Source organism: Pygocentrus nattereri, chromosome 7 (assembly GCF_015220715.1).
Source record: "Pygocentrus nattereri isolate fPygNat1 chromosome 7, fPygNat1.pri, whole genome shotgun sequence".
Classification (NCBI taxonomy): Eukaryota; Metazoa; Chordata; class Actinopteri; order Characiformes; family Serrasalmidae; genus Pygocentrus; species Pygocentrus nattereri.
The window spans coordinates 6,696,192-7,261,617 of NC_051217.1; the positions used below are offsets into that span (position 1 = coordinate 6,696,192).

At 39.8% G+C, this 565,426-nt stretch overlaps 7 protein-coding genes across 18 annotated transcripts; 4 read left to right on the plus strand and 3 right to left on the minus strand.

The window, feature by feature from the left end:
* The first annotated feature begins 532 nt into the window (after positions 1 to 532).
* si:dkey-246g23.4 (uncharacterized protein LOC559426 homolog) lies at positions 533 to 27,244 on the plus strand. Of its 4 annotated transcripts, XM_037539806.1 has the most exons (8): positions 715 to 732; positions 8,853 to 8,899; positions 17,815 to 17,879; positions 19,871 to 19,966; positions 21,346 to 21,601; positions 22,959 to 23,102; positions 23,837 to 24,658; positions 26,948 to 27,244. In XM_037539806.1, exons 5-8 carry the CDS (start codon positions 21,391 to 21,393, stop codon positions 27,112 to 27,114), a joined length of 1,344 nt encoding a protein of 447 aa, XP_037395703.1. In that variant the 5' UTR covers positions 715 to 732; positions 8,853 to 8,899; positions 17,815 to 17,879; positions 19,871 to 19,966; positions 21,346 to 21,390; the 3' UTR covers positions 27,115 to 27,244. The 4 variants fall into 4 exon arrangements, with proteins under 4 accessions (XP_017543637.1, XP_017543418.1, XP_017543776.1 ...); XM_017688148.2 differs by lacking the exons at positions 715 to 732; positions 8,853 to 8,899 and adding an exon at positions 533 to 615; XM_017687929.2 differs by lacking the exon at positions 8,853 to 8,899 and having other exon boundaries at positions 693 to 732.
* A 14,775-nt stretch (positions 27,245 to 42,019) lies between these two features.
* wfdc1 (WAP four-disulfide core domain 1) lies at positions 42,020 to 63,181 on the plus strand. 2 transcript variants are annotated; one of them, XM_017693110.2, is made up of 7 exons: positions 42,020 to 42,563; positions 55,410 to 55,605; positions 55,825 to 55,908; positions 57,005 to 57,145; positions 57,397 to 57,447; positions 57,572 to 57,634; positions 61,090 to 63,181. In XM_017693110.2, the coding sequence occupies exons 1-6, from the start codon at positions 42,459 to 42,461 to the stop codon at positions 57,625 to 57,627; spliced, it is 633 nt and encodes a 210-aa protein (XP_017548599.1). In that variant the 5' UTR covers positions 42,020 to 42,458; the 3' UTR covers positions 57,628 to 57,634; positions 61,090 to 63,181. The 2 variants fall into 2 exon arrangements, with proteins under 2 accessions (XP_017548599.1, XP_017548686.1); XM_017693197.2 differs by lacking the exon at positions 57,397 to 57,447.
* Positions 63,182 to 63,758: 577 nt separating this feature from the next.
* On the minus strand, positions 63,759 to 73,225 carry utp4 (UTP4 small subunit processome component). 2 transcript variants are annotated; one of them, XM_017687690.2, is made up of 16 exons: positions 73,153 to 73,225; positions 72,475 to 72,650; positions 71,468 to 71,656; positions 71,042 to 71,216; positions 70,552 to 70,763; positions 67,059 to 67,230; positions 66,834 to 66,925; positions 66,640 to 66,736; positions 66,439 to 66,503; positions 66,001 to 66,123; positions 65,678 to 65,834; positions 65,446 to 65,552; positions 64,812 to 64,907; positions 64,486 to 64,671; positions 64,195 to 64,305; positions 63,759 to 64,010 (listed from the first exon to the last, which is right to left on the minus strand). In XM_017687690.2, exons 2-16 carry the CDS (start codon positions 72,631 to 72,633, stop codon positions 63,894 to 63,896), a joined length of 2,058 nt encoding a protein of 685 aa, XP_017543179.1. In that variant the 5' UTR covers positions 72,634 to 72,650; positions 73,153 to 73,225; the 3' UTR covers positions 63,759 to 63,893. The 2 variants fall into 2 exon arrangements, with proteins under 2 accessions (XP_017543179.1, XP_017543237.1); XM_017687748.2 differs by lacking the exon at positions 73,153 to 73,225 and adding an exon at positions 72,785 to 72,904.
* Positions 73,226 to 77,087: 3,862 nt separating this feature from the next.
* On the plus strand, positions 77,088 to 202,177 carry mical3a (microtubule associated monooxygenase, calponin and LIM domain containing 3a). Of its 4 annotated transcripts, XM_037540055.1 has the most exons (48): positions 77,088 to 77,307; positions 106,574 to 106,856; positions 140,434 to 140,809; positions 141,069 to 141,276; positions 141,389 to 141,505; positions 142,039 to 142,140; positions 142,558 to 142,713; positions 145,024 to 145,124; positions 146,804 to 147,061; positions 148,549 to 148,664; positions 149,041 to 149,167; positions 151,121 to 151,214; positions 151,747 to 151,894; positions 154,079 to 154,275; positions 154,691 to 154,809; positions 155,079 to 155,150; positions 155,412 to 155,588; positions 157,801 to 157,902; positions 158,949 to 159,032; positions 160,567 to 160,680; positions 162,462 to 162,581; positions 162,785 to 162,883; positions 163,001 to 163,111; positions 163,943 to 164,041; positions 165,512 to 165,619; positions 166,173 to 166,359; positions 167,350 to 167,444; positions 168,459 to 168,549; positions 171,309 to 171,504; positions 174,286 to 174,524; positions 175,232 to 175,321; positions 176,688 to 176,840; positions 177,935 to 177,997; positions 179,701 to 179,778; positions 179,908 to 180,018; positions 180,173 to 180,252; positions 180,397 to 182,272; positions 182,371 to 182,465; positions 182,554 to 182,775; positions 184,596 to 184,646; positions 185,333 to 185,440; positions 185,562 to 185,655; positions 187,373 to 187,423; positions 188,586 to 188,636; positions 192,780 to 192,845; positions 195,736 to 195,835; positions 196,044 to 196,117; positions 200,103 to 202,177. In XM_037540055.1, the coding sequence occupies exons 3-48, from the start codon at positions 140,534 to 140,536 to the stop codon at positions 200,285 to 200,287; spliced, it is 7,461 nt and encodes a 2,486-aa protein (XP_037395952.1). In that variant the 5' UTR covers positions 77,088 to 77,307; positions 106,574 to 106,856; positions 140,434 to 140,533; the 3' UTR covers positions 200,288 to 202,177. The 4 variants fall into 4 exon arrangements, 3 of the variants coding, with proteins under 3 accessions (XP_037395952.1, XP_037395951.1, XP_017543086.2); XM_037540054.1 differs by lacking the exons at positions 157,801 to 157,902; positions 158,949 to 159,032; positions 160,567 to 160,680; ... (9 more) ...; positions 187,373 to 187,423; positions 188,586 to 188,636 and adding an exon at positions 194,786 to 194,878 and having other exon boundaries at positions 77,092 to 77,307; XM_017687597.2 differs by lacking the exons at positions 157,801 to 157,902; positions 158,949 to 159,032; positions 160,567 to 160,680; ... (9 more) ...; positions 187,373 to 187,423; positions 192,780 to 192,845 and having other exon boundaries at positions 77,093 to 77,307.
* Positions 202,178 to 205,043: 2,866 nt separating this feature from the next.
* On the plus strand, positions 205,044 to 218,004 carry ttc38 (tetratricopeptide repeat domain 38). The gene is made up of 14 exons (XM_037539698.1): positions 205,044 to 205,195; positions 205,579 to 205,656; positions 205,785 to 205,866; positions 206,163 to 206,334; positions 207,938 to 208,111; positions 209,120 to 209,195; positions 209,895 to 210,014; positions 210,108 to 210,167; positions 210,417 to 210,455; positions 210,707 to 210,788; positions 212,268 to 212,433; positions 213,358 to 213,517; positions 213,754 to 213,827; positions 217,692 to 218,004. The coding sequence occupies exons 1-14, from the start codon at positions 205,166 to 205,168 to the stop codon at positions 217,777 to 217,779; spliced, it is 1,401 nt and encodes a 466-aa protein (XP_037395595.1). The 5' UTR covers positions 205,044 to 205,165; the 3' UTR covers positions 217,780 to 218,004.
* Positions 218,005 to 230,015, minus strand: tspan33b (tetraspanin 33b). Of its 2 annotated transcripts, XM_017687363.1 has the most exons (8): positions 229,824 to 230,015; positions 226,484 to 226,541; positions 226,203 to 226,330; positions 226,045 to 226,119; positions 222,319 to 222,414; positions 220,405 to 220,533; positions 219,913 to 220,074; positions 218,005 to 218,220 (listed from the first exon to the last, which is right to left on the minus strand). In XM_017687363.1, the coding sequence occupies exons 1-8, from the start codon at positions 229,917 to 229,919 to the stop codon at positions 218,152 to 218,154; spliced, it is 813 nt and encodes a 270-aa protein (XP_017542852.1). In that variant the 5' UTR covers positions 229,920 to 230,015; the 3' UTR covers positions 218,005 to 218,151. The 2 variants fall into 2 exon arrangements, with proteins under 2 accessions (XP_017542852.1, XP_017542925.1); XM_017687436.1 differs by lacking the exon at positions 229,824 to 230,015 and having other exon boundaries at positions 226,203 to 226,380; positions 226,484 to 226,537.
* A 7,608-nt stretch (positions 230,016 to 237,623) lies between these two features.
* tspan9a (tetraspanin 9a) lies at positions 237,624 to 476,487 on the minus strand. 3 transcript variants are annotated; one of them, XM_017687202.2, is made up of 11 exons: positions 476,246 to 476,487; positions 444,120 to 444,164; positions 402,402 to 402,473; positions 373,767 to 373,849; positions 333,208 to 333,287; positions 262,240 to 262,431; positions 259,536 to 259,610; positions 251,440 to 251,541; positions 250,431 to 250,562; positions 247,452 to 247,535; positions 237,624 to 245,215 (listed from the first exon to the last, which is right to left on the minus strand). In XM_017687202.2, exons 5-11 carry the CDS (start codon positions 333,268 to 333,270, stop codon positions 245,144 to 245,146), a joined length of 720 nt encoding a protein of 239 aa, XP_017542691.1. In that variant the 5' UTR covers positions 333,271 to 333,287; positions 373,767 to 373,849; positions 402,402 to 402,473; positions 444,120 to 444,164; positions 476,246 to 476,487; the 3' UTR covers positions 237,624 to 245,143. The 3 variants fall into 3 exon arrangements, with proteins under 3 accessions (XP_017542691.1, XP_017542747.1, XP_017542621.1); XM_017687258.2 differs by lacking the exon at positions 373,767 to 373,849; XM_017687132.2 differs by lacking the exons at positions 373,767 to 373,849; positions 402,402 to 402,473; positions 444,120 to 444,164; positions 476,246 to 476,487 and having other exon boundaries at positions 333,208 to 334,219.
* Positions 476,488 to 565,426: the final 88,939 nt, after the last annotated feature.

Genomic DNA, 565,426 nt, shown 5'->3' on the forward strand with positions numbered 1-565,426 from the left:
AGCTTATTCAAATAGTCTTAGGGCACTGCTTTGCTGTTTTCTTTGAATTCTCATCAATATCTTAATATTAAATGAGTTAACTGTAAAGAAATGCAGACTGATCCTTTACAATAAAAGCAAAGACTTAGACTACAGATTAACAGAGCTAGTCAGTATCCAACCTGTTAGACAGAGTGTGAGCAGGCTGCTTTAGCCTTAGCTCTATTTAATATTACTTCATATCAGTTAATGTTTTGCAAAAGATTATGATGTATAATAATACACAAATAAAAGTGTCCTGGATAATTCTTAATTAATTCTAGCTATCGCTTAATATAGTATGCATGGGCAGCTAGTAAAATGTCAGCTATTAGCAATAAGGGCATTAAAAGTGCACATCCTCCTGTGCTGGATTGCTAAAATGTGTGTATAGCTCATAGAATTTTCCATGAGAAGTGATGAAGTGACAGCTTGTGGTTTGGTAAACATTCATTAAAAGCTGGTGGAAGATTAAGAGATGAACCACAGAACGTGGTCGTTCACTGGGCTGGTGGTGACTGTGTAATCCCAACTGAGCAGAGGACAGCTCGAGCAGACAGGCACGCGCTCGCCCCACATGCTAATCACCCCTTACTGGTAGGCTTAACTCAGGGGTCGCAACCAAAATGTTAAGAAGAGCCATTTGGTCCTTTCAGCAAAAATCAAACCACCTTGGGAGCCACAACATTTTATGTCTGTTTTACCCTCTTGGCCGTAAGTATATCTCAGTATGTGCTGATATACAGGCTGAATATATAAACGCAGACTCAGACTTACTGCTCTGCTTTAACCTTTAGCTCAGATGTAGCCGCATCTCGGGAAACTTCTCCCCGAGTTTCTTGTAAAATGTCTGTCAATGTTTGAATTTTTATGAGGTTGAAGTCGCTTCTCATCCTCCAGCTTCCCGTTCGAATTCTCCCGTTCCACCTTAAATGGTGCCCGAGGCACCAGATTGTCCTGCTGCGACATTTAAGGTGGAACGGGACAATTCAAACAAGAAGCAGGAGGAAGAGAAGCTGACTTAAGTTTTGTGAGTTGCTGCAGATTAAACGTATGAGGAAACAAGAGTGATTTATAAATTTAAATAAGTCTATTCATCTCCCAATGATCGATGTTCGTCTTCGTCTTCTCTCTCTTTGCTGTTTCGTTCTCTGCGTTGCTATGTTGACCAGCAGTCTGCGCGTCAGTCTTCAGTCACTGAATTGTGTTAGAATTGTATGTTATAACGATTTTACAGCAAAGGAGGATTATTATGTTATTCTATCTAGAAATCTAGTTCTGCTGTGGAGCCACAGCAGCTCTGCAGCAGTGGAGAGATTATTCAGGCCTGATTCTTACCCCAAACAGAGTCACAGTCACTGATGACGATTTTAAGGCTGAAGTGTTGCTGAAGTGTTGCTGAAGACTCTGAATGTGAATGTCTGTACACACACTGATCAGACATAACATTATGAGCACCTCTTGTTTCTACTCTCATTTTATCAGCTCCACTTACTATATAGGCGCACTTTGTAGTTCTACAGACTGTAGTCCATCTGTTTCTCTGCATACATTGCTAGCCCCCTTTGACCCTGTTCTTCAGTGTTCAGGACCACCATGGAGAGCAAGTACTATTTGGGTGGTGGATCATTCTCAGCGCTGCAGTAACACTGATGTGGTGGTGGAGTGTTAGTGTGTGTTGTGCTGGTACAAGTGGATCAATGGATAATGAGCATCAAAACAAGGAGGTAGTCATAATATTATGCCTGATTAGTGTATTTAGCTGAAATGTTTAAATTAGAGCAGTTTTATTTCAACAGTTGAACAACAGTTGCACAAATTCTCTGGTGTGTATTCTGTTATTTTTATTGATTTTTGTTAGGAAAAACCTGGAATGATTGACTTTGCATTTAGTCTTAATTTTTGTTGGCTATCATGCCTTTGGGTGTGTAAGTTTGATTGTGCCAGAAAGAAACACTTTTTGGTGATCTTTTTGTACATTTGCAGCTTTTCATTTGTATGTTTCTTTCTGGCACATAATTAAATGCAGATTCTTGTTTACACTGTCAGTTGGGCTTGTTTGGTGTGTCAGGTGGAGATTCACAAACATTCTGACAATCATGCTTTGAAAATAGATAAAAAGTAGCGCACTATTCTTCAAAAAGTAGCTAAAAAGTAACTCAGTACTCTTCAAAAACTAGCTAAAAAGTAGCGCACTACTCTTCAAAAAGTAGCTAAAAGTAGCAGAGTACTCTTCAAAAAGTAGCTAAAAGTAGCACAGTACTCTTCAAAAAGTAGCTAAAAAGTAGCACAGTACTCTTCAAAAAGTAGCTAAAAAGTAGCACAGTATTCTTCAAAAAGTTGCTAAAAAGTACCGCAGTACTCTTCAAAAAGTAGCTAAAAAGCAGCACAGTACTCTTCAAAAAGTAGCTAAAAAGTAGCGCACTACTCTTCAGAAAGTAGCTAAAAAGCAGCACAGTACTCTTCAAAAAGTAGCTAAAAGTAGCGCACTACTCTTCAAAAAGTAGCCCAGTACTCTTTCTGGAAAAGTAGCCAAATTGTAGCTAGCTACAAATTTTGGGAAAGTAGCTACAAAGTAGCTAACTACTAATTTTTCAGTAGCTATCCCAACCCTGCATAGTTCAGATGACAAGATGAATCTGATTGTTCAGCAGGCAAGACAAGAGGGTACATTAACCTGGCGGCTATTGGCGTATGCGTTTAGGATGATAGTGACAGTTGTCTCTGACCAATCAGTTGTCTGCTATTTATTTTCACATCACATTTTTAGTATTGGCTCAGTTTACTTGGAACCTGGATGGAGGTACAGCAAAAAGTGTACCAACTACTGGGTTTGCCTAATGTTCTTTTTAGCCATCCTCTAGTTTCTGACTATATACAGTCTTATGCAAAACCCCAGATTAAATGACACATTTGTTGACATGTTTTTGGATTTTAGAAGCCTATATCATGCATAAGCATAGCAATCACTTGAAAGGTAGTCCATTTTTGATCTTGTACAGGTAATAAACTCCTATGTTGGCGAAGAGAACTGATAGTGAACAATATCTATATAGGTCTTATTTAATCCTTTGTCTTAGATATGACATTATAGCACCAGGAATTGTGGGCATTTTGTACTTCGTGTGATCTTTCATTTTCTGGTGGTTGGTCCTCTGTACTTCATTCACCTGGTAGTATCTTGAGGTCTTTTATTCAAAAACCTTTGAATTCATTCAACATAGTAGATATTAGTAGACCTAATACAATGGACAATGAGTGCAAGCACAGGGGAAAGTATATGTAACAAACTGGCACTTTGATATGTAGGGTGACTGTGCAGCATAACCATGTACATACTTAATGAAAAACCAACAAAGTTTTATCAGCATAATTATATAATAGAAGTGTGACCCACGTCTACCCTGCCACTCCTCTGATATCCGGGCTTTATAGTCAGCAGCAGGGCCATCTGGGTAAGTACAGAGACACCTGTGCTTTTTGGGTGGGAGCCACCAGGAGCGAAGGACTGCCAGAGGAGGATGCCCTTCTCACCAACCCCAAAGTAATACATCCAAAATTACGAAAACAATGAAGCAGGGAAGTTAGGGATTAGGGAGGTCCATAAGAACATGCTTGACCACATCATGAATTAGACTCAGAGTGAGCATGGACAGATTTTCAGCTCAAGCCTTTAACCATCATGTTATGCTGGGGGTTTGGGGAACCCAGACCCTCTTTAACAATGTTTTTTCTGCTTGACACTTAATGATTTTTGCTAACTTGTGAGAACTGCTTATGAACATAATTTATATGTATATAATAATATATAAACATGTATAATAATAATAATACACATAATAATTTAGATACAAATTTAGATACACTTTCATGCAAAAGTTTGTTCATGCTTAGCTGAATAGCATTTTTTTTGTGAAAAGAAATTCAAACAACACATGCAGCAAACCATTTGGTAAAATAATATTTATTGGCAAATTTTAAGGCCTGAAACATACTTCATGCAAGGCAGAGTTGTAGTTGCATTCAAAAATGTGTCATGTCGCATTTCATAACGCAACAAGCTGCATTCTGAGTGATACAGCAAGGGGCTCTATAACGACAACCAAACCTGTCCAAGTGATCTTGTATTACCAGTGTGCTTTATCAACTGCAGTTAAGTCTGATGCAAAGATGCTTACATAAACCTAAAAAATGTGATACATTATCGCATTTCCATTCCAGCAGAAGAGGTAAAGCAGCTCATTCTCATCTACTTGTTCACATTTAGCTGTTGAGTCTGTTGCAATAACTAGAGATCTTTCTCTGATTTGTCCTTTGTCGCCACCTTCACTACTGAGTGTTTTAAACACCACAGTAACATAAGAACACAGAGTGGCTTTGAACAGAAGGACCATGTGTTTGCAATGCATTGGCTGAGTGCTTGCATACTTGTTTTTGAGTGTTTCTGGCCTAATGCACAGTTCCTTTCATTTCAACTGAAAAAAAAATATTGTAATTGTGGAAAACACCCATCTAGCTGTAAATCTCACACTGACAATTCCAGAGCATTATCAATTCTCTGACTCTTCAAACATTGTGCTAACAACCGTGGGACCCTCTACACAGCTGAGGATCTAAAATTAAGATCATTGAAGGGGCATTTCCACTGTCTGAAATGTCATTAAGAAATGTCAGTTCAGGGAGAAAACTCTGAGAAAAAAAACTAAACAACTGCTGTTAATATTACCGCTTAAAATATCATAGTCTTTGCAAGTTGTGATATCCGACATCCGAGATCTGGTACAAATTTTTTTAGTAATTGGTCATTAACATTTGCAGGAAAAAAATAATAGTTTGCAGCAGAGTTTGAGTTTAATTCTATTCACTTAAAAACAAACAGCCATTAGGCCAGGGGTGCCCACATGTTTGCATACAATATATTTTATTCATGTGCAAAATAAGTACACACTTGAATAAAATAAATTCAGTGCATTGCTTTTTCAATGTTCTCTACCGAAAATTACAAGTGTTTTATGACAAACAGAATAAATGTATAATTGTTGGTGCACAGTCTGTGTAATACATAAACAATTAAGTATTTAATTATTTGGTGTTTTCTAGATTTATATTTCGCCATCTTTCTTTCACCTGAGAAACATTGTTCATGTTAGACCATACAGTATATTAGTTTGCATGAGGCTAAGAAACTGACTCATACTTCTGTTTTCTCACGACTTCTGCTGTAACTCACTGTTTATTGGTTTGCCAAAAAAGGTGATTGATAAGCTGTGACTTGTTCAGAACGCTGCAGTCAGGGTTGTTAACAGCAACACGCAAGAAAGAACATATCACACCAATCCTGGCAACTTTACACTGGTTTCCGGTCTATTTGAGGATAGATTCTAAGGCTTTTTGTTCTCATACACTCCAGAAAGACAGTGTCTACTAATTAAGATTAGATGTTTATATATATGTTTACTGTTTGTTTTTGTCTTTTAATCTGTGAAGGTTATAATTATTTCTAAAGAAAAGGTGCCTAGATTTAGGCCAAAAAGAGCAAAATTAATTAAATTGACAGGTCCATTTTGAAGTTGTTATTGTTATTTTTTACACACATATAGCACTCAAATAGTAGGCAGCATATCAGAAATTAAAGAGAAAGTAATCGCATCAAAGCATGAAGATCTGTGTCAGTGGGGTACTGAGTCGAGAGGCTTCATTTTCCTGAAGATCCCACACTCTTTACTGTAAGAAGATAGCAATCTGGCCGATGCTACTGCTGTGATTTCGGGACTCAGGCCTAATTTGGCCTCCACCACGCAGCCTAATGCTGATTGATTTGGTCCTTTTGGCTCTTTTTTAAGAGAAGCTGTGATCTGTCTGCGCCAAAGCTGGAAACTTTGTAGTGCCCTTCAATCACAGGCCAACAAGGACAATCTCATCGCAAACAGATTAACAGCCTATCGTACACAATGGGGCGAGGGCATTGCCAAATTTTCTGGGCTTTGGAGCTACACAAATAACCATCATCTCAGCCATGCTGTGTTGTCTTAGCCTGACTGCTCTCACGTGAGGCCATTTGGCTGAGGCCTTTCTGGTGCGTGTACAGAATTCAGTTCAAGGCAAGAACTAATCAAGCACCTGTGCAGGACCTAACAAGCAGTTATCTCTGACAGATCTGAGGAAAGTAGCAGTACAGATTGGAGAGGCAGAGTAAATGAAGATGTACATGAAAAAAAAAAAAAAAAACGTGGCCAGCAGAATTTCTCTAAATTAAGAGATCACAGATCAAACACGTCAAAAACATTGTTTAATACAGCCATTCATTTAAATGCACAGTTTGCTTGATCTCCATATAAAAGCACTGCCAACAGAATGGGGTGCTCTGGAGAGGTACAAAGGCTTCTCCCAGCATTGGGTTGTGGAGCAGTGGAACTATTTCTTTAGAGTAATGGAGCATGATCCAACATCTATGGGATGAGTTGGGGTGGTGTTTTCGATCCAGAGCTAATTAACCCACATCAGCATCTGACCTCATCAATGCTCCTTTGATTGGAAGCAGTCAAATCCTCACCACAATGTTCCAACATCTAGTGTGAAGCCTTCTCAGAACAATAGCGTCACTCAGTACAGGGAATGGGGGCAAATTATCTATCAATACCCCTGATTTCAGAAGAAACGTTGGACAAGCAGGTGTCTACAAGCGTTTGGGTATTACAGTGTAGTGTAGAAACTCAGAAGCAGCTTAAATCTACAATACAGGCACGTCAAGAACTGACCATCAACAATGTATTATTCAACAGAGGTATCACCACAATGGATCTATTATTCAGCAAGGCTCAGCAGACTAAATCTTTAATTCAAGGATGGAGCCACCATTTGAAATATATTATTTCATCTTTTAGCAGTACCACTGTTTTCATCACCCCTTTCTTTTATTTCACCTGGATTTCTTTCATTTTATTGAATGTATAAAATCTCTGTCTACAGAGTATCCACATGGCAGGGGGATTTGGACATTATGTAATAAAATTAAGACCAGTTGCACTAATACACCATGCACAATCCTTTTCCTTGGCCTAAAAATAATAGTAGATTTAGATAAAGTATCTGGATTTGTATGCTAAGCTGTAAACCCCTAAGAGAAGGATTCCCAAACTGCGTCTAGTGGAGAAGGATATTAAGATCTTTTTAGACAGATATTGCAAAAGCAATATGAAACGTGTTGTAGGTTGATGCATTGCAAAATAATCTGATCATATCTATACATCTCTAGGTTTTCCGATGAACCTAAAGATAGAAAGAGGAGAGAGAAAAATAGTCATAAATCAGCATTGATATGTATATAATTCAATAAATAACTTAATTTCAGCTCATGAATGTGAAATTGTAACAGGGAGCGAGGAGGTGGGCACATATGCGGAGATAAGCAAGATTTATTATCCAAAATCAGGGTCAAGACAGTCCAGGGTCATAGAGCCAACACGGATTGAACATGACAGACAAATAATAAGCAGGTTCAAATGACACACAGTAACTAGAACAACCAACACAGTAGATAACACCAACAAAGACCAGCAAACACAAGGGGCAAACACAGGGCTTAAATACACAGGGAAAACGAGGGACAGGCGGAAAAAAGGTGGAGACAATCAGAGGCGGAGTCACGAAACGAGGGGGCTAAACCAAAACAAATGCACATGGGCTAAACCAAAACACGAACACAGTAATGCATTCAGAAAAAGCCATTATATCTCTGTTTCTATATTATAAAGGGCCACATATTTATGTTCTATGATGTAGCGTTCATGTGAAAATCATCAGATTATCAGTTTGTCAGCTCTCTTTCTTCATGACAAAAAGACTCTACAATAGATTCCTAAGACTCATTTTCTAACATGAACGCTGTCTGTACTGAAAGCAGCAGTTCACTGCAAATTTAGTTCAACTTAATGACCTTATGGCAGTGATCACACATGACCTCTCCTCAAAACCTTGGAGCTGTAGTGGAGCACAGTATCGGTACAAGTAGACCTGAGCAACCGTGAACTCTGTAGCCTCCAGCACTGTCCATACACTCTGTGGCTCCACAGTCCTCTAATGCACCTGATATGATTTGTGATGTTCGTGTCATATGGTCAATCCCTGGGAAGATAAGGTTCTATATCTATATGTTCCCTTTTTCCATTTAATCCAGTATATAGCAGCGATGGAAGATAATGGATTGGATAATGGATCATTTTTAGTTCCTATGTACTTATATTTTTCTTTCAAAATTGCAAAATTGTAAAGAAGGAAGGAAGTGTTCTTCTTGTATTTCACCGCTTAAGTTCAAGCTCAGTTTCGCCAAGCACTCACACATCGCTGGTCTCGCTATATTAACTTATCTTGTAGCTTCATTATTTGCTTTTTTCAGATGGAAGCATAACATTGCTGTTATAACAAAACCTTTTTTCTCCATAAAACTTTTTTAGGGGGGGTGGGGGGGTTGTTGGAGGGTGCCATGAATGGCTGTGCCATCACTGGGGACTGAACTCTTTTGACAATAAGGCCAACACTTAAGACAAGAGCGATTAGGAGCTCCATGAAAAACATTCTTAAGTATATTTTGTGAGTTCAGATTGTTCCTTTAACACAACCTTTAAAACAAATGCACTGTAGCAGACAGGTTCACCTGGTTGGTCCTTCATAATCTAGCAACTGTAATTAACTAAAGAAAAAAACAGGAGAATGGAGTAATTGTTAACAGCCCACCAAGTTAACAGCCAGCCAAAGCTAGAGTAGCCAGCCAACTTGGGACCCCTCAAATACCAGTGGGTGTTTGTCACACTGACTATATGCACTGTTTTCCACAGGATTTTGTGAGACTATGGTGAGTGGACCTCACTCAGATCCTCTAGGGGTAAGAACATTCAATATAAGGACGTTTTGTATATTTTTTAGTTAAATGCATTGATCTGATGTACACTGAGACCAAAATTAAGAGGTTAGAGTTTTCAGTAACTGCAGTGCAAATGGGTTGAGCTATTCTTAGGTTACAGAAAACTGTGGCCCCATCAGTGGGCCCTGATCAAATAAGGGGTTAAAATGTTGTGCTTTAGTAATTTAATCATACACACTGGTATGGGTTTGAATGGTGATGTCACAGCAAAAAGGTTATACAGGCAAAGCATGGTAAAGGAGAAGAGAAGGCATATGATAGGGTGCCAAGACAGGAACTATGGTACTGTATGAGGAAATCAGGTGTAGCTGAAAAGTATGTTAGGGTGGTGCAGGACATGTATGAGGATAGTGAGACAGTGGTGAGGTGTGCAGTTGGAGTGACAAATGGTTTCAAGGTGAATGTAGGGTTACATCAGGGATCAGCTTTGAGCCCCTTCTTGTTTGCAATGGTGATGGAAAGGTTGACAGATGAGGTCAGGCAGGAGGCTCCATGGACCATGATGTTTGCAGATGACATTGTAATTTGTGGTGAGAGTAGAGAGCAGGTGGAAGAGAATCTGGAGAGGTGGAGGTTTGCACTGGAGAGGAGAGGAATGAAGGTCAGTAGAGACAAGACGGAATACATGTGTGTGAATGAGAGGGAGGCAGGTGGAAAGGTGAAGATGCAAGGAGTAGAGGTCGTAAAGGTGGATGACTTCAAATATCTTGGGTCAACTATCCAGAGCAATGGACAGTGTAGCAAAGAGGTGAGGAAGAGGGTGCAGGCAGGATGGAGTGTGTGGAGATGGATGTCAGGGCTGATGTGTGACAGAAGGATAGCAGCAAGAGTGAAAGGGAAGGTTTACAAGACAGTAGTGCGTTCTGCTATGATGAATGGTTTGGAGACTGTGGCTCTGTCTAAAAGACAGGAGGCTGAGCTGGAGGTGGCAGAGATGAAGATGCTGAGATTTTCATTGGGAGTGACAAGGATGGACAAGATTAGAAATGAGCAGATCAGAGGGACAGTGAAGGTGGAGCAGTTTGGAGATAAAGCCAGAGAGGCCAGGTTGAGATGGTTTGGTCATGTGTTGAGGAGGAATAGTGGACATGGAGATGGTTGGTGTAAAAGTAGAGGAGGCAGTAGATAGAGCAAGATGGAGGCAGATGATCCGCTGTGGCGACCCCTAAAGGGAGCAGCCGAAAGAAGAAGAAGAAGAAGATTATCTGTTTGCTGTCTTACATTGATAATGAGATTGTGTTGTGGCCACTGAAGAACTGCATTAGATGCTATAAATTTAATGTTACTTACCTAAATTAAACCGTGTTGTCACATGTCACAGATGCAGCTAGGTAACAAAAAACATTCCAGTGTGTGTGTGTGTGTGTGTGTGTGTGTGTGTGTGTGTGTGTGTGAGTGTGTGTGTGTGAGCATCTGCGTGTACACCAGGGGAGGGGAGGAGGCTGACTGGTAGTGAGCAAAACTGGGCAAAACACAACATTGTTTGTTATTATGAGAAGTGTAAAGATATTTATGGTTCATTGTGAAGCTGTGTGTCACAAATGGAGCAATGGACTCAATCTCCCAGAATCCGCTAAGAGATCACATGATCTTATCGCTTCCCGAAACACACATACTTCATCTCCCAGAATGCACTGGTAGATCAGCTGACTTCTGGTTCCCACACATGCTCCAATCAGCGTTCGAGATCACCTGAATTCTAATGTGTTACACCTGTTGTAATAATCACATGACTCTATCAGTTTAGCTTATATGCCCAGGCTTTAGCAGTAGTTAGTTGCAAGGTGTTGTTTCTACTGAAAACTATTGAGCGTTCTATCGATTGCGTTCACGTGTATGACTTGTATTTCCCTGTTTTCTCTGACTCTGGTTTTTGATTTGCCCTTTGGATTGTTTGCTCTGGATCTCTGGATTTGTGTGCTTTGACCTTCTGCCTGTTTTTCGACTACGATTTTGGATTCTGAATTCAATATTAAAGCCTGCTTGTCTCCCTTTACCTGCAAGCGTCTATATTCTGTGCAAGCATTACAGAATGCCTTGCATTCCTGCAGACAGCACATCAGGAAGCTTTCCAGAAAGCCATGACAGAACAAGGGCAGCTGCTTGGGTGTCATCTGTAGGATTTGATGGGGATAGCCCATTCTCTTGAGACGCTAGCTCATCAACAAACTGAACAACAGACTCAGCTAGCTCAACTATTGAGGAATGTAAAGGATTTAACCAGCCAGCTACAAAACATGAACCTAGTGCTGCAGAATGGTACATCTTGGGCTCCTTCTTCTGTTTTTCCTGTTAGTAAACCTGATAAATTTGAGGAAGATCCAGATAAGTGCAGTGGATTCGTACTGCAAAGTTCAGTGTTTTTTTTGAGAATTCACCCTTTAGTTCATACCAAGACAAGATCTCATTCATAGTCTCCCAATTAGCTAACAAAGCTTTGGAATGGGCCACGGCTAGTTGGACTCATCTTCATCGATTAACCCATGCCCAATTCATAACTGAATTTAAAACTGTTTTTGATCATCCATACAAGGGCAAGGTTAGTGGTGAACTGTTATCTAAACTATGCCAAGGACATCACTCAGTAGTAGACTACTCTTTGTGGTTCTGTACCCTAGTCGTCAGCAGCGGGTGGAACGAGGCTGCTTTATTAGTCGTGTCAAGGGTTGAATGTGGATATTGTAAATTAACTCACATGTAAGGATGACGATTTGAATCTTGATCATCTAATCAGTCTCGCAATCCATCTGGATCAATTATTATACCATCACACGCCATACAAGAATGAAACAACTACCAATAGAACTTTTGCCCAAGTTAAAGTAGTTCACAAATCGACTAACAGCACCAAACCCATGCAGTGTGAATATTTTTGGGTCTCCCAAGAAGAGAGTAGTTTCTGAGAATAATTGTGTCTATATTGTGGAAAAGCAGGACACTGGCTCTATGAGTGCCAAATCAGGCCACAAATGATGAAGGCGACGACCCATGGACAGCACGTGGAGTATACTAATGTGCCGAGCGTGCCCACAAAGGGGTTGGTCTCAAAGTCTGTTATGGTACTTGTGACTACATACTGTCAGTATCAATCTCTTGTCGTTTTAGCTCTGATTGACTCTGGAGCTGAAGGCAATTTCATTCTTGTCAGAGTGGTTGAGCAGCTTTATATTCCTGTAGAGATGTTAAAGACAGCCTTGTGATATCACTGGACGGAGGTCCAGCTGGTCTCGGACAGAGCCAGTTCTTGTGCAGATTAGTGAACTTCACACAGAGACTCTACTCCTGTTAGTATTAGAACAATCAGAATTTGAGATGATTCTAGGTCTCCCTTGGCTCAAGAAACACAACCCCTCCATTTTCTGTACTGATCATGATATAGAAAGATGGTCAGACGTTTGTTTACGGAACTGTATTACTCCTCCTCACATCACAATATTGTCCACTTTTGTAGAGAGTCCTAATGTTAATAAAGAATTCCAAGTCCCTTCTGAATACCAAGATCTGAAAGAGGTCTCAAGTAAGACCAATGCCACTAAGCCGCCCCCACATAGATCACATGATTGCACCACTGAACTTGTGGAGAAGCCAGTTTTTCTCAAATCCCGCATCTATCCGCTGACACAAGAGGAGGAGAAGGCCCTAGACACATATATGAACAAAGCCCTTGAACAACGTTTTATTTGACCATCCACCTCCCCAAGAGCTTCTACTTTCTTTTTTAGTAAAAAGAAAGATGGTGGATTATGCCCTTGCATCAATTATCAAGCACTCAATCAAGCCACCAAAAATTACCCTTATCCTCTGCCTCTAGTGCCCATCGCTTTAGAATAGTTAAAAGGAGCCAAATACTTTACCAAACTTGATCTCAGAAGTGCATACAACTTCATCAGAATAACAGAAGGGGATGAGTGGAAGACTTCCTTTGTGCCCTCTAGGGGGCACTAGGTGATGCCTTTCAGACTCTCTATCACCCCCTCTGTTTTTCAACCCTTTATAAATGAAGGTGTAGGAGCAGTCTTATGCATCCAGCCACCCAGGGGAGACTAGAACACAGCAACTCATAGTCAATAGATACTGGTGGGAATCGATGCATAAGGACATTAATTGATTTGTGAGCTCTTGTTCAACTTGTGCCCAATGTAAGACCCCTAAGACGCTGCCTGCAGGGAAACTCCTTGTCCATCCCTAGCAGACCCTGGTCCCACCTAGTAGTGGATTTTATCACAGACTTACCTGAACCCCAAGGCCATACCACCATTTTAACAGTCATAGATCGCTTCTCAAGGGGTGTTAGATTTTTTCTTTTTCCCCTCATTGCCCTCTGCATTTCAGACAGTGGAAGCTCTTTTTCATCATGTTTTTAGGTTGTATGGGATACCAGAAAATACAGTGTCAGATAGGGTACCACAATTTACTTCACAACTTTGGTCTGCATTCTTTGAAAGTCTGGGCGTTACCATGAGTCTCATGTCTGGATATCACTCCCAATCGAATGAACAATGGGAAAGAGCCAATCAGGAGCTGGACAAATTTCTGAGACTCTTCTGCCATGATAATCCTTCAGACTGGTCGTGTTTTCTACCATGGGCGGAAATGGCACAAAATTCTAAGACGAAACAAGGAACAAGCTGACAGATGCAGGAGTGAGAACCCGGTATTTCAGCCTGGGGACCATGTGTGGCTCTCAACCAAGGACCTTCATCAATTTCATCAAAAAATGAATTTGAGCCTCTGAGTCTATATCAAAGTGAGTAACAGGTTTATTAAAAAGCGAACATGACAAAAAATGGATTCTCTCTCCCTTTCCTATATCTTTCCTAGCTGTGTGTTGTGCTTCTTATACCCTTCTGTCATTCCCCCGCCCTTACGTTCCTTTCATGGCAGTAAGCATTAGTCAGCATTATTCTCAATTGTACACCATTCTCTTACATGTTTATCTTATACGACCTGTTTACAGCGAGCAGCCAAGCCAAAACATCCAGATTCGACCCGTAGCCTTGTGGCTAGGTGCCACTGCCTTGCCGCCTCTATCTTCACACTCTGCTTCTGTTCTCACAGCGAGGTCACTTCCACTTATCTCCTGAGACACAAAACAATCCCGCTACCTCTCGGCCACTGTGACATTTAGAATCATCCTTAAGCATAATAGCTCAAAAGGCGTATTTCAACATAATTAAATACATTTCCACGACAGAGGGAAGTAGGAAGCTTCAGCCCAAATACATAGGGCCCTTTGAAAAGAATCAGTGATGTTACTTATAGACTACACTTGTCCCCCCCCCCCCCCCCCCCCCCCGATATTGTGTGTCTCGTTCTTTTCATGTGTCTCTTCTCAAACCCATTTTTGCAGGGACATTGGATGAGGCTACGTTGGGCGGTGCACCACCTCCGCCTGAGTAGATAGATGGGGCACTAGTTTAAACTGTCCAAAGGCAGCTGGACTGCAGAAGGCATGGCAGCCAACTCTAGTATCTCATGGATTGGGGGATAGACACCATAGGAACAGAGTTTGGTATCAGCAAAAGACGTCCTGGACTCCGGTCTGGTAGCTGCTTTTTATAGTCAGCACCCAAACAGACCTGCTCCTCGTCCCTGCTCCTCGGCCCTCTAGCTCTCTCCCTGCTTGTATGAGATGACATGAAAGTCCACATGAAAGGTCCTTGTCTAGGAGGTGGGGGGGGGCTGCCCCTGTTTAGAGTTCAGGTGGAGTTAGTGGTGGTCATCCTGACCGTAACCTTTTTTGGGGGGGGTTATGTCACTAATGGACTCGATGATGCAATGGATCACATGACCTTATCGCTTCCCGAAACACACATGGACTCCTATCAGCGTTTAAGATCACCCGAATTCTAATGTGTTACACCTGTTGTTATAATCACATGACTCTATCAGTTTAGTTTATAACCCCGGGCTTTAGCAATAGTTAGTCGCGAGATATTGTTTCAACTGAAAACTACTGAGCATTCTATCGATTGCATTTGCCCATCAGATTGTTTGGTCTGGATCTCTGGATTTGTGTGCTTGACCTTCTGCCTGTTTTTTTCTGACTACGATTTTGGATTCTGAATTCAGCAAGCCTGGTATTTATTTTTGATTTACCATTTTACTCAAGCATTTTTTGAGTATTGAGACATTGTGCTTTCTCTTAGGAGTACTTTTACTCCAGCTCAGCTCAAGACCGAGCCAGTGAGGTGCTTAACAATTCAAACCTGAAGGAGTCATGCATGGCCAGACCTGCCTGGAATCAAATCCATTACAAAAATGTTAATTTACAATTTTATTCCCCTGTGGTTATAATTTTAGATGTAGTCATATTGAAGTACTCCACTGACCTACTTTAAAATGGAACCCTAAGTGTAGTTCTTTCCTCTGAGAGGAATAAGACGCAGACGTATGGCCTCCATGGGAGAAATGATAGACCTGACTAGTAGTATATGTGCTGCATGTGACTTGGGGGCATTTCAAAAGCAGTGGACCATTACACCATAGCTCACCCTGTAGACCTTCGGCCTCACGAGTGGAGACAGTATTGACTGGCACTGACCAAGCAAGCCATTCATCAAACTTGCTGAAGCGTTAAATATACTGTACAGCAGCTTAGCTTCCAAATATTGAGAAAAGTTTGGAATTGCACATATCATTCCGTAAGCTAAAGCAAATTATTGTATCAGGCTCTGGACAGATTCTTTGTCAAATATATAAAACATTGTGTGGTTTTTTTACAAGAAGTCACCATCCATTTATCATCTGGCTCCTACTATTCTCTTCATTATAATTTTGAGAATCAGTACTTGAGCACCAATGTCGTGGCCTGAAACAGCACCTGAATGAGTCAGTATACAAAATGAGCCATTTCTGTTTTTATGCATGACAATTTAATCTTCAGCAGAAATTCATTGCCCTTTTAACAGCAGCAAGCAGTGAGAAAAGGGAGTGTATTAACCATAAAAAAAAGATTTTATGGGACCCAAAGGTTGTTTAATTGCTTTTAGCTCTAAATTTATTTTGCAAGATGTTTTTCCCCCTACAGGAAATTAAACATCAAAAGTTGCAGCTTGATTTGCTTTTTTATCGCAGAGTTGAGTGCAGTGGCTAATAAACAGTGATAAAAAGCAATTATTTAGCTGCTTTCATTCTGTCTCGCTTGGCTTCTCCCACTCCCCATGTGCTTTTTGTTTACCTTTTGATAGTCCACGTGCTTCTTTGTTTTGGTATCCCTAGTCCTGCCCCCTTGTTTTGTGACTCCGCCCCTGATTGGTTTCACCTGTCCCTTGTCTTCCTGGTGTCATATTTAAGCCCTGTGTTTGCCCTTTGTTTTCTCTGGTCTTTGTTTGATGTATGTTTGTTGGTTGTTTTGTTATTCCGGTCTCTGTCTTGTACTTCAGTCTGTGTTTATTTTGTCATGTCTGTCCCGCAATCTCTCCGTGTTGGTTATATGAACCTGGACTGTCATGACCACAGCCCTGGATTTGCCTAAAATAAAAGTCGCTTATCTCAGTGTATGCGTCTGCCTCCTCGCTCCGCATTACACATTCCGCAAGTGAACAAGTCTTCCAACTATAATTTGCTTCTGTTTAGAACTAATATTTGCAGGAGGAGTGTTTTTGGAATTTGCAAAGGGGGCTAGATTGTATCCCAGGATATATATCTGCAAATAGACCAGTCTATTTTGTTTTCTTTGAAAGCCTTATTTATACATTTAGCTACATTTAATAATTTAAACTGGTGTTAGTTTCAATGACCAGGATTAAAATGGTGCTGTATGCTTATCTGCAGTATTTGTGCTGGCAGCTAAAGCACTCTGTAAGCAGCTACTGCAGGTGAGATTTAGACTGGTGCATTAGGGAGGTCTCTCTACTACACTGACCAAACCTTATCCAAGCCTTCCAATGACCTCTGTTATTCAGCTATTAAGATGTTAACAAAGTTATTCGGAGTGATTTGATATGAAATGTTGCATCATAGAGAACTTTCTGACTCAAATTTCTTTACAATGGTGTTGATGTCTTCAACACAAATATAGCCATTTTACATTATTCAAATGTGTCCTGAATTTTTAGATGTGATGTTGATGATAAAAGAGTGGTAAGTCTGAAAAACCTGGGACTGTATTGCCTTACAATGGCCTGTTCATGCTAGTTAAAAAAAAAGAAAAAGTTTTAAGCCAAAAGCTCATTGCAAAGCTATAATAGGCATCAGGCAACATATTTATAACCATTTTGCATAATAACCTTCTGCAAGACAGCTTTTAGAGGCATTAAATGCTTTGGATGTCTGGTTCCTATCACCACCACTTTTAACCATTGTGACTTACTGTGAAGATGTTAAACCCCGAGGAGAGGATTTGGGGTTTTACATGTGGCTTACTGGTAAGGTCTGTGAGGGTGAGAAAAGCAATAGGATGGGCAAGACCAAAAGTAGAGTGCACAAGCAGGCAGTTTATTTACACGATGTGAAACACGAAAACAAATCTGTACAAAGGAAAATAAACGGAAGATAAAGTATTTACATTGTGTATTAAGCATCAGGCTTAGTCATGGTATGGGAAGCAGCCGCGAGGCTGGGTCCCATCTCCCTTTACAACTTCCCCATACCATTACTTTAGACACTACTGGCAGCTAGTGTTTTCTGGTGGCAGTCATGGGGAGAAGTAGCCTCTCTCTCTCTATCTCTCTCTCTGAGGAACCCTCAGATTTTAAGTCTAAAGCCCTGCCCTCAGAGATCCCATTCCCCACCATGTGGTCAGAACAATGTGGTTTACATATGAAACAAATAGTGTTATACACAGTCAACCTAGGTTAAACAATCCATTACTGGTAAATACATTGCCTTGGCCATTAACTTATAACAACTTAATTTTTTTTTTCCCTCCACAGGGTAGTAGATGTGGAATAGACCACCCCCTTTCTCCCCATCGGTGGATCCTCCTGATAAGGATAAGGTAAGTAGGTCTCCCTGCTGTCCCCCTTTTGCTATTTCACTTTCACAGGCAGACACAAATACCTTCATATACACATACACATGTATTTTGTAATCTTACAGATGGTTTTTGTTGATGATGGGGTAGGGCTTGCCTTATCACATCACACTTACATTTAAAACCATTCTGAATGAATTTATTTCTATCTTAACCATTGAAGTATGCAAATTACGCCCCTGATTGTTTCCACCTGTCCATCATCCCTGTTGTATTTAAGCCCTGTGTTTGCCCCTTGTCTTTGCTGGTCTTTGTTTGCATTGTTATTCTGGTTTGTCTGTATTGGTCTTTGTATTGTTGTTTGTACTGTTCTGCTTGTTTGATTATGGTTATTGTCATGTCTGTCCCCCGATCAATCCATGTTGGCTCTATGACCCTGGACCGCTTGGACTATGACCCTGGATTTGCCCAAAATAAACGTCACTTATCTCCGCATATGCGTCCACCTCCTCGCTCCCCGTTATCTGCACCACAACCCCTGATAACTACTTGTTATTTGATGTTGTTAATGTTGTTGTTCTTCATTTTAAGGTATCTGTTTGTGCTTATTGTGTAATTTTGTGCTGGCATTGGGGTTAGTTACAGTGGGGTTGTGTTTAGTATCCATAAAGAGAAAGAGTTGGGCTACGAGTGACCTGCCTCTGTTTTCAGTTGTTTTTAAGTGGAATTTCTGCCTTGTTCTTATAAATGTGAATAAGACAGCATTTTTAGAGCAGAAAATATGGCTTCTCCTGATTTTTCTTCTGCATGACGCCACAATATATCTTTCAAAATGTATAAAACATTTCCATAAACATATTTCTCCAAATAAAAACATATTTTAGACTTAAGCTATTGTAAAACAATGACTGGGGATTCAGGCAGCAATCAGAACCATTTTATGTACTTTTTTTGAGGTAGCTTTTAGAGGCATCAAATGCTTCAGATTACTGGATCTTATCAACACTCCTGTTAACAGAGATGAGTTGTTAAGTTTCTCTAGAATAGAGCATTTCATATTGACCACATCAAACTAAGCATTTCATTATGCAGAAATGAAATTCTCCTGTAAGATGGAAGTAAACCACTGAAACACTCTCTCCGAACATTTAGATGATCTTTGTTAATAAAAATAGAGTATGCCCAATTTTAATAGGGTGTTGGACATTGATAGATTTCATAAAGATCATTTGCTTTTATGTGAAGCTGTGCTTTCCTAACAGAGTGCTGAGGTCAGTGTAATGTGGTTTATCCTGTTGTGACTGTACTAACATGAAGGTGTGTCAGCATGTCAGCATGAATGTTTTACAGTATATTGTGTGTGTATATATATATATATATATATATATAAATATATATTGTATACATATATATTATAACTTCCAACTGCATGTGGAGTGCAGGCTGTTTATTAATTAATTATTAACCAAATTATTAACAAAAGAGGGACAACCTGCTGACATTTAACAGCATTCTACCTGGGGCTATGTCAGATCATTCCCCAGCTTATGCCTTTAGCAATGATAATGGAAAATTGTGTTATATTTTTTTTGGCAACCGCTTCATACAAGATTTGTTTAACGGAGCTGTCAGTGGACAGACATCTGTCAGCCTAAACAACTTTTTATTGCTGCATTCCACAGTTGGAAATGGTTCAGTGCAATATAGTATAAAAGTGTATAGTATAAAAGGGTTTTTGATATATCTCAGATTCTTTCTAAACAAAAAAATTCTGTGCAGCTAATTAAAAAAAAACTGATTTCTACACATCCTCTATAGCTGCCTTTCTCTTTCCTTTTCTCCTTTCTCCTGTTCTTGAACAAAGTGCACTGCTGGGTTCAGCACACAGCCTGCCTGCTTGCTGTCTTGTAATGACCTTTGCTTCCACATTGAACGTATGTATGCTCTGTCTGGGAGACTGGGGTTTGTGCTGTGTTATGGCAGGTGAGTGAGCCTGGACTGTGCTTGTGTTGCAGACTGAAGCATGGCCCCTCCTGCACAGCAGCATCATCATAAACCACCAGCACTGGCTTTAACTTCTCACAGACCTGCTCATCAGGACGATGTAGAAGGTAAGAGCATGTAAATCATGTCAATCCTCTGCAAAAAGGATTCAGCTTTTTTAACAAAAAGAATGAAGTCAGTTTTTAAAATGGTCAGAAATACTAATTGATTGCACAATGTTAGGACGATATTTGTAGTTCTTATCCCTTTATTACTCATCGGGCTGGTTTTCCAGCAGTTTAACCCCTTAAAATCCCAGACTTATTGCATACTAAGGCTTTTTTATTCAGAAACTACAGGGACTTTCGATGCAAACTGGCTGAGCTATTCTTAGGTTGTAGAAGTGTATAATAAAACTTTGGGCCTGTTTGTGGTCCCTACTATCTTATTATTTGGTGACTGCTATGAATTATTCAACTAATATGCAGCTGATTTGTTGCAAGTTATATAATCATGAGAGTGAACAATTGAGAGTGTGAACCCACATTTTAAACAGTTTTATGGCTGCCAAAAAACTGCAGGTTTTAAAATATTGCTATCTGACTGTGTGCTTGGTCACATATACACAGATACATAAATATTACCAGTACAAAGTTCATGTAAATGCTGCTTTATTAGTAAATGAATGATTAATACTTAACTCAGTGGAGAGTTTATAATTAGCCAGCTGCTGTGGCATTTTGAGATAATGACTGGAGAAGTAATTCATTTCCCCTGTGCTACTCCCACAAACTTCTCTGAATGGTTGTAGAGAGTTTTATTACTCATTACATTTCCAGAATGTTATCTGTACATTTCAGCTTCTCTCTCAGGTTCAGTGTAACAATTCCAAGAAGGTCTATAACACTGTGAACTGTGAAATATTTTTGAATTATTTTCTATTAAATATGAATCTTCATGATTAATTTATGAGTTATTAAACAACTCATTAGCTTTAGTAAATGAGTAGCCTTCATTTTGCTGGCTTGTCATAGCACAAGCTCCCACATGCTCTTTAGTCAGCCATATTTATATGCTTGGTAACACAGAGAACATTAGAGAAGAATAAAGCTCCTTAATGTTTTGGAAACAGATATTTAATATTGCAAGGGTCTGCTGTGGCTACCAATAAGGTAATTTAAAAATATCCAAGCTCCCCAGCTAAAATTCACCCACAATACACAAAACATTTTATGTAAAGAGAATTCACAGATATGAAAATTATTTTGAACTAATCATCACACTTTTCTTACTTGTTCTTGAATATCATGGAATTATATTATTCATGGATTTTTGATTGTATTTTTATAGCAGTTATTAAAAAAGATTTTGCGTTGCGCAGTTTTCATGATTTACATTATTGAGTTGCTGATGTTTGTACAGCCATTGCATTTTCACTGGGTGTTTGCAGTGTAATCTCATGCCCATGTGCTGTAATGGATATTCCCTGGTGAATGTATTCTTTTAGAAGCCAGATGACCCTGTGAAGGCTAGTTCTTCTTCTGTTACTAAGATGGAGTCTGCAGTTACAAGGGGTATAGGGCCTCCTGATGGAGGCTACGGCTGGTTCATCGTTCTCGCCAGTTTCCTTGTCTTTGGACTGACGTTTGGTGTGATCAAGTCCTTCGGGGTTTTTTATGTGGAAATCCATCGCTACTTCGCCACTACAGCCACAGGCACCTCATGGATTACATCCATCTCTATAGCAACTGTACACATTGGAGGTATGCTTTCTAAAAAGCTTGGAATAGCTTGAGTCAGGGTCATTTCTTACATTATGTAGTAGGCTAAGTCCTCCAGGCCTCTAGGCTGCTCCATAAGTATGTAAGAAAACATGTCATTTTAATTGGTGGCCTTACAAGAGAAAGCAAAATGTTCTAAGGTTTCAATGCAGGCTAATGTAATAAAATTTCATTTCAAGTAATTTTGGACCACTTCTATTGGTTGACTCATTGAATGTTCACACATTGTTATGGGCAACTGCTGTGCTTAAATGATGCAAGTAAACATGGAAGATTGAGAGTTGACTTTGAAGCAACACCAACAATTTTTAATTTACCCAATCAAAAATGAATTAACCAGCTCCCAGGGAAGATATTAATAATAGGTTCCCAAATGTTCAGAAATGTCCTAAACATGCTAACATGCTCATGATGTATGGAAGCCAGTAGCCATCAATTAGCATCTCCTCTGCAAATGCATTTTCACAGTGCCGATTTTAACTGTGGTAACCTTTTTTGACTGAACTATTCCTTTAATACTCCATTAGAGAGAGAGTAAGAGAATAAGAGAAAGTGGAGTGTGCAAGAGAGCGAGTCTGTGAGTTGGTCAAGATGGTGGTGGACTGTGGGTCAAATTACAATGCAAAGACAATATTAAAGACATTATTGCAGTTTTACATAATACATATGGTCTTAATTTAGTCCCTCACTCTCATCTACTCTTGAACTGCTCTTTAGTGCATTGCTTAATAATGTCATCTTGAATTTAAACCATGTTTGTAGCCCTCTCAGATCTGCCGAGCCAGGCAAAACCATCTTCACAGCATGCTTGTATTTGCATGATTGGATGCCATGCCAGTCACCACCAGAGGGCAGCTGCTCCTTAGCACTCTCAGCCAACCTTCTCAGCGACATGCACAGACTGATTAGAATTTCATAAGTTCAGACTTTACAAATGTCAAGAAGCACTGCTGTGTAGACCTTTCATAACCTCTCTATCTCTACAAACAGTCTGGGTACTAGAGTGTGTTTTCTGTAGCAAAAGCACTGCTAGATAGCAATCTCTTAGCATTTGCGAAAGTCATGTTCCTGAGCTGTAGAGAATGAAAGATCATGTTAGCCATTGCTTTGGTCAAATGCCACAGTCAAATACGATGACTTACAACCACAGACAAAATCAGATTGTCAAACAATGCAGAGCTGAGTGAAGTGTAGCAGAGCAGGACTGTGTAAATATTAAATGGTGTTCTGTTCTCCTTTCCTGTGCTTGGCGTAGTAGAGTTTTATGTGCTGTCAGTGCACTTGGCTCTCTGCGGTACAGTATTTCATAGCTGGTGTCTCCTGTGTGCGTTTGGTGCAGCCCCAGTTGGTGCAGCAATGAGTGCGTGTGTTGGCCACAGAGCGGTGGTGATGCTGGGGGGACTGCTGAGTAGCGTGGGCATGGTGGCTGGAGCGTACGCCCAAAACCTGCTCCAGCTGTACATCACGGTGGGATTCCTAACAGGTATGAGGATTTGCATTGAACAAATGTGGTTGAAGCTGAAGAAAACAAAGCATTTTCATATCCTGTTAAGGTAGTAATGAGTTTAGTATAGTTAAAAATACAAGTAGAGTAGTAATAGAATATCAATGTTTAGGAATCTGTATTGTTACTTTATTTTTAAATATTTTATATTTACTTTATACTTTTAAACCCAAAATACTGCAATCAATTGTGTTTCCCACCTCTATTATATATTATTTGCTCATTTTTGAATCCGCATCTATCATATAAGCCTGTTAAGACTGTTCTTCTTTTTCGCAAGTGATATCAACCTTCAGGTCTACAGAACCACAGACTCTATAAGAAGGGAAACAGTATATAAACAGTATACAGGGGTCTGAATAAGAGTGTGGGACTCACAAAGACTGTTCTGTTTATTCATAAATGAAATGAGACATGAAAATTAATGACCACTGCTCCATTTTTACAGATTTCACTACCAGCTGTCCAGCGTCCTTGCTGGTTTCACCGTAGTCTTTGTTGGTAATGGTCTGTCATTGTGTTGTCCAGTAGGCCTATTCTTGACCAATGTTATAGCAGATGTCCTTATAAGCTGCTGCTGGTACTTTGCTATATAACAATCCAGTAATTGTAAAAAACATATTTATATATGTCCTTGCCAGTGGCCCATACCTACTCTGTCATTGTTGCCATTGTTGTGTGATACACTGCCCTCTCTGTTCTATTCCCTGCAGGTTTTGGCTATGCCCTTACATGGACCCCCACTGTTGCAATGTTGGGCTGCTATTTTGAGAAGCGACGGCCCATGGCCAACGCACTAGCCAGTGCAGGAGAGTGCATCATCACCTTCCTCTTCACACCTTTCTTTCAGCTCCTGGTGGACGAGTATTCCTGGAGGGGCGCCATGCTGGTGCTGGGAGCTGCACAGCTCAATCTGTGTGTGTGTGGTGCACTGCTGAGACCACTCAGCAACCTTGCAGAAAAGCGTCCAACAGAGGGGGACAGGTTGGAGGAAATGTCCCAAACACACATGGACCCACAGAGGGCCAACATTAGGTCACAAAGTCTTAGGAGCAAAGTCCTGCACTATGTAGACTACACACTCATTGCTAATCCACACTTCATGCTGTACTCCATGTTTGGTGTCTTTGCAGCACTGGGTTTCTTTGCTCCAGCTTTGTTTCTGGTACCATATGCCCGTAGTCAGGGCATAGAGGAGTACCAGGCGGCTGCCCTCATGTCAATTTCAGCAGCTCTGGATCTGTTTGGCCGACTCCTCTTTGGCTGGGTGGCCAATCTTAGGCTGGTGCAGACCATTCATCAGCTGACCGTGACAGTCATCTTACTAGCCGTGGTCCTGCTGCTCTGTCCTTTAGCAAGCACCTTTACTCAACTGGCAGCATTCAGTGCCAGCTATGGCCTTGTGTTTGGAGCCACAGTGGCCATCCACATCACTGTGTTGGCCGAGGTGGTGGGGGTCAGCAGACTGGGTAGTGCGCTAGGCTTTTTCATGCTCATCCGCAGCAGTGGAGGACTGCTGGGGCCTCCCATTGCAGGTGAGGCTAGTCTTATTTTATAAATAGACACTCTACTGATTGTTCAAGATTTCTGCATGACTAAATGGAATCAAAAGTATTTAATACCTTTAACAACTACCATACAGAAAGTTATTACATGAAATGGTTATGAATATGCTTTTTGATGCATGAGACACTGTTGTATGGTGAGTTTTGAGAAGGTTCTGGTCCTAAAATGTGATTGGCTAAACCACATTCAAAGCTGTTGTAAAATACACAATATTATGGCCACCTTTAATCACTTTACAACAAATGTTAATTGAATAATCTTTGAATCTCCTGCCGCTGGCATGGACCACAAAGTGTAGTGATAAAGTAAAAATACGCTTTTTTGTTTAAACCGAGGGGCTGGCAGTTTATATTCATAACTAGAATTAGGCTGGTCAGCTAGCTACCAAGCTAAAAGATGGCCTAAGAAGAGCCTAAACAACTCCATGATTTATATCGCAGGCTTGAATTAATATACTTACGGTATGATTCACTGTAAAACTGCAAAAAACCTAAAGAATGTCACTTAAATGGCTGACATGCTCCAAAAGTGTTTCAGTCAGAAGTTTCTAGATCTTCTACAGCCAAATAGTGCACTATTTGTTGAGTATGGGTGTGGCTACGTAGTGCACAATGTAAGCTGGGTGCCATTTGAGATTTAGTCCCAGCACAAGAAGAGGGGCACCACTAGATTGGCACTATATAAGACTCATGGTGGTAATTTGGTGATCAAAAAGCCACCCTTAAGGCTTATTGCTTTATTTTGAAATCCAGTCACAGTCACTGAGAGGTACATGCAGGGCATTGTAAGGCAAAATAGTCCTCAAAAACATGTGACAAAAATATATTGTGATTTCATATGTTTTACCCAAACCCTACACCTACTCCTAAACTAATCCTTACCTTAATGATGCTGATAATCAACTATCATCAGAAAGCTTGTTAATAATTTAAGTATCTGTAGATCATCTGTAGGGGACCATCAAAATAAAATATGACCCAAATAATAAGCTAGTATACATTTGCATAATTATCTTACAGTGCACTCTGGCAAGATCTTCCCTTTATACTCCTGCTACTATGTGGAACAAAGTTCTTTTATGCAAGCACAGTCCTCATGTCCATAATAGATGTAATTAATTATCAGTAGCAGTAATGGCTTCAAGGCTTCTCCCTGAACAAAAAATGCCTCTCAGGTTATCAGTTTCCAGCATATTCCGTATGAGTCTGAATGCAGAAATGAGATTGCCTTATACAATTGTCAGTCAAAGAAATATATCATTGCTATCTCTCTCTGTCATTGCTGGGTTAATTTCATGGATTATTGGTCAGTGGATAAATGGTCTTTCTTGTCTTTTGGCATAGCTGTTCCTAATACAAGTCACGCTTTGCTGCCTCAGCCCTAATTTATACTATGTTTCATAGGTATAATAGGCACAAGTCTGCAGTGATGCAACAATGCGGCACGTAGCCCACATCACAAACAGCACTGTTACAATATATCAAAGAAAACATGACAATGGCACCAAATGAATTAAAGCAGCGATGAGAAAGGGCAGGTGTAGAATAGCAATGCAAACATCGGCTGCAGCCGTTTACCTCTTACAAAGTCTTTTTAGGCCTACAGATGAAAGTAGCAATGTTTTGGCCCTTAAACAGCCTGCTATGGTTGTGTACACTGCCCAGATTTCTAGTCCATAGCATTAAATTTCACTACTATTCTTCAAATTGGTTCCAATTCTACTTATATTTTACTGTGAGGCTACAGGGCTTAGAAAAGCAGCTGCTTATATTGATAATTTCTTTTCAAAAAAGAGGGTGAGAGCCCTTCATTAAGATATTCCAGGCTAAAAGAGTTTGCACTCTTCTGGATTGATCGGTGTAATTATGCAGTAAATTAGTTGTAGCGTCTTGATTCTGGTGCAGTTTGTTCCATTAAACATTTCATTCTCTCAACTCTGCTACTGCAGATCAATGTCAGATCGATGCAGTCTGACTAGGATCAAACACAAATCAAACAGCTGTGCTGCCAGTGACTATATGAGTGCTGTGCTGCGTTAATGCTTTCGAATTATCATTCAGCACAAAGCTGAACATACTGAAGTGTAGAAAAAGTGTAGTGAGATGGGTGCTGCAAGCTAATCTCTGCATGGTGCAAATACTCTTAAACTGAGTTATTGCAGTGCAAGCACATACATCAAAAGTGCTTGACAGCACACTGTATTTACTGAACGGCAGTTGATTTGTGTGTAAATAAACATGTCTTCTCTGTTCTGTTAGGATTCTTCATAGACAAAATGGGCAACTACAGTACAGGCTTTCTAATGGCGGGAGTTGCTCTTATATTGTCCGCTCTCTTCCTGCTCTTACTGCACCACATGACCAGGAGGGGCCGAGACACACAGCTTCAAGCAAAAGACTCCTCTTCAGCCACAGAGAAAAAATAATGAGGATCTGGAGTGAAAGAGGATATAATGATGGAACGGAGCAGCAGAAAGTGTTTCGCACTGATCTCATCCATTCCAATTTATGCAGACATTGTGGAGCATAAGTGTATATATATATATATATATATATATATATATATTCTGTTATTAATCTTAAGTATTATTATTCAGTAACTGTTATAAACTATTTTGTTATAAATATGAAACTAACATATGCTAATATAAGATGAAAACATACAGTATGTAATAGGAAATTACACAGAAGCCTCAGCAACTAAATAAAATCAGGTTTTTCAGTATTTAGTGTGTCCATCCTTTGCCTTTATTATAGCTTCCATTCTTTTTGGAAATCTTGCTTTCAGATTTTCAAAGAAATGGGAAGGAATATTTTTCCATGAATCAAAAGTTTAGTCTTAGATGTTGATTGCATCTCATGCTTCTCATGATCCAAATAATCCCAAACACATTCAAGGTCTGGATTCTGGGCTGGTCAGTGCATTGTTTCTTAGAACACCAACAGCTTCTCTGTTTGATTTTCAAGTTGTTTTCTTTTTTATCCATTTAGTTTTGTTAGTAACAGCTTCTTGACGGTAACAGTTTGACAGTCCTTTCAGACTCATAGTGTTGAAATGTCTTCACACAGTGGAAGGATGGACAGAAACATATGTAGATTTTTTTCAGATCCAAAGCAAGAGTGAAGCTTGATTTTCTCCTTCTCTCTGAAAGATGAAAGCTTTAAGTCTCCAACCCTGGTCCTGGAGAGCTACCTTCCTGCAGAGCCCAGTTCCAACCACAATTTGCTACATCTGCTCTGGGTAAACACCCTTTTCCCAAGTTTCTGATTGGCTGGGTCAGATGTATTAGAGTTAAGTATGGGATCGGGCAGCTTATTGGATACAGATTGTCCAATTTTCTCTGTCTTTCAATATTTTTGGAACCATATTTTTGGAACCGGTTTTGAAAACTCCTGTTTTAAACTTATTATTATTTGCTTTTGACTTTTCCCTTCATTATCCAAATGGATTATTTTCAAATCATATAATTATATAAACAACTAAAAAAAATCTGAAAAATAATACTTTCATATTTAATGGCCAATGACTGTAAATTAAATTAAAGGTGGCCTCTGGTTTTTGCCCAGTTCTGTACAGGACACACTAAATATATCAGATTAAAAAAAACAACCTAAAACCTCTTAAAATGATGGTCAAGCCAAGCTGTATTATAGGAATTGAAGAGTATGTCCTCCATAGTCCATAAAACCTTTGGAGCAGTTCTGATGAGAGAGGCAAGACTGATTAAAATGTTTACATAGAACCAGGCAACATGCTGCTGATTGTACAGATTAAGCTCTTTATGATTAGGCCTTTTCATTACTTTTAAATGAAGGCAAAATTGGGGCGTATTATTTAGAAACTGAGGAAGGGAATCACATTATGACTTTAACAGCTCATGGACCAGTGACACTCTGGGCAAACAGGGTAAACATCTGGTGCCTGTTGACAGCACAGGTAAAATTCAGTGTCTTGCTCAGTGTGGAAAAGTTCTTAGTGATCTCCATCTAGTGGTGAGATGAGGTGAACACCCAGTTAGTCAGAGACTTTTCTCAATTGCATATATAACTAAATAATCTGCAGATTTGCTAATTAAGGCTATAATAATGTTTTTACAAGCAAAATTTCATAGATGCCACTTCATAATGAGTGTGGGGTAATTGATATTATCGCTTACTTAATACATACAGAAGAATGGTGTAATGATTCATTTACATAATAATGTGGTGTAGAGGCCTGGAGGCTATAACGCTAGTACGGAGCCTTGGCAGATCTCACTCTGGGATCTCTGTGACATATCAACTACACACATCCTGCACTTTCCTGTTTATTCTGGGTTATGAAACAGGATACTGCAGCTTCCCAAAGCCAAGTCATTTATATAGAATATCCAAGCCATGCCTTGCATGATGTTACACCATGAGATACAATATCTTTTTCCAGCATCTGTGGCTTGAAATGTGTTGTGTCTACTGGCCTGTCTGAAGCCTTCATAGATAAGTGACTTTCCAAATTGGAAAATATCTGAGGGGTGGTGATAGGAATCTTACCCCTGGAATAACACAAGCAGGGTGAATGACCTAGTCACCCTCTATAAATCTTGGAAAGTAAATGATGCGCTGTGGTTTGGCTACTGTAAGCAGTTTCTCAGACACAAGCCATGCAGTTTTCAAATGCTCATATTTTTAACATATTTATCTTTCATTCTGTCTCTTGTTGTCACTGTTCTGTATGTTACACGGTCTACGACTTATTTACCTGAGGATGACTGCACTCAAGAAAATCAACCAACTGGGTTGTTGGACATACAAACTGAAAATATGCTGATATTAAATAAATGAATTGTGCTGTCCTTAAAGGAGAAATATATAAGATGACACAAAATGTCAAAATACATACTCCATGCTCCAAACCAATAGTTGGCAAACATATTACCAGAAAGTTGTGGCATCCCTCCCCGTAAGAAACAAGGAAACGCACAATTCCTACTCCTCCCTCGTCACTACTCTCCCTTCTTACCGGTCTAGAAGAAATGTTACGAGTTCAGCGTCAAACTTCCTTTACTCGCCAAGAGCTCTTCAGTTGTGCAAAGTAACACCAATATTAATGATGATGGTCAATTGCCAGGCAATTGCAGGATGCCACTGTTGGCTTTACTGTTCTTCATAGGCTACCTGTTCTTAAATGGTCTAACCGGGGACGGGACTTTCATCACGATTGACAAGAGGAAAGAATATGCCCCTGTCACAGTGCTACTTCTTCATCCTCTCATGTTGGACAGATGGCAGTGATGCACTGTTCCCTTTTGAGGTACAAAATATTATTATGAGACAGGACAGGCCTTGGCCACCTGGCTAGCATGCTAACTTCAGTAGATATCTTTGCAACAGGGTACAGAAATTAATAATTAATTAAGAAATTAATTCATATTAAAACTTTTATTTCTTCACATTCTGTTAATACATTTTACTTAATTTTGGAATATTTTAAGCTACAAATCTTACAAATTGCATCTTTAAGTGACCAGTTTACATAATATGGTCAAAAGTTTATGAAAGTGCATTTCAGTGAATGAAAACTGTTGCATTTTGTTCCATCAACAGTGAACTTTATGTTAACAAAGTCTGTGTACACTGACATGAATATAAATGTATGGCATAACTGAATTAAGTTTATATACCAATTTTTTGTTTTGATTGTAGTAAACCTTCTGCATGAACATACAGTTCTTCAGACATCTATTACGCATGTTAGAACTCTGTTTAACCCACACAGTCAAAACACGTGCACTCACACAGCAAAATATGCCGCTTGCCTTTACACACATTACCACAAACACATATATACACTCAAGCACACACACAGCAGTCCATAATCCAGCCACTCATGAGAGGAGGAGCCCCCATCTATTATCAGATAAAACACGGAATGTGAGATCAAACAAATTGCCCCCACATTTCCGTCCTACGAAGATCCTGTACTGGTTTTAAAAGAAGAAAAAGGCCCCTTGAACCACTTAGTCTTCAATTAACCCTTTAGATCTTTGCCTCCAGTTCATTATGGAGTTATATACATTTTATTGCAACAAACTGTATGTGCCTCTACAACATGACATAGTACAGTCATATGCAAAAGTGTGAGCACCCTGGTTATATTACATGTATTGTTGATTTTGTAAGTGTAATATGTTATGTTTATTTTTTTTCCAAAATGTTTAACTCCTTGTAGAGGATGTGTTAAATTAAAATGAAGATACACTTTATTTTGAGTTAAAAATGAAGAAAAGTTACTGTTGTGTGGACAGTCTTATTTACCAGAAAAGAACATTGAGGCTGAAACAAACAAAAAAGCCATTGAAGCTGCTAATAAAGAATGTAAATCTAGATGTAATTTATTGCATGAATTCAGTGGTGGAGCCAGGCAATTACACAAGGGGTGGCGGGCAAAGCTTGGTAGTGGACCCAACCAGCACAATACTTGAGAGGGGGTGTATAAGAGCTTATACACATGCATAAAACAATACAAATGTCTTCTAGTTTCTAGTGTGTACTTTGACAGAATTACAAATACATGCCATACGCTATGTGGTAACAGATAATTAACTGCAATGTTTTAATCTTCCTTGTTGTTGCCTACCATCTGACTGTCTCTCATTTTGTTTTCAGAGTCTGTTTCCTCTGAGCTGTCATCATCCTCCTTCTCACATAGTTGACTTTATTTGTGGTTATCTTCTTGTCTGAACTCTCTCTATTCCCCCGTCTTGATAGTGACTTTCCTTTTGGTCATTGGTGTCTGAAGCTGAAATTATCAGTTGAGTCAAAGAGAAAAAAAGTGAGTGAAAGTTAAGTTAAAGGGCAATCTTTCTTGTTTATTTTTTCTCCGCAGGACCACTGATGTGAGATTAACCATATCTTGTAGTCCACATGAGTATTTTGACAGCCTGGTTTCCTTGTTACACAAGCATATGTTCTGCACTGGATTTCAAATCTGTTCAGTAATCTGTTCAGCTTATGTTGTTATACTTAGCACTGTAGACACATATACACACACACACACACACACATTCTAAGTCACTTATCCTTTTAGCTCACGGGAGGAGGTAGAGCCTATCCTAGCAGTCATTGGGTGAAAGGCAGGAAACATCCTGGAAAGGTCACCAGTCTTTCGCAGGGCAGAGACACAGACATATACATTCACACACCCACACTCACACCTAGCAGGCAATTTAGCATGTCCAGTTGTTCTGACTGCATGTCTTTGGGCTGTGGGAGGAAACCAGAGGCCCCAGAGGAAATCCATGCAGACATGGGAGACATGGGAGAACATGCAAACTCCACACAGAGAGGACCCTGGTCACCCAACTGGGCCCATCTTGCTGCGACAGCGCTACCCTCTGAGCCATGTGCTGCTTAGTAATATTACCAATAACCAGGATTGTTTTCTATTATAATTCATTATTTTTGTACTTTTGGGCATTTCTTCTGGCCCCCTCAAGAATGGGGCCCAGGCAAACACCTCATGTTAGCCCTGCCTCTGCATTACTTGCTATGTGATTAAACAGGTTATTGCATAATTACATTTGAACATTATAGCAATTTGAGAATAATAACTCTGGACTTTTGAAAGCTAACTTCAGTCTTACAGCCTATGAGTTATAAATGCTTTCCTGTTGCCGTAGACAGTTTAACAGTGGATAAGCCGTTACTGTAAAAGTCCAAACTTGACCATGAAAATTCCTTTCACATGTCAAGCAGAAGTTTGCATTTTTGTCTGTGCTTATTGCCATCCGAAGAGGCTGAAATGAAAGGAAAGTGGGGCACGACCATCCTTTCCTTTAAACTCATATGGACAGCATCTCCTTTGAAGCCCTTAATTGGAAACAGTTGATTGACCACAGCTAAATAGCTCCATAGGATCTCTGATCCATCTGCCATTCTATAACTCCCTCCCTTCCTCTGGCCCCCCTAACATTGACCTCAAGGGCAGACTCCCAGCCGGGCAGTCCCCATGGAAACAGCCGGCTGAAATGTTTTCTGTTTGACCTTGCTCACACGGGTCAGCGTGTGGAATTTGGCCTAGCTACCTGAGTTGAAAGAGTCTGACAGAGGGGATGGGTGCAGTGGGGAATATATAGGGGGAAAATACAGAATATAGTACTGTAAGTACTGTAGAGGGATTAACTGTATCATACCTAATATCTTATCAGAGACTTTTGGGATGTCTCGTTAATATCTAACATCATATTTTGCTTTGTTAGGTCATGCTTTGTGCATTTAAAAATAACTGCAATAGCAGCACTGAGACATTACGTTGTTATAAAGAGCAAGAGTATGTTAAATAATAGAAATAGCTGCTTTTAGCCTCAGCATTAAAGGGTCAAGGAGTTCTGTATTGCGGAAATAGCCACTTTTTCAACATCAGGCCACCAGGCAGTTTGGAGAAAAGACTTGAGGAGAGAATGAGCCTGAGGGCTCCACTGAAACTAGAGACAAACCAAAGTCTGGGTAATTTCTCAGTGAAGTAGATTCTCTACTTTCCATTCATTCTCTCTGCATTTGGAGGTGGCTAGGTGGCCCTGATTGGGGCAGATGGGGGCAAAGTGCCCTAATGAGGAGTGATAGGGACAGCTGTGGGGGGTTTGTATAATGAGCTGTTCAGGGGACACATACTCACTGGCCTAGCCAGAGGGACAAACAGGCTTTGATTTGAACACAACAGAACTATTCCCAGGCTAGCTGGACATATCAGAGAACTGAAGCTGTGAGAAGTTACTAGAAGAAAGTATATATATCCTAAGATAGACTTAACTTAAAACACTTCAGTACATTAGATAAAGTATAACCTTAATATATGACCATAAACATTTCTAGAACAGAAGGAAAACAAGAGTAGGTCCAGATTTCTGTTCCTCACACTCAAAACGACATACATAACATATTAGTTTTATAGTGGTCACATTGTAAATTGCACTTTGTTGAGTTTATTAAAAAGAAGTTTGGTGACCTGATCACCCCACTTTCAGGTAAATTAAGTTAGCAAATTTATAAAAGATTTAGTAGACTAATAGTTTTTTTAAATCAGCAAATAGTTAATTCTAAAAGAAAGGTAGTACATACATTCTGTGGGATAGTTACATTTTTTTGAGAATTCTTTGGGTAAAATATCAGTTTCTTAAAAATAAGTCAACTTTTTGCATTTATAGTGTACAGAACAGTTAAAGTGCTGAATGAAGTATTAACAGTGTTGAGAAAATTACTTAAAGCTCCACTGTGTAAGTTTTGGGGATTTGGAAATCTAGTGGAATTGTATAATTGCACACAACGCAACAAAGAAAATTAACGTTGGGGGTGCTTCAGACCCCTCCAAGCACATTTAAAGAGAGCTCAGTTAAAACTTGGTGAAGGACGTCTCCCAAGGATTTAAGTGAATCATCTACTATTGTCAACATATCTTCATCAGTATAGTGCTGATTTTGCATTTAAGGCCTAAACATTGAGCCACGTCTTCTTTCTGAGGCTGGACAAAAACTTTTTCTGACCCAACACCTCTGACTTCTAAATGATTACTTCAAGTTTATCAGGACTCACAGCAGCACACACACCATATTTATTTCCTCGTAATTCAGTAATACTACTTCTTTGAATTTTATCACCAAATTAGTAACACTTTATTTGGAGTGGTCCCTTGTAAATGATTAATAAACTCTTAACAGATGATCAGTAACACGTCAGTAGTGAAGTAGCAGTAGTGGAGCACACAAATACACTCAAGTAAATATCTTGTAGATGTACTGTTGCTACATTACTTATGTTAAGTAGATGTATTGCTAATATGTTAACCTAACCTTTCCCAACCTTACGCAAAACCTAAGCCTAACCCTAACCCTAATCCTAACCCTAACCTAAACCTCAACCTAAAACCTAAGCCTAACACTGACCCTAATCCTAACCCTAACCTAAACCTCAACCCAAAACCTAAGCCTAACCCTCATGTTTTTGACATGCTACTGAAAGTCAGTGTCACCAACCAATCTTACATAGTACAGATTTAAGGTGCTGATTATAAATCACCAGACTAAAAATGTCATGTTGTACGCTACTTAAAAAGGGTAAACTGACCACTTTTGGGTAACTTATACCATTTCTGATCCAACTGTTTTATTTTGTTTCCTGTTGGTAAAGTGGCAAAGTTTCTGCTAAAGAAAGTTTTAATAGCCTCTCTCCCCTTCATTTTTAATCTCTTCCTTCTTTCTACCAAACTCACACATAATTATCATCAGTCACTGTGACACGGCTAATGCTGTTTATGGGAACACTCAATAAATGAAGCATAAGCAGACTAATTCATGGATATGATCCTAAAACAACAGTACTCTGTGACAGAGTAACTGTAATCTGATCACGCCTGTTTTCAAAAGTATCATCCTCTGATTACAAGTATTGTCTAATAAGATTATGTCATCCAGATTAAATGTAGTCAGTTACTGTGTATTAAGTTTAATAAATGAAAAATGAAAAATGAGCCTAGAGTTCAAAGGGTTAATAAAAGATCAGGAGGAGAGTGCGCCATAAATGAAATTCTTCATATATCATACACACAAACACACCCACATTCCATACAGCCCACATCCTTATTCTGAACATGCAGAAATCAAAGCATTTATGTTTTCAAGTTCAGAGAGAGAGAGAATGAATGAACAGATGAATGAGTGAAAGATTGTGGGCCCACATCATTTTTCCATTACCATAAGAACATCCCCTCTTACAGATTTATCTCTCCTCTCTCCCCAGAGCAAATTGGATGGCGCCAAGCCTTCTGTTTCCTTTATCAAAACATAGATCATATAAGACTATTCCTGAACTATAATAGACCCATCAGCCAGATAATAAACTCACACACCCATCCAAACACACTCACAACGTGTGCAATCATTTATTCCCCTGAACAGCATTCAGAAACACACAGCACTAATAACAGCTAATAACGGCTAAGTGTTTACTAAGAGCTTAGACACCTGTAAAAATCAGTTAGCTATGAAGAATGGCACGCATGCCATCATTTAAAATTTTACTGCATGTGTTATGTAATCACAATATGTTGGACATGTGGTTAAATGCTAAAACTGTAAGGCCCATATGTGCACCTATACTTCAGTTTGTTACTGTCTTCGCTGCATAACTTGCATATTAGTTTAACAGTAGTTACTGAATAGTAAGCTTTTAGTGTAACCATTTAATCCCAAGACAAAAAAGTGTATTTCTGCTTTTAATCTAGTCTTCTTGGTTATTTTCATATATAAAGAACATTTAAGTCAAGATTTAAGTCAAGAAATGCACATGCACATACACCATATGCACCATCAGTCACCTTTCATTATTATTCTGATTAAACTAATCAATAAAAAGTCTTTACTGTAGTTACAAGCCCTGTGTGATCTGAATTCCATGTGCAAATGTGTGAATGAAACTATTACAGACCATCCAACAATAAAGGCAGCATCTTGTTTCTTTAATACAGTAATGGAAACATGGTAGCACACACAAAGCCAATTTCACATGTTGATAAATTTTACTATGCGGTGGGCAGATTTGAATGATTTAAAGGTGAAAAAGCCAAAGTCTCTGAATGTATAGCAGACAAGCTGTTAGGGTTAAGGACTTGATTAAATTAAGAATAGTTTATATCTATCTGTCTGTCTGTCTATCTAGCTATCTATCTATCTGATACTGGCTCAAAAATATAAATATTATGAGATGAACAGTATCAACAGTTGTAGGCTGGAGGTTAGGGAACTGGCCCTGTGACCGGAAAGTTGCCGGTTCGATCCCCAGTGCCGACAGTCCATGACCTCAGTCATGGACTGTCGGCTAATGAAAGAAGATTCCCTGTCATGCATTCGGATCCTTCCATGCAGGAAATGGACTACGTCTCACATGACTCCATACTCTCCACCGCGAACCTATCAGAGATCTCAGTCCCCTGGTTATTGATGTTCCATCACCTGCATTCTAGTCAGGTGAAAATTAGGTTAGACAATTTAAGCCCAGGCTTTAGGTAGTTACATTGTGAAATATTGTTTCATTGAGACTTACCAAGCGTTCTTCCTATGTACTGTTTTCATGTTTTGATCTCTTGATCTGTTCTTTGACTCCTAGATTTTTGCCTTTTCCCTTTTGGTACCTCTGCTTGTGTTTTTTGATCTGTGTGTTTGACTCTGGCCTGGATATTGACTACGTTGCTGCTTTACCCTTTGGACACTGGTGATTTGTTTCCTAATAAATCACATTTGTATTTTATCTGCGTTCGTCTGCGATTCTGTCACACTACCTTTATCACCATGACCCAAATTTATAATCATAAAATTCAACGTATCTAAAATATGAAGATAAACACCTTAAAATAACAGCACTGATCTCAGATCAGGCCTTAAGATGCTATGTAATCCTCTTCAATTCTACGTAAAAGGCATGAACTGGTCCTAGATCACCATTCTTGTTCTGAGAATTTCTAATCCAATTAATATTAAAATGTATCTGCATAGCACCTTGTACATCTATCATGGAAACTTTACAGAAACCCATGTCCAGTCCCCAAGTGAGCAAGCTGAGGTCTGGAGCCCAGGAGGGCCAAATAATGCAAGGCCTCTGACCAGCCATTTCATTTTTTTTAATGTGATTTATTTATTTATCCTGTGCCCAACAACACACATTCACCAATAATTATCTTTATGCGCATGCCACTGTTGACGTGACTATTGATTGGCTGTATTTATTCAAAACATCAGCTCTGATGCTGATTGGCAGCTGTATGTGAGAGCACAGAGCTCAAATAAAATGCTTAAAAAGAAAAGGAAGTATTTTACAAAAGCGGACACTTATTTATTTTAAAAATTCCCCAAAATAATGACATTTTTGTGGTGTCAACAACAGCTAGATCACTCACTAGCTCCCATGACCACAATGCAATGTAAACATTAGACTGCCTGCTGAATTCTTCAAGGATGATGTCGATTGAGAATGACATTTTAAGAAATGGGACATTTCAGCCCAGAAAAGGATAGGAAAGAAAGAACAGTAAGTTAGGTTTATTTATTGGTCCATTTGAACAGGTCTGCAGTGTTTTTAGGGGCTAATGAGATCATTTACTCCTACGTAGGGGGTTCTGGGGATGGCAATGGTTTTACTCAGTAAACACTACTACACAGTAATGGAGAACCATCACAGCAGAGTGGACAGAGTGCACACATTGCACAAGGTCAAGTTCATCTCAAGTTGAGGCTAAGTTCATATTTTATATCTTACTGTATTGATTTATCACATTTGGTATCAGTTAATTAACTCTTCACTAACCAGCTGTTTTCAAGCTGAAATTCATGAGGTGAGATGCGATAGGCTAGTAACAGTAGCTTATGTGACAATAGTTGCCTTCTCAGTGTCATGTTCCAGCCTTGACTGTCTTTGGCTTTTAGAGGTCTGGTTCTGGGTTTAAGATTTAAGTAATAGGGATATGATGACATTTAAAACAAAGGACTCGAGTCTTTGGATGCTGTGTAGTTCGGTGTATGTCTGCGTTTTGGTTCTGTTGATTGTTAGCAACGTGATTATCTCTTTCCATGCTAACTAAATCTGGTGTAAAGTCGGGGGTGGGGGTTGGGGGGTTGGAGTGTGTGTTGTATTATACTGATTTTATATATTTTAACTAGACCCACTGGGCCCATGACCACCTGTAGCCCCGAGACCCACAAGCTCTTTAAAAGCGCCCCTGGTGAGTCTTCTAAGGAGGGTGAAAGGAACATTTTACTGAGGCCTGTGGCAAAGCAGGGGGGTAAAGGGAGCATGCAGATGGCTTCATGGTGGTCTTACAGGCTGGATGGCAGGTGAGGAGATGCCATGTTTGATTTATGTGCTGGCATCAAACAGGAGTGACAATTGGAGATTCTGGAGTCAGTTCTGGCTCCTAGTGAGTAGCATAGTGAAATATGGGCCTAGGTATATGTACACACCAAGCACAGACAGACAGAGATCATGGGACAAGCCTAGGTATTCTTTAACTACAAAAGCTACTAATTACAACCACATGTATTCCTCACACCTTAGGCCAGCGCTCAAGGGCATGTGGACCACTTTTGCTCAGCAGATGCTGCATGCTGTACTGAGCAGCAGAACCGGGTTACTGGCATTTAGGGAAAGCCATGGAGCACATCTTCATGTCTAGATCTTCCTTAACTTACATATACACTACAAAACACATCAGATTCACCATTACCATCATAGGTTTTGAAGGCCAGTCCCACCATGCAGTGCACTCCCACTCCCATCTGTGTGAGATTAGAGATCAGCCCCAGCTCCAGCAGGTCTGAAGCATGTGACTGTAGCAGAACGCCTCCAAAAGCAGAGTCGCGCAAGAACGCTGCCTCACATCAAAGGAATTTCTGCCTCGCTCCACACACTGTGCAGCCGCATTTTTTAACACAACTGCTGTGGACCACAGGATAAGAGTACAGTGGTCTATATGCTTTGCTCCGTTTACTGACGGTACCAGCTGTAATATATTAAATCACAAAATGATGGTGTGACAACAGCCACATTTATTCTGGTTGCATGTTTTTGAGTCTTTGCTATGAAACCATTCCACAATGCAAAAGAAGACCCAAAGTAAGGCCAAAAGTGGCTGAAAGGCCTTTCTGAAACTACTTGCAGCTGTCAGCTCTCCAAAGGGAGTGTGTGTGTGATCTGCAGCTGTCTCCGTTATAGTGAGAAGGAACTGGGCATCACATTGGCTGTGAGCACAAAACAAATTTATTCATTCCTCATACTCACCATTGCATTACATTAGATAGACAGGAGAAAAAGGCAGCAACATTTGATGAAAGGAACACCTTGCAAACTGTTAAGCATGGGAGTGAATCGGTTATGCTATGTTGTGCTAATTTGTTATGCTAAAAACTGAATCTGAAAACAGGACAATGTTCCAAAAAACCTCAGCATCCACCATTAACTACTTCAAGAAACACAAGTAAACCATTTCAGAATGGCCCTCACATCTTTGAAAATCTGTGAGTAGAACTTGAGACAGGCAAAGAAAACTGTGAGTTAAATTTTATAACGCAAAATATAGAAAGACTCCTAGCCGGCAGCAAAAAGTTTTTGCAAGCTGGGATATTGGTCAAAATAGAGAGTCATGTAATAGATTGTTAAAACTTTTGCACATGTGACAATTATTGTATTAAGTTAATCCAATTTGATCAAAATGATATTTTTAAAAAGTTTGCTGCAGAGGTATTGGGTAGGTCGATGATTTCTTTCTGTTCCTTTCTATAAAACACATAAAAAGTCTAGAATAGGAGAATAGGAAAGTAACTGTAAGAGTAATAGATGGAATGCTCTAAACGAATGTCATTACCGCTTATTCCTCCTCTCTCTGTGTAACCAGATGCTCATTCCTCTTCTGCCCATGTCTTCCCTCAGTAAAATGGATAACGACCACGATTTGAGCTGGCTGGGTGTTTGATCTTCACTTTTCAGGGCAGTTATATGAGGGGGCATACGGAACGGGGGGGGGGTGTCCTACTTTAGGAGGGAACACGTACGTTCAAAGACAAGTGGCCCCTTCCCCACAGTTTGACACATGATTTCCCTCTTTGTGCTTGCTGCATCCTTTGGAATCACACACTCACATAAAGATACACTACCATGTCAGTAACTCAGTGTTGTTGCAGATAGATGCATATCTAGATTAATGAAAAAAAAAAGATGATGATGATGATGATGCTGTAGAGTGATCCCAAAATAGCTGACAATGCAGTAGAACATCAGGAATAAAGTTCTCATAAAAATGTGTAGAACGTCTTGTATTTCAAAAGTGGTGTTATGGTAGTATAATCAGGTAAGTAAGGTATGCTATTTGTCTTCTCACAACCTCTTGTTTTTCGTAACAGAAGAAATGTTGAATAAAATGGCTCCAGATTTCTAGTTAGTAATATTTATATTGTTTAATTATTGCATCAAATAACAATTATTAAAATGACAAATGATTAAAAACATTTGAATTGTAGTGTATGCAGCAGTACATGCTCACACAGATGTGTAAAGGCAGTCCTGGGTTTTTCTTCTGGCATTCGCCACTTCCAAAACAAACATTCACACAACTCCTAACACACATCATGGTCACTCAAAAGAACCATAAACAGAAATGCTGTAGATTTTGTTTGGGCTGCTACTGCTTGACTGTGTATGATTATCAAAAACAGACTGTAAATAACAGGTGCACTTGTGTATTAATATCTGCAAAAGTCAGAGATCATTTTTCATTTATTATTTTATTTACTTATTTATTTTTTAATTCCAGTCAAGAGAACCATTAGGTATAAGCTACTCATATTTTAGGAGATATCTCTGAGAAAAAATAGGAGATTCCAAACCTGGAGTTCATAAAATTATGAAAAGATATAGAGAAGATAGTACTCCAAAAATCCATGTAAGACCTGATAGACCACCAACACTGTAACCATCAGATAAACAGCACTTAAAGCTTTCATCTTTGAGAGAGAAGAGAAAATCAAGCTCTATTGTTAACTCAGATCTGGAATAAATCCACAGGTGTTTCTGTCCATCCTTCCACTGTGAGAAGACAACTCAGCACTATGAGAATGAAACAATGTGTAGCTGCCAAGAAGCCGTTACTGAGAAAAAAGAAAAATACAAAGAAGCTGCTGGTGTTCTCAAAAAAAAGACATTTACGACTGTCCAGACCTCAACATCATGGAATGATTGCTTGGATTGTGAGAAGCATAAGGTGCAACCAACTTCTAAGACTTTGGAGGTGTGAAAAAATATCCCTGAGTTCTTTGAAAAACAAGGCTAGTGTCTCGACAAGGATGGAGGCTATGATAAAAACATAAACACTGAACATTTTCATATTATATGTACTTGTTAAGGCTTCTATGTTATTTTTTGTTGAGTTGACTTAATGGTCACTTTGACTGGATATGAAAGAAATAAACGGTTATCTGATTTTGCATAGTATGTAACGGCCTGTGGGTAATTTTTTTCTAACCCTGGTTAGAAGGTTCTGATATTGAAGGTAGCCACTGTTCTCTGGTTCTCCTGCAAGGTCAGGACATTTTTTTCCTTATGATATATAAAACAAACACAGTTATGAAAGCTCTAAATCTCAAATTCTGGATTTTGCCATATGTGAAGACACAGAGGGTCAAAGAAAGGGTCCAAAAATAACCTGTTCTTTTTCAGCTCATCTTCTGCTCTGTCCCCTCCCTCCATAACTCTTCCTCTTTTCCTTTACCCCTCTTGCTCTCTCCCCTCCCTTTCTCCCTCAGAGCGAGCCATGTGCATTTCGTTCCAACAGCCACATTTAACCCCCTCCTCAGAATAACCAATGGGCGGACAGCTGCCTCATTCTTCTCTCTCTTTTCTTTACTCATCTCACTTTCTTTCTCTCTTACTTCTACCACGCTGCTTCTTTTCTCCAGTTTTTTTCCCCCCAAACGGACACAATGCCCAGTAGGAACTGGGTTGTGTGAGCGCACAGGGACACGTCTAAGGCACCGGCTTAAAGGCAGAGAGGGAACTGCAGGGAACTGCCTACACACACACACACAGACAGACTTTGAGAGGAAGCCACAGCATAAACACACCAAAACACAAACTGGCAAGCAGGCTCCACACAGTGGGATAAATCTTCAAAGAGTGGGATTCACTGAGAAGAGGAGAACCAGAGGAGAAGAAAAGGCAGAAAGAGAGAAGAGGCAAGAGGAGTAAAGGAGAAAGGGCAATGGCAGGCGCTCAGGTCCGGCTGCTGCTGGCCTGCCTGCTGCTGCTGCTGGACGATGGCTCAGGGAACGCCCGCAGGCTCAGGAGGAGAGGACTGAGCCAGAAGGTGAGCAGCACTGCTAGAGCTTTTTGAATGATACTTTATGACTGTCACATTGTAAAACAATCCAACTTCAAATTTGTTGGTCTGTAATTTTATGTTGGGTCAAAGGAAGTATGAGTCTCATGCCCTCAAGTTGAAATAACTTGTCAAGGTTAATTCATTTTTTAAAATGTTAACATATCATTTGAGATCTCAGTATTAATGTGCTGTCACTATAATCATTCCAGTGGAGAAGGTGAGAAATGTGCTGTGTGCTTAAGATACAGTGTTGTGCAAAAGTCCAAGACCACTCTTCATTCGTTTAATTTTAGTGCGAAGCGACTATTAGGTTATTCATTTTTCAGTGTCATATAAAAAGTAGAAAACATATCTAACATAAATTTGTATAGTAGCTTAAACGACTAATTATATCAGCTTTTTCAGTATTCAGTGTGTCCACTCTTTGCCTTTATTACAGCTTCCATTCTTTTCAGAAGACTTCATTTTAACAAGGAAATCTACATTTATATATATTTTAACACAACTTCAAAGTTCAGTCTCAGAAGTTGGTTTCTTTCTGACACTTTCTGGTTCACAGTCAAAATAATCCCAAACACATTGAGTGATGTTGAGGTCTGGACTTTGGGGTGGTCATTCCATTGTTCTGAGAATATCAACAGCTTCTTTGATGTATTTACAAATTTTTTATTTTTTTTTATCTATTTCCATTTCGTAGTAACAGTTTGCTGACAGCTATTCTTAATTTTTTTTATTATTATTATTATTTTTCTTAGCTATTTTCTTTTTTAAGTGAAAAAAAAAATCAAGGTTTCCCAAAACTTTTGATGGTCAGCGAAGACTGAAGGACTATTTCTATCAAGTGCACTTGTAATTACAGATCTCATGTCTTCATCTCAACCTGATACATTCCACTTACCTTTTAGTCATTCAACTGGCCAGAGCTTGTCAGATTCCATGTGAATGCCCTTCCATGCAACAGGTTTTGTAAGTCTGTTGGAGAAACAAAAAGTTATTCGCTCTGCGTGCCGTGACTGTCTGTCCAAAACTACCCTTGTGTAACCTAAGGTCATTTCTGTTCCATGAATAAGATGACTTGAATAATAAAATGAAAGGCGTCTTCAAGGGGTTTGGCTGAATGTCTCTGCTTCCAGACGACTGCACAAGCAGTTTGGAATGTATATGTGTTAGCTCACAGAAGCACAAGTTTGGTTGTTTAAAGCCAAATAAGGACAGCGAAGGATGTTGCTGGAGTTTTAATGCTATATACGAATCCTTAACACTTGTTAACATATTTATTCATCCTCACCCCCTGTATTAATTATGCTTTCACCCCTTTTTTCTGCTCACTGCACTCCATAACCTCTTAAGTTCACTAAGCCTGCTCTTCATAAATCTCTTTTCATCTATTCCGTCCATGCTACTGATTTTCAGTTTGCTTTGCTTGATGGAAAACATTAGCTACCCTCTTCTCATATTCCTTTGATCTTCTGTTGGTCTCACTTCAGAATCACTTCTGTGAACTGCTGAGGTATTAATGGACTAAATAATACAATATGATACAGTGTTATCATCATTTAGCTAGAGCTAATAATAGTTGACCTATCTAACCTATCTTATATATACAGTCTGAAGTAATAGCTGTTGCAATGCTGGTAAAATGTTGGTTAGTTTCGATTACACACACACACATCTTCTAAGCCACTTATCCTTCTGAGTTGGGGTGGGTGGGGGGGCCTATCCCAGCAGTCACTGGGTGGAAGGCAGGATACACCCTGGACAGGTCACTAGTCTAGCCTAATAGCCTAATATCAATTAGCTGCAACAAAAAAATTAAGAGCAGTACTAGGGCAGGTCCATGAGCACCTGGAGCACTTTTCCTTCCAGGGCCAGGCACAGCTGAATCGTGGTGATGGCTGACATATAATGGTAGGCAGCCATTTGTAGCTGCATAGAGTAGGACTTCAAAGCTCCTTTACCAATGTAGTGCGGTAGGTGGATATGCACTGTCTTTCTCTTGCCAGCCCCAGCCGTGCCACCCCTGCACCATTTCTTCTACCATCTTCTCTTTTGCTAACTTCTCTTTTATCATGTTCTCTTTCGCTGTCTTCTCTATCACCATCTTCTGCTCTTCTTTGTCATCTGCCTTTAAGTTATTTGATACAATGTTCTTGATACTTGGCAGCAGTATCCCCCTTCTGACACCACTGTGTCTTCAGTGTAGAAGATGTGGGAATCTAGACAAGAAGAAGGTCACTAGCCTACTAGCCATATCTCTTCATTCTATGGTAGACCACAATCTACTCTAACGTACATACACATACTAAACATACAGCCTGACATGATAAAACACATGTAACACATACATACAACTTAAACTAATGAACAACATTAACAATAACAAAAAAAAAAACAACAAATGTCATTATCAGTAGGAGGTGGCACACAGTGCAGATTTGTATACCACACTTCTAAAGTTCCTTCTGAAATGTGGAGCATGTGGTGGACACCACAAAATATATTTGTCCAATTAAGTTCATCAGAGTCCCTTTGACACAAAAAGTTAACTAAGTAGACCTTTTTGCATGAAACGTTTGGAGACAATTATTGTATTCCTGTTGCCATCAGGCATTTTGGATTGAGAGTGTCAGCACTCAAGGAGCATAAAAAATCATGATAATGGTTATGTAACATTATGGTAATAGGTCTCATGATTCAGCTGGAAAGTCTGAGCTTAACTTGCTTAAATGAGTTGTCCATGTATGTGTAACGTGGAGCGAGGAGGCGGATGCATACGCTGAGATATGCAAGTTTTATTTTGGGCAAATCCAGGGTCATGGTCAAGACAGTCCAGGTTCAGGTATCCATTACGGAGAGCAGGAGGGACAGACATAATGAGAAAGAAACACAGGATAAATAGAGCATGAAGGCCGGAGGAACGAACACCAAAAAAAAAAAAAAACAATTCAGACCATATATCAAACCTACAAACAATCAAACATCAAACATGAATCATATCAAACAAAGACCAGCAACCAGACAGGGGAAAACACAGGACTTAAATACATGAGGGTAAACGAGGGACAGGTGGAAACACAGGTGGAGATAATCAGGGGTGGAGCCACGAAACAAGAGGGCAGGACTGAAAACCAAAACAAAGCACACGGACAAGACTGGGAAGTATCCACAACACAAGCACATGGACAGGACTGGGAGGGGCCAATTGTGACAGTATGTGGATACCATATATATAAATTAAACTGGAAACTCAATATGATGTAACAATTATAAAATTCAACCTAAATTCATTAGATTGAATGAGATTTTCATCACTGTCCTGTGAAACTCGTCCAACAGTTGCTAATACTGCTCCTTTCTGTCTGGTATGAATAACGATAAAGTAAGAAGTAAAGAAAGAGAGCTTTCCCATAGTTGAAATACTTTCTAACAGAACTGTTACCAAAGAGAGGGGTGCATGTGTGAGCCAGTGGAGGCAACTGCCAAATCAGCAGTATTCTCTGTGTGGGCTTAACCCAGTCCAAGAGGTAATGCGGTCCAACTGGCACTCACCTCGCTCATAACTGTAAGCAGCCATGGACAATTGATCCTGTTAGGGTGTATTGTGTTGGGCAAGAAATGCTGGAGCCTTTGGGTTGAGATTTGAGCTTCAGTGGACCACACTCGAAGAAAGCAGCAGTGCAGCAGTAACCCTACTAAAGTTTCTCGGTGCCACAGAAAGCACAGACAGATTCATGCTACACACACTTTACTTCTGTCCTGACACTTTCTGTAGACATGCACTTTCTGCATGCCATCATCAGTGAAGCTTGAACACTACGCAAACAGCCCCCTGGGAAGCAACGATAGCAATATGGCTAGGCTAAAGGTTAATCCGGGGTTCCTGACCTCAGTCCATAGCGAGAGAATGGTATCAGCATGTAGATTCAGTGCAAAAGATCCATGGCTTCAACTCTGAAAGTTTTTACATCAATCTTGCTCAAGTAGAGAGAATATTATGGGGTCTGGTAGCAGAAGCAGAGCTAGCAGTCATGCAGTAAGACTGTTCTTACAGCTTGTGTTATAAATCAGTCTGCATCTGAGAAAAAACATGCTGACATAGGCAGTATGTATGAAGAAAGAGAGAAAGTGAAGGTCTAGACAAAGGATGGTAAGGATAAACTACAATACTGCACAAGGATCTATTGTATAATTGCAAATACACTCTTAAAAATGATGGTGATCTTTGGAGTGATGTAGGATAGATTGATGAGCTATTTCTTTTCAAATAAATTGCTGAAAAGAACTGGTTCTGGTGCATTGTATTTCCAGTTGTTACAAATATCTATGAGTTTTAGCGTATAAGTAATGAATTTTGAGATTACTTTTTAAAGAAGTAATAAATAATCTCCTATACCAGAGATGCAATCCATTCATTTTTTTAAGTAACTTCCTCAACATTGATTGTATATTGGTAAACAAAAGAATTACAGGAAAATCAATGTAATTTCATGGCTTGGAACATGCAGTGGTAAATCTCTGAGTCGCAGAGCATTATAACAAGATGCACGGCGTGCTTGTACTGCTTGTCAGGGCATGTATGGGGATATTTGACCTTAACTGGATCCATACACTGCCATTCATCTCTCCAATCCAGACTGACTTTTGACAGTTTGTACAGGAAATAAAGGAACTGACAGGTGTTTTGAGGCTGCCTATTTGCAGCCTTCTGCACATATTTTAAATGTTGGTCTGTCAGAGCTTCAGCAGAAAATTTCCCACATCATGCTCCCCGAGTCGACAAACACAAAAAGACAGGCCACCACATCTGGCACCGCATAGGCATGCCGGTTTTTTGTACATTGGAAAAAGGCACTGAGACCGGTGAAATAGCCAGCAGTCTTTTTCAGTGCTGTGAATGAGTTGACTATGCAGTAGTCATGTGCTGACTGTTCAGAGACTTGGTCCATAATCTCAGTCATCTGAGGAGGCTGTGTTAAAGGACACTGCTGTAATTTTTACTAGATTAGCTCATGACCGTCTTATTAGAACACAGTGGTGGTTTGGATGGTAAAACTAGAGCAAGCGTAGCATTGCCATTTCATTCAAAGTGCCAGTCAATCCAACTGTCTCTGCATGAGCAAGCAGGCTTCCTTGCACTAGTCTTTGAACTGTCTATCACCTGTAAGCCCCTCCTCCCAGCTCAGGCCTGGGCCAGAAAATGAATTTGTTCTGTGCAGGAGTTGTCCAGATGTATAGACATGGATCACTCCATGCATGAGCTGAAGACACATCAACCGAATATAAAGTAAACCTGGAAAAAGGCCAAATGTGAAAGTAGAGGGCACATACGATAATATAAAGCATATAATGAGAGTTTAAGACTGAGGATATGAAGCAGAGCAGGATTGGAGCAGCATAAATTATGGGAAAGGCTTGCAGAAAAGATGAGTTTCTCAGAGCACAGCATGGGTGATCCTGGAATATAATATAGTCTGCTCTCAGTTATAGAGTTGCACATTTTTGAGTTTCACTGAAGCATTGCTGTGGTCTTTGGCCATACTAGACAAAGGCCCTCAGAAAGCAAGCAAAGAATCAGTTCTGAGTACACTATAAACTGAGATGACAAATCCTAACCCACTGCAGCTGTCCCTTTAGATGCAGCACACAAAATGAAAGCTTGCAGACTTCACTGGAGTGATGAAAGTCAGCTCACATATTATTTTTTTCCTGTTGCCTTTGGAAACCCATTGACACGTCCAGACACTGTGTGTTATGACCAGTGGTTGAATGCTGTGTTTATGCTGGCAATCTGAACATGCCTAGACAAGCCAATAAACACACCTTCACAGCCCTCATTAATGAAGTGCCTCTAATCTCTAAAGTGCACTACGACGGGAGGAATTTGGGAACTGTTTAACCAATATCAACAAAAGAAATACTACACCAAAGTAGAACCTGGCACAGTATTTAAGCTAGATGTATACAGTAGATAAATTATGTCAGCGATAGTGCCTAGTGTTTTCATGGTCTTCATTATTTCAGACTGAATCTATGCTCTTTATAGAGAAACTGTGGGCCCATATTGGCCCAAAAGAACTAAGGCACCCAAATGACGGCAGCAGATTAATCAGAGTTTACGCAAGATGGCAAATGCGGTCTCTTGTGACCTCTCTGGCTGCCTTGAAAGACAATGCAGCCAGTAAACACTAGCGTCATGGAGCCGCTGGCATCACCACATTAGAGCAGAAGAGACAAACAGGAAAGAATAAACAAAAAAGAGCCCAGCAGGCTCACACATACACACACACATAGACACACATACACACATACACACACACACACATAGACACACATACACACAGACACACACACACACACATCAATGGTCACTCCCGACAGGAAGAGGATGATACTACTTCATCCTGATACTGAGTCTCTTGAGAAGTCACTCGTGCAGTTAGAAAAGCAATGAATGGCCTAACTGTAATGTACACTGGAAAAGGCTTCAGAGTATGTGAGGGCAATATAAAAATTTAAAATATAGTTATTATAATAAGTTACATCGCATTATGTCACTTTATGCTCAATATGCATAATATGCAGTATCGGAAGGATATTGTCAATACCTAAGTCTCAGGGAACACACTGCAAATTATTTAAAAATATATATGACAGTAAAATTTAACATCCAGCAATGTTTGAATAAAAACCAACATAGAAACATAATAAAACACAGCTTATCGCAGACCTATCTGAGAACTGCCTGGGCGTGATCGTAATATTCTGATGAGCTTGTATGATTGACAGCTCTCAATCCATCACTTCCAGCCTGCTACATAACAGATTCAGGACTAAACACAGTGCAAGCAAAGCAGGAAGAAATGAATGAATCAAGCTATACATGTCAACTGAAAACCTTGTCTAGTTTTTATGTGAAAGGTTATTCACTTTACTGAATCCAGGGAATGCTAGAGTGGCCAGTTGACTGAACAAACAGACAAACAGATGTTCTTGCAAGCTTAACAATGCTTGTCAGGGAAGTTTTTATTTGTTGTTAGCTTTCGTTTGGTGAGTTTCTTTGACTTGAAGTCAGAGAGATCATAGCGGAAAATAGTTTCGTTAAAGCTGTGTAGGTGGGAAAACCCAAATCAGTCTAGTGACTGGTGAGGACACTGCTTATGTAAGTGCTACCCAAGATTATGGCTGCCCATTTCTGAGAAAGCCCTGCCTCCTTTACTTACTGTTGCTATTTTCACCAAACCTTAAGTTCAGGCTAACTGGCGACAACTGTAACACTTGTACTAACAGTGCTTTCACACCTGGCCTGAATTATTGAGCCCGCATCCAGGACCAATTCTACGCTTGTTTGGGAGAGGGGATTATTGTCACTTGTTTGCTTTCACACACAAGAATTTCATCCCAACTGTTGGTCAATTGTGCAATTTCATGTGGCACTTCTCTGCACACAGGTTTGAATAATGACAGGAACTAGTTTCATCTGTTGCTCCTTTTTATTATTGTTCTTGGAAACAATTCCAAAGCTTTCTTTGTGCCATACATCTATGAGGCATTTCCATCCAATTTGCTGTCCACAGCAATCATGAACCTTGAAAAGGGAGGTGGTATGATAAGTCAAAGCAGTCATGTTACAAAATGAACCAATCATGCAACCCCACATGCAGCACAGGGAGCGGATAGCTTCCACATGCACAGTGAACCTCATCAGAGCTTGGTGAAGCGAACCCCAGACCACCGACTTCAGGAGGACTGTAAATCAGTGTTCTGGACTGCTCCTGGGGTAAAAAACAGCTTCACACTTGACCAAACGTATCGAGCTCACAAAGCAAGCAGTCTTGGATCTGGAAAAAAACTCCAGTGTGAAATCACGCTTAAAGAAAGTTCAGGAGTACAAAGGAGACATAAGAAGCACACAGAGAAGCTTTTCATTGAAACATAAACTGGCTTTATAAGTGCAAATTGCAAATATATATGGTCATGAACTGAAAAAACTTAAATGTAGGCCAGTATAAATGAACAAAAAATGGATTCTGGAAACCATATATACATCAATCAAAGCAACAAAACTCAATCACTCAGTGTTAAAGTGGCAGGTTTTCATATTTGATAAGGAGGAAGCTTCCCCTTCTGATGCGCAAATGCTAAAACTAACACTGGAGCTAGTCAGAGCTTTTATATGAAGACTTTATACAAACTTTAATGAAATAATATACAGAATGCAAAGAAAGAAATGTGAGCACTGCACAGTCTTGTTGAATATGACTGATATAGGTATCTAAATGTCAGTTCTTTCTGATCTTAACATAATTTGTGATTGCTGTGGACAGGAAATTCTGTAATGTTATTTATTGCTAGACATCATATGACAATGATTTTTAGCAAATACAGTAACCCAGGAAAAGGATTTAGCTCACGTTTGAGGCTGTAGTTTTTCAATGCTGTGAGTGTGGTCTTCATAATTTTGTCCAAAACTTTTTCAGCTTCAGGAAAGAAAGAAACAAAAAATAATCAAGATAGTTTGCATAAGGCATTATATGTTCCTCAACAACCACTTCTTAGTCTAATATCCTGACAAATTTACTGCCACCACTGTTCTCACTGCAGGTGTGCCATGAGTACTTCTGTGCTCTGGCCCAGTTTAACCAGGGAATTTCTCATGAGAACTCAGTAATATCTTCTGGGTTTGTCAGACACTAGAGGGTCCAAAGTGAATGGATTAATATGGAGTATTTGAGCAGTGTGCAAATGCTCAAATGTTTCTAATATAGAAGAATCAATTCACTTCTTAAACAGAGAACAGTGTTAAACAACTTAACACAATTGTTATATTTTAAGCGCTTTTAAACTTCAGCTACTGAACTTTATAACAGTATGATATAGTCAATGCTCATGAAGTCAGTAAGCACTAACTCAGGTGCTAGCATCATGCTAGCATGGTCATGCTGGTTGAGCAGCATCAAATCATAACATATCACTGTTGTACTTAACATATCACTGTTGAAAACCTTGTATCTCCAAATAATATGTAAGTATATATATAATATAAAAGTATATGATAACTACAGGAGAATAAAAATAATCTACTTTATTTTTAATGTAAGTCAATGGAACCAGAATTTTGAGCCATTTTTTTGGTCCATTCCAAAATGCCAACAAGCATTTTCAAACTATGTCAAAAACAAAAAAAACTATAAACATGGAGATACAAGGTCAGCAGCAGTGATATGCTGTTTTCTGTGGTGGTCAGCAAACCAATTTCCGTTGCTTTTGACCACCATATGAGCATCCAAACGCAATAAGTGTTGGTTTTGCTGGTGACCAGCCCTACTAGACTATGTTGTTTTTTTTCAGTAAGATGGACACTTTTTTAGTAAGATGGACACTTTTTCTGGACAAATAGTGCATCTCTAATGTCTTGCAGAAGAGGAAACAGGCTGTGCATAATATAATAATATAGCAGAGTGTGAAATGAACTGAACCACACCCAAGTCAGTTATTGTAAAATGACAGTAGATACGTAGTTCTGAAGGCACAGAAAACATACAAGTATTTCATGGCAGTACTAAAATAAGAGTACCACTCAAGTTTAAGTGCATTTACTTTTACTGATGCTGTATATCAGCCATGGAAAGAAATTCAACCCACTGCACTGGCACATACTCTAGCTATCCAAATACTCTAGCTATCCAAAGTGTGGGCTGAAGTTATAAACACTTAAATACTGTCATAATGACCCGTGCCAAACATTTGCTTTCATTTTAACAGTTGCTTTAGAGGCAAAACCACTTGCCGAATAAACAGGCCTTTCTTAACACTAAGTGCAGACTCAAAAGCCATTATCTAAGAAATCACAGACAGGCAGCCTTGCCTCACCCTGTTATAAAGCTTTGCAAGAGAGCAACACAAAGTACCTCAGCCTCACTTGCTCTCAGAGAGACAGGGAGAGACATGTATTTGCTTTTTGAGAAGCTCTGACTTGGAGTTTCAGCAACAGAATGTAGGTTAGTTTACACTTGGCTAGACTCAGCACAGAACTGGCAGGGTTATTAAGCAGTGCTGGACTGCAGACAGTAAGAGAGGAAAGGTGGGAGACAGAGAGAGAGAGCGAGACAAAGATGTGTAGTGACTTTGAGAAAAGAATTTTCCCTAAACAGTACCTCTTGTGCAACTGGAAACCTTTCTGCAAGCCTGGAGCAGGGCCTTTGTAGAATCAGCCCACATCCCTCAGCTTATGCACAAAGAAAAAAGGAACGCTGGTGAAAAGCCCCATGGCTTTCTTAGGAAGAAAAGCCTCTTGCATTTGTATGAATTCCTGAACACACTGCATCCTTTATGTTAGTACTGTTTTCTCAGGCATATAGTGATAGCACTTAATCTTTTGTGCTGAACTTTGACCTCAGTCAGGGGTCCCCACTTCATCTCTATAGAGCAAAAAAAGCCAAAAGTCCTTGCTAAATGATCTGAGAGCGGGACATTCATGTTTCCTTTACAGATCTGGTAGAATATGTGCTTTACACAGTGAAAAGCTACAGTGTTGCCTCCACCCAAGCTGAACCCGGGGAAGGGGCCTCTCACATGACTCAACTATACAGAATTCTATTTTACACAAGTATCTATGCATTGTACATTCGGGTTCAGAACAGATTATGTGAACATAAAAATGATTGATAAGCTGAGTCAATGATGGATAGTATTCTGGGAAATAAAGTTTCTTTACATTCCTTGAAGAAAAAGAGTTCCATTGAAAGGCAGCTGTTGCTAGGATACAGGTGAATAAGATGGAGTGATACTTAAAGACCTTTAAAATATGCATTAGGAGATATTAGCCCTCATATTGAATGCCACTCAGTCAAGCACACTGCAAGGTCAAAAGTGACTGTGATATAAAGGTGGATAATACTCTGAGCTCATGAACCGTGATCTGCAAAGCTCCAGCCAAAGTTCTACAAACTTCAGATGCCATAATTTACAGCAGTGTTTCCCAAACCCCAGTCCTGCACTGCATAGTTTGAGGTTTACCACGCTCTAACGCAGTTGGGAAAAACTAATCTAGAGGCCACACAGGCATGTTTTGATGACTCTTTTACAAACATAGCCATGCTTTTGTTATATGTACCGAATGTGGTTTGACATTGGCTTGTTGAATTAAGCAAGGCATTCCCTGATAAATTCCCTGAATGGCAACATATGCTCCATATCACATGACATTAATAGTGAACCAGTCACCTATGTCATGTGCACTCTTGTACCATCACATATGCTGGCTTTAAAACTGCACTGATAACAAGACAAATTATCCCTCTCCTCTTTAGCCTGGATGATTAAAAAAAATATTTTGACTGGATTGCTTGGGCCAAAAGAAGACAGTGGGATTTCTGAATCATGTTTATATATGGTTTCTTCTTTGCATGATAGAGTTTAACTTTTAAACTTTTAACATTTTAACATTTGTGGATGCAGCAATGAGCTGTGTTCACTAACAACTGTTGTCTGAAGTGCTTCTGAACTCACATAGTGATTTCCACAACAGAATTGTGTTTGTTTTTATTGCAGTGCCAACTGAGGGCCCAAAAATCATGGCCAACCAATATTGGTGTTTGGCCTTGTCCCTAGCATACAGAGATTTCTCTAAATTCTCTGAATCTTGTAATGATGTTGTGTACCATACATGATGAGAAGTTCTTTGCTGTTTTACACTGAGAAACGTTATTCTTGAATTGTCGCACTATATAGATATTGGCTATATATGTGGAGTCTTCTACATGGAAATTTTTGCAAAGTTTTGTTTTATTTAATCAAGACCCTTTGCAATTACAAGCAGACGTTATAAGGACTTCTCCGTAGTGCTAGTAACATTGATAATCCACATAAAAACACATGCAACAGTGATAATTAACATTAATATGACATTTACACAAGACACATTCAACATAACCACTTCTTATTGCGGGATATAAATATGTAAGCCTGCAGAACAAAACCCTGCTGCTAAATAACTTATATATATATATAACTGGATAAGATTTTGGGGTGAGAAGGGTTGAAAATGTGCATGGCAGGGGTTCTATAAGGGCGGAGTTAGTTTCAAATTGTGTGCATTATTAATTTGTTAAGATGTAAATAATGTCATTCAGAGTGGTCTGGTGTGAAATGCTCTGTTCTTGAGAAACTTGACAAGTCATAACTCTTCACAATGGTGGAGATAAAACAAGCAAAACACATATTTGGAGAATTTAATGCCTTATAAAGCTACCTCACAGAAAGTTATGAAATATTATGAATACATTGCCTGATGTCTGAGACATTATTTCATAATTATTTGAAGATTCATTCTAACCTATATTTTTTAAAACCCATTCATTGCAGAGAGTTACATGCAGGGAAGGCAAAACAGTCATAAAGAAACTATTTAACCACTATCAACATTACCTATAATAACTTATAAAACAAGGGTAGGTTTACCGGTTTTGGATAGTGAATAAAATGGCCATACATGTGTTATAGACATTGTGACACCTGGTTTCTCTCACCATCGCTGTAAAGAAATCAGAGTCGGTAAGTTCACTTCACCCACTCTTAATGACTGTTGCCATAATTCCATTCTATCATACAGAAATCTTGAAAATTTGGTGGAATTTATCCTTTAAGGTCAGCGTTGCATTCACAAAAATGGCTCAAATTTGTGTTTGAGAGTGAATTGGCGATGTATTGGAGATGTAGTTTTAGTGACATTAACTCAGGCCTTAAGTTAAGTAGGCATTAATATAGTTCTTTAACAACTGTTGCAGATTAAGTAAACACTCCTTTCTCTTTGTATCCTCTATCTGCTGCCAGGACTACGAGTATCCCAGCCAGTCCCAGTCCACTCAGTATCAGAAGAATGACCGGTGTCCACCCCCGCCACAGATGCTGCCCGAGCGGGCATGTGAGGTACCAGGCTGCCGCTCAGACTCCGAGTGTGAGAGACACAAACGCTGTTGCTACAATGGCTGCATCTATGCCTGCCTGGAGTCAGTTCAGCCTCCACCTGGTAGGAGCACATACTCTGTCACATACTTCACACACGTGCACACATACAGCAAACTCAGAACACGCACAGGATTTACATTATATAGAAACTTAAACCTCTGACAAAACTTTTATATCATTTCCGTTAAGATAAGGGAGTACATACACAAGACGAAAATAATAAATAATATGGTTTGAATAATGTACAAATTTCTCTGTGTATTGGTGTGTTATTAATCAGTGCTGGATTGGTTGGTGCAGCCAAAGCCACGGTGGCTGGGTGGAAATGGTTGGCTCTTAGATGGACCAGAGGAGGTTCTACAGGGTGAGTAATAATGCCCAGTACATTTTATACTTCTGGTGATCTGCCAGTCTTACAGTTGGAGACTTTATCTATCTGTCCTTAAACACTCTATGGCTAGAATTCAGAATTCACATACTGCCATCTAGTTGTTTTATTTTAATGGTGTAGGTCACAGCAGTTCAGTTTCAGTCCTAGAGGCCCAGTGTCCACAGTTTTGGTGATTTCCCAGCGCAGTCTCACCAATTAAGTATGACAAACTGAAATGTGTTTGAGCAGGCAAATCCCCAAACTATGTTGGATATCAGCCCACCTGGACCAGAAGTCAAGATCCCTGATGTAGTGGCTTATCCTTATCCTTTCATCAAGTTTTGGCCAAGTTTTCTGTCACCAAGGGAACAAGTTTTAGGTCATTTCTGAATAGTTCAATTTCCAGTTCAATTCATTCCTATCAAGAACTACTTTCAGTTTGGTTGCTGTCCCCCTCTTTGTCTTGCCTGTCCATGTGAATAATGTATGTGCATATACCAGGCTGTGTTATTAGACACCATGTGCTGCAACAATCCTCAAAGAAAGAAAGTCTGGCTTCAACCAATTTCAAAGTTCCTTCAACCGAGGCAAATGAAACAACCCAAGACAATGACATGAACATAGACAGTTAAAGAAGTTTCAGCTTTTAGCATCCACTCACATACACTCTCAGTAAAAATGGCTCTACACAGGACCAAAAAATGTTCTGTGTCTTAGAACCTAGCAGGAAATAACAACAGCAGAACTGTTTTTACAAAGATTCTTTAAAGAACCATATGGAACAGGTTTTCCATCCTTCAAAAGAACTATTTAACCATACAAAGAACTAATTTGTTGAGTGTTCATGGTTCTATATATAAAACTACTGACTACTTCACTAAAAACTCTTGAAGAACCCCTTTTTAAGGATGATACTGTAGCACAAATCTGTCTACATCTGGCTTAGCTATGACATCATCAAAACAGTGTCAGTATATTTCATGGATTATGCCTTTCATGGCTATTGCAGGCAATATACAGACTAACATATATAAATACAAAACAAATGCATAAATAAACATCTTTGTACTTTGATTCCTAAATTTTGTAGCTGAGGCATGCAGCACTACAGAGGATGGGGATGAGCCTTTGCACTGTCCTACTGGGTATGAATGCCACATCATCAACCCTGGAAACCCCTCAGCTGGAATCCCCAACCGCGGCCAGTGTATCAAACAGCGTGGGAACTCAGGTCAGGCTGCGATCCATGGATACGTTCATGCTCCTTCATGTTCATGTTCCTCAGAACTAGGCCAGTAGTTAATAAGTAGAGCGGCTGTATCTATACTTTGAGATGACTAAATTGATAAATAAGCCTCAAACACATAATCTGATACAGTGTACAACTTGTATCACCTCTTCAGACCATATTTCCCTTGCGTCCTTGCACTGGTGTCATCCATCTGATACTAAATGCACTTGTTGGAACTGTTCTCCCTCTAGATGGTCGTAGCCTGAGGCACAAGTACTTCAAAGATTACAAGGATTACTTAGGTCAGTATGACCACCAATTTATATTTACAGCCTCTGTAATTTTAGTCACAGGGAGGAAATGTCCGAGCGTATCCCCGGAAAATCCTTGAATCTCTTTTTAAAATGTGCTTTTTATTTCTAACAGGCAGTAACTCCAACAATGCAGTGAGCTACGAAAAACATCACAAGCACTTAGGATGAAAAGCAGGTGAGAATTTCACAGACACAACAGACTGAAAATGTGTAGGTCTGAAATTTTATCCCTGTGGAGCCTTTAATCCCCACAGACATTGTGAGCAATGATGCAGCATGGTCTCTGAAATTCAAACCCATATGAAACTGCATTTTGAGATAATATTTATACAAACCATTATACTGAATTAGCTCAAACTGCTGCAATAAATAAATAAATAAAAACAATCGAGACCTTATATATCCACAAGGATTTTTTTTTTTCTGTATTGTTTAACAAATACATTTTGAATTTAAGTTAAATTTAGCTTTAATATGAATTTAATTTTTAAATAAAAAACCTTATTCAAATAAATACAGTCTCGCTTTTTAATGTCGCATCTGAACCACTAAAGAGTCTTCTTATAACCACACCCCTGTAATTCAGAACAGGAAGGGAGACTGCATCCCTGTCCTTCATGGCCACATGGTGAGCAGTAAACTACATATGTCCCAAAGAACTGTCGCCACCAAAACACCAATTTTGAGCAGTTATTTAAACTTTGTTGTGTTTTAATAAAAATGTTATGATTTTATGTGTGTAAAACTGTTCAAAGGTGTGCTTACTAGACATGCACTTGCTAGTGTTACACTAAAGTTATACTCAAAAATGAGTTAAGATGAAACATTTGGTTTCAGTAGTGTTATGATTGCTTTGGTAGTGAGAAAATGGTTCATTCAGTCGTTTGTTTTAATAAAATAAACATAATTAAGATATTAACACACTCAAAGCAAAAGGATTTTAGTCTAAAGTCCAAGTCAGTTAAAAGTCAGAAATATGGTTTGATCTCTTACTTTGTTGTTTTGCTTCTTCTCGTTGACTAAACTGACAAAATTGACAAAACTTTATATTTTACATTTTAACCAAACAACTTAGCTCTCATCAGTACACTTTGTACTGTAACCCCTGGAACAAAGTCTATCAATTTGACAATTCTAATCTCTATAGCTTTACAGATATACAGCCATAAATGTCACAAATTTGTTTTGTAAAAAAAAGTGTTGTCTGAACGGTACATCCAGCAAGACACTAACACCCAAATCACTGTGATGTTCTTGAACAGGGCTTTGTTCATTCTTTCCTCTAGGGGTTGGTAGTGGTTGGTATAGTGTAGTGGGTAACACCTCTGCCTTCAATGCTGTAGACTGAGATACCTGGGTAAGCACCCTACACTATACCAATGAGTGTCCTTGGGCAACACTCCTAACACTACCTTTGCCTACCTGTGTAAAATAATAACATTGTAAGTCGCTTTGGACAAGAGCATGTGCCTACGATACGCATCACAAGATTTAGCTAAAATCTATTAGTACAATGATTATTCAACATTCTACATACTGTGTTACAGTAAATAAGAATGAAACATGCACTTGGTCTGTGTTTCTATGTATTTCTGCATAATTCAATCATTAAGATGTAAACAAAGTAATTGACAGTGGTTTGATGTGAAATTGTAAGAAACCTATTGAGATTTTTTTTATTGTGGTGGTGATAAGAACCAGGGATTCTGATGTTTGCCATATAAATGTAGCCATTTTGTACATTATTAGAAATGACCAGTAAACTTACACATCTCTTCTTAGCTCTTAAATGTAATGCTGATAATGTTAAAATAATGTCAAATTAAAAACTAACAGGTTTCTTTCAGTACTCTTTTGCCTTACAATGGCTTTTATATAGACTATATTGTCAAAAGTATTCACTCACCCATCCAAATCATTGAATTCAGGTGTTCCAATCCAATGTTCCATGGCCACAGGCATATAAAACCAAGCCCCTAGGCATGGAGACTGCTTCTACAAACATTTGTGAAAGAATTGGTCGCTCTCAGGAGCTCAGTGAATTCCAGCATGGTACCGTGATAGGATGCCATCCAGTCATGAAATTTCCTCGCTACTAAATATTCTACAGTCAACTGTCAGTGGAATTATAATAAAGTGGAAGCAATTGGGAATGACAGCAACTCAGCCACAAAGTGATGACAGCACGGGATCAGCGGATGCTGAGGTGCATTGTGCGCAGAGGTGGCCTTTAGATTAGCTCAAGAACAGCTTAGAGAGCTTCATGGAATGAGTTTCCAAGGCCAAGCAGCTGCATCCAAGCTCAGTGCAAAGTGTCGAATAAAGTGGTGTAAAGCGCCACCACTGGACTCTAGAGCAGTGAAGACTCTCTGGAGTGACGAATCACGCTTCTCCATCTGGCAATCTGATGGACAACTCTGGATTGGCGGTTGCCAGGAGAACGGTACTTGTCTCACTGCATTGTGCCAAGTGTTCTAATTTGGTGGAGGGGGGATTACGGTGTAGTGTTGTTGGGCTCAGCCCCTTAGTTCCAGTGAAAGGAACTCTTAATGCTCCAGCAGACCAAGAGATTTCAGACAATTTCATGCTCCCAACTTTGTGGGAACAGTTTGGGGACGGCCCCTTCCTGTTCCAACATGACTGCACACCAGTGCACAAATCAAGGTCCATAAAGACATGGATGAGCGAGTTTGGTGTAGAAGAACTTGACTGGCCTGCGCAGAGTCCTGACCTTAACCCGACAGAACACCTTTGGGATGAATTAGAGCGGAGATTGCGAGCCAGGCCTTCTCATCCAACATAAGTGTCTGACCTCACAAATGTACTTCTGGAAGAATGATCAAAAATTCCCAAAAACACTTCTAACCCTTGTGGAAAGTCTTCCCAGAAGAGTTGAAGCTGTTATAGCTGCAAAGGGTGGGCTGACATCATATTAAACCCTATGTATGGGATCTCACTCAAGTTCATATGCATGTGAAGGCAGATGAGCGAATACTTTTGGCACTGTAGTGTATCTCACTGCCATTACTGTATTTAAATAAAAGTTTTAGGCCAAAACTTTGTTAAAACTATCAAAAAACAGGGAGTGTGTTTACATGCACTTAATAATCTGATAACTGCAGAAAATCAGGTTGTCAGTAATTGATTCGTCTCATTTACATGTGTTCAGGTAAGCAGATCATGGGAAAACTCCAGGTCTACATTAGTCAGGCAGTAATTGGATTTCTGCTTTGCAACCAGCCAACAAATTCACAGAATAAGATGTGATGTAAACATAAAGCTGTTTTTTTTTAATGCTGCAAAGTTTTAAAGAATATTACATCACTTCTGCAGAAAACAGGAATATACATCATCTAGAAGATGAAGACTATTTAAGTTCTTTATAGTGTCAAGCATGTAGTTGGCTGCAGCATTAATCCAAAAGCATTATGTTGGCATCTCACAGGTTCTGTGCTACGTTTCTTTTTTGTTCCTGGGGCAGCGCTCTAATTTCACACATGTGCAGACTGAGAAAAAAGACCACCATCCATGATATGCTCAGAATAAGCTTATTGTGGTGTACATCTCTATCACTATATGGTTAAATACCATCATACTACCCATCCCTACTTTCATCTCGTTTTCCCTTAGGTGACCTCCACAGCTCTACAGACTCCTTCCAACAGAACTTGGACTTTGATGGCCAGCTTTACCATCAACAATCCAGCAAATCCAGCCTTCCTCTTCTGTTCAAACTGGTTAAATTTGGTGCTGTACATTTTAGGTGCTACAATGAAAAGCAAGGTCAACATTTCCTACCTCTTCCACAAACCAAAACACAGAAGAGACCAGAGACAAAGTAGGCTACTTTGAGATGCTAGTTAATGCTATGTCCTCACACACACTCTTTCATATATACACATAACTGAGAACAGAAACCATATGCTCTGAAAGCCAAAGGCATGTATGTTAAAGTTCTGAGATATTTGATATAAGCTGGACCTGAAGAATAAGGAGCATACCAAAGATACCTTTCTAGGTCCCTTGCTCCAGAAAAGACAGGGAACAAATGTCTGCACACAGTAGTATTCCAGTTATACAGAATACTGGGCTCCATATTCAAAATGATTACACACATACACACCCTCAGCTCACACCTTCGGGCTGAGTGAAGACCGGCCAGCAGGAAATCAAGACCATGTGCTGCTCTGTTCTTTGCAATCCCAGCAGGCCAACAGGATGAGAGGTAGACTGGAGAAGGGATTTGTGGGAAACTACAGTCAGCAGATCATAGTGTACAGTATATTCTACCTTCACTGGATGCCTCTCAACTTCTGCTCGCACAGGAGGTATTTATTCTTCATCCTTTAACACCTCTTACAACTCTTAATGCTATCAGGCTGGAGGAGGCAGTGCAGTGTCTGGAGTTGCCTTAAATCCCTTTCATTACCATTTTTTTCTTTCTAAGTCTTGAGAGAATGTGGCTAATCAGTCATACCTGTCATTAAACTACCAGCTCTAATTTCAATTTCTTAAATGTTCAGATCAGATCTAAAACCTAATCCCCTTAAAGGAGCACTTTTCAATCTAATCTCCAAATGCATGTAATAAGACATCGATTACCACAGATGGTAATTTGGATGGATTTCCTTGTACAGAATTGAACTGCACTGAACAGAAAACCAGGCGACTCAAAAACAATAAAAGACAATGCACTGGCTTGTTATGAGTTTGTAAATTAAAGGACAGTTTTATCTTGTTTAAAACAGCCAGAAAAAAAAGACAATAGAAACATCTTGAAGCAACTACCCATTGGCGTTCATTGTAAGAATTTGGAGTGAATTGGGTTTGTTTTGTTGTTTATTTTTTAAACTTGGTGCAGGAAAATGATTGTCTCTGCTAATCAACCACACAATACAGATGGACACATGGACAGTAGGTTGAAAAACACTGGAATACACCTTTGAGCCGCACAAGTGATCAATTATTGCAAATGTACAGCGGAGAACAAAAACGTCTGACAACACTAAAAACCTAGGATGTTTTTATGTAAACCTGGAAGTAACAACAGCTTTTAAAATTTTCAAACAAGTTAGGACAACTTCTAGGTCATTACTCAAACTTAAGCACTTGTGACACTGACCATCGCACAAAAAGGTCAGATTTGAGTCGTATACTTTCCATAGAAGCACATCAGGTGACTCTCAGGTGGATTGGACCTACTAATCAGAGGCTTTTGCACAAACTTGTGGAGTTCATGCCAGCTCAAGCGCTAAATATAGGGAGACTGATATTAAAGAATTTCTAAATTCATGAAAATTCATGATTCACTCCAGTTATGCTGATAACGTTTTCAATGTTATACTACAAAAAAAAGTTTGCATTAAACCATAAAAGAGTGCAAACAGAAGCACTTTCATTAGCGTTATCAGACACATCATGCATTGCATGTGCCATAAATTAAGTTTTTTGGGGGGAGTGTTGTGTGAAGGACACCCAACCAGAAGCAATGCAGTAACACTCAAACCAACCACTACAATGTACATGAATGGTGCCTTGTCAATTTCACATGGTGCTCTAATATACTTGCCAATATTACATGTTGTTCAGTAAGCTCATGGTTCAGCCCTCACATTTCAGGCTCGCCACACTCAGATTTAAGCTATGGGAGTCTGAAAGGGAAACGGATAAATACTGCAATTGTACCATTATTAATCCCAAATAAAATGTCTGACAAACCTTTCCTCTGTTATTGTCATTACTTTTTTTTAAATGCCAAATCCATCACCTAGAACATGACTGACAAACTAGTACTGGTGCTATAAAAGATCTTGGCACAAATTACAAAGTTAAGTAATACTTTTATTAATCCCACCAACGGGGAAATTCCACCTCTGCATTTAACCCATGAAGTGAAACACCACATACACACTAGTGAATAGACACACACACACACTAGGGGGCGGTGAGCACACTTGCCCGGAGCGGTGGCAGCCCTATCCACGGCGCCCGGGGAACAATTGGGGGTTAGGTGTCTTGCTCAAGGGCACCTCAGTCATGTGCTGTCAGCCCTGGGGATCGAACTGGCAACCTTCCAGTCACAGGGCCAGTTCCGTAACCTCCAGCCCACGACTGCCCCTTACCATACTATGTCATGAGACAAGGTAAAATATAAAAGTAATCTAGCTTTCATATATTTTTCTCATGAATTTACAAAAACACCAAGGCTAAAATTAGATTAGATAATCTGTTTGAGAGAAATTTACATCCCACCATACTGACAAATCACCACTTCAAAATATAATGCCAATGCAACAATCTGAATTTTACAGTAAATATTTTGTTTATTACTGTATCATTACAAAGCATAGGAAGGAGTAGGTTCAAAATGGGTCTCTCTCACTCAAACACTCACATACATACATACACACACACAAACAAACACACACACACATTTATGTGGCAAACTTCTTCTGTCTGACTGGTGCTGGCAGTTGAGCAGTAATGTCCATCAGAGGGCGCTCCACCACCACCAGTGACTGATCCTCCATCAGCTCCACAAACAGCAGCTCCTGCAGGAGTGACAAGGGATTTACACTTAGCAACTACAACAAGTCCATAAGGAACACTGGCCACCCAAAAAAGAAAAATTACATTAAAACATGCCATTAAGACTGGAGAGTACCCTCCCTCTGAGAATAGTTTTGATGATTACATTTTATCAGAACATCTCTAATTAGGATACAGAGCACCCACCTTAAAGATCTTGCACATTTTGAAAGCATGGCTGTGTTTTTTCCTTTCCTTCTCTGGCATGCTTCTCAGGGTCAGCTGATTGTAGAACTGACTTCTCTGATCAGGGAGAGGCTAGAAGAAAAAAAAAAAATTTATTTGAAAACACCTAGTGTTAGGAAGACGGGTTATAACCTAGAGAGGAATCCAATCAAATACACCCACTAACAACTGCTTGATGCGACTAAAACAACAATTTCTTTCAGTTCCTCTTATTTTAAGATATAAACAAGAGCAGCTATAGAGTTTTCTTACCAGGGTTTGGTCAATGATGCAGAACATGTACATGTCATGAAGAACAATGTGGGCAGGGTTTTTAGGATTGAAGGTCACATTAGTGACCGGCGTGTCCCTCTCTAACCAGAGAGAATGAAGGCCATGCCTCTGCACCTGCCGGCTCCAGTCAGTGTACTGCTTCTTCTCTACAGAGTATTCAGTGAGCTTAAAGAAAAACAAACACACATGACTCTGCATAACTGATAAACTGTCTGATCTAAAATGATCATTTAGTGAGTAGATATGGCGTATTAGACTTTATTGAGGCATCCTGCATTTAGAGAGAAACTGCAATTGGCAAGTACCTGCTGATCTGCATGCACCATGAACAGGTTGTTTGTGGTTGGGTGAATGGCCATGGCACTGACTCCAGAGCTGTGAACAGGCACTGTGCAATGGGGCTGAAACATACGAAAACAGTAAATCACTCGCTGCATATCATTTCCTACTAAGCTGTTTTAAGTAAGCTTGACCCCATTCAATGTTTAACACCTCTTATTTAGAGATGTTTATTTATTCTAGTCTAATGGGGGCAAGAGGGTAAACAAAATTAACATTATGAAGTTTCTTTTATATACTGTACACATTTTGTACCATCCGTGTTCTTTTGGGCCAGTTAGATCCCAGATGTTTCTTTTGGTTGATATAACTTCCCTTTGCTTTAGGGCCCTATCCTAACATAACCATACACTACTAGATGTATAATTATGTTCTGTTAGGCCCCTAAAGCAGGCAGGACGTTTTCAGAAGATGATAAAATAACCTGTTATATTGACAATCAAATCAAACATCTGCAAAATAGTATATTTATTTTATATTTCTTATCAACATTTGTGATAAGCACTAACAGTTCTCACTGCAGGGGTCAAATTAAAACCAAGGATAAATTATGCTGATAAATCTGAAGGAGGGCTAAGCACTCGGGTGTTAAAAGATTACCTTCATTTTGTTCAGGTTGTAGATTTGAACCTCATGGTCACTGTTTGCCGAGGCCAGCCATTTCCCATCCTCACTAGCTGCTAACAGATTAATGGCCTGACCAGATCCTTGAGAAGATGACGGCAAGTAAAAGATCAACACTGCTGTTGCAGAGATAAACTTCAAAAACAGACATTCCCCTTACATTACTATAAAACATGCCTACAGTTTCACTGTGGCTAAAATCTCTCACCTGATTTAGGCTTGAGCGTGCAAACAAACTTGCACCCAGACTGGTTCAGAATCGCCACATGTACTGATGAACACGTGGATGCCACAAACAAGTGGGAGGAGTCTGAAGAAAAGCAAATCTGATTGGCTGAACTCAGAACCTTTGGAAGCTTGGACACCTACAAAAAAAAAAGTTTATTGAAGTTTCTCAACTTGTAATGCCCTGATTTAACATTAAATACAGCATAGTCAGCAAGCAAAAGCAGTTTGTCCTGTCCATACTGCAAAGATATGAGAATATGATGACTATATGCACATGTACTTGTTATTAAGAGAGAACGTTACCTTGATGATGCTGACATTGTTGTTTTCACAGTGTAGTCTATACAGTCGAAAACTGGCCACTGTGGAGTATGCAATCCACCCTCCACAAGGTGACACCGCACTGCAGCAAATGTGCTCCTCACCCTAGCGTCCAAATCAAAGGCCCATAACATTACAGCACATACATTTATATCATCACGAGTCATTCATAATTTATATATATATATATATATATATATATACACACACACACACACACACACACACACACACACATATATACACATACATATACACACACATACATATATGTATATACACACACACACACATATATATATATATATATATATATATATACACACACACACACACACACACACACACACACACATATATATATGTGTGTTGAGTATTTCTGTGTTCAAGGTATGTTAAACATTAAGGCAAACAGGTTACCTTTATCTTCAAATGAAGCAATTTCTCTGGTTTCCTTTTGACAGTTAAAACACTTCCAAACATGCCTGCCAAAAAAAAATAAATACATTACAACCCCAAAAAAATAAAATAAAAATACATACATTAGGCCAACATTGCTGTAATATCTATGTTAGCTTTTTCTCTTGATGCTCAGGGTAGTGTTTTCTCTTTTCCTCTCACCATTTCCTTCACTCTCCCCAAGCCTCCACAGCTCCAGGTGGCCAGGATACTGGAACAGCAGCAGGCCAGCCTTCCTTGCACAGGACACTAATCTCCGCTGTGTGGTAGAAAAGCAATTCTGTGTTTAGCACAAAAGTCACATCACAATTTTAGGTGTAGATCAAATAAGCTTTAGGGCTGGAGCAAGAACTCACATGAGGGAACTGTATGTTGCGGAGGGCAGAAGCCTGGCCCCTCTCATCAATTTTGTCTAATAGGGGTCTCACCACAAACTGTGTGTCCATACCTGAGAAGTGAGAGCAACTAAATCAATCTAGAAACATAATATAATCAAAAGAAGTTTAAAACAAAAAAGTAAAAAAAACATCAGTTATTAATTATATAATTATTTTATACCTTATGAAATTCACTGAACTCACCCCCTGATACAATAGCCGTGTTAACCTCCAGCACAGCTCGGACATCATGTGTGTGGTTCTTGAAGGTTCTGGTTCGGACCCACTCTTTGTCCTCCTGACCTAGAACCATAGAGAGGAACTGGAACTGTACTACATGCCCCTCTGAGGTCCCCACAGCAAGACTGGTCTCATCCTGAGGATCAAAAAATTTCAAATGTGTAATAGTTCATTTCAATAAATGCACAAAATGAGAATCTGAGCAACACATTTTAGTTCACCAACAAACAGGGATGAAGTCATATTACTATTTATTTATTTTCTTGGCTAATCAAATGACATCTTCTGCAATAAAATAAATCCTGTGAAATGCAGAATTGCAAAGGATGTCAGAATATAAATTGGTAACATTAGCATTTGGTGCTTGGAAAAACGGAGGAAAGAGCAGCTACATATGTACGTTTGTCAAATGAGCAGAACAAATTTGTACAGCGTTAGTCGGGGTGTCCAATCTTATCCATACGAAGGGCCGATGCGGCTGCAGGTTTTAGCTGTGACAGAAGAGACTTCTTTAATATGACATCTTTGGCGTCAATTGTCTGAAGAATACCACTTTTTATAGAAGCAAAAAAAAAAAAAAAAAAAAAAAAAAAAAAAAAAAAAAAAAAAAAATCACACTACATAAATAATGTAAATATAAAGCAATAAGCTCAAGACAATTAATGATAGCATCCATCAAGATTGCCAATTAAGTTGGCAATGCAATCATAGTCATGCTTGTCAAACAGATAAAGCTGTGCTACACCCACCTACACAAAGATTGCCTTTCCTTGTGAAACATGAACAGGTCTTAACACTAATCTTCTGCGAGCTACGAAAATTTTCGTAAGGGAAACCAGCGACCATGTAGCCCACTCCCCTGCTGTGAAGCGATTAACGCCCATTGTCTTGGTAATGATATGGAGTGCGGTGGAAGTGGAAACCCCCCATGCCCACAGAAAGCTCCTACAGCTCCCAAAGCGCCTAACATGACACAACTTGAAGGTGAACTTCAAGTTACAACCCGAGTGTATATGTTACCGATCCGACAGCGCGACGGAGAATCTGTAGAATCGTGTTTCAAAAGTTATAATTCAAGGGCGCGTAGTAGCGATGGACGGAGCAGTGGCGATTTCTCTAAGACTGCAAGGGAAGCTCAGCTTGCCCTAAAATGTCAAATATGTTCAGTTGTGTTAACATTTCATTCACTACAAATGCGTTAAAAGCTGAGTGTCTTTTCACTTCAACAGGACCGCTCATTCAAACGGGACGTTTTTTTCATTGCTTCGAAACTCGCCGGTCATTGGATAAATGCCACGATTTTGTCCCGCCCCCGAACGCAGAGCGTCTCTGTGGTGAATGGAGCTGTGGGCGGGTCTGGACGCGGAGCTTCTGCAAAATGATTGAAGGATCAGACGAAAGGCTGAATCCTGTTTTGATTGACAGCTATTTTTACCCATTTACGTCAAAAGACAAACTGCAACCCATTTCTTGGCGTTTACTTGGTGAAATTACTTGTGCATTTCCGTTGTTCATTGTGTAAATAAAACACACTCCTAGTATTTCCTTGTTTCAGTTTAACATAATTTCAACATTTCCTTGTACGAGTTTAATTTCGTTTCGTTAGTTTGTTCAGTCAGTCGTTCATACTGTTGGCAAGGTCGAAGTGAACTAGCCAGCAAACAAGGTTCACACACAGAGCTGCTGTCTCAGTCCTCCTCTGTGAATTAACATAATAAAGGGTGATGTATGGTCCTGCTAATTGCTGGCCAGAAGGAGGGGTGATGTCCTGAGGATCTTGAAATCTCAGGAGGGCTAGTGTTAAATGGTTTTACCACTGCTGTTACATTCAGAGTATGTAAGTGGAGCTGGAGCTCCTCACACAGTGTTTCTGCAATCACGGCCAGCTCCACTCCAGCTTTTCTATTTTTCACTCCTCCCCCCACATCAGAGAAACAGCTACATTCTGCATCCACTCCACATAATCCATTCTTAAGGAATTTCCTTTAGATATTTTATGTCTTGAATATACAAACAAGACACTACACACTTTTTCACTAATTATATATTTTGTGACCATTATTAAACAAACAAACAAACAAACAAAAAAAAAAAAAAAAAAAAAAAAAAAAAAAACACACAGTTAAACATTCAGCTACACAGGCTTTTCTGGTACGTAAAGGCTAGAGGAAACGGCCCAATCTCAAGACAGAAAACTGCTGAAGGTAGGCTAAACAAGTGCACGTGCTTTTACCATAATCTTATTTATCATCCTCACAGCAACATGACACTGACTCTGTGTACTATAAGTAATACTTTTTTAATCCCAGAAACGGGAAAATTCCACCTCCGCATTTAACGCATCCATGAAGGGAAACGCCACATACACACTAGTGAACACACACACACACTAGGGGGCAGTGAGCACACTTGCCCAGAGCGGTGGGCAGCCCTATCCACGGCGCCTGGGGAGCAATTGGGGGTTAGATGTCTTGCTCAAGGACACCTCAGTCATGGACTGTCGGCACTGGGGATCGAACCAGCAACCTTCCGGTCACAGGGCCAGTTCCCTAACCTCCAGCATGACTGTAGGTTTTGCTGCGATGTGTGACAATTTCCAGTATGCAGGTCTGATGAACAGGTCCGCAGCACAGACACTGTAAGAATGGTTGCTGTGGCAGTGACTCTACAGCTTGCACACATCACTCATGTCATACAGAGGCAGTCAGTGGAGCAACACTGGAGTGGCTTGTGCGTAAGAGAGACGCTCCGATGATCTGAAAATCCGCTCTGCACCGTCCCTAAAATCACATCGCTCAACTCCACTTACATGCTCCGGTTACATCAAAGTTAATAAACTGGCCTAAGCTTAGTTTTCTGAGCAAACCCTTTGTATTCAAACATAGGGCAGCCCAGGTTTAATTTGAGTCATTGTTTGGTAGGTCAACTGCTACTCTGTTGCATCACTTCTGCCTTAAAGGTACATCATTAAGTCAACTAAATAAGGCACAATCAGCTCCAATGAAAGTGTTTATATTAATAAAATAATATAGCAGTTTACATGTTGTATATGTTGAACTAGCTAAAATGATTAAATGAACACCAGCAGCATAATGGGACAGCAGTGAAATGTCAGCACCGAGTGGGTGTACCCTATTTAAATCCATTAAAAATCTGCAAAGCATACTAATTCTAGCAAATAAACAGTTCCTCATTTCAAAGCATTACTTTTCCAACACTTTATTTTTATCTAATGTACTACCTTAATCTAATCATTGAAATTAGAGCCAAATGAATTATGTGGTGTGCAGAATACAGCTCAGACAACTGATCAAGCCAAATCAATATACTGATCACAAGCTCTGATGCAGTGGTTTGAGTCTGTGAACCAGAAGTCTTTAGCAAGCAAAAATAAAATACTATGGCTAATCCAAAACCAAAACACCAAAGCATACACATTCAGTGGTTAGCCTCTCACCTGTGAAACTGATAACGTCAGCACATCCCACTTGGTGACCTGATGACTTTTAATCAGTGTTCCAGTGCGGCTGTCCCACATTTTAACCTTCCCAGCTGAATCTCCGCTAATGATAGTGCCATCTGAGAGGTACACCACACTCCAGACCACACATTCCTGACTTCGGGATGTTCCTACTCCACGATCCACCAGCAGCCTTTGCACTGACTGACCTAAGCAGCAAGAATCAGAAATTCATATCAAGGACAAGAACAAAGGACAAGACTTGCTGCTGAAGCAGAAGTACTGAACACTACATTAACTTGTGGCAGATAACAGATCCTGGATCAGTACTCCTACTCGGAGAATGGGCCCAGATCTCATAAAGCACCTGGAACACTCTTTACTCTTTATCTCAGACTATCTTTGCAGCCACTACCAATTTAATTCATACAGTCAGTCATAAACTTACACAGATCATAACTAGGAAATGCTAATGCTCTCAACTTACCTGTTTCAGTGTCAAAGATATGAATCACATCCATCATTCCTGCAACAATCTTTGAACCAGAGGGATGCCACGAGAGAGAGATGATGCGTCCTTTCTGCTTGGCCAGGTTTCTTTCAAACTGTATTCTATCCTCATGCACTTCAAACAGTTTCACAGTCCCATCTTCACACCCAACCTGAACAAAAATATACATATAAAAGATTGATGCATTAGAATGCAAAAAAACAAACAAACAAACAAAAAAAACAATCCACACCGGGACACATAATTAAACTGTACTGTAATCTTAAATATAATCATGGTGTCAAGATCACCCCCATTACCAGAGACAACATTCCCCATATCTCGATGCATATTATACTGTGATGCTTAAAAAAAAAAAAAACAGAAAATAAAGCAAATAAAGGGATTATTAACAATACTTACAGCTAAATGAGTTCCTTGCTTGTTGCTAGTTATGGACCATATTGGACCTCCGTATGCATCTATTGTGTATTTTGTTTTGTTGTTGTCGAGATCATACTCAATAATCTCTCCATTTAAGCCTGCGCTAAAGAGACGGTCCCCAACCCAGGCCAAGGCTTCAGTAGCTGCCTGCTGTCGCCCAGGGATCACCTGTAAACGGAAGCAGATCTCATTTAGCTCATGACACACGGTGCAATCTCAAATTTAACACCATAGCACATTTAGTTTATTTAGACACAGACCATTTAGAGATTTAGTCACTTAAATGAGAAATATGTATTTGTATAACTACTGAATATGATCCAGGGCTTCTACAAATCAAGCATATGTATTGCTCTTAAGTCCATTTATATCAAAATGACCACTTAAAAATGTGTCCCTTATAGGAGCCCCTGACCTACTTGGGCTTCATTTATTGGAGGGAATGGGTTTCGGTATTCCTCCAGTGGAAGACAGAAAATTTAGCTATAGGGGATACATATTACCTACATGTCAGTAAATGTATCATTCCGTTCACAATACTAATCACCAAGTAATAAGAATGAGCTGAATAAAAATAAGGAACGATGGGGTATTACTTTCTCATCAAAACTAATCATGGACTTAGAAATCTTTCTTAAACTACAGAAATGAAAACACACTGCTCCCCTGTCATACCCCGTGCCTCCAGCCTGTACTGTACTCGTTGGAATCGGCTTTAATTAAGTTTGATTAAGTGATACTTTTTGGATCCCACAACCAGGGAAATGCCACCCCCACCTTCCAAATTTAACCCATCCATGAAGTGAAACACCACATACACACTAGTGAGCACACACACACTAGGGGGCAGTGAGCAAACTTGCCCGGAGCGGTGGGCAGCCCTATCCACGGCGCCCGGAGCAGTTGGGGGTTAGGTGTCTTGCTCAAGGGCCAGCTCCCTAACCTCCAGCCCACGACTGCCCGTGTTAATAGCACGTGTTACGGACCTTTTCTTGAAAGAAGCAGTCAGCGCGGTTAAAGATCTCCACAGTGCCGTCCGTCCGGGCTACGGCGATCCTCTCCCGCTGCGGCTGGAAGGCCAGAGCTCGGATAGCCGAGGGCATGTAGTCAAAGAACCGGACACGGTGCACATTAAACTCCCCCATTGCAGAGCAGCAAAGACCTAAAAAGGAGCAGAAACAGGCATCACTGAATGTCACACAACGTCAGAACCACAGTGTTAGTCTGTTAACGTCTGATTCGGTGGTTGCCGTCCAGGCGGACATGAGCTTTTCGCTCGAATTCTTCAGCACTTACTTTCTGGTGTCTTTTAGAAAGTGGCGGAAAAGAAACTTCAGCTTGTAGTTTGTCGTCTGACTAGCTAATCATCTCCGTTAAAGAATATCAATAAGATTCAAAAATATTAGACTGACCAGCGCGAACGACTCGTTTATTATATGTTTATAAACAGTTAACTAACTAAGTTGACCCTAGCTAAGCTAGCTGGCTAACGCCGGGCTGGAGTTTAGCTCCTTCAGGTAAACACTGCAGAGCTAAAAGCACCTACAAATAGGAAAAACAAGAAACTGGACATAAGCGAATGACGACGAGAGCAGAGCTGCTATAAGAGGAGATAATGTACCAGGTCCGCACAGAATGTGTCTTTAATAAGATCTTCGCCTCACCTCGCGCTGCTCCACACGCTGGACTGCCGCGGGCACCACGTTGAGAGCCTTACATCAGGAAGTGAAACTGTAGCGTTACATCGTTAAAAGTCTCATTTTTTATTGGCGATAATAAAACCGACAATAAACTCAGACCAGAAATGTTATATGGATTAATTCACCAAAGTATATATGCGTATAGCGCAGTTTTGCTGTTTTTTTATTTGTTTAATAAAAAAAACAGTTCTTTATCTCAACAAGAAAAGACTTTGAATTTGTCATTTATGCCCCGAATGTTGAGAATTTTCACCGAGAACGTGTATGCGAGCATTTCAAAATAAAAGTAATAAAAGAAAAAAAAATTAAATACGAAAAAAATCTAAAAAAGCACTTAACCATAATAAATGAATAACCAATAAAATAGCTAGTAAGTACAAGTGAACAACTTAAGGTTTATACTGGGTGGATTGAAAATAAGTCTGTACTGGAAAATAAGTCTGTATTTGTAGCCTCCAATAGTTTGGTGAGCCATGGGACCATATAAGCGCCACACAGGCGGTAATGAGCAACACGGCACCAGCGCTTTTACTAGGTACTTTTATTTAAATGTTTGTTCAGCTAGCCTTGTTGTGTAGCCACTAGAGGGCAGGAAGATATCGGCTGCATCGTGGATGAGCTACTGAGCTAATAGTAAATCAGAACACGTTCACTTTTTTCTTCGTTTTAAACTTTCTTCGTCATTAAAGTTTCAATCGAAAACGCCCTGTTATTTCAAACTGTTGGGTTTAGCCACCTAACCTACCTCTGGTGAGAAGTGTACAGTGATCTTATCTTAGGTTTGGAGGCAGAAGACCCGCAGGCAGAGAAGGTGCTGTAACTGCTCCTTACTGCGGCTGCTCATTTCAGCAGGATAACTATAAAAGCAAACTGATAACTGCAGCAAAACGGAAACTGTAAGACTTTCTGGGCCGCCATAAAAAAAGCCATAATTCACATCATCTCAGGTCATCTCAGTTTGAGTTTTGCTGATCTAGGCCTGGCAGAGTTAGTCTTACTGTATGAAGCACAACTTATGAAGAACAACCGATGACTGCTGGGATAGGCTCCAGCTCCCCCCCCCCCGTTACCTTGAGGCTTAGAAAATGGATGGACAGTAGTATAAGGGGCATAATAGCTGTGTTATTCTTTCTAATATCCGTTTCACAACAACAAGACAACTGGAACTCGACCGATTTAAACAGAAACATCTGTATAATTAAATGGTGAAGAGTGGTTTGGTGTGAAATGCTCTGTTCTAGAGAAAATGCCGGGTCAGAAATGTTCACAGTGGTGGTAGGAACCAGACATCCACCTCTAAAAGGTCCCTTACAGACACTTATTTCATGAAGTGGTTAGATAAAATCTTTTTAAAATAAGATTTATGACTATTTTACCATCATCAACATTACATATAAAAACTCAAAGCGCACAAGTAGGTTCACTGCTGGTCTTGGATAGTAAATAAAAAGGCTATATTCGTGTTGTAGACGTGGCAACCCCTGATTGCTATCACCACTGCTGTAAAGAAATCCCTGTAAATTTATATAAAATAAACAACATCACGTCAAACTCACTCTGAGTGACTCTGCTTACATATCAAGAGCTGAATTATTCAGAAATGTTGCAAAATTGGTGTGAATCCCTTTTAATGAATCTCTCTATGTGGCTCTGGGAGTAATAAGCAGTAGCTGACTTAATGTGAATTATGATGCTTTTATAGTAATTTACCTTTTTTAATCTCTTTGCTGTATCAGGTCTCCAGTATTTATTGCGACCTTTTGACCTACCGGCCATGCAATCTCTGAGTCAGTAAGGCTAAACTAAATACAATGCATATCTGTTTGGCCTTTAAGCATCAAGAATAAAGTAGGGGTATAGCCTGATAGCTGCTAAAGCTTGGTCTTCATCTAAACTTTATTTTTCTTCTTCTCCATCTGCATACTGATACTTAATGTGATTTTACATTAATGTACCAAAACTTCAGTGTCTAATTCATGGCCAGTCAGTTGTCTAGAATCAGAAGCCTTAACGTTGTGTAGATACCGGGGCTGGACAGTGTATTGTTTGTTATTGTTATCACAGTATTGACTTTTGCAATATTGGTATCTCAGAAAGTTCCAATATACAAGTAAACCCTTCAATAAATGTATTATTGTATTGGAGTTGCTGTTGGTGTTTCCATAAGTCGGGACATCCACACAATCAGACGAACTTAAAGATTTTGGTCAAAATCTTGCCACAGCAACAATTTACCAGTGTCCTTTGCTTTTTTTTTTTTTTTTTGCAAGGCATGTCACAATTGCTCTTAATCAAATGTACACTCTTAAAGACGGTTCTTCAAGGGTTCTTTGGTGAATAGAATGGGCGTGTGTGTGTACCCTGGGAGCAATATGCTGTTGATGATGTAGCTGTTTTTGTGTGTTAGACAGATTGCAGTGGATTGACTTGGTGTATTAAATATATTTAGAATTCTTAATGTACCTGAGTACTGTATCTTGATGTAATGTGATTTTTAGTATTGTATTCCTTTTTTCAGTTGCTTTCAATTTTATACATTACTTTATATTCAGTTAATACAATTTCTTTCTATTTTTTATCATTTACATCAGCAGAAATTTTAACAATATACACCTCAACCACAACAATAATAGTGATCTTATTAAGACAGTAACAGACAACCCAATGTGTACCGCAGGATGTCAGCAGTCTAGCCTTGAACCAGCCAAACTATCATTTCAATGAAAATGTTACATTACATTATCATAACAAAACATAAAAACAAAACAAAAAGGCACTAAGTGGTATATTTCATACATAGATGCAAAATCCAGCTGTGCTCGCTGATCTTCACCTCTCTCATAAACACTAATGTAGGACTACATTATGTCCCACTATTGTGTCTGTACAATTCAGCTTTTTTTCTTTCACAATAAGAGAGATACAGATGATGGAGAAGAGACAGATGGATGAGAGAGAGGGATGGAGAATAGAGACATACACAGATGGAGGAGAGAGACAGATGAAGGAGAGAGAGATGGACAAGAGAGATACAGATGATGGAGAAGAGACAGATGGATGAGAGAGGAAGACACAGATGGAGAAGAGACACAGAAGAAGGAGAGAGAGAGGGATGGAGAACAGACATACATAGATAGAGGAGGGCACAGATGAAGAAGAGAGAGATGGACAAGAAAGATACAGATGATGGAGAAGAGACAGATAGATGAGAGAGAGGGATGGAGAAGAGAGACATACACAGATGGAGGAGAGAGACAGATGAAGGAGAGATGGACAAGAGAGATACAGATGATGGAGAAGAGACGGATGAGATGGAAGAGTGAGAGGGATGGAGAATAGAGACATAGATGAAGGAGAGAGAGATGGACAAGAGAGATACAGATGATGGAGAAGAGACGGATGAGAGAGAGGGATGGAGAACAGAGACATACACAGATGGAAGAGGGCACAGATGAAGGAGAGAGAGATGGACAACAGAGATACAGATGATGGAGAAGAGAGAGATGGACAAGAGAGAGAGGGATGGAGAATAGACACATACACAGATGGAGGAGAGAGACAGAGATAGTGAAAAGAAACATGCAGGAGAGAGAGACAGAGATGGAAAAGAGACACAGATGGAAGAAAGAAAAATAAATTGAGAAGAGAGAGACTGAAAAGAGAAACAGATGATGGAGAAGAGGGGGAGGAGAGAGACACACCTAAAAAGAGATTAAAGAGACATGGAAAAGAGAGATGCAGAAAAGAGAGAGAAAGAGACATCTCATCCCCCCTTAGGTTAAGTGTGCTGTATAATTGGGTCAAGTTTCTCCTGTTTGCAGTGACGTGGTGCTGAGAGAGAGAGAGAGAGAGATAGGGAAAGAGAGATGTGGGTGGAGGAGTTATGAAAGGCAGATTTTTGTGTGTGTGTGTGTTCCAGGCTGAATGAGAGGCTGCAGCCACGAGACTGCTCAGCGCATTGCAGAGCCAAACACAACACAGCAAAACAGGAGAAAGCAGCTCTGCACTATCACCTCCAATACCCACTGACATAGACACACGTATACCATGAGAAACAACACCCGCCTGCTGTTCAGCCTCTGGAGAAGATGAGACCAAGTGAAGAATCCAGCAGAAAAGGTGAGGCTTGCTGTGTGCAGCTGCTTGCTGGCTGAAGCTCATATGCGCATGTGAACCTGCATGACTGAATGCTGTAGCCTTTCAGCTGATGGAGATTTGATGTGGCAGTGGATCAGAGTAACGACTGTAGGGCTATCACTGCTGATTATGTTTGTAATCAAGTAATCTACCAATCATTCGGATGATTATTCAAGTAATCACAGTTTATAAAAAAAGTGTCTTAAGTATTGACTTCATTGAATAACACACCACACTCAGACTTTAAGAGATTTTAACACTAAAACATATTTAAACATACTTGAGGGAATTTAAAATGGGACTTATCATCATGTAAATTGCTGACTAACCATTGCTGATTCATTGAGAAGTAAGGAGTAATCGCATTGAGGAGTAATCGCAACAGCCCTTAATGACTGTTTATTGTACTCAGGGTTGTCATTCTGATGGCTGTCACTTTGAGAATAATAGCATTGGTGCAGGTCACTGTAAGCTCTTGTTACTGTAACACATAACAATAGTAGACACTGTATCACCATCCCAGTCGCTGCAGCAGCTATAGAAACATTCCCCCTGTGGTCTGTCTCTCGGAGCACAGTGGGATATTGTGCAGGCCCACGCTGATTGTGCGTAGAGTGGGCATGCTGTAGTTGTGGTTGCTCATGTGATGAAGGAGTGATGAATACAAATGAATCACACTCAAAAATTATTTAGGCAGGAAGAAATAGGGCTGTTATAGTGCTTACTTCTCCTTCAGGGCTTTACTTATCAGTAACATTCTCATTCAAAAGGTTCATAGTCATAATTTTGTTACTTTATATACAATAACTCATACAGTGTCAATTTAATATTATAAAGTAAAAGCCAAAAGGTGTAAATGAGTCATTCAAAATGTAAAATGTATTGAATGAAAGTATTTTGTTGTTTAATGAATTATACATTTATCTGCCTCAAAATATGATGATCTGTTTTAAAATTTGAGGCTTTTCTGGATATTCATTTTCTGAAATCTTCGTTTTTGATGCTATACAGCTTCTCAGCTATTTCAGGATCATCTAATCCTCAGACGCATCAAAAATGTTGTCTATTATTAATATTATTATTATTGCTTTTACAGCTTCCTGGTTCCTACTCATTTTTTGAGATCTGTTGTATTGAAATTTTAGAACATTCCATCAATTTTTCAAAATGACTGCATAATTGAAAAGATAAGATGTAAACGGTCATTCATAGTCGTTTAATGCGCTTGGTTAGTGTAGTGGTTAACACCTCTGCCTTCCATGCTATAGACTGGGGTTCAATCCCCACCTGGGCAAACACCATACACTATATCAATAAGAGTCCTTGGGCAAGACCCCTAACAACACCTGGATAAGAGCGTCTGCCAAATACCGTAAATGTAATGCAAATTGTGCTGGATTGTCACTCAAAATACTTATTTTTTTCAGATGTATAACTATTTTACCATCAGCAATATTACTTATAAAATTAAGAAGGCACAAGTAGGTCCACTGGTGCTTTTGGATAGTGCAGTGGCTTTATTTGTGTTGGCGACTCTTCGTTTCTATCACCACCATTGTAAAGAAAATCATGTATATTTCTCTACAATGAACCTTTTCACATCAACCCTCTCTGAATGACCTTGTCATCTTAATGAATGAATTATGCATAAAATCTGAAGACAGTATGAAATTCCCCTTTAAACACTGGTTTGTAAAGGGTGGATCTATGCAGCTACTGTTTATGGACTTCAGTGTTTGCTTGTGCTGGTTGATTGAATCTGACCTTCTGTTCAGGTCTCTGCTATGGGTATGCCAGAGCTGTAACCCGGACCATCATCTGTCTGGGGCCTGCCTAGCACTAACATTAGCACAGAGACAGTGCTTTGGCTTTATTCATGTGACAGCTGCCTCATAAGACCCTGGGAATGAAGCCACTGTGGTCTAGTATAATCATGACCACAATATTGCATAACATGCATATAAAGTCATTTGTGACGCATGGCATACATTTGGCTGAAGTGAAGCGTTTGTCAAGCAAGTGTTTTGAGTTCTTTGTTTGTTTGGAAGGGAGAATGAAGTTGAATTTATGGCACTGAGTGAGTAGCAGTAAATCATGTGGTGAGGTAAGGACTGGAATTGTACCACTCAACAGAACAGCACAAGCATGCATACACAAGTAGAAATGCATTGTAGTATTTAATACTCTGTGGTTTTAGACTGTATGAAGGTTTCAACTGTATGTTTGGCAAGAAATATTTCTAAAATATGAACATGAGTGTATTTGGTACTGTGCAAAAGTCAGAGACCAACCTTCATTTAATTTGCAATTAAAATGGTTGCTAATGCATGTGTATAAATGTGTATGTGTGTGTGTGTGTATATATATATTTATGAGATGCCCAATTACATATACTGTTTTGTTGTCCTGTCTAGTATCAGATGTATTTATTGTTTATTTACGCACATTTAGTGTGCCCACCTTTGCTTTATTACAGCTTTGATTCTTTTCATGACACTTCCTTTCAGTTTTTCAAAGAAATCTGTAGTGATATTTTTCAACACTTCTTAGATGTTGGCTGGTTCAGCTTCTCACAATCCAAGAAATCCCAAATAAATTCAGTGATGTTGAAGCCTGGACTCTAGGGTGGTCAGTCCATTGTTCTGACAGCCCCAGTGGCTACTTTGTTTGATCCGAAAATGTTCTTTTTCTTATGTACTTCCTTTGGTTAGTAACAGCTTTTTGACCACTACACATCCTTTCAGACCCATAGTGCTGAGTTGCCTTCTCATAGTGGAAGGATGGATTTTGGGTGTGAAGCAAGAGTGGGGCTTGAATTTTCTCTCAAAGATCACAGTTTTGGTGGTCTACCCAGTCTTGCACATTTTTTTTGATGCTGTACATCTAAAATCTGTTGTATAACATGAATGAATTATTGGCTGGAAATTACATTACAGGATGGTCTTTGACTTTTGCACAATACAGTGTGTATGTGTGTCGGGGGATTTTTCTGATTTAAAAACTAGTAAGAGTGACTATATAGTAAATATACTAATAATATCATTATGTATAATCTTTATAATCTTTGCATATAGTTGCAGTAATTATATTTGAAAGCCTGATAACAGCCAATGGCAATGTAAAAATATTGCCGTATAGTAATGTGATAAGCATTTTAACAAATAGGCCTAGATAGGATGTCCCCCAAAAGCTTCTCAGACATGTATATCCTGATAATCTCCTGTTCCCATGATGACTTTATCATTGTTCCTAATTGTCTGGGTGTTTCCTAGGACAGCACGCCATATGGCCTCAATAGGGGTGCAGGGGAGGGATTTTTACATAGCATTGTCATTGGGTATGTGACGTGGAGCAGCATATGCTTTCATGCTCCATGACCTTAACAACTGACCTTGATTTACTGTTGTGTTGGTGCGTTAAAAAGAGAAGTGTGCTGAAACAGAACCTGAACCTGAGTCATTATCCTTTTAGTCCTGATATTTTGCAAATATGTGTGCTTTAATGAGAAATGTGGTATGATGGCTTAAGGGTGTCCTTTCAGACTTACTAAATTGGAGTAAATATTTAAAAATGCTTCAGTTAGTTGAGCCCTTCAGGCCACCCTGAGTCATTGCTCAATGCATTATGCTGAGTTATGTTCTACAGTAGCTCAGACAAGGCCTGATGCTTTCCGCCTGCTTCCCCACAGCCTGCTGACGTGGATGATTCACATTTCAGCCTCATATTCTTATCCACCAGAGAGATTTACTGTCTTGCCCCTGTCCTTTTTCTGCTTCTTCTCAAACCCCCCAATTACCCTGCATCTTCCAACTCTGTGGCTGCCTTCCCCACAGCCCCGAGGCCACTGAGTATTGCGCTAGACCGCTCTTTTGTCTGAGGAGCCGTGTATGGTGCCACTGGACGTTGCATGGCCCACACACACTATTCTGAGGCAGCTTTTGTCTGCAGTGAGTGAGTTTAGCCACGGCTGTGCCAGGAAAATATAGCAGTCGTGTCTTGTTTGTCCAAAGCTAAAGCAGCACGCTTGAAGAAAACACAATGTTTATGCAACCACAAGGGCTCTTTTATTAATAGTGAATCTTCCATGTTGGCATGAACTCTGTACAGACGAGCCACTTCAGAAAAGCTTAGCCTAAAAATAGCCAACGCCAACAGGGATGTGTCGCCATATGGCATTAATCCTTAGTGAAGAGTCATATACATATGGCGCACAGGATTATGTAATACTTGACTTGAATTGCAGTGGCTGTACTGGCTTAGGGATACAAATGTAGGTTAAAGTCAGACTTAGAGCTCAGGATTTTAGTGTAATATGGAATGGAGGTCCCTTTAGCTGACCAAAGTTGGATTGCATTCCTGCCCTATGGAAGAACATTGTTTAAAATTGTAAGTGACAGGCTCAAGAATAGGAGGTTCAAAACATTGCGCAACCCTTTTCACAACCACGCGGGGTCAGGAGAGGTTTTGTTTCGGTGTGTTGTCATGCTGCAGCGGGACTGCCTTTCCTAAAACAACACAGAACAAATCAGAGAGGAGGGACAACATCTGTGAGAATCATTTGAATCAGCTCAAACGTTAACACTTTGCCTCTAGCCAAGATACACCCATCTGTTTCAATGAAAGCAATATGTTCACAAAAATAATTTACAGAGTTTTATCCTTACACCCAAATATAGACGACTAACCCATAACAATTTTGTGTCTAAAATTTTCTTCTTTAGCTTTGCATTGGGGCTGCAATGCTAATGAAGCTAACAAGTAATGAAGCATTGTGCAAAATGCATGCTTAATTCACACATTTCCCTCAAACCGTGTCCAGCTGTTTAGTAACACAAACTCACATAATGCTCACAATGTCGTTACTGATAAAAACCTTTTTTTTTGTACTACACTTATTGTGCTAATTTAGCTAGCAAGTAAGAAAAGCTACACCTCACTAATTAGCATTGCACATAGCATGCACATCAACTTCCATTACTTGGTATCTACATTAGCCTCGTAGCTCCAGTGCAAAACCACAGAAGCAAACTTCAGACACCAATTATTTTTCGGCTAGTTGGCTACATTTAGATAACCTCAAACAATGAGAAACAATGTATTGCTCAGATATTTCTTTTTGGTGGCTCGAGGGATAATGATGATGAGATTCATGAGATAAATTCATGACACCTGAGACTTTAGTCGCAGATAAACAAAGATTTGGTGAAGAAGTTGGCTTCTTTTGGTTTCGCACTAGAGTGACAAGGCTAATGTAGCTACCAAATAATGGAAGTTTAGACACCGAGTGTGTGCAGTACTAATAAGTGAGGTGTAGCTTACTTGCCAGCTAAATTAGCATGATGTTTCTAGTATAAAACTAAAGAACAAACTTTTTATTGATAATAGTACATCATAAGCAAGACTAGGCTACTAAACAGCTTGTCACAGATTGAGGACATTTTGTGATGAATTAGGTATGCCATTTGCACAATGCTAACATTGGGCATGAATTGTATAGCTTGTTAGCTTTGTCAGCCTTGTCTTGCCCTGTGCAAAACTAAAGCAAATTTCAGACACCATATATTTTTTGGCTGATTGGCTACATTTGGGTGAATTTGGAGAAAGGTTTTATGGCATACATCTTTGGTGGCTCAAGAGATACAAGAGAGATAAACGAGAGGTGAGAGTTTAGCAGCAGATAAACACGAGCGCTATTATCTTGACAAAACTGAGCAAAATGTGTGACTTTATTGAGATCTCTGCTAATTCTTAGAAAAGATGTGAGATCACTGATGTCTTTTGCTCAGGAGAAATGTCTGAGCAGCAGGAGGCCGAAGTAAAAGTCTCTTTTGTCTTTCCATCTGATCTCATCATTGACTATGTGTAACTACGGAGATATTAATGAGATCACTTTTTTATCCTGCCCTCCTGTGAGAAGGGAAGACTGTACATTTCATTGTTTATTTATTTATTAATCTATTTATTTTTGGCTAAACTATTGCTTCAGCGTAGCTTGTATGGTGACATCTGAAATGTCTAGAGAACCTAGGCCAGGGTTTTGAAAGCATGTGTTGTGCATCTGGCTTTGTGTGAAAGTGATGAGCTTGAGATGAAATCTGTCCTTCTCTCAGCTCTCTGTGTCTACCTGACTCTGCTTTTTTCTCCCTTAATCCGCAGTCTCGGCTCAGGCCCAACACAGAGGGAGAGAGAGATTACAGGGGTTATGCAGTGTTACACTGTCTGTCAAACTGCAGAGCACAAAGCAAGAGCTGCTCAAGTGTGCAAAGCGTGGTGTCTCTCCGTCTATTTCTCCCTCTTCCAGTCCCTCTCTTTCTCTCACACTGTCTCTGCCCTGACTACACCTACAGCATTCTCTTTCTTTTGTTCCCTCACCACACAGCATGGTGAACTTCTGTTTCTTTCAGTGTGGAGGAATCGGTGGAGTATTGGATAGCCACAGCGAGTCTGGGCCAGATGCATGCTTTCCCTCTACCATTAACATGCTTAAACAGGGTGCAGTTTCTCAGCCAAGGGCACGTCCGGAACAGGGCAAGCAAACCTCCGGCTTGGGCCGCACAAAGCTGACAGAGCCCACCCTGAGTGAATTGGCACGACTGGAAGTGTGTGGGTCATTAGATACTAAATGCCTGTGCTTTTAAGCCTGTGTAAAATGACTCCCCAGTGCTATAGTGTCGGCTGTTTAAACTTGAGCTAGTTCTAAGTGCTCCAGGTTCTCTGTCTCTCCTCCTTTCACCGTCTCTCCCTCCCTCTCTTTCTCCCACCCTCCCTTCCTCTCACTCTCTTTCACTGTGCCAAGTGAAAAGAAGAATTCCATCTCGACAGGGTTAGCCTCAGTGACCAGCCATTCAAAGGAGGACTCAATTAAAGTGAAAGTTTTTTGGCAAAAAAAAAAAAAAAAACCTATGCAATTTTCCTGAACTTTGCTGATCTACTGCATATTTCGTGCCTGAAGCACGCTTCTTTAGTTTCACTCTGGATCTAAGAGGCTAATACAGCAAACAAGTAATGGAAGACAACAATTAGCACTGTGGAAACTGCAGGCTGAAATCATCATGCACTTGCTTTAAACTGTGTTTAGTAGCAGTATCTGATACTGTTTAATATCCTGTCCTGTATAAAAACAGACAATATTCAGGCTTGACAAACCATGCCTTGTTGTTAAGTAATCTCAAACAGACATGACTGTGTTTTTACTATATGACATATTGCTATTAAATAAAATGGGAAAAGTACATTGCATAGCTAAAAACAGTAGTGTCAGCCTAAATTGTGGTTGTCCTTTCGTTCATTTATAAAGAAACCATGTAAGCAAGTGTTTTTGAGATTATGACTCCATTTGACAAGAGTTTGAGGCAAGTGTGGGGTGATTTAAACATGTAGTTTGCACAGTACTAATTTGTAGGATATATGCTTTCTTAACTCTTAGCTGCTTTTAGGGACGAAGGAAGGTGTGTTTAATTGTGGTACTGACATTTTAGTACATGATAAACACCGTACGTTAGTATTATTCTAGATTCTAATAGTTTCTCACAACATCTGCATTAGCTAAAAACAAAAAAGGAAAAATAACAAAAGATCTGGGCCTTTTTTACAAAGCCTTTTAAATATTGGGAGTGCTGATTTAGGATCTGTTCCAGACAGTATGATCTTTGTAAATAAGGCATGAATCTGATCCTAAATCAGTGACATTTCTGTGTGGAGTTTGCATTGGACATGCTAAATCCCCTATGTGTGAACCTGTATACACACACACACACACACACACACACACACACATATAATATATATATATATATATATAATATATATATAAAATATATATTGTCACTGCTGTCGTATCTCATATCAAAATTATATCAAAATATAATTTACAGAAAAGGGAAAATCCTACTTTACTTTTAATGTAAGTCAGTGGAACCAGTCATGACTTTTTTTTGTGTGTGTGTATATGAATTTTGAACTTTGCGCTGATAACAATCCAGACAGTCCTATTTGAACATTAAATATCTTGTCTTTGTAGTGTATTCAATTGAATATAGGTTGAAAAAAATTATATATATAAGGGTTTATATATATTATATATATATATTATATATTATATTATATTATATATTATATATACGGCCAGGGTCCTCTCTGTGTGGAGTTTGCATGTTCTCCCCGTGTCTGCGTGGGTTTCCTCCGGGTTCTCCAATTTCCTCCCACAGTCCAAAGACATGCAGTCAGGCCAATTGGACATGCTAAATTGCCCCTCGGTGTGAGTGTGTGAGTGACTGTCTGTGTCTGTCTGTCTGCCCTGCGATGGACTGGCGACCCATCCGGGATGTATCCTGCCTTCCGCCCCGAAGACTGCTGGGATAGGCTCCAGCATCCCCCCGCGACCCTGACGGAGAAGCGGCTTAGAAAATGGATGGATGGATGGATATATATATCACAGTTATCGAATCAAAACCTCATATCTCCAAAATAGTAACTTTACAGGAGAAGGAAAAAACATGCTTTACTTTTAATGGAACCAGACATACCTCAAATCAATTTTGTGCCATTTCTTTTGGCCCATTCGTCATGAAAGTTTGACACAATATAAAGGACAAAAGGTACTTTCAAATTATGCAAAAAACTGGAAAATGTCAAAAATGGAGATACATGGTTTTGTTCTGACAACAGCGATATGTATGTATGCATATATATACATATATATATATATATATATATATATATATATATACATATATATAAATATATGTGTGTGTGTGTGTGTGTGTGTGTGTGTGTGTGTGTGTGTGGGTAGTGCTGTTGCCTCACAGCAAGTAGGGCCGGGTGACCAGTTTCCTTTCTGTGTGGAGTTTGCATGTTCTCCCCATGTCTGCATGGGTTTCCTCCGGGTTCTCCGATTTCCTCCCACAGTCCAAAGACATGCAGTCAGGCCAATTGGACATGGTAAATTGCTCCTAGGTGTAAGTGTGTGAGTGAATGTGTCTGTCTGTCTGTCTGTCTGCCCTACAATGGACTGCCGACCTGTCCATGGTGTATCCTGCCTTCCGCCCGATGATCACTGGGATAGGCTCCAGCACCCCCTCCTGCAATCTGGAAGGAGAAGCGGCTTAGAAGTTGTGACGTTGCTGTTTTCTCATTCTCATAAGCCCTTGGTAGCATATCATTTTTATTATACTAGTCTTCGACTTCCTAATCATTTTCTTAGCAGATGCTCTTTAGAGTAATGCAGTGTTTTTATGTAAGGGAGGAGGGGGATTCTGGGCAAGGAGTACTAGGCTTGTCCTCCAGCTGTCATTGCTCCTGCCCATCATTTAACATGAAATTATATTCCATGTGTGCACACTCTGTGCTTGTTTCTACATGTGTGTACATTTGTACTTGTGTGCAAGGGTGCGGCTGCTGAGAAATGTGGGGATGGGTGGAGAACAACCCCAAGAGATAAACAGAACATACACACAACTCCTCTTGGTCCTCTGTCTCTCAGACACCGGGGCTGCTGCAGCATAGCAGTCTCTGTCCTTGTATCCAAAGCAGGTGAGACTGTTGTAGTGGCAGAGGGAGTTAGGAGAAGTACACTATTTTGCCAAAAGTATTCGCTCCTCTGCTTTCACACACATATGAACGTGAGTGACATATAGGGTTTAATTTGATGTCGGCCCACTCTTTGTAGCTATAACAGCTTCAACTCTTCTGGGAAGGCTTTCCACAAGGTTTAGGAGTGTGTTTATGGGAATTTTTGACCATTCTTCCAGAAGCGCATTTGTGAGGTCAGACAGTGATGTTGGACAAGAAGGCCTGCGGTCTTCACACTAATGCATTCCAAAGGTGTTCTATCGGGTTGAGGTCAGGACTCTGTGCAGGCCAGTCCTTCCACACGTTCTTCCACACCAAACTTGCTCATCCATGTCTTTATGGACCTTGCTTTATGCATCTGGTGCACAGTCATGTTGGAACAGGAAGGGGCTGTCTCCAAACTGTTCACACAAAGTTGGGAGCATGAAACTGTCCAAAATCTCTTGGTCTGCTGAAGCATTAAGAGTTCCTTTCACTGGAGCTAAGGGGCCAAGCCCAACTCCTGAGAAACAACACCACACCATAATCCCCCCTCCACCAAACTTTACACTTGGCACAATGCAATCAGACAAGTACCGTTCTCCTGGCAACCGCTAAACCCAGGCTCATCCATCAGATTGCCAGATGGAGAAATGTGATTCGTCACTCCAGAGAACACATCTCCACTGCTTTAGAGTCCAGTGGCAGCGCTTTACACCACAGCGTTCAATGCTTTGCATTATGCTTGGTGATGTAAGGCTTTGATGCAGCTGCTCGGCTTTGGACACCCTTTCCACGAAGCTCTCTACGCTGTTCTTAAGCTAATCTGAAGACCACCTGAAGTTTGGAGGTCTGTAGCGATTGACTCTGCAGAAAGTTGGCGACCTTTGCACACTATGCATTTCAGCATCCCCTGACACTGCTCTGTCATTTTAAGTGGCCTACCACTACGTGGCTGAGTTGCTGTCATTGCCAATTGCTTCCACTTTGTTATAATACCACTGACAGTTGTCTGTGGAATATTTAGTAGTGAGGAAATTTCATGACCGGACTTGTTGCACTGGTGGCAACCTATCATGGTACCACACTGGAATTCACTGAGCTCCTGAGAGCAACCCAATCTTTGGCCATGGAAGAGTTTGGAACAATTGAATTCAATGATTTGGAAGGGTGAGTGAATACTTTTGACAATATAGGGTATCAGATGAGAGGCGAATGGAGAATTCCAGCTGTGCACCCAAGCAACTAACAGGATGAAGTGCTGATAGTCAGTGACTCAGAGTGTGTGGGTGCTGTCTGTCACCTGCCTTCCTCATTTAGAATTAAGCTCTCTACTCTGTTCCTCTATCCTATATAATTTTAGCAATACTTGCACTGATTTTATTCATGTGAAAATGATGGGTATATTTAGTTATGTACAGAAAACAATGCACCACTTTTTTGCCATTTTAATACAGCAACACTATTTTATTCTATTTATTTTATTCTTGAAGTGTGCCACCCGTATAAAAACTCTGGGTCTCACCTGGCCACTATCTACACCCTTGACTGTGTACTACATCCAGTATACGACAAAAGCCATGCACTATATTGCAGGGAAGGGGTGAGACTAGACGTTCAACATCAGGTTGAGCCAAAGGGACCCATGTTGCTAGCTTTTCAACTTTTTAGCAAAAGCTGTGGAAATATTTTGATAAACATGCTTGCCTGCTGAGTTTGGAAAAGTACCCTGACACAGTATTGTTTTCTATACATCTCCAAAACCACAAATACACTTAAAAAATGTCAGCTTTGGGTTGATCTGTGTGGTAAACCTGAGTCTATATGGTTACCAGACATACCTATGTTTATCTATGTTTGCTCAAATGTGAGTCTTTTCATTTTCGTACTTGGCTGAGACCAATTGTAGTACGTTACTGTTACATTTTATGTATGCAATAAGTTAACTTTATTAACTAGACAAAGGAAGCAAAGCCACCTCAAGACCAGCAAGGCTGATGGGGCTTCAAAGTTGCAGTAAATGTAGTAGCAGGACAAATTACATTCTTTCATTTCACTCATGCATCCATAATAGGCTAAATCTCATATTGAATTGTTCAGAGCAAACCAGGTCGTTACGTCAGTGGTTATGTCCTCCTAAATTGACTGTGTTGCATGCTGAAATATTTGACCAGACAACTATGTCGTCCGAGAAATTCATGTTGGTCACATACGACATACAACTTACTACCTTTGGACACAATCGGTATGCAGTATGTAGCAGACTATTGCAAACACAACCTTAGTTTTGAGCAGGAGATACAGGGCTAGCTAACAAGTAATGCAAGCTTATAGTTGTTAGCATTCAGTAAACTACATGCCTCAGTGTGAGAACCAAATGATAATGTCTGTTTGAAATTACTCAACAATTTGGCATGGTCTGAGGCAGGAGTGTGATAATTTAGGCCTGTGTATGTAGTTTGCATGATGCTAATAGATAAGTTTAAGCTTCCGTTGATCATTTGTTAAGCTTGATTTTTTTTTCTATATTACAGCATGTTATATACTGTAAGAATCTGCTACTCGACACAATTTGAAGAAAGTGTATGATGATTTAGGTATGTAGTGTGGTACAATGCTTTGTGTGGTACAAGCTTCTTTTACTTGTTAGCTTAGCCATTTATTGTTATAAATAAAAATGTACATAAATACGTTGCATAGCCAGAAGAGTAATAGAAGCTATCATATGCATCAAACTCATGCGTCAAACACAAGGCCCGCAGCCCAAGTCCGGCCCGTGGCACAATCCTATTCAGCCAGCAGAATTATTTTATTTTCTGTTAATATTAGCCTGTTTCTTCATGTTTCCAGCATGCACTGCACCTTAATTAGTGCTCCCACCCCTTCCCCAGTAATGATCTATGGGACTGCACTACAAAAGCAGGAAAGTTCAAGCAAATTGGCAGTTTTAAAAACCTCCTGTATATTGGGGACATTTAAAGACATTTATCATTTATCTGCAGCTGATTTATATACATTTATTTAAAATGATTTTTGAATCATTCAAATATTCAGTGCCTATTTTTGCCATTGTGGTTTTGGCATATTTTGAACAAATAATTGCCAGTTCAGATCATGGCAAAAAGTTTTAAAAATAAAATAAAAACACAGCTGGCCTGTGGATTTGAGAATTTTTATAAAATATGTCCCTTTTACTGGTTTAGTGGTAGAGTTTGACACCCCTGATATAGAACCTTAGAACTATAAAATGTCATGGTGTAATAAACCATATGAGCAAATCTTAAGTGTGGGATGATTTAAGCTTGTAGTTGATATGATGCTAATGGTGGGGTACTTCAAGTCGTCTCTCCAGTTAGAGACTTTGCTCAAATGCAACACTGTGTACATGTTTGGTATCTGCTTGTTTAACAGTATGAAGAAGCAGACACCAAACATGTTCTGGCTGACCAACTACATTTTGTCTTAGGGAGAAAATAGAGTAAAATAGTGTTTTTGGCCAAACCTTCCCTTAAAATCAAAGTTACTATGGCCAGGCTGGATGTGGCAGAGAGATTTGACTGTATTATGGCAGTAAAGGTGTTCTAAGACCTCTATTTTTAATTCTGTGGTTACATTTGAATAGAACTAACTCGTGTGTGTGTTGAATAGATCACTGTGCTCTCCTCAGGGAGAAGCAGAGCTGTGTGTGGCTAGCCTGGCTTCTCTCTCAGGCCAGAAGGCAGGATTTAGACAAGGTCTTTGTCTACTGGTTTACAGAGAGAACAGCTTAGAGATATAGGTTGGTGATACAATAAAATGCAATATCATGATACAAATTTTTCTTAGCCACCATTCTTCTGACATCTGATCAGTTAGATAAGACAAAGTCGTTCCATGTCTGAATTACTGAATTCCTTTATTAAATTCAACATTTTACACAATTTGCACTAAATCCCATTAAACTAGACTTACTATGCTTGCTTTCCAACCGAACATGGTATTAGAATGTGATTTTTAAGTACTGATGATATTCATGATATGCTCAGAAAAGCATATTTTGACATTTTGTGATGTAATTTATCATAATAAAAATCATTATTGTCATATTGCTCAGCTGTACTTAATGAAATTTAGAGCCAGGATGTGCAAAGCTATGGCCCCTTTTATGGTCATATTCACAAACTGTTCTCTGGCTATACCGCGGTTTACTTTCTTGAGAGCATTAGTTTCCTTTTAATCACTTACCATGATCCTGGAATTACACACTACTCAGCTTTCAGATTCCATAAGACACCAGCAAGTGCTCCTACTCACAGCTGTTGAAGTAGCTGTTGTGCTGGGAACAACACATACGTGATGGCAGAATGTCTAGTCCACTCCTTTTGGCAGAAACTGAGGGGCTGGACTCAGTAACTTGCATAGATGCATGCCATACCCGTGACCTAGCTCTGAGACTGTTCGTGCAATCGTCATAAATTATTTCATGTCATGACTTGTATTCGTTAATATATGTATGTGTAAATGCATATGTATATGCATATGTACCTTTTTAAAGCCTTTTAGATGTATTTTCCTGAAAACTAACATCAGTTCAGTCTAAAGCAATGGCAAATTTACAGTTTGTCATTCATTCATACTGAACAAGTACAAGGGGAACACCCAATCAGCTCTCTCCTCTCTCTGTTGTATAGGGAACCCATCCAGAGTGAAACACTGAGCTGAGAGTTTATGTTTGATATCATACTGAGTACTGAGTAAGAACCAAGTATGATTCATTCCAAAACATCTATTCAGCCCATAAAAGCAAACTTCTGAAATCATCTACAGGGCCTCAGGCCCAGGCAAGGTTATAGGTTATAAGCATGAGGCTATAGGTCAATGTGCAGTGTGACTTTTTGGTTATCCAAGCATTCCAAGCATTTTATCATGAAACAGGAGACAGATACTGTAAGAACTGAGTAGTTTATCAATAAGGTTTTAGTTTTTTTTTGATAGATAATACCAGAGTTCACAGTTTAGGCTGTGAAAGTTGAAAGTGGTTATGTAAATGTTGGGCTTATCGTTAAGACATGGCAAGAAAAAACAGTTGGAGTATATGAGGGTGACAGTATATGAGGGTGACCCTTTTCATTTTAATCCAAAAAAAAAAATTCTTTCAACAAGTTGATTCTAGTGAAGCTGAATGTCAAACACGATGGTACATTTCCCAAAAAGAAAAGTAGCAGTTCTCAACATCATGAAATTTCCCAGAATTCTATTTCAGTAGAAAACTGTGGCTCCTTTTTGTGCCAATTCTGACCAGTCCTTGACCTTAAAGCAAGCCTGTGGTCTTCCTGACTACACTTCTTTTGCTACCTCTCAGCCATGGAGTGCTATTAGCGCTGTTACCAAGTTCTCCAGAAGCTTTTGCTGTGGACATTTAGACATTACCATGAGTGTTTTATAGACTAAATTTGAGGCTGTTGGAAGTTTAGCTACAGTTTATACAGTTCACTCAATCCTTTTTCCCTTTTCTGAAATTAGACTATATCCATAATTTCTCCAGGTTCACACATAAAGGAAACATCTACTCTGAGAAACACACAGTCTGAGTGTTCTGAGTCTACAACTTCAGAAGAGCATCTGGTCACCTAACCACCAAAGTATCTGTTCATCTGGTTTGGAGTTTTCTGTATAAATGTGATGCCATTAGACTGGGCACCATCTTGGGTTCTTTACCAAAACCAGCAGCAGTGTAGTGCCATGGTGATGGCTGCTTTCTCAGCAAAGTATGCCAAGTGAATGTTTGCCAGCAGTCAATAGCATCATTAATATCTGCCATACATTTTATTAACTTTAAATAAATTTCAGGACATTTTTTTCCCAGCATGCCTTTTGTGGATTCCTAGCCTTCCCGGTTGCATGATGTTTACTGGCTGTGTTTCGTTCAGGCAGTTGAACATCTAGCCCCCAGCCCAACTAGTCCAGAACATTTTTCTTTTTCTAAGAACAGTAATGAAATTAAATGACTTTATCAGCTGATATAAACTGTTAAGTTCTGCCCCAGATAATAAACAATCCTTTAGATTCTGGGTGCTCCTATGTCTGTTTTGGTTAAAGGTTTTACTTAGCCGTAACATCGTTTTCATGTCCTTGTCTTCAAGACTAAGTTGGTTATTATAGTGTGTCATATGGTCATTAGGCAAGATGTAAGCTCTGTGGAATCCTTGCATGCAGTAATGAAAACCAGGGATGACAGTTTAAGGCCTTTGCTTGGCTTGCAGCCACAGATTAATTTATGTTTATCTGAAAATTTGGGCCATGATCTCACTTTGCGTTCCTGTAGTGAAATGTGCATACACTATGCATCTGAGATCTGCATTTAATTTTACAATTGGATACATTTGGGAGCAATGCTACTCATTGGGAAATTTGTTAGAGTTGAGTCATAGGACAGGTCATGCCTACGCTGAGTGGTATTGCAGAGTCTTTATGTTTTCCAGCTTTAGGAAGTTACATAACGACAGAGAGTGGTTTACCTGTAGTTCTGCAGATCAGTGAGTGAACTGGTGTGTGAGTTCAGCTGTGTGTGGGTGTCAAAAATGTATGTTGTAATTAGGAGACATTGTCAGGATGGTACTAAATGCTCGTGAACATCTTTCATAACTCAAGTGTTCTCAATAGCAATTTCACACTCCCTGCTCGCTTGAGAGTAATCACTGTAGAACACTTCTGTACCTGCCCTGATTGGTGATGATCATAGAAATTGTCAAACTGAGCCAGTCATGTGAGGGGAGGTACACTCCATTAAAGAACAACTTCCCTAAAGAACCTTTCAGTGGTTGCTTTTTGAAGAACCATTTCTGTAATTGCAAATGTCATTTACATTAACACTTGTGTGGGTTTATGTACCAAAAACAGTCATAATTCACTTTTACACAGCCCTCTTCATCCCTTACAATTGAACAGGTTGTTTCTGTTGCTGTGTCTTTAAGACTGATATATTTAAACGATGTTTGTTTTGATTGGCTGCCCAGTATTGCATCTTCAAGTACAACCCCAATTCCAATGAAGTTGGGACGTTGTGTAAAACATAAATAAAAACAGAATATGATAATTTGCAAATCCTTTTCAACCTATATTCAGTTGAATGCACTACAAAGACAAGATATTTAATGTTCAAACTGATAAACTTTACTGTTTTTTGCAAATATTCACTCATTTTGAATTTGATGCCGCATTGTAAGGTTTATAGGTATGACTGTGTGTGTGTGTGTGTGTGCGTGTGTGTGTGTGTGTGAGTGAATGATGGTAGGAATGCTTGTTTTATTTTTATTTTATTTTATGTCATTTTATTTTATCTTATTATATTTTATATTTATTTTATCTTATTCTCTACGTGTGAATGTCTGTCTGATACTGTGCACTGGAAGCTCCTGTAACCAAAACCAAATTCCTTGTATGCGTAGCATACCTGGCCAATAAAGCTTGATTCTGATTCTGCTTTGTCAAATCTCCTGGCATAAGATGTGAGTAATACAAAATCCCCAAAATTTCTTAACCTTATTATGAGGTCTCGCGCTGTCCATGGTTCAGCAGATGTGTGGCAATACTGATTGTACAGTGAGCTTAGCTGTAATCCTTTGCTGTTGAAGTTACATGTTTGTGTTGTCTCTGTTGTCCTGGTTTGGAGTTGTTAGAACTCCAGTGCACTGCTATGTAATGTGTTATACAAAGCTTTCTTTTGGCTGGGTAGACAGAGCGGTCAGTCAGATGAGGGACTTCAACCTCTTCTTTCTGCCTTTTGTCTCTCAGCTCTAACTGAAAAAGAAAACCCTTTTGTATCCGACTGTGATCACATGTCACAATATTTGAACAGCTGCAGTGTGTGTGTGTGTGTGTGTGTGTGCGTGTGTGTGTGTGTGTGTGTGTGTGTGTGTTGGATAGATTTTACAGTGAAGCTGTGGGTGTGTTTATTGGTGTAGTTCAGAAGGAGTATATTTGGGTTTTTTGACTCTTGGGTTTGATTACAGTGGCCCATTTCCTACATTTTCTTTCACTGTTTTATTTTTACTTTTATTTTTATTTTTACCACTTATAATGTATGTACTTTTACATACGAAAAACAGTCATCATTGATTTTTACATGATTGTTTCCAACCTTGCTTTATCCCTTAGAATTAAACTGGCTGCTTCAGTACCTTAAAGACTTTATTTTAAAAGCCTGAGCAAAACATAGTTTTCCAAGGATTGTGCCCTTTTTTGGTTTTATTTTATTTTAATGGATGAAAGGATTTAAATGGATTAAAGCATTCTAGCAATACTATATGATTAGGTTTTACTGAAAATGTCGTAAACCTTTTAGATTAGCATACTTTCATACTGTACATTCAGTAAACTGGAGCCACTGAATCATTAAATATCTGCCTGCCTTGCTCTTATGAAGCTGCAGTATAATGATTAACTTACACATTTGTAATTAACTTCACAATTTTATAATTATCTGCTTCATTAACAAATTCGTAGCAAATGCCCTGTACCGTGGGTGTCATGTTTAGCCTGTAGGTGACCGCACAACCACTCATGCCTGCTTTCCTTACATTGAAATGAGATCTGTCCAACTGCAGTGTGTACAGTGAGGTGCAACAATCAGATAATAAAAATTAAAATTAAGATTTTTTTTTCATTTAAACCTGGAACTACGTAACAGAAAGTTCTACATTTTTGAGAAACTTAGAACAAAGAAAGTTATGACATGAGTGTTGAAGATGAAATATTCAAGACTCTGCACTATTTCGAAGTCACTATTCTAATTTAAGAAAGTTTGATGTATTTTGTAAACCTTACTAAAGTTTCAAAAAACACTCATCAGTACATACAGTCCATGGGTAGAGGCTAAGCCACAAAAATGGCCCCTTTTTAATTATTTTTGTGATGTCATGAAAAACCAACATATTTACATATATCCAGCCTTTTAAATGAGGCATGATATCAGGGAGCCAATCAAAACAGAGCTTACATATTTACATATATCACTCTTAAAGATAAAAATGAAATTATGACTGTTTGGTACATAAATCCACAGAAATGCCATAAGGAACAAAATAAAATACAAGTCAATGTAGAATTCAGGTGCTTTTAAGGCCTTTGTACAAAAAAGTCTTCGATTTTTCAGTCTTAGCCCTTTCACTGAGGCACATGTTCAGATTCCCAGGTGGATTTGACTTACTCATCAAAGAATTTTGTGAAGTCCATGCCAGTGCATGCTGTCATTAAAACAAAATGGGACATACCAAATACTAAGAAATTCTGAAATGTAAATATTTCATGTTGTGCTAAATTAGAAAATGATCCAAAAACAAGCATTACAAGCATTTTCACCAGTGTACTCCACTGTATGTCTGCACATGCGTGCATTTGTTTATGTGTGTGGAATACGGTATCACGTTCTTATTACTGTAGCTCAAGACTGGACTGATATCCCTCTCTACTCACTGTTTCTGTCATGGATGCCATGGATCATGTTAAAGCTCTGCATATTTAAAGCATGACATTAATCTGTTGAGAACAAGAGCAGGAGGTTCAGCCAACTGTTAAATTAAAACATCTTTTCTCATGCTGCTTTTTCCAAAGACATCTTTGGAAAAACGTTTTTAAGGAAGAGGCAGATATAAAAGCTGGGAGTTACCAGCACAGGTCCAGAGTGTCAAGTCAGAATTGTATAACTTGGTGGAAGTCATGGTTTGGTGGAATTTAAGGGTCATTGTGTAAGTGTGGGGTGGTGAATGCCAATTAGGGGCTCCTTAAAATACTGCTTATATTGAAACAGAGTGACAGCAAATGACTGGACTTCTCTTATGTAAGAGGAACTCCAGAGAGCAGACAGGGAGGGGGCTCATTTGGCAGTGAATAGTAATATAATTAAAATTCAGGAAACAGACAAAGGCAGAGACATGCACACTGCTTGGCAGCATTATGTCAGGATGCCTGTGTCAGTCATTTGTTTTTTATGTAGGCCAGATCTTTGGACCCATAAACACAATCCAAGGCTGAAATATTGCAATGAAGAATTCTTATACACCATTACATTTAGTTAACAAGCAGCTTTAATCCGCCCATATAAAGAGATGTGGCCTACAATTTGTAATATCGTACATTCAGAGTTCATACGGTTTGTAAGTTTTAACCAGAAAACAGTCCTGAGGCTGCCTGATGCCTAAAAAAATTGTGTTGAGCTCTTATGAATCATAATGTTTTGCCAGAGGGAATATGTGCATTAGCAATGGAGTGAGATCAGACAGTTATGCAATCAGTTGCTCACAGGACTAAATTGGCCTTGAACCTTGTGTGTCGTGTTTAGCCTGTAGGTGACTGCACATCCACTGATGCATGTTCTTGATAGATTTAGAATCTTCACATGAAAAAGGACCCACCCAGCCTAACTTCCCTGATGACTGGAGTAACTGCCGGTTAAAAACGTAAGGTAAGAATTGGAGTGGAAATGCTGCTGATTGTCAGCTTGTGATTTAGTAGCTGCAAGGCAAAAAAGAGATTAGCCTCCAAAACACATAACAACAAAAACAAACATATGCTGCACACAAACATCAGAGAAAACCATTCATTTGTTTAATTTCCAGTCAAATGGGCTTGGAAAGTGGAAGCTATTAATTTTTCAGGAAAATTCTACAGAAAATTACATGGAAACCTCAACAACTATTTGTAGTATTTGGTTTCCAGCATCTTTGCCTTTATTACAGTTTCCATTCTTTTCATGACTTTCTTTCATGTACAGAGACATGATTCCACTCTTTTAAAGTTAAGTCTTAGAAGTTGGCTGCATCTTCTGTTTCTCACAATACAGCTGGTCTTCTTCTTGACAGCTACACATCCTTTCAGATATGTTGCTTTGTCATGTCACAGCGGATGGACTGAAACACCTATGGATTTTTTCAGATCTGAAGCAAGAAAGGAGCTTGATTTTCTCTTATCCCTCAAAGATGAAAACTTTAAGTACTGTTTGTCTGATGGGGCAGTGTTGGTGGTCTACCAGGTCTTGCACAGTTGTTTGCCCCGTTTTTACTTATTTTCACTTACTTTTCCCTTTATTATGCAAGTGGATTATTTTATATTTAATCACCTTGTAAATATTCTCTGGGAAATGGATGACTTGTACTTACAGGCCACTTTTAAATTAATAAAGTGCGGTTAACTCTAACTCAGTTTAGGGTATATAATGGAAATCTGGTTAAAATTATAGTGCTGATCTGTGAAATAAAACAGATATTTAGTGTGTGCCAGTGGCAATTAGACACCCCAGTTTTAGTCTGTTAAGTACTTTGCTGATAGCTTCATACACAATAAATCCCTACAAGCCATGTTGCAGCCTGCTGCTCCCTGACCATGACATGAACCAGAGGCCCATAAAGCAGAGGTCTATAAATCAATCCCTGACCCACCTACCTCCAGTTCAAAACATACTGATCAATACTACTACGTTTGTGTGTATTTTTACTTTTTTAACAGAATCAAGATGTCAGGAGTAGAATAATAGGACTGTGCAATTGTCTCTATCTCTGTGCTACTTTCTGTGAATGTCCTTGATTAGAGTGTTGCTGGGAAAAGCAATGACAACAGAAGGACTCTAAGCCTCCTTCACCACACCCCAGGCACTGTACACTAGCGTCCCGCTATTAATACCCCTTGTCACCAATGTAGGACGGTCACTTATAGCCAGTGACCCTTTGGCCACTGAACAGCTTGGGAAGGGATTGTGTTTTGAAGTTGTTTCAAGTCAATCTCTTGAGAATGGTCTACTTAAAATCTCTCTCATGATAGTTTTCTATGAAGAGCAATTCATAGTAATAAGGTATCACTCAGAACGCCATCTGTGCAAGAACAAAGCACATTCTCATCTCAAGAGACTGCTGTCCAAACTAGGGCATAACCAATACATCAGTTGGCAGATAATAATGGCTGATATTAAGGTTTGGAATGTGTTGGCAAAAAATCAGATTTGCAGTTTTCCTTTTACTCCAGGGGTAGTCGATCAGGAAACATTCAACAGGCACCCCATTTAGTGTGATCAATACTGGTGATCTTCAGACGCTCCCAGTAAATCTCGCATTAAATCACAGTGCAAACTGGCTGGACAGAGAAGAGCCCTGAGCAGCCCAGGTCATTGAAGAGCCTGTCTGAGCCTCCTGGGAGATGTTTGCACAGGTTCTTTGGTGGATTTCTTTAGAGGAAATGAAAATGTTCATGTTGTAGGACCACTCAGATTTGAGTTGCTAATAATACTCTGGTTTGACCTCCATAATGCCGATTTATGACTACAGCTGTGTGTTGAGGATTATTAAAGAAATGTTCTCATAAATCCAAACTTACTTCTTGAAGGCTTGTTTCACAATCGCTTGACAGTGTTTTGGAATATGGTATATATATATATAAGTTTGATATATATGGATGTTTTACTTTTATTTTACTAATCTAGTTATTTAGATGACTGTGTGATTAAATTCTAAAAGGTGACCTGTTCAGGTAATACGGCTCTACAGTGTAAAACCACAAGCCACAATCATGATGGTGAGAATGACAAAGCGGTCATCTTCCTCTTTCTCTCTGTATACTTATCTCTCTCTTTCTCTCTCTCTCTCTCTCTCTCTCTCTCTCTCTCTCTCTCTCTGTGTGTTTGTGGCTCCTCTTTAAGAGGTAACAGGCCTGATGACCCTCCCCTTTGTCCCTAATTCAAAGAAAATTCAGACAGCACCACTCTGCTTAGGATAAGAATAACACAGCCTATGCTAATGTTTATTTCAGCTTTTGTGAAATTGATCTGTCGGCTAGTTTATCCATATTTCCATAAGCGTACCTACACAGAATGGCCCTGCTCTGTGTGTGCAGTGACGACAATGTGGTATGCTCAGTGGCCTGTGACAGACTCATAATAGCTGTGCTTGTTAAAATGCTTGCACGCATCATTACTGAGGGCTTTTATGATCTTCTGTATTGACCTGGAGGCAGAGCTAGCTGCTTAAATCAGCTCTGGCAGAAAGAAAGCTCTGCTAGTCATGGGATCCTCTGAGAGTTTATGATAAACAGTGGCAATGTGGTGCTCCACTACCATATTAAAGGTGGTTGGGAATGAGTACACTATGACCAAAAGTTTATAGATACTAGCTCATCCAGCATTTCTTCTAAACCTAAGGGTATTAATGAGGAGTCTGTCTATCCTTTGCCCCTGTAGGAGTCTCTGCTCCTCTGAGAAGGCTTTAGACTAGATGTTGGAACATTGCTGTGAGGATTTGATTGCATTCGAACATTAGTTGAATGATTAGTTCTGGATCACACACGCCACTCCAGCTCATCCCAAAAGTATTAGATGGAGAACCACTGATTTTCACTGCTCCACAGTCCAGTATTGGGATGCTGAAGCTTGGCATTGGGAACGATGGCCTGCTCCAGAGCATCGCACTCTTTTGGCATTTCTTATTCTCTGTATATACAAGCTGTGTCAGCAATGAATACACCTTAAAGCAGCTAAATTGACTAATTGAAGGTGTGTCTACAAACCTTTGAACATATAGTGTACCTTCATAGGGAACAGAGTCAATGGACATTGGGCCACAATTACCAACCTTTCATAAAAAATTCTTCCTAAAACCAAATTAAGCAGTTTTCACAAAGATTCTGACATTCGCTAATGTTTTCTTATTTGGGATTTGTTTTTACATAAGATCAGAATCTACACACACTCAAGAGCACAAAGGTGTGAAAAGTTATGTGGTTTAAGAACATACCATGAATCTGATATAGACTTTTTGCTTAGGAACTTTCTCAAAAGCAAATTTAAGAAAAGACTTAGGAAGATATTTGGTGAATGAGGCCAATTGTTCCATCCTTCTCCAGCTTTCCTTCATGCTGACTTATTCAGGCTATCCTCTCTCTCTTTGTCTGTCTCAGCTCACGCAACTAGCAAACTCCACTGAATATCCTTCCTAAATTTGCAAACACCCCCACAGTACATGCTGAGAGACAGATGAGGAATACAGGGGGAGTGATATGAGATGAGCCGATATGCTAATAAACTGATAATGTGCAGGAAGATATGATGCGCTGTGGGTATTGTATATTAAAAGTTTCATTTATATTGGCATATGCTTTTTATGCTATGTATGCCTTGTCCAAGGGGAAAGCTTGTTGCTTCTCCATTTAAAATCGTGTAGATTATTACATATTAATCACCCCCAAAATCCCAGCAAAGGGCCTTTGTGGGTTTACAATAGTTCTTATCCCAAACTTTGCCAACAGAATCAGGTCATAGATCAGAAACAATGAGCGATGCCAGGACTGAACATGTTAAGCATTAGGGGTGCGGGAAAAACTCGATTCTTAGATGCATCGCGATACGGACGTGAACGATTCTGATTCGATTCATAAATGTCAAAAATTGATTTTCAAATTTTTTATTTATGATGCAATGTGGGTAAGTGCAGTGCCTGGACAGTCTGTGGCAGCACATAACAGAAACACCACTGGATGAGCGAGAAATCCGACCGGCTCCCTCTGCGTTAAAGCTGGGTTCGGTCAGGGGTCACAACCCAAATGTTCGGCAGAGACATTTTGTCCTTTCAACAAAAATCAGACCACATTGGGAGCCACAACATTAAATACCCAGTATGTTTCTGTGTGAGTGCGAATGTCCAAGTACAGGCTAAAAAATTATGAATGAAAACACAGACTAGCTTTGCTCTGCTTTAAGCTTTAGCTCAGCTACAGCTGCTTTCCTCCCATCTCCACAGAAAACTCTTCCTCAGAAGTAGAGCAGCTTATAGTAAAATGTCTCTCATCGTTCGGCTGGTTTACGAGGCTGAAGTTGCTTTTTATTCTCCAGCTTCTTGTTCTAATTTTTTTCCGTTCCACCTTAAATTCTGAGCGATGTGCCGAATGTAAATGCGGCACCATTTAAGATGGAATGGAAAAATTTGAAAAAGAAGCGACTTCTGCTTCACAACTTTTTAGTGTTTGACAGTCTCTCGTTGCAAATTTAACGTTCCAGGAAACCAACTATGCTGCTTATAAATGCGAATAAGTCTCTCTGCCTTTTCGTAGCTACTAGCCAGGAGAGAATGTGTTGCTTAGTGACCTGCAGTCTCATTGAGAACCGGGGGTTTTGCGTTGTGTTCTCGCAGATATTTTACTGACACAGTGACTCCTGACTCTGTACAACACGACCAAATCCGAAGTTATAAAATCACTAAAGAAAACGGGCAGGACAGATGTAACGTTCTGCATGGACATCCATTATCACTGGATCTTACTTCACCGTAACGGCGCATTTTATCACAGATGAAATGGCAGCAGCATCTAATGAGTTCCAAACAAAAGCAGTGAATGAGAGTTTTCCAGTTCACTAAACACATCACTTCCATTTGATTTATTAATAACAGATATTGGAAGTAAATTCATTCGAGATCATTACAAATACTTTGCTTTAAAAGTACCAAGTCATCACACAATGAGAAAAAAAGAGATCCTGTATAGAAAAAAAGATGCGTCAAGATGCATCGATAATCATTTTATAATCACATCGCGGCCCTCTGAATCGTAATCGAATCGAATCGTGAGGTGCCAAGAGATTCCCACCCCTATTAAGCATGATGTTATTTTAACCTATTGGTTGAAATGGATTCATGCAGCAGTGTTGACAGGTTCCATATTTTTTATTCATGGGTCCCACACACCCAGCCAGTGACTTCAGAAGACAGGAGGGAGGCTGATTCATAATGCATGGAGATGTAGAGACTGCTTTGGATGGCCTCTTTGTGTCTGCCAGAGATGGAGAGATATATCACTAATAACAATGACGTTTAAGCAGGTTTAAACGGCCATATCTTCTATTTTTCTTGCAATTTATGCTTTGTTTTATGTGCCAAAAACACTCAGAATTCTTCTTTTCATGACTAGTTTTCAAACTCTTTTTATACCTTAAAATTAAACAGGCTGATTAATGTCTGTAAATGATTTTTATTCTGGTCTGCTATGCTGTATTGTTATTCAAAAAGCAATCTGCACTGAAACGCTCCTTACTTCATGGCACAGTAACTTAGACTAATAGAATAGGTGGATATATGTTAATGAATTTGTAAATTTTTTATGACCTCACAAAAATGACCTGCTTTCTGCAGGCCTTATCAAATTAATTAAGACACTGTTGGTCTTGGCCAGATAAATCAGATAGTATAACTGCAGCTTTATTTATGTCAACAATTGTGTACAACTGCCACAATAGAAAGTAACACTTAAACACTATAAAACATTTTTATAGATGTTGACTTACGTGCACTTCTATGAAGATGAAACTCCAGTTCACTTTAGTTTTTTTAAATCATACATATTTCCATCAAAATCTATTTCATCAAAAGTACTTAAGAAAAATCCTGCATAGTTCAGCTGAAGGACCTACACGGGCGGAAATAGCATTTTATGTGAAAGGGTTCATTGAAAGTGAGATGCTTTTGCAGTTTACTTATCATATATGAACTGAGGAGAGAATAGTATGTTTTAAAACTGGTTTAAAACTCTCATTTCATATGTATATTTAATATTTTCCATGATATGGACCCTTTAATCATTGCGTACTGGAAGACCTGGTTACTGCATTAGTCACTTGTGTGGTCATCCATAGAAAGGTGTAACGCCGGGGAGCAAGGAGGCGGACGCATACGCTGAGATATGCAACTTTTATTAAGGGCAAATCCAGGGTCGTGGTCATAACAGTCCAGGTTCAGAAAGCCAACACGGATCAAATTAGGGATAGACATGTCGAAATACACTCGCAAAACACAAACCCAAATACTTCCAACAGAACATACAAACATACAATTAAACATGTCAAACAAAGACCAACAAACACAAGGGGCAAACACAGGGCTTAAATACAAAACAAGGATAACGAGGGACAGGCAGAAAACAGGTGGCAACAATCAGGGGCGGAGTCAGACAACAAGGGGGCTGGACTGAAAACCAAAACAAAAGTAAACAAAAAGCACATGGAGGAGTGGGAGGAGCCAATCGTGACAAAAGGCCTGACGTTTTTATTTCCGATGTGACTGTTGTGTTAATGTTAATATATGTTGTACATTGTACGCTCTTTGTCAGGGTAATGATCATTTTGATTGGTTAAGGTGTTTTACATGTTCTGGAAGAGAGTGATGTATGGATGACATCAGCAATCTGAGCACACACAAGCGCTGATATGTTGAATAATCCACCCACACTCTTGCAGAAGGCCCACATCTGGTTTTCCCTGATAATTTCCTGCTCAACGAAATTCAATATCTCTCATTATTGTAGCAGGCCAGGGTATTGCCCTCATGCGACCATTACGTCACAGTCTAGCTGTGACTTTGTCTCTGGCTCTGAAAACACAATGAACTCAATTAGCCTGAGCGTCCTTGACACAAAAGCAACCCTTCATTCGCCCACTGCTTCTGCACACTGGACCAATTACAGACCGCTATGATCACATCAGTGTCCGAGCACACCAGGCCTTGCTTCAAACTCCTCAGTGAGTCAAGTCAGAAAGTCACGTACTGTGGACTCAATCCAGCTTTTACAAAGGGATTTGTAAAAGATTTGTCCAAGTTCCCCTCTTAAAGCATGTGTTTTTCCCAACTAGAGCTCAGCTAAATCATTTCAATTGACCATAATGACTCTGAAATAGCCCCAAATGTCATCATCATTACGTAATTAAAGGAGTTGGCCGACATGCTTGTGACAGAGTGATTTCCTGTATCTTCACTCACACAGTGGCATGTTGATTTGAATCCATTTTAAAGGCATACAATTGGCACAAAGCACTCATTCAAAACTCCTGGCTCTAGTGCCATTCAGTGTTGTGCATAGTTACCATGCACCATACTATGCACCATCTGATAATGCGTCAATCACTGGTTTACTTAAGAAGCTCATTAAAGCTACTTTAAGCAAATGGCTTTGGCAGAGGTGGATGACTGAGGGAGAGTTCTGTGAAACAAGGTCTTTTAATAGGCTGCCGTCACATTAAGTTGCTATTTTGCCAGTCAATTACACGTCAACAACTGTGAAACAAGATCCCAGTATCAAAAGACAGACATGTCTATAGTCTGTATAGACCTGTGAACTGACATTAACTTTTGAACTTGAGTTAAGTTCTTCTTGTCTGTGGGAACAACATACGAGCTACTAAACAAAAAGCTTTCAGGCAATGCTTTGTGTAATATTAGTACTCAACTGAAAATAAAGGAACAAAAAGAAGCTACAGATTTCTAATTTAAAGACTAAAGAACTGGCCGTGCTGTCTCAGTTATCAGAAAAACCTCAAATAAGCTGTATTTAAATGTTCAAATGTTTGGCATAATTAAATTTTTGAGGCGTAATCAAAGTCATTCAGAGTTTTGAAATGTCATTCTAAAGAAACATACTGACTCTTTGCAATGTTACTGATAGAAACCAGATGTCACGATGTCTGCAGAAGAAATATAAGCGCTGTATTTACTATGTTTTTATATACTCTGCCCCAGAATTATTGGCACTCCTGGGCAACCAGACATATAAAATAAAGTGATAAAGTAAAGTAAAATAATGATTCAAATCTTCCTAAAAAATGTAGAAATTGTTTGAAATTCTTTCAAAACCATATAAGGCAAAATTATTGGCACACCGAAAGATATTTGCATCGATTGGGGAAAATAATTCATTCTTTTTATTGGTCCTACTCTCCAGGACCTCCATTGTTGTGTAAGAGTCCAGGGGGTCTTGTGAAAGTCAATGGTACAATGAATTCCACTGCATATTGGAAGATTTTAGCCCAAATCTGTCTGACTCTACCATAAGACTGAAACTTGGCCATGGGTGGACCTTTTGGAATGATAATGACCCTAAACACACAGAAATGGCTGTGGAAACACAAAATCAATGCCTTGCAATGGCCCTCTCAGTCTCCAGATTTGAACCTAATTCAAAACCTGTGGTATGGATTGGAAGAAAGCATTAAAAGAATTGTTACTAAAGAGAACTGTTTTGCTTCTAAAACATAAAAAAATAAATATGCAGCTTGTACAGTTATTTAAGCCTGAAATATCATGGTGTGGTTTATTTCATACATTGATTTTAGCTTAATTCCATGAATGAAAAAAAATAAGGTGTCTTGGGTACCCCATAATCCCCTGTGTGTACCTGTCTGTCTTGAAGGGCTTTACAAAATAGATTTAGACCAGAAAACTATTGTAAAACAATTCAAGGCTGCACATTTGTTCATATTCATTTTATTTAATACGTCTTTAAGGCAGTCCAATTAGAATGACCTAAATGAAGGGAATGTGGGTTACACAGGATTGCTTGTATTTGCATGTACAGTGGAGAGTCTCACATACTCTGCATAAGCCCATAACACAGTGACTAACAGCAGCGCAACTGTCCAGGCCGCGTCTGTGCTGATATAAATAACTGCTGCCCGGCTAAGAGTGCACAGAGCCACATATGGGAGGATGCTGGAATGCCCGGCCGTCTTGCTGGTGTGTTATTCCTGTATTCTGGCAGCCTTGCTGTGCACAAGTACATTTTGTACAGAGCCTCAGCAGGGCACACTTAAACACTCAAAGCTTGGGCAGTCAGTCAAGCTCCCCCCAACACACACAAACACACACACCTCCCCATGCTTGCCACACCCTTCATCTTAAGACATCCATTGTGTGTTTTGCAGGCAGACTGGGAGGCTTCTCTTTGTGAACAGACGGAACGGCCCCGGCGTCATCTGAAGGAGGAGGGGCTGCTAGCTGCTGTTGTCTTTTCCCCACCAAATCACGTGAGACCTTCCTCGTCCGGTAACCATGGCAACCAACACCGGTCCAGCCTGCATCTCACAGTGGTGAGGAGGAGGATCCGAGAGAGAAAGGTATAGAGGAAGAGAGGGAGCGAGGGAACAAGAAGAGAAAGCTCTACAAACACAAACCCCGTGCCCTGCAGCTGTCACGGATATTCCCACAGTGAGTAATGCGCTGTTGACTTTACTCTTTTGCTTTAATGCTTGGAGCCCCCCCATGGGTGCCTTCTTCTGGTTGCTCATGTACTTGAGTATTCAGCCCATTGCCAGGCTTATATTAGGGGTTTCCTCTCTGCTTTTGTTGTGAAGTGATGACATCATGGGTCACTCCTGTCCTAGGTATGAGTCCCCCCATCTTAACATAGAGGATGAGTGGGATTCCTTTGTTACAGATGAATGCCTTTTTTGCCACACTGCATCTGTCACTGGTATTCAAAGTAATAAAAGATGAGGGAAGACAGGTTTTAGAGCCCCACCTGCATCAATAAAGGTGGATCCTCCCGCCTGTTGTTGTATCATAGTGAGCACTGAGCTCTCAGTGGACTGTGAGCTTCACTGCTCCCATTAACTTCTTTTAATAGCTCTCCACCAGCAAGGCTTCAGCCTCTATTGAAGTCACTTGCCGTTCCCATTATAGTCTGTTTAATTAGCAAACCCCTGCCTAGTGTATACTCTAGCCGACATACTGGGTCAACCTGTTCTTCCTTACAGCCTCCATATGTGAACTGTCCTTGTGATGAAGATGGAGGACTGTAGAGATGACTGTTTTACTCATAGCTAATGCCACTGGTGATTTCATGCCGTGTTTCTGGTGGCTTGGGTGTAATCGATTTGAAAGACCAGCTGATCATTGCATAATGGCAAGAGATCATTGCAAAGCTACATTTGCATTTGCATACAGAGTAAAGCTATATCCCCCTCAGGACCACTTATGACATTTGTATGGGTTTACACACCAAGAACAGTGTTAAGTCATTTTATGTCTCTCTTTGTGTTCTTTGCAATTAAACTGTTTTTGTTACTGTGGAATATTGTTGCTGTCCAAAGAAAAACGAGTATCTCTAAAATGACAAAAAAGACAAAGATATAAAGAATTTTTATTCCAAGCAATTTTGGAGCATTATTATTGTTCCAAACATCACTGATTCAGCATGAGGGGCAGCTGCTATGCACAAAGGATGAAGAAATAATGGAAATGCTTGTTTTTGTTTTTGGACAGCAACAATATGTATATTACCTCTGTTCTTAAATTGCCTTAAATTTTGCCTCATTTGAAAATGAGTCTGTGTTGAAGCACCCCTTATAACTTCAACATGAATGGAAGGAGCTAAACTACTAGGTTTTCATAATATTAAAAAAGATACATTCAAAACCATTTGTTTTATAGGTTTGTCGCCCGCTATGTATGGATTGTATGTTGGCAGCAAATGGTAGTATCTGAAACTCTGTTTACATTCTGCATCCAACTCTTATTTATGAAAAAAGGAAAATTTGGTTTTCCATGCTGTTTGCTGTTCTTTTTAAAGAAGACATAGCTTCAGTGAAGTTATGCTGAACTTCTGTTGATCTTCTTTGCATTCTTTCCAGGATCACAGACTTTTCTCACACATCTCTCATTATGCACTGCAGACTGAACCCCTCAGTTGAGGAATACTGTTCCTAAACATTTAGACTCCTGTTTTATGTGAATTATGTCCATTGTGGGGTAATACTTAACAGATGTAGGCTATCAGCGTGTCATCCCATAAAAAATCTCTCACCCTCCCCAGACTGTACAGCAAATTACTTTTATAGGCTTTACTTACTGCTTAAAGTAGGTTTAATATAGAAACCTTCAGCAGTGTCCTTGCAGGCACGCCACAGTAATAATAATGGCAACAGTAATGACAATATAATAACATCTATTGGTTTTGCGAAAGCAAAAGCGGAGCCACGTAGAAGCATCGTTGAGGTTTTGCTACTATCTTTCCAGAGAACTTCACTTCCTAAAAATGTTCCTTTTGTCATATGCCAGACTAGGACATTCACTGATTCACAGCTTCCCTCTTGCCAAGGTCACTGTGTGTAGAAGACTGAGAGCTGTGGTTTTATTCTGACAATGTAAGTGGGCGGTAAAACTGTCACTCGATACTGTTTAACGTTGGAATGTGTAAATATAAATGCATGGGACTAGTACACTTCTATAGAGCATGTAGTTCTCTAGGTGTACTTTACTGGTACAGTACTGTGCAAATGTCAGGGACCACCTTTCTTCAATTTCCAGTCAAAATAGCCATTAAATACAATTTATTCATTTTTGAGGAGAGATTTCTGAGAAGATTAAACAGAAGATAATCCACTTACATAAGAAAGGGTAAAGTCGAAGGAGCTTTCATCTTTCGGAGACACAAGAAAATCAAGCTCATGTTTTGCTTCAGTTCTGAAAAGAATCCACAGGTGTTTCTGTCTGTCCTTCCACTGTGAGAAGACAACTCAACACTATGGGCCTGAAAGGATGTGTATCTGTCAAGAAGCTGCTACTGAGAAAAAAGAAATAGAATACAAAAAAATTTCACTAGAACACCAGAACCGGTCATCTGAAATGTAGATCAAGATTTTATGGGCCAATGAGTCTGAATTATAATAATTTGGATCACTTGGATTGTGAGAAACAGAGAATGCAGCCAACTTTAATACTGAACTTTGGTGTAAATGTCCCTGCAGATTTCTTTAAAGCACTGAAAGCAAAACTCCCAAAAAGAATGGAAGCTATAAACAGGGCAGAGAGTGGACACACTAAATACTCAAAATATGACATTTTCTGTGTAATTTTCAGTTAAAAATGTTTTTTTTGCTTTTTTTCAATGCTGAAAAATGAACAGCTTGCACTTTATAGCTGTCTTGACTGGAAATGAAATAAATGAAAAGTGGCCTCTGACTTTTCCCCAGTATTTTAGTATAAATGATAGCTTTACATGCTGTTGAAATCCTTTAATATATTATTGTCTGTGATATATTTCTTGAGTTTTTGTAGTTCATTCAAAATAAGCAGTGACCAAACGCTGAATTTTGTCTTTGTGTACAAGGCCTCATTTGTCCATCAAAATGTCATGGTGAAGTTCAGCGTATTGAGTGATAATCTGAGTACACTCCACAGTCTCCAGGGGGTGGGTGCTGAGTGACTGGAACAGTGGAACATGGCTGATAGTGTTGAGAAACACCTCCAGTTTGGTTTGTGGTGTACAGATAAACAGATAATGGAGTAAAAATATCTTTTTATCACTTTGAGTCACGTTCATGACTATGTTTGATAGCAGATATGTGTGCCACAAAAATGCTGTGGCCTCTAAATTGCCTTCCATTCACACTCAACTTGTTGACCTCGACTTCTGACTGACTTAGAGGCCACCACTGCTTTCCGCCATACTGTTGATTTATATCATATTTTAAATGTTGTTGTCCACGGAGGACTTACTGAATTTCAGGGGCCGTGACCTCCCTCACAGTCTTTCTGTCGTCTCTCTAAAATTCACGCCACTTTCCTTCTGGACGATAAACAAATGTGTGGCAGTTAGTATTTTGGTTTGGAGCTCTTGGGTGAAAAATTCTAATAAAAACATTTGATTAAAGCCACTGACTTTTCCGGGTTTATCTTCTTAACGCGTACTTCAGTCCATGAAGAATGAAGGGTCATTGCATGTCCTCGGTCACCTCTCGTTTTTCTCAGTATAACTCTGGATGCAATTATTGAGGTCTTTCTGGTTCAGTGCATCCTGAGCTAATCTATTCTAATTGCTGGGCTGGACAAAGCCTGGTCCCTGTCTGTGTCACTCTATAAATCATTTGGCCGACGTTAACCCCAGAAGTAGCAACAAGTAGAAGGGTCTTGAACAATGTGAAAATGAAAATGCATATACAGTACATACACAGCTTTGCCAAAAGCCTTTACAGGCATGTTTTTTAAAACGCAGATCTTTTCAGTTGTTTTTCCTTTTTAGCCAGACAATGAGTACATTTATTATAGCAAGTGTTAAAGTATGTGTCCTGCAGCCTGATAGACCAGAGATCTGGGACCACTTGCATAAAATTTGAATGTTTATCTTAAATTAAATGCTTCAAATCAACATGATGATGAGCAAAAACATATTTGATATCTGTTTCTCTAGATTACAGTGGGACATGCTAAACTAAAATTGCCAACAGATAAAGGGGATGGATTGTCACCAGATTCATCTCCCTAAATACGTGCCCAACGTCCTCTCAACCCACTCAAAAAGCATTTCGGTCATCATTTGTTTCGGGCAGAGACATTGTGACAAAGGACAACTACAAAGGAGGGTGTTGTGCAGATGATAAGGTTCCGATTCTATCTTAAATGGTTAAATAGGTTCTGTGTGTGTCATTTTATGAAATAGTTTCTTTTTATATATTCACATTTTCAGAGCATTAAAGTATGATTTTGGCATGTGTTCACAGAGATGAGTTTGGTGACATTTCAGTGTCTGTTATCAATGTTAGCCTAGCTTCTCCTGCTGTAAACTAGAGAGACAGACGTCAAATATCCACTGTGTCTTGACTGATGGACTGCTTCTTGGGTAGCTGATACCTCATGTTAATTAGATTTTTCGGGGAACTATTCCTTTGAAGGGGAACAAAATTTTTCTAAATTTCTGTGTAATTAAATGGTCAACACATCAACAACGTGGTGGGTTTGGTGTAAAATGCTTCATTCAAGAGAAACTTACTGAGTCAGAATTGTTGTGAGACGTCCACCTCTAAAAGCTGTCCTACAGAAATACTCAGCCTAATGTCCGAGACATTTGCGCTTACATGCACTTAACGGCTGGATTTCTGCAGTTGTTCAAATGGTCATATAAAGAGCACACGCTGATGTCTTAGATCAGAGTAGGGTCTAGAAATCAGATTAAGAAATTCGATAAAGAGAGATGAATTTTAGCTCACTAACCGGATTTCTCAGCCCGTTAAGCCTTACTCTGAATTTCTTTTAGATTTCTTTGATTTTCTGCAGTTATCAGATTAATGCATGTAAATGCACTGTGTGTTTTTATTTTAATCAATATATATTAATGTATTCATGGTGCTCCAAGACTGACGATCATCAACATTACATATAAAAACTCAGAAGGCATGTGTAGGTGTTGGATACGGAATAAAATGGCTACATTTGTGTTGTATACATTCCTGTCATCACCACTGAAAAGAAATCCCCATTTCCCTGAAGATATTTTAACACAGCTCATTTAAGGTAAAGGGAAGACCTAAGGCCCAAATTCGTTCAAGGTGTTTTATGCAAGTGACCACTTGCATAAACCCCACATCAAACAACAAATTTCATTATGCAGCAGTTTTTAAAAATGTGTAGAATCAGAATCCTTTATTGATCCCAGAGGGAAACTGCAGCTGTTACAGTTGCAACCATTTACGTAAAAGGATAAACACTTTAATAATTTAAAACAAAGATAAAGAGAAATTTGTAATATGTACACAAGATTTAAGTTCTTATAAATACAGTAAAGTGGCGGTGACTGTGATAATAAATATTAAACATCTAGTATAAGGCAGTTCAAATTATTGTTCCTCTCAGTTTTTGCACACAATTATTATTATTACACATATGAACTGTTTGGTATTGAGTTTTGCACAGATTGACCACACTTTGTGAATCACACACTGAATGAGCTCCTGTGTCTCATCACCGTGTCGTAGAGTGGATGGGAGCCATTGTCCATAATGGCCTGCAGCTTAGACAGCGTCCTCCTGTCCGACACGGCCGTCAGCGAGTCCAGCTCCACACCCGCAACATCACCGGCCTTGCGGATCAGTTTGTTGAGTCTGTTGGCATCTGCCACCTAGGAATTCTACTAAAATCAAATTTTCCACATAATTAAATTGTTGGATCACTTTACGCTCTGCTCAAGAGAAACAGACTGAATCAGAATTGTTCATGGTGGTGGTGATAGGAACCAGACATCTGAAGAGCTTCATGCATCTAAAAGGTACCTCATGGAAAGCTACTACATGAATTGCTTTGATGATAAAGGCCCGAGACATTATTTTATAATAGTTTTGGCTTAAACCATATCTTTTAAAAAATCTATTTAGAAAAACCATAAACGTGAAATCCCCCTTTAAACACCAAGATCATTATGCCACCATCAACTGGCTGCTGTGCACACCCCTCACTGAGCTGTTCCTCATTCGACAAGGTTATCTGTCTGAAGTGCCTTTAGCTGCGTGCTGTGTATCGTTTGAACTCACCTGCTGCTGTCTAGGTTGGAGTTTTATCTCGCTGTGGTGGAGTTTATTGTTAAAGTTTAGGCTGGAGTCTTATCGAGACCTTATAAATGATTTAAATAGCTGGTACCGTCACATCACGCTTGTGGATTTAGAAACGGGTTATTTCAGTTGCTGACACTCACATGAAAACTATTCTGTTGTGATACACGATTCAGATACTAACTGACTAACAGTCACTAACTTAATTTAAATCATTTAAATAATTGTAATTGCTTTATACCTGATGTTTCACATTACTATCACAATCACCGCCACCTTACTATATTCTTAAGTACTTAAATCTGGTGTACATACTGTAAATTCTCTATATTGTCTTAAATTATTAGTAAAGTGTTTATTTTTACATAAATGGCTGCAGCTGTAACAACTGCAATTCCCCCCTGGGATCAATAAAGGAATCTGAATCTGAGATCAAACATTGAGCTTGTCTAATGTCTCTCTACAGCACACTCGTGAAATACGCAACAGCTTTCTCCAGAATTCAAACGGGCTTTTGGTTGAAGACTGTGGAAAGAAAATTTCACACAGAACCTCGGAGGTGATTATTTTTAATACGTCCAGCCACAAGTGAACACACTGAAGCCACAAGTTATGAAAAAAAACTTAACTCGTGGTCCCACATAGTAATCTGTGACCACGCCTTATTAAAAAAAAAAAATCACCCTGCCACCTTCGGGTCTCCTAGTTTTCCATGTGAACAGGAGTGCTGTGAGTCAGTGGGAGGGGAAACTTGGATTCGTCAGGAAGGTCCACAGATTCATACACCATGTGGTCGGCAAGACTTGAGATTTAGCCGCCACGGTAAACACGTCCTCCACTTTCGACAACTGTGAATTAAGCACGGAGAGGCTCTGCGGGACTACAGAGAAAGACTCAGTGTGGCTATGAAATAAAGAGACGACACGCCGAGCAGACCGTTTTAAAGGCTCTGTTATCGGACCTGCAGTCTTGTGAAATGTGAATAGACGGGTTTCGTGTAACCGCCCACGTACACGTCACTGTGGCAGACCAATCGGATTAAAATTATGAAGAAGTACCGCTTCACTTGGTGGGAGGCGGGGGGCGCGAACCCGCTTTGCGTCTTGAAATTGATATTTTTCCTTAGGAATACGGAAAATTAAATTATCAGAACACACAAGAATGTGCGTACTTACGTAGCATTAGAGGCAAGAAAAAACACAAGACTTTTTAAAGACGCACTGAACGTCGTTTTTTTTTCTGACCACCCCTTCCTTTTTTTCTTGGAGTCTCGTCCTGCGGCTCCTCGGCGAGTCACTCATTAGCGCCTTTCTGCTGCAGTATGAATGTGGGTAAACAGGAACGGAGGAGGCGACCGTTTTAATATCAGATAAACGCTCCACGGTGATTCCAAATTTGGACGTATCAATGTGTTTCACGCGTGGAGTCCGTATGCCGTCGCCCGGGAGCGTGTTAAGGATATGGGCGAAGTAGCCTGCGGTTGTGCGCGTCTTGCCCGTGTTTTCGCAGGATCCATGAAGGTAAGCGCATGGAAACATCAGCCCTCTGACCGCTGATCCACGATCAGCTGGGTTTCTCTTACATTTTGACCATGTCGTTCGCCTGTATTTTTGCATAAGTGCAGTCAGTCAAACGATACTGCCCACTAGTCCGTAACTAGTTCACAGTGAGTGAGAAATATCGATTGGAGAACTAGTGTGGAGGTGGACAGAATTGGCGTTACTGGTTCTGCCTGCACATGACGGTTGCTGAGCTGCGTGCTGAATTACTAGCGAGCCTCTGTTTTCAGTGTGTAGCCCTTCGAGAGGCCATTATGTGGTGATTCATATTCACGTTGGTTGGGATAAGAGTGTCCATTGACTCCGAAGCTGAAGTCATCTTGTTCGCCGGTTCGAATTTTCCCGTTCCACCTTAAATGGTTCAGCAGAGATGTTCCCATTTAAGGTGGAACGGGAAAATTCGAATTAGAAGCTGACTTCAGCCTCGTCCATTGGCTGCAGTACACAGCAGGCTTGAATGTGTTCTGTGCTGTTGATCAGGATGTGGCTCATACATTTGTACACCCAAGTCTTCTTGACTCTGTGGAGACAACATAGGATCTTGTTGACAGTGTCGTGATCGTTGGTTTATGATCATGATCAACATGTTTCATGTTGCAGTATTGATTGGCCATGCCTGAGTATGTTTTGGATCAGATAACAGAGCACTGTTAGGTATCAGAGGTGTTGTTATTTGACCTCTGGCCATGATGACATGCATGGATCTATGTCTGACCGTGCATCAATGCTTCCAGGGCCTGGAGTGAAGGGTAACTTAGTGGTGTAATGAGGCAATGAGATCACCACATGACACATCCTCTGTGTCTCACAAAGCGTTTCACCCTTTGGAGACTGCTCATGCACTCGTGCCGTTAATGGTTATTGATTCCATTTGTTGTTTTTTGTCTAAAGGCGCTCTGTTTACATACAGGAATGTTTTAGAGCTTTTCTGCATAGGTTTTCATTGCAAGTGTCAACCGTAAGTTTCATGCTATACTGTTATTTTTTTATGAAGTTCTCCTAAAACATGATTTGTACCATTGTTCAAATAAACGGGACAGAGAAGCACACCGTCAGTGAGAGAGAGAACTATGATTTAACTTTGTAAGAACACTCTTGGCTGCCAAACATCTCTCAGACAAAAGACTCTCCCCAGCTCTCCTCATAGCCAGGTCAGTGAGTTGGAAATGTGGAGAGAGCAGGAGAGAGGGACAGAAAGGGAAGAGAGTTTCCTGCTGACTCAGCTTGAACGCCGTTGATTATACCGCCCTAAAGGCCAGGCCGAGATTAAATGTTTGACTTTTCTTGAAAGGCTCTCATCTGTGAGAAAGAGAGCCTGTTTGTTTTTATGACCTGGTTACTAGATGTGGCAGAGCCTTGGGACAGTACTATGCAGTAATACCTCTATTGAAAAAGAGCAGCTGCTTTGTGATTTTTCCAACAGCCCGTCACGGCAGGGGTAAGGGTAGCACTTTCATATTTTCAACAAATATCTGCAAACTGGCACTGTGGAATCTGTCAGTGAGCGATTGCCCTAGATCTGGCCACTGAGTTGGCCTTAAAAGGAAACATGCTCAACCTGTGGCTGTTATTGTTTGGTTACTCCGGCTTCAGGAATTTATTGCAGCCAACGGCTTTCAGATTTTCGAACGCTGCGCGGTCTTTTCCCAAGAGGCCGTAGCAGAAGCTTCACGGAAACAGAGCTGTAAGAGGCTGTGTCCTGACTTCCAAGTGTTGCACACGTTTAGTGATTGCAAATGGGAGTTAATAACAGTAATAAAAGACTCAGAGTTGCCAGATACTGTTTTTTTTTTTTTTTTTTGTTAATTCATGGGAGCCTAGTATAAAGAACAAGGCCTCATTATGTATTTTCTTTGTGAGATTCTGATGAAATGCACAACTTCACCAAAAAATGTAGACCCTCAAGCGATTCAGAGTTTCTTCCCAAAGCACTTAAACATTACCCACTGTATTTTCTGCTTTTCACAATCCAGCTCATCCAAAACACATTCAGCTGTATTGCAGTCTGGACTCTGGGGTGGCCACTTCATTGTTCCATGAAGACCAGCAGCTTCTTTGATTTGCAAATTCGTCTGTTTCCTTTGCTCAGTAGCAGCTTCTTGACAGCTACATATTCTTTCAGGCTCATAGTGTGGAGTTGTCTTCTCACAGTGGCAGGATGGACAGAAACATCTGTGGATTTTTTTTTCCGATCTGCAACATGACTTTCTTTCATCTGTCAAAGATGAAAGCTTTAAGTACTGTTTATCTAGCGACAGTTTTGGTGGTCTTCCAGATCTTACACAGTTGTTACGAGCCCTGTTTTCTCTATATATTTAAATCATTTTGTCTTTGACTTCCCCTTTGCTAATGCAAGTGGAGTATGTTGTATCTAATCTCCTCAGAAATATCTCCTGAAAAACGACATAACTTTAACTTAAAGGCTATTCTGACTTCAAATTAAATAAATAAATCATAAAAAAAGGCTGTGACTTTTGCACAATACTGTATCTGCCTATCTGGGCACAGTTGCCCAAAGTTTCAGTGTGTTTGCTGTGTGATATCTGCCTATCCCTTTAGATATAAGAATTTGTCATAAATTCACATGTAGGTGAGATTTCCAGGCTAGCTTTTGACATTCCCATAGATGCAAACAATGTAGTCAGTGTGTTTTTCACAGTAACTCCTGAGTGCTAGGTTTTTTGTGTATGGACTAGCATTTGCATTGAGATAGTGAGGTGACCCTTGGACCGCTCTAATGGGAAGAGCAGCCAGTGCAGCTGTTCTCTGGGGCTAACAGGGCTTGTTAGAACAATACTGTTTACATCTATTACTTGCACAGAACAATATTGTTTACTGTTTACATCTGTTACTTGATGCACTTTATGAACAGCTGCTCTACATATTTGCACATACACACATGTAACTTTAATTTTATTTCAACTTTGCACATACTGTACACTTTTACTTGTACTTTTACTTTTTTACTACTGTTTTTAGAGTTGCTACTGCTAAAGTTGTTAGGCCAAGCCTCACACGTATTCTTAAGGGTGATCTCAGGCTCTCCTTGGTCTATGGTTATTCTCGATTCTTCTCTTTCTCAGAACCTTGTGCACCATCATGAATTGCCTTTTCTCTTTTAGACTTTCCTCATTATCTTATTTGAGTCTTATTAACTACAGTGATCTTCAGTGCTTCTAGAACACCGAGCAACTCCATGAATCATCAGCAAAAGGTGCATCTAGCCTAATTAAAGAGTTACAGTTGGATGTCTGTCTGTTGTGCCAGTATCATTGTATTATGATCTTTCACTGCTGGAGCCCAGCCTTATACAGTTGTGCCATCTGGGAACCTAATAAGATCATCCTTGTTTGGCTTTATTGTAGCAGGTTAGGCTCACCTGACAAATTTCAGCAAAATAATAAAAACATACAAATGCCTTTTTCATGTGTATAAGCTAGAAAACATTTTCTATACACGGAAGTAAAACATGAATAAGAAGTAATTGACAGAAAATAAAACTGAAGAATTGTAGATAGCTTCACTGCCAGAGCAGAAATATTTGTCATTTTTAAGACAGTTTGTTAATTGGAGTACTGTATCAATTTAGAACCAACAATGATAACGGTCTGCAAAGCACAGTTGAACTAAAACACAGAGTATGAATTAAAATCTAACATATGTAGATTGATTTTATTATCAACCTATTCTATTATTTTAATTAGAATTTTTAGCTTCTTAGAATTGGGATCATATTGATCAGGCACTGGTTTATAATACTGCATAGCATTAGTTTGGTAGGTTGCAGCGTCATTATTGCGTTCTTCCTGACGTGGAGGGTGAGGTTTATGTAAAAGAGTGTTATGGAGTTTAGCAGAGGTGACCTGCACACACAGGTAAGAATAACTCCTGAACTGATAATAATCAGCCAGTGTCATGCTAGAATGTCCTGTGTCATCACTGCATCATCCTGGCTAAGCTGCACAAATGCCATGAGAGTTATGACTAAGCTTAGAGGGCATCTTTATTAGCAACTGACTTACAATTGGCAGGGCACATTTGGAGCCATTGCTGCAGAAGTATGTACGTGCCTTTGCAGTCCCAGGTTAGATGTACGATAGGAATGTCTGTTTTTTTGTTCTTGTTGGATATCTTGTTTGTATTTTTGAATTTTTATTCACCCTGTTCCTCAATTTGACACACTATGTCAAGGACTGCTGAGAAGACCGTCTACTAGAGCCATTTCTTGATACCATTACTGTTTGATCTAGCCTGCATGACACCTAGCTGAACCTCCATAGCCAAGCAGATAGTGAGAAAATTGATACCAAGAACCCATTCACACCTTGCATTAGCATATGTCCTGAGTGATCCTGTTATAAGTGGACAGTGCTAAATATAGGAGTGAACATGGTCCAGTGCATCTTGGAGATCAGCATTATGATCAGGTCACTCAGACCACCTTGAGAGGTGGTCAGGGACATATGACCAAATAACATTTGCAGTGTGAGCACTAAAAAGTCTGTTTATGCTTTTGTATTAACATGTGTTTCATGTCTGGTTCACATCTGGACGTGCTAGTCGGATTCCATTTACGCTTTTCTCTAAACTGTGTCCCCAGTTTGACCAGATGAGATCTGATATTTAATTTTCTCCACGTAAAAAGTCATTTCTGTTTTACTTTTATTTTTATCCCTGTTATGTTGCCAGTTGGCATACTTGGCTTGGACACTTTCATGAGCCCAGAGTGCAAAAAGACACTCTTGAAGTTTGTACCAGGCCTGCATGTAAACAAAGAAGGACTCGCAGGACATTTTTGTCTGAGAGTAAATGCAGTCAGATACTGGTCATGAAATCTGATCACTGGAGAGACACATCGGAGACCCATGGAAATGCTAGGTGTTCTCGTTTTCCTTATATGAACAAGTCACTTGAGGCAGATGTTAATACCACGCCTGAACATTCATTCATTCCTAGCATATTTGCCTGCAAAATCCAGTGACATTTCTGTCAGACTCTCACCTCTCCATGTGAAAGACTCAGCTCCCCAGACTCCCACACAAGCCATACTTGTCCCGGAGTTGTATCATATGTCTTTTATACTGCCTGTTTATGAAGTTCCCATGGGTTGAGTTTTTCCTCTTATCTTGAAAACAGAAGAGAATGGAAAAGCGCTTTCGCCTGCCTGCGTCGGCACTTGCCACCCTGGCTGTTTCCCAGAATGTTGCAGTGAGTGTCTCGCTCAGATAAGCGAGTGCAGTGCCAGCTCGCTGCCACCCTGCTACTCTTTTCGAAAGAGCCTGGAACAAATCATTCTCACTCTTGCACTTTCTTCTTACCCACACTTCCTTAGCAACCATCTCCAAGCATGCTCCTTAGAGGAATGGATATGCGCAGCATGCACATATTTGATGCCGTTCAGTATATGGACACAGAGGTTCACATCTGGGCACGACTATTGAAATATAATGACTGCAGGTTTTTTAATATTTGTATCAAAGCAGTTAACATAATGTGCTGGTGTTTCATGTTATGACACTATTGCCTTGACGTGTAAACGGGGCGAGAAAGGCAACATCCTTTCCACTGGTGTGCACTGCTTAGCTGGCTGAGACAGCTGCTTAGCCACTGTTCAGATGTCAGGCGTATACATTTGCTTTCAGCGTAATTCTGTCAGGAGTAGTCAGGGAAGATGAATGAACCTGACAGAAAATAGATAATGTCTCTGTGGATGTAAAGTGTGTCTTGAGCAGTGGAGATTTTAGAACACAGACAGGCCAGAGTTTTGGCTCCCATGGTTGTTTTTACTGGTCTCAGGTGCTGTGCTGGCCAACTTCTCCATAGCAATTTTTCCTCATGCTTTTCCACAGTCCATTGAGAAACATTACCATCTAGGAGTTTGTGGGTGAATGAAGCCCATACCAAGAAACTCCTGGACCTGCATGCAGTGCAGTTTTTTTGTCATTACTTCCTTAAGCTGTGCAAACAGGACTCTGGTGGTGCATTCGCTTAAGAATTGCTTATGTTTATTTTTCTTATAGAATAGTGATGAAGCAGTCTGATAAACTGGTTTCGTATCAGCAAGACCTTGACCTTACTGAACAAGATATTGGTCAGACGTGGTTGATCCACATTTATTGTGCTTTTCTTCCACTTTGTATGCATGAGCTCTGCGCACTATGCTCTCCTAAACTCTGCCTCTGGTTTTACTTTATTTACAGACACAACAGTGTTGGCACAGTGGGAAATCGCCATCAGAATCTATATATTTTTGTGCTTAATTAAAGATTACAGTTTAGTTGGTATGAGTAGATTTTTTTGGATTTAACACTCTCTCTTTTAAAACCTTTACATTAAGTGTAATTCAGGAGTATGATGAAGAGAATATGGGGAAATAGGCGAATGATCCATTGAGTAATAATGGTTACAAAGTTATCATTTTTATTTTGGCTAGTGAGACTCAGACACAGACACCGGCCGTGAGGACTTCAGCAATGGGCGGAAGCTCTGCAGCATTAAATGAGCAATTAAAACTGCAAGAGCGAAAATGAGGTCTGTTGAGAAAGATGACATTAGTAGTAATGTCAACATTTGCAATGCCTTTCGGATTTGTCACCATCTCTCTGATGCAGATGGAAGCTGCTCTAAACTGCTTCGGTGCCTGAATGAGAGCGTGTTGTTGAGGATGTGATTGAGGAGGCTGAGCGAGTCTGGCTCGGACACGTTGTCCACTGAGGAGAAAATACCTTATGTAGGATGTATCAACATCCATCACCGCAATGGTTAGCTCTTTCAGGTCACCAATTTATCTGAAGAGGCAACCTTCCGTATCTCCTCTGTGTGCTGCTTTTTGTGTGTGTGTATGTACACATTGGTTACGAAACATTTAGCACTGTGCTGGTATTGGATTAGTACTCCACCTCGGTCAATGTTCTGTTTGTGGAATGATTCTCATTTGAAAGCTGAATTGCAATTACTATTTTTACAATGTATTATTTTTTTCCTTTAAGTTGTCGTCTCTAGCATCCCCCTTTCTCTTCTCTTCACACATGTACTGATGTTATTTTAACCTTGTTGGTCAGCCTGACCGGACCCTTCAGATATGGAAGTTTCAGATGCTTGATGATTAGATTAGTTTAATCGAAGGGAGGCCATGGCTCAGGTCATCTAACTCAGGGGCCTATTTTCTGGTCAGCAGACTCCCATAGCACTGTCACTGGAGCTCCTTGGCTTATTTGCCCTGTAAGCTAATGCTGACTCCACCCTAGCGTGGGATTAGAGAGGCGTGCTTTGGGCTGTTCTCTCAGGATTACAGCCGTACTACCTGCTGTATAGACTGTCATACTGACAGGTCAGTGTTTTTTCTAATGATGTGGTGGAAGTAGTGATCTGTATTATCTTCAGGGTAGAAGGTGTGTCTTTTATGCTTCAGTTTCTTTGTGCTTGATAAGGGCTGAGTCAACAGTGGCTTAGAGTTTCATGTGAAAGATGATGTAATTATGGATGTGCAAACAGCTCAGTGTCTTAGGAGACCTTTATTTTATGCATGGTAAAGGCCTATTGACTGCAGATGTTAATTGATGGCGCACACAACAGTGATAATGTCATGAGTGAAAGCATCTTAAATGTGGGCAGTATATGTAATATTTCTGTATGTGAATTATTTTATTGTGCTGGCAGAATTTCACAAAGTGATGCTTGAAAAAGTTTTCTTTGAGAAAATCACTTAAAATCCCAAATTTCTAGAAATGGGTTGAATAGTTTCATAAAAACTTCATTTAGGATTCCTGCCAAGATATGAAAAGTTATTTTTTGCCGACACTACAAACAGATTTTGTATGTGCTTGGGCAGAAATCACCAAAACCAACTAGGGGTGTCGTGATCATCCCAATCTGGTTAATTTAACACCAAGTATTGCCAATGACCCTGACGGAGAAGTGGCTTAGAAAATGGATGGATGGATGGATGGATAGATAAGAGCATCTAACAAATTCCATAAATGTCAATGTGCATAGTGGTATTCAATCAGACTTTTTTTTTTTGCTGTTACTGCTAATGCTGGTTTTAAGCCAGATATGCTACATTTTAATAATGACATTTCCCAGCATCAGAAATAACCATGAGTGATAATTCTGCTGATGAAAACATTGTATAGGGCAGAAAGTATTATTTTGCCTATTTTGTGAAGTGCCCCCATTATACGCCTATGAATTTCAGTCAGTGAGAGTGAGAATGTCCCCTAGAGTAAATAAATAAATCAGTAAATAGTTATTATATAATGCATAATGAATGTGTACACACTTTTCCACTAATGTGCAGTTTTCTGCCCTGACGTTTTCATACACGTGTGTCAGGACTTTCAGCATCCAGGACCTCATAGTTGATCCTGAAAGCATGAAGCTGCACAGAGCAAGGGGGCTATAGAGTTCGCTCTCTTCCCTTTGGCTTGAGATTTACTGCACAGTTTGTGGTTATCTTTAGCACCCGTCCAAGCAGGCTGGAATTCCAGCTGTCTGCAGAAGTTCTCTCAAGCTAAATGACTGGCTCATGTGTAGAAAGAATTGTGGAGGAGTAGGTGTGTAGATTATCCTTTTTGCCAAACTAATTGATTTGCGTCCGTGAATGCTCCTCGCTCTGTATTGCACAGTTCACTGTCCAGCCGAATATCACTTATTGTATTATCGTTTTAAAATCAGGGTGCCATTGAGTTTATTTTAATTGTGAACATTTTGCTTGTGTCAAAGCTGTTTGAGTGTTTGTGGCAGCTGCAGATGTTTACTTGAGCGCTGACTCAGTGTGATATAGGCTAGTGTATCGTCAGTGGATCTCCCAAACGGTAATTTTACGAACAAAACAAATATTCTTAGTATTCAATGTAAGTGGCTAAAACTACTGATTTAATTTCAGTAACTTTGGAGAATTGTTATTGGTCTTTTCATCATGAAGCTTTGACAGGATATAAAGAGAAACATGAAAAAATGACACAAGTAGGGCTGTCATTATCATGAAAGTGTAGCTGATTATGAAGTGGGCAGAATGGCTTATAAAGCATCTTGCGTCCTAGCTAGGTGTACTTAGTAGCTAAAGTTATAACTTTTTTGCTTACATAAGTCCCAGTTACTTAACCTGACACATTCTATTTACATTTTGTAAAATCTGAAGACTGTGGAAAATGACTGCAGTCAGATGAAATAATTGGCATTTTCAGTGGCACTGTAATAATTGTGACTGGCATAGATCCAAGTTTTGTTTCGACGGCAACATTATAGCAAATATGCATGCATGTTGTAAAATTCAGCATGCCTTTGGTGAATACTGGTAGTACTCAGTTTTCCCTTTCAGCTATTAGCCTAGTTAAACCACACGAACCTGTGTGTGGAGAGGTATGCAAATATGTGCAGCTGATAGTCAAATAACAAAATCCAAGAAGCCAGACATGAGATTGTCAAATACTTTGAGCTTAGCTCACCGTGATTACTGTTAAACATTGAGACCTGACTTGGGCATTTTTATTGCACTGTTTGTCTGTTTGTGTTAAAGACTCTCCTCCTTTGTTTGTAAACCATCCCGACTCCTGCTGTTTTCTATCTGCTTACATGCTCAATGTCTCATGATCACTATGTCCAGTGAGTACCTGGGCACAGTCCTGCAGTCTGAGCTGGGATTTTAAAGGTAATCCAGGTGAATGACGCTGACCTGTCTGACTCTGATAGACACCATGGGTAACATAAAGGAACAGCAGACCAGACAGTGGCTGGTATATTAGATTATTCTGCTAACTTCCTTGCTAAGTGCATGCTTTAGATTGATGGGTCTCTCAAGTGCATTAGACAAAATAGTTTACCTCCATTCCTAATTGTTTTTATTGAACAGTCTGAACTTCTTCTGTATATGTAGGTTTTTTAGACACTATCTGCCTTTTAATTGTGAGTAGTAGGGCTGGGACCATTTATCAGTTGTTGGTAATTATCAGTAAAGACCATGAACGTTCTGCAGTCCAATCGTTATCCGAAACTCCAATTCTGGTTTTACCCCATTTACAGACAGCCAAGAGTTTCTGGTGTGAGTGACTGGAGTCAGGAGTTAGGGAAAGCCATCAGAAACTGTATTTTTGTGCTTTATTATAGTTTAATATTAGTCATTGGAAGGATCAGTTTTGACAGAATCCTTCACATCAAGTGAAATTCTGGTATGCCTTTTTTTTAGTTTATGCTTGTTGTCCCAGCCCAGTTTCAATGCTTGTGTATACTTGGTCAGTAAGGAGTGCTGCAAGTGTCGGGCAGCAGTGATGAGGCCTAGCTGACGATGTTAATAAGCAGCAAAAGGATTAATGGTTTGATTAATTAGTAGAATAATGGTTGAGGCGTTTTTCAATTAAAGTAATGTAGTAGTTGTGTAGTAGTGACTCTTGCAGTTCTCAGGATGTTTTGTGGCCCATGGCGAGAGGGTTTTTCACACATTCTCAGGGCTAAACTTGCTTAAAGAGAAATTCCACCATATTTTTCAGGCTGTCTGCACAATTCAGTCGTTCCAATGTAAACAAAGTCATTCAGAGTGCTATGATGTAATGTGCTAGATTCTAGAGATTCTTACAGAGTATAAATTGTTCATGGTGGTGGTGGGAACCAGATGCTTGAAGCATTTTAATGCGGCTAAAAGCTGCGTCGCAGCATTCTTTTACATGAAGTAGTTATTTTGCCCTCCAACATATTTTCCAAGTGTATGCAGGGTGGAGAGTTATGTGCAGATGATTATAAGGGCAGCTAGTACTGAAGGAAAAAATATAGAATTTTTTATTTGACTAACATTTACATATTAAAAACAAATGTAGGGTGCATTGGTTGTTTTTGGATGGTAAGTCAAATGGTGTATTTATGTTGTAGATGTTGTGACTCCTGGTTCCCATCACCACCACTGGAAAGAAACCTGGCTCTTTAATTTTCTCTACAATGCACCATTTCGTCAAACCACCCTGAATGACTATTTCCTTCTGAGCAACTGAATTAAACAGGAATTTTAAAGAATCCCCTTTAAAATATTCTGCTTAGTTCTGAAAGCAGGCCTTTCAGTGATGTTGTAATGACTTATGGTTTTTGCTTGGTAATCTGCTTCTTGGTTGGAAACTGAAGATGGTTTTGTGTTTGAGGATGTTAAACCAGTGGCCATGTGACGAGGTAATGTTAGCTGCAGGAGGCTGTTCTGGTGATGATGGAAGAACAGTGGAACTAACTGTTAGAAGTTCAGAATGTTCCAGCCTCTCCGACCCTCCTGAGGAGGTTTGAACTGGGCTGCCAAAATCACAGTCGGACATTTTTGCAACTGTTGATGTGGAGAACGTCTACCTCAGAGTCTTGGTTAAGAGGGTTGGCGATTTAGATTTCTTTCTCATGCTTGTTTTCCATCCACAGTGTACAGTTTTTCCTAACACAGTACTTAATGTTGGCTCTGAATATCCAGAAGCTGTTATTGGTTTCATGGACAGTAGATTATGATCAGTGCTCTGCGCTGGGAAAATAGCCTATGTACATTACTTTTACCTCATTGTTCCGTTTGCTTGCCAGTGTTTGCTCTTGCCAGTCACAGTGACTTGTGATTTGGAAGATTCATGGGGCCAAGGTCATAGTTTTCTTCCACATACCATCTCTGGTTATTGTACCTTGTTTCAGATCTAGGAGAAAACATATATACATGGGTGGATAACCAGATGATGACTAATGAACTCCTATCAGAATGCATTATGTAATGAACAGCTCAAGGGTTTTTATTGTAAGGTTTGAGATTTCAACATTTCTAATCCTCACTGTCTTCGCGTTGAGCTTCTCATTCACATTCTTTCATATTAAGAGGGCTCAGGTGATGCTACAGTGTCGTTTTATCTTCATCCCAGTGGGAATCCCTCATTTATCATAAATGGCGAATAAGCTTATCAGGTAACATAGTCATGTCTGTAACTGAGTGTAGACTGGGGTCAGCGTTCTCTGATGGGCCTGGCTTTTCCAGTAGCGGCCAGGATATTTTTCTGTCAGGAAATCCCTGTTCTCATCTGTCTGTAAGAAGTTAAGAAGGCCTTCTTGGTCTTTTTTGCCTAGTTACAAGGATAGACCCTGACGTCTGCTCCTCCATCGCTATAGTGATAGTCAGCTTATGTCTCGTGATTCTCCTTTGGTCCTGTTGCTATAGCAACAGCAGGCAGTCTCACCACGTGACCCTACTGAGAGGAGAAGCCACCATGGAGGTTAATGACATCACTGTTGTCTCACAGAAAAGTGTGTGGTAAGCCTAGTAATTGGTGGGACAGTAAGGGGTGTCTGTGTGGAGTTGGGCTGAGGAGCTCCCTCCTGAAAGGGAAAATCATTTGGAACAAAAGAACTTGAGCAAGGACAAAAGAGCTGGAGCTTGAACATCAAAGACACAAACAAGGACACTGTTTTCTTCTCTCTTCTCTCAAGAGGATGCTGTTATTACTTGAAGTGTCATTGAGGATTTTTGAAGCATTTGGCTTTGTCATGTGAGTGTTGCAAAGATAAACAAATATTTCTTTCTTTTGGTTCCTGGAGATTTGACCTTGGTGCTGACAGCCTGCTTACATCCAAAGATGTTTAATTTGTAACCGTTCCTAACAGCAAGCATAAGGTATCCTTTTTGAGCTTGAAGTGCCTTCGCACAGATATTTGGGTGATGCATGCTTGCTTAAAAAATTTTTAATTTATTATAATTTTTTAAAATTAATTTTTAACTTAAAAACAAATGTCATTGATTGTATTAAAGGATCTACTAATATTGGAATTGTGGGCTGATGTTTTTAATGTACGTGTATGCTGATGCAGATACATAAGCATTTATTTTTTTCTGTTAGCATTGGAGAAATTACACTGGGAGAGAGGTACGAATGTAGTAAATTGAATGAAATACAGACAGTAACACATTTCAAAACCTGTCATGTTATTCAAAAAAGCCAAGGATAATACAGATGCAAGATACAGCTAACTAGTTCATCTCTAGATGCTGATGAAGACTGTTTTACGTGGCGTGTTTTCTGCTCAGTGTTCACTCGTTAGTTAGAGAAATAAATGATCCCGATGTTTCTGAACCTAGCTAACTTTAGCTAGAGTAGTTAGCCAGGTTAGTAATAAAACTGCGCAAATTCTGCTTTCTCAGTCACATCCTTAGCAACATGTTCATGCCATTGTGCTCATGTTCAGGCACATGTTTTGGACATGCAAAAAAATAAGTCATAGCATTTTTCAGTCTTCATATAAAACATAAAGGCGGTATTTCATTGAATTGTTACTCCTGCTGAAACTGAATGCCTGAATAGTGATTCTATTTTTCAATGATTGACCAAGTGAAAATGCACATCCTTAGATTATACCTTACTAAATTTTGGCATGTCAATGCCCCTTTGCCTAAGGTGTCCTTGAGAGCCACAAGGTTAAAGCTTTTTGCATCGTTTGCTAGCCTAGCTTTAAGTGATAATATGCTAATAGTTAATAACACAGGGAATGTGGACTATAAAACAGTATCCAGTGATTGTATCTAAACACACAGTACTTGAGATGAAAGTCAACATGTGATGTTATACAAAACTAATTGAGTAGGTTGTTAAGGACCATAACAGCTAATGATAGAAAGGAATTTGACCACCAGATAAGCATGAAGATGAGGTTGTGCCCATTATAGATATCATGCGGACCTCTAAGCTACACGAACCTTAGACTGGGTGTCGTATTGATTTGTTGCTCATACACACTGTTGTCAGGGATTCCGTGACCGTATTGGATCATGTCTGACGTGCCCTGCCAAAGATCTCTGTTTGTTTTTCTCTTTCCTTTACTTCCTTTTGGATTAACACAAACTGAGCGAGTCAAGTCTCTTTTTCTCCCACCCAAACCCACACTCTCTCTACTACATACAGTGGTGTGAAAAAGTGTTTGCCCCCTTCCTCATTTCCTGTTTTTTTTGCATGTTTGTCACACTTAAGTGTTTCGGAACATCAAACCAATTTAAACAATAGTCAAGGACAACACAAGTAAACACACAATGCAATTTGTAAATGAAGGTGTTTATTATTAAAGGAGAAAAAAAATCCAAACCATCATGGCCCTGTGTGAAAAAGTGATTGCCCCCCTCGTTAAAACATACTATAACTGTGGTTTTTAACACCTGAGTTCAATTTCTCTAGCCACACCCAGGCCTGATTATTGCCACACCTGTTCTCAATCAAGACATCACTTAAATAGGAGCTGCCTGACACAGTAAAGTCCACCAAAAGATCCTTAAAAGCTACACATCATGCCGAGATCCAAAGAAATTCAGGAACAATTGAGAAAGAAAGTAATTGAGATCTATCAGTCTGGAAAGGGTTATAAAGCCATTTCCAAAGCTTTGGGATTCCAGCGAACCACAGTGAGAGCCATTATCCACAAATGGCGAAGACATGGAACAGTGGTGAACCTTCCCAGGAGTGGCCGGCCGCCCAAAATTACCCCAAGAGCGCAGCGACGACTCATCCAAGAGGTCACAAAAGACCCCACAACAACGTCCAAAGAACTGCAGGCCTCACTTGCCTCAGTTAAGGTCGTAAAAGGAACACTGCATTTCAGAAAAAGAACATTATACCAACAGTGAAATATGGTGATGGTAGTGTGATGGTCTGGGGCTGTTTTGCTGCGTCAGGACCTGGAAGACTTGCTGTGATAAATGGAACTATGAATTCTGCTGTCTACCAAAAGATCCTGAAGGAGAATGTCCGACCATCTGTTCGTGAACTCAAGCTGAAACGAACTTGGGTTCTGCAGCAGGACAATGATCCTAAACACACCAGCAAGTCCACCACTGAATGGCTGAAGAAAAACAAAATGAAGACTTTGGAGTGGCCTAGCCAAAGTCCTGACCTGAATCCTATTGAGATGTTGTGGTATGACCTTAAAAAGGCCGTTCATGCTCGAAAACCCTCTAATGTAACTGAATTAGAACAATTCTGCAAAGATGAGTGGGCCAAAATTCCTCCAGAACACTGTAAAAGACTCATTGCAAGTTATCGCAAACGCTTGGTTGCAGTTGTTGCTGCTAAGGGTGGCCCAAACAGTTATTAGGTTTAGGGGGCAATCACTTTTTCACACAGGGCCATGATGGTTTGGATTTTTTTTCTCCTTTAATAATAAACACCTTCATTTACAAATTGCATTTTGTGTTTACTTGTGTTGTCCTTGACTATTGTTTAAATTGGTTTGATGTTCCGAAACACTTAAGTGTGACAAACGTGCAAAAAAACAGGAAATGAGGAAGGGGGCAAACACTTTTTCACACCACTGTATGTATATATATATATATATATATATATATATATATATATATATATATATATATATATATATATATATATATATATATAAAAAATATTGAAGTATTGTATCTACATTTCTCTACTTTGTGTTTGCCCAGCAGAGGTCTAAACATACATTGCAGTGTCCCTACTGAATAGCTTCCATTAAATGCATGCACGATGTATGAACTCTCTACATGGGAAAGCAGTAAACAGCATGCTGGCCTATTTTTAAGCTAGAGTATGACATACTCTCTGAGCAAAGCTGGTAAATGCACGAGGTCCAGAAAGAGAGAGGTGTGGTCAGTAAGCATGAGTAAGTGATAATTTTATGAACCCTTTGGAATTACCTGGATTTCTGCCAGAGTGTTCCTTAAATGTGGTTTGATATTCCTTTAGCTCATAATGACACGTAAAGCAATGTATCTGTATTGAAAGAGTGGTTTTAAACAATCAAGGTCATTGAAGGAAAACATATAACCTCTATAATGAACTTAATAAAAGAAGATAATTGAGGTGTTCCTGTGTATTTAGTTGTGGGATTTACCTGCCTTGCTGTTTAAAAAGCCACAATTTTGGTTACTTGCTCTTCACTACCGACTTCTTTTCAAGTTCAACATGGCCTGAAGAAATATGATTTTAGAGGAAATTTAATTGATGCTGGTGAGAAAAGGTTCCAAAAGGAGTGTGGCACAGCCAGACAAATTTTGATTTGAGGTATTTCTACACTATTGCTTTACTCTTAGACACAACATAGAATCCACAAACATGTGACAACCCTTTATCTATTGGTGTTTCTTGGACTTGAACGCCTAAGTTTATTGGTATACTTTAAAAAAGATAAAAATAAACAGGGAACAAACATGGGAGCTTACCGACGTGAATTCAGACTATAGAGAGAAACTCAGCAGAAACTACTGTCCACAGCATATTCTGTTAAAATGAGACAAAAGTTGTACTTCTTGGTAAATGTACACACCATTTAGCATTTAGAGAAAATATGGTACTGCATACCAAAACCTCATCCAAGCTGTGAAGCATGGTGGAGGGAGTATATCAAGGTCATAGAAGAACCAATAAGGTTATGCTCATATTCAGGTACACCATATTGCCAAACGTATTCACTCACCCATCCAAATCATTGAATTCAGGTGTTCCAATAACTTCCATGGCCACAGGTGTAGGAAACCAAGCACCTAGGCCTGCAGACTGCTTCTACAAACACTTGTGAAATAATGGGTCGCTCTTAGGAGCTCAGAGAATTACAGCGTGGTACCGTGATAGGATGCCACCTGTGCAACAAGTTCAGTCGTGAAATTTCCTCACTACTAAATATTCCACAGACAACTGTCAGTGGTATTATAACAAAGAGGAAGCGATTGGGAAAGACAGCAACTCAGCCATGAAGTGGTAGGCTAGCGCAGGACAGAGCACGGTCAGCGGATGCTGAGGCGCATAGTGCGCAGAGGTAGTCAACTTTCTGCAGAGACGATCGCTACAGACCTCCAAACTTCATGTGACCTTCAGATTAGCTCAAGAACAATGCGTAGAGAACTTCATGAAATGAGTTTCCATGGGCAGGCAGCTGCATCCAAGCCTTATATCACCAAGCAAAGTGTTCAATGCGGTGCTGTAAAGCACTGCCACTGGACTCTAGTGGAAACTAAAGCAGTTCTCTGGAGTGATGAATTGTGCTTCTCCGTCTGGGAATCCGATGGATGAGTCCGAGTTTGGCGGTTGCCAGGAGAACAGTTCTTGTCTGGACTGCATTGTACCAAGTGTAAAGTTTGGTGTAGGGGGGGAGTTTGGTGTAGGGTTGTTTTTCAGTAGTTTGGCTCCGCCCCTTAGTTTCAGTGAAAGGAAATCTTAATGTTTTAGCAGAACAAGATATTTTGGACAATTTCATGCACCCAACTTTGTGGGAACAGTTTGGGGACGACCCCTTCCTGTTCCAACATGACTGCGCACTAGTGCACAAAACAAAGCCTGTAAAGACATGGATGAGTGAGTTTGGTGTGGAAGAACTTGACAGCCCTCAACCCGATAGAACACCTTTGGGATGAGTTAGAGCAGAGCCTGTGGGCATTCTTGTCCAACATCAGTGTCTGACCTCACAAATGCCCTTCTGGAAGAATGGTCAGAAATTCCATAAACACACTCCTAAACCTTGTGCAAAGCCTTCCCAGAAGAGTTGAGGCTGTTATAGCTGCAAAGGGTGGGCCGACATCATATTAAATCCTATGGATTAAGAATAGGATGTCACTCAAGTTCATATGCGTATGAAATCAGACAAGCGAATACTTTTGGCAACTTGGTGTATAACCAGATGGATTAGAGTTTTTTTGTGATGTTCTGCTACATCCAGTTTATCGCATTAACAATAATTACATCCCAATCAGACCACAGGTTAAGAGTAGTTCACCTTTTAGAAGATGGACATGAATAGACGTGGAGGTAGGATTGATGGAAATTGACTTTTTCTTCAGTTCTGCACTTATCACATATATCAGGGTATGATTAATGCAAACACATTTATTTTTCCTTTACCACTGTTGGTACAAGGTTAGGCAAGATGTAGATAAAGTAAGCATTAAAAACAGTGTTCCTCCTTATAATACTGTTTTCATTACATTTGCTCTGATGCAAGGAGAGAGAGGGCATTTTCACACTTGGACTGTTTCAAGTGGAACTCAGACCCCTCTAAATGGTCCCACAAATGAATCGGACTCTGTTCTTTTGTAATTTGTTTTATATTCTGATTGATTTGTGTCTTCGAAGCAGAACTTCCCCAGTCCACTTGATGTTTTGCTTTATGATTCAAGAAACATGATGCTTTCTTTTACACAGCTACAGTCTTTCATCTCTCTAGCAGGTAAAAACAAATCTTGAGGGTAAAGGCTGCCCCTGATCTTGCGAAGGGAGAGCAGCGCTGGCATATTTTAAAGTAATGAGCTACAGGAGCTCCTGTGATTTATACCGTGGTTACAGAGTGATGTTAGGCATCCGTGTGATGCAGAGTTAAACCCCTACCTAATTTGAAATTACAGTAATGCAGAGTGTCTTATTGCTTTTATTTTAATTGCAAAAAATAAAATATTCAGGCTAATAAATACAATATTCAATAAAAACATTGGTTCAAAAATAATGTAATGACCAATGTAACCATTAAATGTTTTTAATAGCTTGGCACTTTTGGACTTGTTTGCCTAACATGGGCTTTAACATGGGCCAATCAGGTCTGTTACATGATTCAGCATTACCTAGCTTCTAAAGGAGTTGTGGTGTGAACAACTGTACTAAAGAAAGAGAACCGAGTCCTCTGTTAAATCTGCTTACTTACTTTATGAACACACAGCACTGAGGACGTTTGCAACTTTTCAGTTTCAGTTTTCAGTCTCTTTGCAGTTTTGCTTTAATGGAACTGAATTAGCTTCATTTAAAAAGAGCTGTATGTAAAAAGGTGGAGAACAGGAAGGCTGTGTAAAGGCAGGAGCAGTCGCGTGGTGGTGAGAAAGGAAGAAATGCTGAAAGCTGAGACAGAAGGCACTTACATAATAGCCACAGACTCTTTTTGGCCGTCTTATGTACATCAGTAGTTTACAGACTCAGTGTCTCATGGTATTTAACAAACCAGAGTTACACAAACTTTACAAAAATGTGTACAATTGTTATTTCAAAAATAAATAAAACTATCTGTGTTGGGTGTTTCGTCTGGTCAGAGGAAAGAAGACAAGGAAAGTTGGTGGTGGAATGAGGAAGTCCAGGAGAGTATTCAGAAGAAGAAGGCAGCTAAGAGAAAGTGGCATAACCAGAGAGGTGAAGGAAGTAGGCAGGAGTACTGTGAGGCTAGTCGCATAACGAATGCAAAGGCAAAGGCTCAGGCCTGATGAACTGTATGAGAGATTGGACAGTAAAGAAGGCGTAAAGGACTTGTATCGTTTGGCTAAACAGAGAGATAGAGCTGGAAAGGATGTACAGCAGGTTAGGCTGATAAAGGATAGAGAGGGAAATGCACTAGTGAGTGAACAGAGAGTGTTGAGTGGATGGAAGGAGTACTTTGAAGAACTAATGAATGAGGAAAACGAGAGAGAGAGGAGGACAACGGGGGGGAGAGATAGTGGATCAGGAAGTGCAGAGAATTGGTAAGGTGGAAGTGAGGGCAGCTTTAAAAAGGAATGAAGAATGGAAAGGCAGTTGGTCCAGGTGACACACCTGTGGAGGTATGGAGATGTTTAGGAGAGAAGGCAGTGGACTTTTTAACCAGGTTGTTTAACAAAATCCTGGAGAGTGAGAGGATGCGGGATGAGTGGAGAAGTAGTGTACTGGTCCCCATTTTTAAGAACAAGGGTGATGTGCAGAGCTGCAGTAACTACAGAGGTATAAAGTTGATGAGCCACACCATGAAGGTATGGGAAAGAGTTGTTGAAGCAAGGCTAAGGCGAGAGGTTCAGATTAGTGAGCAGCAGAAGGAGTCAGAAGGAGCTACATTGTGTCTTTGTGGATCTAGAGAAGGCATATGATAGGGTGCCAAGAGAGGAACTGTGGTACTGTATGAGGAAGTCAGGTGTAGCTGAAAAGTATGTTAGGGTGGTGCAGGACATGTATGAGGATAGTGAGACAGTGGTGAGGTGTGCAGTTGGAGTGACAAATGGTTTCAAGGTGAATGTAGGTTTACATCAGGGATCAGCTTTGAGCCCCTTCTTGTTTGCAATGGTGATGGAAAGGTTGACAGATAAGGTCAGGCAGGAGGCTCCATGGACCATGATGTTTGCAGATGACATTGTAATCTGTGGTGAGAGTAGAGAGGAGGTGGAAGAGAATCTGGAGAGGTAGAGGTTTGCACTGGAGAGGAGAGGAATGAAGGTCAGTAGAGACAAGACGGAATACATGTGTGCGAATGAGAGGGAGGCAGGTGGAAAGGTGAAGATGCAAGGAGTAGAAGTCATCCACCTTTACGACCTCAAATATCTTGGGTCAACCATCCAGAGCAATGGACAGTGTAGAAAAGAGGTGTGAGGAAGAGGGTGCAGGCAGGATGGAGTGGGTGGAGACGGATGACAGGGCTGATGTGTGACAGAAGGATAGCAGTGAGAGTGAAAGGGAAAGTTTACAAGACAGTAGTGCGTCCTGCTATGATGTTTGGTTTGGAGACTGTGGCTCTGTCTAAAAGACAGGAGGCTGAGCTGGAGGTGGCAGAGATGAAGATGCTGAGATTTTCGTTGGGAGTGACAAGGATGGACAAGATTAGAAATGAGCAGATCAGAGGGACAGTGAAGGTGGAGCAGTTTGGAGATAAAGCCAGAGAGGCCAGGTTGAGATACTTTGGGCGTGTGTTAAGGAGGAATAGTGGATATATTGGTCAAAGAATGTTGGAGATGGAGCTGCCGGGTAGAAGGAGAAGAGTTAGACCTCAGAGAAGGTTTATGGATGTAGTGAAGGTGGACCTGGAGATGGTTGGTGTAAAAGTAGAGGAGGCAGTGGATAGGGCAAGATGGAGGCAGATGATCTGCTGTGGCGACCCCTAAAGGGAGCAGCCGAAAGAAGATGATCTCGGATGTGATATGAGCCTTACAAACCTTTTTTTGCATTGTAAATAAATTCAAATTCGGCCCATTGTGGATGTGGTTTGTTAGAACAAACTCTAATAGTTTCTTTTTTATGACTGATTGAAGATGCATACATGCAGCTATGTATTCCTACAGGGAGTTCATAAACTTTCTCTCCCATCTGCAGTTGATGTAGTTTTTGTGGGTCCAGAATGGGCATCAGATGAATGATCTGTCTCTCACAGAGTTGTTCTTCTAATGCAGTTATTCCTGTTATTCCATGTGTCAAGTTGGAACATTGTTTTTCTCACGTACTGATATGATGCATCCAGGTGTCAGTCAGCAGTGTGATGTCACGACACGCGTCTTTTATTACATGATGTCTGGTGTTACTCCAGCACTGCAGTGCATGTGAGGCCAGCTACACAGGTCTGTTTACCATCTCTGAAATGTCATATCACCGTAATGTCATATCTCACTATGGCAGAAATGCTGTGCACAGCACTTCCTGTGTGAAGGGAGAGAGCTGAATATAGACCTGCTTCCAATTATAGTGGCCCCTGTTCTGGAAGTGCTCAGGCAATGCGGGGGGCTGTGGAGGAGGCAGATACTGTAACCCGGCTGGAGAGACTTTGTGGTGACACGGCACTTCCTGTGTTCTCATGAATCAGCGCTGTGAGAGGTCACTCCAAACAGAGCACACTTTAATAATTATGACCTCCTGAGTGGGTCTGTGTCTGATGATCAAAGCCTATAATCTGAAGTCCTTAGTACTTTATGAGCACTGAGGTCATTTCAAAGGCAAAGCAGTGAAAAGAGGGTGAGGGTATGTTGCCTACAGAACACATGGTATAATAACAGTGTAATGAATAAACACACTTGATATGATGCTCAAGATGTTGAATCTGTGGATTAGTATGTACTCTTAAACTGATCAATCTATTTGTTTTGTTTTGTTTCCCAAGTTGCAACATAAAATGCCAAATATAGAATAAAAGTTTGTTCTGTAGTTTTTGATACTACTGGTTATTTTTTTTCTCTGTTCCAATAGGCCAGATGTCTATAAAGATAAATATCATGACAGTGTATCATAAAGATTTCATGAAGTATCACAATGATATATTCTTGCTGTATTGGCTATATCTAGATGCACTGATAAGATAATTATGGACACAAGATCATATCCAGCATTTTTCTTGTGCATTTTGCTCACCCTTTTAGAGATCACATCAGCTAGATATAAACAGTTTGGGTGATTTTTACTGACCACTGTTGTAACTGCAATTTAAACTGTGATTATTTTCTGTAAATAATAATCCAGGGCTGTTTTTTGGCCAAGCAGCCCAATTTTATGGCTTCAGGCTTGCACAATAAACAGTGTGGCAGACTGCCAGTTAGTTGTGGTTGTGTTGTCATGTTCACTGTGTGTGTGTTTGGTTGCTTCTGATTGATCTATCTGCAAACAGTTCACAGGTTTCCCATGAATGCACAGCTGAAGGATGTTGCCTGGCTTTTGCTTTTTGCCCCTGAGAATGCTAACTCACCATATTCTTCCCACTCTAACATAGGATCTCTGTTTAGATGGGTTTCAGTAGAGATTTGACGAATCAGATTTTTCCCTCAGCTTCACAGTGAAGTCTGAATCAGTGTCCAAAGTATGCTTCTTTAGTTTGCACTGGGGCACTAGACTAATGGAGCTAACAAGTAATGGAAGCTGTTAGCATTGTGCAAAATACATGGAAACACTGCCCAAATTATCTTGCCTCAAACCATGACTAGTTGTTTAGTAATCTAAGATACTTGTTCGATTTATTTTCTGACAGTGTTACGTACTGTTATCTGTACACATGGAAAAAAGTATTAAATTAAATTGGCTTTTACTACTGATGAATTTTTAGTAATGCAACATAGCATTATATTATTTATCAGTTTTTACAGATAGCAGTATGTTATACAGTGTCAATCTATAGAAGCAAGTGTGTTTAATAATGTATAACAATCTCATGTGATTTGTGGCAAGGGTATGATGATTTTTAGGTGTGCTGTTTCTATGATGGTTGGCTGTAAGTGTTTATCCCTTGTCTGCTGTTTCCCAGACAGAAATTATTTATTTATTTATTTTTTGATAGTAACTGAAACTGCTGTATGTCTGAATGATTATTTTCACACCATACACCTGCACTCTACAAAACCATATTCAGCTGCGGTTACTCATGCTTGCAGAACCACAACTGTCAGACTAATTTATAAAAGCTTGTTTTGAAGAACTAAAACCCAGACCTTGGGCAGAAACAACAGTATTGGTCCTCCTCTGTCATTTTTCCACCCACATGGTAGAATGAAAGTATTGAGGGCTGCTCAGGTTGCGGGTGGAGGCCCTGCTGGCTGTGCAGTTTCAGAGCACAGGGGTCAGGTACAGGAATGAGTGTGTTTGTACAGCCGAAGAGAGTTGGCACTCGGTCAGGCAGAGTCACTAACCCTCTACCTGCTTACCCTTTCATCATGCTCTCTACCACTCTTTCCATGGGGTGGAGATTTCCTTGGAACCTGCCACACCCTAAGAGTGTGTGTGTGTGTGTGTGTGTGTGTGTGTGTGTGTGTGTGTGTGTGTGTGTGTGTGTGTGTGTGTGTGTGAGGTGGAGTTATTATTGTAGGACAAGGCACTGTCACTGTCTTTGTTCTTTACCGTTTTTAATTTTTAAAATTGTATTTCAAAACGTCACAGTATCCAGTTTCCTCATGTACTTGGCTGTTTTGGAAGGAAGTTTTAAAGTGACCAAAGAGTGCTGGGTTTCTTCCACAGATGAAAAGGAAAATGTTCAGGGAATTAAACTTGAAAGATTTGGCCCTGTGGATATAAAGCTTGCCTAAAAGAGTAACTGAAGCTGCTCTCTAAACGAAGGTATTTGCACCCTGTATTTAGTAGTAGAGTTGGACAATATGACTTTGTTTTATCATCGTCATGTTACGTTTTGTTATTGTGTTTTAAAAATCTGCTTTTCTGAGTAGTGGTTAGTGATGTGGCAAAAATCTAATATGATACTTCAAGAAATTTTCATGATTGTTTGACATGACAATATTTTTTGGGCTAGTTTTGACAAGTTGAAACTATAAAGAGAGCTATTAGTGCCACATTTGGAAAGTGCCATCATAAACTGATTCACATACAACACTGCACTAAATTCAGTTAAACAGGACTAATTATGCTTTCTTTGTAGTGATGCATGCAGTTGAGTGTTGTAGAAGTATGGACAACATCCTCTATATGCTCAGACAATTATTTGCAGTGTAATTGATCTAGACAATGATAAACATTGTCCTATTGCCTGTATATATGATAGATATTGTCCATACTTAAAGAACACAGTTTTATTAGAAAGTATCAGTACTCCTGTTTATTTTTTTTGTGCAGCCCATTATGTGAAGTGTTGAATAAAAATAATAGGTTTTTAATAAGTTCTTGACACTATAAGTGCATTGTGTTTGTGTATCAGAATATGATGTTTATTGTACATAATGAAAATATCTTTGCATATCATTATATGATATTTTTGCTGTATCACCCGCTTCTATGTAGTAGTTAGAATTGAGCATTTCACACACATACTGCACTGTTTGGACAGGTCTGTTCATTGTTCACTGGAGAATGCCGCAGCAGGAGATGTTAAACCTTAAAAAGTAATATCTCTCTAAAATCCTGTCTGGCACTGCACTGAGGCTTTTTAGAATCAGCCATTTATGGACCACAAAAAAGCAATGAGCAATGATTTGTATTACGGTTATTCCCAAACAGTGGAATGCTTGTGTTCAGTAACTGGTTTTAAAAAGTTTTATGTGATATCTCCATTATATTTAGCAATTTATATCATGTTTGTCAAGTATTTGTAGCAAGTAGTAAGTGTGGAATGTTATGGTAAAAGTTGAAGGCTCATGGTCGCTCTGGAGCTGGGGAAATACCTTTGTGCAGTGGTCACTGCTGGCTGTTTCCTTTTCTTCTCTTGTGATAAGCCAGCTGATTCAGTAGGTTTTGACCTTTAATTGGTGATTTATGTTACTTAGATGTAAACATGCCTTCCACATAGACTGACTCCTGGTAGAAGTTAAAGCTAGATAAAATAAATAAAGCAGATTTAACTTTTTAAACTCTACTGATCTACTTGTGTAGTCTTTATCTGGTGCATCTGTGGTCTCTGACAGAATACCTTCCTGTTCAGATTGTTGCTTGGTCAGTGGATTTCCTTTGGTCACTAACTGGTAGATAAGAGTAAATGTTCATGTGGCACCCTAAACCCTTCTTTGGGCTTGGAATAGCAGTAGACTGACATGGGCTTAACTGATTTTATGTGCTCTTTTAAACATCTTGCCAATAATCCTGTGGTCTGGCCTTTTGGTCTCGTGATAGCTGCAACATAATCAACATACCGAAAGCAGCTTTGTTGATTCAGAATCTAATTGCTGGGTTAGTTCATGGCAGTGTAAACGTTCTTCAAGATTACGCAAATGCTCTCCTTTGTTACCTCTTATAAAGACAGTCACATGAGGTAATGGCATTTATGAGGATTTAAGTAATGTAACAAAAAGCCAGATGGCTGAAATAGCATCTTGCACAATCTGCAAGAAAATTACTCATTTGATGTTCCAGACTCAAGATAGTACAATGGTCATTTATCACTGAACCATCTTGGATTCTACTTGTCTTAAGTCGTCCGGTGTGTAGTTTAGTGGACTTAAACTGGTTTCTGATTTAGTCTAGCTGCTCTTTCTGATGTAGCCCCTGTCAGGGTGAAGGATCTTCATGCATTTCTAAATGAAGGGAGTAATTTCTGAAGCACATCACATTATTAATCTTTGGTTCCTATGTTGTTGATTAAAATCAAGTGTCCAGGGAGGTATCACTAAATTCGTATATGGGACTGATTTGTTTTTTTTACAGTGGGGTAGGCAGGTTCTCTAAACCCTGTTTCTGGCTTATAAAAGTCTTAAGAATAGCATTGGTTATCAGTAAAATGTGAAACTCATCAATAATGCTGTTTTTCCTCACACTTTCTCTTCAGGATGAAGATGTCTGAAGCAGGGAGTTGAACTTGTAAAACACAGACTCTGACTAAGTGGGCCAAGGGCAGTCCCATTATCCCCTGCGTGGGGTGAGGGACCATGGGAGATGGAGGCGTTAGTGCAGCGGGAGAGGGGATCAATCAGTCCCATGTGCTGTTTGACCGCTTCGTTCAGGCCACCACCTGTAAAGGCACCCTTAAGGCCTTTCAAGAGCTGTGTGATTTCCTTGAGCTCAAACCCAGCGAGTACAGAGTCTTCTACCACAAACTCAAGTCCAAGCTCAACTACTGGAAGGCCAAAGCACTTTGGGCCAAACTGGACAAACGTGCAAGCCATAAGGAATACAAGAAAGGCAGAGCCTGCGCCAACTCTAAGGTATGACAGACCCAGGAGGTAGTGGAGACGTCATCAGTGATGTGGCTGAATTATTGTAGTAAAGCTGTCACGATTAGTCCGTTCAAATTTGAGTACCTTCTTAATGTATTGGCAGTAATTTAGTTGGCATGTTTTAATGATCACAGTGCATATTTTAAATGCTGTAACTGGTCTCTTACAGTAAGTAACTAACCCTGATGGACACTTATGTATTTGTACAACATAAGATATTGGACACATTATGTGCATTATTCTGCAGTGTCTGATCATTGGAGCAGGGCCATGTGGGTTGCGCACAGCTATTGAGCTTGGTTTTCTGGGAGCCAAGGTGGTGCTGTTGGAGAAGAGAGATGCTTTCTCCCGCAACAATGTCCTCCACCTTTGGCCCTTCACCATTCAAGATCTGCGGGGGCTTGGTGCCAAGAAGTTCTATGGAAAATTCTGTGCAGGATCCATAGACCATATCAGTGAGTAGACGGAAACATACACAGTAGCACCTAAATCAATCTTCTTGAAGCAGACTGGAGAAAAGTACAAGGATATTGAGTTGGTTCTGCATTCTGGCTTGGCTTTCTGCAGGTATTCGTCAGTTGCAGCTCATGCTGCTGAAAATGGCTCTGCTTCTGGGCATCGAGATCCATGTCAACGTGGAATTCAAAGGCCTCATCGAGCCGCCCGAAGATCAGGAGAACGAGAGTGATTGCCACTTTGCATATTAAAATGGACACTAGTTTTTATTTATCTCTTAGAAGTCACATTAATCACTGGCAGTAACAAAAGCATGGTGTTTTTCTCACTTGTAGTTTATTGAAACAAGCAGAGAACTGAAAGTTCAGTTGATGCTACATTTAGGTTTGTAATTAATTAAAAAAGATTATTTTTATTCTGAAATAAATTTGCTAAAGTTATTGTTCCCATTCTTATCTATTGTCCTACATTTTCCAACAACCATACATTTTTATTTTTTCGTGATTAATAAAACAAGCTAAGGTCCTAACCAGTGAAACAATAGGCTGACTCTGAATCTGATGATACAGAATGTAAATTAAATGACATTTAATGCATAACTGTGTTATTAAGTAATAGTTACTCTTAAATATGTAAGAATTAATATTTCGCCTTAAACAGTGGTTTCTATTAGTTTTTGTTGATAGAAAATAGTTTTTTTGGTTAAATGCTGTGCCATTTTTTTTCCCTGATCTTTGTGATATGATCTGTGTTCTTTGCAGGGATAGGCTGGAGAGCTGAAGTCCATCCCAGAACACATCCTGTCAGTGAGTTGGAGTTTGACGTCATAATTGGGGCAGATGGGAGGAGAAACACATTATCAGGTAAAGAAAACAGTGAAGAGACCTTTTGACATAATCTTCTGTGAAATCTTCTCTTATTGAGGGTTTCTTATCTGGAGCTTGGCCTTAGTACAGATCAAGGTTCTATTAGCTTGGTTTTTGTGCATAATCACACAGTTTAGCTGCTGATCAGCTGTATGTGTTGGTCAGTACTTTAGTGATTATTTATGTTGGCCTCTTAACAAAAAAGGCTTTTAACAGATTCAGGACTTCAAGACTTGTTTAGCTGGTTTTGTCATTTGAGAATTAATGTTCTTACAATTAAATGGCACAGTGGTGCTTGGCTCCTGTTCTTAAGTTCTGAAGTACAATGGGGGGCACTTTTACTATCACAGAAAGCTTTGTGGAACTGCCTCTGTGTCTAAATCTGTGCCTAAATCTGACTTATTTTCAATCTAGGTTTCAGAAGGAAAGAATTCAGGGGCAAACTGGCCATCGCCATCACGGCCAACTTCATCAACCGCAACACTACGGCAGAGGCTAAGGTAGAAGAGATCAGCGGAGTGGCCTTCATCTTCAACCAAAAGTTCTTTCAGGACCTTAGGGAAGCCACAGGTATAGCAGTGTTTGTAATGTGATGTTATAGCAGTGGTAGCACCACTAACCCCTGGCTCCTTTATTCAGTTATTAAAGGAATTGTTAAAGGAATACTCCAGTGTTTTTCTCAGACAATCTCTGTCTGCTGCACGTGTCGCAGTGTTTATCTTAAGTCTGTCTCATATGGTCAGTTGAACAAAGAAGGCATTTTCTGTACTTAAATACGAACAGGGAACCCAATGGCTGTTTTGTTTTGTTTATTATCGAATATACTTACAATGCGCTTATCCACTTCAAATGTGCCTGCATAATGTTTTTTTTCCTTTGTACCTTTAAATATGAGCAATGAAGTTTGTATTCATAACAGAAACAAATCATTCGCTGTCCAACGAAAAACAAGTAGCTCCAAAATATGAACTTTACAGGAGAAGGCCTTTTAGTGTTACCTTTCAGTGTAAGTCAGTGTAAAGAGATTTTGGTCCAAGTGATTTTAGAGCATTTCTATTGGTCCATTCTTCATGAAAGTAAACTAAATCATGTAGAAAACTAAAAATCAACAAAAATGGAGATACCTGGTTTTCATTGGGCAATGACGTAATAAGTATAACTGCAGTGTTCAGACATATTGTTAACTTCTTGATTTTAATGCTGATTTAAGTTCTTGTGCAGATTGCACCTCATGTAATTGTTAAGGACATTGGCACATTAGCATTGTTTGGGAAGATTTCACACAACAAGTAATCGTGAAGGTGAAGGAGCTTCCTAAAGTTCTTGTAGACAACATTGTTAAATAGCTCTCTAATGTCTCAGAGCCATTGCAAAGACCTTAATCATCCATCAGTAGAATTATGAGTGAAAAGTTCATGGAACCACAGCTAATCATCTTTTGACAGTTTGCCATGCAAGATTTCATAATGTATTCTCAGTGATTTAGGAAGGTGAAACAGAAGCCAGCAGTCACTCGAAAAGAGCTGCAGGGTGACCTGAAATGAGCAACCACGACAGTTACACAGGGAACCAAAAACAGTGAACTGTACTGCCGTCATTTTTGTTCCTGTAGTCTGTACAGAACAAAGAAAAGAGTCCCAGTGATGTATGTCTAAAATTTTCACACAATCTTATACAAATCTGAGCAGTGTACTCTGGTCAGATAAACCAGAAATAGAAGTAAAATTGGGTAGTATTTCAAATCGGCAAATTTGGAAATTGAGTAGTTGTGCGTATGATCCCAGGAGCACTATACCCATAGTGAAGTATGGAGATGGGAGCATTATGATATGGCTTTAAACTTCATCAGAGAAAGATGAACAGAGCAGTGTACCAGCACATAGCAGAAAAAAAATTTAATCACAGCCGTCAGTAAACTGAATCTGGGAAGGTGATGGACATTTCAACAAGACAACAACCCCAAAAATACAGCCACAATAACTTATGACCGGTTCCCAAAAAGGACGGGGGAGGTGCCAGTCTTCTGATGTCAAAATTAGAATGGGCCCAGATTACACTGCAATGCTGTAAAAATGCTGTACAGCTGTAAAAGCTGATTGTTTCTTACCTTAGTTGACTGTTACTACAATCAGTTAATATTTTATGCTGTCAGAATTAATATTATTTTTTGTAAACAAACCTTTGTTTATACTTACACATACATGCTTTTGTGTACACACACACACACACACACACACACATACATACATACATATATATATATATATATATATATATATATATATATATATATATATATATATATATATATATATATATATATATTCAGTAAGTATTAGTAAATTCCTACAAAACTATTATGGTATGGAGTTATTAGAGTGCATAATGTTTAACTGAAGTTAGTGGCATTAGGCTCTTGCTATTTAAGGAGTTAAAAACAACTGTCTAAAACAGCTGCTTTTGGTTGTTTTTTTTCTTTAAACAAATAAAACCCAATGTGTAATCTTGGACAGAGTTTGTGCATCGCTACAGTTAGCAGCAGTTGCATGCCAGTCTGCCCCTGTCCTGGCTCTGAAGGCTTTGTGCTGAGTTGGCAGTGGCTAAAGTGCCTTTGCTTTTGTTTTGCCACTCGTGTAATTTCTGCTGTTGGCCTCACTGTCTAATGAAGAGTAGCAGAGACAGAGAGGGAGAGAGAACCGGTTGCTTTGGCTGCATTAATAGGGAATCGTTATCTCTGCGAGAAGAAAGTAATGAAGTTCTCTGTTTTTCTTAAATTTTACTTCTCTTTATCAATGTTTCTTTTTTTTTTCTGTGAATTACTCAGCAGTCTCACTCTCCCACTCAGTCTTTCTCACCCTCTGTTGGTTTTTGCCTCACCAGGGATTGATCTGGAAAACATTGTCTACTATAAGGATGACACACACTACTTCGTAATGACTGCCAAAAAGCAAAGTCTGCTGGACAAGGGCGTCATTCTGCACGTGAGTGATCAAAGAGCTCCACGAAGTCTGTCTGCTCTGAATGTCAGTCTGTCTCTGGGTCTTGGACTCAGATCGCTCTATCAGCTAGGTGTCTCTCTCAGAGAGTGTTGAATAGTTGAGATAGAATGAAAGGTATTTGTTTTTTGTGTGTGTGTGTGCGCGTGTGAGCTTGTTAGCTTAAGGAGAGGACATATGAATCATTCAGCCAAAAGTCAGTGTTTCTCGCTCTCTCTCGCTCTCTCTCGCTCTCTCTCGCTCTCTCTCGCTCTCTCTCGCTCTCTCTCGCTCTCTCTCGCTCTCTCTCGCTCTCTCTCGCTCTCTCTCGCTCGCTCTCTCTCGCTCTCTCTCGCTCTCTCTCGCTCTCTCTCGCTCTCTCTCGCTCGCTCTCGCTCGCTCTCTCTCGCTCTCTCTCGCTCTCTCTCGCTCTCATCATGTATGTCCTTTCTCCCTTGTGCCTCTTGCCCTCAGTTCACATTAGCAGGCAACAGAGTGATTGGTGACCAGTCATTTCCAATGGGAGCAGGTTATTTGTGACTTTGATTTAGCGACAAATTACAAGTGACAAATGGAGCTGAGATTTTTTCAGAGCTGTGATGAATTATAATGCAGTAAAGAGGCAGTGTAAATGTTTGGCTTCAACTAATTCCTTAGACCAGTCGCAGACATGGCAGTCTAATGTCCTAGCCTGTGCTCTATGAACTTGTTTCAAACAACTTTTCAAAATCTTCAGTCTTTGTACCACAGTTCATATTTTAAACAAAATGGTGGTGCATATTTGGTAAATATTTCTACATTTCTTCTCAGAATCTGAGCAGTGTATATGTCCATATGCCATAGCGATCGTGGCCTCAAAGTTTCTTAGATATTTGTATTTCACGATTTTTCATACTCTGTTAGATTTAGTTAAACAGTGCTTTACTAACAGATGTCTTTGTCCATTTTCAGTTTTTGCTCTTTAACTTAAACAGCTGAAAGTCATAAATAATATAAACATAATATAAACTCTGGAGCTAGTGTGGAGCTACCCAGAATTCCTTGCTTGATTTCTGTTGATCATCTCTTGCTTTCTTATTTCTCATTAGTTGAAGTTTTTTTTGTGTTGTATTGTTGTTATTACTATGCTAAATGTTAGGTTTGGATACATTTTGAAAAGTTTGTAATACTCATATTGAAGGTTTTATGTTCAAATTCAGCAGTTCAACTTGTATTGCTGGTATAAGGTTTTGCCGCATCGTTTAGAGATCGAGTCAGTATTTTTCAGTGTGTAATCAGCACATTTACCAGCAATAATTTTTTGAAGATACCGATAAAACTGCAGGAGACGGTTAGCTGATGTTTAGAGTGCTAGACAGGGCCTTTCTCCTACAATGGTGCAGCTGACTCTGTTGGCAGCAGAGCAGAGCCAGTTATAGCAGCATGAATCAGAAAGAAACAGCTCACATCCTCCATTACTCCTCCTTTAGCCTCTCGCTGCTGAATTATAAGCTTCTCATGGCCTTCGTCTAAACACAGCAGACTTTGGTTTTAGAACAGAATGGACCCACTGCTTATTTCTGCAATTACATTGGCCTCAAAAGAGATGTTGGTTTATGGTTGACTGTCTTTCACTGTAACATGACTGGAGTAGTATTGTCTTTTCAGAATGCATATGAAATCGTTTTCCTTTATGTGTCGTTCAGGACTATGTGGACACAGAGATGCTTCTCTCCAGGGCTAATGTGGACCAAGCAGCTCTGCTGTCCTATGCCAGAGAGGCAGCCGATTTCTCCACCAATCATCAGCTGCCCACGCTGGACTTTGCCATCAACCATTACGGGCAGCCTGATGTAGCCATGTTTGACTTCACCTGCATGTACGCCTCTGAGAATGCAGCACTCGTCCGCCAGCGCAATGGCCACCAGTTACTGGTAGCGCTGGTGGGAGACAGCCTTCTGGAGGTGAGAGGAGGCATATGAGACGTCCATGTGCTGTGCAGCATTCACAAATGTTGCTAACGCATAATAGGAGCTTATCACTAATTAGCTTTGACCACTGTATGCATAATAGAAGAGCAGGGATGATGAGACATTTAACAAAAATTACAAATGTTTTGATACATGTCTTTGGATATCCAGGTTTTTGTCAATAACTAAAAACATCACGTCATGCACAATGTTCCTTTTAACCAATTAAAAATACAAGGATTACCTCCATTGACAAGAGCAGTCAGAAAGACCAACAGTGGCACAAGATGCCTTCTGCATTGCCATCAGAAATGCTAGTTTATTCAGTGTTAAATGACCAAAATCTTAAATGGCAATCTAATTAATGCTGTGGAGTTAGTTTTACTCTACTTGGCTCTTTGGAGGGAGGCCAAAACACAGAGAATGTATGGTCTGAAAACAATATCTGTATCTCTGTGGAGGAGCAGCTGTTTGTGCATTAACACTCTAGCAGTGAAATAAGTATGATTTTAGATGTGCAGTTTAGATGAAAATGCAGCTTAAATCTTCAGCCAACAATGTATTTTTTGCTAAACTGGAACAGAGCTTGCTGAAAAGTAGACAGCATGCTGTTTTTAACCTGTGACTATAGTCATTGTATGGTTTACTCACCACGTTGAGCATTTGCCATTTTCTGCTGCGAATCTCTAGATCTTCTGTCTGGTAGGCTTAGTTTTCCTGGAATCTCACGGGAAACCTTCTTTTCAGATGATGTTAAAGTGAATTGTACTACATTGTTTGACTTTGAGTTGTGCATAACCTTGTGTGATGGTCTGTAACTGATGTAAATGGGTTGCGCAGATGTCATCATGACAACTAATCCATAACAAAAATTCGCCGTCTGTTTGCTGTTCCTTTAATGCCAGAGGGGGTGACAACTTTCTTTGGAAATGTAAATTCGAACACTAATGCTGTCTTCCGCATCAGAGCTCGCGGTTACTTTTATAGTATTTTAATATGCTGATAGCGAGCCGTGATACGTATACACACGCATACACACACGCGGTAGAGCTTCATAATTGTGACATGCAACATTAACATACAATTAAGCATGAGAAATACCATTTCTGATTCTGTGCTAGAGCTCCAGAGTGGCTACATGTGTAAATTAAGTTGTGGGTAATGAATCTGGCCAGAGAACAGTCATGCATATAACATGGAAAGAAAAAAAAAATAATTCTACTTAGTGATTTCATGGTTATCTGTAATTATTGATAAATTGATAAGTCCCAGCCATGAATGACAATGTCATTCAGCAAATCATCATTTGATCATAACTCTCTAAATCACATAAGCAATTTCATCTTCAATTTCAAATTCACATCTTATTTCACAGCTATTTTAACAACTCTGCAAGTTGTTGCATTTTGTGAATATTGCAGTATAAATTGTGTAGTAGGCAGCCTTCTCTATCACAGTGTTCTAACTAAGAATGTTCACAGCCATTCTGGCCGATGGGGACTGGCATTGCTCGAGGCTTCTTGGCTGCCTTGGACTCTGCGTGGATGGTGAAAAGCTGGGCTCAGGGTGCCTCTGCTCTGGAAGTTCTAGCAGAAAGGTGAGACACTCTCTCCGCTGCATTAAGAAATTTATGTTTTGAATGCTGGATCATGACAGTCCCTACCACAAAGTGCTGCAGATTGATCTTCATGCAGTCTGTCTGAAATTTACAGTGTTTCCATGCATGTGTTTGCCTCATGGGCTTGTAAAACGCATACAAGAATTAAAGCTAAGCCCTCTGTGGTTTTGCCTTACCATGCCCTCACTGCATATCTGCACTAAGTGCTTTATGAGTAAATTGCCAGCGTTAAGTCTCTTGCGGCAGATCCTGAGACAGTACTAATGGGATGAAAGCAGTGCTGAATGGAATTGAGCTGTGCTCCTGTGCTTGGTTGTAATAGTGCAGCCGTAACCCCTGCTCCCTTGTGTCTCAGGGAGAGTATCTACAGACTGCTCCCACAAACCACCCCTGAGAACGTTAGTAAGAACTACAGTCACTACACTGTGGATCCCACCACACGCTATCCCAACATCAGCCTCCATCTACTCAGACCCAACCAGGTGAGTCACCTAAAGAAAACTGGTAAAAAGTGCTTGTGTGTGTGTAGCGAAGCTTTTGATGAACTGAGCTTAAGGCATGAGCACAATCAAGTCTATATACATTTAAAACTCTTAAAATGAAATTACATTTTAAATCCACTACCCTCACTTAAATATGTTTACCTGCTGCTTCTTTGCTGTGTCAGCGAAACAGCAGCAGCAGCTCTACGTTTATATTTTTTATCAACAAGAGAATATGTGAGCTCACGCGAGTTTGGTTCAGTTCGGCAGCAACTTAAAGGTTGAGTAGTGTGTGTGATCCCAAGTTGTTTAGTGTGCATCTCCAATATTTCGGTCGCCCTAAAAATCTGCAGAAAGCAGTTGGAGAGTGTGAGATACCCAGTTTTTTTATAATCTGTTGGGACTGTAAAAGTAGAGTAGTGCACCCATGGCTTCAGTCAGACTGAGAATCCGGGCTAATGTCAGAGTAAAAATCATGTAATGTAACCCTGGCTTTAGACCCACAGACCAGCTCTGCTTTTTACAAACTCCTACTATGCTCTCACACTGAGCACAGCATGTGAACCAGCATAACAGTAACAGCAACAGTCATCTCCATCAGAAAGGAGAAGACTCACGTCCAACCCATCTTAGAGAAGGAAAAATGCCCAGTCTCACAAATGCTGACACAAACTTTGCGTGCATTTGATGCTGAAATATTTACTTAATGAGTCGCTGTACATCTACAGCACACAAAGCAGAGAATTTTACCTGAATATCTGTCCGCAAGACAAAAGTGTAGAGCCCACAGTCCGTGTTGGTACTGAGCCCAATATGGAGAAAATTGGAATGGAAAATGGAAAATTTAGTTTTCCAGCTTGGAGAAACTAGCACTCTTGTCACAGTTTTTATTGATAAACAGAGGCTACTAATGAAGGTTTCCACATTAAGTGCTATTATTTAGTGTCTAGCATGGCATATACATGATTATTAAATTATATAGCCCTGTATATGACAATTTTTATGTTGGTAAAGTACTAATTCACAGCCCTGGGTGTTTGTTTTTTTAATGACTATTTTATACAAACGTATAAAATATACAAATATGCAATATACAAAATATTGCACACATATCCCTGTTTAAAAAAAATGACATTCAGAATGTATTTTTGTACCAATAAAATGTTTTTAAAATATTTTCTTCTCCCCACTTAATCCAGTATGTGATATCGTTAAATGTGACAAAAGGTTCATAATGGATGCGGAAATTCAATATTTTTTCATTTAAAACTAAAAGCATGAAAAAAAAAGGACTAACTTCACTTAAGATGAGCATCTAAAAGTGTGACATGATACAGTGTCAGTGTGGGCTATTTCAGCCTAGATTTGTTATGAAATTGGATCGGACTCCGAACCGCTGTCAAATCCAGCATTTTCTACTGGTATCGGCTCATTACTGATACCTACCAGTGCAGATATGCCATCTGTAGTTCCCAGACGTCCTGGGAGTGGTAGGGGTGGGCAAAAAGACAATATAATCTTAGTATTGTGATGAATTTTGCTACAGTAAACTTTTTAGGGCATATCATGAGTAGTGCTAAAATAATTGGTAATAGTTTGTTCTGATTTACTGGATTTGGTGATTCCCAAGAAGTATTGAATAGTAAAATTGCTGTTGTCTTAGTTTTGATAGCATTTTTAACTAGTGTTTTTTTGTGCATTGCGTCTGTTCCAATATACCAAATGAATGAAATATCTTAATTTACCTATGAAGTACCTGTGTCCTGCAAATATGAGTGTTTTTCCTGATCCAACAAGCCCACTTCTATTCAGAGATGGCTTGTTAATCAGCTCATTAATTTCATCAGATGTTTTAGAGCAGGGAAAACAAGAAGTCCAGAGTTAGCAACTACTTATTAATCCAAAATTGGGGTGAACTCTGGCTATTCTTTTTCTTTCCCCTCCACCTTTTAGGTACGGCATCTCATAGACACGGGAGAGAACAGGGAAATTCGTATTGACATGGAGAATGTGGTCAACTCCTCGACTCCCAAAATCACAAGGAATGGTGTGTTGTTTTGGTTTTTTTTCCCCCCTTCTTATGTGCAGACTAATTAATTGCCTTTATATTGTATTGCAGTGTATTTCTTTGAATAGGACAGTCCTGACTGATATTTTACAACTTAATGCTTTATCATTTTCATCCTAGAACTTCTGCTTGAGAAACAGTTGCAAGGTAACTTTGCGGATGATGAAAGTCAAAATGCATGATGCTCTTTCTCAAGGGATTCATCTAAAGCATCTTGCCATTGACTGTTTAGTGAGTCGGTCAATAATGGAATGGTGTTTTGCAGCTTTCCTTTGGAACATCCATGTACTGTGTGAACTAACAGCAGATGGTTCACACATAGAGAGCAAAAAAGTCAATTCTAACCATAACTCAAAACTCTTGGTCTCCGGAATTTCCAGTAACCGTTCATGAGTGAATGAAATGCACCTTGGTGTTCCTTTTTTCCCCAGCCTTATTGTACGACTAACAGCAATTTATTTAAAAATGGACACTTGTCATTGTAGCTCATTGGAATGTGCCTTATTTCCAGAGTCCATTGCACGTTCCAGCAAGCTGCTGAACTGGTGTCAGAGGCAGACGGAGGGGTACAGAGGGGTCAGTGTGTCTGACCTCACTATGTCCTGGAAGAGTGGCCTGGCACTCTGTGCACTCATTCACCGCTACAGGCCAGACCTCATGTGAGCTCTCCTTTCCTCTGAAGTACTGCTTCCTGCACAGTTTTAACTTAAGCCTTTTATAGGTATAAATGCTGTAGCTTTGGGAGGAAAAAGCTTGATTTGTAGTCAGGATAATATCAAAAATGAGGATTATGAATATAATCCCTGGTGCATTGTTTTCAAGTGGTGTTGTCAACTTCAGTGAGCTAATAATTTGCTACCAAATCCCTCAAAATTTTGGTTTACCTTTTAGGCTCTAAAGACGCTTGGAGTCAGTACTCATCAGGACTCGGATGAGCCGCTTGTACGGCTATTCAATATGTGCTTTCAATAATATTTAGCAAAAGAAAACTGTCATATTATTATTTAATAGAATTGCACCTATATGGAATTCCTGCGCTCAATATGATATTGGTAATTAACCATTTACTGTGGGTGATACGGATGACCTAATCAAACATTTTTTATTTACTTATTTATATGTTTTGCATTTCATTTTGTAATATTTTACATTACTTACTAGACACTTTTATCTGAAGCCATTCACAGCGGTATGTGAATAGATATAAGAGCTTCTGAAAAACAGGGTTAAGGAAGTAACTTACTCCAACAAATAACAATGTTCAAGATAATCTTAACCCAGTGATGAACCTGATACAAGATCATTTAAAAAAAAAAACAATGTAGCGAAAGACTCTGACCTTGTTTGGCACCTTGTATTTTTGAGCTGAAGATAAATGGTAAAAAATAGCAAAAAACAATAAACAAGTACACAAAGGGAATTGGTCACCTGCAAGTAAAACTGAAATTTTTTTTGGCTCTGCTTTTGACATTCAGAGAGAAGCTGATTGTTTCCTCAGTCATTCATCTAAATATATCTGATTCATAGGATATGAAATTGTATCTCTATAAATTTATGAGTTCACTTCATATTAAATACTGAAGTACCTCTTCGTGCCATCAGCCCTGAATGAGATATGTGGTAGTCTGTTTGAACATGATCTTGACTTTTCATACAGTTAAATTAATTATGAATCCGCATAACTAAAATAATTTTTTTTTAAATGGTCACACATTGTATGTGCCTCCATATCACTGCTATCAAGGTAAACAGAAATCCTGTGATCTGTATCTGAAATTCATTATATTAAAAGGTATTTAAATGTGTAGCACTGTTTCTTGTAAATCAAAGCCTGAAATATTTTGCAACTAAATATCAAATGAACTGAAAAGTAATAGTTTGGTGAAATGACACTGCCGGAGATGGCTGGTAATGGCCAAGTGGCCAGTAGAAGCCACGGTGGAGTCTAGAAGAGGAAAAATTCCCACCATAGTTGATTACACATGCTGCTACACATGCACTAGCCCATGTGTAAGCTAGAAATTGCATGCCAAGTTACCGTTTTTACCGTAATTACTGGCTATAATTTCCATTCCATTATAATTTTAACTACGTTTGTCAATTTATTTGCAAATGACAATGACCACCACTATGTTGTGCTTATTATTTAGACAAAACCTGCTCTAACCAAGGGAAGGCACTTGATTTTTTGTGTCACTGAATCTTGTATTTGTATCCTCCACTTAATTGAAAATCATAACATTAAAAATCAATCATTACTCAGAACATTTCAAAAGGACGTCTGAATTTTGGAAGAGTGTTGTACTTAAACAAAACACAGTTAAAGCAATTGCTGTTTACCTTCTGAGTCATGTTACTTTGCTGGTCGTTAAAATGAGAGCAGATCCCAGTAGGTCCTCATAAACAGATCACTCTCTCACTCTCTGTCTCCCTCTGAGCAGCTGATAAACCCATTACCTGTAAGACGCACATTAGCATTATCCTGACTCTCCATTAGAGTAAATGTTGAGAGTGACCGTTACCAGGCCCAGCTTTGTGGTGCCCATTTTAGGCTGTTAGCTCTTGCAGTGTTGTAGGGGTCTATTAATGGAATAGGATGGATCATAAAGTTTGAGCCCCTTCCACCCACAGCAATTAGCCCTTCAGTACACAGATTGTTATTGTAAATATTGACTGTGTTTAGCCCATGTTACTGTGTCTAAGTTACATGGAACTATTTTTAGTTTACTTATGAGATAACATCACTCACTTCTAGGTTGTCCAGAGAGCCAAAGGTCACGGTGTTCTTGCTGATAGTCACTAAAGTCAGCCACTGTGTGTTTATCTGTGTTTAAAATCCATAGTGACTTTGAATCCCTGGATGAGAAGGATGTGGAGAAAAATAACCAGTTGGCATTTGATGTGGCAGAGAAGGAGTTTGGAATATCGCCTATTATGACAGGGAAGGAGATGTCCATTGTGGTGGAGCCAGACAAACTCTCCATGGTCATGTACCTCACCCAGTTCTATGAGATGTTCAAGGATACTGTGCCTCCTGGTGGTGAGTAGTACTGGACTGGTGTATAGGGAGGGATGTTCTGTTACAATTGTAAGGCTTTGGCCATTGAGGACAAATGCCAGTGAGTCGGTGTTGACTACATAAAGCCTGATCCAACTGAGATCATTGGTTAAGGCTAGCTTACCCTGTGTTGCTCTGTTTATGGCACGGTCATAAAGGCTATCCATAAATAGCCTCAGCTAGTTTTGAAACATCTACAGTGCCAGTTTTACAAGTGCTGTTGCACTGAATGCCAAAACATAGGCATGACTAAAAACAAGAAAACTTCAAAAACTTGATCCTAGTTGTATATAATAGTTATGATGAGTAGTGACTGATAGGTCACTTCATTCCTAATTTCTCCTAGACCTCACAAAATGTCTATAACTCCCTTTGAAATGGTTTCACTGTGTTCCAGAAAACCACAACCTGAGTCCAGAGGAGAAAGCTGCGCTGATAGCCAGCACAAAGTCACCTATCTCCTTCCTCAGCAAGCTGGGCCAGAGCATCAACATCTCAAGGAAACGCAATCCAAAGGTACTGTTAGTACTCTGCCGTTAGATCACTGTTGTATTCATTCATATTATTTCTAAGGCTGTCAAACTATTAAAATAAGGAATCATGATTTATCACATTATTTCGTGTAGTTAATGATGATTATTCCCATTATTTTGTGTAGTTTATTATGATTAAATACTTCTGTCTTATTCATTCAAATTTGAGTCTAAACCAAGATTTTTTTTTCCATTTAAAAAGCACAAATTACTTCTTATCTAGTGTCTGACCATGACTGTACTCTTTGACAGGATAAAAAGGAGAAGGAGATGGACGGAGTAGGGAAGAGGAGAAAGACGAGTCAGGCTGGCCAGTCCGAAGATGTAAGCACACACAATAGCATTCAAATGCTTGAAATCACTAATATAAAATTAGTTTGATCGTAGATACATACAAAAAATATAAATATTTACTGATATTAATATTGATATCAAAAAGATTCCTATGCATTAATTCAACAGTGGTGATCAAATCTTGAGATAAGTAATTAAAGAAATTATTGTGATGAGACCATCACAATATATTATAAATAATATGGTGAGTTGTATCACAGCTCCTAATGTATGTTTTGGTGTGTGTGCTAGGAGGAGCTGCAGCGAGGGGTTCATGATGAACGACCATCCATAGCCACAGCCCCAACAGAGCGTAGAGTTGACACCACCGCAGCAGCTAACAATAACAAGGTGAAGTCAATGGCTACCCAGCTGTTGGCCAAATTTGAGGAGAATGCCCCAGCACAGTCCACTGGACTCAAGAGACAGGTAGGCCAGAGTTCATTAAAAAAAAAAACAAAACAACAAAACACTGCTTTGCTCTGCTACCAGAAGTGGTGGATGCACCAGTGGATGCCCCAACTGATTGTGGTGTTTTCTGTGTGGGCGCTGTTTGTCTAGTATGATCTGTGTGTGTGTTTATATGTAGAGTTGACTGGGTTCTCAGGGCAGGTCATAGACCCAGCAGCACTGTGTGTGTGGGAGAGGAAGTGGATACAACAGTGTAACACTGGGTTTGTGGATGAGGCACTGTGTCTTCCTTCAGGATACCTCTGGTTCAACTATTTATCTTGGAATCATTTTATTTAGAGAAAATCTTCACTGCTCAAGCTGTTCAGAGAGGCTTGATCCATGCTTGCTGGGATTGTTATTATTAAGATTTTAGAGAAGGCGTGAGCACCCTTGTTTCTCCGTTTTCCATATTTTATAATAATAATGACATCAAAACTGTGAAATACAAAAGTACTCTATTCATGCCATCATTTGGCATTCTGCAAAAAAGGCTTTTTAAACTCCACTATCCCTCTTCACAATATAATTGATTTGCTGAAATGCACTTATAAGAACAGACATGCCACTAATGCATGAAAGAAACACACAGTATTTAGGTTAAAATAATGATTGTATTGAGGATGATATAATGATTCTTTCTTTTATTTTTCTTTTCTGGATTTTAGAAATGTTTATGCTCAGAATCGTGAATGGGGCTGGGTGTCCCACTTGTAATGAAAGAATGTTCAAAAAAATGACGCTTAAAAATGTGTTTTTTTGCTTTGGACATAAATTTAAGTGACATCATTGTAAATTTTTTTGTCTTAGAAACAAACATAAACCTTTAGATCCAAATGTTTTAAGTTTATGATTAACAGGGATCCAGATGTGTGCGCTTTTGGGTTTTGCATATATGTTGTGTATTGCAAATCTGCTTGTGATTATCGCAAGTCTGCTCGTTTCACTCAGTATAACGAAGAGACACGGGAGTTTCCGATAACAACTTGAGCAGAGAATGCTAAATAGCAGCCAGCGGTTAAAAAGAATCATCTCAGGTCAAGTAGCCTAGGCTAATGTAGCAAACCAAAAAAAACAATGTGTTATTGCTTCACAGGGGTTAGAAGAAAACCTCACAGGCCAAAGAGGCGAAAGTCAAAAAAGTTTTTTAATGAGAAGTGGAGAAAAGCAGACAGTGTCCCATTATTGGTTTGTTTGTGAGGGTACAAGCAGACAAAGTTCTATTTGATATATTGTCAGCATGATTTGGATGCCAATAAGGCAACTAATAGTTTCATGGCTGTGACTTAAAACCTAAAATTGGAAGCCATAAAAAAAAACCACAAATTATCCAGATGCCACATCCGGGTAGTATAGGTGAAATAGGCTAGTATAGGTGAAATCAGCCACATGTCAACCCTCATCAGACCTCAACATTACTGAATGTGTTTGGAGTTACGTGGATATATGTTCAGGTTTTTTTCCTGATGTCGAGACATGAAGGTGATCTGACTTTTGCACAGTACTGTATTTTGCAGTCATCTTTTCCAGATGGAAAAAACAGTGCACAATTGTTAGTGAGATATGTGTCTGGATCACATTTAGATGAGCAGAGATGTGATTTGGCCTGAGTGTGTGCTCTGATCTGCCCTAATGGAGTAACCAGCAGGAATGGGTGGCATCATCAAGGATTTAGAAGCTTTTTATAGTAAGCTAAACCCTCTGTCTTCTTAGCACCACTGTGGGGCAGTGACACTGTTGGGCACACTGCTGTTTGTTGACACCATTATCTACTGGACTAATACTGTAGTAATGCTGCAACTTAGAAATGTCCTGAGTTGTCTGCAGGAAGTGTGGGAAGTGAATGATTTGATCAGGAAGATGGCTTTTATTTTGATCCATTCCTTTCTGCTTGATTAGTATCATTTCCTATACAATGTTTTCTTGCACATCTGAACATATTTTAGTCCTCTGCGATTGCATTGTATTGCTTTAGTTAATGCATGGCTTATTTTTTGTCTGCTTGTCATTCAACATTTCTTTTGCATTTCTTTCACTGTGTGACTTTGCATGCCTCTCCTCATCTCCCTCTTTTGTTTCTTTTCCTCTGCGTCTCCATCCTCTCTCATGGTGGCTCATGCTTGGCTGTGATTGCTGTTTCCTGGCCTTTCGTTGGTTACTCCACCTATCACTTTCACTGCTCTGGTCACAGGGGGCCTCCATGCCTAATCTGGGGCTTTTGTCACCCCCTTCCCCACGCCCAGCCCCACTGAAAGAGCCAGTGCGCCTGGCTCCTGTGCCAGCGTGGAGAAAGGTAAAGCGTGTAGATAAGTCTTTCCTTAGCTAGTAACTTAACCTTTACCCATCATCTTGTCTTTGCTGACCTTTTGTTTAGCTGGATTTAGAGGATCTCTATTAAGGCTTTGTTACTTATCTGAACTATGGAGAACTGCTTTAGTAACTAATGACTTGCTTTTATTTGATGTAGAAAATGATGTTCATGAACACCGTATTTGTCTAATGGCTGACATTGGTTGTACTTACTAACAGGTTCCCAATCCTGGTCCTGCCCTGCACATTTTAGTGTTTTTCCCCAGTTTTCTCCCAAGTTTAGTTGTCTCCAGTCCCGTCCACTAGTTAGGACTCCCCCAGTGACATGATACTTGGCTTCCTCCGAGACCTGTGAAGAGCCACTGCATCTTTTCAAACTGTGAAATCAGTGAACGGGTGCCTGCACTGACTTGCATTGCGTTTGAGTGAGGAGGGGGGGGTCTTTTGCTCCAGGGGGTGCTGCAGGCCCAGGCTTGGGAACCACTGTATTTACTCAAAGATTCATCAAATTTTAGCAGCTGTTATTTGTTCATGATTGTTTGAGAGTCGTGTGTGTGTGTGTGTGTGTGTGTGCGTGCGTGCGTGCGTGCGTGCGTGCGTGCGTGCGTGCGTGCGTGCGTGCGTGCGTGCGCGTATCTGTGTATGCAGGCACTTACTAACTGGCCACATTGTTAGGTCCTTCAGGTATACAGAGATACAGAGACAAGAGACTATCATCTTTTTACTTGCACAAATCAGGGTAGTTTACACCTTGCATTTACATGTGTTTTATGTCTGTATCATACTTTGATGAACTCCAGCATGCTAACATGCCACTTTCATGTTTGTGTTACTGCCATGCTGAGAATGGCCCACCACACAAATGATATTCGGTCAGTGTTGGTCCCCTTCTACTGACAAATAGGACAGATGACGCATTGTGCAGCAACAGATTCAGTCAGTAACTGTATACCTACAAAATGCACCCATGTGGTAGGTGATTCTGGAAAACGGTGAGGTGTATAAGTGTGTTTGGTTGTGTACATACAGAGACGGACTCAGTTACAGGAACAGATGAGTATCCGCTATAAAGAGAGGGTGAAGTGTCAGACTCTGCCCAGCAGAGGGGAACAGGTATGACCAGAGCTTTAGGATAGCACCCCAGCAACCAAGAATACACCCTGCTACCCTGTTGCCCAGCTTTACCCAGTCCAATGATCAGTCTGCTTTTAAGTATTACAGTGTATGATGTAGAGCAGGGGTGCCCAAACTTTTTGTCTTGAGGGGCCAAAGAGCATCATGGGCTCAGGGACAAAAAGATAAAACAGGACTCAAATAAATAAGATGTTGTTGCTAATTTTTTTTAATACAGTATTTACAGTATAATACACTTTGGGCAGCCCTGATCTAGAGAACTCTATCTAGAGTATAAGTAATTTAAGATCCTCTTATATACACCCACTAATGGTAGTCTGATGTCACTACATCCACTATATCAGTTATCAGATTGAACTTTGATACAGTGTCCCTGCTTCCCCAAAAGTTTGCTATAGTTGTCATCCTTAAAAATCAGTTATACTAGGTGACCATTATAGGCATGTAGTTCACTGTGTAGTTCAGACTTGTAAACTCAGTACTGGTGAATTATAGTGCAGTTAGTAATACAGTCTTGCCAAATTCCTATTTAATCAGAGATTTTATCGAATAGTGTGTAGTTGGACTGTATCATTCTGTGTGAAAGTAAGTGTTGGGACTGAGAGTGGCTGTTGTAGATTCAAGTCTTTAGTTCATCAGCCATGATTGGGGAAAACTGGCAGTGGTACTGTTCTTTAAAGTTGGCAATGTGTTTCCAGAAGGAACCCTGAGATTCCATGGAGAATGCACATAACCTAAATAGTCTTTGCAAATAAAGTGTTCTCAAAGGGATATGCATGTAGTATGTTAAAGCATACTAACAGCAGCAGTAAGAAAGTAAAGTAATATCCAATTATGGATGTATGCAATATTTTTAGATGATCAGACTTTTGTTCTGTGGGTAATATCCTCATAGAAACAGATATTCACCCTGCTTGCTGTAGTTATGCACTCTCCATAGTTATCTATGTTTCCACTCCCAGAATGATGATAAATGGTCTGTAGTCTTTGATTATTGTTTTATTTCATGATATTCCTCACTGTCAGATTGTGGTGGTTTAGATGTGGCATAGCTAGCTTTCCTTTCACACATTTCTGTATGGGTGGTCTGTTTGTGTTTCTTTGTGTGTGTGTATGTTCATTTGTGAATCATTTGTGTTCTGTACTTTTTCCATTCTACCGTTTGCTATGTTTGGAGGCTGATTGACGAGATGTAATACAGCATGGATGAATGAACTTTACAGGAGTTTTTTTCTTTTTTTCTTTTAAGGAGTTTTTACATTTTTTTTATTTAACTATATGTAAACACCAGCTTCCATTCCCATATTTTTTGCTGATCTTTATCATCACATTGCTAAATAACGGAGAAGTTTAGATGCTTGTTTGTGTATGTTTATAAAGGATACTGCGAGTAGCTATGTATTTTGGCTCAGGTTTGATGAAGTTTGGATGTGAAGTCTGATGTGAAGTGCGATTGAATGTGAGATTGGAGAGTGACTGAGTGCTTTTTCGCTCCTCTCCTGTTTCTCTGAAGGCCAGCAGGAGCAGCGATGGCCTGCGAAGCTGCCCTAAGAAAACCATTCTGCTCTCTTCTTCTCCTCCTTCATCCTCTTCATCCTCCTCTCCACCGCTCTCTCCACACACACAGGTGACACTCATTGCCATGCACTTGACATGGCACTCTGCTCTCTTCATCCTTCTTCTTAACCAGCTCTCTCTCTGTGTCTCACGTTGCAGTTCTACTAAACTGTTTTCATCTTGGCACTTTTACTTTAATTCGTGACTGTTGAAGCACTTTGGTAGATTAACGCATTTATTCTTACTCTTGCTTAGTTTTCCATAAAGCACTGAATAATTTTCAGAGTTTCCTGTCTAAACACAATGAACATTCAGCATGGGTCATTTCAAGGTGGATATCCATGACTGTCATTTGTGCTTACAGTACTGTGCAAAAGTCAGAGACCCACCCTTTATTCATTTAATTTCCACTCGAAATGGACATAAAGTAAATGTTCTCTCTTTTTTAAGAAGAAAAGCAGAAAACAAATTCAACAGAAAATTACACTGATGCCTCAATAACAAGATATGAATCAGTTTAATTCTTTTAAGGAGAGTTGATCTAAGTTTTTCAGAGATATGTCTGCCGGGATGTATTTCCGCATCTCCAATGTTCCATCCTAGAAGTTGGTTGCATTTTCTGCTTCTCATGATCTAGGCTGCTTTTACTGGAAAATATAAAAATAAAAGGTGTTCTTTGACTTTTGCACAATACTCTGTCCAAAACATTTTCACACATATGGTAAAGTGCATCACAGTTCCTGCATGTGGAATGGCTGAACAGCGTTTAGAAGGTCTCTGCAAGCGTCAGACAATTATAACCATCAGCATATTCATCTAGTCCTGGAACTGCAGCACCATCTGCTGATGCTTATGGGGAACGGTGCAGTTTAAGAGCATTGGAATTCATTTTCATGCATGTACTTGCAGTTGTGTCAAGCAACACAATTATGGTTCTTAGTCTTGTCTTCAGGGCCCCTTAGACAGTCCACCATTTTGCCAGATTCTCCCAGCACACAGGAATGGAGCAAAAATATGGATCATCTGGGGGGTTCTGAGGGCTGATTTGAGGACCACAAGTGTGAAGAGAGTAAATTGGTGCCATTTGAGTTTGATTGTGTGGTTCATTTGAGTGATGTGGTTAGTTGTGTATTTGGTTGTGATTTGCTTTAAGAGATGTAACTGGTTAAACTGGATGGCTCTTTATTTGCTTTATGGAAGGGTTTTCACAAATTTGAGGTAAATAAGCGTAATGGTATAGAGGATGGCACTACCCAGGATCATCTCTCACCGTCTTACAGGGTAACCATGGTTGGAGCATGGGCCTGTTGTGTTTTTTGTATCTACTGATGAGCATTTTGGGAGTAAGTGAGGTGGAAAGAAATTAAAACCACTGCTAATGTTTGCTGTGATGCATTCACGTGTGAATGTGAAAAGAACTCAGCTAATCCATCCTGGTGTCAGTTTTTCAGCTTTTGATAAAAAATATTTTGCTGTGCAAAAGTCAGAGACCACTTTTTCATTTATTTTATTTCCAGTCAAAATGGCCATTAATTAGTTTTTAATTTTTCAGCATCAAGAAAAGAAGCAGAAGCAAAACACACACAAAAAATACACAGAAGCCTCGACAGCTAAATATAATAGATATATTATATATATATTATATATAAAATATTAAAATTATGAAAGTTAACTTAATGGCAATTTTGGATGTAAATTGTTAAAAATGAAGAGTGGTCTCGGAGTTCTGCACGTTATTGTACATAGACATAATATATGCATGGGCATATGCTTGTGTGTGTGTATATGTGTGTGTGTGGGGGGGGGTATATATGGATGAGGTGAATCTTTTCCGGGTGCTTTTGTTCACAGGAAACAGGATCCTGGCCCACAGAAGTGTCTGAGCCTATCTATTCTTCTAGCATTCAGGAGAGAGCAGAAACACTAGCTACTAAATTTACAAGGCAGCCTCACAAGCCTGACAAGCCCAAGGTAGAGCATACAAGGCAACAAGATTGATACTGTAGGTGTTTTTTCATGACTCAGGCCTGTTTGGTTTAGAGTGATTGATTATTTATTTTTGGTGGGGGTGGGGGTCAAGACCGTCAGTGCTTACCTGTATTAGTTCTCACTTTCTTCTCTGACCTGGGTATTAAGAGTCTTCCTCTTATCTTTGTTCTCTTGCCCCTCTGGAGCCTATGAAAAAGCCCTCACGCTTCTTTCTGGAGCAGTGGCTGCTGACCCACGGCTTGACCCCTGAACAGCCCTCCTATCCCCCTGATCCTCAGCAGCAGGTAGTCCTGCATGGCTGGACTGCATGAACCTCCTGTGCTCACTTAACCTAAGAGTGGCTTTGAATTGCTGGACAGTAGATCCCAGGTTGTTTGTCTGAATAGGTCTTTTTCCTGCAGGAGAGCCAGATATTGTGCTCTGATGAACAAGTGCCTTTACACATCCCCAGTATCCAGGAACGAGCAGAGAAGTTAGCATCTCTATTTAAAGACAAGCCAGCTAGGCCCAAGGTGATCTCTCCATCCTGACATTCTAACATACATGCTCTGCTTAGACCTGCTTTAAGTATGTTTCAATTTAGTAGGCCATTACAGTTTATTATTTATATTTAATAGCTTGTTTTTGTTTTCAGAACATCTGAAAATACTTAATTAATGGGTCTCTTCAATATGCCAGTTATTGTTATTGTTTCATAGGTCACAGTGTACTTTTCTGATTATCCTTTAGATATCCTTAGTACTTCAACAATACTTCCCAACTTCGTGTTTAATTACAAAGAGATTTAGTCCATATGTAGTCCTGTTTATTGGGATTTGTGAAATGCTGAAAAATAATTGTTGTATTCATAGATAGTGTTTTTGAAATGTAGCACTGCTCAGTCTGTTAAAACATTTCAGATGTCAGAAAAAATGACGATCATATCATGTATCATGAAAAATTCCTGAGGTATCGTCATATTACAACTGAGGCTGCCCAAAGTTGGACCCTGAAGATGTTTGATTTAGCCAGCTAGACCTTGCACTTTGGCTCACAGTTAGGGCACCCCTGATTTACAAATTCTTAGTGTATGTAAAGCAACACAAAGTATTAATGTGGCTAGTAATTCCAACAGTATTCTGCTGGTGATGAACAGTAGTGTGTATGCCGCTCAGTGAAATCTTTCATGTGATTTTAGTGCAGAGCCACAGTGTAATTTGCAAATATAAACTGAAAAGCATGCATCTTTGCATTTCCAGCACAGATGAGGTTCTTTCTCATGTTTTTGCCAGTTTGTCCTCTGTTCCTTCTTCCCACTGTAGTCATTTAATAACTTCTCCTTCCTCTTTCTCTGTTCTTTGGAGCCTAAGAAAAAACCCTCGCATTTCTTTATTGAGCAGTGGCACAGAGTGCGTGAGCTGCCCTCAGACAGCCCGCTTCCCTCTCCTGCCTCACTCCGACAGGTAGTAAGCTGCTGGAGCACATCAGGCCAGCTGTGTATCTGTGTGTTTCTGTGGCTAACCCGCTCACTCTCATGTCTCTCAAGACAAAGCACTAGCCTACTCAGTGCCTCATCTACTGACTGCATTATGAGATTTGTTAATCTAGACGTTTCTTTAACAGCATGTTTGTGTATATAGAGGACTTATGGGCTGACATGGACATTTCTTATGATAGTTATGACCAAAGTTATGACATTTTTTTGGTGTTACTGCAGTATCATACTGGACGTGTTTAAGATGCACTAATACACACTGATGGAATTACAGCACCAGTATTTTTTTTATGTTTGAACCTCTTAATTCTTCAGTACATTGTACAAATGGGGAAAAAATACAACTACAATTAAAGTAAGTGTGAAATGATCACCTGCACTACTAGAGTTTACTATTCAGATTATAACTGTGAACATATGTTGTTCTGGCAATTGTTTTGCAGGGAGACTATGGCAGTAGGACATTTATTTCCACCTCATTTTTTAGAAAGATGGGTATATGTTGGGGCTGATATGAATCCATTTCTCTGTTTAGCATTCAGAAGCCAAAAATTGTAGCCAAAACTTGGCCAAACTGGCCAAGCATGGCTGTTAATTTAAGCTTTCGCTGGTATATGCTTTTAACACATCAGTGCCACCTATTGGATATGGTTTGAACTGTAGTAACAAACATCTTTAAAAATATATTCAGTGATGCAACATAAATAGTAGTAATGTAAGAGTTTACAGTACGTATTCAAAACCTATAAAACGCTGTTCAGGCCAGTCCTATTACATGTTTATCATAATTATTCAAATAAGATATCCATTACCATTACAGCCAGTAACTATGTTGTCCATGGGATAGAGAGAGGATAAACTAGCATTGCTGAAATGCACTGATTTAGTTTGACTTGGTAGGTAAGAGTACAGTGATCTACATGGGACAATAGCTTTTTGCATTCAGAGAATTTAACTGTGTTTATGGTTGTCCTAACAGGCATGGAATAATGAAGCACTTAATTTGGTGGTATTATAACTTTTGGTGATGTTTTTTTTTTTTCCCTCTCTGACTGTAACCAGTGCTAATTAAATTGTATGTGCCGATTGAGATTCCAGCCGCCCCCCCCCCACCCCCATTATGAAACGTCGATATGATGTATGTGGTGTTTGTGGTCTTGGTATTGTGTGTGTGCGCGTGTGAGAGCTGAGAGAGCATGGCTTTCACTCTTTATATAAATCTAAACTGAAATGCCGTGTCTCTGTTCTCTGTCTCATATACACACCTGATCAACCAAAAATCTTTTTCTTTAATCATATCACAGTCTCGCCATTAGTGTTTTGTTGAAATCAAAAAGCGCATTTCTGAGTTTCTCACAACTTATTCTTCGCTTTCTGTCTCTTCTTTTCACTTCTTTTCCCTCTCAAACTCCTTTTTCCATTTGTCTGCGGTCCATAGCAATATGTAAAGATGTATACAGGGGGAGTGAGCTCACTGACTGAGCAAATAGCCAGTCAGCTTCAAACCCAGGAGGACTCCAGGCCCCCTCTTGAGAAAAGGGATTTGGTAAGAACTCTGGGAGTTGTAGTGATGCCGCATAGCATCCAGTGTGACGGCCTAGAATGCTTGGAACAGTGTTCGGCTAACTTTCTTTTAATGCAAAACCTTCCTCTATAGATTGTAAGCTTCCGTCTAACTGTGCTCATTTTGTAGTGAATATTGAACAATTGCCCTGTGATGACACATGTTCAGAAATGACCTCTATGGATCATGTACAGAGGTTCAAATTGTTAAAAAAACACACAGGCTCTTTAATAGATATCTAGGTGAACCTAGTTAAGTTAGAAGGCAGTACAAGCAGTTACTGAGCATATTAGGGCAGTCACAGCTGTTTTATCCACTGTCATTAAACCAAATGCTGATTCGTAGAGTGTCATTTCTGAAAGCTGTGCTGTAAAGGAAGTGTTAATACCCTGACTTGTTTTAGAAGTTGTTCAGAACCACTGCACTTGTTTTTCACTAATGCCTGCAAATGCGCATCCCTTTCACAAATATATGACGTTATGTGCTGTATTGTTGTGTTTTTTTTTTTTTTTTTTTTTTTTTTTTTGTTATGCAGGGTTCCTTGCGGAAAGAGTTTCCACAGAACATCGGGGGCAGCGACGTGTGTTTCTTCTGCCGGAAGCGTGTATATGTGATGGAGCGCCTAAGCGCAGAGGGAAAGTTCTTCCATCGCAGCTGCTTTAAGTGTGACTACTGCGGCACCACTCTGCGCCTCTCCTCCTACGCATTCGATGTGGAGGATGGTACGTCATTGTAATCTGCCTGGCATAAAGGATGCATATTCATATCTGTAGCATTTGCACTTCAGTCCTAATTAGATACGTTCAGTGCTGTGTAAGTATTTGGACACTATCTTGTTGTTTTGATTTTGTGTTCCAGAATGTGAGCTTTAATTTGAGCATAACACAATTAGAAATTGAAAATGCCTGCATTATAGACCTGGGAAAGCATCATCAGGCCAAACATAAAGTTTATGGTATTTCAAATAGTCAGTCATAACAAATATAATGTACCTACATTCTAACCATTATTTATTAATTTGTTGTCATTTGTAGTTAACTTAGTTTATTACTTAGTTTATTTATTAACACCCCCCCCCCCCCATGTTAAGTTAAGCAAATAATCAGTATTTTTATAATCAGTAATTCATTAATTTTGCATTAATATACATACGTGTGTTATCAGTAGAGAATGTGTACTTTGGATTAAATGTATTCACTTAAATATGTAATTTGCCCAAATGCCTACAAATTCACTCTTTTTATACTGTATAAATTATATAATTATTATAAATATATAATTATTTTTAATTTGAAACCAAATGTGCTGGAATGCAAAGCCAGAACAGCAAACTGTCCCATCACTTACTATACTGCATAAATGAACACTATCAAGACATGAATTCTCCTTGTTCATTCACTTGCGCTCTTTTTCATGGTTGGTCATAAGATTTCCTTTGTCTTCCAGCATACTGGCATATTGTTGCCACAAACAGAGTAGTTCTTTTTCTTTTTATCCCCTTGACTCCTCCTCAAGTCCAGACTGTTTAGTGACTTCCCACTTTGCATGGGCACGGAGCAAAGATGCATGCAAAGAGTGTTTTTGCACTGTAGAAAACATTTATTTCACATATAAAGCAGGTATTGAATGCACTCTTTTGTCCATTTACTTAAAAGGCTGTGTAATACTTTATACTCTGCTCGTGTGTGTGTGTGTGTGTGTGTGTCTCGTAGGGAAGTTTTACTGTAAGCCGCACTACTGTTACCGCTTGTCCGGACAGGCCCAGAGGAAGAGGCCTGCCCCTGCCACTGCTCCTCTCCACTCAAAGGTAGAGTCTGCTTGCAAATATGTATGAGATGTTTGTTTCAATTTGAGCGCAGAGTTTTATACTTGCTCGGATGCATTTGAATGACCAGGATTCTGTGTTGTTTTTTTTGTAATAATCGGAGTTGGATAGTGAAGGACTGCTTGAATGAATCATCGCTGTGTAGGTCAGCTAGAGTGTCATAGTACATATATACTTATGAAATTGTGCAGACACTCCAAAGTCAGCTTGTTGAACTTATCCTTAGACTAATTCAAATAAGCCGGAGTCTAATGATGCTTTCGAGCTAAGGCACTGATGGAAGTTGGTGCTGATACAGAAGGGTTAGAAATATGTAAAAAAGCACAAATAATTACTTAGACTACACGTCCAGACGGATGTGATATTTGGAAATATGTAATAATTTGGGGGTGCTGAACCTTCTATACGTAACAAAACACTGTGGTGTCCTGTTAAATGAGTCCCCCCATCGTTTCATTTCTTTGGAGAGAGAAGTCACATATAAACAACACAGAAACCACAGCTGATACACACCCTGCAGTCTTGCTCTCTTTGGCTGTGATTAGTTGAGTCGGTCACAGTCAGATTGTTGAGGTGAACCTTTTGTGTAACGTCCATAGTCAATCCACGCATTAATATAACATAGAGGTATAAGAGATATAAGAGGTAGATTACAGTGATTGACAAAATGAATGGGACTGAGATTACTTAACTGGTTGGAGGTTTAAAGATAAGTTTTTAATAATATTCAACTGCTTCAGGACACAGAACTAGCCTACCAAGCCATCAAATGTTGAGGAAAGCAATATATTAACTTTAACAGTGCAAGGCTGTTGTGGATTTTAAATATTTCATATATAAATAAAATAAATATTGTCCACCCTACAAAACGCACACCTCTATTTTTAAGTTAAATTACTGTGTTTGGTCACAATATGACAGTTTAATTCCATCATCTCACTCTGGTGATATTTTGAACAAAATTAGCAGAGGGTTCTTTTCTCTCTGCGCTCTCAGGAGCCCCAGGCCCCACCGGTACCTCCAGTCACTGTGGATGCCCCTGGCCGAGCGGCGGCTGCTCAGCCCCCTGCGGAGTGCCGGCCCTCAGGTACCAGCTTTTCCTCTCTTGGCCCTGTCCTACGCCTCCGTCCTGGGGTGCGGGGCTCGATGCGCTCGCTGCGCCGTGCACTGTCCTGGACTCGCCACCAGGTGGCACACAGCCCCTTAGACTTCCCCTTCCTCTTTACCTACTGCATATACCTCTTCTCCTGCTTCACTCTCAACCTCCTGCTCAATATCCTCTAGCATGCTCCCTCTCTACCAAAGTCTCTGAGATGAGCTAACACTGCTGAAGTGTTGGCTGCAGTGATCTGTACATTCTAAGGATGTGCCATTTGTTTTGTCATTTTTAATGAAATGTTTTAAATTGCTTGGATATTTGCAATGGATGTGTAAAATATGTAAAATGATGCTTCTTCATTAAACCTTTGACTTTGAGTGAAGATATTCAGGCAAAAAAGAGCCTAGCTGGCAGGAGTGGGCAACATGTTGAAATCTGATATCACAATATAACATTTTCACGATACACAGTATGTATAGCAGTATTTAGTCTTTCTAAGGTTTGGTAGGTTGGAACATGTAGAACGCACCAGCGCACCTTACTGAAGTAAGTTCAATTAAATAGGATCATTATTATGCTCTCTTAGTGAAACATGCAATTGGTCAGCGTTCCTAAAGTATTGACTAGAGATGGACAGTACTATTGGAATCATAGTGGTTTTAGCAGATGATTGCTAAAAAAAAAAAAAAAAAAAAAATGTAACCAGTATTTGTTGAGACATTTCTTGTACTTTGAAAGAGCAGAATGTTTCGTTGATGTTGTAATATCTGCTTTTCATTCATCTTACTGCATATATAAAGCTATAAATAATTTTAATTATGTTCCTGTATTGGCAGTTATGTAAATAAAAAATATTGTATGTTGACATTGGCCCACAATTCCCAAATTATACACAATATGCTTGGAAAATCACATGTTATATAAATTACTAGGGTTAAAAAAATATTAGCATATTGCCCACCCCCTACTAGCTAGTATTTTTCATTTAAATTAATTGAAGCTCTAGGGCATACAGACGATCATATCAATGAAGTAGATACATTAACATGAAATCAGATTGGCCTTTTTTTGCCTGCATGCTCTTTATGTACTTGTAATAACTAGAGATTGTATAGTTTATTTGCTGCCTGTTTTTTTTTTTACCTTTCTGTTGCTGAAATCTTCTTCCTCTCTTTCACCTCTTGTCTCTAGTTCCTGCCTGTAATAGTGCCTGTGTTTTTTGTACCTGTACTTTTCTAGCAGTGAAACCCTGTAATGTAGTGCTTGTATCAGTGCCTGTGATTGGATGACTCTGTAAGCTTTACCTTTCCCCTTTCCTATCAGAGCAGCCTCTCGCTCAGCTAGTGCCTGTCAGTGCCTGTGATTGGTCTGTAGGTGTAGCCCATCACACCCTCTGTGTTTGTGCATTTCTAAGTCTTTCCTGCATACTAACCCCGTTTTTCCATCAATCATGTGAGTCATAGTACTGGAAAAATGTATGATTATAAATACCTCTATGCTTCTGCTCGATAGGAATTTAGAGAACTTGAAAGTGGTATTCTGCTAGGCTAACAGTAAGCATAGTTTTAATGGTTTTAGTGTACATTTGTGTGATTATAAGCAACATTTTGGTGTGTTTTAGAGTGTAATACAACTTTTAGAGATTAATTTTACTTTATTAAAATTGAACAGCTAGTATTGATTTTTCACATCAGGAATGTTTGCTGTAGTGTGTTTAGCTCAAGTCACTTAGGTCCAGGGTTGTAACACGTATTGTTTAAAAATGATATATTACTACAAATAACCCATTCAGGTAGTTTTGGGAAGTTGGTGGGTTTTGTTGTATTGCATTGCCACCATGAGTCGCACCATGCTACCCTCTTCATCTCTACACCACACATTCACATACTCACCTTGCTCTTTTTTTGTAATTTTTTTTTTTTATATATATTTTCACAGATTTAGCTTTAAAATTCAGGCTTTGTCTTTTGGGGGTCGGTGTTTTTCTGAGCTCACTTAACAGTACAGGAATATCATTTCTAATCCTGTAGTTGCTTTGATAGGTTAGGAATGTCACGCTTTAATTCATCACACTTGTCCAGCTCAAAGTTCATCAAAAAGTTAGAGTTCTAATATCAACGCATTTTTATCATGAAGTGTTGCTTTGTAGGATGGGAAAAAGGCAAGGTACCAACTTCCTGTATTTATTAATATGTAATAATATATTTGATGATTCAGTATATTTAATTTTATGCTATTCATTATATGATGTAGGTTAATAAATCAAATGCATAAATAAATTTGTCGAGACATTACAAAGTTTGTGTTTGTCTGTTTGTATTGACTAGATATGAAACAGAATCCCTCTGAATGACTTAATGCTTCCAAACTTTTAAAAACTATATAACTTTTGTACTGTGAATAAAACCTTTGGAAGTGAGCATAATACCAGAGATACACACATACTCCCTCAGAAAAAAAACATAAAAAATCTGCATGCATATTCCAACACAAATCCACTGTCAATTTTTTAAATTTCTGCAATTATTTTTTTATTTCTATAAAGTTAGACATGAGCTGATTTTTGCAGATTTACTACCTAACAGTGCCATGTCAATCAGTTTAGAAACTGCTGGAGGTTTGTAATTAAGTCTGTGGCCATCTGGCCACCCTTTGCATAGCTTCTGCATGGTCTGCAAACCTACACCTCAGCCCTTTGATCTCCCAATTAAATGTCTCTCCCACCTTTCCTTCACTGTCCCCTGCAGTCCCAGAAGTGAACGGGATGGCTGAGCCCAGCCTGGCCAAGCGTCTGAAAGGAACCCCTGAGCGAATTGAGCTGGAGAATTACCGGCTTTCCATGCAACGTGAGGAGGAACTTGAGGAGGTTCCAGAGGAGACACTAGCAGAACATAATCTCAGCAGTGTGCTGGATAAAGGCACGGATGTAGATGAAGGCTCCAGGTATGTCAGTTCACACCACATGGATCTGCTTTGTAACTCACTTGCTTCTTAGCAGCGTTTAGCAAGCTAATGATTCTTCACAGGGAGGAACTACAAGTATGCGGGTAGATTTTGTGTGCATGATTGAAAGGGAGGGAACTGACATGAACCCACACTAGCAGGATTTATAAATACTTGGATATTTGCAATCAGAAATTGTGAGCGTCTGAAGTCAAAGGCAGAAGGTCTGTGTATAAATTGTTTGCTGATATGGGAAACATTCACAACTACGCTGTGGAGATGACCTCAAGAAAAAAGTGCAGAGGCATTACCAGCTCTCCAAGGGGGATTCCGAGGCGCTCCCAGGCCAGCTGGGCGATATAGTCGCGCCAGCGTGTCCTGGGTCTTCCCCGGGGTCTCCTCCCAGGTGGACTCGCCTGTGACACCTCCCGAGGGAGGCGTCCAGGAGGCATCCTAACCAGATGCCCGAACCACCTCAGCTGGCTCCTCTCGATGTGAAGAAGCAGCGGCTCTACTCCGAGTCCCTCCCGGATGACTGAACTTCTCACCCTATCTCTAAGGGAGAGTCCAGACACCCTGCGGAGGAAACTCATTTCGGCCGCTTGTATTCGCGATCTTATTCTTTCGGTCATTACCCAAAGCTCATGACCATAGGTCATAGTCTGCCAATCCAGTGGCACCGCCCCCGATGTCCACGCAATGTTGAAAAGGCGTGTCAGCCAAGACAGCCCCACAACATCCAGAGCCTTGAGGAACTCAGGGCGGATCTCATCCACCCCTGGAGCCTTGCCACCAAGGAGCTTCTTAACTACCTTAGCGACTTCAGCCTCAGTAATGGACAAGCCTATTCCCATGTCCCCAGACTCAGCCTCCTCACTGGAGAACGTGTCGGTGGGATTGAGAAGGTTCCTTCCACCGCCCAATGACGTCTTCAGTCGAAGTCAGCAGCACACCATCTCCACTATATACAGTGCTAGTGGCACACTGCTTTCCCCTTCTGAGTCGCCTGACGGTTTGCCAGAATCTTTTCGGAGCTGACTTAAAGTCAGTTTCCAAGGCCTCACCAAACTCCTCCCATACACGGGTTTTTGCCTTGGCGACAACTGAAGCTGCAGATCGCTTGGCCTGTCGATACCTGCCAGCTGCCTCTGGTGTCCCACAGGCCAACCATGCCCGGTAGGACTCCTTCTTCAGCTTGACGGCATCTCTCACCTGGGGTGTCCACCACCGGGTTCGAGGATTACCGCCCCGACAGGCACCAGCTACCTTACGGCCACAGCTACAGTCAGCCGCTTCAGCAATGGAGGAACGGAACATGGCCCATTCTGAGTCAATGTCCCCCACCTCCCCCGATATCTAGTCAAAGTTCTGACGGAGGTGTGAGTTGAAGATCAATCTGACAGGTTCTTCTGCTAGACGTTCCCAGCAAACCCTCACTATACGTTTGGGCTTGCCTGGTCTGACCGGCATCTTCCCCCACCACCTGATCCAACTCACCACCAGGTGGTGATCAGTTGACAGCTCAGCTCCTCTCTTTACCCGAGTGTCCAAAACACATGGCCGCAAGTCCGATGACACGACTACAAAGTCAATCATTGAACTGCGGCCTAGGGTGTCCTGGTGCCATGTGCACTTATGGACATCCTTGTGTTCGAACATGGTGTTCGTGATGGACAAACTGTGGTTTGCGCAGAAGTCCAAAAACTGAACACCACTCGGGTTCAGATCAGAGAGGCCATTCCTCCCAATCACACCCCTCCAGGTCTCACTGTCATTGCCCACGCGAGCGTTGAAGTCCCCCAGTAGGACAATAGAGTCTCCAGGAGGAGCACTTTCAAGCACCCTTCCCAAGGACTCTAAGAAGGCTGGGTACTCTGAACTGCTGTTCGGTGCATAAGCACAGACAACAGTCAGGACCCGTTCCCCAACCCGAAGGCATAGGGAAGCTACCCTCTCGTCCACTGGAGAAAACCCCAACATACAGGCACCGAGTCGAGGGGCTATGAGAAAGCCCACACCTGCCCGCCGCCTCTCACCATGGGCAACTCCAGAAAAGAATAAAGTCCAGCCCCTCTCAAGGAGATTGGACCCAGAGCCCAAGCTGTGTGTTGAGGTGAGCCTGACTATATCTAGCCGGTATCTCTCAACCTCGCGCACCAACTCAGGCTCTTTCCCCGCCAGTGAGGTAACGTTCCAAGTTCCAAAAGCCAGTTTCAGCAACCGAGGATCAGAACGCCAAGGCCCACGCCTTCGGACACTGCCCGATCCACAACGCACCGAACCCCTACTACTGCCCCTCCCACTGGTGGTGGGTCGATGGGAGGGGGGACTCATGTAACTCCTTCGGGCTGGGCCCGGCCGGGCACCATGAGTAAATGCCCGGCCACCAGATGCTCGCTGGCGAGCCCCTCCCCAGGCCTGGCTCCAGGGTGGGGCCCCGGTAACCCTGTTCCGGGCAGGGTACACAAGTCCTGTTTTTGTGTCTTCATAGGGGTTATTATGGATCACACTTTGTCTGACCTGTCACCTAGGACCAGTTTGCCATGGGAGACCCTACCAGGAGCTTTTGCTCCAGACAACATAGCTCCTAAGATCATTCAAGCACGCAAACCCCTCCACCACGATAAGGTGGTGATCCAAGGAGAGGATTATTATTATTATTATTATTATTATTATTATTATTATTATACATTTTTTTATTTATTTATTTTAAGCAGCGTTAAACAGGCCAAGTATTGCAATAAAGAAGGCTTGTTATAATGCACTATTCTCTCCCTGCAGTAGCTCAGAGTCTGACATGGAAGAGGAGGATGAGGAGCTGGAGCCGGCAGCACCTTCTGATCTGGGGGGAGTTCCATGGAGAGAGGCCGTGGAGCTCCATGCCAAACTGAAGGGTGGAAGTGATGCTGGGGCAAGCAGGCAAGATGGAGATCAGAGGGAAGAAGAGTTGGAAGGAGAGGAAGACGAAGATGAGGAGGAGGAGGAGGAAGAAGAAGAGGAAGAGGAAGAATCAAGTGATGGTAAATTGAGTTTGTCTGTGTTTTACCTCTTAAATGTACACAAAGCGCAAAAGTCAAATGACATGGAGAGATTGTGCTGTGTTTTGTATTCGATTTTCCCATTTCTCTCTCCACCTCATTCTCTTTGTGTGCTCTTCATCTGTCCTCGTCTGATTGGTAATTATGCTGATATCAGTATTGTGGGTCCAGTTGTTAAATAGATGCAAAACTAAAGTCAGTAGGTCTCCACACAAAAAAGCTGAATAAAAGAAGCTGCAGATGTAGGGAAATAATGCTGATTAGTTATGTTTGTCACAGCTGCATCAGAACATATATTAGTGCTTTCAATCAGATGCTGTCTGCAAGATTGTTGTAAACAGTTCTGACCCAGTAAATTTCTCTAGAATGAAGCATTTTGTATTAAACCACAATGAATAACTTTGTTTACATTACTTTTTTTATTGATTTAATTGGAGTTGTTTCACTTTAAATTGTGGACCTTACTGCTATGTGAATATAATGGGAGGTTGGTTTTCAGTGTCTGATCATGCTGTCTGTCATCCTGTGCTGTGTAAAGATCATCCTCAACTTCTTCCTCTCTCCTTACTTCTTCCATCCCCTGGTCTGTGTTGGTGTGTGTGATTGTCATTCTCTCTGTGTGTGTCTGGATCACATGTCTTTCCTATCCTACTGTGTGTGTGTGTTGGGGTAATTGTGTGGGTTGGCAGAGGGGGAGTATAACCCTTGGGAGAGGGAGCTCCAGTCAGCTGTATGGCTGGAGAACCTCACTGCTGAAGAGGATACGGGTACCTTTAAAGGTAGCTCTGCCTGTGGATGCCTTTGGCCTGTATATACATTAGAACTCTAACATCATTACTGGTTGGAGAAAAGCTGCATTATCTAACCTTCCACATTTTACCTTGTTTTTTATGATCAAGATTTTGGACTTGGGTTTTATGTGCATGTTTAATGACACCACATTACAACTAAGGCTGCACAATGTATTTGTTATTTAAGTAGAAGAGGACAGCATCCAGGGTTGAAACAGTTACCTGTAGTTTTAGCTCACATCTAAAGAAGCAGCCGTCATTACTTATTCCACATGAAAACATGAATACTAAAATGTTTTCAAGCATATTATTCAGCTTGCTGCAACGTTTTTGTGCTACTGATTTTAACACCTCAAAAGAGTAAGACTAAGTATTTTTATCTTCCCTGCAGTCAACCAGATTTTTAACTCTTGCAGATACTTGAATATCAACTCTCAAAATCAAAAGTACTCAGAAATTTGCATCTCTGTTACAAATGCGTAAAATTGATCAAATGTAGACATTTTAATTTAACAGCTGAGCGTCACTTAAATGTTCTGCTCTTCTGGAGTATAATAAATTTGCAGTCAGTACATTTAAAAAAAAAATATTTATCTTCCAATACCTATATTATTCTGATATCATCGTGCATCCCTAGTTTTGAACATATTGCAAGGCGTATTACAATCTTATCATAATCTAATTGCAACACTAGTGTTTTATCCATATTGTGCAGCCTTAATTACAGTTGTGTTCATATTGCAGCTATACCAGCTGAATTCTGAAGTTCTGTAGAAAAGGGAGTTTCTTTTCCTTAAATTTGTTTCCTACTGAAGTGTGGACCCAATAAGTACATTCACCAATCTATGCAGAATTCATAACTTTAACAACTTGAGAATTCATTCATTCATTTATTTATTTATTTATTTTCTCAAGCATGTGAGTTTTGGATATTTATCTTTTTTATTGTTGCCACTAATCTGAACATTCATTACAAAGCAACAGTACAAGTGGTTCTGTGAATACAAGTTGAGCAAGCATTTTATCTTTGAATTGAATGCTGTAGTAGGCCTGTAACACCCTTATTTTCTGTGTCACCGCATGCTTTTACTGTTCCTGTAAGGTTAGCTATTTACAGCTCTTGAAATCTATACTAAAGTGCCCTGTTCTTTCTCTTCCTCTCTTCATTCTTTCTGTCTGTTTGGTTTGATCCCCCTGCGTCATGCTTTCTTTTGTGCTTGTTGTTGGACTTCACTGGGACACGTTGTCGTGTCCATTTTTGGCTACCTCTGTGACGTTCTCCTATTCGTGTAACCATCCCTCAAACTTCCCACACAACATCTAAACCATGCCACTGCAACCTTCAACTGCGCAGCAAGGAACCTGCAGATCCAGCAAGTCCTTCAGCCAGTGGACCCCCTTGTCCCTCATGTGGATATGCAGGTGGACGGGGACGAGGAGGCCGATTCAGCCTCGGTTTCGCAGCCCTCAGTCCCAAGTCAAGCCACCCAGCCTGCTTCCAGCACAGGTAACCCAGCCTGGAGGAGTCCTGCCCGACCACTGGCATCGACTTGGAAGGGGTGGACTAATGCTTTGCTGTGACAGAAATAGAGTATGAGAATGTTGTAATAGTCTCTAATGTGAATTTATTTGGCTGTGTTATGCTCAAGAACACATTTCATATCCTTCCTCTCACCCACACTAATAAGCCTTCTAATGACGAACAGTCCTGCTGTGTTGTCCACAGTAGTTTTTGTTTATTTCTTTATTTGCTGTTTTTGTTACGTGTTTAAGTTTTTATCAGCCTAAACTAATACGCTTCTTATCCATGATGAGCAGTGTTGTTGTGTTTACTTGGGCTTTTTATTTTTTGTTGTCTTTGTTGTGTGGATTTACACTACTGTTCAAAAGTTTGGAATCACTTGTCCTTTTCATAATGTAATAATATATTTTTATTTACAAATACTTTAAATAATATGCATTCACATAATATAGTAACTGGAATATATTCTCAGATTTTTTTTTAGTTTGTTTTCCATGTTGTGTGAGAACATCAGGAAGGTAGTAAATTACAAATAATGAAGTGTAATGACCAGTTTAGAGTCATTAATTCATGTCATCTGCCTGTGATTTAATCAGCACTTTTTAAAATATGAGGCATTCTGTGTGTCTATTAATTATAACTGTATTTAATCGAACTGAATTCCTGTTATACCGCTTTCCTCAGTCATTATACAATCGTCTACAGCTTTGTTCATCATTGTCAGAGCATCTTAAATTTTTTGCACATTCATACAAATACATTTTTATATCCGCAACAAAAGTATAATATTGAAAATGATGGTTCTGAACTTTTGACCTGCAGTGTATATTTTTATCACTCTTGTCACCATATTGTGTCTGTGCATGTTTGTCATTTATTTGTATTTATTATTTTCCTTTTTTACATTTATAATTATTTTTGACTGATTTTGTGTCCTTGACTTGTCTTACTATCATCACGGTGGAATGGGTGTATTTCCGAAACAGACCCCATCTCAAGCCCCGTTGTCTTACCATCCTCTTTTTTGGTCTTGTGTTCATATTTTGTTTTTCATGTGCTTGTTCATTAAATTCTTTTAGCCCCTTCCCACACATCTGCGCGGCACGAGGCTGTCAGGGCCTGGCTGGACTCGGTGTCTGGAGGTAGTGCCGAAAACAGTGCAACAGCTTTTGCTTTATGCCTTACGCACACAGTCGCGCACACACAGCAAAGCATGTTTAGGTGCTGAAACAGATGACACTGATGTATCCACATCCAGGTGGAATACACTGGCTGCATGGTAAAGCTTACTTAACTCTACACACTGCTGCATGCTGAAACCATGTGACATAGGAGGTGAATATTTCCTTTTAAATAGGATAAAAAAGGCCTTGACTTACACTTGGAGTTCATTATCTACCAATCTTGCTGCTTCCACACCTGAATATTGACTTGTGTATAGAGAGTAAGTAATGGCCTTCCTTGCATTTATAAATAGTTTTGAAAAGTATTTGAAGGATCTAAAAAAAAAAGGCATTAATCCACCCCCCCTCCCCCAATAAAAAAAAAAGATTGTGGTATAAGCTGGCACTTGGGTTGAAAAGCTGGGTCAGTGACAGGCCACAGATTTAACAAAGCCTGTTCAAGTTGTGCAAGTGTAATCTGGAGTGCAGTTTTGAAGCTGTTCATTTCATTTCAGTCTCAACAAGGTACCAAATGGACAGCTAAAGTGTCATCCCTTAGCAGAGAGAACATTTAAGGGATTTTATGAAATCTCTGGTGTGCTCTTCTGTGTACTTTCCTCCTTCCCTTTGTAGCGGCTTGAGTTATGAAGTGACACTAAACATATTGGAAAGGTTGGAGACTTTCTTTTTGAAATGAAAAAGCCTTGTCAAGATCCATGCTGAGATCTTAAAAGCCTAACGTTTACAGTTGTCAGATTTCTCAAGGGAGTTCTCAAGAGACATGTTTTCCAGAAACGTTTCCCCCAGGTTTTAATTTGTCCTTTTAAGTGTGATTTGTGGAAGGGGGCATATCTGCTTGTCTCATTTTTCCTTTTCATTAACATATCTTTGAGTACCTCTCCCCAACTGTTAAAACTGGGCCTCATTCATTTGCCCATGTGTGAATGGATATGAGCATGTGCCTGGGCTAACCACTAATGACACTTAACATGCATTTATGTTTGTCCTGTTTTTATATGCTAATAGTATATTCATACTGTGTTAAATGTTACATGGAACTACTATTTTTGCATGGTTGACATTTCAGGCTTTTTGACTTTTTCCATATTTTATACGTAAATGTTTTGTGTGCCTAACAGTTATACCACATTAGTTCTTAGAGGCTACATTAAAATGATAATTTAGCAGAAAATCAAAGATGTATCTGCATTTCACTTTGATAATTATGCTCTGGAGCTGTGTAGATAACAAGTAATGGCAGCTCATACCCTCCAGTCAGCAATCTGTAACTAGTTTTTAAGTGATCACAAAAAGACTTGCTGATGTGGTTTATGACTTACTGTCACCTCTTAGAATAAAAAGCACAAAAATGCAGTGCGTAGAACAGTAGTAGCAAACATCTTGAAGTCATAATTGTTATTTTTATGTTTGTCTGTTTTTGTTGATGACAGTGTGCCATGTGGTGACAGAAACTACATAGGCAAGTCTTTAGCCTTGTAGCTTCAGTGCAAAACTAAAGAAGCAAACATGCTTTGGTTGATTAGTTACATCTAAGGTAAAAGGAATGTTGTGCAACTTTTGATAGTTCTGCCTGAACTATCGCTCAGCCAGATAGTGGTTTAGGATCCTTCTGCTCTTGTTTTATGTACTGTGCTGACTCTGATTTCTTCCTGTGAACTCAGAGCCCTGTGAAGAGGAGGATGACCCGGATGCTGAGGCGGGGAGTCCAGACATTGAGCCTGGCACTGAGCTGGACGAAGGTTTTTTTTTTTCCTTTTTTTCTTAATGCTAATTTGCCATCTGATTGCAGTTTACTTTGCCGGACGTGGCTATGGATGATGAAATGTTAATAAATGGAGTACCTGCATATAATGCTTTCTGTGTTGCAGAAGACATCCCTTCAGATGCAGAGGCTGAGGCTCGATCACATAGTGTTGATGCAGAGCCTTTCCCAGTGCACACGGGCAAGCCAGAGATCGTCGAACATGTTCCCAAAAAGGGTAAGCTCTGATACATTTCTCAGGATTGGCATGTTTTGAATGTGTTTCTTTAATGCATATTCTATTTCAGCAGTAGTATGTAAGAAAAGAGATATCCCATGTACTTTGAAGGAGAAACCTAACCTGATTGTCTCTGCTTCCTTTATTTTCTCAGAGCATGTCTCTGCTGGTCCAAGGGAAATCATTGTGGATGTAATTCTTTCTCCAATACAAAAACCTACGCCACTTGAGGAGGTAATGTATTTGTTTTAAATTATTTTTGTTTGTTTGTTATAAATCATTTCGCTCTATTATTTTGCGGGTTGCCTTTGGTAACAAGGTGTTTGGCTGCTGCTTTTGATTTATTAAAATAAATTTTAATGCCTTTTACACTTCCAGATCATAGAGAAACCTTCCCCGGTGCTGATAAAATCTCCAGGGGCACGTTTTTTCCCTGAACCCTTTCTGGCTGATGATGTCCAACCACACGTGCTACCTTCATCGACTCCAGAGGTTAAGAGCCCTAATACCCCTGTTGCTGTGGCATCTCCCATTCGCTCCCAACCAGTGCCCCTACCAGAAACAGTCAGCCCAAAGTCGCCCATCCAGCCTGAGCCATGTGCCTGCTCACCTTCAGGCAACCCCTTGTCCCCGATTTGTGCTCAACCATTGCCATGCCAGGAGCCTTCCTCGCCCCTATCCATGGGCTCTCCTGTGAGGACTCAGCCAGTCCCTGCTGTAACCTCCACCCCTTTGGCCAAACTCACTTTGGTGGAGAATAGAACCACTGAACTTCTAAAAGCACAGGACTCAATAGAGGAGACACCAGTCAAGAAGAATGATATTATTGAGGAGTTCTGGCTGAAGAGCGCTGAGATTAGGAGGAGCTTGGGGCTCACCCCACTGGACAGGAGCAGAAGTATAGTAGAAAAGAGCATCGTTCAAGAATCTATCCCTGAACCTACATTGTCCAAATCTCACACACCGGAGGACCTCTCTGAGGAGGTGAAGCCCACCTTCACTGGCCGCTCGGTCATCCGAAGGCTCAACATCACTTTGGAGGGTCAAGTAATCTCTCCCGTGGAACCCAAAAGCAATGGCTCAGATAGAAGGGAGCTGAGCAGCAGCTCTGGCCTTGGCTTGAACGGTAGTACCATGACTAGCCAGACAGCAACAAGTGACAGTTATAACAACTCCGACTCCACCATGCTCACGCCTCCCTCAAGCCCCCCTCCACCTCCACCAAATGAGGAACCAGCGATGCTTACCAAGAAGCCTCTGGTTACTTGGGACAACCTTTGTGAAACTATTGCGGAACCTAAAGTGGAGAAAGCACCTTCCAAAGTTAAGACTCCCACCAGCCCTCCCCAAGCTAAACCTGCAACTGCTCCAGTCCCTGCCCCCAGAACAAACCCACCTGTGGTAATGAGGACTAAGGACCCCAATAAACCACGGCGAGAAGAAGTCAGGAAGTCCTTTGTGGAGTGTGTGGAGGAGATCCCGTTTGCCGACGATGTGGAAGACAACTATGACGATCGCACCCCTGACACAAGTGCACAGGATAGGTTTTACACTCCACCTACCAGTAAGGTGAACAGGGATAAACCACCCCTGCACCTCGCTTTGGCTATGGAAAATGGAAAACCCAACATTCCTGGAGCTCTGGTGTCCAGAGCAGTGAAGGGACCGCAGCACTTTTCTCCAGAAGCCAAAGAGATTGCAGAAGAGCGGATGAGAGAGAGGGAGAAATCTGTGAAGAGCCAAGCTCTCAAAGATGCCATGGCCAAGCAGCTCAATAAGATGAAAGAGGCTGAGTCATCTAAGGGTGCTGTGGCTAAAGTGGCCTGGAACGTTCCTGAGGTAGCTGTTCGAAACAAGAAACGTTCGAGTTCCCCCAAGACGTCTGCTGTGAAAGCCTTGGAGTCTAAAAAGCAAGCAGAGACACTTCCTGAACGTTTTTTCACCTCACCGTTAAGCAAGAGTTTGGACAGCTCTGTCACCTCTTCTGAAAGCTCTACAGGGGCCAAGAGTAAGAAGCGCAGCTCACTTTTCTCTCCACGAAAGAACAAGAAAGAGAAGAAGGCCAAGAATGAAAACAGGCTGTCCGGTACTGAAGAAACACCTCCCAAACACAAGTCCTTATGGAAGGCTGTTTTCTCTGGCTACAAGAAAGACAAAAAGAAAAAAGATGACAAATCTTGTCCCAGCACACCATCTAGCTCTACAACTGCAGACTCCGGAGTGAAGAAAGCATCACCTATGGCCAGATCTTCAGGTGAGTAGGAATGTCCTTGGTATCAACCATCAAACACTAATCTGTGGCCTTTTAAATAGTCTTAAATTCTGTTTCAACATCTCTTTCATATTTATTAGATTTGCGCTTGAGAAGAAACCTCAGCTTTTCCGAGGACTCTGATCTTTCCTGTGATGATGTTCTAGAAAGGTCTTCTCAGAAGTCCAAGGCAGATGTAAGTTTATCTATTATTAATGGAAATGGCTTGTTGAAAAAAGTTTTTATGTTTGTCTCACTTTAATTCCGTCTTTTGCCTTCCATAGCGACATATGGACTTGTTTGATCTAGTGTCAGATTTGAAAAAAGATATTTTGAAGGAGGAGAAGGAAAAAGATAAGGAAAGGATAAGGCATAGAGAGAGGGGGAGGGGGAGAAGCAAGGATAAATCAAAGGTGAGGGGGAACAAAAGAAGAATGAATGAAATGGAGAGAATAAAGTTGATGGAGAAAGTGATGGACATGGAACACGATAAAGGAGATGAGGAGGTATTTCCATATTATGCAGTAAAAGTATTTGAAGCTAATGAATTTCTAATAGAATTGAATGCAACAAAATATAGCTCATCATCTCCTTTTCAGACTTATTCTGGATCTGTATTTCACTTAATACAGTTACTTTAACTCCAATCATATACCATTTTGAGTTGCATTCATAATAGAAATTCAGTATCTTCTGTGTCTGTGTTTGTGTGGAAATCAGAAAGTAGGACTAGGGCCAGATGCATTATCGCATTTTCAAATACTGAAAAGGAACTATTTTACTGTTAAAAAGGAAAACGTCCAGCCCTGCTATTGCTGTATTAACATACCAGTGATTGCATTCACACATTTAGGAAATACATGTTATGCACTGAACACTGCTCATCTGGCCCTTTACTCTGATGCTGTACGTCAGTCAGTGCTAGGCTGTCTGTGGAGTTTGTTGTATTGTTAGTTCATTAGAAAATGTTAGGTTAGAGTTTCTGCTGTGGTGAATTGTGTTGTAGCAGGTGTCTTAAACTAAAAGGATGTATTTTACAGGTTTTGGGAATTGTGTGGGTGGCTTCTCACGCACACCCTCTTCAACTTAATACAGTACTGAGCCTCTTTAATATTAGACATGGGTGTGTTATGCTGGCAACTGGTACTCTGAGCTTCCCACTTTCCATGTCATAGCATTTAAAGGAAAAAATAGACACTCGAAGCAACTTGGTGCTCGTTTGGCTGCTGTGGGTGTATAAAAACTCTTAAAAAGCCTTCACCCGGAAGTTAAAGAGTTTTAAAAGTGGATGTAGGCTATAGCAACTCACCATTAATATAATGATGAAATTGACAAGAAAGCGCACAGTTTGATATTGATACATCTTGTACAGAACAACTTATGCAGTGATTCCTGTATCACACTGTAATTAGCAATATAATATACAAAGAACTTGGACACAAATACCAACACAAGTCTAAAACATGCTTTATTACTTCTTGTTCTATGGGCAATGCCATGTTGAGATTATGTTACAAGACTGCCACTCAGAAACCCAGACTTCTCTTAGTGGAAATTGAGTTTAAATGGATTTTTGTACCTCCAGTTTTCACTTGGTCATAAAGGCAGCATTAGATTCTGAATTTCTGTGCTTAAGTTAATTGATGTTAATGAATAGACAGTAATAATCCTACAAGACAATTATTGTGCATGAAAAGACAATTGTGCAAGAGCTCTGAATTGTGTGCATTGTAGGGACCAAACAACGTGAAAATCGATGGATTCAGATTTTAAATGCCAAAAATTCTGTTAACCAGTAATACTGGCTGATTATAATCTCATACTTGCTTTAAAATGGACTTGTATAGTCCAGTAGTTTCATTTAACTTGTTTTTTTTTTTTCTGACAATCATTTTCAGGTCTGAATTATTACAATTCTGAATCTCAATTAAACAACAAAGTCTTAAAAGTAAGAAGGCCTTAGAGGCAGAGCTACCCAAAATGCTTTGTGCTGTTATCACCTCTGATTGTTTTTTTTTTCTTTTTTAATTAGTTTTCATTTTAATAAAGGTCGAACATATCATGCTAATGTAGTTAGTGAAAAGGTGCTAATTTATTGGTTCTATCATTGACCAACAGATGTATTGGTCAGACTTTAGTACAGTTGCACTCATTCTAATGACTCGGAAACTATGGTAAACGTTTGGTTCTGTTCTATTTATTAATTTGTTTTGGTGTTGTCGTAGATTGATTGGATTTAACTGTACATTAACCCATTCAATCATACCATTTGTTTTGTGTTTGTTTCATTGTTCGTGTTTTATCTTTTTATTTTTCCCCCACAAAGTCTGTTTATGTTCCTCACGCATTGGCGTTCAAGAGATCATATGCCACAAAGGTAGTGTGTTTATTCCCATTGGTCCACCCATTCTGAGCATGCTTCAGTCTACCTCCTAACCTTTGTCTACTGTGGTCCATGTGTTCCTCCATTACTGTACTACTAATTGTTTCTTTCATAAGCATGACTCAGCTAGGCTGCAGTACCCCATTTCTGCTGGAGGATTTATCTGCCTCTGTGGTCACATGATGTTTTTCTCAAAAGGCTTTCCAGCTGGTCTTATTCTGCACTATACTTCACTTCACTGGTTCATATTTGCTTTGTGGGTCCCTACAGATTCCACAAACATCACCTCTCTTCAGACTTGCCTTTTGTTTTCTTTCTGTCTGTCTTGATTTGCAAAACATGCTTTGCAAAGAAGGGAATTAGGGCACATTTGGCCTGTATAGTATTTTTACACAGCACAACACTTTTTAAATACAGATCTCCTTGTGATACCACATATAGGGTCAGGTATATACAAATGCATAAAAAACTAAAAAGGACTGGTTATATTCCCTGTAGTTGAATATATTGTGGTGCTGTTTTAGCTGTTTGGTTCAGATGTTGCTGTACTGATGTAGAAGTCATAGATTAGCCCTTAAAAAAAACTGAATCAAGCTGTCTTTTCATCCCCCTCTGTTTAAAATTTCTCAAGGTCCAGGTTGTTTCTGTTTTGGGACTCATGTTTTGTTTCCTTTTTGCAGAAGACGTACACCGAAGAGGAGTTAAATGCCAAGCTGACGCGGAGGGTCCAGAAGGCAGCCCGTCGACAGGCCAAGCAGGAGGAGCTGAAGAGACTCCACAGGGCTCAAGTGAGACCGTGCTGACGAATTTACAGATGTAGACAGTAGAAGGATGAATGGGAAAATTAGGCATTCTCCACAGTTCTGAACAAGCGAGAGCCTTCATTATGGGATTGTTTCTTCCCCTCAGATCATTCAGAGACAGCTGGAGCAGGTGGAGGAGAAACAGAGGCAGCTGGAAGAGAGAGGTGTGGCTGTGGAGAAAGCACTGCGAGGGGAAGCAGGTACTTCAGAAGTTTCATTCTTTCATCACTTTTACCCTCTCTGTACATGCTAGAGAGTTTAATCATGTCTCTGATCTTTCTGGCTGGAGAGGAAGTCTTGCCGACACAACTGGCAGTTCAGCTGTGTGATATGTGTATATAGTAGTTTTGAACTTCAGTTACAAACGTCAGATAAAAGAATGAGAAGAAATGAAAACACGTTAACCCATTTGCTTTCTCTTTTTGCACATCTAAAGTGATGTCATTGGTTTGTGTTCAGCAGCTTTGCTTACAAGTAAACTCATGCCAGTTTTCCCGAAATGTTTTATGGTTTTGGTATTTGTATTAGGCTTCACATAGCTCAGGAACAGGGCACCAAACATTAAACAAATCACTAGATAAAAAAAATTCTAAACCTGTGTGACCTGTTTCAAAACAGTAGCTAGACATGTTCGTCTGCTGAGCTCAGAGCATCTGTGGGCTCCTCATCCCATATGCAGTAGACAGTGTGGAAATGGACCTTTGTTTTGAAGTGAGAAGTAATTGCTTTTAAGTCTCATTGCAGCTTGACCCATACTTTGTATGTTCTTCATATACAACTCATGTTGAGAAGCACATGACAAGGGACTATCAAGACCATATTTTCATGTAAAGATTGTGTATAGGTTTAAAATAGATGTCTTCTCCAACCTTGGTATATGACAGGGGTCTCAAACTTAAATTACTTTGGGGCTGCTAGTCAGGTGGTCTTCTATATATGTATATTAAAAGTATGAATTTTAATTACATAACATATACACTCATTTAATGTCATCTTAGTTTATATTTGTTAGCAAAAAATCTGAACTACTACTACTTCTACTATTACTATTATAATTAACTATTTTAAAATAACTGTTGTTGTTGTTATAAGTAGTTATAGTAGTAGTAGTAGTAGTAGTAGTGATATACAAACAATGCAAGTAAAGTTATCATGAGTGTTAGTAAAATGTGGTTAAATCTGTATTCTCAGTGGATTTATTTGATAAATTCATGAATTTCACAATTCTGAGGAAGGTTTAACCATGTAAATTAGAATAATAGCCAAGTTAGCAATTTTTTTTGTTTGGTTTTTGTTTGAGGGATTTTTCTTGTATGCTGTGCCTTTTTAATTTTTAATTTTTTTTTTATTTCAACATCATTAAGTGTCAGCCTAAGCTGATTTTAATATAGCGTCAGCCAGTCATATAGTCTGGTGGGTGAAGCAGACGTAAATATTTATTTGCTGAAAAGTGAAAAGATTTTGGGTAAAACATTTTGAGGGACAGATTTAGGATAAATTGTAAACATGTGGCAGGCCATAGGAAGTGGTATCGGAAGCTGGATGTGGCAAGCTGGATGTTGCCTAGTATTTTGAGACCCCTTGTTTATGAGGTTCATTAAGTGGTCAGATTGTAAGGACGTTTTTAACCATGGTGGTTTTGTGAGGCCTCTTTCAAAAGCCACATGTATATATTGCAAAAGGTAGTAAAGATAAAATTAAGCCGTAGATGATCAGCAAGCAAGATTTGATTTTCAGCTATCAGGGCAGTGTATTAGATTAGCGAACATCACCCAGTTTGGTCTTTCTGATCATTTTGCTCCCACTCCTGTTCCTCCCCTGTTCATCCCATCACTGAAAGTAGTGTTTTTTCTTCTTCTTCTTCAATTGAATCTCTTAAGATGCTTCTTAACCTCTCTATCCTTCACTCTCTTTAAGGGTTATATAAAGGTTCTAGTGTTAGTCCAAAACAGCGTAAGAGGCGCTCAGGTATCCAATGCCGATAATGGTAGTAGATGTTTACAGTCGTCATCCGTGACCACATTCCAAACATCATCTCTCCTGGTCTCTCCTCGTGTGTGTTTTAGCTGCATGGCTGTGAAACTGACTGTGTGTCTAACATAGATTTGTGTGCCCTCTCACTGGATGTGGTAAAGTCAAATGGCTTACGATTCTTATAATGCAATATTCTGGATTTTTTTTTTTTACAGTGACCAGTTTAGACATTTTGATAACACTTTACTGAAAGACAGCTTTACATGAAACATTAAACCTACATAAACCTTTCATGACCACTGACATAAATGTGTTAACCTTTATAAGGGCTTATCACTTGTTGCTACACATTCTGAGGTGAATTGACTTCATAACTGACAAAGTATGCTTAATACTACCTGACACTTGTTGGAACAAACCTTTAAAAACTTTTGTTGGTATATGTCAGTTGTCAAAAGCTTATGTCAGTGTCATGTAACATTACAAATGCTGCCCTTCAATAAAGTGTTACTGAAATATTTTATATTTCCATTTCTCATAAAAACTGTAAATTATATTTGCAACATAGCTGGCAAACACTCATCAAATACAGGGACTTTTGACATAGTATATCACTGCTTTAATAACCAAACCTTATCTCCAAAAACATAATATAGGAGGCAAGTGTTCTTAATTTGATCTGTTGGTCATCAAGAAATATTTGCATATTATGTAAAAGGCAAAAGAATGGAGTGATGAGATTTGGATTTGACAAAGTCTTTCTAGTTTCTTGTTGGGATATTTCTTTTGTCACATATGTAGAGGTCAGTTTGAATGGATGGGCACGGAAGTAGTTGATTTTGGACTCCTTTCCACTCCAGAGACTGTGGCAGGGCACAGCAGCACACAGCAGCAAATCTATGTGCCCATTATATCATTCCAAGGACATGCTGTGTACATACAATGTCTGTATTTAACCACATGTGTTATTATATAACATGTTGTTTTGAGTAAGTGTATTTTGTATTCTGCGCACTTGACAGTGTAAGAGGTGTGTGGGTGTTTGTGTGCGAGCACATGCATGATTTTTTTTTTTTTTTTTGTACTTGCAGAGTTGTTGCCACTAGCTGTGCCTGTGTGTGTGCAGTAACATATCTCTAATATATCCTTATTGTAGACTATTGGGGAGAGTCTAATTACAGTGAGATCCTGGACTTGCATCTGGGCGGTATGTATTTCAAACCTGTCGCTTCAAACTAACCAACAGCTAACATACCTCTGTTTTCCCCACTGTACTTACTGAAGTTCGTCCCCATTACTCTGTCCCGTTCCAACCCTCCCCCTAGCCCATTATGGCTTCTCTACACCACAGCGCATTTCTCACAGAGTAGCATGTTAGGAGTTTGTGGAGCTTTCTAAAAGGGTAGTTATTTCATATTTTTATACGCATATTTCAGTGCCTATAACAAAGATATGGCAGCTGGTAAACGTGTAGGGCTGTGAAAGTTAATGTATTTATTGTTACAGCGTTATAGCATGATAAAGCATTAACATGTTACATTTTTAGCACCATTGTGATATTGTCCACAATTGTAGCCCTTTGTTTCAAATACAGTGCAGTAAATGCCTTTTAAAGCAGTACTTTCGGCAGACTGTGCTGGTCAGTGCTTCCTGTGGATAAATCAGCAAGCAGCAAAGTAACAAAAGCAAAGTGAAAAGCTACAGTTCATAAGAGCCCCATCGTAGCAAGAATACAAGAGCTGTACGAGAGCAAAAGAGATGTTCTTATGCAGAGCGAATGTTGTGTAAGGAGTCTTCAAGGACTGTTATCGGTATAGCATGATGTTTATGCCCAAAGAGGGAATTGAACCCTGATCTGCTGCGAGGAGGATTGCAGTGTTACCCACTCGCTTAATTTTTATGTTTATGGTTCATGTAAATCATGCATTCACATGAGTAAGATAATGGTATTGAAGTACTAAATGCAATAAAAACATTGATGCAATTAAATGCAATTGACTTCAAGAAGTAATGTAAATAGTTGCAACTGCCTTAAATTGCTTTTTCCATTGCTTGGGGGCAGCTAAACTCAGCCCAACTGTTTTAATTATACAGCTCCTAACTGCAATTTGGGTGCTTGTTTTTTTTTTTTTAAGCTTACTTTTAAATACTTTGTAGATTAAACTACTAAACAGCTTTTGCACTTCTCTCTGGCCTTAGTAGAGCAGCTGGCTGTCTGTCAGCTTTAGCCTAGCATAGCTTGAGCTCTCTCCCCTCACTATCTCTCCTCCCATACCTGCTCAGTTGTCCAGGGCTGTGTGTGTGTGTGTGTGTGTGTGTGTGTGTGTGTGTGTGTGTGTGTGTGTGTGTGTGTGTGTGTGTGTGTGTGTGTATGTATGTATGTGTGAAGGCCAGAGTTCAGCGCTCTTTTCCATATTACTCCCCCTTCTTCTATGTGCCCCGTCCAAATCCACATGGACCCTCTGAATAGTGCTTCAGTGATTGAACGTGTTGTCCCGTGGTGTGGTGTAGACTGTTTTTGTGCTACTTTGCTGGTAAGCTATGCTTTAGACATCCACATTGCCAGGAGATAGCGTGGAGTTCTATTTCAACCAAAACCAAATTCAAAAATGGAGGGGAAAAAAAGAAATGAAACCATCTCTTGTGTGCACAGGGCAATGAAAGCTTGTTTTCATTTTCTAAGTATTTGCTTTTTCATTGCAGTAAAATCACATATTACATTTTCTGAAGCCTGTAGCATGTGATGCAACTTCTTTTGCAACCGGTGATTTAGAAGCAAAGTATTGGTATCTGCATGTGTGAGGAATGTATATGATGTGTGTTACTCTCTCTGTGTAATCATTGTCTAAAACAACACTTAATCCACCAACATCTCAGGTAGGTATAAACTGCAGGCAGTATGTAGTAGGTCAAACACAACATACCCTTTATTAGATAGGCAGTTGTACTAAATCTCTAGGCTTTTGTTAGTTGAAGAATTGAAGCTGCTGAGAAGGAGCTGAGAATTCCCGGAGGGGAATAGATCTCGAGTTTAGTTATGGACTTCTCTTGTTTGGATGCATGTGAGTGGCTGGCATTCTTAAGTTAGGTTCAGTTTATTGTTTTTGAGAAAAAGTGGGTTTCTCAAAACACAGCTCTAAAAATTTGAAAGTAAGAAGCATAGTTAATGTATCTGCAGGCCATAATCAATAACATTCACTGGCGTTTCACTCACTGATCATTGTGCACTATGCAATCTCAGTCCATCACAGTGCAAAATATTGATTTTTGGAGAGTCCTGTCTACAGATGGTTATGTATATTTTTGTCATGTCTTTTCTGGTATCAATACAGTTGAGTTTGGCCTGGTTATATGAAAGTGGGTTATCTGCATATCCAGTGTTGGTCCTGTAGGGTTTGGAGTCCTGCATGGTTTGGTTTACAAGGAAAGAGAGTGAATCTTTATGTAACTATCCTTTTGAGGAGGGTTATTTGAAACATTAGCACAGTGAAATGACAGCATGAAGAAAATCAAAAATGAATGCTGAATTACAATTTTTTAATATTCAGTAAAAACTTTGTTTTAACTTTAACACAGTCAGTAACATTGCTCACTTTAAATTTTAAGCTGGTTGAGCATCAGATGAGTTTATCTTAGTGATGCACTGAAGTGAAATGTTTTGGCCAAACCTGGAGTGCAGGACACACTGGGTTAAAAACAGAAACCAAAAAAAAGGAGTTTGTGGCACATACAGTAATGTCCTTGACTACAGGGAGTGGTTGATCATCTAAGGCAGTAAATTTCATTATTTCCTAGTTATCCTTTTTTTTTTTTTGTGGCTACAGATGGCATTGCCATGCTTTCTGTTTCTGTTGTTTTGATGTTTACATATGATTACATAACACAATGAAAGACCGATTCTTGTTCTTTTAACTTACTATTTGATGTTTAATGAACACACCATTTTTGGTCACAAGTATTTTGGTGCCAGTACTGAGGCAGAACTAACCATGAACATTGTGTTGGACAAAGAATTATTTGATCAGTTAACAAAAAAGAAGTGAAGGGTTTAGAAGAAGGAGCTGACATCATATCCCTGTATAACAGGATGTTTGTGGTAAAAGTGAATGTGTGTTTCTTGGTAAAACAGCACTTATGGGCTGCAAGATTGAATGATGCAAAGCCTGAACATTTACTATTAAAGTTTTTTGATTGTAGTAACAGTAAGATCCAGGTGGTTAGAGCACCGACCACTCCATCGCCAAAGGGCCATGCAGCTCTTAATAGCAATTTTGAGTTGTAATTAATTCAGGTAGTGACATGAGTGAGATATTGTATACCCTGACATAACACATTGTATTTCATAACAGACAGAGTTTAACTGCCTCACTGATTAGATGCAATATTGGCTGACAGAGCTTTGACCTCTTTGGAGCTAACTGCAGTATCTCAGATTTAGCATACTGCACACTTGTTGGAGTCGCTGTCACCTTTCTGATAGTCCCTTGTTCCAACATTACACATTCGCTTATGCAAGTCATCCACCCTAAGTCCATGAGGCCACATTCTCCTGGCTTTGATTCCCTCGTTTGCCTCTTGCAGACCACCTCCACCAAACCTACCACTGCACTCATGTTTCAGTCATCACGTTGACCTTTTGATTTCATTTTCTTTTTTCATCATTCTTTATTTCTTTTGACTTGCGTGGTGTGTCGAATCTTGCTTTACACTTCAGAGAAGCCAGAGCAAAGCCAGAGCAAAGAGACTGGATGCTTTCATACAGAACAGAAGCATCCTCAAAGATGGAATGGTGATTACACACCCATTCCTTTCGTGTTCATTTTAGTCTCAGGTGTCCACAATTTACCTGTCTGGGTAACTTACTTTGGATGTGCTCTATACTAACATGCTCTCCAAAGTTCTTTGATCTTTGGGACAGGGTATTTATAGACATATAGTCCTGAGTCAGGCTCATTTTTAAAATGTTTCCCCAGCACAGTGGAAAAGTTCAAAGCAGGGCTGTATTATTTACTGCTAAATTCTTTTCTAGTATTTCTTTCAGTATTTCACTCTTGCTCATTCCCCCCTCTCTCCCTCACACTTTCTCTCAGTCTCCATCTTTTTTCCCCCCTCTTTCTCACTCTCTCTCTTTCACCCACACGCACACCACTGCGCTGCTGCTCTGAATTTCTTCCCATAGGTCTCTTGCCTTTTTGATTTTTCTCCTCACTGTTCTCTCTCCCTCATCTCTCCTTCCCCTCTCTTTTATACTGACCCTGTTTTTTTCCTTCTCCCTACCTTCCCCTCCCTCCTTTTATCACCTCCACCACTCTTCCATCCTTTCTTTCTCTTGTTCCCTGTATTGTGGAAGTTGAGCCCTATGTCGGGACCCCTCGCTGGAGACCCCTGTCCTTCTGCCCATGCTGTACCCCAGAAGGTAACGTAAACACCGTCTCGTCTGACGCTGGCCAGCCCTGTTACCGTGACAACCTGTGGCCTCTCTCTGACTACCTGCTCCGAACCTGTGGAGCATTGCTCCTCCCCTTCATCTTACAAGCCACCCCCCCCCCCCGAATTTCATTAAAAACCTCTTTCAGAGAATTTCTTTCAGAAAGAGCAGAATCCCTAGTTTCATCACCTTTATAACACACACGAACGTCTCCGATTTTACTAGTAAACTGGTCTGATTAATGTGTGAATTTAACCAATAGCATGGTTTGCTGTTTTCCATAGAACTAAACAAAAATGGTCCATGTGGTGTGTCATCCCCTAAAGCCTGTTCTGAACGGCTGTTTGTTGTAACTGTCCATTGTAACTGTAATTTAACTGTGTGTTGGTGCGTCTGCAGCCCATAACACACGGATGATTTTGTACAAAATTTAAAGATATATTTGTTAGTGAGAAACTTTGGGAGGAGTGTTTTCACACAGTGGGATTTCTTAGTTACCTGCATAACTTGTTACTTTTTCTCCTATTGCGTTGATTTATAGCTAGTAATAACTAAATTTGAACTACTCTGTGAAGTACCCCTCTCAGTCTTACACCTTGCTCACATCAAGGAGGTCATTCTTTGACATATAGTGCCTATTAGGGATGTAAATTTATAAACCAATTAACTGTTGACCAACAAGTAATCAATTGCTCAACCAGTGCTTTTGGTTCAAAACAAAAAAAATGTTATTTCCAATAAACAGTAGTTCCCATTTGAATTGGTGGGTTTATAGTTCAGGCTGTAAATAGGTTCTGAATTGTATTGGTGAAGGCACAATAGGAAGTTGGTTCTGCCTACTAAAAACTGAAGCACACAGCTAACAGTAGTGGTGTTTGGGATGATAGAGATAAGACAGACAATTATTGCGTTAATGTTCCCCAAGGGAAAGCGTGCCGTACAGCAGTGTGAAGAAATTGCACATGGGTGTGTAAAATTATAGAGGACATGGTAGACAGTAATAGCTTTCGAGAGCTACTGAGGTACATTGAACCAAAGCTAGACGTGGTCATGGCAGTTACGTTTGTTGATCATTAATTAAATTGGTCTAGTAATGGTTAAATATAACTTCAATATTTAGAACTTCTAGTAGAACATCATCGTATATTCCAGTCACTTTGTCAACTTGTTGTTTTTGTTACTATGTTCATGAACATATAGATGTCAGCTCCTCAGTTTAAACAGAACCTGGTTCTTACGTAGAATGTTAAATGTAGTTTCAGGCAGTTTTCTTCATAGACACTCTGATACCTGGTTCCACCTGTTGGAACTACATTCTATGGTCCGCGTACAAGGGAGATAAAGGCGTGTCTCTGAACAGTAATATAGAATTTAATTGTTATTTTCATAAATATGCGCATGTCAAGTATTTTACAATGACTTGAAACATGGCACAGCCAATCAGATTTCAGTACTCGTGTTTTATAATTATTTTAATTAAGCTGTGTCATGTCCTTGATCTTAGGCTTGCCAGTTAACTATGGATCAGTGAAATTTGCCAGAATTTGCATCCCTAAGGCCTACAATATACAAGCACAAAGATTCCTCGTTAGAGACTTCTTAACCTAACTAAAGTAGCAGTATTGTGAGTGTGTGAGTGTGTGTTCTGTTAATTAAGCCAGCCTGTGTGTTGGTGTGGCTGCTCTGAGACTGTGCTAATTGTGGTTTTCTCTCTGGGTTTTCTCTCTGTGTCTCTTCTTTGGGGGAGCATGGGGATGAGTGTGGTGGAGGCCTCTGGCAGTGCGTGTCCGTTGGATAAGTTGAGCCTCCAAAAACCTGTCAATCATTGTGTCTCTCTTTGTCTCTGTCTCTCTCTTTCTCTCTCTCTGTCTGTCTCACATTGTTCCTGTGTCTGAGGAACTTTGCTTTGCCTCTCTGTGTTAAAACAGCCAAAGATGGTACCAGCAAGCAAAGCCATTCGATTTATGTGTGTACTGTGTTTTTCCCTTTTGTGTTGCAAGAGCCTCAGCTCCGTCAGCTAAGTATGTCATGCTGTGTCCAGGTTTGCCTCGTGATGGCTCATTTACACTGCTTGGCTCCACAGACCTGTATGCATGTGTGTCTTCTGTGTGTGCGTGTATGAGAGAGTCTGTGTCTGAAAGGGATGGAAAAGGGGCTATGTCACCAGCTGTTAGGACTGTACTAGCATGGACTGACTTGTACAGTTGCCCAATAGTGCAGCCAATGATTGCATTGGCCATGGACTTCGATACTGCATGCCACAACGTTCTTTTTACCCATGCACAGTACATGTAGGTTGGTACAATACAGGATCTATAATGTTGAACAGAAGCCTTAACCCACAACAGAATTTAAAGGAATTGTTTTTTGCTAACAGGCTTTTGGGTTAAAAATCACATTATACATTGTCAGCTGAGACTTTAAGGTCCTGGGCAGAGAAAAAAGTAAAATGAAAATTACATCCATGTAATTAACTTTCATTTAATCTTTTTTCTCTGGGTGCATCATGTGTTTTATAACACAGACACTTGGAATAGAGTTCATGAATAAGAGTAAAGAAAGTTTAAGCTTTATATCATCTGCCTTGAAAAGAACAGATTGCCCTAAAGTTCAATCTGATATGATGTTACTCAAGTGCTTTCAAAATCAGAACTCCTATCTCCACGCCATCTTCTGTGATTTTAACAGCAGACTTGACCCAGGGTCAGTGGTCTTGCTCCAGTCCCCCCTCCCTTAGCCCTCCAACCCTACATCCCCTGACAAGACATCCTGGCTTGGCTGTCATTGCATTGGCTGTGTGGGTGTCTGTGTCAGATCTCTATGTCAGAAGCTAAGTTCCCACACAGCTCCTCACCCTTGCATGGTTTGCCTTTTTCAGGAATGGGTAAAAAGGACGATCCAAAGCTGATGCAAGAATGGTTTAAACTGGTCCAGGAGAAGAATGCCTTGGTGCGCTATGAGTCAGAGCTGATGATATTGTAAGTATATCATCATCCACTTCCTCTGCAAGCCTTTGAGCTTACCATGTTCCCGGACAAGGGATCCTTATGTATGGTTCTTGAGTTTCATATAAATTGATGGATACATGGATTTACATTAGAATGTATTAGACAGTATATTTGTAGTGTCAGAGAAAAATGAAGTATTAAATCAAGTATTAGGTCATTTCATCTCCTCTTTCCCCAGTGCTCGTGAGCTGGAGCTGGAGGACAGGCAGAGTCGACTGCAGCAGGAACTCAGAGAACGCATGGCAGTCGATGGTGGTTTTACCCTTTTATCCTTCTGCATAAGTGTGTCAGTCTAAAAAAAAAATAGCTAGCTAAGTTGCGACTCATGTAGTAGAGATATCTTTTAAGGGTGCCCTACATTTTTGGCCCTGATCTCAACCAGAAATGTTGAGTATTGGCAGACATTAACATTTTTGCAGATAGGACAGCCTTACAGTGCTTACAAGTTGGAAAACCAATACAATTCAAGTAAGATATGCTAAGCTGACAGTTACTTTAAAATCCATCCATCCATCCATCCATTATCTTCCACTTCTCCGGGGTTCGGGTCGCGGGGGCAGCATCCTAAGCAATGAAGCCCAGACCTCCCTTTCCCCAGCCACTTCCACCAGCTCTCCAAGGGGGATTCCGAGGCGCTCCCAGGCCAGCTGGGCGATATAGTCGCGCCAGCGTGTCCTGGGTCTTCCCCGGGGTCTCCTCCCAGGTGGACTCGCCTGTGACACCTCCCGAGGGAGGCGTCCAGGAGGCATCCTAACCAGATGCCCGAACCACCTCAGCTGGCTCCTCTCGACGTGAAGAAGCAGCGGCTCTACTCCGAGTCCCTCCCGGATGACTGAACTTCTCACCCTATCTCTAAGGGAGAGTCCAGACACCCTGCGGAGGAAACTCATTTCGGCCGCTTGTATTCGCGATCTTATTCTTTCGGTCATTACCCAAAGCTCATGACCATAGGTGAGGGTGGGAACGTAGATCGACCGGTAAATCGAGAGCCTTGCCTTATGGCTCAGCTCTTTCTTTACCACAGCAGACCGGTAAAGAGCCCGCATCACTGCTGACCCAGCACCAATCCGCCTGTCAATCTCCCGCTCCCTTGTACCATCACTCGTGAACAAGACCCCGAGATACTTGAACTCCTCCACTTGAGGCAAGAGCCTATCCCCGACCCAGAGAGGGCTCTCCACCCTTTTCCGCCTGAGAACCATGGTCTCGGATTTAGAGGTACTGATTCTCATCCCAGCCGCTTCACACTCGGCTGCAAACCGATCCAGCGAAAGCTGAAGTTCGCGGCCTGATGTCCCCAATAGGACCACATCATCTGCAAACAGCAGCGATGTGACCCTGAGGTCACCAAACCGGACACCCTCCATCCCTTGACTGCGCCTAGAAATTCTATCCATAAAAATTATGAATAGAATTGGTGACAAAGGGCAGCCCTGACAGAGTCCAACTCTCACTGGGAAAGAGTCTGACTTACTGCCGGCTATGCGAACCAAACTCCAGCTTTGTTTGTACAGGGCCTGAATGGCTCGTAGCAAAGAGCCATGTACCCCGTACTCCCGAAGCACCTCCCACAGAATACCCCGGGGAACACAGTCGAATGCCTTCTCCAGATCCACAAAGCACATGTGGACTGGTTGGGCAAACTCCCATGAACCCTCCAGAATCCTGGAGAGGCTGAAGAGTTGGTCCAGTGTTCCACGACCAGGGCGGAACCCGCACTGTTCCTCCTGGATCCGAGGTTCGACTATAAGCCGGACTCTCTTCTCCAGTACCCCTGCATAGACCTTGCCAGGGAGGCTGAGGAGTGTGATTCCCCTGTAGTTGGAACACACCCTCCGGTCCCCTTTTTTAAAAAGAGGCACCACCACCCCAGTCTGCCAATCCAGTGGCACCGCCCCCGATGTCCACGCAATGTTGAAAAGGCGTGTCAGCCAAGACAGCCCCACAACATCCAGAGCCTTGAGGAACTCAGGGCGGATCTCATCCACCCCTGGAGCCTTGCCACCAAGGAGCTTCTTAACTACCTTAGCGACTTCGGCCTCAGTAATGGACAAGCCTATTCCCATGTCCCCAGACTCAGCCTCCTCACTGGAGAACGTGTCGGTGGGATTGAGAAGGTCCTCAAAGTATTCCTTCCACCGCCCAATGACGTCTTCAGTCGAAGTCAGCAGCACACCATCTCCACTATATACATTGCTAGTGGCACACTGCTTTCCCCTTCTGAGTCGCCTGACGGTTTGCCAGAATCTTTTCGGAGCCGACTTAAAGTCACTTTCCAAGGCCTCACCAAACTCCTCCCATACACGGGTTTTTGCCTTGGCGACAACTGAAGCCGCAGATCGCTTGGCCTGTCGATACCTGCCAGCTGCCTCTGGTGTCCCACAGGCCAACCATGCCCGGTAGGACTCCTTCTTCAGCTTGACGGCATCTCTCACCTGGGGTGTCCACCACCGGGTTCGAGGATTACCGCCCCGACAGGCACCAACTACCTTACGGCCAGAGCTACAGTCAGCCGCTTCAGCAATGGAAGAACAGAACATGGCCCATTCTGAGTCAATGTCCCCCACCTCCCCCGATATCTGGTCAAAGTTCTGACGGAGGTATGAGTTGAAGATCAATCTGACAGGTTCTTCTGCTAGACGTTCCCAGCAAACCCTCACTATACGTTTGGGCTTGCCTGGTCTGACCGGCATCTTCCCCCACCACCTGATCCAACTCACCACCAGGTGGTGATCAGTTGACAGCTCAGCTCCTCTCTTTACCCGAGTGTCCAAAACACATGGCCGCAAGTCCGATGACACGACTACAAAGTCAATCATTGAACTGCGGCCTAGGGTGTCCTGGTGCCATGTGCACTTATGGACATCCTTGTGTTCGAACATGGTGTTCGTGATGGACAAACTGTGGTTTGCGCAGAAGTCCAAAAACTGAACACCACTCGGGTTCAGATCAGAGAGGCCATTCCTCCCAATCACACCCCTCCAGGTCTCACTGTCATTGCCCACGCGAGCGTTGAAGTCCCCCAGTAGGACAATAGAGTCTCCAGGAGGAGCACTTTCAAGCACCCTTCCCAAGGACTCTAAGAAGGCTGGGTACTCTGAACTGCTGTTCGGTGCATAAGCACAGACAACAGTCAGGACCCGTTCCCCAACCCGAAGGCGTAGGGAAGCTACCCTCTCGTCCACCGGAGAAAACCCCAACATACAGGCACCGAGTCGAGGGGCTATGAGAAAGCCCACACCTGCCCGCCGCCTCTCACCATGGGCAACTCCAGAAAAGAATAAAGTCCAGCCCCTCTCAAGGAGATTGGACCCAGAGCCCAAGCTGTGTGTTGAGGTGAGCCTGACTATATCTAGCCGGTATCTCTCAACCTCGCGCACCAACTCAGGCTCTTTCCCCGCCAGTGAGGTAACGTTCCAAGTTCCAAAAGCCAGTTTCAGCAACCGAGGATCAGAAGGCCCACGCCTTCGGACACTGCCCGATCCACAACGCACCGAACCCCTACTACTGCCCCTCCCATTGGTGGTGGGTCGATGGGAGGGGGGACTCATGTAACTCCTTCGGGCTGGGCCCGGCCGGGCACCATGAGTAAATGCCCGGCCACCAGACGCTCGCTGGCGAGCCCCTCCCCCAGGCCTGGCTCCAGGGTGGGGCCCCGGTAACCCTGTTCCGGGCAGGGTACACAAGTCCTGCTTTTGTGTCTTCATAGGGGTTATTATGGATCACACTTTGTCTGACCTGTCACCTAGGACCAGTTTGCCATGGGAGACCCTACCAGGAGCTTTTGCTCCAGACAACATAGCTCCTAAGATCATTCAAGCACGCAAACCCCTCCACCACGATAAGGTGGTGATCCAAGGAGAGGCAGTTACTTTAAAATGTTGCAGTTAAATCGGCTTTAGATTGAATTTTTTGGTTATTTGAATACATTACTTTGGTATTTTAACATGCACAAAATACTTGTTTTCTTAGCTTGGGCACTCTGTTACTAAATATGTAATAGCCTGTTTCAGATTTTACTAGTTTAAACATGCATATATCTTGCAAGTTGTGCGTGGTAATATTTTTCATTTTAAAATAGCAGCTTAATATAGCTTATACCGTTCCATTAAAATAAACCCTGATTAGCACTGATAACGATCTTTCAGATTGGGTTCCTGATGTCCTTTTTCATGTCATGTTGCACTCTTGCATTGTCTTTCTGTATCTCACTCTTTCTGACTGTGTCTGCCTGCAGATCATCTGAAGACAGAGGCAGAGCTGGCAGAGGAGAAGCAGATTCTGAATGAAATGTTAGAGGTGGTGGAGCAGAGGGACTCTCTAGTGGCTCTCCTGGAGGAGCAGAGACTCAGGGAAAAGGAGGAAGACAAAGACCTGGAGGCAGTCATGCTCTCTAAGGGTTTCAGCCTCAACTGGGTTTAGCAGTAGCCAGCCCACCCCACATCCTCTTCAGAGCATCCTCTTTGGAGCCACTGCAGGGAATGTAAAGACTTAGTCGAACCTGCCTGTCTCTCTTGCGCCGGTTCATTTGGCAAGTGGGTGACGTTTACACATCTTCTCATGGGCAAGTCGACAATGTTTACGTGTCCTCTTGGCTTGGCTCAGGGCTGGCCACTCTACCTGTCACTCGCTCCGCTCAACTGGGAATACAGCCAAGGCCTTGTTTCTGTGCAAGATATTTTACCATACTTGTTGGAAGAGAAAATTCACTTTAGAGATTTGTATTTGTTTTTAAGTTTTTTTCTAAGCCGTTTTTGGTTTGAGGAAAAGGGAATCAACGGGGATGATGTGGACGTTACTGAGACCTTTTTTAGACTGAACAGAAAGTAGTCAATTCAGCTTATTTTAGGAAGTCCCATTCAGCACGTTACATAAGAGTGTTTTGGAAGAGCAGAGAAGTCCATGGACTTTGATTCCTGACCTGCTTTTTTTTTTTTTTACTACTGACTGAAAGTAGGAATACCCTACAGTACAGCTGCCTTTGCTTCTAATCAAAAATCCACAATTCAGTGTGGAGAAGTGATCAACAAGGCAATATGAGCCCCATATGACAATTACATTATTACAGCAATTCAGCTACAGTGATCGCTAAGGATGGTCGAAACTGTTAAATAATGTATTTATTATACTTGTTTTGCAGAAAAAGCATGCAGTGAATTTCTTTGTGTTCAAATAATACAGAGAATGTCCAGGTACATATCAAAAATGAATGGGGAAAAGTTCTGTTTTATTTTTCCATCAGCCACCTCATATTAGGACAAGATGCTGTTGTCTAAGAGCAAAGTCACATATCCTCTGATGTATATAGTACATGGCCTTTAGCTCATATTAAAAGTGTTAATGCACTCTTAGTTGAGCATCTCAATTGCAGCTTCTAGTGCTGTACCTTTGGTCTCAAGTGATCTTACTGTTCCTATTTAACGGTTTACAATCACTAATAAGACATGAATTTCTTGTAGTTACACTACAGTTTACAGAAACAGTGCAATATCATGCAGATATTCTTAAGACAATGTAGGAAGGAAAAAACATATTAATGTAGACGGTGCAAGAGAATATTCAGTAAAACTGCTGATATTTGTGAATCAACTATTTCTAGCGTCCACAACCTTTGGTATATCAGGGGATCACAAACTTCTGTTACATCATTTGCATCATTTGTTTCTGACAAGTAAGAGGATGAAACATCAAGTAAATCTGCTGCCCATTCTCATATTAATATCAGCAACCAGGGACAGAGATGATAAACGCCTGAGGACCGCTTGCACTGGCTTTGTAATAATATGCCTTTTTCACATGTAACAAGCCATTTTCAGATCTACAAGGTTTTACTCACCTTCATGGCTTGTTTTTTTATTTATTTGTTTTTATAAAAAAAAACATTTGTATTAAATACAAGTGTTCAAACATCACTAACATACAGCAGATGCTCCTGTTAGTTATGCTAGTCAAAGAACAGCAAATATTCATAGATTTGGCAAGTCAACTTTTATGCCTTTTGTCAAACTGTACATTTCAGCTTGGGCACCATTTGAGCTGTATAGGAGGACACATTTCTGTAAGTAAACATGACTGTGAATGAAAAGTTACACAAGTTCAAGGCTAGTTGTTTAAACTGTGTAAATTGTTTTACAGAGTTTAAGTTTATTGGTATTTATTAACACGTGTTGGGGAAAACCTGTATTATATGTAAAGAAAATGGAATCTAATTTTTAAACTTGTATGTTGTCAACTCTTGTAAATGCTTCCTGTAGCTAATGTGCATAGGATGTTGGATGTAAGTTGAAATGGTAATAAATAAATTAAAAAAAAGCTTTTGTTCCTCATTTTAGCAAGATTTTTACATTGTTTAATTAGGTATTTCTGGTCAGATTTCAAAGAACCAAGACTTAGCCTTAAATTTGAATGAGGTGAGACTGACGGAACATGAAAAATGTTCACACACTGGAATTTTTTACCGTTGTGCAATTTTTGTTGCAAACGCTCCATTGTGGCCTTAGCAGAATGAGATGTAAATGTGGCGTCAGGTTTGAAATGTTGTAGCTAATAATACATTTGAAAAAAAAAATGTAGCATCATTACAGCACTTTCAATTATCATTAATCATTAATTAATTAATTTTATCTTTATTTTTCTCCTTCAGCTGGTGCATGGGCACAGCCACATCACAAACATTTCAGAGCTGAGCAAGTCATACGTTTCATTGAGGATTATGAGAAAAGAAGAGAATTTATGATAAAAAAAAATGAATAATGAATGTATGAAATGTGATGAATCATGCTTAATATGCATATTAACCCAAAAACACTCAAAAAGTAAAACGGTACAGTCGGACCGTTTGGTGCCCCTGGTCAAATTATGTTTTGTTGATTTTCTAAGTGAAAAAGTGAACACATTCTCTGCAGAGAACACATTTGTAAACGCACATTTTAATGAGCAGTTACTGTTTTTTTTTTTTTTTTTTGGGGGTTTTTTTTTGGGATTTAACATTGAGAAAGGATCACATGTGGCCTGTGCAAAATTATGGCACATATAATATATGGTTTTGTTTTTTATTTGAAATTCAACAAATCACGAAGTTGTGCACCAAAAAAAAAATTTGTTCCCTGTGAAAACTGAAATGTATTTTCATGTAGAAAATCAACAAAACACATGTTGACTGGAGGTGTTCAAACTTTTGTTTACGATTGCAAGTTTTGATTTTAGTGTGACTTTTACAACACCGAGATCTGGATATAAAACTGGACACACATCTCTTTTTTTCTGTGTGCAACATTTAACATTAAATACAAAATTTCATGAAGCTAGGCCAGGGTTTCTCAAAAGAGAAGCACTAATCAGACATTTGAAGAGTGAGGCCAACTGAATAAAGGTGTGAAAGCTGAAGCGCTTCTTTTGGGTTGGAATGAAAACCCACAGCTGCACCTCTCAGGGATAAGATTGGTGATCGGCTAGGCTATAGAGGGAACTGCCCTCAATACTGTTTACACATGAGTCTAATGGTGATGAAGCTAGCCGGATAGTACAGTGTAATGTTATAGGAGGAAAAACTTTTGGCTGTGTCGGCTAACCTACTGTAGCATGAGCTTATTCTTAGCACTGGATTTGTGCTACATAAATACAAATAATGTCCATAAATTTTTAATCAATAAACACACATGCGAGTGTAGAAAGTAATTATCCAATATGACAAAGGACTATAGCTGACTCATTTTTGACAATTCATTGATGATGGCTGCACTGTTAAAAATGAAATTCAGCTCAACTTAAAACTGTTAGGTAAATGATTACACAGCTTTGTTGAGTCTTTTTCTTAGTGTTTTTACTTCTGCATCTCAGGTGAGCATTTTAGGTTTTTTTACTCAGTTTTCCCATTAGCTGGGACTTTTTCCATCATACAATCCCATCAGACATTTTGTACTCCATAAGTGGTCCTCGCTTATGGATGGCTAAGGCATTGCTTGAGTGATGGCTTAATCTGTTGCACTTGAAGTTACTCAGATTGTGTCCATAAATCTTTAATACTCTGTAAAAAATATTTGATATTTGTTGTTTAAAGTTGCAACATCGTGGGCTGGAGGTTAGGGAACTGGCCCTGTGACCGGAAGGTTGCCGGTTCGATCCCCAGTGGCAACAGTCCATGACTGAGGTGTCCTTGAGCAATCCCAGGCACCGTGGATAGGGCTGCCCACTGCTCCGGGCAAGTGTGCTCACAGCCCCCTAGTGTGTGTATATTCACTAGTGTGTACGTGGTGTTTCACTTCATGGATGGGGTAAATGCGGAGGTGGAATTTCCCTGTTTGTGGGATTAAAAAAGTATCACTTTTTTATCCACATCTGGAAGCCCAACACCAGAAACCGTTTAAGGGGGAAAAAACCCTTTTAAGAACTTTGAGAACTCCAATGTCCTCAAATTAACTCATGCAAAGCAGTGTTATCAGTTATCTTGTCATTTTAAGTAGAGCTGACTTCTCTTTTTCTGCACTGTGACTGTCCCACTTTGCATAACTGAAGTTGCCAGAAGTGCGGCCATAATTCATGTTAGGGTGACACTGGCCACTGTTGGCCACCCCCTGGCAATGCCCTTGGTTGTTCTGCACAAGATTTAATCAAACTGCACATTTTTATCATCTGTTCTATCTTAACAGAACTGCCCTACAGTCACTATTAAATAAATGAAGCAGTTACCAAAAAAACTCCAAAGTAAATGCTCTAAGAGCTTTAAGTCATGCTTCTTAATGCCTAGTAGAAAAAAAACGGGGCAAGTTTACCATTTACTCTGGACTATGATCAGCCTCAAACCCCTTTGTTCTATTACTGGCAACGAATACAGCTTTATTATCTCACCAGTAAATTTAGTCGTCAGATTTCCACTATCACTTAATAATGACAAAGACCCAGCATTATCTCAACACAAAACATGGGAGTTGGTAATGTTGGAGGACACGACATACCAGGAGGGTAGATAAACTCAACACACTGTAACACACCATCTCAGTCACAATTATGCTAAAACAACAACAGAACAACAACAACAGCAAGCTGTCCAGGTCGTCTTTAAATACGTTATAAGGCCCCAGTCAATTGAAGGTGAACGCGTTGAGGCTGGAAGTAAGCTCCCAGTTCGAAAGGGCAAAGTTCCCAGTGCCCAGCCGGTCTGCTTGTAGGGTAGAGCGAGTTCAAGCCACTCTCAGAGGAATCCGGTCCCGCTTTTGCGTTTCTCCCTCCTCTCCGCCACAGGCTTTTTCCTGACAAGTTGAACTGTTCCGTGGGCTCGTACGAAAAGGAAGATATTCAGCTATGCTTGCTTCAAGTTTTAGAGACTGTAAGGTAAGAAACGCGCTCAGGTAATGGAGAACACGCTCGCCGGCTTTCAGGAGTTTTCGTTGCAGCTAACGAACAGGACGCGGTGACAGTCCAGCTGACTGACTGGTCCTCGCCCTGCTGTTACTGTAGGTCGTGTTTGCGTGCCTTTGTCTAATGTCTGCGGGTGGAGAGTTTTCTAGAGGTCGCACTGCTGATTAGTCTCTCTGACACGCATACAGGGCAGCAGTGAAGTGCCGTTTAGGAAATAATCTTCAAAATGAAAATGCCTTCATTTGTTCACGGCGCCAGCGCGGAATGTTATCATGAGGCGGTCACGGGTTTGTCTTTGAATCCTCAACCGACCAAATTTCATTCACTGATTTTTTTTTTTGTGTGTGTGTTTGTAGGCTTGGGAGACAGAGGGTCTCCCACTGACCACCACCAGCAACGAGGCCTGCAAATTATACGACGCTATACTTAAACAGGTCGAGACAATAGCACACACACATACACACAGATACAAATAATGAACTACTGCAGGGTACGTGACTGCATGCCACATTCTCTCAGAGGTAACCTCTTGGTGTTATTTTCTGCCCTTGCTTGTGTTCAGTATGTAACCTGGCGTAATGACGAGATACTAGGAGGAATAGAGGGGTGTATGACAGCAGTCCAAGCAGCTGATCCAAACTTTGGTATGTAAGTAGAGTCCGGAGAAGCTTTGTATGTGCTGAGAAAGTGGCTTCATTGAGTCTAATCTCAGTGTTCAGATGGACTGTGAACAGAGCAATCCTTGCTGTTTGATAGTCCAGACATTACTTTGATGGAATTTTAGAAAAAAAAGAACATATATATATATATATACATATCTCCCATTATTTATTATGAGCTTCCACTACACAAACACACATGTTCACACAGTCATGAGATTTAACTGAGTGTAAAGCACTTTCAGGCCCCTCACTATGTTCCTATGCTCATTGTGCTTTAGTGATGGGTCATGTAATCAGCACTGGACTACAACTGGTAGGCACTGGCAGTTCAGTGCTACGGGATGAGAAGCTGGCCAGCGCTGTGAGGAGGACGGTGGAGCTGGCCAGCTCCCAGGACCTCACACCCCGAGAGAGAATGCACGTCAAAGCCGTCGAGCTGTTCTCCAGAGGGTGAGCCTGACCAGTTTACTTAGTGACTACTACGTGTAAGGCATGGAAATGACTCCTCACTCCTTACAGCTACAGAAGAACTTGCCCACTTACCTGTCCTTCAGTAAGGCATTTCAGTATAAGGCATAAGGCAAGGGCTACACACATATACACGTTGTTTAAGTTTTCACCAGACTGACTCTGTATGCACGGTCACGTTAATAATGCTATCATAACCCAGGCTGCGTTCTGCTCCTGCATTAATCAGTGTAGAACAAAGTACTCATGCCTTAGGGTATCTAAGGTATTTAATGTTTCATTAAATAGGCTGAACAAAGTTACTTTAATACACCTTTATTGAAGGTAATAATAACTTCAGACTCTATTGAGGCAGTCATGTAACTTCATCATCTTAAAGGAAGGCAACAATGAAGAACAAACAGTGCTGCGCAATGAATGAGAAAATGTGTTTTCCTGGGCTGTAAGCATTTATTTGTTTCCATCTAGTACTTGCATCAGCTAATCAGTCCTTCATTAAATTAAATCAGACATGTTGCTAGTGGAATTTGACATGTCCATGCAGTGGCTGGAGTGGCACCAAGATGTCAGGGACCAAAACCTGTGTTTCTCTAACAAACGTCTAACCTGGATATTGATAACTTTGATGAGACAAGAAATTTGTGAACTGTATTCATGCACTGTTTTTAGGTTTATTCAAATTCACTCTAACGATATTACAGGCAAAAACACACTTTCTGCCAAGATAAATATTTTCTAACATTTTTTTTCATGGCTAAGACTTTGCACCTTACTGCAAATGAGAAATAAGTAGAAATGAATTTGCTGTCTAGGTGGTAGAGACCATAAGAATATAACAACCCAAAAAAGTTGAGACAGTGTGTGAAATGCTAATGAAAACAGAAAGCTGTGATTAATAAATCCTGTTTAACCTGTGTTAAATTGTAAATGGTAGAAAAAAAATCATCTTTGTTTTTTGAAAATAAATGCTTGTTGCAGGAGCATAATTACCACTGTGTTACGTCACCTTTCCTTTCAACAGCAGTAAATAAACATTTGGAGATTGAAAACACAAACTGTGCAAACTAATGGACCTTCATTGTCATATTTGGGCTCAATAATATGACACACGTTTTAATGAGAGACATTTCTGGACTGACGCATCAGCCAGAGCAGGCAGGCAGGCAGTCTTTGGCTTGGAGAATACAGTGTTCGTTATTTGAATAATCTGAAAGGCTGATTAGTCAGACAACAATACACATTTCCACTGGGTGTCAGTCCATTTCAAATGTGCTCAGGCTGTTATTGACATATGGTTTCTGCTGTGTGCAGTACAGTCTTAATTTGCATTTAGCAGCAGACGGTGTTTATTAACAATGGTTTGTCAATGTATTCCCAAATTCCATGGTGTGATATCCATCCTGGAAGCATGCTGATTTTAATACAGTGCTGTCTGATGAGTCGCAGGTCATGGGCATTCAGTTATGGTTTACATATCTTGTCTTTGTACTGTTTTATATATTTTTTTCAGATACAGGTCAAATTAATTTTTGTCAACAAGCAGTAAAAATAATTTGAGATCATGAAATGAAGTTGTCTGTTTCAGAGCTTTGGGCAAGGCCTGTGATGTGTGGGAGGATATTTTGGTGGAGCATCCAACAGACATGCTGGCCCTGAAGTTCTCCCATGATGGCTTTTTTTACTTGGGTGAGCAGACACAGATGAGGGACTCTGTGGCCAGAGTGCTTCCTTATTGGAAACCACACATGCCCCTATACAGGTACCACATATTACACTGACACCTAAGGTTTGTTTCACCTCACAGCTCTATTCTATTTCAATACAGGTGGCCAAGATATCATTATAAAACTATTATTGATGCATCCCGATGCAACTCTTTTTTTTTTTTATTTCTAAAGCCTACACTGAGTTTTTTTGTGTATTTGTCATTAACAAGTTGTGCTTTATATTCTGTTTGTTGTATATACTATTTTCATTAACTGATTGTTAAAATCTTTAATGAAAACCATGTATTAAATGCTGCAATACTGAAAAAAAAATTTTGAAAACAATTTCACCAAAGTGACTTGTGTGGTAATTGCTCCTCAGGCTGGAGAACCTTCAGACCGTTATGTGGACTTTACAATAGTAAATGGGTTCAAGTCCATGTTTCGCATAAAAAATACAAGGAGTTTTCTGTTGTGATGACAGTATCACTGTGGAATTCAGGTGCATGTGGAAAGGTTTATTTTTCATAATTTTACGACTCATCTGAACCATCAGAACACTAGGTGTGAAAAATGCTGCAAATTTTCCTTAGATATTATGTTGCACTCTTGAAAACCCCAAGCTGATTTTTTTACTTTGTATGCTGCAGCTTTACAGTTGATCATCTAGTAAATCTTTAAATCTAAAAGCCTAACTTTGAATATTACTGGATTAGCCTGTTGGCTAATCCAGACGTTATTCAACATAGTCACATTCTTCCATAGATTATGTTCACTGTGGTTTTTCCTGCATTTTGTTCTACCTCCTTTAGCTTTGCTGCCAAAACAAAACTTCTTTTTTAGTAAGCAATCTGTCCTCCTGCTTTTTAAAGTCTCTGGCATAAGTTTATTTTACGGTAGAGGAAACAACTATATAAAAATCTAATAATGAGATCCTGTGAATTGATTGAGAATCTTTCATGAGAAAATTATGATGTGTCTAAGAAGAATATTTTTCCCAGCCCAAATACCGTGGAGTTTAGGTGTATTCTTAATGTATGCTCTCCTGTCTTTGCCTTTAGTTATCTAAAAGGCATGTATTCCTTTGGGCTTCTTGAGACCCGTTTCTATGACCAAGCTGAAAAATTAGCAAAAGAGGTAATAACATGTTTGTTTCCCAGATCGATCAATCAATAAATACAGTTTTTAAATCAGCAATAATTTATCTGTTATCAGACCTAATTGCTTAAAAAGTGCATCTGATACAAATGCCCCAAAGTACATCTGGTGTCCTTCATGTCTTTTTTTTTTTTTTTTTTTTTGTATTCTGTACTCCAGTTTTAAAATTGCACTTAAACAATTCACATATGGTTATATGTGTGCTAAGGACCAGAGTTATCCTAGTGAAAGTAAAAGAAAGTCTGTGAAACATTAATAAATTAGGTAGTTTCTTGGTCTTGACTCTGACTCAATGTGTAAAAGTCTTGGTCTTGACTGGGATGCACCTCTAGTGGTCTTGACTACAGTGTTGTCATGGACTTCAAGCTGTCATGACATGCAAAGTACTAAACAGGACTGATTTTCTGTACATAACACTGCTAGGTCCCACACATTATGGTGCTTTGAAATTGGAAAGGACTATGTATGAGAAAAGTACTGCAATTTCTACACGGGGGAAAAAGAAGAATTATAAAAATACCCTTTATGAAAATCTGAGAATGTACTTTGACGACATGTGAAGTGTTTGAGTTATAAGTTTAGAGCTGTGCAGTACAGCGTGCCTTTGTTCCAGAAATTACAAACATGGAGGTCACTTTCCAGTTTCTGAGCTCATATTATAGATTGGTACAACTCTAGGGCCTTGCTCTGAATGCTGAGGATGGCTGGTGTACCCACGCTGTAGCTCATGTACATGAGATGAAAGCAGAGGTAGAGAAGGGTCTGAAGTTCATGGCCTCCACTGAGAAGGACTGGACGGTTAGTCTTTGTGAGCTTTGATACACGCCACATTTTATCTGGGTTTTAGAGTCCAGACTGAATTAAGTTCCAGTATGTGTCATTCTTCTGAAGGTGTGCGACATGTTGGCGTGCCATAATTACTGGCATTGGGCTCTTTATCACATTGAGAAGGTAAAATTTTAAGTTTACATCTATGAATATTAGTGCTTTGACTCCACATATACCACATGATGCATGCTGTCCTTCAAAAGATTCCTTTACACAAAGATACATCACAATGATTAAAAAACTCAAGTAGGCCGTTTCTGTGTTGTTTAGTTTTCTGTCTGAATGCACACAGTGACTTGTGAGGTGTTGCAGTTGTATAAGTTTTGAATGAATGATTTTCATATTCTGTGTTCTGTGTTTTCTGATTCTCAGGGAGAGTACGAAGCTGCTCTGGAAATCTTTGATGAACAGGTTAGTGCTCTGCTCTGAAAACCTTTGCTCATAGATCTATATGTGCTATAATGTATAGCCATAGCTAAGGGAGTGGAGTAAAAGCAGTGGTGTGTGTCATTTAGAATGTGAATTGCCTTATGTGTGTTACATTTTTAATGGTTTTATGGTTGGTGTCATCTAGGTGAAGGTTTGTGAACTCTGCACTGTTTGATGATATTCTAGTGCTAGTAATTTATCCATGTATGACAAAACATGTATGAATGCTTCAGGTTTCCCGTCGCTGCATAAAGTCTGGAGCCATGCTGGATACAGTGGATGCCTGTTCTATGCTCTACAGGCTTGAAATGGAGGGTGAGACACAATCACTAACCCTCTAAATACAATACAAGATACTAGCCCATCACATTTTTCTCTCTCACACATACAGAACACAAATTTCTCAGCTCAGAATGATGTCTGTGTACATGCATTCCTGAGTATATTGATTAATTTGGACCTCAAGGTAGTGATCATACATCAAGAGTGCATAATTCTTAACAATCTTAAAGGGGAATTCCACAATTTTTTCCAATTTTCTGCAAAATTCAATTGTCCATATGTAAACAAAGTCATTCAGAGTGGTTTGATGTGAATCCTTCATTTTGGAAAAACTTGCTAAAAATAGTTATTTTATTTACTTTCCAAAAAAAAGATGTAGGTAATGGCAAAATAGTTGTAAATCTGAAAAACAGAAAGATTTTATTGGGTACTGTTTTGCCTTACAGTGACTTGTATGGAATTTTTAAAATACTTTAAAAACAAACTTCATCTAAAAACTACAGCAATGTAACTGGGACAGACAGCTTTTTCGTAAAACATCTATTTTTGATAACTTGCTCTGAGGAAGCTTTCAGAGGCATTAAACTCTTCTGACATCTGGTTCCTGTCTTTACCACTATGAACAAACTCTGATTCTGTACTAGAATGGAGCATTTCACATCAACCTATTCTAAATGACTGTTCACTGCTCATCAGTTTAATTATGCGGAGTGGTAGAAAATTCTGTGTAATTTCGGTGTAATTTAAAACTGAGACACTTGCCTTTTTAAACATGTTGTATACAACAGAAGACCGTAAAGACTACTCCTATAGCATCCTTAAAATGGTCAGAATGTAGGCTGCATTTCTCAGTGGATCCTTCTGATTGGAACAGTCTTCAGTGATGATGTGATCTAGACGTGCAGCCCACCTAGACTGCAGCCTATCTTTAGGAACTCGGTTATTGAGTATACAAGGGGAAAAACTATTGTTTTGTAAGGCCCCTGGGCACGAGCGTGTTTGGACTCTTACACATGCAATAAAAAAATAGACCTGAAAAGTGAGATTGAACAGTTCCATGTTTGTATTTATGTATGTTCTGAGCTACACTGGATTGATATTTTTTTTTTGGGCTGAAATAAACTAATATAGTCTTCATCTTAACAGCATTTGTGTAAGATAGAACTTTTTTTTTCTTTCTCAAGCTAAATTGAGTCATAATGCAAAAACAGAAATAGTTAATCTCATATTTATATTTGAAGCAGATTGTCTCAAGTATTACTCCTCTGGACTTGTGGCCCCCGAAATGCCTCTAGCAAAGGCCCCTTTGGCACTGGCCCTAGTGGTCCAGTCAGTAATGTATCAATGGGTGTATATACCCTGCACACAAGTCACTCATGGCTTTATGGAAAATGAGCTGACTTGGGAGTGGACATGTCACTTTCTTTTTGCAATTACAGACATTCTTATTCTGCAGTCATCTGCCTAGTTTGTTTTTGTGTTAGAATACTTATGTGTATCCTCCCATGGTAGGTGTGAGTGTGAAGGACCGTTACAGGGAGCTGCTGCAGGTGACCGAGCCACACTCCGAAGACCACACTCTTCTCTTCAATGACCTGCACTTCCTTATGGTGTCGCTGGGTTGCAAAGACACAGGCACCACGCAGCGTCTACTGGAGAGCCTGCGAGAGCTGGCCAAGTGAGCTCCTTTCTTCTTATGTAATGCACTTTGGACCCTTTACATAACAGCAAAAGCAAAGGAAAGCGTGGGGGCTTGGGCTGTTATCTGGAGAGCCCACTGACTTGCTGTGAGATTGAGTTTTAGTAAGTCTCTGCTCTGGGAGAGAAACTCTCTCAGACTGCTTGACTGCATGCATGCAATATGCAATTACAATTTACCCAGACAGCTGTAGCTATAATCTGTAAGGATTTCATTGAGAAATGAAGAATAAAAAGTGAAAAGTACTAGGAAAAAGATTTCTCGTCACAGTGTCATATTTTATAATCTGACATGACTAGAAGAAATCTTCAGAGAGCAACTTTTGAGTGCAGAATCTGTTCAAGACTGGAAATCTCTTTCTCAGGAGGGGAAAACTTCACATGACCCTCTACTATCTCCTCTTGGCTTTTGCAAGAAAAAACAAGGGTTTGCTGGTAAATGAAAGATACTTAAAGCTGCACTATGCAACATTTGGGGATTTGGAGACCTATCTGGTCGAAATGTGTAATTGCACAAGCAAATGATTCTGACATCTAAAAGTGTAATTATGTAATGTTATCATCATATCTTCACCAGTATAATGTTGATTTTCATTTGTGACAAACATTAATGCTTAAAGAATCATAATGTGGTCCAAAGAACACCCCTGACTTTTGAATCACTACTTCAGGATTTACAGGGTGACTCGCAGCAGTACACGCACACCATATTTTAGTTTTTTTTTCCTCCAGACTCTCCTGATGTAACGCTACTTCTTTTAGTTTTAATATAAAGAAATTAGGTAGTGCCACTTCAGTCGTTACACATGCTTTCATAGTAAGTCACAAATGTTTGTAGGTAACATAAACCATGTGAATGGAATATTAATAGAATCTCCAACTTTACTGCATTTTCTGTCCTCAGAGAGCCAGGAGAGAATCACCAGTACCAGATTACTGAGACTATTGGGTTGCCCATGTGTCAGGCACTGGTGGAATATGACCGAGGCAACTACAGTAAGACAGTGGAGCTGCTCAAACCTTTAAGATACCGCTTCATGAAGATAGGGGGCAGTGATGCACAGGTCAGTCTCATAACATCCTCACATCTCTGATGGCATTAAAATGATCCCATCTGTGTTTCCCAGATATTTTCTAAAACAAGAGACATGCGTATTTGATACAGATATTCAAAATGATCGTCATGCTTCTATGTAGTAATGTCTGTTGTTTTTGAGAAATGCAGTCCACATCTGTTTACTTTCCTCTGCGTTACAACTCTTCTGAGGAACCAGCTTTTTAAACTTTTTATCTTTTATAGAGGGATGTGTTCAGCCAGCTAATCATTCATGCTGCAATGAAGTCAGAAGACAAGTACCATCAAAGATTTGCCAGGTGAGATATAGCCCATAAACCTATAATTAAGTTGGAGATTAGTTACTCTTTTAAAGGCTAATTAAAATACTCAGTGTAATTCAGTCATTGAGATGTAAACAAAGTCATTTACAGAAGGTAAAAGTTGAAAAAAAATCAAACTTATTTTCCTTACAATGATGGTGACAGCCTCTCCATGGATCACCACCTTATCGTGGTGGAGAGGTTTGTGTGCTTGAAGGACCCTAGGAGCTATGTTGTCTGGAGCAAAAGCTCCTGGTAGGGTCTCCCATGGCAAACTGGTCCTAGGTGACAGGCCAGACAAAGTGTGATCCATAACCACCCCTATGAAAACAAGAAAGCAGGACTTGTGTACCCTGCCCGGATCAGGGTTACCGGGGCCCCACCCTGGAGCCAGGCCTGGGGGAGGGGCTCGCCAGCGAGTGTCTGGTGGCCGGGCATTCACTCATGGTGCCCGGCCGGGCCCAGCCCGAAGGAGCTACATGAGTCCCCCCTCCCATCGACCCACCACCGATGGGAGGGGCAGTAGTAGGGGTGCAGTGCATTGTGGATCGGGCAGTGTCCGAAGGCGTGGGCCATGGCGTTCTGATCCTCGGTTGCTGAAACTGGCTTTTGGAACTTGGAACGTTACCTCACTGGCGGGGAAGGAGCCTGAGTTGGTGCGTGAGGTTGAGAGATACCGGCTAGATATAGTCGGGCTCACCTCAACACACAGCTTGGGCTCTGGGTCCAATCTCCTAGAGAGGGGCTGGACTTTTTTCTTTTCTGGAGTTGCCCGTGGTGAGAGGCGGCGGGCAGGTGTGGGCTTTCTCATAGCCCCTCGACTCGGCGCCTGTATGTTGGGGTTATCCCCGGTGGACGAGAGGGTAGCTTCCCTACGCCTTCGGGTTGGGGAACGGGTCCTGACTGTTGTCTGTGCTTATGCACCGAACAGCAGTTCAGAATACCCAGCCTTCATAGAGTCCTTGGAAGGGGTGCTTGAAAGTGCTCCTCCTGGAGACTCTATTGTCCTATTGGGAGACTTCAACGCTCACGTGGGCAACGACAGTAAGACCTGGAGGGGTGTGATTGGGAGGAATGGCCTCTCTGATCTGAACCCGAGTGGTGTTCAGTTTTTGGACTTCTGTGCAAACCACAGTTTGTCCATAACGAACACCATGTTTGAACACAAGGATGTCCATAAGTACACATGGCACCAGGACACCCTAGGCCGCAGTTCAATGATTGACTTTGTAGTCGTGTCAGCGGACTTGCGGCCATGTGTACTGGACACTCGGGTAAAGAGAGGAGCTGAGCTGTCAACTGATCACCACCTGGTGGTGAGTTGGATCAGGTGGTGGGGGAAGATGCCAGTCAGACCAGGCAAACCCAAACGTATAGTGAGGCTGACTGTAGCTGTGGTCGCAAGGTAGTTGGTGCCTGTCGAGGCGGTAATCCTCGAACCCGGTGGTGGACACCCCAGGTGAGAGATGCCGTCAAGCTGAAGAAGGAATCCTACCGGACATGGTTGGCCTGTAGGACACCAGAGGCAGCTGGCAAGTATCGACAGGCCAAGCGGACTCGGTGAGGCCTTGGAAAGTGACTTTAAGTCGGCTCCGAAAAGATTCTGGCAAACCGTCAGGCGACTCAGAAGGGGAAAGCAGTGTGCCACTAGCACTGTATATAGTGGAGATGGTGTGCTGCTGACTTCGACTGAATACGTCATTGGGCGGTGGAAGGAATACTTTGAGGACCTTCTCAATCCCACCAACACGTTCTCCACTGAGGAGGCAGAGTCTGGGGACACGGGAATAGGCTTGTCCATTACTGAGGCCGAAGTCGCTAAGGTAGTTAAAAAGCTCCTTGGCGGCAGGGCTGCAGGGGTGGATGAGATCCGTCCCGAGTTCCTCAAGGCTCTGGATGTTGTGGGGCTGTCTTGGCTGACACGCCTTTTCAACATTGCGTGGACATCGGGGGTGGTGCCACTGGATTGGCAGACTGGGGTGGTGGTGCCTCTTTTTAAAAAGGTGGACCGGAGGGTGTGTTCCAACTACAGGGGAATCACACTCCTCAGCCTCCCTGGTAAGGTCTATGCAAGGGTACTGGAGAAGAGAGTCCGGCTTATAGTCGAACCTCGGATTCAGGAGGATCAGTGCGGGTTCCACCCTGGTCGTGGAACACTGGACCAACTCTTTACCCTCTCCAGGATTCTGGAGGGTTCATGGGAGTTTGCCCAACCAGTCCACATGTGCTTTGTGGATTTGGAGAAGGTATTCGACTGTGTTCCCCGGGGTATTCTGTGGGAGGTGCTTCGGGAGTACGGGGTACATGGCTCTTTGCTACGAGCCATTCAGGCCCTGTACAAACAAAGCAGGAGTTTGGTTCGCATGGCCGGCAGTAAGTCAGACTTTTTCCCAGTGAGAGTTGGACTCCGTCAGGGCTGCCCTTTGTCACCGATTCTATTCATAATTTTTATGGATAGAATTTCTAGGCGCAGTCAGGGGATGGAGGGTGTCCGGTTTGGTGACCTCAGGGTCACATCTCTGCTGTTTGCAGATGATGTGGTCCTATTGGGGACATCAGGCTGTGAACTTCAGCTTTCACTGGATCGGTTTGCAGCCGAGTGTGAAGCGGCCGGGATGAGGATCAGTACCTCCAAATCCGAGGCCATGGTTCTCACACGGGAAAGGGTGGAGAGCCCTCTCTGGGTCAGGGATGAGCTCTTGCCTCAAGTGGAGGAGTTTAAGTATCTCGGGGTCTTGTTCACGAGTGATGGTACAAGGGAGCGGGAGATTGACAGGCGGATTGGTGCTGGGTCAGCAGTGATGCGGGCTCTTTACCGGTCTGTTGTGGTAAAGAAAGAGCTGAGCCATAAGGCAAGGCTCTCGATTTACTGGTCGATCTACGTTCCCACCCTCACCTATGGTCATGAGCTTTGGGTAATGACCGAAAGAACGAGATCACGAATACAAGCGGCCGAAATGAGTTTCCTCCGCAGGGTGGCTGGACTCTCCCCTAGAGATAGGGTGAGAAGTTTGGTCATCCGGGAGGGACTCGGAGTAGAGCCGCTGCTTCTTCACGTCGAGAGGAGCCAGTTGAGGTGGTTCGGGCATCTTGTTAGGATGCCTCCTGGACGCCTCCCTTGGGAGGTGTCACAGGCAAGTCCACCGGGGAGGAGACCCCGGGGAAGACCCAGGACACGCTGGCGTGACTATATCGCCCAGCTGGCCTGGGAGCGCCTCGGAATCCCTCCCAGGGAGCTAGTGGAAGTGGCTGGGGAAAGGGAGGTCTGGGCTTCATTGCTCAGGATGCTGCCCCCGCGACCCGAACCCCGGAGAAGCGGAAGATGATGGATGGATGGATGGATGGATGGATGGATGGATGATGGTGACAGGAACCAGGTGTCTACGTTGCAGATACAGCCATTGTAATTTCTAGAACAGCCAGTGAACCAGTGAAGTTTTTGTACATAATGTTGAACAAAATAGTAAAACAAAAAAAAGAAAGTAAAAATATATTTCTTTGGGGACTATGTTGTCTTACAATGCCCTGCATCTACCTCTTTGCCATAAATGGTCTTTAATAATATGTTTTAGGCCAAAAAAGTCACACGCATGAGGCAATGTATGTGAAACCACTTTGTGCTATCTATGAGGCAGCATCTAGAGGCATTAAACATTTAGATGTCTGTGAACAGTTAGTACATTTCTCTGGAGGTGCATGTTTTACATCAGACTACTCTGAATGTTGTTTATATCTTTTTCGTGTTTATATCTTAACCATTTAATTATGCAGAATCGATAGAATTTCACTGTTTTACCACTAGCTTTACTTAATTTTAAGTTTTGCAGCACAACATCTAGTTATTTGTATTCTTTTGTCCAGGTGCCTTCTGGTTGAAAGAGATGCAGCGAGACCAAACTCCCCTCTCACTGATCGACTGATCCAGAGAGCTCATTCTGTACACATTTAATTCACAAGAGCCAATTCTTCCACACTGCCTCAAAAGTACTGCCGAGTCACTGTTCCTTTCCATCTCAGTATAGAAATTTGAATGTACCAGTACTAATAACTGCAATTGTAAAAAATAAATATCAGTACCAGACGTTTTTTGGTTCAGGGCAGTTGGTTGAAAGTGGAAAGAATGTTTCCTTGGATGCTTAGAAAATGCGGTTTAATAAAGCAACGAAAATCTTGATTTTGTATTTATAATTTTATGTTTGTTAGCAGACAATTTACAGCATCTCAAAACCTGGGAGGGAAAATGTTAACTTTAATTATATATGTATAAGTAATAGTTTTAACTGCAGTGGAGCTGGTTGAGGAGTCCTCTCTGCTGTGATCTCTACAGTATGGAGTTGATTTCATTCTGGATCTGATAGATGAGGATCTGAGACAGCACGATGCCTGCAATCTGACAACCACAAGAACAAGAGCGAGGTCAGGAGCCTTACAAGATGCTGAACTGGTTAAGCTTGCCGATTTGTTTTTGATAAGATGAGGTTATCATGCATAGTATGTTGTACAAAGTAAGCATAACTATAATTGTGGTTGGGATAGTGTAGTGGGTAACACCTCTGTCTTCTACACTGTTGACTGGGGTTCAATCCCCACCTGGGCAAACACCCTACACTATACCAATAAGAGTCCTTGGGCAAGACTCCTAACACCTCCTTGGCCTACCTATGTAAAAATAATCCAATTGTAAGTCGCTCTGGATAAGAGCGTCAGCCAAATGCTATAAATGTAAAATGTAAAATATAATTGAGCACATCGGCAAGTCATAAAAGTGATCCTGGAGATCTCTTTAGAGAACTGAGTTTCAGTGCTAATGTCATATCCGCTTCCTGATGTTCCTGTAGACCTTGATTAGCTGGATTGGGTTTGAGTTTGTAAGCTCCCTCAACATCAAGTATGCACACAATCTTTGTGATTCAGCGTCTATGGCTGGTGCACTATGAGAATACATCTGCATGTTGTAAATTACAGGGCCTTATTTTGTGTTTCTCATTTTATTTTTGTCTCTTCAGAAAAAAAAGACCTCTGTGCATTTTCTGTGAAAGTATACTGTTCAACACAGGTGTACTCTGATTAGTTGGTGTTTAACAGATTTTTAAGTCGAAGAACATGGCCCAAAGTGATTCCACCAATTTTTGAATTTCCATGCAGTTCAGTGGTTGAGATGTAAACAAAGTTATTAAGAGTGGTTTGATGTGAAATAGTTTGTTCTGGAGAAACTGATTCTACAGTGATTGTGAAAAGAACCAAGGGGTGTAATGTCTACAACGCAAATATAGTGATTTTATGAACTTCAGAAAACCACCAGCAAACCTACACATCATCTGAAATTTCATGTCATATAGATGATGGTTGTTTCTGGGGACTGTTGTGCCTAACAGTGCCCTTCATGTACCTCTCCACCATCAATATATTACTTATAAATGCATAAACCTTAAACTCTCAAAACTTTATTAAAACAGTGGCTCAGACGTAAGCAGTCATATTCGTAACCAGTTCATGTAATATCCTGTGACTTAGCTCCTAAAGGCATTCAACTCTTCAGAGGTCTTATCAACAGCACTGTCAACTATTCTGACTCAGTAAGTTTCTCTTGAACAGAACATTTCATAGCAAAGCACACTAAATGACAATGTAATTATGTAGAAATGTTGTAAATGTGAAATCTGTGGAATTCCCCTTTTAAGTGCTGCTTCACTGATTTGCTATTCCATTTCTAAAGAGGCAACTGGATCTGTTAAACAAGTACTAAAATCAGTGTGGCTTTGTGCTTGTGATTGCAAAACATGCTCAGATGTTGCCCTTGAATCATCCACAGAATAGAACAGAAACATGCAGACTTGCCCGCCTCGCTTACTGTAGGGCTTTCACTTCAGCTTAAACATTTATGTATTTCATGGAATACTTAAGAATCCACTCAGCTACAAGGATAAGAACTCACAGCACAAGCTGAAGAAAAAGGTCTCATGTAGAAATTTCTGTGAAGTACTTGAATGATCAATCTTGCCCAACATTACCATAAAGCATCAGAAGTACAATTATATCAATGTGCTAGAAGTTACATTGGGTCTAGGATTGATGGTCTTACCTGTGGCAGAGCCAGACCCAAAGCCAGTGCCCCAACTAAGAGCAGATGAGATTCAATCCACATCACTGCTCTGTCTGCACAGCCTACTGGGTAGATGGACTTGGCAGCCTCCAAGTACTTTTGGGTCTGAACCCCAAAACCACACATAGTATTGATTACACTCTAAAAGAATATGGAGAAGATTATTAGAAAATTGTCTTCTTTCTTCTGTGCATGAACAGCAGGTGGCAGTAATGTTTCAACTTTAAGTTTTGAGATTAGTTTTTTGACTTCAGTGGACAGTGGGTTTAGCCATCAGGATCACAGAGGAACAACACTTATTGCATGAATTTATCTTTGTCTAAAAGTTATTAGGCATGTGATATTGTAATGGGACCTTTAGTCCTCCGTCTTTAGGCCTACTACAGATGCTTATGCGCACTGTTTTCATAAATTTCCATAATTACTGACTTACATAATATGCATATAATTCAGAAAACAGCTTGTGCTCACCTCTCCAGGTACCGGGGTGCAGCAGGAGAAAGGCACTGCGCATCTCTCTGTGCTGGGGTTGAGCTGGCTGCAGTTAAAATACAGATTCCAGGACCAGTTGGTGTAGTTGTTCCAGCCACAGCATTTGAACTCAGAGTTTGAACAGGAGAGGAAGGAGCATGAATATTATCAGACACTAGACAGTCAAGTCATGCACTCACTTTGCTTTTAGTGTTTTGCTTGTCCCATGAATTACCCATCACTTTGAGAGACACTGAGAGTTGCAGAGAAAGAGATGCCCATAGAGCCTAAACAACCATCCGAGAAGCACTACATTTGCTGATACGCAGCACATAAACAACTGAATCTTTCTGAAACAAATCACTGAAATGTGTTCCAGTGCACATACTGAATCACTTAGTCTGAATGTTGCTTTTTCTCCCACTTTGCAGACATGCGTGCTGATTTGTTGCTAAGTCTTCCTTTCTCTAGTCCCCATGTGTCAAACACCAGATCAGGCCTGCCACACAATCCTATCCAGCCTGCAAAAGTAATTGAATTTTCTATTAATATTAGCCAATTTGACAGTGCACTGCACTACAGTCCCCAGCATGCACTGCACCATAATGTGCTCCGATTTTCCTACCCCAACAGTCTACAGGGCAGTGGTTCTACCTCATTTCTACTAATTCTGTGCAATTCCACACCTGTCATATCACCAAACTCTTTCATCTGCAGTTCAGCCACGATAAACACTTAACGTCAGCTCAGCAGCTCACAAACTGAACCCAAGTCTTAATGAACTTGTGGCAAAAAAGGATGCCAGGTGTCCAGTTCAGGACTAGGTTTAAAAGACAGAGCTCATAGGGACAATTGTGTTTTAAATATTTCAGGAGTCCATGTAATATTTCAAAGTCTACTACAACTGTCTATATTTTTACAATTAAAGTTTTGAATAAACATTGGCCGGTTAAGGTTATAGCACAGCATTCATTAAAATGAAATAAAACATTTTTTTTCTCTGGCCCACAGATTTGATGAGATTTTTTTAAATATGGCCCTTTTACTGGGTGACTTTGACACCCCTGCTTTAGTCAATAATACCAACACTAATGCTAACAATGATGCGGTCTATCACAAAACTGTTCATGATGGCAACTAGCCAATGGCTGGGATGCTTACGGTCTCCCTACGGTTATTTCACAGTTAGGGCTATCAGTAAACAAGTGACTTTAAAAGGCTTACTGTCCAGAAGCAATTTTGCTCCCTGTGCAGCTGCTCTGTGCAGTGTCACAAAGGATTCTGTTAATATGCTGACTGAGAAACTCAAAATGGCCCGCAGATCACAGCTTTGTTTGAATAGCCTGTAACTGTCCCACATAGATTTGAATAATTTCAGTGTACTGGACAAAATAAACAGACTCACTAAAAGAACTGTTCTAAAGAATCCATATCCCACATTTTCCTTGTATTTTATTTTTTCACCATTTCTAACTTTCTTGATAATTCTATAGTATGTATCAAAACAGTCGCAATTCATTTTCTAACCTCTCGTTACAAATTTAACAGGCTGCTTTTGTTACTGTACCTTAAGACCGATACATGACCTCTTATAATTAGCTGTCCTGTATTGCACTTCATTTAAAAAACAGTCCTTGCTGAAACACTCTTTATAACTTCAGCATCAGTGGGTGAGGCTAAGACGCTGTAGACTCAATAGGCGTAGTTTCTATATATGGAGTATATGAAAGCTTTAACAATGTTTAGATACTATTTACAAACTCTCTTACTTAAAAACATAAGGAACATCATAATATGGGCCCTTTGTACACCACTATGATTCAGCATGTCAGCGTGTGATGCAGTTAAGCCTTGTGCTAAGTGTAGTGAGCACTGAGGACCATGGTGCAGTAAGACGGATGACTGCGTGTTTACCTCCTTCTGAATGTAATCCATGAGATTCTGAAGGTCCAGGTCATCACGGTAATGCACAATGGCTTTCTTCACAAACCTCCCCAGAGCATCCCGCGTCTGTAGAGTCAATGAGTTTCCTTGTGTTTCTTTCCACACATCTTTTAAATTCGCCTGCATCTGTTTGGCCTGTTGCATATGCAGATGTCTTTTGGGAAACATGTTGGCCCTTGCGGAACGCCGTACTGTATTTGCTAGCGGCAGGGCTATTGAGGTATGAGGGGTGTGCCTACATATGTTTTAGTATTTAATCACTTACCAAAAGAGATCCAACATTCCCTCCATCACACTACCATTATGTCTCAAATAGGCATGGGACTTTGTGGCTCAGTGTGAAAGGACCCATGGTTCCACACTGAGGAGCCATAGCACACTTTTGAGTAATGCTGAAAAAGAGCTTAACTGATAATTGCTAATAGACAGAAGAGTGCGGTATAACAATGGGACCAACTGGGTTTTTATTATTATTAAGTTACTTACTGCTCTTCGTAATCATCTCATTATTATTCTATACTCTATTCTATACTCTATTCTATAGTAAATGCTACGCCTCCCACATTTTTCAAGCTAGAACCATGAAACTTTGCAGGATCATAGATCCTATACCTGCGGAGTGGGCTTGTGCTGTTCTAAGCCATCTGACATACGTTTTCCGGAAGATTTGTGTTCGAAGTCGATATTTTTTCCCATGGGGAATGAATGGGCGGAAAGTTGGCAGCATGCCGCACATGATGTTACAATGGGCCCCTCACAGCACATACAAACTCACGCACGGAGCACAATGTCTCACACGCTCCCAGCCTAATGCTCAGCTGTATCAGCACACACAATGATTTTGTTAAGGTGGAACTGCTTTTAAGGTGGAATTACACTTGGGTAGCGCTGAATTTTAAAGTGGAACTTCAATTAACATAACGCTAAATTTAAGATGGCACAATTTAAGGTGGAATTTCAATTAACATAGCATTACATTTAAGGTGGAACTGCTATTAACATATCACTAAACTTGAAGTGGAACAGAATTTAAGGTGGAACTTCAAATACCATTGCATTAAATTTAAGGTGGAGCCACTATTAACATAGCACTAAATATAAGATGGTTTCAGTTAACATTGCATTAAATTTAAGGTGGAACTGCTACTAACGTATCACTAAATGTAAGGTGGAACAGAATATAAGGTGGAACTTCAATGAACATAACATTAAATTTAAGGTGGAACTACTATCAACATGTGACTAAATTCAACTTGGAACAAAAATTAAGGTAGAACTTCAGTGAACGTAGCACTAAATTTAACATGGTACAGAATTTAAGGTGGAACGTCAATTAACATAGCATTCAGTTTAAGGTGGAACCGCTATTAACATAGCACTAACTTTAAGGAGGCACAGTATTTAAGGTGGAACTTCAATTAACATAGCATTAAATATAAGGTGGAACCACTATTAACATAGCACTAACTTTAAGGAGGCACAGAATTTAAGGTGGAACTCTCTTTAAAGTAGCACTAAAATTAAGATGGCACAGAATTTAAGGTGGAACTTCACTTAGCATTGCAATAAAATTAAAACTGAAATTAATGTGGAAATGCATTTATGTTAGCACTGAATTTAAGGTGGAACTTTAACATAGCAATAAACCTAAGGTGGCACAGAATTTAAGGTGGAATTTCTTTTAAGGAAGCAGCAAATTTAAAATGGAACTCTTTTTAAGGTGGTACTAAATTTAAGGTGGTACTGCAATTACCATAGCACTAAATTTAAGGTGGCACAGAATTTAAGGGGGAACTTAAAATAGCATAGCCCTAAATTTAAGGTGGCACAGTGTTTAAGGTAGAACTTTAATTAAGATAGCAATAAAATTAAGGTGGCACAGAATTTAACATGGAACCTTTTTAAGGTTGCACTAAATTTAAGGTGGAACTTCAATTAACATGGGACTAAATTTAAGGTGGAACTTTAATTAACATAGCATTACATTTAAGGTGGAACCACTATTAACATAGCACTAACTTTAAGGAGGCACAGAATTTAAGGTGGAACTTCAGTTAGCATTGCAATAAAATTAAAACTGAAATTAATGTGGAACTGCATTTATGTTAACACTGAATTTAAGGTGGAACTTTAACATAGCAATAAACGTAAGGTGGCACAGAATTTAAGGTGGAATTTCTTTTAAGGAGGCAGCAAATTTAAAATGTAACTCTTTTTAAGGTGGCACTAAATTTAAGGTGGAATGGCAGTTACCATAGCACTAAATTTAAGGTGGCACAGAATTTAAGGTGGAACCTTTTTAAGGTGGCACTAAATTTAAGGTGGAACTTCAGTCAACATAGCACTAAAATTAAGGTGCCATGGAATTTCAGTTGGAACTCTCTTTAAGGTAGCACTGAAATTAAGGTGGAAATTGTTTTAAGGTGGAACTTAGTTTAAGGTAGCCCTAAAATGAACAGGCACAGAATTTAAGGTGGAACTTCATTCACAGTAGCACCTAGCAACGAATTACCATCCATCATGGATACTGCAGCTTCTGCTTAACATTTTGGCAACATTTTAACAACTATGAACAGTTTTCAACCATTTTAACGTTTTTACTTTCAACTTGGCTGTTTCAAGCTACTTAAAGTTCGTTCATGAGCTTTCCCTTTCTAGATTTTTTTTTTTTAAACCCGGTTTAAGTCTCAAATTTAGTCACTGCCAATTTCACCAACTAGCTAGGTGCTACCACGCTGAAAGAGCTTAGCTAGAACTTTTAGAATGGGGTGGCCAAGTAAGATCCAGAGTTTTCAGTGAAAAACTGCTTTACGAAAAACATTTCATATAGACAGGCCATAGAAGTTATTAATGTAGATTGCATTCACTACAGTTTATACAGTCTAATGAGTCTAATGATCAATAAGCTAGCCAGACAGTACTGTATAAGGTAACTTGCAATGCATGCACACACACAATTTTAGCACCATTACTGAATGGACCCAGCGCACATTCACTCGCCCTTTTGCTGTAAATTAGCTTATCAAGCAAGATACTCTAATTATTCAGTGCAGTATCATCATACTCTTATAACTGATTGGTATCTGCCCTGATGGGAGATTTTCACTATAAAGCATAACTGATGCTTTATTAAAGATGGCTGGCTTTTCAGAAGTGGCCAGAAGGGTGGCCATGCTTCATTCCAGACACTGGTCACACCTTGGCTATGCCTCTGCCAAGCTGGGAGAATGAAGGCTAGCACATACTTGACCCGACAATATCTTCTTGAATTGCTGCTAATGTAACTGGGAGGAGACTGCTCTGTTATGACTTGGCTTGCATCACGCTGAATGATGAGGGTAGTAGAAGGGCCATCCTGTCCACCCAGGGAGAGCAAGGTTATGGTCTCTTAGACTCCTGGCCACAGATAGCTGCGGCCTTACCAGGAATCAGACTTGTGATCTTCTAATGACAAAGCCAACACTTCAACAGTTACACTGGTCCCTAACTTCCCTAACTTATCTGCCTTTTTGTCTGCATTAGTCTATATTGGCAGTTTGTGAGTAGTAGAGTGGACTGGTGCTTAGATGTAGGTGGGGGGGGGGGGGTCTCACTGAAAACACTGACACTCATCATTGGGGGTAATGACTAAATAATTGGGTATGACCGATCCAGTTTCATGAATGAATATATAGATGACTCATTTTTAAAACCTACCTGGTCAGAATAGAAGAATCCCAGGATTGCTATGGCCAGCTGGGTGAGGAAGACCAGGGTGAGGCTAAATGAAAACTGGAAAGGAAGATGGCATTAAGCATTAGCCTGGCAGCAACAGTAAGTACAGTCTTTCTAAAGCAATTAGAGCATGTCCTCACTGTTTTAAGGAGGTGAATGTTTTCTCGTAGTGCTCCGATGCATCCGCAGAAGGTGATAAAAAACATGACAACACCCACCACTATCAAAATGATGGCTGGATCAATGAGGAACGAGTCTCGAACTGTGTCTGTGAAGAACCCAGAAACCCAACTGACCATGCTGTAACTGCAGCTTAGCCTAGACATCCAAATAGCTTTGAATTAAATATTTATTGTATCACACAAGCATTTGGTAATTGAATATAGATTTAAAAGAAGAGAAATAAATGTTTTTTCCATACCTGTTGCCTTTTGGGCTTTAGCGTATACTCCTATAGCAACAATAAGTAAGGAGAACACCTGAAAGAGAAGCGATGCATCAGTCTTGAGTGATTAATAACTGAATCTTGAAGCACATAATAATAATAATAATAATAATAATAATAATAATAACAGTAATAATAATAATAATACATTTTTCTGTCTTATTATGCAGAACTGCAGTAGTAAAAACAGTCAATTTGGCAACAGTTATGCCATTCTTACACTTCTAAAAAAGAACTTTTCCAGCTTGCAGCTTGAATTTTGCAAGTAGATTCTGAGAGCTACTGCTAATAGAATATTCCCTTTCAATTTTTATCTTTTTTAACATAACTAACCTGATAAACCCTGAACCCAGTAGGCTATGTTTTAGAAGATCTCCTTTCTCAGCCACAGACATATGAGGTGCAAGGCAGATGCATGAATTTACGAAGCCCACCAGAGGACAAACCAGGATTTTTTCTGTTTATCTCTGGAGATATCGCCAGGTGATTATATTAGGGATAACACTATCTGCTGAGCATAAGATAACAATGTTGATGTTTTCAGCTGTGCACCATACACATTTAAGTCATGAGGTTTAACCCCTAAGCACTTGTTTTCCCAGACAAGGCCTAGTTCTGAAATAAATTATAATGTCAGTGGTGAATCTACATTAAAAATCCCTGCTGTGTTGGACCAAGCTTTATCTGTTCCAGGGAAAGCAACCGTAGAACCTTTTCTTTGAGGAGAGATTAAGCTTTAGATCCATTTCCCTTATGCTTTTACAGCAGCACAGTGTGCAGAGCTGACAAAGGTATCATCCCTCATCAGCCAGCTGAACCCCACCCAGCTCTTCTCCTGGGCTATAGCCGAAGTGGTCTGGCTGAGCTACCGTGCGAGATGAACAGCTGTGAAAATCTGTGCAAGTAATACAGCCTTTTCATTTTCATGAATACATTCTTTCAGCAATTTCAAAGTCAGTAATCAAGCGCAGCCGTATGTACAAATAAGTCATTCATGCATATAACAAGTGACAGACACTGGCAAAGCTTTTCCACGGACACTGATAATCCCATGTGGATAGTTTTATCTGAATGAAGATAAACAGAAAGGGACGAAAGAGCAGAAAATAACATCCACAGGTTGTTGAGGGAAAAGAATTCTGCTCTGTTGAGATTCAGGTCTCTGTCTACTGTAATGGCAAAAGTTACAAGCAGTTTCCAGAAAATACAGCAACCCAGAATGGACATTTTGTCCGCCATACAAGCTAGCTGTCATGTTTCAGTTTGCGGGCACCACCTTAAACTGAAGGTATTCTCTTAACAGCTGTAACAGTCAGTAATGAAGTGCAGCTATATGTAGAAATGACATTCATTCATGCATATAACAAGTGACAGACACTGGCAAAGTTTTTTCCACTGGCACTGATAATCCCATGTGGATAGTTTTATGTAAATGCAACAGGAATAGATGAATTCAAGTGGATGCTATCTGCTTACAAAATGTGTAGTCTCATCAGTGCTGTGCCTCAGTGTCAGTCAGTCGAAGAACTGAGAAGATTTCACAGTGCCAGCAAGACAAGTGGCTCATTTGGTCAGAGCAACTCTGTAATAAGTAAACCACCACCAGCGCTGTTTTGCTTTTACACCTTTAAAAATACAGGTTCCAAAAGGAGTCCTCTGAAGTGATGCCATAGAAGAACCACTTGTACTTTCCTAGCTAGCTTTTTAATAGATGGCTCTTTTTCAAGAACTATGTTTGTAAATGAGATGTGCAAACCCACAGAGCCTTTTAAAAGTTTAAAGAACTTCCACATAATGTAAAGGTTCTGTAGTAACTAGAGGTATGTCCTAGAACCGTGCATCCAAGCCAGGAACCACTTATAGGAACCTTTCTTTTTTAAAGAGTGTGTGAACTTGTGTGGTAAGACTTTACTGTTCAGGCAGTGTTAAGACTACAAGACAGCTATGTGTTCATCATGACAACTGATGTAAACCTACATAAATATTCATAAGTAGGTATCGTCTCCCTTAAAGGGTGTTTTTGTGAAGCTTGAGGTCAAGTTGACAGCACGTCAGGTGACATCATTTTTTCTGACTATATTATAGCACAGACATAATGCTGATGTTGTGCCATAGCTTAAAACTTAGAAATGGTAAAATGAAATGCACTTTACCTGAGATCCACAGAAAATGCTCACTTTTTTCAGTCCTGACTAGACAAGCTGTCATATTATCTGCATTATGTCACTGTGACACACACTGAGCTTCCAAATGTTATTTCACCCCAGAAAGTATTGTGAAACGGCCTAATGTCAGAAATAAGTCATCACTTGACATAGATATTCTCAACTTGACATCAGTTGCAAGTTGCAGCCTTTATGACAAGTGACCAATATTGGTGTTTATAAATGGTTATGTAGGTCTGCGTGAGTTGTTGCAAACCACTTATGTAGGTGCCATTTTATGAACGCTGCCCTACAGTAAATTGTTACCATTTGTTTTCCCCTCTGCCCAAAAGGATTGCTGTGTGGCTGAAAAACCCAGAAAGCTGGTGCGACTGGAACAAAGGGCTGATGGATTACGTTGCACCGTTGAGTCCAGGGGCCTGGGTTGCAGTAAACAAACAGAGCAAGGACGTTTTTGGCGGTGGCAATCCAGCCTGGCTCAATGCGTGGGCCTCTGCAGTGTGCCATGCTGTCACACATACAGCTCAATGCATGGCTACTCGCTCCGCTCACTCAATTGCAAAATGAACACTGATCACAGGCAGCTTTGGGCCAGTCAGTCAAACTCAGTTAGACAGCCTGCTTAACCAAGTGTCAATCAGATACTGCATGTTGACCATTCCTAGGGGATTTGGAGTGACAATGACTGGCCTGTAAAAGCAAATAAGCAGCAGTCTGTACAAATAATGAACGCAAACATGAGTTAGAGAAGCAAAAAAAAGGAAATAAATAATGTGCTTAATCTGGAGGGTTTTTTCTTCTGTTGGGTATCCTCCTCTGCACACGCAGCCCTTTGCAGTTTTGCAGAGGATTTGTTATTCCTGCTGCGATGCTTTTCATATGCAAAAAAAGGCCACTGCAATTGTATGTAAATTCAGAGCTGAGAAAGAAGCCACCCTGATGAGTGGTGGATGTAAATGTTGAAACATTAAAAGTAATTGGACATTGTAACAGCTATTGCAATGCTATAATTTTGAACATAGGAGAGTATCCAATTTGCACTGTAATGTTTTATTCATATGAAAATTCTACATGGAGCTTGAGAACTTGAAGTCTGCACTTTGGAAACACGTTGTTGCTTGGCGGGGGGGCGGGGGGGTGTCTTCACTTACCCAAAATAAGAAGCTGAAGAAGAACAGAAAATAGCGGATCCAGGGGTTGATGAAGGAAAAGGTTTCTGCCCTGTTGAGATTCAGGTCCCTGTCCATTGTAAGAGCAAAAGTGAACAGCAGCTTCCCAAAAAAGCAGCAACCCAGCTGATCTGAACAGATATTTTGTCCACCATGCAAGCTGCCGTGTTTCAGTTTGTGGCTACCGCCTAAAATGGAAGGCAGCAGCTGCAATACTGTCGTACCATGTACACTAGAGCCAGAGAGTCCTGTTACACACAAGCATCTCTGTGGCCTGACTCGTAGTGAATAGTCCTGAAGCTTTGCTGCATTGTTATACTGTCACCAGGGTCGGCTAATGTGGACAGAATGAACTCAGTGATGCAAGCATTAACAGACAGGCAAACAAGCCTGGAAAGCTGTGGATTTGATCCCTGTTCCTCATTTTAATAGGCAAATACATTGTTTGTGTCCATAGCTGAACACTGAACTAAACTACCGCTAACAATGTGGAATTTAAAAGTCATTAGGACAGATTCACAGGCCCAGATTAAGCCTAAATTTAGACTAAAAGGGATTTTCAGTGGTGGATCAACATTTGTAATGAAATTTAGTCCAAGACGACAATTAATCCACATCCAGGAAACTGGCTCATGTGAAAGCATGTATTAGGACAGTAAGTGGATGGAGTGTTTCTTTCTGTCCTCCACCTCCAGCAGCCTTCAGGAGCAAACTTTAACAATCTACCTGATTGTTCAAACCTTGGCTGTGATCTCCTCAAAATGATAATTTGATTGCCTTGAGATCATGAAGCATTCCTCATGCCATATTAAAGCAGTCATTTTTATGTTGGTAGATATTTCAATCACCTTCCTCTTAAACTAGTCTGTGTAGTCTTACAATGTGTCAAATGGTCTAAATAGGTGTGCTCTCAAACTGGATTTTGCTTTTCTATGGGGAAAGAATCAGCTTGAGGCTACTATAAACATGGAAGAGAGTAAAATTTAAATTTTTCATGCACTTTTCCAACATAAACATGAACAGTGATAATACAGGCTTTAGGCAGTCTTTCTGTTTTTTTTTTTTTTTTTTAAATATCTTTATTTGTGGGTTTATACAAATGTATTATTACAGTCATTTATATATATATATATATATATATATATATATATATATATACCTTCATAGTATTGACTTGGTCAGGAAAAGCTTGTACCTTTTTCAAAATTTGACATACTTAGAAACAAAACACATAATATGCATTCAGGGTCATATGACTGTACATACAGATACTGAGATCATAGTTATTTAAGCCAAAGTGTATACATAGAAGAAGAGGGGGTGTATGCTAGTTAGTGGGGAGACTTTTCAGCTTCTCAAAATATACAATCAAAGGATTCCAAGTCCTATGGAATTTTAGAGAAGCCTTTCTAGATACAAACAATCGTTTCTAGTTTAAGAAAAAGCATTAGATCACAGAGCCACTGTGAGATCTTCGGTGGATATGGAGATTTCCAATTAATCAATATCCTCCTCCCTGCCAGAAGGGAAGGCCAAGGCCTCCTTAATCCTATTTGGAATTTTTGAGTCTGTGTTAATCAGCCCAAATAAAGATAATTCTTGGCACAATTTCTAGGTTGAATACTTCTGATAAACAGTTAGTAATTGCCAGACTTTCTGTTTTTATCTATTTAGTTACCTTTTGGCCATATTATAAGACATAATATAAAACATGACATGTTACAAGAAAATGAATTATTATTTTATTATTTGAAAAGGTTCTGATTATAGGCGAGTCTATTTTATGACGTGTAAATAGCTTCTCCTTTAGGGGCGTCAGTAGCTATTAGCTGCATGCTGGGAACCATGCTGGCTCCTTCCCAGTTCAACATGGCGCAGAAGTGGGCTTTGTAGTCTACTTTTGAGGGTCAGGATGGCATCCACTGCTCTAATTTCTTGTAGCATACCCGGTGGTCTCTTAGACAGTGGTCACTATAGGATAGTCAGTCGCTCACAAACCAGGCTGGGCAGGAGACAGACAGACTAAACCGACTGTCTGCTAGCTGCTTTAGGTTCCACACAGTTAAGTCTGCTCCTAGAAACAAAGAACATTTTAGAGAACCTTGAAAGAATGTGTTCTATGAATCTAATCAATGTCAGACTATTTCAACCAGTTTGCAATGATGGAACAGCTCTCTGAAACTAGGACTGCTAAACATAAGATCCCTTACATAAGGCCGTCGGTTTAAATGAAATCACTACTGATCGTTATTTTGATTTGAGGCTTTATGCCTCACAGAAACACGGATTAGATCTGAGGAATACTTTGCTCTAAATTAAACCACCCCACAGGCTACAATTATGTGCATAGCCCTCATTTAATAAATGGCCAAGATGGAGGCATGGCAACCATTTATACAAATGATTTAGGTATTAATCAAAAAGCATGCTATAAATTCTCCTTTTTGAAGTTCTTCTTTTAATATGAGAGATTAGAATATGAGAGATGAGAATTCATTTTCACTAATTACAATCTACAGTCCACCAGGGCCCTATTCTGTGTTCTTACAGGAATGGCAGATTTTCTATCAAGTTACAATCTTGAACAAAATAATAACTGCCTGAGATTTTAACATCCATTTTGACAAACCACCGGATCCACAATTGTATTCAATTTTTTTTCTATTCTATTTTAGATTCTGTCGGTTTCACTCAAAGCCCCCTTGTTATTGCAACCGCATTCTTGACTTAATTCTGACCTTTGGTGTAAACACAGAACATTTAGCTCTTCTCCCCCAGAGCACAGCGGTCTCAGATCATTACCCAATCTCATATGAAATTCGCTTTAGTTGTAATATATGTTCATCCTCATGCAAGTGGATTATAACCTCCTCCACAGCTAATAGCTTTATCGAAAACCTCCAAGATCTATCAGGTTCTATCAGCTGCCTGTCTGAAACTATCAAATTAGATATTATAACTGAATGCTTAGAGGATACTTTTTGTTGTACTAGATAATGTGACTCCACTAAAAAGTAAAAGAATGAGGCAGAAAATGCTTGCCCCATAGTACATTGGACCTACTCAAGCTTTAAAACAGACTGTCAGACAACTGAAGCGTAAATGGTGCCTGATAAAACAGAAATAATCCAGTCTGCCTGGAAGGATAACCTATAGGTTATAGAAGGGCACTTACTGCAGCACGCTCAACTTATCTTTCCTCTCTGATTGAAAACAATAAGAATAAACCTAAAATACAATCTGCCCTGGGCAGCAATGTTTTCATGATTTTTTTTTTCCAATAAGAAAATTCACATAATCAGCTAAAAATTTCAAAAAGCGCAGTTAACCACTATAAACCTGCTCCCTACCAAGCTAATCCAGATGCTGGGTACAGTAACTAATGCAGAGAGGGTGGAATCCTTTACCTCACTTCAATAATCAGAGCGGGTTAAAATGATTTGCTCCTGAAAATCTTCTACTTGCTTACTAGATCCATTGCCCACGATTACATCAAATAAATTTTACCAGAAAAAAACCAAGCCTCTTCTGTCTATAATACACAAGCTCTGTATAAGCCTTTGCTATATAAATTAGCAGTATTTACACTTCTGATTAAGAAGCCTAACCTTGATCTCTGTGATCTTAAATCTTTCCTTTACATCAAAAATTTTGGACAAAAATTATGGAACAACTAAATTCCTTCTTGAATAGGAATCACATGCATGAAATATTTCAGTGGATTTAGGCCTCATCATAGTACAGAGACAGCACTAGTGATCAAGGAAAACCTATTGCCGTTTCTTCTTGCTCTCAGTGCATCATTTGATATGAGAGACTGTGCTGTCCTACTAGACAGGCTACAAAACCTTCTAGTAGTAACAGGGATAGCTCTTTCCTGGTTCAGATCTTACCATCAGTAAACAGTGGATCATCAGTTCATACAAAAGTAAAATATAGTGTTCCACCAGGCTCTATTATTCACATTATATATGTGAATAGTACTGTTATCAGTAAACATGGCATCGCTTTCACTGCTATGTTGATAAGACATAATTGTACTCATCATCAGCAAGACCAGATGAAAAAATTGAGGACTGTGTAAAACACATAAAAGACTGGACGTCAAGTAAGTTCCTCTTACTCAACTCAGACAAAACAGATATTCTTCTTCTTGGTCCAAAAACTACAAGATACAAACTCCAAGTTAACGCTTAATCTTCATAGCGTGTCAGTTGCATCAGCCACATCTGTAAAAAGCCTCAGCATGACAGTCGATCCTGATCTGTCAAAGCATATTCAAAGCATATTGCTGCTGTCTGAAAACAAAACCTTGTATCTCCAAAATGGTAAATATATAGTGGAAGGAAAAAACATACTTCTCTTTTAATGTAAGTAATTGGAACCAGAAGTATTTCCAAGTTGGTGGTGTCACAGGCAAGTCCACCTGGGAGGAGACCCTGGGGAAGACCCAGGACATGCTGGCGTGACTATATCGCCCGGCTGGCCTGGGAGCGCCTCGGAATCCCCCCCAGGGAACTAGTGGAAGTGGCTGGGGAAAGAGAGGTCTGGGCCTCATTGCTTAGGATGCTGTCCCCGCTACCCGAACCCCGGAGAAGCGGAAGATGATGGATGGATGGATGGATGGATGGATGGATGGATGGATGGATGGATGGATGGAGTATTTCCAAGTAAATTTAGGTCATTTTCAAATTATATCAAAAACTGAAAAAAAAATGGAGATGAGGTTTTATTTGTGACAGCAGCGGTATATAAATAATATTACTAGAATAGCTTTCCTTCATCTTCACAATAGTGCTAAATTAAGAAATGTGCTGTCTCTGCACAATGTGGAAAAGCTAGTTTATGTCTTTATTACCTTGAGGCTGGATTACTGTAATGCCCTGCTGTCTGGATGTTCCAGCAAAAGCCTTAAAAAGCTTTAGTTAGTCCAGAATGCAGAGCCAGAGTCCTCACAAGAACCACAAAGTTTGACCATCTCACCCCAGTTTTAGCAACCCTACACTGCCAGTTAAATTTTGCATCGAGTACAAAATTCTTCTACAGCATCACTACTCAGTGCCTGAGTGAACTTCTTTTATTTTTGAACTGTCATACCTACTTAAATCACAAATTGCTGGCTTACTAGTGTTCGGGACACGGTCTTAGTTTTTAAATCTAGGCAAAAATCTACTTTTTTAAACAAACCTTTGGTAAGTAGTTTTTCTTGTTAGATAAAGGGACAGATCGGGGGGTTAATGGACCCCAATTATTAGTATTCTGGTAAACAGAGAATGTTGGTGCAGTCGTCCCGCTGCTCTCACATTTGCACTCGTTTGCTGATGATGGACCAGAAGGATGCTGACATCTTAGGGGGCCCTCATGTCTTTGTTACCTTTTGGCTCTCCCTTTTAGTAACAACTAAGTAAATATTTCTCTGTTCAAAAGCCGCTGTACTGTAAGAGAACCATTGTAATAGCGTTTTATGTTCATTTCCTTCATAACACGCATAAAATCACCAGTAATACACTGATGTCTCGGTCGCTACTGGGGGAGAATTTTCCCGTTCCACCTTAAATGGTGCAGCATTTATGTTTTGGTACTTGAGGTTGCTGCACCATTTAAGGTGGAACAGGAAATGGATCATGAAGCTGGCGATTAAAAAGCTAAGTTCAGCTTCATATCACCGAAGAATTCTTGGTGGTGATAATAATTAATTGCCCCCACTCTTTGAAGGCGTATAATGCCCTAAATGTATTTAAGCAGTGAGGAGCTGAACTTTCCCCTCCTCTGCGGTCACTGTAGGCTGTCAAGATCGCCTGCAGAGCGCCGCTAGTAGCTGTTAATGAAGTGATGTAGTTTTTTGTTTGGCTCTTTTTTATTCAGTGACTCGTTTGATTGATTGATGCGTAAAACTGAAGTTGACTGAATCGTGAGGGCCCTGCTTTTCAGTCTCCTTCGGATAAAAGTTCTTCTGGGTTTCTGGTACGTAACAGCAACTGAAAATACGCACTGTATTGTATTTTCTCCATTTATTTTTTCATCCTGGTACAGCACAGTTCACCACCACTCTGAACAATTACCAGATCAATAACTGCGATATGTCACAGCTCCTCTGATGAATGTCATTCACAAAAGCTAGAGTTTTGTTAACACTATGCAACGTAACGCGACATGAAAGGTGTACAGAGCGTTGCAAGAAAAAATAGGACCCAAAGAAAATGTATTCTTTAGAATTTAGCAGTAATTTATCCCATCCTCATTGAAAAACGGCGCTTGGGGCAGTCGTGGGCTGGAGGTTAGGGATCTGGCCCTGTGACCATAAGGTTGCCAGTTCGATCCCTAGCGCCAACAGTCCATGACTGCGGTGTCCTTCAGCAAGACACCTAACCCCCAATTGCTCCCTGGGTGCCGTGGATAGGGCTGCCCACTGCTCTGGTCAAGTGTGCTCACTGCCCCTAGTGTGTGTGTGTGTATTCACTAGTGTGTATGTGGCGTTTCACTTCACAGATGGGTTAAATGCGGAAGTGGAATTTCCCCGTTTGTGGGATTAAAAAAGTATCACTAATTATCATTATCAGCATGACCTATAAAAAAATTTATGACACATGTAAGTTCACTGCTTATTTTAGAAATCAGATAAAATGGTCACATTTGTAGTGTAGACATAACATCTGGTTCCTAGATCTGCAATGGTGAACAGTTTTGACTCTGTAAATTTCTGTATAAAGGTGCATTTCACACCAAGCTACTCTGAGTGAGTTTTACACCTAAACCACTGAATAAGTACATTTTGAAAAATCGGTTCTCTGTTCAGATGAATTCATTATTTTTTAATGGCAAACAGAGAAAACTTAAGAGAAAATGTCATTTTGAGATACTGTGAAGACCACTGAACTCTGAATTATGTTCATGAAATCAGTGAGATGACTTTTGTTTTGTGATATGGTGCATTATCATGCTGGAAGTGGCCATTAGACAGTGGGTAAATTGTGGCCATGAACAGATGCACATGGTCAGCAACAACAGACTGTGACATTCAGGCCATGATTTATTGGTTATAAGAGGCCGAAGATGTGCTAAGAAAACATTCCCCACTCCATTACACCAACTCCACCAGCCTGGATTGTTAACACAAGTCATGTTTGGTCAAAGGATTCATGCTGCTGGCTGCAAATTCTGACCCTGCCATCTCTGTGAAATTGAGATTTATCAAATCAGGCTACAATTTTTCAGACTTCAGCTGTCCAGTTTTGGTGAGCCTGTATCCACTGTAGCCTCAGCTTTCTGTTCTTGGCTGAAGAGGAACCAGACATAGTCTCCTGCTGTTGTAGCCCATCTGACTCGAGATTTGACATATCATGCATTCTGAGATGCTTTTCTGCTCACAGTTGTACAGAGTGGTTACCTGAGTTATCATTGCCCTGGCTTGAACTAGTCTGGCCATTCTCCATTGACCTCTCTCCTTGACATGGCATTCTTGTCCTCAGAACTGCCATTCACTATTCCTAGAGGCTGTTTTGTGTGAAAATTCCAGATCAGCTGTTATAGTAAATACTCACAAATGCAACAATCATGTCACTGTCAAAATCACTGAGATTATTTTTTTTTCTATTCTGATGGTTGAGGTAAACATTACCTGAAGCTACTGGCCTGTATCTGCATGATTTTATTCACTGCACTGCCACCACGTGACTGGCTGATTAAATAATTGCATGAATGAGTAGTTTACAGGTGTTCCTCAAAGTGCTCAGCAAGTGTATGTACAATCAAATGTTCTTGTAAAACAGACAAAATATGTGCTCAATTAATTCTAATAAGTTTATTTAATTACATGGATCTAATACAAAATGATCAGTAAAAAGCCTAAACAGGGCTTTTGCATAGAAGAAAAGGTGTTTTGAAAAATAGCCAAAGTGAAATGGTACAGAAGTTAGATTAATCATTTAATAAAGCTCAGTAGAAAAATAATGCGGCACTCGCACCAAGTTGTTTCTAATGCGTAGAAAAAGTTCTTAAACACTTATTTCTCAGTGTGCCGTAATGCTTCATTTCAAAGTCTTTTGTGGACACACGGTCAGTATTTCATTAGCAGCAGGCTTTTCCAGAGCGGATAGGAACCACCTTACAGCTGCTATCTGTTCCAACACACTTATAAATGTCTTCTAAGATATCATGGCGAAATTTAAACAAAGTTCAATGTAGTGTCTAGAATGGTGCATACAAAAATCATCTGAAGAATCAGTCATTAAGAAGAAAGTCAATGACTATACATTATCATGGAGTTTTGCGACACACTTTCCTTTATTTAAAAAATAGGATTTAAAGAGTGAAATTTAGTGCACCACCTAATATAGATATTATATAGTGCTTTACAAGTAGCCAAAAAAACTCCACAGGACAAAGCTCAGTTGACAAGATATTAGAACTGCCACCCACCATGACACTACATCAAACACACCACTCAAGAGAGTACGTTTCCACAGCTCGTATATGCAGGTTAGTGCTGGGGTTAGGACTGTAGTACAAAAATACAGATAAAGGTGGTAGAAATCAGTTGCTTTCCAAATCCCTTCTTTCCATACCAAATTAATTACTTTTGGGACAGTGTTTCAAAGAAAGAATGGAATACTTGGATAATTTATATCATGATTACTCAGGTCTATGGATAAAATGCTTCCCTGCAACAGTGTCAAAATATGAATACAGTACCAACAAATAGCAACATGTACAGAACTGAGTTACACTCGAATTGAAAAATACAAATGCAAAAAAGCTAATAAACAAACAAAAGATACTGGATAACAACAAATGGGTACAAAACTCGTTTCAGTGGCAATTAAGAAAATGACTTACCAAAATATACATTTAGACAACACAAACATTCTACATAGTATTCTGACATGTCTATGTTGGGCCGGAAACGATCAATTCAGACAGGGCAAACTGAAAACATAGAGCTTAGCGCGAGGTGATGCATTAACGTATGAAGATCAGCTCAGTAAAGAACAAACCATATTACACATTAAGAACTGTCTTGGTTCAGTAATATTTGGATTAAAATTGTGAATAAGATTAGAATGTGTAGCATAAACTGCGAAGACCGAACAACGAATTCTGCTGATCTGATAATAAGGCAGTCAGATCAGAGCCTTTTCAAAATTAAAAGTCCTGTTATGCTAATTCTTGTCAGGTTGCTGAGCTGACCTTCAAAAGAAAGCCAATCCAGGAAGTGAAATAAAAGAATAAAACATGTAAAACAGGCTGTGGAATAAAAACAGACAAGAATGACACCCAACATACAAAATAAAAAGAATAAGAATGCAACAAATCGATAATGTAACCCTTGTGTTAATGTAACAGGCATTTTGTTGCCCCCCCACCTGTGCAGTTAGATATTACAGACAACCTTTCTAATACTTGATGAGAGCAAGACTTGAGGTCATGAAAAATATGCACTTATTTCACATCTGCTGGGTGTATTTGAGATGATATGCAGCCAGAATCACCTAATCTGATATTGAATTAAAGCAGTGTGAAACAAGAACAGATACAATTATACAGAAAATTAAAAGCTGTTGGCAGATTTGTTTTTTTTTTATAATTTCTGTGTATTCTTCCAAAATCCATTCATGAAACAATACAACTGCAGCTTAATATACGTAATAAGATGACGGCCCAGCAAGGGACAAATGGGTTTAGCATTAAACAATTGGGTGGAAAAATGAAGGTTACAGCTGATTTTAAGAAATTACCCAATTCTTGCACAAATCAAGATCATGAGAGCAGGGGACAGCATTGTTCCTCCATTCAAAAGATATTAAAAATGTACTGTAATTATGCAGCAAAACCACAAAGAAACCCTGCATCACCTGCATCACCCGTTTCCACTGTTTTGCATTAGTAGTTTTGCTTGATGGAACAATTTTTCCATGCAAATAAAAAAAGAAAGAAAAAAGAAGACAATGAAAAAAAAAAACATATTTATTTTCTCACTGTGTTTAATCACTGCTTGTCTATAATAGTAGGCTTGTTGCCCTTCAGCTCCACACCAATTCCAAACATTCCCCAGCATTCAGACATCCCCAGGTGTTAACAAGCAAAGGGTTATTGTGGTAGAGTCTGCAGTGTTTCTTAGCTGTTGTTAATCTTTCCCGTCACGTCTTCTCACTCTTAAGAACCTCAAACGACGTCTCTCATAGCAGCAATGCACAGTGACAGCGTTCTTACGCTCATCCAAAGCAGAATACAACTCCAATTCTCCATGTATCTAGGATGAAAATCTGAACTGCTGACCACATCTGGTCCCTGATTGTTTAAAACCAATTTCCCCAACTACAGTAAACAGCAAAAAAAAAACCCCAAAAAAAAAACAAACCTGTCAATACCTGATTGGACGTGTGGCGTTAACATCAGCACAGCACACGCTAATCCCCAGCCTAACACCTGGGGAGAAGGTCACGGCTGTCCAAGTGCCAGGTTTGATATGAGACAACATGATGACCCCTCCCTCTCGCTCTCGCCAGGATGTCTGACAGCAAATGCAGCCAGGACAAAGTAATTCTTGTTCTACAGCATGCAATTAAAGCCCACAAAACTGAGCTGGTAAATGGCCTTTCAATCTAAGGCCTCGTTTGCCATCATCTCGGAAAAGCATTGCCTTTGATCTGGCTCCTTCCATTCCCCTCTGAGCTGGAGGCAGGGAGACACCAGAGCAGAATCTGAACTAGAGGTACAGATTCAAAATCAGCTCACCTAACAAGGAATGTCAGTTGAAAATGCAAACTGTAACCTCTGGGGCACATTCTAGCCTTCATGCAAGAAAAATAATGAAAAGATGGAACGAGTGAACAGAAACACTGGCTGAGCAGCTGAGATGCACAGAAACAAAGAATGCAGAATCTCACACTCAGACAATCAATGATACTGGAGCCAGGCTCTGGCTTAGTGTCTGGAAGCTCTTTTTTGGTAGAGACTACTTTAACTTTGTCTCTGTTCACCAGTTTACCGTTGAATCCCATAAGGACATTCTGGTATCAGTCAAAAATGCACCTCTTGGCATAGATATCAATGATGGCAATGCATTGATATCCTGAGTTCCTAATATACACTGGAGATCAAAATTAGAGAACAACACACAATTTCCTAAATGTCAAGGTCACTATGTTGTGTGAATTTATCCTAACAGGAGTTAAAGAGCAGTATTTCAAACATATTTCATGAGGTGCCTACACTGTAAGGCACAGTATAAAAAAACTTAAATGAAGTATTTGAAAGAGAACACTGATCAAAATTAGAGAACACTTTCAGACACCTGCAAGTTGGTGGTGTTAATATGGCACCTGGTGCTAATTTCCTTAATTTTCTGACAAACCCTCTTTAACTGGCAGCCCAAGTTTCCAGTTTTCACTGACTTTGCAAGATGGAAAGCCGTTCCAAAGTGACTGAAACCCTCCGTCAGCAGGTTGTCAAGATGAAGGTCAAAGGGGTGACCCTATCAGCCGAGAAGTTGGTCGTTCCAAGTCTGTAATTTCCAGAATACTGCATCTTTCCAACACCACAAACTCATTCAAGTCTCCCAAGAAAGCTGGTCGTCCATGAAAGACAAATGCAAGAGAGGACAGGATAATGCGGAGAATCTCCATGGGCAATCGGTTCAACACTGCAGCTGGAATTGCTCGCCAGTTCAGCACTGAACAGGGTAAGGATCGATCTCGTCATACAGTGTCTCGACGTTTAAGAGCATTTGGACTGAAAGCCCACTCTGCAGTGACCAAACCTCTCATTAGCAGAAAGAATCAAAAGACTAGATTAACCTTTGCTGAGGAGCATGTTGTGTGGACAGAGGAAACATGGTCCAGAGTTCACGTTAGTGATGAAAGCAAGTTTAATTTATTTGGGTATGATGGGAAACATTATGTTCGTCGAAAAAACTGGGGAAAGACTGAACCCGAAGTGTGTAAAAAAGTCAGTGAAAGGTGGAGGAGGAAATGTCATGGTTTGGGGAATGTTTTCAGCAGCAGGAGTTGGGCCTCTCATACAGCTACACGGCAGAGTGAATGCAAGTGTGTATTAGAACCTTCTTCAACAACACGTGGTTCCTTCCTTGCGTTTGTCACTCAATCAGCCAGCAATTTTCATGCATGACAATGCCCCTTGTCACACAGCAAAACGGGTAAAGCGGTTCCTTGAAATTGAAAACATTGAAACAATGAAATGGCCAGCTCAGAGTCCTGATCTAAACCCAATAGAAAACCTCTGGAAAATCCTTGGTGACAAAGTTATGGCCAAGAAACCCACTACAGTCACCGAACTGTGGTAGAAACTGCAAGAAGAGTGGACCAAAATCACACCAGAGCAGTGTGAGAGACTAGTGATGTCCTGTGGCTGCAGATGTGCTGAAGTCATTCAAAGCAAAGGCCTTTACACCTCCTACTGACTGGTGACTGTTGTAACCTTCAGAAAATTTTATTGTAATCTTTCTCTGTGCTACAGTCATTGCTGTTCTCTAATTTTGATCATTGTGTTCTTTGCAAAATAAAGATTTTTTGTTGAAGTTCTTTTGTTATTTTGTTAAACGCTGTTCTAGTGGCATGGTATACCCCTAACAAAAAATCCTACAAATGTTGACCAATGAAGATTGATTATTTCTGAAAAAATCAAGTGTTCTTGAATTGTTCTCTAATTTTGATCTCCAGTGTAAATGCTCAAAATCATGCTGCTCTTTTACCTCACAGAACACACACATTTTCTAAGCCACTTGTTCTTCTGGGTTATGGGGGGGCTGGAGTCTATCCCAGCGGTCAATGGGCGAAAGGCAGGAAACAGCCTAGACAGATCACCAGTCCATCGTAGGGCAGACAAACAGACATACACACTCACATCTAGGGGCAATTTAGCATGTCCAATTGGGCTGACTACATGTCTTTGGACTGTGGGAGGAAACCCACACAGACACGGGGAAAACACGCAAACTCCGTACATAAAGGACCCTGGTGCCCGGCTGGGAATCGAACCCAGGCCTTTCTTGTAATAAGGTGATAGTGCTACCCACTGCATCGTGCCACCCTCACAGAACACATTACCATATATCAGCCAAGCAGAGAGAGTTTTGTTGATATTGAGTAGAAACTAATTGCTATCAGCTCACATTAAGAGCTGTACAATCCAATTTTAAAGATCTATGACAGCTCATGGGGTGCATTACTGTCAATGTTCTTCACAGAAGGAATCATCAGTTTCTTCACTTTCAACCATCCATGAATTTCCTGTATATATTAGTCACATGGGAGAACACCTACCTCTGCCCACTAAGGGGTGGCATGACTGTTCTTCATTACCACATTAAAAAGTGAGAGTTCCAGATGTCTGTGAAAAGTAGTTTGTTAGTTGCGGTTAGCTTGCTAACAGGGGTTTGTTATTGTGGCAGATCTTATCCTGCAGATTGAGCTGTGAGATTTGAACTGCAGAAGAGTTTATTGTACATCACCAAGTTTCAGAAGTACTCAGACTCATCACCAAATCACCAGAGCTCTCAGAAACTCACCACTTACTGAGAATTTAAACTGTTCCGTGCACTGCCCAATGGGAAATTACTGTTCTTTCAAGCTAAATGCTAGTAGCATGCAGTTGCATCTATTTATCAATAAGCCTTTCAGAGTAAGATACAGGCCTAGTCGTACAACTAGGAAACATTCACATGACATTCGGTTTTTAACACTATTCTTAAATTGTGTTTGAAACTGTAAGTAGCAAGTAAACGAGGTACATTTTCTGTTGGTAATCCAAGTTTGTTTTTGTTGTACAAATTGTGCTAAGTGGTCTGGGATTAGATGTTTGGCATGTTTTTTCCTAGTGCAGTTCTCAAAACCTACCTGGTCTGTGCAAGCTTTCACAGCTTGCAGTGGAATTGGTTTCATTTCTTGTTCTATTTCCACAGTAATAAAGTACTTTGAGCAGAACTTTTGTTTAGCAGAAAAACTGTTCTCTCCTCCAGCCTGTTAACTGCAGTTTTTTAAATATCTGACCTGTCCATAGCGCTGCCTACACGATTCAGTCTATGCAACCCCTACTGCCCACAAACATACAACAAACCAGCAATGCATATCAAAGCATTTTTGACAGATACCATGTGCTTGTGAAAGTGCCCTTAGGGAGGTAGAATGGCACAAATGATCTACCCTAGGGGTGTCCAGCTTCAGTCTAGCTTGAACTAAACAATTCACCAGGCCAACAAACCGTACTCTTCATAAACTGGACACTCCTTGATCTACTCTTTAGCCTCTCTCCAAAACCTCAGCTTGCTGCACATGCTTTTTGTCCATTACTGCCACAACAGGACTCTGAAACTTCATGACTGGCTCTAAAACACACTGTATGTAGAAGTATCGTTACTGAGCATGTTGTGTTTATCTGAATTTAGACAGAGAAATATGACATTTATTTGAGTGATCTTGTTTGAGTTCTATGCAAAGCAGGGTGATCAAACATACTGAAAAATGACTTGAAATATCCACAGCTGTCTATCCTTCTTTATCTTAATGTCAGTCTCATTTCTTGCATGAAATTTCAACCCCCGTTGGCATCTTCTCAAACCACCCATCACAAATCTGAACATACGAGCACAGACAGATTTCAGTTAGAGCAAGTTAGAACTGACTAACCCTCTACTACAACCCACAGACCTACTCAGCAGTCTCCTTCAGAGGACAAACTTCAGAGGTGCGTAAAGATGTAATTAAAATAGGGGCAAAGACAAACAAACAGACAAAAAACATAGCCTTAAATGACAAAGGTTTCCACTGAGTAGAAAACTGCAGCATGCCAAGACGGAACCTTTTGTCATTTTCATTGTTGAGGGGATTTTAACATTTGAACAACACTTAAAATGCACCCCACCCAGAGGTTGGCATGGCTATCAGTCTTCTATGTTTTGTCCTTGCTTTGCAGGGTGGGAATTATGCATTAGTAAAGCAATGCAGTTTTATTGTCATGATATTCTCCTTTCCTGCAAACGTTAGTTAGTCCAAGCGTAGAAAATAAAGGTTCTAAAGGAGCTGAAGAGGGAGACAACCACCCAAGAATTTTCAAACCAAACAGTCTGAACTCCTTCCTCTCTGTCCCTCTTTCTCTTTGGCAGATGAGTGGTGTCGGGAGAGAAGAGAAGAGAAGGGACGCATGGCTGATGTCTGTACAGAGTGGTCGGGGGAAAACAGGGAATAAGGTTAGGACTTGGCCAATGGTGGTATGTAGGGGATTTCGAGGGGCCTCCAAATTCAGTCCCATAATAATGCAGTGGAACGCCCCTCTGTACTTCAGCGCAGCTAGGCATCATACTTCTTCCCTGTTCTGTGGATCTGATGGAACAGTGTCATGGAGAAGGCCATACCCAGGAGCTGGGAAATAACATACAGAAATTCAGGATGAGTAAGATGCAGGTAGCCTGAGAAGATCACTGCTGTCATAAGAAACCATTTTTTACAATGTTTGAGAAGTTCAACTGCTCTTTACATTCTGCAGGCATTTAATGAAGAACAGACTGCAGTCCTTTCATATTTTTTTAGTTAAATTAACAGGCATTCAAGACATATTTACTACTCCAAGACAGTTATACTCTTTAAAATAAAGCTTTCTAAAGTGTTAACCTCTTGAGAAGACAATGCTGTGAAAAACATTTAACGGGTATAGAATCTTTACATTTTATGGAAGTTCTCCAGACTCATTCCTGAAAAGAAACCTTTGAATAAATATAATTTTTTTAGGGAACCAAAAGCAGTTCTTTTATGGTATCTCTCCACAGAAGAGTGTACCATTTTTGGATTAGGTTTTCATTTGAGGCTGGTGATATGCAGGATATGCTGCTTGAGAACTAGCACTGGTACAATTTTAATAAAAATCTGGTACACAGAGTGCTGAAACACAGGTTTAAAAACATTCCTTATCTCACTCAGACCAGAGGAAATTGGCCTTCCTTCACATTGGTGGTTTGAGGGCAAGGCAAGCCATTTCCCCATCCCCAGATGAAGTAATGTGTGGTGCATAGAAACATTGTCAATGAGGTAAATTGAGATGCACTGTAAATATGCATTCTCTTTGAAGTTTCCATTCCAGGCCGACCTGGATACCCACATCAAACAGAGTCTGCAGTCTGCCTCCAGTAGCCATTATCTTAAAGGGGGCAGAGTTTTCATTGCATGAATAGAATGTAGGCTTTGTGTGTCTTGGGGATTATTTTGTTTGCATTTGATCAAAATTCCAACACTGACATTCAGTGCCACAGATATGACCACAGCAGAAGTCAGTGACCGCCTTCTTAAATGTATTATTATTTTTTTAATTTACAGTCAAAACAGCCTTTAAGTTACTAATTTTTCTGAAGATTTTTCTGAAGTGATTAGAGAATCTACTCTATAAGGAAGGGGAAAGTTTCCAAAAGTAGATATTAAAAACTATTGAAAGCTAAAGAGAAAATGGAACTCTTATCAACCATGAGATCACCAAAACTGTCACCATCAGATAAAGAGTACTTATATTTTTCATCTTTGAGAGTGAGGAGAAAATCAAGCTCCACTCTTGCTTCAGATCTGAAAATAAAACTCACAGAGTTTTTGTCATCCTATCTACACATCCCTATGCTATAGCTCTGACAGGATGTGTAGATGCCAAGAACCTGATTCTTAAAAAAGGAAATAAACAAAACAAAAACAAAAACAAAAGAAGCTGCTGTTCCGAGATTAATGGACTAGAAACTACAAAGCCAAGACCTCAACATCACTGAATGTGTTTAAGAATGCCTGGATGATGAGAGGCAGAAAATGGGAGGCAGAAAATGCAACCAACTTCTTAGACTGAAATAATTCACTTTTTTGTTCCTGAAGTTTTGACTGAAAATTATATAAATGACATTTCTCTGACTTTTGCACAGTGCTGTATACCTCCAGGAGCTCTGCCTGGCCTTTGCTTCCATAAAAACAGAAAAACAGTATGTACATAATTTTTACATATTTTACATATGTATGTAAAATATGTACTTTCTAAATGGAGGCCACCCTAATATTCCTCTGTAACAGATTTTTCTTTTTTTGAAGACTATGTGCACTGAATATCTTGGGGAACAGGAGTTCACTCATGCTACTCAGCCCAGAGCAGTGAAATGCTGTCTAGTAAAGAACTAGAGAGATGTCAAAAAGTTGAGTTTCCTAGAGTGTCAGTTTGTAGTGCCTGCTAAGATATTGTTACAGAGTCTCTGAAGTGAAGGATTTAGGCAGATGTATGCCTAATAGCAGTGCTCAGAGAGGCAACTAAGGCTGAGCACCTCCTGTGACTCCCATCACCCCCTACACTATTAGCTTTTAATGAGAGCTTCCAAGCGACTCACACACATACATACACATGTGCACCAGCTGATGTCCCCATAGCATGGATATGAAAACTTGTCCAAGACTATCCACACTCTGGAGACACACACAGGAACACGGTCTGTTTTCAGCTGACTGTGCTTACTGCTGCTCAAACAGACGTCAATATTTCAGCACAGCAGGGTTAGACAGCGGGCACCAAGCAAAGCTCATTACCTCCAACCTGCACATGCAGGAACGGAGGCCAACACACACGCACACACACAAGTATTACCTGGACAACCAAAATGCACATGCCAATAGTGCCGAGCAGGTGCTTGTTATCGTCCAGCCACTCCTCCACCTTCTCAAAGCAACCCTGCAGAGAAATTAACAAACATAATATTTACTTGTGGTTTAAACACATAATTGCCCTATCCATGCTCTGACTGCAAATGCATTCTTTCATAGCAGCTGTTGCCAGGTTGGAGAAGATTTACAGAACACTGGCAAAAAAAAAAATCCCATTTAACATAATGAGAAACTGAATTGTATACTTGCTCATACGCACATGTAACTTTAATTTTCTTTCCACTTTGCACTACTGTTACTACTGTTTTTAGTGTTATATTTTTCCTTTTTATTTCTTTTTTTTCATTCTGAGATTATATTAAGGTTATATTTGGTGAATAGAGGAACAGCAAAGTAAGAATTTCACTGTACAGTGTAACTGCCTGTTTCTGCTGTGCATATGAAGTTAAAACTCTTGAATCTTGAATCTATTGCACAACTGGGTTTTGCTAAATTATCAAAAATTACACTTAAAAAAATTAACCCCTTAAAATCTTGGCTTTAGCAATTCCTACAGCATATTTAAAATGAAATAAAAAGAAAAGCTTTACTATGTAAAAAGCTTCAATAAGTCAGATAGTCATACATATGATAGTACATGATAGTCTCACTGAATTATTTTTAACAGGGACTGATCCTAAAATAAGGCAGACAAAAAAAGATTGAATGAATGAATAAATAAATAAAAATTGAGTAACTCTTACCTTATGGAACTGTGTATTAAAGGTTTGGGCCGGCCTGGCCATTGCAGAGGTTTAATGTCAAATAATCGGCTCTTTTTTATATACATGGCAACTTACATTGATACAATAAAACAGATATACTTTATTTTATTCATCATGTGTTCTTACATTATTCCTATTTGTCGCTTTCAACTGCAACAACATATGTCAGCTTGTTAATGTAGCATTTTTAACTGAAAACTCAACATTGTGTGTTGATTAAGCAAAGTGTGGTACAGTTTCATATTAGACTGAATGTGATTTTTGCTAATAACATTTCTGTATAGCTTGTCCAACCTTGCAGCAGTTACTACAGTTTGTGAGTGTTCTATGGATAAGAGTCTTAAAACATACTCCATATAGAAAAGCAGACACATGAGTAGACCGAGCAGCTCCAACAAAAAGGAAATCAGATAACTTTGTCATAACTTTGTAACTCAACTGGTCATTATTTGAATTTTTTAACTCAAAGAAAAATTGGCCAGCATACCACGACACTCCTTATAGTATCATAAATGAAAACACTGCAAAGGTTTTGGCACCCCAGGTCAAATGACATGCTGTGTGTGTTTTTTTTAGAGTGAAAATAAGTTAACACATCCTCTGCAGAGAACACATTAAAAAGAATTTAACATTTCCATGTAAATTTGTAACCTTATTATTCACTTCTAATATCAATTAAACCTGTAATTTTACTGGAGGTAAATACACATTACTGCTCTGGCTCTGTATGAGCTCTTTGAGCACGTGTATATGAGAGTTGAATAATTTAAGCCCAAGCCTGAGAGCTCAGAGTATGAAGAGGCTGCCGAATGAGCTCTATAGACTCCTTTCTGTCTGATCTGACTGAGTTACTGGCGACAGACCACCGCAGCAGAGATACAATATGAATACGGAATGAGTGTGAGATATGAAGATATGAAACTAGTGATGGACAGATATAAACAATAGCAGAGGAAAATACAGCTTTCACTCATATGGTTCACACACACTAGACACAGAGTTCATTGTCAGAGCAGTCAAGTCCCAGCAGATAGAAAGTGAGTGTGTGGTATCCTGAAATTTCGCCAAACACACACACACAAAAATTGCTGTCTATATAGGAAGGCATTAAACAACAGCGTTCAGAGACTCTCCAACTTGAAAGGGGAGTTTTCCAAATCTATGCTTGTCACTAAATTTCCTTCATTAATAAGAAATGCTCAAGGTCAGAAAAAGTGAAAGAAGATTCATTTATTCTGTCTTCTTGCCCTTTCTATGACCATAACACTTTCTAAGGTGTAAGTGTTGAGTGAATAAATTACTCATGGCACCTACACACACTGCAGGCTTTGGAATGCTAGTCATTAAACCAACACTAATGTTTCATCTAAATGAGACAAAAATAGAAATTCAGCACCACATATTTCCACTTTCAAATAGGAGGAAAAATCAAAAGGCTACCATTGATACTCTGGGGAAAAGCTGGGAAATCATCAGATGAACTGTAATCTCACAGTACGGAATCCCTGCTTCAACAGTGAATCACAAACCAACTTCAGAACTTCTCTTTCAGCTAAATGCAAACAAACTTTGGGACACTATTCATGCATTTAGTAGAGTAATGCTCTTTCATCCTTTATGTACATAGCATTCACTCCAGATTTCTTCACAGAGCTTTAGACATCCATTACCATTTGAACGTAATCTGTCTTCTGTTTCATATGATGGGTGTATCCATCACAAGACCCCCCACTTTTGAGTTAAAGTATTTGTCTCGCACTTTAAGATCTTTCTGAGTAGAAGGGAAGATCATATACTTATATATGTGTGCATTAAAGACTGCTTCATCTGGAAGTGACCAAGCTTAGATGTTCTCAGACTTTGCCTTTTTTTGCAAATAAACACATCTGTATACTGCTCTGGGTAATAGCACCTGCCAAATCCTCTAAATTTAAATGTGTTCTTCTGACGCCTCCTGATACCAGTAATGAACAGACAATTTTCCAACTTATTTGTTCCTGCTGTTCATGAAAAAGTAAGAAAACCATGTACTGATACAATTTCTGATTTAATAGACTAACTAGTTCCCAGCATGATCATCCTACTGAAACCAATTAAGAATGTTTTCTCAAAATATAAAGCTGTTCTGTGTAGCACAACAAATAACCCATGCTCTGTGCCCACATTAGCACTGCTGCCCTGCAGTTGTGTCCACTCACCCGCTTCCAGAACTCATTGGTGACATTACGGCCACAGTCCTGATAATGCTCCTGGCAGCAGCGGTCTGGTACCACCTTCTCCTTTAGAGCCTCATGCCAGTCTGTGTAACCTGTCACACCACAGCACTTCCACTACACCATGCAGAGAGAGGAGACACAGGAGAAAGTCAACATAAAACAGCAGAAAAGAGAGAAGAAAGAAAGTAAGAACACCACAGGAAGCCTGCAGACCTTCACTACTTCTCTTCTATAGACTCACTGTGAGATTTCTGAAGTACATTTTGATGGCTAGTCTGGATCATTCATTTTCTATAAAAAGAGTTATAGTAATGGCTTTTGTAATTCAAGTGTACAATTCCTCACTTTCAAGTACTTCAGTCTCAAAATCTACTTCAGGCTTGTATATCAAAGTCAAAAGAAAAGTGTTTAAAGTGATTTGAGGATGCAATAATATAGAATTTCTGGACTAATAACGATATCTGGTATTAACTTGCTGGGACTGATACTGATAAAATACTATATGAAATGTGTGACAGATTAAAAGTCTAAAGATAGATTATTGATTAATTTTATATAGCCATGACACAGCAAAATCAGACATGACAATTATTGCAAATACATTGTATGATCTAAAAGTTTTAAATTATTTAGCACACATGCTTATCCAGAGCCATTTACAATGGTAAATAAATGTAATGCTGGAAGTCTTGGCAAAGCACGGTTACTGGTATGGCAGTGGACTTTTGAACAGAGGTGGCTGTTTATTATCCACTATGCTTTCCATTTGATCCAGTAAAGAGAATAAATAATCAGCACCGGTGTCTACACATGCATCAGTGTGCATGTGAGCCAAGTTAGTGGTTGCAATTATGAGCTGTGACTGATATCGGGCTAACAATAATAATTAAAATAAATAATACAGAAAATAAAATATAAGCCACAAATATATAGTGTACACTAATATGATTTGGTTAGAGAGATGATGCATTACTGAAATGTGTATACGCACCTCAGCTTGGATGATGTTCCAAGCGTTCCTCAGGCCAATGTTGTTGTCCGAGTAGTAGAGAGCAAGGCCATCTTTCAGGTCCTTCTTGGCATTTTCACTGACCTGAGAAAAGCAGTAAGGCCGGAAATAAACCAACCACCCACGTATCAACAATTAGTGCTACAGAGAAAAGATCTCTGACAGAAAGATTTGACATATGAACTTTGAGAAAGATATATAAAGCCTTGCGGTGAAATACTTTGGCATCCTCACTCTAATGCATCTTGGTAATCTGGAGCCCCTCTTGACCACTATATCAAATGAATGTCATTAGCCAAGCAAGTGATGGATTGGCTCAGCAAAAACGTAGCTCTAAAGTAGGGCACAAGTGACAGGGAATGTATGACTTTCTTTGTATGCGTTTCCTCTGGCATCTGTATCGTTTTCCACTTCACTGTGACCATGATCAGGGAGATAAATATTTCATCAAAAGTCCTAATGAGATGTGCAGGCATACATTAGCTGCTTGATGGTTGCTGCCTCAGAGCTATAAAACTACCATGGAGGATGGACGGCACTTAGCTTAAAGATGGGGGGTGATTACAGTAGGAAATGGCAGTGTAAATATGTTGGCCTTGCTAGAGGTATTTCAGGGGGGAAGTGGCACAGCTTAAAATTAATGTCTTTAGTAGATTCTTTTCGAGATAGACTCCTGGACTAAGCAGTGAATTAGATATGCCATAATCTTTAATCTGTTCTAACATCTTTAACATCTCCATTAATCACATGGATTAAAAATGCTTAGTTTTGGTGTGACAAAACAATCCGAAATCTTAATTAAAAGAAGTCATAAAGTATAGAATGTGAATTAAAAGCAGCTACAGTGCTCATAATACATAATGAGGCCTTCATTAAAGGAGCTTTGCTTTTCTATGTCTATATAAACAGTAAGCATATTACATACTACTACTGTAGTATGTAAAGACTGATCAATATATCTTGAATGTTTCAAAACATACCTTTCACTTTTCAGTCCATAAATTCCATACTTGAAAACTAAGCTGCAAAACCAGTCTGTTTGAATTCACTGTTCTTGTGATCTCATAAAAATAATGGATGTATATATATATATATATATATATATATATATATATATACATACATACACACACACACACACACCTGGTTAATCTACAACACATTAGCTCCATCCATACATGCTGAAGTTAAAGGAGTGTTTTAGCAGAGACTGATTTTGAATAAGACACAATACAGAGCAGGCAATCAGATGACAGAGATCAATTCCATATTTATCAGTCTTAAAAGCACAAAAACAAAAATTCTACAGGATAAAAAATGGATGGAAAACGGTGAAATTGAATGATGACTACTCCCAAAGGTTGTGAGTAGATCTCAGGAAGAAATATAAAAAGCAGAAGAGTACTTCAGACAATGATGGAGCAAACTAACACTGATAGTGAAGGCTAATGATAAAAGACATCTGTCTGTCTGAGAGGAGGAACTATGCTCATTAGGACGGGCGATATTTTGGTGTTTGTGTGCTGTGTATGTGCTCCCAAACCCTGCAGGCTCCATCAAACCTGCTTTAGCGCACAGGAGAGAGAAAAATGAGAGGAGATGCATCATCAATCTCTAGCACAGAAGTACCTCAAAACCTCAGCACTCAGACATTCCTTAGGCTCATTATACAGAGACAGTATCAGAACAGCACAACATGTGCATGCACACGAACAGACAGATGCAGACACACACACACGGGTACGCTTCTCTGTGATATTTATCACAGGTTGCTGTAACCTCTCTCCCTGCCTCGCTGAAATGTGTTACCAGCCTAAAATGCATGGTAATGACTTCTGCTTCTCGACTTGAGAGAGGTGTCCCAATTACCCCAGCACACACTGCTCCAATACGACCCACATACATTTAGCCTGGGACCCATAAAGATTATACTTGCAGCATAATGTCTCCTCCCCTCACAAAAAAAAAAAAAAAAAAAAAAAAAAAAAAAAACATGCTGAGATCAACAGAGCTTCTTTGAGTGAAATGAACCACACTGGAGAGCTAGATATGCATTATTAACGTCTAACACGTGGATCGAAATGCATTTTGTGTCTGAAGTGTCCCGTTAATAAAATGTATAATTAGAATCTTCATTATTATTCATGAATTTAATTAGTTTTCACACACATTCAGGCTGGAATACATTGTTACTATTGTGAATGAGGGGGAAAAACTTGTCGCTCTGAAATGCTGGCCTATATATAACCATTCATGACTATTACAATAGCAGAAGACTGGTCGGCTGTTCCTGTAGCTTCCCTTTAGTGAGGACAATACAGCACTCATTCAGTGAGATGTGTTTTATAGCTTAGAGCAGCGCTGAATGAATGGTGATCAGATGATGTTTAAATGAATTGTGTCCTGTTGAGACTGAAGTCAAACTCACAGCCCAAATCAAGCCCAGATAACTGAAGCATGTGGGCCCTGCTGGATACACCTGCTTCTAATTGTCATGTGTTTGTTATGTCATGCATTTGTCTTGGTTGGGTTTGACACTTGCAGTTTTGCAGATGTGTGAAGGTGCTGAGTGGTGTTTGGACAGTGTGGTGTGTTTAAAGCCTGACCTCTGGACCTGCTGAGAGACCTCGATCTGCTTTTAATTAGGAGTAACTGCAGACTCACACCTGCCATCTCTACCTAATGTGTGATATCAATAAAGTCTAATTAGTGCCTTAACCCCATGAAAACCTGCAAATAGGCCCCCACTTTATCTCCTGATTCTTATAATTACATAATGTACATATTAGATTCACGGCAGCACTCCTGTGTCTGATCCACTAATGCTAGTACAACACATACTAACACGCCACCACCACGTTAGTGTTACTACAGTGCTGAGAATGATCCACCACCCAAATAGTACCTGCTCTGTGGTGGTCCTATGGGGTTCTGAGCATTGAAGAACAGGATGAAAGGGGGTAAACTATGCAGAGAAACAGATGGACTACAGTCTGTAACTGTACAACTACTGAATACACCTACATGGTAAGTGGAGCTACAAAAAGTGCAGATATGTATGAAATCTAGTTAATGAAGTGGCTGGTTGGTGTATATCTTAATCCCCTTTTATACTTAAAACCTGGGACTATATCGATTTATTTTAATAATGTTCAGACTTCACATCATTCAAATATGCAGCCTTTACATGGTATTTTAACATGATACACATGTTCATATATGCCACAAAAATCCAGGTCAACAGGAGGTGACATTGGCAGCATGAATATCTAATATCAACCTTTTCTCTGAAACTTGACCTGCTTTCTTTGCAGGCTGTAATGTAGATGTCACTGGATTTTTCTTGCTAATGTCTCAGCTTACCAGTTAGAGTACTAGGTCTCATGCAGGTAAACTGTAGTGTCAACTTTACAGAGATTTTGATTCTGTTCACATTCAACCCCTTCTTGTTAAGTTCCCAGATAAAAGTTAATGTATAAAAGGGACTTTAAGGGCACAACTGCATAAACAGGAAGAGAAAAAACCTTATATCACTGGTTATAAGTGGACTTCAAGGGGGGAAAAACTACAATTCAAGAAAAAAATGTAAGCTCTGGTCATTTAATAACAAAATAAAAAAAAAATTGCCATATGGGGGTTAATGTTATGATGGAGCATATAAGATAAAAAGTGTCATCGAGTGTGCATATGTGAGCGTTCACCTTGAGAATTCGTATGTTCTTAGACTTCTTCTCATGCTTTTTATTTCAATGCCCTGGAGATGTTAGCTTTTCAAAATGTGTCACTATAAAGTTTTACCGCGTCTAAGTGTGTGTGTGTGTGTGTGTTGGAAGATTTCTCTACAGACTCAGTGAAAAGTCCAGTGTTTGAAGAATGTGAGGAACAGTAGAGAAATTTAAACTGCAGTCTTTCCTTCAATGTTTTGTATACTGGCAGGAGGAAAAAGAAATGAAATGTTTCATTTATGCAGTTTAACAAAAACACAGAAATAAAAAATTGCTTTCTACGTTTCATGCTGAATTACACATGGCTTAAAATCCCTATTCACAAACAAGGGTGAAACATGGCAGGAGACTTGGATGGAGTATACATGAAATCAGGGGACCAATTTAAGGCCTTGGCCGAATTACAGGTATTGAAAGGAGCTGAAAACAGTCGTGGTCTGATTTCTCCCTCCTGTCCTACACTTTTCCACCTATTTGCATTTATATCAGTGCACACACAGCCGGCATGTCTACCAGCTCTGATGCTGGGCTCTAATTTCCATTTGCAGAGTGTGTCCATGCTGGAGACCACACATTTTCAGCACATTGTTCTTCTGAGCCCCTGTCACTGCCTCATCTGACCACTCTGTACTAATGCACTGTAATAAATACCCCATGCTAATGACAAATGGCTTTTCTGCAGTTATTTGGATAGCATGAGGCAAATCATCTAATTGGCTCGAGATGCCTCCTGTTGATCTTTTCGAGCTGAGTAGCTGTGTTTATTTTCTGACAAAAACAAACACACAGACGACAGCGCAAAAGTCCCATGAGAGCAAGAGCAGTAATCTTTCTGAATCCCCTCTGAGCTGCACATACAGCAGTGTCTGCATGGATCTGAATGACGAACACAATAATGAGAGACCATGCATTACACAAAGCGACAAAACACACAAACGTTAAGCTAACAGCATTTTTATACATAAAAGTTATGAGTATTACATTAAAATTGTATAAAGCAATGACAGAGATCACACAAAAAGATCTGGAGAAATTTAATTAAAAGCTACATTTAAGAGATAGGCTTTCAAACATTTCTCAAAAGTGAGCACTGAGTTTGACTGTCTAATAAAAGGTGGAAATGAGTTCCACAGTTTAGAAGCATAATAACTGAGTTTCATGTTTCTGTATTATACAGAAGGTACTTGCAGAAGGCCAGTATCTGCAGAACTTCCAAAACCATCCAAAGTCACAGGCAGCCAGTGAAATTTTTTCTATACAGGGTGATCTGAGCTCTCTTTTTTGTTTTTGTTCGGATCCATGCTGCTGCATTTTAAATGAGTTAACACCAGGTTATGGTTGCCAACACAGTTATATGGTGACCTATTTCACAGCTTTTATTAGAAAAATAACCAAAAAATAAGCTGCCGTTTAAATAGACTTTTTTTTTTTTACAGTGAGGCAATGTATCAAAGATTACCGCATGAACAGCACAATGATTTCTAATATGTGCTTAATCTACATTTTAAAATTTATAATCACTGCTAAGATGTTTTGAACCAAGATAAAACTGCTTTTATTGCAAGTAAAATGATTTTGATAGAAGTATTTTACAACTCCAGAGATTTCAACTATATCAACTAAAAAGCAGTAGACAAAAATGAAGAGATCTTGGATGTATTGAGAATGTTGAACAGAACAGAAGATGAATTTATAATAATTCAGAAAGCTGTAAAACACAGTTCTACTAAAATTAACCTCCAGAATTCCTCAAAATCTCTAGGCAGAATGGCCTACTATAAATTATATTAACTTATCATTTAATAACTGTACTGTTTCCAAAAAAATCTGAAACTTTTTTTTATAAAATAACAAATTATTACTATGGCTTTTGATCAATAGTGTATATAAGTATTTTATTTGACATTAGGGCTCTGGCCTTATTCAGCACATGAGGTGTGGGGTCCCCTACTGAGGGTCTATCATTAGTGCACATAACACTGTGTATATGCTTGCAAGCCACATTTTCAGAAATTCTGCTGCTCTCATAAAATTGATGGCATTCCATTAGTGTCTAAACAGCGCTGGTCACCCAAGCATTACTCCGTTGCCACTCTGGCCAAACAGCCATAAGAGCGCTACTCTGGTAATACCCCTCATCTGTCTCTGAGCCCCCTGCAGAAAGCACGGGGCTAGCATGCTTTCCTCAAATCAGCTAATATGGCTTCATTTGGCCGGGGTCCTGCGCCATGCACGATGGAATGAGGTCATAGGCGTAAAGACGGATGCTCTAATCTGGTGCCTGGCCTACACCATCTGCTGCCGTCAGATGGAAGGTCACCACAGGGCCATCGTGTGGCTGCATGTGTATGTGTAGTGGACTACACTGTAATCTACAGGGTGTGTGTTCAGTACGGAATGGGACAGACTTTACCTGCATGTTTCCAAAACACCTGAGGGCAAGAACAGAACAGCTGTGACAGAGGCAAATAAGAAGGGACTCTGATCGTCAGTCATGCTGTTGCCTCTGGCTTGTCTTTTCCCAGGCCTGACGTGTTCTGACTACAAACCAAAGTGTTCATAATTAAGTAATCACTGCCTGGGTTGGAAGTGTGGAAGGTGGCATCTATAGTTTCTATTGATGGCCTTTTATAAGCTGCCAGTTTAGCTGTTCGTCAGCCCTGATAATAAATGCCTTCTGATTTGGAGATCAAATGAGCGGCTGAATTAAAGATTCCTCTGATGGCAGACTTAGAAAGAGCAGAACTGAAGCTCTAAGAGGACAGGCGAGAAATGAAAGGGTTCACAGCTCTGCCTGATGGATACAAATCTCTCCAGCTCATCTCCTCTCTACTCTCCTCTGACCTTTGCTGGTCATCATATCTGTCTGATCATGCTGGGTTACATAGGCCACAGTGCTACCGCATCTCAGCGAATGACACAAGCGATTAGCCCCACTCTGTGCTTTGCTGGCAGACAGCTGAGTGGCATTTAAAGGCTAATAAAGAGACAGATACATGGTAATCATTTTATCTTTCATTATGTGGAGAGAAAGATATGAACATGGCCTAATCTGCACGCACTACATCTAAGTGCAGTGCTGAACGGTGTATGCCCACAGCAACACACATGCGGTGCGAGAGACATTTAGAAAGATATACACATAAAGGGATAAAATATGCACCGGAAACATGGGCTTTTATCAAGTGTACAAGCTCAAGCTTGAAAAACAAGTGCTGTTTGTTGAAACACAGCGGTGCACAGCCTAACTGTGGTCTAAAGCAGAGAGTGACTTATAAGCTAAGATAAGGCTGTGGGGCGTACAGTATTTCCCGCTGACAGAGCATGCCTCAGAGACATGCAGATCCTCATCTCTAAATGGATTGTGGGTAAGTGAATTACTTTAGCTTCCACCAAGAGTGCCAGGCTGGTGGTGTGGGTAACGATAACCTCTAAGAAAGTCTTTAATACAACCCAACCAATTTGAAATTTTGGTAACACTTTCGTATAAGAGGAGATTATAATGCCATGGTAACGCTCTTCTTGATACTTAACAAACCAGCAGCTGGTAATTAACTGGCTGCTGAACCATTTTACTTTATTAAGCAATAATTAACAGACGTAATTGTTAACTAGATGAAAGCTAAAAGTTTTCACTCTAGAATAGGGAGTGTGTCTTCACTTAGACCCAATTGGTATTTTTATCTTACTGAGGTACTCAATAAATATGTCGGCGACATAAAAGCCAGTGTGACATTAATTCACTTCGGTAGAGCACATTTAGAGTATTTGTTGAGTGAGACTTGAGACTTTATCAAAATAGGACTAAGAAGCCATGCATACTGCTGATGGATATCAGTCTTGGAGGACTCAAGTAATGTCAAGAGGTCACATTGTACAGTCCAGTACATACCAGCATTCTCAGGCCTGAGTATGGGCACTGCCCTTAGGGCATGGGAAAGGGACCACATGACACTAGACTAGTAGAGCAAATAGAGATGTGCACTAAGAACAAGCTTAACACCAATTACTCAGAGCCAACTGGACAAGATCAGGCTCAATTGTGTGAGATGACATTTGAACTCTGAGTTATATCCGGGGCATGGAAACACTGAAGGTTCATCGTCACGGAACGAAGGGGCAGCTGTCCTCAAGCAAACTCGGGTGACAACTGGAGCAACAGGCAGACACTAATCTGTCTCAGAAACCTCACAGACCTGTGTGTGAGTGTGAGAATGAAAAAAAGAATGTGTGTGGTCTTTAAGAGAAGACTCCATGTCATTAGTCCATGTTATCTGCTTTGATCTAAAAGCCACTTTAGGAGAATGACTTGTGCAAATGCTAGGAGGTTGTGAGATTTGTCAAAGTGCTTACCTTATTCGAGTACACGAAGAAGAGGATGAGCAAAATCAGCTCTGCCAGCAAAATAATCAGCAAGACAATGAAGAACTGCAAAAACAAAGAACAGAGAAAGTGAATGAGTTATTAGAGAGAGAGAGAGAGAGAGAGAGAGAGAGAGAGAGAGACCAAGTGGAGGAGAAGGTCCATTCAAATGAATCATCCCTCGTTCAAACACACTCCTTTACTCTCGCTCGCTCTGTTTCTCTCTTTCTGCTAAATATTTACCCAACCTTCTATACAGCATGCACTTGTCAGGCAGTAAACATTAGCTCACTGAGGGCTTGATTCACTACCCATTCATCATACCGCTGATCAGAGCTGTCTGCGTGCATATGAGCTACAGCTTTAGCCCAGCTGAAAACCCTTAAGATGCTTGTTTATTGAATCTTTGCATTGGTGGCTTCAAATGATTAGTTTACCTTACTGCTTCCCTATAATTAGAGGGCAAATACTGGTGCATGTACAAGCTGATGGCTGAAACAGGCAGTGTGCGCATACATTTGTGTCTTGTTGTCACAACGACATGTCATTTTTTCTGTTTTTTCTTTGCAACACCATTCAGGGAATAAACATCAGAACGGGACAGCATTTCAGCTCAGTTTTTGAAAAACACAGTTTTGTACTGTTCCTATAGCATGTGCCTCAACCAAACTGGTGACCATATCAAGTCCAGCTTACAGCCTGTTCAGCCAATGTAAAGTCACACTGGAGCACACGGTCTGTCCATGTATTTGGTAGGATATGCTAGAAGCAGCTGAGAAACACATTCAATAATAACAGTGGTTGTTTGCCGTCTAGTTTTCTTTAACCTTTATTTATTAATAAATAAAAATGAACACAAAGGCGTAAATAAATGCATAAATAAATTGAGTTTCTTCCAGTAAAACATGGTCATTTCCATCCCTGACGACGAATGAAACATAGAAACCATAGGTGAAAGTTATAACACACCAATCAAATTCCATTTCATTGATCTGTGAGAAAATAAAATAACACATCCTTTACAGAGAACTTAATAAATATGACATTTTGCTAAATGTAGTGTATAATTTCTATTTATTTAACATAAAGGAAAAAAATAAATATTAAATGTGGCATAATGTTTGCACAGGTGTCCCCCCCTTAAATTAAAGTTAAATTAGAAAATGAACAGTGATTTTGAATTCAAATGTGCAGAAGTATGCTCTTAGTAGCTGATGTATTATTTTCACCTAGAAAATCAATAAAATATAATTTGACTTAGGGTGTTGACATGCTTGTAAGGTTCATATGTAGTCAGGAAGGACCTTATTTGGACACCGGCCCCCCAAACCTTTGCATGCAGCTTTAGTAGAGGACATAAAGTTATGAACTCTGCCATCTCTGAGCATGTTCCTCTATAGAGTGGTGAGCACACAGCTAAAGCACATCAGAGGCAGCAGACTGCTCTCATCTCCAAACCCTGCAGGACACCACCCAGCTCTAATGTCTCTGCTTGCTCTCGGAGAGCCACACTGCTATATATACTGCATGTAGAGCTTGGCCATCCAAAAGGTCAGGCAATTCAAATATATACCAGCTCCATCTAATAAGCATTTATGAAGAGTTTAGCACTGAAAATGGTATTAAAATATCAGCTCTGCTGTCTAAGTGCCTGACTCCAGTCATGTGATTGCCTTTTTTGGTTGCAGGGAGATATTGAATGATTCATAAACAAAATCTTGCTCCTCTGGCAAACGTCACTCTGACAGCTTCTATTCCGAACTTCCTTCAGCATATAAATACTTTATTACATGCATGTCCCCCTGTGTTTATTCACACTCAGGTGTGAGGTCATCAAGTTTGTCTTGTGATGAATAAATGAAGCTAAGTGGGGGAAAAAAACAGATCGCAGTACTCATGGTGAAACATGATGGTGGGATTCTCACTACTGCACAAAATACACTGTCATCTTGAACAATGCATAATTCAGGCTTGTAAGTGACACAAAAGCCCTGCATGTCACAATCTCCCTCAATTAGACTGTGACCAGTGCTATTAAAAAGAGATGATGGCTTTGTGCATGATACTTAATAGCATGTGAGAGTGGGCAAGAGATAGAAAGGACAGAGGGTGAGAGAGAGAGAAAAAGAAAGAAGAAAGAAAGAAAGGAGGGTGGCATACAGAGTAAATGAGAGCATTAAGAGACTTGATGTGTGAGGGAGAGAAATAAGAGAGTGCTTCAAAACCCTGCTATTAGAGATATTCTGTGAGCAAAGTTGAGGGAAGCCTCTGGCTCTAGCTCTGATCCTACCCCCCCCCCCACCCCCCCCCCACACCACAGCAGCCAGGAGAGTTATGGACGCTTCCATTAGCTCCACTGAGCTCATTAGCAAAAGCAGCTCTGTTGGGGACTTTAGAAGACAAACAATGTCTCATATCGCACCTGGAGCAAAAACTCTTCTAAAGCCCTTGATGTACAGGATAAAGACTTTTAAATAGTTTAACAAGTTAAAAGCAGGGTACACAACAATTTAAATGAAAATGAATGTGGTTTAAAATGCATTTAGGCAATGAACATTTATTTATTCATTTATTTATTTACTTAACAGCCTAGGGAGTGCAGAGATTAAGAGTTAGAGAGTAGCCACAGGTCTGTTTACTGGGCTGGTGCACTCTGGGACAGTTTATTGCGAATGTGAATGTGGGCTGTACTCACGCTCAGGAGTAGGCACTTGTTTTCCTTGATGGCACCCAAGCAACCAAGGAAGCCGGTCACCATGACAATGGCGCCTATGGCGATGACCAGGTTGGCAGCGGACAGGGACGGGAAGGAAGGTGAGAAAGTGGCGAAGCTGCCCTGAGACACAGCCAACCAAATCCCAACACCCAGCAACCCACAGCCACACAACTACAGAGAAAGAGAGAGAAATATTTTATTAGAGTTTATTACAAAACAAACCACATTGCCTTTAGAAGTAAAGCAAATGTGATGACTCAGCAGAGACAAATTCAACATGAATGAACTTCTGCACAGCCATTTCCAATATATGGATGTCTTTTTAGAGACATTTCATTTCCCTCCATCACACCTGCAGAACAAACATTAAGGCAGTTATGAAAAGAGATTTCAGGTCAGCTAAAAAACACACCCACACACCCTGCAATACAGAGTTAATGCAAAATGTGCTTATAGCTCTTTGGAAGCTGTCAACGCCTAATCCTGAGAAACACACTTTTCCTTCAGACACTGATATATGAACTATTCCTGTTTGCCTATGGATTCCACTTGGGGGCACAAACTTCCTGTCAACACTGTCCATTTAAAAGCACAGTGATGGGTTAGCACCAGCGTTCTAAAGATTTTTTTCTCAATTTACTGTAGTTCGTTGTGCTTGTTGAAAGACAACTGTGACCAAATAACACCTTATTTCTGTCTATGATATTTTTATCCTGTAATATAAGAAAAGCTCATTTTCTGGGTGTTAATTTTGGATATTAATGATCTCAGTACAGGAGTTCCCTGTAAGCAGACACCATGTTAAGCGTTCATTTTCCAACCAGAGATACGTCTCCTCCTCCTTTATAATGTCTCAGATATTCCTAACGCATCTTAGCTTCGCTGTGTATGGCACAGGACAGAATATGTGAGGACAGAATATATGGTCGATTTAGCCCACAGAAAGCTAAAAATAGTCAGCTGAATCAGTCTGATGATTGTGATTTGTGATGTGTGGAGGTGGGGGCGTGGCTGAACGTCACCAGTGGGATGGAGAGCAAGTCATGTTGAACCAGCAGGCTGAGTAGTTCATGGTTTTCACCTATGTGTTGTTTCTGGCAGCCTATTTATGTTCCTGTATTCTCTCAGTAGGCTGTCAGAAACGAGAGAGAGGGCCAGACACAGAGCAAAGCTAGGACCTGGAGACCACGAGATTGAAAAGTCCTACTTTAGTTAAATGAGCTGCAAAGCTAAACTTCTGTTGATTATACATAAAAAAGATCTGTCTCTCTCACTTCTGCCTCAAGGGTCTTCACTCCTCTCACACAAGCCAGGATGCTGCAGTGACATATTGCTGTTTTACGCAGTTGTGTCCATTAGAGATGACAGCAGAGGCTAGACTGAAAGTATGTAGGCTGGCTGAGTGGGCATGTTTGTTTGAGTGGGAGGTGGAACTCTTGCTCAATGTGACAGAACCGAACAGCAAATCCTAACAGCTTGTAGAATTACTTGTTTGCTGTGAAAGGGAAATATGGCAGAAGGTTTCACAGTTCACAATTTCTCAGACGGTAGATACAGTGAAGTATAAGAGAACTCACAAGGAAAGTGCAGTTTTGTTTACAAGGGTTTAAAAATGCATTGACAATGAACTGAAGGTGGAGACTCAATTAGACGCATTAATTACTGAAAGTCAGAAGTGATTTTTACTGATACTTTTGTGCCCTCATTTTTGGCTTGGTGTATCATTTGTGTTGTCTTTATTGTCTGTATTTCACCAGTGTGTTAATATTTCCTCACATCAGGTTTGTAAATCTAACCCAATTGAATCAAACAGCACTGAATTGTGAGGAAACATGAGACTGTAGTGAATCATGTTGTAAAGAATCATAATGGCATTTAATTGTGAGGTCAGAGATGTTCAGCCCTTATTATTATTATTATTATCATTATTATTATTATTTTTATTATTATTACATACAAGTGCAGGGCACAGAGGAAATAAGTCACTGAGAAGTGTTAGATTCTGTATCTTTCACATATTTCATATATGACATTGCTTCAACCTTTGGTCCAAGGAAGTAAATCTAATAGCCTCAGCCATTTGAAAGTCTTCACATCACTTCATTTGTCATTATGTCACAAAACAACATGAAGTCCCAACAACATGAACAACATGATAAACTGGAATCTAAAAGTTCAGACAGGTATATGTGTTTGTGCGTGGTGTGTTGTGCTTGTGTTTGTGCATGTGTGTTTAGGTGCCACTGATTGACAGGGCAGAGTTAGTCTAGAGTTGTTCTTTCCATCTATCAGGAGTAAGAGAGACAAGTGGAGGAGGGGGGTGGAGTCAGACACGCCAGCCATGGGCCGGGAGGAGATGGCTGACATTTCGCTCGCCGCTAATGGAATGAAATATCCAGCACAATCTCCTCCTGAATAAGAAATCCCATGCAGCGGTGATATACAGCCAGGCAGCACACAGTAAATCACACAGACACCATGCCTGTCTCAGCTCACCACTGCTGGACAGAGCATTACAGCACATTACCATTAAACACTAACACACCTACAGCATGGCCAAGCTTACAGAGAAGTCTTTGTGCCGATTTCCAACAATTTTAGACACAATGAATAATTAACGGCAATCACATATAGGCTAAATGATCTGGCTAATTGAACTGGCAGGTAATGCTCTCCATAGCAGCGATCAGTGCACTTAAGCAAAAGGGTAGCTCTTGGTCGGAGGCATAGCAGACACCTTTAGTCACCCTCAATTAGGTCATCACTGCTCTTTCTGCACGGTTTCCCACAGCAGGAGAGATAAAGGCCACATGGATTAAAAGGGTGGCTTTGTGTATTTCACTTTTGGCAGTTTGAGAGTGGGTGTTCATGCTGTGTTTGGTGAAAAAGCACTTTAGCAGGTTAGCCCAGAGGTTAGAGCTATACATGTAATGATCAAAGTGACAAGAGATGGCTTGGCTTCAATTAAGCACAGAGTCAGGGAACATGAGCAATTACACAGAACCTAAAGACCTTTAGTTTACACTCTTTACATTCGTGAATTGGTGGCCTCTCCACTGTTTGACAAGCCTAGAACACTCACACCCACAAACTATATTTTTCTCACTGACACACACTCTCACAATGAATGATTAATACCAGGAATTAATCCATAATTTAACAAAAGAAATAATATCAATGTTCATACTAGATTTATAAATGCAGCATCGATTGGAGGTCGACAAAAACAGACTGGGCCTTCAGTTTCTACTCACACATTCAAGGCACATTCAGCAACATCGACCCCCTCACGCAAAAGCTCCTTAGATCACAACTCCAGTTCAGTGCAATTTTTCCTCATTTGACTCCCAAAGCCTCACCAATGATTGAAAACTAATCCCACACCCTTAAAAACCCTGGAGGAGTGCTCTGCCTACAGGCAAAATCATGCGGTGAGAGAGTGAAGGAAGGTGAAATAGTGAGAGAATGTATTAGTAAGTGAAGAAACGAAGAGGAAAGAGGTGATTGAAAGACCAAAAGGTGAGAGACAGAGAACAGAAGAAAGAGACACAGGAAGAAAGTAAGAGAAAGAAAAAAAAGAGAGAGATAGAAAGAAGGCATGGGGGGTGGGAGAGTATGCAAGAGAGGCAGTAAAGAGAGAAGAAAGAATGAACGAACGGCAAAGAAGGAAGAAGAAGAAGAAGAAAGAACAGGCAAAGGTAGAGCAAGTTGGAGGAGGAGGAGGAGAGAGATATGTAAAAAGCAAATGAAAGTGAAGGCACTGTATCTGGAGAGAGAGAATAACACCATCATATAAGAGTGTATTAGAGAGTTTTCAGCATGAAGGTAAACTCTGAAAGGCAGGGTGAAGGACACTTGTGAGAAAAGACGAAGTCCTATAATGGTGCATTAGCAGTGCTGTGTGATGGAGGACTTTAATAGAGGCTTTGTTCTTCTTTGATTAGCCTTTGTGGTGGGAGACAAAACAGCAGGGAAAAACAAAAACTGCAGCCAAAAGAACGCAGCATCACACAGGAGCATCACACAGGAGCATCACACAGCTCTCTCCAGACCAGTTTAATAATTCAACACCCAGTCACACTGCCCACACTCAACACTCCACACCTCTCTCTTTTCTCCCTTTTCCTCTTTTCTTTCTCCTTCTTTTATTGGTTCTTTCCCTAATCAAGTTCCTAAGGAAAAAAAAATGATGGCAGAAAAAAACTAAGGAAAATCAATCTGGGATGCTTTGCACAGTCTTGTCTTTATATAGATTTGGTGCAGTGGAAGGAATTTCATGAAGAGGTTTATGAACAGAGTATGTTTTGAGGACTGGCTGGACTGCCGAGGGCATGGAAAGGTTAGTGGACCAAAAATAAAAAATGTTTGCAATCAATAATAACCATTATGAGTGAAGGGAGTGGTCTCAACATGTGCTTTTCTGAGATTATGAGCCATTACTACAGTATTTAGAGATTACTACCTACCATTCTACCTGCAAAAAAGCAGTTAACTTTGATCAGTCAACCTAAACTTCTTGCTCATATGTCACATACACACGGTCTGCATGGCCATGAAATTGAAACCTGAACCCAACTCGTATACACGAATTTGAGACCCAACCTAATCAGGTCCCACTACTACTGTTATAGTTACATTCAAGGCCTAGAGTGGTGTTTTTCCTTCATGCAATTGGTCCCACACAATGGAAATCACTGTGTTACTGGTTGATTCTACGGTCACTTCCTAATTACATTGTTGGTTTGACAAGTCTAACATGTTAGGTCTTCAGTCCGGTTCATTAAGCACTAACCAAAGGAAGATCTTTCTAATCTGTGCCTATGTAGATACCACAGAAAATCAGACCATTTCCATTAGGTGTTTCAAAAATTTTACCCATTTGCTTCCAACCAAAGCAATAAGAGAATCACTACAATACTTGTAGAACTTCAATACAACATACATGGGGATTCTATTAAATTAAAAAAAATAAAACCCAAAGAGGAAGAGCTGACAGTAAACTTTTAATGATCTGCCAGTATACTACAAAGCCAGTGCCTTGTAAAGTAAATCTAGGCCGAAAAAATATCCTATATGAGAATGTCTCATTTGTGCACTTGGCCAATCGTTGAAGCAGCAAGCCTTAGATAGCCTGCTGTGCCTTTGGCTCCCTCCAATAGCTCTTGTGTGCTTTTCAGAATATACACTGCTCAAAAAAATAAAGAGAACACTCAAATAACACATCCTAGATCTGAATGAATGAAATATTCTCATTGAATACTTTGTTCTGTACAACTGATGTGCTGACAACAAAATCACACAAAAATCATCAATGGAAATCAAATTTATTAACCAATGGAGGCCTGGATTTGGAGTCACACACAAAATTAAAGTGGAAAAACACACAACAGGCTGATCCAACTTTGATGTAATGTTCTTAAAACAAGTCAAAATGAGGCTCAGTATTGTGTGTGGCCTCCTCGTGCCTGTATGACCTCCCTACAATGCCTGGGCATGCTCCTGATGAGGTGGCGGATGGTCTCCTGAGGGATCTCCTCCCAGACCTGGACTAAAGCATCTGCCAACTCCTGGACAGTCTGTGGTGCAACGTGGCGTTGGTGGATGGAGCGAGACATGATGTCCCAGATGTGCTCTATCGGATTCGAGTCTGGGGAACGGGCGGGCTAGTCCATAGCTTCAATGCCTTTTAGGTCTAGCATTGTCCTGCATTAGGAGGAACATAGGGCCAACCGCACCAGCATATTTTCTCACAAGGGGTCTGAGGATCTCATCTCGGTACCTAATGGCAGTCAGGCTACCTCTGGCAAGCACATGGAGGGCTGTGCGGCCCTCCAAAGAAATGCCACCCCACACCATTACTGACCCACTGCCAAACCAGTCATGCTGAAGGATGTTGCAGGCAGCAGATCGCTCTCCACGGCGTCTCCAGACTCTGTCACGTCTGTCACATGTGCTCAGTGTGAACCTGCTTTCATCTGTGAAGAGCACAGGGCGCCAGTGGCGAATTTGCCAATCCTGGTGTTCTCTGGCAAATGCCAAGTGTCCTGCAGAGTGTTGGGCTGTGAGCACAACCCCCATCTGTGGACGTTGGGCCCTCATACCATCCTCATGGAGTCGGTTTCTAACCATTTGTGCAGACACATGAACATTTGTGGCCTGCTGGAGGTCATTTTGCAGAGCTCTTGCAGGGCTCCGCCTGTTCCTCCATGCACAAAGGCAGAGGTAGCGGTCCTGCTGCTGGGTTGTTGCCCTCCTACGGCCTCCTCCACATCTCCTGGTGTACTGGCCTGTCTCCTGATAGCGCCTCCAGCCTCTGGACACTACGCTGACAGACACAGCAAACCTTCTGGCCACAGCTCACATTGATGTGCCATCCTGGATGAGCTGCACTACCTGAGCCACTTGTGTGGGTTGTAGAGTCCGTCTCATGCTACCACGAGTGTGAAAGCACCACCAACATTCAAAAGTGACCAAAACATCAGCCAGAAAGCAGAAAGGTACTGAGAAGTGGTCTGTGGTCCCCACCTGCAGAACCACTCCTTTATTGAGTGTGTCTTGCTAATTGCCAATAATTTCCACCTGTTGTCTGTTCCATTAGCACAACAGCTGTGAAATTGATTGTCAATCAGTGTTGCTTCCTAAGTGGACAGTTTGATTTCACAGAAGTTTGATTTACTTGGAGTTATATTGTGTTGTGTAAGTGTTCCCTTTATTTTTTTGAGCAGTGCATATTCAAAGACATAATCACAATTTGCATAAGAATGTTACATTTTTCTGTGTGGAGGTGTCAGTCATGATTGAGATTCCGCAGTGACTGACTAAGGAGCTGTGGGTTTAAGCTCCAGCAATCTTCTGCTCTGGGTAGAGCACGTGTGTGTGTGTGTGTGTCTGTGTGAGTATCTCCGCCCCAGCACTGTCACGGTCCTACTCATTACACCATGTAGAGAGTGTGTGTGTGTGGGAGACCGCTCAGCTCGCACCCTCTCTGTAGGAGACGTGTTTTACAGGATTATGAGCATACATAGAATATGCACAAGCATTAACATAAGTTTCAGCCAGGTCGTGTGTGAGGCTCCTTTCATTTTGGGAGAGCTGTGCTATATACAGAACAGTACATCTCAGATGGGCTGCACCTTACAGTTCAAGGTAGTTGGAAAGACCCCATAAAGATGTAAAAGTGAACTACAATGAAAGCCTTCATGGAAAGAAAAAAAAAAAACAATGGAATGGCCCTTATGAAAAAACCTATAGGAAACCTACAGGAATATCAAAAGGATTAATATAGGAATTACATAATAAATTGGGATAATTTTCGATAATTGCTATTGTTTGTGTGCTATTATTTACTTCAGGATACTACACAAGCATTAAAGTTTACCACAGAAATATTACATAGAAATCAAACAATTATAGATTATCAGATGCATCATAAGCATGTATATTTCTATAACTGCATTTCTATAGTCCATTTTTGAGTACCTACAGGTGACAGACTACAACAAAAAACAACACAAACCTTGACAAAGCACACATCAGCAATACCTGATCCACAGACTCTATGACCAAACTGCACAAAGGAATTGCTATAACTCTCCCTGTGTATCGAGCTTGCTACATGTAAGGAACAGAGTCAAAAGAAAGTTGAGAACAAATATGATATTATGGACTTCCATTTGTTTAGGGTTGCTGATATGAGGCACCACCTTTTCCTTAGACACCTAAAGTTGATTTGTATTGTTATGCAAGCAAACATTTCCCATTGAAGTAAAGTGTTCTTGTCATACTGCAATGGCAGCAGCTTACAAAATGTGTGATGACCAACAGGATGAGTTTTGGTGCTCTTTTTTCAGGAATATGCAAGTTGGGACAAAAACTTCAGAATTCAGATCCATCAGCCATCTATGTTTACACACAGAGGAATTGGAACTCCGCATTTAACCCACCCACATACATGCACACCAGTGAACACACAACAGGGGGCAGTGAGCACACTTGCCTGGAGCAGTAGGCAGCCCTATCCACGGTGCTCGGGCAGCATTTGGGGGTTAAGTGCCTTGCTCAAGGACACCTGAGTCACGTGCTGTGGGCTCAGGGGATCAAACCTGCAACCTTCCAGTCACAGGGCTGGTTCAGTAACCTCCAGCCCACAACTGCCCCATATACATGTGTTCTTGTGATCCTGCTGGTGTGGGTTCATTTCTTCACTTACCAGTTTTCTCCCTTTTTGTGATGCACACAAAAGCCAATCTAGGGTTAAAAGTTGCCCCTTGTGGAGATTTCATGGCAAGTGAGTGTGAGTCTCTCATTACCCTACATTCTCCAGCCATAACTTGAAGTTTAAATGAAGTTGTATCAATTCTTTAAATGCATTTGAAGAAACTGAGGAGAGAGAGTGCTTCTAGAGTGAGGATACACTGGCACATCCTTTGAGGAAGTCTTTTATTGCCGTGCCTAATGTAGGAAGTACTGTTTCTTCAGCTTCACCCTAGTCATTTTAAATTACTGCAGTTGACGGGATGGTACTCTGAAGGGATTGTGAAGGATAATTACATTGTTGATGTGACTGCAAATGTTCAAAAACATGCTCAGATGAAAAGTCAGTCGATAATAGGATAGAATCTTGTGTAGGCTCAAAGCTCAACATTTAAGCGTGTGAAATGTCTGTACACATGCAGTGACATCTTCATTGATGTATATTAAATATTAAGGTGTTTAATTTAGTCAAAGATTTCACTTGGCAAACACATTTGGCCATACATCCTCGCATCTTATGATTTCATCTGTTCCTCAGACAGAGGAGTTAAGGAAAGACTGAGTGCAAAGAGGAAAAGAGAGGAAATGAAGACTCACAGTTAAAAATTAAAATGAACCCAGTGAGTGAATGTGAGTGAGAAGCCAGGTCCTTGAAGTGCTTCATATCTAGAAGACTGTGCAATGGCTAAAGAAGAGGCAAGAGGGTGTAAAGATGTGGGTGTAGGGGAGAAGACGCTCTGCCTGTGACAGATGGCTCAATTTGACTGGATAAATGGGTCTTGCTCAGAGACCTGCACGCCCCACTCAAGGTCAGTTTAATTGAAACAGAAGAGCAGGTACTTTAGAAAAGCCAAAGAGAGAGAGATGGGGGAGGACTCCTACATCCCTTTAGCTGACTGCTTCATCAGCCGCTGAGGTTACCTGCACAGTTACAATGCAGTCATCCGAGGAGAGACGCCATTTCAATCTTCCTGCGATTTTGGAGATGGACGTGACTCCCGGTGCCATTGCAGTGTAGTTGTGTGTGTATGAGTTTGTGTGCAAGTGAGAGTTAGTAGGAAGAGAAGAGGAGTTAACCTTTTCAAGCTCTGGATTGGAGAGAGGTCACAGCAAGTGTGTCCTACAAACCAGGTATAATAAGTGGTTTTGTCAGTTTGACCCTCTGGTCTTTCTTTTTTATTATTCTACAGGAGCTGTACTGTCCCTCCAGGTGGTTGGCAAAAAATACTGAGCAAAAGAGAAATAAAGCTACAACTGACCCTCAGGTTGAATTAAAAAAAGAAAACTGACTAGCACTACAAAAAGCACAAATAAAACTGGCCCAACCACTGAAGTTAAAGGACTTACAAAAGCAAGCCCTGCAGTCTTGGTCAAAACCATGCAACAACTAGTGCTGAAATATGGAAATAAAATACTGCGGTCTGTTGCTTGTTTAAATGCCCCATCCCAATACGATGGCTCTCCTTGGGAAGAGAAAGATAACATGTGGTCTATGGTGCTGAAGGGTCAGGCCTATTTTGGGAGGGCAGTCAGACATCATTGATTTTACACTGAAATCAAAGCGCCAATTGTAATGTAGACATAAAGGTTAAAGCTCCAAGTTAAGAAAGAAATGACATTCAATCATTGGGCAAAATCCATTTCAAATGCACCCTAAGTCACTATTACTCAAGCCCTACAATGGGTGTTGTGGCTGTGTTGTGTACTCTGTACCTGTCACTGTCACTTTTTACCTTTCTAGATTATTTATCAGTGTAAACAATTTATCTTCCAATTATTCAAAAGTAAGACTTGGAATTCCACAAGGCTCTATTTTAGGACCATTACTGTTAATTAACATTCAATTAGTCCGAAATACTGCAGCCAGGGTCCTCACTAAAACTAGAACATTTGATCATATCAGTCCAGTGCTATCATCACTTCATTGGCTGCCTGTTAAATTCCGTAATGATTATAAAATTCTTTTATTGACATATAAAGCCCTACATGGGCTCACTCCCGAGTACCTACAAGACCTTATTTCCTATTACGAGCCATCACGACTACTCAGATCACAGAGTGCTGGCTTATTAATAATTCCTAGAATTCATAAGGCTGCAGCTGGGGGAAGAGCTTTTTCTTATAAAGCCCCCAAACTCTGGATTGATCTTCCAGAAAATGTTCGGGACTCAGACACAGTATCAATCTTTAAAACTAGGCTGAAAACTCACTTGTTCAGTTTAGCTTTTGGTAGGTAATTATCCCCTTTAGATAAAGGCGGCAGATCCAGGGGTCCATGGACACAAGGTATTATAGTAAACTGAGACACTGGTGCTCTCGTCCCGCTGCCTGCACTCGGTCACTCAGGTTTGTGGACGGTGGAGCGAAGGGGGATGCCTTGGACTAGCTGCCCACCCTACCCTGATGTTTTCATAGACTCCTAGCTATTCCTACTACCAATACTACTGCTATTGTAGGTAGTTTGACCAGAGGATGGGTCCCCCAGGTGAGCATGGTTCCTTCCACGGTTTCTTCCTCAGTCCTGAGGGAGTTCTTCCTTGCCAATGTCGCCCCTGGCTTGCTCACCAGGGGGGGTTTACATTCTTGTTAAAACTCTGTCTTTTCTGGAATTCTGTGAAGCTGCTTTGTGACAACATCCATTGTAAAAAAGCCCTATAAAAATAAATTTGAAATTTGATTTTACCAGACTTCATTAAACCAACCCCACAAAACTCCTTAATGGGTACAGACTAATAGAGTTTATCATTTTCATCATGGTCTAGTCTTTATTTGTCATTCTGAATTCACATCAGCTATCCTCTCAATTACAAAGGCCAAAAAGAGGCCTTTGGAGAAATGCAGTAGGAAAACCATTTTTGTTTACCAAAACATTTTCAATTTAATTAATTATTAAAGGCTAAATGTTTACTGAAATGTTCTTTAGGGAACCAAAAGTTGTTCTACTATGGAAATCCTTCAAGAACACTTCTTAGCACCCTTAAATTTAAAAATGCCACTGGAAGGTGGCTTGTGGCCATTACCTGTTGTGTTCAGCTAGCCACAGCTCAAAAAGGGCCTGTTCCACCACTGATTTAGTTAATATGTTTATGGCACTGGTGTATTTGGTTTCTCCATAGTGAAGGTGTTTTGGTACCCCTAGTATTCAATTCAAGAGAGGGATGACTGTCCTCTTGTGTGTGGAAATCTTGGACTTTTTTCCACTTAAACAGCAATACAAGCAGACAAAATAAGCTTCATCTGACTGGTAATTCAATAACATTATTTTCATTGTGTTCACATGACCCTAAAACATGAAAATTGCAAGAACGCAGCGTGAACATGAAAATAAGTTTAAAATAAGCTAGTCTTACTCTCGTAGTGCTGTTTTGAGGGAAACTGGAGCTTTGCACTTTGCTGTTTCTGCTTTTAGTTGTTTCAATGAGCTATCTTCATCTGTCAAAAGCATCCTACAGTGCTAATGTAACTAAGTTTACTGATATTCCAGGCTTCAGTGATCAGATTTGCTTGTAAATGACACTTCAGGCCTGACATACTCCGGTGACAAATAAATTCACCAGGCAATAGCTGAAAATAAGTTTATTGGTGGCTGATGGTTTTATCAGTGGAATTTTTTGCCATTTAAAAACTGTGTTTAAGCGAGAGGACAACAGCTGCAACAGCAAGTTACAGTGCACAAGCTGGAACTACAGATGGTTCAAAGGGTTAAACTTGATAATACATGTTTGCAAATTAATAATGCTTTAATGTTGACACCAATAGTAGTTGACACAACAAATGTTTTAATACTTGAGTATTGTTTTATAAACTCCTGCATTAATCATATTTCAGATACTTTTGATTTTAATAACTGTTTATGTGCACATGTACAAGCTCTGGAGGCAGTAATTGCCACCCTAAAGGTTGAGGCATAAAGAGATCACAGCCTCTGATTATGAGTTTGTTGAGAAGTTTTTTTTTTTTTTTTAACAGATCTCTTTTAAAATAGGTTCTTGCTGCAAAAAAATGTTGACAATATGGACAAAACCCCATTCATGCTTGGTCAGAGATGAATTACTGTGACCCTTGTCCTAGCGTCAGCTGCGGAAGCCATCAATGCCTCCATGAAACAATGAGTCAGCAGGATGAAAGCCAGAAAAAGGAGGTAACATTTTCACAATTCTTAAAGCATGCTGGCCCTGGAGATCTACCACCCTGCAGAGTTTAGCTCCAACTAATCTAACACAGCTAATGCAGGTAATGAAGGCCTTCAAGGGCATCTGAATATGCAAGCCAGGTCTGAACTCTACAAGTGGTAGATTTTCAGGATGAGGATCGGCCACCGCTAACGTAATGAAAAAAATACCATGTTAACTGTAATAAAACTTTTAAATGGTCAGTTTTCAAAAACACAAATGTTTTTTTTAACGTTTTTCATTTTTTCAGTGTCTGAATCAGAGTTTAGAAGTGGATACCTTCTGTGTTTGACTGTCTTTAAGGAAAGCTGGAGCTGAGCTGAGCTCAGCCTACTGCCATGTTAATTTTATTCTAGTCTTATCAAATAGATAACTGCTGACACTGTTCATTGTAACACTAAAAACTAAACTAAAACCAAAACGAAATAAAAACTAAACTGAAATTAAAAAGCAAAATGAAAAACTAAAAAAAGAGGTCCTTCCTCCTCAAAAGCTATATTAAGAAGATTCCTATCATGATTACTGGGAATTCTATTGTAGAGAATGAAATATGGTACTGGAGTCAAGGACAAGTTGGAGTTGGGCCCGCAGACCTAATTATATAAACCTTAAGGAATCTGGTAAAGGATCATCTTAAGGTTTAAGACCATGCTCTGAAATTGATTGAAGTTGCAAACCTCTGGACTACTTTTTCGAATCACTACAAATGAAGATCTTTTATCAAACCTTTTCACTATAGGCTACAAGACTAGTGCTTTTGTGATCAAATCAGGTTCTTGGACAGTTTTGACATGTTTTGGCAGAGGCCTTTTATAAGAGATCTAAATTTTAGAGGCTCAGTGGTGCTGTCGGGTGCTATCAAAAACAATCTTTCTGACTGACAGTTCTGCCAGGCAGGGAACAGCCTTGTAATTAATCATATGAATGGAACTATGCTCCCTGCTATATTTGCTGAATGTGGTTGTAAATGTGTTCTTCTCAATTTATACAGTGACAGATTTATTGGTTTAACTTATTGTACTGATATTGCTCCTGTGTTTAATGTATCCAAAGTCTTCATCATATGAATCTGTTTCATGTTATTGTGAGCGTGTCAGTCACTTCAAATGCTTTAATTCCAGGTCTGTTTTTCTACACCACAAATTGTCTATAAGAAACCGGCTTTCTACTACGTTTTCTCTGAATTGACATGGTATAGATGTAAAAATCTAGTACCTCGGCTACTCATAGAGCAGTAGATGGTCAGAAAACCTTGGGAACTTTTTAAAAAGCTTTCTTCATATTAGTGTAAGGTAGTTTACACCACAAAATTAACTTTGTCAGGTTATGGTCTATCCAGAGTGACCCTGGTGTGCTCATACCTACAGAGGCATGCCTACAAAGAAAGTCCCTGAAAATTAAGCGTCTTTAGATGGATTCAAACTTTTTTGAGTAGGAGGAGAGGTGGTGGGTGGCTATCTGCGTTAAAAATGGGCAGAAGCTTATCCCTCAGTTATGGTCAGTCTGAACATCTGCAGAGAGGCAGCAATTTTTGTGTGTTCTTCTTTGAATCTTCTTTAGATTTTAATCTGAATTGGTTATGTTTGAATCAATTTCAACACATTTGTAATTAGATGTTAAGAACCCAGCAAAAATCCAGTACCTCATTAATTTCATACCATTAATTATATAATACCCAGGAAAAATGCACTACTACACACCTTTACTTATGACATCAATGATCACTGCCCTTAATAAAGAGAAACTGTAAGCATTTTATTAAGTTGTAGTGACAAATAGTCTCACACTAGTTTATCAAATATTGAAATTTAATTGTCCACTCATCCCAAATATTGTCAAGTAACCAGAAATGTTTGGGGTTCAAGTTTTACTTCTTTCGTTTTTCCGCTGGAGCTGTGATGCTACTGCCACTTTCCAATAAGACTTATAAAGAGTGTGTGACTGGTTTAAAATTAGTTTATCAATGATAATTATTAATCTTCATCTGTGTTGTTAAAGCTTCACCCAATGACAGCTGGGATAGGCTCCAGCACCCCCTGTGTGTGTGTGTTTATTTTAATTTTATAGCATTTATGTCCTAACTTATAACCATTAACAGACTACATTTAAACCATTCATAAAATCTTTATAGGTCCGTCTTACTGTAAATTGATTCTAAAAAGTCACCCAAAATAAGGTGGTTACATTAGCCTTACAGCTCCACTGCAACACTTAAAAAAGCAATCATTGGACACTAAAAGCAAAAATAGCATTTTCGATTTTTCAGTTAACCTTTCCTTTAAGAAGCTAAATCTGCTGATGCTGTACAAGGTAATAAAAGTGCTCCAGCCAAGTTTTGGAAAAGCGTTAAATCTTTAAACAGCACTTGCTTATCTTCTGGGGTTGGGGGCGGGGGGAGAGGGGAGGCATTGGAGGGATGGTTTTACTAATCATTTTGTTTTAGTTGGCAATCTGGTTCACAGAACATTTAATTGAGATAGTAACAACTTTGATAATGAGAGAACTCATAGCTTCCAGCAGTCTGCCAAATGTTAACACTGCTACCTTTTTTGTTTTGAACTCATTTAACATTTAATGATGTGCAGTGCCCTCCAGAATTATTAGCACCCTTTTTAAAGATGAAAAAAGGCTATGAAAACTGAAATGAAAAGAAATGAAAACTGAGAACTGAACTGCTGTCCCTTTATAGACACGGGTTTTGTTTCTGTGCTAGGAGCAGAAGGGAAATTGTTCAGGCTGTTTCCATCTTTTTTGGACTGTGGAGTGCAATTTATATGAAAGCACTACCCTCAAAAGACTATGTTTACCGCAGTGCCATTAGGTTTATTGCAAGTGATAGATTCCACACCAATCACTGTGAACTTTACAATTTGCATCAGGAGGCAGAAACATTGATTCATTTTTGTATACAAAGCAGTTCTTGGGAAGTTAGCACTTACTCATTTTTTTACCTAGTCAGACAGCACATGTTGCCGTCTGGTCCCAGTTAGTTATTTTTTAGGGTCCCTATGGTGAGGAAAGTACTTGAAAATGACACTTTTAAATGTCCGTGTGCTACTGTAAAAGCTACTGTAAAAACTTTATATTAGATGAACCAGTGATGTTGTCTATATTTAAATTATTATATTAATTGGTGTTGTGTCTGCTTTATCTAGGAATATGCATGTTTTATACTGTGTTGGCCTCCCCTGAAATTGGCTGAGCGAGATTTTTCCATGTAAAATGAATTAAATATATTATGGTTACTGACAGTCAGTGACATTATATATCCTTGTATGGATTAAAATGCTACTTCCCATTATCTTCCAGATGTTGATGTAATATTTACAGACTTAAGTGCTGTTCATGCAGCCAGCAAAACCCTTAAAATTTTCCAACTTATATGGTGCAGCTGAATTAACCTACTATGAAATGAAAGCACAGTTTCAGAAGATTATAATGACTCTTTGATACTCTGGCTGAAACAGGAGGATTAGACTGAGTGGAGAAAACCTTCCTTTTAGCTCCCTGTCAAACTCATCTAACAGAGAACAATCTGAGCCTGCTTCATCCGCCACGTCACAGGCAGATACCTCAGGAAACAATTCAGGAGACAAGCAGAGAAAGCCAAATCAAGTCCAAATGATGAATCTGTTCACCTGAACAAAGTGAACAAAACACATTTATTACCTTGACAGCAGGCAGACAAAAGTAGAAACCCAGCATGAAATTATGCTTTTTCTCCAATATACGAATGCATTTCTGCAGCCTTCTTGTTGGAAGTGTTAACAGCAATCATTCTCCATCATTTAGGTTTTCTGACTTGCTTAACTGTGCTTTGTCTCCAGAATATGAATGCACTTCAGAAACTGTCTTGCATTAACAGATGTCTGATTTGATTATGACTCACTTCCAAACACTATGCAAACAGTAAACCTTTGTACTACTCAGAGGGTGTTTGATTTCATAGAGAGGTGAGGTAATGTAATTTTACCAGAGGTTGTCTGCAATCTTTATGACTGATTCACAATGGATAGGAGATTTCAGTGTAAGGTACAGAGATGGGAGCAGCTACCTGGATTTATGCTTTCTTTACTCAAAAAATAAAAAAGCAGAAGACATGTCAAAACATTTTAATGTTAACATGTTTACTTTAGCCATCCACCTAGCTGTCCTAAGGTGGAATCCACTGATTTTTCAAATTTCTGCATAATTAAATTAAGATGTTAAGATGTAAACAAAGTCATTCAGAGTGACTAGATGTAAAGTGCTGGCTGATGTAACGGATCTAGTAGTTGGCGCTTTCCTCTGTGTGTGTTTGGCTGTCTAATAACGCTGCAGGTGCAGCAGCTTGAAAAGATGCGATGGCTCTTCACTTCATGACTCATGGAGAGGTGTGCAGGGAATTGTGAAACAATATAGACCTCAAAGAAAACAAAGAAACCTGTAGGTTTACTGGTCAGTTTGGCTTGCAGATCAAATGTTTGTGTTGTAGGCATTGCAACTCCTGGCTCTTATCACAACCACTGTAACAAAATCAGAGCCAGGAAGTTTCTCTACAATCAAAAATGATTTTTCATCAAAACATTCTTAATGATTGAATGGATTTATATCTCAAGGACTGGATTATGCTTTAAAAAAAAACATCTGTAAGTGAATGCAGAGTGACAATCTTTTAGCTTGGGAATTAAAACATTTTACATGTTTTAATGTTCAAAGTCATCAACTTGAAGTTTAACAGTTCATATCAGCTTGTTCTGCCAGAGTGCCTCCACACTTGTAAAATGTAAAAACTGCTTTTAGCATATGATGGCCTTTTTCCAGAAACACCAGTAGGAATTATGTTACTCCACTTTCCCATGTAAAAATAATCCAGTCCAAACCGTATTAAATTCTGTCTAAATCAAACAATCAACAGTTCAATACTCTAAAATAAAATTGGATTACTACCTCCAACCAAAACAAACCAACAGTTCTATAACACCAGCAAAGCCCTGAAGAGTTCAGCTAACCCATAACCATGAGGATAAAACTTCAGCAAATAATAATCTCACTGAAACATCACAGCACAGTTCCATTGCCTGAAATGTCCTTTCGATCAACACAAGCACCCTGGCCTATTCCACTCAATTCTCTTTGACAGTGATATACGTTAACAAACATGAAAACAACCATGTAACATCATGACAAATTTAACATGACTTTGCCTTGGTATAAGGCCAACTCACTGAGAATCTCAGTCCATGTGTGTATGTGTGTGCATGTCACAAGCCCCTCCTTCCTCGGCGCAATGTTCCAGGCCCCACTACTGCACTGTCTCAGAAAGGAATCTGCCTGTGAATTATTCAACACGTCTCTGGGAACTGGAGAGCAGCATGCTTCTCTATTGAGAATCAACACTGAAATCCTTAAAAGTCAGACAGATGTGCAGAGGGAGATTAAAAAGCAATAGCGCCTGTTTAAACTTTGATACAGGACAGCTAATCCCTGGGGTAGCCCCGAATTGAGTAAGATTACATTCAGAATCACACTGAAGAGAGAAAAGGCTTTTGGCAGCAGTGTTTGTGGAGCTCTGGTGTACATGAGATCCCTGCAAAAGAACTCGCTACAGTGGCACTTATCAAATCCACAAATAAACATGGAACTAGCCAGAGGACTTAGAGATTGAAACTGGTGTAAGTAGAGTAGTTGGACAGCTCAGCAACAGTGGCGAGAAAAAAAGAATATCTTTTCTGTCTGTAAGTCACTGTTGATTTCTAAATAGCAAAAAGGGCATTCATTAACACAAGTCAGCCCTGACTCCCCCTGCTCAAATTATTAATCGAGCCTGCGATATAGTGAAGAATTGTGAGGAGGCCAGCAATGTGCATCGCCTTCACACAGTGGCCAGTCTCTGAGGCTCTCAATGAGGCTTTTTCGACACTGCTTAGGATATCACATCGGTCCTTTCAGGACATGAAAGAACTGTTCAGTGACTCACTATCAGTCTGAAAAGACAGCAGCTGCCTCAGCTGTCACCTGCCTCATCATTTGAGGGGGGGGGGGGCGAAGAAGAAGAAGAAGAAGAAGAAGAAGAAGAAGTAGAAGAAGAAGAAGTAGAGAGTAAGGTACAGAGAAAAAGAAGAGAGATAGAGCTAAAGAGCAGAGAAGAGGGAAACTGAGAGAAATACAAATAAACAAAGCAGACGAAGAAACAGACACAGAGAAAGAGAGCACAAGAGAAACAGACAGAGGTAGACACAGACAGAGGAGAAAGTGGTGTAGAGACAAAGAGAAAAAGAGAGATATAAAGACAGAAATAACATGAAAGAGAGGCAGAGAGAGAATGAGAAGAAATGAGAGAGGGAGAGAGTGCAGGAGAAAGAGAAGGAGCATTACAGAGTGAGAGACAAAGACAAAAAGCTAAAAAGGGAGCAAGAGAGACAGAGAGGGGGAAGAGGAAGAAAGGGAGGGAGAGAGAGGGAGACAGGAAAAGAGAATGGGAGAAAAAAGGGAGAGCAAGAGAGAGAAAGAGAGAGAGAGAAAGAGAGAAAAGGATGGAGAGAAAGGGAGTGGGATAAAGAGAGAAAAAGGGAGATAAAGGAAGAGAAGGAGAGAGAAAAAGAGGAGTGAAAGATAGGAAAAGAATGAGAGAAAAAGAGGAGTGAAAGATAGGAAAAGAATGAGAGAAAAAGGGAGAGAGAAAGAAATAAGGAGAGAGAAAAAGGGGGAGAGAAAGAGACAGAGGGAGAGAAAGAGAGAGACAAAGGAAAAAAGAGCAAGGTAAAAGGTTTAATAGAAACAGAGCGGAAATGAGACGAAGAGAGAAGCAAAGAAGACGGGAGAGAAAAAAGATGAGTGTGAGAGAGGGAGAGATAAAGAAAAAAGAAGAGAGAAAGGAAGAAAGAGAAGAACAAATGAGAGAATGAGAGGAAGATAAACGAAGGCAAGGAGTAAAAGAGGGAGAGAGTAAAAACAAGTAAAAAAAAGGGCAAGGTAGAAGGAAAGATGTATGTATGTATGTATGTGTGTATATATATATATATATATACACATATATCTCACACACACACACACACACACACACACACACACACACACACACACACACACACACACACACACACAGAGAGAGAGAGAAAGAGAGCAAAAAAGCAAAGCTAAGCAAACAAAACTATCACAACTATATTCAACTCTACTGGCTAACTCTGGCAGCTTTGCAGCTCAGCAGCAGCTCTAACAGGCTGATTCAGCCTGAAGACACAAAAGGCATCTCAATTATAGACTGAAAATAAGGAAAGGAGAGTCATGCTGACAATGATGAGTGTTTCTTGGACAGATGACATTTGATAAACAGGTATAAACTGAACACACCCACGCCACACACACTAAAACAAACACTGTCAACAGCTGCTGTCAACATGAGCCAAAATAAAATTGCCAAAAAATCTTCAGTCTTGTTTTTAAAATCAGTATTCAATGTAACAGCTGCTCTGTGTTGATCTATAAAATAGTTACAGGTGTATGTGTGCATACATACACACACAGCTGTAATCAGCACATATTAGTCATCACCCGTCAAATGCCTTATTAAAGTGAAATGTTACTGTTGATGACAAATGGTGGGTACTAACATGTCTGCCTGTCATTTTACCAGATTCTACAAAGCCTCAGCAGAGCTGTAAACCCATAAATCCACATGCCTCTAGCATTTACAAGCACTTTTTCCCAAAGACAAACAGCTGCTTATGCTGAGGGCGAACAAACAGTAAACACAAAGCGTCCAGCCTGCCAAGGGCAAAAGCTCACTGCCCTGTAGCCTGATGTGGAGGAAGCAGTGCCCAGAGGAGCCACTGCTTCATCAAAAGCAAAGCGTTGTGGACCAGAGCCAGAGACTGACCCGGGCTAGACTAGCCAGAGGAATGTCAACAATGCAGACATGAGAGGTTCCTGAGGATTGATCAGAGTCGGATGGAAAAATCAAGCCCGATACCAGGACCCTCGAAAAGCTGGTTATTGAACACAGTGGCCATAAAGAGAGGTACAGATGCTGGCCACTGAATGCTTCTCCAAGGAGGCGGATATCAAGGTGAATTCCCAGAGGAGTAGCCTGCAGCAGGCCTGGAATGACCATATGCAGGAAGCCAGGAGAAACCAGTTCTAGCACGATTACAGCCATAACCTGCAATTACCAAGCCTGCAATTACCACTAATGCTAATTTGAGCACACTTGTAAAATGCTAGTGTTGCAAATTATATTTAAAAAATATTTATTCCAAATAGATTCCCTTTATGCACCTGGCAAATGTTTATATTCAGAGCAACTTAATTACATTAGAGCTGACTGTACTGTTAGGAGTCTTGCCAAAAGACTCTTATTTGCATAAGGTTGTGTTCATACTGCAGCAGTGATTTGAACGCTAGTCTTCCACATGTGGTGGTAGGGTGTTGGGGGGGTTAAGGGAGTGTCCCCTTATATTTATCAGACCAAAAAGTACAAAGCAAACATTTGATTGTTTTCAATTAGAATCCTGGATGTAATCGAGTAGTGCATATGCTGGGTCAATCAATCTGAAAGGATCCTGTGAAAACCCCCCAAAAAATCAGAGCATAAGCAAGTTGTTGTACCTACATACTTCTTTTTCTACTGCCAACTCCTATCAACAGGAAAGCAAATGTTTCCATTCAGCAACAAATTACAAGTTTACTAGCAATCTGCAAAAATCAGACAGAAAATGTCAGTCTTAGTATTTTCCAAACTTAGTGTAAATCTAGTGCATCCATGGCTTTCAAGTGAAAATCTTAATGCATGTTAGGATGCTCAGTGTCCACAAGCACGTTTGAAAGAAAGGATTTTAAAGATCTTAAAAGTTGAGTGAGTGCAAACACTGATTTTGCATTCTGCGGCTAGAAACTAGAAACACACCCAATAAAACAGGTGAGCTTTTTTTGCCAGACCTGCACACACAGAAACGCTCTCAGAAGAAGGAAGGGGGAGAGAGAGCTGCTGTATGTGTGGGAGTTGTCAGTGGTCCCTGTGTTCAGCCAGCAGCTCCCCTGAGCCTACCCACAGCCCACTGGCTCAGCTTTGAGCTGCTATCCATCTGTCAGCTTTCTTCCAGCTCCAGTTCCTTGCATTATTCAGCATTCGCAGTCTGCATAGCATTTACCACAGCTCAGACCTTACAGATGTGGACTGTGAAGAGGAGAGATATAGGTAGCAGATTTTTCCCTTAGACTCTTAGTACCCTGGTTCACAACATGCTCACATTTAGCAGGCCTAAGATTCTCCACAAGGGGGAGCTAACAGCATTTGTATCTTATGTGCACATAACTGAAAGGAAAGAAACAGATACCCACACCACCAGCAGCACATGATTCCATGCATGTTTGCAGCCACAAATGATATGTTTGAAAAGTAAAATTCCTGAAACTATACTAAGCAGACCAATTGTATGTACACTAATGTAAAATGTTTGTTATATCTATCATAGAGATAAAGCATCAAGGGTGCTATGGAAAACTTGTCATATTGATAATTTGTATCAATGCTTAGATGTTTCAAGAACCAAGAGTAGGGGCAGCAGGCAAGGGATCATTAGCAGGATCAGGACTGTGTTCATGTGTGTTTAATCACCTCTTTGGGGACTACTGAGAGCCATCTATTCAGCTATATAAGCCCATGTCTAATTCAAAGATATTTATGTTGTTTCTGTCTGACAGTAGAATGAGAAGCTTGTATAACTGTACAAAACCACCTCCACTGTCAAGCCCATGAGCAGACATCAATCAAAATTGTCCCCAGCCAGGCTGATGGTAGGATTTCATCAGAATCAGTGACAGATAGGTATGGCTGCACACATACTCATCCGCCACATGTGAGGTAAAAGTCAGATACAATGACTTTCTATAGCCCGGACAAGATTAATTTTACATGAGGCAGTAGGATAATATAATTTTTACTGCCATTTCTCAGTGATTGTAGTCCTGTCATAATGTGGCATGTCAGTCATTTTTGTGGACTGCGCACTCTCATGTCAGTAAAGATTCTGCTGCCTTTTACCCACTAAAACAGTAAACCAGTGAAAATTCTGTGAAAAAGGATTTGAATCCTGAATTTACTCAAAAAAGTGTTTACTTATGTTCTCTGTGGCAAAATCAAGCCAATATGTACAGTCCTCTTCAAGTTACAATGCAAAACACTAAAACATGCAAACATTACAGTGATTTTACACAGTGATGTTGACTGGGAAATCTGAAATTAGTGAAAATGCTAATGACAATGACAAACTCAATTTACACCCTTATTCTGCATGAACTAGTCATAAACATTACAGACATCCATTTGGTAAACTTACCCTACCTCTGCATGGAAAACTAATCCCACCTGAAAGGTACTTTTAAGAGCAAAATACACACCATAATCAGCAAAAAGTTTTGTGATTTTAGCACAGAACCACCTAAAATGTGAAAAATAAATAAATTCTGTGTGATTGATTTCAAACGGCTAGTAACAAACCACTGGCAGCTGGTCAGCACATGGCCGTCAGTGAAGCAAAAACTATTCTGCCAATAGCCTATTGATGCAACACCTATCTGGACACTGATAAAAGCAGTGATTACCTTACTAGATGAGAATGAAAGCAGTAAACAGGCTTATCAAGTGGTCAGAATCTTGCTGAGCTGAAAATAACATCACTTTTTAATTGTTACTTTTACCATTACTGTATTCTCTCAGAGCAACTTTTTTTTTTCTCATTTCAACATCTGTGTTGTCAAAGAGATGCTCCAGAATTATATACTTCATATAACATGCTTTCACAGAAGATGTAGAATGTAAATTAATGTGTGGGCTTCTTTCAGAGTCTAATGCACGAAACCCTGCAGGCACTTATGCATCGTGTAACATTACACAGCCATGCAGGACTAGAAGTGCTAAACATGCATCAAGTTACCTGACTCACTCTCCAGTCAAGGGAGGAAATTTGCTATCAACGACATATGATCAATATTCACTTTACATGTCCCAGAACATCTTTTCCTTGCTATCTGACAGCACCGGAAAGATCCCTGCTCTTAAAGAGGTAAATAATTCACCGCTTTCTTTACATTACAAAGAGAGCCCGCATACAGCATTACATGTTCAGTAACCAGTAGAGAGGTTTCTCTGCTATGAAATGAAGACATACAGAATTACAGGCTTGTTGTAGTAGAATGCACTCTAGATGCACTCTGCAGACTTTACTGTTCAATACGTCACATTACACAGTTTTCATTGTTGCTTTCACTACAGCACGGCTTTTCTTCTAGCTGAGGCGGCTCGTCCCCCTTCAGCAAACAGGCAATTAGGTGAATGTTCGCAGATGTGCACACAAACACGGCTGTTTGGTTAAGTTCAGACAGAAATCCCTGCATTGAGGGAAAAAAAAGAAAAACAAAAATACTGAGCCATTTTTTAGTATTTCTGGATCTTATGGAATTTTATACACTGTAAAAATGTAAAGTTCTCATATCAAGGCAATCCATATAGTGCAGAATCTTTGATGCTTAAATGTTAAAAATGCAGATTTTCTTACTAGTTTTAAGATATTTGGGATGATGTAAAGAACTAGATGTTATTGCCTATTTCAAGGAATCTTACTAAGTACATTTTGTCAGATTTCTTTTGCTTCATGTAAGCATTTATAGCTTATTCTCAAAATAATTGTTCAGTTTCTGTGATTGGAATTTTTGCAGTGTGTTACATTTGTGCCCTGACAGTAACAACACTGCCACTTCAATGTGAATGAGCGGGCTAAAGGGCTGTTAAGCAGAATGAGTGGTCACATGTAAATGTGCTCATGGATGTGATATAACTACTCTAATGAATTCAAAATGGCCAGTTAGGTTCTATATATGGACTGCACTGTCCATTTTAAACCCCAGTAAATGTTTCTGTAGTACCGGAAACTCTTTTTTAAATAAAAAAGTATAGTAAACTCAGTTTTCCACAATACGGTCCCTGTAAAACTAAGCAAACGACTTTGCATGAGATTAAAGTAGAAAGAGGCAAAAAATTAACTGCTTTCTTTAAGTTGAGAGCACATCTGCTTCACATTATTGCTCATGTTCAGTAACATGCAGAGAACCATTACTGCTTTGAAAGGAATTAGTCCGAAACTGCAGGCTTGCTGTAGCAGAATGCATTCTAGATGCACTCTCTAGACTGCATTCTTCAACCTGTCACGTCTCCATCCCAGCCAGCATGCTGTAAAGTTTTAGACATGCCTTTCACTGTAACACGGCATCTCTTTCAGCCGAAGTGTCTCGTTTCTCCTCAGCAAACAGGCAATTAGGTGAGCGCTCACTGACACACACACTGCTGTTTGGCATGCTACACCATTGCCCCCAGGTTTCACAGCTTCTCCACTCTTCTCCCCATGTGTGTGCTGCTGGGCGCTGGAGTTTCAGTTGGCCTTCACAAGCACACACAGCAGCTGTTTGTCAGGCCTTTCATAAGCTCACAGTGACTGAGTGTGTGTGCTGCTTCACACTTGTCAGGGCCATTTTATGAGGATTCCTTTGAAAGTATTAATGTTTTGTCCTCAACCAGGCAAAGAATGCATTCCTCAGTGACACTCCTTGTCATTGTCAGGAGCTTGTTTGTGTGCCTTCATGACTTCCCAAAGGCAAAGCCTTAAAATCTGAGGCAACACGTTTCTGCTTTATTCATACAAGTGTGAAAAATTACCTGCCAGTTAGAAACACAAATGCATAAAAAGATACTTGCGATCATACTCATACCTGCCACAAAACCACAAACTGCCCTTGGCAAATGCAAATAGCCAGGCCTGTGCTGGCTGGTGAAAGAATCCTCTTACAAGGGTAATCATGTGGAAAATAACCACGCTAAACGGCTACATCATGACTTCCCTTTGGATGGGAATTTTTTCTTTTACCTTTAATTTCTTTATTTCCACAAAAGAATTTTGTTTGTTCATTTTGAGACTGCCCCTAACACTGAAGCAGAGTGGCAGTGTGCGAGTTGAAGAGAGGTACTGAATGAGGCTGCTCAAGCTGTTTTACATGATTTCATATTGTACGAGAGCTAAGATATGACCTGAGATCCACAGCCTTTTTGTCTGCTGTAAATAAATGGACATTTTTTAACATTAGTGAAGGAGTTATTTGAGCTCTTATGGTGGTAGCTCAATTAACCATCACCAAAATAACAATTAGTAGAAGTTATTTGTTTTTGATGAGATGTTTCTATTATATTTCTGCAGAGATAAGATATAAGGTAATCAACTTGCGTAAGGAAGGGAAAAGTCAAAGGGATATGAATGTAAAAAAGAACATTCCAAAATGGGTGTTCAAAAAAAGATTTAAGTTATAGATGAAATGGGACTTACAACCATACAAGACCTGGTAAACCACCAAACCTGTCACTGTCAGGTACACAATCATGTTTCATCTTTGAAATATCTGAAAAAAATCGACAGGTGTTTCTGTCCATCTTTCCACTGTGAGAAGACAACTCAATTCTATGAGCCTGAAAGGACGTTGTCGCTGTAAAGAAGCAATTACTGAGAAAACATGACTGATGTCAGGATGAAAATTCGCAGTGGTGTTCTCAGAACAATGGACTGACCACCCACGGTCCAGACCTCAGCATCACTGAAGCAGAAAAAGCAACCAGGTTTTGAGACTGGACTCTGGAGATGTGTTAAATATCCCTGCAGATATAGTTTTAAAACACTGCAAGAAAGCCTTCTAAAAAGAATAAGAACTCTCTTAAAGGCAAAAGGTGGAGATACTGAAAAAAAAAGATGTTGTATTTAGTTTTTTAGGTTTATGTATAATTATCTGCTCAATATATGCTTTTTTCCCCTGATGATGATATAACATATACTAGGCATTTCTGGTTAGAAATTAAATAAACGAAGGTTCATTACCAAATAAATCTCTTTACCTGTACAATTTACCCTGCAGCTATGCTAATGGGCATGTCCCTGCCCCACTGTGTCAGATTATCTTGTGCAATTCTGATTTGCCTATAGGCTGAATAAAAAATGGGGTATACTATTTAAATGAAGAAATGGACATACTAAAAGAGTATGTATGTATTTGCTTACCATGCAGTGGTACTGGGGAAAAAAAACCTCAAAAAACAAAACAAAACAAAACAAACAAAAAAAAAAACACTGCATATTCAATGAAGGACAAAAAGCCAATAGATTTTGATTTATGTATGATATACTTAGAGTGTAAACATAGGTGCAGTGATACTGGTACTAGATCCATTAGGATTTATGAGCATTTATGTGCATTCAGAAAGTGTTGTTGGCGCGGACTCTGCAACAAACCCAGTAAGAGCAGCTTTCAACGTGAAGCAACAAGCTCCTGACAAATAGAGTCACTCAGCAATTCACTTGTTCCTCAGTTGAGGACAAACGTAACTATTTACAAGAGAGATTTCATTAAATAGCCATGACGACTTTGTTATTCCCAAAAAGAAAATTCACATTTCAAATTTCCCCTCTGTTTAATCTGATAAGACTCAATTAAACAAGGGTGTGAATAAAAAAGGAGTAATTCAACTTTGAGAGGGTGTTATTTCTGAAATTACATTCTTTTCCACATCCAGGCCTATCTAATGTGAACCCCTTGCTGCTTTTATTATAACATCCATATCTCTCTCGCACTTTCTTTCTCTCGCTCTCTCTATTTCTGCCTGGCTTTTGTTGTCATCCTCTCCATTCCATGCTGAGATAAGGTGATGTGTCATATGGTAGCTGTGCGTGCCACACAGAGAGAGAGAGAGAGAGCAAGAGAGAGAGAGAGAGAGAGAGAGAGAGAGAGAGAGCGCGAGAGAGAGAGCAAGAGAGAGAGAGAGCAAGAGAGAGAGAGAGCAAGAGAGAGAGAGCGCGAGAGAGAGAGCGCGCCACATGAGAGTACGACAACGATTATGCTTCTTAGACGGCTCCCCTTAAGATCTAACTTGTGACTTAGTCTATGGCTAATTAAATACACCTCTAGGTCTCCCTCTGGACATTCTGGCCCCTGAGTCCAGTGCTGGTCTTTGACCCGAGTAAAGGTCAGGCTTTAATGCCAGTGCAGTGAGGCAGACACAAAACCATTCCTCTTTATCCACCCCCCTTCAGTTTATTACCCCACTGGAGCTTTTTTTTCTGCCAATATGCTAATTACACTACTTTAGCACCCAAACAGTGACTGAGTGATGACCCCTGGACTCTGGGAGCTATAATAACCACCACTCAGGTTTATGTGCGAGGTATAATGAGGTGTTCAAGCAAGGCCATGAGACAGAAACCAAAACGAGATCATGTACATAAGCTCCAACAGTTACATCCAGTGCTGACTGGCCTGACCTATAATGTGTTACAGAGGCTGATCTCTATAGCTGAGCTGTAGAGGAGGGGCTGCAGAGCAAAGAGCAAGCGGCTATTAAACTCCCACGCCCGGCCATCGTGTCCATGTCTCATAGAGATGAATCAGCAGGGTGGAAGAGAAAAAAGCCAGCTAATGAGTGGCAGCCATTCAGTGCCTATACATTTCACCGCCTCCTCTCTGGCCACATCAATAAAGTCAAAAGCAAGTGCACGCAAAAGCAAGGCAGGGTTGCGATAGCGCTCACTGAAATGGAACTGTTTCTTTTTTTATTGCTCCGAGGTGAGGAGGTCAGCGCTGTGGGGAGAAGAATGAAGAATAATTTATGGATCGCAGGCCTCTCATGAGACTGACCTGGAGTAAATCAATACTCATTATATGCACTTCCACCCATGGCTGCAAAAAAATAGTTAAAAATTCCACATTTTGAACTTGCTTTTAGCTTCTTATTTGTTCGGTCAGTCCTTGTCTTTCCTCTGGTCAAGGTTATTCATCTGCTAAACACTAGAGAAGGAATCGTGTTCTCTGGCACTGATATGGGTTTATTGAAAGTGTTGGAGTAGAGGGGAGTAATCTGTACTGAAACAACAAAAAAAAACCCTTCCATGACAAACATGCACAGAACATTTACATTTATATTTACATTTACGGCATTTGGCTGACGCTCTTATCCAGAGCGACTTACAGTTTGATCATTTTACACAGGTAGGCCAAGGCAGTGTTAGGAGTCTTGCCCAAGGACTCTTATTGGTACAGTGTAGGGTGTTTGCCCAGGTGGGGATTAAACCCCAGTCTACAGTGTAGAAGGCAAAGGTGTTAACCACTACACTATCCCAAGAACACCATTAAACAGCGACAAAACTGTTCAGCTGTTTGGAATAAATAATATTTTTTGTTATTTAATGTATAGTAACATCTTACAAAGTGCATATTTAAATATTTACAGATGTGAAATTGCATTTCTGAATGTTTTATTTAATATTTGTATTTTAATAATATAAAACATTTGTTTGTTTTACTAAATCATTTTTATATAATCTGTCCCAAAATGTAGTCATCATCATGCTGTACAGCTTTCTCAGTCATTAAAGAAACTTGTAAGCAAAAACTGCTCCAAGTTGATGTTCCTTTTCCTAAAAAAAAGGCATGTGAGACCAGGGAAATGCACAGAGAGAAGCCAGGAGGGACTAACAAGTGACCCCTATGGTTGGTGTGCATCATAAGTGTTCTAGACATTAATTCCCAAAGACCCAGTCCAACAAGGCTCAGGTCAGTCTCGCTCTGGCAATAATAACTAAATAAGCTATGTTTCTGTTATTCAAATGTCAGAATAATAGTTCCATTTTCTTGTCTGCTGTGGGAAAACCACTTAATGCTGTCACTGCCATGGGAAAACATCTTAACACTTAGGTTAACACTTTAAAATATTATTACACTGTCTCTCTTGATGTGAGTGGTTAAAATAGTTTTTACAGATTGCTTAGCTCTGAATACGCGTTGACAGTAATTAGTTTCTTCTCCATTTTATTCAAAATTAATGTCACCGTATGAAGCCCTACCCCAAATCCCTCCAGGAAACACACAGATTCCACACAGGAGCTGACCAACACTGGCCATGTCCTAGCTCACGGAGGCAATGACAGCATGGATGATGAATCCAGTGTGCCACTGCGCGTCCGTGACCAAGAGCGTGTGCTGTCCATGACTGTGATGGTAGCTGCAGTTCTCTCATTCCTCTGCTGGTGCCATGACCCCACCAGCAGCCAAACGTGACATGCCTGTCAGGGGGCCTGCCTTAACTATAAATTATGATAATCCTTCAGACCTCCACCCCTCCTGTCCTCAGCCCTGTGCACATTACAGCCATGTCACACTGATGGCATGCTCTTGTTCCAAACTGCCCTAGAAGAAGGAACCCATTTCAATATGTGCAACTGTGGCTCTGACAGCATTTACAGAGCAAGCATACTTAAACAAAATATAATGAAATATTACTGCATCCATCCCTCTATCAATATAACCTAGAAGTCCATTATAAAATGAAGCTGAGTATTTTGCGAGGACAGGTACTTAAATTCAAATTAGGGCAGTATTTTGATCCTCAGAAAGCAGCCATCATCAAATATGTAAGACTATTTGACAGATTCTAAGACCCAATTTTCCTCTCCCTAGTGCCAATTAACATTTTACTTTCATGGAATTGGAAGCAGGAACATTACAGACTTGAACTTTGTTTAACATAATATTTAAAAAAATGCTTTTAGGAATGTGGTAAAATGCGTGAGTGATTTTTTTTGTTCACAGACAGGGGACTGGATAAAAGTAGGCATTGCAAAAATGTCTGAGTGATATACTTTTTGGCCCAAAATTTTGCCCAATACCTAGTACAAAAATATAGCAGAATCAGCAAAAACCTTGCTGATAAAGCACTGAAAAGTAATGGCTTGGCTGGTAAATCTGAAAGCAAACAAACAGTAAACTTGAGGACAATGAGGATGATATAAAAAAAGCCTAATAAAGGAAACTACAGAATAGCTATGAAGTATGAAGAAAAGCTCATAATTAATGGAAATCGAGAAAACTATTGCGAATGCTATATTTTCATGTTGCTCAAGACTTTGTGAGTTACATTGTTTATTCAAATTTATGAAATTTGATAATTGAGAACAGTCAGTAAGTATGTAACTAAAACCTTTGGCTATTGGCTGATATTATTGGGTGTTGGAAGTATTCGGCCCTTAAATTAGTAGGGCCCTAATGTGGGACCACAAACTGAGAGAGATGCACACCAGCTCTGCCAGATCAGCCTAAATGACGCAGTTTGGATATCTTAACTCACTGCATAAAAACAGGAAAAGACTATACATGCTGGGACATAACCCAGTCCTTCATCGCTGCCAATATCACAATATGCTACAACAGATGCGATACACCAGCTCTGCACTATGCCTTGTCTCTATGGCCAATACTGGGCGCAGAGCTGCTTGCTTTTGAAATTCATGATGGAAAATCCCCCCGTTCTCTCAACCTTGGTGCCGTCAGTGGGGGCCAATCGAAAAGCAGCCGCCCGGTGGGAGGGTTGAGGGGCGGAATGAAGAGCTTATCTCTGTGACTGGAGTCATCCATTCTGATGCTGTCTGCATGGCTACGGTGTCTTGTCTATTCCAGCGGGCTGAGAGAGCACTGGCCCACGCCACAGCACAGAGATTAAAAGCTCCACATGGTGAGAATCCAGAGTGTGGTCATACCTGAACCTGACCTGACACACCAGTCTCCGGCTCTAATCTTCAGCAGGCCTGCGCTGAGAGCCCACGGACGTCTGCACTGGATTTCCTTCGCTGAGTATTTCACACATACAAAACACGAGTACTAACCAGTTCCCTGGAAGAGAGCAGCTAGGGGTGAGAGAGGAACATTTTAGCAGGACTTGATCAACATGAAGCCTCAGAGGAATGCTTGAGCCCAAGGCTGATTTAGAGGGACAGAGGCACATGGGAGGCCGGCTATACCAAGAAAAAGCTCATGCTCACACAGCTCCATCAAACTGAGAGTGATGAATCAGTGTTGGGGCCAGACTGATGTGAAAAAAGTAATTGATTTTATTGAGCTACAAAAAATCTGATAACTGATATGGGACAATATAATTTAATACTTTTGAAAATTAAACAGACTTCAATAGTTTTAGACCACACATTTTTCCTAATACAAATAAACTGCAAAATCTCCCAGAATTCATTGTAATATTTTTGGTTTTAGTTAATCAGCTATTTAATCAATTAATCAATCTCATTTAATTAATTCCTTATTTTTTATTTTTTTATCAGTTATCATCTTGGAAATGGCTTGTGTTATAATATGCTTTAAAAATATATGTAAAAAATAGCACATTATTGTCAGCTTAGCCGTCTTTACAAAACACATCGTTTTACACATATCAGACGAGGCTGCACGTCAAAGTCCAAAACTAGTCCTTAAATATTGTTTCTTTATTAGTATATTTGTGAACTGTTTCTGACAAATCTGTGGGACCACAACATCAGCAGACAGTATTGGACGATATATTTTGTTTTCCAACTGGTAACATTTTAATTAGGGTGTTTGTTGTTTATTTAATTCGATGAACATTAGAAACAGAAATTACTTTGCTTGTTTCATTGGCCCTAGATCCCTCTCTCTCTCCCCTCTGTGAGGTTCAATTCATGTTGACATTTACGTGAAGAGCACCACACCATCGTATCTGCATATCTCAAAATACCAATGAAGGAAACCTTCAACACTGCCATAGATGGAAAGTGACTGGTGTTAATGGCGTTCATGTGAGCGCATAGATTGAACAGAAGTGCCAAGTCAGATGAGGTCAGAACAGGTCAGGCTCACCACAGCTTCCTGTGACAGAGGGGAGGGGTCAGTCACCTGTTCCTTCACCCAGGGCAGAATCCTGCTTGTTTTTATAGCTGGCCAGAGCTGCTGTTTTAAGGCCTCCACTCAACAGTGCGAGAGTGCAAGATGAGAAACTAATGACGTCAAGGTATTACATGTCATGACTCATGACTAAGCTGAATTAGATTTGACACAGCTGCAGGATCTATTTTTCTAGATGATTCGGGACAGGACATGCAGTCTTAAAAGAAATATCAGTCACTGAAAAATCCCTTTACATTGAGTTTCAATTTTAAAGCTCAATCTGACAGCTCCTCACACTGACAACTGCCACTGACATCGGCCGTGCCTGATGCTGCTGGTATACTTCTACAGGCTAAAATATCCATTATATCTTGAGATCACCACTGCAGTGCATTGTGTTTTGTAATTCATTATAGCTAGTGCCCTCGTCAAGTCAGAACGAATTGGAGGATTTGGGAGGTGGGAGGGTCTGGAGGCATATGAAATTCTAAAAGGAGGCGGTATATTTGAGTGGAATGTACCTTGCAATTACACAGTTGACAAGTAAAAATGCACAGTCATACAACAAAAGCAAAATGAAAACAAAATTCACTCCATCTTGGTTACTGTTGCTCTGCCTGGCAAGCTCTCGAGCCCAGCATGCCATGTGTTTTCGGTTTCAATAATCCATGACACTAAATCTAATAAGTTAACAAGTAAACAAGAAAGGCTCTGTTTGCTAGACAGACTTAGAAAGCTATTTTAACGACATGTCTTGGATTTTTGATGAGTTTAATAAGAGATGCAGTCTGTCACCGTGTTTAATCCAGATCCTACAACTTTCTTCTTGTCTTCAGTTTAGGAAAAATTATGCCATGTATAAATTCCTCACTCATTACGCTGTAGCATATTATTCTAAACCAAGTTATGACTGGACAACACAGACAGTATCATGCCCACAAATGAAGATCCAATAATGAGGAGGATTTGATATATAACTATAGTACCTGATCATTAACAGAGTAAGAACAGTTGCACTAACAAACACAAATGTTCAAATTCACAATGCTCAAAACTGAGGGGAAAGACCTTGTTTAGAGGGAGAAGCCCCCTCTTGCCCTTCTGTGGCACTGGACCTGACGGGACCTGAAGGGAGCGCAAGCAGGCTCTCACTTGAGTGCATGCCTTTCTAATTGTCACTATCAGTGAGAGTGTGTTGATGGCATAGTGCGTCCTGAATTCTTCAAACAGTGTCAAAGTTTTTACATGAATAGCAGAGTTGCATGCATGTGAAAAGTGTGTGTGAGCGCACATGTGCGTGTAAGAGAGACTCTCAGGTCATGTCAGCACAGTCAGGGGCTGCAGCTATTTCACAGGCCTGGCTGGGAGGCCTCTAGCTCAGCCTGCAAAGCTAGGGGGCCTCTCTACCGTACATCACACTGTAAGGTCATCTGAAGTCCAGCCAGCCTCTCAGCTGATGGAGAATATATTTAGAGCCTGGCTCTGCCTCCATGAAAGGAGGGGGCACAGGGGCACCCTGTATGGGGCTGCTCTCCAAACAATACAGCACCAGCACAGGGGCACTGCTCTCATCATCAAAGTTAAACCAATGTGTCTGCAGACGAGTGGATCTCAGGCTGCCTCAGCCGGCGATGATGTCCCATTAATGTATCACACAATTCACTCTGTGTGGGCCACTCAAGTTCTTCCACACTCAACCCAGTCATGCCATTATAGGACCTTGCTTTGTGCACTGAGGCATAGTCATGCTGGAACAGAAAAGGGTCTTCTCCAAACTGTTCCCACAAAGTTGGAAGCATACAATTGTCCAAAATGTCATTGTATGCTGAAGCATCAAGATTTTCCTTCACAAGAACTAAAGGGCCTCGGCCAACCCTGAAAAACAGCCCCATAGCGTTATCCCTCCTCCACCAAACTTTACAGTTGGCACAATGTGGTCGCACAGGTAAGGCTCTCCTGGCATTGCCAAACCTAGACTCGTCCATTAGACTGCCAGATAGAGAAATATGACTCTTCACCCCACAGAATACTCCAGAATGCTGAGATGGCATGCTTTACATCACTACATCTGACATTTGGCACTATGTTCAGTGATGTAAGGCTTGCATGCAGCTGCATGGCCATGGAAACTCATGCCATGACACTGCCGGCACACAGTTTTTGTGCTGATGTTTTAGCTACAGGAGGTTTGGAACTCTGCAGTCACCCGGTCTGAACTGCTGTGGTTCCTAAATGGTTACACTTTTTAATAATATCACAGTTTATTGTGGAATATCTAGATGGAAAGAAATTTTTAGAACTGACTTGTTGCAAGAGTGGTCGTATTACAGCACCACTAGAATTCTGCGAGCTCTTTAGAGCAAACTATTCTTTTTGTAAAGGCAGACTGCATATCTAGGTGCTTGATTTTTACCTCTGTGGAAACAGGACTGAATGTAACAGCTGACCTAAATTCACTGATTAAGAGGTGTGTCCCAATACTTTTATCCATATGTGTGTGTGTGTGTGTGTGTGTGTGTGTGTGTGTGTGTGGCTGTTGAAGCAAATTTGTTAATTTTCAATTATCAAAAAAAAAAATGCAAAATGTAAAATTGTAAAATGCACAATATGCAGAAACATATACATTATTTGATTCATTGTTACTTTTACTTTTAAGCATTCTTTTAATTGCCTTTGCAATATTTTTCAATCACATTTCTTGCCAATAAAGTCATTGGAGCGAGAGCAAGATAGAGACACTGAAAGTGAATTTTTGAAGTTCAAGCACCATTTCTCCTTTCTGCTGGAGTCAGTATTTATAATTTTAGACAGTTCCTCCTAGCTCATTAAATATTTTGTTTTTTTTTATGAAATTTGAGCAGTCAATTATCCTGTCAGAATCTCTCATCCATAATTTAAATCTGAAAATTTAAAGTGCTGCCATTAAAATGTCATGAATAGACTGAATTAGGAATTAAAATGATAGTATTAAAAATGAATGCAGTGCTTATGATTAAGATTTTAGTCTGTTTTAATATAACCCCTTTATGTCTGGTATTCCCACCAATTTGTCCAGCCCTATTTTACAGTGTGTAATTATACTCAGTGAGTGAACCATGAGCGTAAATCCACCGAGCCATCTGCACATCAGAACTGCATGTAAGACATGTAGGGTGTGTGCAGTAAGCTTCTGAAGAATTACTATTTGCATGAAGCAATCATTTTGCACAGCTTCTGAAGGCAAAGGCTTTTTGTTTCCACAGATCTGAGAACAGTTTAAAAGTAGCTTCTATGTTATACTGTGCCAAATTTCTATGTCATTTTTTTCATCCCCAGGAGAACTCTTTGATCGATGAGGTTCATGCTAAATGGATCCAAGGAACATTTTCATTAACTTCTGCCTTCACATGTCCTCATTTCTGGTAGGACCATAAATGAGTTGGCAAGGGGAAATAAATAAATAATTAAAAAGAGTAGTGGGCCAAATGGAGCCCCACTAAAACAGGTGAACTTTATGGGGGCAATGAGAAGGCTTGGGGAGTGCAGCAGGCAGGTGACTGATCTGCACTGATTAAAGTGCGTTTGATCTGGGGCTGTTACCTGCGGCTTTGGGATTAGCTTTGTCTATCTGTGAGGCTAAGGGAACAATCCGTCCTAACTGTCAGGCAAGAGCTCCTGCTCAATCCTGACCTCAATCTGTGCATGTGTGTTGTGCTGTGTTGGCAGGGGATGCGCAAAGAGAAACAAAGACAGAGGAGAGGCGCACACCTCTGTAAACATCTTTGTTAATGAATTGCCCAATCACAGCTGCTGCCACTATGCGGAGAAGAATGGCGGATGTTGGGCTAGTGTAGGAAATCTGTTCCAGGCTTCCGCTGCAGAATTTCAGACAGGCTTATTTTTGACACAGCTAGTGAGACGATTAGGCCACTCAACAGAGTTTATGCTGGATGTTCTCTCCATGCTATAAAACCTTCAGATCATATTTGACAGATGTAAGTATCTATGTGTCAGTTTAATTCACCATACGGCCATCAGTTGGACTGTCTGCCAATAGACTGAGATTATAATGTCAGTGCATGTCAGATGTCAGAGTTAAATCACTCAAATAGCATTTCTGTACTGTGGCCTATATGCAAAGATTTAGCTTGAAGGGCATAATCTGTAGAAAACCAAATTTCGCTTGATTTTATGAACTCAAAGAACTTGATGTAGGATCTAAATACTGAAGTTTCAAAACATACCATTCTCTCCCCAGTCCATATGGTCCACATAGGGAATAAAGCTGCAAAACCAGCACATTTTGATTGCATCATTGTAGCAATATTACACAAAAAAATGACCCAACAACAGTGGTGAGCCATGCAGAAAAGCAGAGAAATCAGTCTCTTAAATCCAGGACCCACCACCATGTCCAAAGTTTTACTAAGAATAACTCAGTTTGCATTGCAGTCCATGTAGTTACTGAATAATAAGCTGTAGTAAAAAATAAAGGTAGGATTTTAAAGGGTATAAACGAAAACAAAGTTTTGCTCAACAGTTGAACAAACGTGGGAGTGATGGAGTTTTAAGCTGCTTAAAACCACGTTATACTGGAGGGTGCACTAAACTCTCAGTGCAGTCTGAATAATTCTCCTATAGCTCTGGACAGTGAGGTAGCCAGCATACTCTTGTTTCTTCTTAAAATTCTTAATTAATAATTCACAATTACATTTATTTTTCTTTTATACTGCTCCTACTAAACAGCACTATTACTGTTAAACTTTATCACACTAAAATAAAGTTATTATTATTATTCTCAGTAATAAAGGCCACCGACAGCAGTAAGAGACTTATTTGAACTGGACCTGGAGTTAAGACTGATTGTTCCCTCAAACTGCTAGGGTCTTGCAAGCTGTGCTAAATTACAAGCCAGTATCTGGCTTGACAAACATACATTTGATTTCCCCTTTTGGAAGTCTGGAAGTCCTATAAGGAGTGTTTCAGCCTGGACTGCTTTTTAAATATGGTATTAAACAGACAGCCAATCAGAAAAGAGGCTATTTACATTAACCACCACAGCCTTTAGTTGTAAGAGAAAACAGGGTTGGTAAATGGCCATGTAAAAATGATTTATGGTTACTTTAAGAAGTACTGCCAAACTTGAGACATGAAAAGAGGAAGGTTATGATATCAGCTGAATAAGTAGTTCTAGGCCAGCCATCGGCCTTGGCATAGCCATGTGTCAAGAGCTAAATGCTATCCCTGGCTAATGCGCACTGAATGAACGCCATCACCTCATGCTGCAATGCTTTCAGGTATACTGTGTACACATCTTCCACCCACAAGCAGGTACACAGTCAGGGCAGCAGAGTTCATCAGGAAGCTCTGGGACCATGGGTTCAGGACAGAGGAAAGCTGAGCTTTTATAGAGTGGAGTGTTGGTGGATAGCGCTCTATCCATTTCTGAAAGGTCCCATCTCTCTAGCTTTTTCCTCATATACAAATTGCATGAATAAAAGATGCTTAAAGAGAACTAGGAAAGAGCACACCTTAAAGGAGCACACAATGCTTTGGACCTTACCTTCACCCATAAAGGCCCAGCAACTTCCCATAGGGCCAAATTCTATGAACATCTAATACATTGAAAGGTTTTAATGATGCATGAAAACAGAGGCCACAAAGTTACAAGCCTGAGCAGAAGCTGCACTTCAAGTGTGATATATCAAACAAGCCCAACCGGTTCTCATTATTGAATCAGTTAAATGCTCTTCCTTTCCATTTGGAAAGCCTAAATAAACGATTTGTGATTTGTGGCAGCAGAAAAAAGAAATGAGAAATTAAATGCATTTTCAAACATCTGCCCCCCAGCCATTCCTATCTGTCCTTCCTCTCTTTCCTCTCCACAGATAAACATCAGTCCATTCGCAGCCCTGGCCTGTGTGTGCTTTTTCACTGAGGTCAATCTTCAGCCTGGTGGTCAGTCAGGAACTGCTGAGAATCACAGGCATTCAGACATCACTTCTCCACCCAGCATGTCAAGCAGAACATGTCTAATTTTGAAGTGAGAACCTGGCATAAATGTGTCAGTTACATAAAGGGTGAGGCCGTGTCTGATGTCCAGAGAGGATCAGCCTGTGCCCGTCCTTTCATCTGCCTGGATTTAGGCTTTCTGTGCCAACATGCTGACTAGCAAACATGCCATCTGACCTAGCGGCATTATACCCTACTTTGGAAGCCTCTTGGCAAAGTCGACCTAAGGTGCAGGAATAGAGGGATATAACAGGGTCACTAACGGGCTAAACTGTATGTGAAGTGTTTACTGTTTATTTTTCACCCAGAGCGAAAAAGGGGTAGAAGAAAAATGCATACGAATACCTCTTATCAGCCAAGCGTATTGCCTAAATAAAAAAAATTCAACATTTCAACTCTAGATTTTCTCTGTTTGCAGAGCTTTGACTTGGATCCTGACCAATTTATTGAATGGCTGATAATATAGGCAAATCTTTATGGACTCATAAAGCAAAAATATTACCAATAATCTGCTGATTATTACTGAAGCTTTTTGGCTGCAGCATGGTTGAGAATTGTGATCTCTCAGTAATGGGACAAATCTTACACTGTTGCCCCACGTGGTAGCCCAGTTCCCTTGCTTATATGATATATAAGGCAGTAGATTTAAGCACAAAACATCATCATAGTTAATTGTAAAATCCATCCAAAATGACTGAAAACCACAATGCAAAGATTTCTGAGTAACATCTAATGCTACAATATTCCTATTATTAAGACTTATATGCTGCTGTACTGCTGGGATAGGATCCAGCATCCCCCCCGCGACCCTGACGGAGAAAATGGATGGATGCATGGATATGCTGCTGTTTGAGTTTAAGAATTGAGATAATGAAGATCTGCTAATCACTTCAATCAGTAAAGCACTGTTAAACACTGCTTATAGTTAAACAAGAATACAATTAAAATCTAAAATATAAATATTAAAGTCTATGTCAATGTTAAGGCCCTTAAAGTTGGCATTGGTCACAAAAGTTTTGTATCGCTCAGCCTGAAAAATCAACATGAATACTGACTAGCTTAAAACATGTATACAAAAACAAGAAAACAGACAAAATTAAACATTTCAATACAGCTGTACGAAATATAATCCTTAAAGAAAAGCTTTAATAAGCTGCAATGCTGATGTTCTTAGCATGGTACAGCTCTTATGCAACCCTGCTTTTTAAATCCAAAAATGGGCATTTCTAAATATGAACAGAGGTGAGCACACTTTTTATACTGGTTATACAAACCAAATGAAAGGAAACCATTCAGAGGTCACTATAGGAGTATGTTCCTGGGGCGGAGATTAAACCCATCTAAAACCGCATCCAACCTTAGTTAGGACCACTCTTGAGTTCTTCATGTTAATAAACTCAACATTTATTGTATTTCGCCACAGGAGGCAACAATTGCGTTAAATAACCACACAGAATCCAAGTGGAATACAGAATAGAAAATAATAGGCAATGTTATCATCACAATTGCATTACTGTGGGACCAGCAGGACCTGGAAGCCCTGAAGCACTTTGCAATTGACAGTACTCTATGGCTAAAATTTCCTCAAATCCAATCAAGGCATGATTATACTTGCTCGAGTTTTTGAGTGCTGTTCCAGTCCAATACTCCTCACGACTCCATCAAGAAACCCTTTCTCTCCTCTTTGTTAAAGACGTGAATTTAACCATTAACTGCAGTACAGCTGGAGTGCAATTATTAATCACAACCCTTTTTAACCAATATGGTATAAAACAGCAATATGCTCCTGAGATTCTGACTATACTTCTACACAACCCCAGATAGGACTCTGGCTATAATTACATGGAATATTTTTGTTCCTGACAGGAAAAGAAAGAAGTAGTGAAGAATTGGCCTTAATTTAACTGTAGCAGATGAGAGAGAAGCATGGAGCGACACCTCCAGGCAAATACAGCACAAATGAGCGTTTTTGAATATCACTGTTAATGCCTTAATCTCTTTAACCAAGGTCCATCTGCCTCTTTGGGAAAATTTCTTGTAGAAAAGCCTTCACACTGCTTTGTACATTTCCAATGTGTCCACGAAGAAAAACACACTTTGGGTAGCATTTCAAAAAAAAAAAAAAAGGAAGCGCCAGGGGCAGGGGACACTGCGATTACAAAAGAAAAAGCAAAGAATTATGCAAATCCTTGCAGCGTGAGTTTGAGTCCTGCATTTCCATAGACGGGTGATCAACCATATGCACAGTCGCAGCAGAGCATTTCACTGGCACGGTGAGAAGCGAGTGATTTCTGTTTGTGTTCGTTCAGGTCTGTTTCTGTGCAATACAGACAGCTTCAGCGCCTGCGATCCAAGTACAAATGCTTGTGGGATGCAATTACACACAAAATTCTATCCAAATGCAACTTGTGGCATCTCTGCTTGTCCTAGGTGTCAGATAAGCTGCGGTTGGATTTAGATTTCAATGATTTCCGATACTACTGAAGACATGAAACGGCTCTTTGGTCGCATTCACCAAAAAGCAAGTTATCAGAAATACAAACAGTTGAAAAAGAAAGTTCACAGATCAGAAGATTCTCCATCAGAAGGCTCTGGCACTGATCTTCTGCTTTGGATACAAGCACTCGTGCAGAATAGAGATGACAAAGTACCACTTTTGACATCACATTATGTGCACTATATATGCAATTTATATATATATATATATATATATATATATATATATATATATATATATATATATATATATGTAAGCATAACATAGAAAGATGCCTTCTCTTGTTTCTGTATTTTTTACAGAAAGCTAGTGTCTACAGATCTAAGATGACAAACAGAGAGATGCTGTTAGGTGAGCAGATGTTTTAAAGCTTTAAAAACGATGATAATTTCACATTACTGTTAAGATTTTTATACACAGAAAAGCACAATGTGACATAAAATTTCATAAATAAATATTGACAATATCTTTTTATATGGACTACCTGTAGCTGAGCTTCTGGTCTGTTTTAAAGTTTATGCTTTAAGAACAAAAATAACAGCTTCATTCTAAAAGCTAGGCTGAGATCAAGGTAGGACTGCTGAAAAATGCTGGAGGTTGTTCCAATCAGAAGGATCCTTTGCAGACAGCCCAGAAATGCAGCCTACATTTTGACATTTTCAAGGACACTACCGGAGTATCCTCCATGGTCTTGTGTTGCTCAGAAGAAAGTCCAGCAGAAATGCTGGTGGATGAAACTAACCCCTGCACGTTAGGTCGCAGAATGTAACAGTACTCCATTTCTTTAGTTATGTTTATGTTAGGGTGTAAACTAAACACAGGGTGTGAAACGTTTTTTGAGTTTGCAAGACAGCATCTACAAACAAATGAATGCCTTACTTACCACATTACTTTATTCACATCAATGTTCTACTTGCCAGCTTTTCTCCAACAAAGCTCATGCACTGATTCCTTCCTGATGTTACCCTGGTTGACTTTTCTGTTTTGCATTATGTAACACAAACATGCTTATGGAAAGTGCTAGTGATCATGCATGTTTCTCAGCTGCAGCCTAACTTTTGGAATGTAGCCAACAGATCTGTTACTCTAGCTTTTCAGGCTGGCTGTCCTGAGTTTGGGACTTCAGCTCAAAGGCCCCTGATGAAGCGGAGCTGGCCATGGTCAGGTCTCCCAGGGCAAATGCTGATCTATTATGGGAAATGGGAGCTCTTGTGATTGACTGGCCTGTGCGCCTCATCCATCAGGCTTGGCACACACGCTCCTGACACGACCGTATCACTTCCAGGTGGTCAGGCAGATTTCAGAGCTATATTTGCAGGCTGACATTATGCTTCATCCTTCTCTTCGCTTCAAACCATGCTGCCACTCCTCTTGGACACTTCCATGAACTGCCTGGCCTCCGAAGAAGCGCAAGCGAGAGGACATTGTGCAGACGGCCCTGTGATGCCTGCGAGGAACTGAATGTAGCCCTGGCAGGATGAAGACACGCAGAACAAACGCATTACTGCATAATTGAATATGCTGACCTCTAATACGTCCACTGCCTAAACATGTTAGCATATTAACGGCTTCCTGTAAGCAGAAAGGAATTTCTGACTCCTGAAGCAATACTGAATTCAATCTCACTTTTTAAAGGCCAAGATTTTGGTAACGACATGAGGTACCAAGAAGAGAATTGTTGCACTGTGCTGCCTTTTAGTTAGCTCAAGGATGTTGACCGCAGGGCTGCAATAGCAGGCACGCAACGCAAATGAGCCAAAATGAAGCCTCAAAGCCATAAAAACATGGGAGCAGTTTGAATGTTCAATTAGTATCATTCAATCTGCTGGAATTAAACTACCTCTGCGGTAGAACTGCCTCAGTGGATGAAAGGTCATCAAGACCCCAATGCATCTGATCTGTGTTGATAGGAAGGATATGTAAACTAGCTAAAATGATCATCCCTTCAGCATGTTCCCAGATTACACATTTTCTTCTATGATAGCACAGTCAATTAAATCAAACAACCTAACGTGAAACCTCATAAAATGAAATTGTTTGATGGCAGAGGTTACAAGCAGCTGTAAATATTTTATCAGTTCCAGCTCTTTGAGCAACAAAGACCAAACTCTGCTGTATAATGGTCACCCATAAAAAAAAATAAATAAATAAATAAATAAATAAAAAAAGTGGTAAAAGACTTCACTCATTTAGGAACTTGTTCATCAGAATAAACAACACATCTCTGTAGACTTTTAGGAGGAAGACTGCTGTCACTAGTATCTAAGCAAATGCAAGACAAACATTCTGACTACTTGAAAGACCAATTTAAAGGCATGAAGGAAGGATTTCAGGACATCATTTCGTTACCATAACAAAAAAGTATGAAATCACAGCAAAGTACAATGTATTTTGAAAGAACTGTATAAATTCTGTCATGAATATGGGCTTTTAACCAAACTTCAAGTGTTATTATAGAGAAAAAAAGAGAAAAATAAACATTCACCCCTGAGTTTGACAGAGACCACCTGCTTTAACAGGCAGAAAAGGCCAAAGAGAGAGACATGCAGTTAGTGGAGAGACAGTGATATCCCTCTAAGCACATCTGTACAGGCACTTTACTCCCTCATCCCACTCTCTGTGTCATTACTGTGCGCAGGTCCCCTGATCCATGTTGTAATTTTAATTAAAACCCGAGCAGTGAGAGAAATAGGTGGCAGAGGCATGTTCCACTGCGTTTTGTTTATTTATTTATTTTGCTGGAGGCAGATTCTCAGCTGCCGAATGTTATAACTATGTATTAAAATGAGTGGAGCGCAGCTTCTAATATGCATTTCTGTCAGTGGTGGAAGGCAGGGGACTGAGCAACGCACCTTGACTGTGACTCATTACCGTGCACGAATAGAACATACAACACCTGGGGAGCTTAACGCAGTGATTAGTTTCTCATTACAATGTACTTAATTACTGCTGTCATTTCTCCACCACACAGTTCTCTCAACTGTCGATTGGCATATTTTACATTCTAATTCTTGACATTGGATTTTATTTAGATTACACCAGATTTATACATTTCTAACATGATGTACAATATTTCTTTTGTATATTTTTGGGCGCTATTGACAGTGTGTGTATAATGGCCTTCTAACACAAGGCTACCTCAAAGATTTATGAAAGCTATGTCTGGTTATAAAATGCTCACTGGGCGGGTGCAGGGGTATCCTGGGATATCAGTGCTGTGAGCCATAATACTTTAAGTACAGCTTGCATCTTGTTGTTCTGCTGGCTCTCTCCCACTGAAAGTGACCAGGACTTTTGTGGTGACTATCCTGCATCCAAAGGACATAACTCCAAATGGACACACCCAAACTGTCAGCCATTCTCTCCACAAGCTGGCAGACAGGGGCACAGCCTCAGATCCAGCGCTTGATGCATGTTGTAGAGACTTCTGGTTCATCAGCTCAGCCTTTTTTATCTACTGCTTCCACACTTAAATGTGCTACAAAGTTGACTCTGTGCCCAGACACCTCAGCATTAGTTACACTGCCCACTCTCTTCATGTGATTACACAGCACAACTTTAAGTAACCAACTTAACCTTTGCAAATTGATTCTGCTTACCTGAGGGGGGCACACTGTAGTTATCCTGCTTTAACCTTTACAGATCGCTGTCTCTGTCTCTTACCTTCCAGCTAGGGTCTCTCTTTCGCTCTCACTCTCTCTCTCTTCCCGACAACCCTCCTGCTGGGTCAGAAGAGACAAACAATTGTTTCTCTCTGGATCTGGCCAAATCCAGTTAGGCTGCGCTACCTGGCTACCCTCCACTGCTGCCACCCTTGTTTATCTCGCCTTTGTTCTGAACTTCCAATAGCAGGCTGTAATTAATATTCTTTAGGGGAAGATGAATGACTGTCAGGCACTTTGTCTGAAAGTAGCACCGCTGACAAATTAGCACAACACCCTGCCAGCACTTTTCAGTTCGGAAAATGATGTTAGACAAGGAGTAAGGCCTCAAGTGACTGTCTAGTGAGAAATTCAACCCCAAGTGACTGTGTGCACCTCATCATTTAAGCTAATACAAGAGACAAGGAAAAAGCAGGTCATTTGAAATCAAGCGTAGCTGAGCACACAAAAACAGCATGAAGCATCATCTACGGTTTCAGTGACACCATGTTCATCTCTCAGATTACTCAAGTGTTTGGAAATAAGCAGGCAAACAAAACTGCAGCTTAATGTGCTTCTATGATTTTCTCATGTGGATTCATTCACTGTACCAACACTATCTAACAAAAGAACAGAACAAAGAGCTCAATTTTAGTATTCTATAATTCAGTGGTGACTCAAACTCTCTTGGCTTTTTCGCTAGCCAGACCGCAAAGGTTGCACATATTTGTGCAAAATTATGAATACTGCAGCTTTGACAATGCTACTGATGATAATTAACACCAACCTAGAGTGTTTTGGCTTGTATGGAGACGCTGTGCTGGGAGCAACGCATTAAAGTCATGAATAAAAGATGAAATGTACCTATTGGGGATTGCATAACAGCCATGAACATGGTTAAGGATCTTTTTATCTGCTGCTACTGCCAACCACTAAACTACAAATTCTTTAGGAAAAGCACAATAAACCAGTAGCTCCAACTCCCAGCCCCCCACCCCCCCACCCGCCCACCCCCCCACCATCCCCTCCTCTCCCTCTCTCCCTCTCTCCGTCACTGGCTCGCACATGCACAGAACATGACAGAGAAGGAGGAACATAAGGAGCTTTACTGATAAGAAACAACAGACACTTTCCAAAAGCTTATCTCCCTGCTAATATTTAGAAGAAGCACTACAGAGGCACAATGCCTGGGATGGCCTGAACTAAATTAAATTTGCCAAAAGCCAGAGTCGATGCATTTTCTGTAGAAAGATGCCATGCTCCATCTTCTTCTCTCTCATCTGTAATGCAATGCTGGAGTTTGATGCAGTGCAGTTTATTTTTGATGGAAAAGGTTGTGAAATGCAGCGTTTGAGGAACTGAAAACAGGCTGAAGGCATTATTCGTCCTTCTGCACTTGACTAGATGGACATTTGACTCCCATCCAGAGATCCAGAAAGTAGCCCGTAAGGGAGAGAGAAAAAGGACACAGATCACACCATGGATGTGAGTTAAGGTAGGGCATGGTCAGTACTGGCACACAGCCTAAATAACAAAAGCAGCCTAGGGCGTTTTATCACTGCATGCAGAAACAAAACTTTTGGCACTAGAAAACTGAAAATGAGCTTTTCCCACTGGCCTTGTGTCCAGTACCAAAACAGTTTCATTGTTTTGGGTACCTGCTCAAAATTCGTACAAACAGGACCTTAAAGGTACTGAAGGGTGGTCTCCTGTGTCTATGGCAATGCTTGCAATTAGGTAGTTCCTTTACTATTTCAGGCTAGGATAAAGCTACCAAGCACTATTACATGACCAATAAGTAAACCAGAATGTGAGCTGGAATGCCATGTTAATGTGTCGTTTGCTATTTTTAAAATTATTACTTTATTTTGTAGAGCTAGTCAGGAAACTAATGCTAACACTCTTAGCACTTTACTAACCCACAGAAACTGTTGTTTTGGCTTATTTTTGACACACTTATCAGTGAAGCTTTGCTTGATTCTATTCAATTCTGCGTATAGTTTGAATTTTGAATATCATTTTGAAGCTCACAATAATTCCATGTAAACACAATTAGTGTTAAGCTATTAAGCAAGAGGGAAAAAAATGCTTGACTCCACATATGAGTTTGGGTAGAGACAGACATTTTTGTGGATGTCTATACAAAAACAGTGCAGCATATCGTTTCATATCAGCCAATAACCTGAGCTAACCAGAAAGCTAATCAGCCAAACTAGACTCTTTAGAAAGCCATGACCAAAAAAGACAACTGCTAATTGCAATTATTATGACTGTTCCAGGAATCTCAAGCAGAACTAGAACCATAAGTGTTGTTGGTTCCCTTTTTGTGGAAAATGCCCTAGGTTCTGTTGGGTGTGAAAACAAGAAGTCTCTTAGGAATTATGAACTCTAAGCAAAGTCTTCTGGGAGGAATCTGAGTGTTGGCTGTGGACATGCATTATACATCTAACAAATCAACTCACTTCCAGGCTTTTTAGTGTCAGAGATAATTAATGTTAACTATACAAACACCTTTGAGTGCTGTTCATATCAACTTCTCACTTAGCAAAGCTTACAACATGCCTCTGTTCATGCTTCACAGTCTTGATTGTGGCTACAGATGCAGGTCTGTCTGCATAGCGTGTGTGTAGCATGTCCAAGTAATCCATGAGCAAAGAAAGAAGGCTGTAAGGGATCCCCTGGAGCCTGTGGTTGATTTCTGCATGAGTGACGCTGACACATAAGCACACACACATACGTGTCCCCAGCTGTAGGCAGACTAATACGGACAGGATTCTCTCCCTGCCCACATGTCCTGCTGAAATATTCAGAAGCCATGGTGTGCTACTAAAAGTCAGGATAAGAGAGAAGTGTGATCAGACTTTCTAGTAGCAAACCTGAACACCACATTCAAAAATAGTTAACCTTGAAGACCCCCATCACAAATATGCCACTGATGCTCAGGAGTAAGCTGATTATGCGAGACCCAATTTTATTTACATTTATAACCTAAAGGAACAAGCAATTAATGTGTATATGGCAAACAGGCTATTCGCTTTAACACTAAGAATAAATCCCAAATCCATTCCTATCAGATTCATGTTCTTTATAAGACCATACAGCTTTAAAAGGCTCTATTACAGAAGGAGGTATGATTAAGTAGTGGCTGCTATTCAGACTCAAACCTCCCACAAACCACGCACACACACACATTCGCATGTTTCAAAGTCACTTTCAGGGAGCTGAACTGATCTGAATTCAGCCTGGCTGCATATTTTAAGCTTTGATTTTCTTTGTGCTTTACCTTGAGGCCTAGCACATCTCTACGTAGTCACCCAAGGACCAATTATAGTCTATGACCCGGCCCCTTGCTGCCATGCACTTGTAACAAAATGGCCTGTCAATCACATGGAAGCCATTCACTGGAGATGTTTACCTAACATGTTCATCATCCATTATACATGTGCCATAAATGACGCACAGCACTCTGTAAAGATTAGCATTTAATGAGACAGAAATACAGAGCTGAGGAGAAAAGGGGATTTCAGGCGGTGTCAGTAAAAAATACATGTATATATATTCACTGCAATGCTAAGGAAAGTGTATGAGTGTGCGCGTGTATCTCCTTAACCAAGCCTATTCCTGGGAAACGCCAATGGTGTGTGGATCTTCAATAGGGAAGATCAATGCCGCCCAGTCTCTCTGTGCTCTCTGTGGACGTCTTATAAAGCTGTAACTCCTCCAGCTCCAGAAGGTGCAAAAGCCAATTAGCCCAAATCCACTTCACTGGCACATATGTCAACGTGACATGAGAGATGAGCTCACGTAAACACGGCAAAGACTTCACAAGTTTAGAAGTCACACTGAAACCTAACGCTGATAATTAATATGATTACAGTCTTCCAACCCAAAGTGCTTCAGAAGCTGCCATCCAACCATCAAGTGACTGATTATCCCAGTCATTTCTAGTCTGAAGACTCATCAGCTAGTTTTCATGACTCTCATGAGGTCAGTAACTGCTCTAAAACCTTGCTACCACTTAACACGTTGGGATCAATAGTGTTTAGTAATAATAACAGGGCTTTTTATTTTATTTAATAATGACTAATACAAATGTGGATTTAAATAATATATACAATACAACAAAAGGTATTCTTAGATAAAAATCTCAATCTTTTTTCAGATACTGATACAAGTATTGAAACATTGAGATGATATTCAGTTAATATTTTTTGTTTAAAAACAATACGAGCCCATTTTAATTGTAGCAGTTCATATAAATTCATGGTTATAGGAAAAGAAACTTTCTGTCGATCAGGCAAGACAAAGTCTAGCTTCTTTAGTCTAGTGCTGGAGTTAATGTTTGCTAGAATTCAATTGACACCCAAATTATTTCTGTAAATACATCCCCAAAACTTCCCTCAAATCACATCCAGCTTTTCAGTAAGGTCTGGAGAAGGTCAGTAATGGTTTGGAGAACATTACAGCTTACTGTGAACTTTATGACATTATGACCACCTCCTTGTTTCTATGCTCATTGTCTATTTTATCAGCTCCACTTACTGTATAGGTGCACTTTGTAGTTCTACAATTACAGACTGTAGTTCATCTGTTTCTCCGATACTTTGTTAGCCCCCTTTAACTCTGTTTTTCAGGGGTCAGGACCCCCATGGACCCTCAAAGAGCAGGTACTATTTTGGGTGGTGGATCATTCTTAGCACTGCAGTAACACTGACATGGTGGTGGTGTGTTAGTGTGTGTTGCACTGATCTAAGTGGATCAGACACAGCAGTGCTGTTGGAGCTTTTAAACATTGTGTCCACTCACTGTCCACTCTATTAGACACTCCTACCTTGTCAGTCCACCTTGTAGATGTAAAGTCAGAGACGATAGCTCATCTGCTGCTGCACGGTTTGTGTTGGTCATCCTCTAGTCCTTCATCAGTGGTCACAGAATGCTGACCACAGGACACTGGATATTTTTGGTTTGTGGACTATTCTCAGTCCAGCAGTGACACAGAGGTGTTTAAAAACTCCAGCAGCACTGCTGTGTCTGATCCACTGAGACCAGCACAACACACACACACTAACACACCACCACTACATCAGTGCTGGATAAAACTGATGGTAAAAGGGGGTTAAAGTATGCAGAGAAACAGATGGACTATAGTCTGTAATTGTAAAACTACAATGTGCACCTATATAGTAAGTGCCAAACAAGTCTTGGGTCATAAGTACATCTGCAGTAAGCGCAAAATTCAACCTTTCTTCTTTGATGCACATATAAAACATGACTCTTGATCAAACAATCTACTACACGTTAGGAAGAAATAAACAACACAATATGAGTGTGCACAAATTCAGGCTAGATTTGTTACATGACTAGATAAGATTATTTTTTTTCCTCTCTCATAGCCACTCCAGTATTTTCTGCTAATATCAGCCAAGTACTGATACCCATTAATAAGCCATGTCTAGATAGTATGCTCATTATTTAGAGAGTTTGGAAGAAAAGGTCTTTAAAAGAAAATGTCATTGTAAATAGTCATTTCTCACTTATGGATTTAATCACTGATTTAATCTTTTTTCAATAACATCACCTGGCACATAACATAATTTACAGTTTTGACAGTCCTTTTATTTAACGCATCTTCAGCAAGACGTGTGTGGTTGTACGTGCTTAACTTCTCAAAGCAAATCCCAGCTAAAAGATTAACAAGTGAGTTTTGTCACAGAGTGCAAGCAATAGGTAAGGATTTTTGAGAGAGAGAAGAAGAGAGAAGAAAAAAAAAAACCTGTGAAGGCCAGCAAGTTGAATGCAAATCAGCCTGACGCCAATCCCCACTTCTGCTGTGACTCACTCACTCACTCTCTGATTCTTTCAATACGTCTCCTTCTATAACTATGGTCAGAGAAAGGCATTCAGATAGTCTGAAGTATGACAATGCCTGTACATCTTAGTTACACCACAGACTGAGGCACTTCTGGCAGGTACGTTCAATGACTACTGAGCACACAGGCTGGGGTTATTAACCATGAATGCCAGAGACACTGTTTGACAGCTGTATCCTGATTTCCACGTCTACCAGTACATCACATTGGCTCCCATCATCGCCTGCAATCAGCTTTTCACCACCACCAATCCTCAGCATTTTTATTTCATTATACAATCGTTTTTCTCTGTAGTGTTTGGAAACCTCTTCAGAAAAAGCCACAGGAAGTCACGGAGAGGGTAATGGTGATACCGTTAACTAAACACAATCATACAACGGAAATTATTACTGGGCACTAATTCAATAGCGGGCCGAGTCGTTTCATCATATGGCAGTTGAGAAGGTTTAGCCAATACTTCCACAGAGGAGAAATAAACACACGAGGGAGGAGGGGTACGAGTGTAATAGATCTGAAAGAACTGGTGCAGTAAACATGGACGTCCCTCAGGGCAACACACAGCTCCTACAGATTCACTCAAAACGCCATGCAATGGCCCGAGTTCGACTTAATTGTTTGTCTTATGCTTTGAGGTTGCTCAGAATGGCCACGGTTATATCATATTTCATCTTGCATCATGCTGCAGTCCAAGCTCTCCTCTTTATGAGATATTGAAAAAGGAAGAACCAATGTCCAATGATGGTACACACCAATGCTTCGATAATTACTTGTCAACTGCCTAAAAAGCTTTACATTGTTTGTGTAAATGGTCCAAGTCAAAATCGGCCAAAAAGATTGCTGGAAACATTAACGCAGGAGTAAGGAACGCACAGACTGGACAAAATGATAAACATATAATTACACTTTATACGCAAAAATACTGATAAAGGTGTTTATCTGACAAAGGCCATTTCCTACACTGATATTTTATAAGTTCCATTGTGGTCCACGTATGTACAAAAACATGAATAATTTTACATGATCATTTATAATATCTCTTTTTACCCTAGAATTGAAGGGTTTTGTTCCAAAATGCATTATAAACCACTTTCAAGTACACACTTTTTTCCATGGTATGTTGTTAGGAGAGGGCTTTATACATACAAAAGAAACATCATGCGTAGAGAAAAAATATGTAAATGTGTCTTCATGACATCACAAAAACAAATTAAAAACAGGCTGTTAGTTTACGTCCATAGTTTATGGACGCTATGCAACAGTGAGTGAATGACACTATTTCCCAACAAAGTCTACATTTTACAAACAGACTACTTCACCAACAGACGCTAAATTTTACACTTCTTTTATTTTTAAAAAATGGGCCCTTTCTAACAGTCCAGATCGAAATCTCAATGCCTATGATGTTTCTGTCTTGGGTAGCAAACAACATGAGCTTTTCTGAGGGTAGCCAGACGAAATGCTTTGAAGGGTTTTTTTTTTTCCTTGAAAGTAGCCAAACCAAGTCTTCTGTAGGTTTTATGCTTTTTACCTCCCACTCTGCGAGAACTAAGCAGGATGCAGACACTAATAAAAGAAACAAGCATGATCCATCACCCATCGAGGAGCACCAAAGGCAGACAACAAAAGAGAGGCAGAACAAACCAGGCAGAGAGGCAGTCTGGTGGGACCGGCTGAGGATATAGAGTTCATAGAGAAAGAGAGCAAAACAAAAACAACACACAACAGAGGGAGCAACGCATACACTGACCTGACCAAGGGGCAGTAGGAAACCGCAAACAGTGTCAGAGGACTGGACAAGCTTGCTCTCCCTCTGTTTTCCTCTCGCCATGCCTCTGTCTGAGGGTCATATAGCTCACAGCAGAGGATATGGAGTTGTTGTACATGAGGATGCAGTAATGAGAGGTCGTTTGCATCTTGCTTTTTTGTTTTAAGCCAATTACAAGGGCAAGGGCTAAATTATTAATTAAATTAAATACTTAATTACAGCATATATATAGTATATCATCTTTGACTGTATATGGAAAAAAAAAACATATCCCTCAAGATAAGAGATCAGAGTTCAGCTGCAGATAGAGATAAGATGTAGTATCTTGGCAAAACTTGGCACAATGTTTGACTGAGATCCACACTAAAGCTCAAGAGGAGACGTGAGATCACTGGAATCTTTTGCTGTCTAGAAGAAACTTTATTAATATTCTATTAATATATATATATATATATATATATATATATAAAAATGGTATTGAATAAAATACCTTTACTGTTTGGGCCTTACTGCCTCTATTTCCAGTTTTTAAGGTCTTTAACCAGGCTTCAAAGGACAATACAGAAAAAAAATATACATGTATGGTTTCATGGGTTCATACTATCAAGGGAATACCTAACTTCGTCAACATTATTCAAGAACAAAATAAAAATAATAAAAAAATGTTTGCAAAACTAAACTAATAAATTGGTTTAGATAAATGGCTTGAGATAACTAACAGCAACTCTGTCATCACTATCAACAATCCAAAAAACAAATTAAGTTACAAATCACACTGCTCTTCATAGTTCATTTCCACCATTCCCTATGCACTCCTAGTGTGATTTGGAGAAGTATCCCGTTGGGCATGAATCAGTTCATAGTAGAACAAGGCATAGCGGGGGTGTATTTCAGTGAGAGAGCTGACACTGAAGCATGTAGCTCATCAGGAGCTGTGCGGTGTTCAGGAAATATCTGTTACTGTAGCTCTCCTACTATTAATACCCATCTATCCTGCTGCTGTGCACCTCACTGAGAGAGAGGCTTGACCACAGGCCCAGCCAGCTCTACAAATAGGTCATCCAAGGCATTATAGCTTTAAGCACAGGGGTTAATGTTTTGGGTTTTTTTTTTTTGATTAAGATTAAAAAAACTATTTTTACATCATCAGTCTGCTTTACATCCATCAACTCTACTCAATCTTGTGGCTTTTATTAGACTAAATGCCATGGACCACAAAACCACACTTATTTCTTGCAAGGTCTAAAATACGTACTTGTTAAGCGATGCATTCTGAATCTAAATGGCACTGGTTGTTGCCAAGCCTTTTACAGGTTATGAGAGGCTGCTGATTTCTGAGAAGGCTGTTGCATACGCAGCAGAAGTGGAAAGGAACAGTATGTGACTATCGCATATGGTTTCTAAAGGTAGATATACAAGAATACACAGGCATACAGCTGAACACATTCTGTAGCCAGTATGATCTAGTCAGCTCCATGACTTCAGATTGTGCAGATGTTCCAGACATGGCTGTATAAAAATAAATAAATAAATAAATAAATAAAATAGCAACAAAGTCAGGCCAACATGTTGACCTTGTATTTCCCCAGAACATCCCTTTCTTTATGTGGTGTCTACTCAGGAAGTAGTGAAAAGTTGGAATGTAACAACACAAGTCCAGATGACTTTTCATTCTGAGAGCAAGATTCTTTAAAAATATCGTGAGTGTGTAATTAGGAATTTTGGTTGGAAGTGTGTGTGTGTGGGGGGGGGGGGGGGGGGGGGGGACAAGTTAATCAACAGATTGTTGTCTGACAGTGTCGACAACTTCATTCCCTAATTTAGGCTGTGTCTTCAACAAGTGTTGGATTGGTTTAGAATTCACTCTCAGTTTGTTTCCCATTCAGTGTTCCCGTACCAGCAGGGTTATAGTTGGGCCTTTTTACTACGCAAATAATCGTAATTCGTTCAAGAGCGTTCTGTTTGCCTGAATATTGCAACTGGATGGGTTATGTGTTTAGTCAAGTGCTGTATTGTAATTCTCCAAAGGGAGGCCTTCTAAGCTGGGCTCACAGGGAGAGAGGTTTGAGAGCATTTGAACCTCTGGGAATACGCTGTTCATTTCACTGCCACTCTCACAGAGTGTAGGCTTTTTTTTTGCAAACATTGAGCAGTGTAGGCATTTTGCTATGGCACTTCTGAGAGCCTTTACTTAACTCTGATGCGCAGTGTTAAGTGGTTCATGTCTATTGTGATGTTATGACGTGACCGCTGAATTATGAGGGTCTACATGGGTGAAAGGCACTGTGAAGATGAACACAATGCAATGCATAAACAGAGCATATAAATGCCCAGGCACATACAAGCAAGCAGATAACAGTCCATATCAGGCTTGCTGTCAAGAACGAGTCACCCTGAGCCATTTTATCCTGACTTATCAGTTCATGAGCAGCAGATGTGTTCAAAACGTCTCATGGATTATGGCTCAGTGTCAGTCCACTATACTGGTATGGAGTCAGAATTTCCTGTTGCATGTTTTAGCACCGTAATTCAAGTGTCTTGATTTTCATTCCACTGCCATGAAAGGAGGAGTGCATATTACTGCAGCTGCTGATGAGGCCATTTGTTCTGCTTTGGCTGCTTGAGTTACCCTCTGCTTGCTCTCTAGTGTTGGACTGCCTATATGGAATGAATGGTGTTTATGGGATGGAGAAAGTTGGCAGAGAGTCAGGCTAGATGGAAATACCAAACCTCAAACACTCTATTGTGCTACACATTGAGATCTGTGCAGGAAATATCATATACCCAATACCCATAGCATGAATCTATTATTAGGCAGGTGACCCTGACTGTGAAGAACTTCCTTGTCAGTGATCACGACAGCAGTTAGAAAGGATGAACTGACCTATCCATTGCTCTGCCCACAAATGTGTTCTTTTGTAGCAAGGTAGCAAATTTTCCAGAACGCTGGCAAAGATCCCATCCACCTGAACAAATCTGGGTTGGAGTTTGGAATTGCTACAAAACACTGAGTGACTAGTTTAAAACGCTACAGTACCGAGCTGGACTGTGCTGTTGAAGCTAATTGAAATGAGGCAGCTTAGCAGGGGTAGGGGAACTAATTTGCCACTTTGCTAATATTAGCTTGATAGCAAAGACAAATAAAACAAAGAAAATTACAATCAATTTATTCTATCCTTTTGAATGAAAGAACGCAACAATGGGTGGAGCATGGATAAACAATATTTACACTCCAAAATCTTTGGGGTCAACATGTTATAAGGCATTGTTGCTGTGCAACTGCACTGGTTAGCGGATGGTAGACAAAACTGTGAGAAACTAATGACTTTATTTATGAAAAACAGCAGGGGTCTTGCTGAAACTGCCCCCCATAATCCTGTAGCCTAATTTAGCATTAAAAGGGTTAATTGATCTTACTTAATGTGACACCTTACCCACTGTCTCTAAAGCTGAAAAAGCTAATTCATTTCCATGGGCTTCATGCTATATTCCAGCCTCTAGCAAGATGACAGGAAAGATTACATGAAGCATGCAATCCCCTGAAAGACTGGACGGCTGTCTCCTTATGCTAACTGTGAGAAGACACCAAATAAATTAGTCACTGTTGAGAACAATGCCATTGGGCCTTTGATACAGATATAAATGTTACTTACATAAAAGGACGCCTTCAGTCTAAATCGCTCCTCTTTCTTGAAGTGGAACAGATCGTAACTGAGCGACTCTTCATGATTCAGCCTTCTATCTCAAAAAATGAAAAAGAGAATGGGGTCACCGATTCAATGAGACTAATCGTTTGATTGCAGTCCTGAGAATGAGAACACAACGCCATGCTGCACTATGCAGGTCCAATTAGTGGAGTGTGCTACTGTGAATCCATGCTTCTCATTAGTCAAAAGAGCAAAAACAGAGCCACTGCTTCATCTCTAATGGTGTGACCACTCTGTACGCACATGATCTCTTAAGAATAGGTCATGTTAACTTCAGAGAGCTGTGAGAAAGTCCTTAGCAAGGCATGGATGCTCTGGTAAAAAGCCCTTTGTTCGCAATTCTTGCCTTACCGCCATCACGAGTCTCTCTTTGCAGGAGGTTCTTTAGTTGTGGCAGCTATCAGACCATAGCCCATGAAGAGACAACAGAGGGATAAAGGTGATCAAGCTGGCATCTATTTTGTAGGAGGTTCAATAGGCTATTATCGCAAAAATGAAGCTTTGGGTTGGGCCTGTTAAAAAAAAAAAAAGAGTGACTACTGCTTTAGTCAGGATGCTGGATAGTCTATATTTATGTGTGCAAAGCAATACAAGTTAGAGGAATTCATTTTCCACTTACAGATATAGGCAAGCAGTCTAGACATGTTTGGTGTACTTGTTTTACTTCTTTAGTTTAGTGCTGGACACACTCAGATCTTCATTATGGCCATGCAGACTTGTTGACATGGTTTAAGGCACGGTAAACATGAAAACTATAAAAATGAACAAAACTTCAAAGTGCATATGAACACTTCAGACAACTGTTGTGCCGAATTACGACTCCTCTTCAGGATATGGCATATGGACACTTACATTATGTTTGTGATTTCTGTTTTTATTCATAAAGACTTCTCTTCAGCTAAAAAAATCAAGATAACAGTTATTTATAATAGAAGCAACAGAAATCATAATCTGTATTCATATGTGACGTGCACATAAAGGGCTGTCCTATTATAGCCTAACACTAGTTGTCCAAAGTGGCTGCCAGCAACACTCAGCTACACAGTTCTTTAAAGTTTTGCTCATTTTCACAGTGCACAGAAAAATCATACTGTCCTATAAACCATAATGACAAATCTGCATGACCTTAATAAGGCCTGGATGCACTCCAGATGTTTCGGGATGCATTGACAGAAAAGAAAAAGGATTTGTGTGATGACTGGCTTGGAGGGTTTGTTAGCAATGTTAGACTTGTATTACTAATATTAAACTAAAGTCTAGACAATAAAAAATGTCTTGGCTGATCGTGTACATTTGGGGTAAGTGCATATGCAATGCATAGACATGTGCTATGTGCATCTGATCTCACCAGGGCCTTTACAGTGGACAGTGCCTTTCTTTGTAAGTCAAAAGTTTCAACGAACTTGACAGAGTGCTGAGTCAGTGTAAATGGGAAACATTTCCACATTGCTTTCTGCTTCACAGAATACACACGACACAAATGTGTTTAAGCACTTTCTAAACCTATTCTACACCCATTTCCTAAACTATTCTATTGATTCACTGTAAGCATAACAAATGTAGGTCTCAAAGCCATAGTGTGTGTACATTTAAGTATATATATATATATATATATATATATATATATATATATATATATATATATATATATATATATATATATGTATATGTATGTATATGTATGTATGTATGTATGTATAAATATATAAATATAACAGTATTGCTCCCATTCGACATACTGTACAGATTCTAAACTAGGTTATTCCTGTCTGGGAGCCAAAAATAGAAAGAAATGATCATTAGGGAATATCACTCTTACACAGACCTCATACTGAGCATGAGTCTTGTAAATAAGGCTGAATGTTGTGTTCTCTTCAGTGATTCTTGAAGGGGGAGGCTGTCTCTGCCACCACTACCCCATGAAAAATCAAGCAGTGATGAGTGTTAAAGTAACAGATAAAAGGCTTTTGTTCCTCCTTCAGTTGAGGAGTAGGAGCACTAAAGGAAAGTGAAGCTTTCTCTCTTAAGATGTGTGTAAATGTGTTTAAGCAGCAGCTCCCTGTAGTCTAGCGCATAAGCTCTGGAACGCATTAAAGAGGGCTGAAATAGGGCTGAAATATTCACAGAAGGGACTGAAAGGAGCTCAAAAAGCAGCTCCCAGGTATTCCTGTCATCTCTCCTCCGCACTCAAAAGAACATGCCTCAGGTTATGGCTTTCTGCACACATCGCCTCTCGCCAGATAAGTAGCCTCATCACAACCGGAAATTTGGTGAATGGAACTGAAATTAAGCTTGTTGGCCATGTTGGGAAAGGTGCAGAAAGAGTGGAAGAATTTAGGATTTTCCATCAAACACACAGATGCTAAAGTTGCAAGGCTGCAAATTCAACTAGCAGTCATGTGTACACGTGAGGATCTGTGATGACTTCTCACTGCAGTCACCCTCTCTTGCAGCGTCTTCGGTTACAGCCCCCACCCAGCTGTCTTCTGATATTTCTGGAGAATGACATTTTAAATTATCTTTGGCATAATTATCCAATCGCATGGCCTTTGGTAAAACCCTTCATGGTGCACACTCTGACCCTTGCTGATTGGTCGTTATTTGAATGGTGTAACAGACCGTAAAAGGTTAGACATAAAGATTCTATTTCTTCAGATCATTTCAGATGCCATTTGAGCCCTAGTTGAGGTTAGTCAATAAATGGTAAAATCTTAAGATACAGTACTGGGCAAAAGTCAAAGACCACCACTCATTTACTTAATTTTTGTAGTAAAAGTACAGGTTATTTATTTTCAGGAAATATTTCTGAGAAGACTAGCTGGAAACGAGTCCATTTACATAAGGAAGCAGAAAGAGAATCTTGAAGAAATTTAGTTCAAAAAATCACAGAAAGATACAGAGAAAATGGAACTACTGAGAACCACACAAGACCACCAAAATGGTTACCATCAGATAAACAGTACTTGAAAAATTCAACTTTGAGAGACAAAAATCAAACACCACTCTTGCTTCAGATCTAATCTACAGGTGTTTCTGTCCATCCATGTGTATCTGTTAAGAAGCTGTTAGCGAGAAAAGCAGACAAAAAAGACCATTTCTAAATGAAAGAAGCTGCTGGTGTTCTCAAAACAAACAACCAACCCCAGAGTCCAGACCTCAACAGAACTGAATGTGTACTTGGATTGTGAGAAGCAGAAAACGTAACCAATTTCTAAGCCTGAACTTTGGAGGTGTGGAAAAATATGCCTACAGATTTTCCTGCTAGCAATGTCCTGAAAAGAACAGAAGTTGAAATAAAAGTAAATAGAGGACACAAAAACCGATAAAGCTGATATTATGATCAGCTGCGGAGGCTTCTGTCTATTTTTTTAAAGACTTTTTCTGGAAAACGAATGATTTGTATTTAATGGTTGACTGGAAACGGAATAAATCAAGGGTGGACTCAGATTTTTGCACAGTATTACATATGAACATGAAAAGTCTATGACAGGTTCTAAAAGCCAAGAAAACCTTATGCACTGTGGCCAAAAAAAGTGTTTTTTGCTAATGTTAAATACAAAAATCAATTAATTTAACTGTCTAAAGCAATTAACTTAGTATAAACCTAGTAAATATTTGGAGGCACTGGGCTTATAAAGACTGTGTCAGCAAAGCTACATTCAGAAGACTGAGCACAATTTTTTTCACCACTAATCAACAGCCCAGTGTTATTTTTTATTGCACATTTTAAGCAACATCATTAAACTTTTATGGTTACTACACATTCCATTAGAGCAAACTATTCACACAAATTTCTTGTCTGTGTAATCAAAGGCAGTCACAAGGTGAGAATGTGTCATGAATGGATTGCGGCAAATTGCTTTCTAATAAAGAATAAATCATTGAGAGGATGCAACACCTTGAAAAATTATTCAGGAAAAAAAGTATTCTGTGGCATTATAATTTTGATTGGCTCTTTACAGCGACAAGCAATTCCTTGGCCACCTGTTCTTCGTTAAACATGACTGATGAACCTACCTTTTTAATATCTTGTCTCAAATCAGTGGGACATTGTGACTGTAAGATGGAGAAAAATGACTGACTCAATGGCTTCTGTCAGAGGAAAAAAACATCAAAAACGGGCAAAAGCTATCTTCTGAATTGCTTGGGAGGAAGGTAAACAGCACATGATGGTGCTAAAGCAGCAGGCAACAGTGAAGCTGCTGCAGTTTGGGTTGTATGTTTTCTCCAACACCAAAAGCATTTATGCCCAGATACTCAGAGAGCTGTCAATCATTGTGTCCAACTCTGATGGACAGTCTAGCCTAGAGTCATCTTGAGATGCCACTCTATGCTCTTCTAGTCCTGAGAACCTGTCAGGAGCAGACAAACAACAGGCATTGAACAATACAGGCTTGCAGGCCTGGATGGTCTGGAAGGCCAGCTTTGTGTATTATTTTTGGTGTGGGGGCTCTAGCATTGTTTTAACTACATTATGAGCACACTGGTAATAATAAGGTGCTAGATAAGAACTGGGAAGCTTGAGAAGAAAGTCATCCCTTGAAAAGCTTTCCAAAGATCCATAGAAGTAACTGATAACTGATGGTTTGGTTTAAGCACTGATAATGAGCAAAGCTGCTACTTTTCCATGGCGCAAACATATCGCTGTTGTCGGAAAAAAAAACATCTCCAAAATGATTTTACTGGGGACTTTACAGGAGAAGGAAAAACTTTACAGGAGAAGGAAAAAACATACTTTACTTTCAATGTAAGTCAATGGAACCAGAATGTTTCCCATGGCATTTTGGCATTACAAACAATGTAAAGAGTAACAGACACTTTCAAATTATGGCAAAAACTGAAAAATGCCAAAAATGGAGATACAAGATTTTCTTCCGACAGCAACGATATGTTTTAAGAGGTATGATACCATGCGTGTTCTCCAGAGTAGTGGGGTCATGTTTCAAATTAAAAGAGAATGAAATCACTCACAGATTAGCAATTCTGAATTATACATGAATTATACATACATTTCCCATACAAATAATCTTCACGTTCTACCACAATGGGTTATTGTTAAATTCTGTGCTTTGTCACAATTCAAGCAAAATCATCTTTTATGCATGCTGGGTTGACTTTGTAAGCTTAGTAGAAGTCAGAAAAACATTTTCACATATGTAATATCTGCTGTCAATGAATGTGGTTTGCAGCTAAACGCATTAGGATTAGTCATATACACAGCAAAAAATCCTTCCTATAACTTCATTAGATGCTGGGGGCTATCTAAAGTTCCTTCAGATGGGGCAACTCATAAACACAAAATTCACAGTGCAGGAATCTACAAAGAAAAACCTCTTTTTATGTCTGGTTTTATTGACAGTAATTGCAGCGTAGAATGAAATGAAAAGAAATATGGCTGTTTTAGATTTTAAAGGACAGAAAAGGTTGGAGTACTGATAGAGTTCATATGAGGCTTGCCATTGGTATTCTGTTTGTGCTCAAAGCCTTCCCAATTCCTCAAGAGAGAGACAGTTCAAATATAGTCCTCTACACATTCAAGTAATGAGAACTGAATTCAGATTCAGATAGTGAGAGTGCTTGGACATACTTTAAGAGGCTCTACAGCTTATATCAACTTTATAGTGGGGGAGATTTTACACAACCTCAGTCTCAACCACATAATATTAGTGCTTAAAACAGTAATGATTCACTGTTAGTAGCACATATTCCATCCACATATAGACAATGTACCGTAATCAAGAGGTTAGTTGTAAAAAAGCAGAATTCTTTATCTATAAAGAATAACAAACCAATAACTTTGATAATGGTGCAGTCATTAATATGGACCTCATTAATCAATGTGTCTCGATCTCTCTGAGTGATTTGAGTCTGTCTGGAAAGGGCTCTTGTCACTGTTGAGAGTGGAATGCAGCCCTGTCCTGGCTCCATTCTCATTCAGGCAGTGAGCACAAGTCTTCCCAAGATGACAAAGAGGACCCTATGAAAAAACTGTGAGAGACCCATTTCTTGAATACATCATGTCTTAAAGGCTAAATCATACTGACGTGTGTCGACTCCATAAGCTGAAGTTCCGTGACTCCTGGAAAAGGAAAGGAGTAATAAGCATGAACATCTTATCTGGGCCCATGAGGCTTTGATGGGAATTCAATCAAATCTAATAGAATCAATTGAGGCTGGCGCCCAGGGGAGATGGCGTGTAGATCTTGTCAGTGCCTGTGCCTGGACTTTGCAGCCCTTGTCCCCTAGAGGATCTGACCGAGGGCACAAGGGAGATTGGCCTGATAAACTCAGCTGATCAGCATCAGCGTCTCCCATGATGTCCCAGTAACAGTCTCACATGGTCACCATTTAAACAAATTGGGTGAAATTCCCCTCTGGCCAACTGTGTCAGAGAAAAAGGGCAGAGGGCTCTCTCTCTCTCTCTCTCTCTGCTGACACTGTGCAATTAAAACTCACTTTCTCATTAATTATATGGCAAAAGGCTAATTCAGACAAGCTACGCTGTCATACCTAGGTATCAGGTCAAGGGAAGATACAGAAGGATTGTGACACCGAGTCATCGATTTCCTATGTAATCTGCTTTGGGATGAAGCAGAAAAGTGCTGAATAGTGCAAGTCAGTGTACTATGCCAACACTCCACATTAATTCACTGGTAAGGTGTAGATTTGCCAGCCGGAGGAGTTGAGGAAGCACCATGGAGAATATATTGTAATTCAACCTCTCACAGGTTCAGATGAATCACCATTTCATTTATTCAATATTCAGTCTAAACTGGCTTTTGCCAGTGTCAGATAAAAAGTAGGACAAATACATTTAACAGAAACTATACAATACCTTCCAACATTAAGTACAAAATCATATCTAATAATTGTGCAAAACCTGGTAAACCACCAGCAGATCGCCATCAGATAAACAGTACTTCAAGCTTTCATCCTTGAGAGATATAAAAAATAGCTCCACTCTTTAGCTCTGAAAAGAATCCACAGGTGTTTCTGTGCATCATTCCATCGTGAGAAGACAAGACTAAGGATCTGTGTAGCTGTCAAAAAGCTTACTGAGAAAAGGAAATAAACAAAAAGGAAGAACATTTCCCCTAGAGCACTGAAACTATAGACAAGTGAATCCAGTAAATAAGGTGTTATGAGTCTAAATCTGTAACTGTGATTACTCTGATTGTGAGAAGCAGAAAAATCAGCCAACTCCTAAGACCGAACCTTGTAGGTGTTCACGACAACTAAGGAAAAATATCCCTGTGGATTTTGAAAAGCAAAGACAAGTCTCTCAAAAAGGATGAAAGGTGTAATAGAGTGGACAAAGAGTGGACAAACCAAATACTGAAAACTATGATCCATTTAGTCATTGATTTTTGCACAGTACTGTAGATCCAAAATAAAAATAAATCGCCCAATTGTCAATCGTGCTCTAGAGGTGAACAACAGCCAGCTCTGATCTGAGCTCTGTGTCATTCTGAACACATATTCACGGCAGAGCTCATTTCTCAGGTCATTTCGCAGCACTAACTATACACCTTCCTCTTTATAATGGGCAAACCAAGACCATGGAAAAATCTCTGGAAGAGAAAGACTGCTAACTAATTTAAGAACAAATACAGTAGCAGATTTTCTAATAGCTTGTGGGACTGGCAGGGTGAGAAATCTCACAGCACACTAGGACACGGTCAGTTAATTACGACGAATTACACATGACAAACAAACAGATAAAATTGCCCCATATTGTGGGATGAGGTGGATCGCCTTACATTTCAATGAGTTTGTGGGCCTCTGAGGCTCCAAAATATTCTCATCAGTGAGGGGCTGTAGATGAAATATGACTTCCTCCATACGCATACATCCTCACAGCAAATAACACACCGGATTGTTTATTCTGGCGGTGGGCCTCTGATATGTTAATGAAAATAGGTTTTATCAGGGAGAAGAACTAGACTAATTTAATGACTGCTTCATCCTGTTATGGTGAACATTTAATCTCACTATTTATACTGCTTCTCAAAAGTCAATATGATTGCTGTTCTTTTCACACAGATTTGGTGCTTCATTGAGCTTCCACTGTGCCCTAAATGTGCATCCATAAGGTAATTGCATTAAGAGTGAGGGGGCAAATCTCTCCAGCGTTAGCCCATGGGCATATTACATCAGCCTCTTCATCATGTTGGCCAGATCTTGGAATCAGAAATACAGGGGTGTTACTGGTCCAGTGCATCTGCCATTACGCATACATCATGACAGGCATAAGCACACCGAAAATATCTTGGAAAGTATCCCCCTCTGCCTTGCCTGAGGTGCTGGAGCTGACACATTAAGCAGGATTAGACCAACTAATGCAGCACTTAGTCTCCACTACAAGATCTCAACCAGCACTGGCGTGTACCATTTATCACATTTCAAATGAAAGTGTCAGACCATGGAACATCTAGGTGGAGTAGCCAGTTTTCTTCCTTAATTTTTAATGACAAACATCTCGCAACTTCTGTTTCTGTAGTTAACCTGAGCCTGAAGGTAAGGGACGATTCAATACATCCGATTGGGTTTATTAATCAGTCTGGAGTGAGAAAAGCAAACAAGTCCTCAGCTGTGAAGATGGAGGATAGAGTAGAGCTCCTGCCAAAGGCCCTGAGGCTGGATTTAGACTTAATAGGGTGAGGCACTGGCACAGAGCAGAGCCTGGAGGGGGTAGTAGAGATAGTCCTGCTTTGGGTCCGGCCAAGCTGCAAAATCCCACAGCACAGTCTGCTACATTAGTACCTCAGCTTAGCCATTTAACAGACAGTAAGGGTTTTCTTTCCCTATTTTTTTCCCTTTTTTCCCCTAGTTATGGGCTTCTCACTTTAGTTTCCTACTATTTATATGTAGAGGAGAAACAATGAGGAAAAGAATAACAGAGTGCTTTTGATTTAGACATATAAATGGATATACTGTAGTTGCAAAAAGTGAGAGTGAAGAATCAGCAGCCGTTCGCCTGCACAAAGCCCCCCCGGAGTGAAAGCTATCCCAACAGATCCTACGAGCTAATGAGGTCTGCTGCAGGGGTGTAGAGATGTGATAAGCACATAGACAGAAAAGAATAAAAAATGATAGAGGTGTTCATATTGCAGTGACCTCTCCAGATACACAGAAATGGACCTGTAGTAGCAGAGTTAATCAAGAACTACGGTGAGAATGTTAAACTATTTGGAAGACACAGCTCCATCTCACTCAGTTGACACTTGATCTCTCGTGTAAATTGAATGAGACTACAGCAAAAGTGAATTATCAATGTTCCTGCTCAACCAAGAACATTAAGTATTATCAATTGCCTGCTCACAGTGTACATTACATTGCCTAAATTGAGCTGACAAAGTGGTGCATTGAATTTAGAGATGGTACAATACAACAACAATACAACAAACCTTGAACATCAGCTGATACCAACACTGGTACAATATTTGTTCTTTAAAAACTACTAAGCTTCAAAATTAGCTTTTTTTTAAATAAACTGAAGAACTGCACTCACACTCTATTACTCCACAGGACGAAAGAGAGCTTACATCATCACATCCCACAATGTGAATGTATGCTATTTCAGGTTAGATTTGTTACAGGCTTACGTAGGGGAGAGCAGACCACAAACAAAGCTGAGTAAAATTTAACACAAACATTTTATATAGTTAACTGGCTAGAATAGTACCTACACTACATGGACAAAACTACTGGCTTTCTTACACACCTACAGGAGCTTTTATGACACCCCATTTTAAATCCACAGGGCTCTGCAGGCCAGTCAAGTACTTCCATACCATCTCATCCAACCATGCCTTTATGGACCTTGCTTTGTGCACTTAGGAACAGTCATGCTGGAACAGAAAAGGGCCTTTCCCAAACTGTCCTCACATGGGTGGAAGCATTCAAATGTACAAAATGTCCTGGCATGATGAAGCATTAAGACTTCCCTTCGCTGGAACTAGCTTGGCCAACCCCTGAAAAACAACCCCATAGCATTATCCCTCCTCCACCAAACTTTACAGTTGGCACCATGCAGTCAGGCAGGTAATGTTCTCCTGGCACATCCCAAACCCAGACTCTTCCAGCAGACTGCCAGATAAAGTGTGATTAGTCACTCCACAGAATACATTTCCACTGCTTCAGAAGTCCAGTGGCGGTGTGCTTTACACCACTCCATCCAACGCCTTGCATAGTGCATGGTGACGTAAGGCTTGCATGCAGCTGCTTGGTCATGTAAAACCCATGCCACGAAGCTGCCAGTAACACACTCAAAATCAGAGAGCTCTTCAAAATGACCCATTCTTTCACAAATGTTTGTAAAGCCAGACTGCTTGCACATGCTTGCAGATGCTTACACATCTGTGGCAAGGGGACTGAATTAAACACCTGTATTCAATGATTAAGAGGTGCATTCCCATATTTTTGTCCATATGATGTATTTTAATCATATTCCTGTATACGCATAGCAATGTCATCTGCAAATTTTCAAAGTAACTGGACAGATATTTTTCCAGAGGTACCCTGGTTTTACACCATAAAAGATAGTTTGCTACAATGAACCTCTCCTATTAGTTAGTTTAATGTCTGAACTGCTCTTGGCTGAACTGTTCACAAATGGTAGGAGCTGGAAGCAAAGTTCCTTTTCATTTCTAGCAGAAGTGTGTCGGTATTAATTATAATAAATGTAACTTACAATTATTAAGCATAACACAAAAAAATTGCTGTGACTCTCCTCTGCAACAGTTTCATTTGAACATTTCATATGTAACATCAACATAATTTTTACCTAATTTACTTACATTTGGCTGGAACTGTATTGCTGTAATATACTTCAGTCATGTGGAAATGATGTACACATTGGAATCATGTAACTTCATTGCACCGCTTTTTTAGTGTCTCTGTGGAATGATGCTTTTAGAAAAGCATAGTTGGACTAGAGAGCAGAGAAATGCAAGCTGGCTTCATCATCTCCCTCATCAGCATGTATGCTTCCATTTCCTTCCGATTACCACTCAAAACTGAAAGCTGACAGTTCTTATGGTGTGAATGTTCTAGTGAAAGTTCTAATGTTAAGTCCCACATAGCAAGGGGGATTAGGGTACTTTCATGTACTCTGAGAGGGGTGGAGAATAAGAGAAGGGAGGAAGGAGGGAGAGAGAGACAGACAGAGAGACAGACAGAGATAGAGAGACTGTAGTAAAGCGATTGCTTTGGAACCTTGCAGAGAAGTCCTGCAGCAAAATATGTGTCATTGCGATGGTGATGTGCAGTAAAGCTCTGCATTGGTGCAATAAGAACCCCAAGTCTATTGGGCTACTCATTTCACAGATACAACCCATTTCTGCCACTCACTCTCTCTGTTTTCTCCCTAGGCAACCAACTCTTTCAACATTGCAAACAATGTCAGCCCAGGTGATTAAATTGATGAGATTCTAATCTTTTGTTCCCTCTGACCAAATGGTAGATAAAACCAAGGGATCCCAAAAGCAAGAGCCACGATTTATGAATGCATAAGCACTGCTGTAAACATAGGAGTGGCACTCATACCTCCACACAGCCCCCATGCTGTTAGAGCAGGTTGCTGAGGTGGCAGTATTCACTGAATAAGAATGTCAAATAAAGGTTTGTTTTGGATGTGATAGTAGGGATGATGGCACTGTCCTCTCCTTTTAGTGAGAAGAATGATGGAAATGCATTCTGTGGTGATGTTTTAGCCAGGCAGAAGATTAAAAATGAAGAGAATGGAGTGGGGGGAACATTGCTAGCATACAAAACACAGATAAAATAGCCAACGTCCAAATATCAAATAACCCAATATCAATTACTAACTCTGCCAAAACACAACAGACATCATAACAGATCATTTCAATTATTTGTAGAGGGCCTATATCCTACATTCTTCTTGCATTTATTTTTCCCCTCTTTGTCTAATTATGTTTGCATGGGTTTATGTGCCAAAAACAGTCAATTAATATTTACATGACTTTAATAAAAAAAAAGCTGTTTTTGTTGCTATGTCTTTAAGAGTGATATATGTAAATGAGCTCTGTTCTGAGAGAGCCCTATATTGTGCCTGATTCAAAAGCAGTTCATAGATCCATTAATTCAGTATCTAGTGAGGCAAGCTTACTCCACTCATATGCAAAGTTACATTACCCACTGCCAAAAAAGAAATCCATCTTACTCTAAAGCCCATTTAAAACACATAGTAATTAACATAGTCCAGTAGTTGGATGACCATCGGCTGGTCAGTCAGCTGAGAGGTTAGACAGGTCACTCAATGGGAAGAATCAGCCTTCTCAATCCTGAGCAGAGCACAATGTCATCCAGCCCAATACTAAACGCTGTAATCTGTGCTGAAGCTGTCCAGCTCAGACTACGCTAATCCCCATAAGAAAGAGGAGCCAGATGGTCGGCAACAACTGCTGGAGGCCCACAGAGGAGCACAGCTACAGGTCTGTGGCTCCTGACGCTATTTACCTTGTGTCTCGAGTTACACTTGTAAACCCTGGGTAGAGGCAGCGTGCAGGAGCACCTGGCCCTGCGGTACTAAAGAACTGTGCTCTGCTGGGGATGGGGTGTCAGAACTGAGTATTCCACAGAGCAGTAACCTTGCAATTCCAGGAGTGCCAAAGCCAGAGGGGCACTGTCCCAGGGGTGTCAGGATACAGAAGTCTCCCTAGAACTCAATCACGTTGTTCTCTACTACAAGGGAACACTACATATGGGAAATGAAACGCTGTGAATTAATTACTGAAATTAAAAATTCTGAAACATTGATAATGCTGGATTGAGGCTAATATATCTAAACAACTGCCACTTTGGTACAGTGGTACAAATGTCTCAAAATGATCTGACCTTATATCAGATTTTCCTTTCTCAAATGCCTTCAATTTTCATTATGGCTCAAACTGTTCACTGTCCTGAAACTTCTGATTAAGCATTAGGAAATATACCAATATAGAGCACATAATAAATACCCATATATTACATGGAAAAATATCTCACGATATGATGCTCATATCACCTACTTCCAGCGTCCTCTCCCTAGAGGCACAACCCAATCCACAGGGTTCTCAGTCTAGACACCTATGGTGATGCAGATTTCAGACTAAGCACAATTATCCATGAAGCTCAGGTAATGTGAAAAACCATTAAGTGAACGTTAACACGAAGACCATCTCAATTACTGCTCAGAAGGAGCCACCAACACTTGCAGAATTCTGGGGACATGCACAGCCCACCCAACCACACAGGTCAGACATGCATCAGTGGGAGCCTGTCATATTACTCTTAGTTAGTGTTAGTAATTCAGAAACTGAAGCAGCCACTTTAACCACTGATAGCATTGAGCCCCAACCTCTCTGTTTCCTCACCCTCTCCCTCTCTCTCCCTCACTCTCTATCCCCCTCTCCTTTCCCATCTCTCTGTCTGTGTAAATGCATGTTTCACTCCACAGGGGGTTAAAGCTCTACTGAGCTGTGAGAGTCCCTGAGGGAGCATTAGTGAGGGGATCTCCCTCCAGCAGACAACGACAGAATCACACTGACATAATGACCTATAGCACTACACCACACACACACACACACACACACACACACACACACACACACACACACACACACACACCTTTACAACTTGAGGCTTTTCGCCAAAATCATGAGAAGGCTGTGGACTCTAGCACCCAGCAGGCCAACACGCCATGTGTCACAGAGAATCAAAGCTCAGGCGGGATCCTCAGAGGGATCTGAGTTACTCATGTGCGCACACACGCACGCACAAGCACACACACATACACACTCCTACACTTCTCTCTTTTCTCCCTGTTCTTGAACCTTTTCATGGGACAAAACAGCACTAGAGGCCATACTGGAGCAGTTCTCTGCCCTTATGCTGCACATTTCATCAGATGTGCCCCAGATAAAGGCTTCTGGGGGAGTGTGCGTGTGTGCATGTGTGTGTGCATGTACATATGCATGTGTATGTGGTTGCGAGGATAAGTCCATGGTTTTTAATGTTTACGCATGAGTGCCTTTACACAAAGGACAGAACCCACTGTCCTGTCTCTCTCTTACACACACACAATCTCTGCTCTCTTTCTGTAAGCCTTTAATCCATTGCCTGAGTGTTCCTGAGATACACACTTTTCAAAAACATGTGCATGGTAGGCAAACATCCTTGGTCACTAATGGCGTGGCAGCTTGGGCAAATGTATTTTTGCATACATGAAGCATAAATAGTGGTCAAAGGGGCACATATCACCGAAATTTTTTCTCACTTTTTACGATTAAAGACTTTGATGTAGTATATATAAACATTTGACGAGTTTCTAAAAATACTACTAACTCCCCAGTCCAAGAAGCCCATACATGGAAACCAAGTTGCAGAATTAGCTCATTTGTTGCATTCGTGATATCACAAAAAACAATATATTTAAATCTATCCACCTATTCACCCTACAGCAATTTCAGTCTGGACTGCTTTTATAATGAGGCACAATGCAGGGCCAATTAGCACAGGTTCTAATTGCATATATCAGTCTTAAAGGCACAGTAATAAAAAATATGCTGTTTAATTCTAAGAGATAGAAATAGCTCAGAATGATCATGTAAAAACACATATGACTCTTTTGGTAAAGAAACTTTAAAAACCGACCGATAGAATGTCCTGCCTCTGTATGAAGCATCATGGAACAATCAGATGCTTACAGTCATGAAATCTTGTTCATTCATTCTGTAAACATGCATGTTGTCTTTCCTAATTTTACAAAAGCAGTTTCTCCCAACATAGTTTGCAACAATGAAACCTCAAGTTACTTAAATGAATTCCAAAAGGCTTCATGATGGTGCATTTGAATGCTACATTTGGGTAACTGCACCAATTCTGGTTTTCTACAGATTAGTCTGTACAATCTGGGTTCACAGAGAAGAAGCTGCAAACAAGCTAAACTCATTTTTCCCATGGGCCCCCCCAGGACACTCAATGGCAGACAAAAATAGTAGTGCATTCGCAAATGAGAGCACATGGCATGGAGAGCCTGACGTAACGTAGAGAAACGGCATGATAGGAAAGTCTCATCACCACTGGGTTCACTTTTAGAAATGCAGATGACGACCATTAACATAGTGCCTCTGCATTCCTGTTGCTGAGTGCTCAATCAAAGAGTAGAGATACACTGATCTGAATCCAACCTACCACTCATGCACACATGCCATCTGCTCCTCAGCATGGAGGACAGAGCTGGCAAAAGAAGCTAAGAGGAGGACAGGTAAAGAGAAGGAAAATAAGGCAACACTTACCCAGAAGATGAGGTTGAAGAGGAACATCATGTACTTCAAACAGCACAGGCAGCCTCTTGCCATGTTGCACTTCTTGAATTCTAAAAGGAACACAAAGGATAGATCCAGGTAAAAGACCACGTATTTGCTGCCTTTGGGGGAGCTGTACTTATTCCCGCTCTTGTCGTCTACGGCTGCGCCGCTCTGGCCTGTGCCGGGCTGCTGCTGCTGTGTACGTGGGCCTGTGGAGCCGTAGAAAGCACCAGCAGTGAAGCCCCGTCCCGAGAAGGGGCGTCCCGAGGTGGACGCTCGAGCAAAGTCCGAGTCGTGGCTGTCCACAGAGGGGCTGCGGTGGATTGCGGATTCCTCGCTACTTGACTTCTCCATGCTCTGGGGCTGCGGCTATGCTCTGCAGTTCATACTCTAACATGTCTCTCTGAATAAGCTGGTCAGAAGCTTCAACTAACTCTTTGATGCTCCACCAAATGGAGCCAGCCCTTTTCCAGTCTCTAAGGCTGATCAGGCTGGTTGGTAATAGACAGGGACTGCCAGAGGAACTGTCAGCCTAGGTTAAACCACACTTGCTCCTCAGCTTCTAAAGCCCAGGCATGAGCTTCTGTGGGAAGTTCCAGCAGCCTATGTGCCCATGTGTTCGGCTCTCGTCCAGGCAGTTCAGCTGCCTGCTGACCTCAGTGCTGCTTTCCAAAAGAAGCTCCAAGAGTTCCCACAGCTTCTAACTTCCACCCCTTCCTTCTGTTCTCTGTCTCTTTTCTTCTCTCGCAGCTTCTAACTTCCACCTCCCTCTGTCTGACAGATTCTGAGCTTCTCCACTGCACCGAGACTCTCTGTCTTTTCTTACAGAGCCTCAGTTATCTGCTTGCTTCTGCAGGAGTCTCATGGTGCTGTACTGCTGCGCTCCTCTCTTCTTCTCCTCTCCCCTGTGAGCCTGTGCTCACTCGATCTCTGATGTGTGCTATTATCGGCAGCTGCATCTACTGGGCATTGCCTCCTGTCCCCATCCAGTGCTGAAGCGTCTCTCTCCTCCTATCTCGCGCTCTCTCTCTCTCGCTTTCTCTACCTCCCCCTAGCCCCTCCTCTCAGTCCAGGCAGCCAATAGGGCAGCAGCTGTTAGCTATAGTCCATCACTGCAGCCGGCACAGTCTTTAATAAGCTTATCATTACTATGTTTTTTGCCTATACAAGTTCAGTCTGGACGGGGATAAATGAAAAAATCATGAGCCAGACTGGAGCGATAGGGGGTGTCAAAAATCTGCATATTACTTGCAACCAAATGCATCTACTATCAATCAAAATCAGAACTGTGTCTGATACAGACAACAAAGCTTAAAGCTATCTTTATATTGCATTGCTGTCAAAATCAAATCTTGGGTATTTGTTATGGCAACTTTATAGGAGAAACAACAAACAATTATATTTTTAATAGTTACTTTGACTTCTGCTGATCAATTTTGTTGGCCATGAAATGTATGCACGATGAAAAGGGAAGCAGCTGGTGGAACAAAACCTTGTATCTCCATTTTTGTGGTTTCAGTTTCTGACATAATTTGAAAAATCCTGGAGCCCTTTAAATTGTGTGTAAATTTCATGAGTGAATGGATCAAAAAATAAAAAATAAAAACAGCTCAAAATGACTTGGAAAAGTGTCTGGTTCTACTGACTGACAGTAAATATAAAGTTTTTTCCTTCTCCAGTAAAGTTTTTTTTTTAATTTTGGAAATTCCAGGTTTTGTTCCAAAAGCAGTGATATATATATTTGACACCACAAAAAACAATGTATTCAAAATGTGCTCTATGCTACATTTTGAAACTTTACAGACAAGTTCTATTAGTAAAAAGCTGAAGGAAAAAAAAATTCAAGTATATGGGTCCTAAAAAGGTTTTGATATGATAGCAATGATATTCAGTTCGCATATATTGTGCCCCTGAATCATTTTGCTATTCTGTGATGTGAATTCTTGCAGTTTCTTTCTTAATGAATTATTGCCTGAATTCTGTCCACGAATGTGAAAAGGAATATGAAACAAATGTGAGAATGACTGCAGTGCATAACCGTTTGCTATGCCAGGCTTCTGCCCCATGCTCTCCTACTTCCATGTACGGAGCTCTGATAAACTGCCAGCCTCTCCTCCTTACGAATTATAGCACCATTTCAAGCATGGAAACCGGATAGAGCCTTACTGATATTCAATGCTTTCCTGTGGAGAGCCAGAGACATATTACAGATTACGTGCCACTCAATCATAGAAAGATGATGAGAGATTACAAATGCTAGTGTGCTCTTTTAATCTGGAAACCTGGAGAACCCCTGTTAATCAAGCCATCTATCAAGAGTGGTAATTAAAAAGAACGCACTTCATATGTGCAGTGGCCCACTGAAACAAAACCTGATTTACCTGTGAGCGAGCACTTCATGCCCTTTTAATTAACTGTGAGATCTTCACTAAAAAGACATTCGCCGTTTATCTTTTTGTTAATTCAATTTCCCATAGGCACTGAGAGATAACAGTGATTTAACACAATGCATGGATTCATATGAGGCAATAATCACATTACCACCTAAACTGAATCGTTTACTACACTTCTTTCTGCCTTTTTAAATACAATGAAAAATGTGTTTTTCAGGGATCATACAATTATACTTGACATCAAATCCAGGGGGTTTGTCACGTATTACAGCATGGAATTACTATTTGCTCTGATTGTAATGGTGAAGGGTATTATTTGTTCATGGGCTTTGTGTTTGTCATCCCCCCACACCTGCAGCAGTACTTATCACAGCTTCCAGTCTCTAAAATACACAACAGCAATGACTGATTGAGAGAGAGAGAGAGAGAGAGAGAGAGAGATAGAGGTAGAGAGAGAGAGAGAGAGAGAGATAGAGGTAGAGAGAGAGAGATAGAGATAGAGAGAGATAGAGGTAGAGAGAGAGATAGAGATAGAGATAGAGAGAGAGAGATAGAGATAGAGAGGTAGAGAGAGATAGAGAGATAGAGAGGTAGAGATAGAGATAGAGAGAGATAGAGGTAGAGAGAGAGATAGAGATAGAGATAGAGAGAGATAGAGAGAGAGATAGAGATAGAGAGAGATAGAGATAGAGAGAGATAGAGGTAGAGAGAGAGATAGAGATAGAGATAGAGAGAGAGAGATAGAGATAGAGAGGTAGAGAGAGATAGAGAGATAGAGAGGTAGAGATAGAGATAGAGAGAGATAGAGGTAGAGAGAGAGATAGAGATAGAGATAGAGAGAGATAGAGAGAGAGATAGAGATAGAGAGAGATAGAGATAGAGAGAGATAGAGGTAGAGAGAGAGATAGAGATAGAGATAGAGAGAGAGAGATAGAGATAGAGAGGTAGAGAGAGATAGAGAGATAGAGAGGTAGAGATAGAGATAGAGAGAGATAGAGGTAGAGAGAGAGATAGAGATAGAGATAGAGAGAGATAGAGAGAGAGATAGAGATAGAGAGAGATAGAGATAGAGAGAGATCGAGGTAAAGAGAGAGATAGAGATAGAGATAGAGAGAGATAGAGATAGAGGTAGAGAGAGAGACAGAGATAGAGAGAGATAGAGATAGAGAGGTAGAGAGAGAGATAGAGAGATAGAGAGGTAGAGATAGAGAGAGATAGAGAGATAGAGAGGTAGAGATAGAGATAGAGAGAGAGAGAGAGTGATAGAGATAGAGAGAGAGAGAAGAGAAAAAGCAGTCCGTAAATGCACAGTACCAATTTTTTAATCAAAGCAACAAAACACTCTATAAATCCTTACATTTAAGTAGATATATAAAAGACATTTTGATGAACAAGATTCTAAACTTTCAATCAACAGAATATTTGCATTTATACATAAAAAAGGGAATAATAAATCATCATATTCTATGGGTTTCAAACTATCTGGAGGAAGCTGGAAAAATGGGGGAAAAATGATGTATGGACTTGTAGATGATTCCACAGTAACTGGAAGAGATTTATAGCAGTGGTGTCCAAACATATTTGGTCTCAAGGCAGTCAAGAAATTTTATGTCAAGAAATTACTATGAATATTTATATGAATAGTCATTTAATAGTTTATTATATACCAGTTTTAGTTCATTAATAATATTTTCCTTCTTTTTTTTTGCTATGTTGTTCCTAAAATCCTTTAAATTATGAATGATCAGATGAGGTTACATGTTGGTGTCTGGTTTATAAACTGTCAGTCTATACTGTATAATGCTTTTTATGGTTTTATTATGGATTGGATGAAAAGATGTTGTAAATACACAGTCTTGTTTTGTAGCAAGCCAAACATTTTAGCCATGTGTTCTAGTTACCTGTTAACATCAGTACTAATGGGGGAAAAAGTCAGAAGTGCAGACTCAAAATTGTTTATATAGAATCTTAATATAGAATGTAATTACATAATTATGAAGTGAATCGAGTAATTTTGTTATTATATTTGAAAAGTACAGGAAAGTGACAATAATAACTCTAGACTTTCAGGTTTAAACAATAAAAAGAACATAAGAAATCACAGAGAGCAAAAGAGAGAGATGCCATTGAATTCTTCCCTTCAGAATAACATGACTGCCCTTGGGACTTGTCGTCCAGAATACAGGTCACCTTTATAGTGAGACACTGGGAAACTGGAGCTAATGCTCTTTGTATAAGGTGGCAGCAAAGGCTGAACTCAAGGACAGATGGGACGGAGTTTCAGCTCAACGCTCTTATGGTAAACCTCAGTAATACCCTGTTTGCCTGTGGTTCCACACTAATCCATTTTCCTTTCAGTCAACAGGCAACAATCTGACAAACCTGACTGAAGCTCCTCAAGACCAAGAACACAAAAACAGGTAAGGCAAAAGTCAACAACAAGGTGTGCCTTCTGATGCCTGAATCACAGATATCAGTTACCAACTGTCATAACCATCGAATTACGTCTTCAGTTCAACCTTCTGTCATAATCCCATATACAAAATACACAGTCACTTTCATCGGTTAACGGAACTGTTAAACAAATTAGCCATTTTAAATGATCTCATTTCATTTCAAAACATAAAAGGCAAATAAATGAAAAATCAAATATCTTCACTATAACATTTCAGCAAAAGAGACTGCAGACCCCTAACTTGTCTGCAGAAGTAAATTTACATGGCTAGTAATAATTTAGCTGCTCCAACTAAGGTAAGACTGTCAGTTGTGTTTTCATAAAACCTGCCATTGTGCAAGTTCTTTTCCCCTGGAGGCATCTTGAGCACTTCACATGTTCAGCCTTAACAGATTCCTAATATCTGTGCTGCTGACAGCAGGAGTAGAAGGGTGGGCTGCTGGGCTGGAGAGCGGAGCTCACACAGAGAGTGGGAGAAGCATAAAGAGCTCTGACCAGAGCCTGTCACTCCCCTGATGGCTGATTCAATATCGCCTGCGTCAATGCCTGCACGCCGGCAAACAGCCATTAATTAGGCCACTTCTGGGGTCTACTGCGGCTAACTGTGCCCTGAGCTGATGGGACACGCAGAACACTGCACCCCACACTCAATATACTCTCACACAGACACAGAAGAAAACACAAGCACACAAACAGGTCATTCTGAGGCCCATAATTGGAAATTTTAGGAATATTAACAGGCATGCAGCTCCAGAAAAAACACTTGAAAGGATGTTGAAAGATTTTGTGGAGGCTCTAACTTAAAATACCAATCTAAGCTAGATGAAAAAAAAAACCTTAAGTAAACAAATAAATAATTTTTATTTATAATAAAAGTTCCATTATTATCATGTTAAAGCATTTTCATTAGTGATGCACTGATCTGACCCTATCTATGTGACATCTGATCTGTTTATTAAGGTTAGTATTGTTGCTAATAACAAACTGGTATCACTCAGACGTGACTGATTCAAAACTGGTATCGCTTCGTCGTCATTGTTGTTATAAAACTGTAACAGTACAATTTTATAAGCCTTGCGGAACAATTAATTTAACAGGAATAGCAGGTATCAGGACAGAAAAACTTGCATGGTGGAAAAAAAAGTGAATGCATATCAAATGTTTTAACCCTGTAAAGCCTGACATTAGAATTTAAAAGTCAGAGGCAGTCAGATTTTCAAGAGTTTCGCCATATGCCTTTATGTATTAACGTCACATGCACAAGCGCAAAATAAGAAGATCTGGCTTGTGTTTGTCTCAAATGCAAAATCAACACTAGACTAATGAAGATAAGGCTCACCCAGTTCTGACGGAGTTCTCTCTGAGTACTCCTTTAACATGCTCACATCATCGAATTCATCCTCTCAGGGAAGAGGTACGAACACAACCAAGGTTACAAAATGTTTGTTCATACGTTGCATGCAATTACGCATTTCCACCAAAGAGGTCTCCAAATCCCCAAAACTTATACAGTGTAGCTTTAAATATTAACTTAATTTCTATGACTTAAGAATAACGTAGTTACTGAATAATACGCCTTATCAAGTTTACATGCTGGTTTCTATGCTAATTTCTACGCAATATAGCAGAACTGGTTTAATCATTGACAGTATGGTAGCTAATGGCAGCAAGCAGCTATTTAAACAATGCCATGGTGAGAGATTTGCTGGAATAACAGTGATGTTCCTGTTCATGTGCAGGGTGATGGTATTATAATATTTTATCCTAAAAAGTGTTTTGAACACATGCTAATGTATCTAATGCAGTGTTTTCTTTAAAGTTTGGCCTTTGTTGTGTATGAACAGATACAGGGAACATTCTGCCCTCACGTTCAACATCTTGTTTTTCCATTGCTGTGGCTGTTAATGAAGGTCTGGAAAATGCTGTTGCCACTGGAGGTGGCAGAAAACTCCATTGAAAGATATGAAACATCCGATTTGCATTTGTCTATCATAAAGTAAATGCAGCATTAGGCTGTAATAAGTCTGGATTTTAAGGGGTTTTAAGTGAAAGTTGGTAAATAGCAATTACCATATTGTCTTGTCTCCAGTTATCCAGTAGCAATGAAACAAATAGGCTGGACAGACTTAAAGCATGGTCATAGATTGCAGTATCTCTAATGTATTTATTCGTAATGCATATATGACAGTGTTAGTGGTCATGGTTTGTGGTGAAGGTCGAGGTCCACATGCTGCAGTGCAGTGATTGTGCTTTACTATTCTCTCTGAAGCAGAATAAATCTAGCAGCTCATGCAACACGCACAGTGCAAACACCCACTGGGGGGAGGAGCAGAGATCACACAGAAAGAGAGAGAGGGAAAAAAAGAGGGGGACGCTGTCGTCAGGGGGACCAGTCCTTGACTCTTTACTGTGGTTAACACTGCTGCTTTATTGTGATAAGAGCATGTAAACCTATGCATACACCAGTATGCATTGCAGTCCTATGATAAAACAGTTTCAGTTTCTGCCTTAATCCACAATAGCTTCTTCCCCCTAAAACTCCACCATCCCTTTCCACAAAGGCATGAACAGCCTGCTGAGCTGGTGGGGGGTAAAGGATAACTCTATTTAAGCACTACTGTGGCAAGTTCAAAGTCTGCCTAAGTGGATTGTTCTAAAGCTATATACGTTGAAATGATTACACTGAAAGATAGAAAGAGATCAATGGTCATTTAAGAGCCTTACCAAAACACTTCACTTAGATTCGCAGTTTGTGGCCTTTATAGGACGAAAACCCTTTAATCAGCCTGCTTATGCCCCATAGTGCCTCTTCTAGCAGACAGAGAAAATCCATGAGGTCTGTCAGTGGAAAAGAGTTGGTCTTTCTTTAAAACAGTGATGAAATCAGGCAGCAGAACAAGGAGCTCCTCAGCTCTTTAGAAAAAAATTCGTTCATGTGAGTAAACTCCATGCACCAAGAGACGCGGTGCATGGAGATGCTAAGCACAATATTTACAGGATTTTTCACTCAAATTATGCTTCCTGACTAGAACAGAAATACATGCACAGATCAAGGCCTTGCTCTCTGAGCTAACGGCAAGGAATGCTGTTCAGCAAAAGTGCTGAGCAAAGGCTCAGTTTTGAAAAGGCGTTCTTTCTTAACTGTCAGTTTCCACATCACTCAAGTGTATGTGGATAAATGAGTTAATTAGTGGACATATCTGCATACATGAGTTAATAGTTTTATAACAGAGAACAAGTTCTAGCAGTATATGATCTGTACATTTTCTCAGCCACCAGTCATTTGCTTTTGGGGACTCTTGTTGCACATATGTACAGGTGTTAAAACAGCCACTGTCTCCCTAAAAAAAAAAAAAAAAAAAAAAAGACCACACACTTTGCAGAGTCTGCCAAATGTCATTAGGGCACTCTGAATAAGCACAGACAATCAGTCATCCAGCACCCAGCAACAGCTCGACTCCGCCGAGTCTGGCAATCCGTGTAACAGCATGTTTACTATGGTTATACTTAGACATTCAGCTCATTTGGCTGTCTTTCTTCCAAATCTATGAAAAAACAATGCACTATTTTGGGCCTCCTACCAAAGTCTGATGTCCATATAATGCAAAAATGCACTGATACTGCAGAGTCTCTGTGGTATCTAGATAATCATGTGGACAGATGATGACCGCTGTGGATTGTCATATTCTCTCCAGTGACTCCTCTGTGACTCGTTATGGTGTCTACAGACTGAGCGCTAATAAGGTATTTAAGACACGAAAGTCAGTGTGCTTTGTTCATGAGTATTAACTGATGAGGTCAGGCATAAAGAGCTGCTGACCAATAATAGAACCACATGACATGGCTAAATAACATCTCGCTGAAGATATAACATGATTTGCAGTTTTACATTCTGAATAATATCTGCAGTTTTCTTATGGTATGTGTGCTAGTCTGGTTAACATGCTGCACCGTTTTAACTGTTGCAAATAGACGAAATAGTCTGCGGACTGGCTTTGAAGTTGCTTGCACAAAGCACAGATAATGAAGTAGCTGTAGCTTGCTGTGGTTGGATGAGGTCATTTTAAATTGAACCTCTCCTGGTTCCTCTTTGATGAAGCTAATTGGCTAATTCTCACCATTGTTCAGCATGCTAGTTTTTTTCCTTGTGATCACACAGAGCAAAACCCAATCAATTGGTGGACTTCCTCAAAAGTAGAGATGCTTCAGTTAGTAATGAGGTTCAATGACAGAAGTCCCTAGAGCTCACTGACTGGCACAGTGTGGAAAGACCAAGACTGACATTTCTTGCCCCATTAGACAAGGTGGATAATGGGTTAGTGCTGGGTGAAATATCATTTATACCGGTATACCAGTATATTGGTGGTGTCACACAGATTTTCAGCTTAAGCAGTTTTAATTGAACATTACATCCATAACATTAAAATTAGATACATGTGAAATATTTTTAGTTATACTTTGCTGTTTGTGATTTTTTTTCGTTTGTGGTTACAGGTGGTAGTTGGTGTACTCACAAGGACTTTCCTCTTAGCCTGTGTAGTTCTGCATATTGAGGTTGTGCTGTTTGAGTGGCATCAGACCTAAAATGGAGATATTCTTGGGTGCTCAACTCCCTGTTAATATTTAGTATGAACAGTGATTACAAATCGATTGTCTAATGTCCCTTGTTGAACTATGAAAAGTTCCACGCGGTCAACACGTTCACTGTTAACCTGCTGCTGCTCTGTTAACACATCTGCACTGACCAAAGTAAAAACAGCACTTATAATCACTGTGTGTCATTTTTTTGAGCATTTAACTTATTTGTTGAATATTTGTAGAATTTGACACAATTTTGTTTCTTTCCTGGGCAATTTCAACCACTTTCAGCTAGAAATGTCAGTGAAACCTTACATTAAACACTTTCGATAGTGAAGTTTAATCCCAAATTGCTGTATATTCATTAGCAACCACTTTCATAACCATTTTTTAAAAGTAAAAAAAAAGCATTCTGATTTCAATAATAACAGCGCACTGAAATTTTCTGTATGTCTCACTCCCAACAATGTATATAATGAAAAAATAATCATTTGAAACAAAATCTTTCAAATTCTATTTTGTGTACTTGTACTTGTGTATGCTTGGTATGCAATGTATGTACTTTGCTCTTCAGATTCTTTTGACAAAAAGGTTCGAAATTCTGGTTAAATTTATAATATTGTGCAGTATTTCCTATTTTAAGAGAAATAAAATAGAACAATATATTCCAATCGAAACAACCTATTTTTTTAAAGACATTCTTGTCTGATTATGACATTTTAGATGTCAAACTGAGAATTTTAGTATTTACAACTGAGAAGGCTCACTACTTTGAAGAAATATTCAGATTAGGTTGCTGCAATATAAATGATTAACTTCACAGCACATCGACAGTGTTTATCCAATGTGAAATCATATGACATGTCAGTGGAGATGACATTAACTCGAAATATGCATCAGAATGAATATTTTAGCTATACTGACATGTCTGTATCACATGCCATAGTCTACATATGAAGCTAAAGTGTAGTTAAGAATTTATCTATGTTTATGAAACCACACAAATCCATAAAACGATATGATGTGACAGACTGAAATGAGGTTTAGTCTCAAGTCTGCCATCAGGCAGAGTAACTCTATGACTTCTCAAAGCTGAGATGAGGCAGACACACGCCACACGTTTACATCTCCTGCCATTATTGACAGAGAATCAGACCACACAGAGAGAGAGAGAGAAAGAGTGGGAATGGAGGAAACAGCGATAGTGAGTGTGAGAGTTGCACAGTGCCTTCAAATAGTAAACTTTGGGCACATCCACCAGGCAGGAGCAGATAAGTGAGAAATGGGAATGGACAAGCCAAATCAAAGCAGTGCAAACATAACCAAAGTGACACATTAGCATTCTGAGCAGAGGTACTGTCGTCTCCAGCCCCGCGAGCTCACTACTGCTGCAGATGGACCTTCAACCTCACTCTCTATGAAGACTGGGGGAATCTTTCATTTACTGGAGCCCAAGTCATGTTAACTAAACACAGAACAATGCGTAAAGGAGACTTGGCCTCTAGCTCTGAATGAGCTCATCCAAACATAAGCTTCTATTCAGCAGCTAATTTCAAACGATTTCAACTGCAAGGATTCAAAATGAATAATAATTGTGACAAAGTTCTATGATAGCATCGATGGAAGGAGAGGAGACCTCATTCCCTCAGTCAACGGATTACTGCATTATCAAAACGCTGCATAATATATTTGAGCACATTATGCATTATGAATCATTCCAGTTCTGAAGAACTGCAGTGAGCATAAGTCAGCTTCTGGTTATCTGTTTAATGGCAGCAAGTTTAATTAAAGTTCACAGAAAGGAGCGAAGAAATGTGCACTACTGGAAACACTCCCAGGCCTGCAAATGTTAAATCCTAACAATATACTGCTCGTGCATAAAACCGCGCTGTAGTTATATATCAAAAACACATTAACATAGAGTGTGATAAACAGTAAGACACATCCTTCTGTTCGGGCCACACATGCACAAGCCTGCACACACACACACACATTAACACAAACCAACATTCTCTTGTCTCTAAATAGACAAAAGCCCTTTTGTGAATGAAAATGAAAACAGGTGAAGCAGCACGGCATTAGGCCTCATATTAAATGCCGTTTCATTGTGAACAATGGGGTGAGAGGCTGAGGAGGCGGATTAGAGCGATGCACCAGTGAAGGCGCATACAGCGAAGCAGTCACTTGGGAGAGAGCCCTTGTTACTGCAGCTATCACCTCTCAGTCATATGACTAATGTAGGCTCGGCTGCCAAATGCATGGACACGCTCCCATACAAGTACAGGCAGCTCCATAATCTTGAGGCTAGTATGTCCATGAACCACCGATTAAATCAACTCCTACTCAATATCACTATGGCCACCCCATGGGCCCACGTTCAGATTCTCCTAATTTGAGTTTACTTCAAATGCATTCCAAATGGAGCATTCATGAAAAGCGCAAAAAGTGAAATATATAAAAATGTGTGTACTTTTTCTGGATTTGCTATCATGGGATCACAGCCAGCTGCAAAACTATGTTTGACCCAAAAAAGGAGTGCTCAAGTAGCTACCCAGGTGGCTTAAATTCAATCACTCTCTCACTTAGTGCAGGCTGAGACTTCTTCAGTGATTCAAGGCAAGGCTGTAGAACACTCAATGAAAGACGCCACTCATCTATAGCCTGAGGTGGTTTATGATTACCCAGTCACTGTTACTGTCACTATGGATGCAAAGTTGAACTCTGTGGTGTTTGCGCTTAACTCTTAGATGTTGAGAGTTATTAATGAAGTTTTGCTGAAATATTAGAAAAAACAAAAATTGACAAAAATACAGCAAAAATGTAAAAGTAAATGTTTCCCAGTTGAATACGTAAGTGTGGGCATCCCTGGTCAAATGACATTTACTGTTCACTTTCTTAGTTTCTTAGTTGATGTATCCTCTAAAATACTGAAATGACTGTTTATATGCTGAATTTATCATATTGGAAAACTAAAAATGTAGCAGGTTCACAAGTTATGGTATATTTCCTACTTTATTTTTTCTAGCATGTTAAACTCAGCAAAAAATTCAAACTGTGCACTGAACATGTCAAGTTTCTTTCACTATAGAGGATGTATTAACTTATTTTCACTTTGAGGACCACCAAAACATGTAATTTTACTGTGGGTTTTGCTCAAACAATTGCACACAACGTTATGTACAACATCATCTTTTCATTCAAATGATAATAAAACATCTGGTCTTCTATTTGCAAACACAACTGTGATAAAATTTTAGAATCCACTTTTTAGTTTCAGTCAGCTACAAGGAAGAAGTGATTAACATGAAGCTACCCCACACATTTGTTTTCAGCCATAATAATAGACACTTCTAGGGGTTACAAACCATAAACCAGAAGGCATAAACACTTCCAATACTATAGATAGAGGTGAGGTTTAAGTTACCCCTAGATTAGAGGAGAAAAAAGAAGCAGGCATTATTTTGGGAAGCTAACGGTAACAGAGATGCATAAAGGGGATGTGGCTTTATGGACAGTGTGCCTGGATGCACGCTCAGCTCAGGTGACAGATGCCTGTCCAGGACGTTATTCCACCTTTCCACCTGGAGTTCTGAGCTAAAGCCTATTTCCAGCATGGGAGGTATGTGATTATATTAGCTTTTGCATCCGGATGGGTGTCAGTAAACCAAGCCTATAAAGGGATGCACTGATGTGGTGCCTTCCAGGCAATCCGTCACATACTTAGAACTCCCCAATGTTTCACAGAAGCAGGTTACATGAGGTGATGAGGGGCTGAGATAGAAATACACTCACAAAACCACCCAAAGTGTTTCTGCATATACACATACACACTCCGAGCCGGACAAGACTTGTAACCCTAAGGCAAGAGGAAAAAGGTGAACAAGTCCAGAATCAGTAAACAGAGTGAGCTGAAGATCTGTGAGATCCCTTGTTGATGTTCAGTGAAGTGTACCCTCCTACAGAGGTGCACTGAGGTGAGCTGGCTCTAGTCTCCTCTCTGCACACGAAGGATTAGCTCTCTGGGGTTAGGCTGCTTTAATACACCACCTGAAGGAAAAAGCTGGCCCTCCAGCCATGGCTGGAGTGATGGGGGCTGATTAAAATGGGAGAATGGACGGAAGAGACCATGGGAGGAGGACGAGCTGCTGATACAGCTCCAGGAAAGAGGAGAACTGCATTCATACATCAACACCTCCACTATCAGGGACATAACATTCCTTACAGCACATGTGGGAGATTTGTCTTACCATTAGTTACCATAAGGTATAAGGTAATATGTGGGTAAAAGACAAACATAAGCTTTATAGATGAGAAGGTGGAGGCATAAAGGTTTTATGTTGTGTTCATCAAGAATCTGCCTGCCTGTAAATCAAGAACCTGTATACCTGCTTAATTTCTTAGAAGAGCCAACTTTTTAACAATACAGAGATCAAGACACATTCTCAGATCTTTCAGAGTTCGAAGAAAGGCTGCACATAATCAGTTCTACCACTCTAATTACATCTAGACTGAACTTCAAATATAGGAAGCATCTTTCATTTTAGTTCACATCAGAGCCAGTTATTCAATAAATTCAGTATTATTATATCATTGATTCAACATTGCTATCCCCCAGTGCTAACCAATAAGATTTTTCGTCTCTATGGAATAAAGATGAACTCATGAAGAGTTAGGCTTCCAAACCCTCCAGCTGGCCTGTGCCTGGCCCCACAAGATGGCCAAGCAGAAGCAGGCCGTTACATGACCTGGCCTGGGTTCAGGACCTGGCACCATGGCTGAAGCTCAGTCTCAGCTCGTGACTGGCCGAGTCTTCTAAGGACAGAGAGCAAGCTGAGCCACCAGCCTGGTTTTGAGCTCAACTAACACAGATGGTGTGGAGAGAAGAGGGAAGAAGCAGTGGACCCTGCTAAAGCGCCCCAGATACCTTCAATTTGGATTATCATCAGAGAGTCCATCCAATGCTGGATTCCAGCCTATGTCCAAGGACCAAGTCTCAGGGTAAAGGTGCTCACACTTGAGAACTAAATGGGCCCAGTGCATCAAAGAGTGTTATAAATCCCAAGTGATCTACTGTAATAGTCCAGTTATTACAGAAGGCTTGAAGTCTAGATAATGATGCATATGTTCTGAGTATCCTACTGCTGATACACTGCACTGCTGTATTTATGCAAATTCTACATAACTCCACTGACATGGTGCTAGCGATGTCAAGGTCATGGATTCAGTTCCCTGGAGCAAATACACTGAATTAAACAGAAAAAGTACTAGTTCCCTGTTCTTTGTCACCAAAGAAATAAAACAAATAAATGTTTAAATAAAGATATAGGGATATATCTACTATGACCTTCATGTACCAGAGCCTGTCAAGACTTAGTATAAGGTTGCGCTCTGAAAGGCTGAATGAAGAACAGAGCTGCACTGCTGTCACTCTCCTCACAGGATAACTTTGGTCCACCAAGTTCTGAGGGATTTTACCACTTCTTCTCTAGTTTTTTTTTTTTAACTATGAAGAATGACCAGTGCTCTTCATCTAGAACCACATGTTTGAACTAGTGATCATTAATGCCCAAACAAACAAAAGGCTATGAAAACCCACCAGCACCCACATTATAAAGACTACCTGCAAGAGTCCTAGATTTTCATTTCAGCCATCAATCAGTCACAAAGTGGGACTAGAAGAAAAGATCTGATCATACAGGAGCAAACATTAATTTAGTTTAATTATCAGCACTGGTAGCAGACTATAGATATTAAAACATAGTTACAAGTTAAACTTACTTGTAGTTCCTTGCAGACAGGAACACAAACACGATTTAAAACGATTTTTTTATGAAGCTAAAACCAAGCTACTCTATTCTACCATTAAGTGACACACAGACAAAGTGCCATGGCTGTCAGACTTTGAATTGGTAGCAACATCTAGAGTAGATATTACACTTTACTGCGAAGAAAAACAGTAGATGTTTGTGCACATAATGTGAAAAATGTCACATTTGACACACTCAATTTCACATTATAGCTGGTAGAACATACCTGTGTCAGCATAGGACCATTTTTATCTTTACCAGAGTAATGCACATACAAATGAGATGAATGAGAAAGAAAAAAAAAAACATTAAGCCACTAATGGAACCAATAGAAAAACAAAGAAACATTCAAGCTTCTAAGAAAACACCTTAACATGCACATCTGTTGAAAGAACTGCTTTGTGATATACATGCTTGGTATCACTCTAGTCTCTGGGGCCAGATGTAATCTCGTAATATCTTGGGACAACTTGCTAAGCTTCTGGTGCTGGATAGCGGTAAAAACTGAAAAAAAGAAAAAGCAAACAAACAACAACAAAACAATAAGGGTATGTCCCATCTAAAACACCCAAATTTCTCTGGCCTGTGCTCTGTTAATATCTGCAATGTGATTAACAACACAAACAAAACAAGCAGGCTAGAAAAACACTACTGTTAATTAATTGATCTGTTCTTGCCTTGCAAGAGATAATGCTTCTTTTTATTGTTTAAATTAAAGCAGTGTAACAAACGCACCTTTCAGACATGCTTAATTGGAGTTTTTTGGGGGATTGTTCAGCCATGCCGCCTTACGCCATCTCACTGAGCTGATGGCAGGCTTGTTGTCTGTGAGACAATGTTGACAAGCGCATCATCACATTGGACTGGTTTAGAAATTTCACTCTCAGTTTGATCCCACTCTAATAAGTCTACGTTCCCACCGATATTTATATACTCAAAACGTCTCACGGCTGTCTCCAGATGTTCTCATTACTCTGGCGCCATGAGACTAGGAGCAGACACACTTCATTATCAAGAGATAAGGTAAGAATTCTTTAGTGGGTTAATGTAAATAGATCTCATGTCTTCCACACGTCTTTGAGCACAGCTGAACTCAATGGCCTTTTCACACAGAAACTTGTGCTGGTATAGTGTCATGCAATTGCTGGAAGCCATCACATGCTAAAAACCATAGCTGGCGTTTGGAGAAATCATGCTACTTTTTCTATTAACACAGAAATTTGCTCCTGACAGCGCAGGTACTCCACACGCTTGCTTGCTGTGTGACTAATGACATCTTTTCTCATATGCACGATCACACCAAGACTTTTCTTTTCATGATGCAGTCTGAGTGAGATCGGCAGACCCGACAGAATCGTGTGCAGAAAGAGAAGAAAAAAACATAAAAAACAAAAACCACAGAAACCCAGTTTGACACATCATCTATTTTAAATCATTCTCCAAGGGCATGGGTTTTTTCCCAAAATGATTACCAGGTAGAAAATAACTTCTCCACACCCCTCCGACTATGTATTACAATATCTGCCTAGCATGTGTAAAAATCATCAACTCCCTCATGAAAAAATTAAAGCGGTGTAACAAGCGCACCTTTCAGACTTGCACTTGCCCGCCTTTGATTGTTCAACTCAAAGGGCTGACTCTAAATGCATGTGGCACACTTTCTGCCTTTGGAAAATCTGGTTCACGCATCAGCCCTCGCTAACAGGTTGCAAAAAGCAGACCTCTGACCCTTTTTTCTTTCCCTTTTTTCCTAGAGACACTTCAAATCTATGTGAGCCTCGCTAGCCAAGGTCACAGAGGCTTTTGACAGTGTTCAGTGGCGTCCAGACATGCAGGGAAAATATGTACTTTTCACTGCAGGGAAGCATTCATAAGGCTACAAGATGCCTACACAAGCCCTTTATGACAACCTTTGTCTTTTAGGTGTTGTCATAAATGTTGAATTTACCAAGTTGACATCAGGAGGCTGATTTTTGTTTTTCTTTACGATATTGGGTTGTGTCCTGACACTTTCTGGGGTGACACTGTATCTCAGAGTTTGTCACAGTGACAATTTTAATAATATAATATAGCTTTCCATGTCAGATATTTTTTGTGGCTCTTGGGTAAAGTGTATAACTTTAATATGTAACATGCGCTAAGTTACAAAGCCAGCTGTTATAGTGTGCTATGTTATTGGTTATATGGCCCAACCCAGAAAAAACCAATGTCAGCTGAACACCTGATGTCACCAGGTGTTCTTAACTTTAAATCAAAGTTGACAAAAGCAGTTATTGTGACAGACGACGCCTACTGAAATAAGCCTTTATAAATGTTTATGTTGGTTTGAGTCAGTAACAACCTTATGAAGGTGAGATGTAGCCTTATGAACACAGCCCTACAATAAAATGTTACCAAATATCCTATGGCTTTCACGATTACTTGATTAACCTCAATTAATCGGTTAAGAAAATATATGAATTAAATTTAAATTGAATTAAATTAACAATGATTAGTTGGCAAATAGCATAAGTCCCATACTGCTCTCTTACAGTAAGAAACTATTTGTCATAGTTTTTCTTAAAAAAAAAAACAACACTTTTTAAAGGCTTCTTAACTTATCTTCATCCAATAAAGCATTTTAGAATCAGAATTGAAATCAAATCTTGATTCATAAATGATTATTAATATAACTTTTCTGCAGCTGCCTTCCCAAGATCACAGATAAGTAGGTCTCCATAAATCACTCAGCGCTCTATCAGTGCAGGATGTGCGTGTGTATATATGTGTATGATACTGTTTCTCAGTGATGGTATAAAGAAAGCTGCTCAATGCCCACATCCTTAACATTTAGAAATAAGAAACCCTGTCCGTTCCAGATCTGCCCACAGAAGTGCTGTATAACGGATGTATTCCGGCTCATCTGTCCACACTGACCTTCAGTCTGGAGGAAACATCTCCTGCCATTCCCTATCGGTCCACGTTAACACATAAATAAAGCATACAGTGTCTGTTTACACCTGAATAGCTCGCTAGCTTTTGGCACAGGGCCTGGGATGTTACAGTTTGTTGTAAATACTTTCTGAAATGGATGTCCAGCAACTCTGGCTGTATGTAGAGCACTAGAGTGTGTGAGAGAGAGCTGCCAGACACTTCTATTTGTGGTTTATGGATCTCGTCCCACAGAAAATCAAGAGTGTGTGTGGGCGAGTGTGTAACTTTGGTTGCTGTGGAGTCAGGTCAGTGATCCCATTCTAGGTCCTTTAGGCATCTCTGGTGCAGTGGCCCTGGCTCCAGCGTGTCTGCTACTCTTGGTTATTCCTGCTGATCCACAGGTGTGTGTGTGTGTGTGCATGTGTATGTGTGTGTGACAGCATGTGCTCAGCTGCCCCCTACAATCAGTGAGAACACTCTTCATTTCAATAGGCACTTGACCGTAGAGGTTTCAAATTACTCATTCATAACATCCAAATTCATTACAAACAGCCATAACTAGAACATCACGTTTGTGCCTTCACATGTGCATTAACCCCTTAAACCTGTCAGCAGGTCCAAACTTCTATTCCTCACTCCTATAAATATAGAGCTTTACATAGTAGCTCTACAGTAGTTTTTGAATAGTTTATATTAGATATTTGATTAAAAAAAATAAATAATAAAAGGAATAATGAGCCTACATTCAGAGGGGGTTCACATTACAAACAGGAAAAAAGAAAATTTTTTGGGGGGGGTTTCACACTTTCCTGGGTTTTTCCTTTTCGAATGCCGTGCATCTCACTGTTGCTAAGTAACAACAGCATTGTAACCGTCAGTAAAGAGAAAGCTTAAGTACTGCTACAGCTACCAAATGTGGTGCCGCTAGCAAAAGAAGCTAAACTTAAACTTTATATAAAAAAAGATTATTTTGATCCGTGAAGCAACATGTTGCATCCGTAGGCAACATGAGGTCCCTGGTGTGCAAAAACAGCGATATGTCTTTACAACTGAAAACAACTGAAAAGCGCATGTCTTCACAAAAACATGTACAAATGCAAGCTCCCCAACATCTTTAAGTTGATGGTAATATACTGTACATGGGGAATGCAGCAACATTTTTCTATTGTCTTTACATGCAGTGGCTTATTATTCAGTAACTATATGCTAGAAATGTTAACCATGACAAACCCAATGTCTTGTCAGCGATACACACAGAGATTTCAACTCTGTCCACTTCATCTCAGTTATTTCTGACCCCCAGAGCAGATGCAAAGCTTGCATGTCTATACTGATCACAATAAAATGCATCAGTATGTGGAACTGGAGCTTTCTACATGCTATCATGTTTTCTATCACTACATAAAAGAAGCATCATCTTATGCTTGTTGATGGATGCATTGTGGTAGTTTCTAAGAGAGCACATTAACACTTTTGAATGAAATAGTGGTTGCTTAGTGTAGTGGGTAACACCTCTGCCTTCTACGCTGTAGACTGGGGTTCAATCCCCACTTGGATAAGCACCCTGCACTATACCAATAAGAGTCCTTGGGCAAGACTCCTAACACCACCTTCGCTTACCTGTGTAAATGATCAAACTGTAATTCACTCTGGATAAGAGTGTCAGCCAAACGCCATAAATGTAATGTAAATACAGATCACTAAGGACTTATTGGTGTGTTTCTGATGATAAAGTTTAGGTTATGATGTGATAAGTTTCATATTTATTTATGTTCATGTCTTCAACTGTTTATTAAATAAAAATCAATTATTTTTGGCTTGGGTAGAGAAATAGAGTAGATTAACCAGCAGAAAGAGGCATTTTCTCAACATATGAATTGAGGGTTAGAAAATGCTTTAAAGAAATAGCTGTGATGCTCTCAACGTTAATCGTTAAATATCAAAATGCAACCACGGAGAAGCAACTATGAACCTAAACAAAACACATTCATAGGCATCCATTTAAAGTTTTACACAAATGTCTTTTTCTTGCCTGAGGCCTGCTCTATAACCTTCATGAGAAAATGGGCATATCTCCAGCCCTGCATAAAGAGGAAAAAGTCTTGCAGACTTAAAGGTCTTGCTTCTTTCTCACTCACGGTCAGCACCTCAAGGCCTTGTTGGGTTTAGCAGGAATCCTCTTTAATATTCATCTCCTGTGCAACTGCGCATCACATCTAATTATGCTAGAGCTTCCATTGTTCAAGGTGACAGAACTTGCTCATGCTGAAGCAGTCATAATTTTTCATTCCGAAAGGATGACAGGATGAACTTTATAATTACCTTGTCTGACAGAAAGGCCAAGTTATATGTATGTATGTGTGCAATGTCTGCATGTGTCTTTGTTTGTGTGTGTCATTGGCTAAAGGCACTGTAGTAGAACAGCACAGTACAAAGAAAAAGGTTGTGACAGACAGACAGGGCTAGTAAAAGGTCAGGTGGGAGAGATGCTGCTGGTGGGTACACCTTTGCCCACAACACTCTTCATGCGCACTCTGGCATTATGCATTCTGACGTGGCGCTCACTTCCGACTGTTTACGCTTATTGGCGCAGTTTTCCCTCAGCCAGTCATATCTCATTGTGATTTCACTAAATCGGTGAGGCCACCTTGGACAGGAGATATGGAGCACACCCTGATTGAATTCTCTTTAAAGTCTGCTGACAGGGCAGAGAGGGGAGAGATTGCGGCAGGGGGGATGAGAGCCCATCTCCTGCATGGAGAGAGGCGATATTGAGCTGCAGAAAAATCAGGTGAAGCTGCAGAGCAGGAAATCTCAAACTCAAAAGAACTCGAACGCTGATTCCTGTTATTGTGCTTCATTAAATATAAATGGCTAAATGAAAGAACAATCAGTGTGAGACCTCTGGAACAGCCAGATGGTTTAGCTCATGTAATTCCTATATTTATGAAATATTTTAGAGGAGAGGAAAAACGTAATTTGCTTAATTACTGAGCAAAGTGCTGCTCCCACCATCAGTAAAACTCTTTCTCCAGGGCTAGATGACTCATCTGTGACACCAAATGCATGTGTTTACCCACGTACAGTGGAGCGGGAGTACTCCGGCACTTAGGTATTTAACAGCTTACATTGGAGGAGGGCATGATAACACAAATCAATGACTAAGGTATTAGCTTGCCTGAGACCCCAAAATAAATTGAAAATGTTAACAACTATTACATGGCTCTTCACTCATATGATATATTAATAGAAAAACAAGGATAAATGTTTCTGAGGGAAGAACACGGAAAATGCAGGTTCAATTCCCACCAAGTAGACGCGAGATACAAACAGTAAACTGACATTCGCCATTGAAAACACTAAAACCAGCAAGAGCACAAACTGAAATCTCATAGATCAGGTCAAACAAAGCCAGTAAAAATGTGGTGCACTGGTGTTATGTCTCTGTGCACTAAAAGAAAGACAGAGACAGCACACCACTGCTGTGTTAAGGGTGTGATTTATTGGCTTTGTCAAGAGCAGCTGTTGCAGGAAGACAATCGGTTGACAGCGGAGTGCTTGGAAGAATGGGCTTAGAGCGGCAAACGAGCGAAAGAACCAGATGAGACCTCTGCCATAGAATCTCCAGCCTTTGGACGGCCTTGCTTTAAATCTGGCAGAGTTGAGAAACTAGGACGCTCAATTAGGAGAGAGAGAATGAGAAAAAGAAAGAGAGGCACAAAGGATCAAACAAAAATGAAAAGACACAAGAGAAAGAGTAAAGAGTTGGGTAAGTCACAACATGCAGGTCTTGGCTGGTTCCTCTACTCCTTTCCTCCAGAGATCTAGGCCTACAGTGCCAGAGAGCTGTCTCTAAGACAGGGTGTAGGGATATGAGAGTCTCGTGAGCAGACTCACTGCTGTATAGTGCTTTACAACGTGGAGAGTCTGCAGTCTACATGACTAGGGATGAACCCAAATTTTAGTCACCATAAATTTTCACTCAAAATGGGCAAAATTTATGCTTGTTTTCAATGATCATTTGAAACAGTGTTTAATGCTCTTTCCTTTCAGTGGCAGCCACTAGGTGCAAGAAATGCCCTGTAAGTTCATTCTCAGTCTGTAGTGAACAGAGTGAAGTATTGTCGTAAGTAGCTACTTATTTTAAAAAATAAAAGTGCTTTTTCATTACACAGAAAAAAATCTCAGTCTTTCAAATAACTATCATATAAAAGCATTAATTACAAGCAAAAGAAATTAATACTATGTGCAGGTGGGCAATGTAACATACCACAACATATCAAGATAAGTTCACAAAGCAGAACCCTTGTCATGGTATTTCATTTTTCTGAGGTTTGATAAGTTGGAACAGTAAGACCCAGCAGTGCCACATTTTAGCTTGTTAAAACTACAAATACAATGATTTTACTCAAATATTCACATATTGCACTGCACTAAATCCAGTCAAACAGACCTAATTATGCTCTCCTTGTAATGAAAGTCGGTCAGTGATCTTCAAAGGGCCCGTATCCTTGAAAGCACCTACAACAAAATTCATTTTTCATAAATTCATTTTTACATGACCATTTCTCAACCTCTCTTTTTCCCTCTTTAACAGGTTCTTTCTGTTACTGTGCCCTTAGGACAGATTGTGGCTCTGATCTAACTGGCCCTGTATTGTGCTTCATTTTAAAAGCGATCCGTTCTGAAACACTCTTTATATCTTCAGTGTGAATGGGCAGGGCTGAACTGCTGGAGGCTGAAACAGGCTAAAAATGTGCTGGGTGTCGGTCACATCACAGAAACAGTAAAATCAAAATGGGCTGTATTTGCAGCCTAGTTTCCCTGTACAGGCAACATACTCGCCTCACCCTGATGTGTACTACATCAGACTATTATTTGAAGAAAGTGAAGGGTCTTCTGGCTCATATTGTTGAGTTATTTTGACAGTGCTGCTTCGTTTTTGGGTGGTTTTTAGATACTCAGCCATTTGGTTGCTGTCTGTGTCACTATCTAGCCAAAGGGTTCATTTTCAAATCATAATGTTGATAAGAACAGAGTAGACAGCTTCTCATCAGGCAGCAGCACATCAGGTTCATCGCTGACAGCAATCGGCAGGTAAACTACCATAAAATATGAACACTTTACTACTTACTTTACAAAGAAAACCGATAAATATAGATATTTTATATCAAGAAAAACTCATTTATGAACTGAACTCTTTTGTCATTGTCAGCCTACCAACTAAGTGACATAGCTAACCTCGCTAATGTTAATTTACCAAGCAAACTTGGCTTGATTAGATTTTCATCATCTCTCAAGATGTTTTTGAATGCAAAATGTTTGTTATAGGCTTTGTTGTGTGTATGCTTTCTAAATGTTCCCTGCTGAAAAACGTTAAATAAATAAATCATAGACACCATTTTCATAGTCTCTGTTGGTTCGTGGTGGTGTCCAATAGTCAGTAATGATATTTTGTGTTTTCCTGAAGGGTTGATCTCACAGGGTAAAGAATTATAATGGGTGTTCTGGGACTGATTCTAGATGTATTTTGCCAATTCCCAGTGTTTTTAACCCAATGAATATTTAATAGTTATATTATGATTATTATGCTTTATTCAAAAGCATAAATTGCAAAGACAGAAAACAGAAAAGTATTTTGATGAATCACTACACATACAGCACTGCTTCTTCTGCTGCTTTTCTCTCAAGTGCCTCTTTTTCTCTCCCATATTGCCATCTCCACCACATTTCCTCTCAGCTGTTCTATTTTTTCTCGCTCTCAATACACACACATTTACTCAGTGGGGTAGAGCTGCTCTCACTCCCCAGGACGCCACTTGCAGTAGATGGTTCATCTCTTCTCACAGGTCTTGGGTATTTTGTTCACAGTCATGTGTGTGTATGTGATTGGTACCATCAGCAGAGACGCTCAGAGGTGTAATGTCTCAGCTGCAGTGCAAGAGGGTCAAGCAGTGACTTTTCCATGTGAACTGTGCACTATTCATGAGGCTGCCATGCTGCCAAATATGAAGAAAGTAAAGACGATGAAGCCTGCAATCCCACCCCTTACCCTTCACTCATTCTCTCACTGACACACATGCACACACACACACACACACACTCACAAACACTGTGGGGTGTCTATGAAATGTTGTTAGCGCTCCAGGGTCTCAACAACACGCTGCAGACAAAAGAAGAGAAGAGGAAATAGAGAAAAAAAAAGGAGGGGAAAAACAACAGCAGAGTGGACGTTAAGTAGAGGGTTCAGTGGAGCCGAACAGTGTGGAGTTAAGTGTCAATCTGTTTGGCTGACCATCTGCGTTCAAACAGAGAGGCAGCTGAAGAGGTTGGCAAAACAAGTGCAATGCTTGCCGAACGCTGCAATTTCAACCTGTATCCACGCATTCCCTAATGACTAATTCTAAAAGAGTGGGAGTCTATAGCAGGCAGATGTATTTATCCCCTAAAACGCTGGTAATTGAGCCTTCGTCACAGCCCAAATCAGATATATAAAGTGGCGCATGCTTAATCTTGGCTAGGGGCTTAAGATGTGCAAATTTGGCAAGCCACTGTGGGTCCAAACGCCAGACCTGAGTGAATTTTAATGAACAGCTGCTGTGCACTCTCTCCCGTCCTCTCTCTCTCTCTGTCTCTCTCTCCCTCTGTTCATGAAATACTATGAAAAAATGTCACACTGAGATTGTTGAGTCAATATACACAGAACAGGGTGATGGGGGATAACACTAGATCTCCGGGTCAGTCATACATAATCAAGGTTTTCTGAGGTATAGCAGAAAGTTGATGCGTCAGTGTTCCACATTGACTATGACCAATGGCCATTCATAGAAAGCGGCTATGCTGTGGAGCTGTTCAGCAGACCTATGAGAATTTCTCACTTAATGCAACAAAGTTCTACAGACATTACACAGAACCAGTCTCGTGATGCCCATTTTCCTGTGAGAATGACCAAGAGCATATTAAAAGCATGGATGTTCCTAGTTTGTGATTGGGATGTCACTTCAAGCCATTTTTTCCTGAAAAAAGGAGCACAGAACGTTTAACTACTTTTCTTTTAACAGTGGCCATAAATTATGGTGGCAACAAGAGGCTGAATCAACATTGCAATGTCTGTCAGCCATCGATGTTGGATGACGGCATCATCTATTGGCTCAACCGTTCTGTGAAAGGACAGGACAGGACGACAGGAGAGGAGAGGAGAGGACAGGAGAGGAGAGAAGAGAGAAAATGGGAGGAAAATAAATTAAATGTGAGACGAGGAGAGAAGACAAGAATAGAGAAGAATAAAAGACAGGACAAAAACAGAAGAGCACAAGAGAAGAAAAGACCAAAAAGAGAAGAGGAAAAAAAGAAGTGGACATAATGGAAGAAAAGAAGAGAAGACATGAAAAGAGAACATAAGAGATAAAAAGAGAAGACGAAAAAAGAGAAGAAGAGAAGAAAGAAGAAGAAAAAATGGGCTAAAGAGAGATCAGAGAAGAAAAGAGGAAAGAAAAGATCAGAAAAACAGATTAGAAGAGGACAAATGAGAAGAGAATAGAAAAACAAATGAGAAGAGAAGCGAAAAGAAGAGAAGACAGGAGAGGGGAGGAGATGAGAGGATTGAAAAGGAAAGGAGGGAGGAAAGGATGCCAGGTAATGGAAAAGTGTGGAGAAAAGGATGAAGCTGATAAATGAGAGATTAATGATGGAGTGGATGAGTACCTGCAGCCTCCTCTGCTGATTCAGGTCACTGAGCTCAGAAGTAGAGCTAGTTAATATGCTCATAGTGGGCACTGCTTCAAGCATATCTCTCTCTGCTCTGCTCTCTCTTTCTATCTCTGACACTTGATCAGTCCTTTAGCTCATCAGCCTTCTTTTCTCTCAAAAACTTCAACTGTTTCACTCCGCTGTCGAGGTGTCTGAATGCCTTGGTGTCAATCAGTTCACTTAGAGCATGGAGATATAAATATACCTGCAGACAGATATGGATTAGTTTGCTCCATCATTCACTTCAGGTGAGCTGCCTCGGAGCACAGGCACTGCACAATGCGCCTTATATGGAAGCTGACATTTTGCCAACAAAGGATAAGATCAGAGCTGTAAGTTCCATGAGACAGATAACAATAAAAACGCAGAGATGATATGAAAATGAGTGCTTATAGCCCCATCATAGTGACATATAAATCACAAGATGTGCTGCAAAAGAATACCTCGGAATAATGCTGTTTATTTCACTGTTGTCTAGAGAATTGCCAGAATTCCTTATTTTCTCTGAATGGAAACAAAAGCAAAAGCAGAAAAAGAGAAGAGAATAAGATCGAGCTCTGCTGTTTTCTCAGAAAACAAGTGAGTTTTTCTTTCCTCTGCACCTGACTCATTCAACTGTCCTGTCTTCTACATGATCATTAGATTGATGTATCCAGTGCTACCGTGATCCATGAGGAATTAAGGCTATTAAGAATGAATTAAAGCCTGATAGAGAAGAGTGGCTGGGGATGGACGAACCTACAAAGAATCAGATAAAAGCTCGACATGGCTGACGAGTCTCAGAGCTTCAAGCAGTGTGTCAAACCTTGGCTTAGAGCATTTTGCTGAGTTGGCTGTACTGAGAGAGAGGCGGGAAGGAGACCTCCGATGACTACTGAAGTGCTTCCTCATCGATATACACTGTATGTGCAAAGGTAAGTTGACACATACTCATCCAGTGTTTCTTCTGAAATCAAGGGTATTAATAGGGAATTTAGTCTCCCTTTGCTGCAGTAGCAGCATCTAAGAAGACTTCACACTAGATATTGGAACACTGCTATGGGATTTAATTGCATTCAGCCATACAAGGATTAGTGAGTCCAGGTACAGATGTTTGACGATAACCTATGGATCACAAATGTCACTCTAACTCATGTCAAGGTATTCAAGGGTGCCACTGCTCCACAGGCTAAATCTAAGGGGATTTATACCCCTCCGTTAGACACTGGGAATGGTGGCCTTAGGCTTGTGTGCAGCTGTGCCCATTTTAAACATTTGTGACATGGTTTCCCACTTCAAATGTAGAATGACCCGTATGTATGTGAACATTTAATGAGCAATAGAACAGTAGAAATGGCCCAAGTATACAAGTAAAATCTTGTTGCATTAAATTATTTTAATGTAGTTTTTCTTCTACTATAAAGTATAAAATACAGATATTTTATTATGATAACAACTTTGGCAGTTAAACCTCAGAGCTCTGTTTATAAGTGTGGATTTGAGCCCATCATAGTTAGCAAACTCAATCGATTGGGACACAGACCTCAGGGGCGGCAGTCAAGCCTGCTTTGTTTACCAGCCTCCTTCATTTCCATCTTCAATGCTTACTGTACAATGAATTTCCCAAAAGAGCAGGAATTACAGCACTGCTCAGAGTTACATCACTTTAACTCTGTCAGAAATATTTCATGAGCAATAACTTACTCCTACTGTGCGCTACACACTTTGCCCCCTGAGGTGTTGATTTCTTGTTTGACGTAGTGGCTCAATCCACAGTCAACACTAGTATTTTAATCAGACCTGGAGAAGCATAAGCCCCTTGCACTGTGGACCACCGAGTCCTGCTTTGGTTTAATTGGGCTGAGTGGTTTGAAGGATGACACACTTCAGGCACTGGAGGACAGCTGAGAAGGGCTTTATATTTTCATTAAAAAGTCAGAAGCGTGGTGGTTGCTTGAAAATACATATTTTAGCTGTCATCTCTTAATGTTCAGTAAACGTGACAGGCTCTGTATTTTTTTCCTTGTGCAGAAGGCACAATGAAAAATATGTAGAGGGCTTAGCTTTGTTTAGGCACAAAAATATGAATACATGCATAAATAACAAGATTTATGATTACAGGAGATGAATGATTAAAATCATCTGTTAAACCAAACGCCTGCCATTTCAACACTGAAATTCCAAGCAGATGACTGGCTTATTAAATGATGAGAACTGAAGGAGCAGACGTTATTAAACAAAGTGCAAATGCAGAAACACAAACGCCCAGCAGACAGCACACACAGCAAAAGATTAAGAAAATTAAACACTGCCTATAAAAAGTTTGGGGACACAAAGCTTTTCAACATACATAATACAAATAAGCATGTTTGTTGGTTAGCCATAATTCAACATAACAGAGATTATCAACGGTCTATTATATACAATCAGTGTATTTTAAAGTCTCACTGTGTTTTGGTGATACTGTAGACAACCTCTTCAAATACAATGTCAATGCTAACACTAGAGCCAACCAGTGCACCGGTAGACAGTGATGACTCGTCAACTACTTCTACTCACATATCTATCCTCAGCGGATAAAATGCTAACGTGCTAGTTTATCATTGGTTTGTAGCAGTAACACTGAGGCTACAGATGTGTTCATGACTGTATGACCAAAAACTAAAATGTTTAAATACAGCTCTAAAGTTATATTTACCCCTCATTAGCTAAAGTTAGGAACAACATAAATGCCATGATTGCTGGTGGTGTCTAGCTTTGGCTCACTATACCTCAGTAACTTTTACAAGTCATTGCCATCCACCAGGTCCTCCTCTGACTGATTTACATGCATCAACCTTCTCTTGGAGGACATAGATGAAATAGATTTGATCTTATGTACATTTCCTTTTAATATGGTACTTCGTTGCAGTACTATTGTCCTCTCAAAAAGTCATTATGTTTTTAGTCATATATATGTGTGTGTGTATTTTTCTGGTTCTAGCCAACAGCAGCTAGAGTAGTTAGACTGGTTACAGCTGCACTCCCTGAGGACTTCTAAGTCACGTCCTCAGCAACACATACTTGGCAACATGTTTGTCTTTGTAGAAAAGTGTAATACAATTACTCACTTAATCACAAATACAAGCAAAACTGTTACACTTTATAGCCCTGTAAAAACCTCTATTATATTTAACTGAAATGCTGGCCTGTGTATTTCCTTGTTGACTTTCTGGGATGCAGCATAATGAACACCCGATTTGAATACTGGTACCTGGAGTGATTAACCAAGAACATGAGTACACACTCCTAGGAAGCAATCATCAGCACTCAAACATTTAGCTATTTAAGAAAGAAATAGGAAAATAAAACCTGTTGAATTATTGTTTAGGCTAAATGTAGTGTTGTTACATATAACTAAAGTATTAGCCAATACTTAAATTCTTGAAACATTTTTTTTAACTTAATTGAGAAATAACAGTGAAACTCAGTGATTACCTAGAAAACTTTAAGTCAAGGTATCCTCAAACTTTTGACAAATATACCTACATGTTGAATAAAGACAGAAAAGTACAAACTTCTGAACTTTTCCAAGCTCCAGAGACTATCCTGCATCTGCTAGTTACAGATTCATCTCTACCTTAGCACAGTTATAAGCTAGACTGGCTTTCCCGCACCCCTGGATTCATTGCTCAAGCAGACACACCATTACAAATGCAGGGATAATTTGCAATTTAATACCAAAGGTTTGAATGTTAAGTAGGGGCTGTGGGATGAAGGAGCGGTATCACTTTACTGCGAGTGGAAATCATCAATCACCTGCCCTGTATGTTCTCAGAGCTCTTTAAAATGCTACCTGGACTCAGGGTCTGCTCCTGTGGCCTGCTCAGAATGCCAAACTGCCCTTCCCTTCAACTAAATCGCAGACACACACACATACACACACACTCACGCCACACTGCATTTGAGCACTGAGGGCCAGGTGTACACACGGAAGAATTCACAGCACAAAATGTGCCTTGATGTGGTTGCAACATGCGTTTGCAGTGAGGATGAATTTACTAAGGCTGTAGCCATTCAAGTAAACTGAGCACAGGACTGCCTACTAATCGTAATTCGAAAGGCACACGGTTTAAAAGATGCTGTGAAACAGTGGAGCTGTCAACAAAAGGGGACAAAAGACAAAATGCTCAGTGACAGAGAAAGAGACTAGTAGTAATAAATGAACCCCCACCCCACCGAATCAACACATTCAGGGACATAGTTCTACTCCAGCTCAAAACAATAGAATTTAAATAAACAACAACAACAACACACAACTTCAATGCCAAAAGAGACACTAGGCAAAGTGTGGAGCAGTTCTGCGAGTGAAAATCATGTGATTCTGTTTGGGATATATTCTTTTATCATGTAGTCAAGTACTGTGACTTTGTCTAGTTGCTATGACTACTGCCATTGTTAAATAAAATCTTTTAACAACAGTCTTGACACTACCAATGTTTTATGTTTGGTATTAAGAGGCCAGGAAATTCCACACAAACCTGCTACTGGTTGCCCAAACTTTTATAAATTAAATATCATATGTAATCAGCTACATGTTTGGTGTGATCATTCCACATTTTGCACAATTCTCCTTCAGATTCACAAGTATATGGCATTAACTGCTAATTTAGGGTCACATATCAGTTTTGTTCAAGTCTTGCGTGCCAGATGTGATCTTGTGATGAGAATACACGTCTAGGGACCATCTGTTAAACTTTCGTCGCCCTTTAAAATCGGGCCCTACATTTGTTTGTGTTCTATTAAGTTCAAACGATAACACAAGCAAAATAAGCTATCGATGCTATCGTTAAATAGCACATCCGTTTTCCATTACAAGAGATAACGTTTATTTTTACCACATTAATGTGTTCTCTGACCACGCAACACACATCTACACGTTTAATTGTAATTTTTGGTGAGGGACTTTCAGGCTTGCTAGCTTGTTACAGGCACTGACTAATTACAGGCTTGTTGTCTGATGGAATACACTGACAAGTGCACCATCACCCACCACTTTGAGCTCTGCCTTCACAAGGTGTTGGACCACTTTAGGAATTTAATTCTCAGTTTATTACCACCCTAGCTTTATTCATGACATGTGGGCAGAATGTGTCTTATTTGGGTCTGAAAATGGTTAGAAAGGCTAGTACATCTGGCCCTGAGTGTTGATTAGTGTGCTTCTGTGGGTACATGCGTAATGATGTGAGAGAAAAGAGAAACTGTAAGAGAAGTTTAAAAACTAAAAGGAAAAAAGTTTGGTTGCTCAAATTATTTCTGTGTAAGTGGACATGCTGGAAAAATCCTGCCTACCCTTACTGATGATAAAGCAAAATGAAACCCCTAACTGTGGAAAGTATCCTCAGAGGGACCACCTACAACAGTGTGTGTGCGTGTATTTGTGTTTAGCTATTAGTGGGAGTTCCAGATAAGTCTACCATCTCTCTCTTTTACTCACACAGACCCTAACACCCACATATTCTTGTGTGTTGTAAAGCAGAGTAATACTAAGCAGGAGAAAAATATAATAAACTTATTAACCGATTTTGTTTTTCCTTTTTCTAGATGTACTGCAGAAAAAGCCATTGGCTGGTTAACCCTAGGCTATTTTTAGTCTAGCATTTGATTCACCACTTGCAAAATTCTGATCGACATGCCTCTCAACCAATCACAGTTGCCTAGAAACTCCTACATTCCTAAACTTTGATTAAAATCTGCTAAGTGAAGGAAAAGCTATAGCCAAATGCATGCTATCCTGATCAGTACTGAAGCTTTGGTTTTAACTCTATTTAAGAACAAACTTACAGTTCAGTGCCTAAACTATGACCAGACAGAATTATGAAGACTCTAAGGAAAGCTAAACTTTTGCAAAAAATTTTTTAAACTTATTTACACCTAAAGACTTAAAATACAACAAGGAAATCAGCCAAACAATGTCTAGACAACTGCAGTCCTGTGTGTGTGAAAAAGATGTATGTGTGTGAGTGTTGTCCCATACAGATGTGTGTATGAGTGTGTATGTTTGCAGGAAGGTATGAAAAACAAAGAAGGATGATTTCAGAGAAACACTCAATTGTTCTAATACAGACAGGCTTTCCTGAATTCTCCTAGACAGCATACACTCTGGGCTGTGTGTGTATGTGAAAGATACTATATTCCTTTTCTTTGATTTTATCTTGTTCATCTAATGTTTTATATTATGTAAAGCCATCAGCCTTATGATACAAAATGTGCTAAATAAATAAGCTTCAGTTGAGTTGAGGGACAGACTGAGAGACTAGTTTGTGCAGACACCTCCAGTGACCTTCTCCAAAGCGAAAGAGAAACAGAAAGAGGGAGAGAGGAGCTTTGGCTTTGCTGCAGTCACAAAAAACAAATGCATTTTCCCTGGCCCATCATTCTGTCTCTGGACCACCATAGTTCCACTACAGCTGCTGCCGGTCCAGCCTTCTACATCATCATTAGACTGATGTGTCTGGGTTTACCATCATCCATAAGCAATTAAAGCGATTAAGAGTGAATTAAAGTCGGAGAGAGCAGGGTGGCTGGGGATGGAAAAACCTATAAAGCATTAGATAAAAGCTTGACATGCTGACCGGTCTTATGAGCAATGAGTATTCGTGCTTTCATCTCTGAGGCACTGATTGCATAATATGACGGCTGAAGTTCCCGGGCGATTCTCAATTGAATTTTGGGATCCCGACTGGTTAAGCAGAGCAGGAAAAAAAAAAAGCTCTGCTTAAATACAGTGCAAGTGAACCAAGAACAGAAGGGGTGGGGGAGTTAATTGCTAGACCTCTCAATCAATTCATTTGAAAGATTAAAGTGAAAATAGCATCGCTTTCTGTAATGGTTTAATCGATCAATGATTTAAACAAATAGACTATTAACCTCTAGGTCCAGGATGAAATAAGTGGAAACGTGTTCAGCCAGCTTAGTATCGGACTTTGTCTGCTTCTTAGTGATTCAGAGGCATGTATGTACACACACACACACACACACACACACACACACACGCTGACACCCACACACACACACACACACACACACACACACACACACACACAGAGAGCAGCAGCGCAGCTGCAGTAACTCTTTCAACATTGCAATGATCCAGCTGTTTTCTCTCAGTGAAACTATGCAAGTGCTCTGATCATATATTACATTCTCATTAAGATCTAAGAGACCTCTGTTCATGAAGTCCACTGCACTGAAAGTTGATGGCCTTGTAAATGTTAAAAAAGCGTTATTAGCACCACTGCACTTGTACACATTTCATAAAGAATGCTTTATACTGTTTTACTCAACAAATGAGGCACAGTATTACTGCCATCTCCTCTAATGAAGTAAAGATTATCACACAGTAGCAAATGTGTGCTGTTGCTTAGATGAGCTGGAAGAGAAAAACAAAAACAAGTAGCATCATATTTAAAAACTGCTATCCAACAAAAAAAGTACAATGATTTCTTTTCAGCTCTTCCTGTACTGCTCTGCACTGAATCGGAATTTATTCATGCAATGAATCATGCACTTATTTATTATCTTTAAATAAGATAACAAGATTAGATTTTTCACAGATTTACATTAAAGAAGCAACTGTAATGCCTGTTAATCGAACAGCTGAAATGTAATAATGTAATTAAAAGAACAAAATATGGAAATTAGTTAGCTAGACAGCTATCACTGTAAAACAAATTTCAAAACAAAATTAAGTTTGATGAACTAGCAGTAAGAAGACGTTAAAACTACAGTGACTGTGCGCCCTGCTGTTTAACAGGAAGTCCTCTCTCCACAGTTTTAGTTCCCAATTCGGTGTCCTCATTGTTCACCCTGAATCTTATTTGCCACATGTTCATCATCTTTAAAACACAGGTAATAAGAAGGAACAGGGGAGAACATGTCTGCAGTGCCTTGGATGTTGACCACAGAGTTGGGGGGTGGGGGGTTGCTTGTCTGTCTCAAGCAAAACTGCTGTATAAGTATAAGTAGCGCCATTATGTGAGTTATAGTACACTTATTATGCTGTTTGTCACAGTTCCCTAAAACGATAATGCTAAACGATAATCTAACAGTAGAAAAAGAAACTTGTAACAGTAGTTAGGACACCAGCGGCGTTTATTCTAAAGTCAGAATTCAGGACATTTTTCCTAATGCTTCTGGAGTTAGGCCAAGACTAAGAATTATTGTCTAGTAATAGTGAAGAATAATCAATCACCTCACCACATAAAGTGTTTCATCCCCTCTGGACGTCCCTTCTATCATCGCAACCAGTTCACAGAGGGTCACACAGAGGTCCCTCTGCTTACTGCTGGGAAAGTAGCTGTAGTAAACTACAACTTAAACCTTTTACCACCACTAAAATTACCTCTTTTTCACTGCCAGGCTGTGGAAGCATGTTGAAACAGCAGCAAAGTTGTTGATGAAACAACAGTAGTAGGAAGCTAATCTCAAGAAACTGTGTACTTGGCAGATTTTGGTACTGGCCACCCACTACCAGCTTGAGTCACTGAGTCTGCCCCCTTTTTCTCCAACTTCACAAGGCTGAGGCTGAACATCAGGTTTTCAAAAATCAGTCCAGTTGCCGTGGCTTCAGCAAAAAACAGAAACATGAGCCAGCAGGTAATCTAGGTAGACTGTGTTGTCTAATGGTCAGATTATGACCACCTATGCCTTCTTGTCCATCTCGGCAGCTGCTTCGCTCTTCAAAGCAAGCAGCAGTCATTTGGCTCTCCGCCAGATTAGCATGACGTCCTCGGTGTGTATTTCGTGCTGAGCTAAGCTGCTGTGTTGACACTCACTGTCGTGGCCCATGAACAGGTGTCGGAACTCCAGAGCATAATTGGGTATGTTCTCCTTCACTGCTTCCCTCTAAAAGCTGAGTGAGTGTTTTCTTCTGTTCTGATATTTCCTCACATAGTATCTGCTCCTGTAGCCGTTTTACTACACCTCCTTTGTTGTCATCATCCTTCGGGCCCCATGCTCAAGTTTTAGATAGACTTCTGGACTGATGCTGATATCCCTGATGAAACCATATCCAACCCTTTGACTCTACACCAGATGATGTGCATGGGTTCTCTGTTGTACCACACTGCTGCTACTCTTGGCTGACACCTCTGTGGGCTCAGTGGTGGGTTCACATGGCATTTTGCAGCATATGTTGGTTAAGGAAGAGAGAACAGGGCCCTGACACTAGACAATACCCATAGGAAAGAAATAACAAAAGGAGAGCTCCTTAATCTTTCTAGTTTCTCTTAGACAACAAGATCAGATGGAACGTCTACTGGGACTTTTTCTTAAGTTTCCTGCTGCTCAGATATTTCTCCTGTGCACTTCACATCTCCTCTTGAGTTTTAGTGGAGATCTAAATAATGTCACACATTGTGTTCAGACTGCCAAGATAATATCTCTTATCTACAATTGAACTCTCATCTCTCCTGTATGTCATGTCTCCTTTTTTCTAATGCTCTTTCTATTATCACAAATCACCGGTAAGTCTTCTGAGCCAACAAAGGGAGACATTTCAACATTAAAGTTTTTGTCTGGGTAGTATCATGGTGGCATAGTGTCATTATAAGCAGCCATTATTTCCACCAACAATGCTGAGACTGCTATTTTTCAGCTATAGATTGCAACAGTGATGAGATATGAATGGAACAGAATGCCTCCACACTAGACGTCTACTATCTGAACACAGCTAGACTGGGCCCGACAAAATATCAGGTTTTCTGGATGGGATTTGGCTGTTATGTATGTTTCACATACAACAGTTAACTGGGTCAGGTCAGATGTGATTTGTTATTCATTTATTTATTTAATTTGAAGGAGTGTCATGTAAAAATGAATAATATTTTCTCTCATGCACTCTCTGCTAAATGTCATAAATGTAAATTTCTGTCTGGGCTTCAAATTTCACGTAAAGCACATGTTTATGAGTCTGATCTGGGCCTCCAGTTCATGTCCATACACCTCTAACCCACACATCTTGTAACAATTAATAGAGAGTGCTATAGTACTGCTGGGCCTTCTAAAAATTCCGCAACCAAATAAACACCTGGCTCTCTTTCACACAAACACACTCACGTATTCAGGCAATACATAGGACAGCCTCAAGCAACATAAAACGTTCCTCAACATGTAAACAAACTGAACTGAGTCAACTAAAAAAAAAAAAAAAAGCCTCTTGAGAAGGGAAAGCAAAGTCTATACGAGTGACAAATCACAGCGGGAGCCTAAACCATGCAGCACCCAGAGTGTTTAGGCAGGCTCTACGAATCTTCAATTCCCACTCAGTTTGTCTTGGCTGATCCATGGGGATGTAGGGAGGCAGGGGGAGTGTGTGAGAGGAAGAGGGAGCGAGAGGGAGACAGTGATGAGCTGCAGCAGTTCACGCGAGGTAAAGAGGCAATGGACTGGAGTGATTTAAAATGGACTTTGGGAGCCAAGAGGCCCTGACTTCAGTCAGTCACTCGTGACAGACTGAAAATGACAGCTTGCAGTGATTGGATATCTACTTACTCAGTCAGACCTTTTCACCCCACATCAACCTCTCTCTCCTTAGCATGACTTCAGTCGCCCCCACAGGCCACCCCCACCTCCGAGAGCATGTACCCTTCAATCAGCTACTGCTTCTCTACCCTGCCCTCTTCCACATTCAATCAAGGGCTGCCTCACCAACTAATTTTTGAGAACATACTACACGCTAAGGAGACATAATACAGATAAATTAGTAGCACTGAAATTATACTGCTACATAGGGTGAGTGATATGGTAAAAATATGTCACAATCCTTCAAGACATTTTCACAATACACTGTAAGCATCACAATATTTTGTTTTTCTGAGGTTTGAGAAGCTGAAATTGATAAAAAGCACTAGTAGTGCCACAGCAAAAAACAGTACAGTGTGCACTGCACACCACACTGCACTAAATTAAACTGCCCTGGCAAAACAAGCATTTCAGCCTTAATCTTTAAGTCTGCCGCCAGAGGAGTTATGGTGCACATCCACGCTGGCTGCAGTGAATTGCATCTGTATGTAGAATCAGGCCTTTCTGTGCGCTATTGTGTATATCTCTGTATAAAATATGCATAAGGCTTTCATTATAACTGAATGCACTGTTTCATGCAAGCTCTCTAACCACTGGCGTTGATTCATGGCTAAATTTCCCAAGTCATTTCTCTTACATATGCATCTTGTACTTACAGCACTGTGCTTACAGAAAATATGTATTGTGACAAAGTGACTTTACAGGGATGGAATGATACCACTTTTCTACCTTCCTACACCCATATCCGATCCTTATGTATCAAGCTATAAAAAGCTGTGCTCTGCATCACAAATGAAAAATACTAAGCTTGAATGGCATTTGCTTGTTTAGTTACAACTGCTGAAATGAATGAAAAAAATTATTATCAAACTGAAGTGAATAAAACAGATATAGTCATGGTGTATGCATATAAGCCTGCAGCAGCTTCTCTGGTTCAGCAAAACGGTGCTGGTTGTAGTTTCATGGTCTTCATCACCTTGATGGAAGCATCAGGCCGCGAGACCACGCTACAATGTGATGCAGCAAACCGACTGAGATGCACTGCAGGCAGGGATAGCTGATACACAAGCCCAGGGCTGCTATGCTAAAGGCTATCATTACCTCAGGATAAAGCCTGTCTCTAACGCTTGCTGCCTTGATAACAACTTGGACTAACATTATCTCAAGACTGCAACCGACTACACAGAGGGAGATGAGGGATTACTAAAAGAAGCCTGATTTAGCCATTCAGGTCACAAGCAACCACTTGTTTTGTGCTGTATGTACAGTGCCTAGATGTGCTGTATGTATAGTGCTAGAACAGTGGTCACCAGCTACTGGACATTTATTTTTAGTTTCAACCTGCATCTAACATGCTGCCCATACCCATACTGACACTCATTCATCTGATTCAGCCAATTTAGGACTTCTGGAAAAGTTAGTTCTTTTGAGCACATGTGGCAGATTGTGGCATAAACTACAGTCCACAGGAAGGTTGAACTCCCGGACCAGTGTTGGTGAACACTGCCTTAGAAAGAATTTCAACTGGTAAACCACCCACTACTATTTCCTGCCCTCAATACACTGGCATTACAAATTTTGTCATGTACATTTTAACTGCTACTTATTAACCCACACTTCTATTGTGTTGAAGTTCCATCTACTGGTGTGCGTACATGCTTTAATAATGTGCACACAGTAGTGTGTGTCACAGATTGCCTTGTGGTGCCTTTGACCCCATTGTCGATACCCATACTGTCTTTAAGAGCACCAGCATCAGCACCAAAACCAAACTGATATCGGTGTTAGTGCAACCCTAATAATTTGACATCATGACAATGAAATCATATTGTCCACCTCTATTGCTACATATCGTCATGTGACATAGTTAAAGACTGACATGCATTTTTTTTTTTGACCAAAATAATTTACTTGTATTAGATCACTCACCTGGAGCACTGATCAACAGAACATAAAAATAAGCATTGTGATTGGTAAGAAGGCTCATTTGGCTTCTGCAATATCAGTATTGCAAAGACAAATATCTACAAATTAATGGGTGATATATTATGCAGTCAGCCCTCCATGAAGGAAGGTGTAAACATGATAGGATCTTAGAACCATCTATGGGGCATTTTCAGAAAAAAAAAAAATTAAAGCTAGTTCTGGATAAATAGCAGTAGCAAAATCAGGGCAGGGGGGAAGGAGTCTGGAGTGCTTTTCAGAAACCTCCATCTCATACTAGCGCACACATAGCCTCCCGGAAGATCACACAACTGGCCTGAGGCGCATCATTTATTTAGTATCTCTGCTTTCCTCCGATGAGCTGAGGCCCACTTGACAAACACCACGCAATTAACATGCAGATAGGATGCAGGGTTTTGCATCTCAGGGTACTTGGCTCAGGGATTTACGTAATAAAAACTGTAGGCATTTCTAACAGGAGAGCATGGATCCTCAAGAGGCTCAATCACCTTGAACAGCACTTCAAAGGAGTAGCCAGAGAATACCTGGGTCTGGAGAGGAGGCAACCCCACCCTGCTGCTCACCATTAATGAACAACAAGCTGTAAAACTAAAGAGCTGCCACTGGACTTATTACAGCACAAAATAAGGAAACATGCTTGCACCACAAAACAAACATCTGCACACAATTAGCCCAAGGAATGATATATGTTTCTGACCATTCTATGTTTCTAGAGCACTTGGTGGCTAAATAACAAGATCCACTACTTCCACTATCAACTATAATCATGAATTGAATTTCCTCCTTTTAGTGATTTTAGTGACTCTCTCAATCCAAGGTGATTGATGTGAACAGTAATGGAACAACTGTGTCTGGTATACAGGTACTGTATATATAACTGAAAAAGGTCTAATCAGGTAAAAAAAAAGTAACATTTTGATATAAAAAGCTTTCCTCAGAAACCAACTTTCTGAAGATGTGGACATCATGCAACACATCAGCAATGATCTGTCCCATCAAAAAATATATATTTTTCCCTTTTACTACCTGATCAGACACATATATGTGCAGAAAAGTATTATATACAGTCATATGCAAAAGTTTGGGATTCCCTGGTCAAATTATGTTATTAATCTTCTAAGTGAAGTACACATTCTCTATTAGAGAACTCAATTCTGCACATTTTAATACACAACTACTGTTTATTTGTTGAAGGTAACATATTGGATAAAAACTAAAACAAAATGTAACTTGTGCAAAGGTTATATTTCCCCTATGTTCAATTCAGCAAAAAAACAAAACAAACAAAAAAAACTTAAAATTGACATTTTCTGTTGAACTTATTTTAACAAAACGTAATTTGGTTTCTATGAGGAACATTTGAAGGGTATTCGAATGTCTGCATGTGACTGTATACAAAGGAGGCAGCAGAAAGGACAGGGAGAAGGGCCACGATGCCTCCAAACACAAGGAGTCATTTATGAATCATATTAACTTCATATTAAGTAGTTTCACTACGCTAATACATGTGCACAAAAATGTTCAATTTACAGTGGACAGTCCTGTATTTTTTATTTTGAAATGTATATATTTATGTCTTTATATGTTCATTTATGTCCTGTTTAATTTTCCTAAAGTTCCTGTGTAAAAACACTTAAGAGATTTATGAATTCTTCTTATTATTATTATTGTTAACCAAATCAAATTATTGCAAGATCAGAGATGGTGTGATTATGTAAACATAGACTGACAGACAGACAGGGTGACAGGTGGACGGAGCATGAGCAGATCTGCCTTGATGACAGGGAGATGAAGAGAGTGACGGAGCGGGGCCCGGGGAGAAGGAGTGATGAGCAAGTGATAAGAGATCAGACTGCCTCAGAGCAGTGGCAAAAATGAAAGCCAGCAAATGCAGACACATTTATCCATCTCTAGCTCACCTCATCAATTCGCCTGACTTCACCTCTCTGCTCAGCGGGAGAGCAGCAGAGTGGGGGGTGAGGGGGTGTTTAAAGTGAGGAAGAGGCAACATCACGTCTGCAGAGAGAGCACGCTGCACCATGGTCTGGCAGAAGCAGTTCATGCAGGGCTAAATCCCCACTAATCTGCCCCTTAATGATGATAAAATTGTATCCCCCCCCAACCAACCACACAATTCTGATTTACCTTCAGTTCACGCTAATGGGCCTGTAGCCAAGGATAGAGCTCTTCTTCTGATTCCAGCTCCTAAATTCACTCAGCTTCGTCTGCTAAAAAAAGCAAAGAAGAAAAAAAAATCAATGAGTGCCTTAAAGTAATGACTTTTAATTGTTTCCATTCTCCTTGACTGGCAATTTTGTGCACAGGTAGAACTGAAAGCATCCCTCTTTGTATCCATCTTCCTCTTATTTTGTGTGTGTGTGTGTGTGTGTGTGTGCGCGTGTGTGCGTGTGTACATACATCCCAGCTTCTGAGTCACAATCAGGTGTTTGTTCCTCTGATCCTTTGTAAACGTCAGCAATGCTATCAGCTCATCCGCCATGCATGAGCACAGTTTGTGTGGGATGGGTGCAAAAAACACTAGCCAGGAAAAGGATCAAACACATTCATACAAAATAGGCCTATTTCTCATTACTGAGGCAACAGCATGATTTAATGCGACATGCAGCCAATCTCCACTTCTCTGAGGGACCACCTGAGACAAACGCAAGAACTACAGTGTGACTCGGCCTGTAACACATCAATTCATGGACAAATTTAAGGTAATACCATTCTATCATATTGGCACATAATGAAATACAACCCTCACTCCAGAGCTGGAGCCGGTGGTGGTGGTGATGGGGGGTGCGTGTGACCCAGGTGTGGCTTATAAGGGTGGCCCACAGACTACATTCTATACTCTGTATTAAGCATTTCCAATGGGATGTCGTATTTTCAAATGGTATCAAACTTGTACTGGAGACTACTGACCACTAAGCACTCTACCCTCTCCTGATACATAAACAATGATTGTAAATCTCTTGTCCCTCATAGAAACCATGAAATACTTCCACACAGCTGACTTCTTTCCACACTGTTGATCTGCTCCTGCTCAAACTGTTTGAACGTGTCTGTGCTGACCAGCACAGGACAGCAACGAAAACAAATAGCTGTTTCAATCATTTTATCTTCATTCAAATGATGTATTATGCAAGATTTTGCCTTTGACAGCTATTTAAAGTTTTGTGTTTTTCTCCAGCCTAAATTTAGATTAGTGATTAGATTTAAGATTAAGTGACCCTTATTAGTCCCACATTGGGGAAATTTCACCTCTGCGTTTAACCCATCCGTGAAGTGAAACATCACATACACTCTAGTGAGCACACACGCACTAGGGGCCACTGAGCACACTTGCCCGGAGCGGTGGGCAGCCCAATCTGCAGCACCCGGGGAGCAGTTAGGGTTTAGGTGTCTTGCTCAAGGACACCTCAGTCATGTGCTGTCGGCTCTGGGGATCGAACCGGCGACCTTCCGGTCACAAGGCTGGTTCCCTAACCTCCAGCCCATAACTGCCCCCTATATTTGCCTTTTATCAGGAACCCGAATGTGCCATTTATAACATTTTAGGCCAAAATGTTTTGGTGGCCTACAAAATATCTGCATTTTATTAATTTTACTGAATTTCCAACCTTACAACAATAAATGTTAAATAGTTATTTCTCCATATTCGATCTAGTACCAAATCTACATTTTCCAAATATTTTTGCATCAGTAGATATGGGCATGAACAATATCAGATATCGGCATTGGCTCACAATTCCCATACCAGTAATTCCCTATAAAGAATAGTAGAGAAATACATAAAATAATTTTTAAAACATTTTGAACAGGGGTTAATGCAACTAAAGAGATATAACTGACATAATTTATGGCTCAAGAGAAATTGTTGTAGATCAGAGAACTTATAGAGGAAAACTGAACTAGGTATGTTGTGATATTCTCAAAGAGCAGACCTCCACCTACAACAATGCAACGAAAACATCCACACAGTCGTACCTCTCTAGTGTAATTAATAAACACAAAGATAATACCAAAGTTCTTTTTTTCTCCATAGACTGACTAATGAACTTGACTGCTACTGTGGTGGATGGTGGTTTATTGTCTAAAATCTGAGACTTTGCAAAAGAGTTTGCTATTCATTTTCAAAATAAAATAGACTTGATAAGGCAGAGCTGAAACAAGTTCCGATATGCTTCCTGACAAGCCATCACCTCACATCAGAGTGATGATATATTGCTCTCATCAATCATGAGGAGTTTACAAATGTTAGACAAATCAAATTCATTGACATGTGACCCTGTTCCTACTTCATTCCTTAAATGTTTCTTGATTGTGTTCAAAATGATGTCTTAGCTATTGTAAACTGTTCTCCGTCAACAGGTGTTTTTCCAGATGTTTTTAAAACTGCCCTTTTGAAGCCCACAATGCACAGAAATAGCATGAATCTTCTGTACTAAACAATTTTAGACCAACTTATAATCTTTTTTTTCTTTTAAATAAAGTCTTAGGAAATGTTACCTTCAGACTATATATGTGCTTACAATATAAAACAAGTTATATGAAAAGGTCCAATCATTATAACTACAGTACTGAGACAGCATTGGTTCATGTTGTGAATAAGGCTTAGCGATGAAGCAAAAAAAAAAAAAAAAAATCCTTCTATTTAGGTCTTACTGGATCTTAGTGTAGCTTTTGATACCATAGATCACACCTTGAATATTAGGTGGGTCTCTCAGGTACAGTTTTAGAAAGATTTAAATCAAAAAGACAAAGGCAATTCTTGGTTCCACTGGAAAATCCTTAATCAAAGATGTTTACTACTTTTGTGGAGTCCCACAAGGTTCAGTTTTAGGGCCCTTGCTTTTCTCTTTGTACATGTAACATCTAGGTGATTATGAAACAGGTTTTCATAGCTATGTTGATGTAGCAGTTATTCACAAGTTGTAACTTATCTACAACTGCAAATTGCAAAATGCTGATTATAATAAAAACAAAAAACGAGAGATCTTATCACTCCCATTTTGGAAGAACTGCACTGGCTACCTGTAGCTTTCAGGAAAGATTTAAAAATTCTGCTCCCAGTTTTTAAGGCTCTAAATGACCTAGCACCTGTTTACATCACAGCATGTCTTCATGTTTAAGCACGTGATCTTAGATCTGCAGTTACCGGTCAATTTGACCTTCTATCAGCCATCAAGCTCAGTTCACACATTTAAGAAACATGTGAATATTTAAACTTAGCGTTCAATAAAAATTCTACAAGTCTTTGGCATTTCTTTTTAACTTAATCCAAATTACTGTAAACATTATCACCTGTCTGTAAAGCACTTTGAGCTGTCACCTGTATGAAAAACTCCATAAATATTAAGATATATAAAGAGATCATTATTATTATTATTATTATTATTATTATTGATTTTTTTTATATATATAGAACAAGTTGTAGCACTTGCTGCGTACTTGAGGTACAGTATGGAACATGTGATGAGTAACGAGGAAACCAGGCTGTCATAACATTTAAACAAACCAGCAAGAAATGAACTTCAGCTTCAAACTCCAATGAGCAAAAGGAAAGTGATTATCAAAACCAGGGTCAGAGGGTTTTGACAGATGAGAAAATGACCGCAAATAAAGTAACATACATGAGAAGGAGGGGAAGAACAGAAAACAAAGTGAGGCAGTAGCATGGTATGCGATGACGAGAGAGATGGAAATTACAGTTAAAATATGGGTTGCCACATATCTGTGTAGTAGAAATATTCTAAACTGTGTTTTCAGTGAAAAAAACAAGTTCGTTGGCTGTTTTGTGCACACTGCTCATCACTTTTTATGTGACTTGCGCTCAATTAATAGTGAATCAATTTGACATAAGAAGTTTACACCTTGCCTTGCATTTTTAGCCTCCAAAAACCAGCTTCTGTTCTCTTCAGTTCACCAACCTCATACAATGTAGATAATGCCTTCATTTGTTATTCAAAGTATAGAGCAGTACAAGAAACCTGTTGTTTTATTATAAGCTGTTAATCAGGCATCATAATGACCACTCCTATGTTTTTTTTCCCCTCTTGAGTAAAAGCACAGCACCACCACTGCCTCACTCTAATTACCCAGATTTGCCATTACACCACATGGGGGGGCAGTGTAGTCATTTAAATGGATCTTATAACAATTAGAGAGCAATTAAAGCATGAGACACTAATGAAGGCCATACACCAATAACAGGCTTAAGTAATGAAATCTGCTGCACAGTAAATGCTGCAGCAGTGAAACGAATGGAAGATACCCCAAAACAGTGCTGAAGTGAGTGGGCAGGCACGGTTAAAATGTGAGTGATGTAGTGGCTGAAACTGAATGGATTGGACGTCTACACTCTTTTCTCTCTCAGTCACAGCATGGCCAGGTCAATACAGAGCAAAGAGAATAAAAATGAAAATGGGATTGGAGGGTTGCAGAATGGGATATAGCCAGCTAAGAGGCGACTCAAGCAACACACACACACACACACACACACACACACACACACACACACACACACACACACACACACACACTAGCTTGAATACAATGCACACAGATCTAGACAAACAAGCAGCCCAGCAAAAATAATTACACTCTTATAAATAAAGGTGCCACAAAGGCACAAAAGTCATGCCACAGAAGAACCAATTTTGGTTCCCAAAACAACCAAATGAATGGATCTTTAAAATTCAAGGGCTGTTTCTTTGGGGAAAAAAAGCACTCAAATGGCTCTTTGTTGAACCAAAAGCAGTTCTTCAATGTCATAGCTCCAAACTACTTTCATGGCACTTTTCTTTTTAACAGTGCAATTGTTTTTACTTAATAGCAGTAAAAATGTCACAAAATATGTCATGTAAAAATGAAAAATGTTTCTGTTCTATTACATCAATGATAAAGGTGATAATAGGTGAAATGGGGACAATATAATGTAAAATCAGAGACCACACCTAATTTATTTGCAGTCAAAACAGTCATGCAACTTATTCATTTTTATGAATCAGGAAGAAATGCAGAAAACTTATTCGACAGGAAACAATTTCAACACTTTCAGTATTTAGTGTAACCATCTGCCTTTATTACAGCTTCCATTTTTGGGAGGGGCAGACATTTTATCCACATCTCCAAAGTTCAGTGTTAGAAGTTGGTTCATTTTCTGCTTCTCACAGTCCAAGTAACCCCAAAGGTTTGGACTCTGGGCTGTTCAGTCCATTGTTCTGAGAACACCAGCAGCTTCTTTGCTTGATTTGCAAATATTTTGCTTTCAATTATTTCCTTTTCTTAGTAGCATCTTCTTCACAGCTCAGCTACACATCCTTTCAGACTCAGAGCGTTGTCTTCTCATAGTGGATTTTTCAGATCTGAAGCAAAAGTGGAGCTTGGCTTTCTCATCTCAAAGATGAAAACTAAACTGTTTACCTGATGATAGTTTTGGTGGTTTAACAGGTGTAGTGAGTGAGTCTCATTTTTCTGTATCTTTAATATTATATTAAACTTTGGCAGTTTGACAGAAAATGCTCAAAAGGGTGGTCTCTGACTTTTACACAGAACTGTATGTAAATATCTGATTTTGTACACTATATCCTATGAACTGAAAATGCTTCTGGAACAAAAATAAGTGAGGCACTTAATATAGCCACAGCACAAAGACGGGCGGGGGGGGGGGGGGGGGGGGGGGGGTTTAATAGTCAAGCAGGCCAAGGATCACTTAATGGAAAGCTAGTGGCATGGCTTGGGTAAATGAGACACTTTTTAAAAGCTACAGCCCTTTTTTTATATACCTCTTGTAAAGCTGATTTCACTGGGATTTTTAAAAGCATTCCGACCCGAATATTCACTGACTATGGTACATCAAAGCAAAATCAATCATTATTATTATTACTATTATTAAGTTGCCAAACATACCGATAGAGCTATTTTAGTCCAGATTTTGTGCACTTTGTCAGTATTGTCTGATAGACAACGAGCCTCTAGTTACACCCTGGATACAAGTAAGAAATATAACATGGTTAAAGTCCTTCAAAAAAGTTCCAATGAAGCACGCAGTGAGTCGTGTGTGTGTGGATAACGTGCTAAGGTAAAAATAAATGTATTGCAAGGTCAAATACAGTAGAGCTGAACAAGCTAGTATGCTTTGCTTGTGTTATCGACTGTATTCCAGACGCTAAGAGTACAGACTAGAGCAATCTGAGGGCAGACTTTTAAAGGTAGCGCAACCTTGTTTGTGGGAGATTACACGGACCAAAAGTTTAATAATCCGCTCACAAATGTGTATTTTTGTTACAAGATTACCTCTGGTACTGCAAATCTAAGCTTGTTTTGGGATCCACTGCAGATATTTAAAGTTTCAGCATCACTGATGGAAAAGAAAAAGTAGCACTGTGTCATCTCTACCTCCTAGTCAGTGACAATATTTCTGGTTTAGTGTAAAAACAATTAAAATGACACCTTGATTTCTGGGCTAAGTATCACATTCCTGTCCTGACTATGCTATTGTCTTATTCTCAGATCCAGTCTTTAAAAACAAGTACGATTTGCTGCTGTTTGTCCACCTATTTTCTGGTATTTATGGTCGGTGTTACTAATCAATTTCTCCACTAAATTACAATCCACCACTTAACCCTACAGTGATATTACAACCTGCTTTACAGAGTTTAAAATCTAGCACAAGGCCAATTTCCTCAGTGTGAATAGTCCTATAGTCTTAGTCCTATAAGTCCTCACACCTCTCCCTATGCAAAGCCTTGACGACAACACCAAATACCCATTACTTATTCTCCAGCATTCAGAACAGCGACACACTGAAAACAGACTTTAATAAAATAATCCTGCAGCACTATGCAAGAAGGTTCATAACAGAATGTGCAACAAAGCACTGTTTATGACTACTGAAGCAGCGTAAACATGAAGTGATGGATAGCACAGGCTGCTGGGGCCTCCTACAAGTTTGGTCTATGCCTATTTTTATCTGCTGGAAAAGTCTAAGCCTTACCTGTCAATTTTTTTTATACAATCGTTTAAATCTGAGAACTAGACATAGCTGGGGAAAATATATATTTTTAACTGTTTCCTTGAATATTTTAAAGAAAACTTTCGTGTTTTGAAATTTAAGCTTCTAAAATACATATCACAAAGATTACATCTCATAGGCTTTCATAGGGTATAGAACAACAACTGGTTTTGACATCCTGTGTGCATCATAAATGTGCACTTTAACAGAGGCAAGAACAGTACATACATATTTAATATTTAGTGATACATTTAGTGTCATAATGAATAAAATTTGCAAGAAGTTATTTGTACATCTAAGCTATAGGCCATCGATAATCACCTATCACAAGTTGAAATATTATACCTTCAAACCAAAACTATTCATTTTAAATATAATTTTTAAAAAAATATGAAATAAATAGAGAACTGCAATTTTTAGCAGAGTAATATTTTATGAAAGGTATCTTTATGTTCATTCAGGTACAGATGTTGAGTACTTTGTTCACTGTTATTTAACAGAAGTCAGTGATAAAATAAAACATTTTTGATGTTTAATTGGCACAAAAACCTTATTTAGATGTCAGCGAATGTTTTGATTTCTGATTCAGCTTACATTTAAGGCACAAATCTTTTCTACAAATCCAAGTTCAGTGTAGTTGGGACAGTAGGAAACATGGAATTAATTTACAGGAATTATTTGCAAAACAGTTTTGAACTGAAACTAATTAACCATGTTGTGTTCATGCAGACAAATATAAAACCTAAATTATACATATAAATTTGATGTCTGCAACATGTTCCAAAAAAGTGTGTTGTAACATATGCAGAATGGGCCTTAGTAAGCAGCGACGTCCCTGAAAAACATGCTGTCTAGATGGCAGCATATGTTGCTCCAAAATCCGTATGTCCCTCAGCATCCCTCAGCATTAATGCTGATTTCACAGATGTGCAAGTAACCCATGCCACTGGCACTAACACACTCCCATATCATGACAGATGCTGGCTTTTAAACTTTGTGCAGATAACAATGCAGATACGCTTCTTCCTTTTTAGCATTGAGAACACAACTGTGTCTGAATAGTGGACAAACAGCCTATTTTGTTTTTTATTATTATTATGCATCAGTTCATGCATAATAAACATGCCCAGAACAGTTACTGCATGTTGTTATATATATATGGCTTCTATTTCTTTAGTAGATTCTTAACTTAACAAACTCTTTTTACTGACAAGGGTTTTATGAACTATTCCCAAGCCTACAACACAGGTAAATTCAAAAGAACAGTATGGATATTGCTTTTCTACAGTTCTCTAGTTGGTCTACAATTGTCTGCTTTTCTTTAGCATGAAATGTTGAAAACAGTTATCTGTTAGCTAGCTAGCACAGGATCACATCACATTTCATACAGCATATGACAAATGTCACTTTATATTGTTCAAACATACACAAACAGGCTAATTAGTGAGTGGGATGTGTGATTTAAATCATAGGCTACTATTTACTTTAAGTAAATATTATTCAAAGGCTTTATGGAATCACTGTTCCCAGATTTTTGTATGAGTATTACATGTTTAATGCCATGCTTGCTCAGGCATATCATTTACAAGCATCAATAGCGCTTCAGACTGTATCAAGCCTTGAAAGTAAAAAGCTCATTTCAACTTTAATATGGTTTTTTTGTACAGCAACTTGATACAACAATGTATAGGACACACTGAAATGTAATGTCGTAATTTGAGCTGTTAAAATCTGAATTTTTTATTTTTTTGATAAATGGAATATTCTTCAATGGTTAAAAATGGCATTCATCAGCTACAATTCAATGGCATCAACTATGAAAGATCTAGAATTAATATTTCGCATTGTCCCCTAATATTTAATATTAGTACATCAAGTTCACAAACTGTCATTCTGCTATTGTCTGTACAACTCTTGCTAGCTGGTGACCAATCATAGAGGGTCATATAGGCTCTCAGTGCAGAAGAATCATTTTTGAGTTTGCGGCATGCAGGAAGAGTTGTTCAAAGTCATACTGAATGGCATTTCAAAAACCAGTCCATATACACACCCATACACACTAGATAGAAATTCTGAACTTTATGAGTATTATATAGATGTCAAGGCCATTGTGCGGTTGATTTACAGTGGGGCCCATGGTTGTACTGTAATATATCTGGGGAGGTGCAATACTTTACATTTTGATGAACACACTGGTGTGTGGGAATAGATAAATTTTGAGGGTTCTGGTAGCGTGGAACGTGGGGTATGGGGTTGCCGTGTGTTGCATGTGGACCAAGGTTAGGCCACCAACGCAAAACCATTAGTTATACAATCTAGCAATATTTATCAGCACACAGCCAGACAGTGCATACAGTGCTGACATGCTCTAAAGGTGAAAAGAAAGGACATCCTTTTAAATTATTTAAGCCCTGAGGTTAAAGAAGCTGTTAAAGAAGGAAGGGCTACAGAAACTGAGGAGGGAGGAATGTGAGGACATTAAAAGGACTGTAAAATCTGTGCTCAAGCCCAGCTTTGCTTCCAGTTCAATCATGAGGTGGTGTGCCACAGTGCTGAAGTTCAATAATCGTATTTTCCCCAAAACTCTTCTTTTTGATTTAAAGTGTGCATTCAGAGACTAAGGCTCGACAACAGCAAGTAGAAAAGAAAATTAGGACTTGACAATTTTATATTTCAAATAATGATGCATCAATCTGACACACTGGATCTGTGTGGGCCCTAATAATGACCTTCTAACATATCAGCCAGATGTGACATTCAGATGCTGAGCAAAATGGAAATAAAAACAGAATGCAATGATGTGCAAATCATTTAAACCTTATATTTAATCAAAAACAGTACAAAGACAACATACCACATATTGAAACTTAGAAATTGCATTGCTTTTTGAAAAATATGTGCCCATTTAGAATTTGATCAACATATGTCAAAAAAAGTTGGTACGGGGGCAACAAAAGACTAGAAAAGTTGTGTAATGGTAAAAACACCTCATGGAATCTCTCACAACTAATTAGGTTAATTGTCAGTAACATGACTTGGTGTAAAAAAAGCATCTTAAAAGAGGCTGAGTCCTTTACAAGTAAAGATAGAGAGGAATTCAGCACTTTGTGAAAGACTGCAGGGGCAAAAATGCAACAACTCAAGAATAAAGCGTCACCATTGAATAATAAAGAACTTGAGGATTTAATTTTTGGTACATAAAAGAATCAGAGAATCCAGAGAAATATCTGTATGTGAGGGTTGCCAAAAACCAATATTGGATGGCTATGATCTCCATGCCCTCAGGCAGCACTGCATCTGAAAACCACTGTCTGTGAACACAGTTTGTTGCTGCATACAGAAATGCAAGTTAAATTACAGTACAAAGAAGAAATCATATATAAACAGGATCCAGAAACGCTGCCACCTTCTCTGGGCCCAAGTTCATCTAAGATGGACTGAGGCAAAGTGTAAAAGTGTGTAAGTGGAGAGGAACCATCCAGCTTATCATCAGCATGCAGTTCAAAAACTGCAGCATCCCTAATGGTATGGGAGTGCATTAGTGCACATGGCATTGGTGATTGCACATCTGTAAAGAATATACAGGTTCTAGAACAACACATGCTGCCATTCAGACAATAATAATAATAATTTGTTATTTTTATATAGCGCTCTATCAAGGACCCAAAGATGCTTACAATTCAAAGTACATAGATGTACATAGATAGACGATGTATTTCTCAGGGAAAGACTTGCTTATTTCAGAAAGACAATTCCAGTCTGCACATATTACAACAGCATGGCTCCATAGTAGAAAGAGTCAGAATGATAAACTGGCCTGCTTGCAGTTTAGACCAGTCACTCATTGAAAACATTCGGCACATTTTGAAAAGAAAAATATGACAAAGGAGACCCCAAACATTTGAGCAGCTGCAAGAACAGGAAAACATTTCACTTTCAAAACTACAGAAATTGGTTTCCTCAGCTCTCAAACACTTCCAGTGTGTTGTCAAAAGAAGAGGTGATGCAACACCATGGTAAACATGCCCCCGTCCCAACTTTTTTGAAACGTGCTGCTGGCATCAAATTCAAAATGGGCAGCTATTTTTCAAAAAACAAAATTTCTCAGTTAACATTGACTATACTGTACCATTTTCGAGCAAATACAGGGTTTAAATTATTTGAGCATCATTGCATTCTGTTTTCATTTACTTTTTGCACATCTTCAACTTTTAACAATAACTTTAATGAATAACTTTTATTTCAACATTGACTATACTGTACCATTTTCGAGCAAATATGGGGTTTAAATTATTTGAGCATCATTGCATTCTGTTTTCATTGACATTTTGCACATCTTCAACTTTTAATAATAACTTTTGTTTGGAAAATGGTTGTAGAACTGCAACAGTGCAATTTTATAAATTATCATAAAAAATGCAATTTTTATAGGTTCCATGAAACTATGATTTAAAAAATTTGCACTGTAAAAAGAATTTGCCAAATACTAATTGTCTGACTGACTCCACTATAGTAAATTAGCCTCTACTGTGTATTTACCTTTATGTACTGAGCTATACAAAATGGCCATGTTGAAATGGACAGCTAAAGAGAGAAAAGCTGGATCGATGGATCTCTGCTCCAAAGGCAAGAAACAAGGAGAAGCAGCCTTCAGGCACAGCTCTTCAGTGTAAACCTTTCACTACTTCACCCCTCCCCCAACACCTTCACCCATCTCTAGTCCGATTAAAGGGAAAATCCTCCTCAGCAGCTGCAGATGGTAAAGACATTTTAACTTTAATGTCATAACACAGTTAATCCTCTTTTCCTGTCAGATCAGCATCAGACAAAAGCAGACCAGAGTAGCACACCATACTCTACCCCATCCCTCCTTCTTTTCCTTCCAACTTCCCTGAATCTATCCCAAAACCTTTACCTGCTAGAGTTCCTCTGCTCTTCCTTCTAACCCCCCTTTCCTTTTTACATCATTCTTACCCATCTGGATCACTTTTAAAAATAGCAGGTACAAAAAATGATTCTGGACAATGCCATAGAAGAACCACTTTTGGTTCCCTACACTGTTAGAAATGAAGGGACTGTTCAGGTACATTTTTTGTTCATCAAGGTACAAACAATGTAAATGTTCCCTCAAAGGTACAACAATAGTTTTAAGGTCTGGTTCAGAACCTTAAGTGCGGTTTTCCAGATGAAAAGTACATATTTGTACCATTTCACAAGCTAATGTTTTAAAACAGAACAATAAAATAAAAAAGCCTGGAGCGAGACGGGGTGTGTGGACTCAATACAACTTAGAAAAGAAACTTCAAATGGATTATGGTCCAATTATGTTCCCTAACTAAAGGTACTGAGATGTACCCTTGAGGGTACTACCCCAGTGACATTTTCATACCTTTATTTCTGAAAGTGTAAAGAACCTTTTAATGGATAGAGAATCATTTCTCTAAGGAGAATGTGAGAGAAGCTAAAGTTGATAGAACCTCCACATAATGTATACATTCTCTGAAGAAGCCATGGTAACATTTTACAATAAGCCTATAAACAGCAACTTAATAATTATCTATATAATTGTAATTTGTGCATTAATAAGTGCTACTCTAGTAATTACTAACCATTTTACTAACTGACTTTACAATAATTAAAGCATTGTTTATTTTTATAAATTTCATAAAATTCATTAACTTACAGTGTATTACAGGGTTAACAGTTATTAATTAGAATGAATTGTTTTCAAAAGGATATATTCACCACTTAATCATTAAGAAAATGTTTATGCATCATAAATTAGTAAGAAAACAAATTTTATTTAAAGTCAGGTGTAGAAAATGCATTCAAGATTTTAATGTTTTTATACAAATAGTAACAACACCAACAACAAAAACCCTATATGGCCAAAAGTATGTGGACACCTGACCATCACACCTAACTGGTTGGACATATCATGGGCATTAATACAGGCTGTTATAGTTTTTATTCCATATAATTTGGATCATAATGACAAAAACAGACAAGATTTTTGCTTGAGGATATGGTTCAACATACTGTGCATCAGAGATTATGTTCACAAATCGTGATGATATACTGTATTTTTCCCGTACTGCTCACCCTTAGTTCAAGGCCTAGCTTTCTGAAGTTTTGACATGCCTGTACGCATATAATCAACTTTCTAACCTCTTCCTTTTTACACCTCATCCACCAGGTCTCTCTCTTCATCTACACTCTCCTTTTTTTTAGTACCTCGCCATCTCTACACATCTAGTCATTCATCTCTTTTACTCTTTCTGCCGGTCCTCAGGCTTTTTCCCCTCTAACTTTCTCTCCTAGCAGCAATACAAGGTCCCCTATCACACAAACCCCTCATGCAGCTCTCGTCTTTACGTTAAAAGCTATAAAGCCTGGCAGGCTGTGACATTTTCTGGCTTACACCACTGCTCCACTGATAGAGAGCTGAAATGAACCTGCTGCTTGCTGAGACTCTGAGTCTGAGGTCATTCCTGATTATATATGACCCCAGCATCAGCAGCCACTCTCCCAAACAGCCTAAAGCCTGGAGAATATATATTAATGAAAAAGGGATGGGTGTGGTTATTCAAACATAGACATTTGAGTTCAACTTCTAATTCCATTACTTGAGTATTTGAATGAGGCATGTGTAACTTTGAATTAGATAAAATAAAAAAAAAAAATGTTAATATCTTAATTTTGTGAATTTGTGAACTTCACTGTAATTCATAGTTTTGTAAAACAAGTCATAAACTGTATCTGTGTGACAATACTAAAAAAGCTGGATGTGGTTTGACCAGGCTGAGTAGTTTTGTGCATATATTTGAGCAAAACGTTTGGGTGACTACTGACTTTTGATATTTGTTAGCACCGTAAGCCTTGTAGCTCCAGTGCAAATCGAAAAAGCAAAAGACACTAAACATGCCTTGACTGACAAACTACATCTCAGGTGAAAGTGGAAAAAATCACCTATTACCTACCACCATCACTGTCCCCACACAACTCTTGCCCCCTACTGTCCCTATACATGAGAAATATTTTTAAAAGTTTCCTTCCAACAGATGATTTTTCATTTCAGATCGTCTTCTAATCACTCTTAGAGGTGCTTCAGCATGTTCAGTTCAGTCATATGACAAAACAGCATGTAAATATCAAAGCACTCTAAAGGTGGAAATTCTGTCCTTACACTTTTAAATATTTGAATAATTTTCTGCCAGATTTACAGTAAGAGAGACAGAACATGCCTTAATGAATTTCTCACTACAACACTACAGCTGAAAGATGTCGGCAAGTGAGTCTTAGAACAGCATGCAATATCAGATATACACATTTTAGATGATCATAGGTTTCATACTCAATTTGGTTACCTAGTCATCAAATTATCTTGTATTTTCAACTGAACACTTAAGAAATAACTCGCCTTCAAGTAAACACAGGTTTTGTTCATCTGAATGAATCTAAACCCAATGTGTTTAAACAGGTAGAAAAAAATAGGCTGTTAGGGTGTCCCTCAGGCACATCTGACCACATCTGGAACTCTACATTAAAAATATATGCACATAGTAAATGCTGACTAAAGCACTATAACTTAAAGGTAGGTTGGGATTGCTTAGCATTTTGACAATAACTAAGTGATTGACAGACTAAAAGAACATCAGGAATATGGAAAAAAAAAATGCAGGAAAAAATGTATTTCACACCTGCGGATTACCACAGAACTCTGAAATGTTCCTGCTACAGTCATTCCCATGCGGTTCTCTAATCTAGACACACTGTGGTAATATAAAATACGGTCTTGTCAGGACATTTGAATACGATTCATTTAAAAATGTAAATATTCAAATTGCCAAAATTGTTAATGTCCAAGACTAATAAGAACTCACTTCAAGAAAAAAAAAAAAGGTATGGAGTAATTACATGCTGACAGCTTCACGTTACGGCATAATTCCTGAATAAAAATAAAAGCATTCAAATGGCAGAAACAAGACAAAAGCCAGGCCCTACTGTATAGCTGATGAGTACACAATGCCCCGGTGTGTCTGGTGTTAAATCTCTGATCAGCTGTGCTCTAATACTGCATGTATGACAGCACAGACAGCAGTGGGCAGAGGAAACGGTCTGTTCCTGAATGCTAATGCCCACTGCTGTTCTGGTCTGGTGCTTTAGCAGAGGGCACCTCCACTCTCAAATACCATCAGACTTCTTTCCCTTCTGAACCATTTATAGAAATCTCAACTCTCTCTGCTGCCTTTACACCACAACAACATTCTGCTTTCTCTCGCATTAGCTTTCTCACACTCTCTCTCTCTCCGTCTCCCTTTTATCTGGTTGTCGAACACTCGATATCTCTACTGAAAAAGCAACAGGGTTGGTCTCTCTCTACTCCTCTGCCTTTTTTCCCGTCTTTTCTTCTGTCAAACTTACTTAAACTCGTCTGTAACTGTGGCGACACAAGAGTAAAATCACAAACAGAATGCGCACAAGGCTACAGACTGCACAATGAGGAGTGGAGACGAGGAGACGTCTAACAAAGACAAATGACAGGCTATGGCTTAAAGCTGGAGACAGCACTTTTCAGATACTCCGGATCAACCCCCAGCCTCTGACTCGGGATTTAAAGGCATGAGTCAAAGAGCTGTAACCCTGACAACTGCTTTCAAAATTTCAAAATGTTCCCAGCACGCAGAGAACTAAAGTATCAGAGTCGAGCAGTCCCAACATCAAAGGCTTCTGCTCCCCCTAGTTTGTTCCTGTGATGAATCAACATCGGTAAACATCATTATTGTGATAATGAAATAAGGCGAATCAGAAAGCATTTACAAGCAGCACGTACGGCAATAATATGCCGTTTATTAAAGCCAAAGACGGATACAAAAGGCGCGGAAGAGACCCAACATTTGTAATGTTTGATTTCCCAGAACCACTAATGACCTTAATGCAGAGTTTAAGATTAATCTGGCTTCCTCCAGTAGTACAGTTTCACTAATTACAGAGTCTGGTGCGTGTCGAGTGCTGCCCTCTTCATCCCGCTAATCGGCTTAATTTCATTTATCTTATTAACTTTAATTGAGTGCCTTTTCACATGCAACCATAAGTATCCAAAAGGTAGAATCTAATACAGACACTCTTGAAATTAGACTCTATAGCTTTGGACAACATCTACCGCAGACTGGGGCTGAAAAATGACCATTTCCTTCCAACTGCTGTGCAGGTTTAAACAGCAGTACGGGGACATAGCTGCGAAAGTCCCTCACCTTCCCAATCACTGCTCTTTTGGACATTTTGAACACACTTTTTTCACACCATGTTCTTCACTAAATTGATGATGATTGGTTAGAACATTCTCACAAGAAAAGTCTGGCTTGTCTGGACAACAGAAAAGGCTGAGATCAGGTTATGACTGAGGGCACTAATAGCATTTTGGCAGGTAAATTGCTAGCTAACGGTTCCTAAGCCTTTTCCTTGATTGCAGGAATGACTGATTGCATAATCATATGATATTGTAACATTCTAGGTGTGATTTTTGATGGTGCTGCTAAGTGGTTGAAAAATTATAATGCCATCAATTAGGTCCTGAAATATTATATCAGTTCTAGGTGGGCTAGAAAAATAAATAAATAAACAAATAAAAAACTGTATTCAACCCCCCTACTTCCCGTTACAACTCCATAAAGTACATACAGTTTGTCCTTGTGTATCTCTACACATCAGTTAAAGTGAAAGAAACTGGAGAGTGTTCAGAGAACATTTAGAACACGACTAAACTAACAAATTCATTACGTTGGAAGAACCTTAACCCATGCAGGATCATTCCTTTCTCTTACTTTTAGTCCTAGTCTTCTTCTACTGCCTATGATCAGAAAAAACTATAATTGTACAGTAATTTTCAAAATAATTTACTTACAATGTTATTGTGTGTTGCTCTGAATTCTGGGAGTTGATTTCCATTTAGTTTATTGCATAATTTCCTAAAATAAAGTTCCTAAAAATGAACTATCCCAGTATTCCTTGAAATCTCTGCAAAAGTTGAACGGTAAAAAACTAAAGGTATTATTATTAGTACTACAATATTAACAGTAAATACGCATGATTTAATGAAAAGACTTTTATGCACATGTAAAGTTTCAATACAACAACTAACAAACATAAAAGAGACATACTAACCATTAAATCAGGGGTGGTGCCACACCTCAAAGTGGCAGGGCAAAACTTTTGCTTCTTTGTCTCTTTATAATTGATTTTTAATGTTTTTGGGCATTTTGAATTTGAATGGAACCAATCAGATTACTGATGCTTGCTCAGCGATCCATGTGCCAAAATCAAACACATTTCTTCGTTATTATTTTATTGCTTGTCTGCCTTTAATAACAGAAGCTTGTGCAGCAGGGACAACATGAGCGTCTTTAAAGACTTAGTGTTAAAGCCAGCAGACTGTGCAAATAATACAGTGTTGGTGTCCACTGAGGAAAATGTGCTCCTGTGTTAAATTCTCTCCTCCATTAACATGGTTCAGTTTTTTGGGGACGTAAAGGTGGAGTGTATACACTGTAAAACAGACAGGGCTATTAAAAAAAATAAGAAATCTTAGTTAAGTTGTAGCAGTTAGAAATATTAAAACTGACTTTTCACTTTTGTAGGAAGAAAATCTCCATTTTTGAAGTTTTTGACATAATTTGAAAATACCCATTACCCTTTACATGGTATGTAAATTTCATGATGAATAGATCGAAGTAAATCACCCAAAATGACCTGGAAAAAAGTCTGGTTCCATTGACTTCCATTCAAAGTAAAGTAGGTTTTTTTCCTTCTCCTGTAAAGTTACCATTTTGGAGGGTTTTTCTTCCGACAACAGCGATTTAGTAAATCCTCATGGTGTACTAATATAAACTAATGCTTTGGGTCAGAGCTTGTGTATAACATTAAAAGCATTTTTAACAGATCAGTGAGCTGCAGCTCTTCTCACTGAACACAAGCTCACAAATACTTTACTGTTTGCAAAATGTCTGGGCTCCCAGCCAATATGGAGAATCTGATTGGCTTTGCTGCTGAGTTTTACTTTCTGATAGGCCGTGCCAGTCAGCATTCAGTGGGAAAGTAGAGAGTGGGGGGTCGTCATCGCCGTACTTTAAAAAATGGTGGGGTCAAATGTTGCTCGCTCTTGGGGTCTAGCATGAAGAGCACAGGGTGTACAAAAGTTGATAGACACCCATTCAAATCAGTGAATTCAACTACTTTAGGGGAACCTATTGCTGACACAGGCATTCAATTCCACACAGTGTGTTTAACCTCTATTGAAAATGGAATGGTATGCTTTGGAGTAGCTGTACATAAGCCTCAGTTCATTATGTCCAAGGCCAAGCGCTAGCTAGAGGGGCACTGGGCTGTGGAGCAGTTAAACTGTGTTCTCTGGAGGAGCACCATGCAATACCTTTGGGGTGAGTTGGGATGGAGTTTGTGATCCAGAACTATCATCCCACAGCATTACCTGACCTCACTAATGTTCTTGTGACTAAATGCAAATCTTCATACTAAATGTTCCAAAATCAAATGTGGAAAGTCTATTCCGAAGAGCAGAGGCTGTTACTGCAGCAAAGCGGAACAAATTTCCTATTATTGTCCTTGATTTCAGAGGAAATACTGATGAGCGGATGTCTAAAACAGTCTGGACGTAAAGCCATCATGTAAGCACAGCAGCTACCCTGTGGTAGTTTACTAGTGAGTAATTACATTACATTACCTGTAGCTGTGTTCATTAGACTACAGGCAACTATACTGACATTCACAGCAATTCCTACAATTTCTAGTAAATTTAAATCGGATGTCAAGATGACCATGATTTTTACACTTTCTATGCTCTTTAACTCTAAGATATATCCAGACTTACTGTAGATACACTGGAGCATGTACAATAAAAAATTATTTTAATGTCTTACAGTGCAATCCTGTATAATTACTGTGTAACTACTATACAACTAAGCAGCCAGCGGTGTACTGAACATTTTACAGCATTTTTACTGTGTATAGAGATGTTCTAATGAAAGACTTTATTTTTGGTATATGTAATCTTTCATAAAATGTTTATGATTTGGGTTTAAATTTATCAATTTCCTGACCTGTGAAATTCTCGGTACCATCTGGTTTGAATGAACATGTTTTCTGGCAGTGTTTCTTACCACATAGACACCTTAGACTCTGCTGCTACTTCTCAGTCTCTCTTCTCAGTCTCTCTCTCTCTATATAGTTTCTTTGCCCTTACTTCTTTGCGAAGTATTGCCCCAGTTTCACTGAGTGTACCAAGTGTTGTTTATCTGCCTGTGATGTGGTGCTTTTGACCGGATTAGTTTGTTTATGCCTAGCCCTTTTACTGTTGCTTTGTCTTTTCTGGTTTTTACTCTTCTTGTGTTTTTTTTACCTTTCTTTGGATCTCCCTTGGTTTTTCACACGCTCTCACTTTTGGCCTCCACCCATTTCATTACTATGAGTTTGGATTTCACTTTTTTTTATTAATACCTCATAACTGGCTTTTTTCCCCACAAGGGTCATAGCAAAGTATACCGTAAGTTCAACTAACTACTACAATCGGAATTCAAGTTGTCATGAAAGTTATTAGTCATTTTTTGCTGTCTACTGTACTCAAGTGAAAATGAATCATAGTAAGTAGTAAACAAAACAGTTACTGGATGTGAAAGCTGTATGAAGGTGTGTCTGATGGAGAGGTATATGAGGTCACATATTTTCCCCACAGTAAATAAGAATGGGGCAAAAGGTGCACCTGCGTTTCTCTGAGATCACTGCAAGATTCTCCAAACCTTCATACACTGGTGTCCAAATTAAAAATCCAGTAATGCCTCAGATCCTTGCAACATCTGCTAGCATGTGCACTACTGACCATCTGCCCGAGTAAGTCTAAATGACATCCAGCCTAAAATTAGTCAAGCATGTGAAAAGCTTACATTGCCTTCCTCAAAGCGACTGCCAGGCAGTACTGGTGGCAGACAATAAAACTCAAAGTCTGGCAAGTATTATTTTTGTGATTTTTGGGATTATAATAAACAACACAGCCCCACAGCTCTCATTAGGCACCAACATGTCGCTGCATTTAAATTAGCTGCTTTATTTTAGTAAAAGACCTTTTCATGCAGAAAGCTCATTAGAAACTTTGACCTTTTCAAAGACATTGCAGCCTACAGGAACACAAAACCAAGGCTATTTTTTTATTCTGTAAATTCATGATTGTTCTGTCATCCACAGTATTAAATTATTTTTTGAACTAGGACTCAATGCCAAAACTCACTCCAGAGGCTGTCATAGCTTCATTAAAAAATAATTTTATTAACTTTCAACCAATTTGCATTTACTGATTTTAATACTTCAACATTTCTGGCAAAATATCGTCTTTTAATGCAACCCCAAGACTGCTCTAGTCCAGACTGAATTACTGAATTGTGTTCCTACTTTGTTTGCTGATGTTTCTATCAACTATTTGGATTATGAGTCTAACCTATAACATTCTCCCAAAGGAACACATTTCAGATGAGAAAGAGCAAATAAGAACTGTGTGAGTGACTGCACTTCAAATGTAATACTGTGCAGCAGCATTGTGTATGGCAGCATTAACAAAGATGAGCAAGACTAGCTGCTAGGTTCAGACATGTCTTATGAGGTCATTAGGGTCAATACTGGGGCTGTCTGAGTCTCTGTTAATGACTCTCTCCACTTTAAAGCTTTTGTGACTCAATTTGAGTCCATCTCTGGGACTGCCACATCAGGGCATGTTGTCTTTTCGCATCTTACTGTTTTACGGAAGTTCAGAGGCAGATTTATTCCATCTCCATCCAACATAATGCAGGCACAGGACTGGAACCCACCACACTTTCTGAGAATAAGGCTTTTCTATTCTGATGAAATGTGCAAAAATATAAAAAGAACTGACACAGAGTCCACTGACCCTGTGAATAAAACATATTGTAAGCCACAGGCTTACATTTCCTCTTCAGTCTTCTAGCTAGAAAACAAGACAGTGCAGATATTTGCTGTATATGAGCATGTGTAAAATAGCTACTGCAGGGGTCTACTTGCAGGCCTTAAAAGGTATATATGTACTCTATATTGCCAAAGGTATTCACTCACCCATCCAAATCATGACCACTTCCACGGCCACATGTGTTAAAAACCAGACACCTAGGCATGCAGACTGCTTCTACAAACATTTATGAAAAAATAGGCTGCGCTCAGGAACTCGGTGAATTCCACCATGGTACCATGATAGGATGCCACCTGTACAAAGTCCAGTCATGAAATTTCCTCACTACTAAATTTTCCACAGTCAACTGTCAGTGGTATTATAACAAAGTGGAAGCAATTGGGAACGACAGCAACTCAGCCACGAAGTGGTAATCCACGTAAAATGACAGCGTGGGGTCAGCGGATGCTGAGGTGCATAGTGTGCAGAGGTCGACAACTTTCTGCAGATCCTGCAGAGACCTCCAAATATCATGTGGCCTTCAGATGAGCTACGGAACAATGCAGAGCTTCACGGAAAGCGTTTCCATGAATGAGCAGCTGCATCCAAGCGCAATGCAAAGCGTCAAATGCAGTGGTATAAAGCGCCGCCACTGGACTCTAGAGCAGTGGAGACGTGTTCTCTGGAGTGATGAATCACGTTTCTCCATCTGTCAATCCGATGGACAAGTCTGTGTTTGGTGGTTGCCAGGAGAACGGTACATGTCTGACTGCATTGTGCCAAGTGTAAAGTTTGGTGGAGGGGGGATCATGGTGTGGGGTTGTTCATTAGGAGTTGGGCTCGGTCCCGTAGTTCCAGTGAAAGGAACTCCTAATGCTTCAGCAGACCAAGAGATTTTGGATAATTTCATACTCCTAACTTTGTGGGAACAGTTTGGGGACGGCCCCTTCCTGTTCCAACATGACTGCACACCAGTGCACAAATCAAGGTCCATAAAGACATGACTGAGCAAGTTTGGTGTGGAAGAACTTGACTGGCCTTCACAGAGTCCTGACCTCAGAGCAGAGACTGCCAGCCAGGTCTTCTCGTCCAACATCAGTGTCTGACCTCACAAAAGCACTTATGGAAAAATGGTCAGAAATTCCCATAAACACACTCCTAAACACACTTCACCTTGTAGAAAGCCTTCCCAGAAGAATTGAAGCTGTTACAGGATTTTTTGAGTTCTACTGTGACCTTCTCACTCCAACCTGAATGGATGGGCTTACCTGCTGTAATTTACGTAAGGAAATATGTACAAACACAAAAACGATGATTTCAAAACAGGCTATTTCTGCACTTTAATTTCCCTTACACTTACATGGAATGGGGTAAATGTTATATTATGAACACTAACCATGTTCACATGTTTACTACATTATAACATCAAACGTTACACTTTTTAAAAAAAAGAGGAAGATTTTCCACGAAACGGCCTTTCAAAATCCAGTCTGGCCTACGGGCAGTGCTATAAGCTTGCAACAAATCGATATGAAGCGCACGCGCCCCTGAGGGAACGGCTTAATCAAAGCCTACCTGCCCGCACAGGGATATTGGAGATAGACTTGAAGAGAATCAGCCTTGAGAGAAGAAACATTCTTCACATGTTCATCAGAAGTGAGGCATGCTTTCAAAAGTGATTTAAATATGATTTAAATTTCTGCTGTGTTGACTGTGTTTGAAATGGCCATTTTTCATCTCAACTTGAGCATGTAAAATGTAAGCAAACAGCCATCATGCTTCAAGTCTACTTTCAAGCTTCTCCAGCTACTTCAAGCAGTTCACCATGAGTGACATGCTTGAAAACATGTAGAATATACAATCCCACAATGTTTAAAACAACCACAACTGGTTAAAACAAAAACATCACAAAAACGTTCTGGATTACCAACTTTAGTGCTAAGCATTGCTACACATAGTTAAAACTGCTGTTTTAAAAGCAGTTTAACAGTATGCAAATTTGGCCTGACTAGTTTGGACAGAGGGAGACAACAACAGGAGGCTAAAGCCTTCATACAGCAATTCAAACATAAAAGCTGGTGACACAGTACACCTGCATTAGAGTTACCATATTGTCATATAATGGATTGTAAATCAATAATAAAAAAAAAAAAACATAAAATCAATATTAACCATCAGAATGGAGAAAAAAATACGGTGGTTTTGGGCATGACATTGCTGTTGGCGCCAGATGGTTTGAGTATATCTAACTACTACTCTCCTGCAATTGTCACACATACAACAGTCTCTAGAGTTTACTCAGAAAGGTGCAATAAAGAAAACTTCCAATTAGTGGCAGTTTTACAGACAAGAACACCTTGTTGATGGGAGAGAGTGACAGAGAATGGCCAGACTGGTGCGAACAGACAAAGGAAACAGTAACTAAAATAACCACTCTGTACAATTGTGCTGAGCAGAAACGCATCTCAGAATGCACAACACATGGAAACTTGAGGTGGACTGGCCATGACAGCAGAAGACCATGTTGGGTTCCACTTGTACCAGCCAAGAACATACAGCTGAGGCTGCAGTGGGCACAGGCTCACCAAATCTGATCTGTTGAAGACTCTAAAATAAATTTAAATTTCTGCTGTGGCACAAAGATGGTAGGGTCAGAATTTGGTGCCATCCATGGACCCAACCTGCCTTGTGTCAACAGTCCAGGCTAGTGGAGGTGACGTAATAGTGTGGGGGAACAGTATTTTCTTGGTTAATACCAACCAATAATTGCTTGAATCCCACAGCCTATTTGAGTATTGCTGCTGATCATGTTCATCCCTTTATGGTCACAATTTACCCATTTTCTAATAGCTATGTCCAGTATGTATGCCTGTCCCTGCAGTATATTACAAAGTCAAAGGTATCTCAAACTGGTTTCATGAGCATGACAGTAAGTACAGTGTCCAGGTTCCCAGTCACCAGACCTGAATCCTATAGAACACTGTGGTGATGTATTATATGAAGAGATTCTTAGTAGCATGAAATTACACCTGAAAAAAACCAAAATGAAACGTAAGAATGAAGAAAACTACATTCTTAAGAAAAAAGTTTCAAAAATTGTAATTCTTCAAATTACTTCTTCAATTACTTCTAAGACTAAGTGGTATTCTTGAAAATATTATGTTCTTAAGAAAGCCTGACACTCAACTGAAGCTGTAAGAGTTGATGAGCTCTGTGCTCCTCATCCTCGTCAACCACTTTCCGCCTTCACTCCACAATCGTCGTATTTTCTAAGGAGGATTTTTTTTCCTATTTGTTCCTCCATGAGCTCTAGTTCTGGTTTGCAAAATTTTTTAAACACTTGGTCTGATGTTTTTCCTCCATTTTACTCCTTTGAGCAGATAAAAAAAAACAGTTAATAGAAATTAATAATGTATCTCACAGCATTTATGGTAAGATGTAAAATTCACTAGAGCCTGCGTAAGAAAACAATGAATCTAAGGAACTATTTAAGATTTTCTGAAGAGAATATTTGAAAACTTAAAAAAAATTTTTTTTTTGAGAACTGCATTTAAGAACATTCTTATGAACCTTTATGTGTTTGTCTTAAGAACTTTCACAAGCTTTTTCTTAGGAAAGCTTTCATGAATCCAGCCCCAGAATATCAAAGGAATGTTTCCAAAATTTTGTGGAATTCATGTCAAGAAGAATAGAGGCTGTTCATAGAGAAAAAAGGGGCCTTACCCTCATTAGCATAGCGTTCCTAATAAAAGCACTTGGTGAGTGTGCAACCAATTTTGTGTTCTCTACATGCTGTGATAACTATTTTTAAAAACAGTCCTCTCAAACTGATAATAATAAAAGTGGGCAGAGGAAAAAGGATCATAACCTGCAGGAATAAGTCAATGGTTATAGTACATATTGAAAACATGAATTTACAAAGGCAGCACAGATCAGCTTCATTCTTCATTCTGTTGCATTTAATGTACACAAATATTTACTGCAAATGCTGAAGGTCACAACATCAGAGCACCATCAGAAGCCAACCTGACTCATGATGTTCATGACATGTAAGATTCAAGACTCATTCAAATCCTCAGAGAAAAGTCAAGGTAGATATTGACACAGTAGACGGCAGTGCTGCACGGTTCTTTAATCTGTTTTGGTCATACTCCTCTACAAACCCCCCCCCCCCAAAAAAAAAACCCAAAAAATTAATCATTACACATAACGGCTTCCAAACAAACCAATGAACATGACGTTACTGATGAAGCAAAACAACTGTGTTTGAATTTAGCTCTACTGAGAATATGTGAAAAATCTGACAGCTGTTTAACAAGACATGCTGACATCCCCCTTTGCTTTGTTTTTAACAATGTTTGATAGAATTCTAAAAGTTAGAGACAAAAGCTCATGTTAGACAAATATTAATATGTATTCACAGCACTATAAAATGGTTATTTCATGGACGAATTCCAAAAAACAAAGCTATTTAAAAGCATTATCTTGAAGAAACTGGTAGCCAAATCATCACAGAGAACAATCAAATTGGATTATAAATCAATATTAAACATCATAGAAGGCCATTTAAAAAAAATAAAACACAGTGATTTTACGGTACTATTAAATAGCAGGTTAGTTTATCTTAACTAGATTTTGTGACTGTATTGTCTGAAAGCATAAAAAGTGGGTCCAGTCTGCAATACTCAACATTAATGAATAAGGATCGGGACATCCCTATTAAACATTAAAAACATCTATGCGCTGGTATTTATAGATTTTATAAAGTTAGAATGAATCAAAAACTCTTTAAAGCCGATAAAAGTAACAGGTTGAAACAAACAGAAATGATTTAATAAGCATAAGTGGACAGCAGCAAAAAAAAAAAAAAAGCCTCCCAACATCATTTGTTTCAATTTTGCACATTTGGCAGATAAAGTAAAATAGTGTGGGGCTTTAACAAAACAGAAGCACAAAAGATGTTAACCTTGTGTTCCAGCTTAGATTACGTGCTTGAAATTTTGACAAACACGACTGGGGTGACATTGGAGAATGGCAAAGCAGGCTGCATGTGTACCCGAGGCTCTTTGAAGTGTTTCAGCGACGCTGTCGGGAGCACAGCGGATCTGTCTCTGGCCTATTCACTAGTGCTGCTCAGGCCAATGCTCACCGCACAAGGCTCTGTTCAGCAGTGATTCAGGCCGGGCGGCTTTGCCACTAAACAAGATATCAATTCTCCCTTTCTGAATGCAGGGTAATTAGAGTGGTGACAATGGAAATAAGCAGGCAATTTAGCCCACAGTATCGCTAAGAAACTCTTGTGCTGAGAATGAGTTACACATGCAGAGGTAATATTATTTATATCTGTTCATTAGTTTGTTTGTGTGAATGAACGTGCTGTCTTGTTTTGTGTTGAAATATGCACAATCATGAATACGTAATAAGTACGTTCCTCTGGACAATGAGAACTAATACAGACGAATGATTTCATGGATTAATTGGTGTTTTCAGACCGCTGGACTGCGCTGCGTATAGCACGTGTTTTTCCTACTCGTTATCCTTTTAATACGTGCACACAAAACAAGACACTTGATATCAATTGTTTGCACAATAGTTCAGATCAAAATGATGTGCGCCTCCATATCATGACTTGTGCAAATAAACGTAATCTGAAGGTTCTGTGGTCTAATCAAGCATCTCCTGTTGCATCATTAATTACTCGGCTATATAAATAAATGCAGAGCGAACAACTGTTTCCATTGTGCTCTTTCTCTCCTGCTTCTTTCCACCATTTTGCCAGGCGGTAATTCATTGTCTCCCCTGCCGAGTGATAGCCAATCAATACCCAATTACGAAGACGCTAGTGAACTAGTGATGTCCCTAGAGGGAGTATCTAGTAGGCTGTGTGCTAGGGGGAAATGTAAATGCAAATGGTGCATATGGGGTATTACCCTTATGGTTAGCAGGCCTTGTTTGGCATGCTCTCTCTCTGTGGGCTTGAGTTACATCTGACCTCTCTGCACTGCAACCACTGATGGGCTTCATGCCTGTGGTCAGTGTGAGCAGTCAGCATTGCAAAGCGTAGCTGATATTTAAGTGACCTCCTCTGTCAATACGCCCGAATGATCCACCAGCTGAAGACTCATGCACATTTACACGCACATCATGCATACACTATTACAGAAACTGTATATGGCCACCAACGCTTCACTAGTTCATTTACTGTAGCCTACAAAAGCCCAGTTTGATACCAGGACTTAGGGAACAGAACTGGCGCAACAATGCCAAGCCCTACAGGGCAACACATACAGACGCAAACACGCCCGGATGAATGAAGACACAGACGCCCTCGCCATGCTGACGCCTGCTAGAGTTCAGCTTGCTTTTGATCTGTGGGTGCAGGTTGTGTGGCCTCTCACTAATTTTAGCCATCCCTTTTAGCCACGCTTGGCTTTGAAGTTTCCGGCCTCCGGGATAGAGGGCTACAGTGCTTATCAGGAGGACAAGAGTAAAGCACCTTCTCCAAAATCATGTATGTAGACACACATGCACACGGAGGACGCCAGGCCCCATGTTCAAATGAATTTTATAAATATACCTAAATATGTAATTCATTTATTTCAATTTAGTTTATTCAGAAAATATTCTGTGACAAAAATGACAAGCCACAAAAGTCATCCAATGAACCTGAACAACACTGAGCAAATCTCCTGGAAAGAATGAGTGAAAGTCACTCCCAAAAGAACCCTAAAGCGCCTATTTAAAAAAAGGTAGATCTATCCAATACTAGTCTGTGAATACTTCTGCAAGCAGCATTTTTCATTTATATTATATATATATATATATATATATATATATATATATATATATTATACTGACAAATTATTAATTTTGACTTCCAGACCATACTGGCTGAAACACATATACACATATGTACAAGTAACTGCTTTTGCAAAATGTCTTATGTGTCATAAATATGCAGATGCTATATTATGATTACTATCACCTTTATTAGAGAAATAAATGTGTGTACCATTAAAGTTAACTGTAATTCTTTTCAAAGACCCTTCATTTCCAAAATATATATGCACAGGCTGTAACAACTCACACAATTCATTATACAATTCAATGCTCCAATTTGATCCATAACATACAATACAAAATGATACGCTAGAATACAATATAGCATACTGTATTATTTTACTACCTGTAAGAAATAAGAAATATGTCCCATTTGTATTATAAATCTGTCACTGACTGTAATAAAGTCCTATATGTATCATATATATGTAAACCTCTATATGGCCCTTATGCATCATTGTGTGTACTGTATGTGTGTATATTCAACTGCAAAGTTCATTATATAGAGAAAAAACAAAACATAATACGACAAATATAAGAAAACATCAGGCATTGTTCTCCAGCACTATGATGAAAACTCCACAGAAAAACAGCACATTCACCAGCCAGATTGCATGCACTATTTTTACTGAGTGCCCGGCAAGAGCCAGTACTGTGAAGGGTGTAATGTCGTCAGATATCAGAGCTGCTCGCTAAGTCTTCATCTGAGGCCTGATTGAGAGATGACTGACTATAGAGAGCTTTGCACTATTTATAGTGTTGAAGGGAGACGAGGGGGACATGTGCTACAGAATAACAGTCATCTCAGCATAACACATTAAGACGTGCATTTTATAGCATGTCTGTTATGTATCATTATTATTATAACTGCATACATACAACTTTAAAGTCAACCTGCAAATCAAGCAGGAAGCCTTTGTCAGCTGACTAGCAGAGGAGAACAGGGTGGTCTTACCTGCCACCACTCCAGATAGATAGAACGTGGCCCCTGTCTGCAACTCGGTCACGGATCAGAGAACATGGATACCTGCAGCAAACACACAAATACACCATTACACACACAGGCCTATACCCACAATCTCATTCTGATTACCGCAGCCAATGAATAATGTGCCACAAAACCATTTGTAAAGAGAGGCAGACCCATAAACTATAATATAAGCAGGAATAAAAAATAGGAGAGATGTGTTCCCCAGGCCAGAGCAGGGCATAAAATTTTAAAGAGCATCAGCACCACAGCTTGAGGAAATCTAAGAACCATCTGCATTTCTACTTAAAAAACGACAGATTTGATTCTTCGACTAAACGCCAACATCCATCTGACTTTCTCTACAACACAGAAAGTGTACTGAATCTAAATCTAAACTAGTGATGGTTTTCAGAGAGGTTAACACAGTCCGGAGCAAAGCAGCAAACATTAACCTGAAGTATGCACACATACAGCCCACCTTCCCACCAAGTCTGATGGATTCACGGCCGTGTGATGAGATATACTGAGGACGAAGGGCCAGCTGTGGCTGCTGTGTTGAGTGAATGATAGTTCTCCTTTCACAGGCTGAGATGAGGGGTGCAGAGGGTGCCTACAGGCTGATTTAGAGGCCCACTCACACACACGCACCCATATATACCCAAGCCCATGGCTCTCCCACCATGACTTACGACAGCACTTCCACTCTGTGATGAGGAACGATATCATTGTTTCCCTTCTATCATTTAGCGCCGTTCTACCTGTCTGTGAGAGCAGAGGAATGTAGGTGAAGCAAAGAGGAACATCAAGGCTTCACATTGTTTCAGAAAAACTCGCCATGAAGCCAAATGTACCCATGTGAACGGGGAAGAACATGTAGCCTCTCAAACTCCTTGGAACCACCGGTGGTTCCAAAATGCACTTCGTCATATTGTTCATAACTTTCATATTTCATAAGCAACATTCAAAAAGTGGGTGTCATATGAGAGGTATAACTCTTCTTTCCAGTCAAATAGATGGGTAATATAATTTTAAACCCTTATAATAGAAGAAGCAGAAATGTCTACTGAAAGTCGACCCATTTTCCCACAAATCTGGGCTAGGAACTATAAACAGATGGCGTCTCTTCAGTGATCTGCTCTGTAAAAATTATTTTTATAAAGTAATACAAAGAGTGTCTGAGATTTTTGGCTTTCAGCAGTAAATTGTAACATATAGGAATATGTGTGATCATAAAACACATTTTCTGTTCATTTGAGGGGAGCTTTTACCCAAAAAATAAATAAAATAAAAATGTATTTCATGCAGTTACTGAATAATCAATATTTAGATTCGGTCATGTAAATTCAGATGTATATATATATATATATATATATATATATATATATACACACACACACACACACACACCCTGGAGCATAAGAGCTTAAGGAACTCAATTAAACACAGCAACATGGCACAGCAGCCCAACATTCTGCTTTGCAGTATTGCTCTAGAGAACTGTTTTGTGACAGGACCTATTAAAGCTTGATCCTACATTTCCCAGAGTTTCAGTTGGTGAGGGCATGGCCACACCTTCTCATCTACTGTGAGCCACTTAACATTGCAACTTTAGCAAGGATTGCTGTTGCCGTAACATATGACGAAACACATGCTTTGTGAGAAACATCTGCATGTGTTCAAAGCAATTCAAGCCAGAAGATTTCAAGAAAGACTTCAAGTCTGGACTTCTGAACCAGTACTAAACCAGACTGGATCTCAGATTTTCCCAGGGACACTCGGCAGAAACAGAAAACCAGCACTGTGGTAGGCGTTCAATGACAGTTGAGCTAACACTGCTTTAACTACTAAACTAACTACAGAGTGCTCACGTCCCAACACTACAAAATGTTTGTCTCACCTTAGCAAAGTTACTTGAGGTAAATTCGCTTTGCATTCATAAGCTGCTTCACAGACTCCAGTGTGCGTTTCATTCTCATACTACAACTACAGTCTCTCGCTTCAATCGGTTTCAACATGAACCTTGATTAAAATTTATATGGCTTTCTGGTCTTTCACTTCAGAATCATCTCTGAAAAAGTAAACAAGTCTCCATATAAATACATATTTAGTCTTCAAACACAATGCTCAATATTCCTGGTTCGTAAGACAGTGGATGGTTGTTTATACACAGTTTTTGAAGTGTGGGAGAGAGTGAACGAGCGAGTATTCATTGAGTGAGTGGGAGAGGAGTGTGTAAACCATACACATTTACATTTACAGCATTTAGCAGACACTCTTATCCAGAGCGACTTACAAGAAGTGCTTTGTCTATCTAGAGAAAGTATATGCACATGTAACCACATGTGACTTTTTTCTTGGAAATGGCTTTAACAGTAAAAAATACGGTTTTCTTTTAACCTTTGGCTTTTAATGTCAGTATTTAAATACTGAAATCACTATTTGGGTCTTCATTACACTGCATCACAGAAAGTCAGGGAGAAAAGATTTAGGCCAGCAATTCAGTGGAACTCTATTACGTTTTAACAGGGCTGTGAAGTGTTATGGTTTTGCTCGTATTTGCAAATCAAGTAAGCATATTACGCTTTGCTACAACAGAACACTAGTGCTTCAAAGTGAGTGTACTGCCCAGAATGTGTTGCTAAGGACTTGATTAAGCCAGCCTAAGTTCTCTACCTGATGTTAGCTAGAACTACAAACAATGAAACAATATTTCTCTGTTCTCAATGTTTTCACAACAGTTGAACATTTTGATTCATCATCCAACAAATATTGAGAAGAAGCCCATGTCATTACAATCTACTGCGGCACCTAGTGTAGGCGTTAGCTCTTCTCATTTAATTCAATACAGCTTCTATTACGCAAGCATAGTGACCGAAAGACTGCCCTTGACCATTTTTTCAATAATAAAACATTTGAGTCACTACATTTTATTAAAGTTGTTCATTTTAGCAGTTTACTACTTTACCATGTTAGTGTATTATAAGTTAATACAACGCAAAAAGTACTTTTTTCTTCCCAGCGTTTAATCCATTAATCTTTTAATACATTTTTAAAAACGTAGATATCTGAACATCACAAATTTAGTCAGAATGCACATCCCTACTCCAGCCTTCATATAAATCACTGGATGTTGGTGCCATTTCTATCTTGCCTGATGTATCACGTAAGGGGTATAATAGTCTTACAACTTCTGGCTTCACTTGCAATCCAATGACATGTGAAATGAACCAATGTGAATAAGGGAGAACATTCATATGCCCCCAAGCATTTGGGTTTATTGGCTTGTCAGGCTCTGGGCTTCATCCATATCAATAAATGTTGTCCTTGGTACAAAATTATGACCTTGGCACTGTTTCTCCATCTTGCCTGATGTAATTTAACAACTTCTGGCTTCCGTTGTAACCATATGACAAGACTGAAGAAACGGCTCTGAATTTAAGCAGCTGAGTTGGACTCGAAGCCTGTCCCTTCAGAATGTTCAAGTTTAGTGCAATGTCCTGGAGTGAGTGACCTGTCTGTTAAAGGGAATGTCCAAAAAAGGCTTATTCTTTTATTAAAGACAGCCTATCCTTTTCTAGGGGACTGAAAAAAAGAGTAAAGCCTTACAACATGCAACTACTCTAATGAATATTAATGAAACCATCCCAACTTTGTTCTAATGTCTCTCTGTAGCAATACGCCATGTAGAAGAGATGGAACAAAGCAATCAGGCCATGATGAGGGCACAATAAACAGTGGTGTGGTTCAGGGTATGATTACTAAACCCCAGTGTTATTCTAACCGTCTGCGGCCCTATGAAGGTGAACCACCTCCCTGTGCTCAGATGATAACTGGCCGCCTTGAAAGATGTACGACACTCGCTCAGTTACACTAAAGGGGGGTTAAGGCAAGAGGGCAGAGACTGAACACAGTCCACATTCTCACAAGCACTACTAGATTAAATGTTCAAGGACAAACATGAAACAAATGGGTGAGGTGTCCTTTTCACTTCCATTCCTTCCTCAGATGGAAGGGAAAGACATAGAAAAGAGAAAAAAATCAGGTGTACGCCTTTTTTGAGGGGACAGCGGGAGTGATTAGTTGCCTTTTAGTCAGAACATTTTTTTGGAAATCTGCACACATTCCCAATTCCATATGCTATAAAATATTTTTAGAAAATACGACCAAGCAGGTCAAGCACATATATGTCAATTATAGTGCACATCTCTACTCCAAACCAAAGGATGATACAAATGCTGAGGGAAAAAGCTCCAAGGCTCACTTGAGCCTGTAGAGCTTTGAATTAGAATGATTTCAAACAACAGTTTTCCGTACGGTTCAGGACTGCATGAGTCCACATTAGGGCTGCACTGTACATTGTTAGTTAATTGCTGCTGCAGCATTAGCTTTTGTAACATTCATATGACAAAAGGCTTCCATAAGCAAATGATGCCTTTAATAAGTCACAAAACTGTCAATTATATGCTATGAGCATCCTGAACAATGTCAGGCATTCCAGATGAGTTTCTGTATGTTTTATGATTAATTATAGAACATGCATGATTCAACAATGGTACATAACGGCAACTAGTCAATCAAAGTAATGCAGGCTTATTTCTGACTTACAACATGGCTTGTTTGCAGCAATACGCAGTATAAGTAGTCACTTAGGGCCCTTGAGCCACCATGTCTCCAATGAACATGCAGACTGTTTGATATACTATATATTTATTATATAAATACTATGTGGTACATGGTGGTTCTCATATAGTTATATATTGTTTGTGTTTATTTTTCACCCTGGAGGTCAATAAATACTAAAGACATACGGAAAATGAGACACCTAACTACTAGGTGCAAGATCTGGTACACCAACAAAACTGCCATGATCAGAAAAACAGTACTTCAAAGAGAGAAGGGAAAAAAAAAAAAAAAAAATCTATCTCCTCTCTTATTTCAGATCTGACAAAAAAACAAAAACAAACAAAAAAAACAACATCTGCAGTGTTCTTGCCCATCTTTACACTATGAAGAAGCTGTTACTGAGAAAAGGAAATTGCAAATGAAACAAAGAAACTGGTGTTTTCGGAACAATGGACTGACCTCCCCAGAGCCATACTTGAATGTGAGAATGGCAACCAACTTCTAAGACTGAACTTTGGAGGTGCAAAAAAGTGTCCCTGCAAATTTTTTTGAAAAGCTGAAAGCAAGACTGCTAAAATAAATGTAAGCTGTAAGGCAGAGAGTGGACGTACTAGTGCACAATTTTCCTTTCCATTCAGAACAGCTGCTAAGCACAATTTATTCAGGAGCAAGACCAGAAAATATATGCTTAAGAGTGGTCTCTGACATTTGAACAGCAATATTTGCAAGGTGTATTGCAATTTAAATATATAGCAATATAATCCCAAATGAAGTACGGTTAAATGATGCAGTCCATTCATCCACAGTCCACATTCATCTAAAGACTCAGCATAGACTCTTTTTCACAGACACACAGGGGGGCAAATATACCAGAACCATGCTCAGGGTCAACAGCTGCCATAATCAGTCTGACCACTTAGATCAGGCCACGCAGGCTCAGGCCTCCAGTACACACGCACGTACACATGTACACAGGTACACACACACACACACACACACACACACACACACACACAGGAACATCTGTGTGTAGCACTGAGCAGATCTCTGGTGTTTTCTCCATAGGGTCTCTGGAGCTGGTTCTCCAGCAAAGCCTGCATAATCCAGCTCCTCAGGGAACATCACTACACAAAAATCCCAAACAGCTGCACTCACAACCCACCCACCCATCCCTCTACAGCCAGGACACTCAGACCACTCTCTTCTCTTTCTTTTGTCTTGCAGAGTTTGAGAAGGAGGCCATGACTGCATTGCTTCGGAATGAATGTAAAAGATGGAAAAAATAAAAAGTAAATAGTAAAATCTAGATTCAGAGGCTAAAGGGCAAGAAAAAAAACACACAGATGATAACACTCCACCTGTTCTATGAGTGAAGGCTAGTAGGCGTATTACAAAATGCAGGTTAATATTCATTGTTGTTTTCAGTATGGGGGTTGTAGAACAATGCTCACTGTAAAGCAAACTATATCATAGAAAAGCAAGAGATCAGACATACAGATATAAACTGGAATGGTTTCCAGTGTCCTATTAAAGCAAGCACTAAACAATATTCCTGAAATGGACAATCATTAATGTAAAAAAAAAAAAAAAAACGCAAGATTATTTACACATTGTGTGCATTTGAACATTTTTTCTAAGTCTTCTGATTACTTGTTTTTGTTAATAATGGTCAGGCAATGTGATCTTGTTTTGGCAATTAGACTTTGATCAAAACTGTAACAGTGAAATGAAAGTTGGAATTTTATATTGTATTATTTCTTACTGTACTTATATTTTCTGTATTGAAAATCTTGAAATTAATATATTGTTACACTTAAAGGTTAGAATTAGAATTACTGTATTGGTATCAGAAAGCAAATCCAATACCATGAAGCAATTTCTAACATAAAAATACACGATTAAGTGATGCTTGCATCTCTGCCAGTAGATGGAGACTAACTGAAGCTAGCAACATGCTGGCGGTATAAGATTATGTTACTACTTGAGACAAGCAGCAAGAAAAATGTTCATTGTAAAATCTGTAACACCAGTATTTCAAGGGGAAGCATAACCAGCAGCATTTTCATCAAAATGTATTAAGCATTTAAAGATGAACTATGCCAAAGAGTGCAGCTAAATACTGTACCTCTGAAACCATGTAAATGTTTAGTTGTCCAACCAGTAAATGCCATTCATTAAAACTTGGTATGTTTTATTTGTGACATAGACCACTGTTTTTAAATTATAAAAAAAGTAGAATGGAATAAACATAATTTATAGGCACCTATTGAGTATTTAGGTTTGACAGAGTTAGTGTAGTCGTATTGGAAGAGAAAAAGCAGCTTTGGTGCATCACTAAACAGAATTATTTGTTGCCATTTTCTGATAATATAAGAAAAGAACATGCAGCCTCTAAAAAGTAATGACAAGCACTGCAAGTCTCCTCCATGACAAGGACATCTGTGATAGATGAAGCAGTTAAGAAGTATAAATTAACTCCTATTGTTTTCAGATTGCTGCAGCAGCACTTATCTTCAGAAACTTAAAAGGAACCCCCAACAGAGCTCCAGTCCCAGACTGCTTGAATTTATTAGATGCATTCTACAATGTTCAAAGCACATTATTCACTCTGTGTATGATCTCCTATGTGGAGCAACAGAGTCCAGTGCAGGCTGGCTGTGGTGTGCCAGCTACTGGAGTGCTGGATACAGGCCAGACTTTGTGCTGAATGATGCAAGACATGCTCGAGACTACTCTGCCACCCGTTGCATCAGGAAATCTAGGACTAATGGGAACTGTGCTTACTCACTACCTCATTTCACTCTCAAAAACATGATGCACATTTATAGTCAGCACAAAGAATAAATCATGCATTGATCTCACCTTATGTGTCACTACCAATACACTTGCTGTATGGCTGTCACTTTCACTCTATAAAACTCAACTACTAAACTAAAAAAAATACACAGTTTAAATTGTTACATTTTCTTGTCAACAGTTTGTTGGCAAATCATGAAGGTATTCTTTTTGTCATTGACACTGTAAGCTAAAAGGTCTCCTCAAGGGGTGTTATTAGCACTCAAGTTCCCTTTGTATGAATCATTGAAAGGGAGAAAACCCATGTCACACAAACTATATTATCTGAGAGTTTGTGGCTGTTTAACGTAGCCAAATGCGTCCTTCTCTCATGTCATATCACCTGAGACTTTTTGAAACCACCTGTTTCGTCTGACGAACATCAGCTGAGACATTTTAATCATATATTACCCAAATTTTAAAAGCTTGACTTTTTTCCCCCCCAAACTGACGGTAAATGAATTTTTGCCATCACTGGGGCTTGTTACAGTCAACTTGATTCAATGTCACCTGGCAGAGGACAACACAGAACAACTATTTTAGTTTCCTTAACTTTTAAACTTCAAAAAGCTTCCTCACACTCACATTTTATTTTGAAAAATGCGTCTCTAAAGAACCATCCATCATAAGGTTCTTCAGGGAATTAAAAATGGTTCTTTCCCCCATGCATTAAACACCTTCTGGCACCTTTATTTTTAAGAGTGTAGATTAAAAGCTATTTTTTGCTTAAGCATTTACAGAAAAATATGAGCACCATATGTCTGAAGGAAGGTTAGTTCTGATATGAAGATAATATACTGTGTATTCTGTACAGACCTTCTGCAAATAACTGAAAGGCTTCAGAATGTACTGAGCCACTAAACACTAATGACCGTTTGTAAACTAGCGTTGTGCACCTCTGATGTGTTCCATTATGGTGATCATGGAGTTGTCTTTCTCTTAGCTACAAGCATCTCTCTATAGCCAGAATATCTACATGTCCTTCAACCAATTATAACACAGTGGCATCATAATGTGTCAGCATCCTCCCTATGAAATATTCATGTCCAGAACAACATTTCCATTTAGCGGAGCAGCCTTTGCTATTTCACATCGCTCTTAATGGCCTATGCAAATCGCAGCCTAGTGTTGTTTTATGGGGATAAAGATTTAGATTTTGTGAACAGCTGTAGAAAGCAGGGCAGAGAAGTAATCAGACTGTTATGAGAGATACTGCAGCAGGCTATAGCAGTGTAGAGTGAAGATTATGCAAAGAACTCACTGGAGGCCTGACTACCAGAGCCAGCACTGCTTGTGTGTTAGAAGGCAACCTCGTTACATTAAACTGGAAGTCAATTAAAGCCTTTTGGCTGCTCAGTCATTTCCCATTTTAGTGACACAAGGAAGGAAGGAAAGAAGTAATATATGCAAAAGACAAGGAATTATAATATTCAGGACAGTCTGTGGAGTAGTGGAACTGTGTTCTCTGGAGAGAAGGAGCACCATCATATGTCTTTAGGATGAGTCGAACAGTTGTGTTCCAACGCTAATCATCCAACATCTGTATCTGACCTCACTAAAGCTTATGGCCACATGGTGAGCAAGCAGATCCCATTGTTTTGATGCAAATGAGTCCCAAAGTCTTAAAATCAGTGTGTGACAAAGAGCTGTCAATACAAAACATTTTCTGCAATTATGTAAATTTTAGAAACACTCATTCTGTTCATGATTTTATGTATATAAAATTTTTCAAAGCTGTGTTCTCTAGTCATGTACTGGCTAGGATGTTTGAGTTATGCTCAATATTGTCTAAAATTGTCACTACCAAAACACAAAGCTTTGATGGTGTTATGATTGTTTTGGTAGTAACAAATACAGAAGGTTCAAATCAATGAATTTTGTAATGAAATAAACATAATTTCAAAGCAATAGGATTTTAGGTTAAGGCCTGAAACATGTTTTAAATTCTGACTTTGCGTCAATTCAGCAGCACGATCCATATACATGTTTTAAATTCTGACTTTGAGCCAATTCAGCAGCACGATCCATATACATGTTTTAAATTCTGACTTTGAGCCCATTCAGCAGCACGATCCATATACATGTTTTAAATTCTGACTTTGAGCCAATTCAGCAGCACGATCCATATACATGTTTTAAATTCTGACTTTGAGCCAATTCAGCAGCACGATCCATATACATGTTTTAAATTCTGACTTTGAGCCAATTCAGCCGCATGATCCATATACATGTTTTAAATTCTGACTTTGAGCCAATTCAGCCGCATGATCCATATACATGTTTTAAATTCTGACTTTGAGCCAATTCAGCCGCATGATCCATATACATGTTTTAAATTCTGACTTTGAGCCAATTCAGCCGCATGATCCATATACATGTTTTAAATTCTGACTTTGAGCCAATTCAGCCGCATGATCCATATACATGTTTTAAATTCTGACTTTGAGCCAATTCAGCCGCATGATCCATATACATGTTTTAAATTCTGACTTTGAGCCAATTCAGCCGCATGATCCATATACATGTTTTAAATTCTGACTTTGAGCCAATTCAGCCGCACGATCCATATACATGTTTTAAATTCTGACTTTGAGCCAATTCAGCAGCATGATCCATATACATGTTTTAAATTCTGACTTTGAGCCAATTCAGCAGCACGATCCATATACATGTTTTAAATTCTGACTTTGAGCCAATTCAGCCGCATGATCCATATACATGTTTTAAATTCTGACTTTGAGCCAATTCAGCCGCATGATCCATATACATGTTTTAAATTCTGACTTTGAGCCAATTCAGCCGCATGATCCATATACATGTTTTAAATTCTGACTTTGAGCCAATTCAGCAGCACGATCCATATACATGTTTTAAATTCTGACTTTGAGCCAATTCAGCCGCATGATCCATATACATGTTTTAAATTCTGACTTTGAGCCAATTCAGCCGCATGATCCATATACATGTTTTAAATTCTGACTTTGAGCCAATTCAGCCGCACGATCCATATACATGTTTTAAATTCTGACTTTGAGCCAATTCAGCCGCATGATCCATATACATGTTTTAAATTCTGACTTTGAGCCAATTCAGCCGCATGATCTATATACATGTTTTAAATTCTGACTTTGAGCCAATTCAGCCGCATGATCCATATACATGTTTTAAATTCTGACTTTGAGCCAATTCAGCCGCATGATCCATATACATGAATGCACTAGTTTTGCAATATCACAAAAATTGAAATTTAAGATAGGGTCATTCAGAGCACAGTAGGTATCGGTGAACACAGTGTTTTGTTGAATCAGAGTAACATTAAAAAATGTAGTTAAACTTTAAAAAAATAGCTCCAATAAAAAATTGTTTAGCTTTGTTAGATCATGTTCTTTCTATGTATCATAGAACTGCAACAACTGCACTGAGAAATCACAGAGAACAGCAGATTAAACATCAGAAATAAGCACGTTTCTGCATTAGCCTTAAAAGGTTAAAAATGGCATTAGAAGCTTTGGATAGCTGCTTTGAACAGAAAAATATAGCACCTCTTAGGTGGTGTGCCAGATGTGCCATGGCAAAGCTGTATAATGCAGTATAATGATTTATGTGACTTTGTTAATCACTTGCAATTGTGGGGTGATCAGACATATGGCAATGCTATATTTAAAAGTAGAAAACTTAAGTGCAAGAGTAGCCTGACATTTCCTGTTTGCAATAGGACTAATTTTCTCTCTTTTCAGTTAAGCATGGCTGAAGCTGAAGATGACTCATACCTTCGGCAATAACGTATTACTGCATACAAGCATCACATGTACCACCTGTGGCACCAACTCAACATAACAGATTGGGCTGAGTCACAGCACTAGCGTGGGAAGAATATCTTTCTGGTAAACTTAGGCTCATACAGAGTGAGAAAAAGACTAGAAGGCAATGCTGATGTTTTCCTTTACAGGTTAGCCAGCTATTAATCCACTTTGCTGATACCTGCAGCTAAAGATCTGTCAAAATGCCTTCGTTATTTTGGTTGATGGCCATCACACCTAGAATTTAGCAACAGAGAAGATCACTGGTTGTGAAGATTTGTTGTTGCTGCCTTGATGTTGAAATTGCACACAGACTTAAGAGGCATAAAGGATGTGTTTATGGTTTTGCTGCCCTTCATAGTTCTTTGCCTGAGTTAAGTTACCCATCAGCCTGATATATGAAGGCAGATTTGAAAAGAAAAGCAAAAAAGCAGCCTCCCGACGCACCTGAGGAGCAGATGGCAGGCTGACTGAGAGGCGTGCGCCATACACTGTAATCTCAAACAGATCTGAGAGACAGACAGGAGAGATATGAGGACTTGCTGCCTCTGGCAACTTTGAGGTAATTATCTGCCATTAGCTTTTTATTGTGGCAGAGGAGAGCGCATCCACAAGCTGTGTAAAACATCCGAAGGCAATGCAGCCTTATCAGTACACCATCTTTAATAAGACTCCTTCTTCCTGGCTGGAAGAGAAAAGACCTCCTTGTCCTAAAACTCTTTTGTAATTAAGACACAGTGCATCTCTGCAGCCACACTCTCAGTTATTCAGTTCGGAGAAAACATACTCTTCTGCATATTACTTAACTCAAGTAATGCTGGTGCTGAGAAAAATCTAAACAGTAAGGCTTTTGATTGTTGTCCTGACTGCCTCGCCTACACATGCACATATTAAATCTGAGGTGAGATAAACAGAGGAAGGAAAGCACAATTACAGTACTGAAAGAAATCAATTTGTACATAAATGCATGAACAACATTCAAAACTTTAAAAAGTTCTAACCATCTCTTTAGAATAAACAAACGGCAAAATCCATGTTCAGTGAAAATTCCTGTCAAAAGTTAAAAACCTTGCTGTGTAATCATAAATGTGATTAATATGGCAAATGATTCACGGTGGCACGGTGGGTAGCGCTGTCGCCTCACAGCGAGGAGGCCTGGGTTCGATTCCCCGGCTGGGTGACCTCTCTGTGTGGAGTTTGCATGTTCTCCCCGTGTCTGTGTGGGTTTCCTCCAGGTTCTCTGGTTTCCTCCCACAGTCCAAAGACATGCAGTCAGGTCAATTAGTCATGTTACATTGCCCCTAGGTGTGAGTGTGTGAGTGACTGTCTGTGTCTGTCTGTCTGCCCTGTGATGGACTGACGACCTGTCCAGGGTGTATCCTGCCTTCCGCCCGGTAACTGCTGGGATAGGCTCCAGCACCCCTGACGGAGAAGCGGCTTAGAGGATGGATGGATGGATGTTTCACTCCAAAATGCTATATATATATGTATATACATATATACACAACACTTATAACAACTTTTAATACAATGAGTTTTTAAACAGAGTAATAATTCACGTATGATGCAAAGCACATTTTATTTCTCTAACAAAGATAGTATTATTCATAATGTAGCCTAAAAAAGAAAATTATTCAAATTTGTCCTTATTATTAAAAAGTCGGTTTCAATTCACACAATAAATAAAAAGTTATTTATTTTAATTTTCACACAAAAAGCAGAAAATATATTTTTTTACCAGACATAACACAAAAACTACAATCCCTAGGTATAATATCAAACCTATCAGTATTTGATTTGTCTACTCTTTTCTTTTGTTGATCATCTTCCAACTTTAAAACCGAGGAGTTATAGCTGTGTCCTCCAACAAAAGTTTCTCAAACCTCTTACTGACATTGTGTCTCCCTTCAAAGACACTGATATTTACACAAGCAACTAACCAAACACACACCCCCTCTAAAATTGCTAAAGGATATATTTCTAAGGTTATCAGATATAAAATAATCCACAAATCAAACTCAAAAGAAAATAAGTTAAAAAAAAACAAAAACAAAACAAAACAGGAGTTTCCAAAAATTATTAAATGATATTTCCACACAAGACCTGGTAGACCTTCAGATGTGGAAAAAATCCCTGTTTTTGTCCATCCTTCTGTGAGAAGACAACACTCCAGGTCTAAAAGGAAGCCATCACTGAGAAAAAGAAAATGGACAAAAAAAGAATATCTTGGACATCTGAGATGTGGAGTGGGTTTTTTGGGCTGATGAGTCTTGATTTGACATATTTGAAAGTAACAAAAGTCCAACAGGCAATATTGTATGTCGCCTGTTTTCAAACCACGCTTACAACCATCAGTCAAGCATGGCGGAGGATTAGTGCAGGTCTGGAGATGTATAAAAACATCCAGAGCTGGTGACGTGGTTTTGCTTGAAGGCTTTAATACATCGTTCAGTATTCTCTGGACCCCAATTCCACAGAATGTGTTTGGGATTACTTGGATTGTCAGACTGTCAAAATTCAGTCTAAGATTGAACTTTGGAGGTGTGGAAAGATTGAAAGCAAGTCTCCTGAAATCCTAAAATGTTACTGGTGGCAAAAGTGATCATACTAAATACGGAATTTTGGCATGTATAGTTGTTGAGGCCTCTGGATAATTTTATGTTAAATATGTTTTCAGCTTTTTTGTGACACCGAAAAATGAATAACTTGCACATAATGGTCATTTTGATTAGAAATTGCACAAATGAAAGGTATTCTCTGACGTTTGCACAGCACTGTTTATAAGGCAATGCTACTTGAAGACATTTTCCTGAAACACAATATGTATCAAGATATTATTGTTGAATTAACAAAAGGAAAAAAATACACAAAAAAATAATATAATGGCATAACAGGTTGACATCCTGTCAGCGATTTATCACTGTGTAGTTTCTATATCTTGGCTGCTGGTGTTTACAGGCCTGCTCTGATTAGTCTGCATTGCTTATGACATGCAGTTGTTCAGTGTTCTACAAGTACTGACAATACAGATGCTATAATCAGAAAAAACACATTGTGGCAGTTTGTTATGATAACAATAACATATCACTATACTGTCCACCACTGTCAGAGACCATTTCATAATAATCTGAATTAGTACACAGTGAATCTACAGGACTAATACATGTTGTCCATATGGCAAGCAGGTGTCTAACCTCCAGTCTGAAAAACAGAGTTTAGAGCTTCTTCTCATTATTATACATGACACACTCCACGCCCATATGTTCCATCCAGCAAAAGTGACTATGCTTTATTAATAATGCATACCATTTATATGATAATTTATATGAACCATTAACATGGGGAGGGGTGCTATCAAATTCAGTGATTTAAACACAGCATTTCTGTCAGTACGTTCATGAACTGAATAATTCTTTGTGATAAAAGTTCTTGTACCACCGATCCACATCAGCTGAGCAGGTTCAGTGCTGTACTACCTGACCCTCAACGGACGTAATTGGAGACATTTTTTCATTCCCCATAGGTTGATGACTGGATTAGCACCAGAGGAATTACAGCAATCATCACGCTCAGCAATCACTCAGATACTGAAGTGGCTTCTATTCGTCAAGATTCTAGTCTCATGTAGAATCTTCTGCACAGTGTAGCAGAAGTTAAAACTGTAGATATTTTATCAAAAAGTCAATGTGTTTTTAATCTTTTTGCTGTGCTATTGTCTTGGTAGAGCCTTAAACATAGAGTCAAAAAGAGCTCTTTGGAGGGAGGCCATAGAATCACCACTCCTGGTGAACCTTTCAAGTACCTTTTTTTTGGAAATGAGATGTGCGAGTATGAAAAATCTCAGTTTAAAGAATTTTAAAGAACCTCCACTTAATGTAAAGGTTCTATACCAAATATTTTTTCCTAGATCTGTATTTCCAAGCCAAGAACCACTCTAAAGCGTGTACCAGGTATAGTGAATTTACACTTGGTAAATCAAAATTCTAGAAGAGTGAAAGTCTTGGTCTCACGTGCAGTGAAGTGAGGAGAAGACCACTCTGTATGCTAATCATCCATCCGCCCACCACACACACAGGGCACTGACCAGTGCAAGACTGCCCCAATTCTTCTCCCAGTTCTTTACGAGGAATTTCCTTCCTGATCCACCATGCAATTGCTGGCATCTGTGACACCCAGTTAGCCAAGATTCCTGCGCCTGGCAAAAACGTTTAGCGCTGACCCACAGCATGCATGAAGATGTGGGGCGGAGGGGCCGAGGGGGGTTCCAAGAGCAGTGCAGCAGCTGTGTGACCCCCTCCTCCAGTCCAGTCCAGCTGGGATACATGCCATTGGGCATTGTGTAAAGAGGCAGCGAGTGTGCCATAGCTAGAGGATGAGCTGTCAGCACCCATAAAACCCTCCTGATCGAGAGCTTCAAGGCATGACATCATCGACCAAGCCTGCCCCATGAGCTTCTGTGTAGACCACAGAACTGTGCTCCTTCTCTAAAGTGTGGAAGATATAAAAGAATCATATATGAACATGAAAAAGATAAGGGACTTTGGTTATAAGCTGAGGTTTACAGTCACATGGCTTTTCCTCTTTTCATATATATTATTGCTGCTGGGTCTTCTGACACTTAAGCTAAAATGGATAAAAAGAAAAAAATATGTTTTTGCACTGCACTCTTAAGAAGAAAATTTAAAATATAATAGACTTGTGTGATCCACTTTTAAAGATTAAAGCGGGTGGCGTATAGAGTGAAAAATGGGTCACTATAATCACAAGATGAGCATGATGTGCTGAGAAAACATAATTAACAAATATTTCATCTTGCAGCCAACTGGGCTGTGAAATATGCCTGTGGAAGATATTCAAATTGCATATTTACAAGGACGCAGCAGAATCTTAACAGATACAGTAGGTCAGCCCACTCGTGTGTTTCACTTGTCAATCGGTTTGAAAAAAAGTACAATATTTTTCTTGAAAATGAAATTAAGTTAAAATTAAAATTAAAGCGCATGCTGTCCAAATTGATCGATGAATGATGCAAAAATTTTATACAATTCCGAAAGTTCTCAACAGTAGACAGTTATCAACCAAGTCGCTTCCCAGAATGCTACCATCTTATTATTCAGATGCAACAATTACAGGGCTTTGTGCTGCAATTCAACAATTTACCGTTCTAAACTTAGTGTTAAGTACCTCCTCCATGCACCACATTGTAAGTGAAAATGTGTTTGCAAGTCCAGAGCACTTGCCACTATCTTACATCACCACATCATTTCACTGAATAACTTCAGGGGTGATAAAGGCAGAATGTGCTAATTAACAGCGACACTACAGCACCCCCGTATTTGATTCTACCCCAAGAACAAATCTGAGATAAGAAAACGCTGAAGAATGCCAATATAGCCTCTAAACCATCCTCACGCAAGATTCAACAATCAAATATGTGTCTATGCATGATGAATGAGGCCCATTCATATTCATGATCATTTATAAGAATCAGTTCGTTTTTCACATTTCTCTATGCTTCAAAAAACTCTATTTTAAGAGTGAGTGCACACTGCAAAGAATAGGGCTAAATATGTGTATTCGCATGAGAGCGAGTGAAAATCTATCAAGAGGGCTGGGAGAGAAACATGCACGCCTATATGACTGTACATCTGGTATCTTATGGCATCTGCTCACTGAGCCCTTAGTCAGCAGACATGAGAGAAAGTGTCCTGGAGAGCAGCATAGTGAGAGATGGTGAGAGATATTGAGAAGATCAGAGTGTGAATAACTGAGAACTCAGAGAGGGAGTCAGGGGAGGAGAAGGAACGAACAGGAGCAAATGTTTAGCGATGGGTTTGACCTAATGCAAACATCAAGGGCGAATGGCAGCTTGCCATATAACCTCTGAGACAAAAGGGAAAGAACGATTAAATAGAACCTTTTTGTTCCTGTGACGATAGTATGGGGCAAGAATGCAAAGGTATTTCTCATTAGATTCCTATATCTGAACAACTTTGACTTTCTCTTAAATAGTGCCCCCAGATTTGTATGTACAGATATTGTTGGACCTTGATGCACATTCTGACAAACCCCATGACTGACGTGTGTGCTTGGAAATTAGATGGCTTAGAACAGAGCTGCAGAACTTTGCGTTGCTGCACAGGTGCCATTGGAATGAAAGGAGATGGTCACTTTGCTTAAGTGCCACTGGAATGAATGGAGATGATCACATCGCTTAGATGTCACTGGTATGAATGGCGTAGTTCAATTCGTTTAAGTGCCACTGTAATCAATGGAGGTAGTCAGTTTGCATTGGTGCCACTGGAATGAATAGATATGGTCACAAAGCTTAGGTGTAACTGATGTGAATGGTGATGGTCACTTTGCATAGATGTTACAGGAATGAATGGAGATGGACAAACCGGGTAGGTGCCACTGGAAAGAAAGAGATGGTCACATCAATTAGGTGCCACTGGTATGAATGGAGATGATCACATTGATTAGATGCCTCTGCCTTTTTCAAAATGTGCTTAAAAGATAAAGCCCCCACGGATTGATAGGTTGCTGCGCAACAGAAAAGAACCCTAATTTTCTTCCCTCCTAATCACAACGCAATCCGTTGTATTCTTGGTGCCCCTGAGCTTGCCACAGCTGAACTTAAGTGGTGGTGTTAGGCTACACCTCTGCACTGCTAATATTAACTGCATATTTATCCCATGAACTAGAGAAGTCCACTTGTGCTCCACGAGGACCCAGAAAATAGACAGAAAATAGATCCCTCCAGGTTCAAAACGGGTCATAAGCGACAAATGTCATGTGAACAGTACAACGATTTTTTAGATTTGAAAGATATGTCGTCTCCACTAGGCATAAGCACTGCAGTGTTTCCCCAGGTCTGAAACCTGGGGGGAGCATTGTGGAGGGTAGAGAGGTAGGAAATTATATGGACATCCAAAGTCATCACAGCATTTCTTTACCGATTTGTATATTAAAATAAGAGAACAAGTTAGTGAATGCCAAGCTTTCTATGTTTTTTTTGTTTTTAGATGTGAAGCACTTAATAGACTTGGTTAAAGTGACGGTTTAAGTGGATAAGAACACAGAAGAAAAGAGTGACGCTTTACATCAGTGATACTGATATTAAATATTTTCTCTTTGGAATTACAATGTGAAGTTTGATGACCCTGGTAAAATTCCATGTTTTGTTGATTTTCTAAGTGAAAATAGGTTAACCCAACTTTTACAGGGAACAGACTCAAACATTACATGTACACATTCACTGTGTATCTATATATCTATCTATCTAATATACGTATGTGTGTGTGTGTGTGTGTGTATATATATATATACACACACGCGCGCACACACACACACACACACACACACACACACACACACACACACACACACACACACACATATATATCACGCATAACATTATGACCAGCTCCTTGTTTCTATGCTCATTGTCCATAATACTAGCTTCAACTGTTTCTTTGAATACCTTATCCCCTTTTTACCCTGTTCTTCAATGGTCAGGACCCCCATGGACCCTCACAAAGCAGCTACTATTTGTATGTGGTGGATCATTCTCAGCACTATAGTAATACTGATGTGGTGGTGGTGTGTTAGTGTGTGTTAGGCTGGTCTAAGTGGATCTGTCACAGCAGTGTCTGATCCACTATTCAAGCAGCTATCAATATACCATGTGGGGCTGCCCAACTATAGCCTAACAAAGAAATGAATCAGACTTGGAATCACCAGATGTAACACTCTTCTAGCTTTCTGATAATTAAGTAGCTCATGCAGAGGTCATTAGTCATACTTTGGAACGCGGTCCATTCCACTCGACCTGTGGCCATAAGCACGACCCACTTCATAAGCCCATTCACAGACTGCTGCAGACAATAAAGTAGTTCGTAAAAAGCCATCGGCAGAGACCCACACAGACGCACTGGAGGCAATGAGCTTCATGGCGCAGTCATGTGTTCTCTGGGGAAACTTTTCCAGGCTGGATTATGCGTGCACCCAAGATCACAAATCCAACTGGATTTGTTAGTGTCCATGGGTTGCAGCGCACTGGCAATGTTTGGACTGTGAGTTACCACAGGCTGGAGTGAGAGAGAGATGGCCGCTGAGTCTCAGCAGGCATGAGCATTAATAGCCTCTGCCTAGGTAGACACATGGAGTCCCACACACTGTTCTGCAGTGCACGTAATGGAAAAAAGGCCTGATGGATTGAAGGAGTGGGCAAGGTTAAAGACGAACGGGTGAGGGGGGGAGAGAATAGATAACTGGAGATTGCTGCTCCAGTTAGGTGTTTGATGAACAGTGTGTGGCTGATTGATCCAGCTGATTTATGTCAGCTGCTCACTGCTGTGCAATCACATTTAACAGGTGTTATTCAAAACTACAGAGCAAGCTTCACATTCATCTCATCCCTCTATTTCTTATGCACACACACAGACGCTCTAGTGACAACTGCAGCCTATGCTAGTCCATGCCCCTACATTTATCTCTCTTACTCACACACAACCATGGTTTAGTGACCCCCCCTCTCCTCCACCCCTCACTAAGTTTTACTGCAGGTAGTAAATGCAGAGCAGAGCATGGAGAAATTCCTCATGAGCACATGGAGGGCTCATATGAGCCCCTCTCCACCCTCTCCCTGTTTTCCTTATTTATTTATCTGCTGACAGCGGCGCTGATCAGCAGAGACCTGTAACCCCTCTGGATCTGATAGCTTTATTAGAAGTAGGCCAGGCCAGGCCTTGAGAGGGCCACTCTCCAGCCCCACCTCTGATTAGGCCCTGGGCTGAGACAATACACACAATATATTGTTTGTCAATCATCAAAATATAAGTAATTAAATCTGCTAATATTGATGCAAAATGCAAATCATACCTGCCAAAAAAAGCTGGAAAAAAAAGGAAAAAAGTGTCTTCTAACAAAACACAATGTCACATCACACCTAAATCATCACCAAATCTTAATCAAATTAAGTATTATAGCATGATGTATAATGCAGTATAAGCATAGTAATTATAATGCACAGAAATGAGTGATGTCAAAGTTAACATGTTAATTAGTCAATGCCATAAATTATATAAGTGCATTTCCAAAAAAGTGAGGACACTATTCAAAATGTAAATAAAGCAAAATGTAATGGTATGCTAATCTTTCAAATCTTATATTTAATTGAAAATAGTAAAAAGACAACAATGTCACACGGTGAAACAGACATTTTACTGTTCTTGAAAAATACATACCTATTTTAATTGATAGGCAGTAACATGTTTCAAACAAATTGGGACCGGAGTGTATTCATCACTTTGTTGCCTCACCTCTTCTTTTAACAACACTAAGCGTTTGGGAACTGAGGAGACCAATTGCTGCAGTTTTGAAGTGAAATGTTTAGCCATTTTTGCTTGATATAGGATTTCAGCTGCTCAACAGTTCGAAGTCTCCTTTATTATATTTTCGTTTCATAATGTGCCAAATGCTTTCAATATGTGACAGGTCTGGACTGCAGGCAGGTCACTTTAGCACCTTGACTCTTAACTCTTAACAGCCATGCTGTTGTAATATGTGCAGAATGTAGTTTGGCATTCTCTTGCTGAAATAAGCAAGGCCTTCCCTGAAAAAGACGTCATCTGGATGGCAGCATATGTTGCTCCAGAATCTGTATATTATCCAGCATTAATGCTCTCTTCACAGATGTGCATGATACTCATGCCATGTGCACTAATGTACCCCCATATAATCACAAATACTGGCTTTTTAACTGTGTGGTGATAAGCTAGTCACTCTCCTCTTTAACCAGATAACGTGGTGCGCATGATTTACAAAAAGAATGTCAAATTTTGATTTGTTGGATACCAGGACTCTCTTCACCTCAGTCATCTTGAATGATCTCAGACCCAATGAATGTGGCAGCATTTTCTGTTTATATACAGTTTCTTCATTGCACAGTAGAATTTTAACTTGCATTTGTGGATGCAGTGATGATCTGTGTTCACAATCAATGGTTTTCAGAAGTGTTCCTGAGCCCATGCAATGATTTCCACTGCAGAATCATATCTGTTTTTATGTAGTGCAGTCTGAGTGCCTGAAGGTCACAGGCATCCAGAATTGGTTTTGTCTCTTGCAGATAGAGATTTTTTGTTGATTCTCTGAATCTTTTAATTATATTATGTACTATAGATAATCACAAAGTTCTTTGTTATTAAACACTGAGAAAGGTCATTCTTTGCTGCACTACTTGCAACATGCAGTCTTTCACAGAGTGGTGAAGGCCTCTCCATCTTCACTTCTGAAAGACTCTCTGGGATACTCTTTTTAAACCCACTCATGGTATAAAAGTACCTTCCCTGGTGGTCTAGTGGTTAGGATTCGGCGCTCTCACTGCCGCAGCCCGGGTTCGATTTTGGGGCAGTCATGGGCTGGAGGTTAGGGAACCAGCCTCATGACCGGAAGGTCACTGGTTAGATCCCCAGAGCCGACAGCACATGACTGAGGTGTCCTAGAGCAAGACACCTAACCTCCAACTGCACCCCGGGCGCTGCGGATTGGGCTGCCCACCGCTCCGGGCAAGTGTGCTCACTGCCCGCTAGTGTGTGTGCTCACTAGAGTGTATGTGGTGTTTCACTTCATGGATAGGTTAAATGCGGAGGTGAAATTTCCCCGTTGTGGGACTAATAAGGGTCAATTAATCTTAATGATGTTACTGACCTGTTGCCAATTATTCTAATTAGTTAAGCTGTTCCACCAGGTGTTTTTTTTAACATTACACAACTTTCCCAGTCTTTTGTTCCCACTGTGCAAACTTTTTAAACATGTTGCTGGCATAAAATTCAAAATGGGTATATATTTTTTCAATAAACAATAACATTTCTCAGTAGGGTTCAAACGATTTGCACATTTCATTCTGTTTTTATTTACATTTTGCTTAGCGTCTCAACTTTTTTGGAAATGGGGTTATAGCATATATTGATATTTTTAAAATGCTGCTGTTAATATATTTTCCTAGTTTGACCCTTCAAACCATCTATAGTTCCGGTCTGAAGATCACCTGCTCACACGCTGTATGTTGTAGGAGAAAGAGTCATGGAGAAGCTAGAATATGCATTACTGTTGCTGTCACTAGACGCTGGTGATGAAAACTGGAAACTGTTCAATGTGCTTCAATCCATGAAATCTCAGGACAACAAAAACGTTTGTACACAATGAAAATCAAGCATTGAGACATATTTCTGGCACTCTTCTGGCTCACCCTTAATATGTGTGTTCACAAAGTGCAACAACACTGCCCAGTATGGGCGTCTCAGCGTTTGGTATCTGAACCTGGGGCCTGAAGCATGCACTTTCCATTACCATGCCCCTAGCAGCCTAACAAGGAGGGAGCATGGAAAGGTGGAGGGGACTGCAGAGGGGGGCTGTTAATGCCATGTATCATAGCTCCTATTTTAACACTCCCTATTAATTCAGAGACAGACAGCACTGGCCTTTTCCAAGCAACGCTTCATAATATTTAGCACTGCTGCAGCATTGCAGGGCTGTGGCTCCACTACCAGCTCCCATACTGCCGTCTCGAGCAACTGTCAGCGGTCAGGATGATGAGTCAGGCGCCTCCATCGCTCACATTCACGTGGTACTCTCACTCTCTGGCGCTTGGCCACTGTTTGTCCTTTAGGTGTCCTAGTGACCGAAGGGTGCGTCAGCTTGCTAGAAGCTCCCTGTGGTGACTGTGTTTGGGCCTGCAGCAGAGAAACCAAGCCAGGCCGAGGAAGCCAGCTGTAGAAAGCAGGACAGCGGTGACACCCTCAGCAGGTGAAGAAGTCCACGCTGCTTTTCCCATTGCTCAGCTGCAGGATTCACACTTAAGCCAAGCCTGACTTTCATCCTAGCTTCTCACTGTGTTTCCCATAAGATTACATGGCCATTAGGTAGACCATGATGGAGTTCCTCATGACTGAAATGAGGAAAGCATGCAGAGACGGCTGGTCATTCTTAAAAAGAATGAGCTGAAAAGTTCTAGGGCCGGATCTGCAGTTTATTATTCTCCACTGTTAGACACACTGAAATTCACTTTTCAGGGTGAGCAAGAGCCTGAACTTCAGAGGGGTATGCTGTAAGAGATGGGGAGTGGCCACCTCATAAGGTGTGAAGCAGCATAAATGGAAACATGAACCATCCCCTGTATGCATCCAGATGTATAAGTCCATAAAAATGTAATGCCTGAAAAAATATATAGTACTGTGCCTAAATCAGACCACCCTTTATTTATTTAATTACCAGTCAAGATATATTATTATGCATTGTGTAGGGAAGAGAAAGGGAAAATACGTTAAATAACAGGAGATGTCAAAACCAGAGCTCAAAAGATTATTAAAATATATAGAGAAAGAAAGACACAGGAGCTAAAGCCGTCTGTCCTTCCACTGTAAGAAGGCAACTCAACGCTATGTGTCTTGAAAAGATGAGTAGCTGTCAAGATGCCTTCACTGTAAGCAAACATAAAAAGACAAAAATTTGCTAGTTCTCTTAACACAATTGACCTATCGCCCCAGAGTCCAGACCTCGGCATTATTGAATGTGTTTGGGATTAGTTGGATCATGGTAAGCAGATAATGGAACCAACTCCTAAGAACTCTGGAGGTGTGTAAAAAACATCATTGCAGATTTCTTTGAAAAGCTCAAAGCAAGTTTTCCAAAAACAATAGAGGCTGTTATGAAGGCACAGAGTGAACACACCAAATACTCAACATTTTATATTAGATTTCCTTGACATGGAAAAATGAATAAGCTAATAATGTAAAAATATAGACAGTTTTGACTGGAAGTTAAATAAATGAAGGTTGGTCTCTGACGTTTGAACACAACAATACATTCTGTTTATATTATGGAGCATAACACATTGCAATATGTTGCATCATCATATTTCAAAGACATTAACATTTCAAAGATTTAACAGAGGAAGGCAAAGTAATCAAACAACAAGTGACACAAACAATCTTAATTTACTCCATAATTAATAGATATAATCTATTAAGATTTTCATGCCTTTGTTTGCTGTGGAGTTGGTGTTACGAAAAGAGTCAGGATGTGCGACATTGTGCTGTGACAGTGAAAAAAGCCCTCAGGCAGCTTCCTGACAGCAGGCACACACTCAGTGAATGCCCACTCACACAGCCGTGATCCCCAAACCCCTCATCCATCACAGCCTGCTTCTCAAATCTGCCTCTCTGCTCCACAGCTGAGTGGGCCATGGCTCTGTTTATGCTCTCATTTCCACATACACATATACAAGTAAATGGATACATGTTTTCCTCTCTCTCTCTCTCTCTCTCTCTCTCTCTCTCTCTCTCTCTCTCTCTCATACACACGCAAAGGTACTCTCTACACACATCTATATGGACACATGCACGCACAAGCAATGTGTTGCATACACTAGCGTGCACACACCTTCACAATCCCTAATGCTTTCAGTCAAAATGGCCATTAAGTACAAATAATCCATTTTTCAATGTCCAGAAAAAACAGAAAATGTGTATTTAAAACAAACACATCTCCAAAGTTCAGTTTAAGAAGTTATACTTTCTGGTTCTCACAATTCAAGTAACCCTAAACACATGCAATGACTTTGGGGTGGTCAGTCCATTGTTCTGAGAACTTTTTTCCGCTAGCGGCTTGTTAATAGCTACACATCCTTCCAGACCCACAGCGTTGAGTTTTCCCACAGTGGAAAGATGGACCAATCTCAGATCTTAAGCAAGAGTGGAGATTCATTTCCTCCTATTTCAAAAGCTTTAAGTACGGTTTTGGTGGTCTAACAAGTCTTGCACGGTTGTTCAGAGTATGATTTTCTTTGTCATTTAGTCAATTTTTGATTTCATTTTTGGACACTCCTTATTTTCCTTACTTATGCAAGGTTAGTATGCCTATATACAAGTATATCTGATCTCCTGAAAAATGAATAACCTGTAATTAAAAGCCATCTGATTGGAAATTAAATACATAAAGGGTGGTCTCTGACTTTTCACTTTTCACAGTACCGTATATGCCCCTGTCTCTACTCAATACACTCTATACCCGACAGGCTGCTGTATGGATTTATTTTAGTGGGCAGGGAAGTGTACTGTCACGGCTGCAGGTAAAGTGGCCACCCAGAGAGAGTGGCCTGCTAAAGGCATATAAGCTGCAGTGTCTGAGCCATGCTAGACATACCCAGAAAAGTACAGAAAAGGCAGAGGAAAGTCTCATACTCTCAGCAGGTTATGTGCACCTGTCTAGACTATGTATCACATAGGGAGCAGCCAGCAGAGCTGAGAAGAAACACTGGGTGAGCTCAAAACTGCTGAACTCACAGAGGAAACACCATCAAACTGAATACTGTACTCGACTTTGTGTTTATACATTTTATGAAAAGCAGCAACCCATGCAGCACTGAGGCCCTGTTCACACTTTGTATTAACCTCTACTTCAAGTGATCTGAGAGATGTGTAGTTGTTTACATGTAGCATTTGCATGTGTCTTGAAAGCATCCTCAGTGAAGTGATTTCATGACTGGAGGATGGATACCACCCATATTTACTCTGTCAGTCCTTCTCTGCACTTGTTGTCAGACAAACATGTACCGCGAGTCCATGTTCATGTAAATGAAGGGGCTGTTACAAATATTAGGCCACGCCAACTGCTAACACGACTTATATCAATTGTGAACAGAGCCTGAGGTGCCCAGAAACTTTATGCTTTTGCAGTGTTTTGTCAGTGTTCTATCTTTCATCATAGCATTATTAAAGGTCATTTAGTCAACAGTCCAACCAAGGTTAAAAAAATAATAATAATTCAGCCTCCAGAGACTCCGTATCCTCATGTAAGGACACCACATTTCTGCTTCACTGTGCCCTATACATCATTCTATCAATTTAAAACTGATGTTCTGAAATGTGGACAGATTGAGCTGCTGACTAGACGTATCAGCAGTAAAGCATCTGTTACAGTGCCCGTCTTGGTAGACTCGTCTTACAGGAGAAGTACTTAAAAAAAAAAGACAGACATTCTTCATACCCTTAATGAAGAGTGTTGTACGGTCCAATGCACTAATGTATCACTTTTACATGAAATGCTAAAGCCAGCATGTCATTAAACAGCTGGCACTTATATGATAGCATTTGAGTGAAGGTTGTGTGTTAATAGCCTCAAAAACCAACAGTAGCCTAGAATACCACATATTTTAAATAATTATTCACCTTTTTTTGCAGCAGTACACAAAACTTTTATGACATTGATCACATAAACAACGTAATGCATAAAAAACACTGTGATGTTTAGTGTATATTCATAAACAAATTAAATTCTATTTAGGGAATAAACAAACAGTCTATGATACTAAACGCACAAGAAGCCCACTCAAGAGAAATCCAAATTATATTCATTATTGTTCAGAAAGCATTCATGAGTGATATGAAATCTGAGCAAATTTCATTATGGCCAAGCTAAATATTCCTGCAGCATTCTGAAGTTGTAAGTTTTATGCTGAATTTACATCATCACACTTTCAGAATGATCACCTTATGAAGTAGTAGTGAATATCTGATGAAACTCATGCAAAACTTCATTTAACATGTAGGAATGTGAAACTGTCATTAGGTTTTGCCGGTTTTGTTAAGGGATGCTTTTCGAATGTTAAGGGATCGTTAATGAACACAGCAGAGGAAAAAAAAATAAAAAATCACAGAACAGGAAAATTCGACTAGCCATTAAAATCCTAAGAGGACAAACTACATTAGGCAACTTAAATTCAAGCATCCAATCATCACTGAAGGGAAACCTTAATTAGCCAATCAGAGCACGACAGTAAAAAAAGGTTTTCACAGATATCAAAAGTAAGAGATCTCGTCCTTTTGTGTGTCAGCAAAGAATGCAAGTTTAATTAATGCCTTCCACTTTAACTTTAATTGCCTGTAATCACAGAGCTGCACACAAAGCACGGTGAGCCTGGATGTGCTTTGTACATCTTTATTTATCGCACCCCCTACGCTTTTTCTGCTGGTGGCCTTGATCACACAAAGCAGGGAGGACTGTCAAAGGGGTGCATGAATCAAGGCAACTTCTCCGCCTGAACACAGGCTCAAAAAAGCCTCAGGAGCACTTTTTTAAAAAACGTGCAGCCCCACTGTGCTTGTTTTAATCAAGCTGCGCAAAGTAGTTACCACTTCAGAATGTGAACTTCTTTAAATGTCAAAGCATTCGTCCACGCGCTGAAAGGCTAATAGATCCATTCCAAATGGTGGAATGTATGAAAGGTACTGCATGCCAATGGCCCTTGCAGAGAAATTCCTAATTGTGTTTGGAATGCCATGGTCCTTCTGTAGAATTCAACACCAAGCTTTAGAGGATTTTGTACTAGATTAGGCAGCTCTCAGTCAACATCTGTGACAGATTTCTATGGCAACAAGATCCCAACTTTACGGGCTTCCTTCATCGTTTCAAAGGCGGGCATTACATGCAACTTTAGTCCAATTACACACTAAACTTCATGCTGGAGAACAAACAGGGCAGCTGAATCGCTGGCTCTCTCACAGCACAGGAAAATGCAAAGCAGGGCATCTCCAGTAAAAACCCAAATATGCTGCAATGTCTGGGTATAGATGCATTGTTAATGCATTCAAACTGTGATCATGCATATGCATCAATGAAAGAAAACAAGGACTTAAATAATGCCAGAATGTCAAAATGTTTCATGTAATTATAGTATAAATCATAAATAAATAAATAAAAAATGAAGACACTTTAGATGAGTCCAAAATGATGAACAGAGGAGTAGCTGATTCTAAAATGACTAAAATGAGCACATCAAAGATGAAGTTATAATAAAAGGAATATCCAGAATTCATCATATCTTGAGACAGAGACCACATTTCATTTACTTAAATTCGAGTCAACAAAGTTACCACAGCCATTAATAATTAATAATCATTAATATGAAAGCATGTAATGCTTATCAAAAAAAAAAAAAAAAAAAAAAAAAAAAACACAATGCATAGAAGTCTCAACAATTACATACTGGGTAACACTTCATTTGGATAGTCCACTTTAGATGCTTTGTAGTACGTAATGTACTTTACCTCACCCTAACACTAGCCTTAACCCAAAACCTAAACCCAATGCTCACCCTGGTCCAAATCTTAAACCTAACCACACCACTGTTTAGAATCAACTAGGTTTTAGACAGTTTGTTAACAATTTAAACATCTGAAGATAATCTATAAGGTACTATCCAAATAAAGCGTGTTTTCCCAATATTTAGTATGTCCACTCTTCACCTTTATTACAGCCTACATTCTTTTCTGGAGACTTGGTTTTAGGTGCTCTCTCCAAAGTTCAATCTCAGAAATTGTTTGCATTTTCTGCTTCTTATAAGGTCACTAATCCCAAACACATTGGTGTTGAGTAGTCAGTCCATTGTCCTAGAAACACCAGCAGTTCCTTTGATTTCCAAATGTTCTTTTTTTGTCCATTATCTTTTCTCATTAACAGCTTTTTGACTCCTGATTTTTTCTATCATTTAATAATTTTTAAAATGGCCAAGTCTCTGCTCACAAATATCCTGACAAATGTATAACCTGCACATATTAGCAGTTTTGACTAACAATTAAATGCATAAAGGGTGGTCTCTGATTATTGTACAGTAATGTAGATAGTTACAATCCTTTTTTAAATCATTTTATTCACAGACGTCTAGAAATACGGAATAAAATACCCAAAATGTAGTTAACATTTCAATCTACATGATACATGTTATTACCATTTATAAAATAATGGGAATTATTAATATCGCAAGTGATTTCAAACTTCTGAACCTCTAATGTTCATATGATCAGGTCCAGTTATGTACAGGCTGTGAGAGGTTTATACTGCCTATGTCTGACTATGACTGTGTGTCCCATTCACAATTAAAACAAATTTACCAAACACGCATGAATAAAGATTAGAGTAGAGTGAGAATTAGCCGGATTCCAGGGAAACAACTATATTCTGTATGATGAAAGATTACATGTTAATTCGCTATTGCATTAATTATGTGTCTTTGTGTGTCTATTGACAAAAAAACACAGATGCTGTTGTTTACCAACTGTGGCATTAATAGGCCAGTAAATATGCTTTAATGCCTGCATGACTTAGAGAGGATGACGACAGGCTCTGATATAGAGGCTTGCTCCTGTGGCATAACTCTTCTTCTAGCCACCAGGATAGTAAAATAAAAGTGCAAAACACTGACAAACAGACAACAAAGCAGGCCATCTTCAAGCTACGGTACGTGGAAAATATGCCCCTGCCCCTGTGTCACCTTGATGTACGACTAGAATGACTCAACACATTTAATGGGGCCATAAAAGGCATGGTAATCCTGCCAGGCCTGATAATAATAGACTTACATTGGCATCATCAACATAGCTTTGATTTAAAGCTCGCCAATCAATCCATCCAGTCCATAAAGGCTGCACTCGTAAGCCTTGACCCACTGCTTAAACTCATACACTGACGCCGGGTGGCCTCAATTCCGGCACTGAGATAGGAAGGCAGCCGCTCAAAAAAAAAGAAAAAAAGAAAAAAGAAACTATTCCAGGGTGTGCACAGCTCTGTGCTAATTAGGATGATCCCACACCAGAGAATTTCTGTACAGTTTCAGATACGCATATCAAAAAACTTTTAAGAGCGATATGGAAAATCACGCTTGAAATCCAATCTGGGCAGAATAGGAGGGCAGACAGATGCACTGTGCCTGGCAGAAAGAGCCTTCTCTTATCTTCTGAGCCTTTTGCAATGTGATACATCCTGCCATTTGGCTAGAGACACTCACTGTATGGAGAGAGGTATGGAGCGGTGATTAATATGATTGAATCTCTCTCTCTCTCTCTCTCTCTCTCTCTCTCTCTGTCTCTCTCTCTCTGATAAAGTAGGGCAGCAAGGGCCTCTTGTCCTGCCTGCTGCAGCTATATTTACACTATTAAAGTGTAACAGCATATCACGTTGGGATTCTGTTACTCCCCCTACACTAACGCACACACATGGCCATGAGAACAGCGACCACTGCCTTAGCAGTCATTGGCCCCAGTGCCCTGATCAGAACCTGTGTGGATGAGGAGAACAGAGTGGACACTGACACTAATGAGAGACCAGAGGACAGGCCTGGGAGCAGTTGCCTCTGTCTTGCTAAAAGATCAATACTCAAACTAAGAAGGGCCTCAAGTGGTTTCAGCTCATGTTTTTTTGCTAGCTGGTGCACTTTTTAGCAGCGGAACTGACTGAATGTACCTTTATCTCCCTCACAGAAGTACCGCTACCTGCTTTACTGATTTACATTAAATTACCCATTCACACTTTACAACTAAAATCAGCAAGATGGGAAAACATGCCACAGAAAAGCTAGATATACATCTAATAGTATCCAACAGCACACTCACACACACACAGTAGTCTGTAAAAGTTTTAGGCATCTCAGAAAATGATTTTTAAAACGCCATTTATCTAGTCAGTAACGGCAGAACAGGGAAAAGCACCGTTGTTGTGGAGATATGTGCAACACTATTTCTGTCAGATATTGTGTGTGTGTCTGGAAATAACTGTCTAAGGGAGTTGCCAAGATTGCCACAGACTGGGCAAACTGACCTACAAAAACTGTACTAATTACTCAGAAAATAAAAGAAGTACGCAACAAGCATAATTATGAGAATGAGCAGCTGAAGTGTGGGGTCACATACTAGCCTTTAGGATTGAAGGGGTTAATTATAGCCTGCAGTGTATATTATTTGACCATACTGCTAAAGAGGCTGAATTGTTTTAAGAGGTCTACTGCCCCCTAGTGGTTGTTGTCTAAACTCACCTGCAGGTGGAAGAAAATTTAAGTTCATCTTACAAGGTTATTGATTTGGACTCAGTGAGCGCAGTCACATGAATGATCTTGAATACATGACCAAGGGGAACTGAGCCTGTGCAGAGATATCAAATGTACGGCCACCGAGGATTCCAATTACCCACACTGCTGTGTACAGTTAAACTATACATACTGACAAATATTTTCAATTTGAGCAGTATTGATTTTGCTGCTAAGTGCTGAAGTGAGGCTTTACCAGATTACTTGTCACAAGATACATAACACAGATAACAGATCTATAATATGAACACAATATAACTATAAAAGTGGGTTTCTATCCCTTGAATTTACATGAGAACTTACAAAGTTAGCCTAGCACCTGGCAATACTTGTAGTATGTGTATTAAATGTAACATTGCATGGTCACTTTATGGAAGCCTAAATAAACAAAAGTGTAGAAAAAAGGATGCTGCTCCTGCAGCTGTTCTCCAGAATCAAATCAAACTCCAAGCTGAGCATGCAGCACACAAATCAATGCAGCTCTGTTAGCTGTTCAGGCTAAGGACACAGTATAATATGTTAAATTTACTTTGGGATCAATAAAGTATCTCTCTGTCTAACTCTCTGTCTAACTCTCTGTCTAACTCTCTGTCTAACTCTCTGTCTAACTCTCTGTCTAATACCATTAAGATTTGGTGGAAGTGCCCTTACATGTTATATCCACTTGGTGGAGCCAGTCACAAAGAAACTAAACAAACACTCTTTAGGTGCTGGGGCAGCATCAGAATCAGAAGAAGCATGATGTGCCAGCTAAAATCTACTGCCTCTAAAATACAAATATAAGGAAGTTCCTTAAAACACCTATTAATTCCAGTCCACATCACCAGAACACAAACAGCTCTGTGTCACACACTTACAGTTTTTGGTACTGAATATTAAAGCTCAGAGGCATACACTTTTAAGAACAGCCTTAGGCTATCTGTTACGAAACTTTTGGACCTGCAAAACTAGTAACAAAAACAGTGGTTGCACTGTGATTCATATTACTTGTCACTGATATTCTCTATTAAATAATTAAGGTCAGTGGGTTGAAATCTATGGTCATCAAGCACATCTTCAGCCAGACATGATCACAAACATCACACAGAAAGGAACAATAATACTAGACTAGATGTAGCCAGTGTAGTCCCCCACTAATCCTGTGTCTAGCCTAGCACACACCACGATCCATCCACAGCCTTGCATTCCTCCACATTGGGGTAAAAGAGGGGTCAGAGAGACCAGGCCCTGGAATGATGCAAGCCACTCAGTGAACTGGTCAGCAGTCCATGCACACACACCCTGTGTAAATCAAGCTTAGTCATCTGAGACATGTTCTGTATTTCTCATCCGGATCTGCTGACCCTTTAGCTGGAGACAGACCCGAAGCATAAACTCATTCATCATCATTAAATACTAAATGATGAACTTCCAAATATGGTCTCAACAATTAAACAGGGGTTAACATATTCAAATCACTGAGAAACAGCCACAGTCCACCAAGGACAACTTCATTTGTCACAATAAGAGACTCATTTCTTTAGGTTGGCTTTACAAAGTGACACCTTTCCATGTTATAAGTTGCATGCAACATGAGTTACGCGAAGCAATTCAAAAGCAATTACAGTTGCATAAAGCACATTTGAATACTCCACTAGTTCATTTTCCAACAGTCAATGCCATTCTTTTCTATATCTACATGTCGGTTTTGTATCTACTCTTTTAAAACATATATTTCACTTTTAAATCTGTTCTGCGTATGTTGAGACTTTAAGCGGCCAGTGCAGTTGTATTTGCTTTTCTAGAAGCATCTCATGTTAATCAAGTCACCACATCTGTCTCCTCTGTAATAAATGTTAGCATTTGGACCAAAAATGAATGAGTTCTGAGTAAAATTTGTGGATACCAAGAGAAAAGATAACGAGCCAAGCTATATAGATCACTATAGCAGCAGGCTAACAAGGAACAGTCAACAGTGAAACAAGCTGCTTAAACAGCTGTTACTGTTAACTGGAGAGTTAAAGCAACAAACCTAGTTACAGAAACATTAGCTTTGAGAAACTCTTGGCTTAGAAAACTGACAAAATGGAAAATGAACAACCTTGCATAAAATCGATCAGAAGGAACTCCCTTTCAACCACCCAATGAACCTTTAATTATCTGTCCCTTAATTTGGTGAAATCAATCATTTATAATGATGTTTTCTGTGTTTACGTAACGGGTTATCAGTGTTTTGATTAGTTTCCTGAACCCTGGTCAACAGGAAGTTGAGACAGTTGCAACTGCTGTGCTGTTCCAAGTGAGTTGCAGGAAGCTTTATATTCTGCCAGTCAGGTGCGTTTTTGTTTCATGTAGGTTTCAGGCAACTAAATTTGCTTGAACATTTTACAGTGTGAAGCCAGCCTTAGTACTCTAACTCCCCAAAAGCCTGTTTCAAAATTCAAGCCTAAACGAGGCAACCCCAACTTGACTCACTTTAATAAGCTCTGCCATCCACGCAAGAGTTGGTTTTCAGGCAACATGGCTTCCATTACCACCATGTAACAAATACCCCCCTGCTTCTTCATCAGATCTTGTGATCAGTCCTCTGCGACTCTGCAGACAAACATCATCCAAGACCTCAACCCTCAGCCCTGCACTGAACAGCCAGATTTAGAGCTGAGATTAGGAGAAACAGGCCTTGCGGTCCCTGACAACACCCAGACCAGACACATGGCAAACAATGCAGGCTCCAGAGCAGCGCTGCCACACTCCTGACCTAGCTTTGTTTAGCTCGCTGACAGATGTGGGACAGAGTTCGAAGCTGTCAAACTCTAAAGCTGCATGACACATCAACACTGATGGATCAGTATGATGAACCAACCTTCTACTTGATGAAAGTGTATTTTGTTCGTCTGCAGGGCTTCCACACATCCTAGAAAACCTGGAAATCTTGGACTGGTCATGAACAACTTCTGGAAAATGAGAAAATTGCAAAAATGTCCTGGAAGTATCAGTTACATCCTGGGAAAATGTAAAGCTGAGGTTACATATTTTAAAGCATCACTCCCTACAAGCAGACAAAAAAGTATCAATGTACAGTCAATGTACAGATCCTGTCGCCCAGCAAAGTCTACATAAATGTATTAATGCTACTCCATTTGGCTTTAATCCACCAGTTTGATTGTTTGAGCTGTAGCTGTGTCCATGTTCAGTAAGTAGCTGCTATGTATGTATGTACAGGTAGGTAGGAAGACAGCTAACAAGCCAAATTTGGCTACATTAGGCATGCATTTAAATTGTTGCCTAAAATAAAAAAAAAAAGAAATTGTTAATCACAATTATTTACATGGCTATTCACCAAAAAAGAGGCGAATGATGAACTTATTTATACTTTCTTTGTGATACTTTATCAGACATAGTTGCTGGTCTATAGGGGACAGTAATCCAATATGGTTCATTTCTAATATTTCAGTAAAACCTGTGATAACCAGCTGGGATATAAGCGGAGTGTCTATGGCTGTGTTTCAGAGAGGTAAGGGTTTTATTAAGGGTTGTTTTGTTGACTTTAATGTTATGAATGTCAGCAGATACTAGACACTCTATTATAAGCTTCCATGAGAAACAGCTGTTGTGTATGGAAGTCATGGAAAATGTCCTGGAAAATGTCCTAATAAGAGTGGGAACCCTGATCTAGCACACATAAGACAAGAAGGGGTGGGGCAAGATAAAAAACATCCTTAAAAATATTAAATATATTAAAAATCATTTCACAACATGTATTAGGTTGGTAATTTCTTGTTTCTTATAAAATAAAAAAAATAAACTACAACTTAAATCAATATGAAAGGATCACCAACATTACCACATGCATTTTTCTAGCAAGTGCTCTTCACAGAGACGGTGCCAATGGGTTATTTACTTCCACCATCACTTTAAAAAGACTATCTCTGGGTTTTATAACTTGGTATCTTATTAAAACCGACAGTCATCTTAACTTTAATGACAAGTTAGAACTGTGAAGCTCGCACTGTGCTGAGCTTCTCTCTGTTCTTGAGAGCGGTCATACAGCAGATACCGCTTACTGCTAATTACTGACATTAGCTAGATCACAGTCAACTGTCACAGCAGTTTTGCATTTTCCCTCCTTGAACGTGGCATATTCAGCTAATGACAGACTTGATTCCTAATCAGTGAGTTAACTCATCTGTGGGAAAACAGTAAACAGTCCAGTGTATTTTAAAGCTAAAGCTGCTGACCTCTAAGTCAAAGCAGCCATAAACCTCAGCAATGCCTAGTGGACATCAACTACCCAGAGTGTTTCCCATAGCACTGCAGTTAGGGTAGCCAAGGTGCCAGCACCATTAAAAATAAAACCCAGGAGCATATTACATGCTCAACGAGAATGTCAGTGATAGAAATACAGTTTGGTGGTTCATCTACATTATGGAGCATGCAGCTTAGAGAACTTAGCAAAAGAAAACAGCCATGACATCAGTGCTGCCAGAGTAAAGCTACCATCCCTACCCTCAGTGAAAGACAATACAATGAAAACATAGCACAGACTAACTGAATTAGCTTAATGTGTACCTTCATGGGAAAAACACTTACAAAAGGCTAAAGGTTAAGCCCCTTTCTAAAATGTGATTTTCATGGGATACAAAAAGCGAAGACAAGAAAAGCTAAGCAAAGAATCATGACCACAAAGAAGCTATGCAGACATATACTAAAACATGGATAAATAAACTGGTGTTTGTTGGTGTCACTATGCTATACAGTGTGTGCTTGATATGATCCAGAGTCTCCTAAAGGCAGCAGACAGAGCTGGTCTTTCATTTCATTATGTGTTCAAACCATTCCACTGCTTTAATTCATTTGGCAGCCACTTTCAAATTCAACTCCAAAAACAGCAGCTTTTAGATCATTTTCCATTTTCCCACAATATGATGTTAAATGTTGACCAGGATTTTAAAAAATGGAAAGTCCAAAATATTACACATAAGTTTAATGTAAGCCACTGTGCATGCGCTTTGAAGTTGAATGACATTATGTCTTGAACTGACCCAGCTGACGGGTGGTGGTTTGATCCAAAAATCAAGGAACACCAGCATTTATCAAATAAAAGAATTAGGACTGCATGAGACGCAAGAAAAATAACACTCTGATTCCTACCCTTAAAGTAATTTATTTTGCTGAGCTGCAAAGAAAAGCTGCATTTTAATCATAATTCTTTAATGCATAACATTTTTCCTTCCTTTCTTTCCCTGAAGATATGCAATATGGATTTTTGTCATACATTTAAATTAAACTGTGTTATGCATTTGATTAACTGTGAAGCCATTAAAAAAAAAAGAACTCATCAGAGAGCAGAGCTAATTTGTGACGTAATCAGCCATGACCTGAAGAGAATGGGGCATTTGACAGATGAGAGAGGGGACCAAGCACAGTTCAAAGAATGACGCTAAATCAGTTACACTAGTCTCTTCACATATGCCTTTATGAAGAAAGCGCATTACAGCAAGTTTGTACTGGCAAGTTATTAAGCAAGTTTTTATTTTTAAGTTTATATTTTAAGTATATATATATATATATATATATATATATATATATACGTGAGTTTGCAATACTCACAGCACTTCAGCTCCCCCAGTCTTTATTAAAAATCCCCCAAAAAACATAAATCTTTCATCCAAAATAAAACACATAACTGACAAATGCCATTGAAAAATGTGAGCAATTTGTCTACAAAAACCATTTTCCTTGAGGAAAGATGAAAATGAAAAGCAAAGCTGATCAAGGCTGAAATATCAACGCTTCCTGAACATACTTCAAAAACCCACACAGCAGGGAACGCTCAGTTCTGTTCCATTACACACTGCAAACAAAACAGCTACAAGGTTTCGAAGTCACCCAAGGTTTTGGCGTTTGAAAAGAAAACATTCTGGCAACTGAGAAAGAAAAACGTGACTTCTTGTAGTCAGTCCCGCTTTCCAAAGAACTTGGAGTTAGTAAAGTAGTTATTTCCTTGTTTGCACCCCACCTGTCTAAAAACATACCAAGTTCACATGCAGGCTATTCTGTCTGCCTAAGGCTCACAGCTTTGGAAGCTTAACAACACCCCAATAATCTGCAAAGACCAATGACGGATATGAAACCCCACCACAACAACTGCCAGGCCTGGCATACGTAGTACTATCACCTGACAACCCTTCAAAGAACAAATGTATGCTATTCCTCCAATGACTTCAGGAACAATAGGTCACTGCACTGCCAGGGTTAAAGCCAACATTTCTAATAGCGATGCAGGTTGGCATCAAAGAGCGTATGGCTACATGAGCCAGTGCTGGCCACACGTATTGCTAAAAGCATGTAAATACTATTATTATCAAACACTATTACTAATTATCATTAATACTAACTACTAGTCCAAAGTAGCTGTGTTGAAAACACAATGACAGTTTTAATTGAAGAGATTTACACAGTAGTTACTTTTACCTTTTTGCCTGCTATGCATTTCACTAGATAATGAAACGTTGTGTTGTATCTTGACAAGAACGCCAATATTAGGCATTTAAAGCCCACTTTGTTGGACTTGGATGGCCACATGGGTGTTTCTGTACATCATGCCTGCAGTAGCAGAACCAAGTCCAGTGAAAGCTTATGATCTCTGGCAGTAATTTAGGGAACAACCCACAGCCCCCCTCAAAGATGCCCTATGGCTTATTTGTTTATTCATCTTATTCTTTTATTTACCATTATATCCACATGAAACCAAACCTCTTCACATCTATATCTGTAATTATGTGTCACTGCAGGGAGAAACACCCATGTGAGCAATGGTAAGGATCTAAACAGCTCAAAGATGCCGCTGTATTCCCACAGCCTCTTTGTCAAGGTCATGAAACGTCCACGCCCAGTTATTCAACACTACCAATGGCTCAGATGTACCAGGGCCATAACGAGGACCAACATTTTAGTGAGGTCCATTTTGCCAGAGAGTGACCTACATCACATAATGAATTTGACATTATTGTCAAAATTGTGACCAATTATGAATTTCTCCTTTAGTATTTCTTTTTTTTTACCCCAAATCATAGCTCCTCCTTAACCCATTCATAGATAAACCATTAAACGTATATTCTAAAAGTCTGTCTCTACCAAACTAACAGCTGTCAGAAAGGATAGATTACTCATACAGTTAGCGAGACAAAATATAGTCTACTGCACCTGTTTGTTTCATTATGTTAGATCAGGTCTAAACTTATCCACAAAGGACTGGTGTGGCTGCAGGTTTTCACGCAAAACAAGCTGGAGCTCACCTGATTCCACTTTAATCAGTTTGTTTTAGTCTTCAAACTGCTGATCAGGTGATCTGCTTTGTTGGAATGAAAACCTGCAGCCTCATCGGCCCTTTGTGGATAAGACTGGACATCCCTGTGTTAGATAATACTGCCATCAATATGCTAGTTAACAGTTAACTTTCTCGTGCTTTATGATTGTTACGAGTAGGTAACAATACAACTTTCTCATCTAAATCACTAATATAGCCAGCTACAGAGGTTATAGCCTAGACTAAAGCTATAGCTTTAGCTAGCAAAGTTACAATCGCCCTGAGTGTTTTATCAGAGCGTGTTAGCCTATGGTATGTGTGTAGCATACCTGAACATCTCAAGAAGTCAAAGTTGTTTAGGGTCACGTTAGCAAAGCATCTTTCACAGATATCAAAACAGTGGGTGGTTACATCTGTGACCAAAGCACAGCTGTTCAGAGGTCAGCTGAGAAAGAGTCACTACTTGATTGGGTGTTCTCATCACGGTTTCCTCAGTGAATCGCATAAACCCTTCCAAAACTTCAGAGGACCTCAGTGTCCTCTAGTTGCTAGTTATGAACATGATGGTTGCCAATAATAAACTGAAGGCTTGATGCAATGGCAAATAGCAAAGGTTGCAACACAAGTTTTAGAAGGATGAGAAAGTAAATGGAGCTTGGCAGAGAGCATAATGATTTTAATTGGCCATAATACAGCAAAACAAAACCATAACACTACAAATCGAATTTAACCATCACAAAAATGCAGCTTCAATATCCCATCACCATTTAATTTCTGCAGTCCTGTGACAAACTTTATAAAATTACTGAGGTCCAGACCTTGGCATCCTAATAGCTAGGCCATGCACATGACATGCTTCAAGCCAACCACCACACTGCTCCCTCTTAATGTTTTTTACCAACAATGCAGAAGACAGATGCCTGTGGACTTTTCCCTCAGAATAGCACTATTTAGAAAGTAAAAGGCAAAACATACAATAAGAAGCTCAGACAGAATCTGACCCTTCTGTTTTTTATGGGGACATTATTGTGAGCAGGCTTTCATTTATTTTCCTTTGTGCTCTAGAGCTAAAATTCTCAGAGCTCAGGTCATCTCACAGGGCCTATTCACTAATGAAGAGCAGTGCTAGATGCTGATTTGCTATTCAGCCAGAGGCTGACAACAATACAGGTCTGCACTGTACCTGCCCACGGTCAAAGCCAATCAGCCTGTTCTGACAGTTGCTCAGGCCGCATAATAAAAAGTGTTTTTCAGCTGAACAAAGTCCTTCATGCTTCTGAGTTGGCTGGAATAACTTGCTGACAAAAAGCTTCACTTTGGCCACTTTTTTCTTTCATGCAATATGCAGCTTTGTGTGTATATCAGTAATGAATCATGACTATTAAAGCCTTCAGTTTGGGACATAAATATCAAAAATCCTCTTCAATAAAGCCAATTTCTGCAATCGCCCCTATGGGACTCAGCTATTGGCAATTCACTTGAATACTAGATTCTAGATTAAGTGCAAACATGCAAAGCTTGCAAAAAATATCCAAGTTTCATATGAAGGTTGTAATATATTTACCAATAAAGAACCTTAGAACACATGAATATTGCTTTGGTGAAGGTGCAGCACTGATCTGATACCAGGTATTGCTTTCTGGCCAATATTAGCAGAACATGCTGGATCAGATATCAGAAGGGAAAAAAATAAAGCAGCACTTATTCACATTGCATAGCAATATGTCTGTATTTCTCTCTATGGGGTAGTAGTTTGAGCAGTTGTGCTCAATCCTGGTCCTGGAGATCTACGACCCTGCAGAGTTCAGATCCAACATACGTGACTAATGTTTAGATGCCCCTGAAGACCTTCCTTAACTGGAACAGATGTGTTAGATTAGGACTGGGGTAAAACACAGCTTGGTATTAGAACTCCAGGAGCAGGATTGAGCACCTCTGAGTTAGAGGGTTATAACCTATTAGATGCTAATCTTAAACAAAGTGCTTCAACTTAAAAGTAGCTGCCTTTCAGTTTTTAAACAAAAAAATACTGAAGCACTTATTGGTGTCGGTCGATTCGGAAGGTTTTAGCATCAGTACTGGAAAAGCAAAACTAGTATCAAGCCATCTAAGCTTTAGAAATATTTAGGGATATCACGCTAACCTTACACAGCAATTCAGACAGAAAGCAACTGTTATGGATGGATGGATGGATGGATGGATGGATGGATGGATGGATGGATGGATATAGATAGATAGATAGATAGATAGATAGATAGATAGATAGATAGATAGATAGATAGATAGAGGGAAATTGCAGTGTTTCAGTAGCAAGACATATAATTACACATAAACTTACATAAACTATGCAGAAAAATACAAATAGAAATAAATCTAGACAGAAGTTAAAGTACAAGAGAAATAAAATAAAAGTATAAAAGTATATCTATTTACATATTTACATGGCATATGAGACAGATTCACTGTATTTACAAGACAGCAGGCCCAGAGTGGTGTGAGGTAGTCTAACAGCACATATAGACAATGACAAACTGGCTTTTTCAGAATAAAGTATTTGGGCTTGATCTAAAGATCTTGTGTAACCAGTCTCTGACAAAATGGCACTCAGAATGATTTCACTACATGTTTCTGTTGACCTTATACACATATATTAATTACTAGCCCTTTGAGACATCCTTAATATGTTCTGAGGGGGCTTTTGCCCTGCAGGTGACATGCTCCCAGAGGAGAAAGCTAAATGCAGAAAGCAGAGGAACTGTTTCCTTTTGCCTATAACAAAGCCACAGAGACTGCCCAACCAAAGGCAACTAGCCAACCGCTCCCTTTCTCTCGCTAGCTAATTCAGCCTCAGGGATTAACCTGCTGGCCATGAGCCATTATTCCAGTTCATGCATGGGAGAATTGAAAATAACCATTATAAAGAATGACCTCCAATACAGTCTTAGCAAGTTCACTGTGAAAGCAGCCTATGTCAAGAGACACACAATTATGTGCCTAACTACTTTAAATCACAGTATATTCATCAGCTTAACATATTAGTGCACTCTGTGTGCCCCCTGACCACTGAATGTAATTATACAGTTGGGCATATTAACCCACTCACTCCACCACACAGGCCTACTCAAAGAAAGAAAACAAGCCAATGAACATTTAACCATTAACAGAAACTTAAAGAATATTATTTCAGATGTATTTTCTGACTATTTTGATCTTAATAGTGTTGTGTGTGGGTCACTTACCAGCTGTGGTATGGAGGCAGTCTCTGGTAGGTATTACAGCCGGCTCTGCCAAAAATAAATAAAAAATTACAAATACAGCCTTGAAGACAGAAGAACAGTCTGTTGTAAGATTCTGTTTAAAGAAATTCAAACATATTAAGGGAATAATATGGCTACACATAACACATTGTACTTTATGAAACTAGACATAATCTTGTCAGTATGACTGAGTTCCTGTAAAATTATTCCTGAACTGCCCGAAAACACAAAAATAAAAAACACATGCAAAGAGACAACAAATCCGTCAGCAAACTCCCTGAAATAATCAAAGATGACCCTGGAATAAAGAACAACTAGAACTCCACACACATCTTCTAGTGTCAACAAGATTGATGAGACCACAACATGTGAAATGCTATGCATGTGGAACTACAGAGAAGCAGATACCAGCTTGGAGCTCACATTTGATTTAAAGCCGCATTATGGTTCACATATTCCTCCAATCTGGCACAATATCAGAATCAGAATACTTTATTGATCCCAGAGAGAAATTGCAGTTATTACAGTTGCAACCATTTACGTAAAAGAATAAACACTTAGATAATAAACACAAGATTCATAAATGTCAAAAATCGATTTTCTGAATATTTAATTTATAATGTAATGTTGACGGAATGTAAAACGCGGCCCGACTGTCTGTGGCGGCACATAACAAAAACACAACTGGGTGAGAAATCCGACCGGCTCTGCATTAAAGCCAGGTTAGGTCAGGAGTCACAATCCAAATGCTCAGAAGAGACATTTTGTCCCAACAACCTTGGGAGCCACAACATTTTTAATGCCCAGTATGGCTCAGTGTGTGCTGGTGTTCTAGCTAGTATAAGCTAGAAAATATAAATGCGAGCGCAGATTTACTTTGTTTCGCTTTAACCGCTATAGCCGCTTTCCTCCCGTCTCCGCCAGAAAACCTTTCCTCAAAACTAGAAGAGTTTCTAATAAAATGTCTCTCATCGTTCGGCTTTTTTACGAGGCTGAAGTCACTGCTCATTCTCCAGCTTCTTGTTCGAATTTTCCCGTTCCACCATAAATTCTGCTTGAGGCGCCTGATGTAACTGCTGCAACATTTAAGGTGCAACATTTCGTCTTAATCTCTGTGTTTTTGTAGCTACTGGCGAGGCGATACTTCGTTGATATGTGACCTTCACATAGTCAGTCGTTGAGAACCAGGGCTTTTGCGCTATGCTGCACACTAGGGCTGCACGATTAATCGTATTTTTATCGTCATCGCGATATGAGGTTTCACGATAAACACATCGAAAGAGCCACGATAACGCCTTGAATAACAGCAAACTCAAATTGCATCACCTGCGTGCATTATCCGCGTCCAGCAATAGAGGGAGCTCTTCGCGCTGCAGACTATGATCACGTGACGTAAGTAGGCAAGAGGCAGAGCGAGGTGAACGCGCTCATCAGACACGCGATTTCTTAGTCACAGCCAGGCCAAGTGCGTGAGGATGAATTGGTTCCAAAAAGGGGAGGCATGTCTGTAGTCTGGGAATACTTTGGTTTTAGTCGAGATGACCATGCTCAATCCAAGGTTTTGTGCAAAGAGCCGTTGTGGCTACAGTCACGTGGAACACGACAAACCTTTACCACCACTTAAAACACAACCACAAACAGCTGTATGAGGAGTGTTCAGCAAAAAAGTCTGAAAGCACGGCTAGATGTACCTCTTGTCACGATGCAGCTCCAGGTGTAAAACAAATCCATCGCTCGAATGTTCGAAAGCGTAACTCCATATGACGTGGGCTCACTGCGTCACAAAGAAATAACCGATGCCGTCACACACTACTTGGCTAAAGATATGGTGCCATTTAAAACGGTTAGCAAAGAAGGCTTTGAGCACTGACTAAACAAGGTGGATACACGGTACAAGAGGCATTTCTCCCGAGTTGCCGTACCAGAGATGTGTGCTCAATGCGTTAGAAGTGGACAGTCCGAACTGAAGCAAATTGGATTCTTTGCGTGTACAACGGATCTGTGGTCCAGCAGAACAACGGAGCCATACGACAGTTCACTTCATTAAGCAGGATTTTGAACTGAAAAGTCTAAATGTAAAATAAAAAGACTAGGTAGAAGTCAGGAGAATTAGTAGGAAAAATGAAAATGGATCGCTGAGCTTATTTGCAGTCTGTTGGCATGTTTTTGTCTTTAATTGTTAAATATTTTCTAACTAGAGTTCTACACTGTAAACAATGGTTTGTCCGTTCAACCTAAAAAATTACTTAATGTGGTAACAAGATTGAACTGTGTTTAATCAACTTTAAATAAATACTTGTAATGTCTTTTTTTAGGTTGTACGGACAAACAGCATTTTACAGAGTATACCTAACTTTTAGAAAAAGTAAATAAGTAAATAATAGAAAAATAAGGTTAAAAAAATAAATGAAATAAAATACAAACAAAAGCTCTCTTTTCTGGTAATAGCACAAACTTATTATAGCTAGAGCTCAGCATCACAGAAGCAACATAGCCAACATAAAAGCACAAAAACTTGCATTTTTTTTTTCTAAAAGTTAGGTATCCAGAAGACTGCTAGACTGCTGGATACCTAACTTTTACAAAAAACTGCAAGTTTTCGTGCTTTTATGTTGGCTATGTTGCTTCTGTGATGCTGAGCTCTAGCTATAATAAGTTTGTGCTATTACCAGAAAAGAGAGCTTTTGTTTGTATTTTATTTCATTTATTTTTTAACCTTATTTTTCTATTATTTACTTATGTATTTATTCATTTGTTTTATTATTATTTATTATTACTAAATGTTGAGAGAACACAGCCTTGCACCGCACAAAATGTTTGCACTATTATTACTTGTACACGTGTTATCTAATTTTAGATTTCATCTATTGTTGAATAAACCTGCAAAATATTTGGAATTATTCTGGATTCATTACACAGTAAAAAACAAAACAAATTAACGTGCTGCTGTTCAGAGAGACACTACCTTTCTGTATTTTAATCTTAATTTATCGTGTTTCACATCGATATCGGGATATTCAACAATGTTATCACACATCGCAATTCTAGTCCATATCGTGCACCCCTACTGCACACTTCGGAGGCGATATTCAGTGGCCAGTCTCGAAAATATTTTACTGACACAGCTTTAGTCTACAACGAGACCAAAACTGAAGTTATAAAATCACTACAGAAAATGGGCAGGATGGCTGTAACAGGTGCTGCGTGGACATCCACACCCACTGGACCTTATTTCACCGTAACTGCGCATTTTATCGCAGATGAGTGGCAGCAGCGTCTCAGTGAATGAGAGCCTTCTAGCTCACTTGCCACATCACTTCCATTTGATTTATTAATAAAAGATATTTTAGATATTTAAAACAAAGTATTTGTAATGACCCATAATGTATTTACAACTACCAAGTCTTCAGACATTAGGAAAATACAGCGGTCCTCTGAATCTTAATCAAATCATGAGGTTCCTAAAGACTCCCACCCCTTCTAACTGTAACTTTTAGATTTGTATTATACAACCAAAAATTTAAGAGTGTACTCCAAATCTTCCTGCCTCTTTAGATCTTAAACAAACAAGTGGCACTGCTAAAGCTCTCCAAGGCCAAGCTCTCCCCTTTTCTCCAGTAATGCATGTAAACACAGCATTGTGGTGGGAGGTAAATACGTCAGTAGTCTATGTAAAAGTAGTGGAGCTCCTGCTTGGACAGGGAAATCGAGCTTAGTCGACCGTGAGCAGGCCGACTGTGTTATCCACTGCGCTAATCAGCTACCTTGTGTTGTATTATCACTTGAGGTTTCAATTTTGCTAACAAGGCTTAAAACGCTGATACTTGCAAGATAAGTAGGTGTCACAAGACTGATGAAAATTCATAGCTTTTGGGAAGCTCAACTGTCTGCATAAAATAAGCATTAAAACCATCACAGTGTTGCCTAATTCTACATGTCCAAGAAAATCATTGTGTATATACACAATACAGCTCCCAGCCCTATGGGTGGTATTTGACAGTACTAATACAGGTAGAACAAAGTTAGTAATGTCACTGAGACATCATAAATTTGCACATACAGGTCAGAATTAACTATATCCTGCCCTCCATTCAACTGAACTGATGGATCTAGGTCATGTTCTTACAGAGCTTGATATCTTGAGACAAAACACAGCAGTGCAGGTTGAGGTGGTACTCCATGAACTCATGCTGTGAGAATGGATGGGAACTGTGGAGGCAGCAGCTGCTGCTTGGCTCAATGCTATAGATGTTCTCTTTTTTTTTTTTCTCCTAAAGGCTGTTAAGTATTCCCATGCCCATCACTAGGCATGCCCTGAACCACAGCACTCACTGCATTGCTTAAATTATGGTTCAACCACAAGGCAAGGCCTGGCTTCTCTCCCTCTCCCGGGCCAGCATACTCACACTCATACAGCAAAGGAATATAAAGTGCAGAGAATAGCAGAGGAGAGAGACGTGGCATTCTAAACAGGATTATTTTAGCTTGTTTCACTCTTGAGTCTAACAGACAGCCAAGAAGCCATTAATGACATTTCTTCTGTGGCTTCAAGCAGAACTTTGCTTGGCATACATTAAATTAAGCAATTGGCAGCCTATTGGCATTATTCTTCCTTAACCTAATCTCCATTGATCCATGCTATTTTTTCTGGGAAAGGCGGCTTCACACACCAGCTCACTCTTATTCCTGGGCTGCAGAGAGAGGGCTGTGCATAAGGAGGAGAGCAGACACTCAGGTTTAAATGCAATTACAACTCCTAATGTCAGGCTCTTTGGCGAGACAGAGGCATCTCCTGTGTCGGCCTTAAAGAAGAGGATGAAATCATAAAGTGAAGTCAAACTGTCTGCATTTCTCACATTAAACCTAGAAAAAAAGTGCTAATCAAATGTGAGTAATGTAAGTCCAGACTCAAGTAAAAGTCTTGATACTTCAGTCAAATAATGACAATTATCTGAGCAAAAAACTTCAATCTAGCACTGAGTAAGTTATACAACTGCTGTGTAACGTCTTAAGACATACAGCATCCATTAGCAAAGCAACCAGTTTGTTAGGCTCTATTCCTCTCTTTTGCTCTAGCTTTTCAGGAGATATTCAAGAGGATATACAATAAGCTTAACTCTTCCATTCCTTACGCAAGTGGATAAAGGAAAATAAGTGAAAAACCAAGAGTTCCAAAACTGGTGTTCAAAACTATCTTAACAGATGTAGAGAATATGGGACTCCTAACTACCATGCAAGACCTGTTAGACCACCAAAACGGTCACCATCAGATAAACAGTACTTAAAGCTTTCAGCTTGGAGAGACAGCAGAAAAATCAAGCTCCATTCTTGCTTCAGATCTGGAAAAAATCCACAGGCGTTTCTGTCCATCCTTCCACTACGAGCAGACAACACAACATTGAGTCTGAAAAATGTTGTTACTGAGAAAAGGAAACAGACAAGAAAAAGAAGAATATTTACACTAGAACACTGAAATAAGACACCTGATATGTGATGTATAGTTTCATTTACAGATTTCTGTGAATAACTGAAAGCAAGAAAAGGAAATTTGCTAAGAAAAGGAAATCTGAGTGGAAGAAAACTAAAAATCAAACAAAAAAGGTGTTGGTGTTCTCAGAACAATGGACTGTCCAAACCTCCAGACCTCAACATCACTCAATATGTTTGGAATTACTTTAATTGTGAGAAGCAGAAAAGTACAACCAACTTCTAAGACTGAATTTTGGAAGTGTAGAATATGAAAATATTCCTGTAGATTTCTTTGAAACATTGAAGGATTGAAACTCTCCTTTTTTCCTGATGCTGCAAAATGAATAACAGGATATTAAATGAAGAAAAAGTGGTCTCTGATTTCTGCACAGTGCTGCATATGTAACATATAAATGTAAATATAATTACTATCCACCTCTGATGGTAACCTAATTTAAGCCCTCTCATATTGGCAACCTTAGATTTTGCAATCAACTTCAGAAAAATGCCCACTAATTTGAGCATGAGTGCAAGTATAGCAGACCCATTTTTGGCCACTTTACTCTGTGATACACAGTTTTTGTTCAACGACTGTGGTTTCCACAAAAGACAATTCGGAAATAATCAGAAAACGCAGGGCGATACAGTTTTAAATTGTGACAATTTTGAACATTATTTTTTTTGTTACACTCTTATTGCCCAGCACAATTTGGATAGCACTAGTACACTGAAAAATATGAGTAATAAACTGAACTGAGCACTATGACGTGCTTGAATAAACATCGCTCTTTGAGTGCAGGCACTTAAGGAGGACAATGCAAAAAGAGCGAGCACAGTTGAAAATGTCCATCACCTGCCACTTTACCTTCCTCAAGGTTATTCTACTGTGTGCTCAGCATCTCACATGCCAGTATCTCCAGACAGCGTGAACATTTCCTCCTTCCCCTCTGTGGACCAGCCATCCTCTCTCTGTTTATTTGGCTTGCTTTCAGTAAACACAGAGACACAGTTGCATGGCCTCCCCTTGACACCCTCTGTTTGTTGGCTTGCTGCTGAAAGCTGGACAATGGGCGTGGGGCTCTTTCAGTTCTGCCTCATTAACAGTCTCATCCAAACACAGCCAGTGCATCAGTGCACTCCCAGGCAGGCCAACCTACACACTTAGCCCACACTCTGATAAAGGCAACCGAGACAGGATGAAATGCATGTATGCCTACGTGAGTGCTTGGGGTAATGGGAGTGAAAGAATCATTCCCATCACAAGGTCTCCACCAATGATGTAAGGATGGACAATGTGGAAACACTTAGGGTCAATCAACCTTACAGAACACAATCAAATTCACAATCCATTTATCAACAGATCATTTTATATTTAACTATGACTCTGCTGTAGGCACCACTGTTAAGCAAAAGAGTTGTGTGGAAAAGTCTACTGGAATTATTTTGAAATGGTAAAATCAGCCATGCTAAACCCACTGGATTCATGGGTTTATTGTAAGATTTTGTTTGTCAGTATTGCTACACGTGGTAGTTTGGGCAAAAATAATATTAGGATATGGATATCCAAGCAGTGATGTTTTATTATTAAATGACAAATATGTACAATTAATATTTGGTCTGTTGGTAGGCTAACAGGACACTAAAACCATTTTCTTAAATAATGAGACAATGCAAAGACCTTTTTTGCTCCTTTTGGTAAGGCTGCAATGGATATTCCACAAATTTGATAACTAAGATATTGAGCAAGTGAAAAGCAATGTGGATAACTGGAACTTTTAATGAAAGTTTGCTTATCAGTGTGTTGTCAAGTTTTGTTTATTGTTTTTTGACTCTGTGAGCACCAGCAGTAGCAGTAAATCTAAAGAGGGCAAGATAATCTACCTGCACATCACCCAAAAAAAAAAAAAAAACCCCACAAAAAAAGCGATTTATAGTTTGCCTTTTTATCACATAAGTCAAATGGTCCTTTCCTGTCAAAGTCATGGTGATCCTAGCAGCACTCAGAGGTCAGGCTGTCAATATTTCCTTCCTGTCTGTCTGAGCACTCTAATTTGAGGCAAAAATGACCATTTTAATCATCCAGTACAATCCAAATGCTTTTCCTACTCCTCCTAACTGCTAGATAGCAGCCCCTGTATTGCGTTTGTTGCTGAGAATAATTAACAGCGAGCTGGACATGCAGAGCAGAAAGACACTTTAAACCTGCGTCAGGCTTTTGGACACATACTTCAGATAAAATAGATAATAGATCTAGGCCTCTAGCGACCGTCACTCGTATTTGTTAATATGGCTCGTCCTGATCTTTTAACATTACTCAAACATGGTCAAAATGTAATTGCCACAGCAATTTAGAAGAACAAAAAACAAACAATATGACTAATGACTGAGGACATTTACAAATTCTGGCTCTTCAACATCTTTTTGCTGTACACAATGGCTCCAAGATCTATGATGAAAACTTCCACGAGTCAGGTACGTTGACCTGGGTGACCTACAGATCAAATATTGAGAAAAATAAAGCTATAAGACTTGCAGAAAGCTGAGCCATCCTGGGCCTTCACATCACTTCCCTTGAGTAAACCAACAGAAAATGTTCCACATAATTCCTATTGTAATTGGTCATAAACAAAGAGTATGGTTTCAGTAGGAGGCCTGGAAGTGGAAACTCATATCCGAAATCATACACAAAAAACTAATATAAAACAGGAAACTCTATAAATACTTGGGCTAAGTCTTCCTGTTCCTTGACCTCATTTCCTATGAGTAACAACAGGAAAATGCAGTGCGTGCACTCGCCCTGGTAATTACCCGCAAACAAAAGTTTTCTTTGAGAAGACCTTGATGTAGAACCTCTCATCCAAAATATGTCTTAAATGAACTCTTCAGGCTCTCCAGCATTGAGAGAAAGTACTTTTGTATGTTGACAAATGCAGAACTACAGGCAAAAGCAGAACTCTCCACTTCGGATGCTCAGATGTTGCAGTTGACTTCCCTCTCAGAGTGACCTCTTCAAGGATAAGGCACATCAATCAGGCAGACAGGCTATTCAGCACACAGAGGTGGAGAAAGGAATAAAATAAGCGTGAATGTGAAGCCATCACTCACAGGACTGAAGCCCCAGAGTGAAGGCGCAGAGGGTGGCTCTCTCTAACAGATGGACAAAGTTTCAGAGAGATGCTAAAGAACTACTCTTACTCAGAGACAGTGGAGCTCCCTGCCAGAGATACTGACCTTTTTGACACACTTAAAAATGGTGTTTCAAGGGTTCTTTAGTACAGAAAATGGTTCTGAATAGAGCCATGAACACTCAAAAGAACCCTTTGCATTAAAAAATTAGATCTTCAGATTGATGGAATATATGTTGTGTATAGTTCTATGTGGAGAGTTTATGAAAAGGTTTCTATATAGCACCAAAAAGTGTTGTATTGTTATAAGCTTGACATCGTAACAATAGAAGAACCCTTTTTAGTGCTATATAGAAGAAAGAAAAAAAAAAGGTTCAGCATAAAACCATACACAACACATTCTCAAAGAGTGTACTTGCCAGGACTTGGGGAAACTACTCACAGTCAAGCTAGGAGTGAACTATTCAGGTTCTTTGAAGAGAAGGCCAATATCAAGATGAAATACTGTAGAATGTAAGTACCTGGGCATATTTCTAACTGTAGAAAGGCAACACAAACAGTGCCAGCTCTAACTGCGTGCTTTATTATCCTTTAGAAGTTGCATGCATCGCCCACAAAAACAAGTGGACAAAAAAGGGTTGGAAGCTCAGCACATTCAAATTTGGTGAAGTTATTGTTGTGCATGCAGTCTTACCCCCCCATAAAAAAAGCACAACAACAACAACAATCAACCTTTAGAATAACACCATGTTTCATATTTCTTGACATCAAAACAAAAAGTAAAAATCACAGATTTTCACCTATAAATATGGAATATAAATCATACGTAAATGAACTTCACCATGTATAAAATATGTAAATAATTACACTTGAATAGTAAGGCAAAATGAAAGTAACAGCTCCTGACTTTCGAAGGTTAATCAGCTACAGAATGATAGCAGAGCAATTTGTAGAGGGGCCCTCATGCTTCTCTAGAGTGGATGGGTGGGATTGAGGGATTCAAAATTTACATTTAGCTAGCAATAAATGATCACTGCAGGACAGATCAAAGCAATTGGAACGTCATAGACTGGAATATTCTATCTTGGGAAGCCCCAACCCAAACAGTCCTCATGCAAGTTCCAAAACCAATGTGCTCTGACTCATCAGGGCTCCAGTCAGAATGAAACTGTCCTCAGCATTCCATTCCAAGTCCAGGCATCTCTGCCCTGCTAGTCATTTCAAAAGACCTTTCTTTATCTCAATGATGCATGTCGACAAACAGGCACAAGGGATGTACACCGATAAAACAACAAAAACACAAACAACCCTCCACATTCAACAATTAATGAAGCCAAAAAATATTTAATGAGGGCAAACTTAATTGACTATCCAATTTAAATCATGAAACAATGATCTATGAGGAACATTTTTTACTTTATTATCTGTACCGCAAATACAATCAAACTGAATAAAGATTGTAAAAAAGGGAATGGATTAGGTCCTGGCAGCGTGGACAGAAGAATTTATGAGCATATGAAGAAATCATTCGCAAGAACAACAAAGCCTAACGCAGAGGTTTTTAAATGATCTTACTGGGGTAAAGAAGTTTCTTTCTGCTAGTGTTCTATATGAAAGTTCATTGATTAACCTGACAGTTGATTAGGAGAAAGTCAGTCAGGGGCAGCGCTGAAACATAGCTATAATCCCTACTGTCTGAACATCTAATAAGAGCCACATGAGCAGCAAGACTTAATGGCCACATGTTTAACGGACCTCTTTGCCAGACCATTTCGCAGGGTTGTTGGAATATCTCCCATCCAGCAGCAGGCCATGGAAACCTACAGGAGCTGAGGATATAAATGATTACGCTCACTCTCTCTCCACTTGTCAGCCAGAGTAAAGAATGAAAGAATGAAATAGAGAGCAAGAGCGAGAGAGTGAGAGAGTTTATAAACGCAGCCAATCTCACACAAACCCAGCTGTTTTCCCCACATGTTGGCAAAACAAAGTCACCCCCTCCACCCCATCCCCTTTCCTGGCTAATAAACTTCATACTGAAAGAGTCATGATTTTCTTGGACAAGCATAAACCAAAAGGTTTTAAAATGGATAGTATTGAGAAAAGGGGAAGGTAACGGGTTTTGTGCTTATGCATATGGATATGGTTAAGAATCCCTTGGGGGAAAAACATGCAAAACAGTTGCTGCAGTTTAAAGGCAGAAGCACTCATAACATTAAAAGTTGCCAAATGCCAACAGCAATATTCAGAGGTGGGTAAGAACTAGTTATATACACTCTTAGTATATGTTAAATGGATGGATGGATGGATGGATGGATGGATGGATGGAACTTCTCTGGGTATCAAATGATATTACTTTTACTCAAGTATGATGTGAAGAAAGAAGTCTACTAATTCACAATTACATTTTTGTGATTTACATTTAATTACTAATTCCTTTTTTGTGTTCATTTTCATTATGTGATGATGTTATTGTTCCACCTTAAGAGAAATACTAGTTACAACAGCCGTCCAGGTGCCTTAGTGTAACTGCTGCATCATTTAGACTGGAACAGGAAATTCAAATTAGAAACCAAATTCAGCTTAGTCATATTTCTCAAGCCATTTCACTTACACATGTGTCTCATACACTTTAACATCAGACACTGCTGAAATTCGGCAAATACTACATTCATGGTTCAGCACCAGCTGGTCCACAGCTTGTGTAAACAAAGATCAGACCGCGTTGGATGCAGCTGACTGAGTCGGGTGGCTTCTAAGGCAATACAAAAGGACATGGAAGAGCTCTGGTGTCCATGTTAGGCTTAGGATTATCCAAGAAATCCTGCCATCCCGCTTCCTCGACAACAAAGTGGACTACTTCAGATGCAAAGGACTACACAGCAGGAAGTGATAAAATGGTTCAATAAATCCGCCGGATATCATGACGACGATCGATCGAGAATTAATAAATTATAGTTAAAAATAGCTTGCCCCTGACTGGGTGTCATGCAAGCACATTATTTTTAAGCAAACAACAAAATACAAAATTACAAAAGCACCATTCACTTTTGTGCAAAAAAAGAAATACTAACTGCTACGTACGTTAGAATTGCAAGCATATATTTGTGCCCTAAAAAGCTCATAAACAGCGTTACCTCACCAGCTTTTTCTAAAGGCTACAAAAACATCTTTTTTTATTATTTTATTTTATATAGGCATACAAGAACAAATAAATGTTTATTTATTCATTTTTGTGTTTAGACAGTTGTTGTTACTGTCATTCACAAAACACAATACATGGTCTAAGAACAATCCTATTTTCAGGATTTGAGCAGAGTATATGTGCGTTTTATCATTGGCTGTTCAGCCTAATGGTTAAGTTACTCGCCTCCTGTGTAAAAGTGCACGGTTTGTGCCAGCAATGTAATGGCATCTCTACTGCTGGGTTTATGAGGTTATTTGTTCTGTTCTGTTGGTGGAGCTCTTAACAGTGTGTTTATCCTGGAAGGCAAGATCACGATAACGATGAAAATTTATTGTAATTAATTGAAACCTGACAAATATCCATGACTTTCAGCTAAATGTGCTAACATTAGCATGGTTTGCAGTGACTTATAATAATAGACTTATTATTAGCCCTTATTTGTTCCTCAGAAGTTCTCCCAAATGTAGCTACTTAGGGATCTGGATCATATGGTCTGAGAGGGGCTCAAGGCAAGTCAGAATTGATCGTGACTGAAGGCTAAACCTCGACTCCACTCATTCTTCTCATTTAATAAGCGCGTTTAATCACATGTACGACTTCGTTTTCTCTTCAGTCAATAAAAGATTATTGTTTTTTTTTGTTTTTTTTTAACAGTTTATGTCGCTTGTCATTTATTGTGAATTAACTGCTAAACCCTTTACCAAGCAACCCACTGCCTCCTTTAGCCACTGCCAGGTCATTTTTTTTCCTGTTTTCCCAGCACAGTCTAGTCACTTCTCGTAGACAGGCTGAAAACCACAACTTCGCTTATAAGCAACTTTAAACTGCTCAGGCCATGGCTGTGTTTTTCTAGGCAGTCGAGAGCAAAGCGTGTGTGAAGTTAAAGCGATAAATGTCTTTTAAGTGATGTAATGTCATTTAGCTTTGGCGTGTCAGCGACAGTCCAGACTAACAGTCCAAACTATTTCAGTCCAAACTAACAACGCCGAGCATTTATTCACTTGCTGGCTGTGTGTCTGAGCGGGGTAACACAGATTCCACTGCTGTCCTGTCTGGTCAGTCGTTAAAGGGCACATATCATGGAAAACTCAACGCTCCTCGCTGTTTTTGAAATAAAATCGTTTGATGAAGTATGTAAACACTAATAAAGTTTGAGCACATATCTTTCACTCCTCAGTGAAATGTCATATAATCACTTAACATTTATAGTGGGCACACCAAATCATTATGAGGCGTCCCCAACTTCATCACAATAGAGCTGCACAGATACATATTGTATTTTACAACAAAACAAATGTTCTAACTTCTAACTGATGTTATAACACCTTCAGATGGAAGCAGTAAGCAATGTTGTTTGGGGGGTTTGAGCTGTTTCTGTCATCAGCTGGGAGCTAAAATGTAGCAACAGCTATGAAGCAAGATAGATAACAGGCTGATTTGATCACGTTAGGCTTGTCATTTTAGCAGCTGCATACAATAAACAACAACAACAACAAAAAAGATTTAAATGTTAATTGCGAGAGATGAACTGTTAATCACAAAGTTAGCTAAAATTTCATGACTAGTTGACAATGAGTTTAGGCTACTCTGCTGACCTCTGGCAATACCTTGAGACATCCAGCATCAGCAGTTCTAGCAGTCCAAATTTAGCTGTCTGTGAAGAAATGCTGCATGAACATGGAAACCACATGAAAATTTAATGTAGGCGAAAGTGCAAGCTTAAAATGGCGCTTCCAGTGGAAATTATATTCAAGGCAAGTAAACACAGCAGGGATAGTGCCCTTAAAGAAATGATCCGCTTTATAACTTTGGGAGAAAGATCATATATGAAAGTAAGCCTGACATCACATGCACAGCGCTAAAGCCAGAGTCTGCCATGTATTAAAGTCATACATTCTGGCACTCCTAAAATAGAGCTTCCTGAACAGCAGTTTTAGTGATGATATCAATTATGAAACATTCCTGAAGCAGAACTAGACTAGACATCTCATACAAAGATCAAGAGAGGAAGGCAGCCCTGCATACAGATCCCCAAACCAGTCATGCAAAAGGCACCGTTATACAAACAACACTCAGTAAGGGAGTCACTGTTTATTTGTCCAACAGAGAACAGATACAAAAATGATAGGTTTGCTCTTTGATATAGAAAATAAAGTATACATCAATGAAAAGGGAGCTCATCCAGCCTCAGGGAGCACAGCTGTCAGCAACCATTTTGGTTGTGAAGCAACAAAAGTAAGAAGATGTTTTCTTCTTGACAGCTACACAACTAAAACCTCAAGCAATCAACAACGCAAGACGCTCATCAAAACATCAGTCCTAAAGCACGATTACTGTCAGTTCCACCAAATATCAAATAAATCCTTTTACCAGTCAAGAGATAGACATTTACAAGTCTCTTTTACTTCCTTCACTCATTTTAGAAAATGATAGAGGAGCATTAAGCTCTGTTAATTAACTAGCCTGAATACATGAAAGAACAAACAAATACATTAAAGTTGAAAATGATTAATTAGGTTTTCAAAGCACCTCATCTGGGATGGACCTAAAACTGACTATTCAGGATACAGAACTACCTAAATTCATCACTCAACATCATAAATATTACCATTTAAGGCAACAAATTCAGGAGGATTTGGCTTAACAGAACAAATGAAAAGACTGAACAGACCAAATCCTCAGGACTGATGACATTTTAAAAGGACATAACTTTTGAATGATACTTTCTACTGCTATCTTGTTTGCATAGTTCACATTACGGGCTGGCAATACAACATATGTATTCTTACTGTGTTAAATTGCACAGTCACAATGTGCTTTTCTGAGCATAGTATGGATGTTGTCAGCACTTAAAAGAACAATGAATAATCATGTTTTATCACAAAGTGAGCATAGTCAGTGATGTGTAATTGGATTTAGTACAGTGTGTTATGTGAAATGCTGAATAAAAGTAACTATGTACAGTTAGATTTTTTTATGTTTTTATCAAACCTTAGAAAACCCAAACATTGCAAATATTGAGAATGTATCATAGGAAATTATAGTGATGATATATTTTCACTATTTTGCCCAACTTTGCATGCACACCTATATAAAGGACACAAGATTCAATAGTCCTTTTCCAGCCTAATGACCTTTCAAGGCAAAAAAAAAAAAGCTCCAAAATAATCAGAACCATCACAAAAACCTTACAGAATGACTATTTTCTATTTTTAAACAGCACAGTGCCACAGAGCACTCTCTCAGAGTAAAAATGAACAGCTATATAAAAGCAACTATGGTAAATTCGAAACATTGCTTGAATTTAAGCTGGAGTTATCTACTTGAGTGCTTCTTCTGACCCTACATCACCCTTTATTTATTTAGTTTTCAGTCAGAATGGTCATTATATTACTATACATTCAGATATGTCTGAGAGGATATATGATAAAAGATATAGCATAAGCTGTAAGATTACCCACTAGTATAGAGAACAGCAGAAAATAAGTGAAAAAGAGATTCCAAAACTGGAGTTTACAAAAATTATGAAAAGATGTAGAGAAAATGGAACCAACAACCATACATGACCTGGTAGACCACCAAAACAGTCACCATCAGATCAACAGTACTTTCAGTTTTGAGCAAAAATTCAAGCTCCACTTTTGCTTCAGATCTGGGGGGTGGGGGGAGTCACGTTGTGGTCCATTCCTTTACTGTGACAGGACAAAACGCCATGCTCTATGTAGCTATCAAGATGCTGCTACTGAGAAAACAGATAAAAGAAGAAAAGTCCCACAACAGGGAAATCTCACCTCCGCAATCTCACCCATTCGTGCCGTGAAACACCACATACACACGAGTGAACACACAATTAGCAGACTTGCCCAGAGCCATGGGCAGCCCTATCCACAGCACCCAGGGAGCCTTGGGTGCCTTGCTCAAGGGCACCTCAGTCACGTCAGATCTGGGGGGGTCGAACTGGCGATCTTCTGGTCACAAGGCTGGTTCTTCCAACCCATGATTGCCCCATATATATGGTTCCTAGCAGAGGAACTTTGGAGGTGTGGAAAAAAACGTATGTAAAAAAAAAAAAAATGTATTGAATTGCAGGCTTGACTAAATGAATGAATGGGGGTCTCTGACTTTTTCTGTATTTATCTCACAGCAAAATCAAGGTACTGCTGTGAGAGACAATATAGTCCTATATCAGCTGAAACAAGCTCTAGCTCAAGCTCAAAGAAAAAGAGCTGACCATTTATGGTCATATTGCACTGATTATGTACAACTGATCAAATAAAGTCCCATTACTGTAAAACAAGACAGCACAGTCCCAGATATAATCTGAAATAATAGGTCCTATACATGCTGCACTTTGCCTTTTTGTTTTTAATTGAAAATGCTAGAGCAGAATGTTGTCCCAATGCTTTCAGAGAACGTTTGAAAAATCAGACCAGCATAATGAACAGCAACACTGATAATATAATTCAGATGAACATTGTACCCCGGTGACATGGTTAATTCTAGAATGCAGTCTTAAATGTGGGTGGGAAAAAATATTTTTGGACTTATTGCTCAACCTTAATCCCTTGTGTATTTCTTTATATAAATAAGGACATTGTTGAGGAATGGCTCAAGCCTTAAAAGCCTTAGACTGAAAATGAGTGAAAGATTTGTATGTGGCAATACTCATATTAGGAGGTGTGGTATTGTGTGAGGTGCAGTAGATTTATATTGTTGACCCAAGTTTAATTTGCTCGGCAGGGTTCACTGCAGAAACCCATTTCAGGACATCATTGTGGCATACAAAAACCTCCAGCTGAACAGACTGCAATGAAAAAATGCTGGGGGAGGAGGGGAGGAGTGACTTTTCAAGTATACGCCACAATGACAACAGATAAACAGCTCTGCTGATTTACCCGCTTTCCCCATTCATGTCTAACTAAAGCATTTTCAGTGTTTCACTGGATAGACATCAGGCTTCTGACAATATTCATATTTGCAGGTTCAATGCAATTTTAGACTCTGCAGTCAAGATTCCATCCATATTTTGTGTGTCTTCTATCATACAGAGCTCTAACCATGTACTACACAGCTTAATCTGGTTTATAAACGTATACATTTGGTCTTATGAACAGAGTTTGGGCAGCGATTCAAAAAATAAAGTAATACATTAAAAATCACTAATTACTTCTCTCAAAAACTGTAAATGGTATAACATTACTTATTACTTTCTAGAAAAAGTACTCATTGCCTCTGCATTACTCTGTAAAACCTGCTTATCCCAACTGTGCAAGGAAAACCCCATAGTCTGAGTAATTTGTTTAGAAAGATGTAACCAAGTACAGTAAACATTAATTAAAAGGCATGTCACCATCACTGCCTTTCAACAACACACAACCAATCAAGCTTTAATAAAATTATCAATGGCTAATGCCACTAGAAACAGTTCAAAATAAAATCATCTCAAAATAAAATCCTTTGGATCACAGGGATCTTTGTCCATCAGTGTGACTAGATCTTTCAATAGATAACTTGACAACTCGCTCTGTGCTGCTTATATTCACAATTAGACTCATGCAGTCTGCTAATGTAATTTGTATGTAATTTCATATCACTTTATCCCCAACACTGCTTATAAAACAATGCTAATAAAGTTTTGAGTGTTAATTCATTCCATTCATTTTTCAAATTTTCTGCATTATTTACATCTTAACAACTGAATAACGCAGAAAAATCTGCGGAATTTCCTTTTAACTCCCTTTATCTTAAGGCAACAGGAGTTCACCAAGTTGAATAAACTAAAGCAAGTTGACTTAAAATTTAGCTTTTAAATGCAACTTTTTTTTTTAAGTGCAATGTTCAAGTTTTAGTTTTTATCATTTTTTCATGATATGAAATATCCACTCCAACATTTCCAGTGCTTATGGCCAATCTTACATAATGGCTGACACTAGAGAAAGCCTATGAAACTACAGCACAATGTGACTAATTAACCATAGACTTGACGAGAACACCCTGGAGTTGACATCACTCTGCCTGTATAGGGAGGAAATGCTAGCTCAGGGTTAGTCTCCTGAATAGATGTGCTGACAGCGGACCACCTCGGACTGTTATTCTAAGACACGCACACACAGACCTGAATGAAAGCATTCACATAAAGGAAAGGGAAATTAGGGTTTTAAGTGCTCCAAAGTGCACCAAATAGAGCATGCGGCGTACGGACCATAGCAGTGACATTTCAAGTGTGAACACACCTCAGGAGGATCCATTCATCTACACCAGCAAATAATACGGAACCTGACACAGGTCACCTGAGGACAGCTATAAATAGAGGGAACACCTCTTTGCCTGCAGTAGTCTGGCCTTTTCTTAATGGAGTATTAATAAAGACACATTTATAAGTAAATATCATTCAGCTGCTCTAAATGTCAAGACCATAATGGTTTGTTGGGGGAAAAAAAAAGCTCACATTTGCGACTTCTCAACAAAGCATCCAGCAATGCAACTCAGGAGAGAACCCAGAGAACGAATTAGTGAGACTGCAGAGTAAATGACAGAGGACTGGCCTGCTATGGCGCTGCTGCTGCTGCTACTGCTGGGACACATGAGGCAATCAAAGCACTCTCTGTTCCCTTCAGATGCACTAATGACTGCATTAAAGCTGTGTCAAATATGGTTTATATCAGCAGGACAGACATGGCCACATGGCTGCCACACAAACCGCCTCAGACATGCTCCATTCTCTCAGCAGCTTATTGGCTTTTTTAATGGCCGGTTTGAATCCCAATGCTTGTTATTCCGAGAGAGGTCTGCTCTTACAGTTAGAGCTGGTCAACAAAACTCAGTACTTACATGGTACTAACCAAATGACTTCAGTACTACTGACTATTGAAAACAAAGCATTGAAGACACTTCAGTGCTTGCTCAAAAGCCAAGTCAAGGCAAACAGCACTTTAGATCTTCGTGGCCATAACACCCTTTGCAAATGTTGTATGGACAAATGCCATGGTAACGTTAGAGTGAACAACAGAACAGGAAATAATGTACCTAACTTTTAACCCTCAAAGAGCCTGAAGTACTTACACACACACACACACACACTATGGCAAGACAGACAGGAAATACTTAATGAACTTTGATACATATTGAATGAACATTGATATATATGGAATGAAGTTTTATATTGAATGAGCATTGATATTATTTGATATGTGCATCAATAAATGGGCATTAACAAACTCCAGGTGGAGCTTAAAGGAAGGGAATTCTGATAAAGTGACCAGTACGTTTACACAGAGTGATCTGAGAGTGGCTCATATATGATGTGATGCCGCAGATGGGTGGAGCTTCAAAAGATACATCATGTGACATGGTGCAGAAGAAAAGTGAGATGAGGCCATAATTTCTGTTTGAAAAATGCCCTTTTATTAAGAGCAAGGGAAAACAATGCCACTTGAAAAGCAACTGAAAATTGAGGTAGGTCACTCCTAGCCCTTCTCTTTCTTCTGATGGTCACACAAGCACACTCTCACTATCTGAGCTGGACACAAAATAATACAGTAAACACATAAACACTATAACTGAAGAACAACAATATAACGACATCAAATATGTGTTCATTCTATATATAGCAATGTTCATTCCACACACACACACACACACACAAACACACACACACACAGTAAACACTTGTTTACCATCGAAATGGCCAGTAAACGTACACCTGTGAGTTTTTATGTAACTTTAAATTAAAAAAATATATATAGGTTTTCTTTGGGGACTGTCCTACCACACATTGTCCTTATATGTACCATACATGTAACAAGAAAAGATCTGTATTATTACGTTATTATTAAATTTTAATAAATGAATGAAGTGATGCTTCACATATTTTACTAACATACTGAAGTATATTCTCTTAACTCATCTGTACTACCCTATCATTATGCGTTATCATTAAAATACAGTAGGCAAATTTACTATGACTATCAAGAGGCCCAAAGCAGCATGAAAACACAAGGTAATATTTAGTCAATTGTTTAATCGCCTCAGCGAGGCAGTTATTGTAAAAAAAAAAGCCAAGGCTTTCTTCTCATGTACAAAAGTGGTTTTGACTAGAGGCTGGGCAGAGTAGCAGACGAGTGAAGGCTATGCCTTGCCAATGAGCTCCCCTCGTGTGCCATTATTTAAAGTGTGTTCAGGTACTGAAGATGGCTCTCCAGGGCCCTGTACACTGCTGCTATATTCGCCACTCTGCTTTTCACCATATAGTTCTGGACAGAAAGGTTCAATCTGATCCATTTTCGGTTCTATTCTGTAAAATTTGATTAATGGACAGTGTGCTATTATTCTAAAACAGAATACTAGAACACGATTCTAGTTCCTAACACGATACTATATACTTTCACAAATCAATCATTTTGCCATTCTACCCTGACTTGTAGCAAGTTGACAATCAACAGCATTTTATATTGATCAGATAAACATGGCTCTATATGATTTAAGATTGTTCTAATAGTAAATAGTAGACTATCCTGGCTGAGCTTAATGAAATTATTCATTATCTACTCTCCATAATCCTGACAGCATGATTAAGCTATACTCAATATATTTTCACAGCTGTATTTGATGTTATGAAAGCAAACCTTTTGATTTCACCATTCTTCATTCTGCTGTGCCACCTTTATTACACTGTTACTAAAAGAAGTCAGGAATGCCATAAAGTCCTGAGATTGTTTAAAACAAAGTTTTCCTAACCAGCCGGCCAGTTCTGTCAGCTTCCAACAAACCTCAGCCAAGACTGGGCTAGAAACACTGATGTAAAAACACTGCTTTATTTTCTTTGTATTGATACCATTATAAAAGAGATGGGGGGCAAGATTATAAACATGGGGGATCGTATTCGAGAACAAGCCTAAACCTGAAAAGCAGATTCCAGATAACACACGTGGGTGTCTGGAAAACCCCTTCAAGACCCAGCAGGAATGTTCTGTAGCTCTGGAAACTGAAAAGAACATCTTGCTTTCTTTGTGAATTAAAATGTTCCTCTACTTTCTTTAAAAAATAAAGTTGCCAAAAGGGGTTTTAAAGGGCAATGCCACAGAAGACCTCCTTTGGGTTCAATGGAAGGTTCTTAAAGGAACAATTTTTTGTAAGTGAGATGTGTAGTATGTTTAAGAACCTCTGCATAATCTGAAAGGTCTGCACCTATCAAAGACTCTAAAACTGTGTGCAAGCCAAAAAAAGATTTATTCATAAGAGAGGACACTACCGTTTGAGAGTTAAGAAATGCTCAATATATTAATAACTGTTGTTATTTTATTCAATAAAAACTTATACAACATAGAAATACTATTAGACATGAAAACTCCTGAGCAGTGAAAAAGATGACAAGTCTAGAAACTAATCCCCTGTGACAGGGTCAATCTGGTGCCCTCCGAGGCTTAAATACAGGGTTCTCAGCTGTGCATGCAGTATATTTGACTTATTTGTTGTATAATGGTGTACAACAAAGACAAAAGGTTAATGTGTACTAAATCCCCTTTTGGGAACACACAGCTATTATAAATAAAGACCATCCTACAAACCCATCGGTTGTGTTCTACTTGCTCTATAAGGAACAGTGCTTGGACCCCAATGGTTGCCAATTATGATGTAGACAGTCATTTAGCTCTAATTTGGCTGTAATTGTGTTTTTATAATAATTAAATATAATAAAAGTTTCTGCCTTGAGATTTGATCAACACTTCACATATGCAAGGCATTCTGGATATTTATTATATTAACTTTATTCTCAAAATTGTACAGGTTTTTAAATTATTACATAATCTTCTACAGCTCTGATCATCATTTTGGACACTAATGTTTCTTTAATTTTTACATTCATGAAACTAGCTGAAACCTATGAAGCTGTAAAGTAGCAGCATTTTTAAAGAAATATTTCATACATGCTTCAGCAACAAAATTGGGTTTATATTCCTGAAAACAGTGATACCAAACAGTACTGCATGTGTTATGGGACAGTTTTTCAAAAGTACACACCGAGCCATTTCTGACCACCTTTACGAAGTAGTTTGAGTTTAGCACTGATGCAAGTAATTTCCCTTGATTTTGAGGCATGGTAATTCTGAGGCTAACATCTGGCTTCACTTAGTTAAATGATCCTATTATCTGAGATGCCCTCACACTTCTACCCAAGCCGTCACATGGCTTTGACCTGCACTGTTAGAGGAGAAACAGGGAAAGAGCAGGGCAGTAGGGTCTTTGACTCGGAGTATGCACTCAGCTTTCACTGTTCAAAATTCCTCTCCACAATGATTTCATTTTCACAAACCATCACCCTTTAGAGTGCGCTCTTGCATCTGATGATATAATGTGATCGAAAGCTGTTACAGTCTATGAAAACCTCATTTCTCTCTCATCAGAACCAGCATGTGTTCTGAATTATAAATGTTCGCACTGCATTACAGCTGTCAAAGACATCAAGCTACTCGTGGAATATCTATTAAGTCTGGTTAAAATCTTTAGTACCTTAGTCATTTTACATACCTTAAGGCATATTCCAATATATCAAAAACTTCATATTATGTAAAGATTGGTAAAAATGATACATAAAGCTTCAACTTGGTGCTATAAACTCTGTACATCTGTATCTCCTCTTTCTTTTCATGGTTTCATACAGATTCTAATAAAGCCTAGAAAAACAGGGGGAAGAAATGCAAAATCCCTGCATGTTTTGCTTGCCCAGCCATTTCCTATCCTTGAGCTCAGTGATGTCCCCTGATAGCAAACAATGTGAGCACCAAATTCCCGCACAGTCCAAACTGAGTCCAAGACAGACGAGTTACAGACAGTAGCGATAAGGCCACCTAATTACTCACAGGATGCCCAGCACAACTGCAGAGCCAATTTTATGTAGGATTTACTTCCTCAGAACATTGTAGCCTGGAGTAATTTATGCAGGAGATATTCAGTATTGTGACCAAGCAGAGGATTCATGTAAATAAGATTTTAAATATTAAAGATGACTTTCTGAGTAATGTCTCAATCAGCATTAAACCACAAGAAGAGCAGCACACAATGAGCAACGGTTCTGGTCACAGCTACATATACACAAAACCACTTTTTCCCCACCTGACACCAATACACATACCTAATCCTTAAATATCAGCCGATGCTGAGAACTGATACAGACACTAACTCTCTAATAAAGTCCTGATATTCCTGATGTTCTGCGAAACAAAATACAGAACAAGCTTTAATGAATGGCTTTTACGTGTTAGATTACTTCTATTTTGTATGTAAACCATTTATATAACCATTTTAGATGCTTATTATAATTAGTACATGCTATTATATAATCAGCATTAAGAATCATTTAATAACTGTAAAATATTTTTATTATGAATAATAGTTACTTTTACATTTACATTTACAGCATTTGGCTGACGCTCTTATCCAGAGCGACTTACAATTTGATTATTTTTTACACAAGTAGGCGAAGGTGGTGTTAGGAATCTTGCCCAAGGACTCTTATTGGTATAGTGTAGGGTGCTTACCCAGGTGGGGGATTGAAGCCTAGTCTACAGTGTAGAAGGCAGAGGTCTTAACCACTACACTAACCAACCACTCATGTTTAGTTAAAAACATAACTGAACAAAATATGATAAACCTTGTAAGTGTAAGCATATAGCAACTTCGGGAACACTTTATTTGAAGGCTACCTACATAAGGGCTTTATGACGCATTCATAAGCACTGAATAATGTGTTTACGAAGCACTACTTGAACATTTATTAAGTGCTTATGTCGGTTCTCGCAACCTGACATAAGATGTTTTATGAAATAAATGACATAATATGAAGCGTTGAACATATTTACAGCACTAAACATATTTAAACCCTATACATAATTGCAATCAATCACCTTATCCACGCCATGGAGCGAAGAGGGGGTGGTTTCCAGGCATATTTAACCTGATATCAGTAAAATGTCGTCTTAAGAATGCTGACATAAATAGTTATGTATAGTGTTTAAATATGTTTAGTGCTGTAAATATGTTCAACGTTTATTCTTATTATGTCAGTACAATGTCATTTATTTCATAAAACATCTTATGTCAGGTTGCGAGAACCGACATAAGCACTTAATAAATGTTCAAGTAGTGCTTCATAAACACATTACTCAGTGCTTATGAATGCTCATGAAGTCCTTATGTAGGTAGCCTTCAAATAAAATGTTACCGCAACTTCTTTAGTTGGCATAACGGTGAAATGTTTCATGGCCGAATTTCTCAAATCCTATGTGCATCCCATACACTTGCGCTTACATTTTGAGCGTATGACTCCGTTGGACTGGAGGAAATATAGTTTTCAAAAGATTCCTAAGCTTGAGGCAAGCAATGAGACCACGCCACTGCCTGCACCGCAGGCTAACGGGTTGCTATACTAAAGGCCTTACAAACTGGCAGTTCCTTTCATATTTCTCTCTAATGTTTACTCCCTCAATCACAATCTGGAATAACATTAACTCAGACAGTGAGTGACTACACAGTGGGGAACAAGGGATTACTGAAAGAGGCCTGGCTCAATCACTCAGAAGGCTCCCTTTGTCGTGTTTTGTACTTTTTGTACTGTTATCTGGGTTTCATGTGGGGTACGAGAGAAACTACTCTCTTAGGAAGAATTGTAACCAGTACATCACCCACCACTATTGCCTTCCCACAAAATACTGGTATTATAAATATTTCCATGAGTATTTTTACTGGTGCATGTCAAACCACACCACTTGTGTTAAGCTTCTACTACTGGCATGTGTGCACATCAGAAACTGGTCTGTGGTATCAGAATATCCATTGCATCTATGCCAATACCAAAGGTACAACCCTGATCACAGCTAAAGCTAAACCCAGAAACTGCCAGAAGCCCCTCAACATCAGCGAGAAATTCTGACTTCAAAAGCCATCATATATCTTGTTTTGTTTTGTTTTTTTTTTTTTTCACACCCTTTGAAAATGTCAGCTGCCCTTTATGTTGTATGAACGTTTTATGATGAAAAGATCACTTGGAATAAAATGTAAAGTGACAGAAAACACTGGTTAAAAGTCTTAGTGCAGTCTGCTTTGGTCTCAGTTTCCAAGGTTCTGTTTGTGTCCCTAGTCATGTCTGTCCTTGACCTGCTCCCTGATCTATCCCGACTCCCGCTGTGATTTCAGCGTTGTCTAGGTTTATGCGCCTCAGGAGCTGTGCAATAGCAGTGGGTTTTGTCACAAGCCGTGTTCATAATAGTCCATTACACACTGCTCACACACTGATTGTGCCCAAAAGAAGTGAACCCTATGTAGAATGTGACCTACATGATTTTCTCCAGTACACAAAAGATACTAGGACGAAGTACCACTCTGGCCAAATATTACACTATGCAGGCAAAGCTATCATGACATATTGCATCTCAAAATGCAATGCAGTCATTTCAAGAAGAAGTGACCACAGAAATATCCCCATTTAGCCCCAAGTAACTTTAATAGCTCTGGATTCAGCTGCATAAATGACATAAAAATAAAAAAAAGTCCAAATTCTACATGTAAGATGCCTCATCAGTTTTTTATAAGTTTAACTGTACAGATGCCGTGATTCAAACATAAATAGAAAGTTAATCTCAGGTGAAAAATCCATATGGCATTAGATTTTCACCTTCACATTGTGTCTCTGGAAACCACAAAGGTTTACCACACAATGAACCCAATGGTCACATTTTATGAAGCGTATTTTTGGCTTTGAGATGGGCAGAAAACAACATCCTCCACTCAGTCATGACTTTGGGTGTCTTTTAAAAGTTGTGCAACTCTTTCGGCCACAATATATCCACATGCACTGTTAAAGAGCTGAAAAGCAGCTATCAAAGTTTGCTAAGCAGTAATTGAGTACACAGTACGCAGTACGCGGTTTTTACTGGTGCGGCACGCAGGACACGGTATTTACTGGTGCGGCACGCAGGACGCGGTATTTACTGGTGCGGCACGCAGTACGCGGTATTTACTGGTGCGGCACGCAGGACACGGTATTTACTGGCGCGGCACGCAGTACGCGGTATTTACTGGCGCGGCACGCAGTACGCGGTATTTACTGGCGCGGCACGCAGTACGCGGTATTTACTGGCGCGGCACGCAGGACACGGTATTTACTGGAGCGGCACGCAGTACGCGGTATTTACTGGAGCGGCACGCAGTACGCGGTATTTACTGGTGCGGCACGCAGTACGCGGTATTTACTGGAGCGGCACGCAGTACGCGGTATTTACTGGAGCGGCACGCAGTACGCGGTATTTACTGGAGCGGCACGCAGTACGCGGTATTTACTGGCGCGGCACGCAGTACGCGGTATTTACTGGCGCGGCACGCAGTACGCGGTATTTACTGGCGCGGCACGCAGTACGCGGTATTTACTGGTGCGGCACGCAGGACACGGTATTTACTGGAGCGGCACGCAGTACACGGTATTTACTGGCGCGGCACGCAGTACACGGCACGACTAGACTGACCATTAGTGTTACCACCTGTGTTTTGTTCGTTTCCCCTCCTTTCCCAGGTGTGTAAGTTATCTATGGTACAAGTTGCCCTCGTGTTTCAGCGTTCATATTGCGTCAGTTTGAATGTCTTCATGTCAGCATTTAGCTTTTGTTCACACTCAGCATTCCATTGTTTTCTTTTCAATAAAGTTTGTACTATTGTATGCAGCCTGTCTCACTCCTCCCTTATGTGACACTGTTTTCTATTGACTTTCTGCATAAATTGCAAGCAGCACAATGAAAAGGTATAAAATCATTTGTGCATTTTTTGCTGCTCAGCAGTTTCCATCACAGTGATGTTGAGGAACAAAAATGCTTTAAGTAATGAGATCATTTTCTGCCATACAGAGCTGTTTGAGCACTTTTAGTTTATAAAAGTTTAGCCTTTTCTGGAAATCTGTCACATGACACCAAATTTAAAGCAAATGTGTTTCTTTTTAGAAAATAAAAAAATTTAAAAAACGTTTCCAATTGTAAGTTGTCACAACATTTTAGGTATCAATCGCCATTGTTTATTCTTAATGTTATATTCTGGTGTTTTTTTGAAAAAAAAAAAAAAAACCCAAATAAACAAACAATACGTTGTGATATCATATATTTTAGCTTAACGGGTTCCAAACCTCTCAGACCAGTATTTGGCTACTTGCCAACACCGGGTTAAATAAACTCTGGTGTGCTGGTGATGGAATTGAACAAATAAATGCAATGTCTGGAGCGCACCAAGAAATCAGAAACCAAACCTGTGTTCTTCAAACTGTAGTCTTCTAACCAACATATCAATAATGTTATAGACATCCTAACTTTTTACAGTAGTTATGTTTATTCATATTTAGTCATTAAATAATGGTTTTGTTAGACAGTTAGATTACTGCTAAGATAAATCCTTTTAAACAGTTTCCTTCTCCTTTAACGTTAGCATTTTGAACATACAAGGTTTTGTAACGACAGATGATCATATGCAGTGCTAGATTATATTCAGTGATTTGGATTTAGCTGAACTGAACCTAAAGCAAGGACAATACCAGGTAATCTGTACGGCACTGCAACACTGCAGGCATTCATGCATGATAAACAATCATTCAGAATGATCTCCCAAAAGGCATGGCAAAATACATGAGCAATTTCTGTGCATGGGCACATTTGGCAAAACACACAGAGACAAAATAAGATATTAAAACAGTTTTGCAGTAAACAAGATGCCATCAACCACAAGGGATCAATGAGAGACCCTCCATGCTCGCTCTCTCTCTCACTCACTCACTCTCTCTCACACACACACACACACACACTACTTTGCAGCAAGTGAAACAACAGGAAACCTCTATTCTGTGGATGCCATGCTGTGTTTAAGCACAAATAGGGTTTATAGAGGCTTTTTGTTGTGTAAGGGCTACCCTTGATGTCCAGCCCTGCTGCATGAAACCTACAACTTCCAAACCCTCCTCCAAAATAGAAGAGACAGCAAAGCCCAGCACGTGGTCCAGTCACACTGTTAAAATATAGTTACAGAATGTGCTTGCCTTATAGACATGAGGTTACATTACAGAGATGCATCACACTCCACAGCATGAGAGGGGGGCAGATTATGAATGTGGTAATCTCCAATTCCATTTCGCTTCACCACCCACTGTAAAATACAATATAGTTTTTCAAGATGCCTGAGTGAGCCATTCCCTGACCACATCTCATGATGAAGTGACATTATGAGAATGATTTTTTTTTTCCCACAGCTGTAACACAGCTAGCTGTGAACAAGTAATTGATAGTTGAATATTCTGGCTGACCCCTAAACAGAATTATTCATTATCTATTCCCAATTTCCACTTTTTAAAAGGACCACTACACTTAAAAAGTAATACACTGTATTAAATTCGAGTCAAATGTACACATCAGGAATAAAAATACACTGCATCATTTTTGTCTCAGTTTACTTTTGAGACTGTATAACACATTTTATTAATGTTGAAATGTAAAGTATACAATTAGATCACTTTTTTCCAGCGCAAAACAGCCCTATTTTTCAATCTGCTGCACTCTACTAACTGCACTCAGTCAATTTAGGTTAGAATTTTTTTCAACCTCATATACACAAGAACACTTTCCACGCATTCTCTGCACTCTGACAGTGCTAACTGCTGCTAGGAGTTTACATAATGTACATACATGATTTATTTAATGTTTACACGACGTTTTGTAAATGATGTCTGGTATTTTCTGTTTGCATCGTTTCTTGTGTAGCGTACTGTATAGTTTATTGTCTGTATTTCATGAATCGGAGACCCTCTTCTTGTCCGATGCTGTTTTGTGTAAAATGTAGCAACATGTATGCAGCTGTAATTTACAGGGAGGTTCACTCGTTCACTGGTTCAGATTGCTTCATCCTAACAAGAGTTACAGAAGAATATTCGGGGCCACTTTCGAGTGAATCTGTGTGCACAAACACCCACAGACCCCCACACACCCACACATATATGTATATATATATATACACACACACACAGAGATGCGGGCAGAAATGAACGGTCGATTATAATAAAGTGACAAAATATTATTAGTCAGACAAGCTGGCTAAGTGTAACTGGTCCATGTGCCTTTCTGAGAGGAGCGACTGCCTAGAATTATAAAACCATTCTGTCCAAAATGAATATAATGAAAACAAACCTTTTGATTACACTATCTGTGACGTAAGCCACTGCATGATGTCATTTTGTGATGTACGTCATGTAAGACTGGTTATGTCATACAGTTTACTCATTTTCTGCTCTGTCACAGCAAACATGCTGGCAGTCCAGAAATGTCCAGTGCACTCACAAAAACAGAGCCACTCTTGTTCCTGTCAGTGGCCAGAGCTCACTGCCTGCTCTGAGCAGCCTGGCACTGCAGGCTTGCGCCAATGAGGTCAAAGGGAGAACAAAACTGTTGATTTAACACACAGCTCGGTCATTGTGATCCTCCAGCACAGGATCTGTGTGTGGATTCATTCAGCCAACCACAGAAAAAGGGAACGTTCATGAACATCAGGGTGGAAAAGTGGAGTAATCACCATGATGAGTGTGACCCATCGATGCTATAAACAGCGTGAAGTGTGCTGCTGCTTTTAACCGCCTCTGAACATCAATGACGTATCTACAGAGGACACAGTTAGCATAGTCTGACAGGCATTAAACAATATTTTACTATGATGAGCTTTACTGGCATGTGCTGGCTTCTTTCGCCACCTCGATGAAGTCGGTTCAAAAGTAAACAACAATGAGAACCAGCTGGAAGGTTTTGATTTGATTGAGTTCAGTGCTGGGTGTGGTGGGCTTAATGACAGGCTGCACTCATTTGAAGAAGGGGCATGACGGAGCAGATATACAGTATATTCATCCAGTTGAAAGCTTTAGACACGTGTCGCATGCATAGCTCAGGACAGAGGCAGGAAGCGGACACCAATTTCTTTCAGTGGAGGGCCAGAGAGGGCAGCAACCTGGGGGCTGCCTGCCAGGAAAGGAATGTGGGGTCAGGATTAGTGAGGTTCAAGCTCATCTCTCAAAAAAGTCCCATTTTGAATCTATACAGGGGTGAATCTGAAAGGGTTACACTGCAGAAAACACACATTTGCTAAACCAACATGGTAAAAAGTGGGATGGGGTCAGGGAAGGACATCATGAAGGAGCCATTTTTGCCATCGCTTAGTGAAATTCAGAGGCACTTTATATACATTTAATAACATTGTAACTTGGTGAAAATACATTAAGTTACAGAATTTTTAAATACATTTGTACATGTTCATTTCTAAATTCATAAACACGTTTTGGGGGGCATTTGTCTCTGTATTCATCTCTTAAAGGCTGAAAATATAGTGGTGTTTTTTGCCTTTGCCCCTGTTTATTTCTGGCTCAAACTTTTCCACACAGGGACCTCTGCCTCCGTTATCAGCGATGTTAGACTTCCATTGATTTTCACTGACCCGTTTAACTTTATTCAGGCATAAATTTCCAAGCAAATGATTAAATATTGCACCCAGTAAGTGAGGAGTCAAAAGAGTGAGAAGTCCAATGAGCAGTGCTGATGTAAGTCAGTGATTCAACAAGTTTTAAAAGGCTCATGAAGTGCAATATTCACTTCTCAAGAACAAATATAGCACCAACTGGTAAATTCTCTAAGAGATGTATCATATGACCCTCAAAATAAGCATCAATGCCTGCAATGCAAAGGATCACAAAGTGATATTTACTTAAATAAGATATCTACAATAAGATATTGAGTAGACACACAATGGCCCTAACCTGCACTTAAACTGAGGGCTGCAGAAGCGTCTGTGAGAAAGAGTCACTGCCACAGAAAGCAACAGCCTAGAGTCTCTCGTCACATTCGCTGTATTGATCGTTACTCAGCTGTTGCCTCTCAAAGTGCTGAGAATGCGTGATTTAATTCCTCACATACCTCATGTCTGTCTATGTGCTCACACATTCCTCTCCATGATTTTTGGATTTTGTTCTGAGTCACTCATGATTAGACAGTTGGGTAATGCATGACAAACAGAAAACAGACAAAACAAGCACTTTTCTCTAAAGTAGTGGGCAATATGACAATATTAGTGATATTGTGATAAATACTTATTTATATATTATAAATTAGATATTAGTGATAATACTGTGATAAATTACATCCCAGATTAGCTTTTCTGAGTGTATCAAGAATAAAGTTAGTACTTAAAGAACACTGGCTGAGCATATATTTCATTACAAAAAGAGCACATGTAATATAAAAATAATATAAAAACATAACAAAAACCTCATATCCCCAAAATAATGACGTTACAGGAGAAGAAAACATACTTTCATGACCTGAGTTTCCAAGTTTCCAAGTAATTTCTTTTGGTCTCCACATCATGATATGTATACAAATAGTATGCGTATATATATCCTTAGTATACAGGTATGACAATGAAATTATGTCAACTGAAAAAACAACAACAATGGAGATAAGAGGTTCTGTTCCAATATGTAGGCGTACACACACACACACATACACACACACACACACACACACACACACACACACACACACACTATATATATATATATATATATATATATATATATATATATATATATATATATATATATATGTATGTGTGTGTGTGTGTGTGTGTGTGTGTGTGTGTGTATATATGTGTATATACATGTGTATACATGTAGGTATGTGTGTGTATACACACACACACACACACACACACATACATATATATATATATATATATATATATATATACACATATACACACACACACACACACACACACATATATTCACAGTGAGCAACAAATATTTTGCCACATTGCCAACCCCATTCTGTAGCAATACTGTAAGAAGATGTCTATGGTACTGTATAATACTTTTATTCCTCTTATTTAATTAAGAGGGGAAGAGCTCGTCCACAGTAAAGGTGCCTTCACTCTCTAATTGGGCTTAAGAAATAACCAGTGAGTAAAAAGCAGCAAGTTACGAGTTGAAGAGATAATATTGTTTCAATAGGTGTGCAGGAGGTAAACAATGCAGCTTCCAGGCTAAAGTCAAATACAACAGCTGACGCCGGCTGTCTGAAAGCATTCGCGTGAACAAGATTTCTCACCGTGTTGCTTTCCGAAATGTCAGACTACAGAGCCGAAAAAACCAAGTGGTTCCAAACTTTAAAGCTGGCAACTTGTTCTGCTGAGGAAAGACAACTGCCTCAGAGTGGACGACGTCTCTGAAGAGCTCAAAGAGTGAACTGAAGCGAACTGAAATGTTGTACTACCTGGTCGGAGTCCTCCTCGAAGAGACCTGAAGAGCTTGTAGAAGTGCTGTCTGTCAAACCGAGGCCAAAAAAATCACCGCTGTCTGTCTGGCTTTGTCTTCCATGAAGTTCGCCAAACTACTCGAACAGGCTCCACTCCCCCTTTAACCAGCGCGCTGTGGGTAGTTCCTACAGTAGCTCCTCCAGACTCCAGCTCTGAAGCTTTGAAGCAGAGGCAGTTCCCAAATCCTCCCCGAGTTCAGCGGGACAGCGGGGCTTCACTGGAAGCGGAAATGGAAACGGCTGCGAGAGGAGGCTTAGTGACTCCTACAGGCAGCCGCGGCTTTATCTCAGAGCAAGGCTACAGGAGGGCCAGCACTCCTCCTCTCACTAAAACCATATCATTTTAACCGTAAGACCCTTTTCTGACGGACGTAGATCGGCTTACACGGTGATAAACTCTGAGCGTTTCCTTGTTGTAGTAAAGTTTATACTAAGGCAGTACCTGAGGTGATTTTCTCCCTGCAACAAGTCTGGCTTAAAGGGGAACTCCACCAATTTTTCAAAATGTCTCTATGACTAACTGGTTTAGATGTAAAAGAAATCATTCAGAGTGGTCTGATGTTCTGTGCCTCTTTCTAGAGTAAATTAATGAGTCAGAAGTATTTACAGTGGTGGTTATAGGAACCAGTTTATTGGCTTTAATATTTCCCTCACAAAAAAGTTATTACACAAAAGGTTATAAAAAGGCTGCCTGATGCCTGAGACAGTGCTTTGGCTTAAAACATCTTTCACCCATTTTTTTCCCAGCTTTTACACTATTTTACCATCAGAACGATGCATATAAAAACACATTTAGGTTCACTGGTGGTTTTGGAGAGTCATTTAAATGGCAATATTTGTGTTGTGGACATGGCAACCCCTGGTTCCTATCACCAACACTGTAAAGGAAAATGAGCCTATAACTTTCTCTACAACATCCCATCTTACAACAAAATGCTGGCAGCAGCGAAATTCAATTATTTGAAAAATTGGTGGAATTCCCCTTTAAGACATCTGGTTAAATGTCATGTTGGCTGACTATGGGGACCAGAAGTGGCTAGTAGTTACATTCATTCACCTAGAAGTGCCTTTTTTATTGGATATGTACCTCTGAAATATTACTTCTCCTCAGGAATGATTGAGTGGAAAAGAATCTACGCTTTGCTGAATCATCATGAATGAGAATTTTTTTATATGTGTGTTTTAATTTGTGCTTTGTTGGTGACATTTGTACTGCTCAATAGTGTGTCACATCTCTGACCTCATTTCAGCAAGTTCATCATTTTATTTTAGACCCAAAGTACATAAAAATTGAGGAACAGAACAGACTTCTTTTTCGCTGCTGACAGACGCTGTAAATGCTAAGCAGCTCCTGTGGTTTATAAGCTACTCAGCACTCAGGTAGTGTAGTTTTTCAGCTTCTGTACTTTTCTGTAGGCTAGTTTTGGTCCATGTACAGTTTTAATTCAATTAAGTTTCAAGGCAAATTTGAAGGACCTTTTAACATGAATAATTGGTTGTAAACCATCATTATGTCAAGCTGTCATTTGGTAGAATGAGGAAGAAAATGGGGTCCATTTGTTTTCCATATAGTTTCATTTTTCCTCCTCAGTTTTTTTTTGAAAAATGACTCCATACTCAATCTTCTGATTTCTCCATTTTTTGCATCTTGCAATAGAAAGTGAAAGAATGTTTTTACTTCTACTTGAGTCATTATTGGGCAAAGGTTACCTTACTTTTTTCTCAAGGGTTTAGATTACTCTATCCTGATGAGGAGTTGGGGACAAATACAGCAACCATAAATCTGTCCACTGTCAAAGCCTGAAGAGGCTCATTTCCTCACATCTCACATTTATATTCCTCTAGCCATCCACACTCATTATAAGCATTGTTACTGAGTCTTCTTAATAAGAGCAATGTATCCAGAGATGCCCTACTATTCCTGTGATTACAGAAGATGAGCTGATCATTCTTCTAATAACCCAGATTTCCTTTACATTCTGCATAATATGGGCCTGTTTTTAGTGTGTCACTGACCAGGAGACATGGCTCTTTGTGTGTGGCTGTGAATGAATGATGTGAACATGCCCTCTTCAAGATATCAAAATGAATACTGCATGGCAGTCACTTCAAAGCAGCTTGTTTCTTTTTACATTCAATATGAGTCTGCATGAGTAATATTTTCTATATGAGCAAAAGCATGACTCAAACATTTCCCCACATGTGTATGCAAAAGGCCTGAGACGGGATGTATTATCACTGCCAAAGATTCCTTATAATCTATATCTAATATCAAGGGTAATATAGGGTTTCTAAATAGTGATAGACATGCCTAAGGGAACATAGTGTTACCTGGAGTAGTGTGTATATAACTGCATAAGTTTCTTTGTATGCACATATACCCAGGCTTATTGTTCAGTAACAAAAGCTTAAATGATGCAACATGCTTGTTATTATTAAATGACCTATTGACAGGTCAGTGCATGCTAAGCTGTTAAAGACCACAGTGTTTTATAATGGCCATAGGTCATTTAAACAGACAAGACAAAATTATGATTACTTGTAATATAAGTGTAGTCTTCTGTTTATTAAAATTCTAGATATAGTTGTATGCACACTCAAATCACATGCACTTAATTTGGTCATATTACACATTTAATTGATTGTTTAAGTGACATCACCCCCCCCCCCCCCACCACCGCCCCACATTTAAATTGCAATCATGCATTAGAAATTGTAGAAATGATCCATATTTAAAGTTTGTTCTATGATATTTTGTTCATTTTCATTCACAAAAAATTATACCGGATTTTCACATACATCTGTAATTGATAAGCATACTGAACTACAAAGAATTCAATAGGGTTAGGATCATGGTTTTCCCAGCTTGGGTCCACCTCCCCTTGTGTCTTACCCTGTTTCATCTTCCAGCTCCACCTCTGGCCTGTCCCTGCTCCAGCTAGTCTCTTCCATTAATCTGCCTTCTCGTTCAGGTTTTCCCAGCTGTGTCTAGTTAGTCTCTCCCTGCGTATATGTAGCCCCTGCGTTTCCCGCGTCTCAAAGTCAAGGCTGCGGCTGAGGTAAGAGAGACTTTGTTAGCCCTAATATCCGAAGGCTCCTCTTCAGTGTTCAGTCACATACAAACGAGACTGCCTGTACAGACATGACTTGTGTAGCGTTCAAATCTTAAAAAAAGCTTTACAAAGAAATTTACGTCATTACATAATTCTTTCTAATTGGGCCAGCATCCACCATTTTTCAAATGCTTGTGCAGGGCATGTGAAGCATGATTAAAGGACTGAAATATGAGCCTTTTAAATGGTCAGAAAACAAAGGTGCACTACGCTACCACGGTCAAAGGACTCTATGAAACGTGACAGCCTTCAGTGACGTAAATGGCCAAGAAACGCAGCCTTCCTTGACTGCAACCTTAGCTTTAAGACCTGTCTAGTGTCTTTGTCAGATCTTGTGTGCGTTTGCTATGATCTCATCTGTGTTTTCGTTTTTTTCTCCTTGCACTTGCTTGGTTAAACTAGTACTTTTTGCATATTAGCTTAAAGTTTTGTTCAGGTTCTTTCATTTGTTTTTGTTCAAGTTTTTTTTATAGTTCTTTAAGCTTTGTGTTGCCCGTCACTCTCTCACCACAACATATATTCCCACAGCGCGAGCAGATTAACTGAAAGGCCCAAAGTTTTGCACATGCCAAAACATTTTAATAACTGCCTTACCAATACAATTTAGATCACTGTTTATATGCACTCCATGAGGTAACCGAAAGGTACCATCATGGTATTTGTCTTCCACATGTGCAGGACTGTTTCCTTTAAGACCTTGTTTGTGTACCCATGTTTCGTTCCTGAACCTGCGAGGAAAATGCAGCCTAATCTGGACAAGGAAGCAGCAGTGATCAGCTCATCCGCTCTCAATTTACTTGCAGTCAGTCACCACTTCTATTAGTAATAACTAGCTATGAGCCTCATGGGTGTTCCTTCTGCTACCAGAAATAAAAACATTACTCTCATTATCATCAGAGTCCCCTGACTCTGATCCCCTGAGAAGAGCAGGAGAGTTTACACCACGCTTTTGTGAAATTAGTCCATAAGGCGGAGCCTATCCGTAATCATCTTCTGTTAGTTTTCTTTCTAAATGATGGTGCGAAGGAGTGCAAGCTGAGACACTGAGCAACAGTGATCAATAGTGTGAATAGAAAGAGGACTCAGCAGTTAGGCATCGTGGGAGTTGGAGGAGTTTATAAAGCAGGATCATTAGGGGTACGTATGTTAAACGCCTGGTAAAGAGATTTGATTTGAGTGCTGCACCCACTCCTTAAACAAGACGTTTACACACTGCACTTAAAAGCTACTCAAGCAGCACTTAACAGTCCCTGAGAGAGAAGGGCATTCATTTAGAAGATTTCAGCAAAGTGGCAGTATATTTTGTAGACGAACAGCATAAATCCAAGAGAAACCCAGCACTGTTGGAGAGAAATCAGAGCAAAGCAGCGCCATAGCTTTATGAAGGAAGGTAAGAGAGGGAGAGAAACATATATTTGATTTTCTGGGAATAATTTAGTAGAGATAATAGAGTATTCACAGAGGTGAGTGGAGTAGCCTATATACAAGTACAAGTATTGTTAATTTCCTAAGACAAACACCGACATAGAAGTAAAAGTACCTTTCCAATATAGCTGCAATAGAAGTATAACAACAGCGAATTAAAAACTGCTTACATTCTGCTTGGGAATTCTACCAATTAAGGAAAACCTGCATATGAGTTATTGTTATGTAAACAAGTCATTTCATTTGAAAATGAGCTTGATGTGGTTTGATGAGAAACTTATTAAGTCGGAATTGTTCACAGTGGTGGCGAAAAGAACCAGACATCAGAAATATTTCATGTGAAAGCTACCTCACAGAGTTATTGCACTAAATGATTACAAGTGCACTTTATGGACAAAAGTATTGGGACAGCTGTATGTTACACTTACAGGAGTTTTTCTGACATCCCGTTCGAAATCCATAGGCATTAATATGGAGTTGGCCGCCCCTTTGCAGCGGTAACAGTTTCTACACTTCTGGGAAGCTTTCTGCAAGATTGTCGAGTGTGACTGTAGGAATTTTTGCCCATTCATCCAGAAGCCCATTTGTGAGGTCAGTCATTGTGAGGTCCAACACTGATGTTGGACGAGAAGGCCTGGCTCACAGGCTCCGCTCTAATTCATCCCAAAGGTGTTCTAACGAGTTAGGACTCTGTGCAGGTCAGTCAAGTTCTTCCTCACCAAACTCACCCAACCATGCCTTTATGAACCTTGCTTTTCCAGGCACTGTCATGCTGGAACAGAAAAGGGCCTTCCCCAAACTTTTCTAACAAAGTTGGAAGCACACAATTGTCCAAACTGTCTTAGTATGCTGAAACATTAAGATTTCCTTTCACTGGAACCAAGAGGCCTAGGACAACCATTTGTCTATTGAGACTGCAAGGCTATGTGAATAGTTTTATCCACCTATTAAGAATGTATGTGACTGAAACGCCTGAGCTCAGTGATTAGGATGGGTGTCCCAATACTTTTGTCCATATAGAGTATGCTGTCTGATATGCTTGAGATATTGTTTCATGATCTTTCTAACATAACAATTTGGCTTAAAACCCATTTTTAAAAATACTGTCATGGTGGAGAGGACATTGTAGGGCAAAAAGATCTTTCTCCAAAGAAAGATTATTTTTTCAGTTTTACCATTACCCGTATTAGATATTTAAAAGTCAGATGAACTGTAGGTTCACTGGTCATTCTGGATAGTAAAAAGTGGCTATATATGCATTGTAGACATGGTGGTGCCTGGTGCCCGTCACCATATCATTGTAAAGACATATGAGTCAGTACATTTCTGTACAATTAGCCATTTCAAACCAAAACTCTCTGAATGAAAACTGAATGTCTTGGTCTAAAATAAAAACACTACAGCTCAGTCACAAATGTACCAGCCACAAAGCAGCACAGATGCAGAACCAACAAAAACATAGTGAAATTAAAATTGAACAAAAATGAAAAAAAGATTGGTAATTAAAGATTTTATAGGACTGTAAATGCGAACTTGCATATGAGAGAGAATGTAGCAGCAGCACTGTATACATTATATTCACTATCAGTGTTTCCTTCATGGTTCTTTTACTATGGGGGGGTTAGTTATCAGAGTGAGATCCGCTGAGAAAACCTGAATACTTTTTTGTTTACAGACAGCCTTTGGCAATCTTTTAAATTAATCCTATAGGAATTATGCATATGATAGCGTGTTTGGGCATGATGCCGGCTTCCGAGCGATGCGAGTTTCATGCCTGATTAGACGACGTTCTATTGCTGTAAATAACACCTCCTGCACAATTATTCCACATCATTTCAGCTATAAACACTGTATTTCTGTCATACTGGGCTTCATGGTGTGCACAAGACAATATGTTCTACAAATAAAATACTTTTATATATCAGGTTGATATACTATTGTCTTACTGATGGTAAAGGACCTTTACTTTCATGTGCCAGCTGTTAAAACGCAGGCTGTATGCTGTAGCGTGCTGTAGCAGTATTAGCATGCAGACAGAGTGCAGTCTTCCTGACAGTGGTAATGAGTCATAATGCAGAATGGGTCTGAGGTCAAACACATGGGCCTAAGTACTTAATTGTTATAAGTGGGGGGGTTACACCTGGAGCAGAGACAGGAAACAGAGCCCAATTACCTGTCCTGTCTCAGATCTATTACTGTAAACACCCCTGGGCTGCCCTCTGGACTTGACCCACTGCATTGATAATGACAATGTTCTTGGTGTATGAATTAAAAGCCACCAATGTCATGCACAATTTGAAGCCCTGTTCTGGACTGAACTCATCTCAGAGGAGCAGCTTAGCTGCCTTAGGGAGAGATCATGTGCAATAAGTATGATTGTTACATAAGCCAGATGCAGGCTAATAGAGCAAGCTTTACTGGACCTACCGCAACGCATCTGTGTGTATTCACATATTTGCAGGACAATAGTGTCCTGACTTTGTAAAAGCAGAAGTAAAAGTAAATTGGAAAATAAATGATGGGTCTCTAACTTTTGCATTGTACTATATACAAAAGGAAGCCTGAACATAAAAGTAGGAGAAATTTTTTTTTACAGTTGTCACCACATTGACCTATATTGAATTGCTTGTAAATCAACATTAAAGAACAAAAACAACCAACCATTCTTAAGAACAAATTTCTTCTTAAAACCTACTTAAGCAGTTTTCACACAGATTCTGACCTTCACCAATGTTTTCTTATTTGAGATTTGTTCGTAGGTAAGAATGGAATCTACACACGCTAAAGAGCATACAGGCTCATATAAAGCTCAGGCATAACTAGCTCAAATTCAGACTTTATGGAAAAGTCTGTCATCAAAATATTTTATCAGTAATGTAGGATATTATATAGGTTATGTACCTTTGTGGATAAGACCCCAAATATTGTCTTACATTTCAAAAAGTGTGGGGCAAATGTCCCCAGATTATTATATATTTATAATATTAACTTTAAAGGAGAAGAATCATTGTGGGTCATTTCTTTTAGTCCATTCATCATGAGATTTACATATAATGTAAAGGACAACAGGCTTTTTCAAACTATGTCAAAAACTGAAAAACATCAAAAATGGAGATACAAGGTTTTCTTCGTAAATAATATTAAAAAAATAATACACACACACACACACACACACATATATATATATATATATATATATATATATATATATATATACATACATACAGTATCTCACAAAAGGGAGTACACTCCTCACGTTGAAACTGAAACTGAGCTATAGCACTGAAACTGAGTTATAGCACAGTGGCCAAGGTCATATAGCAGTTTTCCAGGACAGGTTTCACTTGGAACAGGCTTTGTGAGTCCACATATTCAGCGTCATATCCAGAGGTTGGCTTCAAAAACTAGACGCATAAGTGCTGCCAACATTGCTGCAGAGGTTGAAGAAGCAGGAGGTCAGCCTGTCAGTGCTCAGACCATACACCGCGCAATGCATCAACTCATTGAGGGGAACATGAATTCCAACATGTACTGTGACATTCTGAAGCAGAGCATGATCCCCTCCCTTTGAAAACTGCACTGCAAGGCAGATTTCCAACACAGTAACAACCCCAAACACACCTCCATGATGACAACTGCCTTGCTGAAGGTAAAGGTGATGGACAAGTATGTCTCCAGACCTAAACCCAATTGAGCACCTGAGGGGCATCCTCAAGTGGAAGGAGGAGGAGCGCAAGGTGTTTAACATCCACCAGCTCCATGATGTCATTTACCATCTGGTCGCAAAATATTGACATTTTGGGGACAATTTGGACATGTTCACTGTGATGTGTACCCACTTGTGTTGCCAGCTATTTAGACATTAATGGCTGTGTGTCGAGTTCTTTTCAGAGGACAGTAAATCTGTACTGCTATACAAGCTGAAAACTCACTACTTTATATACAAGCTTCATTACTATAGAGTCATCACATGAAAAGACATCATAAAATGTTTGCAGATATTTTTGGGGGGGGTACTCACTTTTGTGAGATACTGTACATATATATGTTATATATACTGTACATACACACACACACACACACATATATATATATATATATATATATACACATATATACACTGTATATATAAAATATTAAAATGTTTTAATTATAATTACGAACATCTAATGTTTTATATTTTCCCAATGGCATCTAAAGCTGAATTCCAGGGAAACTCTGCTATAAAGAAGGAAAACACCTACTTACTTCTAAAGCACATGCATGTGCTTTTGAAACTGACCTAGCAGCCTGATGTTTTTCCAGCAGGGGCGCTATTAGCACAAGTTGCTAATGTACCATTTAAAATAATTTCAGAATGGCAAAGGTGAAAAGTTTATTACCAAAAGTATTGAGTTATTCAGTATTATTTCTTTGATGGCATCAACTCAGAATACTAAAAAGTGTGTAAGCCAAGCAGGCATCTGACGTTCAAGTGCTTCACTGTTGATCTGCAGCTGCTCAAACTGTTTGAATGCTGGCCAGTGCAGGAAAGTGAAGGAAACAAGCAGCTTTTTAAGTACTATGTCTTATTTTCATAATTATTCATGTTTTACAGTGTTGTTTTTGACAGTTCATAGTAGACCTTTTTAATCATCTGCTTTTTTACACCAAAATTCTCTTCCTTTTTTCTTTCAGCTGATAATGAAAAGCATCACATTTGAACATTTTTGACTGTAAACGTTTGGTGGCTGAGATTTGGTGCATGCCTAGTGTATATACTGTAGAAACATTGTATTAAAATAAATGTGTGTGCACGCATATGACAGCAAATGCCATAGAGCACAGACGGCTGTATATGTGTGTAGGAGTATGATAGTGAAAGCAGCTCAGGGTCAGACAAATTTAGACTGTGCATTTACAAGTACAAAAATATCCCAGTTCTTCAGACTGTATCCTTGGCCTTCTGTGACAATTATCTGCAGACCTACATGGAGAGAATTACAACAGCCTGTTCTGAGATGAGTGTTCGCCGTCTGCATGCACAAAACATTGTGCATTGTGCGGTGCTATCAAGTCATGTTCATGAGGACACATAGGAGGTTGAGTCATCCAGGACACCAAACACACTTAAAGCTTGCCTGGTCCTTTCAGTGACATTACTGGTCATGATGAGCCTCTGCCCACAGTAATAGCTCTCTGGGTTCAAGTACATTATCATCCAGTGTGGTGTAATTGGTTTAATCAGCTTTAATCAGGCAGAGCACATTCATTTGAAGCCTGCAGAGCTCCAATTACATTTTGTTTATTACTATAGCTGCAGGGACTTCCCTTTGACACAAAAGTGACTCAGGTGCGAGGTGTCCACTGATTCCTTGCCTACACATAACTGTGGCTTGAGACCTTACATAAGGTCCACTATTCAGCAGTCATTACATTACTCACCAAGCTCAGTAAAATGAACAGAATGGCTAACCAATCAATGGACATTTACAGTAAATGAATGTTGGCAGTATTCACTAAGGGCATCAAGAATAGTTTAAGTTTTATTGCCGCTTACCTCATATGGTATATGGTAATGGCAACTGGATGTAGCGAGGGTGTGTAGTTTATTGCTTTAGTTATGACATGGTCGTTACAGTGTATAATACTGTGTTATGCTCCCTTCTGTCAGTGTGAAAAACAGCTACGACAGCCACTGTGAAACCATTACCACACTATATTTCTCCTCTTCATCACTCTTCGGCTTACGTTCCTGATTGTAATATTACACAGCGGAAAAATACAAGAATGCAAATTTAATAGGCATAATCACTCATATTCTGTAGTTTATACAATTTCATTAAAAAAAATGTGTGGATTTGTTGACATTGTCCAAAAAGGAAAGGGGGAAACCCTGTAAGATCTTCCTTTGGGCATCTGACAGAATGGTGTTGCAGAATGATGTTCCATATCATCACTGTCCATAAAAACAAGTATCTCTAAAATAGTAACTTTACAGGAGAAGGCAAAAACACTCTTCACTTTCAATGTAAGTTAATGTAAAGAGAGAACAGTAATGTCAGATATCACCTGTCATTTTTTTTTTTAATTTACAGTCTAAATAGCCATTATCTACAATTTATTCATTTTCCAGAAAATATTTCCAAGGAGATTAGAAATATAACATTCAGCTTGCATAAGGAAGGTGAAAGTCAAAGTATAATAAACAAAAAAATTCAAATAAATAAAAAACAGGAGTCTCCAAAGCCAAGCTTAAAAATGATTAAAAGAAGTAGAGAAATTGGGACTCCTAACAAACATGCAAGACCTGGTGCACCACCAAAACTGCCCCATCAGATAAACAGCACATAAAGCTTTCATCTATGAGAGAGTGGAGAAAAATCAAGCTCAAGTCTTGCTTGAGCCACAGGTGTTTGTGTCCATCCTTCCACTGTGAGAAGACAAGTCAATACTGTGAGTTGTTTGAGGCTTCTGTGCAGTTTTCCATAATATATTTTCTACTTTTTTTCTGCTTTGAAAAAAAGTTTTGTTAAACTTGAAAAAGCAGAAAAAAAGTAAATAACTTGCACAAAGTTTGGACTGGAAACAAACAAAGCGTGGTCTCTGACTTTTTAACAGTACTGTATGTACACTTGCAGTGTATACTATGTGGTGACTTTCTGCAACATTTGGGTTAGGTTTAAGATCAGGTATGGGTTTAGGGTTGAAGTTAAGGTTAATGGTGCGTAATTAGAAGTAACAGAGTCTATTACACTCAATTTTCCAAGGTGTGAGTACAAAAGTAAGCTATTAACCATAAAACAGTGGTTAGAGCATAAGAGACTCATAAAATGAGAGGCCTCTTGCTTATAATGACAAAACATTTAGCTATTAGCTAGCTGGAGTAAATCCCCATAGTATGTCTATTCCGTGTGCACAGTGCATGTTAACTTATATTAACGCTGCAATTTCTACAAATACTGCCCTATTTTTTTTTTTTGTTAAACTGAAATCTACCATCTGGTCTCATTTTAGAGCTCTGGGTCATTATGTTCTTCCCCCGGCACCAATAAGGCAAACCTAATCCTCTGACCACGTATCTGTCTGTATGTTTGCACTGGAATGGTGATGTGGTTCCACACTAATCTGAACTGAAACCTAGCACTTAAGAAGTGCTAAAAGCTGCAGCAGCAACTGTTGTTTAAAGTACCTCAGTTTTACTGCTCAGAGGCCCACAGGGATAGCCTTTTGGCTGGTCAGATTGCTTCTCAAATCAGTTCGGGCATATTAAATTACACGGTTAGCTCGCCCCATTTCCCTGTTTTTAACATTTAGCTGTTTGCGAACAACGGCAGCCTGTTCCTGTTGCTGGAGCTCATGCTCCCGTGTCACTAGGAAAAGCATTAGGTTAATACACATCACCATTTGATTGATTGAATATACAGTGCCATGTAACTAGAAATGTGTTGCTGACAGTGGCCCGTGTAAATGCTGTTTCCTTCACCAAAGCCATTGCATGTGACTGAATGACAAATGGGAGAAAAAGAGCGACAGACATGACAGCGATGGCACATGTGCAACTTACATAATGATCCACTTCACACTGGCACACAAGCAACTCATTTAGGAAAAGCTGAGTTTTTTTTTTTTAACAACATGCCTTTAGGCGTCACTCAACAAAGCTGTCATGGATAACAGGCTGGAGCCCAAGCCCCTGCGTGCTTCATTACAGCTCAACATGCAGAACAGATTAAAGACAGAAATGAGGTGAACGGAATCGTATGAGCTGGAACAACGAGGGCTTGATGAGAGGGAAGGCCGTTGGGACAGCAGCTCTAGCACCTGCATCTGAGAGGAACTATGCTGTGGATTGGAGAAAAAGATGGATAAATTATTCTTAATCTTAGCATGAGAAAGGACAAGGCAGAGGTGGATACTGGCTAACTATAAAGCACTATAAAGCACTGTGAGTATATATTAAGACCTCGATATGATGGATATCAGGGTGTTGGTACGGTTAAGGCACCGTTAAATCTTGGGAAAAGCATCAACAATACCATCTCTTACAACACTGCTGTTTGCCTGCTGTGGGCTTTCAAACGAAAACTGAAGAATATGACATAAGAACACTCCACATTTTCTGCATTATTCCATCACAGAGATGTAAACAAAACCTTTCAGAGTGGTTTGATGTGAAATGATTCATCACAAAGCAACTTATTGAGCTGTTTACAGTGATGACAACAGGAACCAGGGATCTCAAAGGGCCTTATTCACCAATATCTTATTTTTTTTTCTTAAATTAGTTTTTGCAAAAGATGCCAAGAAAATATCCACGTCAGATTTATGACGCATTCTTAAACCGCAGGACTGTTCGCACCTTTGTGCTCCTGTATGTGTGTAGATCATGTTCTTACCCAAGAACAAATTTCAAAATAGAAAAGATTGGTGAATTTCAGAATCTTTATAAAAACTGTAAGTGGAATGTAAGAAGAAATTTTTTCTTATGAACGCTTGGTGAAGGAGGCCCAACGTCTGCAATGCAAATATAGCCATGTTTTCTTGATAATGGTGGTAAAATGCTTTGCTATTTTGCCTTATAATAGCTCACATTGTCACGATTGGCCCCTCTCAGTCCTGTCCATTTGTTTGTGTTGTTTTGGTTTAGCCTATGTGCGTTTGTTTTGGTTTACTAGTCCAGCCCCTTGTTTTGGTTACTCCACCCCTGATTGTCTCCACCTGTGTTTCCACCTGTCCCTCGCTTACCCTTATGTGTTTAAGCCCTGTGTTTTCTCCTGTCTGGTTACTGGTCTTTGTCTGAATGGTTGGACGTATTGTATCCTTGTGGTGTTTGATTCAGTGTTCATTTCCTCATGTCTGTCCCTCCTGCTCTCCGTGTTGGATGTTTGACCCTGGACCGGCTTGACTATGACCCTGGATTTGCCCTTTATAAACGTTGTTTACCTCAGCACATGCATCCACCTCCACGCTCCCCGGCGTTACACACATGTACCTTGCTGCCATGCTTGTGTAAAATAAATAAACAAATAAATGAATAAATTCAAAATCTCTCAGACATCATATATTTGCAATCACTCCCCTTAACTTCTCCTATTCATTATTTCTTAATGAATTAACAGATCATTTTGATTTTTACAAGAGATTATACTGAAAACGATTGTGCCATTGGCAGATAGAGACAGACTGAGATAGATAATAGGATTAAAAAAGATAACTAGATAAAACTACCTAAAACAAGTAAAGCTATTTAAAAATACATAGATGGAAAATCATTACTGCCTCCCCCCCCAAAAAAACAAAAAAAAAATCCCACATGCATCTGCATTTTCAGTTTTTTTATTATATCATTTGAGCAAGTTCATAGTTAAGAATGTTTTGCCTTCCCCTGCAAAGTTAATCTAACATGTTTTTGAACAGAAACCATATTTTATATTAATATAAATATTTTTTATATTATATTAATATAATGTTTAAAATATATATAATATTTTCAAAATGTTATATCACTCACAATTAGGAATTCTATATTAACTTGATTTAACATGATTTCAAAGGCCAAGAATGCTTCTGGCTGAGAAGTCAATTAAGAATCCCTCTAGCAACAACTTGAGTGCACAAGATACAAAGCCCATCTCCAGTGTATGTAAATGTATTAGTTGAGGGAACATTTAGAGTTCATACAAAACAAACAAGCAAACTTAAGTATGTAAAAATCCCCTTTGCTTTACTTGAGTCTCCAAATACAGAATGTTGATTCTTTTAATTAAGCTAGAATAACAAGAACAGTGACCCTCTATTGGCTCAAGACACAAGATAACACAGGATACGATACAAGCAAGGTTTGACCTTCAGTAAATCAATACTGCATTCAAAAGCCTGCTGTTTGCCTCTGTTGCTCTCGTTCACTAACTGCCTCTCCATGTTTATTTTGCTCTTGACGCTCAGCTTCATTGTAAAGCAGCAATCCGATGAGATCTTTGTTCAAGTTACATGAACACACATTTGTAAGCAAGTTAGTTCTTATTGCAAGAGAACGAATGCTAGGCATTTTCCCCCATCACAGACCTTCAGCCTACGCTCACTGTGGCAGTGGCTACACTCTCTGTCTACATGCCAATTTCACACTGACTTTTATTCCACCCCCATGTTTTTTATCCACACACACGCACGCAAACAAAAAGCTGTTAATGGCACTAATAAAACAACTTTATATCACTGGTTAGAACCAGGCTTTTGAAGTTTTATACTGTTCATAAAAAACACTCTGACCAAAAAGTTGGTTGGGGAGCCTATCCAGTTCAGGCTATCAAAGACAAACTGTAATAAACAGTAAAGGGGCCCATATTTTATCAATTACGCCTCGGGTACAGCACTGGGGCTCTGTAAACACATATGGTGATTAAAAACAAATAAACACACTTGACAGTCCCTCCATGGCCACCTCAAATAAACAGGCCTTGTTTAGCCCCCCTGCTTCATCATTCTGTCAAAGGCATATAATGGCGGAGATGTGCTTGTTTGGATGCTGTGTGTGACCTAAGCCACTGCAGTGTGGATTCATACTGTATGTGAGGTCCAGGGACCAAAGGAACCCACAACAAAGATGAGCTGTTGTTGCGTGAAGGCTGCATGCAACACTTGCTAGATGGCCCGGCCATTAGAGAGTAAGGGCCAGTGGCTCCCCCTGCAATCTGGGTGGCCACCCTGGGTGACTTTTTTATGTAACTAGCTGATTAGATTAGACCTGCGATGGACTGGCGACCTGTCCAGGGTGTATCCTGCCTTCCGCCCGATGACTGCTGGGATAGGCTCCAGCACCCCCCACGACCCTGACGGAGAAGCAGCTTGGAAAATGGATGGATGGATGGATGGCTGATTAGAAAATTTCTGCCCACTTACAGCATGCAAGACCATGAAGTTTGCTTGAAATTTCTTTGCCATCTTAAATGGTGCAGAAGTTACATTGCTTCTTATTCTTATTATTGGCACCAGAATAAAAGTGCTGCAACATTAAAGGTGGTGTGGGAAATCTGAATAAGCCAACTTCAGCTTCTTAAGGATGTGGGTGCACGCCGTTAAATGCTTGGTGACATTTTACCACAGGTCAAAGTCATAAGGGTACATGACAATTACATAAGGTTTTAGAAATGTTTATGTAGGTTTATATCAGCAGTGATAAAAGGCTTATTTTAATAAGAAACAGTTGTCAAATGATGCTGTGTCAACGTCAGAGTCAAGCTGACATAACACCTGTGTCAAGTCAGGTGTTGATATTAGGATGTCATAAGACTTTCCGGGATGAAAGGAGAGAGCATGTTTTGTCAGCTGACTTAATAGCATTGTGTCCGTATCACAGTTCAGCTCTTGTTTCTAGCAGTGTCCATTTAACGTGCAATTCCTAAAATCCTACATGCCTGACAAAATTTGTAACCCAAAGAGGACACAAAATGGCCTACAGTTAAAAAAAGAAAAAAAGAAAAAAAAGAGAATTCTTATAGCACCACCATGATAGAAAGGAAAGACATGACTGGCATTATTCAATTGTACAAATTGCTCATTTTACTTATGAGCCAAATTACTTAAAAATACATTTCAGTGTTTTGCCATAAATATTAGGATTTTTAACATTGTAGAAACAGCAAAATGAAACTCACTTTACTTAATGGCCAAAGAATATATAACTTTCAGTACAGTGTCATGACATTGCCATTTCATACAGGTCTTATAAGGACATATGATACCTTACATAAGAGTCAGAGAAAATACAGTGTCATGACATTGCCATAGGGCTTCATATAATCGTATGAACACAAATATAACACTCACTTTACACAAGGGAGGTGAAAATATACACATTCATAATGTCATAATGGAATAGCAGTATCAAAACCTTCACAATACAACTATAACACTGCAGATTTTCCAGTGTCAATGCATCTTTTTAGAAGTAGTTACCTTTGATTTTGCAACCAGCCTCACTTGTCAAGCTTTGGAACAATCACCATTATATGTTTGACATACCAAAAATACACTACAAACACTAATCTACAGTCACTTGTCATTACGAGACTCCGTAGCCCATGTATTATGACAACACCTAATGTTAGCAAAAAACACATGGGTGTTATGTCAACTTGACCGTGAAGTTGACAAAAACAGCTTTTATCACAAGTGCTGTTTATTGGAATAAGCCTTTATAAATGTTTCCAAGTTTGTCAGCTGTCATGAAAGCCTTATGTAATTGTCTTTTAGCCTTAAGAACAGTAAAGTGTCAGCAAATGCTGCTTAAGGATGTCATAGTTGAGTTAATGCTGTCTAGTGTTTTCACTATGCAATCTCTATGCTTCTACTGCCTTATCCAATCATCGATTGTCAAGGTTATGGTTTTTGGTTCGCATAAAGTCATTTTTTTTCTAGGTCATTTTTGAGCCTTTCAAGTGTTGTTAAGGTTTATGGACTTTGGACTCTAAAATTGCATTGGACACTCAGCAACTGCCCTATTTATACAGTCATGGATAAGCCACTGGTATGAGCCCTGACACACCAAGCTGAGGATGAAAAATGAGTTCAAACCAAGACTGACTGAGGACTGTTTATCACCTCACATTTTTTGTGAAAATCTGCTCCTAAACATGAGAAGAAATTATAGCTGGCAGACCACATGCAGATACAGTCTGTGCCTGCCTGAAAGGAAATAACTCCCCATAACAGGAGGTGGCAGTAGCCTGTATTTGTTATTAAAAAACAAACAGAAGACCCAGTATTACAGAAGGATGAATCCCCTGTTCTAAAGTCTACTTGTGCAGTTGTGTGCATGCTCTCCATTAAGGGTCCATATAAGTCCAATTTCTCAGATGTGTGCATCTCTCCAAACATTTCCCCATGCACTCTATAACTGAAAGACTTAAATCTAGGCTTGAATTATTATGTAAACAAAAGATGTCAATAGAAGCATATAGCATGCTTTAATGCGTTCATGTAATTAAAATATGGCTGCCATATATTAGCTAGCTACAATTACATCAGCTTTATCAGTGGCTATCAAGCTTTTGCAATTGAATGAATGTGCCTTCATTTTGCACCAAAGCCAAACCACAAGCCACAAGTGTGAACCACAAGCAGGACAGGCCAAAACACACTGATTTGCTTGTTTTAATCACTTCTGTTTCTCTTCTTGTGCACTGATGGTGGCTAGGCTAACCAGAACTCTTACTAACCGCCCCCACCAACAACAATTCAGTGTGCTCAGTCAGCCAAACGGGCACTGACAAGGACAGCTAGTGCTAAAGGCATGGGACACACCACAAGAACTATTGTGGATGGTTGTCTCAAAGACAGTCATTACACCAGCAGTCAACTTGTTGTTTCAAGGCTCAAAGAGAACAACTCAGTATATCTTTTTAAGCCAAAGTGCTATTCATTCTTCAAGATACATGCATGTTCATTCAGGTCCATGAGGCTGGAGAATAAGCTGGTTTTGCCAGCTGTGGTTCTCCTGTGGAGAGGAGGGACTGTGCAGGAATCCAGTGCCCAGTAAAAGTGAATCCACAAACCTGACGGACACACACTCTGTTAAACATGATCTGCACCACAGACCTATGAAGGCTTGGGGATCCCTGTAAAATGAGGTGGGTGGGTTAGTAAAAAGCCTGTTAACAATGTGAACACTTGAATGTTATAGTCACCATGGGAACAGCAAGCAAGCAATTCATGTTGTAATTGGGGGAAGTGTGGAGAAGGTGATGTATGTGAGCTTAGCAGTGTAAGAGAGGCAGTGAGAGTGAGAGGAGATTTTTTTTTGCCTTCTCTCTGGGGGTCAGGCATCTGAGAGTGGCCATCTCTGAGTGTTAGTCACAATGTTAGACCATCAGGGGTGAGTGATGGAACCTGTCTCTCCGTTAATGTTCCCATGCTGCTCATTGCTTTTCAAACGAAACTCCTAGCCAGCTGTCACTCACCAAATGACAAGACACCATACCTACTGAGCACATAGATCTGGACTTTATAACTTGGACCACTTAGGCTTTCACTTCTAAAGAAAGATATAGCAAGTTTAACCTCTTGAACTCTTGAGTTTCTATTTGGGTATCAATCTTTAATACTTATCATTAAGTAAACTACTACAAAACTAAAATATACACCATCAGTAAAAGGTTTGGGCATACCCGCTCATAGAAGAGCTTCTCTTATTTTCACTATTTTTGTTATTTTACATATTATGAACAATTTTACAATAATACTGGACACATCAAAACTATGAAATAGCACCTAAGGAATTATGCAATGACCAAAAAAAAGAGGAGTTCTCATATTTCATACAGATGTGTACACTTTTTTCATGCATCTTCATGGAGAGCCACTAAAGGAGGAATATATATCACTGTGTTAGAAGAAAACTTTGTATCTCCAAAATGATAACTTTACAGGAAATGGAAAAAAAAAATCTACTGTACTTTTAATGTTGACAATGGACACAGACTTTTTTTTTTACAAGTCAATAAGCTGGTGACAGAGTGCTGATAGTTGCAAGGCTGATCGTCACGGGTCATGTGGTCCCTGCTTGACTCCTGGGTATTGGAGTCCATGAGGGTCTCCAAGTCTACAGGGAAATCCACATTCACCTGATCTCCCAAGGTGTCTTGGGAAATGTAGTCTGTAACACTAGGAGAGTCTGTACAAGGTGTTACAGTGAACTGACCTCACTGGTTGAACATGGACCTCTAGGTTGGGTGAATATACCAAAATGTCATAGATATGCGATCACATACTGTCCAAGCATATCTCTAAGGACATCGTTAATGAAGGCTTGAAACACAGAGGGGGCGATAGAGAGTCTGAATGGCATCACCTGATACTCACAGTGCCCCCCGGTGGTCACAAATTTGATTAAGGGCCCAGTAGTCTATGCAAGGGCGTAGACCTCCATCTTTCTTTCTTATAAAGAAAAAACTGGAAGCGATTGAGGAAGTGGATGGTCGCAGGAAACCTTGTTGCAGGGCTTCTTGGATGTGAACATCAAGGGCCTCTTGCTCCTCTTGCGTTAGCAGGTATACACAAGATTTGGGGAATACCAGATCTTCTATAACATCTATGGAGCAGTCATAGTTTCTATGCTGGGGCAGTTCGGTGGCCTTTTGTTTATTAAACACTTCTTTCAGGTCAAGGTACTCGGGAGGGATGACAAAGAAAGCATCAGCATTAGGACTCTCAAAAGAAGTGGACAAAATGGAAACAGGGGTTGCTAGACATAACTGGAAACAGAAATCAGACCACTTAGTTATAAGTATGCTCGGCCCAGGAGATGGTGGGATTGTGTTTCTCTAGCCAAGGTAAACCTAGTATCAATTCGAATTCTGGTTGCTCCAAGACTAAGAAACAAATAGTTTCTCTGTGTAGAGCACTGGTCTGTAATTTGATGGGTTTAGTGATTCTGGAAATGGAGCCCACTCCAACTGGTCCTTCGTCTAAGGCCGCTACTTTCAACACCATCGGGAGCTTTTGTATGGGGATTTGCAGTATACATGCTTTCCAGGGGTCGGCACCTTGCTTTTTTGTGGTCAGTCTCCACATTCACGTACTTGATGTCCCACTTTTCCACAGTACACACACAATTGATTTTTGAAATCATGCAGTCTTTCTTCCTGGGACAGACATGACGAATCACATTGCATTGGCTCTGGTAGCTCTGGAGGCTCTTGACTAGCCTTAACTTGAGGGAGTGTCCTTCTGATGGATCTGTCACTGTTGATTTTGGTTTGATGACTTGAGAGATGGTCAAGTTTAATGGCTAACATTATTAATTGATCCAGTGATAGTTCATCGTCTTTACTTGCTAATTCTGTCAATATCTCTGCATTTAGTCCTTGCCTGAAGATTACCAACAGAGCAGCCTTGTTCCATCTGCTACTCACAGCTAGAGTTTGGAATTCCAGTGAGTAGTCAATAACTGAGCGATTGCTTTGACCTAACTTAGACAAAATCTCCCCACTGATCTTACCTTCATAAGGATGATCGAACACTGTCTTAAGTTCTTTCAGAAACTGGTCATAGGAGAGACGGTTTGTATGTCCCCAGCTAGCAGTAGCCCATTATAAAGCTCTATCGGCTAGTCGTGAACCAGTCAATAATCTGGTGACCCGGAGCACTGATAGGTGCGAGGCTGATTGCCACAGCAGCCATAACTTTATTTCCCAAAACACAAAACAAACACAGCACTATGCTGGCCACTTTTCAGCAGCTTCAGCTAGCCAGCTAGACTTTTCAGTCCTGTTACTCAGTGGAGCTTTTCAGCTCTTTCTGTCCCTTTTTGCTGCTGCTCTTCCCTCTGTCTCTCTGTTCCCTCTCTACTCATTTTAAAGGCGCTCACGCTGCCAATCAGATGAGAATCAGCTGGCTCTCATTAAGGGCAGCATGAGCACCAGAGCCTAGACAGAACAAGAGCTCACCGCCCCGCCTCCTCGTTGTCACCCCCAGCTGGCAGCTCAGCCGCCTGGGTCAAACGTAGTGGTCTCGCTGCGTAACAGAGGGCTCCCATACCCGGCACCAGTGTCGTCCTCCTCCTCCTGCTGTCACTCCCGTGACTCGCGTCTGTTGGGGGAACTCGGGCTCTGCGCTCTGCCCCCTCCGCACTGGCGGCTCTCTCCCTGGCGTCCTTGCTGAGTGCTCGGGCCCCGCCTTTCTGCCGGCTCTCTCGGCTGTCATCGTCGGAGCCCGGGGACGGGTGCATACCACACACACACACACACACACACACACACACACACACTTTGTGTGTGGTGTGTTAGCCACAACACTGACACGCCACCACCACATCAGTGATGTCAGTGCTGAGAATGATCTACCACCCAAATAAGCCCTTGTCTGTGGGGGTCCTCACCACTGAAGAAGAGGGTGAAAGGGGGGCTACCAAAGCAATAGATGCAGTCTGTAATTGTAGAACTACAAAGTGCACCTGTAAGTGGATGAAATAGACAAAGGAGAAGTACTTAATGAAGTGGCCAGTCAGTATATATTAGTCATAAATTACAAATTTTAGGTTTGGAAATACCTTCACTATTTGCATTTGCCTTTCATTTGTGTTCAAAAATCCTTCAGATTGAAATACCTTTAAGAGAATGAAATATGCATACTTAGTTTAGATGTGTACAAACCTTTGACTGGTAGTGTAAGTAACTGATGTAGTTGTGAGAGTGAAAAACTGAATAGAATAAGAGGAATAAGAGCATGTTGGAGAACATTTTTACACCATTTGAAAACACCATCTGACTTTTACATTGTGGGAACATTGTGTCATATGGACCAACGGAAATCACCCAAAATTTCTTGGATTTGTCACAGAGAGATAATTATGATGGCATTCAATGACAGTGATGGCATTTAGTGATGGTAACATGCTTACAACAAGTACACATTCTACATGCTAAACTTACTGCATGCTAGAGCTTTGCAAGACATTGCAACCCTAAGAGATTTGAATTAATCATGAAAAAAGGCAAATGACAAATGGCTTCAGATCTCTGCATTGTCCTTATTCTACTGATAAATTTACTAGAGAGTATTTTTTTCCCCCAGTTTGTCTGTAGGGGAAAAACAGCGAACATCTGACACAGAGCCATCTGGAAATGACTAGTGTACTTTGGCAGCTGCGCTGGGCTAATCACACACTGTAAACATACAGTAGGGTATATACAGGCAATGATGAGCTGCATTAGGTGGTCAAAGGACACCAGTGAGCCTCTATTTCAGATGGATATACAAATATCTGTGAACACCAGCTGGCATCTTTTGGCTCTCTGAGTCAGATCATCCTCCCCCGTGCATGAGGCAGAGAGGCTTCTACAGTGCCGTGCTGGCATGTGGTGCTGTATGAAATCTGCAAACTTTAAGCACAGAAGCAAAAAATGCACAATTAGACCTGAAGTTTATACATTATTATTAGCACTCTTAAAAATAAGTGTTAAAGAAACACTCATCAGTTCACATAGGTTTAAAGAAGCTTCACATAACATTAAAGACTGAATAACAGTTAAAAGAACCAGTTGTAGGAGTGTCTATGTAAGCACAGCTCAGGACAGTCAGTGTTCTAATACATTTGCTTGAAGTCTTCCAGTAGATGCCCTTTGGGTCATTTTTATCATTCTGTTTAACTTCAGAAGAGTGGGCTTCCATTCACTCTTAGCCTCTTGCTGCTCAACCTATGCAGAGTTAATTGGAGAATCAGGCAAAAATGTTCAATATATTCATACCAGACTTGAAAATGACCCAAATACATTAGCAGTGTCTGGAAGGCAGCGTCAGGAGATGTATGGGTTTTAAGATGCATGTAGGCGGAGGCAGTAAATAATTATAAAGTCCATTACAAAGAGGGGGCTTACACAGGAGGGCAGAACCAGACCGGCAAATGGACCCGGATAAACTGCCAAAGGTTACAATACTTTTTAATAGAGCTCCGCAGGATCTATAATTTTCCATACACAAAATAATGAGAAATACATCGAGCTTCAGAAAGACCACCTGAGACACTAAAGGTTCAAAACGAGCACCAATGGAACTTATGTTTCTATTTAACAGCTACAAAATAACTTTTTTCTTTTCAGTCAATTTATGTTCATAAGCCTACCCTTTACAGAATAATAATTCGATGAATAGCCATCAACACATCAATCATACATCATTCTAGTTTACATTCTGGTGCCCTTACTGTTCTTGTAATCGTGCTTAGTAACTTTATCTTCACCTGGAACAGTAAAGAGGATGGCCAGAGGAAAAAGCACAGTTCCAGGTTTCTGGCGCTAAATGTTCTAGTTCTTTGTGCTTTGGCAAAGCTATGGAATCACAGTTAAGCCCAAACGTAGTAAATTCATGAATTGTGATTTGAAGGCATACATTAGCTTTTCAATATACATTTAATGAAGTGCAAACATAAAGTCAGTTACAGGAGTGATTTGGAGGTCAGTTACATTTTTTATTTAGCTTTTGCCTCCATTTTGTTTTTTTTCACTCATTCAGATCAAGTTGTATAGGTTTGCTACATGCAAACTTTTGGGAACATTGTTGCACTGCTACCAAATCCTTATTGTACGGTGTGATATGATATCTGTAACTTACTTTTAATGTCTGAATTGTAGATGTATTACAGTTGGAGAACATGGAAGTAAAAAGACAGATTTGAACTTGACCCATGACTATTGTGCGACATTCATTCGTGCTAACTCACAAGTTTGCATCTAATTTCCTTACATGGAACTTTTGACAGCGCTGTGTTCAGCTAGCAGTTATGGACACTTCTGGGTCATGATTGCTTGACACGCTTAAAGGACTTGTCCTTGTCCTATCAGAGAATTTGCATAGAGGAAAACTGCCACTGTACCATGCCTTCTGGGGTGATCAGACACTAAAGGATGCTCTCGAGCGAGGCCAGAATGAATGGGTTCGTTTGGAAAACCAATTTGTAACTGATTATTAGCCCCTTAGTGGCCAAGGCTGGCCACACTGCTATAACCTAAGAACAGCTCAGCCAGTTTGCATTGCAGTCCCTGTAGTTACTGAATAATAAGCCTAAGTATGTAATAAGCCTGGGATTTTAAGGGGTTAACCTTTACTGTGCCATTTTGCCCCATTCACCTCCAGTCAATAGGCCTTGCTTGGGCATGCTCATGTTTTTTAGTAAGTTTTTTATATGATGAGACCAATAGGAAGTGGCTGGGCTCTTGGCTCTGGTTCGATCCAAGATCACATTGAATCCTTTAATGAAGCATCTTCCTCTAACAGTGAGGACAGAGTCTTTTATTTTGCAGAGTAAAATTTCTCTGAAGCATGCAATCATGAATTCTGAGATGAGTGCAACAAATCCCACACAAACATGAGTTCATTTGAACATAGCACAAAGAACTTATACAAGTTGATCTGATTGAATGAATGAATGAATGAATGAATGAATGAATGAAAAAGGCACATAATGCAAAACCCTCAAATTACTCACTTTGCACTTTTACCTTCAAAAGCTGTTGTATGCCTTCAAGTCGTAATTCAGAAATACAATACGTTTTGGCTTAAATCTAACTCTATACAAAATTTCTTAAAAAGAAAACATAAATGCTGAAAAAAGGTTTGCAAAAACAAATGAGCTGTGAACATGAGGGCCACTAGATTTAAATGCCGTGTGCATGGGAATATTCCATATCTGGAATGAAGAAGAGTGATTCATCATTTTTCCAACCCATTTTTTCGGGGGAAAATGTTCAAAATTCATTACTCTTTATTCAGCTTGATTTTAAATGACGTAGCCGCTATATTCTCATACAAACGAAATCCATTCTAAACTTAGAGCTTTCCTTATTACGAGACAACATTCGGAATGAAGAACGTAAAATGTAATTGCATTATGAATAAAATATAATCTACCCCAGTTCCTCATACAATAGAAAGAAAAAGATAAGGCCCTCCATTCTGAACAAAGGGCAAAGAGACTAATCTATTTCCCTGAACAATCAAATGTACAACAATGTCAGCCTGGCTCTCTCTCTGACCCTGAGAGGAACACGTTACACTCGTTACTGCTCCTTTTTTCCTGATGAAATGAAACAGTAATGCATGAATAAAACCAGATAGAACAGTGACGGTGACAGTGGTGCTGTAGTGATCTTCACAGAGCTTTTTAAATATCAGTCCCATTATTGAAGGTGAGTTCCATTAGACTTCTTAAAGAAGAGCATAGGGAGCTGCCATTGTGTGAAGAAACGGCAAAATGATTGTGAAAATGTTCTTGTCGTTGCTCACTCAGTGATTGTTAATTACAAGATACGACTTGTCAAGATAAGGATTTAGTTTCTCCTTGAACGCTTACCTACATTACATTTTCACTGCTACTTTCACTGAGATTTTAGCCATATATAATGTGCCCTAAAGGCTCAGTCAGTTACTAAAGCAAACTATTCCAGCACAGTGAACTCTTCTATATGAAAAAGTTCTGTTATAACACAACAGGAATTTCTAGGAATTTCAGGATTCCTAGTAAAATTATATAGTAATATAATATAGATTATAAAGCAGGACAGATTGTTCCTTTTTCGGCCAATTCTGATTTCTCTACATTCAAATTGGCCATTTTTTGTCTGATATTCATTAGTCTTTTTTTTTAGTACTCAAAGCTCCCACTGTGACAATGGACACATAAAACACTAGCACATTTCCAGAACTTTCTATTCTTAAAAAAAGCTGCTCATTTAGATATCATGTATGAAATAAAATGCCACATTGAAATTCAATTCAATTCAAGTTTATGTGAATAGCGCTTTTTACAATAATGTCGTCACAAAGCAGCTTTACAGAAGTGTGAAAACATACAGTTACAACATATATCCCCCAGTGAGCAAGCCAGAGGTGACAGTGGCAAGGAAAAACTCTCTCAGTCTGGAGGAAGAAACCTTGGGAGGAACCAAGACTCACAAGGGGAGACCCATCTTCCTCTGGTCAAACAGTATTTACAATTTAATAAGCTAAATACCAAAGAAAAGCTAAGAGGATCTCTGTTTGAAGACTGGATGGTAAAGCTTTAGAAACTGCACTGGTAGAGGCAGTTTCTGACTGAGGCAGTTTCTGACTGAGTCTTTATGAAAAGTGGGAATGAGCTGAAACGTTCCCATCCTATCTCAATGCTGGTGCATCTGAATGGCACAGTGATGTAATTGAGGGTGTTGCAGCACAAATGAACAGGAGAGCGGGTTGGTGATGGTTAGGAGGAGGCCCTGATGGTCAGTCTGCAGCAGGATGGGAGGGCAGTCATTATCTCAGGAAGGGTGAAACGACAAAATTAGCTCTGCTCAGGATGACTGTAATAAATATGATTTCCCCCAGAGTGTGGCTGGTGACTCCGGCAGATCTAACTATAACAGCATGAACTAAAAGGAGAGAACCAGAAGGTAACATAGATATGAGAGTACCCTGAGACTCTGGGATCCCTCCACTCCACTGTCAACAAACCTGTGTGATCGCGTGAAGTGGTGGGTCAACAGCACCAACATCTCAGTTTACCATAAGCCTCTATGCCCATTAACCCCTGGATCTCCTGCCTTTATCTAAAGGGGAAGCCTAATTATCAAAAGCTAGACTAAACAAATATGTTTTCAGTCTAGACTTAAAGGTTGAGACTGTGTCAGAGTCCCGAACATTATCTGGAAGATTATTCCACAATTTGAGGGCTTTGTAAGAAAAAGCTCTTCCACCCATTGAACTCTTCTGAATTTTAGGAACCAGTAGAAAACCAGCATCCTGGGATCTGAGTAAGCGAGGAGGTTCATAAAGTAAGTGGCGACTAACTACTTAGCACAATAACTCATTCACGAATATGCTTCAACATTTGAAACTGGATTCAAAAACAGTGTGAGTGCACTTACCGGTCTCCAAATCAAAATAATACATTGGCTGACTGCTGATTGCACGTTTGGGGCAAAAATATCTTGATTCCGATTTTGCATCCCTAATAAGACAGTTCTACGGGAATATTATACAGAGCTGAAAGTATTATAGATCAGAATTAAAGCATTTAAATCTTATATTTTCCAATAGTACTGTCATAGATTTTTATAAGGCCTTGTTTATTTGTTTGTATGTACATTAAATGCTAATACAATATCAGTGTAAATCACAAGATAATATAAATTACTTTGATATGCTTTAGAATTTTTCCAAAATTTCTGGTCCATTGAATGCATGATGGTCTGCCTCTAATATTCTGTGTTACAGTTCATTACTGCTGACGTTCAGGTTCCTTTTTGTCTTCAAACATGTTTTTTGAAACATCCACAGCTGTTTTCTAGCAAAATAAGTGCATGGCAGTGTGTGTGTCTGCGTGTGTGTCTGTGTGTGTGTGTTAGAGTGAGAGGAGATGTGAGTGTGCAGGCTAAAGTGCTCTAATGGAGTTGTGTGGTAGGCTATTACCTCTACTGCTGATTCACACCACACCTCAGCCTTTCACTCATCTTCTCTCCTTTGTCTTTGCATGGTGGATCAGGTGATAAAGAGATATGAAAAGTGAGCAGAATACTAATGGATCTAATGCTCAGAGTTTGTATATGTCCTGGGGAACACTTTTAATATGCTGCATTATAAAGCCTTGGCTCTTACTGAGCACAATGAGAACAACTACACTACAGTGACAGTTATGGAATATCATATCGTCTTTGCCAGACCAAAACCTGATGATTAAACTAATAGACACTCTAAAATAACTTGTTGCATTAACTTAACTCTTCACTGTAAGGCGTTACCATAAGGCAACAATAAGCTTTCCGTTTCTTGCCTGACTACACTATAAAAGTCATTTTATTCTTTACTTGTTTGGGAAACAGGGATTTCTAAATAATGTACTTTTGTACATTGTACTTTTTTCATCCACATCACATGTGAGGCTGGGCCTCTGAAGACCTCTGAATGTGTGTATAATTCAATGTTCATACACAACAATTTCAAGAAAAACTATTCAAATACAATCTTAAAGAGATCAGCATTTCTTTTTCATATAGAAAACAAGTTTAGACTTTGATATCATTTTTATATAAAGACATATGGCAGCAGCATGCAACAATGGAACTGGAATCTGCCATGCATACAATGCAAATAAATGAGGACCCTGACAGCGGACACTAATGTTTTCACATCAATTTTTACATTCCAAGTTGACGATTTTATCATTGGCATATTCCTGTATGCATATTTTCTTCTTTGTCCTATGGCAGTGTATTGGTTTACCACTGTGTGTTTTGTAGATTACATTTCTATTGTTGCACACTGTTGCAAACCACCACCACCACCACTTTGTTGTGGTGACCAGAACCCCGTGTGGTCACCAGCTCATTTGCATAGACGATTCACCCAGTGATAAATAACTTACCAATAACATGTATTTCCTTAGGATTTTTAACTTTGAAAAAATCATATTCTTGTAAAATTAGTGGAATGAATCTGTAGGTCAGTCATTTTAATAAAGCTGATGATGTTTGTTAAAAAAGTACTGAAGCAAAACATTGTATGCCTGGAAGTATCCTCACGCTGGGGTTTATACACTGCCCTGTTTAAGATATCATTCGAGCCAGTGCTTCATGGTAGAGTCATTTTCTTAGAGATGTCTGCAAACTCTCTGTGGCAATGGCCCTGCTGTTTGAGATTTAGAAAGATGTAAGTGAGAAGCATGCTTAATCATTAGAGTCTTTAAACTCAAATTAGAGTGGGGTCATTTTCTAACCCTGATGAAGTAAAACTGATGAAGCCACTCGGCACCCATCTGCTTTTGACAGCGAGAGCCACAATAGTGGAGTCACAGAGGGTCTTCTTTATATTTCTCTCTCACACACTGTGTGTGTGTGTGTGTGTGTGTGTGTGTGTGTGTGTGTGTGTGTGTGTGTGCGCTTTTAGGGACATGTGGAAGCTATCAGCAAATATTAGGATCCTCTCGTACTCAAACCATGAACTCACTGAGAGACTAGAGTTTCATTGCGCTCTCTCTATTCCAGTTCAACACTGCAGTATGAGTGTGCACTAATGCAGGATCTGTCCTACTTATTTCCAAAAGTTGGTGAAGTTTTTCTCTCTTTTTCTCAGCCTGCTGCTCTCTCTTGATCATTCTTTCTCTGTCTGCCTTTCCATTTCTCACTCATATGTACTTGTACAACAATTTTGTGTATGTATATTCACTTTCTGTACAAATTGGCATGCATAGTAAAGTAAAAGTAAGGATTTTTGTTTCCAAAAATTGATGGAATTTGTGGTTGCGCTCTCTCTCTCTCTCTCTCTCTCTCTCTCTCTCTCTCTTTCTCTCACTCTCTCCATTTCTCTCTCTCTGCATCCCTCATTCTTTTTTGGTCTATCCCTGCCACCTCCTCTTTATTCCTCTGCCTCCCTCACTCTAATTCTGTCTCTTTCACTGCCTGTCTGCCTCTGCCTCTCTCTCTCTTTTGCCTCCCTTACTCTCTGCCTGCCTCTGTCTTAGAATGAGTGGTCAGTGTAGGAGGTGTGGGCTAATCTGTAAGCATATACGTTTGTGAACATTGCAGGATTCTATAGTCAATAATGCTGTAACTTTATACCCTCACTTAACCCCTGTGTTTAATTTGGCATTCATTTGCTAGAAAATGCCACCCCACGCTCTTTTTTAAGTGGTATATGTTAGAGGATACACCAGTCAGCCTCTTATCTCCATTGCATTGCTAAGATGGGCATCTGCTGCTGATACTGCAGTTTCTGACATAAATTATACAATCAGTTGAGCGAGCTGGCTATAAGCTCAGCATGAGCCCTTCTGCTTATAGTAATCAGTAATGTCAATAAATCGCCAGCTAATGACAAGCAAATGTGTCTGCTGAGCCTATATGTCTACTTGATGTCAGATCTTATCATTTATTCAATTACTATAATATGGTAAAAAGGATTTTAATAACTTTTATGATACCCTTTAGATAAGATTACTAACCACTTGCTTCTAAGGAGTACTAACACAAAAATACTGCACTTGCCTTGATTTAAAGGGCAATTCAGGCATAAACAAGCATATATGGCATTTGTCATGTATTTTGTAGTGCAGCATTTTGTCTATGAGCATCACTGTTTTGATAGAACATGATTTAAAAAAAAACATATTTGTAGTTTCATCAATCTTCTCTCACTGCAATAATCGGCACACATTAAGCAAATGTCATACATCCATTAGAGAATGCTTACAGCACAGTCAATACTGATGGCTGGCTTGTATAGGCTCTATATATGGACAGGAAAATTAAACTAAAACTAAAACTAATGTAAACTAAACTAAAACTAAAACTAATGTGCTTGCCTGGTGAAGTGCATAACACCCTTGTCACACATACAGGAAATCATGGTTCAAATCCCTTTAAGCAAGACTTGATTCTACAAACATTGGCCAAACATTTGGACACCTACCATAATCACTGAGTTCAAGTGTTTCAGCCACACTCATTGCTACCAGGTGCATAAGCCTTAGATCACTCATGTGCAATGCCAATCATCAGTGGGGTCAAGCATAACACCTCTGTACTCTGGTGGAAGTGTGATAAATCACACTTGACTATCTGGCAGTCTGATGGATGAATCTGGGTTTGGCAGAATCCTGGATTCTGGATTGGAAGAACACTGCCTACCGGAACTCTTAGTGCCAACAGCAAAGTTTGGTGGAGGAGGGAGAATGGTCTGGGCTGAATTTTAGGGTTTTGGTTTGGGCCCTTAGTTCTAGTGACACATAATGTTAAAGCTACAGCATGCAAAAACATTTCAGACAATTGTATTCTTCCAACTTAATGGCAGCAGTTTGGAAAGACCCTTTCCTGTTCCAGCATGGCTGCATGCCTGTGCACAAAGAGGTCTATAAAGACATGGTTTGATGAGGCCAACATCAGTGCCTAACTTCACAAATGATGTTTTGATTGGATGAGGACAAATTCCTGCATAAATACTCCACACTCTTCATTCGTGTACATCCTTCTAGCATTCTTATCTTTCTAGATAAACACATCTGTTAGACATGCAAAGGTGTTGTGTGTCTCTGTTTCCCTGAAATTACATGTCAAACTTGCAAAAAATGGGTAGTGACTAGGAAAACAAATCAGTATGTATGATGCAGCTCTTCATACTAGAAATCAACAGATCTGAAAGCTGAATTACTGTAATATCCAATACAGCAAAACAGATTAGAAAAAATTATAATTCCAAAAGGAACCAAACTGAAGTAAGCTAAATAACTGTGTCTTGCTTGTTGTCTTTCTGATCTGACCCGAGGAGTCATTTCTGTCACTTGACTAATCGATGCTATCCATTTTAATGATTTGAATACAGTAATCAAGATAATGTTATTGCAACAAGATGTGACTTACAAACAGTAACATTAGCTTTCTGGCTTCATTCTGGATTAGCCAGTGAAAACTATCCAACCTCACGACCACATGTTGGAACATAAACAAGGAGACATTTTGTGAGGTTTGCAGATGATTTAAGGTCATAAAGAGCTCTAAAAATGTGGAGCAGAATTTGGAAATGTATCCTAAAAGACACAGGCAGCACTGCAGTTCTTAGTTTTTGTAAGGATCTAGGCTGCTACATTTTGTATGATCTGCAACATTTTCTTAGGAAGCCCAGCAAAAAGAACATTACAGTAATCAGTTGATTGCAACTGGACATGCATGAACATGCTTCTCTGCATCCCTCTATGAAAATGCTATTCTTTAGCAAAATCTAAGGCTTGTTTTATGAAGCAAAAAAGCTTAGTTTGTCAGAAAGCATTTTTTTCTCTTGAATTGAAGCACCGAGGATCAGCCTTTCAGTTTTTCTTCTTTCTCTTGCAGAATTTTTTGTGATATCCTCTGAGAAATATCTGACACACAGAGCTGATAAGCTTGTCAGAGTCGTGATCGTCAGAAGGAATTGAAATGTATAATTTATATTAACATGACTATGAAAATTGATGTGTTTCCTAATGGCATGTGACACATGCAAAGAGAAAAGCAAAGGCCTTACATCTGAACCTTGTGGGACTCCGCAAAAAATGTTTACATTTTTTCATCTAAGACTTTACTTAAAAGAGGAAGGTTTAAAATTTGTCTAGAATTATTCAGCATGGAAAGATCCATGCTATTCTTTTTCAGCAGAGGCTTCACAGGAACAGTTTCAAAAGCATCTGGAAAAACGCCTATTGACCAAAAACGGTTTACAATAGTTAAAAGAATTTTGAACACAATTAAAAACCATCTTAAGGAGAGACGTAGGAACAGGGTAAAGTTCATGTGGATGAACTTAATTTGTTTATAATAGCTGTAAGCTCCTGATAATGTATAACAGAGAGGGGTCATTACTGATGTAGGTGGCTTATCAGGAAGGCTATAGGAACTTGTTTAAGCAGGGTTAACTACGTATGTCCTGTCTTGTCAAGGCTATTATTTTTAAGATAAATTACAAACGTCACAAATTTTAGAAGATAAACAACAACAAGATACATTAGCAGAGAAGTTGGGGGTATTTATCAGTCTATGGTGGGGAAAAAAGACTCTGGTATAATCTTTGTGTTGACATAAACTTGATTTAAGGTCAATCATTTAAGTGCCAAAGACAAGATGGACTTATACGGCTTGGTTGGATAAAAGGTAAAGAAAGCAAATATGGTGAAATGACTTCAGGGTGTCTAAACTCAGCTGCAGTAAGAATTCAATTAGAAGAGTCGATGTACAGAAAGCAGATTAGAGTCTCTGCTGAAGCACCAGTCGATGCGTGGATATGCTACTTTCGGACAGCCCCACCCCCGAGCTCATATTCAACTTTTTCATCTACAGTCTTCATTTGATCTGAGCTGAGATAGATTGGATCTTATTGGAAACACATGACCAGGGGCAGGCTTAAGTGACTGGAACAAACAGGCCTTTAAGTGCCTTGTGTAGGGTTGATTAAATTTCTGCTCAGCATTTGGGGACATTAAAATTCCATCATAGCATTACAGGAGCTTTGCAGATAAAAGAAGATAGAAAAGTTCCTCAACGTACTCCCACAAGCTGCAGCAAAACCAGCAGAGCTTAAAGACTATATTTTATCATCAGGCTGTTTTAGCAGTCTTGTTCTAATTAACCCATTCATTTCCAAAGAATAATCTAGAGTCATGCTTTGGACTGATTTCTTTTTTATTACATTTTCCATGTAATTAAATTCACTCTTAGTCAGTACCATTTCATCTTAAAAGGTTAATATTAACAATATGATAAATGAAGCATTAAAACTGCTCTGAGACTACATGGACCAAAAGGAAGTGTAAGATTTCGTATATGGACATGAAGGGGTTAAGTAATGCATTAAACAGTTCTGTTCTATACCCTGCAGTGTCACTGTAGCATGGCTGGAAAATCTAATCTGCTTTAATAGCCAGCAGGAAAACTCTGAGGTCTTTCTGAGTGAAATGTCATATCAGGGAGGGTTTCTGAGCTAGCTGTGAGTTTTAGCTTGATGGTAAGTGGCAGGGAATTGGAAACTTGATATTATTGGTTAATATTTTTTCTGCCTGCTGAGGCTTGGTGATCTAATCATGAATCCAAAGATTCATGACTTTTGTCTGGAAAAACAAGAATTTCATTTTTTAATATGATACAATGAGTCTCACTTAATATGTCCAAGTACACAAACTAACAAGCAAAAAGAGGCCAGTTTTCAGGTTGACCTTAAAGCATTTCACAAACTTTTTGGTTGAACTTTGAGTGATTACAACAAAATATAGTAGTCTTGTGAAGATGAGGTCTCAACCTTTTATCAGTTTATACAGCACTATGCAGAAGTCATTGACCACCCTTTCCCTTGCTAGTTTTGTAGTAAAACCGTCATTAAGTACAATCTGCATGTGATATTTTTCTTTGGAGATAAAGACCTTCAGTCTCAGATGTTGGTTGAATTTTCTGCTTCTTACAACGCAAACAATCCCAAACACAAGTTTAGACTCCTCAGTCCGCAAAACCTTACTCCACATCTCAGATGTCCAGTTTTAGTGTTCCAGTACTAATTTTTTTTTTTTTTTTTATCTGTTTCCATTTCTCAGTAGAGGCTTCTTGACAGCTACACATCCTTAGCATTGAGCTGTCTTCCAACAGTACAAACATGGACAGAAACGAAATGAATCAAGAGTGGAGCTTGAATTTTTTTTCTATCTCTCAATGATGAAGGTTTTAAGTGCTGTTTATCTGATTGTGATTGTATTTGTGGTCTACCACCTCCAGGATGGTTGTTAGGAGTCTCATCTCCTCTATATTTCTTAATGTTTAAGATTTTTCTCTGTGCTAATGGGTCATCATATCTGACCTCCTCTAAAATATAAAATTTAATCCTTTTAGAGGCACATGACAAAAAACTTGCAGGCAGCTATGGTGTGTTTGGGTAGTTGCTTGTGCATCTCTTTTAACAATGTCAGTGCACAAAAAACAAAATGTGGACAAATGAAGTACGGGTAAAAAACAAAGCTGCATATCCATTGGTAATAATTTTGGGTATTTATGGGGTGTTTTTGAAAAGAATAACAGCTGATGTATTATGATTATAATGTATATATTTTTATAATAGAGGTGCTGTTAATCATAATACAGCATTGATCTTTCTCACTGTCATAAGACATAAAAAATTACATTTACTGAAAGTGGTCTATAATGCACCCTTTGTTATTTTGTTACAGAAATATAGTTTTTTTTCCCCCTGACACTAAAAAAGGGTGGTCTCTGCCTTGCACAGTACTGTATATTTCTACAACTGCCTTCAAGCCCTCCCCCTTTAGAAGAGTATACACATATCTTCACATGTTTTTGTTTGGTTCTTGTTTTTGGATGCTTGTGCTGATTGGCACGCTATCTGTGCCACATCAAATCCGCTGTTTTCACCCAAGCCAGTGTATGTCAGTGTGTGCGTGCGTACATGTAAAAGACTCTAAATCTCATCAGCCTACAGAGGTTCTGCCCGAGAGGAGTGCGCAGGAATAGCGTGTTCATTAGTGTGTTCCCTGAGGTGTATGTGTGTTTCTATTTGTCGTGTGTGCTCGGCAGGGAGCCTTCATGCCCATTTAGAGGAGAAGAGTGAGGAGCTGTAGAGCTCAGTGTGTGGCCACACCTGAAGGCATGCTGAGTCCCTTCACCAGCACTCGACCTTGAACACTTCAGCATAGACAGGAACACTGTTCCAGAGGAGGTTTGGGCTGAAAGACGATGCCATCGTCCATCGTCGATGCTGATAAACATCACGATGTTAAGCCAACACTTTATCTTTAAGTCAGAGGACCCTGTTTACAGACTAACATTATACCCATTAATCAGGCTGATAAAAGCTGAAAATGACTTTAAATTTTGTTTACACTGATAGTCAAGTGCACGCATAGGTCCATAAAGTATTCCCTTTCGCAGCAATGTCTAATGCAGAGATCTGTTTTGTAAGCCAGTCAATCAATAATGCTCCTTGTATTTTCATCATGGTAGCTAGCTATATTATCCATCCATCCATCCATCCATCCATCCATCCATCCATCCATTCTCCAAGTTGTCCATTGCAGGGCAGACAGACAGAGACAGACAGTCACTCACACCCAGGGGCAGTTTAGCATGTCCAATTGGCCTGACTACATGTCTTTGGACTGTGGGAGGAAACCGGAGAACCCGGAGGAAACCCACACAGACACGGGGAGAACATGCAAACTCCACACAGAGATGACCCTGATCACCCGGCTGGGGAATCGAACCCAGGCCCCCCTTGCTGTGAGGCGACAGTGCTGACGCCGCGCCACCGTGCCCCCCTATATTAGCTATATTAGAATCAGGCAAATGGCCTTAGCTCAGTGCTATTTGGGCTTTTTATGTTAGATATAGTTTAAATAGGGACATGTTCAACTTGAAACAAGCATGTACGTAACATTCTTTACTTGTATGTCCTAGTTTTAACTAACGCTTTGTTTAAAAGCTTAAACCTGAAGCCTGTCTTTAATTGCTGTAGCCTTAGCCTGTTAGCCAGCTAGCTTTCTGCTACCTGTCCAGCCTGCTAGAACATAGCCAGTTACAAAGAGAGTATAATGTAAAAAAAATCAGTTAGAAGCAAACAGTGATGTTGAACTGGCAGCTTATCATCTGTTTGCATTAAAAGGACAACTGGACTTCTTCCTGTTATTTCACCTTCACTCAGCTGTACCGACAGCCCCAAACGACACGTTATCCAAGAACACCTCAGAGACATGTAATGGGATGAAACAGTAACTTAAAATAAGCACACTTTCTTTGACTTCGATAAAAAGGTTAAAGAAGGACTTCTGTTCCCCAAATGAATATTTCAGCTATAATGGCAAAGTGGTCATTTTAAGTGTAAGGTGGATGTAAATGAAAAAATAAGGAAAAACTGGGTGAGTAGAGGAGGATGGGCTGTCAATTGGGTTAAATGCAAATTACACCCCCCACCTCCACCCACCCATAATGTCATCGTCCATTGCAATGCTTCCCAGTAGACATATGCCAGTTAGGTAGACGTCGCCCAACCCTATTGTGGAGAACATGTTTGGGAACAATGCACCACTGCTTCCCCTAAATGTATGTCTTTACTGATGTGACTGATCAATTTAGACCAACATCCTGTTATCACTGGTGATAAGGGCAAAATTGAACTGCTTCTCATTCTTGAAACAACATTTGACTCTCATGTTCATTCCTGTCACTTCCTCTTCGCTATTTACAACTTCTATTGCTCTTGTTTTGTTGCTGTTTTTGTTGGCCAGAAGAGGATTAGTTCTCATTTTGAGTCTTGGTTCCTTTTAAGGTTTCTTCCTCTTGTGTTAAGGGAGTTTTTCCTTGCCATGGTCACCCTTGGCCTGCTCACTTGGGGCCTGCACCCAAATTTGTGACAACAGCAGAATGGCACAAATAAAACCGAATTAAACTGATGACAAAAAAATGCTGTGATTTTATATCAAAACTGTCTCTGAAACAGGCAAAGAAATTGTCAGATTCTAAACATTCAATCAATCCCACATTGGTGTTTGTTACTGGAAGATCAGATATTTTTACGTATTGTATATGACGAAAGGTTAATATTGTCCAAACAGTCTTGCTTTTTAGAAATAAAATACACTGCACAAATTTGCTGCTTTGCCATCTTTTTGGACTATGTGCAATAATAACTAATGTCAGCAGTGCAGCACAAAAATTTAAGCTGTAAAATCCTATTACATCCTAATGTTTATCATTCAGTAACTATATGTACAACGCAGACTAGCCGAGGTATTCTTAAGTTATAAAAGTCTGAGATAAAGGTTTGGGCCAGCCCTTATATACCAGTCATTTAAGGAGTTAAAGAGTGCAGCAAAATGTTAGTAATAACTCTATACTTCTCCATCGTAAGAAGATAATAGAGCTATCCTGTTGGACATTCATTCCCTATACCCTGTCTGAATTTTTGGCTTTTATTCAGTCACCCATTCAAATAATTGAATTCAGGTGTTTCAATAACTTCCATGGCCACAGGTGTATAAAAGCAAGCACCTGCAGACTGCTTCTACAGACATTTGTGAAAGAATGGGTCACTCTCAGGAGCTCAGTGAATTCCAGCATTGTACCATGATAGGATGCCACCTGTGCAACAAGTCCAGTCATGAAATTTCCTCACTACTAAATATTCCACAGACAACTGTCAGTGGTATTATAACAAAGTGGAAGCAATTGGGAACGAGAGCAACTCAGCCACGAAGTAGTAGGCCACGTAAAATGACAGAGCGGGATCAGCAGATGCTGAGGCGCATAGGGTTTCTGCAGAGTCAATCACTACAGACCTTCAAACTTCATGTGGCCTTCAGATCAGCTCAAGAACAGTGAAGAGAGCTTCATGGAATGGGTTTCCATGGCCGAGCAGCTGCATCCAAGCCTTATATCACCAAGCGCGGTGTAAAGTGTCAAATGCAGTGCTGTAAAGCGTCGCCACTGGCCTGTGCCGCAGGGACAATTTCATGCTCCCAACTTTTTGGGAACAGTTTGGGGATGGCCCCTTCCTGTTCCAATATGACTGCGCACCAGTGCATAAAGCAAGGTCCATCAAGAGTTGGATGAGTGAGTTTGGTGTGAAGAACTTGACTGGCCTGCGCAGAGTCCTGACCTCAACCCTATAGAACACCTTTAGGGTGAAGCAACATGTTGAAACACACAGGCAGGAAAATATAATGGATCTCTGTGTAAATAGCTAGGTTGTCATACTATGTAGCTAACTACAACTGGTTACTTGGAGCTTGCTAATAGGTAACATTACCTATACTAGCTACTTGCTTTTGAAGTCAACAACATGAATTAAATTAAAGTTGTTAGCTCACTATGAAACTTTCAATTCAAGATAATCTGGCTTCAGCTATTAAAAAGTGGATACAAATTACACAGCATGGCTACTTGCATTTTGTTTTTTGGGTTGTGACACGAATAAAGTTGGAACTGCCTGTCTCTTCAGTGAGTGAACACTGAGTGAAGCCTGCTTAATATTGTCCAAGGTTTGAGAAACTGTCCAGAGTGAAATGTGCAGATTGAATTAAAGTTGTCCAGAATGCTGTTAAAGATGTGGACGCTGAAGTTGGCTTCATATTTGCCAGCTTGTTTTGCAAATTTACCATTCCACCTTAAATGGTGCTGTGGTTACGTTCTGAATGCATGTACAGACTGTAGCATTTAAGGTGGAACAGATTGAGTAGCTGGCGAATAGGAAGCTAAATTCAGCCTTAAAGATGAGCATCATCAACCATGCCAATTCAGTTCCCTGCCAATATCTCCTTCACAGCATGGAATGGTACAATTTCATCGAATTGCTCCCATTTTCATTGCTGTTGCTCCATTGACATTGTTTCTTGCTGGGCCAGATCATGGACTGGTGCAAGGAAAATTTTGGGGGTGTTAATAATAATGAGTCAAGACTGTCACATAACAGTTTAGGATTTGGGAATTAGCCCATTTTCCTGTCCTCTTTCACAAAAGTGGGATTTTCATTTGAAAGAGTGTCTGAGGTTCATGATATGTCGGTTCCATGTGCCAAATTCTCCTCATTCAACTCTGTTGGTGTAAATGAATTTTTCACTTCTATGGCACCTTTATGGTCCATTTATTTGGAATATGGAGGACTAAATTTGAACCAAATTGACAACGTAGCAGGAGATTTTGATAGCAGTCAGATATTGGAAGTAGAGTAGTAGGTCATTAAAAGGAGTTCTTTTGTATATACAATCAAATGTTTGTACAAGAAAATATGAAATTTAGATTTCTTTTTATGGATTGTCAAATTTATGGATGATTACATGTGAAAAGTTATTAAAGCCATTTCATGTTGCAGAAGTGTCTACCAAAGAGATGTTTGGGAAGACAAATCTAAGAATAAAGATGATACAGTCTAAGAGCATACTGAGAGTTCACAGCAAGCCGAAATATGAAATGAAAGTCTTCGCAGTTCATAACTCATCATTCAGAGCATTAGCAAATGCTGAAAACAGCTCAGCAGCCAAGAAGAGCAGAGGAAGATGGATGATCTCATACAGCTTGCACTTTAATGCCTGCAGGGATCAAAGCAGACACCACCTCTAAGTAAATGTTTAACTGAGGACGTGTAAAGTGGGGCTCATTGCTTTATGGTGAAAACCTACTCTCCCAGTGAGAGTGGGTATTGATGACTGGCGCTGACTGCGGAGGACACCCTTGGACAGTAAAATTTGCTGAGACCAAGATCCATACTCTGCTGAGCGGTAACAGCTATAAGGTGGCCACTGGAGAGGTTGTCTGCATCCTTTACGTGGTTGCACTTTAACCCCAGTCTGTCGATCTCCTGACAAACTTAACTCCCCAAGAAAACTCTCTTAAAAGGGCCAAAAAGATGTCTTTGGAGAGATGCCATAGAATAGCCACTTTTAGTTCTGTAAATGATTTGTAAATAATCTATGTAATATGTAAATGAGATGTGCCAATGTGAAGAACCACAAAAGGTGCTTTACTAATTACAAGTTTTTCCTAGAACTCTATGTCCAAGCCAACAACCACTAAAGTACATTTTTTAATTGTGTACCTGCCTTCCCGTAAATAAAATCCACTCTTCCTGAAACATACCAATCTTGGGAAATTAATGTCCCCCAGTGAGAAAGGCTTTAATATCCTGAATGGTAAACTGTGATTGCTGCTTTGTTTGTAGCTGATGAAATATTGAGAGCTGTTAAGGGTCTCCCAGAACAGCAAGTTAAAGCAGACTGTAACGGGAAACCTTAAAATGATGTATTAATATCCCACTACCATTAGTTTCACTGTGAAGTAATGCAAATGCCTACAGCATGATCCCCTCAACCTTCCAGCAATATGAGGATAAACTCAGCTCCATGTTTCTCTTAATGCCTAATAAGCCAATAAGTGTAGATCTGAGCCGGCACTCTACATGTATATCAATTTTTAAATCTGCGTTGAGGGCAATGTTTAGGAGCGTCTCAGTTTAAACCCAAAAGAACTGCCTTCCACACCCACATAAGGGCTGTGAGTGTGTGCCTTGCAGAATTGATAAGCCTGCTGTAGCCATAAATCTACAAACACAAACCTGAAATCAGTTGATTTTTTTTTTTTTTTATTCTTCATCCATCAAAACCAAAAATAAACACAACCTAACAAATTCCATCCCAGAGAGTGCTGTCTCTATGACAGGGTTCTGAATCATTTAAGTCTAAAGCTGGTACAAGAGGCAATTTTATTCTGCTGACATTGCTGGAAAATAATTTGTTGACTGAAAACCAGATTTAGATATTTCATTCTCCTCAGGGTTTCTTTAGTATTTTCCCTACATTCCCTCTATCATATCATCAAGCTTCCATGCAGAGTCCTGGTCCGGCACGCATGCATAAATGAAGACTTCAACCAAAAATGCTATCATTTCTAGTAATGAAAAGATTAGCAGATTAGGGTAGTAACTAGTCAAATGTATTGAAGTAGAATTTTGATGAATTTCTAATATTGTGAGTATTTTCCAGTAATACCATACTCCGTTACATTTTAGTGGTGGGAAAGGTAGACACAGCAAAGCAAGCCCTCCCTTTTTTAGGCCTTCAGGAGCTGCGCTAAAGGCCTTACACATTAGATTAACTATCAACATGATTAGGAACTGACAGTGGAATCAGTCCAATATTGTAAGGGAAAAAAAGTCACTTTAGGCCTTCTAGAAATCTTAAAGTATGCCGACACCCCTCCTTATTGAGTTCACGTATCACACAAGCCTAAGATCACTATACGCAATGCCAAGCATTGGCTGGAGTGATATAAAAGTGCAACGCTTCTGGATGCTTGAATAGTGGAATGAATCACACCTCCATATCTGGCAGTCTGACAGATGAATCTGCTTGGGTGGATGGCAGAAGAGTGCTACTGGAATGCATACCAGAGTGCTAATAGTAAAGTTTGGTGGAGGAGGGATAATGGTCTGGAGCTGTTATTCAGGATTTGGGCTCAGCCCCTTAGTTCCAGTGAAGAGCAATGTTAATACTACAGCATACAAATACATTTTAGATAATTACATGCTTCCAACTTTGTGTCAACAGGAAGGCCCTTTTCCATTGCAACATGACTATGGTCTTGTGAAATGCAAGGTTCATAAAGGCATGATTTGAGTTTGGTGTAGAAGAGCCCCAGTGGCCTGCACAGAGCTTTGACCTCAGCCCTGCTGAACACCTTTGGGATGAACTGGAATGTTGATTGTGAAGAGTGGAGGCTGTTATAGACATAAAAAAACAAACAGACAAACAAAAAAAAAAACACAACCAAGCAAAAAAATCAACAGCTAGCTTCATTTCATTGCCCACGGTTTTGGAATGGGATGTCCAACAAGCTCATAGTTGCAATTGTCAGGTGTCCACATAATTTTTGTCCATACAGTGTACCTGAATATAAGTGGTAATCCAGCCAAAGCATTTGTCAGTTATTAGAAGTGGAAAATAATGCCAGCCATTCTATTAAACGGTTCCTTTCTTAGATATTCTATGAAGAAGGTTAAGCATTGATTCTACACTTCACTAAAGGCTTCCCATTTTGATGGAAAACATGAACATTAGGTTCTTATATGACTGACATTTAATCTTCAATATACCAAGATGCTATTTGATTGTGTGCATTATGGCAATCAACACAATTCACTTTTACCCATTGCAGAATTTGATACATATTGCTGCTATTAATACTACGTTGGTTTTCAAGCTTGATCTCCATTGAGGAGCAATGGGTTTTTGTAGGGCTGAGGCTGATTCTGTCTCCTGAGCCTCATTCACTCTCAGCTCTAAGCCTCTAGCCGCTTTATTCCCTACTTCAATGAGGCCCCATGTCTCAGCCTCTTTGAAACATTTTAAATGCAAACACATTGATTGTTTATGTGCCAGCCCTGGGACTTGACTCACTTTTTTCTTTTTCTCAAGATGATTCTCATCACTCGCTGATGAGGCATAGAGTAAATAGATTACTGCGTCATTAACAGACTTCTTCTGCCTTTATTTTCCCCTGTGTTCCAGTGAAGAGTGATGTCTCTGTACACTTTGCCTGAAATAAATCTACAGGCATGACCTATGTAGCAGCCAAACTGGGGAAATCAGGAGGCTAATGAGAGATTTTAAAAGAGAAAAACGAATAGAAGTACTGTTTAGATGCAAAACCACCAACGACCATCAACCATCAGCTTGATTCAGCATCTCACTTTTCATACGTCACACCTTACTGAAGTAACTGAAACTGATTTGAATTTAGCTGCCTTTGTAAATAAAACATTCGGGTTTCTAAATGATTCTTGATTTGGTTCAAGTGAGTATCAGAGTAAAAAATAAGTACAAAACTGAATACAAGAGTATGAGTGTAAGTGCAAGAGTGAATTGTTGGTATTGTATTTATTTATTTTTATTAACTTTTAATATATAGATAATTTTTGTTGTGCTTTGATAATACTTTTTGACAATAAATTTGTCATGTCAAAGCAAACTTGAACTGAACTGAGTATGAGAGTATGGGTGGAGTATGAGAGTACTACAAGAGTGAATACGAGAGTATGGGTGGAGTATGAGAGTACTACAAGAGTGAATACGAGAGTATGGGTGGAGTATGAGAGTACTACAAGAGTGAATACCAGAGTATGGGTGGAGTATGAGAGTACTACAAGAGTGAATACGAGAGTATGGGTGGAGTATGAGAGTACTACAAGAGTGAATACCAGAGTATGGGTGGAGTATGAGAGTACTACAAGAGTGAATACGAGAGTATGGGTGGAGTGTGAGAGTACTACAAGAGTGAATACGAGAGTATGGGTGGAGTATGAGAGTACTACAAGAGTGAATACGAGAGAATGGGTGGAGTATGAGAGTACTACAAAAGTGAATACGAGAGTATGGGTGGAGTATGAGAGTACTACAAGAGTGAATACGAGAGTATGGGTGGAGTGTGAGAGTACTACAAGAGTGAATACGAGAGTATGGGTGGAGTATGAGAGTACTACAAGAGTGAATACGAGAGAATGGGTGGAGTATGAGAATACTACAAGAGTGAGTATGAGCGTATGGGTGGAGTATGAGAATACTACAAGAGTGAGTACGAGCGTATGGGTGGAGTATGAGAATACTACAAGAGTGAGTACGAGCGTATGGGTGGAGTATGAGAGTACTACAAGAGTGAGTACGAGAGTATGGGTGGCGTATGAGAGCACTACAACAGTGAGTATGAGAGTATGGGTGAGAGCAAGTGTGAAAGTGAGTGAGAATATGAGGAGTAAATACAAGTACAAGTGAGTACGAGTGAGGAGAGAGTATGCGAGTGAGTAGGAGAGTATGAGTGAGAGTACGAGAGTGAGTAGGAGAGTATGAGTGAGAGTATGCAAGTGAGTAGGAGAGTATGAGTGAGAGTATGCAAGTGAGTAGGAGAGTATGAGTGAAAGTATGGGAGTGAGTAGGAAAGTATGAATGAGAGTATGAGAGTAAGTGCAAGAGTGAGTAGGAGAGTATGAGTGAAAGTATGAAAGTACATACAAGAGCAAGAGAGTATGAGTACATAGAAGACCAAGTATGAGAGTATGGGTGAGAGTACAAGAGTATGACAGTGAGTTAGTATGTGGGTGGGTGAGTTAGTATGAGTGAGTATGAGTGTGAATATAAGTGTGAGTAAGAGTAAAAATTAGAGCACGCGAGTGAATATGTGTGAGAGTATATTTGAAAATCACAGTGAGTATATTTGAAAATCACATTAAGTTATTAGCCAGGTCCATGAGTTGCTTCACATTTGAAAAACGCTCCTACCATTTTTACGAAGTTAATATGTAACATATAATTTCAGAATATGAGACATGTTTGTGATTGATTGATTGATTGATTGATTCATTCATTCATTCATTCATTCATTCCTCTTAACAGATTCAGAAACCACAAAAGAGATAGTGGCTTCCAGCACCCTCCTAAATAACTTTCTCATGCATGGATCCTCTTTTAAGGCTCGGATGATTGGGAGAAGGGAAGGGCATGTTTGGCATTGCAGTCGTCAGAAGTCATCAGGGTGTGTGTAACTCTGGAGCCCTCCAGGCTATATTTAAAAGACACTACTGGAGCAGTGTGATCCAACATATGCCTCATGGCATGTCAGTGTAATTGTTCTGTACTGAAACTAGGTGATGACTGGCCATGAACAGGATCATATCCTCACAGGCATTCAGATTTTGGGCTTATGAAAAGCTGGGTTATGTCTCCCACATTAATCTGGCCATTTACTCATCACACATACAGTACACAGTCAGTGTCTGAGGTCTCCATGGCAGCAGACATCAGTTAACAAAAATCACACTACCATTCCAGCTGTATCTGCAATATTTCAGAGGGGTGTCATTTGCAGAAATGGCAGCTGAGATTAATTGGATTGTATTTCTGAGTGTCATGGTGCTGTGCCATCAATCTGAAGAAAACCACATAAATAAAATGTATGTATTTGTTATTTCGAAGGCAGGATTTGTTTGTATACGTATTGTTTTATAACTTATCTGGGACTATTTTACTGGTTTGATGGTTTGAATCAAAATTCAAAAGGTGAATTTCCACTGCAGTTTAGCACAGGAACAGTTGCCTCTCTTTTCAAGTAGAGTAATTTTTCTAAAGTCAGAAGAAAGCCATCACATTAATATGTAAATATCACTTTAATGCTGAAAGGTTTTACTGATAATGCTAAATTTTCATTTATGATTTAAACTGAACTGTTTATGCGTCATTTGATCAAAGAATGCGTAAAAAGGTTCAGAATTATTTGATAAAGCACGATTTTCAGATAATTATGGTCAATCAAAGGGGAGGAAGGACATTTGTGTGTTACCACAAGTCTTTCTAAAGGGAGAATTTCATTTGGAATTCTGCCTTACTGTGAGACACTGTGGTACTTTATTCTGTGGTACTCATTATTTCTATGTCAATAAGAATATTTTAGCATTGATATTCCATTGATTAATCAAAAATGGGTGTTACTGTTTCAAAAGACTTTGGCCCAATCTTATTTCTTATTTTTACCCCTACCCCTTATTTTCAAGTGTCACCTTGGCCCTTTAGTACTGACTTACAAGGGGTAGTGGTTGAAATCTTTCCCTGCAAAATGGAACAGTCCTCAACTGATAAAGAACATTACTGCATTAACAGGCCACTAGTGGTGCTCTGTAGGTGACCTGGCCAGTCTGCAGTGCAGGGTAAAGTTCAGCAACCTTGCTGCTGGTCTTTAGTCACATTTAGAGCATCATATGCCTTCAAAGAGGGGGGGGATTGCTCCAGTTATTTGTCATCATCTGTCCATAATTCTTTAGATGAAGCTGATGCCAGCTATTCAGCTGCGTCTTGTGAATCTTCCTGGTCCACCTTAAATAGAGCAGCAGTTAAATTCTAACACCTCAGGCATCAGAACTGCTGCACCATTACGGTGGAACAGGAAAGGTGGCTAGCTAGCTACTGAGATATCAGCCTACTATTAGTGATATTTTATGCTTGATATGAAAAAAGGACTGTAATACATTAAACAACACCAAACAAAGATGATACAATAGTCCTCATATTTTTTAACTGAGAAAATTATAGGTTTCTTTTGTTGCTTGAGCAGCAAACTTGTCTTTTCTGTTATTGCTAGTAACACTCTGCAGGGGGGGTGTCTCTGAAAAACCTTCATTTGGGGGACCACGTGGCCCCACACTCCGCCCTACCCCTACATTTCAACAAAAATCAAGACACCCTACCCCTAGACGTGAACATGCAAAATGGAGGGGTAGGGCTAAGAGGTAGGTGCAAGGGATTAAATGGGATTCGGCATTTATATGACTAATAGCCTTCGTAAAAAAGGTTGGATTTATTTACTAAAAGATATTGTCCTGAACTGATATTTATTAAAAAAAAAAAATCTAAGAACATTACATCACTTGAGAAGCCTCTTCCATACATCTGCTGTTCAGAACTTGCATCACTTTTCATAGCCAATACAGCTGTGAACTTGCTTTGACCACTGATGATGTGATATTATAAGGCATGTTTTCACTACAAATACTGTATTTTTTAATTCAGAAAACTGACTGATGGCTTTTCACATACAGATATTCAGATATTCTAAATCAGATAGCTAGCAAACTACTAGCTAATATATATATATTCATTATTTTCTGTATCCCAAAATTCTGTATTAACCAAATTGTGTCTAATCTATTTACACAATATTGAGCTTCACCATTCTTTACTGAATATATGAATTGATCAAATAAACATGACTGAAACATTAAAACAATTGTGAATCATCCAATTCTTATATGTTGACCACATTTATGCTTTTCTTTATGCACTGTAGGTTTCACATATTTTATGTACATTAGGATCTTTATCTAACTGGTTAAATAGTTGTTCCAGGAGACCTGTACCTGCAGATCAATTTGCCATTTTAGACAAAGTATGAAATAAATGTGCACATTCTGTAAACAGCATCACATACAAATCCTGCCTGCTGTCTTCACTTAATGTCTGGCAATTTGTGAAGAATTTCTGGTCAACATTTATGCTCAGAGTACCCTGCTAGTTACAGTGTGTCAGGATTTGTTTTGGTTTTATGGACACATCTATAATGATTTTCCCATCTCTCTGTGGGGACAAAACATTTACAGACAACTGTTCCAGTGGTTCACTGCTGGCCTGAACTGATTACACGAAAGTTAAACAGAGAATGTTTAAGCAAAAATGTGGCCTGATCTTTGAATGTGTGCTGAGGTCAGAGTGTATCAGCCATGTGCTTCTACAATCCAACAACTCAACAGCAATAATTAGGAATAAGATTATATGAACTTACAGCGCATTAGGTTTTTAGGCAATAATCCAGGCCAGAGAGATTGACTGGGGCTTTGGAAGAAAAAAGGAGGTTTGGAGAGTATGGAGAAGGAGGAGAAAAGGAAATATAAGGAGGAGAGGGCAGGTTTAATTGCAATGTGTTTTCACTTCACTATCGGGTGGCACTGGAAAGTGGGGGGTGGGGGATGATGAAAAGGGTTTAGGGAGGAGGAAACAGGGAGTCAGGCTTTTAAAGCTGAATTAACTAGCCTTCAGTGAGTGGCTCCATATGTGGCTCCTCTCTCTCTCTCTCTCTCTTGGCTGAAGCAATGCCTGCTCCTATACGCCACCCGTCTCCCTGTCTATTTCCAAGGAATATTGGGGTATTCTTTGTAAAGGTAGCAAAAGATCACTGATAAAAAGTTCAAGCATGGTGACAGCTGAGCCCTTTTATTTCCCTCTTAATGAGACAGATGCCATTGTTTGTGTGCTTGTGTCATGCACTGATGCATTTCAGTGTCAAAAACAATATGTGCTTGACAAGAGGCATCCACTTTGCTATCCAGCCTAAAACCAAAAAAGCATGGACATATGACGTCACACACATACACACACACAAAGGTATGAATATATATTTTGTGTCAGACACTTATGAAGCATATCATTTTAACCACCAGCTAGACATGTAATGGCTATTTGTACCAGAGGGAACACTCAGGGCTTTCTAGGCCTAGTGATTTCTGGGAACTCAATCATTTTTACTCAATAGAAACCATGCTTATAGTTACATTCTGCAAATATTATAGTTCTACTCTTGCTTCAGTGTTAAATAGATAGGATGGAAACAAAACGGTTAAATTCAAACATCCGCTGGCCAATGTGGCCAACATACCTACATATATATTTATCCTGGTGTCATTATTAATTGTATTTGCAATGGTTGGAATGATTTCAGACAATAAGCAGCAATCATGGATCATAGTGAAAGAGCTTGGTGACAACACTCAAATGGAAAAAGTCTCAGAGCCATAGCCAAGACCTTCTGCCAGCACATTGGATAACATGCAAGTGGAAAGTTCATGGAACCACAACTAAGCATCCCTGGACAGGTGCACCATGCAAGATTAATGAAAACCAAAGGTAAGAGAGAAGCAAGCAGTCACATGAAAGGTTTTGAAGGATGACCTGAAAGCAGCACGAACAATAGTTACAGAGAGAACGATAATCAGTGAACTGCACTGCAGTCAACTCCATTCCTACACCTAGAGGTGAGTGATATGGCAAAAATATAATATTGTGATACTTCAAGAAATTTTCACAATACTTAATGCCATGATATTTTTTTAGACATCTGATTTAGTTGCAGCTGAGAAAAAAGAACCAGTAATGGTACATGTAAAAAAATACTATTACAACTGTGAATACAATGATTCAAAATTTGGTATTATTGTGTTGCACTATATCCAGTTAATGGGACTGATTTTGCTAAATTTAAAATTTGCAAGCAGGTTTATGGATAAATCAGAGCAGAACAGTATATTCTGACCAGATAAAACGAACAGAAATAAAATCCTTTGGTAGTAATTCTGCTCAGAAAGAAGAGCTGTGAATATGATCTCAGGATCACCAGCCCCACAGTGAAGTATAGAGATGGGAGCATTATGTAATGAGGCTGCTTCTCTGCAGATAGTACTTCATTACATGTCATAGAAGGAACATAAACAGAGTGATGGACCAGGACATAGCAGAGAAGAATGTAACCACAGCAGTTAGTAAACTGAATCTGGGAAGAAGATGGACACTTCAACAACAGAATGACTGCAAACATACAGACAACAGCGTATGACAGCTTTGTGATAGAAAAGAACAATGTAAAGGTGCATGGATGGCCTAACAATTTATACCATAAACATATATTAATGTATAAACACATAAAACTGTATATGTGTTACTGTAATTCTCTTAATCTTACTGTAAGTACATTTTTTTGTATATAAACAACCCGTATATCTCCTGCAAACAAGAATATAAACTTTATTTCCACTACTAATGAGCACATTCATTAATTTCACACAATAGAAGAGAATATCAGCACAATAGAACAAATCTATTTTGTGTCATTTTCTTTTAATGAAATGTTTTGAATTCATATTGGGAGGTATAGACTTCAGTGAGAGGCTTAGTTGTGACATGTTACATGTTCTATACTTTAGAATGGAGGGCTTGCACTGGGTGTTATTTACATGCTTTAAGATGGTGCTGTATTACAGCCACCAAGAATCTCATTAAAATAATACAAGTATGAGTTCTGTAACATGGAAATAAACAAGAATTATCCCTGAATCTGCCGTGAGAATTCGCATGACAGAAGAAAACACAATGGGAATATGAAAAGATTACCAAAAGCATGTTCTACTTACTTTACATAAGTTACTGTATGTGAAATTGTGCCTCATTTTCCTGTACCCTCTTATTACATTTAATTTTATATATTAGAAGATTATACAGACTAAAACTTTGGCTTGCTTTTCAAAGACTATTAATCTGAACAAAGACTGAATTTATGAATTAAGAGTATGCGTCACATATATGCTAGCTAATGCGAATCATTTTACTCATTAAACCAACATAAGATGACAGTTGAGGTGGTTCGGGCACCTGGTTAGGATGCCTCCTGGATGCCTCCCTCGGGAGGTGTCACAGGCAAGTCCACCTGGGAGGAGACCCCAGGGAAGACCCAGGACACGCTGGCATGACTATATTGCCCAGCTGGCCTGGGAGCGCCTCGGAATCCCCCCCGGGGAGCTAGTGGAAGTGGCTGGGGAAAGGAAGGTCTGGGCCTCATTGCTTAGGATGCTGCCCCCGTGACCCAAACCCCGGAGAAGCGGAAGATAATGGATGGATGGATGGAAAATGACAGCCTTATGTTATACCAGTCTTATTTGAAAGCACAGTGAAAGTTAAAACAACTCCTCTATAAGCTGTGGTTCCTGTTTACTTATTAGATATAGTCCTTCTCAGCACTATCTTTGCTACTCAATATTTGCCACAGGCTAGCAGATGACAGACGCTGCTATGGTTTATTAAGGTCTTTGTATATTATGGAGGGTTGGAAAAATTGTTCTAAAGTCATGTGCTCACTCAGTATTGCCACATTTGCTCTCAGCTCAATGGCAATCCAAAAGAAAGAACAGTTTGACCTCAGTGATCGATGAAGCACAAACTCCCACCAGTCCAGATATTGTTCTCAGAAACATAGTAGAGGCTCATTGGATATCGTACACTCTTGATAGACAGTGCGACTGCAGAGCGAGATCTATTGAGAAGTCCTGAAAGTAATCTGGCCTCACCACTCTAAAGTGGAAATGCTGTTTTTGTTCCACTGCCCAGAGAAGCTTCCAGATGGGGAGCAGGCACAATGGAGCAGAGAAGGGGCTTGCAGTGATCTATACAGTGTCACAGAAAAATCTCTGAATCAATATCGCAGTAGCATCCTGGAAGAAAAACTGAGACCTAAAAGACAGAAAGAAAAACACGGTGGAAAAAAGTCCTCTAAACCATGTTAGGAAGACAGGGAGGAAGGAAGGAAGGAAGACAGCAAGATCATTTACACATGAAGATATGAGGATTTATCAATGTAAATACCTTAATACAGACAAGACTTTACTTATGACAGAGAGAGACGGACAGAGACAAACAGAGCGACAAAGAGAGACAAACAGAGACAAACAGAGAGACAGAGAGAGACAAACAGATTGAGACAAAGAGAGATAGACACAGAGCAAGAGACAGACAGAGAGACAGACACAGACAGACAGACATTGTCAGAGAGAGATGTCAGAGAGAGACAGACAAACACAGACAGAAAGAGAGAGAGAGAGTGAGAGAGAGAGACAGATACAGAGACAGAAAGAGAGAGAGAGAGAGAGAGATACAGAGATAGAAAGAGAGAGAGAGAGAGATACAGAGACAGAAAGAGAGAGAGAGAGAGAGAGAGAGAGAGAGAGAGGGAGGGAGGGAGACAGATACAGACACAGAAAGAGAGAGAGAGAGAGAGAGAGAGAGAGAGAGAGAGAGAGACCGATACAGAGACAGAAAGAGAGAGAGAGAGAGAGAGAGAGAGAGAGAGAGAGAGAGATACAGAGATAGAAAGAGAGAGAGAGAGAGATACAGAGACAGAAAGAGAGAGAGAGAGAGAGATACAGAGATAGAAAGAGAGAGAGAGAGAGAGAGAGAGAGAGGGAGGGAGGGAGACAGATACAGACACAGAAAGAGAGATAGAGAGAGAGACAGAGAGAGAGACCGATACAGAGACAGAAAGAGAGAGAGAGAGAGAGAGAGAGAGAGAGAGAGACAGAGAGACAGAGAGACAGACAGAGAGAAAAACTATTGTTATTTTAGGGCTTTTTTGCGGATTTTTGTGACCAAATAGTGATATTTATTTTATTATAACCGATGATAACAGCAGATATGAATTAATATGGTAAAAAAAAGATTTTTTGTTTTCACTTTTCACAGCAGCCATAAACTGCATATTTTCCAGGATGTCCTTCAGTTGAACTATGCAAAACTATTTTTTAGATGGAAATGTGCATCATTGACAAAATGTTTTTGTCTTTGTGGTGAGCCAGCAAGTGAACATATATGAATGTGTTTTTTATTGCATTGAAGTGATAATTTAATAGTGGCCATTGAATGACCATAGCAGTCTTTGTAAAGAGCTGTGTGTCATTTCTACATCTGGGCGTTCCCACCCCTCACTGCTCACCAGCAGCTCAACACGTTTCTCACACACACACACACACACACACACACACACACACACACACACACACACACACACACACACACACACACACACACACACACAGCTAGCAGCGTCCTAGTTAACCTGATAACAGAATTGTAATGAAAAGCATTTTATTTGATTATATGAATACAAAATTTGAAGATTTCAATAACACCTCCTTAAAGGCCACTGGGAGGGTTGCAGAAAGAGGCTAAACAGTGCATTTACTCACTGATATCATCACTTTTCAAATGTGAATTGCTGAATTATTTGTCAAATTTCTTTAGCAAAACGGTGCTTTTAGGATGTCATTAATTAGTTTGAATGATTCCCCACCCCCGTCAGTTCTCCTTAGAGAAAGTGTGTTAGAACTTCTTCAGGTTATGTTTGGATTTAGGTCACATGTTTCTTATTTTAACTGTGATTTTAATTTTGTGTTGAATTTTACAGCCCATACTACTATAAAAAGAAACAATTGGTTGGTGAATGTTAGCTTAGCTGACTTTACAAAGATCGCCATAAAACCACTGTATGGTTTCCCTAATTTTCCTAAATGTGAGCCAGTAAACATTGGTACTCTATTGATGGGATTTGTGCTGATTTTATCAGACAAACACATATTGGTCAGATCCAAATCTTATGCATATTACAGTGTGCCTTCCCATAACATATGTTATGGTGTAAGCAGTGTAATGGACTGTAAAATGCAACCCACATGCAAAACGGTCTTTCTTAAGCAGTAATTCAAATTAAAATCAAGAGATGAAAGCTTTTTGAAGGAGGTAACGAAGCACAACCAATGTTTTTGAAATAAACCAAGTAATAATTAGAGCAGACACTGGCATCATTAACAATAGCTGTTGTGCGTTATTCCAAGCAGAACAAGCTCACTGTGTTAGTATGGATAAATCACTCCTCTGTCAGTGCTGACAGGTCATTGGGATGTGGTCAGGGGCCAAACTTCAGCTTAGATGGCCACTACAATTGAAACAGAAAGCCTTTCAAGTCCACAGGCTTATTGCTTTTTTCTGTTCTTGTTTTGTCTTGTCTGCTATGGGAGGGCTCAGTATTGAAGGATGGCAGTGTCCTCTAGATCAAAGTACACAGGCATATAAGCCATCAGCTTCAGTTGATGTTATAGTATGTTAATTATGGACGCTAAAGGAGTGGCATGTAGGACGTAGCCAGATATCCACTTCAGGACAAAGGGAGGATACTGCTGTAAACGTGCACAGGAAACAAAGAATTGTTCAAGCTATTAAAATGCTGGAATAGATTGGGTGTAGCTTGACAACACAACACGATAGCACTGTCAATACCTCAAGAATTGGCCCTGTCTTCATGAAACAGAGTGTGTTTCATGGCTCTAAAACTGGACGTTTAAAAGGCTAGCTTCTCTGGGCAGTGGAACAGTGTAGAGCTCACTATCAAACCTCCCATTTAAATGCCATGTTGGAGAGAACACTGCATTATTTAGTGGAGCTTGAGACAGCAAAAGCTAACAAAATGCTCTTGTGAGGAGAAATCTTACTAGATCACAGACCACACAGGTCTGCAGGGATCCAGAGCAGCGGTCCAACAACCAGGCAGAAGAATGGACCACTTGGTCTGACGATTCACCCAGCGTTTGTCAAAGTATGTCACATTTTTCGGTTCCATGCTGTTTCTACACATATACAGTTCACGGTTTTAGACTGCTCAGCAGTGTGGAGGTTCTATATGGACAGCATACCTCAGGCTTCGGGCCACTGTGCTGATACACTCCAAGGAGTGCTGGACATGTTCATCTGAACAAAGACGACTTAATTTCTAGAGTTTTAGCTCTCACTGTAATGCTTCAACTCCAGAAAAACTCTAGTTTAACATATTGTGGTGACCACTGCTGGCATGGTCATGCAAAGTAAGTGTTTGAAGAGGCTCTCAGAGACACCATGCTCCTGGTAAGAAGATATACATTTATTCTGATGTGGATGTTACTAGTGCAGTAGTGTGATTTGTGTTATTCTGAGATGGGCTGTGGGGTAGTTAATGGACAGTGTTGCTGCCAGTAAAGAGAAAGTGCATGTCTAGAAGAAATAACTTTACTAAAATGCTGGGCGTTTGAGTTGCAGTGGGTGGCGATTCCCACTTGTTAACTTCAGTAAAAGAGCATTTGATGCATGCACAATGCTTTCTTCTGACTCTTCTTTGCCAAGATGCAACAATATGTGCTGTCTGTTGCTCTGTATGTGCACATCTCTTTCCATCTCTCTCTCTATTCTCTATTTAGCTATCTATACTCGATTTAGCAGAAGTAGCAGCTGGCCCTCGACCCAACTCCATCTCCTCCCAGTGCTGGAGCATGATGTATCACATTAAGGCCTTACTATATATAGCCTACCTGCAGTGCCTGTTCTCATTGCTCCATCTTTTCTGCTTCTATTTTACACCTTGCCTTGTTTCTGTTTCTCTTGAGTCCCAAAGGAAGAAAATGAGGACAGGAGCAGGGTTGTAAGCTCATTTATCATGCTGCAGATGATCCAGGCTGCTCTATCAGGGCCTCAATGCTAGTGTTGGCAAAGGTGCTGCAGATGCCTGGCCAGCAGGGGGATCCACACAGACTACACAGAAAAAGGCACTGGTGGTGGGTACTGTGGTTAAAGGTCTCTGACTTCAAAACGATTAGAATCAGTTATGATTGCTCAGGAAATTATTAAATGAATAATAAAATCTCACAGATTGACCATAGTTCAATTTGATTAGCCTGGTGCAACTTAGTATTATTTAAAAAATATGTGGTATACACAAATATTTGGAGGGTGATAATACAATAATACAATAAAAAACATTCTTTTGAATGTTACATTCAAAAATAACTGCAAAAGTAAGACAATAAGCAAACAGTATTGAAAGACATTCAATTAGACAGAATAACAGATTGTAGAATACCAGTCTCAATGCATTCAGATCAATGCAGTGGAATAACTAGGATCTTAGGGGCTCCAGTGCAACAAACAATGCAACAGAAAAATGTAATTTGCTTTTTTTTTCAATATTGTCCACTACTAGTGCAAATTTAATATCTTTTTCAGATTTTAGTGTTACAGATAATCAACATGAATTTCCATGCCTGAGCTGCATTATGAATAAGAGGGAGAAGAATGGATGTGAGGGCTGTCCATGTAGTGTTGAAGATCACTAGTGAGGTATGTTGTTGAGAAATTGGATTTCTGTGAATCAGTCATGGGAGTACAGTTGTGTCCGTATCAGTATGAGTAGCCCAATTAAGATTTCACCAATGCATTATGATGCTTCTTACAGCCCTAATAGAAAGTATTAATTACCTTGTTGTCTAGCTAACAAGATGCATATCCTATTCACAGTAAATAAATCAATCAGAGCTGTTATGTTAACGAGCTGTTATGTTAACAGGCTGTTAAGTGTCCATTCACATACTACAACCAATGAATTGTCAAAGCCATGTGAACATACCAAACGCTGTGAAAATGTGCTGAGAGCCGTTAGGACTGAGTGAGATTGATGAACCTGCTGAGGTGCATATCTGCTTTCTCCATTTCTGAGAGCAGCATAAAGAGAATGTTAAACACAACAGCTGGAGTGAAATGCCTGCGATGACTGTGCAAGTGCAGCCATCTGAAAGCAGACTGTTATGGCATCATATAATCAGATTCAGATGGCTGCATTCCAGACTAGAATCTATTTTCTGTTATTCAAAACAATGTATAGCTGGGTGAGTTTTGCATAGTGAGGGTTTGCGTTTAGCCAAAAAAGGAGATTTCAAAACGACTCAAGTGCAGAGTGTCTCATAATAGCAACCCATTCACAGGCTCTATTTTTATCTGATATAAATTCAGATTAATTAGGGTAATAAAAAATTGAAAATCTTTGGAAATGACTTTCAGCGAGAGTGGAAACTGAATCCCCTCCCATGAGTGAGCATTAAAAAGCACTCTCTCATGCGTAAGATCAGATCATTATTGTCACAAAGAGAGAGAGAGTGACAAATGTGCTTTCATTATATCACAAAGCTACAGAGACAGAGAAAAAAGAAAGAGAAAGGAGAGAGACATTGTCAGAGAGAGAAAAGAGAGAGACACTAAGAGAGGGATAGAGAGAGAGGCACTGACAGAGAGAGAGAGACTCTGAGAGAGAGAGAGAGAGAGAGAAGAAAGAGAAAGGAGAGAGGCATTGACAGAGAGAGAAAAGAGAGAGACACTAAGAGAGGGAAAGAGAGAGAGGCACTGACAGAGAGAGAGAGACTCTGAGAGAGAGAGAAGAAAGAGAAAGGAGAGAGGCATTGACAGAGAGAGAGAGAGAGAGAGAGAGAGAGAGAGAGAGAGAGAGAGAGAGAGAGGGAGAGAGAGAAATGAGAGACGCTGAGAGAGAGACAGAGAGAAAGAAAGAGAGAGAAAGAAAGAAAGAAAGAAAGAGAGAGAGAGATTTTTAATAATCTTGTCCAAGCCATGAGCTGCTGCGATAATATTAGATGTTACGATTACTTTGACACATGATTTCAAACAGCTGGGAAATCCATCCATCCATCCATTTTCTAAGCCGCTTCTCCATCAGGGTCGCAGGGGGTGCTGGAGCCTATCCCAGCAGTCATCGGGCAGAAGGCAGGATACACCCTGGACAGGTCGCCAGTCCATCACAGGGCAGACAGACAGACACAGACAGACAGTCACTCACACCCAGGGGTAATTTAGCATGTCCAATTGGCCTGACTGCATGTCTTTGGACTGTGGGAGGAAACCGGAGTACCTGGAGGAAACCCACGCAGACACGGGGAGAACATGCAAACTCCACACAGAGAGGACCTGGTCACCCGGTCAGGGAATCGAACCCAGGCCCTCCCTGCTTGTGAGGCAATAGCACTACCCACCACACCACACCACAGCTGGAAAATGCATCCCAAATACCTGCATCTACGACAACACAATTCCAGATTTGTTTACACAATCACACCATCATTAACCTGAAGTAATTTTAAAAGGTCAAGTAAACATGTATTTTGCCACAGTGATTGATAAAAGATGCATAATCTGCCCTTTTCCGTTTTTTTTTTTTTTTTTTTTTGACTAGCGTCAATTTATGACATTTGACAATTGTGTGGTTTTGTGCACCAAAACATACATAATTTATTTTAAACATTGACTAGCTTAAATTAAACAAGCTGTTCTCAGAGCATAAATGTAAACACACTGGTTTTCACAGTGAATACAAAGTGGGTCAGCTTGCTCTGCCTAGACTCAGAGAGTCAATAGTAAGTTTTAAAACTCTGACAATGTTTGCCTGATACATAGTCAAATACCATGTTTTGCTGATTTTTTTGGAGTGAAAATGAGTGAAGATCCTCTAACAGTGAACAAACCTAAAAATGGTATTTTTTCTGCAACTTTTAGTGCACAATTTCTAAATATTTGTAACATTTTGAGAAATTGAAACATAGGATGGAAAATACATTTTTTGTCATATTGTTTTTTTCCCCCAATCCCCCAAGCAGAAGTATGTTCTCTGTAGAGAATGTGCACTTATTTTCACTTAGAAAATTAGTTTTCCATTATCCCCTTTAACAGTTAAGAAGAAAAAAAACAGCAGCTTGAGTTCAGGTTCATGAGTCATCTCTTTGACATTTACATCAAAATTCTGCCCCTTACTTAGAAGTTTCACTTTTCTTTCAAAAGTTTAGCACGTAGAAAAAGGTCTAAGCAGTCATTCTGATTGTTTAGATGTGAAATGTTCCATTCAGAGTCAGAATCGTTCTCAGTGGTGGTGATAGGAACCAGATATCTGAAGAAATGAATGCCACTGAAAGCTTTATTATAATTTATTACATGAAGTGGTTACAAAAGCATCGTCTGATACCAGACATGTGATGTTATAGTGGCTTTGAGGTGAGATTTTGATGTGAAGCATATTTTTTAATCCATTAAATGCAGGAAGTTGGAAACTAAATAGAGAACATTATTTCCAGATTTATGACTACTTTATCACCACAACACTACACACAAACTTAGAAGACATGTGTAGGTTTACTGGTGGATTTGGATAGTGAATAAAATGGCCATATGCGCATTATGGACATCACGACCCCTGGTTCCCATCACCACCTATAGGAGCCTAAATGTAGCCTAGAGTGATTATTGGAAATATTTAAGTTCATAATTAATTACAGTTAATTTTATTTGAAGGATGTGAAAGTTAATATGTTATCATTTGCAAGTTAAGGTACTTCAGCAACATATAAATAATTTATGTATGTTGTTTAAAGATAGATATATAGAACAGAATGGTTGTCTCTTGATAGCTCTGCACTGTGGGAGGGGCTAAGAGTGCAGGAGAGTGACAGAAGTGGGGAGGTTCCTGCAGGAGAAGAAAGGAACACTTCTGTTTCAACCTGTCTTTCAAGCAGTAAACTATTCAACTTTCAACCAAGTGGTTCTGTGGAATTTTTGTCGTATTCTTCCCCTTTTTTTGGTGGACTTAAACCAATGGGAGAGTGCTAGAGCGTCGAGCTGAGGCTCATTACTACATGGAAACTACACCACCACTATAACGAAATCAGAGTTGGCAAGATTCTCAAATGATTAACCACTTCACATCAAACACCACCACTCTGAATGACTTTGTTTGTGTCTCACTAATTGAATTAGGCAATCATTTTGAAAAATGTATGGAACTCCTCTGTAAGTTCTGAGAAGTCTCATCAAAGTAGTGCCTGTAATCTCCTGCTTGCTCTTCAGTTGGGACACTTTGAATATCTATTTATTACATTTATTACAGCTTTGCAGATTCCGTTAAAAGGTAACTGAGTCATGAATGTCTTTAAAAAAGCAGGCTGCTCTGCGCTGAAGGCAAACCTGCTGTTCTCTTCTGATTACTGCACATTCTGATAGGTGCTTTTTGAGACATGCAGGAGGCAGCAGCTCAACACACACAGACACGAACACACACACACACATGCTCTCCTGTCTCTGCAGTGATGGGTATTATGCTTTGTGGAGTGGAAGAGGCAATAGCAGGGACAGTATTCTCCGCGGAGGGGCTTGTGGGATCCAGCGAAATGAAGTGTCATCATCGAAATGACACGGCTGCCTTAAGAAAAGAAAAAAAAAATTCCATGAAGGCCTGGGACGCCACCTGCCTGGCCCCACAGCAGCCTCCTGGCAGCAGATGTCTCTGAGACAAGCGAGCGAGAGCTCAACTGCAGCCCAGATCCTCCTGCATGATGAGCCGCTAATGAAGCCTGCCTGAGCCCAAGCCCCCTTCTCCCACCCAACTCATTACCGGCTCTGTCAAATATAGTCCGAGACTCCATTTCGCTGAGAGCAGAATTAACACAGGGTTCACTGCTCCCCGGGTGGTTACAGCTAAGAACTCCCATGCAACACTGAAATATACAGTAACGAAATCAGGAAATTGCTGCCGTGAATGGAAAACACTAAACTCTTAAAGTGGCTTTACGAGAGTTCTCCTAAATTTTTCTTGAATTTTATTTTTTTCTCTCCACTTATGAAGTTGGTAAGGGTTTATGTAACAAAAACCATTTATAATTCATTTCTGCACAAGCATGTTCCAGCCTATCCTTACCCTTTAACTTGAATTAATCTGTTTTATTTAATCTATCTTCTTTACTGCCCCTTTAAAGGGCCCACAGCATGATAAACTGACTTTTACTTGCTTTTTTCATATATGAGTTTGATGTAGACATTGTTTCATAATGTACTATTCACTCTTTCGTCCATATATGAAAACCAATTCACATTTCATTCATGAACATTATTTCAGCCTGGAGTGTTTTTAAACAAGGTGCAATACAGATCAGCCTATCTTAACATAGGTCATTTATATATGTCCATCTTGAAGATGAAGGCAATGATGACTACCACATTTTATTCTAAGAGATAAAAATGGAAAACGGCCATGTAAACATGAATAATGAAAAGCACAGTTGCGCTTTTGGTACATCAATGCTCACAACTGTCAATTGTCATAAGTGCAAACTATAAAATATAATACAGGAAAATGCAGGATGCAGGCCCTTTAAGCTGTTAAAATATGTTAATATGTTAAAACTCACTATGTTTTGAAATGGTTCTGAATGACACTGAAAAGGATTCGACTATTGTTACATCTGTCATTGACCTCTTTAAAGGTAGCAGATTAAACCCTGTAGCGTGCACAGTGATGTATAGAATGGAAAGAAGTCGCAGTGCTCAAATGTTCTTATGATAAATCTTGTTTTTCCAGCAGTAATTTTGTGCTTGTAGAGTCTGAGCTTCATTCTCGAAAACAAATCTAAAATTTAAGTCCCGATGCCAGCATACTCAACCATGAATCCTTTCAAATGAGCCTCATAAGACCTAGCTTGGAGAAGTAGTTGTCTATAAAGCTGTCTGCTAATTGCAGAGAGGTTGAAGTAGTACACACAAATGCAGCACTCATCTGCCTTGGCTCTGTGTTAATTCTGTAGATGCTACAGAGTGTCTCTCCCATGTTTTCTCCCAGTGCTGCAGCCCTTTAATTAATCAAAAGAGTACGGGTCTCTGTAGCCGAGCGAGTGTGAGAGTGTAAGGCTGACACACACACACACACACACACACACACACACACACACACACACACACACACACACACACAAACACATCACAGGGGGTATTAGAGAAGCGATAGGCCTGAATTTGAAACTGAAACCTTCGACTGGCTTCTGAAGTGCTGTTTCAAAGTGGAGGAACACCCACACTAAGGCAGCTTGGGTTGGACAACAGACAAAAAACTGACAAGAATCATCAGTGGCTTCATTTTCCCATCATAGCACCACTGATTCAGATTTTACAGGACAGAGAGGCCTTTAGTTTAAACTTTAGAGGTCTCAAGTTGTTAATGTCATTTTACTGTTCTATTTAAATAGAATTACATGATTACATAATCAAATACACAGTTAACTACCTAATGACAGAGGAGAATACCCAGAACCTATTGATTTATATGCACTATAAAAAATTATTTTTAGCTTATTTTTGTTTCATAGTTATCATGCTTGTGTAGTTCTGCTGTGCAGAATGTGAATAAAAAATACAATGATATGAAAATCATGTAAACCATGTTTTAGACAACATATCAAATGTTGAAAAAAACTGAGTGGTCTTTAGCTCAGAGGACACAGTGTCCATGATTTCCAAAAAGAATTTCAAATAAGGACATGCCGGACCACAGAACAGGACCTGAGTACAGACCCAGAGAAGGTGGCAGCATTTCTGGATCCTGCTTGTATACAGTTTCTTCTTTGCATTTTAGAATTTTAATGTGCATTTGTGGATGCAGCGATGAACTGTTGATGAACTCACAAACAGTGTTTAGCAGAAGTGTTTCTGAGCATATGCAGTGTTTTCTCTGAATCTTTTAATTATGTTTTATGTTGACATGTTATTTTTGAATTGTTGCACTATTTGCCCGAGCAGTCTTTCACCGAATCGTGAACCGCGAAAGGCTCAGCCTCTCTGAGATGCTTTTATATACCCAATCATGTTACTGACCACCAGGTGTTTTCTTTTTAGCATTACACAACTTTACCAGTCTTTTGTTGCCCCTGTCCCAACTTTGTTGGAATAATTGTTGGTATCAAATTCAAAGTTGGCAAATATTTTTCAATACACTATCAAATTTCTTAGTTTCAACATTTGATATGTTGTCTTTGTTCCATTTTCAATAAAATATAGGTTTTAAATGATCTGCACAGCGTCCCCATTTTTTGGAGACAGGGTTGTATAAGAAATGTTCGATAAATGTTCAATAAATATAATAAACCATTCTCATACTTCCACATTTTGCAACAGCCCTGGTGGCACTTTGTGCTGCAAGGAAAGCTACACCACTCTGCTGTCGCCACAAGTGGGTACACTTCTGAGATTTCCAACATGATTAGAGAGGGGAGTTAGGGTGAAGGAGTGAAATGAGTCGCCAAAAATACTTTAGTAATGTCTGAAACGTAGAGTTATACTTTCCCTGTTTGAGTGGAGCGACCGGTCTGTTCTCCTGTGACCAAGTGTGAGTGACGAGACGTGGAGTAACTGTACTGGCTTAGAGGGAACTCACCTCTTTCCTTACATTCTAACAAGCTTAAGCAGCGATAAATCAAATCAAATCAAATGCAACGCTGTTGCAGCACTCAGTCAGTTCCCAAGAAATAAAAGTGAAAGAAAGAAGTGGGTTAGTTACAGCACTGATTTAAACTAAAGTAAACTGAGGAGTCTGTGTGTTGGGCATTGGACAGCGAGAGAACGCTTTACAAGCTAGCTGCTTTCATTTTCATTTCATTTTCATTTCAACTTGAAGCAGCGATCAGTCATAGCATGGCGAATGGGGGTTACTGTAGATCAAACATGACTAAAAAGCACTGATTTGTTTAAACGTGCCTAAAAAGAGGACTCTGTTTGTCTGGTCTGAGAATCACACTGCAGCTGATGCTGTTACCCAATTTTTCAAAAATTGTGGCTGTGCTTTTCCATCTGGTAAAAAATAAAGCACAACAGAAACTTTCTCCCAGTATCCCATGACAGAGTTGTGAAATGTTCCACTGTTTGGTGAGTGTTTGTCACGTTCCAACCATAAAGGATAGTTTTAAACAGCAATAAACCACCCAGGAGCAAAAATCAGCCTTCAAACGGGAAAGAAATGATGATTTGACATATTTGATGTTATCGACTGATGTGAATTTTTTTTTTAATCGTAATAACATTTTTGGCCATATTGCCTAGTCCTAATTAACCCCCAACATAATTAAAGTGTGACCATGGAAATAAAAAATCATGTTTTGATTTTTGATAGTTGACCAATTACTTAAGAAGAAGAGGGGGAAAAAAGTCATACTCCTTCTGGAAGCCCTAGATATGTGACTGACTGCGAACACCAATGGCAGCTCTATGTCAGGGCTCTTTACAGAAGAAGCACCTGTAAATGCATTCATATTAGGCCAAATATCTGTTTATGCATGTTTGTAAAATGTCTGTGAAAACGTCAAATACAACATGGGACGTCTATGCTTCAGTGTCCATGTTTAAACCAGAACATGTGGAAATGCAGAATGATGAATTCAGTGCAGATTGTTTTTCCCCTGTTTGTTATCACATCTGCAATGCTGACCAGCCCCCCCCCCCTTCCCCCGACACTGTTTGTGTCCTGCCTGTCTGCAGATGGAGGATTTGCAATGGCATGAGACACATTTTATATAAATCCACTTAACTTTAGATCTCTCTGTATGTGTGTGTGTAAATTGACTATTTTCTTTTAGATGACTGCGTTCCAGGCAGTCAAATGTTTCTTTGATGGATACAGAGCAGGGGTCTGATAAAGATGCTATGGTAACGCTGAAGACCACATCTGCACTGTGATTTCAGGGGCCATGGCCGGGATAACACAAGCGATTATGGGTGATGCCACAACACAGCATAGCACACTGAAAAAGGACCAATGAGTAATGACAGAGCCATCTCCAGCCTGATAAAAGACCCCTCTACCATCAGCCCCAGCAAATGATTACTACCCAGAACCTAATCCAGGTGACAGGGGCAACACTTTATTACCACCCTGATATGAAACACACCCCCACACTGCCCTGCTATTCTACTTAAAGCCAATGCGAAGGTCAAATGTAGAGGTAAGCGAAGAATGAAGAAATATCAACAGTGAGACGATTACAAAATGTTCATAAGGATGGGATAAATATGATATGATAAGACAACTTGCAAAAATTTTCACCTTGACTTAAATGCTGTAAATTTACATTTAGCAATAAAACTTAAAATTGGTCAAATTTCACTTAATTTAACTCAACATTATCTTTCTGTTTAAGATATTATATTATATCTATAATTATTATGTTATATCTATTTCCCTGAAGAGATTTTACATTAAACCCTCATTTCAGGGTAACTTCACCTAGGATGTTTAATGCAAGTGATCTGTGATCTATGCTTAAGACATGATGCATTGAATTTACTTAAAATCCATCACTTTCACATGAATAAAACACTAACATTACTTCCGTTCAACCCCAGTCCCCAGAATGCAAGCCACAGTATTATTCAGTATACTATTTAATGGCTACATAGTATGTAGGCAATGTGGTAGAAGCTTAAGCCAATGCATGAGCACTTTTCCAGGGGTGAGGCTGAATTTCATCTTGAAGAATGGCCGGGGCAATATAAAACACAGTCAGAGCCGGTCAGCCCTATACGCTCATTACTCACCTTGCATAGGGCCCACAAATCACACCAGGATTCAGATCAGTCCAGTCTGGACAATATATGAGCATGACGGCACACTATACTAAGATACTGATTATCTAGTGAGGATTGTAATGGGAGAACTGGGGTGTCAGGTGTGACTGTGTGGCAATTGCAAATAGTTTACATGACTTACAGGTCTGGTAGGAGGGCCCTTTTTGCAGAAAGTGAACCCCCCCACCCCCTTTTACTTTTCCACTGAAACAAACCAAATTCTCTCAGCAGCACTAAATTCTCACAGTAATGAAAGTTTTTAAAAAATCAGCACAAACCACTCAATGGAGCAATAGAGACAATCCTCGACAACAACAATAACAATCTCATGAGATGATGCTGCCCAGCTAACATCACCAGAATGTTCTTCAGAAAACTGTTATCACCATGAAGAGGCACCCTGCCCCAACTGTTCACTGTTCTCCTCAGCTTACACACTTCCAGCCAAACGAGATGAACCCCCTCTCCTGGTGGGACTTATCAGTCCTTAAAATGTCACAAGGAGAAGAGATAATACTCATCAGATGGCCTTATTTTTAGCTGTTAAGCTATTTGTGGCAGTATTCTTAGCCTGTCAGATACAGGTGTCCTTCCTGGCTGGGCACTAGACTCCAGCAGAGCTCTCTATAGTGCTGCAGCTGAAGAGGGTTTTTATCACTAGAAACCAGATGGCACTCCTCCTGACCTCCAGTTAAAGTTTAAAGACTCAGACCTTTGAACGACGTCCATTAAATGGCATGAAAGATAATGGCAAATCACTAACGGTCATCATTTCATCTTAAGCCATTTCATTTCTCAGAGAGCTATAGGAATGGTTATCATTTTCAAAGATAGAGTAACAATGCAGGACTCCAGCAACACTGAGAATGTGATGAGAATGCCAAAAACTAAAAATAGAACTGTACATATAAATGTAAAGGCAAGATGTTGTAAAGACTTCCAGATGAAGTTGTTTTATTCTGTTCATCCCAATTAGTATGAAAGAAGCCCATGTAGGGGACTTGGGTATGTGATAACGTTCAAGGAGGCCATTTCATAGGACCTTACTGGACCACACAGATGACACCAACTAATGGACACTTTCCTGCCAAGACTCTTTGAAAAGTTCATTGATGTAAATAGAAAAACTAGCACCAAGTGATGCATTTCACTTATGGGCAAAGCTATCAGTGACATCAGCCAGCAACAGCAAAACAACATGCATAAAGTCAAGTCAGTAAATGTTTGGAAGTTGTCAAAGTTCTTAGCTGTATATAAGTGTATAGTTGTATATCACATCACATTGGAATGAAGCACTGAATATCCAAAAATGGAAAAGAAAGGAAAGAACTGCTCATGATCTAAAGCATACTAGCTCATTTGTCAAGCATGGTGGAGGTAGTGTTTTGTCGTAGGCACAAAGTGAGCCAGTAAATGACCGTGGTGACAACATTAGTTCCTTCAGCTTTCCAGAAGTTCATTATATTCACATCCGAATATCGTAGACTTGTAGCACTTGTAGCTGTGGCTGTTATATTAGTAGGTGTGATTGCAGACAGCATGACAAGTAGACAGCACAGCTGCCCTTCTGAAAATGTCTAGCAGTCTAAAAGTTATTTAAATAATGATGAGAAAAACAGCCTATGTTTGTTTAGGAATACGTCTACTCAGCTTTGCTCCTCAGGCAGGCTGGGTTATCAGGTCTCCATCTGGACTGCCATTACTAAGAGTCACTCATCCTTGTTGAACATGCAGCTTCTGCGTTATCTTCCCTCTTCAGATCTCCCTCTCTCTGCACCCTGCCACAGACTCATAACCACGTCTAAATACCCCAAGCCTAACGAAATATGATCAGCAAGTCATTAAAACCTAAACTGTACTTTTGTAAAAAAAATCGACTCCCCCCAACATAAAACCATGCAAATGTCATAAATATTTGATGAAAAGCAAAAACATTCCCAAATTTTTAAACGCTCTTTAATAAATTGTGATAGATTGTGATGGGAATACAGATGATGACAAATTAAAGAAAAATGATCATGAAGTTTCTCAGGTGGACATCCACAAAGCTGCCAGAACAGCTTCAATGCACCTTGGTATAGATCCTATATGTCTCTGGAAGGACGAAACCCCATTATCCCTAAAGACATTAACTCAGCTGCTACTTTGATGATGGTGGGGAAGAGGGCTGTTTAAAGCATCAGATCTGTAGGTGTTGAAATGGGTCTGATGACTGCAAAGGCCATAGCATATGATTTGCATGATTGCCATCTAACCATTCAGTGACCCCATGTACCTTGTGCACAGGGGTACTGATGTTCTGGAAGTCAGGACAGGAATATTATATCATAGAATAAGGGTGATCTGCATAACTTTGTATTAATTTGCAGTGATCCTTCCATCTCCCCCCCTACACCCACAGCACAGCAGAGCTGCTGGACCAAGGCTTGTAGGGGTCAAGGCCTGTACTGTTCCCATGGGTTATGCCACACATTTACTGACCCACCCATTGACCATATCACTTCTCAGTGACTATGGTTTTTACTCAAGCCCTACTAAATTATCCATCTCTATGTAGTTGTGGACAGACTTGCATTCATATTTCCATCCATGTTAAAGAACTGCTGTGCTTCTGTTTTTTTTTTTTTGCATATTATGCTAATGCATGAGCATCACACTCATTGAACTATGCACTAATGTCTTTCTCATTGATGTAAATGCAGATGGCTCTTTGGTCGCTGTTGCCTGAAACACTAGCAAGTTGAGCAATATTTGTGACTGAATGAAGCTTCTGCCATCCAGGCTTGAATAATAGAGGCCACTTAGATCATTTCTTCTTGTCATTTTGATCCAAAATTGAGGTCGGCTGGACCTGGACAGCATGTTTATACATACCACAGTGCATAGTAGGATGTTAATTGCTTAGTTGTGCAACTGTCTGGAAACATCTACGCTCATATTACTCTCATTTATATAGTTTTTTCCATCTCAGCTGTATATGTATTTGTCGAATAAATATTCTACTTGCAAATATGAGCAAATCAAATGACTCATCTGCACTGCTGTCAATAAACGAGGCTAATAATGAAGGAGGCAGAGGCCGATGGTTAAGAATGGAACTGCATGACAGGACAAATGAAGTTTTAGGACATTTCAGAGTCAGAATCAGAACCAAGCTTTATTGGCCAGGTATGCTACGCATATGAGGAATTTGGTTTTGATTACAGGAGCTCACAGTGCATCCTTACATTGTGCAATGCATGAGTCTACAATTAAAGTGCTGAGTGCAGCAGCAGTTATAGGGTGTATGGTGTCAGAGAAAGAGATCAATGAGGTGACAGTCAGACAGGTGGGGTAATATGGCAGGTGAAAAGTTGCTAGAATAAACATTGGCTTGAGCAGCAGTCCCAGAGGATGGAGTGATACTATATACGACTGTATCTAGAAGTGCAGTTTGAAGCTGGAATTGTTTTGTGTAATATTTTAACTGTTCAAGAGAGAGATGGCTTGTGGGAAGAAGCTCCTTTGTAGCCTGGATATCCTGATCCTCATCTGGCTGAAGCGCCGGCTTGAGGGAAGGAGCTGAAACAGGTGGTGTCCGAGGTGAGAGGGGTCTGTGGAGATCTCTGCACGCTTCCTGGTTCTGGTGGCATGCAGTTCCAGCAGTGTAGGTAACTCAATCCCAATTGTCCTCTCTGCAGATCTGATGATGCACTGCAGTCTGTGGAGGTCATGCTTGGTGGCTGAGCTGCCCCACACTGTGATGGACGTGGTGATGACAGACTATATGATGGCTGTGTAGAACCGCACCATCAGCTCCTGGGGCAGGTTGAACTTTCTCAGCTGACGCAGGAAGTACATCCTCTGCTGGGCTCTCTTGATGATGGAGCTGATGTTGCTGTCCCACTTCAGGTCCCTCATAATTGTTGTACCCAAGAATTTGCAAGACTCCACTGCCACCACAGTTCTGTCCAAGATGGTGAGCGCTGGCAGGGCTGGAGGGCTCCTCCTGAAGTCCAATGTCATCTCCACTGTTTTTGCTGTGTTCAGCACCAGGTTACTGTGGCTGCTCCAACGGACCACCTGATCAACCACCCGTCTGTAAGCAGACTCGTCACCATCTCGGATGAGACTAATGACTGTAGTGTCATCTGCATACTTCAAGATTTTGACTGAGGGGTCTGTGGAGGTACAATCATTCGTGTACTGAGAGAAGAGCAAATGGCTCCTTTCAAATGAGGCCTCTTATACTAATGAATTGTAGCTGAAGACTTTCTGTAAAAAGGTCTTTTCACCATCTCCAACTTTTGTATGTGCTGATAAATGACCATCTCCAATGCCCGGAAACTGGCCAGCGCACTTGACCTTCAACTACAGACAATGAGAAATGTGCCCATTAGCTTAAACAAAAGAGAAATAGGAACATGCCCAACATCTTGTAGTTGTTCAAACAGTCTGTCTTTATTTTGCATTGCACATATGGGCAAATGCTCTTGTTTTGAACAGGCACCCACCACAAAACACAAGGGCTGCATCCAGAAATTGTTACTGGTTCTGCCCTCCCTCCTCCCTTTCTACTGCTCCTCTCCTACCCTGGAAAAATTAGGAGAAATTGAAGAGAGGAAAGGAGCAGGAGGAATGGAGAGAATGAGCAGAAAGTGGAGAAATGGGACAGTCGATTCCATTGTTAAATTTTACATTGACTACTATAAAATTAGCCTAACAAATTTTGCTTGATTACACACCCTAAGCAGCAACACAGAGTAAGATAGCATCAAAAAATCTGTTTCCAGGTCACGGAGAATAGGAGGAGGAGGATCGACGGGAAAAAGCAGTAATTCAGGGTTTCTGGACGCAGCCAGGGAGGGGGTAGCGTGGCAGTACACGACCTTCAAGCAGGGTAGACACTTCTAACCATTAGTTAAGGCCACCCTCCTCAGACACACTTTACACCAAGCAACACAACTACATTGATAACAACATCAGTCCCTTTCTAAACTAAGAGTGTGGCACCCCCTGAGGACCACTTTGCATGACCACACCCACCGAGCTTGAAAACAAAAATAGTATTCAAATAGTGTTCAAGTACTTGCTCTGAAATATCAATGAGTTTCCAAACCCTGTAATTTGCTGTTTGGGCCAGCCAAATATCTGTTACCATGGACAATAATTTAGAATCATTTCCTTGTATGTTGGACATTTGGACAAACCAGTGGACAGACTAGATCTTCAGCTCCTTTCCAAACACACGGAAAAAAATGCTTGACCACAGTAATTGATCAGAGGCAGCAGCTAAAAGCTTCCTTAGAGGGCCAAAGGTTCAAAAAGCCTCAAAGAACCTCTCAGACACCTTTATGTTTAACAGCAGCTGATGAGTAAGGTGATGTATTATGTTGAGTAGAGCTTATGGTGCTGACAGAAACCTATTTCGCATCATTTTTTTGCAATGACTTAATTTGCCTCAAACTTCATTTGTAAAATGGATGGAAACATGGCTCCAGTCATTCCCTGTCTGGTTCTGGCAGTAGGAGCTCTCATCATCTGGGTGTCGATTATCTAGAATATTTGTCTCTATCCTCAACAGGTGGTGTTGATGTATGCCCAAGACAGCACCAACAATTAATCATGTCCCATTCCAGCACAGAGCTGCTGATGGAAGCTCGGCTCTTCTGGAGCCTTCAGGCTGCATTTCCAGCCCATCTAGTCTGCCAGTTTCGCGCTGCCTACTGTCACGCACATGTCGAGGAGAATGAATGAAATAAATGTGTTTGACACCAAGCAAGACAACGCACATCTGTTCTGGTCCCAAACACTGCGGATCAAACGCAGGAAAACAGACTTTAAAAACCAGCGCTTCAGCATCTGAGCGCTGTCATTGTCAGGAAATCCTGGCTGAATTTGAAAGTCATTTGTGATCACATATGGTCCAGAGGGAAAATTAAACACAAACGGTTAGGCTGGCGAAGTTGCAGTAGCTTTCTGTAAACATACAGGAAGCACTTTCTGATTTGTTATACATGCTGGGTTGCTGTGGTAGAATGGACTTTGCATTGATGGATACCAGGCTGTGGCAGTGAGACACATTGACACTAATGGCTCATGTCTGCTAGACTATTATGGCTAGGTTTTTAAACACACTGCAACCTTGGAAAGAGTATTACAGGCCCCAGGACAGAACTTGACCAGCATTATGTTACTGGAAAAGCAAAAAGGTGTGAAGAAAACATGATGGGTGGCTGTCTTGGGCACATTTAAAATGAGTGTAGCACAACAGCTGCGGCTTACTGTGTACTTAAGCAGTATGATAACACACTTACTGAAAATCATGCAATACTTACTTTACTTTTTTAAAGTTATACTTTACATCTTTTTACCTTAACAAAAAAAGTCAGGCCAAGACAGGTTCTTTACAGTGATTACCCAGAAGACCCAGTTTTGGTTTCCTAAAGAACCTTCCAGTAAATGGTTCTTAAAGTAATGTGTGAGTGTGAAGAACCTTTCTTAAGCTTGAAGAACATACAAGTTATTCAAAAAGTTCTATACCAGTTAAAGGCTTTCCCTAGAACTGTATGTCCAAGCCGAGCACCATTTAAGAAGCTTTATCTATAAGAGTATAGAGGTGAGCAAATGGTTAAACGGCCAAAAATAGCTAAAGAGTGTTTTATTTATACAACTTATTCATATTTATTGATACACTGAATGTACTTTTCCTTGAACTATACATTTAAGCCAAAAAATCATTTGGGAATGTATTTTCAAGAACTGGAGTTCAAAAACTTGTCACCATCAGAAACAGTAGTTAAAACTTTCATCTTTGAGGGAGGAGAAGAGCAAGCTCCACTTCTGCTTCAGATGTGGGGAAAAAAAGACAAAACTAACAAAAAGAAAAAACTGCAGATGTTTCTGTACCAGAGGCTGTTACTGAGAAAAAAACAGTATTTGCAAATCAAACAAAGATACTGCTAGCACTCTCAGAAGAATGGACTGGTCTCCCTGCAGTACAGCTCTCAACATCATTGAAAGGGTTTAGTTTGAATGTGAGGAGCAGAAGAAGCAGGTCTAAAACTGAACTTTAGAAGTGTATGGAACAAAAACCTGCAGATTTCTTTCAAAAACTGAAAACAAGACTGCCAGAAAGAATGGATGCTGTAATAAAAGCAGCAACTGGACACAATAAATATGAAAAAAAATATATATAGTTGTTAAGGCCTCTGTGTAATTGCCTGTTTATTAGATATTTTCTGCTTTTTTTACTGATGCTGAAAAATTCCTAACTGACCATTTTGACTGCAGACTAAATAACTGAAGGGTGGTCTCTGACTTTTGCACAGCACATTTGCACTTGGCCTGAAATAATGCTTCTTTTGTCCTCAGAACATGCTGTACTTTGTAAAGAGTCTCCACTTTGGACAATTCTCTCTGAAAGCTCAAATATCACAAACTCCCTCACTTTTTCCTATTATATTACAGTAACTGCAACAGCAGAACGAGCCAACACTGCTTATTAGGCAGAAGGCTTTCTGAAGGCAGGATTCAAGCTCCACTGCTACCAGTGTGCGTATAGGATGAATGTGTGCGGCTGCATCTCTCTCAGAAAGATGACAGCACATAAAGAGTGCAGGGCTATCTATCTGTGCCTCATTCTTTCCCTAATGAGATGAAGATCAAAGATGATGGGGCTCCCGAAACAAACAGCTGGCTGTGCGTCTGCATACAGTCCAATCAATTTGCACATATCTCAGGCTTGAAATGAAACCTCACCCGTAAAGTGTTTCATCATGGAGGGGAATCATAATTAGAGAAGGAAAGCAGTAAATGGGATATGAACATAACCCTGCAGGCCTGAGCTGATCGGCCACGGGGACTGATTATAATTCTTCTGGAACGGGATTTTCAGGAAAAAAAAAAAGTCATTCCAAATCCTATTTCGAACACGCATTGGCTCTGCACAAATAAATAAATAAAATCAGATGCAATTTTGTTGACATGCAACATGCTGTTTCCAAACCTTTTTAATCTTCCTTGCTAATAATTGCAATTGTACGACGAATCAAAGCACACAAACTAATGCATTCAGTAAACAAGGTGCTGTTGTTCCACAGTAACAATCTGCTCCCAATGTTCGAGCAGGATTTGATTGTTTATTCTTTGGATGATATATAGTATCATTTGAGCAGTGAGCATTAACATAATCATAAGCACATGCTCCAGTGTGATGGAGGACTGCAGGTTGTAAAGCAGCTGATCCATGCGCTGTATGGATCAGTGCTGCTGGTTCCGTGTGCCAGAGTTAAGATCCGCTCGTGAAACAGATCTCTCTTTAGCACACAATTGGCAGAGGGAGATCTTAAAGCCTCTGTGCTTTCACAACTAGGTCACTATGACAACTGCATGGGCAAGTGCTTCTTAAAATAAAAATGCTTTCACATGAAAGTGGCCTCGGAAAGTGCCTCTGCTGCAGTTCTGTCCCATCTATGCCGGACATCTGAAGGAAACACAGAATAAATGTAAGTCAAATCATTCTTTATAACTACATTTAGTGTTGTCATAGCTTTTACATATGCATTTATGTGTATTTCTACACTGGCAAAAGTAATACTTGATTCAGATCTGTATGTTAGCTTTTTATCTATATCATATAAAGCAGCTGTAAAAGCTTGGCCACACCAGTCAAAATGTACTGTATATAGCTAAGTAAGTTAAGCTGAACAGATATCCAAAGATGAAATATTCTTTACATTAAACATTTTAAGCAAGATTAGTATATTTTGTTTTGTACAGTTTTGGAGTGAGAAAAGGAAATGAGGACCATGCAAAAGTTTGGGTGCCCCAAGAGATTTCTCTCAGCTCTCTTCTTAATTAGTTCGTTAGGGCTATGGCTTGTTCGCGGTCATCATTAGGAAATGCCAGCTGATGCTAATTTAAAAGTTTGATGAATACTCCTTAAAGCTTGTCCCAACAATCAGCAGCCAAAGGCTCCTCTAAGTACCTGCCTCGCACTCTGAAAATTAAAATAACTGCCCACAAAGCAGGAGAAGGCTTTGAAAAGTTTGAAAAAGGGTCCAGGATTTCACAAAAATCATCACACCAACTGTTAAGTATGGGGTGTATCAATCATGTTTTGTGCTTGTGTTGCAGTCAGTGGCACAGGGAACATTTCACTGTTAGAGGAAAAAGTGGATTCGATTAAATACCAGAAAGTTCTGGAAGCAAACATCACACAATCTGTAAAAAGCTGAATATGAAAGATGGCCTCTGCAGCAGGATAATGATCCTAAACACACCTCAAAATCCACAATGAATGACTTCAAGAGGCACAAGCTGAAGGTTTTGCCATGGACCCCACAGTCTCCTGACCTAAATATCAAACATCTCTGGGTACACCTCAACTGAGCAGCACATGCAAGACACGCAAGAATCTCACTGAACTAGAAGCTTTAGCAAGGATTAATGGTTGAAAATCCCCCAAACAGTAATTGAAAAGTTTTTTAGCTGACTACAAAAGTGCTTACAAGTTGTGATGCTTGCCAACGGGGTGGTGCTAAATACTGACCATGTCAGGTGCCCAAACATTTGGGCCTTTTTCAATTTTTGGCATTTTGAAAGTATATATGATGAAAATAAAGTAATCTTGCCTAAAATACAGAAATAGGTCATCTTTAACTTCATGCCTTTTGGAAATCAGGTCATCTTTTACTCGCTTAGCTATTCACAGTAAATTTTGACCACAAGTACCCAAAGATTTGCATGCCTCTGAAACTGTCTTTTAGTTTAAAAACTGTGTTGATGCAAATTTTCATAATGTACAAACATTTATGTAAATTTACTATAACATTCCTTTTTTCCTGAAACATGTGAACACTCAGGAAGCACTTCATTAGAAACACCTCCTTATTTCTACTCTTATTGGGTCTCATTTACCAACATCTTCCTAAGTTAAATTTGTGCTTGAGAAAGAAAAAGAAGAAAGTCTATGCCAGATTCAAAATGCGTTTTTAAACTGCAGAATGTCTTTCACCTTTGTGCTCTTAAGTGAGTGTACAATCTGTTCTTACTTGTGTGTTGCACTGGTACAGGTGGATCAGGCACAGCAGTGCCGCTGCAGTTTTTAAACAGCTCAGTGTCACTGCTGGACTGAGAACAGTTCACCAACCAAACATATCCAGCCAACAGCGTCCTGTGAGCATGGATGAAGGACTAGAGGATGACCAACATAAACTGTGCAGCAACAGATGAACTATCATCTCTGACTTTCCAACTACAAGGTGGACCAACAATGTACGTGTGTCAAAGAGTGGACAGAGAGTAGCCACAGTATTTCAAAACTCCAGCAATACTTCTGTGCCTGATCCACTTGTGCCAGTGCAGCACACACTAACACACACTAACACCACCACCACCATGTCAGTGTCAGTGAATTGCTTAGAATGGTCCACCACCCAAATGATACCTACTCTGTGATAGTCAGGTAGGGGTCCTGACCATTAAAGATCAGTGTAAAAGGGGTATGCAGAAAAACAGATGGGATGGACTAAAGACTGAAACTGTAGATTTGCAAAGTGGTCCTATATGGTAAGTGGAGCTGATAAAATGGAGCGTGATCCTAGTGAAGTGTCTTCTCTGTACAGGATGTGTTCTTATTTTCCCTTGATCAGGGATGCCCACATTTCTGTATATACATTGTCTTCCAATTACTAAGTCTAAAGAAACTTGCATACAAAACAGGACAAAATATTTTTTTCACAAAAAAAAAAAGATTCATTCTAGACCCTGAAGGTGAACATTCTGTCCAAAGCTATCTTTAGTAGCACTGCCTGGGTCTACGCCAAAACCTGCAGCAGTTCACTCTATTATATTTGTACTTGTGCAGCATTAAGGTCTGCTTGTCCTTTGGCTGGAACATTCATGGTACATGGAAAAATGGAAAAAGAGGAAAAGGAAGTAAAAGTTATCTATCTAACCCTCTAATAGGCAGAGCACTGAACTCCACTGCAGCCATACTTACTGGAGGCTCTTTGCACAGTCTGTGGTGGTAAAGGCTGCAGGATGTATTGCTCTTCTCACATTTACTCTTTTGTGGCCTATTTCCGTAGAGCTGAGCCATTAAATATGTATTCAGAGAGAGAGAGAGAGAGAGAGAGAGAGAAAGTGTCTAAAACTTTCTGGTGGGGAGGGGGGCGTACATTGCTGTCGCTGTGTATGTTCAATTGTTTAGATAAAACACTGTTCAGATATTTTTGCCCACTTAACTGTTCTTTACTACATCACAAACATATGCTAACCTTTCATTTACACTCATGGAAATCAAGGTTACTACATGGTATCGAAATGGGAAAAGGGAATTCCACCATTTTTAATCTGCATAATTCAAATGTTGAGATGCAAAGCTCCAACCTTAATTGACTCCGCCCGACCCATCTAATTACTGCCTTCAGAAGTCCTTGATTGGCTGAGTTTGTGTTGGAGGTGAAACCTACAGGAAGGTGGATCTCCATGAGGAGTCTTGTCTCTGCTTTCCTGCAGACTCTGTGTCCAAACACAATCTGTTACATCTGCTTCAGCTAATTAAGATTTTGGCTGTGTTTGAAATATCCAACAACATACTGCTCACATACTGATTGTGCCCAAAAGTAATAAGAGGTATGCAGTATGTGACCAACATTCTCGAGTACACTGAAGATACCGGATACATATTACATACTTACACAGTTATCTGTGACATATTTCATCCCAAAATGCGACGCATCAATTTCAGGAGGACATAACTACTTACTTAACTGCCAGGATATATTTAATATCCATGGGTTTAGCATTTCTATATAGTACCTATGGCAAAATTAATTAAATTTGTCTGAAGACTGCTGCACTCAGTGCAACCCTGGGTGTGTTTCTGCTTCCCTTACTTTGTGTAACGTCTATTGACATGTTTTAAAGTATTAAACGTGCATTTAAACCCAAGCCTAGCGCCTCTGAAAATTCATCAAAAAGCTTGCAATGAGCCTTCTCAGCTGCCATATTTGCAATGCTTGCATGATATGAGTGTTCAACGCACCGTGGTTTACATTTAAATAACAATTTGCTATGTTTTGTCGCAGCTGAGTGCAGCCCAGGTTCATACACTATATAGACATAAGTATTGACACTGAGTTGGCAAAGTGTTGGCAGCTTTTATGCATGTGCCTCAGCACTCAGCAACCCTGCTCTGTAGCCACTTCGTGGTTGAATTGCTGTGGCTCCACTTTTCAATAAATCCACTCTCAGTTGATCTTGTAATATCTAGGAGGGAAGAAATTTTGCTGAATTGTTGCAATGGTGGCATCCTATCACAGTACCACACTCAAATTCAGTGGGCTCATTCAAACGACACGTTCTTTCACAAATGTTTGTAAAGGCAGGCTGCATAGCTAGGTGCTTGGTTTTATACATGTGTGTCAATGGAACTGAATGAAATACTTGAATTAAATGACTAAGAGGTCTGTACCAATACTTTTGTCCATACAGTGTATGACAAAGGCATGTTAGTGCTAGACCTCCCATACAGATTACATTGAGTCTTTTAGAGCAATCTGGGTGATTTTCAACCAGACTGAAATCAGCCAAAAGGAATGGTGCTGTATGGAACACAATTTGACGCTGATTGGACTAAGATATTCAGTGTAACATTGTGGTAGAATGTGATAATATATCTTCCTTTTGCCTCTTTGGTGGTGCATTGTCTGATCACCATAAAGTAAAAAAGCCCTTGTTGTTTAGTATACTTCTGATGAGTAGGTTGCAGTATGCAGTATATAGTAGTGCAGTATGCAGTACACAGTATGCTGTTTTGAACACAGCCCTTAACTGTCTTGTTCTAACAATGTTAAGTAAGGGTGAGGCAATCATGTTAGACATAGTAACAGTGTAACAAAACTTTACACTCAAGTTATTTACAAAAGTGAAAAATCCATTGAAATGATCTTTAGGGAACTGCAAGTGGTTCTTCTATGGGAACCCTCCTTTTTGGCGCTTATTTTTTTAAGAATGTACAGCTCAATGGCCCAATTCAAAGGCAGGGGTTAGTATTAGAAAGCGGCGCAAAAGTTCTTGAGACCAAAACAAGCTGTAAAAGGCCATCTTTTTATCTCCTCAAGCTTACTTGGGTGCAGGAGTTCTGGACCTGGTCCAGCGCTGCAGAGTTTACACCTGTGTTTCCATGAGTTTTGGCCCAGATTCAAACAGATGCAGAGAATCCTGCATACTTACATCCCGCTGGACAGTCATGACAAGCACAGCAAGACGTATAACCCAGCTGGCCATGAGGTGACAAATATCTAATTTTTGTATACATATTCACACATAAATAAGCTCCTGCACACACACTCAAACACACAGACAGATAGATCAGCTCTGCATAACAGCAAAACAATTAACCTAACTCTGATCTGCCATCTGGACTCCCTCCATCAAAGAGACCCAACACACACACACACACACACACACACATACACATACACGTAGACATGCAGAGCATAATTCAACCTGAAACAACAGCGCAACACCTCACTGCTGCCACCTGCACTCTCTCCAGCTCTCTGTACAGCAGGAGCAGTGGAAATGAAGGAGAGGCCTAATGACCATGCACACGGTCATCTGCCTCATCCTTCTGCTCCTGCAGATGCACAGATTAGTCCGCAGAGGTGGGACCCCCATGCCCATCACAGCCAGAATGAACATGTCCCAGGTAGAAGAGGTGAGGCTGTTCCACAGCTGGACACACTGCCTACTGTGGAGGGGGAGGGAGAGAGGCAGAGAGAGAGAGAGAGAGAGAGAGAGAGAGAGAGAGAGAGAGAGCACAAGGGAGAAAAAGAAAGAAAAAGAAAATGGGGACAGGGACAGGAAGAAAGACAGGGAGAAAGGGAAGGGGTTGGGGCGGTGAGAGAGAGACAGAGAGAGTGTGAATAAGAAACGGAGACAGTGAAAGAGAGTGAGAAAGAGAGAAAAAGAGCGTGAGTGAGAGACAGTGAAAGAGAAAGAAAGAGAGAGAGAGACAGAGACAGGGAGACACAAAGAGAGAGACACACACACAGAGAAATAGAGAGACATGATGAGAGACAGACAGACAGCACAGCAGACAATTGTTTCAGTGTAGTGATGCAGTGCATTCATGATAACACCTACACCTATTTTATTCCATCAGATCTCTTTGATGAGCAGGTTGCAAGAAGTTGTGCAAGAAGTTCCTCAGAAAATACACAACATGTCATCTTATTAAAACTGGAAGACACATCACTGCTAATGGGCCTTGAAGGGACTGTGGGTTTTTTGCAATTGTCGCATTGCATGCTCATTAACAAGAAGTCAAGACACAGATGTTCAGCAACAAAAGTTCTATAGCTGACTACTTCTGGAAAAAAACGAACTAAAATAAAGTGCTGGCATTATTTAGTGATTTCTAAGTTTAATGATGTTCTTTTACACCTTTCTACTTCTATGGTTAATCAGCTTGTGCCATGTAGTGACAATGTGTGGAAAGTGTAAAAAATATAGATATATATTTTGCTAGCACCCATGACTTTATAACATGCGCAAATGTGTAGAAGAGCCTTTGCTTTGCACCCACTCGAAAACACAGCCAGTCTTCCTGCAATGGTGGTCACCCATCACTGGCTTTTAATGAGTTGTAATACATGGTAATAAGCTCACAGCTCTAGACTCCACTGGCGAGCTCAGTGAGTTTATGAATCGCTGGCCTAATTAATCAGTGTTCCTAAGGAAGGTGTTCTTATATTCTCCTGTCAACAGTGGATGTCTACAGGCCTCATCCTCTTTATTTTTAGTGTAACACACTGACTTCTTGTCTTATTGTTTAGTGGTCTACTTCACAATTACACTAGCTGCTTAGTTTCATAGCTACTGCATTGATAGAACACGCTTTTGACAAACACAGATTGACTACACCTCAAACTTAATAAGCTTTCAAACACGCTGTATTCATCTGCCACTCATCCAATCAAGTGTTGCCCTGGAGGACCTGAGTGGCAGTTCAGTTGCATTCTACATGCACCACAGACGGCTACATCTCATTCCCTTACAATCAGCAGGACTGGTAAATATAGATAAGCTCAGCCTAATTAATTAATTTATCCTGGCGGGAAATTAAATGCAATGGATTACAGTTACAGTGAAAATGGTGAAACTACTTCGAGGTAGTGATGGAAAGTCCTTTTCAAAGGTTGATCCTTTGGCTCCAACACGTCTGGAAGTCACTCCGACTGTTGACCAGTGATAAATGAAAACGTAATATGTAAAGTGGCAATACATTTGCATGTTTGCATTTAAATCGCCTACTTATATATGCAGTGTTGAGCTTAAAATGAAAATTCAGATTCAACATTCATTTATCATTTGGAACACTAACATTGATACCTCATTTACACAAAGATGTAGATGTTTTATGAGCATCTAATGATCATTGAAGCTTCACATGTCTTCTTAGTCTTAGTCTCAATGTTCATAATAGTGAAATGGTGGTAAAATCTAGAAAAAAGGTATTCAGTGGGTACTATTTTGCCTATTCTGCCTCAAAAATAAATTAAAAGTATATGTTTTGGGGCAAAACCTTCAACCTTTCGTCAAACAATTATTGTCAAAAAAGATGTTCAGGTGTAATGCAAAGTATTCATTACCGTTTCATGTACTAGCTTTCAGTAACTTAGCTTATAGAGGCATTAACCACTTTAGATGTCTGGTTGCTATCATCACTGTGAATAATTCTGACTTGGTAAGTTTCTCTGGAATAGGACATTTCACATCAAGCCAATCTGAATTACTGTTTACATCTTGACACTTTCATTAAGCAGACATTTCATTTTGAAAAATCCCCCTCAAATGGTGGCCTGAATGTAACTGTCGCACCACTTAAAGTGGGACAGGAAAATTGAATGACAGCTTTATGTGAAAAATGTTTGTTTTTCATTTTCATTCCTTGCACTGTTTCTAATGCTTGTTTGCTGCAAGCTCAGGAAAACAAAACGAGTTTGGTTATCCATAGCAGAGCTAGGCTGCAGAGTGGTGCACAATAGGTGCAGATGTATTAAAAATGTTTTTTGTGACCACAGTTTATGCTTACAGGTGAGCAGCTCTGGCATATAAAGCCTTGTGCACTCCCAGTACTCAAGCCAATCAAGACAAATACACTGACAAGCATGAAGTAGACTGTAGCTTTACTTAAATACGTAAGCATATGTGCATCAAAATGAAAATGAAAATGTAATTTGTAAAATGGTCAGGTATTTAATGTATTTAGGAATGTATAATATCCTACTAATATATGCAATGCTGAGTCCAAAATGAATATTCAAATTCAACACTGTGATGTATAGGATTGACATGCCATTTACACAAAGATTTAGAAGCTTTAAGTAGCTTTATTTGAATTTGAATTTATTTCCAGAACTCTATATTTATGTTTAATGTGATTATGCAGTAATTGTGTCAAAATGATCATTAACGTAATTTATCTTATATACATTTGTCTTGTGTGCATTTATACTCTAAAAATGCATTTAAATTGCATTATCTGAGAGAACACCATGCGAGGAATATGCAAATGTAAAATGCAAATGTAAATTGGAAACAGCACCTCTCCTCTTTACAGTTACATATTCTTACCACATAATCTTATGGGCCCTAATATAGAAACCATTAATTGCCCCGCACTAAAAAAGTCACTTTCACTTAATAAAAAAATGCTAATGTAATTTGTATGTTTATTCAGTATCATGGCTCATACAAGTTGATGCTCTTAGTTCTACTCCACCCGCTAATATCTAATGTATTTGGTTTGCTATATAATAATGGAGTAAATACAGACACACACATATGCATTGATATTGATTAGATAGCATTGGATGGTGAATGCAAATGCTTGGACTTCATCCAAGAGAGATTTAGATAAATACATGAATAGTAAATAGTTTAACTAACACATTAAATCACAATACATTAATTATTTGTTTATTCATATATATTCCAGTGTTAGTGTTTCTGAGACAAGTACCTTGATATCATGAGACTTTGCATGTCTCCAGAGTCTCTGTGCCAGCGCCAGCCTATAGCATGATGCTACAGTGCGATACCCATTCATGAAGTATGAGAAAACCACAAGCAGCTCAGTCACCTAAACATTCCAGTGTAAATGATGTTCCATTCCACATGGTGTTTTAAATACTTGGACACAAAGTGACAGTCTACTCTCGATCCTTTAAGTGTGACGGTTTGTATGTTTGTATGGTGTAATGTCTGTGTTCTCTAACTAGTATAATGTCTCAAAAAATATTCATTTAAAAATGAAAGCCTGAGTAATTAGCCTGAATAGAAATCAGTGGTAAATGACGACAGGAAGCAGAAACCGTGTCAGCATTAATGAAACCAGTTAGCTAGAGTCTGAAAAATCAAAACCTCAGATCACCTCAGTCAGGGATGGATTAATGTGATATGTTCAGTTGGAGGTAAACAGCTGACAGCAGTAGCAGCTCGCCAAGTTATTATGTGAGTAGAGGAGGCTAAATTCTGGCCTGTTGCTCTGTTGCTGAATTAATTGTTCTGAATACTCTTTTCTTCTCAGCTCCTCCTTTCTTATCCATTTTGTGAAACTGTGAACACGTACCATAATGCTGTAGGCTAGCTGACTGAGCTAGCTTGCCAGCTAGTTGCAATGCTGTTAGTTGCAATGTTGTTTATTGCATTAATTACTGTTTATTATGCACATACCATGTTTGTAATTTAAAAATACCAATTGCATGAGAGACGAGGAGAGGTTTGTTCACAATGATGTGGCTGCACTGTACTCTGATTTAATGTTTTGCACAAAGTCCTGGTAGTCCAACAAGGCCAAAAGGGGTAAAATCTCTTCTCTTTTAGACGTAGACCTGCTTTTATATCCAGTCTTGTTTCTGCTCAGAGATATTTTAATGCTCAACTTGAAACCCAGTCAAAAGAAAATGGTAATGACTTCTCTGACAGCAGTGAAGAAAGCAGTTCTGAAATTCTGCGCAGACCTTAGACTGCACCTAATATCTAGATTCTTACTCTATTTTACAGATGTCATGGTACTGCAGCTGTCACTGCTAGACTGAATCGAACAAAGGCTGAGACTGTGGTCACTTGATCTGCATCACCTGACTTTGCCAAAAAAGTTTGAGATAGGACCAGGTCAAGTTGAATTTATTATTTTTTAATTGTTCCTATTTTAGGTATGCACTTCAGGAACTGAAGATTTATCAGGAGCGTTTTTAAGCCGGGAATCTCTCCTTCTACCACTTCCCAAACGAATCCTCTTTAAAGCCAGTGACTGGGGAGGCAATTGAAGAACAACAAATCCATTGCCATGTTTAAAACACCAGTTTGAGAAGACTTTTATTTCATGACATAGTGATAACTGATTTGTATTACTGGGTCTAAAGTGTGCCAAGAAACATTCTCTACACCATTATACCAAATCTGGATTTCTGACATAAGACAGGTTCATGGATTCATGCTGTCGGCACCAAATTCTGACCATACCGTCTGCGTACCTCAGCTGAAGTCAAGATTCATTAGACCAGGCTATGTTTTTTCAATATTCAACTGTCCAGTTTTGGTGCAGCCTCAGCTGTCTGCTCTTGGCTGACTGAAGTGGGACCAGACATGATCTTCTGCTGTTGTAGCCAATCCACCTCAAAGTTCGAAATGTTGTGCACTCTGAGATGCTTTTCTGCTCACAACCATTGTACGGAGTGGTCATCCGAGCTCCTGTAACCTTTGTGAGCTCAAACCGGTCTGGCTGTTCTCAATTGACCTCGGTGAACAAGACGTTTGCGTCCACAGATCTGCCACTTGCAGTTTTTTCTTTATTTCACACAGGGGTGCACGACTCTGCTACACCAGAGTATAGTTATTTACTCATTCAAACACAGAGGACTTGTCTATAAATTGGCAGGTTAAGTAGGTGTGTATGAGTAAGAACACCAAATGTTGCTGGAAACCAACCCTCAGAGTTGTTCCCCCTCCTCTAGTGACTGTTTTGCATGAAAATTCCACAAGATCAGCAGTTACAGAAATACTCAAACCAGAACCAAAATCATGCCAGGGTCAAAATGAGATTTTTTCCCCCTCATTCTGATGGTTGATGCTGTAATGCAGGGGAGCAATGATGAGGCAGACACATATGCTGAGAGAAGCGAGATTTATTAGGGGCAAACCCATAATCAGGGTCTAAACAGTCCAGGGTCAAAGAGCCAACATGGAGAGATCAAGGGAGAGACATGACAAAAAGGAACACAGACTAGACACACAACAGAGGCCAGAAGAAACAAAACGTACAAAGACTAGCAACTACCAAGGGAAAACACTTTGAAGTGTAGAAGTGATATTCCTATATAGCATCAGCTGGAACCTCTATGTCTATCCTCACTTTCAACCACCATTCTCAGTTAATGAAATAATGCAAAAAAATAGCTTTTTTAAAAATTTTCCATTGTGCCTGAAACAGCACTACTGGAAAATTCAGGTGCATTGAGCCATCATAATGTAACTGCTACATTGTTTAAGGCGGACTGGAAAATACAAAAACAAACAAACAAACAAACAAAAAAATCTGGCAAGAATTTCATCATTTTGCCACAGAATCAGCAGTAGGTGACTATATGTAACTGCAAATAGGAGAGGTACTGTTTTGCCATTTACATTTGAATTTTGTTCTCTTCCCAGCTTAGAGTTCTCTTTGATATTGCGCTTTAAATGCATTATTAGCGAGTGAAAATGCATATAAGATAAATAGCATTGTAATTATTATTTTGACGCAATCATTGCATAATCACATTAAGCATAAATACACAGTTATGGAAATACATTTTAATTTAAGTAAAGATTCTCATAAAGCATCTAAATCTTTGTGTAAATGCAGTGTCAATTCGAGTATACCAAATGGCAAATTAAAATCACAGTATTGAATTTGAATCCTAATTTAGAGCTCAACATTGTATATATTAGTTTGAATGTTAAATGATGACAATTTTAGATATTCCATTTTCATTTTCATTTCAATACTGATATGCTTACATGTTTGACTCTGTCTACTCCATGTTTGTCATTGTATTTGCCTTGATTGGCTTTATGATATGCCGGTGCTGCTGACCTGGAAGCACAAACTGTGGTCACAAAAAACATTTTCCATACATCTGCATCTATAGTGCACTACTCTGCACCCTAGCTCTGCTATGGAAAACCAAACTTCATTTTTTTTCCTGAGCTTGTAATAAAACAAGCGTTAGTAACCATACAAGGAATGGAAGTGAAAAACAAAAACAAAATTTTTCACAGAAAGGCGTCAGATTCTTATTCAAATTTCCTGTCCCTCTTTAAGTGGTGCGACAGTTAGCAAAAGTCATTCAGATTGGTTTGATGTGAAAACGTCCTGTAGGGAGGGAACTTACCAAGTCAGAATTACTCACAGTGTGGACAGGAACCAGATTTCTGAAGCAATTAATGCCTTTAAAAGCTAAAATACTGAAAACTACACTCTGAAAAAAAGATGCTTAAATGTTTATTTAGTAAAAAAATGGTTCTGTGAAGAACCAGGAACACTCCAAGAACTCTTTGCATGATTAGAAGTTTTTTGCATGATGAAAGCGTTCTACAGATTGATTGAGAACGTGCTGTAGATGGTTCTATATAGCACCAAAAAGGGTTCTATTACTGTTACGATGTCAAGTCTTTTTCAAAAAGTGTCTACATAGAACCATCTACAGCATGTTCTACAGCATGTTCTCTTTAGTGAAGAACCCTTTCATTATGCAAAGGGGCCTTTAATCCTACCCACTGTAAAGGTTCAATGAACCAGTTCAGATACATTGACATACATCCATCCATCCATCCATCCAGCCATCCATCCATCCATCCATTTTCTAAGCCGCTTCTCCGTCAGGGTCGCGGGTCATTGACATCCAAGTCAATGAATTATACAGAAAACCTGAAATATCTGGCAATTGCATGTGGGAACAACATGACATCCAACCTATCCAGAATGAAGACTTTTCAGCTGGTTAACTTGTTAAATAATGGCTCCATAAGCAAACTGTTATTATTTGGTATCATTTTTTTAATATAATGCTGGATCAAACAAGACAATATTTAAGCAGTGTCATTTTCCCACCAGGTAGGGCAGTGCTGGTATTCACCACACTAACAACACAGTGGCTCAGTTTCATGCCAGCCTCTGCTGCCTTGCTCTAGCCACACTGTGTCACTGTCGCCAAGTTTCACTTTTCCATAGCACCCCTGCTGCTTTTTTAATTTTTTGGACTGCGGTCATTCACATCCTAGCTGATCAAGGGGCTTGAGTGCTTGAGCACTTCTCCTTTATGGAGGAATTTCAGCCTGCTAAACCACAGTGAGTGAGTTACAAGGCAGGTCCATGAGGTGAATATGTTGAATAATTAGTAGAAAATAAAGTTAAGTTTATTTGTATATTTTTACATGAATATAAATAAATAAAGCCATAGAGCCCCCATTTAGAAAACTATTCAAGATGATCATTCATGTGTGGATACACGTTTTTGAAATAGACACAGTTTATTCTGCACTCTGCTTAACCACTTAACTCATATAAAGTCCGTTAGCTCAATGGCTTTCCACTCTTTTGCTGATGTTTCTCAGAGATGGAGAAATTTGGTCATTTTCAGTGGTGTAGGCTTGGGCCCATAGTGCTGAGAGGCCAGAGGCACCCAAGCACCTCACAGTCTTTATTGGACCCCTTATATCACGGCAGGTTTAGACATATGATAATACACTTAGGAGCAACAACTTTGTTGAGATAGCAGTAGTGAGTAAACAAACAAATTACATTAATGACATTGTCAAGTTATTTTTGTATGGGGCACAAATAAGATCTGAGTTACGCACCGCAATAAAGTGTGCTCTGCAAGCTTTAATAGATTTCCAGCTCCTCAAACCCAGAAACAAAAGACAGCTTCAGAAACAGAAAGGTAGAAAGCAGCCGGTTCTACAGGCCAGTGGCCAGCACTTGTGGCCATCACAAATGAAGTACAAGCAAGTCGAGACATACTGTACCTTGCAGCTTATTCCACAGTCATTGTGCCTTTGAGCAAGATGTGTTTGTAAGACCTCCTAGACGCTTCAGGCTTGTCTGTGAGAGACTCGCTGTCTAACAGTGCCCTTGAGACAGAGGTATTCAAAATGAATTCTCATTCTTAAAGAAGACTGCAAACTTCTGCATTTCTTATGCATCATGAATTCCTTGCAGAGTTCCAACAGCAACTGTGAATATCTCCGAAATCCCATGACACGGTTCTTTTCTGCTACTCTGACTTTTCCACACCGTCTTCTGTATGTAAGACATAATGTGATTTTCTGAGTTCCCATGATTTTGTAGAAGTGATTACCATGTTGAACGATCAAAACGATCTCAAGGAGGTAATTGAGGCATTCTTTTGTGCATCACTGCCAATGTCAGCTTTCATCAAGAGTACAAAGAGATACAGTATATCAGTCTATCTCCAGTGCTATCATTAGGTTGTGTAATGAACAGGGTGCTGCTGAATTACACTGAGAATGAGATTCCAGAGCCTGTCAGCACTGCTAGTCTACTGTATTCATATAGGGAAAAGGATGGAGTGAATCCCATAATTAGGTTACTAAGGAAAGCAAATACATATAAAACTTTAAAAAAAGAATAAAAAAGAATTCCAACAAAAGTCCAACAGACTCAGATTTGGTGATGGTGGTGATGGTAACCAATGTCTACAATGCAAATGTTGACACTTTATTCAAAATGATGAGTGAACTTTTACTTTTCAGTGGACAGTGGCAAGGCTTTGAAATTAAGGACCTGTACCTTTGCTAGCATTTGCTTATTCTGGGCTTATGTTTCAAATGAGACGATTCTTACTGCTGTGAATAATGGTCATAAAATGATTTGCAGAATTCAATTTCTGAGATTCACCTCCACCAAACTTTACACTTGGCACAATGCAGTCTGACTAGTACTCATCCATCGAATTGCCAGAGAACCGTGAGTCGTCACTCCAGAGAACAATTTCCACTGCTCTAGAGTCCAGTAGCGACGCTTTACACCACTGCATTTAACGCTTTGCCTTGCGCTTGGTGATATAAGGCATGGATGCACCTGCTCTGCCTCTACGCACTGTTCTTGAGCTAATCTGAAGGCCACATGAAGTTTGGAGGTCTGTAGTGATTGACTCTGCAGAAAGTTGGTGACCTCAAGCGTACTATGCGCCTCAGCATTCACTGACCCTGCTCTGTCATTTTACGTGGCTGACCACTTCGTGGCTGAGTTGTTGTCGTTTCCAATTGCTTCCACTTTGTTATAATACCAATGACAGTTGACTGTGGAATATTTAGTAGCAAGGAAATTTCACGACTGGACTTGTTGCACAGGTGGCATCCTATCACGGTAATATGCTGGAATTCACTGAGCTCCTGAGAGCAGAAGTAGGAGCAGAGTAGAAGCAGTCTGCATGCCTAGGTGCTTGGTTTTATACGCCTGTGGCTGTGAATGGGAGTAGAACACCTGAATTCTATGATTTGGATGGGTGAGTAAATACTTTTGGAAATATAGTGTACCTTTTAGAGGAATTAAACTCTTCAGATGTCTGGTTTGCAGCACAACCAGTGTAAACAATTCTGACTAGCTAACTTTCCATGGAATAGAATGTTTCACACCAGAACACTCTGAATGACCATTTCCAGCTTAACTTAGTTATGTAGATATTTTGAAAAACCTGTGGAATTCTTGCAATATCACAGCAAGAAGCAATAGATGCCCAAGCAGGATGTGAACAAATCTTTTGACTATATTTTTTTCTAATTAGATGTGGCAGGAAAGTGCATGTAGCATACTAGAAACAAAGCAATTTAAAAGAACCACTGGGTACAGTACATTTACTTTCACACCCTTACATAGAAAACATAAATAAATAGATAAATAAATAAAATCCGTTCCTCCCAAAACCGAACTATGCAGCGCTATGAAAGGCGGAAAGCTGAAGAAACAGACATAGACAGCAGGGTTCTGTGGGTATGTAGTAATTGCTCTGCAGGGACTGAAGAGAGCTGAGCAGTGTGGGTTTAGTCATACGCTCGCTATGTACTCAGCTCAGGCCACTGGGCATTGCCTGCCACTACCCTGCTGCTGAATTATACAGGATTATAATGGGTGGGTGGAGGTAAGAGCTGCTACAGGCTCGTCTGAAAATAAACTCTGCTCCAGTGCCTTACTTCAGCATTACAGCATGTTCAGGAAAAAGCAACACAACACATGCTGGAAATCACTAGATTAACAAAACTGTGTCTGTGGATTTGGATAATGGGATTATATTAGCATTGCTGGTCTGCATAGAAAGTGGCATTTTCAGTCAGGTAAACACAAATGCATGGAGTGCAAATGCCAAAGCTGCCCTATATTCTTGCCATACTTAAATAACAGAGTAAAATTTGCATGTATGGGTTTTACAGCAAGACCCATTTCTTTCAGTGAAACTGGTGTAGTGTAACGTGTAGTGTAACGTGTAGTGTAACGTGTAGTGTAATGTGTAGTGTAACGTGTAGTGTAATGTGTAGTGTAACGTGTAGTGTAATGCAAGTCACTCTACTGATATACAGTTGTAGAATGGTGTGCAATTAGCACCCATGGATTTTATAGCAGGCACTTAAAGAAAAGAATGGGTGTTTCATTTCATTCAG

Bases quoted from the DNA above. Each gene is read 5' to 3' on its own strand.
- si:dkey-246g23.4 (XM_017688148.2), top strand. From the start codon at position 21,391: ATGGAGTCTGCAGTTACAAGGGGTATAGGGCCTCCTGATGGAGGCTAC. The intron at 21,602-22,958 runs GTATGCTTTCTA...CGTTTGGTGCAG, and splicing joins AGCAACTGTACACATTGGAG to CCCCAGTTGGTGCAGCAATG. The intron at 24,659-26,947 runs GTGAGGCTAGTC...CTGTTCTGTTAG, and splicing joins GCTGGGGCCTCCCATTGCAG to GATTCTTCATAGACAAAATG.
- wfdc1 (XM_017693110.2), top strand. From the start codon at position 42,459: ATGGCAGGCGCTCAGGTCCGGCTGCTGCTGGCCTGCCTGCTGCTGCTG. The intron at 42,564-55,409 runs GTGAGCAGCACT...ATCTGCTGCCAG, and splicing joins GGAGAGGACTGAGCCAGAAG to GACTACGAGTATCCCAGCCA. The intron at 55,909-57,004 runs GTGAGTAATAAT...TAAATTTTGTAG, and splicing joins ACCAGAGGAGGTTCTACAGG to CTGAGGCATGCAGCACTACA.
- utp4 (XM_017687690.2), bottom strand. From the start codon at position 72,633: ATGGGGGAGTTTAATGTGCACCGTGTCCGGTTCTTTGACTACATGCCC. The intron at 66,926-67,058 runs GTGAGTTCAGTG...CTCACTTCTCAG, and splicing joins CACGGCTATTGTATCAGGGG to GTATGGACACACAGTTTGTG. The intron at 65,835-66,000 runs GTAACGTTCTCT...TTTTTTTTGTAG, and splicing joins ACAATGTCAGCATCATCAAG to GTGTCCAAGCTTCCAAAGGT.
- mical3a (XM_037540055.1), top strand. From the start codon at position 140,534: ATGGGAGATGGAGGCGTTAGTGCAGCGGGAGAGGGGATCAATCAGTCC. The intron at 142,141-142,557 runs GTAAAGAAAACA...TTTTCAATCTAG, and splicing joins GAGGAGAAACACATTATCAG to GTTTCAGAAGGAAAGAATTC. The intron at 188,637-192,779 runs GTATGTATTTCA...GTATTGTGGAAG, and splicing joins CCTGGACTTGCATCTGGGCG to TTGAGCCCTATGTCGGGACC.
- ttc38 (XM_037539698.1), top strand. From the start codon at position 205,166: ATGCTTGCTTCAAGTTTTAGAGACTGTAAG. The intron at 209,196-209,894 runs GTAATAACATGT...GTACAACTCTAG, and splicing joins CTGAAAAATTAGCAAAAGAG to GGCCTTGCTCTGAATGCTGA. The intron at 210,168-210,416 runs GTAAAATTTTAA...TCTGATTCTCAG, and splicing joins CTCTTTATCACATTGAGAAG to GGAGAGTACGAAGCTGCTCT.
- tspan33b (XM_017687363.1), bottom strand. From the start codon at position 229,919: ATGGACAGGGACCTGAATCTCAACAGGGCAGAAACCTTTTCCTTCATC. The intron at 226,331-226,483 runs GTATGGAAAAAA...GGTTCTTCACAG, and splicing joins TAAAGCCCAAAAGGCAACAG to ACACAGTTCGAGACTCGTTC. The intron at 226,120-226,202 runs GTGAGGACATGC...CTTCCTTTCCAG, and splicing joins ACATTCACCTCCTTAAAACA to TTTTCATTTAGCCTCACCCT.
- tspan9a (XM_017687132.2), bottom strand. From the start codon at position 333,573: ATGGAGAAGTCAAGTAGCGAGGAATCCGCAATCCACCGCAGCCCCTCT. The intron at 259,611-262,239 runs GTGAGTACAGCC...TTGTTTTTGCAG, and splicing joins ACAAGTGCCTACTCCTGAGC to TTCTTCATTGTCTTGCTGAT. The intron at 247,536-250,430 runs GTGAGTGGACAC...ATTTCTCTGCAG, and splicing joins CCAATGAGTTCTGGAAGCGG to GGTTGCTTTGAGAAGGTGGA.